This window comes from Arvicanthis niloticus, chromosome 14, assembly GCF_011762505.2.
Source record: "Arvicanthis niloticus isolate mArvNil1 chromosome 14, mArvNil1.pat.X, whole genome shotgun sequence".
In the NCBI taxonomy this organism is placed as follows: Eukaryota; Metazoa; Chordata; class Mammalia; order Rodentia; family Muridae; genus Arvicanthis; species Arvicanthis niloticus.
The window spans coordinates 1,112,315-1,689,030 of record NC_047671.1 but is presented as its reverse complement, the minus strand read 5'-3'; the positions used below and the strand labels follow the sequence as shown (position 1 = coordinate 1,689,030).

General features: G+C 37.9%; 3 protein-coding genes, 2 long non-coding RNA genes and 3 pseudogenes across 14 annotated transcripts; 4 read left to right on the top strand and 4 right to left on the bottom strand.

Moving 5' to 3' along the window:
- Positions 1-17,398: 17,398 nt before the first annotated feature.
- On the top strand, positions 17,399-24,937 carry LOC117720052 (selection and upkeep of intraepithelial T-cells protein 1 pseudogene; annotated as a pseudogene).
- Positions 24,938-153,507: 128,570 nt separating this feature from the next.
- On the bottom strand, positions 153,508-182,623 carry Socs6 (suppressor of cytokine signaling 6). 4 transcript variants are annotated; one of them, XM_076912337.1, is made up of 4 exons: positions 182,448-182,609; positions 176,456-176,580; positions 176,236-176,310; positions 153,508-157,915 (listed from the first exon to the last, which is right to left on the bottom strand). In XM_076912337.1, the coding sequence occupies exon 4, from the start codon at positions 157,784-157,786 to the stop codon at positions 156,185-156,187; it is 1,602 nt and encodes a 533-aa protein (XP_076768452.1). In that variant the 5' UTR covers positions 157,787-157,915; positions 176,236-176,310; positions 176,456-176,580; positions 182,448-182,609; the 3' UTR covers positions 153,508-156,184. The 4 variants fall into 4 exon arrangements, with proteins under 4 accessions (XP_076768452.1, XP_076768453.1, XP_034374369.1 ...); XM_076912338.1 differs by having other exon boundaries at positions 176,245-176,310; XM_034518478.2 differs by lacking the exon at positions 176,236-176,310 and having other exon boundaries at positions 182,448-182,623.
- Positions 182,624-202,460: 19,837 nt separating this feature from the next.
- Positions 202,461-203,295, bottom strand: LOC117720051 (ATP synthase peripheral stalk subunit b, mitochondrial pseudogene; annotated as a pseudogene).
- A 5,378-nt stretch (positions 203,296-208,673) lies between these two features.
- LOC117719878 (large ribosomal subunit protein eL27 pseudogene) lies at positions 208,674-209,162 on the top strand (annotated as a pseudogene).
- A 4,467-nt stretch (positions 209,163-213,629) lies between these two features.
- LOC143434383 (uncharacterized) lies at positions 213,630-214,755 on the bottom strand. The gene is made up of 3 exons (XR_013103854.1): positions 214,561-214,755; positions 214,034-214,279; positions 213,630-213,860 (listed from the first exon to the last, which is right to left on the bottom strand). It is a non-coding gene; the product is annotated as an uncharacterized LOC143434383 (long non-coding RNA).
- A 51,354-nt stretch (positions 214,756-266,109) lies between these two features.
- On the top strand, positions 266,110-430,345 carry Rttn (rotatin). 6 transcript variants are annotated; one of them, XM_076912332.1, is made up of 49 exons: positions 266,112-266,371; positions 266,678-266,865; positions 267,763-267,940; positions 268,684-268,773; positions 270,344-270,434; positions 272,130-272,244; positions 273,051-273,201; positions 277,495-277,660; positions 279,596-279,777; positions 287,068-287,183; positions 292,896-293,066; positions 306,715-306,810; positions 308,594-308,706; positions 310,178-310,304; positions 312,245-312,370; positions 312,818-312,934; positions 314,882-315,021; positions 317,848-318,019; positions 319,457-319,556; positions 324,340-324,428; positions 325,406-325,523; positions 330,050-330,146; positions 330,728-330,796; positions 339,454-339,642; positions 340,175-340,414; positions 341,580-341,724; positions 346,397-346,551; positions 353,548-353,767; positions 356,977-357,105; positions 357,751-357,861; positions 361,207-361,365; positions 363,166-363,237; positions 371,232-371,421; positions 373,043-373,134; positions 378,665-378,755; positions 385,101-385,290; positions 386,769-386,859; positions 388,809-388,962; positions 397,342-397,479; positions 398,469-398,686; positions 405,047-405,152; positions 406,023-406,120; positions 407,498-407,575; positions 411,057-411,183; positions 413,345-413,544; positions 420,318-420,585; positions 427,814-427,917; positions 428,832-428,901; positions 429,923-430,345. In XM_076912332.1, exons 1-49 carry the CDS (start codon positions 266,341-266,343, stop codon positions 430,006-430,008), a joined length of 6,564 nt encoding a protein of 2,187 aa, XP_076768447.1. In that variant the 5' UTR covers positions 266,112-266,340; the 3' UTR covers positions 430,009-430,345. The 6 variants fall into 6 exon arrangements, 5 of the variants coding, with proteins under 5 accessions (XP_076768448.1, XP_076768447.1, XP_034374512.1 ...); XM_034518621.2 differs by having other exon boundaries at positions 306,598-306,810; XM_076912334.1 differs by lacking the exon at positions 266,112-266,371 and having other exon boundaries at positions 266,744-266,865; positions 267,896-267,940; positions 306,598-306,810.
- Positions 430,346-465,147: 34,802 nt separating this feature from the next.
- On the top strand, positions 465,148-553,094 carry Cd226 (CD226 molecule). 2 transcript variants are annotated; one of them, XM_034518423.2, is made up of 8 exons: positions 465,184-465,306; positions 477,381-477,549; positions 484,758-484,829; positions 485,078-485,416; positions 523,249-523,596; positions 543,375-543,471; positions 547,897-547,954; positions 548,866-553,094. In XM_034518423.2, the coding sequence occupies exons 3-8, from the start codon at positions 484,784-484,786 to the stop codon at positions 548,977-548,979; spliced, it is 1,002 nt and encodes a 333-aa protein (XP_034374314.1). In that variant the 5' UTR covers positions 465,184-465,306; positions 477,381-477,549; positions 484,758-484,783; the 3' UTR covers positions 548,980-553,094. The 2 variants fall into 2 exon arrangements, with proteins under 2 accessions (XP_076768445.1, XP_034374314.1); XM_076912330.1 differs by lacking the exon at positions 477,381-477,549 and having other exon boundaries at positions 465,148-465,306.
- On the bottom strand, positions 548,657-549,379 carry LOC143434256 (uncharacterized). The gene is made up of 3 exons (XR_013103593.1): positions 549,309-549,379; positions 548,809-548,905; positions 548,657-548,669 (listed from the first exon to the last, which is right to left on the bottom strand). It is a non-coding gene; the product is annotated as an uncharacterized LOC143434256 (long non-coding RNA).
- Positions 553,095-576,716: the final 23,622 nt, after the last annotated feature.

The following is a 576,716-nucleotide window of genomic DNA, read 5'->3' as shown; positions in this document are numbered from 1 at the left end:
TTCACTGATTTAAAGCAAATTTTAAAAGTAGATTATTTGACAATTGTATACTTATTTGTTGGAGAGACGGTACATGTTTGTGTTTATGAACATATATAATAGGATAGGTACACTTACCCATGCATGATGTACTTGTAAAGGCCCACTGATAGATGTTCAGTATTTTCCCCTATCACACCCCCAACTTATTTTCTCTGAGAGAATCTCTCAGTGGACCTGGAACTTGTCATTTCATTTACTGGTTCCCAACCAGTGACTACCCCTAGAATAGAGTTTCTTTTTCATTCCCTATCTCTTAGGAATCCTCTTATCTCCACCTCTTCAGAGCCAAGATTACAGACTCACACTAAGACACATAGCTGTGGATACTGGGTATCCACATAGAGTCTCTCATGCTTGTGCAACAAGCACTTTATCCACTGAGCCCTAAAAATTATATCATTTTCAGAAATCTTTTCAGAATTGTTAGAACCAAGCCATATGATCAGTAATGTGCTAAAAATGAGTCCAGGCTATCGAGTAAGGCTGGATTCTTTATCAATGTTTACTGAAAATAATCATGTTCTTATAACAGGTGCAACTACAGCTACCCCTTAAAAAAGAAAATGACATGGAGAGGTAGCAGGAAAATATAACATCATCTAAACTCCACAGCTAGTGGATAGATCATTATACTGTCTCACACAAAATTAAGCAAAAAACAACAATAAAAATTCATTTCCTATATTCAGGTAGAAAAAAATGGACAATACAACAGAAAGTTCCATTTGCTAGAGGATATTCTTAGTAAACTATAAAACACTTATAAATAAATCTCTGGGATAGATATAAGATCCAGGTAAATATTCCAAAATGTGCCCAAATGACAAGCTGAAGGAGTGAAAAAGGAAATTCACTTTATGACTGTCAGTATCAGTCATGGCTGGCCTTAAGTGAATTTATATGCTAGGTGATGTTTCAGTAAATGTCCTAATTCTAAAGAATGTTCCAGCTCTTTTCAAGTTGATCCTAAAAGTTATGTAAGAGAGATGCAATGGAAAAGGCCAAGATATTTTTGCTAAAGGAGGAAATACAAGCCTGGTGTTTTGCAGCATTTTAGAAAGTTAAACCATCGGTAAAAGTGCTACAAATGATAAGATAAAAAAAGGCAACTTGGAAAACTCAGAAACAGCTCCAGATATATGAAGCTAAGGACACTGAGAGACAGCAGGTCATTTTAAGGAATCGGCTTTATACATTTTTTAAGTTTATATTCCCAAATTCCCCTAATAACACACCAATTCTGTTGAAGGACTCATAAGAAACACAGTGGTATGGGGGAAATAGGAGAATTGTTAATAACCTTGGGGAGATATGTGACACTTGTGTAAACAAAACACCAAGTAGAATAAAGAAAGAGTAGGAAAAATTCTAACTGCATTAAAACTTTAATCTTCACTAAAAATACAAGCCAAGCCTGAAAGGAGATATCCATGCATTTAATTGGAGCTAACCTACATAGGGGACTCTATTCATCCCAGAAGTCATAGGTTACCGAACAAAAAGCCCAATGTCAGGTGTAGGATACTTTCCCTCAAGTTGTTGGTCAGAAGTATCCAAGTGACCATAAAACAATACAGAAAATTGTCATTTCTCTTAGTTTCCCACCAGTACTTGATTTTGAAGTACTATGGATGAAGACACCACACGCACTGGTCACAAGATACAGAAAAATCAAACCACTACTGACCAGGAAGCTTCTTCCCAGCTCTAATGCTACTAGAAGGTACTGGGCAGGTTACTGTCAGGTCAAGATGGCATCAGCAGCAGTCTTATCCATCTGTGAATTCTTTGAATTTCATGGTTGAAAAGATATTCCCATGGATGCAATTTAGCAAAAAAACAAAAATGTATAGAGATAACCAACTACTTCTGATTATACATAGGTACTACAATGTTGGCAGACAGGCAACTCTGCAATGTTGGGCAACACCAACTGCTTTTGATTGTAACTTAGGTACTGTAATGTTGGAGGGCAGACAATTACTTCTGATTGTACTTCAGTGCTGCAATGCTGGGGGCCGGGGAGCAGAATTACCCAAGACTTTCTTAGAGGCCCTGATGAAAGAACAAAGGAGAGGCTAGTTCTGTGTCCTGGCCCTCAAACAGACTTGGCAAGGTACAGTCTGGAGTGTGGACCATGGTCTCAGAGGAATCAAGCCTTAAGTTCTTGAGAACCTGAGTTTTCCCTCTGAAGGGCTATGGTAGGCCATTAATATACTCAGTCTGACACACATGAGATATCCTGTGTTCCCATTGTACAACAATGTTTGATAAACTTTTTGCTAACTTTGTCCTGTTGTGTAATAGCTTTCTGCTGACTTTCTCCCAGTTTCACCCCATAAACAGTATAAAGTATGCTGTGCTGCTTAATAAATATGCTCCCATGAACCATCAGCTTATGCAGACCTCCTGGCTCCAGATTTCTGTCTTATTTATTTTCTCATACCTGGCCCTCCCCCTCAACATGTATCAGTTTAGGACCCTCATTCAGGTCACTGAAAATCTGGCCAAGAACTAAAGGATTGTTGGGGAGCTCACAGGCCCTAGAGGTGAACCTACTACTACTTTGTTCAGTGGACATAGTATTGATCTGCTTGTAAATTTGTATCTATCTTCCTGTGTTTCAGTGACCCTCTCAGACTTTAAAACTTTCTGTGTGGAATCCATGTTAATAAATACAAAAACTTACAATTGGTCAAAGCAATAATAAGTCACTGAGGAGTGCTCAACTGCAAGCTGGACACCCATAACACATTCCCCAAGGCTCCAGGACTACCACAGAAGAGAGGATAAATGATGATGACAGTCAGAGGTTGGAAAGGACCACTGACATGACAGAACCACTACATTCATGAACTCTCAGCAGCCATGCTTGTCTGCAAAATACCTGCACAAGATCAAGTCAGCCAGCATTCTAGCATCAAGTCAGGAGGGTTTCCTTAGCTCAGACCGCAAAGTATCAAGTTTTGAACAGTTGAGTTTCTGGGTGAGAAAACCAGTTTTTGCTAAGGGTTTGTTTCCTATTAGGTTATGCATATTCCAGTGGATGTTCCCATACCCAGAAGCAAATGGACAGCACAAAGTGGAGCTGAGTCACTTGGCCATTAAATTTTTTAAAAGAGAAAAAAAGTTGGACGGGTAGGAAGTAAGTTGATCTAGGACGAGTTAGTGAGAGGAACTGGGGAATGAGTTTGATCAAAATACATTGCATGAAATTCATACAGAATTAAATTTTAAAAATGTAAGCAGGAACTTTGCAGTTGATATCAGAGCTGCAGAAATGCTAAGAAATGATAATATTTAAAGATGGACAAGCACTGAGGCCTTGCTGTCATGAAGACGCAGGGACTACATAGAACACCCAGTGAGGAAGTTCCCTCTGCAACTACCACTATGAGAAGCCTGCCTTGGCTCAGAGATGTGATCTGCTACAGGGACACTTTTACTTCAGCCCTTCAGAATTAAAACAATACATTCACTGTTGGAAGCTGCTAGACAAATTACACTTGGTTATTTCTTCAAGGAGGAATGAAACTGATTATCCCAGTAGACATTTAGATGCATAGATATTGTCTGAATTCTTAACAAGAATACATATTGCATGTGCTAATGCATTTTTAAATGATAAATACCAACCCCAGTATATGAAGCCAGGTTTAGTTCGAAAATCCTGGATGAACAGAACCAGATAACATGAGATGACTACCTTTAGGATTTTAAATGAAAATATATGAAGATTTAGTTGCTTGGGCTCATATAGTTTGGAATCTATTGTTAACTGTAGAGACACTGTATAAATTTGAAAAATGGATTGATCTTTAAATGAACTAATAAGGTTTTCTCAGAATGTATTTCTGAGCACAGTTGGTAGTGTGGGAAATATTTCATCCAAAGAAGTAAAAATATCAATAGCAATAAAGAGACTTGTCTTTTTATCCCCCGAAAGAGTCAATGTAAACCATAAGCAGTGATTTATCTTACCACTTTTTACAGAAAATCACTGCCAAGTAGAAATAATTACACTTGGCCTGCATATTTTACTGCCATTTAAGTGATCAACCACACATGAAACTATCCTAGCACTCATAAGTAACATATTTTTAACATTTTCATACCTTTTTACTTGAATGAATTTCACACTTGAAATTATCATATCAAAAGGTATTTAAAACACTCAAAACAATAGGAATATTTACAGTTGTGACACCTTTGAAACTTTTTGCCCACTATGCTATGGTCTATAAAATTGGTATTTCTGTGTGCCTGTGATATTTTTAAAGAATATAAACTTGCTGTAAATGTATAGATTTCACTAACTTCACATTTGTTTAGTGTCTCTGTTTATAAAAATCTAATTTAGTTTTTCAAATGATCCATACAAATCAATTTTATATGATAATGTTTCTCCAATGGATTCAGATTTTTCTAAGGTATATTTTATGAAGATCAGAGTCCCAAGAGATTTGTGATACTGGGTTCCCTTGGATTCATTCTTATCTCAATGATTCACACTTAAATAGTTCAGGTCCTTCTTTTTCATTCTGCCTTCATAAGTCATTCAAAACTAAAGCATTTTTTCACTTTCTTTGATTCTTTTTAAATGAAGAACCATAGGCATTATATTCTATACACATTCATGGCTCTTTTTGATCTCCTCTCAAATCTACCAATTCCATACCCACCAATTTTGTGTCTTCTTCATTTTGTGACCTCATTGAATTCCATTGATGCAACCTATAAACTCAGAGTAATATGGTCATAAATTGGTGCATATTAGACATACCAGGGATTATGCCTTTAAAGAAAATTCTCTCTATAAGCAACCATCGATTACCAGTAGCTCCTCAGAAGTATTCCTTAATGCCCAGCTCCCCTCTCCATGCTGGGACTTTATCTGACTAGAGCTTGTACAGAATTTTGTACACACTGTAATAACTGCTATGACCTCATATATGCAAGGGCCCTCTTGTGTATGGAAAACAGTTTCCTTAGAAGACATTTATCACCTATGTTTCTTCTGTATCCTCTACCACAATGGTATCTGAGCATTAAGAAGAGGAGAGTTTGTTATACTTGTCCCATTTATTGACAAGCACTCGATGGTCACGTATTTTCTTCACATTTATCAGTTGTGGGTCTCTGTGTTCATTGTAATCTACTGAAAAAAGAAGTTTATTTGAAGAGATTTGAGAGATGCACTAATCTATGGATATAGCAAGTCACTGGGAGTCCATTTGACACAGAGACATTTAAAAGAATAATGGTAGGAGGTTCTCCCCTTGAGCCTATGACCTGTATCTCCCACATGTTCTTGGTGCCATTAACAGTTCTAGGTATGGGTTACATCTTGTGGAGCCATCCTTTGATATAACCAATGTGCCATGTGCTATTCCCATGATATTCCTACTACTGTTGCACCAGTGGGCATACCTTTCCAAGTAGGTTGTTATCATAGCTGGAGAAGATAGATGATTATTTTTCTTCTCTGGGAGCATTAATAGCACATTTTGGGGCTATGAAATCTAGCTAGTAGAGATGAAGCTTCCAGGTCAATGCCAGCTTCATTTTCCCATGTTTTACAGGTCATCCATGCAATCGCTTCCATAGTAAAATATCTATTTTAGTCTGTTCTAAATGTTTTTATTGGTAAGACTAGAAACTCCAAGAGGCAACCCTAATAAGTAATCTACATGCTGTGGCAGGCTTCATTTACAAGACTAACAGGGTAACACAAACTAAACTTTATGGAAAAAGTAAAAACAAAAAAAGAAAACTTATTGTTGGGTGGGAAAAATGAGAGTAGTTATGAAAGGAATTGGGGAGGTAAGTATATATGTTCAAAAGACATTGCACCAAATTCTCAAGTAATTAATAAATATATCATTTAATAAGGAAAATGATACAAAGCAGCTGCACCAGCAAATCACCTATCCTAACAATGGTCACAGCTCAAAAAGCTACACACCTGGAACTCTAGTTGGGCACCTTTACTCACAAGTCTCCTCCTCCTCCTCAGAAACAGTTTAGTGATCCTATGATTAATGATCCTGGGAGAAGTGTGAATCTTTTAAGTGTCATGAGCTTTCTGAACCTGGTAAATCAAGTAAATTTCCTAAATCTTAGGACCTTCCTTCTCCTTCCAGGAGTATAAGTTTCAATTAAGAAGAAATGGCTATATAATATGTGTATTCCAGGGGCCTCAAGCAATTCAGGAAAAAAAATGAGTCCATAAAGATGGATGAAGATGAGAAAAGCCTTGAACTCTTTAAACATACACTGCACTTAAGAAATAGTCAAGATTAATTAATGGTGAGACACTTGCTACAGAAGTTAAAAATGATGAATTTATACACAAACACACTCATGTAAAACACACACACAAATTTAGAGTTCACACACACACACACACACACACGTACATTTTTCCCACTCATTCAAAGCACCATAAGGAAGACAGAAATTTAAAGTTCTTCTCTCTGAAGCAAACTAGAAAATGGGAGAAACTATTTTTTGGCTATACATCAGATTTAAAATACGTAAAGTACTCAAAAACAAAACAGAAAAACAAAACAACCAATAAATGAGCTATAATTTGAAGAGTTCTCAAAATAGGAAATACAAACAGCTAATAAACATTTTTAGAAATGTTCAACATCATAAATTATCAAAGAAGTGAAAATTAAAACTACTTTAAAATTCCATCTCATACTAATCAGAATGATTATCATCAAGAAATCAAATGATTTGTTGTTATCTTGGCAACTGGCTTCTTTTTATTTTTTCTTAGCTATTAAAGAAATCTTTATGATCCATGTAATGTAAACATAGCTAAAAATGAACCCAACTGCATATATTAAATTGCCTGATATTTAAAGTGAAGATTTAAAAAATAAATAAATCTCTTGTAATTCTGAAAAAAAGAAATAAAATTATTTTAAAAAGTTTATTGGTATATGGGAAAAGGGAAAGTCTTGTTCATTGCTGGTAAGAGTGCAAACTGATGATGTCACTGTGGAAATCAGAGGTTCCTCAGAAAGCTAGAAATAAGATTATCATATGACCCTGTTCCATTCCTGGACATATACCAAAAAGACTCTGCACCCCACTATACCCCAAGCTCTGCCTAGTATTTGGCCGTGGGGTAACTATATCTGCTCCTATCAGTCCTATCAGTCGCTGGATGAAGCCTCTCTAATGATGATTTGGAGAGGCACCAATCTATAAGGATGACTGACTATAATTAGGAATCATTTCATTGACTTTTTTTGGCCAGTTGTGTTTGGTTCTATCCTAGCTCTCTGAGCTCCTGGTTCTTAGCCATCCAGGCAGTGTCCTGTATGGCTTCCTTCTCATGGCATGGGTTTCAAATTGGACAAGTCATTGATCTGCCATTCCCACAAGTTCTGTGCCATCATTACTCCATCTTGTAACCCAAACTGTAGGTCAAATGTTTTGTGGCTGGCTTGATGTCCCAGTTCTACCACTCGAAGCCTTACCTGGTACCAAAGATGGCTGGTTCAGGCTCCATATCCCCCATCACCAGGAGTCTTCCCTAGGGTCTCCCTTAGAGATTCCAGTGAGATTCCATTATACTATGTTTCCATAACACCCATCCACAGTGCTTTCCAATTCTAGTCATCTTTCCCAGTACTCTCTCCCTCCATCCTTCTCCCAAACCTGATCCCTGATCCCTCCTGTTCTCATCCCCATCTATACCCAATCTACCTGGAAAATCTATTCTATTTATCCTTCCCAGGGAGATCTATGCATACCCTATCCTGACACTTTAGCTTTTCTTTTTACTTATCCCATCTGGGCCTGTGGATTGATTTAGCTAATATCCTCTTATAAGTGAGGATATACCATGTTTGCCTTTCTGGCTCTGGTTTACCTCACTCAGGATGATTCTTTTTTTGTCAAGTTTATTTCAACACTGAAGAAGAAATGCCAAGAAGACAATTAGACATGTATATTTATATTCTAGAGACTAGTAAATTCTGGGGAACTAGGAATGTAAAGAGTCCCTGATGCCTTTCTGTGAACAGTGTTAATCTAGCAGAGAAGGTTCTTAAGAAATAGAAAGCTCAAATATCAAGTCATGATGTACCCTAGTATCTTGTGATCATAAAATTAATGGTGGTGAAAAGTCAAAGATTGCTGACTCAGCTTGCTTAGTGTCCTGCCTCTTCACACACACACACACACACACACACACACACACACACACACTCAACTGACTGTTTTCTGGCCACTCAAACTATTTAGTGCATATAAATTAATCAAAACCCTGCTTTTCAGCTTTGCTTCCTTTTCATGCCTCTACTCTGAATTTCTCCAATAATCTGCTTTTCATTCTTCTCCATCATGTAATGATAGGATATTGACAGAATGGATCAGTTGTTCCTCCTGAAGCCCATGGTTATTTCCTGTTAGTGAGGTCCAGTTTCAAAGTCCTCTAAGACTCTTACTAGCTTCTATCTCATAATTCTTCTGGACCTTTCTCCTACTTCAGAAAGATTCCAGGAGACGTGAACTGCTTTGATTTCCTTCCACTGCTAATTTGATTATGTGAGTTTATGTATCTGTCTTTATATTTACTTTCAGCATTCTACAAAAACAATCCTATACTGTTAAGCTATATACCTTTCTTTACTTTTATTCTTTTTTCACTTAGACCTGTCCTGCTATTCTCTACTTCTTTTCCACAGTTCATATTTCCCCATAAAAATTTTACTCTCCTTTTTTTAAACTACTACCTTTTTACCCTCCCCTCTTCTCTCACTATATCTTGTCTAAATATACCTTAAATCTCAGCCTACATCCTACATTTCAATTTCCTTTTCGCTGCTTGCCCTATTCAACTCTAGCTCCTATTTTTGTGATTCTCATGAAATTACATCCAGGAGAGCACTTCTTATCCATTCCAGCATGTAAGTTTCCTGCTATATTTGACTTTATTTCTTGCTCAGAATTTTATATCAGCTAACTAATAGTCTTCCTTCCTTCTGCCCTTTAGTATTTCTTCTTATGCTGTGTCTGGGTTCTGACTTTGGGCCTATACTTTTTCCTCTCTGTAGTCTTCTTTCTGGATAAAATTGTACACTCTTTATTAATGATCATATATTCAGTGAAACTGCCCAGCTCTAATCATTTATTTCTGTCCTTTTTGAGATTTCCATATTATAGACCAATTATCAGCTATGTAGAAAACATAAAAAATCTAGACACAATAAATTGTCTTTCTTCTAGGCAGTCTTAAACTTCAAGCATTCTTTAACATGTTTTAGGCTTAGCAAATGACTGATTCAGAGCTCATCTGCAAATATATGGTCTGACCAATTCAAGAAAGCTACAAATAAATCACCCAAGTCCCCAAAGATAGTTCTCAGAGTTTTTTCCTCTTCTTGACTCTGACACCAGTTTTAAATAACTTGCCAAGTTTTTACTTAACCAGGAAGGCAGTTGTAAGGTGTTTCTTGTGTGGAAAAAAAAATAGAGCATCTCCAAAGATGGTTCTGATTAATAACTTTGGAGCATGGAAAAGTAAATGGCACATGAGCAGAGAGGAAAACAAGAATAAATGCCAAAGTCCTGTTGTTTTGGTTTTGCTTTGTTTTTTTTTTTTTTTTTTTTTTATAAGAATGCTCTATAGAAGTCAAGACATTTCTCAAAAGAGGAAACAGCCCCAATGGCCAAGCTTTTGAGAGTGCTGTTGTATAGTGTGCCTGAATGGTCTTTTGTCCTACGATACTGAGATGCTGCTGTGAGACAACCAACAAGCAAATAATGACTTCATTCTATCAACTAATTCAAACTTAGATGAGGAGTAAACCCAGGTGACCATGTTATCTCTGTGGTAGTAAATAGAGTTCTTAAGGAGTAAGCCAAGGAGTCAAATAGCTGTGTCACATGATTTTTTTAGTTCTTTGTATATTCCAGATATTAATCCTCTATTGTATTTATAATTGAAAAACATTACTCTGTAGGCCCCATCTTCACTCAACTCCTTGTTTTACTCACTGTACAGGAGCTTCCATTTTCTTAAAACAATATAATTTCTAACTATATTTCTAATACACATCCTTATACACACAAACATTAGAGGTTATTGTCATCGCTTTCGGTGTATCTCCAGAACTTGTTAGCAAGATCTGCTGAAGATACCACGTTCTTGAGCCACAGAACATGGAAAAGTCAAGCTGTTCCTGAGCTGAAAGTTTCATTCCTGTTGGCTAGCTTTCAAAGTACTGGAATGCACTGTGCATGCTACTGGGTTGGGAGGAGTAATCAACAGTATATATAGATATAGTCCCTTTGAGCTATAATAATGAATGACCTCACAAGGTGTGCCAAATGGTGTAGCAGGGGCACAAATGTTATGGAAGTAATGAACCACTTTATGGTTAGATTTTAAACATTCTTCACAAAAGAGAATTTACATCTTGTACCATTAACTAGGCCAAAAATACATGTATGTCTATGTTATAGGATCTAGGGCAGAACTTAATACTACTAAGTGTATATCATAATAAACTGTCCCTCAGGGTTTTATTGTTATATCCATATATTAGGGCATTTTTCTACTCTCAAAGCTTACAACAGACAGAAATTAACACAAAAACCTACAATTAATCAACATGTAAATTTCAGATCTAACTGGGTCATTTATATTATACCCTCTTTTCCCAAGGCTCATGGATAATCATAAAAGAGAAGATTAAAAATATTGTAAGTGACAGAAGTAGTGGATGTCTTCTGTGAAACAGTATTTAGTAAACATTTCAGTACCACTGCATACATGGACTCACAAATGTGACTGCATGCACAAGATCAAGTCAGTTAAACTCTCAACATGAATAAGAAAGGGATTCATGAAGTTGCACCCATAGCTGAGAAGCTACTGGTTGCTGGGAAATGACTACTGGGAAATGAAGTTGGAAGAAGAAAGTTATGGGTAAAATGGAAGATGAATTTGAAGAAAAAAGTGATGGATTTGATCAAAATGTGTCTATACAAATGTGTGAAATTCTCAAACAATGAAAAAGAAAGAAATACAAAAGGAACAAAAGAATCAAATAGTTTGTTTTGGAGACACAGGCAGGGCAATAACATGTCATCTCAGTTAATTCATGTGTTATAACTATATACCTGGGCTTGGGTAATGAATAAACAACATACAGCTGTTTCTTGCAACTCTAGGACCTAGAATGTCCAAAATCAATGCCATTAATCTCTTGTTGTGTTCATAGTTAGGTGACATGTAAAAAAGGGGGGGCAAATTTTGAAATGTAGGCCTAGTAAGTTTCCTAGATTCCTGTTTGCTGATATTGACATACTTAAAAACAGAACCTTCTTACTTAATCACATCCTAAAAAATCTTTCCTTTTTGTTCTAGCATATGGAATCTCAGTTGTAACATACAAATCCAAAGGAAAAAAATCAATCCACAGAATATAATTTTAACTACATCCTTCTGAGACAGCTTAGTTCTCTGATGGCCTGAAAAGCCTTCTGGTTGGCAGTAGAAATGTGATTGATAGTCCTATATGTTGTGGAGAAAAGGTAATGGACACATGTAAAGACAAGCTAAGGCCAAATAATCCTTGTCTCAAGTTTAGGGTCAAGATTGACATTCAGATATCAAAGTAAATCATGACAGTTAGCCATGATATTACCAATAAATAAAAAAGACTTCCTGGGTTGTAATTCAACCAACCTCACTAGCTAGGGCAAGGCCTTATATTGGAGTTTGTATGATTTTTCTAAAGACTGGATAGAATACATGGAGGCAGTGCTGGGGTCTGTGAGGAAATATATGTGGAATTATGAATAAGCAGACCAAACCTTTAGTAATTAGAATCAATGATTCAAAACAACTTGAACAAATCCCTCTTTGGGCCATTAAGTCTAGAGGCCTATGAGTAAATGCATATACATTATTTAGAGGAATGTCCTTTGTAGAGGTGGACAGTGAGAAACAAGAGACTATATCTTCATCTAGATCACCTCCATAATAATCAACAGCATCAATTGTGGCTTCACATATGTGCTTTCATTGGGTCCAGCTGTGGCTTTGGGTTCAGCTTCCTCCTTCAGGGTGTCCAGACTCTGATGTACATGGAGCTGGATGGATGATACAGAGCCTAGAACAGGTGGTGTCTGCAGGATCCCTGCCTGATCTTGGAGATGAGGGTGCTTCTCTGAGAATTTTACTGTTACGGCTCTTTTAGAAAAAGACCTTCTCTGACAATCTTCAGTGAAACAGCTTGTGCAAATACTCTTCATTTGAGGTGATCATATATGAACCTTGGAGAGTGAGAAGTTTTCAGGATGCATGTAAAATTATTGGCTGGAGCCTAATGTATTTGTACAAGGAAGCATTCTAGGAATCTCAGGTACTTGCTAGGTGGATTTTTATTGTGAAAGAGGAAGTTGAACTTGTAGGTTTGCCAAGGGCTCCTGTTCTTCCTCAGGTCAGGCTTCTGAGACAAAGTCAGAGAAGAAGTCCTCGAAAAAGGGAGTCCTCCATTTTTCTATGAACGCAGATGAGTTATCCAGACATGGTAGACTTAGACCTTAAGAAACCGGGTTTTCCAACAATCAACAGGATTTTATTGAGTGTATAAACTTGATGCTGTGAGGGAAAATTGAAATGCATATGAAGTAACAGTCCTGCCAGTAAGCCTTCACTTACCAGACTTCACCCTCCAGAATGTAGTGTTTTCATGAAACCCAAAATTACTGTATGGTGAGCCCTCAGTAAGTAAAATACACCCCTGAGAAGTAGGCCTTAGAAAAACATTAACCTTTATATTCATGGGTCTGAAAATCTACTTGGGGAATTGATACTTTCCATCCCTGTAAACTGAAGCACAACATGAGTGGAATTCTTGGTTCTCAGCATGAGGAATTCTTCACAAGAAGATGTTCAAATATTTTACTAAGTCAAGTGAGACAATTCTTCTCTAGCCATCATGTCTCCTCAGACTGGACAATCAGGAAATCAACAGGGATCTTTGTCTCTAAAAGACTCACAATGTGGACACTTTCTTTAGTGTTTTTAACTGTGAACAGGTCTTTGCAACTACCAACCCTGGAAATTAGATAAAAGAAACACTACCTCAGTCTCTGAGAAAAATTCACATAAGAAAAATGGTTTGCTGGAACACAGGCAAAGATGTGAATGAGAATAGACAATGCCAAGGTGCCCAGGAGCAAAGGCTTCCAATTGCAGCCTCTATAGTGACATCAGCAGTGCAACCTGTGCTTCTTTTGTGAACCTAGTTCTGGTTACTTGGGAAAAATGAAGGCTGGCTCCTGCTTTGAGAGGACTCTGAATAGATCCTAGTGGTGCACACAGGGAGGTAATACAAGGTGATCATTGAAATCCTCTGGCCCCACCACTGACTTGAACCCATAGGCTGGCTATGAGTAGTATGCAGCTAATTTTATGCAGATGCAACCAGGTAGTGCCAGCCCTGAAGTTATGCTATGGGCCTCTCCAGTCCTAATCCAGGGACTGGGACTTGGGAACTGAGCAACAGGCCAGACCACTGAAAATGTCTGAATGTGTCATCTTCCTGGGAGCTAAATATATCACACTGTTCTACTGACTGTTACAGAAACTAGCCAAAGCTATCCTGGACCAGAGAAACTGCATGAAATGTGCCCTAAGGCTACACTGTCTATTCCAGGAAGTTATTCATGCACAGGACAACTGTTCTGTGAGACAGGAAGAAATAATGGGCTGTCTTCTCCAACACAGAAACAGGTGAGGACAGAACTGAAATTGTGCTATCAGGCCATTAGTGGGCCTCTCAACAGGCTTCTGCTTCCTGAATCAAACACTTGGCTTTAACTCTCTTGCTCTAAGAGCATGATGTCATGGAGGTTCAAAGGGAGACACAGAAGAAGGTTCAATTCTCCTAGAGCCAATTTCATAACTAAATCCAAAGCTCTTCATAAAAAGGTCAAGGAGCACAGATGACTTCCCCAGGTAACACTAACAAACACTCGCTAAACTCAGGTTTGACAGAATAGGTACCAATAACAAAACCAGTACTCTGCAAGGTCTCAGGCCCACTTCACATGCAACAGTCCCTTGAAGACCCCTCACCCAGCTCAGCTTATCTACCTACCCCCAAAAACATGACACCCAGGAACTTGAATACTGTTTGATGAGAAACATAGTCAAAGTTTTGGATTCTTCCTTAGGTAGATTATCTCTTCTTCAATTAGGTATGAAAAAGAGACCATGAAGTCTGAAGACAGACATCAAACTAGTAAATCAAAATCTAGGTATCACATTAGGGTTCATTGACAGCCTGAACTTGCTGCTCAGATGAGATTAAAGGTGGTGGTACACACCTTACCCCCAGTACTTGGGAGGCAGAGGCAGGTGGATCTCTCTGGGTTTGAGGCCAGCCTGGACTACAGGGTAAGTTCCAGGACAGCAGGAGCTACAGAAAGAAACTCTGTCTTGAAAAAACAACAACAACAACAACAACAACAGCAACAGCAACAAAAGAAAAGCTCATAGGTCTGAGGTGATGGCTTGGTAGGTAAGAGCATTAACTCTGCAAGTCCATTTACCCCTTAATGAATTACTGTCCTCTTAGAGCTACAGAAAGCATTAATATTCTGAAACTATAGACAGTACTTGAGACTTCTCTTGCAGGAAAAGCTCCCACACAGACTGGCAGCTTAGTGATGGTCAAGTCAGTCAATAAGTGTGTGTGTGTGTGTGTGTGTGTGTGTGTGTGTGTGTGTGTGTGTGTGTGTGTTTTCTATCCTAGCCACCAGGCAAGGATGGCATAGTCAATACTCTCACAGTGATGGATGACTTTATTCAATTTGAACTAGTGTATTCCAGCAAAGAACAAAGCATCTCCATAGCAGCTGAGTTCACTCTGGAAGTACTTGTCAGGACACAAGTTTCCCACATAAATCCACTCAAATTGATACATCAATGTGAGGCCTGGCTGTCATGTCCAGCATTCTACTAGAAAAAGCTTCAGAAACATATTTCCTCCTAGGGACTGATAAACCACAGTTCAGTGATGATTTCTAGGCAGCATTTTGAGATAAGGAATGTTTTTGTAATTATTAGACTAAGAAGTAAGACTGCTTTATGATGTATGAAAATGATGTGAAATTCCAATCTCATGTTCATAAATAAAATTGTGCTGGAACACAAGCATCCTTGTTCATTTGTACTACCTGAGCAACATTCATACTAAATGAAAAAGATGCATAGTTGAAAAGGCTTAAAAAATTTAGAATCTATCTTGTAATACACTGAACTGTATCCTTCCAAAATTCAAACAGAAAAGTCCTGATTCTCAGTGTCTCTGACTATGACTTTACTAAAGATAGATCTTTAAAGGGGTATTAATTCAGTCACATGAGGTCCTGTGTAGGGGCCTCATGCACTGATGACTGGTCTCATAGGAAGAAGAGACAATCCAGACAGACATTTACTTGGGCAGACTATGTGAAAACAGGGCAAAAGACAGTCTCATGAGAGTCAAGGCAGAAGCTTCTAGAAAAGCCAACCTTGTCAGTATCTTTGACTGTCTCTTCGACTCTGTCGCAAGACCAAGTTCTGTTGGGCAAGTCACTTGGTTTATGATATTTTATGTCAATCCAAGAAAATATGCTTTGTTTAAAATGTATGCTTAAAACCTACTTCCTATGATATAATGTTGCATTAAAAATTAGATCTGAACTGGGCTATGGTATTACATACTTTTAATCCCAGCATTTGGGAGGCAGAAACAGACAGATCTCTGAGTTCAAGGCCAGCCTGAACTACAGAGTGAATTCCAGGACAGCCAGAACTACACACAAAAAAAACCCTATCTTGAAATGAAAATAGAAAAGAAAGAAAGAAAGAAAGAAAGAAAGAAAGAAAGAAAGAAAGAAAGAAAGCAAGCTAGCTCATGGGGTTTGGTGTGATGGCTTGGTTGGTAAGAGTGTTATCTCCTCAAGCAACAGCGTCTGTGTTCAAATCTCTGGCACCCACATAAGACACAGGGCATGGCTATATGTTCCTGAAACACTGGTGTTTAGGTAACTCACCAGCATTTAGGTAATGAAGAGGGATATAGAGCAGAGTAGCATCCAAATCATCCATCATGGCGTAAATAGGAGCACTGTGTATCCCACAGATGACATCTCCAAGGCCCAAGGTGGAGGTGGAATTAGAGACACCCAGATCTGTACAGCCATCTTCCTTTTGCCTATGTGTCTGCCACCATAGTTCTGATCAACTCCAAGATGCTTCCCTTACACTGCAGCAACCCCTGGAATATTATGATCTAGAAGCATCTCCTAAGGCCATAGTATTTAATCCTCTTTCAGCTTTTATTGTGACAGTGCCTTGTTTCTGTGTTTTTCTTTGCCTCTTCTCTCTCACAAATACATAAGACATCCTGAGCTGTTTTGTTATTGAAAGCATGTCTCTCTGCATGTCTTATTTTAGAGGACACCGGGCTGTCTGTGTCTTGCCTGCTCTTGCTAAAAGGACTATCAGTATCTGATTGTTCTCCTGACTTGTGCTTCACAGCCATGCAAACTGCACTGGAGGAGAGGGCTCTGTTCTCAGTCTGAAGCATAGAAGAATCTCCGGAAGGCAGCAGTCAGATCCACAATGACCAAGCATGACCTTTTACCAGAACACAGAATATATCTCAGCATTTCCAAGTGTGCACATGAAGTAATGAGATCTGGATAAAAGTGTTTGTTTAGTAAATACATTAATGTAATGAATCTATGGTAAATGATTAATGACATTTTTAAAAGTATCAAGGGAACATTAATCATATACCAGGAAAGAGAACTCCTTTTCACCAACCACTGATAACTACAAATAAGAGAAAAGTACCCAATAACTAGTACATGGGATATCGAATATTTGTCTTCAAGGCTACCAGTGCTGACTATAATAGTCCAGTTGCCAATTAATATGAATAAAAGTGTCGGTCGCATGTCCAGATTTTTCAGCCATTATTCTAGGAACCAGACTGAAAGAAGACATTGTGCTGACTTAAAAACAAAAACATGGGATTATGGAGGAGATGCAACCATGCAGCTAATATGACTAAGAATAGGAATTTCTTAACCAGACCTAGGGGGTTGGGGCTGGATGAATATGGTTGGGAAGATGAGACAAGGAATATTCCCTTAAGAACAAAAAATATTTGATTCACCTAAGTTAAATCTTAAAGAATAAAGAAATTAAAGAATATAAAATTTAAAAAAATTTCACAAAGTAAAAATGAGGACAAAGAAAAGGGCAAATGTGCCTCCAGGAAGAATAAAAGCTTCACACGAAATGTAAAGAGTATTTCTAACGATGACAGGAAAGCCTCTTCGTACAGGACTTTTTGAAGTGGAAAGCAGTGCATCTCTTTTTACAAGGTAACACTCCTCTGAAATCCTCACCTCCCCATGGCCTGCTGGAACTGGCCTGCACCCTGCTTCCTTCATGTCCTCTTGAATCACTCAGCTATACATGTAAGGATCTGCTATTGCCTGGCACTGCTACAGAGCTTGCTGATATGAAAGCAACAAGAAATAACGTATGCAGTCCTTAAGAAATAGTTATTTTAATGATGTAAAATAAAACTAGTATGTATTTTTAAAGTGAAAGTTCCCATTCATTAGAAAAGTGTATTCATTGTGAATGATAAAAAAAAATATTTGTGGCAAATCATAATGCAGTTACAAGGGAGAATATCTCTGAGGCTTTTCATATTTAACTGAATCAAAACTGCACAAGATCTTAACATTAGCTGTTTGGTAACACTGGCCACATCTCAATGTTCAAGGCCTGTTTGTGGCTAGCAGAAAGCACAGTGAACAGAGTGGACTAAAGAACATTTCTAGAATTGGGACAACTCTGTAAGATAGGAATAATCTCAAAAATTCCTCACAACTGACAGAGAGATCCATTGTCTGAGAGTTAACATGATACACTAACCTCTAAATAAATTATTACACTAAGATTTAACAAGTTCACAGCTCTTTCTGAATCATGGTATTATCTCAGAATGTTTTGTAAATGATTCTTTCTAAGTGGTGGTTCACATTTTGGACATAAGACTAAATATGATTTTCCTGCCTTTTGTGTCTTAAGATTTCTTTGCGATGATAGCCAAGAGATAAGAAAGATTTACAATGATTATTTTTAACTTGTGAGGTTTCTGAAGAATTCTAAGATTGTGTGGATACCAGACAAGGGAGAGATAAAGGGCAGTGGGAAATCACTGTCTAAGAGCTTAGCTGGGGCCTCAGGTAAGACAATAGCTGATGGGGCTCAAAGGAGCCAGGAAATAGAGAAACATCAGGTTAAAATCAGTCTACAAGGGCTTCCCTACTGCCAACTCTTCACACAAACCACCCAGAAGCCAGCAGGCTTTATAAATCTAGAAACAAATGAAATGAAATAAAACAAAACAACACAAAACAACAACAAGAAGAACAAAGGTCTATCCTAGAGAAGTCAGGCTTAATAGCACAGTGAAGAAAGAGGGATATCACTAGAGAGGACACGCCACCAAGCAAAGCCACAAAGGACATTACACAGAGTTCTGATACTACACTGGTTCCTTTGTGGCCCTGCACTACACTGACTGCATGTTGATAATCCTTTGTAGCAAAAGTAAACGCACCAAGAGCTAATACATGAAGTTTCAGCACTCCCAGATATTTTAGAACATTATTCTTCAGTATAAATGATGACTGGCCAATAAAGCTTTATCATGTATTTGATAAAATCCTATAGCACAAACAAGAGTACCAAAGAGAAAATAAAAGATCTAGAGGCTTTTTGTAGTTTCATTTTATGTTATTGTCGAGATTTTAATTACAACATTTCTCCCTTTACTTTCCTTTCTCAACATGCTCCCACTTACATCCACACTGTCTTTCAAACACATGGCCTCTCTTTTCACTAGTTGTTACTGCAAGCATATATGTATATACATATGTATTCATAAAATTAACCATCTCGGTCCATGTTACATTACTTGAATATGTTTTACAAGGCTAATCATTTGGCACTTGATTACCAATCGCTGTGATCTTTCCTCTCCTGGCCCAGCTTTTCTCAATTGCCTACATTTATTCATGTAAGGTTGAAGCCTTCTGAGCTTTTCCCCGTCCACTTGGGTATGTCCACCAGTGTCATCCTTGTTCAGCTCATATTTAGGCAGTCACAGTGGCAAGGCTTTATGGATCTAGCAAAACTTTTAATGAGTAAATTGGACCAAGGGTTTTAAAAGAAGAAGAAATAAAACAAGAAAAATAAAAACAACTTTTTAAAAAAAATCTAATGTTGCATTCAGTTTTATAATGAGATGCTCTAATTTAATATGGAAAAAGAAAAATCTGAGAGTAGGATTCTCAGAAATAAAGAAATGTGATTTCCAGCAACTGTACTAGGAGGAGGGAAAGAAACTAAAGAATATTTTGTAGAAAAAAAAAAACCAAAGATAAAATCTCATTCTTTTTTAATCAATCTAACAGATTTTGGAGAAAGTAAATAAAATGGGAAAATTTTATTTTTAAAAAGACAAAGGTTAACAAGTTAGATACGTATGCTTTCATATAAAATGGAAGAAAAATTACCTGCAGGAGAAAAGAATGCTTTAGCAAATGCTAGTGGACAGATGACAATGCAGAGATATCTTCAAGTTTCCTGTAAGGGCTAAAGAAAGACATTGGCAAACACACCAGTCCTCTTTTCCCTCTCAGGAAGTTATTAAGAATATAGGTCACCAAGAAGAATGTCTATGACAAGAAATCAAAAAATATAACATTCAGAACACAGTGGATCCAGCTTAGAAATGCAGTGAAAGAACATTCCAGGTGACAGGCACCAGATGTACACAGAGAGTGGCAACTTAGGACCAGAAAATAAATAGATTAGATAGATAGATAGATAGATAGATAGATAGATAGATAGATAGATAGATAGACAAATGAGAAAAAATTTAAAATCAATAAAAGATATAAGGGAAAGTCTTGGGGCAAGGAGGAAAAAGATGGTTCTGTGTTGAGTTAATTGCTGTTGAGAGTATATCTTATGGAAAGAGATCAAATCAAAAAGAAAGGCAAAGAAACTCCATGTAAAACAAAAGATTTAGAGCTTCACCATCACTGTGGACTGCTGGTGAATGATCATCTAACCACTACCAGAAAAAGTATTTTGTCTTCAAATTCTTATCAAATGACTGATCATATAAATAGTTCTAGTTTCTTCTTAGAATCCACGACAGGAAGCTGTCAGGAGCAGACAGGTCTCTAATCAAAATGAACATTAATATATAAATATTTGTAACGTCAATTCTGTGGACTTCTGACGTTTTGAAAACCAACTATCCATGTAAGGTAACCTGGACTGTTGTCTGTTAACTCCTCTCAGCTATTTTAAATAAAATATGGAAAACACCCTAACAATAAACTCGAAGCCATGAATTTGCTATAGTCCCTTAACTCATGGGCTAACCATCCCAAATCAGTTAAAAAAGTTAAAGAAGGACTGGGTCTAAGCCTTGTATTCCTAAATGTGTTATACAGGCACAATGCCCATGAGAGTATCAATATTCATCTCACTTTTATATCAATAAGAAGCTCATGTCAATGAAATCCTTAAATTTGAAATCAAAGTAAATTCTGTACCATTTAAGAAATTATAACTTCATCTTGAGAAATTGAGCATCCTTGGAGTTACTCCAGTTATGTGGTGACAGCCACTAGGCAAGAATTGCCTCTTTCCATCTACAGACAAATTACTGTCCAGAAAAGGACACACTTGCAGAATAGTTGACTGACTATATCTGCCTAGACAGAGTAATCAGCCCTTAATAATTCTGCATCACTAAGGTCTGTCAGATAATTCTGGGCCAGAAGGCTGAAGATTTGATGCTCCAACGGTTGGTAGTATAGGGGCTTTCCAGGTATTCAGCGGTCTCTATAAATTGGCTAAGTTTTAGAAGCTATGCTTAGTGCTTCCCATAATTTCAGATAACTCAGTCATTTTGAACTTCTGACAGGGTTGAAGACCTATAGTCTCATAGCCAATCCTGGCTATTTACTTTGAGAGAAAAGATCTGAGGGGATGGTTTTCAGCTGACATTCATTCTAAAGCCAAGAAAAAAGCCAGGTTCAAAACTAAGTGTTTTAGTTAGGAGAGATGACAGAGGTTCTGGATAGTCAACAAAATGATGGACTGGGTATTAGGACTATCTTGTACCTCACTGGTACAATTAGGAATAATTATGCTCTAACTGTATTTTGAGAAAAAAGTTTTATTTTAACAGGAAGGGGGATATGTAGGAGGAGCTAAGGGGGAAGGAGTACCCCTTAAAAGGAAAAGACGGAGTAAGGAGAGGAGAAGATGAAGGAGAGGAGAAGCTAGGTGATGAGAGAGAGAAAGAGAGAAAAGAGAGGGGGACATGGAGGCAGATGTTCACGTGTCTCCACTAGTCAAACATAGTTGATATATCTAGGTTGGGTATTGGGTTACACTTCTGATTGAGCATTACCAAATTTATAAAGCCTTTGATTAACATTTAAAAAAATTGTATAAAAGCAAAAAGGAAAAGGGGGCATGGGATAGGGGTTTCCTAGGGAGGGGAAATGGGAAAAGGGGATGGCATCTGAAATGTAAATAAAATATAAAATAAATAAATAAATAAATAGTTCTAGTGAAAAAATTAAACAAAAGGTTATGTTGGCAATATCAAAATACAGAAAGGAGTATGATGAGCTAAATATAATAGCATGGCTATTGCTATATTACAAAGTAAGGAATCATAGAGGCTGGCTATGTTTATAAAAATGATCAATATACCTATATCCCAAAATTATAGACTTAATGAACTTGAAAAAATGATAGATTCATCCTGGGATAGAGTGTGATGCTTAGTTTATTACCTGAATGAGTATCACAAAATAATCAAATATTGATGATAAAACAAGAAATGACTGGGTATGTTAGCTAGCAATATAGAAATGAACACCATAAAAGATAAACCAAGTTAAATGGTTCCAAGTAAAATTAGAAATGGTAAGGATATTGCTTTCACTAGAAAAGGCTTTGTGCCATAATCATGTATTGTTTAACCACACATGTTATTATGTGGTAACTATAACAATGACTTTTTTTACTTTTGAGAATATAATTACATCATTTCTCCCTTCCTTCCAAACCTTCCCATATACTCCTCCTTACTTTTTATCAATTCTGTGGCCTTCTTTTTTCTTTAATTGTTCTTGCATGCACGTATGTATACATTATATTGTATTTTATGCATATATTATATATATTATATATGGTATGTTATATATAATATATATTATAATGCATAAATATATTCCTAAATATAACTTGTTCAGTGAGTTTAATGCTACATATACATATGTTTTCAAAGCTCATCATTTGGTAATGGATAACCAACTGCTTGCTCTTCCCTGGGGAGACTGTTTCTCCTGCTCTCAGTTTTCCTTGGTTACCTGTAGTTCTTTCTGTAAAGTTAAAGCTTCCTGAGATTTCTCTGTCCACTTTGACATTGTATTTTGATATTGTCCTTATTCAGCTCGTGTTTTTGCAGGATTGTTGGTGTGACTTTCAGGGTGTAACTTCTGACATTACTAGAAGACACAATATCACAGCAAACACCGTGATTCTCTGACTCATATAAAATAACTTTTAACATTACTAAAATCAGTGTTTCAATGGAAGCAGTCTGACTCTAGAGGCCAGACACTTAAAACGAATTACGTACCTCTGCTGAGAAAGATTTGGTGAAAAGAAACAAGAAAAATCCTTTTTAACATGTAGCATTCTATCAACCAAGGGCCTTGTGACAACAGTATCAGCAACATCTGGAATCTTACAAGAAATCTGATTGTAAGCATTATGCACATATGTCATGTTTTAGTGCAGATCTCAAACGTTCCCCCAAAGGATCCTGTAATGAAGGCATTATCCTCATGTAGCCATGTTCAAAGGTGGGGGGTTTTTGAAGGTAGCTAAACCATAAATGTTCCAACTTCGTGAATGGAGTAATTCATAGAATGAGACATTGGACTAGTGTAGAAACTTTAGAAGTTAGTAAGAAAAAGCAGGCCATTAGGAGCATGTTCTTGGAGAGTATCTTTATCCCCTGACCTGTACTTTACGTCCATGCCAAAAGCAATTTAGCTGGATCACATACTCCAGCCATGATGTTCTGACTCACCATAACCTAAAGCAATGGATCCAAGATAACACAATCTGAAATCTCTGAAACTGTGAGCAAAATTTGTTGTTCTTAGTTCATTTCTCTTAGGCAGTTTGTCATAACAATACGAAGCTGGATAACAAACTGATAACATTTGTCCTCACCCAAGATCCACTGAATAAGAACAGCAGAGGAGGGGGAGTAAGAAATCTGTTTAACATTCTCTGTGAGAGATTTTGATGCCATAAATTTACACAACCATTGAAAATTCTCAAAATCATTGAGAATGAACCTTAAATTGATAATAAGGAAAAATTCTCAGGAATGGGTCAACTACATTCTTGATTTTCAATGAACATTTATTTTCATAAACATAGTGTGTGTGTCTGTATGTTACAACATAGAAAGTTTCCAGAATTAAAATATTATTTAATCATATTTACTTACCAAAAATAAAAAATAGGTGAGAAGTTTTAGAATAGAAATGTTCTCTAGAGCAGGACAGGGATCTCACCTGTGACCTGGGTTACAGCAAGCCTCCTGGAAGGCTAGCAGTTCTCTCTCTCTGGTTAGGGGGACTCCTGCATCCCTGGTTAGAGCAGTCCTCCTGTGTCCCTAGTTAAGGCAGATCTCCTGGGAGACAGGCAGTCTGTGGGGTGTGGAAGAGGGGCAGGCACGCCCATCTGCCCTGGTGAAGGTACAGACTAGAAGGAAGATGGGCTTTGGCAGAGGGGATGGGTCCTGTGTCTGCTGGACTTCATGGGGGTCCTAGCTGAGGCATGGATTAGGGTGGGGGTCTCACCTGTGTCCCTGGTTACAGCAAGCCTCCTGGGAGACAGGTAGGCTGTGGTGTATGGGAGAGGGGCAGGCACACTTATCTGCCCCAGGTGATTTTACTCCTGTGTTCCCAATCAGCCATAAACTTATGGGTACAGATTCATGTGCATTCTCCTAATATCAAAGGTGTGAGAGTGAAGTGTCACTCTGGAGGTTGGTTCCCATGGCCTCTCATGGAATGGAGAGACAGCAGTGGGGACATCATTCCAGCACATCAAAATCCCATTCACAGATCGAAGACAAAACTGTTCAACATGAAGCTATCCCTTCTCGCTAGAGACAGCTCCTTCCAGAAAGTCATTTGCTGCCTTCAAAACCCTCTGACAGGCCAAGAGGGAAAGACAAGTGTTATCCTATCAGATACATTTTTTTATGGAATAGGATTTGTAAAATGATTTTGGATATAATATTACTTGTGATGGTGTTCTCCATCTTGGTTTCCAGTTTTTTGCTACATCATGATCATAACTGTTGTAGGTGCACATGGGATGCTACTTGGGTCATAGACATATTAATAATCAAATTTTCAGAGGCGTGTGTCATGTCTGTCATGGTGTATTCACGTATGAAACAAAGATTTCCTGTTTCAGATGCACATTTTGAATTGGATACTTTGTGGGTGGAGGATGTAAGTGTAATCCTGTGCTCACTGATGGTTTCTGTCACCATGCTCATTTCCTATACATACTTCAGAGTGAGAGACTGGTGTCAGCATAATCGTCATGTGAGAGACTTCCCCAGCAACTGCTGGAAACAGATGCAAAGACTCACATTCAAACACTAAGCAGAGTTCAGCAGATCCTGCAAAGGAAGGAAAAGGATTATAGGAAACAAAGTGGTCAAGGACACCACAAGAAAGCCTACAGAATGATCTAACCTGGACTCATAGAGGCTCACAGAGACTGAGCTGTCAACCAGGGAGTCTGAATGGGACTGACCTGGGCCCTCTTCAAATATGTTACAGTTGTGAGCTTGATCTCCTGGTGGGACTCATAAGAGTTGAAGCAGGAGCTGTCTCTCAATCTGTTGCCTCCTTTTAGTGCCCTTTCCTCCTATTGGATTGCTTCATCCCTATGTAGGAGGAGAGGAGGTGCCCAGTCTCACTGCAACTAGAAATGCCATGGCTGGTTGATATCTGTGGAGGCATGCCCCTTTCTGAAGAGCATTGGAGAAGGGATTGATGGTGGTGGGGGAGTGTGGTAGGGGGGAAAGGACCAGGATGAGAAGAGAGAAGGAAACTGTGGTCTGGATGTAAAAATGAGTAAATAAATTAATTAAAAATTATTTTTTTAAAAAAAGAAAAAAATGTTTTCTAGACACTCAGATGGAAACTAAAGACAGAATTGGATATCTATAAAGACTCAAAAAGTAGACTATAACTTGGATTAAGATTCAACTAGACATACATTGTAGCAGAATCATTCCTAACAATCTCCTTCCAGTGAGACAATATGTACCTTGCTAAAAGATGTGAGTGTGGCATTCCCACAACTAGACCAGCAATAAATGTGTTAATTACCAAAGCAGACTACATTTCATCCTAATGAAGACTATTCTATTTCTAGCTAAAAGAAGCCAAATAGTTCTAAATATGCTTGTTGTGCTACTCACGTTTGATTTTCATAAATCTAAGTATAAACTAATCTATTTAATGACAGTCTTGGATTTGCTGAGTCCATTTGTCTCAAATTCTTTCTGGATCACATTTTGATGTGAAAAATCTTCAGGTTACAAGAGTTCTCAGTACTTGAGATAAAAGCTATTTGTGTATGAAAAAGTTCAGAAAGCATACAGAAGGGGCAGAACTGAAAAGCCCAAAGCAAAACTAAAAGGGAAAAACTGGGAAGAGCGGATGACAAGGATGGTTGGCTGTGGTATGGTTCAAGTTCAAATTAAAGAATAAAGCCGATAAAAATGACAAGAATGCAGGGGAAAGACAGGAAATGTCTGTGTCACCCAAGAAACCCGAGGACTAAGGCATAAAATGAAATGGACCTGGAGAAAATGGAGACTTAACAACCGCCATTACCTTTGATTTATATAATCCAGGGTAAGTGCCTGTGGGAGCAACATTCAGTGTGCATGGAGTTTCAATTCTTTTAGCCATTCTCTTTTAGGAAGATTTATGTGCAATAGCATTTACAGGTTAAAATTCCATAGCGAGGATGAAATTTAACAGTAAATATTGCCTACATGCAATCTTGAAAATTTCAGCACAAAGTACTGAGATTGTTTTTAAATAATATAAATTATTTTTAAAGAATGTACTAGAGCAAATAGCAGTCAGTCCATCTTATGTCTCTAATGCCAGTGTGGCCACAATAAATGACCTTTTTATATTCTTCCTTTTCCACATCAACAAATATAATAACTAAAGATATAATAATTAAAGTCTGTGTGTGTGTGTGTGTGTGTGTGTGTGTGTGTTTTCATGGAAAAAGAAGTCATATATTTTTTACTAGTAAAAATTAGTAATTTACAAAATATTGACCTATTTTGAAATTTAGATAAGCCAGGAGTTTCTTCTACTTCCCATATACAGCTACATCTTTCTTGAGCATACGTATTAATATATCATACAGTGACTGTTTTTGTTAATATCAGTAATACTAATATTTCAATTCAATATCCATACCTATCACCACTTAAAGGCTTCCAAATATAAATTCTAATCTTAAGATTATTATCAAATAGTAAATTAATCACAAATTGTCAAATATTTAATTAAAATTATATGTAGCAATCAATTCTCTCCCTCTGTTTTTGAACACAGTCAGCACAGTTGCTCTTACTGATTCAACAACAGGTTCCTGCGCCCACACAGTTGGGTTCTCTGCATGAGTGCTGCACAGGAATGAACTAAGGTTCTTAAAAAGTGTTTTCTCAGTCTTTCTATATTGAATCCACTTGCAGATCCTTACTGAATGATGTAATTGATCTTTTGTAATGTTCAAGTTTTTAGTCATCAGCAAAATAGTCAAGACAATTCTCCATTTTAGAAGCCTTATATTTTGGATGAAATAAAACTTGATTGTTATAAAATAAGAGAATGAGAATTATACCAAGAATCAATAATAAACATTATGATAACAAATGACAAGAGTGTATCATTAGAACACAAATACAGTGTCAAAAACATGTCTGTATCTGTCAGCAGTGCTATAGAGCAGAGACCAATAGATCCCTGCAGTGCACTTGTTCTGGCTAAATCAGTGTGCCACATGACCAGGGAGAAACTTAGATTCAAAAAACAAAAACACAAAACAAACAAACAACAACAACAAAAACAACGGAAAGGGATGCCTGATGTTGACCTCTGCTTCTTTGAGCATCTGCATGCACGTATGCACACATGCACACATCATACAGTGTCTCGGTACTTTTCTTTTTATTTCAGAGTTTCTTGCTCCTAGTAATACACTGATGGCCAAGGAATCAGTGTCTTTCTTCAATTACAGGATTAGAAAGAGATTTAAAAGTTCACCTGATTTTTTTTATAACTAAATTTTTGTGACTTCTATGTCTATTACCCTGCACAAAGCCTCTGCATGAGTAGATGTACCATACAATAATGAGACCATACTTCTATTGAGACACAATATGCTTACAAAGGTAACCCGTACTCTTAAGATACAATCTAACAATCACTCCCTTTGGTATTTGTCCAAATGAGGTGAAAACTTATTTTACAACCAAAACAATGAACAAATAAGATGTCCTTCACAAAGTACATGATTAATTATACTGTAGTCAAATGAGACTGAAAATAAATACCAAGCTGTTTAAAGATATACAAAGAACTTAAATACATGTAAATGAATGAAACTCATCTGAAAAGATTACCAACTGTGTAACATTCTAGAAAAATAAAACTGTAGATGCCAGTAATTACCAGAGTTTGGGTGAGAGGGGGAGGAGTAGGCAGAGGAGATTTTTATAGCTGTGACAATACTCACTGCTGTGATAGTGGATACATATCATTTTATGTTTGACAAAAACAACAGAGTATACCCTATCCAAACTGACTTTGCTGTTAGCCATGGGCTGCCGGTACTGATAGAATGCTAGTGCACATTCTTCATATGTAAGAAATGCACCCTCTGGTATAAGATGTTGATAGGAGAGGCTATGGAGTTAAGGCTGTGTGTGTATATAGTGTCAGGGGAAATATGGAAAACTTATATACTTGCAACTCAACTGTCCTATAAGCCTAAAATGCCTCTGAAATTATAAAGTCCACTAAAAATGAGAAACATTTCCCTGATGGTCTGAAACTGAGCTCCATCTAGAAGTCTTATATTTGTTAAACCTAACAGCAGTGTTAGAAGTTAGCTGGAGTATTTAGTTACACAATTTGTGAATGTCTTAATACATAAGCATATTTTGAGCTTCCTTCTCCCATCTCAGAAGGCATATCTCATGATCTGTCCAGTCGAGACACCCTGCCGTATAGACAGTGAAGTAGAGGTGGGCACCCTAGAAATGAATTACTGCATTCCCTACAGTTTGGCTCCATCTAATGAATTTTGGCATTATAAAAAATATTTTCACATCAACTTCTAGCTTTTAAAATGAACATTCTTCCTTTACATCAGGTCTCCATTTGACCACGGGCTTCTTTGTTTACATGTATATTGTTTTCATAATTTCATTAAGGCCCTGCCAAGTCAGAAATTGCTGTTTCAGTTGTTTGGGTATTCCTTATGGACTGCAAGTGACATCAGAAGAACACTCCACATAAATGCTAGTTAAAATATTCTTCTCCTGTCTCAGATATTTTTTAAGTAGTACATCTGACCTTTAGTGCAACATGCTTTGTTTTCTGATAATAGGGCTATCTCTGAGAAGCTCATTTACATGGTATCACTACGAATTTTGTATTTTATTTATTCAAGGAGCAATCTCTGTCAATCTCCACAAGGCCATGATTAGAATCTCTATATTACTGAGGCCACCTGTCAACACAACTGTGCTTGAATAATTACATTCAGCAATCTATAACCCTGGGCAATTTCACTTGCTACAGCTATTCCTATGCTGAGAATTTTAGGTATCAGCACATAACCAAGCTAACAATAAAGCTTGCAAAACTGAACCTCTTATCTGCCAAACACACCTCTGGATACTTGTATCTTAGAGAGAAGTCTATTATAGAGATGCTAACACATATACACCCCCACTGTCCCTCTATATACATACAATATTATTGATGGTAGGTGCCAACTAAGGGCTGTCATCAGCTGTAATCGGCCTATCTGCCAGAATAGATTTAATTTGCTGACATAAAGCAGTCTCACTTGTTATATACCTGGGTTAAACTGATGTCTGAGAAGTCTCAGAGACTCATAATTCCCACCCTGATGACTGACTATCAGTCACTGATTACAGTGGACATTGGGCACTTTTCACTTTACTCTGAGATCTTCACAGGGGCTTTTATTAAAAGGTTTTTCTTCAAAGTCCAAAGCCAAGATAGAATATCTCAACATAGCATCCATTTTTAATGACTCTCAAACTAAAATATAAACCCCTATTCAACCTGCATTAACTCTCAGCAGGATTTTAACAATTGGCCTCTCTCTTGTCTCTCTGTCCATGTTAGATACAAGTCCCTGGTGTAACCATGTTAGATCCAGGAGAGTGGGGACTTTAGAACATGATGGCTAAAATGGAGATCGATGAAATTAAGAGACAATCCAGGCTCTCCTTCATCCCCAGAATCCTGTGACAGCTCCCTCCATGTTCTAACCCCTCCTGCAAAAACAAGGCAAATTGGGGGTTCTATTATTTATTTTCAGTGAACAAAAAAACCCTGAGGGGAATGCAGGCTGTCAAGTATTAAGAACAAGTGATGCAATTAGAAACCAGAGTTTGGGTCTTAAATTTCTCTGTAAGGAAAAAAGAAAGAAAGAACAAAAGTTAGAAATCGGGAGACAGGGAGCTTTAGAAAACACATATTCTTAAGCAAAATCTGAGAATTCAGACCCAGCCTTCTCATTCAGATTTCATTTGTTTCACCCTTGGAATAAAATATAAAGATGCTCAGAAATAGAAGCAAAATTGGCAGCCTGCTACTGGTGTAAAATAGGTCCAAACACAATAAATGACACTTCTTATAAACAGTGATCTCTGACATGATGGAGTGAATTGGCCACACCATGCACAGTGGCAATGGCCACTCCCTCCACCTGCAAATAAATGCTCTGTGAATATATGTGCCTTTGGAGAATACCCACTGGTATATAAAAATCCCTGCCAGATGACAAAATGCATTATTAAATATAAATGAAAATTCTATATCCTTGCTTTAGAACAGAAGATTCTGTTTCATTGTTCATGTGCAAAAGCTTGCTTGTAGCTATGAGTATCTGGGGGTGCACAGTCCACACCAGGGCCACTAGGTGTCCACTGATCATATTGCCCCTGCTATGGGACATGAAGGGACTCTGGTGCCTTTCCTTTGCCTACTCTATGATGTATGGTTTTTATAAATTTTATGCAATAAAACTCTTAGAAGTTAATTTGGAGACTACAGTGGAGCTAGACTTGAACCTTGGGCCACTTGGGGGAGGGGCAGTACTTTGACTAGTCATTTAATTGTACTTAATTAATTACTGTCAATCTTTATGCTCCCTTTGACATTGCTAATCTACACACATGGATGTAGGATATAAAATCTAGAATCAGTGTTATTTACTGCATTGACATCTGGAGAAAAAAAGAGCCTAGAATTACTTAGCCTTGAGCTCTTTTCCCTACTCTGGTTCCAAGGGAAAGATCAATGAGCTAAGCAACACCCCTTTTATAGAACTGAGTGTTATTCCTATTTATCAGTGAGCAACAGGCTTCGAACCCTTGTCCCCTATGAAAGCCAGGAGCCAACTTTACCCTATGTTACTACAAACCCTGCCTCCCATAGCCCCTAATTTATACCCTGTCCTGAGTTCAAGTGATGCTACTTCCATATGATATGACCCTGTCTGGCACATGGTGCCCTCCTAACCCAAGCTTGGGTTCTCTCAGGACATTGCAATGGATGATAGGGATTTCATCATTCTCTATCCTTAAGGTGTATATCCATATCGCAATATATGGAGTGATTTGCACATCACATTTCATAGTTGAGTAATTTTCCTAAGTCTCTTCATGCTCTTTCAAGTAAAATCTGAGCTGCTGTGATAGTTAATTCAAGGCTCTGTTTCCCATTACTCCATGCCACAGCATAGATCTCCTTGATCCTCTTTTTTTTTTTTTTTAAATTTAAAGCATAGTAAAAGAACTGTTGGTTACTGTCATGGTATGTATGCCACTCCAGCACCCTTGGGGTTATCTTGCCATGCTGGTCATAGTGATTCATAAATGTCAAAGCTGTATAGGATATCTTAGCTGTGTTGGTGGAGTCCCATCTTCTGAAGCTTAAATGCTACCTTTTGCTACCATAAAAGCTGGTACTTAGGTGGGAAGTATTCAGGTCAGTTCCGGTTTAGGGGTTTCTGGGACCTGTTGCATGGTGTCTTCAGCAATTGGGACTTATCTTCAACCTCTGGAGGGCAACCAAGATAATAACCTCTAACATTTTAGGAGTCTCTTGAGCAATCCTGACCATCAACACAAGAGAAGGCTTCTCATGTCTGATATTGAGGTTCTGTAAGATGATTTTTGGTTCTTAGAGGAAGCATCCATCCAGATGAGAAGAATTTCTTTAAACTACATATGTATATTTATACACATACTTACATGTATTATAGGTGTTTATCAGGCAGATAGTTAATAGTATGATTTTTTACAAACTTTTCAGACATATTTGCTAATATTTTACTCTTGTTCTTCTGTTTTGCTCTCTCTCCCTAATTAGAGCTATTTTCTCATTTTCCCTATCAGATTTCTTGTCTCTTGCCATTCCTCTCTCTACTGATTCCCCACTTCCCCACCCCAGAAATAGTTCCTTTTTACATTCCTGATTTATGCATTTACTCCAGGGTATGTTCTCATATCTAAGATTTGGAGGTAGCAGCCTCAAATGAGAGAGAATATGTGGCATTTGTCTTTCTGGATCTTGGTTTTCTGATTCAATATTATCTTTCCTATTTCCATCCATTTACCTACAAAGTTCATGATTTCACTTTTCTTTGTGCATGAATAGTGTTTCATGGTGCCACAATACAGACCATGAAAATTGGATATTCAATACCAAATGCTTAGCCCTGAGAACCTGTATACAAACAACATTATATGGTAAGGTTAACATTATAAGGGTGGAGAAGGAAGAGGGCATGATAGTAATAATCTCAAAATATAAATAAATTAATTAAATACTTTTTAAGTTTTAAAAAGAGAGAATTAGAATGACTATCTCAACTTTTTCTCCCATCTTAAATAAGTAACAGATACCTCTGCAGATGTAAGAGGAAAGGCATGAAAGGAACATTGTTCTACCAATAAAACCTTTCTGAAGAAGACTACTTCCTCCAAGACTTCAATACCAAATAGCAGTCTTCCCTTCTGTTTTTTCTACATCAAACTTAGTTTAAATAATAACCTAACAACCACCTACAACATAAACTATGTCACACTTACCTTGTCCGTCAGAAGCCACTTAATGGTGAATATTTTACTGCCATAATTTTTTGCATATACATTCCAGGTTTTAAAGACAGGTGGCTGTTATTATCACATGGCTTGTTCTTTGCCACTCTAACCACCCAGGGTCTTCTTTAAGCTCACACCTGAAAGTTTCTACTGAGTCATTCATTCTCTAAGGATCCCAGAGATCTTCCCAATAGCCATAATGGTGAAAACATTTTGAGATATATGCACCCCCCCCCCAAGATACCTACTGTATGGATTAGTGCTGTGTTAATTGTCAACTTGACAGAATCTAGAATACCCTTGGAAATGGGCCTTCAGGCATACCCGTTGAGAACTATTTTAATTACACTAATTGATGTAATTTAAATTGTGAGTGGTGAGACCATTCTTTAGGCAAGAGATTTGGGGCATTATAATTTTTTTTTTTTTTAAAGTGACCTTAAGATTAGCATTGATGCCTCTTAGAAGGAGTAACGAAATACTCACGGGAGCAAATATGGAGACAAAGTGTGGAGCAGAGACTGAAGGAGGGGCTATCCAGAGACTTCTCCACCTGGGGTTCCATCCCATGTGCAGTTACCAAAGGCAGACACTGATGTGGATGCCAGGAAGTGCATGCTAACAGGAACCTGATATAGCTGTCTCCCGAGAGGCTCTGCTAGAGCCTGACATACACAGAGGAGGATGTTCACAGCTAACCATTGAACTGATCACAGGGTCCCTAATGGAAGAGTTAGAGAGAAGACTGAAGGAGTTGAAGGGGCTTGTGGCCCCATGGGGAGAGCAACAATACCAACCAACCAGCTCCCAGGATCTAAACCACCAGCTTGGGAACACACATGGAGAGAGGGACCCATGGCTCCAGCTGTATATGTAGTGGAGGATGCCCCAGTGTTGGGGAATTCAAGGGCGGGGAAGAGGGAGTGGGTGGATGGGTGGGGACACATCCTCATAGAAGCAGGCAGAGGGGAGATGGGATAGGGGGTTTCTCATGGGTGGGGAATTGGAAAAGGGGACATCTGAAATGTAAATAAATAAAATATCCAATAAAAAAAAGATTAGCATGGATGCATTCATGTGTTCCTTGTTCTTACAGTGACTGTGAGGTGATCATCCTGCTACCACAATGGACTGTGCCTTGCCTTATGAGCTAAAATAATCCCTTTTCCCTTGAGCTGCTTTTGTCAGAGTATTTTATTACAAAAATGGGAAAAGAAAACTAAGACACTCACTGACTCATGGGCAATGCAGGTCATCCAAAGGCCTGCTGCTCTGGGAGCACAGGCTGTCTCTGACTTTGTTGCCTATATTTGGGACCCTTTCCCCTAACTGGGCTGCCTCTTCTAGTCTAATGCAATTTGATATACCAAGATTGGTTTATATTCATGAGAGGCCTCCACTTTTCTGAAGAGAAAGGGAGGAGAAGAGGAAGGGGTAGGGGCGGGGGCAGGCATGTGACAGTTGAGGGGCATGGCTGGGAGGAAGGAGGGAGGGGAAACTGCAGTTGGAAATAAATAATAAATAGATAAATAAATAAATAAATAAATAAATAAATAAATAAATAATAAATAGATAAATAAATAAATAAATTTAAAAAATTATTTACACAAATCTCATTTGTGACACCATCATCCTTACATGCTTAAACATGACCCTTTTAAAAATAAAGTAGGTTTTTTTCCCCTATCTTTCTTTACTTTATTTATCTTTATTTACACATTTTTATTTATTGAAGGCCTACTGCTTAGCTGACATTGTCCTAGATGCAAAGATACAGCGATGTATAAGTCACAGCTTGAAGACTCTCTCCATTCCCTTGCCCTATAGTGGGGTGTGTCCATTCATCCACAATAACCTGTCACATCAGTCATAACAAGTCTACCATGCTGTTGCAATACATGAAGAATAGAAGAATGTAGACAGAAGAGAATCTGTGATACTCGACTTTCCTGTAACCTACAACTATTCTAAAAGAGAAATTAACTGCTAATTTTAAAATCATTCAAAACACCAGTTTTAGCACTAATGTTGACTTCTAAAGATAATGTACAATGACTAACTATTGTCTCATATGCCAGCAACACCTAATCTTTATACAATCTCTTACTGTTTCATCTTCAGATGACACAATTTAGGCAAGACAGGCAACAATTTGCCCAGGTATGTTTGACTCTTGAGATATGGCCCAGAAAATGTGGCTCTTCCCAACTGAATTCATTATTGATCTGGAACAAAAAATTCTCTCTCCCTCTCCCTCTCCCCTCCCCCTCTCATCTCTCTTTCTTTGTGTGTGTGTGGGGGGGGGGTGTCTGTGAATGCATGTTTGTGTATACATATATTCATGCAGATGTACACGCACATACATTCACATGCATATGGAGATCAGAGGTCAACATCACATACCTTTTTCACAAAAGCATCCCAGAGTTCATCTATTAGCTGGCTAGTTAGCCAGCACGTTCCTAGGCTCCTCCTGACTTCATCTTCCTAGCACTATGGTTACATAGACTAATACACACCAACACATCTTCACTGGTGTCTTCACACCTTTATCCACATCTTTGCAGCCTCGATAAGTTTTCTTAATATAGTACAAAGGCAATAACCACCTTTAGTAATCATGTTAATGACAAGGCAAATCAACCTAGGAGGCTTTAGAACCTCAAGCAATGACTCTCAACTCTAAAGTTTCCATTAATATTCTTCATACTGTTTTGAAATTCTTGTAATTCCTATTAGAGAAGCATCCCAATTCAGAAGGAAAAAAGTTGTTGCCTTCCAGTTTTAAAAAATAAATCATAAATTTATTTAAAATAGTGGGATCTCCTATTTTTAAGCCTCTATACACTGCCAAGCTGTTATTCGGCAGTATTCAGAATAGAATTATTTCTCCTAAAAGAGTCCACAGTAATATTTAATGGCATTAATTAGGTCCTATCTGACTCATAAAACTGCCCACCTTCTATGCTAAGCAATAAACCTAAGTAAATTCCTAGGTAATCTGAGCATTGATTAAAGCATCATTGGATGTCATAACTTTTTGATTCCTTACAACACCTGCTACAGCACCATTTATTCATTTAACAGGAGTGTGTTGCAAATTGTCATTAAACATACTTGGTTAGCTTATAAGACATTATCAGAATACAGATTGCAGACATGGGGATAAGGGAGTCTGCATACAAAAATACTCTTGAGGGGTTGCTTGGTGAGTAACTTTTCAGGTGTGTTCAAATACTTGGGTCCTTGGTGGCTGGCAAGTGTCATATTAAATATATTGAAATTTGTATTTTTGCCACATAAATGGGCCATGGCAAACAAAGTCAGTAGCATTTCATAGGCTCAGTTGAGATTGTTCCCTAACTTTAGAAAATTGCAGCACATAATTTATAATGCAGCCATGTTAAAAAGAGTTCTATATGGCCATGTTTCACCAAATACAAAGTAAGAAATGAGACTTCCTGGTTTGTTAATAGGGAGATGAAGGTAAGGACTGTGTTTTAACATTTTCAAATGCATATGGATGGTGTACAATAATATATATTTGAAAACAAAAATAAAAAATGTGCATGACCATAGTTTGTTATTGTACAAACAATAGTATCTGTCAGTGTTTGGGGGGAAAAGTGAATTGGGAATTAATTTTTAATATTTAGTTTGGAGTTGACAATTAACCAAGTAATGAAACCAGAAAAAAATGTCCAAAAATAATCTAGAAGCTGAGTGGACTTACTTAAGCAAGTCATGTTGACTTCACTTAACTAATCTAGCTATTTTCAAAGCAATGCATAAATGGGTGTGCAATTTTCATTATATGTAGAGAAAAGTTATGTTATCAACTTAATCTCTGCTCAATCAGCTTTAAATTTTGCCCATGTGCTGGTTTCTGAAACAGAGTTAGCAAAGCACACAGAAACACTTCTGAATAGATCTGGATCAGGAAACTTGTGAGGCACCTGAAGATGCAGTTTAGACGTCAGTATGCAGCGCCCTCTGCTGTGAAACAGAACAACTCATTGTCATAAAAATCTATTTCTTATTACTATTTAAACAATGAGAGACAGAGATGCTAAGATTTTCCTGGAATTAGAGCTGTAAGTCCAGGTAATCACCACTCACCTCTGTAGTTTATCAGATAAACATTTTCTTTTATGGAACAAAACAACTAAGAGCTAGTATATGCAAGGAAATAATCACCAAAAAAAAAAAAAAAAAAGCACATTTAGAGTATACATTTAAAAACTTTCTGTCTGTTCAAATTGAAGGTCAAGTTATCTCATCTTCCATCTATTTATCAGCATAATTTTCCCTCTTCAAGGTTGCATAGCCACTTCCTGTGGGGTGACTATTTTCCCTGAATCTATAAGCTTGTATCTTCTTCTCTGGGGCCAGAGCTCACCACAGCAATAAGCACGCATTGTTTACTTTGGACATTCTGAATGCTGTATCATTCATCAAATTATTTTTTGTTACATTCTAAAAACCTACTAGGTGACAGTGGGGCCTAAAGAGACTCATCACTGATCAAAGCTCTGAGAATAACTCACTTTTGATTCATCAGTCCCAAATGAGGCATCTATGTCATGGCACAGGGAATACTGAGGAACAGGAGGCTGGAAGAATATACAATGGTGTATAAAAGGTGTTGTACTGTTCTGTCTTTAGAGAGTGACATGGATGTGGCAATCAAACTCTTAGCAGCTGTGGTTACCTACATGAGACCTGCACACCCAGTTCTGATTATGATTATCATTGTGGCTTACATTTGAAAATTGTATGATACTTCTCAGGCCCAGGGCAGCTTTCTCACATCAGCACTTGGGCACGTATTGTAATATTGTGAATTCTGGCTTTGTGAGTACTTCTTTTGGGTGGGGTGCTGTTTCTCGGGGACTCAGTAAGTTAAAATAGGGTCACTTATGAGAGCTTGGGTAATTTACCAGTGGCTTACACCATTGAATAACATCTGCCCCCTGCAACCATAAACTTCTTTTTTTTTATTGGATATTTTATTTACATTTCAGATGCCATCCCTTTTCCCATTTCCCCTCCCTAGAAAACCCCTATCCCATGCCCCCTTTTCCGTTTTGCTTTTATACAATTTTTTAAAATGTTAATCAAAGGCTTTATAAGTTTGGTAATGCTCAATCAGAAGTGTAACCCAATACCCAACCTAGATATATCAACTATCTTTGAATGGTGGAGACATGGGAACATCTGCCTCCATGCCTCCCCCTCGCCTCTCTTTCTCTATCTCATCATCTAGCTTCTCCTCTCCTTTTTCTCCTCCTCTCCTTACTCCTTCTCTTCCCCTCAGTACTCCTCTCACCTTAGTTCCTCCTACATATCACCCTTCCTGTTAAAATAAAACTTTTCTCTCAAAATACAATTAGAGCATAATTATACCAATTTGTACCAGTGAGGTACAAGATAGTCCTAATACCCAGTTCATCATTTTGTTGACTAACCAGAACCTCTGTCATCTCTCCTAACTAAAGCACTTACTTTTGAACCTGGCTTTTATAGATCCTTTGGAGGAACAGTAATTGATTGGCAACTGTCAGCTAGATATACACACTCAGTTTGATGTGTCCCTGATACAAGTGATGTAAAGCAACTTGAAGCAAAAATCTTGAAAAAAAATATCTTCATTTTGACTGATGTGCCTCTATAAAGTATTTCTATGTGGTCTACAGCAACACTGAGGTGTGGTGTATACATAGTCCCAGTAAGACTTCCATGATTTATTTCTCTGAGTAGTGAAAAAGTCATCTCAGCTGACAGTAGTCAGATTCTTAGTGGGTGAGTTATTTGTGTATGAGAGTATTGTAACTTTAATGAATTATGATTTTTTTTCTCAATAGTAAAAAAAAAAAAAAAAACACTTATTTGGGGGTGACATTTCAAGCTAAAATAAATTGAAGCATCCTTAAGCCACATAATACCATAGAATCTTTTTTGTTGATTTTATCAACAGTATGAAGGAATGTCTCAGCACATGTTTATATTTCTAATTCTCTTTTAGGTGAGCACTATATTTTTACCAAAATATGTACGAGTTTATCATATCACAGTTTTCCCGTTTCCCTCAACAGTATATTGAGATACAGAGTTTCCCACCTGACTAAAAATGGCTTTTGCAGTAATTTCCTCCTACCAAAACTCTGTTCTTGGAACAAATTTCCACATCCTAAAAACTATATGTCACAAAATATAAATTCCCCAAGCTCCTTCAAACACCACACAATAACTGTTACCTGCTCAAACAAACTTCTTCTGGGGAGTGTTCTTAGAGGAAAAACAGCTGTTGGGCCCTTCCTTTTGGGGAAGCTGCATGCTCACACAGAGGTCCTCAGTTCTCTTCAGGGTAGACTGTGGCACTGTGTAACCCAAGCCCATTTGTTTGCTAATAGACTCATGTCAATAGTACCCTGCTGGTGTTTACTTTGTATTTCACTAAGTTTCTCTAAGAAAGGATCTCATTATGTAGTCTAGACTGTCCTAAAGCTCATGTTCATCCTCCTGGCTAACCCTTAAAGTGCTGGGATTACAAGCACACACTTACTGATTTCTATAGCTGGTTTATACAGATCATGGTAACCAAGTGTGTGCAGCATGTTGTATTCTTTCTTTAAGGAATTCTCTTGCATGGTTCCTCTGTAGCTTTGGTCAGTCCTTCAGCATTGTGGTGGGTGTCTACATGCTTAAATAAAAATGTCTTCTACTGCACATATTATAAAAACTTGTAGTTGTTTTACCAAAAGAAATAAAGGGGATGTCACTTGATTTTGAAACAATTCAAAGAGTTAGTGGGTTGTGACCACATAGTGAGAGAGTTCAATCCAAAAACAGCATGACACAATAACTAGAATTCAGAGGTTTGAACATATCATAGAAGTATACATAACATTTAAATATAAATATACAATATAATTATATAGTATATATATGTTTGATAAATATATACATTTACACTTACTGTCTTAGGGTTACTATTGCTGTGACCAAACACCTTTTCTTTCTTATTCATCCCCAAGATCTCAAATTTAAACCATAAATAAGCTTAAAAGTACCAGGTTTTATAAGTTCAAACACATTAAAATTTCAATCTCTTTAAAATATCCAATCCCTCTAAAAATCCAAAATTTCTTTTAAAAGTTCAGTCTTTCAGCTGTGAGCTCCTGAAAATATTAAATAATTACTTTGTTCAAGAGGGAAGAACCAGAGCACAATCACAATCTGAACAAAGCAAAATAAAACTCCTACAGTATAAATTACTCAATGTCCAATTATCTGGGATTCACCCATGATTTTCTGGGCTCCTCCAAAGAACTTGAGTCACAGGGTCTGTAGCACACACAGCTTGTCTTCTCTGTTCCAGCTGCCTACAGCTACTCCATTGCCGCTGCTGTTATTGGTGGTCATCTCATTGCAACTGGGCTTCACTTTCACCAAGAGCCTTTTATAGACTCTCTTCATGATGTCAAGCCTCAACCTCTCTTCATGACCCCTTCCTGGGCCTTCATCTGCCACTAAGGCTGCACCTTCACCAATGGCCTCTACTGACTTCTCACAGTGCCAAGCCTCAGCTATTCTCCATGACCCATTTATGTCTTCAAAAACAGACTACTCAGTACCACTTGAGTAATCTTACAGTACCAAATTCAGCTGCCCACTTGAGGCACAACCTTGGTAGTCTCTGGAATATTGTTTCTTGTGTGATGACTCTCAGGAAACACCTCCCAGAAGATTTTACTTCGATGATCATGGTCTCTATTTAATCACCATAAGATTCTCAGTTCCAGACAACCAGTAAAGCAAAAGCTTTGCTTTAGTAGTTATTATAGAATAATAATAGAATTTTTTTCTTCCATCTGAAACCTCAAAAGCAAATCCATCATCATCTGCATTATTCTCCACATCTTTGTCTTCCAAACTCCTATGGAACAGCCCACTGAGTTCTCAACAACCAGTGGCTTTTCTAGTACCAAGTTCCAAAGTCCTTTCACAACCCTCCCGAAAACTTGATCAGGGCTATCACAGCAAAACCGCACTATTCTAGTACCAACTTGTCATAGTTAGAGTTTCTATTGCTGTGACTAAACACCATAACCAAAAAGCAAGTTATGAAGGAAAGCATTTATTCAGCCTACACTTCTACAATGTTGTTCATTACCAAAGGAAGTCAGGACAGGAACTCAAACAGGGCTGGAACTTGGAAGCAGGAGCTGATGCAAAAGCCATGGAGAGATTGTGCTTACTAGCTTGCTTCTCCTGGCCTGCTCAACCTGCATGACACAATAACTAGAATTCAGAGGTTTGAACATATCATAGAAGTATACATAACATTTAAATATAAATATACAATATAATTATATAGTATATATATGTTTGATAAATATATACATTTACACTTACTGTCTTAGGGTTACTATTGCTGTGACCAAACACCTTTTCTTTCTTATTCATCCCCAAGATCTCAAATTTAAACCATAAATAAGCTTAAAAGTACCAGGTTTTATAAGTTCAAACACATTAAAATTTCAATCTCTTTAAAATATCACCAGCCCAGGGCACCAGCCACAGTGGGCTGGGATCTCCCCTATTGACCACAAGTTGAGAAAATAGCTTACATCTGGATCTCAGAGGCATTTGCTCATCCTTCCTCTTTGATGACTGTAGACAACTGTTAGAACATTAGAGGCCATCAGGGTCAAGAAGAAGCAGGTCTAGTCAGAGAGAAAATAGAGCCCATGGTGTCCATTAGAGATGGATTTAAGACACAGATATGTCTGATCATGTACATCTAAGAAACTGAGAAATTGTCACCAGTGCCCAAACTCTGGTATCTCTGTTCTTTGGCGGAGCCTAACAAAGTGTTCGTAGGAAAGGCCAGAGGATTTTGATTTTGATTTTCTATTTCATAGTCCTTTGAGAGAAACACTAAAGCACCTTGACTACTGGTGTCTGCTTTTTGCAGGTCACCTATATGACTGGGTTCCAAGGATAAGGCTCCACTCTCAGTAGTCCCAGGTTTTAGAATGTTACCCAGAACTTGAGGACTAGTCCGTTTTTCCAGCAAATAGCATACTTCTGAATGCATATAATTCCTCTTTTTAAGTATCCTCTTTTTAAATAAATTGAAATTTTTAAGAACTGTTAAAAGTCAGTTGCCCCTTATCAAAAACAGATGTTCTGGGACAAGATGGCCCAGTAGGTAAATCTATTTGCCACACAAGCCTAGTGACCTGAGTCTAATTCATTTAAACCACATAAAAGTGAAAGAACAAAACCAACTTCATAAAATTCTGACCTACACATGTACTCTGTGGCAAATGTACTCACATACATATGCATCATGCACACAGTTACACACTAATCATTAAAAAAATAAAATTTAAATGAAGTAGATGTTTTAATTCTACCTGATGCCAGCTTCCTCTAACCCTGCATTTTGACATCTATAATAACCAAAAATAAATATTTTATTGGAATTTTATTGTTTTCCAACAATACTATTATTTACTCCTAACAATAATTCTATGCCACTGGTACTTTCATTGTTCCCACTTTAGGGAAGAGTAAACTAAGGCTTGGTGAGCTTGAATCACATGTTCAGGCATTTCACAGCTTATGCACACACAGCACTACAATTTGCAACCGCGTTTGTGTGATTCGAAAGACTTACATGTTAGCTTATAATGACAATGATCCAACTTGGCATCACTCTCTTATTGCTGACAAAATTCCTGACTCCATATTTCAAGATTTGGAATCATGGATGTCTGTGGTCAAGATCTTTGTCAAGGACACCTCCCATCCTAGGCCTACACAACTTGTATCCTCATTTGCAACCAGAGACTAGTCCCCAAAACAGTAGAAACTTCGAGCTCCAGACAACATTATCTCTGTCTGTAGGTCTTAATGCCTTTACAATAAATGAAGAGTCTGTGCTAATGTGGAGCAAAGAATAGAATGTCCCGAAACCTTTGCCTGTGGTGAATTGCATAAGGACAGATGATCAGTGAACAAGGACGCATTAGTGAAAGAGTTTAATGAAATGCTAACGAGCAATCTTTTCTTCAAAGGTTAATAACTGGGAATATTTCCAAGCCACTATTTCATTTATGAGTATGAACAAGAAACTTACTTCCAAAACTCTGATATTGCAATATCATCCAGAATTCGGGACTCCTGTCACCAGAACTGCTGTAGTCATTGGTGGCGACTTAGAAATATTAATGTTAATCATGATCATAAGCTGCTCACAAGGGTACCTTATGGGAATTATACCTCTATAGAATTATTAGCTGTATTTTACTTAGGAATGTATCCATATTTTTTTTCCTTTCAGGACATTTATGTCTTAGTATTGAAAAATCAGAATAATCCTATGCTAATCCTAAAAGCTGTAATCCTCTTTATATTTTCAAATCTATTATCATTGTAGAATGAATGGCATTTAAACAAGATCCTCTTTTCTATTTTCCAGTGTTTCCCATGCCAAAGAGACTTCCCACAGACCTGCAGCATCTAAACAGCAGATCCAGATCTAGGAACCCCTTCCTAGTCAATAAAAATAGGAGAGAACTGGATCTGAGTCTAGCTGCCAGCCCTGATCTTTCTACAGCACTTCAAGTAAAAACCCCCAGCCCTGGGCAGGAGCTATGGGGCACCAGTTGCCAGTGGCTGCTGCCAACAGTGAGTCTGTGGAAGTCTTTGCTCCCTCCACAGTAGGACACTCCTATTTGGTTTATCAACTGTAACCGCCAGCAGGCATTCCACTGTAGGTAGGAGTCTCAAACATGCAATAACAGAAGCAGAGCTGGCAGAGGTCTCCCCTACATAATTGAATCTGAGCTCTCTGGGAGTTCACTGCTTAAGCCTGGACTGCACTCAAGCTTGGCCTCCCCTCCTCTCTGGTCTGTAACTGAATCTGGTCTTGTAATTATGCCTGCAACCATGCCAAACTCCATCTGTGTCTTACAACTGGGATTTAAAAGAGGAAAGTGAGATCCTTTTCATAGAAAGGAACTCATGACAAACACATTCTGCAGGATCAGTGACTCTTATGATGTCATAATGATCATCAATAACAAAGTTTCCGAGAAACTATTTGATATAAGGTGGTGTGCTAAAGTTTCCTAAAATTTAACATCAATGTTTAACAAACCATCATTGACACTCAATGAACTCATAAGCCATGTCAGGCACAGTCTTGTTTTTGCACCTCCATATGAATCTACTGAGGAGAAAATGCAAATATTTTTCCAATGTTTATCATTAGACCAAATTTCAATTAAAAAAAAAACTCAAATAAAATAAGTCTGTGAAATAGATTTTAAATAAATTATTTACATATGTAGTACAATTGTTGGACTACATCTCTTCGTTACAACTTCATTGTTTTACCTTTTTCTGGCTCTTAGAAATAAACAGTCATTGTTCTTTAAACTACTTTGTGTTGTGGCCTTTACTCTTTGAGGGCCACTGTGTTGCGGCCCATACTCTGCCTCAATGCTTTGGGGCTAAGTGCTCTGGTCAAGAGAGAGAGAGTGGGGCAACAGGGGCAGGAGATGCGAAGAATGGAGACAAGACAGGGTGTGATCAAGTCTCTTACCAAGTCTCTAGTCTCAAGTCTCTTTTATTGAGTCTCTTTTATTGAAGGGAATTCTGAGGTATTTATACGCTTTTGCCACGTGCCTTGTAGGCGCGTGGATACCATGTGCCTTGCAGGTGTTGATATGACGTAAGCCTTACAGGCGTCTATAGCGTGGACAGCACGTGCACCATGTGCCTTGCAGGTGTGGATAGCATGTGCACCTTACAGGCATGTATGGCCTGGATAGCACGTGGACAGCACATGAACTGCATGCCTTGCAGGCGTGACTACCACGTGCACCTTGCAGCTGGGGGCAGTAAACAGCAACACAAAATATGTGGGATATCAGTGTGTGCTTCAGCTGTTGTAGGCTATTGAAAACCAAATCTCTTATCAGGGTATATGGTTCCAGATGGCTGCAAAGATAATCTAGCCGCTTTCTGCTAAAAGTCGGCTCCCAACACTTTGGAAGTAGGTGTGGTGGTGCAAACCCGTAGAGTCAGGAGGATGTCACATTCCAGCCAGTTTAGACAACCATAGAGAGACCTGTCTCAAAAATCAAGTATAGACACTTGGGAATGTCTGCTTCTTTTGTGTTTAAGAACTGCCAGAAGGATCTGTACACAGTGAGAACTTTCTAAATCATACATATACTGTTAGAAAGGAGCGTGCAAATCCTCTCCTTGTCCATGGTTGTGAAATACAGAACTGGGAGTTTTATCATTTACCAAAACTTCTACCTCTAACCCTCTGAGGATGTAACTCAGGCTCTCAAAGAGTTCTGTGGCTGAATGTGTAACTTGGTGCCTTTATCTTTCATCTGAGGATATGATTATAAACACCCAGCCTCTCAGAGGCTAGCTTAATAGGAGACCTGAAAGCCTCCCTTTGTCCCATTCACACCTATGGGTAGGATGTGACCTAAGTCATACCTGAGAGTCCCAACCAAACTGATGGCAAGACCTATTGTAAACGCTCATCATATTGGGGTGCTTTATTGTTGTTTATTTTCCCTTTTTTTAGTATTTTTTATGTGCATTGGTTTTTGCCTACACACAAGTCTGTCAGATACCCTGAAACAGGAGTTACAGACAGCCATGAGCTGCCATATGGGTGCTGAGAATTGAACCTAGGTCCTTGGACAAGAAGCTAGTGTGCCCAACTGCTAAGCCCCTGTTTCTTATTTTTTTTAAGATGACTTCATAATAAAGGAAGTCATATGGATATCAAAGTCTGTAGGGATAAGAAATTCTCCAAGGGACTTTTAATTATAGTTTGCATTTTAACATCAATGATCCTTACTCTTTGCTTTAGCTCTTGGGTAGGACAGCAGTTTTTAATCTTGGTTGTACATTAGAATCACCAGGGAGCATTTAAAATGTCTCACGCCCTGGACACATGCCAAAACAATTAAACCAGACACTAAGAAGCTGAAACCCAGGCTTCAGTTGCTTTCACGGCTCCCAGGTGACCCCAGAGTGCAGCCAAGATTATGAGCCACTGGAGGAGAAGAACTTTTCTCTAACTGGGTCTTGATGACTGTGATTTCAGCAGTTTTCACATATGTTGCAGATTGTATTCATGAAAAAATATAAAAACAACAAGAACTACTCCCCTTTCAAGAGTATACTCAACCACAGAGTTCCATGTATATACACACATAAATATGGAAATTATAATGAATATTTAAATTACAATTAAGTAAAATATATACACTATTAAAAAACCAATTGGATGTCATGTTTATAAATATATGTAAACTGGCAGGCTTGAATACACAAAGATGAGTGGACAGATGAACATTGTATTTGTAAAGTTGATTCCATTTGAAATGGGGACTCTATTCCAGCCAGGATCTTACTGTTTCCTTAATAGTTCTGATCTTTTAAATTATTATAATAATTATTTTGAAATTTAAGAGGACAATTTCAAGGTATCAAACTTATTAATGGAAAATAAAAATAATTATGTGTATTTAAGAATTTACTCAATTAATAGTCAGAATGTTACATCTGTAAAATCTGACAACTCACACAGACAGGAGACAGGAAAAAAATAGAAAAGTACTAGGACTGTGTAAGTAGCTGCAAAGTGCTGAGGAGCCAGGCAGGGTCAAGATGCAGGTGTAATGTGGTTGGAAAAATAGCCCAGCTGTACAAGAACCACTACAGTACCTGTCACAACTCTGCTGGTTGAGAGGGAAATGAGAAAGGAAATATTAACTCTGGCAGTTAAGATCAATGAAATGTAAATACATCCAACATATCTTTCTGTACTATTCACTCACGAGTCTTGTGATAGTTCAATGAGATGAAGATGTGACCAGAAAGTCTTCATTGGCAACATTCATCAGTGTGGCAATAAGCATCTCTCACTCAGAAAATCTGGCCCAGGTTGCCAAGGACAAGCATGGAGAGATGTAAGAGGTTGAAGAACCTCTTGACTACATTCTCAGAATAGCTTTTGAGCATTGGTAGAGCTTGAAAGAGCAGAGAAAACAGAAGTTCCAACTTAAAGAAAGATCATAGGTCCCTGCAAGCACAAATTAAGACAGATTATGACCACCAAGCCAGCACTATAGAGATACTTAAAGGAAAAATACAGAGGAAAAAGAAAGACAGTCTCAGTCATGAGAGCATATGAAAGAATAAGTTTTACAGGAGAAATAGTTGAACAAAGGAAAACGGAGACAGAATCCATTGTATCTTTCACAGGAAACCAGCCAACACCTTTGACCCATTAAGAAGAAAGTTCAGAACAAACAACAATTGAACCAACAAAAAAACAACCAACAAGATGACAAAAATGGGTAAGCTACTTTTCAATAACCTTAAGTGGCCTCAATTCATAAGTAAAGAGATGCATACCTCACAACTTTTCAGAGTACAAAGAATAAGTAACTGTAACATACTTAGCCACAAATGGGACATTTACATCACACTCTCTCCCCATGGCTCAGGGACCATTGCAGAAGAAGGGGCAGAAAGATTTTAAGAGCTAGAGATTGTAGAGACAAGAGCAAAAGTGTCTTCTTACAAGACAAGAACACTGCATTTATGAACTCAGAGGAACTGTGGTTTCCTGCACAAAATCAGTTTAGTCAGCTTTTACCATGAAAAGGAAGGGTCTCATGAGCACACCCCCCACCCCTGCAACCACAGCTGATGAGCTATTGACAGTGGATGGTAGCTCTAGAGAAGGATGACTTGGTGTTCTTTAAGGGTATGGTGCCTGGTAGGTTGACCATACTTCTGTGTATTGTCCCACTCTTACAAATATATAGGAACACGAATTGAATTCAGGTTATGAAGAGAAACATGGAAGAAGGAGAGGGAGGGAGGAAGGAAGGAAGGAAGAAAGAAGGGAAGGAAGAAGGGAAGGAAGGAAGTAGGGAAGGGAGAGAGGGAGGGAGGGAGGGAGGGAGGGATTTGAAGGAAGGAAGGAGACTGGAAGTTGGAAAGAAGTAGAAAAAGAGAGGTGGATATGGGACGACTTAAAGGGAGGGTGGGGGACAAATATGATCAAAATACATTGTATGCATACATAAAATTTTAAAATAATTGATAAAATGTCTTAATTCAAAACTAAAAATTGAAAAGCAAAGAAGTGCATACTACTTACCTGTAAAGAGAAATAAATTTCAACTATATTATCTCTAAGAAATGCACCTCACTGATAAAGACACCCACAGACTGAATACCAAATGATGTCAAACAAATGGAGGCTGAAACAATCTGCCATAGCTATTCTGATGTGTGATAAAGTAGCCTTCAAACCCACGTTAACACTAATTGACATAACAGGTCACGTGTGTTCGACCACAGTGATGGTGGGTGACTTCCGTACCTATCCTGGTTAATTTTTATTGTCAACACAACCTTGAGTCACCTTGGAAGAGGTAACTTCAATTGAAGAATTGCCTCGATCCATTTGGCCTGTGGCCATATTTTCGAGATTGTCTTGATTGATAATTGCTGGAGAACCTAGCCTACAGTGTGCAGCACCATCCCTAGACAGGCAGGCATGAACTGTATTAAGATAACGAAGCATGAGCCAGTGAGCAACACAATAAGCAGTATCTCCCAGGGTTTCTGCTCAATTTCTGCTTGTGTTCCTGCCTTGACTTCTCTCGATGATGAACTTTGACCTATAAAATGAGTTAAACTCTGTTCTCCCCCTGGGCGTTTTTAGTTGAGATTGTGACTCACCAAAAAGAGAAAGCAAACTAAGACTCCTATCTTGAGATAAGTCAGCTTAAATGCTTATCAATAGGTAACTAAAACTAAGACAATACCTAACTCCCATCTGGAGATAAGTTCACCTAAATGCCCATCAACAAGTAAATAAATTGTGATGCATGTAAACATTTTTATTTTTAAATAACTTTCATTCCTTTTTATTTATTTGTATACTTTACATCCCAATATCGACCCCCTGACTCCTCCCAAGACCTCCTCACACAGATCCCCCTCCATTCCTCTTCCCCCTTCTCCTTTGAGAAGGGGGTGTCCCCTCTGGGTATTAGCCACCCACGATATCCTCCATGCCCACCACCAGCACTTCAAGTCACTGCAAGAATAGGTGCATCCTCTCCCACTGAGGCCAGAAAAGGTGTCCAGGTTGGGGAATCGGTATCCATAGGTAGGCAAGCAGGCAACAGATTCAGAGTCAGCCCTCTATCCATTGGTTTGGGGAACCTACACGAAAACCAAGCTGCACAACTGCTACATATGTAGAGAGGGTCTAGGTCCAGACGGTGCTTGCTCTTTAGTTGGTGGCTCAGTCTTTGGGAGTCCCCAAGGGTTCAGGTTAGTTGATTCTGTTGGTTTTCCTATGGAGTGCCTATCCTCTTCAGGTCCCCCAGTCCTTTCCTCAACTCTTCCATAAGACTCCCTGAGCTCCATCTAATGTTAGGCTGTAGGTATCTTCATCTTTTTCCATTGGCTGCTGGGTGGAACCTCTCAGAGAACAGTTATACTAGACTCCTGTCTGCAAGCATAATAGAGTATCATTAATAGTGTCAGGGATTGGTGCTTGCCCATGAGATTTGTCTCAGTTTGGGCCAGTTATTGGTTGGCCATTCTCTCTTGGTCTCTGCTCTATCTTTGTCCCTGCACATCTTGAAGGCAGGACACATTGTGGGTCAAAAGTTTTGTGGGTAGGTAGCTGCACTTATCCCTCCACTGGGAGCCCTGCCTGACTACAGGACATAGCCACTTCAGGATCCATATCCCTCACTGATAGGGGTCTCGGTTAGAGTCGCCCCCATAGACACCCTTGGTTCCCCTTGCTCCATCCCAGGTCTCTGGCACTTCCTAGTGATTGACCCACCCAACCTTCCACAGCCAATTTCCATTCTTTCCCCTGCTTTCCCTACACCTGATCATACCACTGACCTGTTCCCCTACCCATTCCTCTCCCACCCAGTCTCCTCCTTTCATCGACCTCCATTATCTATTTTATTTCCCCTTCTGAAAAAGATTCAACCATCCTCCCTGGGGTTTTTCTTCTCTGGGTCTGTGGATATCCTGTACTTTATAGCTAATATCCACTTATAAGTGAGTACATACCATGCATGTCCTTTTGTGACTGGGTTACCTCACTAAAGATGATATTTTCTAGTTCCATCCATTTGCCTGAAAAATTCATGATGTCCCTATTTTCAGTAGATAAGTAGTATTCTGTAGTGTAAATGAACCACATTTTCTTTGTCCATTCTTCAATCGGGGGACACCTAGGTTTCCATTTTCTGCCTATTACAAATAAAGCTGCTATGAACATAGTTGAGCAAGGGTCCTTGTGGAATGGTGGAGCATCTTTTGGAGATAGATAGATAGATAGATAGATAGATAGATAGATAGATAGATATTTGTATATATGTATGTGTATATGTATTCAGGAGTGATATAGTTGGGTCTTGAAGTAGAACTATTCCCTATTTTCTGAGAAACCACCAAACTGATTTCCAGAATAGTTATATAATGATATTTGCAGGAAAGTAAATGATCACTATGCTAATGTAAATAAGCTACACCCATGAAAACAGAACCAAAGTTAAATATGTGTATATACATGTACATGTGTGAGTACAAGTGTATGTGTGTAATATATTCTACCATCCTATTTGGCAAGGAACCCAGTAATACAGTAAGTATGTTTATGAATTTGCAAAATAATGAAATACTATCTGTTGCACTTCAAGATCTCTCTCATTTATATATTAAATAGTATTACAATTCTGACTACACTTGTCCAAATAACATCTTTGGAGAAAACCATTGAACTAAAATTTTAGTGTCTTACTATAACCAGTTAGGGATGATCTGACTTTGAAGACTTGGTGATGCAATATTATGAAAATATCTCCTTAGGTCTCTGATTCTTGTGCCTTCTCTTTAACTCTTTTCCTTCTACTGGTTTGTCTTGTCCTACTCCAAAGTGACAGTTTTTGTTTTATCTTATTATATTTTATTTTGATGTATTTTTAAATGAATGATTAAATGAAAACCTAGTCATTATGGTAAAGGTTTGTAGGCCAAGTGAGTCATGTGACCAGACAAATGCACTTGGAACAAGAGTAAGGCAAGACATGTCCAAACCCTGAAAATCTCATCTTGAGACTGCAGGTGTAAGAGTGGCTCTCTCCCTGTAGTATGTCTACACACCCTGGTACATATATCCTCGTGACCCCCACCTCCACCACCCTTGAGTCCTGTAGCCTGGTAGCCAAATTACAGGTTTAACTTCCTCTCTCCAAATAAGGACATGTCCAGGAAACACTGGAAATCTCTTTTCATGCAAATGAAACATTCCCAGCACCTAAAACCCAGCCAGTAATATAAATTCACCTTGAAAACCCCTACCCACTCCCCAAGGTTTATATAGCCTTTAACCCCTGAATAAAGAGAGCTGTAACACCGAAACATGTCTTGGAGGAGTCTGTTTCTCCCCAGCACTCAAGTCAACTGAGTTCTTATGATTCCACCAGCCCAGACAAGCTCTGTTCCCTTCATTCGAGCCCAGTATGCAATGGTGACTGGATACCCCAAGGACAGAAACAGAACCAGACCATCTAAGGTTAGCACCTAAACTATCATTCATACCTGCTGGGAAACAGAAAATCAGTTTTCTCCAATAGAGTGACACTGAATATATCGGCCATTCCAGGACAGGCCTCATGTTTAAGAACAGTTGGCCAACGTACAATGGACTGCACAGGTGTGTGTGCACTCGTGTGTGCGCACACACACACACACGTGTGTGCTTTTATTTGGTTACAGATTGGGAGAGTAGGATGTTGATTTGGCTTTGGTTTTGCTTTCTTTCTTTTTGAGGGTTGGGCATGTAACCTTAGGTTTTTGCACCCAAGCCCCAGCCCCAGCTTCCAAAAACAACTTTGAGACTTAATATTACTTACAAATGCCTAGGCCATATGCTTGGGCTTGTTCCCCAACTAGCTCATAACTTAATTAACCCCATTTTTTAATGAGTATCACATGGCTGGTTACCTCTCTTAAGTTTCATGAGTCTATCTCCTCAGCATTCAGGGCACATATGTTCCCCAGAGCTCCTACCAGAACTCCCACCTCCTTTTTCCTACCTCAGCTAATAGGCCATCAGCTTTTTATTGACATGTGAGGCTTCCAAATGGTACACAAGAGAGTCTGTCTACATTGGCATGGTTTTGTTCTTTTTGTTTGATTTGGGGGATTGTTGTTATATTGGGGTTATGAGGTTTTTTAAAGAGAAAACTTAAAGCTGGCTAGGGAGAGAGAGGGTCTAGAAAGACTTGGGGGAGGGGAAAAATAAAAAATTTAAATCAAAATATCTCTTACATTCTAAAAGATTGGAACTTTTGCTGAACTTCATAGCCAAAGTTAATATTATACCTTAAGGTCACTAAAGACTGCAGTCATACTGTGTACTCAGCCTGTTTGTTTAACCTGCTTTTAAGAGAACAATGTTAACAGTCAACCTTACTTGTCTTGGATTTTCCATGTAATCAACTTTTACAACCTAAGCTAATGCAAAGCTGTAATCTTAAATTATCTGCTCTTTTATGGCCCTGAACTGTAACAATGCATCTGTGTTCCAATAATCATGTGCTGAAAGTAGCAAAATTAGAGATTAAAAGTAACCTTATAAAATGAATATCCACCATAAATGTTGAACACAACATTTGGAGATTGCTTGATAAACAAAGATGTTACTATGTTGTTCAGTATCTGGGTAAGTTGGGGTCAGCTAAAGTCCTTGACTTCGTCTCTTGTAAATTACTGTTAAAGATTTCTGTAAACTTTTTCTCATCCCTTCCCATGTTATGCTTTCTGTGTTATTCAATAAAGGGAGAGAAAACTTCTTTGATAGGGACAGGTACTTACAAACACATTCATGTAGAGACAGACATAGACACAGGAACAGATTCACAAGATACCCTTCAGGCACGCACAGATTCAGACTCAGGCAACTGATAGACAGGACTAAAGACACCACAGGGAGCATGGAGTAGAGAATTCAAAACCTGAACCTGACTCACTCACTGTTCAATAACAGCAAAAGAAAATGCCTTGATTTCTTTCCTTAGAAGGATACTAATTTATTACTGGTGACTTGAAGTTTAATACTAATTCATTTAAAACAGTTGACAAAGACTTTATTAAAAAAATAGTTTTTAAAAATATCACTTTAAGTTGTTAGAATGTGCCAGGAACATGTCCTGTTAGTTGTAAGGCTAGAAATTAAGCTGTAAGCCCCACCCACCCAAGAACCAGGTGATTTCCTGGAATGCTGGGAGTTGTAGTTCTTTGAAAATAACAACAATGTGGAATGGGAAACTACAGTGGCCCATGGGTTTGTCTTTATACTCCCCTGCAAAATTCATCTTGAGGCTATTCAGCTGGGAATTCGAGGGAATGGTCCCAACCAAAGACCATCTTGATGAATATTTAATAAAGCTTGATTCAAATTTGGCTCAAAATAACAGAAGTGGTTTTTCTTTTGTGAATTTCATGATTAATATTTGTGTTTAGACCTACTTTATATTTGCAGGTTTTTTATCTTTCTTTAAATTATCAAAATCCTATCAATCTGAGAAGATAAGCTTCATTATAAAGTCCCTCTGGAATAAACACAAATACTATGTTTAAAAATGAAATTATTATTGGAGTTTTGAAATATATTTTTTAAATTAGATAACCTTCTTGCCAGGACACAGTGATAATTAGTGAAGAAATTTAAGAAAAAAAAAATAATGTTGATTCATTGAGAAACTCTAGTATAATTTAACTATCAGTGTAAGGGGCAAACTCTGTAACAATGGCATCTGTGTTTAAGGAAGAAAGCTTAGAGTTTCTTAGCTGTATTGTCTTCAAAAGCCAACATGGAAACTGTGAAGAAGTTGCCTGGAATCCATGATAATAACAATGTAAAAAATATTTATGGGGCAAAAGTATGGCCCTCTTTATTGTACAATAAAGCCCTGAAGAATGTGTATGTGCATGTGTGTGTGTGTGTGTGTGTGTGTGCACGCATATGTAGTAATTCTTGGTTACCTCTAGTCTCCTACCACAGTGTCTGAAAACATAAGTAAATAAATTATATAAATAAATACAATTTAAACCAAAGACCAAAAACTAACATTTTTCTCATCAACTGTAGAGTTTAGTTACAGAAAACATGTGCCCAAACAGTATACTCACTATTGCTGTGTTAAGACTCACTCTTCAAAGACATGCTTCTTTCTCTCTTTATTGATTCAAAAAAGATCTGGTTTTCCAGCAGAGTGTAAAGTTCTGGGGCCAGTTTTAGCTCCCTTTTCTGCCTGATTTCAGGAGTAAGAAGTTGCAACCCTTTATTTCCTCCTTTGAAAGAATCATTGTTTTCTTTCATATTTGGTCTTTGTTCAGCACTGTATCAGGTGCTTCAAATATGTATAAGAATGAAACAAAGCAAGATCCCTGTCCTCAAGAGTCTTGCATACTAGGTTGAGACAAAGATATGGACCTTCTAGCATGCTAGAAGATGAAGACTTCCACAAGAACAAACAGTTGAACAAGGTGAGGAGAACCAGGGTGGATGGAGGGAGATGGTTGGTTTGGGAAAGAGACATGATTGCATGGAGCTGAACTAATTGCAGGTTTTCTTGTCAGTTTCATCAGAAATTTAGCAGCCTATTCCCCAGAAGAAGTTTAAGTTATGAGGATGTGCTTTCAACTGTAAAACAGTGCAAAAGTAGAAGGGCCCACTTTTTACCATCACTATTTATAGACTAACTGGAATAAGGCTTGAATATCGAGAAGATTGTCCCTTTCAGATACATACATACATACAGAGAGAGAGAGAGAGAGAGAGAGAGAGAGAGAGAGAGAGAGAGAGAGAGAGAGAATACACACATAGAGACCAACACACACATACATGCACATACACACATACACACACACACACATAGACATAGATGCATGCACACACAGAGATGCACACACAAAGTTGCACTCAGACAGACACAGACTCATACACACACACACCACACACAGAGCAGCCATTATTATAGTTATAAAAACTGTTTCAGACCAAGTCTCATAATCCTTCCACTTTCAGAAAACAATTCTTCTGTAAAATTTCTCTTTCCTCTATTGTACTTGCCCTGTTACTCTCACTTGCTCATTTTTTTCTGACATCAACATCTATGCAATTAGTTGGCCCTCACAAAGAATGTGAAATCAATGTTGTATTACACCACACTGGTCTAATGAGTACATTCCAGAGCTAAATGAGGCCAAGCTCTGTTTCCATTTAATGGTGCTATTTCATGGTGGATATCTGCTTAGTTTCGGCAGAACTGAGAATTGAGAAAATACAGAATGTTTGATGGTTTTTTTTTTTCATTGCGCATAGGAAAAAGAATTGATCATCTTTCTATCCCTTAACTAATAATGATTTTGTTGTGAGCATTTATTTCTCTGCAGTGCAGCAAATTTCCTTAATAATATCTCTTTTACCAGCATGTTTCCTGTTATTTCATTCTGGAAGTTTTGATTGTGCAGTTTACCTTACCATAAAGCTTTCATTTACACTAGGATGGCTGGGTACATTTTTTAACTTCAAGGACTTGGAACTTTCCTTCTATTTGAAGAGGCCCGAACACTTTCTATGCGGCAACAGGAATGCTGACATGGATAAGGAACTGGCCCTGGGGCTGATAAAATTCCTGCAGCTCCAAAATCTCCACTAATAAGAGTGCCCTGCAGTCAAGGAGCCATAGCAAACAGTAATGGTCTATTCACATCCATTATACAGCAGGGTGCCCACTGCTTTATTGACTGGCAGAAAACAATTCCCATTCTGTGAAACAATAAAAATTAAATTGAGTGTGAACTCTTCCAAGGTCACTGCCTGTAACCTTATAACACCAGAAATGAGAGCTGTAAACCCTGTCATGTACCATCCTGCCAACAATGGCCTCTGTGCTGCCTCCCACAGATCTTGCTGCCAGGATACTACAGAGATGCATTCCCTCCCCCCAGACATCTAGATGCCTTCCTGGTAGTTATTAATGCCCCCCCCAATGGAATCACACAGCAGGTGTTCACACCTTCTGAGATGTAACATAGCAATACACATGGATGGTGTCAATCAGCTCCTCCATGTTGATACCCATCTGTGCAAGCACCAGCCTCCAGAGCTCCCCAGTACTCACTCTCCACCCAGGGAATCCTGTGGCTTTGCTAGGGAGAATTCAGTGGGATTATAATAACTGACAAATTCATATCCATGTCTTGTTCAGTCACAAAGGTTCATTTTCTCTTTGACTAATGTTTAAGTATTGTAGGGTAGATACATAAAGTAGTGTGATGGTTTGCATATACTTGGCCCTAAGAGTGGCAATATTGGGAGGTGTGGTCTTGTTGGAGTAGGTGTGGCCTTGTGGATGTGAGCTTTAATACCTTTGCCCTAGCTGCCTGGGAGCCAGTATTCTACTAGCAGCTTCAGATGAAGATGTAAAACTCTCAGCTCCTCCTGCACCATGCCTGCCTAGATGCTGCCATGTTCCCACCTTGATGATTATGGACTGAACCTCTGAACTTGTAAGCCATCCCTAATTAAATGTTGTCTTTATAAGAGTTCCCTTGGTTATGGTGTCTGTTCACAGCAGTAAAACCCTAAGACACTGAATGAATTCTAAGATGACAGAGGAAACCAAAATGGGATGCATCTCAACTCTTCTTTCACAGAAATGTCCCCCAAACCATCTGAGGATGATATTCTTGTTCAATAGGAGGAAAAGTTCTGGTGTTCTGCTATGCCTGGGAATGCACACACTTAATAGGGTATGTTACGTATCTCAGAATAGAAGAGAACAACATGAGTATACACACCATAAAAAATGATAAGGGGTTTAATGTAATGGATACAATAATAACCCTGTGTTGTTTTCTGTGCTGTTTACACAGTATTTTGGTTTATTATTGGTGCCAAATAATATTTTAAGAATCAGCTCAGCTCATGCACTTGTACAGCTATAAAATAAAATCTATTCATGCAACTTTCCCTCCTCTAAGCCCTCCTTCCATTTCGGGACTCTTGTACTGAATCCATATTGTCTGTTGGTTCTTTGGAACTCATCCTACTGGCCACCTCCATGGTTCCCTATGAATTTTATGATGGAAACAATGAGGACATAACCAACATGAAACTGCTGTTCTCCCCAGCCAGAGTTTAAGAGACCACAGCAGGCAGAACACAAAAGGCCAAACAAATGTCAAAGCCTATTTAACAATATTCAACCCAGGTGTATTAGGATTTCCATTGTTGTGAAGAGACACTATAAACAAGGCAACTCTTATAAAGAACATCATTTAATTGGCACTAGCTTCCACATTCAGAGGTTTGGTTCATTATCATTAATATACGTCCTCACAGCTTGGAACAGACCACACCAGACCAAACAGTTCCATGTGGGGTTTATTCAGGAGATAGCACAAAGGTGGGGGGCAGGGGGAGAAGAAGAAGAGAGAGAGGTCGGGGGTCTGACTATTTTTATATGGGCGGTGATATAGCTTCTTGTGGATAAGGATGGGAGGTAGCCAAGTGGATTCTGGGAATGTATGGCAGTTGCCTTGGCAATGATGTGGGGGTTGCCTAGATGTGATGTCACTGGGTTTGGAGCCTGATACCAACAATCATCAAGGCGGAAAACATGGCAGCATCCAGGAAGGCATGGTGCTGGAGAAGGAGCTAAGTTCTACATCTTGATCCAAAGGCAGGAAGGAGACTAAATTACATACTGGGCAGAGGTGGAGCATAGGTCACCTCAAAGCCCACCCCCACAGTGACACACTTCTTCCAACTATGCCACACCTCCTAATAGTGTCACCCCCTGGGCCAAGCATATTCACACCACCACACCAAGTATGAGGAGAATCGTCCGGGTACAGCTTTGATATATTCCACACTCAGAGGAAGCAAGAAGAGAGATAAAACCCAGCTGCACCTACTGTTTTTCACCCTTGGACACCCAGCCTTTGCAATACTTAATATGGTTAAATATGGTATGATCCAACCAAAACTCATTCTGAAATTGATTATCTGTGTACTGGTTTTGAGACATAATAGGATCTTAAAGTTAAGTCTTGGGAGCTAGGCATTCATGAATAGACTGTCTGACTGGAAAGAGTATAGGAGGTCTCATGGGAGCAAATTGGACTTTACTGAAATGGAGCAATTCCTATATCAGCAAATGATTACAAATTCATATTAGCCCAAGTGTTTGCTTCTTCTAAACACTTCTAATTTGCCATTCTTTAACATTCCTTCTGTGTAATGCCATCTTCACAGGGCCTTCACAATAACCCAGTAGATGTCTTTGCCATGCTCTTAGACTTTCAAAACTGAACTAAATAAACTCCCTTTATTAAGAAAAAATTACCCAGTCTCTGGTGCAACACAGAGACTTACAGCAACACAGAATAGACACTACTCAACTTTCTACTTCATTATCTGTTTTGTCTTCTCCCGTCTGCAGTAGCTTTTGCCTTGGTAGGCAATTCTGAGACTTGCCCCTGACACGAAAGAAAACCAAACCGAGTTGAAGGAACAGCCTAAATCCTACTGTGAAGTCATCATGGGGGCAAACTATCAAAGATCCTGGCTATATGTCAAGATCACAAGATGCCTTGGCAGGGCATCTGTATGGCTGCCTTAGCTCAGATGACAACATGATTAGAAGGTGTTCGGCTTTATGTTTGGCAAGACAAGTTTTCTTGCTTTCCTTAGGCCAACAGCCTCTGCTTTCTGCCTATGTTAGCATGGTGCCACCAAAAATATCAGTACCAAACCCTAAACTAGTCACTAAAAGAAATAGGCTTGGCTGTTTTCAGAGGGAAACAGTCATCTGCACCAAAGTTGAAAGCACAGGAAGTGTTCATTCTAAGGAGACAGAGTATGAAACCAAAGTAGATGTTTTATGGCAGCTTTGCAGATAAAATAAAACTTTAGCAGACTATAACATGCGTTACCATTCCTCTTTCTTCTCAGGCTCACAGTACTGTAAAAATATCCCACATCAGATCAACATTATTGCTCTCTCACAGAAATTTATGACTTCCCTAAACAAAGACCAGAGAATGATGTATGTAGATTTTATTTCTGCTCTCAAGACCTGTAGTCCAGGCAAAAGCAGCCACAGATATTCCCCCAGCAATGATGAATATTCTATTTGAACAAACTATTTATTATTTTGTAAACAAATGAAGTTTATAGTTAAAACCATTAAAATATCAACATAAAGTTACAGAGAGAATACAGAATTTGGATATGTTAAAAAAAAAAAAAAAAAAAAAAAAAAAAAAAAAAAAAAAAAAAACCTTCATTCAAACTTAGAATTTTCATTTACTGTGCAAGTGCCCTTGATCAAGTCATCCCTTGTACAATGACACAAACTCTCTCTCTCTCTCTCTCTAAAACATATGGTGCTGTCCTAGGGATTAAGTAGTGCAATATAATTCAGACATTTGGGACACTAAAAAGTGCCATCCAGATGCACAGCATTTTATTTGAAATGTATTTTTCATGGGTGTTTTCAAAGCACAGAAAGAAAAAAATTCCTGCAGCTTTTATTTGCGGCATTTACTCAATGCCTTCCTAATAGACCTGTGGACTTAGTGATGCTGACAAAAATTTAACAGGTACTCTTCATGGCAAAACATTAAACTTTTCCAAATAATGGCATTTAAAAAAAAGAATCTAAGAATTTTTTCTTCACTGGTAAATTCTTCCTTACAAGAAGAACCATCTGATAATGTGTGCATCTTTTTACATCTTAGGAATAGCTTAACTTCTTAACTAGAAATAACACACTAAAAATAAGGTGTTCAAATATTCCAATATACAAAAACTTTCTCAATATTTTTTTTTTACTTGGCTCTCCCCATTTTTCATATGTATTCCTGGTTGTCAACTTGACTACATCTGGAATGAACTACAATCCAAAAATGGAGGACACAACTGTGATCTAGATCTTGAGGCTGGAAGGCACAGGCTTCTAACCTGGATTTTGACATGGAAATCATGAAGCATAATGGCTATGAAAAGCTTAGGCTCAGGCAAGGTAGTACACGCATTTAATCTCAGGAGACTGAGGTAAGAAGATCTCTAAATTCAAGGCCAGCCTGGGACAAAGCAAGTCCTAGATCCAAGTGTAGTGGTACACTTTAATCCAGGCCACACCTTCTGCTCAAGATCTACAAAAGGACATTGGAAGAAGGAAGTCTCATTCTTCTTTGCCTGCTTAAACTTACTTGCCAGCACATCTGTTGGAACCTACTTCTTCAGGATTCCAGCTTATACAGAAGATCTGGTGAAACAACTAGCCTTGTGGGACTGAACTACTACTAGAGTTTTGAACTTTCCATTCACAGCTTCCCATTGTTGGGTTAGTTGGACTATAGACTTTAAGTCATTACAACAAATTCCCTTAATATATAAAGACAATCCATAAGTTCTGTGACTCTAGAGAAACCTAATATACTAACCATTACTCACAGTCAGCACACTAATATGTCTTTCCCTTCTTGACCTCATAAACTTATTCACACAAACCCTCTTTCAAAGCTACAGCAACCTGGTATCTCAGTAGGAGAAGGTCTTAATCTACATGTGGGTTAATAGCTACCATTCCTCAAGAGCGAGGAGGATGGCCAAGCCTGGGAGAGCTTCAATATTCAGATAACAAGGACACCATGCCAGGACCCTTATTTATTTATTTATTTATTTATTTATTTATTGCCAGGACCCTTCTAACATCTTCAAGGGATCCCAGTGATAATGAGAAATTTCCTCTTGGTTTCACTTTACTCACTGTTAAAAAACAATAAAAAAAATTAAAAAAATAAAAAAAAATACTAGAGAAGAAAGAAAAACAACTACCACCTTTTTTATTTATTGCATTGGTTTATTATGTTTATGTTTTATTATATCTTTTATTCAAAATAATCTTTGAGTTCATGAAAGGCAAATGAATTCAGGAAAGGAATTGGTAAAATGGCTTCATATTCTTCCATACTTCCTCCCACAGGTAATAGCTATTATCTTGACACAAATACAATGCACTTAACCATATACATCCCATTCTGAACCACTCCTTCTCAGATCCTCACAAAAACATCTCCCTTGCAAAGCTATATCCTTTGCTAATTTTGGATGACCACTGGAACATCAACAATCTACCAATAGACTATTTCTGAAGAAAACAAACTCTCCCTTTCCCAGGAGCTGTGGACTGCCTATAGGTCCTCAATATGGATAAGGTCTTGTGAGCCCTTCACACACCTATGCTTCACCAATGACTGGCTTGATCTTGTGTGGATCTATTCAGACATCTACAGCTGCTGTGAGTTCATTTTGGGCAATATCCATGCCATGTCCAGAAGGCACCACTTTGCAGCAGTCTTCATGATTCTCTGGGTCTTTGAACTTGAATGGCCCATGTCATACATAATGTGTCATCATGAAAAGTTCTAACACTGGGATGTAAAATAATTTTCCATCTAAAAATGAAACCATGCAAAAATTGTAAGAAAATGTCTGATGATCAAAATATGAAGCTTGCAATTTTTTTAAACTGGTACAAATTTCATCTTCAAAAAGGTAATGTGTAGGGTTTTTTTTCTATATAAGCCTTGTTGCACAGCAGTTGAACTGTCCTCCAAAATATCCAGAAGGGCTGCTTTCTTTCTAGAACTGGGTGAAAATAATCATAGACTTCAAATTTGTGTTTTTGCATAGATGAACACAGAGCACCAAGAGCTAAAGTGAATCCTAGGTCTGACTTATGCCTGACACACTCCAGAGGAAAGCAGAAGGCATCCCCAGAGGTAAGTTCCCACACACTATCACCCACAAACCAACACAACCACATACATACACAAGCAAATGCACATACTTGTCATAGTAAAGAAAGAATTCTCAGATCAGTCAGAGTTTGGTTGACTAGACCACGTATATAGGGTCTTCTTCACAAAGGAAAATCTCAAATGCCATCAAAATTAAAGGTTTGTTTTCTCTCGGTTGCCATTATCTGGGCTTTTTTAAGACTAGAATCTGGGTTTCCAAGAATATAAAAGCTTGGATAACACTTATATAATTTTTATTTGGCTTCAGTAAGAGATTGTCTATAACTTTAGCAGAAGGGAATGTAAGTTGGCCTAATAGGGTATATTCTACATTCGAGTGTCACTGAAACACAGAACACTGACTAAGATTCTATAAAATCACATTGCACTAGTCCTAAATACAGGAGTTGTTCCTTCTTGAGCTGTAATGTTTCACAGGTCTGAATAAAGTTTCCTTCTGTGCAGAGGGAAGCTAGAACAGGTAAAAATGAGCCTGATTGTGTCAGGCATTATTTTTTCTTTTTTATTTCTAAATATCAGCCTAAAGAACGAACACTATTTTTTCCTCATTAGATCGTAGACTTCAAATATGAACAGGTTTCCTTTTCTTGACAACTATAATTGCTAAAGGAACCACCATATTTGGTATTTACTGTGTGTTCCAAACAAATGGAAAGTGTATGAGAGAAAGAGAGGGGAAGAGGGGGAGGGAAAGGGAGAGGGAAAGGGAGAGAGAGGGAGAGGGAGAGAGAGAAAGAGGGAGAGAGAGGGAGGGAAAGGGAGGGAGAGGTAGAGAGAGGGAGGGAGAGGGAGAGAGAGGGAGGGAAAGGGAAAGGGAGGGAGAGGGAGGGAGAGGGAGAGAGAGGAAAGGGTGTGTGTGTGTGTGTGTAGCAATATCATCACCAGGTCAGGTCAAAATATAGGGACCACCTGGAACAGAACATCATCCTGCATTTGCATTTATAAAATGAGGCAGATGTTTTTGTCTTCCGGGCTGGTTTTACATTCCCTAGGATCACAGCAAAATACTGCAGAAGATCTTCTGTGGGTGACTGATGTGACAGGTAGCTTAGAAGTGCAGCACAAATTTTTACAATTCCCAACCTCTGCAAAGCCAGGCTCTTTTTCATCTTTTCTTGACATTTTGCTCCTAAAATTAGCTTTTTGATGAGAAAATTGCTGAGTCTTTCCAGAGCTAGTTAAAGGTAAGGCAAATGCCTGAGATTGAAATTGAGTTGATTCTCCTTTGCTGTGCTGATTGCGCCTGGTAATTGGACATTGGAATTAGTCCTGCCGTGACCTTTCACGATGAGAAGAGAAAAAAGCTCTATCCAATTTGCTGGAAATTTCTTCCATATTTAAAGTACTTTTCTGAATGAAGTAATCTACTCTGCTTTTTAATGAGCAATACCAAACAACCTGGTTTTCATGTTGTCCTCTACTTTTATTCAATGACTCTAGTTCTTAAATCAATAAAAGTTAATCTGTCCTGCCTTCCTATCAACTTTTGTCTGCTTATACCTTTCCATTGACTTTTCTGGAAATTTGATGAGTAGTTAGCATGGCCTAGCTCCCCATCTATTGCTTATTCTGCCTCCCCATGAGAAAATCTCACTCCCTCCAGTTAATCCCACTGAGAGTGATTTGCATTAGTGAGTCACTGTGAGAAACTTTTGGAATTCTTGAGCATCGTGGTTTTCTTGGTTTTTTTTGAAAATACTTCTTTATATGTTACTTGACCTTTTTCCCTTACTGCTTTTAGTATTTTTTTTTTGTTTTGTGCATTTGATGTTTTGATTATTATGTGACAGGAGGAATTTCTTTTCTGGGCTAGTCTATTTGAAGTTCTGTAGGCTTCTTGTATGTTCAACAGCATCTCTTTCTTTAGGTTAGGAAAGTTTTCCTCTATAGTTTTGTCAAAGATATTTACTGGCCCACTAAGTTGGGAATCTTCACTCTCATCTATACCTATTATCTTTAGGTTTGGTCTTTTCACTGTGTCCTGGATTTCCTGGATGTTTTGGGTTAGGGGCTTTTTTCATTTTGCATTTTTTTTGACAGTTGTGTCAATGTTTTCCATGGTATCTTCTGCACATGAGATTCTCTCTTCCATCTCTTTTATTCTGTTGGTGATGCTTGCATCTATGACTCCTGATTTCTTTCCTAGGTTTTCTATCTCCAGGGTAGTCTCCCTTGAGATTTCTTTATTGTTTCTACTTCCATTTTTAGATCCTGGATGGTTTTGTTTAATTCTATCATCTGTTCGGTTGTGTTTTCTTGCAATTCTTTAAGGGACTTTTGTGTTTCCTCTTTAAGGGCTTCTACCTGTTTACCTGTGTTCTCCTATATTTCTTTAATGGAGTTGTTTATGTCCTTCTTAAGGTCCTCTATCATCCACATGAGAAGTGATTTTAAATCTGAATCCTGCTTTTCCAGTGTGATGGGGTGTCCAGAATGTGCTATGGTAGGAGAACTGGGTTCTGATGATGCCAAGTAACTTTGATTTCTGTTGCTATATTCTTGTACTTGCCTTTCACCATCTGGTTAACTCTAGTGCTACCTACACTCATTGTCTCTGACAGGAGACTGTCTTTCCAGTTATCTAGCTTGTATCAGAACTCCTCAGAGTCCAGATGTCTCTGTGACCTTATGATCCTGAGCTCCTGGGAGGAAGAGCTCCTGGGACTCAGGCTTCCTCTGGGATCCTGAAATCCTGCTGCTCTGAGTGCAGTGGTTCCTCAGCTGCTCAGAGTACAGTGGTTCTGCTCTAAGATGGTTCAGGAAATGATGTCTTCACAGGAACAGACCCCCTAGGTGTCTGTCCCAGCCAAAAGGACCAAGCAAGGGGAGGAAAGGAAATGGTATTCCAGAGGGGCGGGGTTTGGGTGGGTGATGGGTCCAGAGTGCCCCATGCTCTCACTTGCAGTTCTGGGGTGTAGAGCTGTTGGGGAGGGTTCTTACTAGCTGTTCTAGGAAGGTTCCGGATAAGGTGTCTTCATGGAGCAGACCAGCCAGATGTCTGCCCCAGAGGCAAAGGACACTGGCAAAAAAACAGCAACCAACAGATTGGGAAAAGATCTTTACCAATCCCACATCTGATATAGGGCTAATATCCAAAATATACAAAGAACTCAAGAAATTAGACTCCAGGCAACCAAATAACCCTATTAAAATGGGGTACAGAGCTGAAGAAAGAATTCTCAACTGAGGAAACTTGAATGGCCCAGAAGCACCTAAAAAAATGTTCAGCATCCTTAGTCATCAGGGAAATGTGAATCAAAACAACCCTGAGATTCCACGTCATACCAGTCAGAATGGCTAAGATCAAAATCTCAGGTGATAGTAGATGTTGTCATGGATGTGGAGAAAGAGGAACACTCCTTCATTGTTGGTGGGATTGCAAGCTAGTACAACCACTCTGGAAATCAGTCTGGCAGTTCCTCATAGCATTACCTGAGGACCAAACTATACCACTCCTGGGCATATACCCAGAAGATGCATATAACAGACATATGCTCCACTATGTTCATAGCAGCCTTATTTATAATAGCCAGAAGCTGGAAAAAACCCAGATGTCCTTCAACAAAGGAATGGATTCCAAAACTGTGGTACATTTACACAATGGAATATTACTCAGCTATTAATAACAATGAATTCATGAAATTCTTAGGCAAATGGATGGAACTAGAAAATATCATCCTGAGTAAGGTAACCCAATTACAAAAGAACACACATGGTATTCACTCACTGATAATTGGATGTTAGCCCAGAAGTTGGCAATACCCAAGATTAAACTCACAGACCACATGAAGCTCATGAAGAAGGAAGACCAAGTGTGGGTGCTTCGGTCCTTCTTAGAAGGAGTAACAAAATACTCAAGGGAGCAAATATGGAGACAAAGTGTGGGACAGAAACTGAAGAAGGAGCCGTCTGGAGACCATTCCACCTGGATATCCATCCCATATGCAGTCACCAAAGGTAGCCGCTGATGTGGATGTCAGGAAATGCATGCTGACAAGAGCCTGATATAGCTGTCTCCTTAGAGGTCTGCCAGAGTCTGACATTTTCAGAGGCAGATGCTCACAGCTAACCATTGAACTCATCAAGAGTTTCCCAATGGAGGAGTTAGAGAGAAGGAGCTGAAGGAGCTGAAAGGGTTTGTGGCCCCATGGGGAGAGCAACAATACCAACCAACCAGAGCTCCCAGGGTCTAAACCACCAGCCTGGGAGCACATAGGGAGGGACCCATGGCTCCAGCTGTATATGTAGGGAAGGATGGCCATGTTGGGCATAGGTGGGAGAGGAGATCCTTGGTCCCATGAAGGCTGGACACCTAGTGTGGTAGAATTCGAGGGTAGGGAGATGGGAGTGGGGGTGGGGGCACATCCTCATAGAAGCAGGAGGAGGGGGGATGGGATAGGGGTTGCTGGGTGGGGAGGAAATAGGATAAGGAGATAACACCTGAAATGTACATAAAATATCCAATAAAAAGAATAAAATAAAATAAATTCATCCTTTCTGGTTGCTCTACTTGCATTTCTGATGCTGTGATTATATCTTGACCAAAAAAACAGCTTTGATGAAGAAAGGTTTGTTTTTTGCTTGCATTTCCAGGTTGCAAACCATCTGGGAAGTCGAGGCATGAACTCAAGCAGCTAGTCACCTGACATACATAGTCAAGAGCAAAAAAAAAACCCTGCTGCCTGTTTATTCTGCTAGTTTTTCTTACTACTCTGCAGACTAGAGCTCCCAACTCAGTGCACGGTGTCCACAATAGGCAGGGCAATTAACAATCATGACTGTCCCCCAGAGCTGGGGAGAGGGTGTGTGACTCATATTTTTAATCCCAGCACTTGGGAGGAAGAGGCAGATGGATCTCTGTAAATTGGAGGCCAGCCTAGTCTACAAAATGAGTTCCATAATAGCCTGGGCTATTACACACACACACACACACACACACACACACAACTGTCTCAAAAAAAAAAAAAAAGTAAAAGAAAAAAGAAAAATAATTGCCCACAAACCAACTTGGTCAGACAAAACTCCTCAGTTGAGATTCTCCTCCCAGATACTGTCAAGTTATGGTAAGTCACCACCCCAAACTAACCATACCACTGTTGCCACATGAGTCATCCTATTTGTTGGTTTATTCACTCATCAATATTAATAGATAATGGATCTAGATTCAATCATAGTTAGGAACTTAAGTAAAATACAAAGCTGTTCATAATGAGGGGTGATTTGAACTTATCACGGGGAAGGGACAAACAATATAATTTAGCAATTTAGAAAAAATAAAAATAGAAAACTGTTAGATAGCTCTGAAGAAAATAAATAAAAAGAATGTGGACATGGAATCCACTTAGAATCTTAGAAGGAAGATCGGGGGCTGGAGAAACGTCTCAGTCATTAAAGGCTAGGCTCACAACCAAAAACTGTAAGAACGAAATCAGAACAGCAATCTGAACATGAGAAGATGCAGACATATCATACACAAACAGAGATCACCCAGAGATTACATAAGGGATTCAAGCAGGGAGCTGAATCAAAAAGACTAAAAACTAGGACACAGATCTGTTCTCAGAGTATCCTTTGGTGGAGCTTCTGTAGAATATTTAAAGCCACAGGACTGAGTGACCATGACAAGAACAGGAAGGAAATACAAAGTATCTTAAAGCTATGCAAAGACGCCATGACCAAGGAAATGCTTATAAAGGAAAACCAACTGAGGCTGGCTTACACTTTCAGAGGTTTAGTCCATTATTGCTGTGGTGGAAAGCATGACAGTGTACAGGCAGACATGGTACTGGAGGAGCAAAGACGGCTACTTCTTGATCTGAAGGCAGGCAGGACACCATTTGACACATGAAAACCCCTATTTATGGACGTCAATGATTGGGACAAAGAACTTAATAGGATACAGAGAACATCTTACTTGCATGTGAATTGAATATGATCCTTGTGTGTGGTGGTTGCACTCTTCAAACCCAGGGCTTTGTACACATTATATATGTGTACAAAGGATTCTACCACTGAGCTACAACGCCATTCTCTTTTCCAAGAATATGTGCTAGACCCTGTGACGCACTTCCTAATAGTGAACTGATTAGATTATAAAAAAGACCATAGGTTCTGCTTTATAGCATTCTCTGAACCTCTCTGTTTCTCATTCAACGAGAGAAGCCAAGAAGAAAGTTAGGAACAGAGGCCACCATCACTTACACAGCCTGTCCGGGGTTCTCCGTGAGATGAGAGCACAACCACCTCTGACTCCAGCCTCTGAGACACTGAGCCCAAAGACCCAAGTAAATTGTGCCTGTTCTGAAACACAAAAAGTATCACAGTAAATGTCTAGCATCTCAATGCAACACTGCTAAGCTTTGGCGTGATTTATTAAATAAAACATAGCTGGTATCAGTAGTTTGTGGCAGATTAAAGTCTAAACATTTTTCATTTCAGAGACTTTTTTAAAAAAAGAAGAAAGAGTGTGGAAAGTTGGCAGTTGGGCTCTTTAGATGGTTACAGAGTTCCAGTGTTCAGGATGAGTCCTTTTGTTGCCATTCAAATTCAAGAGGATTCAGACCTGGAGGGAAATGACTCCAAAATATTGGCATTCTGTTTTTCAGGATGATTATACAGGTATGCCTCCTGGCACTCACAAGTATGTACTTAACAACTCTCATCCCCTCCTCCCTCATCTAATAGCCCCACAGCTGCCATATTGAATTGCAGCACTGATTTTTATAGGACTGAAGTACCAGGAAGACAGGGGCCTGGGACTTGAAAGCAACCACCTTAGAACTGATTGTTTCTACATTTAAGCATTCATGGAGTATCCTCGAAATATAATCTGTGATAATGTCTGGGCAAATTGTACTTTAAATGGCCTTTAAATTACCTCCTGTCTGCACAGTTCTACCCAAACCAAATTTCAATGGACAGGTAGGGAAGTGGTTACAGCAAGAAGAAGAAAAAAACAATAATAACGCTGAAAGTTAAAACATCGTTGAGAAGAATTGTACTACTGGCTTCATTAGCATGCCAAACTGAACTCCAAGCAAAGCTCAACACCATATACTTGGCCCCATGAAATGCATTAAGTCTGAGTTTTAATTCTCTGATTTAAAATATGGAGGGATTTTTTTTTTCCAGAAATGCAAAGCAACTGGTTTGCTCTAAGGAACCTGTGCCCCACACACATGAAATTTAATTTCCAAGTAATTTCACATAGAACTCAATTCAAGAATGGGCTGGATTAAGTGTTGCATGAGAAACAGATTTTAGTGGTTAATGAGAAGCCCTGAGAAGTTATAGACTGACTTTCAACAAATGTAAAGAGAACAGCATACATGAAGCAACAAAACCCAATGGGAGCAACTGAAGATGCTTCACCCTAGGCCAAGAAAATGGCTATGGGAGAGAACTTGATTTTAACACCTGAGGCTCTGGGTCATATCAGCAGCAATACGAGGAAGTGAACCTATTTAGTCATGAGAAAAGCATATTCTATAATCAAGTATTCAGAGTTCCCAAGGACAAAGATATATAAACTATTGTCATTGCCCTTAGTTACCTTATAGAACTAAAAGGCAAGACCTATTGCTGAATAAACCACACACTTTGGACACAGAACCTTGGGTACTCAAGCTGAAACTGACCTGGAAGCTTGCTCCATGAGGACTAGCTCTCTTAGTACTGAAACTTAGTTCAACGTCCTGTGAACATTAGACGTGGCCTGTTCTAAGCTACCGAGCTCATCCCTAACTTAAAGCCTGGAGGATGTATTGTTGACCTAACTAAAATAACGCTGTAGGAGAGAAAATGAGTTAAGTTGGCAGGCTGAAAGCAACAACAACACAACAAGAAAATCTCTCTTATAAATCAAATATAGCCTGTCCGGGAAGTTTTAAATTCTATTTAGAGGTTTTAATGCTCAAAACTGCCACAAGGGGGCGCTGCTAGTAAACCAACGACAGCCAGGCTTGGTGATTGTTAGCTAGAAGGATCTTCCAGGTCCCAGCATGGGAAGAAGTTCAGACAATACACAGCATCAGCCATGAGGTTTTCACATAAGAGTGTGTGCAAACGCAGATGTCACTATACAGAGAGAGAGAGAGAGAGAGAGAGAGAGAGAGAGAGAGAGAGAGAGAGAGAGAGAGAGAGAGAGAGAGAGAGAGAGAGAGAGAGAGGTTTGCATCTTTTCACGAGAGAACAAAAGTTGGGGTATATTCTTCCTACACCCAGGTCCACATTGGGAGAATAGTTTTAGAACCACTGGGAAAGCTGACTCTCCCAGAGAAGTCTTTCTGGCTGACCCTACGACCCAGTCAGTTCCCTTACACGGCAGGCCATTTCTGTTAAAAGTATTGTCTTTTATGTCACATTCTCAAGGACTAACAGAAAAACAAAAGCAAACAAACAAAATCCCTTACCCAAGGATGTTTAAAATGCAAATCGAGTTTTGAAATTCAGAGTCAGGCTTTGTTGTGCTTGGAATTGATTTCATTATTTTTAACTTCCCTCCAGTGAAGTCAACAAAGAATCTCTGAAACTTCAGGACTGAGAAGTTGTAAGCAGTTTTATTGTTTGGTTTAAAAGCTTCCTCTTATGAGTGACAATTAAAAAATTTAAAAAAAAAATAAAAACTTCTTTCACAGTTTCAGGCTTTGTCTTTTCAGCAGGAGCATTTCCACAATTTATATATCCCTTGAGATTCAATTATTTTTCACTAATTACTTTTCAAATGGATTTATAAAGTTGTTTTCCTCTGCTTTGCTACCCTCACCAAGTACTCATAAATCCACTGCAGGTTAGCTATTTTGGGTATATCACAGAATGGGTGACCTGGCCAAGCATGAAGTACTAATCCCTCCCTATGTTCCAGCATGCTTCTTTTCCTTTGTATTCACAAGATAACGACCTTATCCAACCACCTGCAGGTTGTAGTGGAGGAGTGGGAGGAGTTTACCATCCAAGGATGCCTCATGTCCAGTGTTCCCTCCCAGGCAGTTCCTTTCTGTGCTACACTAAGTGGGTACTGAGGGATTACCCATGACTGATAAGCATTGTTCTTAACAACAGTAGCTTATATAGAGACTGGGCTTACACCTAGAAAATATATAAATTTTTACTAATTTGCATGGCATGAACTGATTGATAAAGGAAGGGTACATAATATATAGTCAGCCTTGTTTGGATTAAACAGTGTGTTGGTTTGAATGAGAAAGGCCCCATAGGCTAAGATAATTGAGTACTTGCTCCTGAAGCTAATGGAACTGTTTGGGAAGGATGTGGCCTTATTGGACAGGGTGCATCACTGGGGGAAGACCTCTCAGCCTGATATCATGTTCCTGTCATTATTGTTATGGACTCTAATTCTCTGGAATTGTGAGCCCCAAATTCAACAATTTTTTTTTCTATGAGTCTTAGTAGTATTGTGTCAATAGAAAAGTAATAAAGGCAGGTAGTATCCCTATCAAATGATATGTTCAAGTCCTATACCCTCCACACGCCCCAGAACCTATGAATATGACATCTGAAATAGTGTCATAGCTACTGTAATTTGGAACCTTAGCCTGAGATCAACCTTGATTTTGAATAAGTAGTTCTGAAAATGTGAATAGTGTTCTTATGAAAGGAAAGAAGAGGTTTGACAGACATACACAGAGGAAAATACGGAGCCTGCAGAGACAGTAGTACCAGGTGAGGGATCTTCTAGCAGCTACAAACCGCAGGGCAAGGACAGTCTCTGAGCTCCAGGTGGAACTGGCCCTGTTAACTGCTAGGTTCTATACTCTTGGCCTTCAGGATAAGATAATAAGTCTGTGACTTAGGATCACTCCAGTTGTAGTAATTTGTTATAACACCCTAGAAACTAATGCAACCAACATGTTCAAATCAATTCTTTACTAGCTTTGTGGCCCTGGGCACCAAATTTCAAACTCCCTCCTCTTTAAACCAGCATTCCTAACATTTGCCTCACAGAGAAATCGAAAAAGCAATTTAGACTGTCATTATCCACTTTCTACTTCTGATCTGTGACTTTGTCTGTGTGTTTGAGCTCTGTCTTTCGTCTTCTTCACCCAGAGGAACCAAGTGAAAACAAACTACTTCCTACTTCGGTGTGCCAGTCCTGGAGACCTCACCATGCACAGTCGTAAACCACCTGTGCCAATGTGTTTCTATGGTGATTGTCACAGGAACTGAGATACAATCAGCAAGACTGGAATCACTAGGAAGCTCTAACCGGCAGTGGATCTTGAAGCAGTGTTTTCTCCTCTCATGCTGGGAAAGGGAAAGGAGAAAGTAACTGGAGAAAAGTTGTCTCAGAATCCAAGTCAAAAATGGGTTTAACGGAATGTGTGCTGAAGACCCTAAAGTCTTACCCTTGAACTGAACAAAGAAGGCTGAACTGCCAGGCTCAAGTGACAACTGCTACAAATTCCATGCACCATTTCAACAGGAGACCACTTGGAACATAAAAATACCAAAGTCTGAGAGCTAAAGAAGTTTGGGAAGGCTTAATCCAGCAAGAAGCCAGAGAGCCAGACTAGTCACCCCTCCTGGGGCAAAGAGCACTTTCCTCCCAAGACTTTCCGGCTGATGCCACTAGAAAAGACAGTAGGAATACATTTCTAGAAGACAAAATGGGCAAGAAATGATGACAAAAACACAGGCCCAGCATCTTCTTCTTACATGTGAATGCCTGTAACATTACTCTGCCTCAAATCTTCATAAGCATTTCAAACTCTTACCCTTAGTTTCTCAGTTCATGAACAGAAGACCACCAGTCTGTGAAAAACGCAAGTGTGAAGGAGAAAATGGACCTAGAGGATGAAATTAGAGATGGCCCTGGGCATGGTCCTCATCAGGGATACAAAGACAAGAGTGAATCATATGCAGGGTGGGGGAGGAACTGCCTAGCCTGGAAGAGACTTGATGTGCCAGGGTCCAGGGACACTGAGTGAAGGTGGGGGGCGCACTAACTCAGAGAAGAAAGGAAGGGGAAATGGGGGAAAGATTGTGGAAGGGGAAGGGGGTGATGGGGAGTGGGACAATGAGCAGGATGTAAAATGAATACTTAAAATATAAAATTTAATTTAAAAAATGCAGGTAACAGAGACTTCCATAGCATAGCATGAAAATAAACTGATAGAATATCAAGCTATAACTAAGGAATTAGCAGCTCTGGTACCTTTCTAAGGCAAGAGGCAGCATTTGTAGAAATGGGAGAAGCCAGAGAAAAATACACTCCTAGAACGAAATGGCCTCCCTGAAGTCAGCAGTTGCAGCAACATTGAGTTCTCAACATATGGATCTGTGCTTTCTTCCAATGGACCAAGAAACGGGATAATATTTCCTAAGCTTTGCCTTGGCAAAAAAGAATTAGACTATCAACATCATTATAGTTTGGTCCACATTTTGTGGACAAAAATAAATACCATGATGATAGAGAACATTTTAAACAAAAAAACTACTGATAAAATATAAATATAGAATGTTAACAAATTATCCTGACCACAAGAGGTCAGTATTGTTTCAAAACAAAATTACCCTAAACCCCTTGGGGGCAGGGTATAAGGTTCTTTTTAAAAGAGATTACATTTTCCTATAAATCAAAGGTTAGTCTCCAATGAATTTGATTTTTATAGTCTACTGAGTGACAGATGGCTACAGAATGTGAGAAATATCAAGTTGTTAAAAAATTAACTTGTTAAAATACATATTTCCTGTTAAAAATGAACTTGGAACCTTCATATTCACAAGCAGTAGATATAATTAAGAAGAAAAAATTTTTAATTTTATATACTACATAAAATAAGTATATAAGCGAAGATATATATTTAAATAAATATTGCATTTGTTTGTTAAAATACATTGTGTGTAAAATTATATATGTATATATATACATATATGTATGTATATTAAGGCATAGACTCAACTTGGAGTTCAGTATCAAAGAAAAATAGCAACGTGTCCTTAATTACTCTGCAGCTGAAGAACATTTAGGTAAAAGTAGAAAAGGAAGAACAGTACTATGCTGAGTTGAAGATGGAGGTTATTACTGGGCGACAATTTTCATGCCTTCTAGCTAAAATTAGGAAAATTGAGAAGCCAAGAAATGACAGAGATGGAGGATGTGATCAGTGCGAACATGGGTAGGGAAAAGGTCCTGTTCAGGACAGTTTCAGGTCTGCAGCTAAGAATCAGACCTGAGCCTCCCATTCACCTCCTATGTGAAACATTCTAGTAGTCACTCGCTGCCTCAGCCCTCATGGGGCTGATTTAAATGAGTAAATAAATTCCTAAATAGTTGATGAACTATAGTGATACAGTTCCTGAAAGAGCAGGGTAGAAAGACTTGAAAAGGTTTCTCATGTTTAAGAGTGATCTGAGGTTCATTCAGACCAAAGACAGCAGGTCAGGACCTCAGGCCCTAAAATCTAGAGCCAGCACGTCTGTGGCACAGTAAGTTATCAGGAAAGAGAACTCTGAATGGCATCTTCAGTGCCCAGAGAAACCACAAAGTGAAGTTAGGATCATAGTCTCTGTGAACATTAAACGTGGAAAACCTATTTAGGCTGCTGTGTAAGTGAACATGTGGAGACATATCAAGAGTGGAGAGAGAAGAATTCAATGTGACTTAATGTTAATATATAGCTGTCTGGAAGGGAGATGTCCAGGAAGAAGGAAAACAGGAAATCTCAAAGCTCTGATCTGATTGATAGGACCTGAGTAAGAGTATGGTGTGTGTGTGTGTGTGTGTGTGTGTGTGTGTGTGTGTATATGTGTGTGCTATATATGTCCTATGTGTATTTATGATATATGTGTATGCTATCTGTACATGCGCTATGCATGTGTGTGTGGTATGTATGTGTGTGCATTATACAAGTGGTGTGTGCATGTGTGATGTATATATTGTGTGTGTGCTATATATGTGTTTGTGTTGTACATATGGTTTGTGTGTGTGGTATGTTTGTATACATGTGTGTGTATGTGATTATTCATTCACTGCTGGAACCTAATTTCAACAAAAACCACTAACCTTTCCTCTTAAAGGCACAGCTTTTAAACAATTGCTATTTATACAGGGGTGTTTCAAATAGTAACAAATCACTATATTGGTATATGCACACAAATAATGCCGAGCAAACACCATGAGTTCTCAATGATAATGGAAGTAAAACAATATTCAGCCAAATGATTTTTAAATTAAAATTTAATAAAGAAAAGATTAAAAGATGATTATTCCCTTGATGTCCTGACTTTTATATTCATTGCTCAAAGTCTCTACAGAGTATTCTTTTTTTCTTTGAATTATTTATAGAAAAAATGAGTATACTGGATCCAAAAACTTCACCCCATAAATCTATAAATTAGAGTCATACTTAATTTTGCCTTGTCCAAAAACATTTTAATAACTCACACAGCACTGTAGTAAAGGTATCTACCAGAGCCAGGAACCATCAGGAAAAATGATGGGCCCCTGCTTCTGCTACATCTTATTGGCTGTACAGAAACAAAAATGCTGGCAATGGGCACATTGTGACCCTAAGCTGATTTTAGACTTCCAAATAAAAATAGAGGTGAGCAAGCAGTCTGGTTTCTATCTGGTAGAACTGGATCATCAACTTTTGTGAGTAGAATCTAGAGTCAATAGATCTCAGGCTTCCCTGGTGCCAGGAGATTACACATACAGAGGATTTGGAAATACATTATAATTGACTGTCACGATGAAAAAACAGTTGTCTTATAATCACTACAACCTTCCCATACAATCTTGTCTAAGTGGCGGGGTTCTGGGGAACTGCACCATGTCTAGCTAGTAAACACAATACTGTCAGATTTGTTCTTCAGTCTCTCCCCTGCATGGGTCTTGGAGGCAGCTGTTTCCATGACATTCTCTGTTCTGCACAACCACCCAAGAAGTCTTCGCATTCATGACTGCTGTAGGAGAAAATCCAGAGAACTGTGGAGTTCTTAGAAAGATAATAAATAGAAACCAAAATACAATGCTAAAATTAATTATGACTTCCTTTATGATTCACCTGTTACATTCTTATGACCTGATCATCTACGGAGAGTAAATATCACACAATTATCATTTTATATTATATAATTATATATCATAGTGTATTATTATGTTGTTGGTTGTAAAACAAAGGAATACTAAAGTTTCCTAAAATGTATTTTTTTAAATCGTGTCTATTAGAGGGAAGACAAAATGGCTGAATAGGTGAAAGTGCTTGCTCTTGAGGCCTGGTACTCTAAGTTTGATCCCTGAAAACCAGAGGGTAATGGGAGAACTAACTCCTGAAAGCTGTCCTTTGACCTCTATTATCTGCCTAGATACAATTTAACATATGCTCACACTCACTCGGTACACATGCACAATCATAAATAAATAAATAAATAAATAAATAAATAAATAAATAAGGCTACTTTGACTTTATCCCTCCTCCATATTTGCTAAGGATAGAACCTAGAGTATAGATTTTACAATTCTATTAGACTATACTGCCTATTGCATTGACTTTGGTGGCCACAGGAGAACTAATAGTGGTAGCAGTCAAGTAAATACTATGCATGGAAACTCAAAATTGTGGAGATTCTTCACCCATATTTCTGTTAGGCTTTTAAACTGCTATAGCACACACAATGCTCGTCCCTGCTTCTACTCACTTTGTTACTGTAGCATCTCTTTTCCACTTGAAGTTGGGGGTCCTTCAAGTGGCATCTCACATAAACATACAAGAACACGTCTCTCCAAGTCACCAAATGGCAATTTCCTTATGTCTGGTCCTTTACAGTCTCTGCTGCTTCCAAAAGCTCCTTGCCACCACTGATTCCACCATATATCCTGGTCAAAACTGCAGGGCTCTGAGCCCTGGCTTTGTATCAGCCACCATTCTTGACCTCAAAGTGCTGGGATCTCAGCATTCAGGGTCCACAATACACTGGGATATAATGTTCTGTGTGTCAATGCAGAAAGAACCTCTATATACCATTGTCGCTACCCACGTTCGACCAGTGGAATAAGGCAACGGCAACCGTGTTCTTCTTCAAGCGGTTTATTCAGCTATCACTGTACAGTGCGCTTCCTCTCTTTCTCTCTCTCTCTTCTCTCTCTCCTGTGCATCCCCTTATAAGCATTGCCTTGATCTTATCAGCAGCTACCACGAAGTCACTGGTGATTGGCCATTCTCAATGATGCGAGGTGGGGTGATTGGGTAACCACACCTCTCAGCACATACAACTCCATATATGGAGTTATCTTTTCTCTCAAGCAATGCCTATGCCAAGCACCACCTTGTAATTGCGAGAGCGGAGCTGCTTCCCACATACCATAAACAACACAGAGAGAGAGAGAGAGAGAGAGAGAGAGAGACAGAGACAGAGAGAGAGACAGAGAGAGAGACAGAGAGAGAGACAGAGAGAGAGACAGAGAGAGAGACAGAGAGAGAGGCAGAGAGAGACAGAGAGAAAGACAGAAAAAGGAAGAAGAAGAGATAAGAGGAGAGGGGAGGGGAGGGAAAAGGAGGGGAGAGGAGGAGGAGGAAGAGGAGGAAGGGGAGGAGAGACCTTTGCACTATATATACCCTTGGATGGAATTCACAAAAGTACATTTTTGTCCTCGAGACACCTTTCCCAGACTTTTGCACTGTGAGATGTTTCTGCTTTGGTGTACAGACTTGAAAACCTCACACTCTCAAGGGTAGACTGGAGATGTAATTGGGGTCAGGAAAGAACCTGAGGTTAAGAAGGTGAGAGGACAGACTCACAGCTAGCAGCTCCTGACAAACTCTACTAATCCAGAGCTTTCCCATCAGACTTAATTGAACTCAGCTTCTCACCTCCCCTATATGTCCTAAAGACTTCTGCTCCTAGGTATGTTGGCCTCTATGCTCACCACATCTTAGGTTTAAGCAAAATTCCACCCCTATAAATCACAACCTTAGCCAGAGTTCTCAATTAGTTGTGGAAAGAAAATATGGCTAATTGGAAATGTCACAAAGACAAACTACCTAAGAACTCATTTTCCCTGCAGTGAAATGTGTACTCTCACCCTTCACATGTACAAGTACTGTTCAAATATTTAATTTCTATTCTCCATAAAATGATAAACCTATAATGCTATGCCCACCTCCCCCTTCTACATCCAACTGCTTTGTTATCATGTAAAAAAATTCCCACTCCCTGAAGTCCATTCAGAAAGCATATTAATGAAGCCTTCTTTGTCAAAGCCGATTTTCCCCAGGGTGACCTTGTCTTTTCGCTCTACAGTAGTATCACATGCATGCCTGTCAGACATCATCAGTCAGGGAGACTCTGCACTTACTCTTGATTTATGTGGAAGTGGCAAATTTGGGGATAACATGCCAGGAACAGAGTGGAGATGGGGGTTTCTAATTGTAGACAATCCTCAGAAATCACAGTCTGGCTAATTATGAGTCAGGCTTACTGCACTACACAATCACCATTACTTACTGGCTGTAAGATGTAAACAAGATCATATTTTAATATAGGAAAACAAAAGAACTATATCTCAGTCTGGCAACTTCAGGGATATGGCTACAAATCAAAGAAGGCCCAAGTTTGGTATAAAGCATCTTTTTTCAAAATAATTTCCTCCCTTTTGGAGACACTTTTAGAACAGTTACAAAAATAGTGAAACAGATAAATTTACAGCCTTAAGTAGAACCTCAAAAGAACCTCTCCTTGCAACCACTTGATTCATCATTCTCTGTCTTAATGTGTGTGTGTGTGTGTGTGTGTCTGAGTGGTAGAGAGCTGACTTACCGACATATTGCCTCTCTACTCTGGATACTTTGGTCTTGCTAATTGCAGTATAATTTCCACTATTAGAAATTAGCACTTGTCAAGGACCAGCCTCAGCTTGAAGAGGTTTCCTGAGAGAAGGGATGGCTGGGAGCAGCAAAAACAAACAACTAGAAGTCAAATCATGGGCCTAAGCTGGTGGTCTATGCTCTGCTGGAGACAGCTTTCCAGGCTGCATTCACTCTGTTCTGCTTTCTTTCTTTCTCCAATCTTCTTTCTCTGGAGATCTGACAGCTCTCTACGTTCTCTGGAGACTGTTCTCCAAGTGTTCTCTCCTGCTATTCTAAAAAAATTCCTGGAAAGCTCATTTCCTACAGATCATACGCCCAGTCTTTTATTTTCCATATCAAACCAGTCATTTTACTTCAGTTTTCCTTTTGATTATTCAATAAATCTACATCCCATCCTGTTATCCCAGCCCCTTCATTCTTAGGAGACACCGGCAAGCACACATTTTCTCTTAACACTTCAAAAGAATTCAAAGATCTGCCTGCCTCTGTTAAGCACAGATGATAAGCTAGTGAGGTGGGACCCCATCCTGAGATTACCATTTCTACCACACCTGAACCTAACCTTGCTGTGTCCCCAGATGACAATGAACAACTCAGGAATTTGCCTGCCTCTGTATCTGCCTGCTTTTGTATCTTTCTGACAAGCTGGCTCAATGCAGCTGCCTTTGTTCCTTTATATTTGTTAAGTCCCTCATAATTCATACTGCATCCTTATTTTTTTGCATAGTTGAGGAATAATATATTTTCGAACTCGTGTTTTTAGAGTTCTCTTCCGCAGCCTTAAAGGTTGTCCTGATGGTCCCAGTGTTTACCATTTTGCTGAGACAACTGCCATACCTTTGCCTCCTGGACTCATATTGTCTGATTATCATGAAGTCATTAATGTTAGCAGGGAGGACATTCCTAAAGGGAGGAACATAAAAATATGTTCATTATTATTAAAACAAGCCCATGGCAGTCATCTATACTCATGGAGGCCCACATCCACTGGCCCTGTCCTAGGGGCAGGAACCATGTTATTCTGTCCCCACCAAGGCCATGCCAGACCTGGCAAACACTGACATGGTAGTGGTTGCTTTCCTGCAAACCTTAGACCAGTCTTTCTGACTGCCCTACTAATGAAAAAAGAAGCCAAGATTTAAGGCTCATGAGTGCTACAAGGGCTCTAAGATCCTTTCAAGGAACAACAAAGCACAAGAATCCACCACAGTCTTGGTCAACATATCTGTCTAGACCTCAGGTACATGCTGGTCGCATCTAAGTTGAAAAGTGAGGGGAAAAGACAAAGAATGTTGAGGTCTGTGCCTTTTATCACCTCTCTGTTTCCCTTTGAACCAACTTAATGAAACTCAAAACCTCCTAATTACTGCATCATACACTCAAGGCATCTGTGTGTTCTCGACATTATGGGAGATGCAAGCACCATAACTTTTGTTAAGTCTAAATGCCTCTATGAACCAAAGTGTTAGTAAGTAATCAGAAACCAAATAAAAATAAGATCTATTTTATAAAAAGAACAATATGCACCAGGATAGACACCATGAGTTATTTTTAAACATATCTAATTTTTTCTCTTATAGGTGTAACTAACTTTCTCTATTCTTTAGACAAGAAAACTGAGAGTCATCATGTCAAGAAACTTCATCTTATCTTACCATAACATCCTACCAATGAGATGAAAGGAGAGGCTGTGTACCACACTCCTTAGAAACACTGTTGCAATGTGGGGCAGAGGAAGAGGAGGACTGTTTGATGGGGAGGGTAAGAAATCTTCCCAGTCCTCAAGCTGAAGACAGTACCAAGCTAAAGGGACAAAGGTAGAAGACGTAAACATTCAAGAGTATAAAACCAAGATGTTAAATAACAGAGTGTAGGCCGCCGACCGACTCGGCTGGCCAAAATGGCATGGCTACCAACCCAACTCCCAACTCGGCTGGCCTTGGCCTCTGGTACCCGCTAGCTACTAGTGCACTGCGCATGCGCAACTCAGTTTGGTGCCAAACCCCTCCCGAACGGGGTATACTAATGAGGTTCCACAATCAAGCAGGGTATGCTAATGGGGTACCATGATCCTGACCAATCACCCCCTCCCGGGCGGGGTATGCTAATGTGGTATGCTAATGAGGCACTGCAGTTCTGACCAATCGGGCACCTCCACGAGCTTCCTCCTCCCCCCCCCAGGGCTGAGGGTATATAAGCAGCTCGCCCTGGGCACTCAGGGTCTCTCCCTGAAAACTAAAAGAGCACTTCTACAATAAAGGCTGTTGAGAAGGATCCGGTTGTTCACGTCTTCCTTGCTGGTCGAGTGGGCATGACAATAGAGATGTGACCCAAATTTTCTTACCTGGGGAGATTCAATAATACATCAGAGTCTCTCTCTCTCTCTCTCTCTCTCTCTCTCTCTCTCCCTCCCTCCCTCCCTCCCTCTCTCTCTCTCGCTCTGTTCCCTTTTAGTTTTTTAAGACAGAAACTTTCTGTGTAGTTTTGACTGTCCTGAAACTCACTCTGTAGACCAGGCTGTCCTTGTACTCACAGAGATCTTTCCTCCTCTGTCTCCTGAGTGCTGAGATTAAAAATGTGCCCCTACATATATGATAGCCCAGCTATCATCAGAGTTTTTCTAAACAATCTATGAAACTTCAATAACACTCACAGAAAAGCAAAATTCCATGTAGCTAAGAGTCCTCTGAAGACAAGGCACTCAGAGAGCCACCTGTTTCTGCCTCCTAACTGCTGGTCTTAAAGGCTACTACTCTCAGCTTGCAATGTTTCTTCTGCTGTAGAATTTTCTGTTTTGATGCCTGAACTTGCTAGAACTCTCAACCAAAGTACTATAACCAAAGCTCATCTCAGAAGTAACTTGTCTTTGTTTTTACCATTATTATTTAATATCCATTGTTTATTGTTTTCATAGGCCTTGGGAAGAAAAAAAACTGTATCATGATCATAGCTTCCTACCTGCTTGAGGTTATCATTAACTTTAGCAATGGGTTTTTATGAAAAGCAGGGTGATTCATTTTCATTATCTCAGAACATGAATCATTTAAACATGATGCTACCAAAGTCATAAACTCTATTCACCAAAAGAGAATGTATTAACACAGGCATGGTTCCCAGGTACCTGACCCACATCTGAATCTCCTTCTGAAGTCAGATAGTTCCTATGCTATTGCTTACTTCACCTGCAACAGACATTATTGACCTTTGGATGCTAAGAAACTTTTAAAACTGTATTCCTTTGGGAACCTAGAAATACTTTTATAAATCAACTAATTCACTTACTGAACCAGTATTAGCTCTGGCTGTCCCTTGAACCCTCTTCCAAAGTGTGTTGGAGTAAGCAGATGAAAGATTAAGTTCTGATATGTGAAGACTTGTCTTGTAGGTATGGCAGAAATCCAGATAAAGAAAAGGAAGCCACCATACAGGCTCCATGTACACAGCCCACATGTCTGTAATAGGGCATCTCCATCTAGACTTCATAAAAGATAGCTCATCCTGTGTAAGGGACAATGCCATTTATAATCTCTACCAGATGGCCACGGACAGTTTGTGGAGGTGGATGTGTAAAGAAAACATCCTTCTTGGCACTCATTATTCCCCAATTCTTTGTGTGCATCAAAGCAGCAACCAACATTTCTGAGAGTTTACACTAGGAATGCAGCAAGCCCTGGTCTCCGTTTACACAGCAACTGCTACTCATTCCCTATCAAAAAATTTCTTCTTCCAAAGGGAAGTAATGAAAATACCGCTACTGGCAAAAGAAATGAATCTGCCTGTTCATTGCCAGAAACACCCAGAGAAAAAGAACTTAGAAAGAAAATCAGTATTTTCCTTACTACCTCACCAATGATACATGCTGATGCCCTCTTAAAAGAGTGACTTTAATACCACAATGTGGCTAGTACCCAGAGACATGCAAGCAAAGTCTAGACACCTAGAATGCTCCATCTAAGTTCAGAACTCAGGCTGGGGAAAACAACTTCCTCTTCATTTTGGTATCTTCCACTATACAATGACAAAACACACTTATGTATATTAAAGCAGTTACATAGAAACACAAACTTGTTTAGCAGGCATCTTTAAACTTATTCAGTGTTTTTGAAACCGTGAACATATAAAATTTGAAAGGGTCATCTGTCTACCTGGTGGCAAATTAGCCACAAATTTTCAAAAGTTAACTAAGCAGGTCTCCTGGAAGTCTATAATTATTTCGCATTTCATATGAGGTGACCAAGACCCAGGGATGCTGTAAACTAGCAATACCTAAAAACTGGAGACAAAAGCAAACAAAACCAGACAGATGTCAGATTATGTGATGGTTAATGCTGGGTGTCAGTTTGACTATGTAGGGATACCTGGACTCTCTATAAATCATATTTCTGAATATGTCTGTGAAGGGGGTTGTAGACACAATTGGCACATGAACTGTGTGAGCTATACCAACCAATAGTTTCAGCATTATGATTAAATAAATAACCAAAGGGGCAAACATGTCCACACATGCACACTAGACTTTTCTTGATGTGATGTATTTTGGTATTGTTGGGTGGTTTACTTTTTGGTTTTCCTATTATCATCCATGGACAGTAGACTAAACCTTTAAATATGGACTGTTGCCAGGGTCTATCCAGAACTTCAAGTCTAAAGGGTTAGGCTGGGGCTTCCTCATGAGTCCCTCATGTTTTGAACTTTTTGAAGTGAATAGCTACTGATTTCCCAGCTCTCTAGACTGCAGACAGTGATTATAGGACTATCTACCTTCAGACTAGGTAGACATTTTAATAAATACTTACTAATCACACACATATATGCATGCACACACATTGGTCTACTGATTCAATTTCTTTGGAGAACCTAACATGGAATATGACAGGGAAGCAAGAAATTACCAGTAAATTGGGTTACATTACCTCAATAAAATTGAAAGAAGTAATTCAAGTAAAATATCCATATAGTTCAATATTTCTCAATGAACTACTTTCTTATTTTCCTACATAAATATAAATATAAATATAAATATAAATATAAATATAAATATAAATATAAATATAAATATAAATATAAATATAAATATAAATAAATATAAATGAGTAATACCATGACAAGCAGTAAAGGTTCTGTGTGGATTTAGCAAGACCCTATCCTTTACTATTTAAACACGAATGGAGATATTAATGAGAAGGTTGCTTGTAGATAATGGAGTCAGAAACTAAGATTTGCTTAAATTATACAGAAAGCCTGGCTCTGTAGAAAGACAGTAAGAACTGAATGATACTTTCACTAGAGAAAGTTTCTGGAGACTCCAAGACTGCCCCACAGATGTGAAAAGTATCCAAGCTGCACCATTGTAACATAACTTAGTTCCTCAAAACAGATGTCTTAATATCAGCTGCTGCTGCTTTTCTGACTGAGCTTAGAATAATACAATTCCTTTACTGTTTGCTGTGTTTAATGCGAAAGAATGAATTAGTGTCTTGCATGTTTATTAAAGGTAGTGATACAAGTGGTATATTTAGGTGGTTTTAAATTTGTTTCTTCAATTTTGTTTATTTAACTATGAATAAAGACATAAAATCATCTTGCTTGATCCAAAGTAAAATTTAAAATTTGAAGTGTTTTGGTTTTTTTGTTTTGTTTTGTTTGTTTGTTGGTTGGTTTTTTTTTTTTTGTTTTTGTTTTTTTTTTTTTTTTTTTTTTTTTTTTGATTCTCAAATTCTAAATGGTGAATTTTGTTTCTGGAGGAGGATCACACTGGCTCTTAGGTAAGGCAGTTTATGTTCATAGGTGCCTCTCCCAGAACACTTTCTCAGACAAAGAATAAAACAAAAGCTAGAAGAAAGGATAGGTGAACTTCTAATGACATCAAACTAAAATGATACACTATGAAGACTCAGTGTGCCCAGCAGAAAGGAACAAAGAACTGGGTGCCTCGTGTATTAAGCTGGTTCGCATTTTTACTGAAGTGAAAGCTGCAGGATGTGTATTTGAGGCAGGAGATAGCTAACCGCACAGAATCATACTTTGCCTTTTAGCTTTGAGTCAGCTGCCCCGCAAGTTCGCTGTTAATCCAACAGTCGCAGCCCTATTCTGCTCTTCTGTTTCATTTAAAAATAAACAGGGACAAGTGGTTTGAGGACTGCTTGCCAAAAGACAATCATTTGAAAATTAAAGATTGTTTTTGAATCAGCCTCTCTCCTGATTTCCTAACTTCTTGCCTACCCCAACACAATCTTAATAAAGTTACAGACTTCTTAGCTGTTATTTAAAGGCAATTCAGAGTGGATGTCACACACACACACACACAGACACACACAGACACACACACACACACACACACACACACACACGAGAGAGAGAGAGAGAGAGAGAGAGAGAGAGAGAGAGAGAGAGAGAGAAAGACCTTTACTTATTCAAGTAGTATTTCTTGAATACTTCTGGTACCCTGAACACCTTTCAGCTGACACTGGGCTTCACTCAATGTCTGTGCATCTCAGGTTACTCAATAGTAAAGCTAGGATACAATGGCACATCCCTATAACACTACTGTGCTGATTACATGGGTTAATTTCTAAGGTGCTTCCAATAGGGTCTAGCATATGGTGTATTATAGCTCCTTTTGTGAGCCTGGGAAGCTGGCACAGACTTCACTGAGCAGCTGGTGCGACCAAGACAATTAAGTAAGAAATAGGAGTCCTGAGTAAGCCAGTAGGAGAAAGCTTGGAGGAAGGGAGGGGGCTTATTATGCTGACCCTAATTAAACCAGCCTGCCTGCCAGGGATCATCCTTCCTAGAATCCACAGGGAAGGATGCAGGCTTGATTGTGAACAAAGCACTCACCTCTCCCTGGAAAAAGGAATGTCAGTATCTTACAAACTGCATTGTTGGGTTTTTCAAAAGATTTTGAGCTTAAATAATCTTTTCTTTTAATTGATTTTTTTTCAAAATATATCAAGATCACAGTTTCCACTCCCCTAACTCCTACCAGACCTTTCCCACATCCCCACCCACCCAACTCCACATCTTTTCTTTCTATCTCTAAAAAACAAGCAGGCAAACAAACCAAACAAACAAAAAACTTTTTTCTATTTTCATGTTGTTTTAAGGCCTCATGGGGGCTCCAGAGATAATTCTAGAAATTTTAAATGCACTATAGGAGTGATATTTAAGATGAATACTAGAAAACAGTGATAGTATTCCTCTGATTAAATTTTTTTAAAAAAATATATATCTATTGTCAACATCATACTGTTTTTAAAATGTAGGATTTATGAATGATTCGGCTTGATAAGGTCAAAAGGTCAGGAGGTAATTGCTACTGAAAGACAGCTTTTTAAAAACAGTTCCCAAGAGAAAGGGCAAGCTACACATTCAAGGCCACAGGTCAAGAACCAGGTTGTTTTGGTGGCAATAGTGAACCTAAAAGGCACAGGAGCCCTTGTTTGAGATCCCTCAGGAAAGGCAAGATAAAGTTTGATGCGATGAGTGATTTGAGTGGGCTCAGAGGTCCAGGATTCACTCTAGGTTTCAAGCACCTGGCTCTAGATGCTTAGGGCAGAGGATTGCTGTCTTCTGCAGTGCCTGTCCCAGAAAGCAAGTTAGGTTTGGAGGTAGGTTCCTGGTGATCTCTTCAAGAGATGACCAATGTTGAAAGGATTTCTGTCATCCATCTGGATTCCAGAACCACAGTATCAAGAACTTGTACAATGAGTGAAGCAGATCGACATTGAAAAAGCATGGACCTAAATACTTTTCCTGCCTTGAGAACAAAGTCCTGTGATGAGCAGCCTATGGGCAGGTGAAGAATCCTGCTTCAGAGAAATCTGTAAATCTTTTCAACACTCTTTATAAAGGAGTGTGTGTGTGTGTGTTTTATTGTGTGTCTTAGTGTGTTATAGATAACTCCCAATGTCTATTGTGGGATGATTAAATATTTTACTTCAGAAACACAAATGTACTTTTTTTCCATAGACTGGTGCCAACCTCTTTATGCAACTGGAAAAGGAGTTGGGGAATTAATGGTTCATTGCTCTTCAGGTTAAGTACGCTCAGGCTATGCCCTCCCACACTTGGCAGATCTCTGAAAGGAACCAATGATCTTTGCTTAAAAATAAGAAAATAAGTCATAGCACCTGACCAAGAGTTACTACTACCTCTGACTCCAAAGAAAGAAAGAATAACAAAAAAAGATGGATAGTTGGCAAACAAGTAGAGTCAAAAATAAGAGAAAGGAAGACATAGTATGACATCACAAGAAATCAGAGTCTTGCATGTTATCAGAAAGTATATGTGTGGACAGACAAAGAATAGCTTCATGGGCCTCAAGATTATTGCATATAAGACTTAAGTGTCTTATCTAGTAATTAAATATGGAACTCAATACTGACTCCCTTGACTGTGCTATTTTTCCAATACAGAGCACAGATATTCAGATATTAATGAATAATGGAACTACCAAAAAGGCTTTGTTTCTTCAACATCACTTCTCAAAGAAATATATGTACAAAAGAAAAATATGTTTTGCTCCTGGGAGCCTTAATCTTGTTTAAGCAAGCCCAATGCAGAATGCATGCTAGCAACACTGGAAGGAGAAGCAAATGAGCAAAAAAGTGACATTTAGCTTGGGCAGTGGGTTGTCAGTCATGAGAAAGAAAGGCAGGGAAGGGCAACAATAAAGGAGAGATAGAGTGATGTCCTCCACTCCTTGGCAGGGGTAAATGTCAGCAACAAGGTGCGGGGGCATGGGCCACATCTTTTCTTTCTTTAAAGACTCTACAGCTAAACAGATTGACTCTGTAGAAGCATTCAGCTACTGGAGGCAGATTGTGTAATTATATCTATTCTCCTGCAGGGAAATTGCTAGATATGTTTGTTCAATACATTAGTATTGAGCTTCTACTTAAGCACAATTGACTTAATCACTTAAGTAGTAACAGATACAAATAATTCTAGCTTCTACAGAATTTACTATTTAGAAGAGAAAACAGCAAATGTGTGCTTAATAGAACAAGCACCTCCAGAAAAACATAAGTAAAAAAAAGTAAGAAAATACTCATCTTATTTTTAATTTGTATATGTATATATGTGCTTGCCTATGTGTGATAGATATATGGACACCTTAGGAGGTGAGATGTTATCCTTCCTTATCCCTCTGGAGTTACAGGCAGCTGTGAACAGCAACCCAACACAGGTGCTGGAAATCAAACTCAGATTATCTAGAGTAGCAACAAGTACTATTAACCACTGAGCCATCTCCCTAGTCCCAGGAAAAAATATTCTTACCAAAGAGCTTTTACCAAAGGTGAGGTGTAGACTCTGATAACACAATAAACCTGATGGTGCTATGGTGGCACCAGTACCTTGGTGATACCCAATAACTCACTAATTGGACCTAAAGTCTGATCAACAAAAAGGAAAATTATGCCTCATGCCAGAAACCTGGCCAACCAGGTTTAGTGAAGTCATGAATCTCGGAGGAGAACCTACAACTACCAATTTACTAAAGCAGCATATGTCCTAATAACAGTCTAAATGTTTACTTTTATACCCACAGATAAATGTAGTCCTTGATTCTCACCAAAGGAACGTCTCTTTTTAACAGACAGAGGGTCTGAGAAACTTTTCTTGACGTTGTGTGAAGATGTGTCTCTGTATTTTCAATTGCTAATTCTGTAACTGCAGAGAATAGAATACTGGCAGGATTCTGGTATCGTCACCTTTCTTCTTCACTTGCCTAAAGGCAACCTAGAATTGTATCCGAGATTCTGATTGGTTGTAATGAAGATCTGATGGCCAATAGCTGGACAGGAAGTGAAGGGTCGAACTTCCAGGTAGAGAAGAATGCTGGGAGAAGTAAGCATGGGAGATAGAGGGGAGCAGAGAAGGATTACAGTGGATAGAAAAGTACAGAGCTAGCGGGTTGTGACCAAGAAAGGTGGGTTAAGAAGAGCCAGCTGGGAGATTGCCCAAGCAAATGGCCTAAGCTTTAAACTATATGAAATCCTCTGTGCAATTATTTATACTGGCTGGTGAGTCCTGGAAAAGCCTGCTATATTTGGCACCTCAAGGAATCTTTTAATACAGCTTAAACTTAGGCCTTTTGCTTGGGTAGTCTCCTGGCTATTTTGAATGTAACCCGGCTAACTAGCCTACCATTTGGCTAGCTCTACACCTTTCTCTGTTCTGCTGCAGTCTGTCTGTTCCCTACATGTCTGTTCTCAAATCTCCTGTGTCTTCTCCGAACCCCGCCCCCCATCTTTTCCCAGAAGTTCCTTTATCCACTTCCTGCCCCACTATTGGCTGTCAGATCTTTATTACAACCAATCAGAACTTCTGTTACAATTCTAGATTTCCTTGAGACAAGTGACAAAGGATAGATATTTACAAAATATAAAGCCAGTGATGGGGCATAGAAATAATAACAATATCCTGCCAGCATTTAGCTTTCTGTGAGTACAGAATTAACAATTGAAAACACAGAGACACTTCTTCACACAATGTGAAGAAGGTTATCTCAACAAGAGACCATTACAAAAAACCTCAACCAATCAAAATTCAGAGACCAAGAGACTGGGTCAATCCCAGTCTCAACTAATACATCTACAACACAATACCTGGCCCCTAAAACTCGGAGGCTTTCACTGCAGTAGAACAAGGCAGATTGCACTTGCAAGAGCACATTTTAAGAGCCAGAGGAACAGGAAGTTTGCTGTGAGATTATGTCACCCAGAAATGTCAGAGAAGCTATACTCATGATGTCTCATCAAAATGACTGCCTAAATAAAATCTGAACAATGATGATGACAATAAATATGCTAATATGGAAGGCAGAAAGCTCAAGAGGTCCTAATCCTAAACAAAGAACTACAGGCAACTAAGGAACCGATGAAATAATCAATCCCCTAATTGGTTATCCAATACTTTAAAATCATATACATACAAGTAACAGTATAAAGACTTAGCATGTTGTACACACACATATATGTGTGTGCCCATATGTGTATAACTTATTTATTTAATATGTTAAATGTATTTAATTGTAAATATGTTTGTTTAATTGTTACACACACACATACAATTTTTTTAAAAAGTCCACGAATTGGAGAACAAGATGGAGGTTGTATGTTAGAGGTTGTAGGGGAGAAGTGACGAGGAAAAATGACATAATTATATTATAATTACAAAAATATATAAAATAAATAAGAAATTTAAAAATTTAAAGACAAGACTTTTAAAGCTAATTGAGAAAAACATCCTAGAGAGGAGGCACAGAGAATAAAGGTATTCTTTCAGATAGTTTTACCAAATGCTCCCTAACATGATACCCTTGAAGCTTACTGCTCTTCTCCCTTCCTATGAACTTCTCATATATTTTCAGTGCAGGAACACTTTTCTTATATCTTTACTTAGTGAACTTATGCTCTTCCTTTTGGAACAGAGAGTAATTCTTGGGCTTTGCAGATTCTCCAGTTTCTCTCACAGCTTCTCAGCTGTACTATTAAAATGAGAATACAGCCATGGGCAAAATCTAGTAGAAGAAGCATGCTGCATTGCAATATAGTTCTATTTTTAAAAGAAGGAGGCAGAGGTTGGATTATGCCTATAGTTTGTAGTTAGCTAACCCCTGGGATAGGTGTCAGGTACATCCTCCTGAGGATTTTCAGGTGTCCCCTGTGCAACCTAACTGGGTTATGCTCCAGTAGCTGTCCCACTGAGAGTCACATGTAAATGAACATCCTGTAATCTATTGAGTAATCCTAATATCACCAAGTAGAACGTTCTGTTCTTATAACAATGCCAACAATTGTAAATGCTCCTTTTCTAGTTAATCAGGAATAAATTCTAGCCTTCTTTTAGTGCACTGGTTCCCACACTTAAATGTTTAAATCACAACCTCCTTTGCTCTCTGCTTTCTTCAAGTTTGTTACTTTCTGAAGGAAATGAGAAGTGTGTCAAGAATTAAAGCTTGTTATAGCAGGAATGTTTGCATTAGTGAATGCAGAAGATAATAGTTTCAATGTCTGTGTCATCATGTATTATAAAAGCTGTTCATTTGAGCATCTGATGACCATCCTGGCAGCACAGACAGATACCAACTTTTCACTGGAACTGTTCTCAGTCACTTTGGGATTTCCCCTCAGCAAACCTGTTTTCTCTAATCCTGGAATCAAAATCACATTTCCCAGGGCAGGAGAGATGGCTTAGCTGTTAAGACTACTCGCTGGTCATACTGAGGACTAAGTTCAGTTCCCAACACCCCCATGGTGAGGCAGCTAACAACTGCCTGTGACTCCAGTCCCAGCAGATCCAGTGCTGTCTTCTAGTCTCCATGACACCTGAACACATATGACATACACATACAAAGACATGTACTCAGAGAGAGACAAAGTGAATGTGCACATATACACATGTACACTTACAAAGATACACACATACAAACATACATATACATACAATGACACATCCATATAAAGATGCATACACAGAGAAAAAAATTAAGAAATAAAAACTTTAAAAGTAAATCACAAAGCACCAACAAACTGTAGAGACCCCCTTTTCTGCTTTGGGTTGCAGGAAGTTACTTAGCAAGAGCAGATAGAAGTTTTAGAATCTGAGAGCCAACTGCCAGCCATGAACTCTGGGCACCTTCTCTCTTTTGTTTTTATTAGTATATATTAATTATACATAATAGTGTCTTTTATAACAACCTTTTCATACATGTATACAGTGAGTTTTAACCATGTGTGCCTGTTACCCATTCCTGACCTCCCCAACCCCCATCTCCACTCACCACCTCTCTAGACCATGGATTCCAGGTCAGCCCTCTGTTTATTCCTCTGATCACACTTGAATGCAGAGTTTGTGCTTTGAGAGAGCATCAGCTGATTTAACTGAACCACTAACTGCCATAGCACACAGTTGCTTACTACCAAATCCCACCTCAGCTTCCTCTTTCTAAGGACCTATGGAGCATCTTAATTTTCTTAGGACATTAGTGTCAGTAATGTGTAGCATTGATCCTAGGTTGAGGAGCCATGAAGAGAGATCTACAACTGACCTTCCCTTTACTCCTGTTAATTGTAATCATGGGATATGACTACCCATGACACTCACGGACACAACTATTAAACATCTATATCACCAGTCCAGGTTACAAAGCACAATATTGCTTCTTCTATTTCATATTGCAGCTACCTCTAAGCTTACCTCATCAGAGTACCCCCACTCCTACTCACATTAGAAATAGTCTTCCTACAAAGTAGATCTTAGCCTACCACTCTGAGCCCTGGGCTTATCTTCAGGACCTTCAGGACCTTCTACTTTGGTCTTACCTGTTGTTCTAGTCTTGACCTTCAGCATCACGTACAACCAGCTTTACTCACTGCTGTTCTTCTTTGAAACAAGAATGTGCTTTCATTATTTCACTCATTCACAGACATTAGCTGAGTGTTTGATTAAGCAAGATATGCAAAAGTACACAGGAGATAAAAGACGGGATGCATTTACATTAGTGTAATGACATCTATGACCACAGAGGCATGGAGAGGATATTGGAAGAACAGTTATCAACACTGAGAAGGAAGGAATGGGTATTGGAGTTGAATGTCACTTTTCTTATATGTAATTCAACTGTGTTTCTCTTCATTTGGTAAGTCTGACAACCATGTGTGTGTGTGAGTGTAACTGTAACATCTACTGCACATTCATTGCAACAAAGATGTCTGACCAGCCAGACATAGTAACATTACTTGTAATCCAAGCACTGAGGAGACTGACACAGGAGGGGTGAGTTCAGCTCCACCCTAGGCTACATATTATAATTCATTCTCATTCTCTCTCTCTCTCTCTCTCTCTCTCTCTCTCTCTCTCTCTCTCTCTCATCTCTCTCTCCCTCCCCCCCCCACACAAACACATACACACATTTTCTCAAGGTATGTTTTCATTTTTATGCCCTCATTATCATTACTATAGTCTTGCCTTTTAGCATTTATATTTTAAAAACTTAACAATACATCTTGTGGGGAGTCAACAGAAGGTGGCTATCATCCTTGCAGCCATCTTGAGCCATATACCCTGACAAGAGACTTGATTACATTAGCCTATAACAGCTGAGCACACTCTTATAACATCTTGTTTTAGATACCCAGGATCTTCCCTTGGGTGTGTGAGACTTAAAGGTGTGTGACTTAAGGGCATGACTTAGAGGTCAGATTTACAAACAAGGTCTAAGGGCATGACTTAAAGGTGCAACTTAAAGGCGTGGCTTAGAAGTGAGACATATAAAAGGCGAGAGGCAGACAGAAGGAGTACAACTTGGAGTTAGTTATTAGACATTAGACAGTACAACTTGGAGTACAGCTTGGAACTGGGAATTAGGTTAGAGAGTACAACTTAGAGTACAACTTGGAGTAGGAATTAGGCATTGAGGAAGAAGACATTTGGACTAGAGAACTTGGAAGAGAACAGATTATTATTAGGTAGTAGGCACTTGAGTCTTGGCACTTGGAGGAAGAACTTGGAATTAGACATTAGGCACTTAGCACTTGGAAGAAGTAACTTGAAACTTCGAGGCACTAGGGAATAGGAACTAGGGACTAGGAACTCAAGACTTGGGGCTTGGAGAGAAGAAGAGAGACTGAAGAATAAACAGGATTGAATCATACTCTGTCTGGTCTCCATTCTTTGATTCCATCCTCACTCTCTCTCTTGCTGAACCCTGACCCGCAGACTGGAGCTGCTTGGGGCAGTAACAAGTTAGTCCCAAGGCTTTTGGCAGTGCAGGTCCCAACATTGATAGAGCAGTCCCCAACATTTTTGGCCCCCAAACGTGGGGCAGCTTGGGCCGCAACAACATCTATCTTCCAAATTATCCCCAAACATGCACTTAAATAATCTCACATCCTGCCAGGAGTAAATTCCTTCTTCATACATTCATTCTTCCTACCTTATCCACCAACAACAGTCAATACAGATTCCTAAAGTTTTCAGCACAGATGGTAATTTGACAAAATTTTTTCCTCAATATTAAGACCAGGGATATTTCTGAAGGAATGAATTTTAATATAATTATTTCTGGGTATTTGGTGGCATTTTTATAGTGCTGAAGTTCAAACTAAGGGCTTTGTATATGCTGAGAGAATCTTATAGTACTGAAATATATCCCAACCCTTTGAATTTTTGTTGCCAACAGACAATTATGTAGGTAATACCTTCTGTAAAGGAAATTCTCCAGACATACTCACTGTTATGTTCAGCATTCATTTTTCCCAGATGGGTGAACACACTGCCTTCTTCAGGTAAATCTGTCACCATGTAGGTAGTAGTGCCATAGACCATCTCTCAGACCTATAGGAAGGCAGAGAAGGTCATATCAAGCCTGCTTTATTGGTCTGGGGAAAATGAAATTTTCAGTTTCGTGCTTGATGGTCCTGTATGGAGTGGTGTTATTAGAAAGATCTATTGCACCAGGCTGCATTAAACCTCACTAAGAAGTCTCATAAGTGGGTCAACAGGCAGGCTCTCTGGAGCTCAGCTCTGGAAAGTAGCCACCTTCCAGATGAACCTCAGCTAACGCCTCTTACTTCATCAGGAACCTCAATCATTATATGAATCTAATGAATAAACTAACCAGCAGCAATTTTTCCAAAATCACATTGCTTCCAGTGGATAATAAAATTGAAGAAGCATATTTTGAATTTTTTTTTTTACTAAAATGCCAATTCTTTCACATAGTATAAAATTTAAAGTTCTCGTCTTCTAAAATAACTCCAAGGGAAAAAGTTTTAAAGATAGAATCTGTTAAGTGTAATTATATATCTGGAGAGAAAGAGTAGTTCTCTTTATTTCCTATATTCTGTGTGTTTTTAAATTTCATTCAAGGCAAATAGACTTTGTAGAGTATATGTAGTTTTTTAAAAGCAGGAAAAGCACCTTTCATGACTTGAAAGATTTACTTATCTATTGTTTTATATAGATCAAACTTTCTGACGATTTCTTCATGAGTATGTATATGTGTGTTTGTGTGTGTGTGTGTGTGTATGTCTTTGTCTCCATCCTAATGGTTTTTTCATTGAAAACCATTCATCAAATACTAATTAAATAATAAATAATCCAGAACTAAGCTGCAATGTACCCACTGCCAGGAATACTACATGAAGTGTAGCCTATTGCTGCCTTATCATAACGGCTTGGTGAATTCCAGCTAAAATGAATGGAAGTGAGGATAAAAGAAAAACAGAATGGGAATCTCTAAGAAGTCCTTTGAGTCACCCACTGCATCTGCTGTGACTCACCACAAACACTCTCCCACTTAGCAATACTAGAATGCTATGCCTATAATTGCCTCTGAGCTATTTTTTAAATGAGCGTTTTGTTTTGTTTTTGAGCAGTGTTCAGTCCAGATATGAACCTTCTTCTCACATCTCTCATGCATTCTTGGCTACTTGCCAGTCTTTCTCATCACTTCCTCCTACTGTGTGGTGCCCCCAGGACTCCTTATCATAAAATACACTGAAATATAACTACATCATGAGTAAAATGAAACACAATTTTCCACATTGTCACCATGGCCTGCTTAGTTACAAACAAAGTATACCCTGCCTCTGGGGAGGTATTAACCTAAGCATGTCATTTGTCAAGCTAAAGCACCAGCCATAGAAAAGCTCACCTCCGAAGGATGAAAGATTTTGCTCAGTGCAAGTAAGTATGGTTGTTTGGTGGGCTGTTTGGTTGATGGTGAGTCAGGATCTTGTTTTGTAGCTCAAGTTGGTTTTGAACTTGTGATCCTCTTGCTTCAGCCCTTCTGGTGTTGGAATTACAATATCCCACCACAATATATTCAGTGTGCTACTTTTATTCAAACCTTGGGTTCAAAAGGAAGCTAATCCTGAGTGGAAGTTGATTCCCCAGAAGTGCCTAATTTACTTTCTAATAACTCCACTGTGAGGATGAGGGCTTTGAATCTTTCTAGTTGTCTAGGATGGCAACTCTAGATCAGGAATTCTCATTAAATCTTTTTGCAGAAGCAATCAACCATAAGACATGAGCAGCAGCTATAGATACACCCATTGCATCAATATGCATATGTCCCATGCTGTATAGATAGCTAGAAACTCATCCACCTGTATTTGAGGAGACAATTAATGAATGGTGAAAAACTCATGCCAGCATCATTAGGCTCCAAACATTGCTTAGCAGTCACATCATTAAACCTAACTCAGACTCTTTTCCATGGTAAGTAATTTGAGCCACTGGTGAGGTATAGATATAAAAAGCCAGAAAGATTCCTAAGGGTTGGAGAAGATATAAGTTATCTTCACCAACAGAACTATATAACAACCAAAACCTCTGACCCATTTCTCATTGACAAAGGCCCATTTGCTTCCTTTACATTAAAATGTATATTTAGGAGCAAGTCAGTATATATTTTTTATTTAGGCAGTGGCTTTCCATTCTTCTAATCTAAGAAACACCCCTAAATTAAGAAGAATAAAGGGGTTGATGGAGCAAGTAAGAGGGCATTGGATCTCTGAGCTGTAACCCAAGCTTCCATCCATCAGGCAGCCAGTGGTCTCAGATGACCTAGTACATAATGAGATGTGACCCTAGTACACAAATCAGGAAACTGAATGAAAAATACAAGAGAATGCAGAGAATGAATGACAGGCATCTATTTCTCTTTCTTGCTGCTTCTCTTTCTTCATCACCCATCTACACCCTCAGGCACATACTGACAGTTGCGATCAAATATTCCAATAAAGCTCAGATAGAGTCTTAGAGCAGGATAGCCCATCTCTGGAAACCTGTGGCTAGCTCTGCCCTCTGCTTTCTGTTCCCTCTTCATCTTTCTGACATCAGGTCTTTAATCTTCATCCTTTTGACTTCCCATTTTTGAAGACCCTTATCTGTATAAGTAGAGAAATGGCATGCTCTTACAATGAAATATGTTCTCACTAAATATTCTGTTTCTGATTGTTAACTTATAAGTTGAGGTTATAGTTAAAATGGCTATCACTGATTATGATAGTGTTGTCAAACTGATCCCTGGGAGATAAGCCTCTGGACATGTCTGTAGGGGAGTTCCTCAATCCTTGATTACAATAACTGAGGTAGAAATATCTGCCCACTCTTTGCCTAAGATCCTGGACAGAGTGTCCATAGATGAGAGTCCTGGTCTAGGTGAAGCAACTAGTTTTGTCTTTTCTTCACAGTTTTTTCAAATTATTTCTGTACACCCCATTTCTTCCATGCCCAGTAATTATGATGTCAAACAGCACAAAACATAAGCCTTCACCATGATGTCTAGGACAAAGGTAAGCAAGGGAGAAACTCTGAGTTATTGAACATCTCAAAAGAATGTGAGTTAGCCTAATTGGGCATCCTCAACTAAACACCCTGGACTTCATGCTTTTTAGCAACTGACACCTATCTTCTCACAAGCTTGTCATCTAAAATCCAGCCAGTGACAGAGATGTTGGTTGTGACTTACAATCATCTAGGAGATAATCGATGGGATTATCTGTAAGGAAGTTTCCAATGAGGTTTAACTCAAGGAGAATGATATGCCCTGAGGGTGGGATCCATTATTCCACGAGCTAGGCTCTTAAGAGTAAAAAGAGAAAGTAATCTGAGGACTAACATTCATTCTCATTTTCCTGACTACAGACACAATATAACCAGCCACTTCAAGCTCCCATCACCATGCTTTCTCCATCATGATGGACTGTATTGTCAAACTGTCAATCAAAATAATTTCTTTCTCCCTTAAGTGGCTTTTGTCAAGTTTTTTTTGTGTGTAGCAGTGATAGGATAACTAACACGGTGAGGAATTCTTTTTGTGTGCCTTATAGGCAGCTGTTTTTCCCTGTGACCCCACATAATCTTCCCTCTCTGCAAGCATGGAGAAAGAAACAAGACGGATGTGCAGGGCTGGCCTGGAGCTGAGAAAGGGTCAAAGGATGTCTAAAAACCATGAGTTTGGCTACTTTCCCTCCGTGTTTGGGTGCCAACAATCCCCACTAGATATTCATCTCTGGGTATGGATGAGCCCTGGTCCATGCAAGTTGATAAATTCATAGGGTTGTACGGGCTGGTAGCTGTTTATCTGACCAGGACCATTGACCTGGGCTGGACTTTCTTTCTGTATATGAACTTTTACGGCTTCTTTGCCTGGCCCCTGTTGCTCCCAAGCAAATGAAGCACTCTCAATATTCTTGCCACCACATAGGCCCAATTGGTCATTCTTCCTAGGGTATAAATATTCCCTACCCCTTCCTAATAGAGCTGTCCTCGGATACAGTCTTCTAAGTATTTTTTCCCATCACACTCACTCCCACTCAGAATTCTCTTCCAGCCCCGGCTGTATTTGGCACCACTTCCGCCTGGGATTAGAGCCCTGCAGATATGGAACAAATAAGATTAGGTCCTACCCTAATAACCTCAAACTTTAGGAACACCCTCAAAATAATCTATCTCCCAAAATATTTACATTGTAGGGCTTGAGAAACCACATACAAATTTGTAAAGCACAAATCTAGCACAATGAGAGAGGTAGAATTATTCCAGACAAGTTGAAAAGGGTATAAAAATAGTGATTCTCAACCTTCCTAATGTTGCAACTCTTTTAACACAGTTCCTCATGCTGTAGTAAATCCCAACCATAAAATTATTTTTGTTGCTACTTTATAACTATAACTTTGCTACTGTTCTGAATCATAATATACATTTCTGTTTTCTAATAGCTTTAGTCTATCCCGTGAAAGGATTGAAAAGGTAGCACCTCAGACTTGGGGCTTCATTTTCATACATATTGACTAACAATCAGGTTAATGCTGAGAATGACGACAGATATTAAATCAGAAACAAAATTGAAAAGGAAAAAATTGCATCTTTGATCTAGCAAAGAGAGATTAAGAGCAACATTAATTATACTCACTTACTTGAAATTGGAGTAATTTGAGATTGAAGGGTATAAAGTTTCCTTGTCTGATTAAGCCCCATTATTAACATAATACTCTGTATTATGATTTTTTTAACTCTACAGTATTACTTGATGGGTTGAAAGAATTAACTGCTCAAAAGAGGGACTTAAAAAAAACTGGGAAATCGTGAAGCAGAATTTAAAGATATGGTATTTATTTACTACCATAACACTGTAGCACTACCTACAGAGAAGAAAGCATTGCTGAGGAAGTTTTCTCCTTCATTCATCCCATAACTATTAAGTATCTGCAAGGGCCAGACAAATTCAACAAATGATATCATATTGCCTTTACAGCAAACTAACCGAGGGCCCTATCAAGAAATGATGAGGCAAAACTAGCTTGGAAGCAGGAATTGTTAAGGACCATGAAGTCCTCCTGGGCAGAGATAATGGTGGCCTGAACTACCTTGGAACTTAGTAATAAACAGAAAAACAGGCAAGTTCAAAGTATAGACCACCAGGAAGTATGATTAGCTCATTTAGAAAGATAAATCTTATAGTCAGGAAGAGAAACAGAAGCTGTGAGCACCATTCAGACCAAGATTATAATACTATAGTTAAAAATTATTTACTATATATCATTGTGTATGTGATGCTTGCAAGCATGCTGAGGGCAGGGTGCTGCGAAGCACTTAGGGATGTGTGTGTACTCAATAGGTAACCTCAAAAGGGTAACATTCTTGTGACTCATTTTCCTTGACAGCCTTGTCAGGTTTCAGTGAGTCAGTGTATGTCCTTGACCTCATGAACTTCTCTGTCTAGTCGTGGGGACATTCAGAAAACACTTCTTGTGCACCACAAGATGTTCTTTGCCAACCTATGCTACCATATCACCAAAAATCTCAGCTTGGTCTTCAGCAAAAAAGGCACCACATAGCAAAATCCTGGTATAATTCATAATCCCAGGGCTACCCTACAAACAATGACACAGTGGAAAAGGAAAGCCATATCTCTGGGATGCCATTTATTCTCCAAGCAATGTTGTTCCATTGGCAGTTATAGGGGACAACTGTACAATTTAAATTTAGCTAGCCCCACTTTTCAAGGAATAAGAAGTCCAGAGATAGGATCACATAAACATAGCCATTTAGTCTTACTGAAGATACAAAGACAATGCAATTGATGAAGAATGATCTGTTCATATTGGTTCAACTGGCCATATATATGTTATAGAAAAACTTTAAGATGGGCTCACAAAAAGGTTTTAAATATGACACCTATGGTGGCTTGGATAAGAATGTCAATAGTTTCCTATGTTTAAATAGTTGATCCTCAGTTGGTGGAATTATTTAGGAAGGCTTAGGAAGTATAGCCTTATTGGAGGACGCACGTGTGTCATTTTGGGTAGGCTTTTATGTTTCAACAGACTCGTGCTATTCTCAGTATTCATTCTCTCTCTCTCTCTCTCTCTCTCTCTCTCTCTCTCTCTCTCTCTCTCTCTCTCTCTCCTGTTTGAACTCTGTATTTTTTTGTCATCATGCCTTTGCTCCACCACACTGTATGCCACTATCTTGAAACCATAAGCTCAATTAAATAAATGCATTCCCTTTGAGTTGCCTTAGCCATGGTGTTTCATTACAGCAATAGAATAGTATTTAATACAACACCAAAAATAGTATACGAATTAATAAAGTAAATACCTGTACTTCGTATATTGTTCTTTATGAAGTTCTTAAACTAGTTCTAGGAAAAACACTTAGGAGACTAAAAGAACCAACCCATAATACTCAGAGGAAATATTTAAAACTGATATGCACACACACAATAATATGAATTCTCAAAGGAATATATGCACAAACACTTAAAAACCTAATTATATGAAAATATAACTCATTTCCTAAAATGGAATTTAAAACTTAACAGATAGTTCACCAGTGTGAGACAGTAACAAATGTGGGTAGAATGCCCAGAGCATTAGAGAAATATTAAATTAAATCAGAATGAGACACCATTACAGATGTCTAAGAATGCAGAGAAGCCAAAAACTGGCTAGGATAAGAGCAACTAGAACTCTCCAACATTGCTAATATGGGTCCAAAATGATATATCCTCATTTCTTGTAAAGTTGAATACACACAGCATAACATGTTCCATGGGGATTCGTTTACTCCAAAGAAAGAACATAAATGCATGTGACAATGTAGCTACACACCAGTGTACATATAGGCAGCACTAACTGGATTTATTAGGCTGTTAATAGCAATAAAAAAAAAGAAAACAAAGTTGTGAGGGAGCAGGGATTGAGGCATTAGGCAAAGCTAGAGGGAGGTAGAAATAGACAGATACCATCAAAATATACTGCAAAAATCAAAATATTTTTGAAGAATTTTTCAAAAGATGTTTTCGAAAATTTTTCAAAGAATAAAAATATTTTTAAAAAAACAGTATTATTTTAAGCAAGTGGATTTTTGGTAAGCCATACTAGAGGAGAGCCTGGTATCACCTTTCAAAACTAAAACCGGTTTTACCAAACAGCCCTGTCTTAGGGTTTCTATTGCTACAAAGAAACCCAAAAGCAAGATGGAGAGGAAAGGGTTTATTCATCGTATACTTACATATTATATTCTATCATCAACGAAACTCAGGACAGGAACTCAAGCGTGGTTGGAACCTGGAGGCAGGAGCTGAGGCAGAGGCCATGGAGGGGTGCTGCTTACTGGATTGCTTTCCCTAGCTTGTTCAACTTGTCTTCTCATAGAACCCAGGACCATCTGCCCAGGGATGGCACCACCAATAATGGCTGAGTACTCTCCTATTGATCACTAATTGAGAAAACAACCTACAGCCTGATTTCATGGAGGCATTTTGACCTCTGAGGCTCCTTTCTCTGTGATAACTCTAGCTTGTGTCAAGTTGACATATGAAACCAGCCAGTACAAGCTCCAAACTTGAAATACTAAACATTTATCCCAGAGAAATCAGAACATACTTTCATGGAGGGACTAGTGAGTTACTATTAATAGCAGTTTTACTTGTACCTGCCCCAAACTGTGACATACATAATAAATAGTTAAACAAACTTCGGTGATCCCTGCTATGAGATGACTACTCAGCATGAAAAGAAGTGGACATTCTCTGAAAAAAAATCTTAGGATGTGACACTGGATGAGTAACCAACACAAGAGGTTGTTTACTCTGTGGCTAAATTCATACAACATTCCTGAAATGACAATATAACATATATAGAAAACTGAATATATGTTGCCATTGATTACAATGGAAAAGAGCAGGGATGAGTCACTAAAAGCAATCACAACCATGTAGTTACAGTGCAGTTGTGTATTTATTGTGGACGTGATAATGTAAGACTACCTGTGTAATAAAGAAGATGCAAACACACGTTCCATTAGTTAAGTGTCTCCAGAGAAACAGAACCCAAAGGAGGACACAACTAATAACTGATTTATTGGTAGGTAGATTTATTTGATTGTGACTTGCCTGTCTATGTGTTTGTTTTTGTTTTTTACTTTTTGATATGGGGTCTTAGCCTAGGCTGATCTCAAATTCACTATGTAGCAGAAGATGATTTTCAGCTCTTGACTCTCCTTGTCTGCTTCCAAATGTGATTGTAGACATGCATGACTATATACAGTCTAAAGGAGACTTATTTGGGGAATTCTCTCATGAAATTATGGAGATTAAGACAACCCATATAGGCTCGAAAACAAGGAAAGTGAGAATAAGGCCCAGCCCAAGTCAGAAGTCTGAGTACCTTGGCAGGGGACACAGCAAGGCCAGTGTGAGACTGGAAAGTGACTGGAGTTAGAAGTCTGAGGACTTCAGGTCTTAGCTGGTGCCCATAATATTCCTGAACACAAGATCTTCCTTGTTCAACCTAAAGATTCCAATACCAATTTCTTTCAGTACACCACTCACAGATACATCCAGAAACAGTGTTTTACCAACTATCTGTGTAACCCTGAACCCAATAAAATTAATGCTCAAGGTTAGCTATCACACACAGAAAAAAATATTTCATGGCAAATCTGAATAATTTTACTGATGTCCATTCCTGGCTTAAATATTATACTATACTTACATAACATTTTACTATATTACTTTATTTACTTACATTCTAAATGTTTCCCCCTTCTTGGCTCCTCCTCCCTGAGTTCATCACCCCATCCCCCTCCCCTTTGCTTTTGAGAGGGTGCTTCCCCACCCACCTCCACCTCACCCCGGCCAGCAACCTTCCTAGGTCATCAAGTTTCTACAGGATTAGGTTCACCCTCTCCCACTGAGGCCAGACAAGGAGGTCCTCTGCTACATATGTGCTGGGGGCCACACGACCAGCCCATATATACTCTTTGGTTGGCAGCTTAGTCTCTGGGAGCTCTGAGGGGTCTAGATTAGTTGATAATGTTGTTCTTGCTATGGGGTTGCAATCCCCTTCCACTCCTTCAATCCTTCCTCTAACTCTTCCATAGGGTCCCCCATTTGGCTCCAAGTATCTACATCTGTCTCAGTCAGCTCCTGGTAGAGCCTCTCAGAGGACAGCCATGCTAGGCTCCTGTCATTCATGTCCTTTTGGGTCTGAGTTACTTCACTCAGGATGATATTTTCTAGTTCCATCCATTTGCCTGCAAAATTCATGACATGCTTGTTTTTAATAGCTGAGTAGTATTTCATTGTGTAAATGAGCCACATTTTCTGTATCCATTCTTCAATTGAGGGCTAATATCCAAACTATATAAAGAACTCAAGAAAAAAATGAAAAAAAAATTAAATTAAAAGAAAAGGAAAGAAGGCATAAGTGAGGATGCTTGAATCTTACTTAAAAGGGGTAATAAAATAGTCACAAGTGGCAGATGGAGGGAGAGAACTGGGTGGGAGTGGGGAGAAAAAAGGAAATGGGGGTACAGGATCAGGTGTGGGGAGGGACAAGAGGGATGACCAGATGGCCGTGAGAATGAATGGAAATCTGCAACTGATGTAGGTGTAGTGTGGTTGGGGGCATAAAGAAACAAAAAGAAGTTAGACGCCAAAGAAACAAATGACCTAATTAAAAATGGTGTACAGAGCTATACAGAGAATTCACAACAGATAAATCTTAAGTGGTTGAGAAGCACTTAAAGACATGTTCAAGATCCTTAGTCATTATGTGCTGGGCCGTGGAAGGGTATCCTGGTTCTTGGGTTGTGGGTTCGGCCACGCCCCCAGAACCCAGGCTCCTGACACAAGGTCTAATCTCCATTCAACCTGCACCCTTCAGTCACGCAGGACACAGGTAGAGGGCTTGATACAGGCCTCAAGCCCTAGAGAGATTTACATACCAATGAAGTACCTGAAGGTCAGAGGATGGAGCCAAATAAGCATTCCTCCCCAGCCCCTCCCCCTCTTCTCCTCCCTATTTAACTCAGGACTGCCCTGAGTTTTACGGGGGGGTGGGGGGGTGCACATCCAGATCCATCCACCATCCCTCATGTCAATAAACCCATTTTGGAAACCCAAGGACTTTCTCATGTGTTGGGGCCACGCTATAAGGAGCTGTGGAGAGGCCTTTAGTGAGCCACCAGGCCTAACTTCCAGCTGGAGGAACCCAGGGCATTCCCAGCCAACTACACACAGCCTGGCATGAGGAATCCTGCGGTTCCCCAGCCACAATTACGAACAGCTGGTGCAACCAATGTGGAGCACGAACACCCACGCATCTACAAGAAACCATCCTGGCTGAGTCTGCTAAGCAGGTATACTTCCCGTGAGGCTTGGTGCCAGAGCTCTCCCTTCACAGCGTGCTCCCTGCCTCCATCCTGCAGTGTGTCCAAAGACCCCAAGATAATGGCCAATTTCGGTGCATGTGTGAAAATAAAATTTGAAAGCAGCATTGAAACAATAACAAAAAATTCATGGTCAGCAAAGACCACCAACAATTTGTTAAATATAGTCATAATAAAATATCAAGTCCCTGCAGGGGCAAGGTGACCAAAAATAAAGGCATGCAAGGGCGTGCCCAGACAAGTCCAAACAAGCCCAAGTACGTAATGGGTTATCTGGTGTTTACTTCTCTCTCCCTCCCTTTCTGGGAGGTCCAAGGTTCTGAAAAGTTCTGCCAGTTCTGCAAGTTGCTGATGTTTGAAATATCCAATCATATGTAACCACGCTAAATTTCCCCGCTCTCCCCAACCCCTACCCATAAATATCCCGTTTCCTGGGTTCTGGGTCGGAACCTCTATCTCCTGCGTGAGATATGTTCGGGCCCAAGGGCCCTTGTCATTAAACCTCTTCTGCAATTGCATCAAGAAGGTCTCTCGTGTGTCCTTGGGGTGTGCAGGCCCGGACTTGGGTGAGGGTCCCCTTGCGGGGGTCTTTCACATGGACCTATCGACATGTGCCCCCAGTCTCCATCCTGCTGTGCACCAACCCCCGTGACGGCTGGGGCCCAGAACTGAGATTCTCATTAAGAGCCCTGCTCCTACCTTTCCTACCTGAGATATCCACCCCTGACAAAAGAAGGCTCGACCAACGTGGGACTCGATCACCCCTGCAATTGTAGAGTGAAAAATTATAAAGGCCATTTTATGAAATATGTGTAGATTTTTCGCCTTACAGAACTCGGAACTGAAAATAAGATTTCAGGCCTTCACAATTCCAGGTGAAGGACACTTACTGGATTACATTCCCCAAGCCTCGCCCAAGGCAGGAAGGCATTCCTGACTACAGATAAAGATGCTACCACCTAGGTGGGGCCATAGCCCTATAGCCGGAAAAAGTAAAGATAGTAATCTGAAATGGCAGGATAGGACACAATAGCATGGTGAAAACCACATTTTTGAGAAGAATGAGTGTGCAGAGTGATCTCACATGACTAGATCATTTGGGCTAGATTCTCTGAAATGTTCCACTGTTCTTGGTTACCCCTCCCTTGGTCTTCCCAGTGCTATGTTCAAAATTTGTAAAACAACCAATCACGTGTAAGTGCGCGAAAATGCAACCATTCATGTGTAAGCACTCGAAAATGCCTTCCTCCCCCCACCCCATGCTATAAAAGACCCTTTAACCCACCACACAGGGCCAAAACCCTGCTCTTGGAGCTATAGAGCTTGTCGTTTTGACCGCCGGCTCCTCCCCTAATAAACCTCTGCTGATTGCATCCAGGTATGGTTTCTTGTGATTTTTGGGTGGCTGCAATGTCCTAAGACTTGAGGAAGGGTCTCCAGAGTTTGGAGCTCTTCACAACCAAGCAAGTATAGTAACCTTTCTTCTGCGGGGTGCTGCTAGAGCCTTTTTCTTCTCCCCTCCCCCTCATTTCTCTCGGCTGTGGGCTAGCCGGTCACGCTCCCACATGCCCCCTCTTCTCGGTCCTTCCGTGGCCTCTTGGTGGTCTGAGACCCACAAGACAACACAGACACACACCCACGCACGAGACTACATCGTTCCCTACAGGTGGTAGAGGACACAAGCAGAGCCAGCTCCAAGAGTGCCCCCCGCCCCCACCCGCTGATGCCCACAAAATACCTCTCCACGAAACTCCAGGACAGTGAGTAACCCACAGCCTAGTTCTAGGCAGGCTGCTTTCTGTCTCCCTTCTCTCTTTCTCCAGGTGTTCCTTGCTAGCTTCTTCTCTCTAATTCCTAGCGACCACTAGCTCCTGCATAGTTCAAAAAGACTAGGTCCCTCTCTTTCTCTCTCCATGTGTTCCTGGTCAGCTTCTCTGCTTTAACTCCTCTCTCTTCCTCTTTCTCTCCCTCTCCACGTGCTCTCTAGGTCAAGGGCAAGATGCTGGCGACTCCCTAGCCTCCACTTTGCCCATCCTCCAGCTCCATAGAGCGGGCTCCTTCACAGCTAACAGCTGTCTCAAGTCGCAGCACCTGCTGTGACCCTCCTTCTAAGACTCTTTCCTCAGGTGAGAGATTCCCCTTAGTTTTGAGCTCTCAGGAGCCCAGACTTCAGTCTTTGCATGCTGCCTGCTAACATAAGTTTCTCTCTTTCTTTCTCCCCATGTGTTCTCCAACTCGACAAGATGGCAGTGACTTCCTAATCTTCACTCTCTGCCCCTCCCCCCAGGGGTGCCTGCTAGCTTTTCAAGAGCACTGGCTCTAAACTCTAGTCCCCAGTGGTTCTCCCCCTGCAGGGAGTCACACAGCCTGCTAACATAGGCTAACATAGGCTTTTCCCCTTCTTCTCCATCATTTGCGGCCAGCTGAGACCATTTAGTTCAGCCGGTTTGCCTGAAAAGCAGCGGGTCTGGAACCCTGCTTGCTCCCTTCCCCACCTTCACCTCCTCCTTCATTTGCAGCCAGCTGGAGCCATTTAGCCTAGCCGGCTAGCCTGAAGCAAACACTATTTGCTCCCTTCACCCTTGTGTTCCTCACAATTTCTTCCTCTCGGCTAAAAACACCAGGCCAGGCCTGGTTGCCACGTGTCTCTCCCATAGACACAGCCTTTCACTCTTTCTAACTCTTGGCTCTCCTATCAAGCCTATATGTCTTCCTCTAAGCTTTCTTCAAAGTTAGCCTTTTTCTCCTCCTCTACATTTAAGATTTCTAAGAAAAACAAAGGGGGAATATAGGATCTCTCTGCCAGAGCACCCAAACACCACATGGCAGAGCAAGGCCCTCCCCCCACTGCTTCTAAACCCACCATTACTGCTTCTCCACAACAGGAAGACCTATAACACCATTCCTGTTTTTCAAGCAAAAGTTTTAAACGTTTCCTTTTCTCCCTAACAGGAACACTTAAAGCAACAATGTTCGTGCTTTTCAACCAAAAAATTTCTTGTTTTTTGTTTAAATGTCTCCTTTTCTCTCTAACACTCTTGATATATGTCCAAATTTTTTTTTCAACTTTTAAGATTTCTTTAAGGTTCAAAAGTCATCTACTCTACTTCCACAGGTTAAATCAACATGCTGGTCACCAGTTTCAGCTTTTAATTAACAACTAGTTTCTTTTTACAGGCAAACTGTTGAGGCCTACCCCAGATAAATAACATGATGTTTTTCTTCCTCAGCCATCCAAAGCAGACTCAAAGGTGCCTTCTAAAACTGAATTTCCTCAAACACCTTTTTACTTTTCTGGGATCTCAATGACAGACCATGATGTGCTTGCTCCCAAGTAGCCTAATGCTTGCTATACACCCTTTGCAGACATCCCCCTGCCAGGGTGCTGCTTCCCTGTCGTGATTATCCTATAGGTGCTCCCACAAGTCCAGCAGAGACAACACCATCTCCTGGAACCTGCCTACGACGAAGCCTTCTTCTGGCCACCTCTTCTGACTGAAGACCCCAGAGATGCACGTTGAGACCCAGACATGCATGCTGAGATCCAGAGACAGACACTGAAGTCTCCAGGGACACATGCCAGACCCAGAGACACTCCTACAGAAGACAGATCCAGACCTTCCAGCTGCAGATGAACTCTTTTGCCAAAGTCAAATAGCTAAAAGTTACATGTTAGAAAGGAAAACATAATGTCTATTTAGATTAATCAGATGTTATTACCCTCAAACTGTACCACCTATGTTTAATTGTTTCAATGATCCCTTGCCTTCCTAACCCCAAACCCACAGCTCCCCCTACCCTGTGGTTTACCAGGGTATGTGCCATACCCTATGGCCTTCATAGTGTTTCCTTTGACTCCCTTATCCAAGTTTTTCACTAAAAGAGTGAGATGTTGGGCCATAAAGAGATGGTTTGGTCTCCCTAGTAGAGTGCTGGGTTTGAGATAGCCAGAGACCCAACAGGACATTGCCTGTCAGGGATGGCATATATCTCCCCATGCTCCCAGATTCCAGACTACTCCATGGGGTTCACATCTCTCATTAACACAGAGTTGCCCCTCCTTTTATGAAAGAAAAGAGAGTGGGATTGAAGACCCCCCCCATACTCGGGAGACCCTTCCTCAAGTCTCAGGAAATCACAACCACCCAAAGATCACAAGAAACCATACCTGGATGCAATCAGCAGAGGTTTATTAGGGAAAAGAGCTGGCAGCCAGTGGTCTGACCACGTACTCGCACAGGAGTAGGGTCCGACCCCAACATCCAGTCTGTGGAGGGTTTTAAAGGGAAAAACCACAAACCAGGGGAGGGGGGAGGGGGTGAGGGGTTGCCAAGGATATATAACATAAGAATAGTGAAACATTCCAGAGAAACCCACCCTGAATTGTTAGTGTCATGTGGAAATTACCCTGCATTCTTCTCAAAAATGTGGTTTTTATCATGTCATTGTGTCCTATCCTGCCATTACCAACTATTTCAGATTAACTATCTTCCGGCTATAGCCCCACCTAGGTGGCAGCATCTTTATCTGTAATCAGGAATGTGTCTTCCTGTCTTGGGCCTCTCCTACCCATAGGTGGGCCTGCTGCTTGAGGCTTGATTCAGGGGCAGTGTCCTCCACCGGGAATGTGCCCTGGGGAAAGTGAAGGCCTGAAATCTTATTTTCAGTTCCTTGTTTTTGGAATCTGCACTTTTCTGCCCAGGTCTAAGGGCAAAGAAATCTACACATATTTCATAAAATGGCCTTTATAATTTTTCACTCTACAGGATGTCGGGCCGTGGAAGGGTATCCTGGTTCTTGGGTTGTGGGTTCGGCCACGCCCCCAGAACCCAGGCTCCTGACACAAGGTCTAATCTCCATTCAACCTGCACTCTTCAGTCACGCAGGACACAGGTAGAGGGCATGAACAGGCCTCAGGCCCTAGAGAGATTTACATACCAATGAGGTACCTGAAGGCCATAGGGTAGAGCCAAATAAGCATTCCTCCCCAGTCACTCCCCCCTCTTCTCCTTCCTATTTAACTCAGGACTGCCCTGGGTTTGGGGGGGGGGGTGCATCCAGATCCATCTACATCCACCATGACATTAAACCCTGTAAAAACCCATGGACTTCCTCTTGTGTTGGGGCCACATCATGAGGAGCTGTGGAGAGGCCTTTAGTGAGCCACTGGGCCTAACTTTCGAGGAACCCAGAGCATTCCTAGCCAACTACCCACAGCCTGGCATGAAGAACACTAAGTATTTCCCCAGCCATTCTTACCTACAATCATGGAAACACAAATCAAAACCACCCTGAGATTCTACATAACTTCTTTTACTAGAGGATGTTAGTTATACACAGAGTACTTGGTACATTTTATATAGTTCTCCCCAACCTCCTGTGAATTTGTAATTATTTCAAAGTTAAAATGTTACAATAAAAAATTAGTAAATAGCTCTTTTAAATGCCAACATGAGTTCATTACTCTAAGCTCATCTTTCCATATTCTATGCACACAATTCTCTGAAAGATTCCTTTTTCTATTTCATATTTTGTGCACACAAAATTGAAGAAGGTGACACTTAGCTAAAGGACAAAGGACATTCACATACATTTTAATGAAGTTTACAAGACTGATGATTATCCTCCATGGTCTGATGCCATATGTTTTTTGTTTTTTTTTCACAAGACAAATGATATTTACAACCACAATGCTAATGAGATGGCTTTTTCTTGAATTATTATTTTTTCAGACAAAGGAAATTGACAGTGAGAAAGCAATCCCACAGTCAAAAATCTAATGCTGATGCTCTCATTACATTAAGTGGTTGAAGCCACTCTCGCAAGTCTATTAAACCTTAATCTGTATTCAGCTCTTTAAAATTCACTTATCCTAGCAGAAGTAAGTGGTAGAGGAAGTGTAACCACCTACTTGTCCAACAAGATTTAGCATTATATTTTTAAACTGACACAAAGTAGATGATGAGAGACTAGTTAGACAGATGGAAAGATCAGAACAGAAAGCATAGCTCAAGAGCTGTATAAGCTTGTGAAGGTAATAAAGGCACGTTCTACCTAGAGATCTGTCAGCTTGCTTAATGACTGGTGTTAGTAGAATTTTACCACTAAGAAACAGAAAGGTAAGCTGGAAAGTAGGTGTCCTCCTGTAGCCTTCAGGCACTAAAGCATGGGGATTTACTCCATGTGAGGGACATAGTGAGGTCAAACCAGCAACCAAATTAAGAATGCATCCTCGTTAGTGCTTTTAAGGAGAAACTGCATTTCCATATAGTATGAAATGGCAACTATTTTAAATCTTTCAAAAACTGTTTAAAAGTATTTTAAACCAGTGTATATCCAAGCTGTATTAGTATCTTAAGGTTGTCATTACAAAGGATCAAAAACTGGTCAGCTGAAATCAGCAGACATACATCTTATCCAGTCTTGAAGCTAGGAGTCTGAAGTCAAAAGTATTGGCAGGATTGGATTTTTTTGAAGGCTTCCTGCTTCCCTCCCAGCTTCTGGGGTTGCAAATTTCCTGTGGTGTTCCTTAGCTGGTAGTTCATCAGTACAATGTTTGCCAAATTTATTATATTCCCTCATTGTATCTTCTGTGTCACAATTGCCCTCCTTGTGTAAAGACTCCAGTCACTGGATTGCAGTCCATCTTAATCTAATATGACCTTACCCTATTTTATCACTTCTGCAAAGGTCGTCCCTTAAATAAGGTTACATTTACAGGTACTAGAGGAAAAGACTTAAACACATTCTTTTCTAGGATTCAGTAAGTCAGTATACAAGCCAAACAATCTGCTGATGCAGTCCATCTTAGATTATAAGTTTTTACTATCTGTCTGATAATAGAAAAAATCCAACTGGAATAATTCCAAATATATCAAAATATTTTATATCAGATTATAAAACATTTAAATAAGTACTTGCATATTCAAGAGCTACATACCTCAAAAGAAAATTTATGCAAAAATAAGATTTATACATTTATATGGATTGAGTTAAATTCTATAGGCTTAACAAAATAAGTATTTCTTTGCATTTAAAAAATGAGCACAGTATCAATACAGACCATAAATGGTGTAAATGTTAAATGGTGCTTAAATATAACATGATTAGACTTTTTTGAGGAAGGATTTCAAATATCCTAGGCTTATTTTGAATTTATTATGTAGCTGAGAGTGACCTCAAATTACTAATCCTACTACCTCCACTTCCAGAATGTTAAAATTAGAATGATGTGTGTGCCACCACAACCTGTTTCACCTTCTTTTGCTCAATTTGTTGCCCTCAAAAAGGAGGGGCCATGGGACTATAGTAGAAAATTAGCAATAGATGATAGATCTCTGGTCCTTAGACAAATCAAAGCATATTTTTTCTTGCTGTTTATCAACACACTGCAGATTATGGAACAACCACAGAGGCTGAGGCGATGGTTCAATGTTTAAGAGCACTTGCTGTTATCACAGAGGGCCTGGGTTTCAGTTCCCAAAACCCACATGGCAGATCACAACTGTAACTACAGTTCCAAGGGATCTAATATAAACTTCTGACCTCTTCAGGCACTGTATGCATGCAGTAAACATTTAGATAAGCAAGCACATACATTTTTAAAAAAGAAAGCAATCATTACCTTTTTTTTAATTCCCATCAAATGTATCAAAATTAAAAATGAAACAATAAACATGATGGGGCACACCTTTAACCTCAGGAGTCTATAGGCAGAGTCAGGTGGATCTGTGAGCTCCAGGCCAGCCTGGTCTACACAGTGAGATCTTAGTTTTGAAAATTAATAAACTCTCAATGGTAACAAAAAGGTACTGATTACATATACCATCATCTCTCACACATATCACCAGTGTAAATTATGCAGCCTTTTCAGGATCACCTTACTACCTTGCATCAAGTCTTTAAAAGTGGAATAATTGTCACTACAATATTCATTCTCATTCCTGCTTGGTAGCAGTGTGGATAAATTTTCCTTTTAAAAAAATCTATATTTTCATGAATTATTTTTCTTTGAATTATTGGTTTTAAGAAAGAAATATTTTTGGCATATCCTTCCTTGGGGGAAAATGTATTCTATAATGAACTATACACTAGAAATTATCAAATTATTGATCCATGAAGAGTACACACTTTAGGGACTGGTCCTGTTGACTAGTTTAACTTACACAAAGCCCCAGCACATAGATAGCCATCCCCAGAGGCAGATCTGCGGAAATAAGAGAACCTTTTCTCTAAGAAAAGAATTCAGTTTGCAGGGATGAGTCTTTGTTTTCACTGAGCCCACAGAAGCCCTGAGATGACTTGCTGTCTGCAGACGCTTTGATTTATAGGTAGATCTGAACATGCTTTCCCAAAGGAGAGAGACTGCTACTGTGCATGGATTGTGGAAATAAACAATGTTGATGGCTGACAGCAGAAAAATCAATGAGAAGAACAATGGAAGAGAACTTGAGTGAAAATAAAATACTATTAAAAATTATCTCCTAAAAGAATGTGTGTACTAATCAAAGGAATTTCTGCTTAGCTGAAATTTCAGATTTAACAAGCCATCTGAGAATGAGTGAAAGAGATGGTACTAATTAGGTCATCTACATTCAGGTGAATATATTTAAGAGAACAAAGAAAGAAAGATAAGAAAATCAGGGGAGGTAAAATAGTTCTGTGGGTAAAGACACTTGCCACTGAGCCAGACAACCTGAGATTGATTCCTAGAACCCACTTGGTACAAGGAGAGAATTGATTCCCCCAAATTAATTGTCCTTTGATCTAGACACATGCATGGAACCTCCCCCCATATAAGTAAATAAATAAATAAATTCAATAAAAGAAAGAAATGAAATCACATACATTTGCCAGAGCATTATTGCATGTGGTCAATACATCACAATACAATAAAATATTAGATTCATATTAAGGCAAATAGTGTCATATTAGATACAATAGAATTGCACATAATGTGAGTTAATTGTTTCACATTTATGGATTATATAATCATATAAACAATGCTTTCCTGTTATTTTTGTTATTAGAGGTGAAATTATCTTTGTGTGGCTATCTTCTTTTGGATTTGTTGGAAGAGGATTACTTTCTTGCTCTTTCTAGGGTATAGTTTCCCTCCTTGTATTGGAGCTTTCCTGCTATTATCCTTTGTAATGCTCGGTTTGTGGAAAGATATTGTGTAAATTTGGTTTTGTCATGGAATATCTTGGTTTCTCCATCTATGGTAATTGAGAGTTTTGCTGGATATAGTAGCCTGGGCTGGCATTTGTGTTCTCTTAGGGTCTGTATGACATCTGTCTAGCATCCTCTAGCTTTTATAGTATCTGGTGAGAAGTCTGGTGTAATTCTGATAGGTCTGCCTTTATGTGTTACTTGGTCTTTTTCCCTTACTGAATTTAATATTCTTTCTTTGTTTTGTGCACTTGGTGTTTTGATTATTATGTGATGGGAGGTATTTCTTTTCTGGTCTAGTCTATTTGGTGTTCTATAGGCCTCTTGTATGTTTATGGGCATCTTCTTTAGATTAGGGAAGTTTTCTTCTATAATTTTGTTGAAGATATTTATTGGCCCTTTAATTTGGGAATCTTCACTCTCATCTATACCTATTATCCTTAGGTTTGGTCTCCTCATTGTGTCCTGGATTTCCTGGATATTTTCTGTTAAGAACTTTTTGCATTTTGTGTTTTCTTTGACGGTTGTGTCAATATTTTCTATGATATCTTCTGCACCTGAGATTCTCTCTTCTATGTCTTGTGTTCTGTTGGTGATGCTTGTGTCTATGACTCCTGATTTCTTTCCTAAGTTTTCTATCTCCAGCGTAGTCTCCCTTTGTGATTTCTTGATTGTTTCTACTTCCATTTTTATGTTCTGGATGGTTTTGTTCAATTCCTTCACCTGTTTGGTCGTGTTCTCTTGTAATTCTTTAAGGGATTTTTGTGTTTTCACTTTAAGGGCTGCTACCTGTTTACCTGTGTTCTCCTCAAATTCTTAGAGAGTTTTATTTATGTTCTTCTCAAAGTCCTCTATCATCATCATTAGAAGTGATTTTAAATCTGAATCTTGCTTTCCTAGTAATACGGGGAATTCAGGACTTTCTTGTGTGGGAGAACTAGGTTCTAATGATGCCAAGTATGCTGGATTACTGATGCTTATGTTCTTGCACTTGCCTTTTGCCATATGGATCTCCTTAAGGCTACCTGCCCTGTCTCTGACTGGAGCCTGTCTTTCCTATTATCTTGGTTGTATCAGAACTGTGTGGGATGGGTGTCACTTCTGGGGTAAGAGCTAGGGCCCAAAATCTGCTCAGTGCTCAGGTGCAGACAGGAAAGTACCAGTGCTCCAGGCCAGGAGTGATTTCCTGGGTCCTTGTGGGCCCCAGTTACTCCCTGTTTGGGACGGGTGTTGCTGTCTGCTTACCTAAGATACTGCTCAGATTAGAGCATCTGGGAGCCCCACTTCCTCTGGGTTCTTTGAGATTGGGGGCAAAGCTGCCACCCAAGATCTGCTCAGTGCAATGCTTCCTCTCTTAAATAGAAGGAAAGCTTTCCAGAAAAATAATATTTAACTGCATGTGAAGTAATATAAAAATTTCCTAGTCTTTCATATTAAGAAATTTTTGTATATTCATTTTTCTTAAAAAAAAAAAACTAAAAATAATTATGGTAGTTTCTTTTTTATGTGTTTTTTATGTGATGTTCCTATTAGCTGCAGGAAACAAATCATTCATTTCTCAAAACATGTTTGATGGGAAATTATATAAAGAAACCCAGTCAGATAGTGAGAGGAATTTGTGGAAGTTAAAAATTATAAGAAACCATTACAAAATAAACCATTTCCATTGAGTTCCATCCCATTACCCATTAAGTACTGTGCTATACTTAGAAAATCCAAAGTTGCATATGGAGTACCAGTTGGGTAGAGAAATACATAAACAGATCAACACTTTTATTTTTCCTTTTTCTTTTCTAACTTACATTTTTCTAATTAATCAATAATCAAGGAAGATATATTGATATCTTCAAATATTTGTGGCTTCAGAGTTCTTCCCAGTGACTGTTCATGTGCTAAATTACATGTCAAGGAGGAAGGTAATAATTGCTTTTCTTGATGATATGACAAAATGCCTGGCAAAATCAACTCATGGAAGGAATAGTTTGTTGGCTCACAGTTTGAAGAAATAAAGACCATCATGACACTGAAGACATGGCAACGGGAGAATGAAAGGGAGGGCTGACCACATAGTATCTACGGACAAGAAACAGAGGGAATTATACTCATTTATTCTGAGTCTCCAACCCATGGAGAAGGTCTTCCTTGTTCAAATAAACCTCTCTGGAAATACCTCCATGGACTCACACAGAGGGTTGTTTCCCAGGGGTATTCCTGGCAATTAGATTTAACTGTGTCAAGTTTACCCCTTGCCAACTTGACATACAAACATATCACTTTAAATTATTAATATTTCTTGGGCTAGAGAGATGGTTCAGTGGTTAAGGGTACTGTCTGGCCCCGCCCCCCACCAGAGGAGCTGATTTCCAGCTCCAGCAGGTCCAGTATCTTCGTCTGGCTTCTGTGGACACTAGGCATTCAAATCCTATACATCAGAAATATACACAGGCAAAAGACGACTCGTAAAGTAAAATGAAATAAGTGTTTTAATTGTAACATTCCTACTCTGTTTACTTACCTTATCTTCCACTTCTGAGGGCAACCAGGGCAATAGCAATGCTCCCTATAATATTTAGGGAATCTGTTGAGCAATCCTGACCAAAAACTTCAAAGAAAGGTTGCCATGTCTGGTATTGAGATTTTTGTTAAATGGTCTTTGGCTCTAGTGGAGAATCATTGTCAACACAAATAGGAAATTTCTTTTAAACTATATATGTGTATTTAAGCACTGACTTATTTAATATTTTTAATGATTATATTTAACTATTTGGGTGAAGGCATGTGTCACAAATTTCATGAGGGGGTCAGGGGAGAGCTTTAGGAAGTCATTTCTCTTTTTCTGCCATATGAGTCACAGAAATATGTTGCAACCGGCTCCTAACAATGCCTGAATAGTTACTACGTTGCAGCCTGCTCCGCTCTGCCTGGTTTGGCCTTTCATAGGCTGGGATTAAAGGCGTACTCCACCACTGCCTGGTTTCAAACTGCCGATCCGGTCTTCAGGTCAGGGTCTAGAGAGAGAGAGAGAGAGAGAGAGAGTGGGGAAGAGACACAAGGAATGGAGACAAGACAGAGGTTCTGATCAAGTCTCAAGTCTTTTATCGAAGGGAAATCTGGGGTATTTATACACTTTTGCCACACCCCTTGTAGGCACGTGGATATGACATAAGCCTTGGAGGCGTGGCTAGCATGTGGATAGCTGCTTTCTAGCCGCTTTTTGTTAAAAGTCAGCTCCCAACAGAAATATCTCTCAGGTTCTCAGCCAGTACCTTTACCTTAGTCTCCAAAACAGACTTTATTTTTAAGCTAAATAACATGTTCCAACTCTGAAGAAATCTCCAAATAAGTCAAGGGACATAAGTAAAAAGGCACACACACACACACACACACTATATATATATATATATATATATATATATATATATATATATATATTTTATGTAAATGTGTAATTAGCCAAAGTGGGAGAGGAAAAAAATAACATAAAACCCCTTCTTCTCCTAAATTCAGGATACCTGTGTATCAACTCAACAAAGAAAAATGGCAACTCCAAGAAAATATACTTTAAATAAATAACTCTTTACTTTTATTGAAGAATCTATATTTACAATGAGAATTTACTATCTATATCCCATATACAGATATGAAAGAGGATATTTCTAGTTGTTTTCTAAAGGGAGGAATTTAAACACAATAGTGTGCATTAAAATATATAAAGGGCACTATCCTAAAGTACAGGGGAAAACTCTTGCAGAATGATGGACTGGGACCAGGAAGAAAAGAGAAGTGGTATTAAAGCAGCATACAGTAGCCTAGCTCCTGACTGTGAGCACAGAACAGTATTCACCCAATAAACATCAAAACCAACAAAGTACAAAAACGCCATCCACTGGTACAAAAGGATTTAAACTTTAGACTTATTGGAGCAAAATCTCTGAATAAATCTTGCCATGCCTTAAGAAATGCCCTGAAGATAATCCATCAATTAAATGCCGGAAAACAGTAAAGCCGCCATCAATCTGGAATTAATTACAACTGACTCAGAACTGATTGGGGCTATGCATGCCATAGAATACAAAGATGGATGTGAAAATGTCAACTCAGACTATTTATCATAGCTCAAATCAGAGCTGTTTATGACTTTATGTTTCCCTACACTTTTCAGCAGCATTTCTGGACTTACAGAAATAATAAGTTAGGATGGTCCACCCCTTCCCAATGCCCTTGGCATTACTAGGTTATTCTCATTTGAAGTTGTTCCATGGAAGTAGCTCTGTTTGTATAGCTAATTATAACTTTAGTTTCATAGTACATATTTATAGGTGGTTTTATTGTCAGATAGCTGTTGTTGGTCTCAGGTTGTCCATTCTCTGGAATTAAATGAGCTACATTTGTCCTAGGGCCCACACTTGATATATAGAAGATAATTGTTCTGGTTTTCAGGTCCAGAACAACTAATTACCAAGAACTAAAAGATGAAAACTTGAAACTACTTTGTGTAAACATTGAGAAATTGTGGAAAATGAGGAAATGTTCTAAAAACAAAAAATGGAGATGGCAAATGTTGGTCCTGTTTTGATAAACATGAATCTCAGGATAACAAACATTTATTTGAAACTGATTTTGAAAAAAAATAAAAACATGTTTCAAAAATGGATATTTTATAACATTAAAGAAACCAGAGATCCTCCTAGCACTTGAAAACCCAGTAAACACTTCTTAGCCAGCTTTCATGTAATTGCTTCTCCAGAATGAAAACAGAACCCAGAACAGTTCTGCCTCAGAAGCCTTAATTTCAGAAAGGCATTTAGCATGGGAATGCATTACAGTAAAGTTCTGGCTGCAGAATCACCTAAGATATATCAGAGAAGTGACCCCTAGTGACCCACTCAAACATTCCTGTTGACCATTTCAGTTAAGATGACGAGTCAGGGGCATTGTGTCAAACTTAGAGAGGAAATGAAAATGAGAACTGTAAAGGAAAGCACCAGGATCAGCAATTGCTGGAAACGTTAAGCAGGGGAGAAAGCTAGGAAATAAAATGCATCACTGGAAATACACAGCAGCAATGGTGGTGATAACAACTCCAACCTTACTAGTAAAAATAACAAGGAAAATAAAGTTGGAATCTTTGGGTAAAATATCCAACTGCTTGCAAAGAAGACAGATAAAACTGGAAATCTCTATATCTCTAAATGTGAAATCAAAGTTGTCTATATATAATGTATGCCATACCTTATTTTTTTAAGTCTTGGATATAAATATAAAAAAAGATGTTTATTAAAAGTATATGGTTTTGTTGTCTTCACTATTGTTCAGTTCTGTAGTAATCCTCTATTAAAAAAAGAACACTATCTAACCACGTTGCTTCTGAATTTTATAATTAGCCTTGTAAAATTATCTTGCAGACCATAACCCCAACATCCTCCAAGCTCTGACAAGAATTGGCAGTTCCGGTATTCTACACAAGCTCACCTAGATCCCAAATCAATCAGGTACAAAAAAATTCACAAAAACAAAGGATTGGTTAGCTTAGGAAAAAAAAAAAAAAAAAAGACATGTGACTTGTTGGGAGACGACTCCTAGCAGATAGCGGCTATCATCTTTGCAACCATCTCAGGCCATATACCCTGACAAGAGACTTGTTTTTCAACAGCCCACAACAGCTAAGCACACTCTGATAAACATCTTGTTTTTCCCCACATATCTTGTTTTGCTGTTTAGTGCCCCTAGCTGCAAGGCACATGTGGTAAAATGTCTTCAGCTGCATTCCCCTGCTTGTGCTTATATATACCCTGGATTTCCTTTCAACAAACAGGACTTGAACAGACTCTCTGTCTTGTCTCCATTCTTTGAGTTTCTTGCCCCTCCATCCCCACTTTCTCTCTTGCTAGACCCTGTTGACTGACCTGTGGACCAGAGCAGCAGCTCAGGCCGGAACCGTGACTGAGATATTGACACATCAGAAAAGTACAAATAAATTGAAACGGGAGATTTACAATCTAGAAGCTATAATAAGGAGGTAAAAGGTCACTTTATTAAAAACTCTCCACAATGAGGATGGCCAGTATTTCAATGAGGAAAGTCCATGATCATCAGGATATTTCAGAGGAAAAATAGTCACCTTAGGGGGAATGATACAAAAGCTTTACAATACCCAATAAAAAGTAAGTACCAACAAATTGATAATATCTATATTTCACCAACACCCGTAGGCTGGTTTTAAGTTCCCAACTTTTTATTTTGCACAGTAAATACACTTATTTAAAATAAGAAGATTGACACCTCCGACAATCACCATGGCATCATACAAGATATTTGACATGACAAACACTGGATATTATACTATAAAATTCAAGTTTGAAAAACTTTTCTCTGAAATAAAACAACCTGGTTTTATTTTTCTCATCCCACTATGAGTCAGAAGGTGGCAGAGACTCTTTGTCAACGTGACAGTAGCTCTCCTGCCAGTAGTTGCTTGTCTGTGCTATTCTCAAACCTGCACAGACCTTTCTGTCTGTCCTACCAACAAAATATGTTTAAATGGAAGACCCATGGTCGCTACTGTGAGGCCCTAGAGGGGAGCTCATGTTCTTTGATCATGATTTGTTAGGGAAACTTACCATTGGGCTGTCAGAGAGCTCAGGAAAGAGCTGTCAGAGGCCACATGGAAAGGCTGTCCTAGTTTTTCAGCTAATGATAAGTCAATTCTTGTCAGTCATATCAACAAAACTCAGAGCTACCTACCTACATTAATGTTTGACTGCATTAATAACCCACTGCTATAACTGAGCCACATTGACTATCACTTCATAACAATTAAATGTTTTCTGTTATTTTAGGCCAGTAACGTTTGGGTAATGTATTTTTACTCATTTGTTTATTTGACTTTATGTTTGGTTTTCTGACGTGGGAGTCTCATCATATGGCTCAGGCTTGCCTAGAGCTCATTGTAGCCCATCCTAGCCTTGAACTCACCACAATGCTCTTACTTCAGCTTTCCCAGTGCTGGGATTGCAAGTGTGAACCACTAGCCTTGGTTTACAGTGATGACTGAGACCCTAAGTTTGATCCTGGTATTACATTAAATATATGAATAAATGTTCCTCAAGGATCTAATATTAATTTAATTAATATATTTGCTATATTTAACACTGCCATCTAGATAATGAGCTAAAAATAAAAGGCACCCCTACTCAAAATAACTGAAATAATTTAACTATTTGATTTCATCTAACAAAATGTGATATGATAATAATGAGTAGGGCAGCTAACAAGGAGTTTGTTAAGTAAACTGATCTGCAACCACTTCAAGGATTGTATTTCTCTCAATCCTTCTACCAGTCACTCCCACTCTTGTTAGAGGGAGGACTGATAACATGTCACCTCTACCTCTCCATGTAATCCCTGCTGGAGGTGTCTGCTGTGAACTCCAACAGGAACCAGGTGAGTGTTTGACTTATTCTTATTGAGATTTACACTGGGGATGGGGAGGGACCTTTAGTCTGTGCATGTCCATGAGCCACCCTTCTGCCAGTCCACTTTTGGATTCAATCTCAAGTCTTAATCAAGCCAGGCCCTCACAACAGGCTTATTCTGCTAAACTGCACTTGCATGTATCTGCCTCTAGGCTTGAAGAATAGATTTCATTTTAAAATATTCATTGTAGAATGTTCACTATATGACAACCACCATGGAGAACTCTTGAGACTCATAAAAGATGGAAGATACATTCCTCCCCTAAAAGAACTGCGTGTGATTCCATGAATGGTCATGGAGACTCAGCACCAAAAAGTTAGTCTCTATATAATTTTCCAGACAAATATTCTCAATGTAAATAAATATCCTGGTTATTTCAGAGAAAGATCCTAATGTTCTAGATCTGCCACTTCTTGTACAGTTAGGTGGATGTTACCCAGGACGAATAATCCAAGAGTTGTCACATTCTCATCCTGAACTCCATCATCTCCTTTCCATGCTGTATGGAGACATAGCTGAAATTTTACTCTAGTAGCTTCACAAGGCATAAGGATAAATGCATAGGGCTTAAGCTAAATGTTTTCCTTCTATCCAAACCCAAAATTCATTTCTCCCCATTGCCTTTACCTTGAATAGTTAGCATCAGCTGGCTACCTGAGTAGAGTCTTGTTCCAGTGTGATCACATCTATGCAATAAGTCAATGTCCCTCAGTAACCTGCTAATCCCAGTTGTTGACACACTGGCTTGTCTGTTTTTCCACTGCCCTTATACTTTGGCTCCTACTTCCTTACCCAAGCCTGTTTCTCTTTATTTCTACTAAATTTTTAAAACACTCTAAATGTGGGCAAAATTTTTATATTTTTTTTTCTTATCTATTGATAAGCATTAGAACCTGAATAAGAATGCAAGTTTTCTATTTCTCTGTATATGCAATTTCTACCTTATGGCAAACTTTTATAGTATATGACATGGATTCAGAAAGAAATACAACTTAAAGAGTATTTTCTGAATAGCAGCCCTCTGGCAGGAGGAAGAGAAACTGTGTAGTGTACATACCAGCATTGTTCAAGTTAGGGGTATAGAGACAAGTAAGTTCACAATCATAGTGGTGTGTGTTGTATAAAATATTGCAGAAATGTTGAGAGCTTTTGTGACACTTCTAGAAATTTGGCATTTGTCACTGGCCTCAGACAAGGAAGTAGGTCCAGCTAAGAATATTAGAAACAACGACCATGGGACTTTGTTTACTACTTTGCTGAATTACTTCCTTGTGTTATCTCTTTGCTTGCTACTTTACTTAATTACTATCTTGTGTTATCTCCTTGTTTACTGCTTTGCTTGATTACTTTGTTTTTGACCTAAGAACTGACCAAGTGCCGGACAGTGGTGGTGCATGCCTTTGATCCCAGCACTTGGGAGGCAGAGGCAGGAGGATTTCTGAGTTTGAGGCCAGCCTGGTCTACAGAGCGAGTTCCAGGACAGCCAGGGCTACACAGAGAAACCCTGTCTCAAAACAAAACAAAACAAAAAAACAAACAAAAAAAGGAAAAAAAAAAGAGAACCAACATTTTTTGGATGTACCTAGAATGATATAAAAGCAGATTGGAGGGAAATAAAGGTGCTTCAGCCTCAGTACGGGCTGAAGTCATGTTACAATTTTGTCTCTTTTTCTTCTTTTTCAATCCTCCCTCCCTCCCTTGAGACCCTGTTGACTGACTTAGCTGGCTTGGTCAGGGAAATAACATTACACCAATATCCAGGGGGAGAGCTCAGGCAAGCCTTAATAATAGGGAAAGCTAATGCAAAAAGGAAAGATAGTTTGGTGTTTGAGGAGTTGTTCTACAATAAGGAATAAAGTGAGCCTAGCATACTCACAGGCTATAAAAATATTCCATCTGACTGGCATGTCAAGGCACTTGACAGAAGTGAAGCTTGCCGATGACTTCAGGGATCACTGTAAGTAGTTCAGAGGGATAAAAAATAGACTCTAAGATTTATTCAACAAAAGAAGAAGGGAATAGAAAAGTGATGAGGATGCCAGTAAGGAGCTCATCACCTCCTGGGAGCCACAGATTTGTAAACAAATCATTATAGAACACTTTGTTTAGTTCTAAGAATAGTGAGCACAGAGGGCTTGGGGACACAAAGGAGAATGCCATCACACTGCCTGCAGAGAAGAAAAGCTTTGTGTAGGTGACAACTGAACAAGATGACAGATAAGTCAGCGACAGCTAGTCCCCGCTGAAGGGGTGGGCCCTTTGAGTGGGACCAAGAAAGGCACCTCCAACTCTCCAACTCATTACTCAATATTAGATTAGCCAAATATTTGCTGCTCTCTTTGAATTTCATGAATTTTTATTTCAACTCTGTCTCAGGAATTTGTCTGTCTTGTTAGAGACAGTGGATTTTAACCTACCTTTCTATTCTTAGGGCTTTTGAATGTTTGTATACAGAGAACACCCATCTGGCACATTCCAGAAACAAAAAAGCTTTTTAGAAATATTTTCCATACACAGAAGCTGGGTGTGATTCTAGAACCTGAATTAGTGGAAGCTTTATACACTAAGCACAGAATTGGGAGGTATAAATAATGCATACCATGCCTGATCAAGATGCACAGGGCACCCTACACTGTGCCAGTCCCTCCCTCCATGCAAACAAAGTCTGAACTCAAGTGCCCATGTCACTGGAATTGAAATAGATTCATTTTTCTCTTTAGCAGCTTCAAAATTAGAAAATGATTCCACTGGGAAAATGCAACATTTAATATGTTCTTAAAGTTTGATACTATAGTGCCTAAGCACAGAAAATTATGATATAGAAACCACCAACCTGTTCTATCTTAGTACACAAATACTGTGAGGTGTGATTGATGGTATATTTGGGTCACCCAGTTTTCATATGTTGAAGTGCTAACCTCCAATTTGGTGGTATAAGAAAGAGGATGTGACTTGTAAAATATATTAAACTATCATTCATGGAGGTGGAACATCACTAGTAAGATCTGAGACCATATCTCAGGGAGCCTACAAAGCTCTTCAACCTTTCTTCCCTTATGTGAGGCTGCAACAACAAAAAGTTGTATGCTACCAATATAAAGTCCTCATCAGAATCCAACAATGTTGCCATCCAGATCTCTGTCTCCAAGCTCCAGCACTCTGAGAAATATCATTCTATCATAAGCCACCCAGTCTATGGTATTTTGTTATGTCTGATTCTAAGACCCACACAACATTCACTTTGCTTTTAAACGAAGCATGAAGAAGTTAGGTTGGGTTCACAAGCTCCACACAATCCTGATACATGTGGTAGTGGCTATAGAAATGTTGAAATAGAGATTGTATAGAGAAATTGAAAGTAAAGGGGTGGAAAATAACAGGAAAAAGCAAAACAAGAATAGTGATATTAACAAGAAGAACAATGTGTTTTGTTTTCAATAAAAAAAATTCTGAGGGCTACATGAGAATGAGAGTTTAATATTTTAATTATGTATACATGTATATGGGTTTGTGAACACAAGTATAGTGTCCACAAAGGTTCAAAATGGGCATCAGATTCTCCAAAGCTGGGGTTATAAGCACCTCTGTGCTGCTTGGTGTAGGTGCTTGACTTGGGTTCCAGTTTTACATGCTCGTAACTACTAATTTTTTTTAAAGGCAGAAAAATACTATAGTCATGAACTCATAGGTCCTGAACATACTAAATAGATACTGTTCTTGGCTTGTATCCTATTACTGTAATAAACATTATGACCAAAAGCAACTTGGGGAGGAAATTATTTATTTTAGCTTACAATTTATAGTTTATCATGAAGGAACATCTAGGCAAGAACCCAAGGTAGCTACCTGAAGACATGATCTGAAGCAGAGACCATGGAGGAGTACTGTTTACTACCTTGCTACTCATGACTTGCTCAGTCTGCTTTTTATACCATCCAGGACTACCTGTCCAGAGGTGACACCACCCATAGTGGGCCGGGCCCTACTACATCCATCAACTGGATCAGGCAGATGAGATATCAGAATTTCAATCATAAGCAATAAAGCCAAGAGAAAATTGGAAGTGAGTGAGGCTATAAAATCTCAAAGCCCACCCTCAGAGACATACTTCCTCCAGCAAGGCTTCACTTCCTCATAAGCTCTCCAAACAGTGCTGTCAACTGGGAGCCTAGTGTTTAAATATGTGAGCCTATGACAGAAATTTCTTATTTAAGTCACCACAGGTCTCCAGATAGTAGAAGAGACAACAGTGGAGAATTATGCCTAAACACTAACATTCTTAAGTTTATATAACAATGATCTATTGAAACAAGTTTGGGGAACAGGGAAACTTGCTGCTAAGTAGCTACTCAGTTCATTACAAAACAGGGATAACTTGTTTCTCAGATATGCAATCCTATTGACTCTTGGGTGCTTAGATAGGAGACATTTACCATCATGCCCACCCAAAACAAAATTTGTCTTAGTATAGGGCTAGCACAGAAGATGTAGCACAGAAGAGCGTGCTTACCTAGCCTACTCCAGACTATAGATTTAATACCAACACTGCCAAAACAAACAGACAAACAAGCAAACAAAAAATCCTTTCTAACCAATTATATGATCCCAGGGCTCATGATACATTGAAAACTTAACAGCAAACAGCTAAGGGAATATGAAGTGGACTGGAGAAGGGTATATAATACTCATATTTCTCACAAAATATGTGAGAAAACATAAGAAGAAGCATAGGAGAACAGATTTATGCTTTATGATTTCAGACATTTCAGTCCACAGTCATTGGCTCCATTGCTTCAGAGCAGACAAAAGAGAAGGAGTGTGATAGACAGGAGGCCTGGAAAAGACACCACTCCCCAAGAACAGCATCTCTGCCTGCAGTCCCCTACTTCATCCTGCTAAGTTTCATCTCCCAAAGTTTCCAGAACCTCTCAAGTTAACATCACCAACCCAGGACCAAACAGGTAACATATGAGCCCTTGGAGACATTCAATACTCACATAGGAGCACAGAGCAGGGAAGCCTGGCTTGAATCACTAAAATTTTATATTTGTTCACAAAATAAACTTTAAAAAATGTATATATGATCATCATTTTTCAGTCCTGAAGAATGCCCTTACAAATTTCTCTATTTTGCCTTTTAGTTTATTAGTTATCCATCATAAGAAGAAAAACATTTAAAGGTTGTCTACATTCAGGTGACCAGCTTTGTACACATGTGCATATGAGCATTACTAGATGGCTGCAGTATATATTATAATGTATATATTTGAGAGAGAACTGGAGGACATGTGTGTTGGTTAGTTTTGGTCAACTCAATACAAGCTAGAGTCATTTGAGAAAAGGGAAGGTCAACCAATTGATAATTGATGTGGGAAGGTCCAGGCTACTGTGAGAGGTGCAATTCACAGGCAGGTGGTCCTGGGGTTTATAAGGAAGCATACTGAGAAAGCCAGGGCAAAAAGCCAGTGAGCAGCATTCTTTCGTGGTCTCCGCCTCTCCATTCCTGCCTTCCTTCTGTGATATTCTGTAAGCCAGATAAACACTTTCCTCCTCGTGTTGTTTTTGCTCCATTGCTTCAGGGCAGACAAAAGAGAAGGACAGTGACAGACAGGAGGTCGAAGACCTTTGTGGGCTCCCTGAGATGATATGGTCTCAGATCTTACTCGTGGATGTTCCACCTCCGTGAATGATAGTTATATATATATATATATATATATATATATATATATATATATATATATATAAAGATTTTATTTATTTATTTTACATATATGAGTACACTGTAGTTGTCTTCAGGCAAGCCAGAAGAGGGCATCAGATCTAATTGCAGATGGTTGTGAGCCACCATGTGGTTGCTGGGAATTGAACTCAGGACCTCTGGAAGAACAGTCAGTGCTCTTAACCACTGAGCCATCCCTCCAGCCCCCAGTTTAATATATTTTACAAGGCACATCCTCTTTCTCATACCACCAAATTGGAGGTTAGCACTTCAACATATGAAAACCGGGTGACCCAAATATACCATCAATCACACCTCACAGTATTTGTGTACTAAGATAGAGCTTATGGAACAGGTGTTTATCACAGCCAAAGAAACCTAAGACAGCACAGGAGGAGTTAGAGTCAGGAGGGAAGAGTGGGATTGGTATAAATGCCCTGGTCATGGATGAAGTTCCCAAAAGGAAATAACTTTTAAATTAATTTTGAGATTTTATTAGTTTGATATGAAGCAATGCATAAGGAATGAGGAAATGCTTATGAATGAGTAAAAGAAATAGAAGTTCCCCTTCTTCCTGGGTGCTACCTGCAAGGTGCAGCCATCTCTTCTGAGGCATGATGTCTGACCTCTGATCTCCATTGAAGCTCAAGATCATCAAAAAGAAGTCCACATTCACCAGGCACCATGTTTCACAATAGGGTGCAGAAAAGACTTAGGGGCCAGAAAAACATTCAGATGCCAGTACCAGATTGGTACTACCAAGGTATCCAGCTTTACAAACTTCTCTCCCTCTCTAGCATGTAGACAGACATTGCTGAACTATCCAGCACACTTCATGCAAGATGATCTAATAACTAGTCCTCTATGATACATAAACAGCCTGTTGACTCTTCCACTAAGGCCACAAGTAAGAGCTCAGTCTTTGTTCTGTGTCTGCCTCCTGTAGTTGAGTAAATTCATGCTTGGTGCTGCATTCATATTTTAGAACTTTAAAAATATCAATATACCGAGTGGTCCAGTCTTATCTTATCTGACAAGAGCCTGTTAGGGTGATAGGGATTCCTCGGATGTGTCTTACATTTGCTGTCATAACACTTTTTCATCAAGTGTGAAGTAATGAAATGAAATCCAAGGGTTTTCTAGATAGATCCTAGGTCTGGTGTCCTTTGTAATAATGTTTTCTGTGGGACAATAATTTTGCACACAAGACTCAGATTAACTTCATGTAAGAAGAGTCAAGAAAGATGAACCATACTGGATGAGTGTGAGCTGCAGTGGGCCATTGGTGAGTAAACCAAATTTTGTTGTCAATCAGCTTGCTTCATATTTGTAATGCTTTTCCACTAGAACCAAACAATACACAAGCCCTCAAGAGTAACAGGGAGGCCTTATGTTATCTTTCAACATCATGTTTATTTGGATTTCTTTCTATCTTCCATTCTTCTCTTTATTTTCTTCTAATTCAGTCTTTACTTCCAATTTCAAATTTTCCAATTCCAAAATTTCAAATTTTCAGGATTCAAGTTCCATGCTCTATAATAAGATATAGGAATATATTCTTCCTTTAAAATGCTTCTTTCTTTCCTTCTTTTTCATATATCTTATTAGTAGCTAACTTTAATGGAGGCACTTAAGTGCTAAAGCATTCTTCAGTATATACCCTTACCTTATCATCTCATTTAGTCATAGACTATCATCTGTTCTTAAAGATTACAAAGCTCATTCTAAGCTGGGCTTGGTGGTACACATATGTAATGTCATTTCCTGGGGAGGCTAAAGCAGGAAAATCAGAAGTTCAAGGGCAGCCTCAAAAAGATCCTGTTTCAAAATAGTATTTAAAAGGACCAAGAATGTAGTTCAATAAATTGAATGCTTACCTACCACATACAGGATCCTGGGCTCATTTGACAACATTAAAAACCCTAATAATAATAATAAATAAAAACCCATGATATTTTATTTAAAAATGAAACAAAAAAAGAAAAAGAAGCCCCTGAAATCTACCTGGGCCTCACACACAATAAGGTAGAGATTGAATGTGGTACACCCCATGTGCCTGTCTAAATCCACACTCTTAATCACTGTGCAAGCAGTCATCAGCATCATCAAATCAGGACTGCCAGATATAGTGAAAAGAACCATATAAAGGGAACTTAAAAATCTTCAATCATTATGTAGGCCAGGCTGATCTTAAATTTGTGACCCTTCTGTCTCCTAGCCTCTCTGAGCTGACTACAAAAGTACACATCACACACCCAGCTAACTTTGACCACATACATTTTAACTGTTGAGAAATAGCATGCTGATCATTACTATACTATAAGTTTGATGTTTTACTTCATCTTCTTTGGTGAAATTAAGCACTGTTATGTATTATCTTAATTTTGCAGTGCAGTGAATGAGACAGAGAAGCTGTTTTGATTCAGCTACACAAGAGAGAGTCTAGACTCAAACCCATGACTTCTAATTCCAGACTCTAAGTATGTATTGACTCCTGATGGCTTGCATATCTCATTCCTCCACCATGGTCAGAGGCCATATGTTAGACTTTTCTGTAGTAAACAAATGTCTAGCACTAGAGAGTAATGATGTAAAAATATATTAACACTTGAAACTAAGAGAAAAAATCCAAGCAAATCTATTTGATGACAAGCTTCCTAACAGTATATGAAGCAGCAGTTATATTCAGCTTTCATGGAGGGAGCATTCCTTAACCTGATATATAATGTGTGTGTGTGTGTGTGTGTGTGTGTGTGTGTGTGTGTGTATAACAATCCTATAGCCAACATCATAAGTGGAAAACCCTCAGAGAGTTTCTACTAAGTTCAAGACCAAGATAAGGATGTTCACTCTCTCCACTCCTATTCAAAAATTCCAATTTAATAAAAAAGAATAATATTTTAGTTGTAGAATATAAATAATTGGAAAATGATAGTTCACATACCCAAATCCTTAACTTTTATGTTTGAAAGAAAAATTAAAGTGTTGGAGGACATGGCAAACATAAACTCATAGTAGCTGTGCTACTACACTGGCTTCACAGAACTTGAGCCCTCTTAACAGTCAATCGGGAGGGATTCACAGGGCCTTATCACATACTACTCATCTGTTGACACCTAACATATCCTGGAAAGGTAAAGCACAGTATTTGATTGTGCACCCACCAGTGAGAGACCCAGTCTCTGATGGTTTGTTCCAAACTCAGGACAACAAGACAGCCCTTATTAAACTCTGTAGATCACTAAACAAAATCAAAACTAGTATATAGGTGTGGGGAGCTGACAGAAGGCGGCTATCATCCTTGCAATCATCTTGAGCCATATACCCTGATAAGAGACTTGATTACAATAGCCTACAACAGCTGAGCACACTCTGATAACATCTTGTTTCAGATACCCAGGATTTCCCCTTGGGTGTGTGAGACTTAAAGGTGTGTGACTCAAGGGCGTGACTTAGAGATCAGATTTAGAGACAAGACCTGAGGGCATGATTTAAAGGTGTGACTTAAAGGCGTGGCTTAGAAGTGAGACATAAAAGGGGAGAGGAAGACAGAAGAAAACAACAGATTATTAGGTATTAGGCACTTGGCACTTGGGGGAAGAACTTGGAATTAGACATTAGGCACTTAGCACTTGGAAGAAGAACTTGGAACCAGGGACTAGGAACTAGAGACTAGGAACTCAAGACTTGGGATTAGGAAAGAAGAAGAGAGACTGAAGAATAAATGGGATTAAATCACACTCTGTCTGGTCTCCATTCCTCATCCATCCTCACTCTCTCTCTCTCTCTTGCTGAACTCCGACCTGCAGACCTGAGCAGCTTGGGGCAGTGCAGGCTCTAACAGTTTAGTTCCCAAGGCTTTTGGCAGTACGGGTTCCAACATTGACAGAGCAGTCCGTGACATTTTGGCCCCCAAACTTGGGGTAGCTCGGGCCGAAACATATAGGGGGAAGAGATTTATAGGGGTGTGTGGGTGGTCAATAAACAGAAGAAGATGAAGGAAAAGAAGCTTCAGAACATGTATGAAATTGTAAATAAACAGAATCTGCTGATAAAGAAACAAATGGCCACTATTTCAGTACAAAAAGAAAGAAACTTAAACTATTGTGAAATCCTTCCTAAAAAAATATTTATTACATATTGCAGAAATATTCACCAATGCTTCTTTATTTCAGGTATTGACATAGGCTGACAGATGAGATTAATAATTGCATAGAACAGGCTTATGTTCCACATCCCTCACTCAAGGTGAAGACTAGATATTCTTTTAGTAGGAACAAAACCTACGAGGCTAAGCCTCTCCCATGTGCATGTAGAGCACTAGTAATCAAACACTGTGGGGTGAATTGTGAACCAATCATAAAGCTGCTCACTTACTACCAATTTCTACCATCTCCACACACTTACAAATATCTCACCCTAAGAAACTTGGCCACCCACAGGTGAACCAAAGAATTCTGTTGTATTTGTTGCTTTTCTGTCACTGAGATAAAAATACTTGAAAAACTTAGCAGATTTATTTTGGCCCACAATTTGAGAAGATTTCAGGCTTTGGCCACTTGGCCCCATATGCTTAGAAAAAACATTACATTGGTAGGAGCATGTAATGGAGGAGAGCTGCTCACTTTGTGACCAACCAGAAGTAGAGAATAATACAGGAAGGGGCCTTGGATAGTATGGCCCCATCAGGTACTGAAGTAAAAATACTTTCTGGTGTCTAAAACACAAGTCCAGGGGCACTTTATATTTAAGCCACACTATCTGTAGAACTTACTGTCATTTCAAATCCCTTTGATTGCACTAAAAGAAACTCAAGAGTACCAGCTATAAACTTCAAATAAACAGCCACTGGTGAACTCCACAGGTGTTCATCCTGAGGATAAATCATCAACCATAGACACAAGACACACTTCATTAAAATCAGAAGCAACAGCCCAGCACCTGCAGCTGTTTTCTCCTGGAATTCCACTTCCCTTTGTATTTTTGTCCTGCTATTAAAAGAAAAGCAGACAAAGTTCTAAGTGGCTTGCCTAGAATGGCACATGACCTGCAGTGCCTCTGTGAGAGTGTCTTGCTCTGAAGCATGGCTCTCTGAGAGGAGTGTTCAGAAATACAGGTTTAACCTAAACTCCACTCCGTACATGATTTGGTCTACAGGAAACAAAGTTCTAGACAGCATGAGCAGTATTGGCCACTGGCAGATGCATGTTTCCTCTCGGAGTAATCAATACAAGGCCACTCAAGCTGAATTCACAATGGTTACTATAGCCACGTTCTATCTCTGTTCAGCCTTTCCCATCCAAGCACCCACACTCTCCTTCTTTGATGTTGACCCAAGTCTTTCCTCAAGTCACAGAACTTTCTGTAATCATTCTGCTTCAAATTGAATGTATCTCTTTTGTAAACTCTCATAGTTATAAACAGGAGAAAGGAAGGAAGAGGAAAAGGGAAGGGCAAAGAGAAAAACAAGATACAAGATGTTTTATACTGTTGAGGAGAGCAAGAGAATGTTCAAAGAGCCTTATAAGGGCATAGACAGTATTTTAATTTTAAAGGTGACAGAATGGCATGAGATATGACTCAGTTTCTTTTTATCACAGTAGTTCTCAGCCTTACTAATGCTGTGATCTGCAACCCATTAAGGCAGTTAGTTTCTCATAATGTGGTGACCCCCAACCATAAAATTATTTCGTGTCTACTTCATAACTATACTTAGAAAGGTATATACTTTTATGAATCATAATGTAAATATCTGACATGCAGGATATCTGATATGTGATTTCCCCAAAGGGTCACAACCTACAGATTGACAACCATGGTCTTTTCAGCCTACAGATTGAGAATCATGGTTTTATCACATCATTAATTTTTTCCAGCTTTTATATAGAAGTGTTGCACTCCAACTTTCCTGCAGAGACCCTTAAGCTATCATTTAATACTGAATCAAGGAAGCCTATGTAGCAGGAAGCAACTGAATGCCTGAGTTCATAAGGTCCTTTTGTCCTTCTGTTAAACATAATTAGAGTTTCTCTGTTGGCATGAGACTGTGAAGTCTAATAGAGGATGCTTCATAATAGCTTAAAGCAAGAAGTTAGTCAGTCTTACATATTACACAGACCTGGTCAGTGTCCTGTGTGTCTCAATTCATCTCTGAAGGTTGGGATGCAGAATCTAGATTCCTACAAGTAGAGGGCTGGAAAAGGTGCCTTCATTATTTTCTCAGAAGACCTTGAAGTCTCTAATCTAATTTCCAAGACAAAATTTCAACAAAGAAAGAGGAGTAAAGCCGGGTGGTGGTGGCGCAAGCCTTTAATCCCAGCACTTGGGAGGCAGAGGCAGAGGCAGGTGGATTTCGGAGTTCGAGGCAAGCCTGGTCTACAGAGTGAGTGCCAGGACAGCCAGGGCTACACAGAGAAACCCTGTCTCAAAACAAAACAAAACAGAAAGAGGAGTAAATAAAGGGAGAGAATAGTTAAGAAAGAAGAAAAACCTATTCCAGTTGGTGACAAGGTTGCAGCAGGCTGAGTTGACAGTGAGTCTTCAGTTTGGTATGCCTGTCTCAATCAAGTTCCAAGGACAGAAACCTTTGACTCCAGACACACCCAGGACTTGCTTGCATTGAGCGCTTCTTCAGCTCTGTTTAAATATGCATCGACTGGCTGCCTATGACACCATTAAGAAGGCTGGCACTGTAGCATCTAGAGATGACCTAAGTATCAGGATAGTGTGTGATACATGCAAACACTATGCCCTTTTGTACAAGGGACTTGCACATCTCAGACAAACAGCTGGCCTATACTGAGAACTGCTCACTCAGAAGCCACTCCTAGCCTTCAAGCTGAATCTCTCTCTCTCTCTCTCTCTCTCTCTCTCTCTCTCTCTCTCTCTCTCTCTCTCTCTCTCTCTCTCTCTCTCTGTGTGTGTGTGTGTGTGTGTGTGTGTGTGTGTGTGTGTGTGTGTGTGTGCTGGGAAGGGCAGGTAGTACAGAAGCCTCAAGATGTTTCCCTCAGTCCTTTGTCAGCCTAATGGTCTTTACTTATTTAAGTGAACTACAATAGATTGACGGTTTACTTCCCTTGGAAATCAATATATTGAAATTCTAACAGCCAAAGAGATGGTAAGGAAATGAAGAGTGGGTCCTCCTGAATGGGTTAGTTAGTGTACTGATAGCAGAAACTCAGAGAGCTCACTGACCACTAGAAAAAGCACCATCCATGAACCAGAAAAGGGACACTTGTCCAACATCAAATATGCTGGCATTTTGATCTGGAACTTGCCAGTCCCCAGAAAAATAAGACCTATTTTATAATCCTCCCAATTCATGGTAGAACTGTTCCTTGGCATCCATGTACTATTAGTTCTTGGACTTTCCACAGATGCCAAAGTTCTCAGGTCTTGTTAGCATGTGACATACAACATCCTGATACTTAGGTCATCTCTAGATGCTACCTCACCAATGCAAAGAAAGAGTTGTCACACCGTATCTTTGTAGGAATAATAGCAAAAGGGAAAGTTTGAGCCTGCTGAGTACATTTGGCTGAATTCATAGATGTGGAACCTCAGATACAGTGAGACGACAAACTATTGTAACAACAGACAGTCCAAGCAGATGTGTGTTTTCACACATTTAAGATGCAAACACACCTGAAGTTGTGTAAATAAACAGTAAAAAAGGGGCCAGTGAGATGGTTCAGAGGGTATAGGTGCTTGCTGTTGAATGCTATAATCTGAGTTTAACTCAGGGCACCCAAGTTGGAGGGCAACAGAGAGAGAGAGAGAGAGAGAGAGAGAGAGAGAGAGAGAGAGAGAGAGAGAGAGAGAGAGAGAGAGAGAGATCAAAACAGTAAAGCATTCTGGTCAAATATAACCATGAGTAGGAATGCTACTTTCACTCACTGTGAAAAGAAAATGAGTAAGTAAACTTTTATCCTTTAAGCATGATTTCACTGTAAGAATGGATATTGAAAGAAATGACTAGCAGATGAAATTACAGATACATAATTTAGCTGAGTATGATAGATATAGTATACATGAGCAGATACACACTGCTTAGAGACTATCAATCACTTCCTGGTTCATCCTTATTAAGAGAATTTCAGATTTCATAGGATGGCAATGTGCAAAGCCTTAAAAATAAAAACAAAAGATCAGGGCTTGGGCTAGCTCATGACTCAGAGGGTAAGATGGCCTATGGTTTGGTGAATAAATTGGTTGCTGTGAATCATGAGTGACAGAAGCCATTTAGGAAAGGCTGTGGCAAGCAAATGATGGCCCATCATTTTCCATGGCTGCAATGGGTGCTTTTCTCTGCTGATATGCCTTTTCTGCCACTATTACATAGCTTAATGATTCTTGGACATCAGCCCACCTTATTGGGCAAATTTCCTCCAGATCAACATGAAGATGAACTTTCATGAATTAATGCTGTTTAGATGAATTAAGGACTTTATAAAATTCCTGATTTGTTCAAACAATTTTAAGAAGAAAGTTTAAGGAGGTGGTTTTAGTTGTTTTACCAGAAAGATGTAATAAAGTTAGAATAAAGAGTAGAATGTGTCTCTTCCTCAAAGAACACTAAGTAAAGGCTACATAATGAGGAATACAAGGAGTGTTTATAAATTGCACTAAGAAGAGAAATAAGCTTGGGACAATTTTGTGATCAAGGAAAAACATTCATTCTAGGTCAGGTCCAATGATGAGGCGACAGGTGTGCAGTGTGACAAAGCAGGTCCATGTGAAACTGTTGCTTTGAGCTTACAGAATGAAACACTGCTTTGAACTTACTGTTGACATCCTTCTGTAGCTCTCCTTTTGTGTAACATTTTATCTATGGTGTAATTTTATAAAGAACTTTTGTATAAAAAGGTATAAGTTGCCAGAAAGAAGAAATAACATGTGGCCTCTGGAACTCTTCTTTATACACCAAATGTCTATATGTATGTATGTATGTATGTATGTATGTATGTATGTCTATATATGTAATCAATATGTCTATATGTCTATATGTCTGTCTGTCTATATGTATGTACATACATATGTAGGTATATGTGTATGTATATAAGTATGCATGTGCAGTTGTGAAACTGATGAAACAGGTGGTTGGGCCCAGCCAGAATGTGTGTGTGTGTGTGTGTGTGTGTGTGTGTGTGTGTGTGTGTGTGTGCATTTGTATGTGTGTATGTGTCTGTGCCTGGCTTCTTCTTTTCTTCCTTTTCTTTTCTCTCTGGCTCACAAAGAGTCAACTAATTCTGAGCCTCTTTCCTGGCCATTGAGGGCCTTTTGAGCTAGAGAAGAAAAAGCCCAAGTAACTAAAAAAATTTTTTTTTAATTTCCTGCTGCTATCAGCCTGGGTTAAACTTCCAGAAGCCAGCTGCTTTTGGGATTTTGGCCACAGAGTTAAACAAAGAGTTAAATTGCTAAAAGCAAGCAGCTTTTGGCCATGCAATTGATGACTCCAAACCTGTTTGCTGCCTTCTTCAGGGAAATGGATGTCGGGCTACCCCTCAGCACATGAGGCACCAGGTATACATTTTCACCACCCAAGTTTTAATATATATATATATATATATATATATATATATATATATATATATATATATATCTGTAACCCCAGCACTGTGGGTTTGCAAAGAAAAGGGTATGCCGAAGGCTCACTAGCAGCTAGTGTAGCTATAATGGTAAACTCCAGATTCACTTAGAAACCCTATCTCAAAAGCCAAGGTGGAGAGTAACCAAGCAAAACACTGGACAGTGACCTATGACCTCAAGACACAAGACCTATATGCATGCTTATGCACACAGGTGTGCACCTGCATGCACACACACACACACACACACACACACACTCTCTCTCTCTCTCTCTCTCTCTCTCTCTCTCTCTCTCTATATTGTAGCCAAAGGTATCTGTAAGAAGTTCAGGTAAGTTAAGTTTTTAGTTTGTAGAAATGTCTCAAATTTTGAAATGACTGTCCTTCTTCCCTCATGCACTTCCTTGCTCCTGTATTGATGAGTTTTATTTTTTTCTGCAACTATGCTAGAAGCATAGCACAGCAGATAGACACAGCTAACCAAGGTCTACACCCCCTCATTAGTTCCTGAAATGGTTACCCTGATGCTCTTGCATGGTAATAAACCAGTTGCTCCTTTAAGTAGTGTCAAACCTGTGACCTTCAGCTCAATCAATATTAACAGGGAAATGTGGAATAAGAAACATCAAATATTCTTAGATTTCTTGGAGAAATTTTATTCCCAAACAGCTGCTTTCTTTTGTTCTGAAGAAAGATGTGCTAATTGTCCTCATGTCTCACCAAAACCAACCTGTACACTTGGAGGAAGTCAGTTTGAGGGCTATTATTTTGGTAATAAAGGAAAACTAAAAGAGTCAGAATTTATCAAGTTACTCCTAAATATGGTATTTTGTGCAAAATAATAAAAATAAAACTAAATGTATATGGACATGATGCCATTCATATCGATAAAAAATGGCTTTGTAATGAAAAGACAGAATCAATGACAGCACATATTGTCCTCGTGCAGTGCTGTACCAGGTCCTTCTCTTACTATTCAGAAAGAACAAACTACAAATCCCAATGCAAAGGCAAGAAAAGTCGAGAAAACAATGGTTTGGAAGGGAGTTTCTTAGTCTACTTAGTCATGCTGACACCCAAGGGATTCTTGTATTTCAGATGATGAATTACAGTTCTGGATAGGAAATGCTAACTGTATTTAGATAGAAAACGTATCTTTCACCAACCACAGTGGAAACTGAGCTATCAATACCCAGTTTCTAGGACCAGTACTTTTGTCCCTCAAATTTTCATTATGCATTTGTTGAAACACTGATAGCAGTACCATCTCTTCTACCTCTGTCCCTGAGGTTGTGTGGTTCTTGGTCAATGTCAGCACACTTTAAACAGACATGTTCTGTGCACTCAGCACAGGTGCTGAAGACCGATCAGACAGTGGGATGCAGTGCAGAACCCTGTGTTTTCATCCTAGATGAAGAGGGTGGAGCTCCAGGAACTTAAGTATGCCAAACTCTTTCCTTGGAGGACGGACAGGAGCTTACAGCTACCTATGTAGCTGAAATTTGACTTGTCTAGGGCAGTGATGGAATAAGGAAAAGACAAGCACACAGACACATGTACAGAAAAGCTAGGGTCAGGTGGACTATGCCCACTCTGATGGATTTCACAACCTGGAACCTCAATGGCTTTATTATGAGCATCTTAGGAGATAAGAGTTAGCTAGTCTTTAGGCACCAGTTTTGGGTTGTGAACATCCAGCATGAGGAAGCTTTAGTTATTAATTATTACACACACTGACAACATTCTATTCTGATCCTGACCTGGGGGGAAGCCTTTTCTATTTTTCATGGATTTGAGGGATTGGTCCTTGGCATGGCCATACCTGTGCCAAGAATACACATTCATTCAGGATTTTTTCAGCTCTCCAAAGGAGCTGCTGGCAGGCAATAATTCCTGTGAATGACACAGAACGGGCAGAAAAGAGAGAGAGAGAGAGAGAGAGAGAGAGAGAGAGAGAGAGAGAGAGAAAGCTTAGGAGTTATGAGGAAGACATTGTTAATCATGCCTCATTCCTTTCTTTTCCCACCTCTCAACATAGATTCCTGCCCACTTCCTGAGTCACACTGGGAACATACCAAAGAGTCCACGAGATTTAGTGGCCCCAAAAGATACAAAGTTGAGGGACTCCTTGAAAAGGCTTTTGTCATAGATAAAAGGAGAAATACCAACCAGCAAGAAAGGCTTCTTTCACCATATTGGCAAAAGCCCTTTCTGCACCTATATATATCTATATAGGATGAAAAAAAAAAAAAAAAAAACAGGCTTCAGCACTGCATCCCACTGTCTCTGCATGGTCTTCATCACATGTGCTGAGTGCACAGGGCATGTCTGTTTAAACTGAGCTGACTTTGACAAATGACATATCCATTGGCCTTGAGAAGTATGATTTGATGACCATGAAGTGTTAGACCTAAGGACAAAGAACTGAAGATGCTGTAGAATGAAGAAAAGAAAGAGCACAGGACCTCATGACCTTAAGCCAACAGCAAACCTAAGAACAATTATTCAATTATTTATGCACATACTATGAATATAAACTGTCAACTCATTCCTCCATCCCGAATTCTAAAACAACACAGACTGGTACAGATAAAGAGTAGAACCTGCAAGTTCATAACCTATACAAATGCAACAACAGAGGTAATCCAGGCATTGTGAGAGTAAGAGCCACATCTAACAAGCAACCCATTAAAACCTATCATGTAAGGCCTTAGAAATGGCTACTAGCAGAAAAAGAGCTAGCTGGAACAGTATGCAGAGAATGCAGGTGACCTCTGGAAAGAAGCACAACACTTCCCTCTCAATGACAATGTGCTTGCTTAACTTGCAGGCATAACTGGGAAGAATAAAACAGCCATAGAAAAAAAATTACCAGTGGGAACAATGGCAATTTTATTTTTATTAATAATTAACTGCTGCCTTGCTTTATTTTTAATAATTTTTAATTTAATAATTATTTTTCCTGATGGGAAGGTGAGAAGTAAAGGATGATGGTTTCCATTGGAGGGGAGAGATGAAAAGAACATGCAATTAAAGATTTAGCTGTAAGCCATAGTCAAAAACCAGCTCCAGGTCAACAGCCAATAAAGGAGCGAAGGTGAGATGGCAAATACCTTAGATCTCCATCCAACCTCTGGCTCTCTGGCTCCTGATGACTCAGCACACACATAACTGAGTCACTCTGATTCCTGGCACCTCCCAGAAACCAAGCTGGAATATGAAGAAAATGCAGGTTAAATAGACAAATCAAACCAGCTCATTCAAATCACTATAATTAAGGCAGTCTATTCACTCTTTGATACTCACACATTTAAAATAAAAGGTAAGAAGGGGAGGAAAAAAAGATATATAAGAAGAACCAGAATAAAGCCAGTCATGATAATGCTTAAAAGTCAGCTGTTTTCAAACAACTTCCACAAAGTAGACAAAACTGAAATATCTACAACAGAACTGGGGAAATAGCTCAGATACACAAGCATGAGGACCCAAGTTCAGATCCCCAATATCCATATACAAAGTAGAGCATGGTAGCATACAACAGCTATGGGGCCTGAAGACAGAAGCAGGAGGATTCTTTTAGCCTGGTGGAAAGCCAGCTTAGCTCAAGCAGGTAGTCTCAGGTTCAACGAAAGACACTATTTCAAAAAAAAAAAAAAATAAGATGGAGAGTTACTTAGGTATACACTTGTACACTCATGAACAGGTACACAGGCATACATATACACACTTAGCAAAAATATAAAACTAGCAGAAAGAAAAGAAATACTCTATAAATGGGACTAAAGAGGTGGTTCAGGACGTGAAGGGCTTTGCTACTAAGTCTGACCACTTGGGTTCAGTCTCTGGAACCCACATAATTGGAGAGAAGCCACTTCATGGGAGGGCCTCTCATGTCTACATATGAATTATGACATAGATGAGCATGTATGCATGTTTTTGTTTGTACACATACACTAAAAATAAATATAAATTAAAAAGAGAAATACTCTGCAAATATGTAAAATGTTCTTTAAGAGTTAACTCAGATTTGGCCAGCATTTTATTTTTATTAGTTAGCCACACTGCAAGTCTTTCAAAATAACATGAGATGACTTGAAATAGTCTCCATAAACCATAGAGCCTTTTGAACATAAATCTTCCTTCCCGAGGCCACACCCTTGTCTTGCCTCATCCTGGCCTGTGATTAATCTCTTGCTGTCTTGAATTCAGGAAGTTTATGAGGGTGTAACAACCCTGAAGAGCTCTCACCTCATTGCACAGTTCATTTATCTGATGATTCTGGAAGGCATCCTGAATGAGAGTCACATTAACCAAGTATTTCTATTATAGGAAGAATTGAATGATACAATTAACAGATATTTTAAAACATACTTGCAAAAATGTGTATGTCATAGAACATTTGGCAGGTTTCAATGAGTGATTATATCTTAGAACATTAAAAATATTTCAATAGATTCTAAAAATTGCAAAATATAAACTCCACATTTTCTGGCTAGCTTGCAAGAACTAAGCAATCACTTTTGCTAAGTGTAGAATTCACACATCTCTCCACCTAACCTACCACTAGTAAGGAAGAACAGTCACTCCATGGGAAAGGCTGGTGACTACTCATGGTGATATTTTTTTCTGGCTAGAAATACATGTAAAAATTTCCATTTCTCTTTTTTAATCAGAACCCATGGCTTGATTCTCCAAACTAAATTTGACATTGAGGGTGTGGAGGCCCCATCAATCAATGCTTCTAATCAATCATTTTAACTGTCACTTATTGCTACCTAAAAACTTTTACAAAAGCTTAAATTGTTATCTGTGAGTAAAAACCCAAACAAACAAACAAAAAAAGATTTCATGATTCTTTAGGATCTAGAATTTGGGTAGGGATCATCTTAGACATTCTTCAGTTTTATCACAAGTTGGCAACTATCACTGATGGTTCTAAATTTAAAAAAAAAAAAAAAAAAAAAAAAAAGGAATACCCTGAAGGAACACTAAATGGTATAATCAAGGTATAAAATCTCTGAGCCTTCATGCCAGGCATCAGTGTGTTTGTTGAGTAGGGTACCTACAGGTAGCCTCTCCAACATGGTAATCTCAAAAGAGCCAGAACTTAACACATTGTGGCTCAGATTCAAAACTGAAGCAGCTTGGCCTTTAGTAATCTACCACCAGAAGTCATCAATGGTCACTACCGGTTACTGCCAAAGCAGTCACAAGCCATCTTAAATCAAAAGATAATGCGTGTAACACCATCTCATCTATCAATGGAAGGCATGTTAGGTCCGCATGATCATGCTAAACCATAATAGTTAAACAGGAATAGACATGACACTGAGAGCATCCAAAGTGTCTTAAATCTCCGAGGTTATTATCCAAGGTCATGGGCTGTGTAGCCACCAGAATTCTTGTACATAATGAAGAAGAGCTAGAAAGAGCCTACTAGTTTGAATCACATGTATCTGATCAAACCAAGACTGAGTCTGTAAATTCTCATTTTATTAGAGATTTAAATTTTGATGTATTCAGAACATACAGGACTGGAGAGATTGCTCAGTGGTTAGAGAATTTACTGCTATTGTAAAGGACTGGAGTTCAGATCCACATATGATAACTACCCACATTTGAGCTCCCAAGAGTCATGATGCTTTCTGCTTGCCTCTGAGAGTACACAATATGCTCACACATATACACATATACACATAAATATACACAAATAAAATAAAAAAAAAACAAGTTTACCCCTCTAAAGTAAAACAAGTCCATTAGACATAAATAAAATCTCCGCCATATTTTCTGTTAGTTGCCGTATGTAATAGCATACACAGCCCTGAGTAACAATTTATAATCTCACAGTTCTGTAGACATCACATCAGAAACAAGCCTCTTAGAGCTAAAGTTTCCGTGTCTGAGAGATGGTTCATATCTGGGCTCTTGGAGAGAATCTATCTCCTGTTCATTTAGCTTCTTGAAGTCACAGAGTGGAGGTACCATTTCCTTGATGCCAATCACTCCTAACTTCTAGAGGCCATTCTTACTCCTTGGCTCTGTCGACTCTCATCTCCAAAGCAAACAGGCAAGTCAGGCTCTTCCTATCCTTATCTCTACTGCCTCTGACTTCAACCAGAAAGGATGCTTTAGTGTTAAAGTTCATGTGATTACGCAAGATGCCGAGATCATGTCTTCATCCCAATCTCCTTAATTTAAACACATCTCTAAATTCTCTTTGCCATATAATATAAGCACAGTTTTGAGCATGAGGCTGTGGACCTCTCTTTGGAGTGTCACTCTCCCATCTGTGACACTCTCATCCTTCCATTTGAATTCCAATTTACTTTTTCAGTAGTACCAATATATAGTACCATTTCTGGACTTCCTTGTTTAGTTTAATTCTTAGCCTTAAGGTATCAACTACCAAGTCATTTCTATAAAAATGGTAATTTAATTATTTTATCTACCAGAGCACTTGGTCTCAAACATGCCCTCAAATTTCCCCATATTCATAAGTGTTATGCTCTAAAATAGAAGATTTTTAAATATAAGCAAAGTAAATATTTTTAACTAAAGTATACATTGCAATATAGTCAATATTATTTCTAGTGCAACCACAGTCACTATTTGGTGCATTCACCTTATGGTTTTCTATTTATTTATTTATCTATTTATTTATTTATTTAGTTAGTTAGTTAGTTAGTTAGTTAGTTTTTTGAGAATTATTCTCAACACATTCTAACACAAGAGATAATCAATTGGATTTTCTCTTTTCTTGCTCTGGCTGACTAGACCATTGCCCTGTCTTGAGCTTGAATTGATTGCTGTCTAGTCTGCTATAACTGTTAACCTGCAGATGTCTTTCTAGACCTACTCCCAGGATCCCTTTCACATTTCTCCTGGGTGAAGAGCCATCTAATTCATGATTTCTCCCTTTTTGTGGGAGTATATTCTTTGATAGCTCCCTGAGGGAAAATACATGCTGTCTATTTATTTGTTGCTTAAGTGATTCTATTCCATTTTCACATTTAATTAACAGGCTCTATATAGTAATCTTGATTAGAAATCTTCCTCCTTTTCTAACATGATATGGAGATGCACATATGGATAGTGTAGAGAATGGTCCACGTGACAGACAGCTTGAAGCCACAAAGTCAGAGAAGTGAGTGGAAGGAACATTGTGGTGGTTTAACTGAGATGGCCCTACAGTTTTGGACATTTAAACATTTTTTTCCTCAGCTGGTGACACTGTTTACAGAGGATTAGGAGGTGTAGCCTTGCTGAAGAAAGATGTCACTGGAGACTGGCTTGAAGAACTTAAGATCCTGCCCTCCTTCCTCTTTGCTATTGGCTTTGTGGTTGCAATAAAGGACGTGAGTTCTCAGCATAGCATCCTGCTCCTGCTTCCCTGCCTGGTTCTGGCTGCCATGCTTTCCCATCATGACAGACTCTTATATCTTTGTAAGTACAGAAAAACTCACTATGGTCACGATAGCCTTGGTCATGATTTCATCATAACAACAGAAAAGTAACACCACTATTGTGAAGACAAGCCCACCTCCAGAATGTTCTCAGGCATCACCTTTAGAAGATAATGAATGCCCTTGAGGGGATAGGAGATGGTTTCCTTATGTGCCGATGTGTAGAGACATCAGAAAAAGTCTCATGGCCTTTATTTCATATCACAGACTTGGTCTATTTTGAAGACCATTCTATAGCATCAACTCCTCCCTGAAAACCAGGTAGGAGACGTAAAAATCCTCACTTTTCTATATGATCTCTCAGGACCATATATTTTTAACTCTTTTTATTTTATCCAATATCCTAGAACATAGTAATAATATTTTGGTATCCTATCTGTGGTTTTGATGTTCAAAAAGTCAAATATAACTGATACTAAAAACTGTTCATCTTTTCTCTTTTAAAATCTATACTAGAAATAAACATGTTTTTGTAAGCTGGATATGAAGAACTGAAAAATCACATACAGTTTAGATTAAAAAAAAAATCTCATAGATTTCTTATACCTACAAATAAATGCAGCCCTTACTCCTCATCAAAGAAGGTTCTTCCTGCAACAGAAAGTCACAACTGGTCAAATGCAGAGAACAACTGACCAACCATGAGTTACCTAGCCCTAACTGGTATATCTACAACACAACTCCTACACCTAAAGCTTAGGGAAATTTTCAGAAGAGGGGGCAGAATTGAAAGAGCCAAAGAACCAGTAAGTCTGCTGTAAGACTGTGTCATCTATATATGAAAAGTGAAGCTACTCTCATGAAATTCAAGAAACATGACTACTTAAACAAAACCTGAACAATGACAACACCCATTGTGATGCCACCCTGGATGGGGGAAATCTCACGTGGCCCTACTTTTAGACACAAAGAACCATAAGCAGTTAAGGCTTCGAAGAAAGGGAGATGTAGTCTTCCCCAGGGATGAGCTTCCTAAATGGTTACCTAATACCTAGTGGTTAGTCTCTTTAAAAACACATAACATGCAAATGTGCCCATTCAGGAAGCGTGATGGAGAACCCCAAAAGACCACCAAAGAGCCGATTCTGATGCAGTCACACTAGGGTCTTTTTTCAAGCTCAAGCTTAAGCTCAGTTCAGTCACTGACAAAGTAGGACAGGAGGGTGAAGCCCCACGCCCTCAGCAGGACAAGGTTTTATAGGAAATGGCTGGCGAACAAGACAGGGTGTTTCTAACCTGGCAAGCATCTAATTAAATAACTATTGTAAGCCGATGAGGTGGGTGCTCTGAAGCAAAACCATGAACAACCACAAATGGTCAGAAAGTAAATCTAGAACTAGCAGACTAATCATGACTGGCTGTTGCTAGGGAGTCGCTAGATAGTAACTCTGGGGTATGGGCGAGAGACAAGCTATGTGGATCTTCCTAGAACTTCGGTGCAGGTTGAGTTCAGCTGCAGGTTAAGTTCTCAGGTCATTTTTCTTTTAAAATAGAGGCTGGTTCCAAGATGGAACACTGAACAGATTCAGCAGGTTGCATTTATATACTTATTCATATCTGTATAACAACAATAGCATGCAAATATTTTATCAATTTGTTTTACAAAGCAAAACAAAGCTTAAAAGCCCTCATGCTTTCTAATGACCCATGAGAAGGTAGGGACTAGTAAGGCGGCTCTGCAGTTTCGAGCACTTGCTGCTCTTGTAGAGTGGTCCTCATTTTGATTCCCAGCACCCATGCATCATGGCTAACAACGATCTTTAACTCTAGTTCCAGGAGATCCAACACCCTCTTCTGACCTCAAAGGCCATTACACACACACACACACACACACACACACACACACACACACACACACACTACACATATGGAAATGCAGACCAAACACTAATATAGACAAAATACAATGGATATATACAAGAATCTAAAAGGAAAACCCTACCCTTGTATTTATTGTCAGCAAATTATGCACATGTATCTATCTGTTAATATAATTCTAGAAATTATTAATTTTAGAAACACGTTAGGAAGTAACCAAGTCATAAATATTGGGTATTGTGACAATGTCATAGCCTCCATTTCTAGGCTTTTATGTCTTTGTAGAAGAAAGATAGCTATACAACGAACAACTAAATAGTCTATGATTACATGCCAAAATTAGTATTACAAAGACATAATTTCTAACTGAGTATGAGGAAAAACAAGAAAATTGGTACCAGAACTTTATCCTGTAATCCACTTACAAGAAGAAAAATCAAAACCTAAACTGCAATTTAATGAGACATATATAAGAAAATTCAAATAGATCTCTTAGCATGTATTCAACCTCTATATCTGAATGAATGTATTAGCTATAAATAGAAACCAGCATTATGTTGCTATAGCTAAAATTTTATAATGTTATAACTGAGCTTTAATTCTAGAGCTGACATGGAAACAAAAACTGAACAAAAAATAAATACATTTCTTGTAACTAGATCTTTATAAATGTACTTTTTTTGAACATTTCTGTACCTTACATTTTAACTTCCTCAGAAAACCTTAGAGATATACTTCCATTTTGTTCTGGCTTTAAAACCTAGTTCTTGCAAATAGAGAAATCCCTTCAACCCATTTTAACACCAGGGTTGTAATCCAAGTTTGTATCAATTAATAATGGACAATAATTTAGTAGTTGATAGATGCTATGTGTTTGATGTTCTTAGATAAACTCCTTTATACTCTTGATTTAATAACTCATTGTAATTAAATGTAAAACTAACATTAAATTGTTCAGTTAGAGAGCAAATGTAGGTAGTTTCTAAAATCTAATTGACTGAAAACAATATACATGTGCAGGTATTACAGAAAGCCAGGCAGAAAGCAGGGAAAAAAAATCAATATCTGATTTAATTGTTCTGAGAACTTAAGGTTAGATTTCCCCTTCCAGTTGGCATTTGCTGGATTTCTGGATTCCACCAATTGTCTTTAAATTCTAAACAGGGAAAAACTATTTCCTTAGATGTAGTTTTAAAAAAATGCATGCACACACAAAGAGAAACTAGCCATCATTATAGCTGAAGTCTGCAGTTAGAATTCAAGCAGTGAGTGGGAGCCAAAGGCACAGATATAAAATATATTTCACATTAGTTGTCCTTGCCAACTGAAAGCTTAAACATTACATGGTTTCTAATAAGTGAATGACATTTGTATTTTTCCCCAAAATCAAAGTAAATAGATCAAAGTTACATTTCACAATTTTTTTTTCCTGTCTGAAGAAGTGTTCTCTCATGAGGAATAGAAGAAAGTATGGCATGGGTCAATGAAAAGACTGGCTTTAAAAGTGATCAAACCATGAAAAACTTACTTTGTAAATGATTTAGGGTCTTACAGGCACATCTCCTAAGAGCTCCCAGGTCCTATCAGAGCAAAGTATTGATGTATAATTTTGTTTTCTGCCTTTCCATATTATTTTTATTACTATGGTTTCACTGTGAAACAAGAAGTTGTAGGTTTTATAAGGTGAGTTCAGCAGCTAGATTCTTCTTTTTGATTACATCTATTTGTACAGTAAATCTGGGAAACATATATTAAAACTGAGAACTGAATCTTTAACAATAATAAAAAATCAAATCCTTTTTGTTGGTTTGTAAAAGGAAAGTTTGTTATATATTGGAATTACATGTGTCAGTGTCATAGAGAATAAACAAAAGTAGTATTTCAGGACAAAGAGGATAAAACTGAATTACAGTCAGAAATACCTTGGTTAGAGAAGTGGATAAGAATACACTAAAATCAAATCACTACAGGAATGACTCTGAAAGAAGAGAGAGGGGCGTGGGGAGGGAATCTCCTTGGTCATGGGTTGTATTTGCCCGCAAGCTTTAACTTGCCAAGATACCAGCTATAGAGTCATATAAAACATGCAAAACATCATTAAAACTAAACATTTAACTAGCAGAAAACAGGGAGTATCTAGGGCTACAAGAACTAGGCTACCGGTTAGGTTAAAAAGCTGTGAAGGTGGAAACTACAGCAAAGACCAGAGCTGCCTTCCACCAATAGAGGCCCTCCTGTCCTAGCTTGTGAGTGACATGACCCATGCTGCTTTAGGGATTTGGGCCTGGTTCTGTAACAAAGTCTTTTTTGTTATTCCTCCTGATATTTCCCAAAAGGACACTTCTATCCTCCAGGAGTGTCATGAAACCCTGGGGCTAATGTGGAAGTCTGAGGTTACAGAGAAAGTCCTGAGCTCAGTACAAAATGGCAGACTACTTTTGCCAGCTTGGCTTCTCTGGGGCCACATCAACTGAGTAAAGTCATGTAGTCCTGCACCTGAAATTCTTGGAATACCTTCCCCATGCCAATGAGGCATCTTAGTAGCTAGCCTTAGTCTTCAGCCAGTGTTCTTTGCCCACCCTGGATATCCTCACCCCCTTACCCAAAACCATATAACCTTTGGTCTAATCCAAATAAAGTGTATAAGTCCACCCCGAATAAAGATCATCACAGAGAGCTAGTTCATTGAAGATTGTCTGATTGAGAAGGTCTTTGCCCAAAAGAGTTGTAACACAAAGATCATTAGAGAAAGAAGACTGAGATCCTATCTGTTACAGTCTGCTTCATCCTTCCAGCCTAGGGTGCAGCAGTGTCTGGATACCTGAAAGGGAGAAAGCTGAGGATCTCAAATCACACAGGAGTGCTGGTCAGGCTGCATGAGTCCTAAGTAGGGAAGAATGCAGTCTGGAACAAAACTAGTTACAAGACATGGCTACAAAACTCAGCTGTAAGCTCTGGGAGATGTCTCAGTGGGTAGGCACTAAATTTTGATGTGCAACACCCACATAAAAACTGAGCATAGGGGCTGGAGAGATGGCTCAGCGGTTAAGAGCACCGACTGCTCTTCCAGAGGTCCTGAGTTCAATTCCCAGAAACCACATGGTGGCTCACAACCATCTATAATGGGATCTGATGCCCTCTTTTGGTGTGTCTGAAGAAAGCAATGGTGAAGAGAGAGAGAGAGAGAGAGAGAGAGAGAGAGAGAGAGAGAGAGAGAGAGAGAGAGCAAGCAAGCATGGTAGTCATACCTGTAATACCAGCATTGGGGGAGGGGTGTAAATATGAGGGTAGATCCCTGGGGCTCACTAGGTAGACATTCTAAGCTGAAATACTAAGCTCAATTTCATGGAGGGACTGTTTCAAAAAATAAGGCAGAGAAACCATTGAGAAAGAAATCCTTGTTAACTTTTGCCTTCCATATACTTTCACATGTGTGTACCACACACATAAACACCCAAATTCATGACTTCAGGAACATACACATGCAAATTTAGCTGTGCTTGGAAACACTACTGGTTCTTTGCCAGAATCAGGCCTCAGCATTTCTAGAAGCTCTTGAATTTTACTTCTCCCATGATCCAACCCTAGCAAATAGCCAGTGGTTCCTTATGTTTGAAAGTCTTAGGTAGCCTAGGCTGACCTTGAACTTGTTACATAAGCAGAAGCTGATCTTGGACTCCTGGTTTTCTTGCCTGTAGCTTCTAAGTACTAGAATTTTAGGTAGGAGTTTCATGTCCAGCTAAAACCAGGCTCTAAAGTGGATTCATGAATGATCTTCCTGTAAAACCTGAGTTACCTAAGAACAGAGCACCATATATTCACAGCATTAAACTAACTGCCACTTCAAAGGCACAGATGGCACAGGATAAAACCATGTCTGGTAATGGAGTTTCAAGTCTCACAGAGACAAGGAGAAGAACCCCTTGGGGACTGAGTGAGATAAAGCAGCCATGAGCGGCCCAAGTATATGCCAGGAATAAAACTCAGGGTATCTGAGGAACAGCAAGCATTTTTAAAGTCAGGGCTGGGCCACCTCTCCAGTCCCAAAGCAAAGATTTAAAAGAAAACTAAAAGCTTCACTGGAGGCCAAAATATGAAGATAAATTCAACTGAAATAAAGGTTAAGTATTTTTATTTCAGAAGTTAAAAGCCTCAGAAAAGAAAGAAAACATCTGGGCCTGGAGCAGAGAAGTTAAGAATTTAAAGGTGGGAGTAAATTAAATTGGCTGTTAAGCATAGGACTAAATTATGCATCCCAAGTTAGACTGATGTTTTCAGTGAGTGAGCTGGTATTGTTGCATCTGCTCCTCCACCCTCAGGAAATGCCTCACTACTCTTATCCTCCTCACAGAGACTGCAAAAACTTTTAAGGACAACATCTGTTCTCTTCCCGCTTTTTCTATCAGGTAGAATGAATGACTCTAGCAAAAGGACGGGGGGGTAAAAGTAGGTTTTTTTATATATTTGTGTACACACTTACATGTGTATGTTTAACAATAATAATCTGGGAAGCTGCTATCAATATGAAAGCAAAGGGAGAACTTAGGTGGAAGGAAAGGCTACAGAAAAGGCGGGAGGGAGAAAGAAGTATGGGAAATGATGCAATTTTCATAAAATTTAAAATGTACAAAAAATAAAATACTTCATATGAAACAGAAAAGTCTCAAAGAGTTCATCTCTGGAGACACCTTTTCCTAGTATGTTGTCACTACTGAATACTCCAGGGCTGCATCTCAAAAAGACCCTTGTACCTGCAGGCCTGGGTCCCAGTTTGACTCATAAACACAGTCTGAAATGCTTTGGGTTGTAAGAAGCACTGCCCACAAGGCCAGGAAGGGCTCCTTTAGGAGTTTCATAATTTGCCTATATTTGCTCTATCAACAAGAGCCATTCATTTTCTTAGTGAAGGCCTGCATCTCTTGTTTTTACAAGTGCTGGGTTGAAAGCAAACTTTAACCATGCTCCCAAACATACCCTGTATGAGATAGTCAAGGAGCAGCCTACAGATCTATACCTCCTTCTGTGTACCTCCATCAACAGAAGTCATCAACTTGTCTTTGATGACTACCCTGCAGATCATTAAATGAAAGAACTATTCTTGGCTAAGCTGAACCATGAAGCTACTTGTTATTTGGATTTTATTAAATCTTGGGATTTGATGACTTAAGCCATATCATAGGGGACTTTAGAAAGACATTTAAGCTTCACAGTGACGTGCAATTATCAAGTAAGACAATGACTGGGAAAAGAAGGTCTGATGATCAATGTTAAGTGCCAACAGGATAATACTGGGAAACAGAGGCAACCACTGATTATTTAGCTCTGAGCTTGCAAGGGATTGTGTTGACTAAAGTGGGAAGACCCAGTCTAGAAGCAGGTAGTACCATTCTCTGGGCCTAGGTTCTAGACAGTATAAAAAGAGAAAGTGAGCTGAGTATAAGCATGTATTGTTCTTTGCTAGTTGTGGAAGTATTTTACCAACTGTTGTTGTGAGACCATGATAGCCTTGTACCTTTGAAACATAAGCCAGAATACATCTTCTCTCCTTTGAATTACGTTTTCCAGAGTATTTTATCACAAGAGAAAAAAAGACTAAGACACAGGAGTGCTAAATGGTGTCGTCATGAAGTATTTACATATCATTCAAGAAGATAGACATCTGGCTCACCTTATCTGCACATTAGTAGGTTCTTACTCTATCCACACTGGCTGAGGCCTGTCCCTTCTAGTCTCATAACTGAGCTTCCGTTAGCCCCATCACCTCAATGTTATCAACTGAGTAAGCTCTGGAGAATTCGAGTAGAGCACCTCACTATTTTGTGTTCTGCCAACATCAAATTTTGCAATGTATTTTTCAAAAAGTAAGATTAAAATCCATCTTTCACTTACCTATGATTGGGGGGTAGAGGGGGTTACTTTAAAATAATGTTGGGAGAAATTTTTCAAGCAGTGCTTAATCCAAGATGCTTAGTTACTGTGATAGTGCTGTCAAGCAATCTAGAATTAACAGGAAGTTGAGCCCTCAAACAAACCTGTATGAGGTTATCCTGATTATGACTTACACCTACATAGGAGTGTCTCCATTTCTTGGATGGGATTCTAGTCTAAGTGGAGAAGTAGAACTGAAGAGCAGTAACATTTCTGTGTGTTTCAACCTATGTACACAGACAGACAGACAGACAACAGGCAAGCACACGTGGAAATTTTTACAAAGCAGACAATGAAATTCAGTGGATATTGGAAAGCTTTCTTACCATTGTTTTTTTTTTTTCTGGTAAAATATTATTAACAATGAGATGCCTTTTAATGTTAGAATCCAAACATTTTATCACTTAGCCTAACTTCCCTTTTGTAAGTTTTCCTTACTTTGCTAGTTGTATTCTTTTAGCAAGTTTCCCAACTCACTCTGTTATATTGACCACTGTAGTATGGCAGCACCATCAAATGACCCCTAGGTGGTCATCCTGACACTTCACTTTTCCTTATACTAAAATGTAATTGTATCTACTTTCCAGAATCTTCCCACTTCATGGAGCACACAAAAACTCCCCAGCTAACCACATATTAAGAGGGCCAGACCCTGCACCTGGATGTTACTGATGACAAGGCAGAAGTTATGAACAAAACTTTTATTTACATACTGTATCTAGAAGCAGATACATAAATTTTTATACAATTGATTTCCAAAAAAAATGTGCAAGAAATTACTATAATTTGCATACAAACCAAAACACTTATTAAATCGATGGACTTTGGATAATTCATTCTGTGGTGTTCTCAATACAAACAGTATACACCTGATTTGAAACATACAAAGTGTAAACTACAGCAATCTAGATTGCAGGTATTAATTTCATGGCACATCAACTATGAGACTTCCTTACCCCAACATGACAATATACTGCTAGGAAATTCTAAGACCCCATCTCATCCTTTCTGATGGGAGAACTTGCATCACTTTTCAAACACAAATTCATATTTGCCTTGTTATATCATGACTGATCAATAAAAAGGATATTATAAAAATTGTTCCCTACAGGACTAAAAAAGTATTAAAAGAAAGCAAATATTTTATTATTAATGTACCAATAACTTTAGAATTTTAGTTATTTGTGGAACTGGCTATTCTCATTATTCAACAAAACTGTCTATTGCTGGTAGTGTTATTTCATTTTCTAATTAACACTTCATATTCAATGAAAGACATTCAGATATAAATCAAAAAGTTATTTTGATTCATTCATAAGTTTCTTTCATATATAACATGAAATGTTCAGTAAAGTTGGCATTCCTGAAAGCAGTTGAGAGATGCTTAGAATTAGGAATGAAACTGCATAAACCTGTAAGATTTCAATAACTTGTCTTCAGTAACACTGGCTCAGAAGCTATGATGAATATTTTTTGTTTCATTTCCTTAATTGCTAACAAGTTGCCTATTTGGCACATCATTTTATTCAACAACAAAATTGTTGCCCTGTGAGGCTGGTTTCCTTAAAATAATTTTTCCATTTTGTGATTGTTTACTGTGATATGTGACCTTGACCACCTAATTTTTCAGAGTATTGCACCATGTAGAAAAAAAGAGAACAGTCTTCCTTGGAGAAAGCAAGGCATTTATTCAAGTACTTTCCATAGCTCTCTTATTTATAAAAAATGTGTTAAGTGTCTTAGAAAGCCCCAAATTAACCCTCAGCTTCCAGCATTTTTGGTGGTGGTGTATTTTAAAAAAAAAAAAAAAAAAAAAAAAAAGAAGAAAAAAAAAAGGAAAAAAAAAACCTGATTCACTGTCACAGATGGTTTTCCTGTTTGCTTTTGTCTTGCATTAATGTAGGAATTCTAAATGTAAAAATTTAACAATGGCTTACAGCAACAATCACACACTTTCTGGGTCTGATCTCAGGCCTTTGCATAAGCCTGGTGTTTTTGTCAGACCCCTAACAGCAGGGACTTGGAGGTGCCACTGAATCTCTTGCCTACACTTGGGACCCTTTTCCTTCTAATAATAGGTGGCTTAATCCAGCCTTGATATGAGGGTTTGTAATTTGTTATGCCAGGTTCTGTTAATATCCCTGGGAGGTCTGTTCTTTGTTTTTGTTTTGATTTTTGTTTTTGTTTTCTGAAGGGAAATGGAGAAGTCAATTTAGGGGACAGGGTAAGTTGGGAGGGGGCACTGGGAGGAGGAAAGGTATGGAAAACTGTGGTCAGGATGTAATGTATATAAAAAATTAAAAGTAACAAAACACACATACACACACACACACACACAACACACACACACAGAGGAAATGGCTTAGAGGTTATGTTTATATCATCTAAGCTCAAAAAAGCTAGAAAGTTAACCAACTTCAATCTAGGCCAAGGTACAAGAAGACAGAGACTTAAATCTCTTCATTTTTACCAGTGTCATACAAATGTCAGTACTTCCCATTGTTTCCCACTTCTGCCACATGGATGCCTTGGCTACAAAATACAAAAATACTCTCAATATACTTTTCTGTTTGCAAATCTGATTTCTCAATAAATGCTTTGATTTCTATTCATAAACTATCAGAACCTAGTAATGTCAAATTGAGTTGGACAGGCCATATTAAGCATGAAAATGGAAGTTTACCAAGGGTTGTTTTCATAATAAAGATTTGTCCTACAAACACAAAATTGATTATTAAAAAGATTTAGATAAAGATAAGAATACTCTTGACATTTAATGGGTAGATCCTAAACAAACGGCACCATGAGAAAGAGTGGGAAACAAGCTATGTTCAATCGAAACACGCTGGGGACAGTCCCAAGACTTCTATGAGCCATGATCTCCAGAACATGTGCATGTTTTTGGAACATGAAGCCATCTCGACATTCATCATTAATACAGTGACTATGTGTAACACTTGCCATCTAATGTAGATGTAGGGGACTGTCAACTCACCCTAGATATAGTTTCAGTTGTTTAAAAATAAAGTTTTACAAAAAAATAGTTAAGCGTCTTGCATTACTTTGCTCACAAGCATACAATTCTCCAATAGTTCCTAATCCAATAGTGAACACTTGTACTATTACAGTATACTCCGCCCATCATATTAGATGAAACACATCAGAAAATTAAATTCTTTGTAACATTCCATCAAAAGTAAGTGTCTTGTTCCTTATAAGTCAAGATGCCACAACTCTTTATCATGTTGGCACTGAAGCTTTTCCTGCAATATCTCAATTTTGACCCTAGAAAAATAGAGAAAAATGTAAAGCTATAGCTATGTTTGGATGACAAAACCAGTAAGTTTGACCTTTTACCCTTCTGATTTTTTTTTAAATGCATGTGTAGTTGGAAATACTTTCTGAATGGAGAAATCTTTAAATACTATCACTTAATAGTCTTAATAACACCACTGCAGAACTCTGAACTCAATCAACAGTCTACATTCCAAAATAACTTTTAAAACCTGGGCACATCATTCTCTAACACAATGATAAGAAAGTAGAGATGCCAAACTACTTAAGAATTAACTAAATTAAAATAAACCAAAATGCTATCTTCAAAGGGTAGTCACAAGCAGAAAACTATTTCTGGTATCTGACATGGTTTTAGAATTTTTCTCACACAATGCATCACAATTTCTAATTATTTAACTGATATCATTCAGGGTTGTTGGTTTACGGGTAGACTGGTCAAACCCAGCACACTGTAAAGATTATACAGAAGGAAGTCAAGACAACTTTAAAATAACATTTCTATTCAAACCAGTTTACAACTTTATATAAACTTTAATGTAAGAAAATACAACTCATTTATGAAACTTGTTTTGTCAAGTTTATGGAAGAAAGTATCTACTAAAGAAATCTAGATAAAACATTTAACTGAAAAAACCTCTCTCATACACACACACAAACAAACTCACACACACACACACCTCACAAGAAGCCAGAGTTATCTTACTTTTATAACAATTGTTTGGGCTTTACAGAGCTTTAAGTTATGCCAATTTGTACCCGAGTTTAATGACAGAAAAGGCAACAATTTCTAAATTGGGTATATATTTGTTTACAATTTTTAATGTAAGGCAATTTATCAAAAGAGACAAACCACAAGATGAAAATGAAGGCAACAGAAAATTCGACTTCTCAAGACCAAAACAATTGACACATCCTTAAAAAATAATTTAGAAAAGTGTTGTAAAAGATGTTGCAGATTTGCATTCCATTTATCAACATTGTATTAATTCATAATTCTGAACAAATAATTTTTAAAGTGTGAGACTTAATCATTTTTCAGTGTATATATAAATGTTTTCTCCCACACACGTTTATTCAACTGGGCCATTTAATGTCATAGCAATTTATATTTTCCTTTAAGTTTCATTCAACTTTACTTAGGGTTGTATACACATGAAATGTGCTTTAATGCATAAGAATCACAGTGGATAGCAGCAAAGGACTGGGAGGGGCATTAAGGAGAATCTGGTCATTCACATTGTGATTATTCTGCACATTAAGGAAAGATAACTCACACTTCTAGACCCTCAAGACATCCCTTTCCAAGAACTAAAATAAACTCAGGACTCCTTGCAGACACTTCCCCACCCCTGAACGAATTGATGACTCTCACACATAAAAACTAAAAGTTATGGCAGCAAAGACTTCAATGGCGATGTAAGTCTGTAAACTGTACTCAAGTCTTGTTTCTGAACCCCAAAGTGCAAGAAACAGGGCTCCCAATCTCTCAGTAGTGCTTCTCCTGCAAATAATCCTTCATTTTGTTTGGCAAAGGCAGTTTCTGAATTAAGTCTATTCTGGTATACTGACGTATAACAAAGCGGCACAGATACTGCAGAGAGCGGACCTGCATGAACCGTGACACTGGATTAGTCAGTCTGACTGGGTAAGTTGCTGATCCAGGCAACCGAGACCTTGAATAACAAAATGCTCCATTTTCAGAGTCCCTGATTGAATGCTCGATTAAGTCAACTATAGATGTATGCCCTTCCACATCTGGCTGTTCATAAAAGCTGAACCTACCATTTGAGTGCTCAATTCTAGTGTGAAGTGTTTTACCATGGGAGCGAAAGCTCAGGCTTAAAAGGTAACGGTCATCAGAACTATCCCGAACAAGAAAAGAACCATCTGGCACGTTTGCCAACTTCCCCTCTGCCTCCCAGCGTGTGATGGGCCCCCAGTACCACCCCTGTTTTGCAAGCTTCTTCAGCTCCTCCGTAAGACTTGTAACAACCATGGGGCCACTACTTTGCACCGAGTCATAAACTCTAGCAACCCCAGGTGCAGAGTTGGGATCGAAATTCAAATGACAGCGAACACTTTCGGCCATGTGCAAGTCTGGGCCTGAGAGGCCACTGAAGTTCCTTTGGATTGGGTTATTCTGTATTGGAGGTAGCAATGGTGAGAGGGGAGGGGCGTCATCATGACCTCCTCTAGGGCTCTGCAACATGACTCCTGTGGTGCCAATCAACAAGTTGTTCACTGATGAATCCACAAGGATCTCTGGGCCTACAACCAGGTCCTGGTCCACATGACTGTCATCTTCAGAGAAGGCGCCAGTCGCCCCTGGCAGGGGTACGGCTGACACCTCCATGGGAGAAGATGTATCCAGGCAGCAGCTGCGCGGCCCTTCAAGAGGGCACATCCCATCGTCTAAAGGCACGGTGTACTGAAGGTAGTCCTGAGACATGAGTCCGATTACTACAGGCACGTGTTCCTCCAGCTGGAGGCTCAGGTCCCCGGGTGAGCTGGGGCTGCAGCGGGACTCAGGGCGCGGCTCTGGCTGCAGGTCTCTTAGCTCCCTGGGTTGCAGATCCCGCAGCTCCTTGCGCACACCGTTGACTGGTCCTGGGCTAGCAGCATGTACCAAAGCCTTTACTCGCATCTCCATTTTGATGCACGTCTCCTCTGAGCTGGTGGGACGCAGTGGCCAGGGCGTGGGGCTATAATGGTGGCTTCGCAATGATGTGGAGCGGATGGGCCTTGGAGCTCGCACATCCTTGAGGCCACCAGGTGCTGAAGCTGAGGAGAAGGTGTCCTCATCTGTGGGCGCAGTGCCGCTCTTGCCCTTGGTCTTCTGCTTGGCGGACAACCGTCTCTTCAAAGTACCCATCAGGCTCTCGCTTTTGGACCTGTTCTTCCCTTTCTCGTCCTCACTGCCAATGTCGCAGCTGGCCATGTCTTTGCCATAGCAGCTCCCAAATAAAGAGTCATCTTTCACGAAGTCGCCAGCAAGGGACTGGGGCTGAACCACCATGAATTCAGTTTCGTCTTTGCTTTTACTCAGGTTGAAAGATTTCCTGAAGGTCTTCAGACTAATTTTCTTCATTGTGACAAAAGTTAACTAATCCAAATTCGTCAATTTGCTTCTGGAGCAGCTATCCCCAAACATCGGGAGGGGCTGCGATGCCTCATGGGTGAACTGTGTCCGGATTCATTTAACTTCTGAAGCTATTTTCTGGGGAAAAAAGTTTAAAAACAAAACAAAAGCCATTAACATTTTTGTTTTCAAATAAAACTTAACAGAAATTTTAATTTTTAGCTTCAAAACAAAAGCACCCAATTCTATTCTTAGAAATGTCACTCTAAAGATTAGGATAACTGCCTGCTATATATACTGGGCATGGAGCAAACACTGGGTCCTTTATTTACTCCTTGTTTTTTTGTTTTGTGTTTAGGCCAGGTATAGGTCTTTTATACTGACCAGGCTCATCTTCAGCACCAGGTCTAAGTAACCCCCTCACCACTGCCCATGCACCAGGCTGAAGGAGCAAAACATAGTGAAGGCACCATAATGCCCTGGAAGAACAAGCCTCAAACATACATATATATGTATTATGAGACAGAGTCCATCACAGGTGCACTGCCTGACCTAAAGAAGAAAAATGCACCAAAAAACTTGACATGTTTCCATCTACAGCTTAGAGCAACTCAATTAACTAGCAGAAGATACAGCTCTAACTCACTCTTTGCTTACTAACCCCTACTACACACACACCAATGTGCAATAACATGAAGGCCAGTAAGTAATGATCTAGAATGCTCATAGTAAGCCAGTAGAAGTTCTAGACAGATATATGAATGGTAAATTATAATACAAATCTGTCTGAAACACACTGGTAAAACAGGTGGGAGTTGAGGGAAAAAAATATGTCAAACATTCAGTGTTAACTACAGATAGCAGGTGGTTGTTGTATCGACAGAATCTGCAAAAATTATGCTCACTGAAACCACTCAACCTATCAGGAACAGCGACATCAGCAGCAGTTTTAACAGCCTCACTGTCATACACTGTTCCTGAAAGATACTGTAAAAATAGAATACTTATAAATATTTGGAGCACCAGCTACTTTAAACATGAAGCTATGCACCCAGTGAACTCACTAAGTGACTGGTCTTGTCTCAGATAGCAGACTCAGTAGCTGATTGTGAAACATTAAGAGTTTTCACCAACCCTGAGGTTTCAATAGTCCTGCTTACCACCATCACATATCTACACCACAGATAAGAAAAACACCAATGCATATGCAACTCAATTCTAATATTAAGGGGATAAGATCCAATCTTAGACATTAGAAAGTAGAAGTTCAAACCATATGTTTTAGATCTTTTTCCTCCATCTTCTAGGCAGAGATTACTCTAATTTTTTTAAGAGTATCTATTTTCCTGTCTGCACTTCCAAAAATATATGCCATCTTTTTATAGGATTGCCATCTGTCTTGTGCCCAATAAGTGTTCTGAATCAATCTTGCCATTTTTCTAATTGCTAAGTTTTAAGTTTACACATACACTTGAAAAATTTATATAATGGTTCACGTGAAAAGGTTTTAGATATTTATTTAGAAAAAGAAAAAAGAAAAAAGAAAAAAGAAAAAAGAAAAACCTCTACAGGGCCAGTGAGATGGCCCAGCAGGTAAAGGTACTTGCCACTAAACCTGATGACCTCAGGTCAAGCCTGAGATCCCAATGGAAGGCAAAACCCACCTCCAAGTTATCCTCTGACCTACATACAAACAACAGTAGTAAATGCAAGCAAGCACACACACACACACACTGAACATAAAAAAAACTTTTTAAACAGAAAAAAAAAAAGAATACTCTACAGACAGAAAGTAACACCTACTTGTTTGTTCCTTTACAACTATTTTTTAGACAAAGTTTCATGTAAACCAGCTATCCTTGAACTCACTATGTAGCCCAATAATAAATCTGATCTCAATAAGCCTCCTGCCTCCACTTCCCAAGTGCTGAGATCACACATGTGGCCCACCACTCTGGGCAGGGCTTACCACCTCTTTCTAAAGAAATAGTTTCCAGGTAGCCATATGTACCATTTATTTTTAACATCTAATACAAAAACTAAACAGACAAGTCAAACAATGACTTAAAGTTAGCAAGCACAGTAGCTGTTACCCCCTTTTTATCATGGACCCTAGGCTCAGAAAAATTAAAATCTATCCAATGAACCTAAATCACCTGCTCCTGGGAAGAGCAGGTTTTATTCCTGTGCCACAAGACCTGCCTACAGGTCTAGTCCTTGTACCAATGCTCCTTAATCCACTGTCTGTGTTTTTATTCCCTTAAAAGATCTTGAAAAATGCTGTTTGGGAATCACAAAATGATTTTTTTTTTCCCCCACAAGACGCGGGAACGGAGCGGGCAGGATTCGAACGCGCGCACAAGAGAGACCTGCGCCCCCTGCAGGCGGGCGCCTTAAGGGCCGAGCCACCAGCAGTTTGCTCACAAAATGATTTAATTACATGTTTTGTGTCTTTTGAAATTTATCCTATTAAAAACTAAAAGTACTTATGTATTTATTTAAAAACATTAATATACTTATTATGTACTAACATAAATCAGTTTCCTGAAAAAAAAAAAAAAAACACTTTCCAAATACTAAAAACAGAGAGAGAGAAAAGTAGCAGCATTTCACATTACTGAGAATCTTGTGCTGACAGAAAACATAGCTGAGCTCACATCTGCCTTTGCATATCATCTTTCAATATGTTCTACCCAAGAGTAAGGAGAAATCCAGTGAACAAAGACAGTGGAAAAAGAAGATATTTTGCTTAATACCTTTTATATACCTGTGCATAGTCTTCTTTGATAATGAAGTGGTGGTTGTTTTGTGTTTGTATACAGATGGATGTATTCTTCATCAACATCTCCAGCTAATGTCTTCCTATACTAAATTTCCTTAGTTTTGAGACAGGGTCTCTCATTGAACCTGAAGCTCAATATCCCAATGAGCCCTGGGGATCTCTGCCACCAAGCACTCAGACTACAGGAGGCGAGCCACAACACCCATCTTTTCACATGGGTTCCAGGGATCCAAACTCTGGTCCTCATATTTGTGCAGCAAGTACCTGATCCAGTACTTGAACAATCCCTCCAGCCCTACATGATAAATTCCTAAAAGTTAGGTTGCACTGGAGAGCTGAAAAGTCTGAAACTGTATCAACATTTTTTATTTTTACCCTACTTCACAAAAATTAATTGTATCTTGCATTAAACATGATGCTCATACACGATTTTGTGATAGTGTGCCTCATTCAATCATACAACAGCAAAAAAAAAGTTTTTGTTCTTTTGGGTTTTGGTTTTTAAATTACATTTGTGCATATAACCAATGATTGCACTAGAGAAGTCCGTAGGAAAAGTAGTTAGGGCAACTGTGGGAGACAAAAAAATTTTTAAACTATAACCTTTATTTGAAATTTAAACTGGGTTATCAGCAACAAGACTACTAGTTTAATGGAAGTAAGAAGCTCACTCTAATCATTCATGAAAACAAAAATCTAAAACTTAAGTTGAATAACCAAAATGCTTGTCAATTGTTCCTTTAAGTAAAAACAGTGTTTCACTGGGTGGCAGGGGGAGCCAGGTTAGCCAGCCTCAAATAGATTCTTCATTTTCTTTCAAAATACCTTTGTTTCATATTGTGAAATGAGATGTTTGCCTAGCATAGACAAAGCCCTGGGTCAATCTCCAGCTATACATAAGCCAGGTGTGATCCCATCACTTTAGGGGAATTGGAGTCAGGAAGATCAGGAATCAAGACCATCCTTAGCTACAGAGATTTCCAGAATTCTGGGGACCCTCACTCTCCCCCAAGACTATGGTGATGCTTAAATGGATTAATCCATTTGTCAAAACTCGATGAATTGTGTACTAAAAAATGTGACTTCATTGTAGGTGAATTACACTTCATTCTAAAAACTCATTAAACAGGAAATTCAAATCAAAATAATATATTTCTAAGAGGCATAGAGTAACTAATAAAAACTCTATTACCAGGCATGGAAAACCACCTTTCAAATTGGAACTGACCTGAAAACCTCCTCCCTGAGAACTATCCAAAGGTACTAAAGGAGAAGCAATCAGAAGACCCACCTAGGGAAGGCCTAGAAACCACAACAATGACCAGATTGTAAAATATACAAAAGAGTGCAATAGGGCTGGAGAGATGGCTCAGTGGTTAAGAGCACTTGACTGTTCTTCCAGAAGTCCTGAGTTCAATTCCCAGCAATGACATGGTGGCTCACAAAAGGGTGCAATAATAGCATTTATATCTTGGGGGCAACCAATAGTCACCTCATTTAACTAAAGGTCTATTCAACAGGAGGGAATTCAACCCTGGTACTGAAAACCTAGCCAACTACTGTTGGTTGGTGAGGTCACTGACCCCCCCAAAGAACCTACTATTCCTAAACTAGTATTTTTCCCAACTGCATTCTAAATATCTATTCTTATAGTCACAAGTAAGGGTGACTCTTATCCCTCATCAGAGAAGCCACATTTTCCAACAGAAACTATCACAGAAATCTACAGGTGGCCACAGTGCAGATAAAGCTGGCCCTGGCTGGAGTGCGCACTCCCAATCAATATATCTACAATACAACCTATACCTAAGGCTCAGAGAACCCTGCAGAAGAAGGGGCAGAAAAACTGAAATAGTCAAAGATCCAGAACACTGGCTACTAGATGGTATCTTCTATAAATGATAGGGAGCCACACTCATGAAATCTTAACCTATGGTCACCTAAAAAAAAAAAAAAAAAAACCTGCACAATGATAACATCAGCTGACATCTTGGAGTGGACAACCTTGAAGGGGGAAATCTCACAAAATACCACCTCAAGAGCTATAGGCAACCAATTTCAAGTTGTCAGACCTACACACATACACAAATAAGCTACACTAAAAGGAAAGCAAGGTATTTCTAAATAAAATAAAATATAGAAACCACCCTAACAATAAACTCAAAGCCATGAATTTGCTATAGTCACTTAACTCACAGGCTAACCATCTCAAATCAGTTAAAAATGTTAAAGAAGGACTGGGTCTAAGTCTTGTATTCCTGAATGTGTTATACAAGCACAATGCCCATGAGAGTATCAATATTCATCTCCCTTTTATATCAATAAGAAGCTAGTACCAATGAAAACCTTAAATAGCTGAGAGGAATTAACAGACAACAGTCCAGATTACCTTACATGGATAGTTGGTTTTCAAAACGTCAGAAGTCCACATAATTGATGTTACAAACATTTCTATATTAATGTTCATTTTGATTAGAGACCTGTCTGATCCTGACAGCTTCCTGTCTTGGATTCTAAGAAGAAACTGAGCATCTTTGGAGTTACTCCAGCTGTGGGGAGACAACCACTAAGCAAGAATTGCCTCTTTCCATCTACAGACAAATTACTGTCCAGAAAAGGACACACATGCAGAATAGTCGACTGATTATATCTGCCTAGACAGAGTAATCAGCCCTTAATAATTCTGCATCACTAAGGTCTGTCAGATGATTCTGGGCCAGAAGGCTGAAGATTTGATGCTTCAACATTCTGTAGTATAGGGAGTGTCCAGGTGTTCAGCAGTCTCTATAAATTGGCTAAGTTTTAGAAGCTATGCTTTGTGCTTCCCATAATTTTAGTTAACTCAGTCATTCTGGATTTCTGACAGGGTTGAAAACTTATACTCTCATAGCCAATCCTGGCTATTCACTTTGAAAGAAAAGATCTGAGCGGATAGTCTTTAGCTAACATTCATTCTAAAGCCAAGAAAAAAGCCAGGTTCAGAACTAAGTGTTTTAGTTAGAAGAGATGACAGAGGTTCTGGTTAGTCAATAAAATGATGGACTGGGTATTAGGACTATCTTGTATCTCACTGATACAAATAGGCATAATTATGCTCTAATTGTATTTAGAGAGAAAAGTTTTATTTTAACAGGAAGGGTGATATTAGGAGGAGCTAAGGGGGAAGGAGTAAGGACAGGAAGAGAAGGAGTAAGGAGAGGAGAAGAAGAAGGAGAGGAGAAGCTAGGTATGAGAGAGAGAAAGAGAGAGAAAGAGGAGGGGGCATGGAGGCAGATGTTCACATGTCTCTATCAGTCAAAGATAGTTGATATATCTAGGTTGGGTATTGGGTTACACTTATGATTGAGCAATACCAAACTTATAAAGCCTTTGATTAACATTTTTAAAAAATTGTATAAAAGCAAAAAGAAAAAGGGGGCATGGGATAGGGGTTTTCTAGGGAGAGGAAATGGGGAAAGGGGATGGCATCTGAAACGTAAATAAAATATCCAATAAAAAAAGAAAAAGAAAAAACAAAAGCAAGGTATTTATAATGTCTATGCACATATACATGTGTAACAATAACTGAAGAGGTCATATATTTGAGAGGGCTTGCAGTGGGACATGGGGAAAAGAGGAACAGATAGGTATGGAAATTATGTAAATATAGTACTCATGTGTGAAATTCTTAAAATGGTAAAATGTAATGTAAATGTATTAAAATGTAAATGTAAAAAAAAAAAAAAGGATCTTCAGGTCAGAGAGATGGTTCACCAGTAAAAAGCACCTCTTGCAGATTCGGTTCCTGGTACCCACAAGAGATGGTTCACAATCACCAGTAACTCTAGTTTCAGACAGACAGACACAGACACAGACACACACAGACACACACAGACACACACAGACACACACAGACACACACACACACACACACCACACACACACACCCCACCCGGGAATTTGGGAAAGCTCTGTAAGTTTATTTTAAAACATTTATCAAATTCACATATGCTTTAACCAAGTAAACATACAATTAGTAATTTGTCTTTTGAATATGTTCTTGTGCCAAAATTATAAAGACAATGTTCTTTTTATCATTGTTTTAAACAAACTTGTTGCTTACATTGTTTATAGTGGTAAACACTAGCTAAATATTGACAGAGTAACTGAAGGACTAAGTCTTCTGAATACAGTTTCATCAGTTCTTATAATCTTACAACCTTTTAAATCTGATGAAGCAGTTTTGACACTATAGAACTAGACTGAGCTTATGCATATCCCAGCTCTATTTAGCAATTAAATGATCTTAGACATAACTAAATCTCAAATAACTTATGGAGTTAGAAAAAAACATAGCTTTAACCTAAGTTGTAGAAAACAACATATACATACACACATATCAAATATCTACAGACTATAGAAAAGAAAGAAAGTCCAGGCAAAGAAAGAAGTCCAGGACTATTATGAGAAAAAGAAAGCTGTAAGACTAAATGCAAAGATGGTTCTCTCTCTCTCTGTCTCTCTCTCTGTCTCTCTCTCTCTGTCTCTCTCTGTCTCTCTCTCTCTCTCTCTCTCTCTCTCTCTCTGTCTCTCTCTCTGTCTCTCTCTCTCTCTCTCTCTCTCTCTCTGTGTCTGTGTGTGTGTGTGTGTGTGTGTGTGTGTGTTTATACCTAAGCCAATACATTAAACATCTCAGATAATACATAGATAACAATAGTTACATCTCAAAAGAACAGGAAAATGGTCTGGAAGCCCACTTTCCTTATTTAGGACTTTCTGTAACAATTGAGCAGGTTTAACTTTAGCACTGAACAACCACTCACCTGTTAAAGTTGAATAGCATAATACTAGGCAGAGCTCTGCTAAAGGTACTCTCAAACTCTCCCCAGCCATGTCAATATCTTCCTAGTTTTAAATATTACAATGCAGATAAGACTCTTCATGTCTGACCTCATTCTATATACCCCATATTGACTTTAGCCATTTGCTTTCCAGTTCAACTACAATTCAATCTATTGTAGTGGGTCTGTTCCCTGTGGCCACCAGGAACCTATACCTCGCACAGCCAAATCCCTGACATCTAACACCTGGCACCTGAATTCATCCAAAGCAGGGGTTTCTATCATTCATAGGATTTCCACAAGTTTCCTTAATTTATACATACGTCTTTGCCTCTATCACTTCTCTTATTATTGTAAGATAAACCTTTGTCAAGTCACTGACAAAACACTGTGCTTTCCAGAAAAGTCTGAAGACTTAGCTACAAGCAGTGGTTAGAAACACAGACTGAAGGACAAACACTGTACTCTTCAGGCCTTCGGGTTCTGCAGGGCATTAAGATGTCTGCAATAATGTAGAATAAAGTAGAAACCTTAGGATGTTGCACATTCAGTGGCTCAAGCCAGGAGGGAGCTGGTTCCAAACACCCATTCTCACTTGCTGTTGCAGAACTGATGCCTGCAGCTATGGAGGTCAGAAGGTACCAAAAAGTACATTTCCCTTCCTGTTCCTCACAAGAGTTCTACTTTTGAAAGGCTACCTTTATTTCCACCTTACAGAAAAACAAAGTAGATTTAATAATGTCTCCAAAGTCCAAAAGGAATCCTCTGAGTAACATGGAAGCACTGAAAGCTTGGTATATGACCTAGAAACTACCACTTATTGTTGACATGAAGCAGGACAATTCACAGTAAGATCAAGAACACAAATAAGCCATTCTGCCTGAGTCATTTCACAGGACCATTTATTTCCTAATGCTCTGGATGCCCGTGGAACGCTTCCTCATCCAGAAATACAGGCAAAAACAGTATATGCACAGATGTACCTGTAACATGATGTAATGAGGAGACTTGTGAGTCCTTTCCCCCCACAAAGTAACTAAAGCTGAGCTTATCTGTTAAACAGTACTAATACACATGCTCACAAACACTACTGACCTCTGGAGAAGGCAATCTGTGCAGGAGATGGCAAGACTGAGAGCAAGAAAGGAAGGACCTATCAAAAAAGAAGGCAGACATATAAAGGAGACCAGCTTCTTAACAGGAACAAAGGAAGCCAGAAGGGAATAGGATGACACATTCAAATGCTGAAGGACATTCTGCTACCAAGAATTCTATAGTCAAAGCAATGTAGGGCAATCAGAAAAACGAATTACCATGATGCATAAGCATTCCCGTGTTGAAAAGAGGTTGGGATGCTAGCAGTTCTGTAGCAGGAACTACAAAACATACCAGAAGGAAAGTGCTTCAAAAAAAATGTCACTTGGAAAAGACTGGAAATGATAAAAGTAAAGGTTAATTTACATATTATAATTTCTCTCATCTCTTTGCTTTAAAGGACACAGAAAAGTATAAATCAATATATTCATCACTGAGATGCAACATACAACATACATAGATGCACTGTATGTAAAACAGCAAAAAGGAATCAGAAGGACATAGGGGGAAAAGCCAAATTTATATTATACCAGAATTAACATTATTTGAAATACACTGTGATAAATAAATAACTAAGGGTCTGTGACATTGTCACAAAGTTTTATGAGAATCTGAAGTTAACATTTAAAAGATGCATTTAACACATGAAGTCTATAACACAGGAAAAAACATAAAATGAAGTAAATTTAAAAGCCAGTGAAATGGCATACATAAATGTGACATATTAATAAATATCTTACATGTGAATGGACTTAACACTTTCAAGCATCACAGCCCACGATGTACCCTATGCACAAAACTTATCACTCCTCTTGTTTATTCATCAAGGAAAAATAGCGATGGTATTACTAGCTGGATAAAATCAAAAGATAATCTTTTATTAAGAAAATTATATGAAATTCCAATTTCTATGCCTGTTAATTAATTGTATTGGGTCAAAAAAAACCCCACACTTCTATATTGCAGAATGTGGCACCTCCTCAAAACAAGGAGTTCAGAGGCTCTATAGCATGCAAAACTTAACATTTTTGCTATCTGATATTTTACAGAAGTTGGCAGATGCCTAACCTAGTCAAAGGACTGTCAGAATGAATTTAAAAAAGGATTGCTGTGTCCTGGTTACTTTCTTGTCAACCCAACACAAACTAGGGTCATTGGGGAAGGGGAACCTCAGGCAAGTCTATTGAGACATTTTCTTTCTTCTTTTTTGGGAGAAGGATGTTTTTAGAGATAAAGTCTCTTTGTATAACACTGGCTGTCCTGGAATTCACTATGTACACTAGGCTGATTGGCCTGCCTCTGCCTCCCAGAGTGCTGGGATTAAAAGCAGGCATCATCACAGATAGCATACTTTCTTGACTGATGATTGATGTTGCAAGCCCAAACTACTGTGTGGGTAGGACCACCTCTGAGTAAGTAGTCCTGATTTATTTACTGGCTTGCTCTGCATGCCAGTAAGCAGCCTTCCTACATTGTTTCTGCTTCAGTTACTGCCTTCATTTTCCTGTCTTGAGTTCCTATCTTGGCTTCTCTCAAAAGACTGTAAACCAGGATATGTAAGCCAAATAAACCCTTTCTTCTCCAAACTACTTTTGGCCATAATGTTTCATAATAGTATAGACATGCTGTCTGTAAGATTCGTCTAACATGGAATGATGCATATCACTTAAAGAACAGGATACAAAAGAATACATCAAGAAAGTAATCAAGAGACCTAAAATAGCTCAATTAACATCAGACAAAATAGGTTTTAAGATCGTAAGTACTAATAGAGACTTTAAGATAGTAAGTAGTAACAGACATTTCAAAATGAAAAGAAGGTAAATACATCATAAAGATTTAGTAACAATAAATGCATATACACTTGTTATTAAACCCCCAAACACATAAACAAAGATGTGAAAGGAGAAATGACAATTCAATAATAATACTTAAAAGTTTCAATAAGGCAAGTTCCCAGTATACTGATAGACACAGTTTCCTGGCTGAAGCAAGGCCCTGATTTCAACCCACAGTGTGAAGTAGGAGGGGAGAAGGAGAAGAGGGGGAGAAAAGGAAGAAGAGGGAGAGTGGAGGAGAAAGGATGAAAGAGGGAAGAGAGGGAGGAAAAACACAAAGAAATGGAGAAAGAGTAAGAGTTGAGAATGTTAACAGTCCCTACACTAAAAACCTGGAACACGAAATCCAACATTTTGACAATTCCACACCTAACCTGGTGTGATGGGCTGAAATCAAAAGCAAGGTTGAAGGAAATAAAAACTCACTCATACACTAAGGGAACACAAAACAGAAGAGCTTTGTGTTCAGACGCAGCTTCTTCCCTAGGACATCTCATTACATACAATCAAATATTCAAACGTGGAAAAGAACCCAAAGTCAGAAACATTTTTTGTCTCAAGTACTTTGGGCAACAGACCTCAGTCTGGGACTTGAACACTTATAAAAGCTTTGAGTGTTGTTTTTAAGTTTTCATTCTTAGGACAGACAAAAACAAGACTCAGCAGTATTTAAAAGATTGATATTATACAGGATATGTTCTTTGACCACACTGAAGCTAAATTATATACATACAACAGAAATAAATCTGGAAAACCACTAAATACAAGAAAATTAAACAAAATATTTCTAAATAATCTATGGGCTAAAGACTAGAAACCATAAGCTTAAAACATATTCCAAACAGAATAAAAAAAATAAAACAAAGTGGTGCAGTTTATAAATAGGCATTGTAGCAATTATGTAAGCCTAGCACTTGAATCTGAGGCCAGTGTGGACTGCACACAGGAAACCCTTGAGAATGTAAAACTTAAATCAAACCAACTCTAAGAAAATAGTAAATGCAATATAGAACTAGACCCAGACAATATGAACACACACACACACACACACACACTCTGAGTAAATAACAGAGTAGAAACCAATAAGATAAATTGCAGGAAATCCCTAATTCTTTTAGATGATAGAGAAGAAATAATGCCAAACCCAAACACAAGAGACCTGGAAGTGGGGATCCCTCAAGGTTCCAAAAAGCCTTAACCCAATATTAGCAAACAAACTTGACAACACACAGAAATCACTAGGACCAGGTTCTAGTGCTGATTTTGTATGTATTTGTGCGGGGTTGTAATACTGTCAGGATTGTGTGTATATTTGTGGAAGTCAAAGAATAATCTGCAGGAGTGTTCTCTCTTCCACGTTGTGGATTCTGGGTATAGAATTGTGGTCATCAACTCTGGTGGTCATCATCACTGTCACCCACTGAGCTATCTCATGGCTCACAAACAAGTTGCTCTAATAGCAATGATCAATTGATATAAAAGGGATTACTCAGGATCATCTAGATAGCTTTATTCCATTATAAAAAAGAACTATGACACATGTAGATGTCTAGAAATCTCTCCATATCCAGCCCCACAGATTGCCTGTTTCCCACTTTCTTTCAGTGCATTTTCCCTTGTACATAACACTTGTGTCTTTCTGTGTTTCTGACTCTGTTCCTTTTGTGCTTTTATATTTGAGCCTTTTACTTTCTTCAAGAAATTACATTGACACTGAAATACAACTTTGCCTGTATTTTCTACAAAAAGTTTTGCCATTTATATAGAAGTTCTTGGTCAGCCTACTACTGATTTATGTAAGGTAGGGATTAATTTTTTCACTTGGATAACTAATTGGCTCAATATTCAGAGAAATTATTGATTCTTATATAAGAATCAAAGCAAGAAACCAATAAGAGCATTTTCTAATTCAAATCAGCCAAAACTTTTCTGATCACATTAGCCATTGCTCTTAATACAGGTATGCAAATTAATCTGGCAACCGTCAAGTTTTAAAAATCATCATAATCTCTCACGGCAATACTATTTTTATACATTTTAAGAAATAACAATGCTTCTTGAATTACGATAAAAATAACTGAGTCTTAAAAATCAAATCAAACACATCCTAATTTCCAACAGTGTGAGAACAATGAAACAGTGAAACAAATGCTGGCACAGGGGCACGTGGACTGTGATGAGCCACTGAAATCCGTGTTTACACGGTTAAATAACATGGGGGTGCCCATAGTGTTCATTTGTTAAGTGCACAGCACAGGAAATAAAATTATATGTAAAATGTGGTCTCAGTTATGTAGAATGAATAGGGAAGAAAGTGGACAGAGAAGGAGCCTGTTGTTGGAGAGCAGAATTCTTTAGATATGTTAGTTAATATGAACTTGGAGTATTCAAGAGAAAATTCTGTGAAGTTATTTGTTTCTCTGAAAATTGATTTTACTTGGGAATGGCCATGTAAATCCACCGTTTCAAGCAAAACAGAAGGCTTCTTCTTGGAGTCAGTTACTTCACCAAGTAACAAAAAATTTCACAAACAAACAAACAAACAAAAAGCCAATAGATGAGTAAGACTGTTATTTTGCTTTAGTAAAACCTAGATAATTTCTTCCTCCTTTTTATGTTATAGAATCTGACATAAAGTTTTATACTGATATGCATCATGGTCTACTGGTCTTACATATTCAAAATTTAAATGACAACTATGCCAAATCAACTTTAAATAGCACCCCCCCCCAATTTGGTTTACAGTCCACAGCTAACCAATGCAGACACCACTTGCAGACACTGCATTCAGATCCCTCCCTCCACCCTCACACCCAGGCACTGGGTATGTCTTTGCCTAGGCCACAGCTGCATTCACAGCTGACCACGGCTGGGAAAGGCCACACAAATGGCTCTCCTTTAGTTCTTAAGGCAGAATGTGAGGTCAATCATTGCTATCTAGAAATCAACTGGCTTTTTTTTGTTGTTGTTGTTTATTCTCTCTTGTTGCTGACCATTCCACCCTCACCTTTCCTCACATCTAAATAAATAAGCCATCTTCAATCTCAGCTGATGGCTCAGCCTCTATTTTCAAAGAAAATAAATCATCAAAAGAAAACTTTGTAGCTAGGGATAAAGCTCTGTTGTGGAGAGCCTTCCCAACAAGTACAAGGTCCTAGGTTCAAGCCTCAGCATCAAAAATGAAGGCAAAGAAAAGTGTGCATCCGATTATCTTGCCAATCCAATTAATAATGTTTGCTCCATATCACTCCTTAGCAACTTTCTAAAGGCAACACAACCTTGTCTTTGCACATTCCATCTCCTAACAACTCTGCCTCTGCTGAATCATTCCTCTCAATAAATACCCCACTTTCTCCATAGCCATGGCTCCATCTCAGCTCCCTAGTGGCAACATTCCCTAGAGACAAACAACTCCTGCTTTCTACTCTGTTTGCCAGCCGCACTTCACTACCACAGGAGCAGCCTGGGGCCAGCTGCCTAGTTTTTATCTAAGATGCTACTAAAACTTTTTTTCTCAACAGAACTTTGTGTCTTTGCAACTAGGTCACATCACTTTTAGACCCCCTTGCTGGTTTCCCTCCAGCCCCTTCTTGATGGAGCACATCACTCAGGCATGTTCCCCTCTTCTTTATGCAAACATTTCACAATTCTATACTTATTCTTAAAAAGTACCTAAACAGCATCCATTCCCATATTCCTATCTCACCATTTATAGGCCAACTCTATTCAACTCTCCTGTTGACATTGCTACTTGGATGTCTTCTATATAACTGAAATGCAGCAGGTTAACACGAAACTGCATGTTTTCCAACTCACTTTCAAACCTGCTTTACCTGTATGCTCCCACTTCCACTTACAGCCATTTCACTTACAGCTACCTCATTCTTTCAAGGACTCAGATCGACGCATTCAGAATCACCTTTGGCTCTTTTCTTGATCTGAAGCCTAATGAATGTCATGAAAGACTAATCACAGCTGTTTTCAAAATATATGCATAATTTAACTATTTTGCCAACAGATTCTAGTTTCAGTCTTTTGCATTACTATAATAACATCTTAGAGATGTTTTCATTGCTTTTTCCTTTGTCTTAGTTTATACTTTAATAAAAAGCACTGGTACCCAGAAAGACAAGGCAGTTGCTGACAGTGGTGACTGCTTCTATTCTAATGCCCTTCATTTTGTACTCTAGGGTCTCTCATGTCTTTTACAACAGGCCAGCTTCACAATGTCTGGCATGTACATGCAAATAAAAATAACTAAAGTGTAAGAAATGCAATAAAATTTTTTTTTACTTCTTTCAGGGCCTGTAAATAATCAAAATAAATCTTTAAAAAACAATATGGAGTATTTTCAGGACAAAAGTGGATTTACAAAATATAACTTAAAAAAGGGGCATAAAACTATCATAAAAGAAAATGACAATTTATAATTACAGCAAAAGAGCAAAAGTCTTAGTTAAATTTTAAGTAGGCTTAGTCACAAGTTACTGACACTAACCTACGGGGAAGCACAACCAAAGTTTGCAGAGGTTCAAAGCAACCGATCTTCCTTACTGAGTTCCAGATTTGCCATATGAATGAAGAGCCTTAATCTCTAAAGCATGCTTGGAGACTTGTATGTGTAACCTATAGAGCAAGTCTTACATGAATCTTATAACCTAATTTACTACATTCCTGCTGTATTACAGAGGGGAAAAAATGTTCATAATTTCAATCACATACAAAAAGTTAATGCAGCTAGTTTTTAAGAATTAATGAAATAAATTTTCACTTTCCCTTAATATTTTATTCATTTAACAAGTTGCACTTTAGAAAGGAGTAGATATCGCAGTCTTTAATCCCAGTAGTACAATCAGGCAGATCCTTATGCCTTGAAAAGGCAGCTTGCTCCACATATTGAGTTCCAGGCCACCATGCTACAGGTGGTATATAGTCCATCAACTCAATATCTCTAAGATGTTATTCTTTCAGTGTGTATGCACATTAAATCTATTATACCCATTTTACAACTAAGTTGGCACTTGTTAATTCAAGTGCATGAGTAGTAAAGTATCATGGGAAATGTTTGGTCTTTGTCTCATTCCTGACACAGCTAAACCCTACAATTTCCTAAGTGATGAAAGTATCTTCCTAATCTGACAGGTAACTTTCAATCACCCCAAAGTTGTGACTTAGACTACACTACAGAGTGAGAACTTTTGGCCCCACTACCACATCAGGAGGAAACAGAAGAATTAAGAGATTGAGAAGGGCTGTGATCAGGATATAAAGAGAATAAAAACTTAGTCAATAAAAAAAAAAAAAAAAAAAAAAAGAGCAAGAGATCGATCAGGTGCTATAAACACTCTCAATAGATCACCAGCTCCTGCATACAAGAGGCACTGGGAAAGCAGGGCATGCTAAGGGGGCACAGGAACTACAAATCACATCCAACACCGCATCCCATGCAGCCTTTCTACTCATCTTTTCCCAGTATGTAATCCTTACAATAAGCCAGTCAACTAAGTATTTTACTTAGTTCTACAGATTATCTAATCAGAAAATGTCATTATGGGAACCTCTGACTTATGTGAGTAAGCAAGATGGGGAAGTCTATGAACTGAGCTTCTACCTGTGAGGTCTGTGCTACTCTGCATAGTGTTACAGTGGAAGACATTAGTTTTTATGTTGGAGAATTAGTGTACTGAAAATACATGGCAATCAACATATGTATTCCTTCACTCTGTATCTGGGCTAGGTCATCAATAAAGTAACTATCAGATATTTCAACAAACTGTTTCCTTAACCAGTGGCACAAGGGCAACACTAATAAAGGAAATCATGTGCATGCTACTCAACTTACTATTAAAATCCTTATGATTCCCACATATCTACTTTATTGACTAAGGCACAATTATACTTGACTATTTGAAAAGATTTTTATTATAATATTTAGTAATAAGTTATATAATATTATAAACCCTGGTCTGTGCTGTAAATGTAATTGTTTTAATAGGAATTTGCTGATACATTGTCATAACTGACAGTTGAAAATTAAATAACAGTTTAATAAATGTCAACAGAATGGTTTTAGCTGAAATATTACATATTCTCCAAAATGCTCATCATTTGCACTGCCTATGAAATAAGTGTAACCTTTCTGGTTATCAAGTAGGTTAAGTTCTTTATGAATTTTAGACAAACTGAAGAATTACATAAGACCCAAAGAAGATCTACATTTTTACTGTGGGTAGAAGTAATACAGCAGAATGATGCTACCACATGATTACATGATTTCTCTAAGAACTTACTCATATGTAAAATTCTCTTCAATGCACTAAACTATTACAGTAAAAAAGTTTAACTCAGACTCTTGACAGACAACACAGACATACAAATGTCTAAAAGACTAAAAAGTAATAAAGTTCCTGACTATTCTCAGAGTCTGTAGACCTTAACACAGAAATTCCAATCCAAAAAGAAATTTGTTTATTATTCAAATGTTTTTGCATAAAGAACACATAACTTTTTATTTCTGCCATAAGTTATGAGCTTTATGGTAAAAAAAAAAAAAAAAAAAAAAAAACAATTGCATTTTCTAAATTACACTTGAATTAAGAATAAAATTTTACTCTACCATCTGTGAATGGTTGGGATGCATAAAAGGGCTAGTCCTGTTGATCCAAAGCTGCAGGATTCAATGACATAGGGCAATAACAGGATATCAGGGGAAAGTCCCAGTAATGATCCAATATTGATGGTGCCACAGAAACCAGAAATCTTAAACCAGACCAATGACTCATTTCAATGAACATTTGCAAATGAAGATGTGTGGATAGAGAGAAATATACTATGGAACACACTGTGACACACTACAGCTTCCACAATGAGATTTCCATGCTTTGGGGTGTGTGTGTGTGTGTGTGTGTGTGTGTGTGTTTTATTTTGTGGGAGCAGGGGCAGGAGGGAGTTACAAGGTGAAGGTCAGATATGAGGGGACCTGAAGATAAGTGAGTCTAGGGTACATGATGTGAAACTCTCAAAGAATCAATAAAAACTTTAAAAAAAAGAGTAAGATTTTAGAATAATAGATTTGAGATATAAAAAGTAATTCACATAAGACTTACTAGTAAATGTACAGAGCTAGGGTAAACTTTATCTATCAATCATTAGAGGTACAGAGGATCTCCAAGAGTAATAATCACTTAAGCAATACAGCCCTATTAACCAAAAAAATATAACAATCTCACAAAAAGACTGATTGCTTTATAAATTAATCTAGCTAAAATAAAATTATCCAACATGGGCTAGTGAGTTGGCTCAACAGGTAAAAGGGTATTGATACTGCCATACCTGAGGACCTGAGTTCAATCCCAGAACCTAAACAGTGAAAGGAGAGAACCAACTCCTGTAAGTTATCATCACACACACACACACACACACACCTCCCTAAAATAAAAAAACATAAATAAACAAATAACACGATACAACTTATAGCTATTCATGTTGCCCATTGTAGATCATCTGGCTTTAGGTTGGGGATACAGAATGTGGTAAAGTGCTTACTTGAATAATATGGAAAACTTAAGGCCTGAGATTGAGCTCTAACACAAGGAAATAAGGGGGAGAGGGAAGCAAGCCAGCTAATTGCTAGTTTTGCTTAAGGGCCTGATTAACCATATAGTTCCTGAGCAGACTACGCAATACAGGCCTGCAATCCTATCACTTGAGAGGCTGAGGCATAAGAATGGGGAGCTCCAGAGGATCTTAGACTAGACAATACAGCGAATTTCAGCCTTGGCAACAGCAAAATTGTCTTAAAAAAAAAAGGCAACAAAAATCCGAACAAGAAAAAGCATACATGTTAACTGCTACTTGTCTTAGCTGGGGTCTCTACTGCTATGATAAGACACCATGACTAAAAGCAACTTGGAAAGGAGTTACCTGACTTACATATTCTGATCACAGTCCATCACAGAGTCAGGTCAGGAACTCAAGGCAGGAACCTGGAAGCAGGAACTAGAGCAGAAGCCATGAAAGAATACTGCTTACCAGCTTGCTCCCCGTGGCTTGTTCAGCCTGCTTTCTTCATCAACCAGGATCACATGCCCAAAAGTTCATTGTCCCACATCAATCATTAATCAAGAAAACATACTGGACTTACCTACAGGCAAATCTTATGGAGGCATTTTCTCAATTTAGAGTTCCTCTTTCCAAATAACTGTAGCTTGTGTCCAGTTGACAAAAATCTGACCAGCATACTACCATTCCCTCATATGAAATGAAAACCTGAAAGCAAAAGAAAAGACAACCGGAAACAATTGTTAAAAAGGCTTAGACTAGCCTCAGCTGCAGCACCCAATGGTAGCTAGTGATAGTATATCTGTCTAGTATGTGCCAAGTCCTGCTTTCCAGATCCAACACTGAAAAAATAATGACAATTCAAGCCTTCTAGAACAGAAGACAAGAAGAAACAGCCCCGAGAAAAGACCACAGCTTTGAAGTAAGTTTTGGGAGTGCAGGAAGGTAAGGAAACCAAAATTTATTGTTAAAGATTTAAATACAACACCTTCCCTCCCTCCCAAAGACTGACATGAAAAACTGAGAAAATAAAAATAATTAATAAACAAATCAATCCAGGACTTTCTGTGGCAAAAACAAAACAAAAAACAACTTCAGAGAAGTAAAAACAAAAAAAAATGAGGGAGTAGAAATTACAAACGAAGGTTTAAAGTCTTCCTAGAATTGAAGAGCATAAGTTTAAAAATCAATGAAACAATACATTTTAAGAATAAAAGAATAATGATGATACAAACCATTACGAAGCTTTAGTATAAACAGATATTACAAAAACTACAAAAAATTTCTAGAAAAACACAACTGCTGTAAAGCAGTGGTAGCTGGCCCAAGGTCTTAACAGTGAAGGCCACACAATGATGGGCAACACCTTCAAACCTCCAACTCTGTCACCCCAAAAGCTCAATAGCTCTCCTTGAGTCTTTACATTCGCTGGCATTGTTGCAAAATGAGATGCTGGATTCTGGACCTGCCTTCCTCTCCACTTGCCAGAGGTAGGACAGAAATTACAGAAGAACAGACTGATCCAAAGGAAGTCACAAGGACTCATCCCTCTAAAAACTAGGAAAGCAAAAGCCAATTTTCATCCTTTATAACACACTGAGATTTTAGGGTTAATCCATCAGTGCCACATAACCTATTTCTCCTGAGTAAATAGTACCTAAAATTTTATGCACAACCAGACTATAAACCAAATATTCAAAGCAACATTAGCTGATACAAAGGCCCCAAACAGAAAGGTACTACCTCCTCACAGTTCAAAAAGTTTTTACAAGTATGAGTTTCAAGAACTCAAGAAGCAAAACAAAGAATTCCCTTTGGGAAAAAACTTCTAGACTTACAAGTTCTTTCTGTCTCTGCTTCTGTATCTCTCCTAGCCAAACCCAGACAACTGCTCATGAGGCGAGAAGTACAAATGTCCAAGTCCAGGGTTAATTAAACCACTGGCACCAACGGTAGTGAGAGCTGTGTGTATGAGACTCTATGCTGAAATCCTCTAGAAGGGGCCTGTAACTAAGCTAACTGCATAAACACTTCACTCTGAATTTATTCATTTATTCATTCATTCACTCATCTGTAGAATGATAAAGTCTGACTATTGAACTCTTTCTAATATGAAATTACAACAATTTTATAGATTATAAAAGCACAAAAATACAAATATTTCCTACTTGTTTATAAACTCTGCCAGTCTGTAATATTCAGCAACAATATTCCCTAAATATGTGTTTTCCATTAAAAGAGATGCCAACAGACAACTGAATCACTGATGAAGGTAATCAGAGCACCCAGGAAGGAGAGGCAGGTGGAGCTCTGAGTTTGAGGTCAGCATGGTCTACAAAGTAAGTTCCAGGACAAGTTACACTAAGAAACTCTATGGGGGGGGAGGGGGGGAACCAAAGCTAAACTTTTAGAATAATACATTAGAAATTTCAAAATTTGTACAAGAGAAGTAATACACAAGCAATTCACAAGTAATACACCTGGCAATGAGAACTCATCTTACCCTAAGTGTGCTAACACTGCTGACACTACAGTCAAATAAAATCTATAGCAAAGAGCTCTCTGAGGCACTTAGTAAACCAAGCTTATCTGTGTAATTATAAAGATCAAACTAAATGATTAAGTTTTGGTAAAAATCTTTTATCTAATAGGGCCCTCACATCTGCATTTCTAATGAGATAGTTTAAACACAAGTTCAAACATTAAATACAATCTCATGCTTCTTTGTAGAGATACACAAATCTCCAAGTTCACTTCAGGGTGGCACTGACATCCTTGGGGTTTACTGATGATATGACAGCTTGCCACTGAGGTCTTGAGTGACATCTTCTAGTCCATCATCTCTCTCTCTCTCTTTTCTTCTCTAATGCCCAAGGGATATGGGATATGGGATAATCATTACAACTGTCTTCAAAACATTTTCAATAATTTTAAGACAATACTTTAGTATGGTGGCTGTACAGAGGAGTAAGACAGCTTCATACCACACATCAAGAAACTGCAGAGAGGACTCATATCAACTAAAAGGTATTGAGCCCACAGCCAAGTTCCACTGGCATCTATGCTAACCTGTGAACCCCGCTATACACACAGACACACCCTAGCAGCTTGCATACTACCAGTTACCTGTGCTCAGCTGGATTCCCCTGCCGTGTCCATGATCCTTGACTCTGTGTCTTATACCCATTTCCCATATTGGGCATTTTAAACTAGAATGTCTGCATCATACAGAGATATTGCTGGTTCTTTAGCATATTACTTTTTACCAGCCAGAAAACATTTTAAACTAATTATTATTATTATTGCCATCACTTGTTATATTCTAAACACCAACACAGTATACGTGCTGTCTCAATTTCTCATCTCAGTTCTCAGAAACTAATACTTTACAGATAAAACAAATAAGATATTTTTTTTAAAAAGCTATTATACAAAACCAAAGTGTTAAAATTCAATCTAGATTTGTATCCCCGTGAGAGACTGCTGCAATCAGTCTTCTAAGTGTCTGGCATGTCTAATTCCAAATTGGTTTTTTTTTTTTTTTTTTGGTTGTTTTGTTTTTTTCTTGCTTGATTCTCTGTTTAAAACTGAGGTTGTGAAGAGATTTCAGATAACTGAGGCTTGACTTTACTAAGCTGTGTAAAGAAACAGCAAGAAAATATGCTCTGGAATAACTGCTTTCCACACTGACAAATAACCATACTTACAAAGGTGATGCAGATCTGCCCATCTGTGCCATAACCCAGTTTGGTCTATGAGTCAACTCATACACATTATGTCTCCAGGGGAAACAGCTCTCTTTGTGAAGGTGTATTTGGGCTATGTGAATACAAGGCTTCCGATTTTACTAATGTTATGATTTATTCACCTAAGCAAATCAGCTTGGACAAAGACAAACAAGATACAATACCAAAAGCTATCTAATATCTACTCAGTAAGCCTCTTTAATGTGATGAGAACTACATACACTTTCTGCATAGTAGGTCCCTGCATAGTGTGCAAGTTCCAAAGGATATGTTAAAGACACAAAAGAGAAAGTGGCCAAGTTCCATGGGATGTGTTGGGGACAGGACGGGAAAAGAGACTGTCTAAAGCATACTACCTTCCTGGAACCTGTATGAAAACAGACCTGAAAGAAGAACATAGAATAATTAGACAGCAATGTCTAAAGGAAACTTGCCAATTTGTTACTTCAAGAGGCATACAGTTCTTAGGAAGGTTCTCAGAGGAATGGACACCAGCAGTAAGGTCTGAGAATAATCCTCCCATACAAGTAGCCACTGGTGGACACTGAGAATTAACAGAACCACTGTATCAAGGCTGGGTGTTGTAAAGCAGTGTGGAATACTGCAGAATGGAAGGGCTAGGGTATAACCATGGTATAAGACAAGGTGCAAACCTACATAAAAATCCTGTAGCCCAATTAAGAGTTTGGATTCACTTCAAATAAAATATATACTTACTAAAACTGTGAGATGATTTAGATCTATTTAAAGAAGTGTCAAGAGCTCCTTCAAAGCCTGTTCAAGGTCACAATATGCTGGTAAATGACCACCCCAAGCACATGTCACATCTTCTGTGTGCAGTATGGAAACTGAAATCTTAAATATGGTCACTCAGATATCAACAAAACAGCCATTTAGGAAAGCCAGACTGATTCCTCATGAAAATAATATTTTCACAAAAGTACACTCCTTCTACAAACATGAGTGTCACTTGTAAACTGCATGAAATCAGAAGAGAAGTCACACATTCTAAATGGCCGTACACATGTATGTATCATCCTGTTCCTCCCCAACACATATTCTTGAGAATGACAGCAACCACCAAGAAACTCAGAAATAGACATAAAGAATTTGGCTCGTTTCAGTGTATCTCATGACTTTAAATAAGATCATGAGATACACTGTAAGCAAAATAAAAGATTCTCCTGGTAACACAAGGTTTCCTGAAACTGTCCACAGTGGCAAAAATTAGCAGGGTTTTCTCTAAGGAGTGAAGTTACACAAGAAGGTTACAAAAGCACTTGGTTTCTGTTCTTTGAAAAAGACAGCCCTTAAAAACAAGGCTTCTCCATTCTAAAGCAAGACTGAAGAACATGAGAAGGTAAACGGCTTGGAATCCAGTTGGTATAGGAGCGTTTTTCCACACCACACCCTGTGCCTCGGCTAGCACCCAAATCCCTGCCTTGCCACTCCCTGCAGGTGTCCTAACAAGGGAGGACACTCAGATGACTCCCTGAGGGAGACAGTGTTTTAGTTCCATAGTCAGAAGGGAAAGGAGCAGGGCCAGGGACCTGAATTCAGAGGAGTCATAAGAGATAAACACAAACAGAAGTGGCTTTAAACAGACGCTAAATGGAGCCCAAGAAAAGCTAGAAGTTCAGATAAATAACTTGGTAGATCCTGACCCTTATGAAGCCCACTGTCCAGAAGCCAAGCCCTCAAAGAAACAAGGATTAGGGAGAGTGGTGGAACCAAAAGGTTAAGGTGACCTACTTTCTAGGAGCAGGAATGGATCCTAAACCTTTTTCTCACATCCACACATGCAGCACTTTAGAGAAATCAGTGCAGAAGAAAGCCACAGACTATATGCTACCCTGACTGTACTCTATCCATGATACCTGTAAGCAATACCACTGGTGTTTTTCACTGCCTTCAAAACACTGAGATTCCAAGTGAAAACTCATTCATTCAAGTAAACTATGTGGATTCCACGTTGTGGGAGTCGGTGAGTTAAAAGTAAACATTGAAGTAAACTGCTACCTACTGCGGCTGATAATTCACCTTTGCGTAGGCGGGGGGGGGGGGGGAGGGTCTACCTTTGTCTGATTACAAGTTTATCTTTATTCCAAAGAACACTATAAATTAAAACTGTATTTGGGAAGTCTCTCGTGTGTTAATTCACATTATAATTGTAATTAGTATACTGCAAGGTACTCGGGCACAGCAGCACGTTGCCTCAGTGAGACCTTCAGGAATTCAACATTTTCTCCCTACCGGAAACCAGAGTTCCACCTCAGTCTCACCGGTCTCCAATTACAAAAAGTGGGGACGAGAACCCCAAATCTCGTTCTGACTGCACACTAAGTTGGTACGCACAACTCTTCCAAGTTTGGGGTCAGGCCCTGCTCTTGGGAAACACCAACAGTGCCGCTCAGAGCCACAATGGTATGTACCTGAAGTTGCCAACTCCGGGAGCAAACGAGGGCCTGTGCGAGATCAGGGCAGTTTAAATGGCTCGGCCCTCCTCCCGCGACCCTTCCGGGGTACCTCGCGCGCAGCCATCCGGTCCCGGCCCCACTCCGCACCTCATCCCCCTGGACGCCACCCCCGGCCCAGACGACCGCGCTGATTCCGCGGTCCCGCTCCGGGAGCCCCGACTGGCCTGGCCCGCAGGCCCCGCCGCCCAGGCCTCGCAGAGCCCGGGCCTCGCACAGCCGCGGGCCCCGGGCAACAAAGACGGCGGCGGGGCGGGCGTGGAGCCGAGGGTCGGAGCGCCGGCCTGGGCCTCCTTCTCACCTCCCTACTCTGGGCCACACGCGACCCCGCGCCTCCCCCCGCCACCCTGCTCACCCTACAGCCGCCGGCTCCGCTTCCTCCCCGCGGCGGCGCGACTACCGCGCTCGGCCCTCCTCCCACCGCCGCTCCTCCTTCCTCCTCTTCCTCCTCCCCGAAAGGAGGGCGCGCGGCCGCGGCCCAGGCGGGAGCGGAGCCACCGCGCAGGAGCCCCGGCCGCCCGCGCCCTCGGCACAGCCCGGTAGGCGGGGCGTCGCGTGGGGAGGGGCCCGGGGGCGGGGCCGCGGTCGCGAGTGCGATCGGCTCCGCCCCTTTCTCCCGCGGGCTGTTCAGCAATTGCGATTAGGGCTGTTCTCAGGTTGTTCTCAGACATCAGAGGCTCTGGGTTCCTGCTCCTCTCCCTGCCTAGCTGAGCTACAAGTGGGAAGCTTTTCCGCACCTTCTCTAGTTTATTTGGTCTTAAGAAAACTAGTCTTAGCCCTTCTTTCACGTCTTCTAGTCTTCAGAGGAGCTCCTGCAATTAATAAGGGTGTGTGTGTGTGTGTGTGTGTGTGTGTGTATTTAGGCTTTGGAGACTTAACTCACTTTCTTACAAATTAACACAGTATGCTTCTAATGTATAGCAGACCAAGAAAAATTTATTACTGTCCATAAGTAGGCCAATGGAAATTTATTTTTTCTATAATGGTGAGCAATTAAAGAAAATATTAATACCTCAATAAAGGGAGGAAATATATTATTTAAATCTAGCTTAGAATTTGTATAAGCTTTAAAAGTGTTTCTTGAATGGTATAAGTTTTTTCAAAAGGAAATATATAAAGAGATAAAGCTGGGGAATAGAAGAATTGGAAGAGCCTCAGAAGTAAATTCCAGGCCTGCTGTGTTTTAGTGAAATTGTTAGTTTAAAAAAAATAGAAAATAGTAATGTTCAAATAATTTATATTAATTCTTAGAAATGTTCAGTAGAAAGTGTTCATCTAAACACAAAATCTGGCTAAATAATAGAACATGGGACCTATGGGAGTTAAATTGGTTTTTATAATGGGATGCTATAGCTGTGTCATTTGAAATTATGCATTATTTACCAGACTCACCATTGTCATTCTCAGTATTGACTTGAATGGATTAATGAACACAATCACTACTGTTATCCTAGTCAAAATGCAATTCATTTCATATTCTCTGACTTACTTTTCCTTCCTCCTCTCTTGCCATCCCCAAGATGGCCTCCTTAGTCTTGAGCCTCTGAACCCAGTTCAACTTAATTTAGAGTCAGATATCTGATTTCAGAGAGTAGTAGAATGTAGACTGAAATTGAAATACCAGTGAGACTGATGGTGGTTAGATAGAAGGAAGTTTTTCAGTCTCCTGCCCCTGGTATCAATGTTTCCTCACTAACAGTGGGGGCAGGAGGCCATCACTGAGCAATAGAGACCAATGGTTAGGAGCAGCAGTGTGCATGGCCGAGACCCTGGACTGTGTGAATGTGGCAGACCTGGGCCACGTCACAGGTCCATAAACAATTCTCTGCATTTTAACTTCAGTTTCTGCGTTTGAAAAGTGGGAGTGACTGACTTTGGCATTTGCTCAAAGAACTTGATATCCTTCTCCATAGTTACTTACTAAGCCATGTTTTGCAGCTCTGTTCACAATACATAGGAGTGATAGCTGTTCTTGGTTGTCAACTTGACTACATCTGATATCAACTAAAACCCAAAAATGGAGGCACATCTATGAGCAATGTCTACTTAATTTGAAGTAGACAGATCTACTTCTAATCTGGATCTTTGAGGTAAGAAGACACATCTTTAATCCAGATCTACTCTGGGCCATTGATGAAGACACTATGCACTTCAAACACAGGGCTTGGAGAACCCTGAGCTGAAATTTTTCTGAAAGCAATTTCTCTAAGGATTACATTTCATGTCACCAGAAGGCACCATTCAAGCTTTCAAAAGAGAGAAGTAACCAACAGTACTACCCAGATATGACATCTATGAACCACACCAAAGGCCAGTATATCAAAATAACCCTAAGGGTACAGTAGTGGCATGCATACCTTGGCAGTAACCAAACATTGTCTAATTAGAGTACAGATCCAATGAACACAAAAGGAAATCATGCCTGGTACTAGAAACCTAGCCATCTAACCAGGGCTAGTGTAAGTCACCAGTCTTTGGAGGGAACCTACAATTACCACTTTACTAAACCAGCTTAATCCCTAACTGCAGTTTAAAGACTGTCTTTATACCCACAGATAAGTGTAGCCCTTACTCATAAAAGAAACTTCTCTGTGTAGCAGAGATTATTATAAAAAAACATAACCAATCAAAATGCAAAGTTGTAGAGCTTAATCCCAGCTGATACATCTACAATACAACTTCTGAATTTGAGGCTCAGGGATTAATGTGAAAGAGGGAGTGGAAAGATATGTAAAGCCAGAAGATCAGGAGGGGTTGCTATGAGTTTTTGTTTCCTAGTAATGTCAGAAGCTACATCCATAAAGTCTCACCAATGATTGCCTAAACATAAGTTGAAAGGGAATGCACTGAGAGACATGCCAAAATAAATAGGGGGGAAGTTCACACGGCCTCAGCCATACTTAAAGAACTACAGGCAATTAAAAATGCTGAGAGCAGGAGGAGTAATGTCCCCTAGGAAAACATGCCAGTAGGTTATCCAATACCAAATGGTCAGCCCTGAAAACATACATAAAAGTAAACATATACAGACAAAGCAATCACTTTCTCAAAAGTCAGGCCGCTACTTTGGAAAAGATCTGGAATGCTGGCATATCTTCATAACTCCAGAATACAGCTAAATTAATCACTAAATTAAAATAATAGCCATAGTAACTAATAATAATACAAGGCAACTTATTGTAGAGAGAATAGCATCTAAAGATACTGTTGATATCTCTGTGCTTGGCAGAATTCCAAGCCCCATCTTGGCTATAGACATGTATTCTCTGCTTGGCAGTCCACCAACCTGCCCCTCTATAAGAAAGACTCAGTATTGCTTTGGGTGATATCTTTGCCCTATCTACAACCAGGACAGCCAAGGTGAATGTCCATGACTCTCATAATTAGTTTGGAACAGGTCTGGTTACACATGGGAAGGAAGGAGCCACTCTAGCAGGGCACATTAATAAACTAATCCTAGTACCAGAAGACTTAAGTAAACCTCATTTTGCTAGATAGTCCATTATTTTCCTTCCTTTTGTTCCTTTTTGCTGTTGTTTTTGTTTGTATTCATTTGTTTTCTTTTAAGCATTCTTATATAGACCAGCCTGACCTAGTAGAAGATGACCTTGATACCCCTGCCTCTGTCTCTCTTCGTTTATGCTGACTAAGCAAGTGCATAACCAACTGAACTACTAAACTCCAGCCCCACAGTACTTCCTTTATAGAGAGAAGAATGTGAAAATAGCAATGAACCATGCTTACAGCCTAAGCACATATGACCATACACCTTTCTCAGAGAAACTCAAAGACAAAACTAGAGCTTTACTTAGAGTAAATTATTTTAACTTCCTCTGTGCCCCTGTGGCCTAAAATTTTCCCTTATTAACTGTAATCCTATCCAATGAATAGAAATCACTCCGTGATCACATTAGGTGATGTAATCCCTTGAGATGTCACCTTAGAAGCCAACAAAAAAACCCCAGTATGTATGTCTACCATACGAAATAAGTATGACTCTTCTTTAAGAAGTTCACACCCATATTCTTAGGTGTGTTTACTTTCTTCCCAAGTGCTGTTATTTCTCTTAACCCTCATGCTTAAAAATGTCATTTAAGCCAGAAAAGATGGCTCAGTGTGTTAAGGTGCTAGATATAGAAGCCTGAGGATCTAACTTTAATATCTGGAATCCAGGTAAAAACCCAAATATGGTGGTATCTAAAATCCCAGGAAAATAGAAAATAGAGACAGGTGAATGGCTCAAAGTCAACTAGCCTAGAGTACTCTAGAGTTCCCAAAAGTTGTTCTCTGATTTACACACACACACACACACACACACACACACACACACACACAGAGAGAGAGAGAGAGAGAGAGAGAGAGAGAGAGAGAGAGAGAGAGAGCGAGAGAGAAGCATTTCACAAGCACACGGGAGTACACACATGCATTTGCACACACATGCTCATGCACACACACTTTTTTATTTAAAAAATTTTATTTTTAAAGTCACTTAATAAAGTCTGTGGAGAGATACTGTGGCCACAGCAACTTTTACAGAAGAAAGCAAAAGAGGCTTGCTTACAATTTCAGATGTTGAGTCCGTTGCCATCATGGCAGAAAGTATGGTAGCATAGAGGTAGATAGGCACACAGCTGCTGGAGAAGTAGCTGAGCACTCTACATTCATCTCCACAGGGAGTAGGAAGACAGAGACTCTGGGCTTAACATGGACTTTGAAACCTCAAAGCCAACCCCCAGTGACACACTTCTTCCAACAAGACCACACCTTCTAAGCCTTTCAAGCAGTGTCACTCCCTGGTGACCAAGTGTTCAAATCTATGAACCTATGGAGACCATTCTCATTCAAACTGCCAGAGTGCCTCATACTGACTCATCATGAAATTATTTCCTGTGGTTAAGGTAAAAAAATAAAATAAAATAAAACCCAGTATTACCCGAGTTCAGATGGCTAGAAAAACTAAGGGAATGCCTTTGTCAGGTGCTGCTCACATTAAAGACATCATTTAATCCAACAGAGTAGTTCTAAGATGATATGTGTAGCATGATACTATACAATAAGTTTGAAACAGTTAACTAATAACAAAAGTTTTATGAGCACACGCAAATACAGAAAATGTACATGAACTGGAAGGATCTGCATCAGGTTCACAGTGATTTTTATCTTCAGATAAAAGAACACCAGAGAGGCGAACAAAGAGGTCTCTTGGCGGTCATATATTCTTTTTTAAAATTCTGAGTTGAGCATAGCAAAATTTAAATATCTGTTAAAATTTTTGTGATATGTAACTGACTGCTCATTCTATTAGTTGCTGTAAAATGCTGCTTTCACTTGCAGATTCTGCAGTCAAGCCCAAATTCACAGCCCCTATCTATTCTATTCCTGGTATATAACTGACTTCTGCTACTAAGGACTGAGTTAGCAACCTTCTACATATGAGCTTGACAGCTCCTTTTGCTTTGTTTTCTTTTATAGCAAAGAAGGGCTGGAACAATAGCTCAGCAGTTAAGAGCACATTCTGCTCTGAAAGGAGACCTGGTTCAGGCTGCTCACAACTGCCTATTGCTTCAGTTCCAGGAGATGTAACATCATCTTCCAGATTCCATGAGCACTTGCACTCATACACAGACACATATGCACATAACTATAAAAATACAAAATAATACAAAAATCTAAAGCAGTAAAAAAAATAAAGCAAAACAAAAATTGAGAAGATCGGAATATACTACAGGAGACCCATTGACCACATGAGTGAAAATGCCCAAGGTTTCCCATTTCCTTTAAGTACAGTAAAATGACTGTGTTTTGAAAAGGAAAAGAAAAGATGTAGGTAGAGATGGAGTGAGATGTGGTCAGATAGACCTTGGTGCTTCTTTAGTTTGAAATGTTTGTCATATGAAGATGTCAGACTTTGAGGTAGTGGTTTCTCAGCCTCAACATCCATTACATATAAACAGTCAGAAAATAGAAACCCATTCTGGTACATTTGTTGTCAACAAAGTCACAAAAAGGTATATTCAGGAACTCTTGTGATAGAAGAAAAGAGACCTTATTACAGAGCTGAGCTTCATTCCAAACATGAGAATAGTGAGATTTGTAGTCAAAGAAAGAGTGAGGTCAGTACATATAAATTACAAAAGAGGAACATCAGAGGAAGAATGCACTATGGCTAAATCAGAGGATGGGGTAGAAAGGTATTAAACATTTCCTTCACATATGATAAAGGTTCTGGATGACATTTCTACACAAAATATCATGGAAATAAGCAAAAAATCATAACATTTATTTAATCAAGGGTTTTTGTGGCATGAGAAGCTTCAGAGATATAGACTCAAACCCAAAGAAAACCTTTTCTGTGTGTCAGTGTGATTGAAAATAGACAGAATTGTATATTCAGAAATGTGATTGGGCAAAAGGAATTGAGGTAATATAATGACATGAAGAAGCAGAAGAAAGGTCTGTTATTCATGCCCTTTTTGGCCTTTCTGTGTGGCAGCCCTTTCTAAGTTATCTCGCTGGAATGGAAGTATTCTCAGAGTCAAGGAGAAGGGGTAAAGTAACCTTTTCAGGTTTTATGACTTACTTTGAGGAAGGGAGATTCCAGTTTCTATGACTCACCATGAGAACAGAGTCTGGTTTCTGTGGTTTATTTGAGGGTAGAGATAGGACAGGAGACAGGAAAAACAGAGATATCGTGATCTGCAGCCTTTCCAAATACCTTCAGTTCAAAGTCCTCAGTGTAGCAAGGTGTCATAAATTTAGAGTATTGTGTTCGGAGACACAAGAGATTGCTTGTAGCAGATAGTCGAGAATGGTCACATAGCACCTCAGGGATGGTGGAGAATGAGTAATTTTATCAGGTTTTTTAAATAACTGACAAGATCTTCTCTAAAACTGCATGATACAGGTTGACATCACTCAAAGATATACACTAACCACCCAGCTTCAGATATGGTTGGCCATAGTTAGGTTGTTAATCTATCAACATTTATAATGGCTCTTATCTCATAGGGTTGCTGATAGGACTGAGTATTACATCGTGTATGTAACTCACAAATCTTTAGTAAATGAAAACTATCTTCACTACTCTTTTATAAACTTTCCTATGAATGTAGCCATGTGATTTTTCTTTATGTGATGACTTATTAAACATCGTTTTGTTCTGAGCCCTTAAAATTCAGAAGGGCAGAGGCTTTACATCCATCACTGTTGCTTCAGCACTTGCTAGTACATTGTGTGAGAAGCAGGATAAGAATCCATTGTTGGATAAGTGAATGATTTAATGATGTCAGTGAGTTTGGTTTTTAAGACATAAAAATGAAAATTCTAGCTTTGAGTGACACTAAATGCATAAGAGAAAAGAAAAGACTGACAGTAAATTTGCTTTATAGTGTTTTTATTATTTCTATTTACAAAATTCCCAGATGTGCTTAGAAAAAGTATTGTCAATTTGTGAGAATCTGTGTAATTCATTGTGGATTATCATATATGGAACTAATTAAGTAACTGTCATCAAATTTGCCAAACTTTTGAGTTGCTTATAATTTAGTCACTCTTTAACAAACTTTATAACACATGGTTTGTGAGACATGTTTCGTTATTTATCTCAAGGCATGTTTAAAGCCTCACAAACTCCAGCTCCTGGCATATAAGAAAGATTTTAGATTAGAACGAGCACATGTCCAAGGTCAATCATAATTATTGAACAGAGATGTGTAGCAATGGGGGATCGGGAACTGGGGGTAGCCACCAGAAAGTCCCAGATGCCAGAAAAGCAAGAGGCTCCCAAGACCCAATGGGAATGACATTAGCTGAAATACCCAACAAAGGGGAGATAGGATAGGGGGTCTCTGGAGGAAAAACCAGGAACAGGGATTCAAGGCTAGACTTTAAAAATAGTGACACTCCATTTTAAAACAAAAACTAACAATAAAATCCTAATTCCTAACATTAAAGAAAGCCAGAAATCAACTGTAGCTCAAACTTTGTCACTATGTTTGCACAGTTATAACAAAATACTAAGTTGCCCATAAGCAACAAACATTTACTTCTCACAGTTCTAGATTTCCACGATTAAGATTCCAGTAAGTGTAGGTTGCTTAGAGCCTCTTTCCTGGTTCTTGGAGAACTATCTTCATAGTCAAGACTAAGCAATTCCTGGGGTCTTCTTTAACAGGGCATTAATTCTACTCAAGATAAGGTCATCCTCTGCTACATATGCAGCTGGAGCCATAGGTTCCTCTACGAGTGTTCTTTGGTTGGTGGTTTAGTCCCTGGGAGCTCTGGGGGTTCTAGTTGGTTGATATTGTTGTTCTTCCTATCGGGTTGCAAACTCATTCAGCTCCTTCAGTCCTTCCCCTAACTCCTCCATTGGGTTCTTTGTGCTCAGTCCAAGAGGGCCCTTTCACAGTCTAATCATCGCTCCAACACTCCATTTGTCAATATTATAAGGATTTCAAATATGAATCTAGAGGGTTCCCAGTCAGATTGTTAGCAAATGATTAGTGAGTTTTATTCAGGAAGGGAACACAATGTAGGCTCAGTTCCAAACACATGGTATTTGCTAAGTCATTGAGGATACCCAGCTGCAGAGCATCTGTGGACAGTTGATGTAAAATTACCAAGAGGAAACCTCAAGGGCAGCTGGGATTCTAACAAAGCCAACAGGACTAGCTCCTTGTTGAAGGCAAACACACAAAGGAAACCAGGTATCAACTAGAGGACAGAGCAGGGACAGAGGAGGGTAAAGAAACGGATCTGATGTCAAAAGTGGTTAGATATAAAGGATGGAAATTCTACACAAACTGACTTGCCAGGATCGCTGAAACTGGTGCACCTTGGGTTTGCAACTATTGGAGCCAAGCTGAGAAAATGATCTTGAGAGCCCCATATAAAGTTTAGGTAAAGGACAGGATTTTTGTTGGTAATGAAAACCAATTTATTTTTTTCATAGGGTATTTATTCAAAGTTACAAACTCCTAGAATGATGTAGGGAAAGAAATATAACTTTTTATTTAATCCTTATATATTCTTCTTTTTATAGAATGGGCCCCTGTAACAAAAGATAGATTCATAAGAGGAAAATGAACTTCTTAATGTGTATAATTCACACATAATGGGAGATGCCTAAGAAATGAGGTAGCTTTGAATTTCCTGATGTTATCAATGGCAATGGATATGAGCCAAAGGAAGAGCTGTAGCACTTTTGAGTTCGTGTCAGAAACCTTTACTCAGGTGGAGCTCACAGGAAAAAAAATTCAAGGTAAGTCAGTATGAAGCAGATCTTGGGTTTGTTAAGCAGATATTTTCACTGCATGTGTTTATTCATTTCACACATATGCATGTATGAATATACTTGCCTTGACAGAAATGTGGTAAGAGAACAACTTTCAGGAGTTGGTTTAAAATGTCTTTATACCCTTAGAGTAGCCAAATCCATAATCTGGATAATTCTGAAGTTGCACATATGGTTACAGGGGGTTGATTCCAGAGATGAATTGTAGAGGTTACAAAGTTTGCACATAGAAGCTAAGAGATATTATTGTAAATGAAGCTTGTAGTCTTATTTGTAGAGCCTCAGAAAAGTCTAGGCTTACACTTGGCTTTTACACTTACACTATGGCTTTCTTGAAGATAATTTATAACCATAAACACTTAATTTCTTTTCAATATTTTTATGTGAAATGCTCTGAACAAAAGGAATAGTGTCTCTACACAGGCAATCTTCACAACAATTTTGTTAATTGTAGTGGAATTCTTGACCCTACAATGACGAAGGATGTCCATCAGGTTCTGGAGTGAGGGAATCTTTCCCTTTTCCATATCCCTTAAATTTTCCCTGTTTGTCTATTTTGCCTCAATTTGGGATCTTCAACAAAGAAAGATGAAGTGTTAGAAAAATGATGAGGTAAAGGAAAACTACTGTAAGTCTGTATGGGTGGCAATGGGGAAAGACAAGCCTAGTTAGTCATCATCAATGCAGGTAACTGGAACCACCTCTAGGCTCACAGAATTCCAGTCTTCAGGGATAACCTTTGTTCTCTCTTTGCAAAGATGTGTGCTGCTTTTTAGAAAAGTAGAGAGAAAGAAGATGGCTTTAAACAGTCTTCAGGGATAACCTTTGTTCTCTCTTTTGTCTTTGCAAAGTTGTGTGCTACTTTTAGAAAAGTAGAGAGAAAGAAAATGGCTTTTCTGAATTTAAGTCATCCCAGTCACCTCCAGAGCAACCACCCTTTTCATTTAAATGTAACACAGTCTGGTACCCGACAGCACAGACACATTTTTGGGTAGTTCTTTTGCAATTTTATATTCAGACTCTTCTGAATGAAGCTAAATATCAGATAATGGAAAAAGAAAAACAAAACCTCATCTGATTGGAACCTAGGCTTATTTAAACATCACTGTAAGAGGAAGGGCTTTGAAATAATGTGATAGCATGTTATCAGCCATGGAGACACAGCTCCATACTGCTGTCTGCAGCAGCCCTGGGAGTTTGTTACAGAGACCTCCACTCAGACAAAGCTGGGATTATTTGCTATAAAAACGAATTTGGAGCTGCCACTTTGAAGCAAAGTTGGAGTTTAATAAGATGAGAAATTTTAAGTTTGGGTTAAGAGAAAGAGAGGCTCCAGGAAAAGGATGGTGTCCACCCAAGTGACAGTGTGCATTTCTCAAGAGTGTCACATTCAAGTGACTCAGCAATAGAGTACGTGTGTGTGTATAAGCTATAAAATATTCATATATACCTATAAACATATATGTGAATATATATACATATTTCCTTGTAGATTCTAAAGCTGTGTCTCAAAGTGTTATTACTAAACTTTTTTTTTTCTTTTTACCCTCTCTTTTCTTAGTGAATGAGATCATAGGATGGTTCTTCGGGTGCTTTGGACAGGATTACAACCTGACCAAGGTAAAGACATGGATCACAAAGGTCACACGAGGGAGTTTAAGATATCTTGTTTACTTTAAGTTGACTTTCTGGTGATATTCCCAGAAAAGTAAAGGTGCTGAAAAAGGAGAAAAGCCACATTAAGTCATGTGTAGCTTAGTCATGTCTCCCTCTCCCCTCTCCCTCTCCCTTTCCTTCTCCCCTCTCCCCTCTCCCCTTTTCCCTCTCCCCTTTCCCCTCTTCTCCTCTCTCTCTCTCTCTCTCTCTCTCTCTCTCTCTCTCTCTCTCTCTCTCTCTTTCTGTGAGTGTGTGTATATGTTTGTGAATGTGTGTGTGTGTGTGTAGATCTGTACATATTTGTACACGTGTATGGGGGGCAGACATTGATATTGAATGTCTTTCTTGATTGTTTTTTACCTTACTTTTGAGACAGGGTCTTCCACTGAACTTTAGGACTCATCAGTTCAGGCTAACTAGCCAATGCTCTAGAGATCTGCCTGTCTTTGACTCCTAATTCCCACCATTGGAGTTACAGATTTATGAGACTGTGCCTGCTTTTGTGTGGGTGCTGTGAGTCCAAACTTGGGTCTTTATACTTGTGCAGCAATTTAAAAATTCTTATTTGAAATTACTATATAATAGGAATACCATAAGGCAATGGTGGACCACACCTTTAATCCCAACACTCAGGAGGCAGAGGTAGGCAGATCTCTGAGTTCAAGGCCAGTTAAGTCTAAAAAGTGAATAGCAGGACAACCAGAGTTACACAGAGAAACCCTGTCAATAAATAAATAAACAAATAAATAAATAAATAAAGGAATACTGTCTGTATATATGTAACACATGTTGTTAATTTTGCCAGAATTTTTAGCTCCAATGTGGCAAAAGTCTTCAACCAGAGTCCAGTGTGAGGGGCTCATTTTTCTTCATGTGTCCCCTTCCCTGTGTTCCCTTAGTTTTCCAAGTCTTCTATTCTGCTTCAACATCACTTAGTGTGCAGCCCCGAGCAAATATATGGAATATAAAGAGTGAGGTCCAGGGCTCCATCATGTGTTATTAAAGCACTGAGACTGAGAACATATCCTACAGACTTTATTTTACTTCTTCCATTAACAACAAACATATATCGGAAGTATATGAGTTATGCTAAATACAAGCAGTAATTCATGGGCTTTTAAGGTGCTGATCACTCCGAAAAGATCAGGCTGTGCCTCCCTGTAGCTCTCCTTCTCCGGGACGGAGAGTTATGAAGCCATGTTGTACTGTGGCCTGATAACTACTGATTTATGCTGCCTGGGCTCCTCCATACTCTGTGCTATGTGGAAATAAATCCCATGGAATGGGACTCCCCATTACCCCTGCAAGGATAGAAAAGTCAGTTATTTTCCTTTGTCTGAGGGATTACTCTGAAGACTCTCCTTTGGGTTCGATCATGCCATCCTGTGGTAGAGGCTATCTCTCCTTTACTTTAAACTATCTCTCTTAATAATTCTCCTTTCCAAGTTTTAAATGGAAGCCTATCTTTCCCCTGAAGGCCTCAACACACTGTCTCTTATATGGTGGACTGCCCCTTTTAATGTTTTCCCACCTCAAACTCCAATCATAGTTCCCATGAGCATGAGATCCACTCCCTGAATAAAGCTCATGGATGAAAGATAATTTCATGTCAGCACTTTTGTTGAGCCCACAGTTGCCATTTCCTTTTCTGACAGAAGCATTGGTCATTGGAATCTTTCTGTATTGTAATAATTAAAATGCCTTTGAAACTGCATGTTTCCTATCCTGAGTCATATCTTTATCTCAGCTGGCCAAAAGTCTTGAACTCAAAAAGTACTCTCTGAGAGAAAAGCAACAGGGTTTTCACTTAGGGACTTTCCCTGCCAGGACTCATTTAATGTCCTCTTGGCTCAGAGTTTTGGCTAAGGCTAGGAACAATAGGTGCTAAGTACCTTTGCATTAAGTTCTAGATAGTTTCTGCCAGACTTGCAATCAGGTGCTTCAAAACCTGTTCTGCCTGAGGTAGCTCAACTACTTAGCTTCAGGGCACTTATACCATCTTTCACTGATGTAGAAGAAGGATTTTCCTCCTCATTTAAGTCAAGTTATGAGGAGATTTAGGAAAACCAGACAGAGTCTCTGGACTGTCCTTGCTGCTTGAGTAAAACAAAGCCTCCTATCAGACTGCCTTAGTCTGCAGTAACACTTCTCCTATAATGCAATAGACCCTCTCTGTACATTGACAGTAATCATTAAGAATAAAGTCTACTGCTAAATCTGGATTTGTGAAGACAAGCAAGGTAGCAGATTGATGTCTGCCTGAAAAGACAGGGACCACAGTGCAACCCATGGGTCCTTTGGTAGAAATACATCCTGAATCAAATTGTAGGTTAGAGAACCCAGAATTGACAGGGTTAATACCTTCAAAGCTAACAGAACCTTTCCATAAAACAAACAAACAAACAAAAGATAAAAACAACAACAAAAAAAGAAAGGAAGGAAGAAAGGAAGGGAGGGAAGGAGGGAAAGAGAAAGGGAAGGAAGGAGGGAGGGAAGAAGAAGAGGGAGGGAGGGAGAGAGGGAGGGAGGGAAGGAGGAAAGAATCTAGCATTGAGAACCTGGCACCTAGTGTCAGAGGATGAGTAGGAACTTGGTGCTTATCAGAGGTACCTTTTCTCTTCTGTTAGTGCACATCAGAGAACTAGCTTTAAATGATGGCATAAATTGATGAAGAGAATGGTCAAGAAGCTTAGCTAAGTCTTCGAACCCGAAGCTGCTAAAAAGAAAAGAAATTCAGCTTCAGGGGAATAATTCTCCTGGGGTTTATTATAATCTGATTGATTGATTGATTGATTGATTGGCTAATGTGCTTGTGAGTACCTGCAGAGGTCAGAAGAGGGTGTGAGAGCCCTGGTAACTGGAGTTATAAGTGGTTGTGAGCTATCCACTATGGGTGCTGAGAATCGACCTTTGGTCTTCTGCAGGAATGGTAAGGCACCTTTTTAACAGCTGAACCATGTTTTTGTCTCACCAAAGGACAGCAGATCTAACATTGTTTTGTTGTTCTGAGACTAAGTCTAGGAGTGGCAGGTATCCTTACATGCAGAACTGTGTGTTTCCACTACCCCATTTTAGAGGAGGGCTGAAGACTATTATCTGGGACCTCTGGTATGCTAATAGAGTGCTCTCCCCACCAAGCTACATTTGCAGCACACTGCATTTGATATGACGGTGGATGGGTTTTTTTTTTTTTATCTCAAAGTAAAAAAGAGAATTTTTAAACTTGCATGAAAGACCTGAGGATCCCCTTAGAGATAGCTTTCAGGAGTGAAAGAAAGCATTCATATCTGTGTAATTGTTTCAATGAGACAATCTCAGAAAGTATTATTTCTTTCTTAATAGGAGTGAGCATATAGTAATTCTCTAATACCACATACCAACTGTTTCCTTCTGAGAATAAATAAATAAATATATTAATCATTAAGCTGAAAATTGAGCTTTTCTTTTCTGATTTGCCAAGTATATAGACTTCTACTTATGTTAGGCATTGGGAAGGCATAGGCACGTTTTCTTGGATGTCATGAAAGGTGATTATGATCATTAATGGCATATGTCAGTTTGGCTGGGACAGGTGGTACAAAAATTCTGTGTGTCTACAAAGGTGTTTCTGTATGTGGTGGATGCTGAATTGGAAGACTGAGAAAAGCAAATTTCTCTTTTTAATGTACAATGACACTATCCATTTAATCAAAGACCCGAGTAAAACCAAAAACCTGAATAAGGAGTCACCGATGTCTGACTGGCAATGTTACTTCTGCATTTGTTACTTAAAGAAGCTGAGAAATGATGAATGCTTATTTTTAATCCTCTTTATGGCCTGAATGAGAAATGGTTCCTGCAAGCTCATGCATTTTGGATACTTAGAATTCGGCTGGTGGCACTACTTAGAGTGGAGCTTTTGGACATGGAGCTTAGCTGGCTCAAGTAGGGTAATAGGTGCAAGCATTGAAGCTTATAGGCTAGCCCTGTTTCTCATCTGGCCCTCAGCTTCCTGTCACAGGCTGTGAGGTGAACCTGCTGTGCTCCTCATGCTATGGCACAAGCCACCAACAATTCCTAGACATGAGGGAGTGTGGTTCAAGAACCATGAACCAAAATAAATCATTCCTCCTTAAAGTTGTTTTGGTTATATAGTATGTCACAATGACAAAGAAGACAATTAGCATAACCACTACATTTTGTGATTTTTTAAAAATATAGTAGTGGTTAGTTAATACACTTAACTTTATAGATGAAAATTAAGTCACAAAGAAGTTAAACAACTTGCACAGTATTATGCAGCTAAAAAACTGACAATCCCAGACTGTTCATGTGTATGCTGATGTTAGCTGTTCCCCTACTACTCAAAGAAGGAATTGAAAATAACTAGGAATTCTAAGCAACCAGTAGGTGTAGGTGTTTGCCTATCTGTAACATTTTATCTTAGTATGACTTGTTTTCAAAATTTTAGTTTATTCTTCAACATAGTGTCTTAATAGTTTTTCTAACAATGTCACAAAATTTTAGGCAAAGTGCTTTCCAGAAACAATGAATAGATTTCCTCATACATTGAGAAGCTGAACTCCTGGGATGAGGATCTCAGGGCAGATGATACCACAATGACAGGAGAGATTACATAATGAGGCCAGAACCTGGGTGAGTCAGAGTCTAGATTTATTCTTTCTTTAAAAAGTTGCTTTCATGGGAACTAACAAGGGTCTTAAAATGCATAGCTTAATTCCTCCTGAGAGTGGCAACCCAAATGATCTAACTTGCTGTGTTAGGAGGCTCTACCTTTTAAATGTTCCAGCATTTCAACACCAACATACCAGGGATCAAATTTGCAACATGTAAACTTCTGAAGGATACAAATAATATAAAAACCATAGCAATTAGTGCTAGGTTCACAGCAAAAACATGAACAGCACTTATTTAATTTTTGCTGTGAAACCTTTGAATATTATTTGACCTTACTTTATAAAAAATAACAGTTTGCAGCTTGAGTATGAAATGTCCTCTATAGCCTCACAAGTTAGAACAGTTATTCCTGGTGGTATTGTTTGGGAAGACTGTGGTATGTTTCGGAGGAGGAGCCTGTCTGGATGAAGAGAGTCACTGGGGAAAAGTCCCTGAAGCTTTATAGATTGGCCTTATTCTTTGTTCCCCTCTGCTTCCTGAGGATGTGTACAGTGTGAGCAGCCAGCCTCCTACCACCAAACGATCCATCCTTCTAAGCTCTGATGGTGCATCCTTCTGCAACTGTGATCCAAAGGCAATCTTTTTACCTTCAGGTTGCTTCTGACAGGGTATTTCTTTAAAAATATTTTTTATTATTATCATTATTATTATTGTGGTGGGGTGGGGCACATGTGGAAGTCAGAGGACAACATTTGGAAGTCGTTTCCCTCCTACCAACTATTTCAGGGATCTAGTTCAAGTCCTTAGTTTTGTGTGACAAGTACTTTTTTTTTTTTTGATGTTCACAAGATGCTTTATTCTTATTTTTGATAGAACAGTTTAAACACTCATAGAGCTACTGTTTCGTATTATTGCAGGGGCACTTCTCATTTTACCTATATTGTAAAAACATTGTTTTACCTTCTTCTGGCTACTGTAACCACGTATGATGAGCTAAGTGAGGGCTTGGAGATTTATACACTATCTCTCTTACAGCTTTAGTGGTCAGACACCCAAAGTTACTCCCCCCACTCCCTCTCACTGTGACAAGTACTTTTATCAAGAGGCATCATGCAGGTCCTTTGCTGAGGGTGTTTTGTCACAGAGAAAGGATAACTAAGACAAAAATGATGATGATGATGATGATAATAATAATAATGGAGACTTTATATAATATTTTCTTCACTTCTTATATTCATTGTCTTTGGGAGAAGACATATTGCTCTTACTCAGATTCATCTCTCTTCTCTAGTAATACCTTGTTTATTCAAATTTAACTTGTAATGATTTGATCTTTAATTTAAACAACATAATGAAGTAAATACTAAGGTTTTTAAACAAAAAAAAACCCATTCAAGATTCACTTGTGAATGCTTAAAATATATTAACTGCTTAGTTTCTAAATTCTATATCTTCATAAAAAGAAACCACACATATTCTTATTCTAATATATTCTTCTAGTTTCTCTTTCTTGTCAACAACATAACTGTAGGAGGAGCTAAGGTGGGAGGAGTAAGGGAGGAAGGGGAGGAGCTAAGGGAGGAGAGGAGAGAGAGGCGACCATGGAGGCTGATGTTCACATGTCTCCGCCAGTCAAAGGTAGTTGGTATATCTAGGCTGGGAATTGGGTCACACTTCTGATTGTGTACGCATCTTGTTATTGATCATTACCAAATATATAAAGTCTTTGGATAATCTAAGCATTAGAGTCTCATCTGTACCGAGCCCTTGTGGTTGGCAGGATAGTCTGGGCAATGCCCAGCCTTGCAGAGACAGCATGGAAGACTGGCGGAGCTATCTCCCACGCTGGCGTCCCATGGGTGGCAGGACTGGTGTTTCTGGCTGGCTGTTTCTAGCTGCTGCGTGCATGTGGCCTCTGGCCACGCAACATGGCCGCAGCCCAGACAGTCGGATTAATCCAGCAGCCACTTTTTAAAAAAATTACTACAACACATAACCCCTTGCTAAGACAAAAAATATCCAAATAGCTTCCCCTCTTCTCTTATCCATAAAGGTCTTGATCCAAATGATCAAGACAAGTTGGAATGACAATATGGTAGTTAGACTATTGATATGTTTGGTTTTAAGACAGGTTTCATTATGCATCTGAATCTCTTGCCTCAGTTTCCTGAGTGCTTAGATCACAGATGTCCATTACCATGCTTTATATTAATAGTGATCACTATATATAAATATTGAAACCCACCAAGGAACTTCTTTTCAATTATTTAATCTTCAATACCTACTACTAACTATGATGCTGATAAAAATATATCTTCAAATCAGGTGCAAAAACAATATATTGTGCGGCCACTTAAGAAAAGCACTTGACCAAACATATTTTTTCATTATCTAAAGAAATAAATAAGTGGCTATCAGTATTGATGGCATCCTGTATTTTCATCGGCGTAGACATACATCCATTATAATAACAAATTACCATCTATTAATAATGGCCAGTGAGAAATTTTGTCAGAGATCTCTTGGAATAATTTCCTAGCCTATTCCCTCATTAAAATATTGCTGTGTCTGAATAGAAGGATTTAGCTTGATAAGATAAAGCAACAGCAACAGAGAGGGACCTAGGGAGCTATTAAGGAAACATCAATGTGAATCAGATCTCTGTCATTCATGATTTTCAGGTTCAATTGTAGTTTAAACATATTCTATGGGGGATTGTAGGGCAAACAATTGCAGTCCAGTCAGTTATTTAGTTCTTTGAAAGGACAGCCTCACTAGACTGCTGGCAAGCTATCATGAAAAACAGTAACTCTCACCTGAGTTGCTGAGTATTGAGTAGCAGCCAGATAAACATTTTATTCCTAACAGATGCCTGGGGAGTGTTTAATATTTGCTGAAGGTTGGTGCAGAGCAATAGATTTAGTTTTAGGCATGCCAAGAGAAGGCTTGTTGATTGAGTAGAAGGCAAGGAACGAGACAAGACTATATTTGAATAGAAGATTATCACCTTGGCCCATAGGCTGTTCCAAGAGCATGTCTAAAAGAAATGCCAAGTCTCCTCTGTCATGTTAAGACATTTCAGGCTGGGGATGTTGCTTAGATGATAGAACTTGAGAGTTCCATGTTCCATTCCCAGTGTCATGTAAACTGGGCATGTTAGTTCATGCTCATAACTCCAGCACTCTGGAGATAGACACAAAAGGATCACAAGGACAAGATCATCCTTAGCTGCACAGCAGATTTGAGGCCAGCCTTGTAAGCCTAAGACCTTGACTCAAAACAGACAGACAAGCAGAAAAATCTCAAATTCATACAGTTCATAGCAAACATTTTTACCTCAAATATAAAACCTTTGTTTAAAAATATCCTAAACAAACAAACAAACAAACAACCCAATGAAACGATGAAAAGATATTTTTGTGTGATAAAATAAATTCCTGTTTTGTTTTCTAGAACTTAATTATGCTTCTTGATTACTATACCGTTAATATGGCTTATCACTTTAATAAAGGAGGTACTGGTCTACCAAATTAACAAATTACAAATCTAATAATAAAAATATAAGTTTAAATTACATATGATTTTCAGAAATATCAGATTTGAGTAAATATTTTTCATTAATTATTTATTTTACATCCAGATCACATCTTTCCCTCCCTCCTCTACACCCAGCCCTTCTCTCTTACCTCCACTCAAGTATTGTGGCAGCTTCGGAGTTGTTGTGATTGGCTAGCTCACATGACATGAGGAGTTGTGATTGACTGGCTCATATGGTAGACTTGAGGAGTTATTGTGATTGGCTGGCTCAGATGGTTGATGTAAGCTGTACCTGAACCTGTGGCTATGACATTTTCCCTAGATCTCCCTGTAGCTCCTCCAATATCTGGCTCAGGAGTGTGTTCAATTTAGAACCAACTTCTGTTTGTAGGACGCCTGTAACATCAGCACTGGATTTATCAGCTGAATAAGAGTGCTTGCTATGTAAGCATGAAAACCTGAGTTGAGATTTCCTATAACCCACATGAAAAGCCAAGCTAAAACACACTCTCTGTAGCCCCAGCATTGTGGCTGGGGGATAGGTACAGAAAATAAGGCATACCCCAATTCAAAGGAAAAAGGTGGAAAACCATATAGCAGGACACTCAGTATCCTCCGTTGGCCTCCCTGCACATTGACATGTGCCTATAACACACACACACACACACACACACACACACACAGCCTTATAAACTTGGACTCACCACTCTTCATAATGATATGAGAGCACTCCTTAATCAGTATTTTGTAAGAGAGATATCTGAATGTTTGGGTCTCCAGTTTATGCCCTGGTACACATTGCTATTCTTTTATTTTTCTATGTATGCTTCAGCTGTCCAAATACTTCAACATTCATCCTTATTAAAGCCTTTTAAAGATATTTAAAAAGTCTGAGATCCCTTTCTTTTTGGGAACCTAATTAACTAAGTAATGCCAATCTGTATACCTCTGAGGCCATTAGCATCTTCATAGCAGCTGAGAGAATAAAAATTAAAAATAACTATTTGTGTTATTTCTCAAACTATTGTTTCATAGTTCTTAGGCTTTTGCAAAAATAATTTTTAAGTTATTGGTAGGAGTTTTTTTTCTGTTTCAAATGTCATTTTATTGCAAGGTGGTATTTAATTACAAGTTTAAACTATAACTTGGTAATTTTAGTTGGGTAGCAAGTTGATGCAAATTGCCTATTCAAAAGTGATTAGACAACTCTGGATACAGAGCAAGGATCAAATATATTACTAGGGTAAGCCACTAAATGAACCTTAATCATTTCATAAGAAAGATACACTGTAATTTCAGTAGACAACAATACAAGAAATAGTTTCTATTTAAGTTAGCTCTCTCTGGACATCTCAGATGAGATAGATACATTTGTATAACTGGGTGATCTTGAGCCTTCTTAATGAGTAGCTTTAGATGTTCAATGCACCTCACACCGGTTTCCTTTTCCTGCTCTACAGAACTGCCCCCACACCACATACTTCTCTACCCAGTCTATCACTTGCTCTTGCTCCTTGCGACACATCATGTCCTGTACAGAAATATGATAGTCCAGGTACTTCTTTATCTCCTTATATGTTCTCTGTAGCTGTTCCCCATAAGTGACCTCAAGGCCATGAGAACAGCATTTCTTTGAATGTCAAAGAGGTAATAGCAGTGTGCCTGCTGTGCCTTCTCCATGTCACCTGTATCCCAGATCATTTGATTATGTTTGTCAATAAATTCTCCAATAGAGGCACCACACTTCTTAATCACATAGATAGATAATCAACCCAACTGCTAAGATGGTAGAGAAGATCTATGCTATAATCACCTGTATTTCTTTGGACAGAAGATACAAGCTAAGCTGAGCCGAGTTCCAAGAACATGGGGTTCTGTCATATCAGTTTTAAGGGAAAGGACCTTGAAAAGTTTCTCAGGGATTAAGACACACTTTCCCTCCATCTTCAGGAGAAAGTGGTACAGGGGCAAGATGTGACTGATCTATGTGAAAGACTCCCAGGATCATCACATTCTTCAGACACTGCCTCTGGCTGGGGTGGCAGCAGAAAGTACCATCCGGGACAGCATGGTCTGTGAAGGTCCAGGCAGCAATCTTCATGTCCCTGTGACCCCAACCCAAGACTGTCAGGGTTGGCAGAAATTTTAAATGTTCCATACATTTCTTTTATTCATATAAATGTCATATTTTTCTTTTTAGTTATATGGATATCTAAATTGGTCAGAAAATGGATAGGTTGTGTACTTTTTATTGTTATTTGTAGTAACAACCACACCCTCCTTCTATTCTACTAGGGCTTTTTGGTTTTGCTTTTGTAGAAAACAAAAATCTTATACTATGCCAATGAAAAATTTCTCTATCAGGTTGTGGTGGCACACACCTATAATTCTAGGACTCAGGGGGATGAGGCAGGAGGATCAATTGAAAGAAGCAAAACAATATAGTGAGACCCCATGAATAACATGAACCCATTTCTGATTATGACATAATTTATTTAATAATAGGGACAATTTTCATATTCTCTTCATGTATGTTTTCTGAAACTCACTACAATGCCATCCATATCTCTCTGTGTGTGGGGGGTACTAATTAATCAAAAATTTTCTCATTCTGTAAGTGGATACGTTTCAATTATCTTTCATAGTTTGAAACATTAAAATTTAAGACTCTCAATTAGGGTATATTCATTATTTGATATTCATATTGGATAGAAAATGTGGTACAGTATTAGATACTGACATTCAGGAAAAGAGTACCAATATTTTCTTTTCTGTGAATGCCTTTGCTTTGTAATATTATTAATTGTTTCTACATTTTATGTTGAGAAAAGTTTATATTCACAAAGGTAAGTGAATTAAATGTGATCAACATACAAAAGAATCATAAGATATCTGGTTTACTTTAAACCTATATAAAAGATAAAAATAAGGATGGGGTTGCCATCCCACAGTCAAAAACACTGACCCAGAATTGTTTTTGTCTAAAAGAACTGCAGGGACAAAATATGGGGAACAAGCTGAGGGAAAGAAGGCCCAGTAACCAGCCCAACTTGGGATCTATCTCAAGGAGAGACTCCAAGATCTGCATTATTACTGATGCTATAGTGTACTTACAGACAAGAGCCTACCATGTCTGTCCCCCAAGAGGTCCAACAAACAACTGACTGAGACAGATGCTGATACTTACACTCAACCAATGGACTGTAGTTGAGGACCCCTGTTGAATTGGGGAAAGGCTGGAAGAAGTTGAGGAGGAGGCAACCCCATAGGAAGACCAGCAGTCTCAATTAACATGGACCCCTGAGATCTCTCAGACACTGAGCCACCAACCAGGCACCATACATTAGATGGTACAAGGCCCCTGACACATATACAGCAGAGGGCTGCCTGGTCTGGACTCAGTGAGATGAGAAGCAGCTAATCCTGGAGAGACTTAAAGCCCCATGGAGTGTTGGGTTGGGTGGAAGGGTGAGGGGGTTGGGAGGTCAACCTCTTGGAAAGAAAGAACAGGAGGAACAGGATGGGAAACAGAGTGGACCAGGACGGGGGTAATGACTAGACAGTAAAAAATAAAAACATATAATAATAATAATGAAAAAATTATTTGAATAACAATCATGTTTTGAAAGCCTGTAAAATACTGCTTATTATAGCCATTAAAATTAGAATTAATGCACTTAGTGAACTTTTTCCTCAGAGATAAGTAAAGCACTAACATTAGTAGAGTGTGCATTACCTTATTTAATTAAGTGCCATCCTCAATGGGACATGTCAGTCTGTGTGATAGTGAACATGCACCGTTAGACTATTACAGGAACTAAGCAAAGATTTTCTTCTAATTTTGAAAATCATTTTCTAAATCAAATATACATATTAGCACAGTGTTCATTTTCATTAGATGTTTATTTTTAACGTAATTGGCACAAACCCTGGATGGTGTTTTTCCACTAATGTTATGACCCTTGGTAGCCTCCTACTAACAAGCAAAAAATAGGGGAGCAATTTCCTGAGCCATGGCTAACCCTGCAACCAACAGTTTGTTTAGATGGGGTGAGGGTGGGGGGAAAAGAAAATATAATTTCACAGGAAGGTCACCTGAAATTAGCATTATGTTTTCAAGAACAAAATATAGTTTGTATTGTTTACTGCTAATGCATTGATTTAATGTGTATGACATACAATCTATAACCCCCTAACATATAGACTAGCATGATAAATGACCACACTATTGAATAATCTAGATCTAAAAGACACGGTAATCACTCAGAGCTTTTAAAAATCACAAAAAAGAAGCAGACTCCAATCTCTGGCTTGTTTTCACTATAGAGAAAAGGGAAAGAATAATTTGCCTCATGAATTTTATTTCTTGCTTTATATAATAATAATTGGATATTTCAGAAAAAAATCAATATTTCAACAGAAGGTGAAAATTACCAACTCATTATTTAGACACAGGACTCTTAGTGGAATTGTTAAATACATAAAAATTGAGAACTCATTTCCTCTCCAGAAAAGCACAGTAATTAAATTATCTTTTTTTAAAAAATAGAGATTTTGCTGTTAGCCTTTGAATTAATAGAAGTTGACTCCAATATTCTCTACTTGGTACTGTTGAAATTACCCTTACAAATGTTGTAATAATATTAAGAATATTGTTCTTTTGATTAAATGGCTAGCATTCTGCCCTATACTAAAATTACCTATATAGTCACTTTCCAATTCTGATAACCTTAAGTATGAATATTAGTCCTTTAGCTGTCTTAATATCTCAAAGTATTCAGAACAAATGTACCAATCAATGCATGAGTATGTGAATATTTTTATGTCATCTGGGCTCTAACCACATAGCTTACTCTGCAGAGTCTCAGCACCACAATTGACATGAAACCTTTTGGGAATTGTACTGTAGACTGATTTTCTCACATGAACTCAAGGACAAAGCTGGTATTTTTTTAGATCTATTCAAATATAATAGCAGAAATGCTTCCTAAGTGCTCAATGTTTGTACGAATATAGTCATCTGGCTTTCTCTCACTTGGATTCTAATCTTATGAAGTAATGTGCTTGTGAGCTCCACTTCATGAATTTTCACTTCAGAATAGAGCTGTTGGGCTAGAGTCTTAACAGAGCTCAATCCATTCTCCAGGTTTGTCTGCCATGAAGTGACTGATTGATATCTTTGCTTGGATCATTTTACCAGATTCCTCCCTTTCTCTGCTGAGTTAGTTTTATAGGCCTATAAGACATCACTTAAAGTCAGCAACACTGAAATGTTATTTAAGGAGCCTCACACCCAGAATTTTACAAACTAAGATGTATTCATATTAAAACCAGGCTTGAATTGAACATTAAAAAATGTACCAAGTCTTTAAAATAATGAGGATTTGTTCAAATATACAAAAACTAATACAATGTTTTATAACCCAAATAAAATAAACCTTTTCTTGCTGGCTGGTGGTGGCACACGCCTTTAATCACACTTGGGAGGTAGAGGCAAGAAGATCTCTTTTGTAGACTGGTCTACAAAGCAAGTTCCAGAACAGCCAGAGCTGCACAAAAAATCTATGTCTCAAAGAACTGAAAACAAATAAAACACCTTTTCTTTGTAGTTAAGGGTGTGTGTGTGTGTGTGTGTGTGTGTGATGACCCATGTGCTCTCTACTTTTTTTTCTGAGACAAGTTCACCTATTCAGTGAGACAGGTTAGCCAGTGAGGGAATTTAGGGAAAGTGAAGGTAAATCTTAATATGTCATTCATTAGCAAAACTGTGTTACTCATGAACTGCACACCTCCAAATGTGATGTGCAGGGTAAAAGAAGCCATCATCTACATCTATTCAAACGGGACTTATTTAAAAAAAGAGATTTGACCTTATTCAAACTAGAGTAACTAGAATGGTAAAAGAATGTTGAAGTCTGAGATATATAAGATAGTAAAAGGTATTTGAAGTCAAAAAGACAGAAGGGATCCAAAATCATGGCCTTTAAATGTCTGAGATGAAATTCTCCCATTTTCCAAAAGGCATCAGTGAGATGCCTTCTGTCTAGAAAGAGAAAGCCTCACTTGTGTAGATCAATGTTCATTGCACAGGGATAGATGGTATTTGAGAGCCACCGTCTGCTACTGCCATTGAAAGAATTGAAACAGTCAAGATAGACAATGGGTGCTAACGATATGTGATCAGAAGCTGGCTGTTGTGGTGAGTGCCTGCAACCCCAGCACTAAAAAGTGCATAGGAACTTAAGGAAGAGAACTTTTTATCTCAAGCAGGGGTTGGGGTGATGATGAGAAATGGGGTAGCCATGGGGTTTTGAAGTCTTACTCTGCCATTGCTAATTGGTATGCCTTGCTCTGAGACCACAGCTTGGTTCTACTGAGATTAATATTTAGGGAAAACTTGGACATCCCATCAACTTTGTCCCTGGCTATATATGACTGAGTTCACAAGAACCATTGTTCTACTGCTCCTTCTCTGTACAAGCAAGCCTCAGGTATTTTCAGTGGGATTGTGGTACTTATATGATGTTTATGTATTGCTTCCGTTTGGTGTTCCCATTTTTATGAGTCTTGTTCTGTTTGAAAAAAATATTTAATTAATTAAGTTTAGTACTCAGTGCCTCTAATCTTTCCCAGAAGCCTTAGTGTTTTGATTTCAAAATGTGCATACTTGGTTATTTTTATTCATTTTATTTTTAAATAACTTTTATTAAACTTGTTTTTTATCATTTCACATATTAAATAAGACATTTTGGTTATTATAACCTTTCCTAGCTCGCTACGACTTCAGTCAATCCCTTCTTTCTCTAAAGCCCCCTTCCCTATTCATATCCCTTTGTCTTATTTTGTGACTCACCAAGTTTAAGTTTGCGACTATGAGCTTGAATTTGTCCATTGTGGCTCCGTGGCTCATCTGTGTATATACCTCCAAGGACAACATACCTGAGAATTATGGGAGGCTTGCTGTACTTAATGGTCTGACATTTGGAAGAAGCACAGTGATTTGGCTATTTTTGTTTTCTATGAGATGATCTAATAATCTAACATTAAGTTCCTTTTGATAGGATATGGTACAAAGTACATGAGAACCCTTAAAATAGCTGGAAATGGTCAGTGAATCCCCCCCCCTCAATCTTGTATATCTGAACACTGGTGCACACATAATATTTTCTACTAGAACAAATAACTACAACTGATTAGAAAATAAAACCAGTTACCAAAATTTGCATAAAATTAGAGAAACCCACAAGGATATTAGGTATTGGATGATGATAGGGAATTATGTATTTTTCTGGGTATGATATTGGTATGATCGTCCAGGGGGAATGTTCTTCACTTTTAGCAGATTCATACTGAAACTGAGGGGAAATGTGGTATTTGAAGCATATAGAATATTCAGCACACTATTCTTTTAAATTTGTTTAAAATTGTAGCAATGAGTAATTGAAAAACTAGATAAAATTAACTTTAAAAGTTGAGTGAGCTCCTTTCCTTTCTGCTGGGTGCCTGCTTCTTGCTGTCGAAATGGGCAAGTTCATGAAACCCGGGAAGGTGGTGTTGGTCCTGGCTGGACACTACTCCGGACGCAAAGCCATCATCGTGAAGAACATTGATGATGGCACCTCGGACCGCCCTTACAGCCATGCCCTGGTGGCTGGGATTGACCGCTATCCCCGAAAAGTGACAGCTGCCATGGGCAAGAAGAAAATCGCCAAGCGATCCAAGATCAAGTCCTTTGTGAAAGTTTATAACTACAACCACCTCATGCCGACAAGGTACTCTGTGGATATCCCCTTGGACAAGACTGTCGTCAACAAGGATGTGTTCAGGGACCCAGCTTTGAAACGCAAGGCCAGGAGGGAGGCCAAGGTCAAGTTTGAGGAGCGATACAAGACAGGGAAGAACAAATGGTTTTTCCAGAAGCTTCGCTTTTAGGTGTATTTTTGTTTTCGTCATTAAAAGTAAAAAAAAAAAAAAAAAAAAAAAGTTGGGTGAAAGGATTGTGGTGTGGAGGGGTATTATTGTTAATGACATTTCCAGTTTAAATTGTGGTTTACTCCTATTTGAAATGTCCATGTGTCCATGTAAATTGTGTATTATAGTTATATTCTTTGTGAATATCACACACACACTCACACACTCCAGTATTGACAGAGAAATAGACTAATAGACTAATTGAGATCAAGTTAAGGTCACAGCTGACATTGAAGTCTACTTCACTCCTTTGTGGAAATGCTGGGATAGGGGTGGATTAATATCCAACCTAAGAAAAATGGATAAAATGTATTATAGGGGATGGTAACATTGGTGCAAAAATAATCGAATAAGCAAATTCTTTCAAAACAATGTTTACCAAACGATTTATGAATATGTTTGTATAAAATATTAGCTCCAAGGGATGCACAGAAAACCTTTCTGCTTGCTGGTGTTCTCTCCTAGAATAATAGATAATAGTCACCTCCCTTCAGATGAGAATATGTCAAAGAAACTCTTGCTCTCAATTTAGTCAAAATACTTTTAGGATTTGAAAAAAATGTATAGTGGTTAACAATAAAAGAGAAAGAGTCTCATTCAAGAAAAATACATTATGTGGCATCTGTTACAGAAGCCTGGTTCCTCCTTCCTTTAGCCTCAACAAAGAGTGACTGCAGTCTGTCACCTCTGATGCTACCACAGCTGTAACCACAGGTATGACTTTCCTTTTCTGTATTGTGGTTTTTCATCAACTCATGAATCCTTTATATATACTCTCTCAGTGATAGAATGCATTTTATTTACATTAATCTACAGCCATTTAAACACAAACTTATTTGGGACCGGGAGTCGAAAACAAAAGAGCCCACCTATCAAAATTATAAGGTAAGTTTTTGATTCTCATGTATTTAATAATAACAGAAATTTTATGTAATGAATTTACATTAGTCTCAGATCAAAATTAACATTTACAAAGAATGGTAATGAAGCACTGGGAATGAGGACCACCTCTAGCATTTCAATATGGCTGGTGGTGAGTAGGGATGGCTAGGGGAGTGGGGTTGGGTTCAAAAGGCACAGTACAGACTGAGGGCTGTCACTACATGTGTCATGCACCTGCTACACTCCAGACCAGAGAGTAAAATTAGTAGACATCAAAAGGCCACAAAACAAAGGCAGATCATGACCATATAGACAAATCTTGAGAATGATTGGTGATCATCAAGTTATGTCTATTATTTTAAAGTACCTAACAACTGATCACTGATGTTCTAAAATCCACGCTACTGAAGCTCTGACACCTTCAGTTATAAATCACAGCTGGCCACAGTTGCACTTTCTTAATGCCATGCGTGAAATGCCCTTAGGCCATTGTGACATCAGTTATTTGTCTCAGAGGAGCCCACGGAAGGAGAAATGCACAAGAAAACAAAAGCGCACATGCATGCATTCACTCTATACTTACTCTCCAAATTTCTGAAGAGAAAGAGGAAATGATTCCCCCTCTGCCTCTTTGTGACCTTTCTTTATCCCCAAGGGAGCTCTGGAAATCCACTTAACTAGATTTCAGCTGGACAAAATTGATGGTAGGAAGAGAAGGAAGCATATAATATGATTACATGTGCCCCAATACTTCCTAGAATAGCCCTGTGCTGCAGATTACCCTAAGGAGATGTGTTGCTGTTGTACAATCCACACAGCATCTTATAATTATACCACCATTTGTCTCTTTCCTGCTTCAGCTCTAACTGAGTTACTTACCTAACAGTCTCATTAAAACCCACTTTTAAGAAAACCATTAATCAGTTATTCATGGGTTTTTGTCCATCTATGAAGTATATTCATCAGAAAAAAATAGCCTCCATTTGCAGTTTAATTGATAAGCACACTTACAGCAGTATCTGATAATACAAATGGTGATTTCTAGTTAAGTGCACCTTACATTTAGTAAGATTAAGATTATTTTTATTTTACAGTTCTTCCTTCTAATTTGATTTTTATAAACACACTAAAATAAAAGCTAGAGATTATTTGTGTATTAATAGGTGTTACCAAATATCCATACGATTAAGATTGATAGGAAAAATACAAGGGGGTCCATTAAGTTTGAATTTTAAATGAATAATTATATTTTTAAAATTTAAGTATGTCCTAAATTTTGTGTGTACACATATATGTAAAATTGTTTCTGAAATTTAACTTTGTATTCCATATTTTATTTCTTCAACCACAAAACCACACAACCATATGTACATACATACAAATATACAAAGTTTAAACTACATAATTCTCTACTCAATAAAAGTTTGCCCTTTTTCTAGAATGCTTTAGAAATGGTTGGTATAGGGTTGAAGAGATGGCTCAGCAATTACAAGCACCTGGCTACTTTTCCAGAAGAATGTCAATTCTCAGCAACATAGTAGCTCCCAGTTGTTGGTATCTCCAGTTCCACAGAACCCAACATTTTCCTCTATCCTCCAGTGTGCATTTTCATACATGTTTCTGCTCATTCTAATCCCCCTGCCTCCCATCCATGTGTGTGGTATGGATTAAGCTAGATAATCCAGGAAAACATAACCCTCTCAAAATGCACTTTAACAATATTTGTAAAATCTTTATTAATCCAAGAAGCAACATTCATAGACTTCAGAATTAGAATGAGTTTTTATTTGTTATTCAGCTTATCATAGGAAAGGTTGACAAATTCAAAGTTGTTCTAAATTTCCACATCTGTATCATAAATAAATAATGTAAAAAAGTTATTATTTTACTGCTTCTTGTATATTATACAGTAGCAAATGTTTCTAACTGTTTATTATATGTTAGACAAAGTATTAGGAATACTTTATTTTCTTTAATTGTGCTGTGAGGCCAATTCTATCATTCTCACTTTCAGATAATAATAATGAATTATTAGAGGGTTTTTTTTTTGTTTGTTTGTCTGTCTGTTTGTTATTCAGTCAGGTATAACAGCATTTTATAGATATTATTCTTTTAAAACTCCAACGACTAGAGAATGCTTCTAATCTATACACTTAGAAGAGGCTAATGGGCCTAAGGTCACACACTTGTAAGTGGTAGAGCAGAGGGGCCACTCTGATGTACTGGATTCTGAGGATCACAGTACTAATCACACACTACATTAAGGTGCTAGTGTATGGCCATAGAGTTAATATGTATCAGAACCAAAGTTAGAACAAAAAACACCTATCTCTTCCAGTTACCAAGGTATTCTTAATGCAGTCTGGGGACTCCAAGATTCCAATTGTATCAGTCTACATGAGGGTGAGTAGTCCAAAAAGCCTTTCTGGGTGATCTAACGTTCTGTCAGTGTTTCAAGCTACTGCCATAATGGAGTGCCTCATTAGTTTTTGTTGGCAACTTGGTACAACCAAAGGTGATCTGGGAAGAGGGAGTCTCAGATTACCTAGATCAGACAGGTTTTTAGCTAAGTCTGTGAGGAATTGTCTTGATTGTAGATGGTAGTGGGAGAGTCCAACCCACTGTGAGATAAGTTACGTCTGGGCATGTGATCTTGGGTCACCTTAAAAAAAAGTTGGCCTTTCAGCAGTCAGAGCGAATGAGATAGGAAGCACTCTTCCTCTATGGTTTCTGCTCCAGTTCCTGTCCTGAATTCCCTCAATCATGGTTTATCATCTGGAAGTGTAAGGTGAAATAAACTCTTTCTCAGGCTTCTTTTGATCATGGTGTTTATCATAGCAAAAAAAAGCAAATTAGAATGGAGAGAGACCCTAAACTTCCAGGAAGCAGCATGCTATGATGCAGAAAAAAAAAAAAAGTCAAAGGAAGATTACTCAGGAGGTCAATTATGTCCCTGTGTCATTGGCCCTGTGCCTTAAGGGTTTTGTGCATCTTGAGCAGAAGGCTTGCAAAAACCAATTGTTTGCAATCATTTGTTTGATATTGCCTTTGCTGACAAATGGTAGTGAGTAGAATGTCTCAAATCTAACAATGACATCAGTGTTTTGGATAACAGGACAAGAAGAAAGCTCTTCAGATTGTAATGCTTAGGATGGCTCCACTGTATACACTGTTATGGTGATCAATGTAAGATGATGGGAAGGAGAGAAAGCTAATGAGTAAATTTTCCACAGTCTAATAATACCCCATGAGAATATTGTTAGAAGGGTCAATATACAAAATATTTACAATGGGCTACATTATCACAAATTTGAAGAAAAATGTGTGTTTTAGAAAGAGAAGCAAGTATTTAAAATAATATAGAATTGTACATATTCTATGAGTATTGAAAAAATCATTAAAATATGTATGCATGCAGTTCATCAATAGATCCAACAGGCATACATAGTCAAGTCAAAACTTCAGAGAACCTGGCTCCTGATAACTTTTATGCTTTTGGGAAAGTAAATTCCTTAGGCTTCTCTTCCTCCTCCTCCTCCTCCTCCTCCTCCTCCTCCTCCTCCTCCTCCTCCTCCTCCTCCTCCTCCTCCTCTCTTCTTCTTCTTCTTCTTCTTCTTCTTCTTCTTCTTCTTCTTCTTCTTCTTCTTCTTCTTCTTCTTCTTCTTCTTCTTCTTCTTCTTCTTCTTCAAGGTCTGGTTCTTTATTTCAAAATGTCACTTGTCAATATTCAGTATCAAAACAGTTGCACTACAGGGTTCTCTTTCTCAGGTTGGGGGAGAGTACAAACATGCCAGGAATCTGCAGGGTGCCCACCTAACAGGTGGAAGAAGAAACCACCTAAATTGGGTGGGGACACTTGAAAAATTAGCACACCACTAGCCCACAGACTGCAAAGAATTCTCACAGCCAATGGGTTGGCAAGGTAACCCAACCCCTCTAAAACAAAATTTCAAAATAATATAAAATTCAAAAAATATTTTTTTTACCTGAGCTATTCAAGATTTCTCCAGCACTGACTGACAAAGCACACAATGAGATGGCACTTTAGAGACAGCAGCTTCAGAAAAGGGCGATGAGATGACTTTCATGTGGCTAAATCAGTGGCACAAACATAATTTTCCTTCTCTGTCTCCCTTCCTTAGGCATTTCTTTACAAGTTAGTCTTCTCGTACTACATTCTGCCTCCCTCATCATCTTCTTCTTCTCCTTCTTCTTCTCCTAAGGGGCTTGGCCTGGGTTAATGAGGTAATTTACATAAGGAATAGGAATAGAGACACCCTCATAAGTCATCAGGAAAAAAAAGGGGGAAAGCTGGAGACATGTTCTCAACTCAGTCTTACAGTAAATAAAATGAGTGCATAGGTGATCCCAGCATTGAGCAGGCTGAAGGAGGAGATGGAGATCTCACCCCTTCACACACACCTCCTTCCCCCACTATAGCGCAAGACTCTATCTCAAAAACCAACAAGCAAACAAAGACATCTTAAAGTAACATTTTAAACTTCAAACTTACAAAGTTGGTGTCTAGATCATTCATCTGGCCTTCTGAGATAAGATTCCTGCCTGTCTCCCAGCACATTGGGTGGAATTGTTTTGGATTTCATAATAGATTTTGCAGAAGAAGCAGAAACCCCAGGTAAAAAGCATTTCTCTCTCTCTCTCTCTCTCTCTCTCTCTCTCTCTCTCTCTCTCTCTCTCTCTCTCTCTCTCTGTTCTTACACTGAGAGTGGCTTCTCAATAAATCTGCTATCTGCCTTTATATACTTTAATCTGGCTTGACTTGGCTCATTTCACCAGTGGAAAAATAACTCATTACTCATCTCATATTGGAAACCTTGTCTTATAACTATGAAAATACTAATATATTTTCTCTATATATATATATGTATATGTTTTTACACACACACACACACACACACACAATGCCTCTCTTTTATCTTGAGGTCCCCCCCCCCCGCCCCCGACAGCCTCTTTCTTCTGCTTCTGTTTGGTTTTCGTGTCTGGGTTTCCTCAGAGCTCAGCAATCTTTCATGAGCTATTCCTATTTTTAACCAGAGTCCTGGAAGGCTGATTGAGAAGCTCTGTTTGGGAGCAGTGCTGCAGTCTTGTGAGGATCATGAAGGAACAGCATGACACAGAATGTCTTGAACTTTGTTTTCTTTCGGGGGATGGTCAGCTTTCTCACAAAGAGACACGTGTTTGCCTGTAGTTAGGGCTGAAACTGGTGACACTGTTGATAACAAAGACTGTCAGTTGTTCCTTCTTTTCTGTGTTGTGGAAAAGGTGCCATCTGTTTCCTGGCAAGATTGTGGTTGATACGGTTTTGACTGACCCAGAAATCTCTACTTCAGACCCCTCTAGTTCCATTTTATTCAATGACTTTGCCACAGATCAAGTGGGGAAACAAAAGCTGTTGTTTTTAAAGTCATGAAATAGTGAACTAACAGCTGGAGTTACAGAGCTTAAGATAATGTGCATGTGTTCTGTTTCTCCATACCTTCTCCATCCTTTGTTATAAGAAACTTATAAAAGGCAGTTATTTGAACTGTGGTCTTACACCAGATCTGAAGAAGCCAGAACAAATCAGAATAGAGTCACTCATGAGGATTGGCACACACTATCAATTATGAAGCTGTTCAGTTACTCTTTTTTGTTTTGTTTTATTTTGGTTTGTTTTTTTGTTTTGTTTTGTTTTGTTTTTTTGGGTGTGTGTGTGTGTGTGTGTGTGTGTGTGTGTGTGTGTGTGTGTGTGTGCAGGGAGGAGAATATGCCAGGCCAACTCAGAGTGGAGCCACCATGTTATGTGAACAACAGTAAAGAAACCAAATAGAGGAGCTAGGCAGATGGCTCAGTTAGTAAAGTTAATAAAGTGACTGCCATAAGCATCAGTTTATGGGTTTGGATCCCTTTAAATAGGCTGTTCCTTCGAGTGCTCTGGCTTAGAAGCATCAGTGAGGTTCAGATTATGTAAGAGACCCTGTCTCAAAAAATAAACTGGAGAGAGCGCACGCACGCGAGCGCGCGCGCGCGCACACACACACACACACACACACACACCCCAAATCTTACCAAACCTAAAAATGGACCAGTTTTCTGTAAGACAGTAGATTCATAATACTAGTCCCACAAGGGTGCAATCACCCTAGCTTTCCTTTGGTGCTGTAGAAACCATGAAACCTTCCATCTGATTTTGTCAAGTTTCTACCACTTTAGTCCTTTCCTTTCCTTTCCTTTCCTTTCCTTTCCTTTCCTTTCCTTTCCTTTCCTTTCCTTTCCTTTCCTTCCCTTCCCTTCCCTTCCCTTCCCTTCCCTTCCCTTCCCTTCCCTTCCCTTCCCTTCCCTTCCCTTCCCTTCCCTTCTCTTTTCTCTCCTTCCTCTCTCCACCTCTATCTCTCCATCCCTCCCTCCCTCCTTCTTTCCCTCCTTCCCTCTCTCTCTTCTTCTTTCCTTCCATTATTTTTCTGTCTATAAAACCAATCTTCTCTTTCTACCTAGTTTATCAGTGTTGTGAAATCAGAAGCCAATAATTAGATCACAGTGATTTTGAGTCCTCTCAACACTCAGGCTGAGGCTCAGTTCTTTACTGTGTCAGTGCTAGAAGGTATGGCCACCCAGGAATGTTTAGAGCTTATGAACAGATACACCCTATCTCCTGACAATGTGTTCTCACTCTGTAGTCCTAGATAAATTACCATGACAATGTGGTGTCCTAAAGCAATGCCACCTCTTGTATTCTTTCTCTTTACACTCAGCACCTTTCCCTGCTGATTTTCTGCCATGCAAGGCCTTCACCAGAAGCCAGGTAGTTCTGCTCAGGCTTGGACTTTTGGTCTCTAGAACAGAACCACTTTTCTTTATAAATAACCTATGCTAAAATATTTTTTATATAAACAAAGACCAGACTTAGACAATCATTTCTCTTAATTGTTGACATAGTTTGATCATTCATATTGCTATTACAATGTCTGGATATATTCTTTAGACTGTTGATATCTAGGAAATGGCTTGTGGAAAGAAAAATGTAACAATGGGACCTGAATTTCTAAGTTTTACTTTCCTTTCAGTGAGCATGTATAATTATTGTATGTCATTTACATAAAATAATTCTGAATGTAATTTTGATGCCCTGTTAGAACTGGAACTGCTGGTCATGGATTGTCCTTGCCTTTTATCAGAATATTAGAATTAAAAGCAGAAGTTTTATTGATGGGGCTGTAGCAAAGTGGGTGTTACATGAAGGTAAGCTTGGTCTGATTTTTTTTTTCATTACTGCTTTGATAACATAAATATGTCTTTGAGTACTTATGTAAGTAAACTAAAGTTTATGTCTAACTCTGAAAACTAGTTATATTTTCTCACATACCAACTTTTCTATAGACAAAGTGCAATATGTTTGAAAGTATTTTTCCATCAAATAAAAACTAGTCCAATGTTTTCAAGTGTCTCCTGTTTCCATCCACTAAAAAAATTCCATTGCTATGAAAAGGGGCACTTTCCCCCTTAAAAACATTTCATAAATTCCAAAGTAATTTTTTTGTTTGTTTTGTTTTTTTACTTTATAATTTACGAGAATGAAGGGGAGGGAAATCACGTTTTATGCACCGTTATGTACCACTATAATTATACTTTGAAAAAAAATAATATTCAGTAAACAGGAACTAGAATGCCAAGTGGTTTTTTTTATTCATATCCATCATTTTAACTCCTGCCTGGCAGCACTTTTGGGACAAAAAAGCAGAGTGGTCAGTTTCTTTTAGGATGATAAGTCAGATTCCATCCCCCTTTCCTGCAGAGACCAAATTAGCAAAATAATATCGTTTGCTGTGGTTCACTGTTCATTATCAGTCTCCACACAATTCTTAGAACTTGGGTTATGTGGAGTTCCATATTCCTTAAAGCCACACTTAATTGGTATGGCAGTGCCCTACACACTGGCATAATATACCATTGTTCTGAGTTGGAGAAGAGAGCATGTTGAAAAGAATTACCTACAAGTTCTCAGTACTTTTGTTTCTGGCTCCAGTCAAAAGGCCTACAGCAGCAGCAGCACCCCACCCCATCCCACTGGTGAGCTTCCCACTGTCTGGAATGAGTTGTCCTTTGACCTCCTGTTGTCAGAAGCCTCTAACTTCATGCCGACTGCCTGCTTTGACACACCCCAGCTGCTCTTTACTAACAAGGACACACCTTGGAAAAGCATTCCGGATGCTGGGTCACTTTTTCCATGTTATAAAAATCTTATCATGGAGTTATGATGTGCTTGTTGTTTAAGCAATTAAACAAAGATCCAGTGAATAAAGAACAATTCCTTGTTTATCCTCAAGAGGGGCAGCTGTAGAAAATGGAAATGGCTAAAAATATTTAAATGTAAACTATGCTTTGCCAAATAACTCATTCATTTACAAAGTATAACTTACAAAGAGATTCTTATCTGGTTAGCTGTAAAAAGAGCTCAGTTAATAAAGTACTTGCCATGCATCCTGAGTTTGATGCTCAGCACCCAAGAAGCCTGGTGGCCTGGTGGCATGTGCTTATAACCCCTGCTCTAGATAGGAAAGTATGGGAGAACCCTTGGGGGCCTAGCCTGTTGGAACAGCTCCAGGTCCAATGAGAGACCTTGTCTTTTAAAAGGGGTACAGGAGATGGTTAGCTGAGAGAGAGAGAGAGAGAGAGAGAGAGAGAGAGAGAGAGAGAGAATTATTTTTTGAAAAAGAGATTTTTGAACATCCAGATTCAATTTGTTTCCTATAAAGTAAATGGAGGAAGGAAGGAGGCAATTTGGAATGATTTTAACTTAAGATAGTCAAATGGAATGATTTAAAACTAAATGTGCAGAGCTCTACCTCTTTTTCTTTGGTTTCATTGAAGGTGCTATATGCACAGTGTGTAGTTCTTTGACCTAGAGAGCAGCCAGGTTGCATGGTGTGTGCACAGTAGTGCTATCCCAGTATTCAGGTAGATCCCCACTCCGCTTAACACCTTGGAGCCTCTGCCTCTACACACAGCCCTGCTTCTCCTTCACTGCTTTATAAATTCCTCCCAAGGGGCATTGCTACTCACACACAGCCAAAGCAAGATATGCTGCCCTAGAATGTGGTTCTCTGCAACTGGGGCAAATGTACAAGAACTCCATGCAACTAGGGAATTGAGGAGTTTCTCCAGTGTTTGTTTATTGGCTGCTTGTTTTGCATAAAACCATGTCTTTTAAAAATTAGTATTGGTGCATTTTTATTTGTTCTTTTTAAGGCAACTTTTCCACATGCTTGATTTTTTTTGAGACAGTGTCTCACATTGTATCTTAGATTTCCTTCAAATTCAAGTCATCATGTCTCAACCTGCAAAGTGCTGAGGTCATAGGTGAACAAGACTGTCTTTGTGTGAGTGCACATGTGTACATTGTTTGTGGAAGGTAGCAATAGGTATTGAATATCTTTTTCAATTGGCTGTCCACTTGATGGAAAGTAGTTCAGTGAATCTGAATTCATTGACCAGCTAGACTAGCTGGTGGCCAGACCTCAAGGTTCTGCCTGTCTCCATCTCTCAGCACTGAAATTACAGGCACACACCTTAGGGCCCAGTGTTTCATATGAGGACCAGGATTCTAAACCCAAGTACTCATTTTTGTATGGCAAGCACTTTACCCACCAAGCTGTCTCTCCAGCCCCACCCTGACTTTTTGTTAGAAAGGGGGCAAATGATTCTGTGATTTGATTTTCTTTCTCTTCTTATACTTTCAAACTCACTTATGCTCATTTGGGGACTATGACAGACACACATGAAATCAGTTTGTACAGGCCACATAATGTTGATACTATGGGACTAGCATCTGTTACTACAATAAGTTGACAGCTACATTTCTTCCTTTGCAAGACATTTCAGATTGAGCTGTTTGGAGAAGATTTGGGGAAAATACACAAACCCTGGGGACAAGCAAATTCTGTGCTAGGTTTCCTGTTTGAGTGCAGAGGATTTTTATCCATTTAGATTAAACTAAAATTCTTCAATACTGGACAGCACAGTTGTCAGGATTTACTAAAATCCAGTCTTGATGAAAGACATGGTATTACAGTCCATCTACACAGTGCAAATGGCAGGCATGTCCACCAAATTTGAGGGCATCCCAGAATTCCCAGCAGTCAAAGGGAGAAGGCTGCAGATGCTAGGAAGAAGAGTCAGCCATTACCAGGAGGAAGCTGCCTTTAGTGGAGTACAGCACTCAGGCCTTTTCTCTTCTCTAGAAGGAGTAGAGCTGCCACAGCACTCCGGGTACTCAGTTTATCTCTTTGGGGTACAGAAGCAGTATGAGGTGCTGTGTTTCTGTTTCATATGATTGGATATGATTATGTGTTCCATAGCAGTTTCCTGTGAGATCAATATTCCATTATCCAGAGAAGCTTACCAGAAAAGGAAATAAACAACTCAAATAGCTTCAGGACATCCCTGAAACTGAGCAGATTCACTAGGCCCCACTCTCCCCAAAAGTATATAAGCAATAATTGAATAAAGACTATTGAGAGTCACTCTTGGACAAGTCCAGCTGCTTAGAAGAAACAAAGACCTGCTGAGCTGCTTAGAAGAGGTTCAGACCAACTGAACCACCTGAGGAAGATACTCCATCCTATTGAGCTTCTTGTATGTGTACTGTACAGTGAGCTCCAGGTTTCTAGCTTTTGTAAACTATTACCCATGCTACCATAAGTTTGGATGATGCAGCTATCCTTGAGTCATTTCTGTTCCTGTTAACTAACCACTCCCATATTCCTGTAAGTAACTTCAATAAAATTCATTGGTTCATCAAATTGGTCTTTGATGCAATCAATACAATGGTCTGTTGTCAGTTCCCTATCTAGAGTGAGTAGATATTTGTTAACATGTCCCCAGAAATAGTTATCACACAACATTGCTTTCTAGAATCAGAGCAAATGTGATTACCCACAGGAACCCCACAAGAGGTCTGGCTCATTATTCTCTCATTAAAGGAGGAAGAGGCTCAGGAGAATAATATCAGGCCCTTCCTTCCAAGAGGTTTTATAAAGTAAACAGTGGACTAGGACTCAGGGGCTTTTGGGTGTAGCTGTCTTTACTAGTCCAGTGAACCTTCTCAATGTTTCAATTTTTCTTCAGCTATCCATGTTATGGGTGTGGTTTGTCAGTGATGTGTCTTCCTGTAAGTTGCTTAAGAGACTTCCTATGTGTAACTGCTTTGGAATCACTTATAAATAACTCAAATAAAATCATTGCTTCTTCACACTTGACTTTAACAAAACCCTTTCTTTGATGTGTTGAAGCCTTTTCTATCTGAAATAAATAGACATTTCTGTGCGGATACATAGGAAAATCCATGTGACTAATGGGCTATCTAGCAGGTTGGAGAAAATAATAACTATTTCTACTTCTATGTATCTATATAGTGAACAAAGTCTCTTGGTATGTACCTTCCTAGATGGGGTTGATACAAGAAACCCACTGACCAATAATCTCTTTAATATTAGTGTGATTATTTATCAGAGTTAAGACCAGAACATTGTAATGACATGCTAAATTGGACATTGAACATTTTGGCAATTAACACCCAAACTAAATCAACTGCCTAATTGCTGTATGCCTCAAGCATCAGTCATGATACTTTTATTTGAAAATAACAGACTATCATGCAGAAACTTATAGTAATCAACCTAGAAGGATGGTGCTTAAGTGAACTTTCAAGTTAGAGGCTCAATTATAACATCGATGATTTTATCTTTATGGTTTGACCTCCTCTAAGCACATATGCCACCCCTTTCTACCTCCCTATGGTCACAAGCTGGCTGCATCAGCTTCAAACATCATGTGATTACACAAAAATATCCACAGGCTAGATGGACAGTGGAGAGTGTGTCTCTTGTCATGTGCTATTCTTAGAATCAATGGCTTCTAGATTCAGTATCCTGTCTTGGGGCTGACACTGCATTGCTAGCCACTCCACAAATCTCTACCTAACAGGATAACTGATAACATTCTCCCTCATCTACCTCTTTCCACACAAAGACTAAGGAGGACTTATGTCCTTAATAAATCAGTACAACGCACCATATACTACCAATTTAGTTTGATGTAACAAAAGACTTATAATTTCAATTGAAAAAGGTGAACTCTGTAGTTGAATAAATACTGTGGCAAAGTATAATCTGCTCATGTCATTAAGTACATCCAAGTGAAAAATCTAGTTTGTTTTAAAATTTTTTCATTACATTTATTTATATATTCATTTATTTATGTGGGGTGGTGCATGTCACAATATATGAAAGAATTTATCTCTCTATAATGTGAGAAATGGAGTGACACTCATGTTGTTCAGCTTGCTGACCAACTTTACCTGCTTAGCCATCTCTCCAGCCCTCCAAACCTAGTTTAACAAAATGAATAGACCCATGGAAAGTTAAGAGACAGGATCATTTTCCTTCTAAAATATGTAATTGCAATAGAATTTGATGGTATTTTGAGAGAAGACTTCTCAATTAAGAATAAGGTTTGTTCATTACCTTAGTACTATTTGGAGGAGACGTGGCTAAGGCGTGAAAACAGCCACTGCATGTCAGGGACTATGACTTGGAAGTAGAGCCTTCAGCTATTTCCTGAATGACACTGAGAAGATCACATAGATGTGCCTCAGAAAGAACTGGTGTGCTTTCAAAGCACATTTCCTCAGAGTTTTTAAATCCTAAAGTCATTTTTTTATTGTGGAAGATAATTCATGTATTTTTAAAAAAATATATAAAATAGAATAATAAGATAGAAAAGCAATAAGTTAATCACTTATCAAAAGCAACACAATTTTCATAAACTTACTTTAAAAAATCTTTGAGAAATTCAGAAGTTTCTAATAGTTTACATGGTTTCGCATATATTGAACAAAATGAGAATAAATTGTTTTACAGTGGAGATTAGAGTTTTGTCATATTCTATAGGAAGCACAGCTTAGTGTAAACATTGGAGAAACCAATATTGTCAATGCATATATTCTTCAAAACAATAGAATGAATGACACCAGACCACCTGTAATGCCAGAGTAAAAGTGGACAAACAACCTGGTGATCCTTTGCTAGTCTATTAGGAGCCAGTCTCCACCTGAGTCCACCGCACTGGCTCCCAATATCCTGAGCATTGTTTAGGCCCTAATCCCTGTCTCTTAGTCAATAGAACCCATGTCTATGAAAGAATCCCTGTGTACTTTGCATCCACCATCAATAGAATCTACCTTTATGCTGACCACTGATCCTTTTTCTCTGCCCTATCTCTGAGCTCTGAGCTCTGTTTATTAGCCAGTGTAACTAATTCTTACTGTAAAGGTCACAGGTGACTTGCTACTTTGCTTGCTAAAGGGTTTTTATGCAAAGCTAGAAAGCCGTGTCTAAACTTTACTGTGATTATTGCCATGTGGAAATGACTTCCCAAAGTTTTACTATGCTTAAATGTGTAAGAAGAATAAACCACAATGTCAGACTCTGGAAGTCTTGACCCAATGCCTGCAAAGAGAGGACTGACTTTAGTTTTATCCTTCACTTCATGTGGATTGCTGCTGCCCTGCTGGCCATGAGGTTCGTGGGGTTCCCAACAATACACTGAGTATATTTTCTGTGAAGACCAATGGTACTTTGCAGGTATTTTTTTTAACAGAACTGGTTTTGATTTGTTCTTTTCTTCTGGTTATTTCATAGCATTAATTTTTCTTTCTAGAAGATACATTGGAAAATACTAAAGCAATTTACTCACTGTGCATTTTTTCTTTTGATTTCTATACCAAATGAAAAATAAAGGGCATTCCTCTCTACATGCAGATGTTGAAGTGGAAAGATGTAATCTGCTAGACAAAAAGTGGCTGAATTAGATCTTGAATCATACCCTTTCATTTTCAATAATTGTTTTCTATTGAATAAGTAAATGAACTTTTGACTAGAAAAAACATTGAGTAGGTAGAATACACATGTTTTTAGTCTGTAAATGTTTTCCATGGAAGATGATGAAGAATTTTTGCCACTAACCCCTTAGATATGCAGAGCTCAGAATATGCAACCCTGGAGAGATCCATGTGAGCCTCAACATTCTCTCAAAGTCTGTAGCATCCTGTTTAAACTCCTGTTCTCCAAAACAAAAAGCTGAATAAACCTCTTTTCTTTATAAAGTAAAAACCAAAGAACGTCATCCTGGTTCTTCTTGCTTGCATTAGAGAGAACCCCAGTGCACTGGATTATTATTATCAGTAAACCTCATGTTATTGCAGCAGATCACATATGTGTGAGTTTCTGGGGGAGCGTGTCTCCTGGTTTTGGATTTTACAGTCCAACATTGTGGATCCCACTGAGATATGCTCTTCCAGAACCCCACGGCTCCAGGGACCAGAGATCCACACTCGCTCGAGCAGGTCTGTGTGCTGTCTGTCTGTCCTTTGTTTTTGTGTCTGTGGAGTGTCTGTGCCTGTGGCAGGGGCAACTGTCTGTGACATGTCTGTGCACCCATGGCAGGGACAACCGTCTGTGTAGCCTGGCTTCCATGTTTGTGGCAGGGGCAAGAACTGGGCAAGCCATGGAGGTCAGTTTGTGACCCTGGGATAGGGTCAGGTTTCAGGGATCCTGGGATAGGTTCAGGTTACAAGTTCTGAGAGGGAATTCGTAGGAGTGGAAGGGGGGGGGGGTTGGGGGGGAAGGGAGGGTAGATGTACACGGACGTTGCAGGCCACAAGACTTTGGGGGATGCCCCAGAGTCTGTCTAGGAGATAGAGTCAGAAACGACCCCTTCTCCATCTGAAGGTGGTTTCCCAGCCACAGCCACCTGGGGCAGCATCTGTTGCTCTCTTGTGGCAGTCTCCTGTGTCGGACATCCATGTGTTGTTCATTGCTGGTGGTATTAGAAATCTGTTAGATTTGGTCCAGTATAGGCTGGCCAAGTCTTCTGAATCTGTTAGATTTGGTCCAGCTGACCAAGTCCCCTGGTTACTGGATTCTTCCACTGGCTATGTCTTGATTGTCTGTATAACCTGGTTTATGCACCCATGACAGGGATGAGCTGTCTGCATTGTTTTTCTTTGTTTTCTTGGCGAACTGTCTGTGTCTTGGTTGTCATTCTTTGTGTTCTTGGACTTTGACTGACGTTATTTTGGACTGAATCTACTGTGTTCTAGCATATCTTTCCCAGGAGTCAGTCTTTTGTGAGTCGCCTGCTAGCGTAGGCTGCTTCCCCTCCTCTTTGGTCATTTGCGGCCAGCTACAGCCCAGCCTGCTTGCCTGAAGCAGCGGGTCTGGGACCCTGCTTGCCACTGTCGCCCCTGTCTTCCTTAGACTCTCATTCTAGGATTTCTCCTCTTGGGTGAAAATTTTCCTTTTCATTTTGAGACAGTTTTCTTTCTCGTGGCTGAGAACTCCAAGCTGGGTCTGGAAAAACTTCTCCCAAGAACTGTTGGCTCCAAGCCAACCTCCACTTCTCTCTCTCTCTCTCTCTCTCTCTCTCTCTCTCTCTCTCTCTCTCTCTCATAACTCAAAATCTCACTCCTTCTGACTCTGACTCTACTATCAAGCCTCTATGTTTCTTCCTCTAAGCTTTTCTTCAAAGTTGGCCTTCCCTCTCCTTCTCTACATTTAGGATTTGCCAGTTTTGTTTTGTTTTGTTTTGTTTTTTGGAAGGAAACGGGGAATACAGGGGACGTCTCTGCTGAAACACCCAGCCACCATGTGGCAGAATAGCTGCCACATGGCAGGGTAGACGCCTCCCCCACTGCTTCTAAACTTGCCATTGAGATAGAGGCTGGGTTCTCGCTGACCAGACCTGACAGTAGTGAACACCTGAAGGTCTACTGGCAGACTCTAATGGCAGGTCTCCAGGGAGCTGCATGGCACCCCACTAATTTGGCTAAGGTAAGAGAAATGGTCCAAGGGACTACTGAATCCTCTTCAGCCTTCCTAAAATGGCTGATGGAAGCATTTTGCTGGTTCACACCCTATGAAGGGTCATATGTCTGATAAGCATAAAGCAACAGAGATGAGAGCCTTTATTGACCAATATGCCAGTGATATTAAGAAAAAGCTACAGAAGTTAGATAGATTATAGGACAAGTCTTTGAGAGATCTGGTGCAGGTAGCTGAAAAGGTATTCTATAACAGACTGAGGAAGAAAAAGAAGAGAGAAAGTAGAAAGAGCAGGAAGCTAGGGAGCTGGGAAAAAAAAGATAAGAAGAAAACTTGACCAGAATCTTGGCCACCATAGTTAGAGAGAGTCAAAGGCCAGGCAAGAGAGTACTGGGCAACCAAAGGAGGCCTTTAGATAGGGATCAGTGTGCCTATTGCAAAGAAAAAGAACCTGAAGAAAAGGGGGGATGGACCTTGCCAAGCCTGAGAAGAAGCCCCAGGCCACAAAATACTGGCCTTGGGTAAAGACAGTGACTAGGGAAGATGGGGCTTGGACCCCCTTCCTAACTCCAGGGTAACCCTGAGAGTAGAGGAGAAGCCTACCCAGTTCCTGCTAGATACCGGGGCCCAACATTCAGTCTTTTCACGAACCACAGGCTCATTGTCTAGCAAGAGGTCATGGGTCCAAAGAGCTACTGGTAATAAACAATATTCATGGACCACCTGAAGGACAGTGGACCTCAGCATGGGCCAGGTGTTCCACTCGTTCTTAGTCATTCCAGAATGCCCCTACCCTCTCCTGGGCATGGAACTACTTGCAAAGATTGGAGCCCAGATTCACTTCCTTCCAGAGGGCCCCCAAGTAAAAGACAGACAAGGAAATGTGTTACATGTGTTGACTGTAAGACTCGAGGATAAATATTGCCTCTTTGACCATGCAAAAGAAAATCCTGGAGATATGAACTGGTGGCTTAATCAGTTCCCTCAGGCATGGGCAGAAACCACAGATTTGTGTGAGGCTAAGAACCAGCCGGTGGTCCATGTAGAGCTGAAAGCCTTAGCCATCCCAGTAACAGTTCATCAGTATCCCATGAGTAAAGAAGCCCGAGATGGAATTAGACCTCATATCCTCAGATTGCTAGAACTGAGGATACTTAAAAGGTTTCAGTCAACATGAAACACACCTCTGCTCCGAGTAAGGAAGCCAGGTACCAATGACTACTGACCTGTGCAAGACCTACGTGAGGTAAACAAGCGGGTAATTTGTTGAGCTCTCTTCCCCCAGAAAGGACTTGGTATGCTGTACTCGATCTTAAAGATGCCTTCTTCTGCCTCTGACTGAGCCCAAGAAGCCAACAAATCTTTGATATTAAATGGAAGGACCTGGAATCAGGAATATCTAGACAACTAACATGGACTCGACTTCCACAGGGGTTCAAGAACTCCCCTACCATCTTTGATAAAACTCTACACCAGGATCTCACCTCATTCAGAGCAGAAAGCCCCCAGGTAACCCTTCTTCAATTCATAAATGACATTCTCCTGGTTGGCCTTGACAGAGACACATGCCTAGATGGAACCTGCCGGTTACTAGCTGAACTAGAAAAACTAGGTTACAGGGCCTCTGCTAGGAAGGCCCAGATCTGCAGAAAATAGGTCAGTTACTTGAGGTATCTGCTCAGAGATGGAAAGCTATGGCTATCAGAGGCTAGAAAAGAGACTGAGTTTCACATCCCCCATCCCTCCAATGCCAAACAAGTAAGGGAATTCCTAGGGAGAGTGGGTTCTGTCGGTTAGCGTTAGCAGAACCCACACCTTCATTCCCATATACAGCTCAAGATCTGGCCTTAATGACTCAAGTCAAAAAGGAGTTTGATAAGGACTTAAAGGTGTAGACAACCCCAGCTGGAAAGATAATTCAGCCACAGAAAGAGGCAGAGGAGATGGTGAAACAGATGCACCAGTAGACATGCCTGGGAGTCAAGAAACTTGGGGCCACTATGTTAAACACCAAGTTCCACGTACTTGGATTCACACGGCTGGTTGAAGATATCGTACATGCATGTATATCCTGTCAAAAGACAAATGCCTGCCAAACCAAGGCCAAACCTGGCAAATGCCTCCGAGGCAACAGATTGACAGTCTATTTAGAGGTAGATTTCACATAGATCAAGCCCACCAGGCATAGTAATAAGTAACTCCTAGTATTTGTAAACACCTTCTCTGGCTGGGTAGAGGCTTTTCCAGCAAAGGAAAAAGAACCGGCAATGGTGGTGGTGAAAAATATCCTAGAAAAAAATCTTTCCACGGTTTGGGGTGCCTAAGGTGATCAGCTTAAATAATGGGCCTGCCTTTGTTGCCCAGGTAAGTCAGGGATTGGCAAAGTACCTGGGGTTTGAGTAGAAACTTCATTGCATTTATAGACCCCAAAGCTCAGGTCAGGTAGAAAAAATATATAGAAGCCTAAAAGAGACCTTGACTAAATTGTCCATGGAGATTGGCAGTACAGACTGGGTGGTGTTCCTTCCTCTGGCTCTCTTTAGAGTTAGAAATACCCCTTCAGAGTTTAACTTAACTCCTTTTGAGATTCTATATGGAGAACCTGTTCCTCTGACCACCTTAAGAGATGTTATTGAACTTACTTGTCATAGTAACAGTGATTTGTATGCCAGATTAAAAGGACTTCAGGTGGTGCAGAAAGAAGTGTGGACCCTGTTGGCCCAAGCCTATAAACCGGGGACCCCGGAAACATTCCATAGTTTCCAGGTTGGAGATACGGTCTACGTCTGGCTGAAAGGGACCATTTCTGGTGTTGCTGATCACTCTCACTGCTGTGAAGGTTGATGAAATATCAGCCAGGATTCACATCTCTCATGTAAAACCAGCTCCAGAGGGACCATCGCCCAATTAGATAGTCTGGCACACTCAAAATCCAGGGACAGACTGTAGCTGACCAACATGATTCCACCTGAGGTACTCGTGGTCTAGACTGTGATCTCACTACTGGAGAGAAGGCCTAGATTAGCCCTCGAGGGTAACCCTCATGTTCTCCAAATGCTAACATGAGAGGTCCTTTCACAAACTGGAGAAGTCATTTAGTCCATTTCAAAGATGGCGGCCCCATATACCTGGTGGCCGCTACATTTTTAATCGCCTGGTTAAATTTGTTAAAGATTGTGTTAATACCATACAAGTACTTATGCTTAGACAACAATATTACACTGTAAACCAAGATGACAGCTTGTGATTCCAGGATTGGAATCAGCCACAAAGAAAAGGGGAGAATGTAGAAATTCGGTTAAACTTAATTTTTAGTTAAAGTTAATTTTTAACTGCCCCAGGACACATCTTGGGAGGAGCACATTCCTTAGTCCAAGGATACCTGCTAGATTACCCTGTTGGACTAACATTCAGAGGAAAAGCAGATTAACATTCCTCAGACCACAGGGGAGGGAGTCCACCTGTGGGCGAGAAAGGCCCAGAGCAAATAGACACATTCGGCAGGATAGACCAATCCTTGCCACTTACAGACAAGGGAGGTTCTTGCTACCTCATTCCCCAAAGACCAATCAGTTTAAAAGTCACACTGTTCCACCAATCATATTGTGGTTAGTCACTGTTTCCCTAGTCCACCCCTTAAGCTGTATAAAAACTGCTCTTAACCTCAACTAGGGGTTCTTCTTGCTTGCATGTGAGAGAACCCCAGTGCACTGGATTATTATTATCATTAAACTTCTTGTTATTGCAGAAAAAAAAAAAACCAAAAAAAAAAAAAACCCAAAGAACGTCATCCTAAAATATAATACTTACACACCAAGTTGACGATATTTAATGTAACAAAATAGGGTTGACAGACACCTAGAAGATTAATAAATCACTTTTCTTGGTGTGTCTGTGAAGGTATTTTCCAAAGACAGTTCCCATCCCAGAAATGAGGTATAACATCTAAAAGCTTCAAACAAAATTAGAAGAAAGCCAGATACTATCTTCTGGTCTTTGTTTCTCATCCACCATCAGGTGATTACTTTGCTCTACCAAGTACCCTTCTGATATAACACTTGGTCTTCCACATCCTAGAAACAATAAAGCTTGATGTACATGGACTGAAACCTCAGAAACTCAGAACAAAACACACTTTATTCCCTCAAGTTGTGTTTATTTTTTCTTGTTTCTTTTCTTCTTTCTTTTTATGAATTCAAAATCCCCATGGCTGATGGGGATCTCAAGATTTTGCTTTTATTAAAAATCTTCATTTTTATTGACAGAATCATTTTATCCAATACAGTGGCTATAGATTGGGTACCATGTTGCCTTTCACATATTCTGAACCAATAGAAACTTTTTTAAAAATATAGGTTATTCCATGGGCTTTTGAGAATATAAAGAAAGCAAGAGAATGAGCCAGAAGAACAGAAGAAAAGTATCCATTTATCTGCCAACGGCTTGAGCTGGTTAAAGACTGGGAGTCAGCCACAAAGCAACTGCTGGGAATTCAACCCCAAACCAACACTTCTATTGGTACCTCGTACTATTTAATTATTTTCTACATAGAAATATAAGAAAGGCAGCAGGGCAGCAGGGCACACCTTTAATCCCAGCACTTGGAACACAGAGACAGGCAGATCCCTTGAGTGTGAGACCAGCCTGTTCTATAGCCAGGGCTACACAGAGAAACTCTGTCTGGAAAAAACAAAAACAGAAACAACAACACAAGAAATATGAGAAAGGTTTAAAATGCAATTTCACTGGATTCAGCCTTGACTGTAGTGTAGAAGTTGTTTTTTTATGTGTTTTGTCACAACCACAAACATAGAAAGTCAGCCATGGGTGTTCTGAGCCAAAGGCATTTTTAAAAGTTAAGTGTGAGAAGTTAACTCTCAGCTCTTCTTGAGAGCTGGAGATTAAACTCTCATTTGGCAGCTACCTGTCCAAATCCAGGAAGAAGCAACATTTCTGTCAAGCATGGGAAATTAAACCATGTGTAGGCAACTTTTATCTTGTTAGTTACTTATACACGAAACTAACTCCAGTATTCTCTCTTCCTCCTTATGGCTTCACAATTTATAACTTCATGTAATTGAGGATGAACATTGGACTATGCTTCCTTGCATCTTCATTTTCTTATGAAGCCCATAAAAATTACATTCATTTGCATGATTGTGTCCAGTTAATATAGTTTCTCTCAGGTTAATTCTCAGACCAAGACTCTAAGACAGAAGTAAATTTTTTTTCCTCATCCTAGAATCCTATCTTGTCTGGTGATAAGTATGAGAACTGCTTTAGGACCGTGAAAAGCATTACAAGAACAATGATGAATTTGGCACATTACGGCTATGTTAATTAGTTTTGATTGTCAAATTAAAGGAATTTGAAATCACCCAGGAAATGCATCTCTGGAAGTGTTCATGAATGATTTTCAGAAAAGTTTAATTGAAGAGGAATTTGCCTCAAATATAGGTAACACCATCCTATAGGATCAGAGACTGAATGAAAAGAGAAAGACAGAAGACAAGCTATGCACAAATACCATCTTTCCTCCCCCTTTGGAGTGCATATAGGATGAGACTAGCTGCTTTGTGTTCCTGCCTCCACATTGTCCACCATGATGAACTCAACACTATTTTTAATTTTGAGGCAAAATAATTTTTTATTTTTAAAGTTGCTTCTGTCGAGTCACATCAAGGAGAAAAGTAACGAATACATTGCTGTGCTTAGGTAATCATGGGAAAGCAACGGACTAACAACTGTGCAGCATCGGTGGGGAGTGTCAAATGAGAAAAGTAAGCACACACATCTTACATAATAGGCTGCACAACAACAATGACAACAACGACTAAAACAACCACAGCTCTCATACACAACGTCCATGAACTAAATTTGTAACTACTGATAAGTACGGGAGTGACAAGTCTGATTTCCAGTCTTATTTCTGACACCAACTTTATGATCTTAAAGAATTACTTTTTGCTGGATCTCAATTTCTTTTCATAAAAAACCAAACCAAACAAAACAAAACCAAAACAAAATAAAAACACTACCACCACCACCACCACCACCACCACCACCACCACCAACAACAAAAACATTGGATTAGAAACTTCCAATGGCCTTTAGTTCTAAAGCTTTAGGGTTTTATTCTTTTAGAAGCCTTCAACACCAACCCTCATTATGTGCTTTGCCACCCACAACTAGTTTTTCAGTATCTTTCAGCTGCACTGATTAGAAGTAATTAATCCATGGGCTTTCTACTATACCCAGAAGTGTGTCCCATATGGAATTCAGATGTTGAAGCTCTGCTCTACCCACCAACTATGGCTATATTTGGATAATTCAGGTTTTATGAGGACATGAAATTGGTCTCTTGATCTCATGCCATTTGTTGGGGGTTGTACTCATATGCTAAATTCTGTACCCCAAGATCTGGTTGTCCCAAGATAAGCTAATTCCCATGTACACCAGCCATTGTTATGCAAACCTTACTCCCCAATTTAAAACTATTGGCTAAATAAAAATGGCTACAATCAGTTACCGGGGAGAATAGAGAGAGCTAGAGTTTGAGTTACCAGGATGGGGGAGGGAACACAGGTAAAAACCACAAGGAAGAAGGAAAAAGGAGGTGAGGAGAGTGCAGAAGATGAGAAGACAGGATGAGAGAACAGGATGTCTTAGTTGGGCAGGTGGACCAGAGCACCTACTGGGACACCATGGACTCCCCAGGACACCAGACTGCTGGGGCAGACATAACCCAGGAAGATTCAAATAGCAAGTATCTGGGGAAGCACAGTTTGGGAAGTAGCCAATTTAGCACTAGAGAATTAGATTAGGGGTAATCCCCCAGTAATTGTGCAGAGCCTAATACCTAAATCATAGTTTGAGTCTCATTTATTTGAAGCTACATGGGAATAAGCATAATTCATATTATTTTACAGCTATTGCATCTTCATAAGGAATACCAGAGAGCTCATTTTTTGTCATGTGAGGGAACACTGAGAAGGTAGCTATCTACAAGATAATCCCCATTAGAAATTGAATTGATTAACACCCTGATTATAGACTTCTGGTCTTCAAAACTACAAGAAATAAATTTCTCTTATTTAATCCATACAGTCTATGTTTTTTTTCAAAGATACTCATAATTACTAGAAGAGTGTGTCTGTTGTAGTCGGTGATTTAAAAAGAGTTGCATATGGTATCTCTGTCCTGGAGTTCCCACAAAACCGTACGCTTCTGATCAAAAGTAGATGAGTAGTATCCAGGCACTGTGTGTGGTGCTTCCTTCTTTCTGGCATTTGTCATTGTGTATATCACACATCGTTGGTATTCCCATTTGTCTCCACCAGGTGATCCTGGCACCCACTTCAAACTTAGTAGGGTAAACACAGTCATTAATATAGTCAGCTGAGTATTTTGTGCCATGCCTGAACTATTTCTTACCTGACATGGTAACAGTGTTTGGGAAGGTCCAAGTCCTTTCTTGTTGGCCATGGTACACCTTTGTTTAGCTTGGCATACAACCTCCTTATTTCTGCCCAAGTGATGTGTCTGCCTGTAAGTCCATAATTGCTCACGCTCTCTGCATTCCCAGATTTCTTTCTCTCTGTACTTTCTATTTTGGTTACTGGTTCTCATACACTGGGTTTTTCTGAAGCATCTTGATTCCCAGGCCAAACCTAAAGTAAATTTAAAAGCACTTTGTCTCCCTTTTTAAAAACAAAAGAAAACAAATAACCAGGGATATACATTGCTTCCCTCATTTGTTCCTCCTTTCTATAGGGCATAATAGTTGGCAAAGAAGAGTTAGCCGAAGGTTTCTAGAATGAGCTTATTCCATGAGTTAAAAATAACCTAGATCTAATAGAACAGCTGGATACTTGACAGAGATTAAGTTAGTGGCTGAAGGAGAACTTGTACTCAGGACTTAGTTACCTTTGGAGTTTGAGAAGACAGAGGAGACTTAATGGAAAAACAGAGCTCTGGTGTGATGAGCTGGGGTGCACACCTTAACACAGCCGCAGATAGAGATGCAGGGGATCTCCTGGACTCTAAGATCCGCAGATGGAAAGTCAGGGGTTATTGTGGTTGTCACTCAACTGCATCTTCACCGGCTTTGAACTGAACGTTTTGTTGCTCCTAGAAGGCTGCAGTTATTCACAGTTTGAACTCTGTATCATACACCTTAGTACTAGGGAGAAGGAAAACTAGCTCCTAGATGCCTCAATGGGAGGAGTGATATTGCCACTTATTAATAGTGTGATCATGAACAGTGTCTGACTTTTGAATTCTCCTCTTGTATAAATTGGAGTTGATAGTGGGCTCCATATATATTATCATGGAGAGTAAATGAAAGATTAAAAGATGTATTTGGCATGTGTATTCACTGTAAACCATAGCTATTATGAAAAATAGGTAATTTAAAATCGAATTTTTAAAATATGGTACTAGGGATCAAGCCCAGGGCCTTACAGCTATGCTAGGCAAGTTCTCTGTTGCCATGCCATCCCTCTGGCCTTCAATGACTACTTTTATGAACTTTTTAATCATTCCATAATTTTAACATGCTGATGTTCCACCACTGAACCATACATATTTTATCTACACATTTTTTTCATTGCAGTATGGAAGCTGAACAAATTGGCCATTGAAATATGAAACACCAATTCTAATTATAAAAGAAAGACAGTCAGCCCTCATCTGTGAGTTTTGCATTCAGTAGTTAGAAATTAAAAATGATATTCAGAAACCTTTTATCATGGACTTTAACCATCTGGAACCATAAGCCCAATTAAATGCTTCCATTTTCAAGCTTCTTTGGTCATGGTATTTTGTCAAAGAGAGGGAAAAATAACTAACACCTTCTTCCAGGATCCATAGGTGCTTATACAGATGTGTATTCACACACACTAATAAAAAATAAAATAATAAAATTAAAAGGTAGTAGAGTGGGCGAATATAATCAAAGTATATTGAGTGCTTTGATAGAAATTCCATACTGAAACTCTTGGCTTTGCATGATACACATGTGGCAAAATACCATGAACGAGGAATCTTAGAAAACATTTAATTGGACTTATGGTTCCAGATTGCTAGAGTCGGTGATGGTGGAATAGAGGCATGGTGGCAGACAGAGCTAAGATCTCATATTGTATTTCACAAGTAGGAGGCAGAGAGACAAGTGGTAGTTGAGGCTTAAATTGTATTTCCAGTCATATCTCCTTCAGCAAGGCTATACCTCCCAATTCTTCCCAAACAGTTCCACCAATTGGGGACCAAGTATTCAAACATATGAGCCTATGGTGCTATTCTTCCACCACAGGAAGTGTAAGAATTCCTGGAGCTGGAGTTATAGTTTGTTATAAGCCACCTGATATGGGTACTGGGAACTGAACTCCAGTCCTCTGCAAGAACAATAAGTTCTCTTAGCCACATCTCTTTTGTTATTCCTTCTTAATCTTCTCTGCTGGTTAATTTTATGTCAACTTGATACAGGCTAGAGTTATCTAAAAGGAGGGAACCTCAATAGATAAAATGCCTCCATGAGATCCAGCTATAAGACATTTTGTTAATTTGTTAATGGGGGAGGGCCCAGCTTTTCTACAAGAAAGCAGGCTGAGCAATAATGAACAAGCCAGTAAGCAGCGCCACCTCTCTGTGGTCTCTGCATCAGCTCTTACCTCCATGTTAGAGATCCTGCTCTAGTTTCCTTCACTAAAGGATTATGGTGTGGCAGTATAAGCCAAATAAACCCTTTATTCCCTAATTTGCTTTTTGGTCATAGTGTTTCATTGCAGCAATAGAAACCCTAACAACAGCAGCAGCAACAACAACAACAACAACAACAACAACAACAACAACAACAAAAACCCTACCTCTTGGAAAGATGTAGAAGTGAAGGATTCTGATATTCACAGGTTGGCAGAATTCATATTGTAAAAATGGCTATACTATGAAGAACAATTTATATAGACTCAATGAAATCCCATGACTGTACTCACAGAAATAGAAAAAAATTATAAAAATTCATTTGTAAGCGTATAAACTTCCAAATAGCCAATGAAATTCTAAGAAAAATAATCTCAAACTATACCACTAGATTGGCTTACATATGTTTTAGTTTGCTTTATATTGCTATGATAAACACTATGACCTAAAACAACTTGAGGAAGAGAGAATTTATTTTATCTTACACTTCCACATTAAAGTCATTCATCGAGGAAGCTCAGGGCAGGAACTCAAGCAGAAATGTAGAGGTAGGAACTGAAGTGGAAATCATGAAGGGACTTGGCTAATTGACTTGCTCCCCATAGGTCAGGTAGTCAGATTTTTATACCAGTTAGCACCACCTGCCCAGAGGTAGGATCACCACCCACAGTGTGGTGGGCCTTTCTACATCAATCATGAATCAAGAAAATGTCTCTACAGATTTTTCCAGATCTGATGAAGACTTTTTATGGGCCCCCAAAATGTTTGGACAGCTCCATTTACTTCTCCAGCCATCTACAGCATGTGCAATTTGTCTCCTAGGCTCAATTCAATTCCACTTCCACCTCTTGCTTCGCAAGCCAGACCTCTGTTTCTGGTTGTCATTTCTTAAACCTGGCATCTCCAACATTCTGGAGTCTCCACTGAAACTGAGGATGGTACCACAAGCCTATGCTGGTCTCATTTCAAGAACTCTCCTCCTTCAATATGGTGCCAAATCTCACCTTTCCTCCTTGACCCCTTCAGCCCTGGAGCTTCCTTGCCACCAAAACTAATATATATTGCCAAATTGGCTACCAGCTTGATGTAAAGCTTTCCCCTTACCTCTCTGGATTACAACTTCCGTGTGCTGACCCCAAGGAAATACTCCCCAGAAAAATCTCTCTTCAATGAGTCCAGTCTCTTCTTAATCACAGCCAATTATTCAATCCCAGCTAAGCAGCATTGATTGTCCCAGTAAGCAAAGGTTTTGCTGGTCTTCAATAGTGCTGGTGTCTTGTTAATCACAGCTTAATTTTTTAAATCTCAGATAACAAGAAGTCACATATTCTTAATAGAAAGCATAACATAAATAGCCAAAATAGCATCTATGCTTTATTCTGAAGCTTCACAAGCCAGATCTCCATCATTTTCATTGCTCTCAGCAATTTTCAAGTTTATGCATACCGGCCTCAGCAAGCCTCAATCTGGTGCTGAAGGGCTAGAGGATTTGTGGACTTTAGCCCATATTAAAAAGCCCAAAAATGTTGCTCTCTAATGTTAGTGAAGGTAGCTGTGGCAATACCAGGATATACACATTTACCAGCAGAAAGCAAAGGAAGGCAGGCAAAGAAGCAACACTACCTCTCCTTTGAATCTTGTTATACCTGAGGCTGCCATGGGAAAGTACTGCCCACTCTGGAGACAGGTTTTCCCCTACCCCTCAGTTAATTATTCTAGGAAATACTTTCAGACCCACCCAGAGGCATGTTTCTTAGTTGATTCCAGATTCAATAATGCTTACAAACAGAAGAATGTAACTCAAAGCTGCAGTCTATATCATCCTTTTCAGACTTTCTATCATTAAGGAAACTAGTAACAACAAATGTTGGTAAAGACTCAAGTTGGAAACCAACACTTGTACATTGGTGGTTGGGAATGTAAATTAGTGTAACTAAGATGGAAATAAATCTGAAGTTTTCTAAAACAAAAAGGAAAAAGAAAATAAAGAAAGGAAGAAAGAAAGAAAGAAAGAAAGAAAGAAAGAAAGAAAGAAAAGAAAAGAAAAGAAAATTAAAAACAAACAAACAAAATTACCATGTGGCCCAGCTGTATCACTCCCAGGAATATTCCCCCCAAAATTTAATTCACTGTACTACTGCAGAGGTATATAGGCTTAGATTTCTCAAACCCTACTTTAATCAGGTTCTTTAATGCTTCAACTTTCTGTCTAGCCCACCTACTAGAGGTAGGAGAGAAAGAAAGTTAATAGGAAACATGGGTTGTGGACCTGCTTAGAAATAGTTCTCTTTTTTTTTATGTGAAAATCTTTATTGGATATTTTATTTACATTTCAGATGCCATCCCCTTTCCCCATTTCCCCTCCCTAGAAAACCCCTATCCCATCCCCACTTTTTCTTTTATACTATTTTTTAATGTTAATCAAAGGCTTTATAAGTTTGGTAATGCTCAATATCAATCAGAAGTGTAATCCAATACCCAACCTAGATATATCAACTATCTTTGACTGGCGGGAACATGCAAACATCTACCTCTATGTCCCCCACACCCCCCTTGTCACCTAGCTCCGCCTCTCCTTCTCCTCCTCTCCTTACTCCTCCCACCTTAGCTCCTCCTACATATCACCCTTCCTGTTAAAACTTTTCTCTTAGAATACAATTAGAGCATAACTATACCAATTTGTGTCAGTAAGATACAAGATAGACCTAATACCCAGTCCATCATTTTGTTGACTAAACAGAACCTCTGTCGTCCTTCCTAACTAAAAGACTTAATTTTGAACCTGGCTTTTTTCCTTGGCTTTAGAATGAATGTCAGCTGAAGACCATCCTCTCAAACCTCTTCTCTCAAAGTAAATGGCCGGGATTAGCTATGAGACTATAAGTCTTCATCCCGTCAGAAATCCAGAATGACTGAGTTAACTGAAATTATGGGAAGCACAAAGCATAGTTCTGTAAGGTGATTCCAATTTATGTTGTCAGGAAACCAGCAGCCCAACCCAATAGTGAACACCAAACATGAATCAGTAGCAGCAGCTTGATCCAGCAGAAACCACTAGGCTCTGCCAAATCAGAGGAAGCAGGAAGAAACAGCTGGAATACCACAAGATGTTCTTTGGTGTGTTTCTTTTTTTTTTAAAGTTAATTAATTTATTTATTTTATATGAGTACACTGTAGCTAGCTGTCTTCAGACACACCAGAAGAGGGTATCGGATCCCATTACAGATGGTTGTGAGCCACCATGTGGTTGCTGGGAATTGAACTCAGGACCTCTGGAAGAGCAGCCAGTGCTCTTAACAGCTGAGCCATCTCTCCAGCCCCCTCTTTGGTGTGTTTCTTTCTATGAAGTCCTGACAGGGTTAAAGTGAAGACCAGTGAAGTTGCAAGGAGTAGCAATGCAAGAGTGACCTCTCATTGTCAGTGTGGTTCTACCATACTTTTTCCAAACATGACATCCCCTCTCAAGTGTCTGCCTCAGCAAAACATCCTCTCACAAGACAGCTTCCAGAAAAACATCACATGAAACAACCAAGTCTTCAAAGAAACCATAACCTCCCACATCAGAGACATCTGCACATCTGTGATTATCATGACTGTATTCGCAACAGCCAAGTTATATCTATCAACAGATGAATGAATAAAGAAAGTACAATACATGTATGTCATAGACTTTTATTTAACCAAAATTTATGACATCTGCATGAAAATAAATGGAAGTAGAAATTATTACTCTAAGTGAAATAAGCCAGACTCAGCTCAGAAAAAAAAGAATGCATCTTTTCTATCACATGAGGGATCTAGACTCAAATATTTATGAAAGAAGATGAAGAAAGAACAAGAAGATGAGAGAGCATGCTAAAGATGGAAAGAAAGAAAAACATAATAATTATAAAGTGAATTATATGGCAGGGGACAGTGAATAAGACAGATGAGCAGAATGGAGGACTATTTAGAAAAAGAAACAAACAAGATCTGCAGGCAGAGAAAGAAGGATGCATGAGGATATTGGGGAAAATAAGAACAAAGTACAATGACATAGATGTTTGAGAATGTTATAATGAAACTCACTACTGAACCTGTCAGCTAAAAGTTAATAAAATATCCTAATGGATGGATTTATAAATGTAGTCATTACTGCTAACATATAAAGTAGTTGAAATATGGACATATTTGCACATCCATATAACAAAAATTTTCTTGTCTTAGTTACTTTTTATTGCCATGACAAAACACCAGTGCCCAAGGCACCTTAAAGAACAAAGTATTTAACAAGGATTGGGGGTAGTTTGAATAGGAATGGCTCCATGGTTTGAATGTTTGGCCTATTGGGAGTGGCACAATGAGGAGGTGAGACCTTGGTAAAGTAGGTATGGACTGTTGGAGAAAGTATATCATTGTGGTGACAGGCTTTAAGGTCTCCTATGTTCAAGCTACACCGGGCTTGACACACAGTCTTCTTCTCCTGTCTGTAGATTAAGATGTAGAACTCTCTCAGCTTCTTTTCCAGCACCATGTCTGTCTGCAGGCTACCATGCTTCCTACCATGACAATAATGGACTAAACTTCTGAAATTGTAAGCCAGTCTCAATTAAATGTTTTCCTTTATAAGAATTTCCAGGGTAATGATGTTTCTTCACAGCAATAAAACCCTAACCAAGTCAGGAGGTTTTACAGTTTCAGAGAGTGAGTTCATGAACATTATGGTAAGGAACTTGACAGCAAGCAGGCAGCAGAAAGGCATGGTGCTGGAGCAGTAGCTGAGAGCTTGTATCTAATTCACAGGCATACACACACAGACATACACACACACACACACACACAGAGAGAGAGAGAGAGAGAGAGAGAGAGAGAGAGAGAGAGAGAGAGAGAGAGAGAGAGAGAACTGAAATGGCAGTAACTTTTGAACTCTATATCTAATGATACATAGTTCCACCAACTGGGAATCAACCATTCCAATATACAAGCTAATGGGGCCATTTTTACCCAAACCACCACAGTCCTCCTGCATTAATGAAACCTTTCAGCACTGTGACAGAGTGTGATTTCTGAGGTTTCAGCCAGTGGTAAGCTGACTCTAGTAATCGTTACTTTTATATCAGTCCACTAGGTCTGAAGCAAAGCTCAACATCATGGCAGAGGAAGTATGTAGTTGGAGAGGAAGCTCATCTCATCATAGACAGGAACTACATAGAAACATAGTAGAATTACAAGAACCTAATAGATAGAATTCGAGAGACCAGATCCAGATCATACACTTGGCCTACTTTCTCTAGTAAGAAAAATCACCTTTAAAAATTCCCACTACATGGTCCTACCAGCTAGAGACCTAGCATTTAAAACAGGAGATTATGAGGGACATTTCTGATTCAACCTATAATGATTCTACTATTTAACATACATCATTATTAAAAATATATCCAAAGCTGGGAGTGTTGCTTAGTGGTAGAACACTGGCCAGGTATGTATAAAGTTGTGAGTTTGATCTGAAGCAACACACACACATACACACACACACACACCCTACACAAAGCTGTGCTCTTAGTGTTTGAAGTTTATTAATAGGATTTACATGCCATGGTAAAAAGATATCTTATATATTTAATTTATTATCACTTAGACTCAATTTTATTCATTCATTCATTCATATTTGTGTGTGTATAAGAGGTGAAGGGGTATATGTGGTGCATGCATGATGTCCACAAAGGCCAGAAAGAAGGCAGTTAAAGGTGGTTGTGAGCCACCACGTAACTGCTGAGAAGTGAACGAGTATCCTCTGCAAGAGCAGCAAAAGTCTCCTGCAAGAGTAGCAAGTTATCTTAAGCATTCAGCCACTTCCCTAGTTCCACTTTGATAATATTTTGTAACAACTTAGGATAGTTGATTAGTTGTTCTGTATAGCTTATCATACTATAGTAGTTTTAGTGTGCTTTTAAAATAAGGTAAAAAAACTCATTAAAATTAAATATAATTTAATAGCAGGTATTTCCCCAATTTTGTGTCTTCATTAATCAGTGTGATACATGAACTTTTATGCTTATGCTATGTTACAAGTCAAAGAGTCCGTTGGGCTTCAAAAACATTGCATGTTTTTGATATAACACTACAACTTCAATATAGTCTTTAATTTCTACTTATATGAAAAAATTCAAGCTATATATCTGTGATTAATGATACTGGTATGATTTCCTTGGTATTTAAAATCAGAAGTGATCAAATAGAACATGAATAATCATGTCTTGAATGGAGGTCACTGTCAGACACAGATCACAGCAGGGGAAAGAGTTGAGTAAAGAATTTACAGGTAAATTGTATTTCCTATGGAATAGAGATAAAAATCCATACAGCAATGGAGAGTCACCTTTAACAGATTTCTAGGAATCACAAACTTCACTTAAGTCTAACCATAAACTATAGCACACATTTGAAGAATAAGGCATTGGCCATTAGCTGGATAGTCAGAACAGGTTCCTTATCTAAGAGAAGAGGCACCTTATCCCTTGTAAGAGCCCTATTTTGGTACCACCTGAATTTGAATACTTGTTTTCTCCACCTGGATATAGAACTGTGGCCAATATTTTACTTCCAGTTTGAGCATTGATGTCAGTGAAGAATTTCCGGCTATGATTCAGTAAAAACATATTCAGATTGTGTAGCTCTGTTTGATGGGCTGTTGGGCCAGTGGCTGACCCACTAGTTCCAACCCATACTTTGCACTGTTGTTAGTAATGTGGGGACTAGGAGTCTGTGAACTGCATTTCTGCTTTACCACGTTGGTTCTTTCTTTAGAAAGATTTGGATGGTGGCCTCACATAAGAAGGACTTCCTGTGGACTTCCCATCTGCTCCTCTTGCTGTGAATATTAATTATCCCAGCAATACTTCACTTTAGTAATAGTAAACAATGGGAAGAATGAATTGAATCCAGTTTTCTGGTTTCTAATCACAGAAGAATGGACTCAGTCCACAGTTACACAGGAGAGGGTAGGCTTAGCCAGCTCTCAGAAGTCCAGATTCTGGCCCTACTGCAAGTTATCCTTTTCAGAGGCTGGGCTTCAACTCCAATGGGATTCTTTCCTCTGAGCTTCACTTTAGTTCTCAAAGAGGATGAACATTATGCTAGCCATTGCTATTAAATCTTTGGTGTTCAACATTCTCTTGTTAAGCCATTTTCTGTGCTGATAGTTTTTAGACCTGGTTATCTAACCTTTATATTAAGTTATCTCTAAAAATACTTATGGGAATTCTATACTCAACCACAGCAGCACAATAATAGAAAGAAAAGGATCAAATGATTCAATTATAAAAACCACTCAAATAGTAGGGCCAAAACTTTATAGAAGATCATGTTTTCTTAAAAATGTTATATAGCTAAAAGTTGGCCAGGCTTAGTGTCATACATCTCAGTTTACAAGAAGATTATTCAGGAGGACTGCCATGAATTCAAGCCATCCTGAGCTGCATTCAGAGACCCCATCTAAAAACACCAAACCAAAGAACAAACAAAACCTATCTGATGAATAGACAGGTCATGGGGAAGTTCTCTCAAAGTTGGTGGAATCCAAGTTTTTCTTTATTTTAATGTGAGTTTTAGATTCTTAGTACGATTCCATTAATCTGTTCTGGTTACTTATGGCAGCATCAAATTTTTCTTATTTTCCTGATTACTATAGATTAATAATAGAGTGTGAAACTGTAAAGTAAGTTTCATTCAAATTTGTTTTCTAAATTTATTTGGCTGGTATGATTCTATGGCATTTCATGTGAACCCTGATATAATTATTATCTATTTATAAAGGTTGATGTAATTTTGCACTTTGAATATGCAGATCAATTTAGGAGTATTCCCATATGAATTATATAAAGTTTTCCAACTTATCAAACAAAACATTAATATGCCATGGATTTAGGTCTTTCAAATTTCTTCCTGTTATATTTTGTGATTCCAAATATGTAACTTCTGAAGTTATTTTGTTGAGTTTTATTCTCAAATATTTTATTTTTTGCTATAACCAATGCTATAAAACACATAGATTATTATGCAACTCCAATTATGCAGGACACAACATTGAAACTTATTGCTAACGTGAAATATAAGACCACAGGAAGATAGTTTTGATGTAAAAGTAAGGATACCATCACATTATGAACCTGGGACTGTAGAAATGAATAAACAGAAACAGGAGTCACAAAGATTTGTTATTTTTCTACCTTTTAAAAAAATTCAAAAATGTTTTGTATCTATTCTTCATTTGAAGGACATCTGGGTTGTTTCTAGCTTCTGGCTATTACAAATAAGGCTGCTATGAACATTGTGGAGCACACGTCCTTGTAGTATGGTGGTTCATCTTTTGAGTATATACCCAAGAGTAGTATATCTGGGTCTTCAGGTAGAACTATTTCCAATTTGCTGAGAAACCACCAGATTGATTTCCAGAGTGGCTGTACCAGTTTGTACTCCCACCAGGGTTGGAGAGGTGTGTTCTTCTTTCTCTGAATCCTCACCAGCATGTGACATCACCTGAGTTTTTGATCTTAGCCATTCTGACTAGTGTGAGGTGGAATCTTAGGGTCATTTTGATTGGCATATCCCTGATGACTAAAGTCTTTAGGAGTCTAATTTTTTGAGTTTTTAATATATTTTGGATATTAGCCCTCTATCAGACGTAGGGTTGGTGCAGATTTTTTTCCCCATTCTGTAGGTTGCCCATTTGTCGTATTGACTATGCCTTTGCCTTACAGAAGCTTTTTAGTTTCATGAGGTCTTACTTATCAATTGTTGTTGATCTTAGAGCCTGAGCCATTCGAGTTCTGCTTAGGAAATTTCCCTTTTTACCAATGAGTTTGAAGGTCTTCCCCACTTCCTCTTCTATTTGATTCAGTATATCTAGTTTTATACTGAAGTCATTGATCCACTTGGACTTAAGTTTTGTGCAAGGTGATAAATATGGATCTATTTTCATTTTTTATGTACTAACATCCAGTTATACCAGCACCATTTTACTGAAGATGCTTTCCTTTTCCATTGTGTATTTGGCTTCTTTATCAAAGGTCAGGTGACCATAGGTGTGTGGACTTATTTCTGGGTCTTCAATTATATTACATTTATCAACCTGTCTGTCTCTGTACCAATACCATGTGTGTGTTTTTTTTTTTTTAATCACAATTGCTCTGTAGTACAGCTAGAGATCAGAGATGGTGATTCCCCCCAGACGTTCTTTTATTGTTAAAAAGTGATGTTACTTTCCTGGGTTTTTTGTTTTTCCATATGAAATTGAGAATTATTCTTTCCATGTCTTTTTAAGAACTGTGTTGGAAACCTGATTGGGGATTGTGTTGAATCTGTAGATTGCTTTCGGTAAGATGGCCATTTTTACTATGTTAATCCCACTAATTCATGAGTATCAGAGATTTTTCCATCTTCTGAGGTATTGGTTGATTTATTTTTTCAGGGATTTGAAGGTTTTATCCTATAGATCTTTCATTTGCTTGATAAGATTACAGCAAGATAGAAAATGTGGAACACTATTCAGCTATTAAGAGCAAAGACATACATGGTTATGTACTCACTAAAAGTGGATATTAGCCTAAAAGTACAGAATACTTAGAATACAACCAACAGAATTCAAAAGGTTTAACAAGCAGAAATGCCAAGTGAGGATGCTTCAATCCCACTTAATAGGAGAAAGAAAATAGTCACAGGAGGCAGAGAGAGAGAGGGATTTGGGTGGAAGCAGGGAGGGGTAAGGAAAAGAAGAACAGGATCAGACATGGGGTGGGCAGTAGGGAAGCCCATTGGGGCAGCAGAATGAATGGAAATAAGCAGCCTCAGAAGGTGGAGGTGGGGAGACCCTCTAGAAAGTACCAGAGACCTGTGAGGTGAGAGACTTTCAGGATTCAATGGGAGTGACCTTAGATGAAATGCCAAACAGTGTGGAAAGGGAACTCAAGAGTCTGCTTCAAGTATATAGATAGGGCTTCAAGAGGAAGAATGGAATTACCAATTCACAGTCAAAATTTATGACCCAGAAGTGTCCGTGTCTAAAAGAACTGAAGGGACAAAAATGGAGAAAAGACTGAGGGAAAGGCAGTCCAGTGACCAGCCCAATCTGGCATCCATCTCATGGGGGGCACTAGGCCTGACACTATTAATGATACTATGATGTGCTTATAGACAAGAGCCTAACATGGCTGTTCTCTGAGAGGTTTAACCAACAGCTAACTGATTCAAACACAGATACTTACTGTTGGGAACCGCACTAGTCCCTGTTCGGGTGCCAAAAATGTCGATGGTATGACACTGACTGCTCCATAAGCCTGTTTTGGCTTTCATCAGTTTGGGGCCTGGAGCTGGCCCCTGTTCCCGTTTCCCTGATTATGGGAAAGGGTGTTACCTTGTACATCTTGTTTAGACCTACAATCACTAGCCCAATGCCTTCCATGTTTGCAACATGGGCAGAGCCCAGGCTGTTTTCTGGGCTGTCTCTGGGTTAACTCATTTTCTACCTTGCAATCTCTTGCAAAGTGTCCAGGCTTACCACATTTAAAACATGCCTTTTTGTCTTTACTTGCCAAAAAAAATCTCTTATTGATTGTCCTTGCATGGCAGCTGCTATAGCTAAGCCCTGTTGGTAGGAGGGACCTATGTCAGAACAGAGTCTGATATACCCTGTAAAGTCTGTCTTTTTCCTATAAGGTCTAATGGCCGCTTGGCAGGCAGGTTTAGCATTTTCATATGCAAGTTGTTTCACATAATGAGCAGGTTTACTTGTTCCTTTTATCTGAAAGGATTTTGTTTTGTGCATGGAATTTATGACGTGTAATATTTTGATTTAAGGAAAAGAAAGTAATGCTACTAGGTTAAACACTTTGGCCCTAAGTAAATACAATTTGTGGGACCTGGCTTTGCCACTCTAAACTACTCTCTGTGCCTTGCCCTGAGATTCTCTATCTCACAAGCTGCACTTGGCTCAACTGAGAATGCTAATACAGAGGCAAGATGACTCTTTGTTAGGCATGTGGACACCACCATCTGTCTAGTACTATCTAGGAGACATCAAAGCTCTGACTAGCCTATTCCTAGATGTCAATGGATGCCACCCTATATTATTATTAAGGTAAATTAGGACAATATGAGCACATGGATGTGTTAAAATCATACGGAGAACCCATATTGGAAATTTTGGTTTCTTTCTTTTTTAAAAAAAAATTATTTATTCACTTTACATCCCAATATCAGCCCCTCCTCCTAGTCCCCTCCTCACAGTTTCTCCCCCCATTCTCCTCTGAGAAGGGGGAACGCCCCCCCCATACACACATCAAGTCACTGCAGGGCTAGATGAATCTTCTCTCACTAAAGCTAGACAAGACAGTCCAATTAGGGGAATGGGATTCACAGACAGGCAACAGATTCAGGAATAGCACCCATTCTAGTTGTTGGGGAACCTAGTTGCACATCTGCTACAAAAGTGTATGGCAGAAGGTCCAGTCCATGCTCACTCTCTGATTGGTGGTACATTTTCTTGGAGCCCCCAAGAGACTAGGTTAGTTGACTCTGTTGGTCTTCCTGTGGAGTCCCTGTCCTCGTCAGGCTCCGCAATCTTTCTCCCAACTCTTCTACAAGACTTCCCAAGCTCCATTTAAAATAGATATCAGAGCTTGGTGGAGGAAGGGAGCTGAGTGGGAGAGGCCTGGGGTGGGAGGTGGGTGGGATCATATGTAGGGAGAGCAGGAGGGAGAGAATGGTAATTAGCTGAGGGAGTTATCTCTTGAATGTGGCAGAAACCTGGCAGTGGGGAGACCCCAGGGTGTCTGTGGGTGAAACTCTTAGCAGTGGGAAATATAGTTCTGGAATTGGCCACTTCGTGCAGCCAGTCAAGACTCCCAGTGGAGGCACAGGAACACCAATCCTTCCATAAAACCTTTAACCCAAAATGTGTCCTGCCTAATATGATGTGCAGGGACAAAGAGCAGAGAGGGAGGGAATGGTCAACCAATGACTGGCCCAAATTGAGACCAATCCCATGGGCAAGAACCAATCCCTGACATTATTAATGATACTCTATTATGCTTGCAAACAGGTCCTAGCATAAGTGTCCTCTGAGAGGCTCCACCCAACAACCCATGGAAAGAGATGCAGAGACCCACAGCCAAATGGTAGATGAATTTTGGTTTCTTAAAAAAAAAAAAAAAAAAAAAAAAAAAAAAAAAACAGTTATGTTACGTGATTGTGTTTTTCTTTTAATGGGTGATTTGGGATGGCTGTTCCTCTTCCTGCTGCTGCTGGTTCCTGCTGTTGAGTTTGCTGCTTTTGTTATTGCTGGATCACTGGATTGCTGGATTCTTGCACTGCTGTTTGCCTGATTGCTGGTTGGAGATATCCTGATAACAAAGATTGGACTTGCTCCTAGGAATTCAATGCCTCAACCAGCAGGAAGTAGTCTTAAGAGATCTATGTATCTTTTCCCCTCTAACCTTCTTTCTCTCTTACTTAGTGTTGGGAGTTGAAAGGTATTAGAGTAGAATAAGGGGTGAAGAAGTGTGGAAAATAAAAGACTCATTAAAGTAACTCAAAAAGGCTGGCTACAGAAAACCAATTCTGAGAACTTGTTTAACACACCAGACTAAGGCACAGGTGCAACACCCTTACATGTTCCCATACAAAGAACATCAAATGGTGTGATGATAATGGCCCCTGATCACCTGGTATCTCATCACTTGGTGTGTGAACCAAAGGATAAACAGGCAGAAAATTTCAAATGTCCCACCAGCTTCATCTCAGCTTAGTCCTCACTGTGAAGGTGGCTTACTTGAATTCCCATTTATCTGTCTGTGAGTCTATGGCCTCCACAGTTGTGTACTCTGCTTCTGCAGTTCTACTTGTTCCTGATACTGAGGCTGGGCTTGACTCTGTGATCAGTGCCTTCTAGTGGGCTTGTTTTATCTAAGCACTTGTAGGAACACTCTGTATCTGCACCAATCGCCTGTCTGTCTTTCAGTGAGGCCTCTTCAGAACTCCTTGACCCCTGTAGTCTCCTCCTTAACCCTTTTGCAGACACTCTGTAGCCAACATGAATAGATGAAGATATAGATCTATTTTCTCTGTGATGTGTGATGTGCAATCTGAGAGTTAATGTTCATAGTTAAGCTTAGAATAAAAGAGCCTGTGTTTGCTCAGCCAGCTATTAAAGGAAATCAGTACAGTTGGCAAATTCCTGCCAATGAAACTGACATATGTACCTTGTGAATTTATTGTTATTCTATAAATTCTGATATTGTGGAAAGATAGATGTGTCCATTCATGCATTTGGCATAACATACTCATGATAAATAGTTAATTTTGTTTTAAACACCGTAGTTTGAGATGCCAGGAGGAAAATTAAAGCTATCTCTGTAGGTAAACTTGATTTTATTGGTTGAATTGATTTTTCTTGACTTCCAGCCTGCAGCAAATAGATCTTAGGGTGAAGGATTCTTTCCCCATGTCTCCTTAATTTTTCTCTCTCCTGCCTCCATAACCTTTTACTGTTCATTTCACAGACCACAAGCTTAAAATAAACAATACATTCCTGCATTTGCTGTCCACAGTACCTGAAAGTGGTGGGTTTTTAGTTAATGCCAACTAGAATTCCAGGAAAGAAGGTTCATTTACAAAGGCTGATCTACTTATTAGAAGTTGGTGAAATGGAGAGGTTGGAATATTGTAGGTCCAGAGGCTAACTACCTCATACTGGCCTAGGTTTACCCTATTAACTTAGCAAGCCACTAGCTTCTACCAGCCCCTAAACCAAGAAGTTATCAGATAACATCTGAGGTTTATAGAAAAGCTCCCACGTCTTGCTGTTAACAACCTCTCTAATGAGTCCACCCATGTATTTTAAGTTGCCTTAATCAATGACTTTCTTTGACCCATAAAACCACAAAACTGTTTCTACACTGAAACATGGAATTTGTGGTCATTTTAATCTGTGTTCTCTGGCCATGGTCACTTTAGAATAAACTATCTCTTATTCCCTTTAGGGTGAAAGTTGTTTTGTTGTTGTTGTTTGGTTATTTTTTTTTTTTTTTGTGGAGATTGTGTGTGAAAATAAGTTGATTATTTCACATGGTAGTGTGTTTCACACCTACTAAAGTCATAACCCATTCTTTTGCAATAACTCTATGGAGAAGATTCGCTCAGGCTGTGTCTGATTTAGCTGATGCTATTGCTCCCCAGGTATCTGGAACATACTCTTTGCTACCAAGCCATTGCTTTCAGTTGGGAGATCAATTTAATTAGTGAATAATTCTAATCCGCTAATTTAGGTAACACTTCTTTTGAGCATTGTATCATTTGGCATAATGTTTTGAGACCTCACAGAAACCTATAAAGTTTCTGGGCAGTGTGCCTTCATTTATTCAATCAATGCAGCCCCTGCATATTTGATTTAACCACTGTTGTTTGGCATTGTAAGGTTTTCTGCCAAACCTACTGATGTGTGTTCATTAGGACCAGTTGTCTACAAAGTACCTGGGAAAGGATCTGATTACCTAAACACGGCTAGTTCTCACCAAGGAAAGAGCTTAAATTTCTTGGCCAGCTTCCTGCTTTATCAGACTGCGGTTTGGTCTTTCTATTTGTTGTGCTCAGCCCAAATTTCTTCCTTGTCTTTTGTTCTTGAAAGGTCCTGCTGTGAATCGCTCTCTATTTTCTTCATTCTCTCCTTTTAAGGCAGATCATGCTGTGCCCAGCCCTGCATCTAGATTGTGCTGTGATATGAATACAATGCATCTAGTTCCTGCTACCATCCCAGGGGAGTCCTTTAGATACAAGGACATCCAGAGTTAGGTCTGTGCCTCCACTCTCCACTGTCCCCAGAAGCAACTCCTGTATTCTTCTTTTGTTTCTATTCCAGGCACTTTTCTCCCTTTTTCATGAAAGAGTTCCTCTTGTAATCATGAAAGGCAGGACCAGTGCAGGCAGGGGTGCTTTCAGTCCACTTCTTTGTTCCAAGGACAGCTGGTTCCAGCAATGCTCTCTGAAAAATGGAAAGATTCCCATGGGGGAAGTCACCTGAAACCCAAAATACTTTCTTGCAAAATGGAAGCAGAACCTACTGTTGCTAACTCTGTGATCTTGGGCTGGAAGCAGCATTTCTTCACATCTCAGTTTCTTCCTGTGAAAAAGAACAGAGTGGACTAGATTTATTTATTTTTGGCAGGTGGATAAAATGCTATATGAGTCTCTTAAAAGCCTTGGACTTGCTCTTTAGAATTGTGTAATTCTGAAAACATCTATAAAAACTATAAACAAGTTACAGTCTGACTGACATGCTGGAGACCCACGTCTATTGGGTTGAAAAAAAAAAAAAAAACTAAAGTAAGTAAGTACAACCTCTAAATTCATTTTGAAGCCTCATATTCTGAGCATCCTCTTGAGGCTCTTGACCTGATTGAGAATGTCCTCAGCTCTTATGCCTCCCTCAAGCCCCATTTCAGTAAAGTGTCAAATGTTCTCTTTCCTACTAGTTAGTCATAAAGGGTCACCTTGGGCAAAATCACAGAATTGTAATAAGATTTTGTAGGAAGTAACCAGCCATTTTCCCTGCTTTGGAAACTTATTTTTCTCCTTCCTTTGGCTTTCAAAATTTTAGTAGACTAGATATAAGATAAACTTTGCCATTTAAAGTATATACTTTGAGATAGGGCTGTGTCTAAGTTACTCTAATTGTATAAACTTGTAGTTTTTCACAAGTATTATCATCCCCAACAGACTCCATTTTGAGGATGAGGGCTAACTCTGCACCTGGATGAATACATAAAGGACACCCTTTGCCTGTTAATTCCCATGTAGCCCAGACTGATACATAATGGTTTGTTCCTGGGTGTAGGAAGGGTCCCACATTATATATTTGTTGGGGTGAACTGGGACTGTAGGTACTCATGAGTTTATTAAAATTGTATAAAGAAAACCAAGCCTGAGAACTTATCAGGCATATTAGACCAAGGAAAGGGTATATAAATCTCTTCCTGAACCCTATAAAGAGGTTAAAACCTAGCATAGTGATAGTGATGGCTCCTGTCATCTGACCACCTAGGTTGTATATCAGTTATGTGAGTCAAGAGAGTGACAGGCAGAGAACTGACTGTCTTAGGTGTTAGAAGCCGCGGTGAGCATGACAACATTCACCATTACAAGACGGCGCGGACATCCTGTGCTCCCACAAGTAAACAACTAACTGCGCAGGTGCAAAAGGCAAAAGCGCACCAAAGTCACTGCCCATCCTGGGGCGTAATATGGGGTGATGAGTGAACAGCCAATCAGAAGTGAACACGCCACTCTAGGGTGCATATAAGCAGTGCCTTTTCCGGGCTTGGTGTCTTCCGCGTCAGCTGATACAAGAATAAAGCCTTGCTGTAGTAACTACCCGTTACTACTGCCTCACGTGTCTCTTTCGAGGGCGAAGGGGACTCGGAAGGGGCGCGGAACAATCTGGTGCTGAAACCCGGGAATTTCAAGGCGCCATGGAGACCCCCGAGATTCGGGGCGGGTTAAAAGACTACAGGATCGAGGTACGTCTCTGAGAGGTATGTTTGGGGTGGAAGCCTTGGTTTCGAGCGGATTTTCACTCACTGCCGCCGCTGCACTAGTTGGCCTCTTGCTTGTGTTGCTTTTGTTTTTAGCGTATTTGTGTTGTGGGGATCCAGCCTGCAGCACAGCTATTAGGGCAAGTCAAGAGGTTTCAAGAGAGGTCCACTCCAGGGTATCAGAAACAGAGCGTGTTAGCTGGCATCAGGCCAAGGAGCTTGGGGAAAAAGATAAGGCCAAGGAACCTGGAAAGGAGAAGCAGGCAAAAAAGCCTGGGCAACAGAGACAGGCCAAGGAGCCTGGTCAAAGAAAAGAGTACTCAAAAGGAACAGGGGCCACTGCAGGGCCTGTTAAGGTTAAGGACCCTTCACCGGCTGGTGAAGAGAGAGTGGAGGTCAAAAGGACCCCCCCCCCCCATACCCCATTAAGGAGCTTGCCGCCATAGACCTTAGCAGTTCTGAAGAAGAAAGCCTACAGGAGGAGGCAGCCGCCTATGCAAAAAATAACCGTCCTGAGATAAGACTACGAAAGACCTTGAGTCCCTCAGCCCAGCCCTTGTCTCTGGCCTATGCCCCAGGCAGTGCCTCTAATTCATTTCTCAGCCCAGGAGATTGGAGAGAGCTACAGCTGGCATTTCCGGTCTTTGAAGGGGCAGAAGGTGCCTGTGTTCATGCCCCAGTAGAGTATAGGCAGGTCAAAGAATTAGCTGAGGCAGTACACACATATGGAATTGGGGCTAATTTTACTGTATCCCAAGTGGAGAGGTTAAGTGCAGCTGCTATGACACCAGGAGACTGGCAGGACACAGTGAAGGCGGTACTTAACAATATGAGCCAATACCTATAGTGGAAGGCCTTGTGGCACGAAGCACTGCAAGCACAAGCCAGGATTAATGCAAACACTGAGGGACAACAATTATGGACTTTTGACATGCTGGCTGGAGTTGGCGTACATGCGAACGACCAGACCACTCATCCCTGGCAGGTCTACGCACAGATAGCATCAGCTGCAATAAAGGCATGGAAGTCTCTCCCTAGGAAGGAAGGCAGTAATCTTTATTTGTCCAAAATAACTCAGGGGACCAGTGAGTCCTTCTCTGACTTTGTGGCCCGCATGACTGAGGCCGCTGGCAGAACCTTTGGGGAACCAGAGCAAGCAATGCCATGGATAGAACAGATGATCTTTGAAAATGCCACAGCTGAATACCGTGCAGCCATTGCTCCTCGGAGAGCCAAGGGATTACAAGACTGGTTAAGAATCTGTCGTGGCTTGGGAGGTCCCCTCACTAATGCAGGACTTGCGGCAGCAAATTTAGAGATGGTTGCTGTCCTTCTCCAAGGTCAGGGACGCGATAGACCCCCACCATGGCCGGGGAGGGGAGCTGTCTGTGTTTTTCCACAGGGTGAAGACAATCCAATTTGGGTCCCCACGTGGCTGGTGTAGATCGTGAAGAATGAAGCTAGATTGCAAGATAACGGCTCTGATTCTCCTGATGCTGATGTTCGATTTGGGGATAAGTATACCACTATGGGCCATAGTTAGATCTTGGCCTGTTCCCATGCCAGTACATTCAAATTCTGCAGTGCTGCCGTTGTTTACAGCTACTGAGTGTTACATGGATGCCCCGTGCTCTTGGCGCACCTACCAGCAGCCTGAGTTATATAATGCTACAAGTTTTCCATTAAACTTTACGCTTTGTTTTGTGGCAGCAAGCAAGGATAATAAGACAAGTAAACTGCATACACCTTGTATGATTCTTAAGAAAGCTACTCTTGCTAATTGGGTGGATCCTGTGACTTACAGTAAGGTAGGGACAAGAGTGCTAGGGGATGTCTTGAATCAGATTAGTTCAGGACAGATGGAAGGACCGGGAAATATTGGTCCGAATTCATCAGCACCTATAAACATTACCACCACCATGATTAGAAGTAATGTTACTATAATTAAGAGGTCCAATTGGCATACCAATAATGCCACTTTGCAACAGATGATACCGTGGTGCTATCCAGATTTGTCCTTTCCAGTGGTGTTTTCACCTTGCCAGTTTAAGATTAAACCCAAAAAAACAAATTGCCAGAGGATTTAATTTATCCCCTCCTCTTGATTTGGCTATAATGAAATATACAGGTAAGAGCACTGGCATAGAAAATATTTGGCCCTTTTATCATTGGGTGTTGAGTAATGAGGCTGGAGCTAGTGCCAGTGTATCTGCCTTTGCCTTGTTGAATGGTATATTTCATGAAGTACAAAACGTTTCAGCTACACGATCTAATATCTCTAGCCATTTGAATAACATTAAAATTAATAAGGTGTTTAGGGATGCATCTGCACACGGTGTCGATGTGTGTGGACCCCCCATTTTTCTTTATGTTATCCAACTTTCAAAATAATTCTGATATCTTGGATTGTAAGAATGTTACATGCCTTTTGGCCCAATGCTGGAATGGATCACTAGATCTGGCCTTGGTTGTGCACATGCCTACCTTTGTGACCATCACAGTAGAAGCTGATCCTGAAACTTTCCCTATTACATCATTAATAAGACATAAAAGAGACTTTGGCATTACTGCAGCCATTATCATTGCTATTACCATCTCTGCAGCTGCAGCTGTGACAACCGGCATAGCCATGGCTAATCAAGTTACAACAGCTACTGTTGTTAATCAAATTTCAGAAAAGACTTCTGAGGCTTTGACCACTCTACAGAAAGTGGATGCACACTTGGCATCAGACATTCTGTTGGTCAATCAGAGAGCTGATTTGCTCCAAGCCCATGTGGAGCAGCTCACGGATGTGGCTCAAATGAGCTGCGTGTCAGCAACCCCACATCTATGTATTACATCTCTGAGATTTATGAATGATACATTTATTCAAAGCCATAACCTTTCTGCTTATTTACAAGGGAATTGGACTAGGGAGCTGGACCAGATGCAGCAGTGATTGCAGATCCGGATTTCAAGCCTTAATGGAACACGAGTGGACCCTGTTACCCCTGGCGATTTTACTTCTTGGCTTACCTCTGCCTTTTCTTTCTTTCTTAAAGGGTGGGGATAGGTCTGTTTGGTGCAGCCCTATGTTGTGGATTAGTGTTCATGTTATGGTTGGTCTGCAAGCTCAGAGCCCAACAAAAACGTGACAAGGTCGCTATCGCCCAAGCACTCGTAGCCTTGAGCAAGGATCTTCCCCTGAAATTTGGCTATCTATGCTAAGAAAGTAACTGATGACTGAGACCCTCAGTCAATGCACCCCAAGGGTTCAGCCCATTGCACTGGGTCGATGAGAGGTCTAAGTCTAGCCAGCCCTTGCCTGAATAACTGTGGTACCTGAATATTTAGAGGTGTTTGCGAGTGGGTACTCGACAGGGAATGTTCCACAAGTGTGGATAGATTTCCCGAAAGTATGCCTGATTGCACAAAGGTTTGATGCCAAAACCTCCTCTCGGCGCATGGATGGCCGCCAGGCGCTCCAGAGTGGAGGCCCCTTTTCCCCCCCCCCCCGACAAAAAGGCATCGAGATGGGTATGGGAAGTATTACTCATTGCACGACGACAAGAGAAGAAACCCATTACAATATCTCATTTTGCACAGGGGATCAGGCCTCTGCTTTCCCTCACTGAGTTGGTGCCGTGCTTGATAGGCAAAAGGCTGTTCCATCTTAATAAAATTGAAAGGGGGAGATGTTAGGAGCCGCGGTGAGCATGACAACATTCACCGTTACAAGATGGCGCGGACATCCTGTGCCCCCACAAGTAAACAACTAACTGCGCAGGTGCAAAAGGCAAAAGCGCCAAAGTCACTGCCCATCCCTGGGCGTAATATGGGGTGATGAGTGAACAGCCAATCAGAAGTGAACATGCCACTCTAGGGTGCATATAAGCAGTGCCTTTTCCGGGCTTGGTGTCTTCCGCTTCAGCTGATACAAGAATAAAGCCTCGTTGTAACAACTACCCGAACATTGCCTCATGTGTCTCTTTCACGGGTGAAGGGGACTTGAGAAGGGGCTCGGAATAATTAGGAGCTTCATTTCAGCTGTAGTTCCATTCTTGACTGTTGACATGGTCTACTTAATTGGTCCTCCTGTTTGCTCACCTCTACCTGTAATCCATCCATCTGCCTGTTTATCCATCTATCTGGATAATTCTAGCCCCTTTGCCTTTGCAGCTGTACCGTGCAACAGTGATGAAGTACCTCTGAAGAGATCCCAACTGCTTTGTTATCTCATCCTCAGAGATTATATTTATTTTCTATCAGCTTCTCAGCTTTGACCTTCTAGACTAGTCTGAAGCATCTCAAATCCCCTTGCCTCTTAAACATTTCATTGCCATTCTATATTCTACATATATACATAGATGTGATTACTATGTTATCTGTAGTGTCCAATATGTAATTATTATTCAAATAAATGCATCGTTGGGGATTAGTTATAATGCTTTGTCTTAATTTGACTATCAAAAGCCAGAGGAGCAAGGAGAACAGACTTAAATGACCGCCAACATGTAAGATTCTGGGAAAATGGTCCTACGGGCCACTCCCCTGATTGCATCAGGAGTAGTAGAGATTAAAATATAGATTTAAAAAATCTTAACTCTGGAATATAGGAGGGAGTGTGTGCTAGCCATGGAGAGGTTTTGAAGTGTCCAAGCATTGAACTGGTCAAGGCATATCAAAATTAGCTGGTGTGTGTTTGTGTGTGTGTATGTGTGTGTGCTCTCGCACGCATGTGTTTCATTCGTGAATCCAGAGCTCTTGGGTGGGAGCCAAAGTGGATTAATTATTCACCACTACAGTGTGTTACTTGACCAAGGCCATCAAGGAGAGTAGGAATATCTGGCTTCTAATGAAAGTTCCATACCTTGTGAATTTATTTTTAATAAATTCTGACATCATAGAGAATCATATATGTGTTTATCTATGTTTCTGACATTGCAAAGTAATAACTGTAGTGGTAGGTAATAGAAATAATGGAGTGGTCCTGCTAGCTCCTGGCCTCCACCATGTTCCTGCTCTAAGTTCTGACTCTATTGGTGACAGAAGAGCCAGCCCGGGACCCATGAGAAGTTGGCATGGCTGCTGCCTACTCTCAATCAGCTCCGTGGTGGCCAAACCCAGGGAATATCTGCCATCCCCATGAGATAGGTATAACAATTTCCAGTACCAGTAGAAATAAGACTCTTAATGCTTAAGATTAACCAAATAGATTTATATATCAGCAAATACTCAATACACAAGATGCCCACACAATTGTTAACCCAATTACCTAACCTTGATAAGAATAACTACCTTAGACTGCTAGAGACACTTGGACAACCCCGGGCATTTCCCTCTCCTTCTTCCTTCCTTCCTCCTCCCAACTCCTAGCTCCATCTACCTCTTCTTTATCCAATGGCAGAGCTCTACTGCAAATACAATGAGCAGGAAAAGCCCTGCAACAAATGACAACATAGTTTAGCATCATTACATACAAACATATCATTGTGTACACATGATCACTATTTATTTCTGGAATTCTTTAATCTTACAAAATTGAAATACTGTAACTGCTGCTTATGTGGATGGAGGGTCTCTGTTGCAGGTTCTTGGTTTCATATGAACAGTCTTAGAAGGAGATATGAGGATAGTTTTATTAAGGTTAAAAACAAAATGACAGGTCAGGAGAAAGAAATTTATGCTTTTTAAAACAGAGTAAGAAAACAGGCAGGCTCAGTCGTAGAAGTCTGTGTGTTGCTTCAAGTGAGAAGCTTTGTGGGTATATAAGATACATATACTACCATAGTTATTATTGTGTTATTGCTGCAGTAACACTCCTGATAAAAGCAACTGAAGGAGGCAAGATTATACTCTGCCTCATCATTTGAGGGTAGAGTCCACCCTCCCTGGCAAGCAGTCATGGTGAGAGTAGATTGGATAGGCAGCTGGTGACATTGCATTCCCAATCAGGAAAAAGAGATAACTGCTTGTGCACAACTCACACGCTTCTTTTTTATTTAGTCTAGGACCTTAACCCATGCAATGGTGCCGCCCACAAGCAACACAAGACCCAGAGCTAACAACTACATAATCCATGACAGGCATCCTCAGAAACTAACCCAATATTAATAATCCTCCACAGGAATTTCCAGGGTTAACCTAATATTGATAATTTTGCGCAAACATGTTCAAGTACTTATCTCTTAGCTAATTCTGTATTCTGTCAAACTGACCAATATTAACCATCCCAATCATTAACAGTCATATTTTTAGCTTAAAGGCTGGTCTTTTTTAGGTTGTAAAACAGGTCTTAATACAGGAAGCCCTGGCCTTTACTTTACCACTGAATCACTTTCCAGCTACATCTTGAGGAAGAATGTCCCTTTGAAAACAAAATTGATTGCTCAGTGGCTAAGAGCACTGGCTTTTCTTCCAGGGGACATGGGTTTAATTTCCAGTTCCCACATGGTGGCTCACAGCCATCTGTAACTTCAGTTCTAAGTGACACAAAACCCTCTTCTGGCCTTCATGAGCAGGTATGCATGCAGGTGGTGTGCAGACATGCATGCAGGAAAAATACTTATATACATAAAAATATATGTTTTGAAAAAGAAATTGAAATATTAGAAGGTTTTTGAAGTGAATTGTTGATGTTTATGGACAAGGCAAGGACTGATGATGGTTGAGTGTCATAGATGCTCTGGAATTAAGCATGACTTATGAGATAATGTTCAGAAAAGTAGCACCGTCTCTATGCAGGTGTTCTTCATAGCAATGTATTTTTGTTTTCTATCTGTGCTGACATTTATGATTTTCATGTAAGACAAATCTGGTCCAAGAGGCTCCATTTTCTTCCCATGCCTCCTTAACTTTCCTGTATGTCTAGCCTGCGTAAATTCTGTCTTCTGTCTCTATGAAGTTACTATTTTAAATAATTCACATACTAGAAGTGGAGATGAAATGGAGGAAGGAGATGGTCACTGAATGTAAGCACACTTCTTAGGTTTGGTGAGATTTTACTGAAGAGTTAAGATGCCAGACGCCCCTGGTCAGACAAAACTTCTGCCAAGTTAGTGGCTTCCACCAAGTCAATGGAAATTTTAAGAATGAATTTCATGGACACAGGAAGCTGACTTTAGGAAAGAGTTTTATTATAGGGTTTTAGGTGGGAGGGGTTAAGAGAAAGAAGGAAGACAGAGTTGCTCTGTAGCTGGAGTGGCTCTCAGGAAATGGGGTACTACTGAATTTCTTTTCAAGGGGCTTTTACAGGTCTTAGAACAGAAACTGGGTTGAAGTATGAGAAGGTGTTCAATCCAGGTACCTCTCAATTTCAGCCACAGCCTATCATATGGCTTCTAAGAACTAAGGTTCATTCAGAAAATGTGAAAGAATCCAGAACCGAACCAGAGGCCCCTTCTGGCTTTCTGGCTTCAAGTCAGGATAGAACCAAGGACATTCTCCATTTCTGGCCAAGGACAAGAATCTTTTGAGGTTTCTGTCTTAAACTGCTTCATCAGTTTCTATCTTCTGATCTCACCAGAACCACAGAACTTATTATTTTGTGAGAGGCCTAGTTTAGTTATCCCAATATAGTAAAGGTTTGTTAACATTGTACCACTGCCAGAATTCAATTTTAAGACTGAATAGTGTTTCATTATATATACAGGCCACATTTGTTTACTCATTCATCTGCCAATGGACAATTGCATTTCTTCCACTCGCTGCTATTTGAATAATAGTGCTGAGAACAAAGGTTTGCAAGTATCTATTTGAATTATAGTTCAGTATATACCCAGAAGTGATATTGCTAAGCCAAATGATAATTATATGTTTGTATTTTGAGAGGTAATCATACTTCTTTCCATAGTGGCTACAACATTTTACATTCCTTTCAGAAGAACATATGTTTTCCAATTTCTCCACATCATTGCTTAAAATTGTTATTTTGTGTTTATTTTGGTGGTTGGCTTTGATGGGTATAAAATGCTGACATACTGTAGCACTGGGGATCCAACCTAGGGCCTTACATAAGCATGCACAGTGCCATTGGGCTCCTTCTCTAGATATTTATTGTGGCTTAGGTATGTATTTCTTTAACGACCAGTCATGTACAATAATAAGATCTTGTGTGTTTATTTGCTATTTGTATGTCATCTTTTGAGAAACATCTAGACATTTTGTTCCTTTTTTTTCATTTCAGCTCGCCCCTTATCCTACATTCATGTGTTAAAGCCCCAATCCTCATGTGATGGCAATTTGGAAGTGAGCCCTTTGGGAGCTTATGAGATCATGAAAGTCAAACCCATGGGAGTGGATTAGTATTTGTAAGAGACATGAGAGCTGGCAAGAAGGATCATCAGGGAAAGGGAGCTACTGCCAAGCCTGATGACTCTTGAGTCTGATGCTTGGGATACAATGAATAGAAAGGAGAGAACCAATTCCTCCAAGATGCCCTTTGTATCCAATAGAGCATTGGATACACACACACACACACACACACACACAGAGAGAGAGAGAGACATACACACATACACACACATGCACACACACAAACACATACACACAGAGACATACACACATACACACACATGCACACACACAAACACACACACATACGTTGGGAGCCGACTTTTAGCAGAAAGCGGCTAGATTATCTTTGCAGCCATCTGGAACCATATATCCTGATAAGAGATTTGTTTTTCAATAGCCTACAACAGCTGAAGCACACTCTGATATCCCACATATTTTGTGTTGCTGTTTACTGCCCCCAGCTGCAAGGCGCACGTGGTAGCCACGCCTGCAAGGCATGCAGTTCACGTGCTGTCCACGTGCTATCCAGGCCATATATGCCTGTAAGGCACACGTGGTATCCATGCCTGCAAGGCGCACGGTGCACGTGCTATCCACGCTATAGACGTCTGTAAGGCTTACGTCATATCAACACCTGCAAGGCACGTGGTATCCATGCGCCTACAAGGCACGTGGCAAAAACGTATAAATACCTCAGAATTCCCTTCAATAAAGGAGACTTGGTAAGAGACTGAATCACACCCTGTCTTGTCTCCATTCTTTGCTTCTCCTGCCCCAAGAGCCCCACTCTCTCTCTTGACCAGAGCACTTAGCCCCAAAGCGTTGAGGCAGAGTAAAGGCCACAATACACATAGACATACACACATACACACATACATGCACACACACATACACATACACATGCACATGCACACACACTCACACATACATACACACACACACCCCAAGCATGTACCACTATATGTTAGTGGTTGAGAAGCAGGGTTCCTGAAGCCTCACCCTACAGCTCTATCTGCTTCCCAGGATTCCTGCTCAAAAGGTTACTTGACCACAAGTTTTTGATACCACAATTGTTTATTTGGTAACCAAGGCAGCTACTAAGTACTGAGTGGGAGGCAGTATACATGGTGTGCAACCGTAGACAAAGAGGTGCCTCACATCTTGAGTGGGACAGAGCAGGGCAATATATTTCATCCTGCTTCTTGTAACAATTTGAGATTTAGGATGCATGAATTATTTTGGAGTGTAAGACAAGAAGGGCTTGTGTATATTCAGGAGTAGAATTGCTAGGCTGTGTGGCAATTCTGTTTACATTTTTGACTATTTTCCATGACCCTCCACCACTTTATATTTCTAAAACGAATGTCTGAGGTTTCTAGTTTCTTTAAATGCTCATGAGCAATACTATGCCTCCCCTGTTCTAATGCAGCTATAACATAATTTTGTCTTGTTGACTCATGTTAGGGGCCTTTCCATGCACTTATTGGTCATTTATATGTCTTGTTTAGAAATGGTCTATTCTGATCCTTTGCAGTTTTTAAATTGAATCTTTGTTAAGTTCACTTTTAAAAATAAATCTAAGGCAATGTATCTCTATGTGATATATAATTTGCAAATATTTACTCATGTTCTGTCAACTAGCTTTTTATTTTCATTGTAATGTTCTCAGAAACAGAAGGAATTTTTTTCAAAAACAATTTTTAGCCCACAATCATAAATATTTAGAGCTGATAGTTTTACTAAGAATTTAATAGTTTGTTCTGTGGCACGTACTGGACAGTTATCCACACAGTATGAGGGAAGGACTACCTATCCCTTCCATGTAGATCCATAGTTAGCCTAATTGTTGAAAAAAATTATTCTTCTGCAAAGGATTATATTGGTGCAATGGTTCAGATAGCTAATTAATTATGCCTGTATTTATTTCTGAGTTCTATAATTAAGAAACATGTGCACTAACTGTACAATAGAAATGAGACTCAAAAATCACAAGGCTCTGCTACTGGAGATGTAATCATCTTTTGTTCTGATCTTTCCACTTTAACATGGCATAAAATATTTATCAGCTTTCTATTTTCATATTGGGAGGTTAAGCTAGAATTTTATGATGCTTTAAAAAATTAAATATTGTGTGAATTAATGGAATGAAGTTATGGTGCTTGGTTTGGATAATTCATAAGTAGGGAATGAAACCTCGGGCTTCAACCATTTTTTCTTCTTAGCGATCAGTATTATTAATAAATTGTGACCTTTATTCTTAAATAACATAGGCTGGCATTTGGGTAACTTTTTGAAAGTCACACAGAACATGGGCTTGCCAGAAGATAATGAATAAAACTTTTACACAACTGTTGTTTTGGGCCTCTTTTGTTTAGGAATCTTTGTTGTTTGCTCTTTTTATATGTTGTTTTCATAAATATTTTGGGATTCCAATTAATTGTTGAAGGTTGGAAAAGGATATTCTCCTGAAGCCAATAATGTTAACCATATGAAGAAACAAGAAAAAAATGTATTCATTTTCTTTCACTGAAAGCAGTGCCTGACTGTGGCTGCACAAATAAATGACTGTGAGATTATATGCAGCCCTGTTTTTGAAGTCCTTTAAACTTAAGGGTCCAGAACTACCAACAGTGAGGCAGCTGTCCTTTGCCTATTTGAGATTTCCAGCCAGAGTGATCAGAAGAATCCCAGCTAGCTTATGAGTAAGATATTCAAGAGTCACAGTATCTCTGAGCTGACTGTGTGGAATTTCCACCCTCCTGAGCCAAGTTAACGTCTCTGATATTCAAACTTTGACCGTATCTGTTTCCTTGCCTAGGTACCTTTGTCAGTCCTTTTGCCAACCCACAAAGAGACAGTTAAGGAATGGTGGATGATCATCCCATCTCTGATCAGCTTTGAGATATGATGAGAGAGTTGTCATTGATTTCACTGATTTCAGCCTTACCTTCTTTTCTTGCCAAAAGACACTAGCAGTGAGCCATTTTTAAAGCTAGGCATACTCATGAATGCAGCCACAATAGAGAATAGAAAGGATTTTTACTATGGGTGTGTGCTTTTTAAACAGCAGAATTAAGAAACTGAAGATTGATTCTTTGAGGGAGGATAGTCAGATCAGTACTTACCCAATACTGGGCTGGAGAAATAGATCAGCAGTTAAGAGCACTGGCTGCTCTTCCAGAGGTCCTGAGTTCAATTCCCAGCAACTACATGGTGGCTTACAACTATCTGTAATGGGATCTAATTCCCTCTTCTGGTGTGTCTGAAGCCAGCAACAGTGTACTTCTATACATGACAAAAGTAAATAAATCTAAAAAAAACCAAAAACCTTAGTCAATACAATACAACAATCAAATTCTAGATAAATTCCTTTGTTTTGAATGCAGTAAATAGTACTTAATGCTTTTGCCTGATTGTAAAAGTCCTTCAGGATGAAATTCTTAATTCAAAAATCAGAAACCCAAAATTCTCCAAAAATCTGAAATTTTGGGGTAGAGATGCCGCACAGTTCTTGTGTAGAGTTGCACACCTCAAAAGGCTTTCATGTATAAAAGTGTTGTAAAAGGGCTGTAGAGTTGGCTCTGTGGCTGAGAGTTCTTACTGCTCTTTCAAAGCATCTGAGTTCTTATCCTAGCATCCACAGCAGGCAGCTTAACAACTCCATCTCCAGGAGATGCAATACCTCTAAAACCTGTTCATACATCAAACCATGTGTGTGCACCCACACACACCAAACACATAATTCACACATATCACAAAAGCACATCACTCACACACACACATTACACACACACATACCACACAGATCACACACACACACACACACACACACACACACACACACACACACGTATAAAATTACCTTTAGACCATGCTTAGAAAGTACATATAAAATAGAATTTCTCACTAGGCTTGGGCTCCATGCCCAAACTAGTTCATTATGTGTAGATAAATGTTCCAAAATCAATCATCAATCAATCAAATAAACAAAACCTAAGATACAAAACATATTTGCTTTCAGTCATTTGGGATAAGGGATAATTTTACTTTAACCCATGTAAAATTGACAATGACAACACCATTTTAAAAAGTAAAATGTTCGTATTGGTCATAAGTGCAACACACAGACCTTTTTATACTTACACTGCCCATTACACCGTCCAAATTGAGGTAAGGCAAGATGCTTATGTTGTTATTTCCCCACAGTATTATTACCCTTTACCCACTGCATACCTGGTCACTTGTCATCTAAGACTGGCTTCTAGAAATATCACTGACAAGTTATTCCCATTATTTCTACATACAGTCATCAACAGTTCTAATCCACAAGTATATGTTTTGTGCTTGGATTGACTGCTCAGTTCTGAAGTTGTGTAATGTCCTTCGAAGTTTCTACTTTTTGTTCTACTTGGCACATTATTCATGTGGTGCTTTGGTTCAGAGGTGGAAGAAGATAGCTACACTTAAATTTTGGCCAAGCTGTTTTAGGCATGGCCAAGTGGAGTCTTGATTAAACATGCAACTATGCTTTTGCCAGGACCCAGAGGGACAGGACTTACTGTGTTTTCAACAGTACTGGTCAGCTGCTGTGGGGCTGAAAGGGCTGGGAGGAACTATCAGAAGGCCAAACAGAAAATATTTAGAAACTAACATGAACCTTTCTATCTTTTTCTTTTTCCAAAGTAAACTGGTTTCATTGAATTTCTCATTTTCTTGTTCCTGCCACATTTCCTTCAAGTCCTCTTCTTTGTAGTTATTTCTTCATTCTACTTTTTGGGCTTAGCACATTTCTATTTATCCAAGACTCAACTCAGGTTTCACTTGTTTATCTAAAACACACACACAGAGGGGAGAGAGAGAGAGAGAGAGAGAGAGAGAGAGAGAGAGAGAGAGAGAGAGAGAGAAGCAGCACTGTTCTAATGGAGTCAAGAAACAAAAAGTTCTTTAGTTTTTGGTGTGACTTTGTATGGGTACTTCTCTGATGAATGACTTATCTATTTTGATTGACATCCCCTCCCTTCCTAGGAAATAAAAAAGATCATTACAATAAAATGTTCCTTAAAATGCAAAAAAAAAAAAATATATATAAATTTACTTTGTCGTCACTCTTACTATCATTTGCAATTTCTTTTCATTGAGATTGATTACAGCATATGTTAGAAAAATATGGAAAATGCACTTGCAAAGCCTTCGAATAGAATCTTCTTACGCCATTTCTTTTTTTCCTCTTCTCTTATTTCTTTCTCCCCCACCCCTCTCCTTTTTATTCTTGCTTGTGCATACTTGAGGTCAGGTATCCTAGACGCTGAACTTTGCAGTTACATTCTACAGCTTGAGTCATTTAATAATCAGGAAGAGAGTTGGAAGAGCAACTATATAGAACAAAACCCAACCTCTGAAAGCTAAACATTCAGACTGGCACAGTCTGAACAAATACCACTGGAGCCTTGGGCAGTTGCCAGGTCCTAAGAGCCCGCTTCCCAGCCCGCCTCTGAAAACCGGATCTCAGGACCCAGAGGCGAAGGGGCGTGTCCGGAACTTCTGTAGGGAGCGGGGCTGGGCCAGGACTACAACTCCCGACATGCATTCGGGCGGAAGAGGGGTCTATCTCTTCTTGACGCCTTTATTTCTAAGGCTTATTAGGACCAAGATTGAGGTCTAGGGAATGAGCCGTAGTAACATAGAGAGATCGTAAGCTTGTGCGGTGACGGAAGCATTGGGAACATTTCATCTAATGCTCTCTACTCAAGGCGTGGCTAGTTTAGACATTGTGGAACCTCTGTTTCTTTCGGCCGAGTTTCCGGAGGACATTAATTATGAACGGACTCTGTGGCGCGACAGTTTAATTTTCCGGCGGTGACAGATTGTGGCGACGAGATGGTTCTGGCGGGACTTATCAGGAAGCTCGGTAACTATCGGTGTTGCCCAGGGTCGGAGGAGCCCCCGGGTCTTGGCTTGGTGGTACTGGGTTCCGGCCGGGTCGCGCGGTTGCTGTTCCAAGTCCCTGCTTGCCCAGCGTTGCCCGCTGACTTTGCTCACTGTATAATCCTCGGCCGCATCCAGCGCACCTGCGGCTTAGTTTCGCCTTGCTTTCTCTCCAGGAGGTGGTGGGGTGTTGGGGTGTTGGGGATCACGCACATTCAGAATAAGTTATGAATGGGTCGTCTTTTAAGAATCGGGAGATAAAATTACTTTGTGCCAACTTTTCTGACAGGCCATCAGCTGGCGGAGATCAGGGAACGCGCCCTCAAAAGTATCCTGTGCAAGATCGAGCACAACTTAATCTGCTGTGCTGACTTGATTCAGGAAAGGTTGCTTTTTCTCCATTTGCTCGAATGGTTCAATTTCCCATCCGTCCCAATGAAAGAGGAGGTTCTGAACTTGTTAAGCAGATTGGTTAAGGTAACGTCGTTTTGAACTAAAGCAACTATGGTCTTAACTGTAGCATTTATTGAAAGGCATAGTTGACATTAATTTTTTTTTTTTTCGAGACAGGGTTTCTGTGTGTAGTTCTGACTGTCCTGGAACTCACTCTGTTGACCAGGCTGGCCTCAAACTCTGAAATCTGCCTGCCTCTGCCTCCCAAGTGCCGGGATTAAAGGCGTGCTCCACCACAGCCCGGCGGCATTAAATTTTTTGAAGACAACCAGAGGTGTTGAATTTTAGTTGATCTGAGTAGTCATGGCTTGTAGTTTGTTATAATATCTTATCTCATATTGTACTGTACCTTGAAGTAGAACTACTAAGTTCTGGATTTTTTTTGATTAACTTTGCCGCCCATTTTTCTTCATTTTCCTGATATTTCATGTTTACATTAGTCGTTTTCAGTATTAACAAAATGTCAGTTGAGAAAAGTAACTTTATATATAAAAGAAAGACATGCAAGTAGAAGGGATCCTATGAAACAAGGACAAGCCAGTGTGTGTGTGTGTGTGTGTGTGTGTGTGTGATGGGAAGACAAAGTACAATGATGGATATGTATGAAAGTTCCATAATGGAACCTATTTTTTATAGGTGCCAATATTAGGAATAAAACATTTAAAAGTAAAGAGAAATTGGTAGTGTGTGTTTTTAGTGCTCAGAGTCCTGGCTTCTTTCTCTTGAGTATGTCTCTTAAGTTTGTCAGTTTTCCTTTATGTTTGATTCATGGAAGTTGTTTAGAGCACACCAATGCAGAGTTTGCTTTTCAAAACATAAGATATTTGTTATACTACAGTTGCTGTGTCTTGATTATGGTAAAATGAAGTTTAGAGATTTCCATGTTCATGGCTACTCTTAGGAATATTTCTTTTACTGTAGTATCCTCCAGCTGTCCAACACTTGATTGACCTTGGTGCAGTAGAGTTCTTATCTAAGCTCCGTCCAAATGTGGAGCCAGCAATACAGGCTGAGATTGATGGCATTCTTGATGGACTTTTCATTCTTCCTTCAGAAGTTCCTGCACTGTGTTCTGCCACGTACCACACTGATCAAATTGGTAACTGCTTTTCTGCATTATATTTTCTTCAAAGTCTTTATTATGTTTATGTGTGTGTATATATATGTATGTATGTATGTATGTATGTATGTGTGTATATGGGTATATGTGTGTGGATGAATATCAGCCATGACATGCCTGTGGAGGGCAGAGGACACTTGTGAGAGTCACTTATCTCTCTTCCACTAGTATAGGTCTCAGAGATTAAATTAAGTATGTCAGGCTTGGTGGGTAGTGCTGTTACCAGCTGAGCCACCTTGCCAGCCCATGTCTACTCATGTCTTTTTTTTTTTTTTTTTTTTTTTTTCAATTCTTTCCTAAGCATATTCAGTGGTAACTATAAAGTAATTGGGAACTATAAAGTTGAGTAGTGAAGAAAAGGGAGACAGACTTAGAAATACAGTTGGGCAGTCATCATTGATACTTTTAGCAGACTCATCATATTTACCATGGATATTTTCAATCTAATTAGTGACTGTATTTACCTTACAGTGAAAGAGAGGAAAAAAAATCACCTTACTTGGAACTTGCCTGAACAGTCTTTTTTTTTTTTTTTTTTACTTTCTTGTTTTGGAATATATAATATTCAGAGAATAAACTAGATTGCTTTTTTATTTTTATTATTTATTTATTTAGTTTTAATGATCATTGAAAAAGTGAGAGAAAATAATACAATTTAAGATTTTTGTTTTAGCAGGTGAATTGATAACACAGTAATTAATGTATTTTTTTTTTTTTTTCAGAATTGTCACAACAACCTGAAGTTTTAACAGGATATTTTCCCCAAGATAAAAGTAATTTCCAGCAGATGGAAGTACCACCAGGGCCAGCGGGTGTGTATAAATAGGGAAATCTTTGGCTGGTAAATAAAAAATCCATGAACTCTTCTTTCTTGCTCTGAAGATACATTGTGGTCAGTTTTAACAAAGCTAAATGTTTCATTTGATGTAAATTAGTTTAGGATTTGAGTCTGTGTGGTCAAATTTTTATGCTATACTAACTGTATTTGTGCTACTGTAGTCAGGTAATGGTAGCGACCCTAGAACTCAGTGCTTGTTGAACACAAATTCTTGTCCTGTATTGTGCCTTGTGTAATACATGGTTGGTCTTATTCATTTTCCAGCTTATGAAATGGGACCATCTATCCAGTTATTCCACTTAGAGACACAGGGTCATCCTAAGTTCCTTTTCACCATGATTTATAACGGTAATAGCAGTTGGCAAAAGATTAGGATATTCTGATTTAGAGTTCTCTTCCAGGAGTCTCATTTTCAGGTTTCTTCATGTGCTTGTACTGTGTATGGTTTCTGCTCTTACACCTGTTAGAGAGACCTTCCTGATGATTGTTTATAGTGACTTATATTAGTTTGTTTTCTGTTGCTGTGACAAATACCATGACTAAAATCATGATGTTTTTGGTTGGGAGGAAAGGGTTTATTTCATCTTACAGCTTATAGGCTCTCATGAAGGAAGTCTGAAGAAACTCAAGGCAGGAACTGAAACAAAGACCATAGAGGAATGCTTGTTATTGGCTTGTACTCCATGGCTTTCTCAGACCACTTTCCTATGTCACCCAGTATTATCTTCTACGGCCTGGGCCCTCCCACATCAGTAAAATGCCCTATAGATAGTTTGATGGAGATATTTTCTCAATTGTTTTCTAATCCCTAGATAACTAGTTTGTTTCATGTTGACCAAAACTAACTAAGACATGACTGGTTGTACTGTGTCTGATTCTGTTCTTAGAGCCTTCTCTGTCAGAGAACTTTCTGATTGATCTTCTCTTTACATTCCTTTTTAGCAAAATAATATATATATATATATATATATATATATATATATATATATATATATTACTTGTCTCCTTCCTAGTGTAATAAGCTGTGACAACCTCTTTTTCTCAGTGTTTGAAACAATGCTAAAAATGTATCAGGCATCCAGTGTGGACTCTTTGAAAGAGTGAATGAATATTTACCAAGCCACAGTGAGACTGGTATTATCAGTGTCCCTATTTTACCAACTAAGACACTGAGAAAAGTTGAAAAATTTGTCCTAGGTGATAGGGAATGGTTAAAAATTACACAGGTTAATATTGTATTACATGTTATAGTTGGGATGAAAGGATGTGCTAAAGAGAATGTCTGCTGATATCAAGAATTAAACTTAATTTAGAACTCTCTGCTTTCAAAAAGTTTTCATGGCAACTAAAAGGCTGAATAACAACATAAGGGAACAGGAAGCATCTAAAGCTGCTTTAAATGCTATACTTCCTCTGTCTGGAAAAGTAAGGAATTTAATGATAATCTCTGCATTTAGTGAGTTCATGTTCTTCACAAACCATTTGACACATATTATTTACACACCGTCATATTCAATTGTTAAGTTTTGCTGTTCCTTTAACAGGAAACCCAACTGTGAAGTGGCTGAGGTTCTCTGTGTTTCCTTGGCTACCCCTGACCACAACAGACAGACATGTTCTCTCTTCCAATGAAAGGTACAGAGCTGATGTATTACAGGCCTTTTTGATTCTTTGTAGCCATGAAATCTTATAGTTATCTTATATAGTTATCACCATATGTTTTTGTCTGGAAAAGGTAACAAGTTCTGAAATGTGATTTTCAGTATTTCAAGAAAGCAAGCCAGAAAACTGTTGCATGTCTCTATCTTTACGCCATCTACATGCTATTTTTTTTTCCTCCCAGATAGGGTATCATGTAGCCCAGGCTGGCCTCAAGCTTACTATGTGTAGCCAAGAATGACCCTGAACTCCTGCTGCTCCTTCCTCCATCTTCCCCTAACATTTGTCGTGATGTTAGCATGTTCTGCACACCTGTGTCATACCAGTGTCTTCTGTGGTTGGAAGCGCACATAGACTTTCATGACATGCTATCTCTAATTGTGTAGACTGTCTGATTGAGTAGTTCCTGTGTCTTCATGAAGAACAATGGGAAAACTAAACATAATCTGTTTGGTAGAATATACTTTAAAACATGGGCTCCATGAGGAGGAACATGAATAGCTCTGATTTTGAGGCTAGCCAGGGCAAAATAGTGAGACCCTTAAAATTTTTAAAGAAAAAGTTTTATTTGTAGTTTTAATTAATTTAATGTGTCCCTGTGTTGGTTTGTGCATGTGTAACAGTGCAGGTGCCAGAGAAGTCCAGAAGATGGGATCCAATCCCTTGGAGCAGGAGTTAACAGGTGGTTGTGAGCTGATTAATATGGGTGCAGAGAACTAAAATTGGGTCTTCTGTTAAGAGTAGCATGTGCTCTTGACTACTGAGTTATCTCTTTAGTTCCAGATAGTGGTGTGTGTGTGTGTATGTGTATGTATGTGCATGTGTGTGTATATGTGTGTATCTGTGTGTTTATGTATGTGTATCTGTATGTATTATATATACAACATTCTGCCTGAATGTATGCCTGCAAGAGCAGCGAGTGCTCTCAACCTTTGAGTCATCTCTCCAGCCCCCAGATGGTGTTTTAAATATCCATATTTGCTTGATATAATTTAATTGAAGTCACAATAAATGAATTGTCTCTTTTGATAAGGTATGAGTTTAGGTGAAAAATCAAATTTGAAATCTTTAAGGCAAGATACAGGTGATTTCTGGTAATGCTTGCATCATTGTCTTAGGGCAAAGTATTGAAGAGGTAGTTCCCACCTTAGAATGGGCTGGGGGCGATTTATTAGTTGTGAGTCAGTATCTAAGGAAGAGGTGGAATAACTAGCTGAGTTCTCAAGGTGGATTGCATCCTCATATAAGTGGAAGCTAAGGGTGTGGGATAAGAGGGCATCTAGAATAGGGAAGATGACTGGAGAATCAAATTCCCAGAAATTACCACTATACAGGCTGTCATTTTTTTTTCTTTTAATTAGAAAATTGTATTTGACTCATCAGTCCCATTTGGTAGAGTTGTGATAGTCTTCACAGTCAGTGGTTAATGTTATGTAGTAACTATTCCAGAGTATGATCTAGTGGAGGATGCAAAGCCATAAGCAGTCACTGAATTGAAAAATGTAGGTATGTAGAAGTACCTCCTCAGAGTTGACTAGGAAAAGATAGGAGAATGCATCCAGGGGCAAGTGATGCCTCTGGTGGGGTTTAAGGTGTTAGCAGAGACATGCCATTAGGTTACACAGGCAGTTGAACATGCATTCTTTCTGAAGTCTAGCTCTGTTGTCTTAGCTCTTTGAGAAGTAGTAACCACACTCTGATCTGGAACACCTGTGAGCTTCTGAAGGATGTGATCATGCAAGACTTTCCTGCTGAGATTTTTCTTCAGAGGCCAAAGATTGTTCAGGTAAGTACCTTCTGTAATTGTTTTAGGCTTTAAGATAACATTTTATCTTACCACAAATTAGTGAAGGGCATGGCAGAGTAAGAGTCCTTGGGAAGAAAACTTGTATTCATTTTAATTTTTAAAATGAAGTATTGAGCTACTTAAACTGCCTTTTCTCTAACTTATCTGGATAGTTATAGTTCTTTTAGTAGACAGTAGTCTCATTTAGTACTTTCTGTCAAGTTTTTCTATCTCAAATTCTCAGTTTTTGGATTCTCTTTAAATTTAAAGTTTTAAATTTCTATATCAAAGTGTGCATGTAGAGGTCAAAGGGCCACTTTATAGAGTTGATTCTCTCATTCTACCTTGATGTGGGTTCTGAGGATCAAGCTTAGGTTGCCAGGTTGCATGGCATGTGTCTTTACCCACTGAGCCATCTCACCAGCTCCATTTATGGATAATCTTAAGAGAGAGAATAAGCTTTGGAAGAGTGGGCAGCAATAACCTTTATGTTTAGTTTCCTTTATATTTAGAGAATAATGCTGAAGAAATACATTATTAATGATCAGTATTGATTACCCTTTCCCTTTATGCAGTCTCTTGTCTGCAATAGAGATCCAAGTGGGGATTGTTTTTTGTTTTTGTATATAGTCCTAAAAACATTAATTTTGAAAAACATAGGTCTTGTTATATATGCTGTGGGACTTGCTATGCAGACCAGACTGCTGCCTTGAAGTTGTGGTGGCCCTGCTGACCACCACGCCTGGCTAGCGTTCTGTGGATCTGAGCTCTCTGTTTCCATCACTACTTTCACTCTCCTGTCTCAGGGCCTTTTGTGTCTGGTGAAGCTGGCCTTTGGAGGAGATGGGAAGCACCGTCTGGCATTACAGTCAGTGTCCTGTTTGCAGCAGCTATGCACAAGCTTAAGAAACAGACTCAACTTTTACAGAGACCCCAACCTTTTCTCCAATAAGCAAGGTACTTTGCTTATTTCTTCACCAGATAGCGATATTCTTTATCTTCTTCTGAGAAATGTATACCTCACTTGAAAGTTGGCTGTGTGTGCTTTGCCTTTCTCAGTACACATCCCCACTCCCAAGATGTTATTTGATCCTTGAATAGAAGCTAGGCAAATGAGAGAACCACCACGATCCCATTTTGTTTTGTTTTTGTTTGTTTGTTTTTTTAAATAATGCAAAGTTTGAATTACTTAGAAAACAAGTCTCATAAAGAACTAGGTGTGGGTACTAAGGAAGAGAGACACACACACTGAAAGACAGTAGCCCACATCTAAAGGTGGGTGCCAGCTTAGTCTTAACAATGGCTATTATGTGATGTTGGTGGCTTTTGAAGTTACATTGCTCAAAGGATTTAATAAAATCTTAGAGAAAACTGTTTTAGCATGCTTTGTTTTTCATCTGAAGAACTTTTCTCTCCTAAGTGAGTTTATAAGGTGGTTTATGGGGTTCCATATGCCTTATGGTTATATGGGTTTGCGGGATAAACTAGGTCAGTAAAGATCAGCGGAGTGCTAACTATAGGAGGTCAGGGCATTTGTTCATAATTTTCTGGAATTTTCTCAGAAAAAGGAATATGTTCCTTTGTAGATGGATTCAAAATTATTTTTAAAGATTAATTTTTATTATTTTTAATAATTTTTAGTTGTGTGTCTGTTTGTGGATATGTGCACATAAGTGCAGGTGCCTGAGGAAACCAGAGGTGTTGGGTCCCCCGGAACTGGAGTTACAGACACATGTGAGCCACCTGCCCTGGGTGCTCTGAGGAAGAACAAGCATCTTCCCTGCTGACCTGTCCCATGCCCTGGCTGCCCTCCCTTCAAGTGTCTCCTTTTCTGTTCTGTATTCCCTCTGAGACTTCTGGCTCTTCATCTTAAGGATGACTATAGCAGAAGTCCCATTTTCTGAAACTTCTTCGTGGTGAATTTACTTGCTTAGACATTTATAGAGTGCTTTTTTGTTTATCCCCAGATTCTCAATCATTATGGGCCTGGGGACTAGGATTCAGACTGACAGTTCATGTGGGACTTAGGGAAATTTAATGCAAGGTATATATTGTGTTGAAACATTCATTTGTTTGAAAAACAGTGATTTGTATTGTAAAAGCCTTGTTTATCCTTTTTTTGAGATGTAGCATATGCAGATATGCAGATATGCTGGCAGCCACAGGCTTTTCAGAGGAAAAATGCCCCCTAGTGGACAGATGGCATACAGGGTGATCTAGGCAGAATAGTCTCTAAAACCCGATTTCTGTGTGCTTGTATACTGTGCCTTAAAAGGTAAACACAAAACTCAAGTCATTTGTTATTCTGTTTTACAGTTCCTGTTTACTTTGGGGCATCACTCAAACTCTGCTACTTGAGTATTTGTATTTTATGTTGCAATTATCGTAGACTTAAGAGTCTATAGGCTCTTGTTAATATTCATTTTATTTTCTCGTTAATATTCTTAATGGGCTTTCTGTAAATGATCCCAGAGAGCTGTGCCCCATGCTTTAGCATAGACAGAGTTCTAGTACTTCTTTATCTCCTATTATACGCCAGCTGATAGACTATCCTCTGGGTAGGTAGCACTGACCAAGCAACTCTGTTCTTGTGGTCTAGTACTTTAGACAGTTGAAGAAGACAATGAAAATCAGAGTTGTTTCTGATAAGAAGTACTCTAAGTAAATAAAAATGTGACGTGACAGAAGAGGATACTACTTCTTTTACATGGATGGTTTCCTTCTTCCTGAAGAGAGTTGCATGAAGAGTGTTCAGAGGGAGTCAGAGCCCAAGGCACCAAGTGGGTGATATGCTTGAGCAAGGCAAACATGGCCTGGGAGAGCAGGGTGTCTTGAGTCAGGTGCAAGGAAGTGAGGTGAGATAAGAGAGGTTATAGAGGCATGTAGATTTTGGTAGTTTGAATGTTGAATACACTTGGCCCATGGGAAGAGGTACTATTAGGATGTGTGGCCTTGTTGAAGTTGGTATGGCCTTGTTGGAGGGGTTGTGTCACTGTGTTGGTGGCCTTTGAGGTCTCTTAGGCTTAAGCTCCACCCAGTGTAGAATTCTGGTCTCCTCCTGGATGGCTGCAGAAGACAGTCTTCTGACTGCATTCAGATCAAGACATAGAACTCTGGGCTCCTCTAGCACCATGTCTGCCTGCATGCTGTCATACTTCCTCCCATGATGATAATGGAGTGAACCTCTGAAACCGAAAGCCAGCCCCAGTTAAATGTTTTCTTTTATAAGAGTTGCCTTGGGCATGGGGTCTCTTCATTGCAATGAAACCCTAACTAAGACATAGATCTTACTAAGCATTTCCTAGTTTGTAAATTACAGTGAGAAGTATGTGATGCTAACTTTTTCCCCTTGTAAAGTCTGTCAATATATCTATCACGCCTTCTTCATTATCTATAGCTGTCTGTAAATACACATATATGAAATCAAGTACTGTTATGGCTACTTTCACCATCATGTGTCTTATCTACAAATGTACACAAGACAGCTCTGGCTGTCCTGGAACTCATATGAAGGTCAGGCTGGCCTGGAGCTCACAGAGATGCTCCTGCCTCTGCCTTTCTAATCAGGGATTAAAGGTGTAAACCAGCACACTAGGCTACATGTGCACTTGTAACATAAAATATAATTATGGCTTTTTAAAAGAGTATAATGTGATGCATTTAATGTTCATACTATTTTACAGCTCTCTATAGACATTTTTATCATTCTGAAGAGAGGCATTTTTTTTATTGGATATTTTATTTACATTTCAGATGCCATCCCCTTTCCCCATTTCCCCCCCTAGAAAACCCCTATCCCATGTCCCCTTTTCTTTTTTGCTTTTATACACTTTTTAAAAATGTTAATCAAAGGCTTTATAAGTTTGGTAATGCTCAATCAGAGGTGTAACCCACTACCCAGCCTAGATATATCAACTATCTTTGGCTGGTGGAGACACGTGAACATCTGCCTCGATATCCCCCCCCCCCCCGCTCTCTCTTCACCTAGCTTCTCGAGAGGCATTAAGTAATAAATCCCCATTTCTTCTTTCTCTTCACCTACTGATAAGCTCTAATCTAATTTTATTGTTAATTTTATCCATTCTAGATACAAATGAGATCAAACAGAATTTGCCATTTTTGTTTCTGGCTTATTTTCTTTGTAATAGTTTGAAGCTATGCCTTCCTTATACTATGTGTTTGTATTTTATGTCTTCCTATGGCTGAATAATTTTCCATTGTATGTATGTAATAGATTGTATTTATTTATCTCTTGAGGGATGTTTATGTTGTGTCTACCTTGAATCATATGTCAGTGAACAGTGTCTTACATGTACCTTTTTGAGTCTGTTGTGTGTGCAAGAATGGGCTGAAGATCATATGCTAGTTTTTTAGCTTTGGAAGGTCTTCACACCTCCTTGTTGGTAGCTACAGCGTTTTACCTGTCTACTAGTAATGCATAAATCTTCTGCACATTGATTGCAGTTACTCGTGCATGCATCCTCTCATTCTTCATTATAACATTTCACAGGTTCCAAGAGGTTTATCACTGTCCTTTTGATTTGCATCTATGGACACTAACAATGAATGATGAACTCACTACAGATTTTTTTGTGTGTGCTTGTTGTTATTTGTATGTCTACTTAGGAGAAATGGGTATTAAAATCTTTGCCCATTTTTTCACCTGGTTCTTTGTTTACTGTTGAGTTTTAGGAGTTATTAATATATTCAAAATATTAAACCCTTACTAAATACATATTTTACAAATATTTTGCCACTATGTATTTTGTATTTATGCTTTCTTATAATATATTTTGATGCACAAAAGTTTTAAATGTGATAAAGTCTGGTTTACCTATTTTCTTTTGTTGTTTATGTTTTGGTTTCCATATCTAAGAATCTATTGCCATGAGGATTTTCTGTTACTGACTGGAAATATTTATGGTTCTAGCTCATATTTAGATTGATGTTTCATTTTGTAATAATATTTGCATGTAGTTCAAAGCTTTGAGAGCTCAAGCTGGGGAGACTTACCCAGTTTTGTTTTCTTTCACAGTCTTAACTGTCACTGCCCAGAACTTCTTAAAATCAGGTCAGGAATGTGCTGTGTGAATATTTGCTGGAAAACGTGATTTTACTCTTTGAATTTTTTTCCCTGCAGAATCATTCTGTCTTTTGTTAATTTTTGCAAAAAGTCTGGTTGATACAATTAATCCACATTATCAGAAGTCTGCTTCTATCAGGGGTAATTATATTTCTTTATTTCTTCAGACACAATCTCCCAGAATTCTTCTTTGTCTTACTGTCATGAAGCAAGAGGTCCTTACCATTCCCCAAACCCATCCCCAGGAAGCAGTAGCTCTCGGCCTTCTGTGGTTGGGCGCACAGGCCAGCGACCCCGAGGAGATGGCCAGGACTGGGATGCAGTGTCTTCCAGGTGATTGGCTCTTGTGTCTGTGTTCATTTTATGAGGAGAGAATTGTTCCCTTCTGTTTTCTCTTGGATTATTGCCCTATATATAGGCCTGTTTAAACCAATAACTTTCATAGTTTTGTTATTTTGATCTGCAGGTTAACAAATATTTCCTTGAAACTCTGCATTCAGAACACATTCACATGCTCCCTCTCAGTCTCTGACTCGTTCTCTTTATGTGTGTTTAACTAAAAAAATGTTTATACCATGTTACTCCATTTCACTATTTGGCAACCAGTATGTATTTTCTATTCCTTTCTATTTCTTTTTAAAAAAAGGTTTTGATCCACTAAGTTATTTTTATCAGCTATAGATAGAACATTATATTAAAAAAAATATGTGGGAGGGGGGCTTGGGATAGAGTCTAGCATGCCATGCTACACGTGTGGAGGTCAGAGAATAACTTTATGGATTTGGTTCTCTCTCTCCACCTTTTACATGTGCTTTTGGGGCTAACTCAGGTCATCAGGCTTTAATGATAAGTGCCTTAATCCAGTGAGCTGTCTCTTAATTATTGTAATCCCTGAATTATATTTTTAAAATGGTATTTTTATACATGTTGTTTGTAAGTCTAATCATAATTTAAAGTTCTGAGTGTATGAAAATGAATATTGTTTAAATGGGAACTCTTTCAAGGGGAATGCATCATTTATCTGTGTGAATACAGATTTTTCATATGTCATGTTTGCTTGAAGGGATGACATTAGATCTGTGTTAGGCCTTCCTAGGTCATAAATATTTTACCACAGTAGCCTTTTCTTTCATGTCATCCTAAGGAAGCCCATATCTTGGCTTGGTTATTTTTGCTGCTGCCTTACAAGGTCACACAAATTTAGCATGGTCATGAGTGTGGTGTTAGGACCACATGTTTTACATACAGTCACCTTCAGACAGTTTTACAATAGGATAGGCATTGCTATTATTGCTATTACTTGCAGGAAAGCCTGCCTTTTCAAGGGGTTGAAACCATGACAGCTGCTAAGAGTAGAGTTGGGGCCGCCTGTAGCAGGAGAGCACACTGCTCATGTTGTGTAGTTGGATGATGACTTACAGGTTTTCTTTTTACCTTGCTATAAAGCATGCTTTACCACCTTGTTCTTCGTGTGTGAACAGCTTCCTCACAGGGTTTATCAGACATTGAAAGAAACCTGGGTGTCTTCCTTCCATATTTTGGGATGCTTGGAATCTTGAAGCTAATAAATAAGGAAATAGGCATAAAATCTGGGGAGCTTTGAATGTTCACATGTCTCAGTGATTCAGCTGTAGTTGTCCATAACAATAAGTCAGAATTTTGAGGACCCAGAGTAAGAATCTTTTAATGGAGAAAGCATTTTCAAAATCATTATATGATGTTGACTCTCCTGGTAAGTAACCCACTTCCTGTGGTATCTTTTTGAGGCCATTCTCCAGTTGCTCACATTGGCTTATTTAGAACATTTGCTGAAAATTGTAGAAACCCTCAGCAACTGTATAAACTGTTTAGTTTTATCCCCGTGATTTGCTCTCATCAGTGCTTAGCTGTGAGCCTGCTTGTTTTCTTTTTAGAAGTAAATGGGTTATTGCTGCTCCTGTTTTCTGCTATAGAAATGTTCATGTTTCAGAGTCATCAATATGAAAAGCAAGGAATAAACAAATGCATGTTTTGCTTCATGTTCCATTTTTCTGTTTTTCTTTTTGTGGTGTTACAGTCTGTAGCCTAGTACATGCTAGGTAAGTGCAGTGTCATTGTGCTCCTTCATGAATAGCCTGAAGTTCTCTGCGTGGAATTTAGTCTAATTTGTCGGACTTCTTGCATAAGTCAGTACCATGAGTAGTGTGAGTTCTGCTGTGCAGTGGGTAACAGCAAGCCTACTATTAGAGTTGTCTTCTTACTCAAGATCTTTTTTTGTTTACTTTCCAGCGGAAGTAGTAGTCATGCGCATGTGAACTCTAGGATATCTGTGCATTCACCTTTGGATGTGGCACATGTAGATCTGCCGGAGCTGGAAGCAGAGGACACACTGGAGCTGCAGTTCCAGCAGCTTAGTCTTCCTCAGTTCTGCATCTCTACCCTGGAGGCAGCAGTTCCTCTGCTGAGAACAGGTTAGCTGTATCGGGAATTCCATTTCTTACACAGTTTGTGTTTGTTTTATGTATCTCCTGCGAGTGACTGATGCTTTTTTTTTGTATTAAGGCTTTTAGCATCTATTTTTACTTATCTTTCCTTAGAAATTAGCAAGCCACCTCACCTTTTTACTTCACTAAATGTGGTGCCATGCTGATATTCAAATAGATTATCTTCTTCCATTTATTTGTTGTCATGGGCTTCTTCAGCATTTTAAATATGAACACTAATTATAAAATTTAGGTTGAGTAAGTCAACAAAGATAGATTTAAGATCAGCAAAAGAATTCACTTTTGCTCTTCAGCCACTGTTTGAGGTACTCTCTGTTGCTCACACTTTACACTCAAGTCTTCTAAAAACGATGTATTTATATTTTTATGTGTATGACTATTTAGCTGTTACATGGTACACACACATTGGTATGTGTGCACTGTGTGTGTTTGGTCCTCATGGGGACCAGAAAGGCATCATATCTCCTTGAATGAATTGTAAACCACCATGTGGGTGCTGGGAATTGAACAACCTGGGTCCTTTTCAGGAGCAGCAAGTGTTCTTAACCTCTGAGCTATCTCTTTAGTCATATTCATATCTTATAAGCCAGGAAATGGTAACTAATCCCCCTACCTGGGCTCCTAACTTTTATTACAATATATTTTTTTCTAAAGCAACTCCCACATGTTCTGGGTCACATTTTACTCATATGTTGTTGCAACTGGCTCTGCTCTACCTGGCTTGAGACAAAAGACTTAACAATGCCTGAATAGTTACTATGTTGTGGCCTGCTCCGCTCTGCCTGGCTTGGCCTTTCAAAGGCTGGGATTAAAGGCATAAGCCACCACTGCCTGGCTTCAAACTGCCGCTCAGGTCTTTGGGTCAGGGTCAAGAGAGAGAGAGAGAGAGAGAGAGAGAGAGAGAGAGAGAGAGAGAGAGAGAGAGAGAGAGAGAGAGAGAGAGAGAATGAATAAGGGGAAGAGATGCAAGGAATGGAGACAAGACAGAGGTTCTGATCCAGTCTCAAGTCTCTTTATTGAAGGGAAATCTGGGGTATTTATACACTTTTGCCATGCCCTTTGTAGGCATGTGGATATGATGTAAGCCTTGGAGGCATGTGGATAGCTGCTTTCTAGCTGATTTCTGCTAAAAGTTGGCTCCCAACAGGTCCCTCTTTTTAATTATTTTTTCAAAAGGGAAGGCTAGGAAAACTTACGGAAACCGTGCCTGTCGTAGGTTGGAACAAAGGACCCCAGCCTCCCTTTCCAGTCCTTGGATACTCAACAGCCATTGGTTGAGCTCCTGTCTTAGGATGGTGAGGCCTCTCTTCTTTTAGGGGCAAGGGTCTCGATATGTTCTCTTACCCGTCATTGACTATCTGGCTTAGCATGTAAGTTAGGGGTTAATCCTCATCAGTCTTGATGACAGAGGTTTCAGAGTTCCCTACTTCCAGCCTGTAATAATGGACCTGTATGGGTTTCATTTGAATAGCATCTATCTGTTGCCGTACAAAAGCCATCAGTCTGTTGAACAGCATAAACCCCAAAAACAACTATAACAACTGTGGTAGTGGGTTTAAACAATGTACCCCACTAAATCATAAGTCAGAGAATCAAAAGTGCAATAGAGCCACCCTGGAGATTCAGGTGGTGATGTCTCCTTCAGCATTGAGAACTTCCCAAGTCAGGTTTGCTCATTGATCTGTTCCAGCTTGAAGGCAATTGTGAAGCATCTTCATGTTTCCTTCATATTTCCTGCAAAGAAAAAATATGCTTCTCAGGGGGTTTCTCCTCCCTGGATTTGTTATTGTTGTCTATTTGTTTAATCAGTCTCTCTGGCAGCCAACGTGCAGCATCTGCAGTTTGGGAATATATTCAAACAGAACCTCTTCCCCAGATAAGCACTGGATCTGGCCCATTCCAGGTTCCAGTTAATGGGTCTTTCCAGAGGACTTTTGCAAAATTCTTTTTGGTATCAGGATGCCAGAATCTATCTGCAGCCGATTTTCCTTCAGAATCCAAAGTTAAAAAAATGTAAAATTTCTGGGGGATCCCTTAGTAGGGTACATTCCCCTTTTTAAATTTTTTCAAATTGATTTTTCACTAGCAACTGAGCAGCTTGTAATTTTTCAGTGGTTAGGGACCACTGATCCACCCAGACAGGTGAGTCCCCCTTCCAGGTGATGGGATCCACACAACGCCCTAGGGGTGCAGCTGAATCAGTAGTCCCCATCAAAAATACCCCAAGCCTCTTCTTCCAGTGTTACCATAAACCTCAGTAGGATGAGTAATTTCTTTTTCATCTTTTCCTAATCCTTTGCCTGGGGAAAGCTCAGAGTTTACCATTTGAGCCATGATTACTTCATTAGGGCTGCACATAATCAATCCCAACTGGGATAACAGATCTTGGTCCCAGAGATTAATGGGAAGGCCTGAGATGACATAGGGTTGTATATTTCCTGTATTTCCTTCTTTATCTTTCCACGTCAGCACCTTATAGCTTTGTAGTGGGTTTTGACTTTGGCCAGTACCCCTTAAGTTGGTTAAGGTTGGGGTCAGAGGCCAGGTAGCAGGCCAATCACTTTGTTTTAGGATAGTCACATCAGCTCCTGTGTCAACCAAGCCTTGGAATGCCTTTCCATCAAGCCAAATTGTCATCATAGGTTTTTGTTTAACTATAGGCTGTACCTAGTATGCATCAGAGGAACCAAAGCCTTGATCCCCTCTTTTAGGATTCTTATATTTGTGATTAGTAGGGAACAATGGAAGTAACACTAGTTGAGCTATCCTCCTTCCTGTAGGAATAGCGACTACATTCTGAATTGCCCAGGCCATTACCTTAATCTCATCTTGATAATCATTGTCTATAACTCCAGGAAAAATTTGTAGTCCCTGCATAGTAGCACTGCTTCTTCCCACTATTAGGCCAAACACATTTGGATAGAGCAGTCAAAACACTCCAGTGGGTAAGGCCTGAGGTCCCATTTCTGGGGTTAATACTGTGTGGGTGGCAGAACTGAGGTCCAGTCCTGCGCTTCCTAGTGTTGCTCGACTAAGTTCAGAAAGGGATTGGTGTTTGCTGGTATGACACTGACTGCTCCATAAGCCTGTTTTGGCTTGCATCGGTTCGGGGCCTGGAGCTGGCCCCTGTTCCCGTTTCCCTGATTATGGGAAAGGGTGTTTCCTTGTGCGTCTCTTTTGGACATACAATCACTAGCCCAATGCCTTCCACGTTTCCAACATGGGCAGAGCCCAGGCTGTTTTCTGGGCTGTCTCTGGGTTAACGCATTTTCTGCCTTGTAATCTCTTGCAAAGTATCTAGGCTTGCCACATTTAAAACAGTCCTTTTTATCTCTTCTTGCCAAAAATTCTCTTATTGATTGTCCTTGCATGACAGCTGCCATAGCTAAGCCCTGTTGGTAGGAGGGACCTATGTCAGAACAGAGTCTGATATACCCTGTAAGATCTGTCTTTTTCCTATAGGGTCTAATGGCTGTTTGGCAGGCAGAATTGGCATTTTCATATGGAAGTTTTTTCACATAGTCTACACCTGCCTCTGCATTACCAAAAATCCTCCCTGCTGTTGTCATTAATCGATGAACAAAGTCAGAAAATCATTCATCAGGCCCTTGCCTCACTGTTGTTAAAGATGCACCAGGGTCTCCCTTTACCTGGAGTTTATGCCAAGCCTTCATGGCTGCATTTTGAATTTGAGCATATAAACCTGGGTCATATTGCATCTGGTTATCACTAGAAGCAAATTCCTCTTCTACTACTAAGGCATCAAAGGACCAACCATTGCCTGCCTGAATGTTTCTCCTAGCTGTCTCTTTAAAATTCTCATGATACTCTGATTTCCAAATAAGATAGTCTCCACCACTAAGAACTGCTCTCACTAATGTATTCCAATCACTAGGAGTCAGCCACTCCTCTGCTACAAACTCTAAAATTGCAAGAGTAAAGGGAGCGGTGGCTCCATATTGAGATACGGCATTTTTTAATTCTTTAATAATTTGAAAATTAAACTCTGTGTGATGTCTCCAAGCAACCCCTTGAGTGTCTCTGGTCTCTGATACAGGGAAAGCCTCAGTGTCTCCCTCCTCTGGCTGATCTGTAGCTGAACTAAGGCTAGAGGATAGGGACTGCCTTTGGACACCAGGTTGAGGAACGTGAAAATCTGGGGGATTTTCGCAGTTGGCCTCTGGAGACCTCTTCCCTGTCCTTAATTTTTGTAGCTGATTAATTAAGTCCTGATACTCTTTTTCCAACTCTATTAGTTGTTTAAGAATAGAAATTTTATCCTGTAACTCCTTTCTGGGATCTACAACCACTGTCTCCACAGCGGGAGCCTCTGGAAGTGGAGGTGCACTGGGAGACGGCCTTTCAGAGTCATAATATTTAACTGCCTCTTCCTCTAGGTCGGCACAATCTGGCTCTGACAAATTGTCATTAAGGTTTGGTTGTTTTTTGGATTCTAATTTCGGATATATACGTTTCTTTTTATTTTGAACCCGAAAGACAGCATTTAAACAGCGAAACAAAAGCAGGCAATTAACACACGTGAGCAGCAAACAACAAAACAAAAACAGAGAGTTAAGCTCAGGCTGACTTATTTCTTGTCCCTTTTTCATTAACCCTTTCTCGACTCGGCAGATTCCTGCGGCAATCAGCAGATCCTTCTAACGTCCTAACTGGGTCTCTCATAACGTCCTAAGGTTCTCCTAATGTCCCTCACTGGGTCTCTGGTTCCCTCTGCCTCTTGTTGAGCGCCAAAAATGTTGCAACCGGCTCTCCTCTACCTGGCTTGAGACAAAAGACTTGACAATGCCTGAATAGTTACTATGTTGTGGCCTGCTCGGCTCTGCCTGGCTTGGCCTTTCAAAGGCTGGGATTAAAGGCATAAGCCACCACTGCCTGGCTTCAAACTGCCGCTCAGGTCTTTGGGTCAGGGTCGAGAGAGAGAGAGAGAGAGAGAGAGAGAGAGAGAGAGAGAGAGGGGAGGGGAGGGGAGGGGAGGGGAGGGGAGGGGAGGGGAGGGGAGGGGAGGGGAGGGGAGGGGAGGGGAGAGAGAAAGAAAGAATATGAGAGAATAAGGGGAAGAGACGCAAGGAATGGAGACAAGACAGAGGTTCTGATCCAGTCTCAAGTCTCTTTACTGAAGGGAAATCTGGGGTATTTATACACTTTTGCCATGCCCCTTGTAGGCATGTGGATATGATGTAAGCCTTGGAGGCGTGGCTAGCATGTGGATAGCTGCTTTTTAGCCGCTTTCTGGGCTCCCAACAATATGTACTAAGTATCCTTTTTCTAAAATGTGATAGACATAGTGACAGTGTGGCTGGTTTCTGCCGGAATCTAGTCATAAAGCCCTGTGTGGAGTTCCCAGCCTGCTCAGCCGTTGCTACTGATTTAATGAGCATAATTTTCTGTTTGTCAACAACCCATTTTTCTCCTTCAGCAGTTGCAGTTAGTGTTTTCATGTTTTCAAAGGAGGGAACTAGGGTTTAAAATTATTTTCAGACTTAATGTCAAGATAGCCAATAGCAGGGACCTGTCCAAAAGTACTAAACTTGGAGTCCACACTCCAACATTTTTCAGTGTAAGCAAAGTATTGGAAGCAGTAATGGTTTGTATTCTGTAAGTTTATACTTTCCTCCTCAATTTTGGATATTAAAGCAGGTGTTCATGTTTTCTAGGCAAGCACTCACCCCTAAAACTACATTTAAAACTACATACTTAGCAGTTGATAAACTTGTCAAGTTATTCGTATAAAGTGAGTTTTGCCCTTGTTAGTTTATTTATCAAAAATCCCATATTAATAGTTGAACATTTAATATTTTTGTTTTGTTTTATCTTGGCTTTTGTCTGCTTGAAGGGGATGGAAAGAAAAATAGAACAAAGGTGTAAATTTGGGAAGCATCTGCATATTGAAAAATCCCCTCCTCCTCCTCACAGTGGGGTCGTGGCTTCCAGGCTTGTGAGTGTGCATGCTTTCACATGCTGACGGTGTTATGTGATATGAGAGCAGCACTTTGCATCATCAAAGTTTATTTGTCTGGTATATTGGGAAGAACAGTTTTAGTCTTAATGATTTTGCATTTAACCTTTCTTTAATTTGCTATAAAAAGTCAGATTGATAATTATAAAGCTATATCTTGTACATAAAAATTTCTAAATGTTCCCTTGCCCTTTTGCAGTAAATTATTGTATAATTTGTAATTGTTCAGTATTGTAAGAGGTGTAGAGAGAGCTTGCTCCAGCTGTTCTAATGAAAAAAAATGAATGTAGATCCTGTGATTTAGGAGTTTGTTTTACTAATAATTTATTAGGAATTCACCTTTAAGATATAAGACAGGACAGTCTTATTTTGAAAGTTTGCCTTTGAGAATTTTGGAAAATGCTTTTGCTTTCTATCTCAGCAGAGAAATGAGATTAAGTTTCTTTTAGGGGAGTGTTGGTTTTGTTCTTTTGAGATGGTCTGGTGATTGGCCAAGAACTATCATGTAACCTAGTGCTAGGATTACAAGTGTGTACCATCAGGTGTGGCTAAGGCAGCATCTCTGGGAATGTTTGTGGATAGTGGCTTTTGGTTTGTTTGTTTGTTTGTTTGTTTGTTTGTTTAGGCAGTCTCAGGTATCCCAGACTGGTCTTAAACTTACTACACAGCTCAAAATGACTTTGAACTTCTGATCTTCTTGCCTTTACCTCTTGAGTAATGAGATCAGTACGTGGTGTAGGCCATCTGGAAATGGAATGCAAAGCCTCAAGCAAGCTAGGCAAGCATTCTGCCAGTTTAGTTACACTCTTAGCATTGGATGCTATTTCTTATAATTTCTTCAGTATACAATACTGTGGATGGACATTTATTCTGTTAGTTATTGTAGTATAGGATTAGCTTCTCATGTGACTCTTATGTGTGACTTTATGACAAAGCTTAAAGCTTCTTGTACTAGAGAGAAGTGACTAGAATGTATTCTCTAAACTTGCTTGTTTTGTTGCATATAATATGTAACATGGGTAGTCTCCGAGTTTGAAATTGCTTAAGTCTGTTTCAGGGTAGTTTTAGTTATTCCTATTTTCAAGTAACTTTTATACTTATGAGCACATTTGGTCTGTTACAGTGAAATTGTGACTTCCTCATTCATCTCTGAGAGTAGTAAAAATACCAAGGATGGGGTAAGAGGAATTTGGGAGCATGCCTAGCTAGAGGGTCCAGCTAATAAACTGAGAATCAAGTGACTTTGTTTTCCCTTGTGTTTCTCCCATTATTATGTCTAGGCAGCAGAGAAATGATAATAAGAATTCTGGAACTGCTTGCAGAGGACATGCTGCTCATTGGACAAGCAATTTCATCTGAAATCTGGGATGATAACAGCCTCTTTGCTATAGATGTGGTGAGAATCATTATCTTCTTTAGGGTGTTGTAGGTTTTACTTTATGACAGAATACATGATAAGTTCATTTTGTATTCATCTCTGAGTGGATCTTTTCCTCAGTGGTTTGGTTTACACTAATAGAAACAGGTCTAAATCAATAAAAGACCACTGGTTATGATAGCTGTCATGGCACCCCTGCTTCTATAATAGAACTATGATATCTAATTCTGGGTTTGTATTTGGTGTCTTCTGATTTAAAATTTTTCTTATACTTTTGTTCAGAGAAAGTGTTAGTTCATAGCAAGAGGGAGGAAACTAGGTGACTTTAATTGTTAGCATATATACTTTAGCCTGATATTAGCACCACTAACACAGTATTTCTCAATCATTGTGTGTGTGGGTTGGTGGGTTGGTTTTTTTTTTTTTTTTTTTAACTTAGAGTAAATTTAAACCTTAAAACCTACAGTTGAAATATTCCTAAAGTTACTTTAAGGAGTTCTCTTTTTTTCCTTACAATTTCAAGAAACAGTTACACTGGCTCACATTATTTTTTAAAAAAGTAAAAATATAATTCATAAAAATCTAACTCATACTTCTCTCCATGAAATTTTTTACATTAATGTCATTCTCAGAGGTTTTTCCCTCCATTGTTTTGGTTTTGGTAATTTCTTTAGGATTTTCTTTCTATGTAATCATGGTATTTGTGAATAAACAGTGTTAGGATTATATTGTTTATGAATATAGACAGCTTTATTTCTGTTTAGTCAATTTTGATATCCTTTAATTTATTGTTGTTGCCCCTTAATCTGGAGAGGACATGGCCTGCAGTGAGAGTGGACATGCTATGAGCCTTGTTTGTCCTCCTATGGGGCAGTATAGTTAGTAGTAAAGATTAGATAACATTTGAGATCTCCAGGTTTGTTAAGTGCCCTTATGAAGTTGAGAGGAAGTTTTCAATATTCCTTAATTTGATTTTTTTTCTTGAACAGATGTTGCATTTTGTCCTAGCCTTTTCAATGTCTTATAAAGTTGATCATTTTTTGAGTAGAAGTTATTCCTTTATCTGTTTATTTTTATGCTTGAGACAGTGTTTAGGTAGATATTCCAGGTTGGCCTTGACCTCAGGATTTCCTGCTTCAGCCTCCCTAGTGTTGAGATTATAGGTATACATCCCATGCCTGGCTGGATATCACTCTTTTTGTCTTGATTTTTAATGCATTTGTCCTTGTAGAATTAGAATCTGTTCTAACAAGTGGCTAAGGTATTATCAGAGCAGTCTCACTTCTTTGGGGCCTATTTAAGTTTTGCTAGAAAGGTTCTTAAACAGTGGCTTTAAAGTAGAACAGTTTTGCCTCCAGTGGGCATATGGCATTAACTAGAGACATTTTTATGTATCATAACTGTCATGGTACTGGCATCTACTAGATAGAAGCCAGAACAGCTCTACATAAGAAACACATTTTTTTTTTTTTTTTTTTTTTTTTTTTTAAAGCTGAAGGTGCCAGTAATATCAAGGTTGAAAAGAAAAAGATCCCCATAGTGTTAAGAGTATCCTCCCTACAGAGGTCTAGACACTACTCCTAGGTGAGATGTGGCCCCTCTGGAGTTCCTATTGGATGTCTCCAGTGACTGCTGATGACTTCCACTGGTTGAGGTTTGAATTTCTATTGACTTATCTGTGCCTTGGGATTTCGTGTTAAATCTGAGTGGTTAGATTTGTCCCATGTTTGTGCCGTTTGTAGTTTCCACATCATCTCCATCTTCTTAAACTATCATGACTGTGAGACTCCATGGGCCCTTTGTTTATGGTTTCTCTACAGGCGTCGCTTGCAGACACGGTGGGGCCTTCATTTCTTGTTTTTCTTTCCCCTGATCTGACAGTTTTATACTACTAATTCTCCAATGTCTACTATTTTTTCCTTATTTTGTGCAGCTTTTTAATTGTTTCTTAGAAAGAAATAACTAGTCCTTACTACTATTTTATGACCCAATATAGAGGCTTTAAATTGTGATGTTTAAGCAAGTGACTTCTCTGGAAATTATCAGAGTTTTAGTTGTACGGTTGTCTATAGTTTTGCTTCTGGATCTCTCTTAGAGTCATTTTGTATGGACAAATGTTATGGTGGTTAGTTTTGTGAACTTAATACAAACTAGAATCATGTGGGAAAAGGAGACTTTAGTTGAAGAATTGCTGCCATTATATTGGCCTGTGGGTATATCTATGGGGACATTCTTAATTGCTGATTAATGTAGGAGAGCCTAGCACACTGTGGGCAATGCCATCAGGTGGGTGTGGGCTGAATAAGAAAAGTACCCAAAAAAGTCAGAGGAAGAAAGCTAGTAGGCAGGGTTTCTTTGTGGTCTATACTTCAGTTCCTGTCTCTACTTTCTTGCCTGAGTTCCTGGCCAACTTCCCACAGTCATGGACTATGATAAAGAAGTATAAGGCAAATAAGCCCCCTCTTTCCCCAAGCTGGTTTGCTCAGTGAGTGATTTATCATAGCAAAAGAAAGCAAATAGGGCAGGTGCTTTGTTTTTCACTGTTTGCATTTCATTTGGTAGATAATTTGAAAAGTACATAATAGCCTCAGGAATGCCGTATTATGGCATAATATTTAGAAGATCTATAAACTGCTAAAGTTTTGTTCTTCTATTTTGCTGCCAGAGACGCATTACACAAGAATTTTACCTCTGAGATGCATACACTTTAGCCCTCAGTGTATCCATATGTAATTGCAAACTATAAATCTTTCGACATTTAAATGTAGCATAATTCTGTTATTACTTAGATCTTTTATTTTGAAATCATTTGATAAACATTTTTCTTGAAAGAGTGATATTATCTCTTTTGTTAATGTCCATTAGTAATATCTGTTCTCTGTTTCCCTTTTGATTATCTTGCTAGGGAAGTATTATAATTTATTAGTCATATAAAATATATATTGCTTTAAAGATAACTTACTGCTTTTAGGATAACTTATTTAGTGTTTTGTAAGTGTTGGGGATTAAACCCAGGGCCTTGCGTGTGCTGGACATGTTCTTTCTATCGAACTGTGTTTCCAGCTCATATGATGACTTGTTATTGAATTTTCTTTGTTACTGTGATCATGTCTGCCTATATTTAATTAAGATTTGTTTTGGCTGTTAGGGAATGGCTGATATAATCCTTAGGAATAGAAGTCAGAACATAAAAACACAACTAAAATATAGACAATGCAGATATTTACATAATAAGTATTTGTATATAATATTTACTTGATGCTGTAATGAATACTCAAGACAATTAACTTAGTAAGGGAAGAGGGTTACTTTACTCAGAGTGTTGGAACTTACAGTTTAATAGTGAGTGGACTCAGTGGCTTTGGTTCAGGTAGGTATGTGTGTAGCAGTGGTGGTCTATGTATGATATCAGTCTGCATGCCTCATAGCTGAGAAGCACAAAGAAAGGGGAAGAGGCTAAGGTACTTCAGTCCTCTTCAGACAGAGCCTCCAGTGACCTAAGGATATTCTACTGGGCTCTACTTCCTGATAGGTTTATCCTGGATACCAAGCCTTTAACGTTTAGACTTTGGAGGTCATTAGGTTTCTAACTATAATAGTACTATGTGTGCAAATACCTATGATGTTATTTTTTTAGTGATACATGTATCTTAAAAAGATAAATGACATAATCGGTATAATATGTTTTCAAGCTCTTCAATTTTTGATAGTAGTTTTTGTTTATTTAGGCTGGCCTCCCAATTTGCCACATAGCCAAAGATGATCTTGAACTTCTAATCCTCTTACTTCCACTTCCCAAATGCTGGGATCATAGACATGATCTACCCTGCCAAGTCACTAAATTTAGAGCTTCCTGTATGCTGAGCAATAATACAACCAACTGGATTACATTCCTAGTCTCTGATAAAATTATTCTTCATTTTATTTTTCCTTTAAAGTTATCCTTCTCTGTAGTTCTTCTTTTTTAAAAAGGATATTTTTCCCCCTTCACATATTGAAGGTTTTCAGCAAGTGATTTTATCCTTAGAAATGTGAGGAATAGATTATCAGTTGTGTCTTAAATTAACTAGAAGATTCTTGGCCAGAACATTTATCTGAGAAAGTTAGTCATTCATTTTTACTTTTGGCTGCTGATCTTTTGTGACTCAAAGAAAAAAAAATTAACTATAAAGGTTAAATCTGTTATATAAGTACCAATTGGTACATAAAAAATGCTAGGTCAACTATCAGTTCTTGGAATTATACATAATTTACTTAAAAATAAATACCTTCTTGGTAAAAGCTATTTTCTTTAGTGTTAAATTAAAAGAAGCAAAAAACTGAAATTTATGTTCCTACCTTGACAAACATTAAGATAAAAGATAGAATTGTTAAGGCATTAAATACATAACACAATATATTGTTATCAATTTAGAAATGAAGTACTTGAGGATGTATAATCATATTTCTAGATATAAATAGTTCAGTCATATCTAACATTCTGTAACTCAGTTTTGTTAAGCACAGCAAAGTAAATCTTCCCAGAAGTGACTCACTACTTTTATTCATTTGAAGTAAAATGAAAAAAAAATTATTGTTATTAAAATAGAAATTTAAGCACCTTACTAAATTATATTTTGTTAGAGTACTCCATTCTATGTTGCATATAAAGTCAGGTCTCCATTTTTTCCTGCACACATGGCCATTAGGTCAAGGAGCTGGGAGCTATGCCTTTCTTTAGATAACTCCCAGCTCCTCTTGTCCTTTGTTTCGTTTCATTTCTTTCTGTGTGTCATTGCTGTTATTGTAGCTCACTGAGAAGCAGTCATCTTTGGTCTCATAACCCACTGCTTCTAAGTTTCCAAGCACCTAGCAACTGAGTGGCCAGTTTCCTTAGTCTTCAGGTTTTCTATTGCTGTGTTTATTTGTCCTGTGTTGGGAGTGAGACTTCCAATGTGTACTGTCACTGTTCTGTTGTATTGTCTGATGGAAGCTGTTCTTTTAAGAACCAGGTAGTTTAGAGAGCAGGTCAGTATACCTAAAATACATTTTGGTCTATATTTTCATGACTTGGCAAGTCAGTTTTTCTAGGCTTTATTTAATTGTTTTTATATGCTACATTTACCTTTTAATGTAAAAGATACAATGTCTTGGTTAAGTGGTAAGTTACATGAAAATTTATAATGGTAAAATATTTCTTTAAACAACCTTACTACTTGAGAAGAAGGTTGACATAATTTGACAATTTTTTTAGTTGGCTTCTGTTTTATTATTTAATAAACATTTGGATCGATTTGAGAATATTTCCATTAAATTACTTCTTCTACCCCATTATATTTGCCATTGTATTCATCACATATTAAGCTTGATACACATTTGAAGTAAGGTCCACATGTATCTGTGCTCCAATTTTGAGAATTAGGTAGTGGAAACTGGAAGGAATTTATATCCCTCTAAGCTTTTGTGTTTTATTATTTTTGTTATTCTTAGGATTTCTCATTAAATTCTCAAGAACTGGTGGCTTCCCTGTACAATGTTAACGCACCTTCTATTCCTTTGCACTTTCTGTTATCACGAGATGTTGGCTGCTTTTGTTTTGAGGAGTAAATTTTTGTGTTGGTTTGTTAATGATAATATTTGTTCTCAATGACATTTGTATATTTACAATTTAGCAGAATATAATATTGTAAATTTACAATATTAGCAAAATTGATTGTTTTGTTTAGTTTTGTCTTGTTTGAATGCTTTCAGAAAGAGAAACTGCTTCAAGTGTTGGGGTCCCTTGGAGAAACCATGTGCTACCGTAAAACCAGTTTTAGCTTGGAGCAAGCAGAGTCTGTACTAGTGCACCACAGGATGGCCTTTGTCAGCATCTCACTGTTCACAGTTCGACTGTTGCAAATTCTTCTCCCTGTTGAAAAGGTAAGGGAGAGAAGGCTGGGTGCTTATAATTTACTGAAAAATTTAAGTAAGTGGCTACTTAGTGGTGTAAAGGTGTGTTCTACTTTAGAATGTTTTCAAATATATGTGGTATAGCACTGAGTCCTGCAAGGCTTGACTTTGGAAACCTTAATAGTATGATGAGAGTGAAGAAAGGACAGACACACAGACTGATGTATAGAAAAGCTGGAGTCTGTTGGTCCATTTGCTGTGATGGAGACACACCATCACTGCAGTCACCAAGAAACTAAGTATATTTATTTTATACATTTGTATCAAGGAGGTGGGTTTATTGTATACAGCTGATCAAGTAGGTAGATTTAGCTAATCTTGTCTTGATTGGAGGTCTCTGTCTTAGTTGCTGTTCTATAGTTGTGTCAAGAGACATCATGACCAAGGCAGTTTAAACAAGAAAGCATTTAATCTGGAGCTCACTTACAGTTTCAAAGGGTGAGTCCATGACTGTCATGGTAGAGAGCATGGCAGCAGGCCAGGCATGGCAATGGAAAAGTAGCTGAGAGCTTATATCTGATCCACCAGCAGCAGGCAGAGAGACAGAGACAGACAGAGAGACAGAGACAGAGAGATAGACAGATAGAGAGATAGACTGAACTCGGCCTGGCATAGCATTTTGCATTCCCACCCCCAGTGGCACACTCCTTCCACAAGGCCACACCTTCTAATCTTTCCTAAACAGTTCACCAACCTGGAACCACACATTTAAGCGTATGAGCTTATGGGGACCATTCTCATTCCTGTCACTACAGTCTCTGTAGAGGAGCAATGTCAGGTTGTAGTCATACTGGAAGAGGAAAATGTGCTTGATAATTTCTGCATACACTGCCCACGGATCAGAGGAAGGCTTTGCAAGTTCTCTTTGAGTCTCCCCTGAAGAAGGCTTTGCCATTCTCAGTGTGGTTGAAGTACTGGGGTCCTAGATATGGTTCTGTGTCTGTCAATAATACACACTCACTCAGGAAGTTATCTGCCCCTCACATGTTTGCTCAAAACTTCCTCCATTCCGCACAACTCCCTCTTTTTTTGTTTCTTAAATGCTTTTGATGCAGCTTGACTTCTGGTTCAGTGGCAGTTCTCAGTGACCTTGAACCAGGCCTCTGGCCTGGGTGATTTGTCATCTGCTAGATACTAGATCCTTCCCTTCCAGCAGGCCCCTTCTCAGGGCTGCTTGTAAGAGTCCCACTACTAACAGCTGCTGCTGGCCTTGTCCACTAAGAGGAAAGACCAGAGTTGCTTCCTGAGGTAGTTCCCAGCCTGGAGGCATATGCCTCCTCTGATCCTAGCCTTGAAGACAAGGGCTCTGTAGCTTAGAATGGGGAGGAGACTAGCTGGGTTGTCCTGCTTTAGCTCAATGTTAAGAGCAGCTTGCTGTTGCCAGAGATCAAGCCTAAGAACAAGAGAGCCCACACTGCTTCTGACTACTTCTACACTTGGGAAAGGAAGTCTTAAACATAGATCTGGATAAGTTAGCTGAAAGTCCAGGGGCTATTTCAGTGTAGGAAGATCAACAGTGACTATAAAGTGTCCCCCTGTGTCAAACCCAAACTTGTGGAACTCTGAAAGCTCTAAAGAATACTGATAGTTTGAGAGATGAATATAACCCATTTCGACAGCCCATTCCATTCATAAGGAGAACACTGCCAGCAAAATCTCCTTCAGAGTACTAAAGTACAACTTTAAAGTACAAGCAGAACTGCCTCTTTCTTGGTTCTGCTTGTCCCATATTTTACTCCTAGCACTTAAACATACACTTCTTGTTTCTCCCTTTACCACCCCCTTCCTCTTCCTCTTCCTCTTCCTTTTCATTCTTTTCTCAGACCTTCACAACTCTATCCTAGAAACCTGTTAAGGTGGCAAAGTAATAAAGACAGGACAGACACATGTATAGACAAGCTGGGATTGGGTGAGCTGTGCTCTGTGATGGAGACACTGACACCAGGAACCACCTGGAAACTCAATTTGAGGAGGCATGCTTATTGTATATAGCTGAACAAGGAAGGAAGGTTGTTTAGCTAGTCTGGTGTTCCAAGCCCCTCTGTGTCCCCTTCGCCCTTGAAAAAGACACGTGAGGCAGTGTTCGGGTGGTTATTACAACGAGGCTTTACTTCTTGTATAAGCAGAAGCGGAAAGACCCAAAACCTGGGGAAGGCACTGCTTTGTGTACCCTAGAGTGGCGTGTTCACTTCTGATTGGCTGTTCACTCATCACCCCATATTACGCCCCGGGATAGGCAGTGACTTTGGCGCGCTTTTTGCCTTTTGCACCTGCGCAGTCAGTTGTTTACTAGTGGGAGGACAGGATGCCCGCGCCATCTTGTAATGGCGAATGCTGACACGCTCACTGCGGCTCCCAACTGTCTGGGTGGGAGGTCTCTCTGTGGGGAAACAGTCTTAGCTTGTAGTCATCTGAGAGGAAGCTGTGTTTGCTATTTTTGCACAATAGTCAATCTTTCCTAAATATGCATACTTGGATCTGAGGAAGGTTTTGCCAGTTCTCTGAGCCTGACTGGGGAAGATTGCCATTCTCATGGGTCTGAGACATTCAGGTCCTCGACATGGTTGTGCTCCTGTCAACAATACACATTCGTTCAGGATTTCATCTCCTCGTTTACTTATGGCTTCCTCTGTTCTCCACAATGTAGTGATTTTAAGAGAGATGCAGAAAATGACTGGTACCTTGAACAATTTTGGCAAATCATTTGATAGAAGCAGATTTTTACTTTGCATATGTTAAATGCATTTGAGCTTTCTACATTCATATGTATATTCCTTCATCTGTCTACCTAACCACTATTTAATTCATTAGTAGTAGTTGGCTAGTAGTATTAGAAACTGGATATAGAACTGAGTTAGAACTTGTCTCACAGAACCTAATCTTGTCTAACGCTTGCTATTATCTAATTTATGTATTTACAATCTTGACTTTCCTGATTTCATTAAGAAAACATTCATCTGTTTTATCTGTATGTGTATGTGAGCACCATTTGTGTCTAGTGCCCTTGGAGGTCAGAAGAGGATATCAGATCCCCTGAAATAGGAGTTATGAACTGCCATGTAGATACTGGGAATTGAACCCTAGTCCTCTGCAAGAACAAGTGCTCTTGACCAGTGAGCCATGTCTTCAGCTCCTGTCTTCATTTCTTTAATAAGTTTGGCGTTACATGAAGGGCAATGGCCACGTCTTTGATTCTAATTCCTTTTGCCTTATTAGTTTTACTTCTACTAAATATTTAGCAAGCCTTATAAATACTTCACATATATAGACACAGACATACACATATGTGTACCTATATAATTGCTAGACCTTTTAGTTGAATGGATGCCATTACAGATATACCCATGTTCTCATCTCTGCAAGCGAGAAGCATAGCTCTCGTTGCTTATCATTCCTAGCCAGGTTATCTACTGTTTCTTTGCAGATAGGTAGCGTTTGTTACTTACCCCTACTCCTCAGATTCCTTGGCATATGTAAAACATAATTTTCAGACTTTCAGAAATTATATCCTGGTTGGCATTTGCAAAGTGTCACCTATTTTCTCTTGCTTGACATTTCAAAACAAGTAAGCAGTGCCTTAGCATCCAGGTGTTGATCAAGTTGTTTTTTTTTAATATTCTTTTTTTTTTCTTTACACATGCTGTAGTTCAGTTGCATAGTATATACTATACCTTGATACCTTCCATGATTTTTTATTTTTGGTTGCCACACACCTATCTTGAAGATTTTCTTTCATTTCCACCTTTTTTTATTTTTAGATTTATTTATTTACTTTTATGTATATGAGTACAATTATAGCTGTCTTCAAACACACCAGAAGAGGGCTTTGGATGCCATTACAGATGGTTGTGAGCCACCATGTAGTTGCTGGGAATTGAACTCAGGACCTCTGGAAGAGCTCTTAACCACTGAACCAAATCTCCAGCCCTCATTTTCACTTTTTACCAGCAGTTTAATTAGTTGATATTTTATTTTGTCAGCTTACCAAAAGAATAAAAGAAAAAATGTATGTTTGATAGTATGAAGTATCCTGCTGTTTCGAGGCTAGAGACATGATTTAGGTCTTAAGAATGCTTCTTTTACAGCAGAATTGAATTGACTTCTCAGCACCCATGTTGGTCAGCTCACAAGCATCTGTAACTTCGGGTCAAAGGGATATGACTCTGTATTAACCAATTGTATGGTTAATACTTGATGCTTGGCTGTTTTGTTTTAGTGTCTAAGCTATATTGATGGTTTGAGCTAATTATGTGTGTTCAAGTTTTAGTATGTCTTTTGAAAGTTCTTTATGTGATTGATATATTCCTTTACAAAGCTACTTTTCTACCCTTGATATTAGTAAGCTTTCTTCTGTTTTAGTCTTTAGTGCTTTTGTAAAATCTACTTTGCTATTTTACCTGATTCTTTCTTTTTAAATATGTTTTTTTATTCAGAATATAAAATAAGCTCTTAAAGAACACTTTAATATACAAAGAATAACAATTATTTATAACTTCAAATTAGTTTGAGGTTTTCTTTTATAATCAAATTGATTAATCAAATATTATATTATCTATAAAAATGTGTTTTTATGATTCATTATTATCTCATACACATTTTTTTTCACTTAATTAGGCACTTCATAAATTTTAATGGCTACTAATATTTTACCATAAAATGTTCCATAATTTATATAGGAATTCTTCTGGAAATTAAGTTTAGGATTTTTTTTTTTTTTAAGTTGCAAGGAGTAACACTATGCCAAGTGTTTACTCATATTTTGGATCATGTCTGTATTGCAGTACTGACATTTAAAGCATTTTTTTATTATAGGTATATTAAAAATATCTTGCAGTTTTACAAGTTTTATCATTTTTACTGGAGAATAGGTGAAAAGAATTGGACATGCAAAATATAATTGTGATCTTATATGTGGGAAAATTATTAAAAATAAGTACTTTTGAGAAGGTGAAAAAGTGAAATGTAAATGTTACTTTTATTCTCTGGGGTAATTGTCATTTCAGAAACTTACTGCTGAATAAGCCCACCTTTTCTAGTTCTTTCTGAATTCTGGCTGGCTGGTTCAACTCAGCTGTTTTTGCTTCAACTAAGCTGACTGATTCAACCTGTTTTTTTTTTTTTTTTTTTTTTTTTTTTTTGTTTGTTTTTCTTTTCACTGAATTGCTTTACTTGGCCTCAAACTGAATCTTTCAATTTATTTGAATCTTCTGGCTCCTTCTTATTCTCTGGCTTCAGCTGCCTCTGCTGACCTGCACTGAACTGCATGAACTCATAAACAAACTTACTGCTGAATAAGCCCACCTTTTCTAGTTCTTTCTGAATTCTGGCTGGCTGGTTCAACTCAGCTGTTTTTGCTTCAACTAAGCTGACTGATTCAACCTGTTTGAAAAAAGTTGGGCATATCCTATCTCTGACTCATTCTGTCAGATCTTTCTCTGATTCGTCACTTTGTCTGTCCCTCTATTAGATGTCACTTTTAAACATGGCTTCTTCTATCTACAAGCTAATTTTACCTTAAAGGTATGTACCAAGATTGTGTCTACATTCCAGCCTGTCACACAGACCTAGGTCTTTGGATGTGATCCCTTCCCAGAGGAGCCATGTTGATGGATTAAAATTCCTCTACAGTGGAAGTGCCTAGGGTCAGTATTTCTTCTATTTATGACTAAACACTACTTCTGGAATTATGCTGTAATTCAGTAAGGATAGCTTAATTAGGCCATTTAAAATAAAAAAAGATTAATAGTCAAAACCCATATTCTATAAAGGCTTTAGGGTAACTTCTGTTACAATTTTAACATGTTCAGAAAATATGCAGTTGAATACATTTCTACCTAGTGACCCCCTCCTTGAATAGATAGAACATTACCAGCCTATTACAGACCTCTTCCTGTTTATCACTCCCCTTATCCTCTCAACTAAATTCCTCCAGGAAGTACTTCTCTATGCAGAACTGTTTGTTCATAATTTGATGAACTGTAAAGTCTTCTCAACTTTTTGTCTTTCGAGCTTTATCATTGTTGCTGCTTGCGCAAGCAACTCATTAATTTTTATTGTAAAATACTGTTTTGCCTTATGCAAATGGGTTTTCATGGCAAAATATGATTTATAAAGTTTATTAACTATACATTTTTATTATCAATTTTATTAATATCAATTTTAATTTTAAACATTTATTTGTTATCTATTTTGTGTGTGTCTGTGAGTACATGTGATATAGTATGTTGGAGTACTGCTTGTGGGCATTGGTTCTCTCCTCTATCATGTGGGTCCTGAGGATTAAACTCAGGTAGACAGACATAGTGACTGGTGCCTTTACTTACTGAACCATCTCAGTGGTCCTAACTGTAGTTTTAAATGTACAATTATGTCTCTGAATTTGACTGTTAATGGTAAAATGTCACACATCATTCATGTACAGCTATTGTATAGTGTAGTTATTAAAACACTTGGCCTACTTTAATGAGAGTGTGAGTTATGCATTAAAGATACCCTTAGTGGGCACCAGTATGTATCAATATTCCATTTAGAAATGAAAGCAAAGCAGCAGCCTCTTGGATTAGTTTACCCGTGTGAGTCCAAATTTGAATTCTCCACTGTGTCCTCTGCCTGTTTGTCGTTTGTAGCTACTGGCCTATCTGTCACCTAACTGTTTTGTGTGCCGGTATCTGTGGCCTGTGAGTTGTGCCTGTGTCTGTGTCAGATGTTTGTTTGTGTGTATGTGTGTGTCTGATGTTTGTCATGATTGTCCTAACAAAAGACTTTTCTCTTTATTCTATTTACTGAACAGTGCAAGAAACAATATGAGAAAGGAATAAAAATTTATAACAAGAGCCTAAGTTACTGACCCTGAATAGCACTTAACACTGCAAACAGTTGTTATCAATAAACACAGGTTATTTTTAATATTTATAGTGAATATTTATTTTAAGGTTGCATTTCAACTTTGGTTGCTTTCATCAAATGATTATCATAGTGCATGTTTGCCTGTGCGTGCGCACGTGTACACACACACACACACACACACACACACACACACACACACACTCTATTCTGGGTCAGGACCATAAAAAAGTATGTAACTTAAGACTAAAACTGCATTTAGCTTAGCTTGTACAAGTTGTTTGCATGAAAAGTGCAATGCATAGTAAGCTTGGTTATACTTGTTCAAGGCAGGTTAAAATTAAAAAGGATGAGTAGAATAGCAGGTTGAGTATGCAGTCTTAAATGATCTCAAGGTACATCATGCACTTGATGGCAAAGTCTATAAATGTTTAGTTTCTCTGGAGTCAAGAGATATTTTCAGAAAAAAATGTATTACCACAGAAGGCACAGGAGAGATCTTAACAACTAGAGGACTACTTCCTATGCTTTTTATTACCCTCAGTTATTAACCATTTTTAGTTTTGTTTCTAGAATTTTGTGGAGAATGTAGTCTCAATTCTACTTTCTATTAATATTTAAGATTTGCAATTTATTTCCAGGACATTTTGGAAAAAACCAAAGTTTTAAATTTAAAACATACAGTTTGCATTGTGAAAAATTAAAATTGTAGACTCCTTGGACTGACCTTGGCCCTCATGAGCTATCACAAATCTATATGAAATATCACCTATCTCTCTATCTATATCACAAATATAACTATTTGTGATTCTTAAAGCCATCTACTTGTTTACTCAGATTAATGTTTCCAGACAAGACCCACCACCTGAAAACTTGTGCTTTTGTATTTGTAACTGTGTGTGTATGTATAGTGTGTATAATATGTCCAGTGTTCTTTTCTTGTTTTGTTAACTTTGAACAAGGATATTTTTCATTGTCTTTTCTTTGTTTTTCTGAAGATAAATCAGTATCTGTAATTTTTAGTAGTACATTTGTGTTTTTAATTTATACTTCAGTAGATCAGTTTTAGACATTGCTGGAAATTGTGGTTAATGTGTTTATAGGTTTCTTGGTTTTATTTGCTTCAATTAACAAAGTACTTTAAAATGGCATCTTAACAGAATGCTCTTCCATTGTTCCTCATCTTTCCATTGTGTAGAAATGTGAGGTTTTGCTGCCCTCTGCCTGTCACCAACAATTGGAAGGCAATTTGAGCCATGTTCAAGGGGTTTTTCTTTGAAATTGATATTTTTTTAATTGAAAATAACTTGGTAGAGTATTCATATTTGGTTAAAATGTTAGTAATCTCATGAAAGATACTATTGATTGGGAGGGAACTGATTGGGAAATGAAATGAAGGTTATTTTACTTGAGTAAATATTTAGAGGGTGTTGAGAAAGTTGAAAATACTAGCCTGAACCAGAAGAAGCAGAACCCAAGATCCAAGTGTATTCTAGGAATAAACTTGAATGCTTTTCAGCTTGCAAGCAAAAGTAAAAGTGAGGAGGACTTCATATAAAAGTAAAAGTAAAAGTAAGTAAAAGTGAGAATACTTCCAAGTCTTCTGGCTTTTAGTGATTATGTAAGGTCTCATTATTGTTGGTGCTGACTGAATGATTCAGATCAGTACATTTTGAAGTATTGTGTGCAAACAGATCTAAAGATCTTGATAGTCCTATCTTCCATATTCTGATTCATCAGGGTAGGGCCCAAGGGGATGAATTTCTTGTCCTTGACACCCTCTATTGCTGGAGACAAAGGGCCTTGTGCTTGCTAGGCAGGCACTCTACTACTGAGCTAAATCTCTAACCCAGAGGTCTCCTTTCTATCAAACTCTTAGATAATGCTTTGACATGCAAGAATTAAATTTACGATCTTAGCATAGTGTTTTGAGTTGTTGATGTAACAGAGTTTCAGATACAAATACGCAGAGTGAAAATGTCAAATTCCCCCTTGAGGGAAAAGGAGAAAGGAAGGAAATGAATATTTATTAAGTACTATGTACTCTGTTCTCTGCTTAATGTTTAATTCAAACCCAGTTATTATTTTTCTCACTAGAGTTAGTCATTGCTCTTTCAAACTAATGGCCTTTTCTTCCCATTTTTGTCTCCACTCAGAAACCAGGCCATAAACCATTTACTCCAGCAGCAGACCCCAAAGTCCAGGAACAAGACAATAAAATCCCCCACTCGAGGAACAGCCGAGAGATAGCCATGTGAATGGGAGACAATCTTATCTCAGGATAGATGCTGGGCAGCCCATCCTGTGGTTAATCATTCATGATGCAGGAATGCAGCCCATCTGGGGCATCCCAGCACCCATTAATGAGGTCTTAGATTACCTAATCCTAACAATATAATAATAATAAAAAAATGTTTACCTATCTTAAATCTAAGCCACTTTGCTAACCTGCCTGTCTGAGTAGTTCTGAGGCTGGAAGCTGCAGTTTCCAGTTTAGCACCTCATAGTAGAATGGGGTAGGATGGGGTTAAAATAGCCTTTGTTCTACCTCTGCAGGAACTGCTCAGCTCTTAGTTGAAGTCCTGGGAAGAAAAGGGGGAGGGAGGCTTATCTCTGCTTTTTTTTTTCTCAGCACTTGTGTGTCTTTCAGTGTGCATGATCACATGGTAAAAAATACAAGTTTGCACATAAATTGAATAAAAGGTCATAAATTGACTAAAAGGTTTACAACAGAGGATGTCTACATGCATATCTACTAAGAGTAATTATCTGGCTAAACATTATTTGTTACTAGGTCCACAGGTTTGTGGAGAACTAAAGACTATAACTACGTTATACTTGAAGTTTTGTATAGATAAACCTAGTCGATATTTTATCTACTGTACTTGCACCTACAGTAAATCCTCAGTTCCCTTTTTATGACCTTTGGCTAATGGGTTTTACAACCTTTTGGAATGTGCTCTAGGTTTTAGATGTCTGTTTGCTATCTCAGAAGTAATTAGCTAGTGACACTTGAAAACTGGCAGAATTCTCATTGCCGTTTTGACATCAGAAAAGATTTAATAGCAGTCCCATTATAAAAGAGACCTGAGTGTCTTTCTAAGTCACCATTTTAAATTGGTGGTGACCCCTGTGTGCTGGTTGCTTCTGCAGATTAAACGTTCTTTGTTCTTGCATACTATTTGAGTCAGTGATTTGGAACCCTGACACTAAAATGTAGTTACCATGGAGTTAGACCCTTTAGGTTATATTATTTCAGTACAGTGTGTCCAAGTCACCAATTCTCCTTTACTCGCTCTTCTTTATCTTCCTTAGTCTTTCAAATGTAGAAGACTGACCTCGTGAAATACCTCCCTTTGTGTGATTGTTAAATGTGATTTACTTGTTTATGATTCTAACACTTACATTTACAGTGTAATGTAATTTACATGTTTCATATCATATATATGTTCTATATCTCTAGTGTTCCATTTCAGTACCTTTACTTGGATATTGGTATCTCTAACTCCCTACTTCAGACCTAATTCTTGCTTCATAAGTGTTTTCTCCCCATAGACTTTGTTATTTCAGTAAATAGTATCTTCATTTTCTACATATTAATTTTTTAGGCAAAATTTTCTAGTCCTTAAATGTCATTTCTCCATTGTGAAGTACCTGAGTTGAACTCAATGTCCTGTTTGGTCTGTGTTATCACATTTCTTCATTGGTCTCTCTTTTTATCCTTGTTTCTCTGCAGAATAGTCAGACTAATGCTTGCAGCCTGTCAAGAGCCTCCATCTGTGAGCAGATCCTTAAGAAAGATCAAAGCCTTAATTGATCTGGTTCTTCTTTCCCTATTTCCATCCCTCAGCACTATCTATAATGGTCTATTTGGAGCTTGTCTCTTTTTTTGTGACTGGTCCAGGTTGCCAAGGAACAGCTTTGGCATGGAGGGGGTTCTGTGAGAAGGGGTGTCTAGGAACCGAAAAATGAATGACTCGAGGTCAAATTGTGTGTCCAAGTTGGCTGCCTAGGTTCTGCTGAGGTGCTTTATAGTCTGCTAGCTCTCTCTCTCCTCTTCTCCCTCCTTCTTTCTGGACCTGTTTCCCTCCCTCCCTCTCTCTCCTTGTGTTCTGCTCTGCTCTAGACAGCTTTTTCTTGCTATTCTAAAAACACTCTGGTTGAGACCGTTCACCCTGATAGTAAAATTTCTAAAAAGCTATATGGATAGCTCCTGGCTTTTCTGACCAAAGTCAGAAAGACTGCTATAAAAAAATTATTGGATCTTTTGACCAAGTCAGAAAACCTGTTAAGAAAAAAATTCTTGAAGAACCGTGTTGCTCTCCGGAGATCTCCAGACAGCTCTGTTCTTGCTAGAGAAAATTCTCTACAAAAGAACTGTTACGTCTTTTTTTGTAGACCAAAAGCCTAGGTTTTTATTTACATATCACTTCAGTTACTTATTCCAGGTTTCCTTTTGATTATCTTATAAATCAGCATCCCAAATCCCTAGCCCTTTGATTCTTAAAAGACAGGAAGCATACATTTTTTTCTTAACATTGCAAAATAATTCAGATATCTGTCTGTCTCTGTTTAGCATGGATGATAAGCTAGCTGGGTGGGACCCTGCCCTGAAATTACCATTTCTACCTCACCTGGGTCTAACCTTGCTCTGCCCTAGGCTGACCTTGAACTCAGGAATCTGCCTGCCTTTGTATCTAACAAGCTGGTCTATAGTGTACCTGCCTTTGTTCCTTTAGATTCATGAAGCCCCTCATAATTCATATTGCATCCTTATATTTTGAATAGTTGAGAAATTACATATATTTTCGAACTCGTGTATTTAGACCTCTTTCCCATAGCCTTAAGGGCTGTCCTGAAGGTCCCAGTGTTTACTATTTTGGTGAGACATTAGCTATACCTTCACTTCCTGGACTTGTACTGTTTTCACTCTGTCCCAACCTGAGCAGACTCTGCACCAGGTCATTTGTTTGTATAGGAGCATCAGAGAAGAGGAATCCTTCATTGAAGAATTGCCTCCATTAGAGTGGCCTGTGGGCAAGTCTCAGGGGCGTTTTCCTGATAGATGATTGTTGAGGGAGAGCCCAGTACAAAGTGAACTGATGCTATTTTAGGAAGGTATACCTGAAGTGTATAGGAAGGAAACTGAGCAAGCCACAGAAATCAAGCCATTAAATAAGATTTCTCATTGGTTTCTGCTTCAGTTCCTGCCTTCAGGTACTTGCCTCAAGTTTCTGCCTGGGTTTTCTTTGGTGATGGTCTGTAACTAGTAAGCCAAATAAACCTTTCCCTCCCTAAACTGGATTTGGTCATGGTGTTTATCATAGCAATAGAATGCAAATTAGGAAACTCTGATGTCACTGTCCAGAGATGCTATACTGCTTTAAAGTAGTAGCACTTCCCTTATCCATCCCATATAACATTCTCTCCCTTTCTCATCCTGATTTAAATTTTTTTATTAGTGCTTCTAGCCACATCTGACATCTTGTGAATGTATTATTTACTCTCTGCCTTCTTCAGTAGAATGTCAGCTTCATGCAGGCAGAGATTTTGTTTTGCTTCTGTTGTGTCCTCAGGATCTGGTACAGTGCCCAGCGTGCACAGCCACAGAAGGGAGGCCCAGTTAATATTTGTTGAGTGATTTGTAGGTGAGCAGATAGTTTTTCTCTCTTTCTTTTTTAGTAAGAGCATTACTAACAAAACAGTGAGGGTCTTATGACTTTCTAATAGCTGCTCTCTTATGCATCTTAGTTTTTCAATGGCTTTAACCTAAAATTTGATTCCTTTATCTTTTTTGATCTTTACTTGGCAACTCTTTTAAGTATATCATTGCTTAATTATCATTAATTATTCAGCTCTTAATATTAGACTTTCAGACAGTTGATGATTATTGTTAAAATAGGATGTCATTGAAATAAGTCATGATTAAATTCAGTAATAAAGGCAATATTTCAGCCATACTATTGAGTCTGTTGAATTTTTCTTTAACTTTGACTAAACTACATTTTATTTTTTAATTAATACTTATATTCTTACCACAGAACTATAATCATTAAAATTAGTTCTAGTTTTAGATCCATTGACTTTGATTATAAAATATGTTGTAATGTAAAATGACTGAATAGGCCTGTCTTCCATAAGTTTTCTGAAATGATTTGAAATATTATGTTGAATTCTGTCTTAAAGGAGAGCACAAATCAATTTCTGCTCAAATAAATCAAGGTGGAATTCAATTAGTGTTGTACTGTTTCATGTGTAGTTATAAGCCCTGCATTGCATGCTCATATATGTCAGAGGAAATGTTTCTGTCCTCAGGAGCATGTTGGCTTCATGCTTTACTTCATAGCAGAGGTGTAAACAAGGGACAACAACTAGAGGGAGAGTAGTTCTGGGTATGAGAGGAGGAAGGTATCCAATCTCCCGAACTTGGACAAGGAGGCCATATTTGGACTTGACATTTGGGGCAGAGAAAAATTGCATTGAATAAAACATATAAGTAAATGATATGTTGATATGTTGGGAAATACAATTTTCTCGTGAAAAAACCATAGTTTTTTGATAAGAATTAATAAAATAGGCTCAAGTGACATTGTAGTATACAGTTTGTTTCTAAAAAAACACTTTAGAAAATATTTAACTTAATTTTTTTTTCATCAAGGCGAGTGAGTTTTTGCCAGAGTCTATGTCAGCAGCATTATTCTTTGTCTCGTTGGACATGCCTATTTCTTTGGAATATCCAGAGATTCATGACACTGTTGTGGCTTATTTGGAACAGCTGGATTCTGAAAATTACAGCATTTATAAGCGAACTGCAGAGGCTGTTTATTCAATTGAATGTACCTGTAACTTCCTATCTGATGTGGAGAAAGAGGTAAAATATTTTGCAAATAATCTCTTAAATCTTTTTTTGGTGAAGTGTTTAGAAAATCTAACTTACAGTGTTCCAACTGATAGATATACAAGTAAATTGGTTGTTGATATGTGATAAAAATATGGTCCATTTTTATTGGATGGGTTTATAATTTGATTAAAATAAAGATATAATTTATACAAAAGTAATACAGAGACATTAGGGTACTGAATAATGTGTTCTCATAGAATTAGCAGTTTCAAAAAGCTATAACTATTCTTACATATACTAGCAAGTACCAGTATCAATGTCTCACAGTTTCAGAACTGATGACTGATTTAATCAGAATTATGAGAGCTATGTTAATATATACTTAGATACTTGTAGATAAAATTTTGTATCAATCTTTTATGACATTTACTACATATTTTCATGAAGAACTTGATATTTGTAGCTGTTAATTACAGTCTTAAGTTAATATTTGTAAGATAGTGGGTATCTTGATGGATAGTATCGAAGCAGTAATTATTGCCATTTATCTCATTTAAATTTACTATTGAAATATAACATACACTGAAAGGCTAGTGGATCCCAGGGATGGGTTCCAGAGATGGCATTGCCTTGAGTAAATGTATGTGTAGCATCTGAGAATATCAAAATGGGCCCTGAAAAGTAAGCACACAATTTTTATTCCTTTTGAAGTATCTATGAACCTCATGTTTATAATTTATTTTTATTCATTATATTTTTTTTCTTTTTGCCACATTTCCTCCATTAACACATTTCCCTGTGCTGGGGATGGGAGTTCAGGCCTCTTACTTGTTAGGTAGGCACTTCACTGCTGAAGCTAAACTAAGCCTCCAGCCGTTTTGTTTACTTTTCTGTTTGTTTTTATAAATTGATCAGATTTAACTTGAGCTTATTTTGTAGTCCTCCTGGGCCTTACACTTGATTCCCTGCCTCAGCAGCTAGGATGAAGACCTGAGCTACTTGGCCTGGCCAATTTTTTGTCACGTCGTGATGCCACTGGATTCCAGTTTCTTTTTTTACAATTTTAAATAGCATTTTTTTCAATACATCCTTTTTGTCTTTTTTCCCCCATTGGATATTATATTTACATTTCAGATTTTATCCCCTTACCCCCCCACACCCTACCTCCTAGGGCCCCCCATATCATCCCCCCTCCTCCTGCTTCTATGAGGATGTGCCCCACCTACCTCCCCACTCCCACCTCCCCACCCTCAAATTTGCCCCCCCCCCCAATGTCTAGCCTTCATGAGACCAAGGATCTTCCTCCCCACCCTCAAATTTGCTCCCCCCTCAGTGTCTAGCCTTCATGAGACCAAGGATCTTCTCTCCCACCTATGCCCTACAAGGCCATCCTCCCCTTACATATACAACTGGAGTCATGGGTCCCTCCCTATGTGTTCCCAGGTTGGTGTTAAGTAGATTTATTATTTATTATTTTTGTTCATTCTGCAGTCTTTTGACTGCATGTATAGATGCCTTCTTGTTTCCAGAGCTTGTCGGGATGTAATAAAATACACTGATCTTTTAGTCACAGAGATCACAAGTGAGCAAAGGAAACCCAAATAAGGAACAGTCTTAGATGACATTTCACTAGGATTTCCCCCACACTTTACCTTCTAGGTTGATATTTTAGATTGATTCATCAGAAAGTGGACTTAAATAAATGTGAACAGAATTTCTGAATGGTTTAATTTCCTGAAGTTACTTAGTTAACTATGAGAATTTTATTCTATATGAATATCATATTTCCTATCCTTTTTCTCTTTTATTTCAGGGAGAAAAGAATCTCCTAGAATTAGTGGAGCTGGCGGACCAAGCCTTGCGTAGCTTTTCCTATCATCAGCATTCCCCCCTCATAAAGGAAATCATCTGCATTTGTTCAAAGATGTAATATTTCCTTTTTAAATGTGACAGTATTAATATATGGCAGTGTGTGTGGACACACACATGTGCATGTGTGCGTACGGCATTGGATGTGAGGCATGCATATACAAACTTAGGAGTAATATGCATGAACAGGGGTGTGTAAATTTAGGAGTAATATAAATGAACATGGGTGTGTAAACTTAGGAAGAATATAAATGAAGCTGGGGCTGGAGAGATGGCTGCTCTTCCAGAGGACCCAGGTTCAATTTTCAGCACCCTCCTGGCAGACCACAACTGTTGGTCACTTCTGTTCCAGGGGATCTGACACCCTCATACAGATATAGGCAGTCAAAACACCAATGTGCAAAAAATAAAAATAAATAGTAATAAAAATATATAAATGAAACTGACCTTACACATTTTCAATTTTAAGTTGCTTTATGGGTTGCACTATTAAATTGTATTAGTTCATTAATATATAGCTGCACTAAGCTAGTTAACTGCTCTTTATTTAAAAGTTAATTTAACAGTGTCATGCCCATAATGAAAATGAGTAGTTCCTGGGTTTGTGTGCACTTATAGCCGTCCTTGTCAACTCTTCAGTTATTAGTTATTAATAGTCAGAGGTGCTGATTCACACTAGCACGTAGGAAACAGAAGCAGGAGACTCACTTGTAGTTAATAGTCATCACTGAATGCCTAGTAAGACTCAATCTCAAAAAAAAAAAAGAAAAAGAAAAACTAAAGTCGATAGAAATAATTACCTAAGTTTAAGATTCCCTTTTATAAGTTTTATAAAATTACAAATATTCTTAAGTGGATTTTTAGAAAGCATTATGCATTAGTTATTTTATATTAAGATATTGGGACAGATTCCTATAATAAATTCCCTAGTATGACAAACATCAGCTAGCTTTTCAGTTTTAGTTTTATTTACTTTTTTAATAATATGTATGTGTGTGTAATACAGGTGCACATACCATGATGTGTGAAGCCAGAAGGACAGTTTTGGGGAGTAAATTCACTCCTTCTGAAGGACTTGGGAGTTGAACTCAGGTCATCAGATTTGTGTGGCAAGCACCTCTATCCACTGAGTCATTTCACTGTCTCAATATTTATTTATTTATTTATTTATTTATTTATTTATTTATTTATATGAGTTCTTACTATGTAGCTTTGGTTATCCTGGAACTTCATATGTCCAGGGTGGAACTTAGTGATATACTTACCCCTGTTCCCTGAGTGCTGGACTTGAAGGCATATGTCATGTAAGTGTGAATTTTAAAGGATGGTTTTTCTTTTTTTGTTTCTTTCTCTCTCTATTCCTTTAGAGAGAATTATTTTTCGCCCGAGTTCATGCCAATCTAGTTAAAGAAAGATGTCACTCAAAGGAACTGGAGTAGGAGGGGGTCTAAAAAGAAACATGCTTTATAATCCTTTGCTTAGTAACTTGCTGACCTCAGATGTCTTGGCTGTTTTTTCTTTTTACCAGCTGGAAATCTGCACAGGCTAGTCCATTACTGCAGGGAGAGAGTCAGAAGGTGTTTCTCCATATGCTGTCTCACCCATTGCCACAGGTGAAGGTGGAGACTTACCAGTGCTGCCTGGAGATTGTGAAGGTGGAGCTTTTCTTCTGCTGGTTTTGTGTTAGCCCTAAGAACTTTATTCCATAAGTAGATGGTAGTCATTAGTCAGCTCTGGGAAGGTTGCACTATAATTCTAACAACTCCTGTAAGTCTGTTTAGGTGTTACAAGTGTTTGTGTCTTGCCATTTTTACTTCTGATCTGTTTTCACATCAATAAAAATACCTCAGTGACACAGACATCTCAGCTACTCTTCCTGTTGGTGTGTCTTTCCATCCATGTTTTAGGATATATGTTTACTGGAGACGCATGTCTTTATAAATAAAATGTATTATTGTTTGTTTTGTCTGCCTAAAGCATAGTTTCATACTATACATGTTTTTGCCAATGTTTATCTGAAGGATGTGAGATCTACTTAGTTAATTCATCTTTTCTGTTATAAGTTGGGGTTTACTTCCTTTTCCTTAATGATGACTTTAAGTTGAATCTCCTTTTTACCGAAACACGGTTGTCAATCCTGAGTGTTGGGATTTTTAATCCATGGTGCTCAGATGGCACTATGACCATCTGAGATGATTTTTAAAGCTATGATTTGGGTAGTATCATTTAGGAGATGGTTATGGAAGGCTTGTAGAAGAAATTATTACATTTATGGATGAATAAACTGAAGCTCAGAGAATGGTGTCTGTTGTAAGGAAGTAACAGCTATTTTTAATCATTAAAGCTGAAGCAGGAATCTTAATTTTAGGCTAGACCAAGGAAGTAGGCTTCAGATATAAAAATGACTTTGGGCTAGGATAGGGAAGTTGGCTCATATTTTGGTCATCCTGATAAGCCCTTAGAAACAGTGATCACAGGAGTTTTCATGGAACTTTGTTTATTGCCTTGCTTGTTCTTTGACTATTTGTGTATTGTCTTGCTTGTTCTTAACTGTTTTCATCTATTGTATTGCTAGTTCCTCAACCTAGAACTGACATTAATGCTTGCGTGTAATTAAAATGGTATAAAAACAAAAAGGAGGAGGGGGGATGGGATAGGGGTTTCTAGGGAGGGGAAATAGGGAAAGGGGATGGCATCTGAAATGTAAATAAATAAAATATCCAGTTAAATACACATACACACACACACACACACACACACACACACACACACACACAGGCTGAAGCCTTAGCTCTCAAGAGTTTAGAGCATTTTTTGTGGCATTAATAGTTAAAATAATTTCTATGCATATAAGTATGTGAGATCGCATGTATGTATTTTGACCTGTGAATTGTTACTAGTAGTAAGCAAAGAGTAACTTGAAGTATGAAAAAAAATTGAGTTTACGTTTGTAACCAACTATTGGGTTTGCAATTTCTTAATATTTCTGACCACTTCTGTTCTCTCTCACATTAAATAGGTTCTAGGAAAACATTTTTTCTTATAATTGAGAAAGGATTTACTCTTTCTTTATTATGCTTAATCACATAGTCCTCAATACACACACACTCTCCCTCCCTCCCTTCCTTTCTTCCTTCCTCCCTCTCTCCCTTCCTCTCTTCTGCCCTCCCTCCCTCTCCCTTTTTTTCTTCATTTTTCCTGTCTTCCTTCCTGCCTTCCTCCTTTCCTTCCTTCTTTACTCCCTCCCTCTCTTCTTTTCTTCCTTTTTTTTTTTTTTAAAATTTAAATCTTTCTTAAGCCTCAGTAAATCAAGTCACAAATTAAACACATTAGGTTAAAGTTTTAGATTTTTGTCATGTCTTTTATATCTGTTAGACTTCTGTAGCTTATGATTTTTTTTTTTATTTCTGAAAACTTTGCTCATTGAACATTATATAGTCCATATTAGACTTGAAGAGTTAGGTAGAAAAATCTTACTAGCTAAAAAACCTTTTAATGATGTGAAAACTAACAGTGGAAACAAATTATAAGCAGAAGAAAGAGGACTCTTAGAAATATCATTCACTAATTTAAAAATATTTGTATTATTTTACAGGAATGTTTAGGTGTCCATAATGTCACTAAACCTGTGTCTTCACTTTGTAGTGGAATTCATTTTCTGCTTCATCCAAAAGTTCTATATGAAATCTCTGCATTTGGTATTCAAGAATCCAAAAATGAGGTATAATATGTTAAAAATACCATCAAAAGATTACTCTACCTAGTCAAATAAATTCTCTAATAAAGTTGAACAGCTTGATGAGAAGCTACAAGGGCATGTATATTTGGTGTATTAATTCAGTTCTGATATTATTTATATAAAAAGATGTTAAAGAAAGTGGGTTTACAGAATGCACTTGATCTCATAGAATCAGATCAACATTTTATTTATGATTATCTTTTAGATGTAGGGAGCTACAGTATAGTTGTTATTTCAGATTTATTGATAAGGGTAAAGTAGTAGGAACTAGTAAGGGAGCAAACTCATTAATACCAGAATATAGTGATATATATAGAGAGGAACACTTTAAGAAAGAGAAGTCGATTTTACACCTTTTCAGATTTTATAAACATAGATCTGTGAGAGGACCTAACATCTCATAGCATGGCTGTGGCTCTTGTTGAGCAGGTGAATGCTGCTGCCAAGGCCATTCTGCTGTATCTGCTTCAGGGACGATTGATGATGACAGCTCTGACCTGGAACAAGTTTATCGAATCTCTCTGTCCTGTCATTCCAGTGCTACAGGTACTCTGTGCAATTCATTTTTTATGATACCATTTATCTTTGGCTGGTTGTCAGTGATTTAAAAGAATGCAAACAGCAGAACTGTCACATTGTGAGAAAAATGAAGTGTAGCTGTGAAGGCACTGGGGATAAGTGAGCAGGAAGTACATGGCTGTCTTGTTCCTGGCAGAAGGTTAAATAAGGATAGCGAATTTGCCTGTGTATGCTTTACATACCTGGGTGGGAGATCAGAAAGTATTGACTGTGCAAAATAGAGCTCAACCTTTTATAAAGGCTTTGAGGCAAAGCCAGCAGTCCTTGTTAAACAGACATTGCATAATTAGCTTGCCTTATGAATTTTATTTGTCCATGTATTTAATTAGAGCAATACTTTGATTAATGAGCTCATAGGTACAAAGCTTTCTTATGCAGTCCTTTTTGGCAGTGTAAGAATGAGGAGAGTTTAGGTTCCCATCTCCCTTGGATGGAAAGGTAGAGAGCTAGGATCCACAAATTTATTGATTTGTTTTAATTAATTTTATTTATATGTATATGTGTGTTTGTATGAGTGTATGCCATGTATGTGTGAATGTGCATGGAGATCAGAAGGAGGTCCTAGATCACCTGGAATTGGAGTGATAGTTATGAGCTGCCCAATGTGGGTGCTGGAAACTGAACTTAAGTAAGAAGTATTCATTACAGCTGAACCATATCTCCAATCCCAGGTTTATTTGTTTGTTTGGTTCTAAGGATATAATTATCTTTATCTTTAGAAACTGAACAACTGTCAAATTACTATAAAATATATTGTTTTCATGGTCAAAAGTTCACATTCAAAAATGTATTTTTTGTATTTATTAAATGGGATCCTATTTAAATATTCTGATGTGTGATAAGATACTCTGCTCTGAAAAATCTCATTGGGGTTCTTAGAGGTCAGGTGGTTTGCCCAAGAAAGGAATAATCTGCAGCTGAGCCACCTGAAAAAGAGGATCAGAGTGAAGGGAAAGCTCTTGTCTAGTACCATGAAAAAAAGTGACTTTTATTTGTCTTTCCCTTCCACATTTTCCTTCCCAGTTTTATTTTGTTGCTATAACAAGCCTCATGACCAAAAGCAACTTAAGGGAGGTAAGGGTTTTTGGCTTACACTTCCAGGTCCCAGCCTATCATCAAGGGAAGTCAGGGCAAGCAGAAACCATGTAGGACTGCTGCTTTGTGGCTCATTCTCTGGGTAGCTCCTGCTCATGCTCTGCTGTCTCGGACTGGTGCCACCCACAGTGGACTGGGCCCTCATGCATCAGTTAATAATCAAGGCAATCCCCACAGACATGCCCACAGGCAAATGTGGTCTATGTGGTCCTTTGATTCAGGCTTTCTTCTCTGAAGTCTCTAGGTTGTGTCAAGTTCACAGTTAAAGCTTTTAGGACATCTAAGAATGAGCTTCAGAAACATTCTCTATTCTCACTTATATATTATCTACATTGCATTGTGTTACTTGATATAAAAAATTATGCAGAAGAAATAGCTGTAATTCCCTGGAGACAGACTACAGCTTCCTATGGATGATGGTTATATGTTTTCATTGGACATACAGGTTTTAGTCCTTGAATCTCACTCTTGTTGTTTTCCAAATGGAGTTCCTATAGCACTCCTGCTTTGTTCTCTTTGGAGAGGGCTAAAGATCTGTCAAGTGTCTCAAGTATGGAGGTGCTACTATTCAGATCTTGGAAAACAGACATATCTGCAGATTTTCCTTAAAATGTACTTTTAAATTTTATTTTACTTTTAATTTAGTTTTATTTCAACTCCTAATCTCATGTAGGCTATTTTCAAAAGAGGCTCTGTTATTCAATTGACTTGAAAGGAATTAATGAATTGCATGACAGGCTACATAACTACTATTAATTTCAAGTTGAAAACTTAATATGAATAAAACTGAATGATAATTTCTCTTAAAATAATTCCTAGGGCTATGCTGATACAGAAGATCCTTTAGGCAACTGCATTCTCCTTTTAAGCAAAGTGAGTTCCGAGGCAGAAGAAGGCATTCTCCCCTGCACTACCTGGCTGAAGTCTGTGCTACGACTTTTGCTAGTGAAAAAACCTTCGTGAGTACAATAGAACCTTTTGAATAAAAAATATTAAGGAAGCATCCTAGGAGAATGTAGTAATTATATGAATCTGAAACTGAACTAAAGAACGGAAGGAAGGTGACTCTGTGTCATTACCCTGGAGAACCAATCCACATGTAAAAGTGAGCAGTGCAAAGTCCTTGGCTGTTTTCCTGGAACATGAGTCTTCTCTGTTCCTTTATGTAATTAACAGTGAATACATTTCCCCTCATTGAGAAGAGGAAGAAGTTTAAAGTCAAGTAGCGATGAAGAGTATTCAAGAAAACAGGAAGAACAGTCTTTTGATTTAACTAATTTATTTTAAATTTTTTATATATTTTTATTTTGTATGTATGGGTGTTTTGCCTGCACGTATTTCTATGTACCACATCTGTGCCTGATGTTTGTCTGTCAGGTCCCTTGGTACTAGAGTTAGGATGGTTATGAGTCACCATGTGGATTCTAGAAAGTGAACACCAGTTCTCTGTAAGAACAGTGAGTGCTCTTACCTGTTGAGCCGTTTCTCTAGCCTGAGCAATCTTTAAAAAAAAATATTTTATTTATTTTTTAATGATGGGTATATATGTGTATGTATCTGTTGGTACCCAGGGAGTCCAGGGATACTGGATCCTTTTAGAGCTGGAGTTAAAGGCAGTTGTGAGCTGTCTGGCTTGAGTTTGGATCAAATTGTGTCCTATGAAACTCTTAACCTGTATCCTATGTGCTCTTAACCTCTGACCCATTTGTCCAGTCACAGACATTTTCTTGAGAATAGGTAATTTTGTTTTCCCCAGATGGTAAAGAAGTATGTGGAAATAAAGCACTAAGTGAATGAATGGAATTCTCCTCAGGGACTGGCTTCTGCAAGTATGCCATGGTCCCTGGGAAGCACTAGTATTTATTGTTTAAATACTGTACTCTTTTTCTCTTAACTGGCATCTGCATTTGACAAGGCAACATACAAGTATATATGTTATTCTCTTAGGTAGATTGTATTAGTTATTTTTGTTCATGCTCTGACAATATCTAACAAAAGCAACTTGTTTTGCCTCATAGTGTAAGGTTACAGTCTCAGTCTTTTATAGTTGGGGACGTATGTATGACATCCAGAGCTTGGAGCAGCTGACCATATAAGTAGTCAGCAAGCATAGTCAGAGGAATCCTGGTGCTTAGCTCATTTTCTTTTTATTCCATCCATATCTATAGCTCATGGGATGGTATCATTCACAGTTAGGTTGGGGGCCTTCCCACCTTAGTAAAACTTTTTTGAACATACCTTCATAAACATGCCAGAGATTTTCCTGTGGTGATTCTAAATCTAGGCAAGTTGTCAGTGAAGATTAAGAAACATCACAGGGCCCAAGATCTCTAGTAAGTAAAGACTCAACAGGATCCATGAATAAGGCCTGAACTCTCTTTGAGTAAGAGTAAAGAACTTAGCCTAGTTTAACTTAGTCATTTTCTTCATTGGATTAATTTTATATTATCTCATCTATAAACTCAGTGAAGTTGGGAACCCTGTCTACTGATTAATTTTATATCATTACAGAGTATATAAGTAAGTTGAAAAAGTGGATAAATATTAGGATAATTGGATTCTGGAGGCCAATACTAAACCTAAAATTATGGCAAGTTTAAGTACTAGAAAGGAAGACACGCAAAAATATGGTTTATGTTTTATCTCTGGACTTGTTGTGGGGCTTTGAAACTCTCCCTAAATTCCAGCTTCTGCATAGATTATCTTTGCCTTAGAAGAAAGAAACAAGCAGCAGCATTAGGTAAATGTATAACCTTGCTTTCCTTCCTTTCTTTTTTTCTCTTCTATCTTAGTTACTTTTCTTTTAGTGTGACAAGACACCATGACTGAGGCAACTTATAAAAGAAAGCATTTAATTTGGGATTCATGATTCCAGAGGTTAGAGACCATGCCAATTTTGGTGTCGAGTCTGGCAGTAGACAGGCAATTGTGGTCCTAAAGAAGCAGATGAGAGCTTACATGTGATCCACAACTATGAGGCTGAGTGTGGTGAGGGGCATATGTCACTCCCAGTGACACTACTCCTCTAACAAGACCACACCTAATTGTTCCCAAATAGTTCCACCTATTACAGACCAAGTATTCATTAGTCTATGGAGGACATTCTCATTTAAACCACTACATTCTACTCGCTGGCCCCTATATGCTTTGTAGTCATATAAAAATGCATTTATTTCAACTTCAAAGATCCCCAAACATTTCCACCAAATGTAGACCATGCATTCAAATAGATGAGCCTATGTGAACCATTCTTCAAACCATATCTTGCAGGTTTATTTTTAGATGGGCTTTATCACTATGATGCCGGGACTACTCTTGATGTAATTAAAATGGTATTAGCATAAAGGAGGAGGGGGGATGGGATAGGGGGTTCTAGAGAGGGGAAATGGGGAAAAGGAATGACATCTGTATTGTAAATAAATAAAATATCCAATAAAAAAAAAGAAAGATTCTTTTGTACACTCTTGGGCAGTAGGGGCCACAAATCTGACATGGAGATTAACCTCCTGAAGTTGACTTTTTTGTTTTTGTTTTGTTTTAAAACTCTGTGATTCTACCCAACTGTTCTTATTAAGTATTCTGAGTTTCTGATGTCATTTCATAAAACAATATTGACTCCATATGAAAATAGGTCTATATGAAAGTTTTTTTGTAGAAACAGGAAAATATTAATAATGGCAATACATATATAGTTATACTTTATTATGATAATTATGTGTAATTCTAATTCTGTTTATAGATATTTACATACTATAAAATATTGACTTAAATACTTCTGTTTTTAGGGTTCGTTCACTAGCGTTAAAACTTTTAGCATTTCATCTTACCAGTGAAGAAGGGGCTGATAAAAAACGCCCATTCATAGATGCTAGAGTTCTCTCCAGAGTTACTAATCTATTTATTGTGAAAAAACCTATTGACCTTAAGTTGGATGACAGAAGAGAACTAGTTATTAAGGTAATTTTAACTTTTGAGTTTATTACTGTGTGGTAATTTGACACATTTATATAGCATGTATTTTATGTAATGTTTTTCAGGATGTGTGTGCATAAAAAGGGAGATGGCTAATTTGGGGCGAGTTTTTATGCATTCTGTATTGATCTGGCTTCTGGATGTGTTTGCTTACTGGGCAAGTGTCACTTGAGTACCTGTTGTCTTCCAGGGATTTTACCTTCTTTAACTGAGTGTATGTGCTGGAAATACAAGTTATTCATGGAGTGTCTGAAATGCACTATAGTTGAATACAGTGAGAAGTTTTATGATGAATTTTAATTTATTTTTTATTACAAAAATCCATGAAAAAAAATATATATATCCACAGTGCCCAGTTGAAGGCAGAAGGCGGCATTGGATTCCTTGAAGCTGGGTTTACAGATGACTATAAGCTACTTGATATAGATTCTGGAGTTCAAACTCAGGTCCTTTGGAAGAGTAGTGTGTGCTCCTAATCTCTGAATTATTTCTCCAGCTTTGTTTTTTAAATTTTTTTTTCAGTTAATTTCTTAAAATATATAACATTTGTCTGTGTGTGTTTGTGTTAGAGAGGAAAGGGCTTATTTCATCTTACAGATTAGTACATCATTAGGGGAAGTCAAGTCAGGAACTTAAAGCAGAAATCATGGATAAACATTGGTTATTAGTTGGCTCCCAAGGATGAGTTCAGATGATTTTTTTTATACAGTTCAGGCCCATCGTCATAGAGATATACTAGTCACAGTGGCCTGGGCCCTCATCATCAATCAGCAATTTAGAAAATGCTCCATAGACTTTCCTATAGACTAATCTGACTATATATATATAGACTAATTCCTCAAATGAAATTTCCTATTCCTACCTGTGTCAAGTTGACAGCTGAGATTAGCTGTCACTGAGTAGAATGTAGCAAAGGGTGCAAGAAAAAAATTAATGTTGCTTCTGTTCTGTTTATATTGCTGCCTTTGCTGTCTCAGACTCTGGCTTTGAAGTAAGCCGATCTCTGGCTGCTAAAGCTACTGGAATTGTGTCCAGTGGGAGATGGGAAGAGGGCCATGAGGTTTGCAGCTGGTGGTTTACAGGACTGAGAGAAAATCTTTTTTGAGTCATGGGTCTGAGTTGTTTGTTTCAGGTTAGTCTGGTATAACACAGAAATGCTAGGAAACCTGGAAGTTTCTATGATATTCTCAAGGTGCTAATAGATTAATGGCTTATGAACTTTAGCAATAATGTTCATTAAAAAGAGAAGCTTATTTGAACATGATAGTTGTTTCTTTCTAAGTTTAACACATCATTGTTGCAAACTTATATATAAATGTTTATTTAAGTATAGTTGACTGTAAGCTTTTGTTTTTATGGCATGAACTGTAAAATTCTATTGGAATTGGAAACAGGTGAAAATGTATATTTTTTGATTTTCAGTTGGAGACTGTTAAAAAGGTATATGAAATCTTCACCTCAGATGATGTTGATCTTGTTTTAAGAAAGTCAGCTGCAGAGCAACTAGCTGTGATAATGCAAGGTAATGAAGGTTTTTTGTTTTGTTTTGGTTTGGTTTTTTGACAGTGATTGTTGCTGACCCAGGATTTGAGATTGCTGTGTAGTAATCTTGGTTATCAGATGGCTGTTCATAGACCTTCTCTGGCCTCTGACTTATTTTCACCTTGAAGATAAGAGTGCCTTTTTATACGTTTGGAATTGTTAAAACCAAGACTCAAGGATGTGTGATAGACCTTACATGTAATATTTACTATTCAGTTCTTCACAAAACATTTGCTTGTTAAGGACATTGTCAATATTTTTCCATACGAAGTTGAGAATTGCTTTTTCCATGTCTGTAAAGACTTGTGTTGGAATTTTGATGGGGATTGCATTGAATCTGTAGTTTGCTTTTGGTAAGATGGCCATTTTCATTATGTTAATCCTACCAAGCTATGAGCATGGGAGATCTTTCTATCTTCTGAGGTGTTCTTTGATCTATAGAATGCCATTTGGGGGCATTATCAAATTATCAAATAAATATTAAATTATAAAATTTAATAAAATTATGAGTGTAAAGTTTTATATATTTTTAAAATTTATTGGCATATGGTAATTTTGATTTGTACATGTTGCTCAGAGAAGTGAATCAAACAGTACTTTTGGGTAAGACTGAAAATAAATCATTGTGGGCTAGAGAGATGACTCAGTGGTTAAGAATATTTATTTACTGTTCTTGCAGAGCACCTGAGTTAGGTTCCCAGCACCCATACAGAGGCTTACAACCATCCAAAAATCCAGACCCAGGGGATCTAATGCCTTCTTTGTTCTCAGGGCACTGGATGTTGGTATACAACATATAGTTGTTATACAAATATACATTTAGATGAAACACCCATACACATAAAATAAAATGAAAAAACTACATTGTAAGTGTATGTATGTATGGCGTATTGTTTAGAAAGAGTATTTGTGTGGTTTAAAAATAAACTAGGAAAAAATACCGTTTGCTTTGTTTGTATTATTACTATTGTATAGGTTTCCAGTCTTTGTTAGTATTTATTTTTTCCTTTGATATGTACTTTAATGCTTCTAAAAAAAAAAAAAAAAAAGAAAGCTAATTTTCATTTATATACTGAAAAAACATATAGTAAGTATTCCACAGGTATCTTAAGATTATTGGCCCTGGGATAAAAATACATAATCAGCATATTCCTGGTTTTTTTAAATTTCATTTTAAAATTTTCTTTATGGAGACATAATCCAGCTAAATTATTGTCTGAATACCCAAGTAGACACTTTATAAATGAAGGCATGTAGGTGGCCACAGGTATAGGAAAACATGTTTCCCACCACTAATTATTATAGGACTATAAATCAAAACCACATTCTAGTTAGAATGTCTGCTATCAAACAGAGAAAAAAACAAAACAAACAAAAACAAAACAGAAAGCACCTACTGTCATGGTTGGGCATGACAGGAGCTCAATCTCAACCTTTTATGTTACTGATAGGGTAGTGTAGCCATTATGGAAAACAGTATGCAAGCTTCTCAAAGACTTCAATACTGGACTGCTATAATATCTACCTAGCTCATCATTGGATGTATAGCCAAAGATAAGAAATCATCATCTTGGAGAGACTTTGCATGTGCTGACTAGTCTTATGTCAGTTTGACACCAGCTAAAGTCATCTGAGAGGAAGGAATCTCAATTGAGAAAATGCCTCCATATGATCTGGCTGTAGGACATTTTCTTAATTAGTCATTGACGTGTGAGGGCCATGTCCTGTAGGGAGTGCCTCTTTTGGCTGATGGTCCTGGATTCTGTGAGAAAGCTGACTGAGTAAGCTATGAGGAGCAATCGAGAAAGCAGTACCCCTCCCGTAGCTTCTGCATCAGCTCTTGCCTCCAGGATCCTATCCTGTTTGAGTTCCTGTCCTGGCTTCCTTTAGTGTAGAAGTGTAAGCCAAATAAAGCTTTTTCTCCCCGACTTGCTTTTTTGTTCATGGTTTTTTTTCACAGCAACAGTAACACTAACTAGGGCATTGCACTGTGTTTTATGTAACCCTGTTCCGAGTCCTGTCTGTGGTTTTAATAACAGTAATATAGATTGCGGAAAATAGGCTCTAAAAATGTGGAAGCTTGGTATGACCTCTATAATCACGAGCCTCAGAAGGCTGAGGCAGAATGATTCTGACTAGCTTGGGTTTAAAGAGACTGTATTTCAAAATGCAGAAAGAAGGAGCTGGGTATGGTGGTACACACCTGTTATCCCAGTTCTTAGGTCTTGGAGACCTGAGGACCAGGAGTTCAAGGTCATTCTCAGCTACAGGATAAGTTCAAGGCCAGCCTGGCCTGCCTGTAGCCCTGCTTTTAGATGCATAAATGAATGGAGAATTTTTGTTAAAAATTGAAGAACCTTTTTTAGGATATGACTTCAATATTACTAACATTTCAAAAGCAGAGATTAAAAATACCCTATACTGTGGTTACTGGAAATTAACTAATTAACTGGAATTAAGACTAACAATAAAGCTAGCTATAATGATACTTATATCACAGTATGAAGATGACTATGATTTTAATAGTGATAATAGAGGAGAAAATCTACATGTAAATTAGTTGCCAATATTTATAACAAATCTAGCATTTCTGGCTCTAGTAACATCTGTGTGTGCATCTATGTTCGTGTGTGTTTCTCTACAAAAATCTTAAAATTTTTTCTACACATTCAAATATTTGAATATAGGCTTACAACTTTTTTCATAAATATATAATACATTAATTTTTAAAATATTTTTATTAATAACTTGAGAATGAAAATCATTTATTAATAGGCTGATGTTCATGTTCAACCCATATCTATATAGTAGTTTATGGAGATTTCTAACTATTTTGAGGTAAACTATTTGGGAAAGAGAAGAAATGAAACAATATAGAGAAAAAAATTTACCATGTACAATCAAAATAATTCATTTGCATTCTTAAAGTTCTAGTTCTACTTAGTATCTAAAATAGTTTTCATGCTTGTTATTTTTGTAGTTTGATTTTTTAATTTGATTTCTAAATATTTATTTATTTATACATTTATATATTTACATCAAACACTGCCTCCCTTCTTCCCCTCACAGAGACCCTCATCCCATCTCTCTTCCCTTCTCCTCTGAGAGAGTGGGGCTCTGCTGGGTATCTCCCCACCTTGACTCATCAAGTCTCTGCCAGGGTAGGAGCATCCTCTCTCAGTGACTATCAGATAAGGCAGCCCTGTTGGGGAACGGATACCATAGTCAGGCTAACATCCTTTAGGGATAGCATCCTCACCTCTGACTTTCCCATCCCCCACGTGCTCTAGTTGTTGGGGGACACAACATGGAAACTGAGCTGCACTTCTGCTACTTATGTGCCAGAGATACCAGTCCATCCTGTGTATGTGCTTTGGTTTGTGGCTCAGTCTCTGAGACCTCTCAGAGGTACAGGTCAATTAACTCTGTTGGTTTTCCTGTAGGGTTCCCGTCTCCTTCAGGGCCTTCAATCCTTCTCCCACCTCTTTCATAAGAGTTCCTGACCTCCGTCTAATGTTTGACTATGGGTATCTGCATCTATTTCAGTCAGCCTCTTAGAGGACAGTTATGCTAGGCTCCTGTCTGTAAGCCTAACAGTATCATTAATGTCAGGGCTTGGTGCTTGCATGTAGGATGGATCTCAAGTTTGGACTGTTAATGGTTGGCCATTCCTTCAGTTTCTGCTCCATCTTTGTCCCTGCATCTTATCTCTTCTCTTCTCTTCTCTTCTCTTCTCTTCTCTTCTCTTCTCTTCTCTTCTCTTCTCTTCTCTTCTTTCTCCTCCTCCTCTTCTTCTTCTTCTTCTTCTTCTTCTTCTTCTTCTTCTTCTTCTTCTTCTTCTTCTTCTTCTTCTTCTTCTTCTTCTTCTTCTTCTTCTTCTTCTTCTTTTTCTTTCCTCCTCCTCCTCCTCCTTCTTCTTCTTCTTTTTTTTTTTTTAAAACCCTTCCCTTCTCTCTCTTGCTCCGGCCCTGGCCCTGCTTGCTCCAGCCTTGCTTGCTTCGGCCCTGCTTGCTCTGGGCCCCATTCTAGGTCCTGCTTGTAAGTACACTGTAGCTGTCTTTAGACATCCATAAGAGGGCATCAGATTTCATTATGGAAGGTTGTGAGCCACCATATGGTTGCTGAGATTTGAACTCATGAGTTCCGGAAAGAGCAGTCAGTGCTCTTAACTGCTGAGCCATCTTACCAGTCCTCTGCATTTCTTTTAGACAGGATAAATTTGGGGCCTAAAATTTTGTGGGTGTATTGGTGTCCTTTTCCCTCCACTGGGCGTCCTGCCTGGTTGCAAGAAGTGACTTCTAAAGGCTCCATGTCCCCACTGTTAGGCATCTTGACTAGTTTCACCCGCATTGCTTCCTGGGATCCTTCCCCATCTCAGGTCTCTGGGACTTCCTAAAGATTCTTCCCAGTCCCTGACCCCTGGTAGCTGCAGATTTCCACTCATTTTCCTGGCCCTCTGGGTCTCTTTGCACACCTGCCTTCCCCATCCCCATTTCTCTCCCCCTCCCTTTTCCCACCACTTCCTTCTCTCCCTCTCCCTCCTTCATCATGGGAATAGATTCCAGATTTGCTTGTAACTTACATGTTTTCACAGTGCACAAATTCATAAAAAAATTCATAAAAATACTGTTTCCTAAGTTCAGCCTTAGGTATACCCTATTTTTAGTAACTAGAGATTTGTGTACATAACTGTCTCATATATTTCAAAATGTTTTTAAAGCCACAAAACACTTATTTAACTATTAATACTGTTTTGCCTGTAGATATTAAAATGCATACAGTGGTGAAAAAGTTATGCCTAATTGAGAAGATTATTGGATATTTAAATGAATTTGTGGGTCAAGATGGCAAGGTAAGACAATAAAGTTTGAACATTTATTATAGGTTAACTTTTTTTGTAAAGAGAGGTTGTTTCTGCATGCCTCTGTGGGTATGTGTGTGCATGTATATGTTTGTGTATGCGTGCATTGTATGGTGTATGCATATATGCATGTTGGTGTACTTGCCTGTACATGAATGTGTGGAGGCCAGAAAGTAAAACTGGATAGCTTCTTTTTTCCCTCTCCATATTATTTTTGAGATAGGGTTTTTCATTGAATGTGTAATTAACTCAGGGTTTTTGTGGGGCTAGCTAGTTAGGAGTTCCCAGAATCCATCTGTCTTCATCCACCAAGCTCTGTTTTACTGTACTGAGATTGTTTGTCCATGGATGCAAGGGATCATATCTGGTCCTTCTGCTTGCAAAGAAAGTAATTTTCCCACTGTGCCATGTCTCCAGCCCAATAGGTTGATTTAATTTGTTTGGAATTGAATTTAGAGAGAATACTTGGATTTTTAGTCTCAAAAGGGATACTTACTCATTTTTAAAATTTTTTTTATTTCTAAATGGTTTGTAAAGGAGAACTAAGCTTAGTTTTATAAAGAGAAGTATATTTAATGTTGCTTTTATTTTTAAGTAATATTTTAAAATTAAAATAATCATTAATTTATGGGTATAAGCGTTTCCTGATATATGTCTATACATCATGTGCATGCCTGGTGCCTATGAAAGCCAGAAGAGGGCACTGGATTCCCTAGAAGTGGAGTTATACACAGTGGAGAGCCACTCTATGGGTGCTAGGAATTGAACTTGGGTCCTCTGCAAGAAGAGACAGTGTTCCCTAACCACTGAGCCATCTCTCCAGCCCAGTGTTTAAAGTAACTCTTAATGTAATTTTGAAAACGTATTATTTAACATCTTTTCATTTTAGTTTTATATGATTTAATGAGAACGCAATTAAACTTAGAATAAGATAATGTGGTATATTTTATTTCATTTCCTTCTGGCAGGTTATAGAATGCTTGATTCAGCCATGCCTCACACTCCTGAGGAAGGTTTTGTATGCTGACCCGGTTATCCGTGTTTCCTTGTCACAGCAGGCCTCTCTCTTGACTCTGTTACTCAGAGGTGAGTGAATAGTGCCTGAAGGACTCCACCTGTAACTTTATGTGTTCATCCTCTGACTGGAGGTAAAACTTACTTCCCATTGTAGTAAGAGAATAGCATTCCTTACTGTTTATTATGCGGAAAAAGTACTCTTGAAAAGCCGGTAATGCTTGTATGGAAATGTCCCTTTTAGTGCTGTTGCCTAAGGAGGCAGCAGCTGAGAAATGCTGAGTGAGCTTGGATTGGTCTCTGCACCTGCTTGTTAATATGGAGTTTACTACTTACATGGCAAGTGTTGGCTGTGAAGAGCAAGGCCAGCTGCTTTTTCTTCCTTTTCCTTAGTGTCTGGGTCCTACCTCTGTTTTCACTTGCACCTTTGTTTGGCATTTGCATGTGAGATCAAACTGGATTGAAATTGGAGACTCAACTCTATCACACTGAGTGACTTACTCTTAAAATTTATGTACATAATTTTAAGAAGCATTTTAAAAATGTGCTTTTAAAAAATAAATTCAGCTTTTATTATTGATAATGATATTTAGATAGAAAATATGGGTTTATCTTCTTTCTTTTTATCATTTGCTTTTAATACAAACTTCAGTTTTTTAATATGAGGCACGGCTCTCTAGAGGACCAGAACGTAGACTGAATTTATCATGCAAAGGGATCTGAAGGCAGGCCAGCAGAGGGCACGAGTCCCTTAGATTCTGTCTGTGTTTCTGCCGCAGATCCAGCAGAGGCTGCCTTGGTTCTGTCTAGTCTAGTCAGGTTCTCACCCAATGCTGACCAGCAGCACAGTGTTCTACAAGCACTGCGTTTCCTACAGCTTCACTTCACTGCTTTTAATTATTCTAAAGAGGCATTTTGGTCAAATATCTCAATATTTTGTGACCGGTTAGGCATTGATGAGAGGAGATTTATATTAGAATATATAATATAAAATACTTTTATTTTAGCATTTTCCTCTCAGTGATAATCTGGTTACAAAATGAATAGGACACAGTTTAAGAACATTTGTGAAAGTCCAAATCAGGTTTAAAAAAAACCCTCATTTTTAAGTTCATAAAATGATATTAGTAGACTATGAGTTTTTTTTATAGATCTTTATGTAGTGATCACCTGAAGGAATAGCACATATAGACTTCTGATTTCATCTTTCCCCCTTTAAAATATTTAATTATTTTTCATTTGTTGCTTTCTTTTTCAAATTTATTTTTTTACACAGGTTATTTCTGTGTAGCCGTTTTTGGCTAGAACTTACTATAAACTGGTTTTGAACTTGAAGTGATCAGCCTGTCTCTGTCTTCTGAATGCTAGTATTACAGGTGTGTTCCACTGTGCCTAGCTTCCAGTTTTTTATTCATGTTAATAATTATTAAACTCTTTTAATTTTATTTAGTCCCCCATTTACCCATTTTCTTTTAATTTATTTAAATACTGCACTTATGAGTATCTCGTAGATACTAAAGCACTTTTGCATGTGTGGGATGGTGTTTGGAATTAAGCCGAGGTTATGTGTGTGCTAGACAAGTGTTGTGCGAGCGAGCCATGCCCCTAGCTTTCAAAAGCACTTTCCATGGCAACATAAGCTGTGTCCTTTTGATATTTTTAGCAATTGTTCTCTGTCATGTATATACAGGGGAATTTTCATTTTTTTAACCAGCCACTCTGCCAGGAAACTTCCTGTAAGCATTTATGAAGCACATATTATGTTCTATGCGCAGTGGTAGGCCCTTTTATTAGCGTTATAAGCATAGCAAATGGACTGTTAGAGAGTTAAAGTCTTTGAAAAATAATTTAAAAACCTCTGTTCTGATTCACCAGTATGCTGGGAGCCATCTTAGTTCATGTACCATGTACATCAGATCAGGACTCCTGGAGGAGTGGCAGGAGCCTATGATGCTTTGATTTCTCTTCCACTTCTTCTATCAGGTTCACTCCCACATCCCCCACAAGATAACATTCATTTTACCATTATAGAGGGAGGAGATCAAGGTCTCACAGGGACTTGGGGGCTTTGGCATAGTCATAACACCAGATATGTAGTAGAGACAGGAGAAGAACTCCAAATTCTTTATCTGTTTTTTTTTTTTTTTTTAAATAACAAAGTTACATATCCCCATTGCAAAATTCCAGACATTATAGAGCTATGCAAAATAAAACGCTATAGGTTTTCATCATCTCTGTTTTTTACTATACGTAAAGAAAAATGTTGTATTTTTGTTTTATTGTTTGCATTTGTCACATTACTGATATTTGTTTCAGATTTTATATTGTCAAAAATCATCTTGTCTATCATCTTATGCATGCACTGTCATTAGAATTGCTACCCTTGAACATAGTAGAGTATATGCCCTTGTTACCTTCAGCAAAGGAATGGATACAAACAATGTGGTACACTTACACAATGGAGTATTACTCAGCTATTAACAATGAATTCATGAAATTCTTAGGTAAATGGATGGAACTAGAAAATATCATTCTGAGTGAGGTAATCCAATCACAAAAGAACTCACATAGTATTCACTCACTGATAGTTGGATATTAGCCCAGAAGCTTGAAATAACCCAAGATTCAACTCACAGACCACATGAAGCTCATGAAGAAGGAAGACCAAGTGTGGGTGCTTCAGTCCTTCTTAGAAGGAGTAACAAAATACTCAAGGGAGCAAATATGGAGACAAAGTGTGGGACAGAAACTGAAGGAAGGGTCGTCTGGAGACCATTCCACCTGGGTATCCATCCCATGTGCAGTCACCAAAGGTAGACAATGTGGATGTCAGGAAGTGCATGCTGACAGGATCCTGATTATAGCTGTCTCCTTAGAGGTCTGCCAGAGCCAGACATATATGTGAGGCAGATGCTCACAGCTAACCATCGAACTGATCATGGGGTTCCCAATGGAGGAGTTAGAGAGAAGACTGAAGGAGTTGAAAGGGTTTGTGACCCCATGAGGAGAGCAACAATACCAACCAAGCAGAGATCCCAGGGTCTAAACCACCAGCCTGGGAGCACATAGGGAGGGACCCATGACTCCAGCTATATATGTAGGGGAGGATGGCCTTGTCTGGCATAGGTGGGAAAGGAGATCCTTGGTCCCATGAAGGTTGGATGCCCAGTGGGGGGGAATTTGAGGATGGGGAGGTGGGAGTTGGGGGGCTTAGTTGGGGGCACATCCTCATAGAAGCAGGAGGAGGGGGGATTGGATGGGGTTCCTTGGAGGGGTGGGGGGATGGGGTAAGGGGATAACATCTGAATTGTAAATAAAATATTCAATAAAAAATAATAATAATAAAGAACTGCTACCCTTACTCTTGAATATGCTTAAGTTTTTTGGGCCAATTTCTTCACAGAAGAAATTTATTGATCTGCTATTACTGGTATCTCATTTAAAATTTTCCTTGTAGATAAAAATAATAGTTCAAATAGGTTGTAGAGTAATGGGGATGGGAAAATAAGGCTATGGAGGAGAAGATAACCAAACCAAAATGTGCATGACATTTTGCTACCTGAGTAAAAGATAAAATGAGGGGGTATAATCATGTGATAAGAGGGGACTGGCTTGGGGGGCTAAGAAGTAAAGGTTTAAGCAGATAAAGCTCCAATAAGCTTAATTTTAATGGAAATAAAATTTAAGGTGAGGATCCAAATCTGTTTTAACATCATACTATAGCCAGTTGTATTTCAGAAATTTTTTTAGTATTTACATACTCCAAACTATTTTGTCTCTACTGAGGGAAAATGTTATTTAAATATTAGTTCATTTTTATATGATTCTTATTTCTTTACTTTTTAGGTTGTATTTTTAGTCATGCTAATTACATATTTATCTTTTTGTTCAATTAGGAAAAATATATTTTTAAAATACAGATTTCTTGTTTGTGCTTCTATAAATGTGAAGATTCTGCATTGTTTTTATTCCTGTTAGACGATATAACTACTATTCCAATTTGTTCAGGATTTCTTAGTTTTCAAACAGTGAAAAATGTATAGAAGTAGATGAGGCATTTTTTATGGCAAAGGACTTTGACTAGCCTTCTGAACTAGTGTGAGGTGGAGCTAGTGTTATTACCTGCTAACTCAGGATGTTTTTACCCACATCTTCTCTTAATGAGTAAAAGGCAGAATAATATAGCTTAAGCACACCGTTTTAGGATTAAGTCCAAGTTCTAGGACCATGTTTGTTGTTAAGATCCAAAATTATAAAGGATCTTTAGTGAGAAAACTTCAGCTAGAATTATATAACTTGACAAAAACATCCCTTGACCTGGATTTCTTTGCTGAGATCACCTGCAGCTGGACAGTGTTTAGTGAACAAGTGTGCATGCGTGGCTCTGGATCAGTATTGTCAGCATTTTCTGGGAATGTGTTAGAAATGCACATTACTTATATAGACTGAGGAACTGTTTTATATGCCTTCCTGGTAATTCTCACACATTTGGTAGCCTGAGAGACCATGTTTTAGATATGTTAGTTTTTCTTTTTCTTTGAAGTTAAGACATTTTAAAGCTGAATATTTTATGAAGTTTCATTTCCTCTTTCCCTCAGTTTCCTTGATATTTCATGAAGATTGTACAGTGGTGGCTGAAGTCGGGGCATTATTTTGTCTTCTGTTGTTCGATGAAGTATCAAGAATGGATATGTGGTGAGATACAAGGATTTTTATTGTTGTGTTTTTTTCCCTGAGTTATCTAAGGTGTGATGCATTCCTACAGCAGGGCACTGAGTTCTTTCCATGCCATATACATGAGTTATGCTCTTTGGTTTGAATGAGACTTAAAAACCCATGGGTTCAAAAAGTCACCCTGAGTTACTCTTTTGAGCATAATTAAGTATAAAATTAAAAAAAAAATTATCACAGTGATTTTTGTCTTGGATTTGTTTTTAGTATGTATTTTCATCTTTGTATACTTTAAAAATTATTATGTAAAAGAATAGGAAATGTTTAGAATGATAGTATCTGATTAATGTGACTTCAAGAAGCATCAGTAGGAGGGGTCCCAGAGTTCACTTGCTAGTATATCCACTTTGGTATATGAGTGCTTATTATATGAAACTACAAACAAATACACAATTTACTTTCAATTCAGGTGGTAGCAAACACTTGACTATACTGAGTGTTAGATAATCTTAGTAATAATCTCAAGTGCACTGTGTAAGGATGGAGTGGACTGTACTTCACAGAACTTTGGCCTACTAGGTTTTCATTTTTCCTTCTTTTTATAGGTCGGATAATTTTTCTAATAAGCCTTCTTTGTCATCAGTCTTCAGTTTGCCTGTTTCAGTCTTTAGAAGGTAAAGAATTTATCTTATTTTTATGACTAATAAACTGTTGTTCTACAAAGGGGAAGTTGCTGTCTATAATTGTTTCAGTCTCATCATTGGCAGGAATTCCAGAATTTCCTCAGCGGGATTCTTTGGAGGGTTCATGAGTACAGCTCTTTCTAATCACCTTTCACTTCCATTTCCTGCAAATTTACAGGAAAGCTATATGCCAGCATCCGTTCAGCCTTGAGTCATTGTTCACAATGCTGTCCCTTCCTCCACATAGAATCTCTATTTTCAACCATTTGAAAATAAGCTTTAGAAATAATTTTTCACTGTTTAAAAATTCAGGATATAATCAAGCTCATGTGTTGAATTTGATTTTATGATCATCTAGAACTTGAAAATATATGCCATTTTTCTTTATATAATGTACAGGAAATTATGTACAACCCTTGCATTTCTTCCTCAGTAAGCACTAGAAAATACTGTACAGATAAAGATAATGGCTGATACTCCTAGGTTAGAAACTCCTTCATGTTTCTTCATTACTTTTTACTACTCCAAAATGTGATCCTGTTTTCATTTCTGTCAGCATAGCTTATTTTTGCTGACTTTTGAAAATTATCAACAAAATGCATTTAAATTTTTTTTTAATTTACATTCAAAATGTTGCTTCTCTCCTTTCTCCTCTTCAAAAAGTTCTTCCCCCTGAGGCTAGAGAGATGGCTCAGCAGTTAAGAGCACTGAGTGCTCTTCCAGAGGTCCTGAGTTCAATTCCCAGCAACCACAAGGTTGACTCACAACCATCTGTAATGGGATCTAGTGCTTTTTTCTGGTGTGTTTGAAGACAGCTATGCTGTACTCATATACATAAAAATAAATCTTAAAAAAATAAAAAGATTAAAGATAAATATTTTTTTTTAAAAAGTTTTTTCTCTCATTCCTCCTCCTCTTCCCCTTGAGAGAGTACATACCCCCATGTATCTCCCCACCCTGGGACATCACTTCTCTATAGGATTAGGTTCATCTTCTCTCACTGAGGACAGACAAGGCAGACCTCTGCTACATAAGTTCCAGGGCTGCAGACCAGCTCTTTGTTGGTAGCTCTAGATCCCCTTAGTCTCTACCAGGGGTCTAGGTTAGTTGATACTGGTCTTCCTATGGGGTTGCAATCCCCTTCAGCTCCTTCAGTCCTTCCCCTAACTCTTCCGTAGGGGTCCCTGACCTTTGTTCAATGCTTGACTGTGAGTATGTCCATCTTTCTCAGTCAGCTGATGGTAGAGCCTGTCAGCATGTTAGGCTTCTGTCTGTAAGCACAGTATAGCATCAGTAATAGTGTCCAGAGTGGTGTCATCAATGGGATAGATCCTAAGTTGGGTCAGTCACCGTTACTATTTCTTCAGTCTCTGATCCATTTTGTCCCTGCATTTCTTTTAGACAGGAACAATTTTGGGTTGAATGTTTTGTAGGTAGATTGATGTCTCCATGCCTCCACTGGGGGTTTTGTAGGTGGTCTCTTAGGTTCCCATATCCCCATTGTTGGGCATTTTGACTAACGTCACCCACATTGGGTCCTAGGAGCCTCCCTCATCCCAGGTCTCTGGGATTTTCTAGAGGTTCCTCACAGCCCTGGCAGCTGCATATTTCCATTCATTCTCCTGTCCCTCTGGGTCTCTCTCTTGTCTCCCCCCCCCCATACCTGATGCTGCCCCCTTTATCCCTCCCCCTTCACTCTCTCACCCATGTCCCTCCCTCCATCTGCTTCCTATGATTATTTTGTTCCCCCTTCTAAGTGGGATTTTTAAACAACCTTGGGTCTTCTTTCTTGTTTAACTTAGGGTCTGTGAAGTGTGTCATGGGTATTATGTACTTTTTGGCTGATATGAACTTATCAGTGAGTACATATCATGCATGTCTTCTTGGATCTGGGTTACCTCACTCAGGATGATATTTTCTAGTTCCATCCATTTGCCTACAAAATTCATGATGTCCTTGTTTTTATTAGCTGAATAATATTCCATCTAGATGACACCCCCTATCCCCCATCCTAATAATCTTTCTTTTCTATCACTTCTGGTGGGTGATAGGCTAGAAGGGAGGTTAAAACATTTAAGTACATTTTGCTGAAGCAGACACAAGTGAAATGGTGATTTATTAAAACAAGTACATATATTTTAAAAACAGGGTTTGAGAAAAAAAAAATAAAAGCCTACACTGTGGCATCATAGAATGAATTAGTGATCTTCCTGTTTTTATTTTGTGGAATAGTTTGAGGATATTGGTTTTAGCTCTTCTTTGAATGTTTGGTAGAATTTTGTGCTAATCCCGGGCTAATTCTGCATCTAGTCCTGGGCTTTTTTGGTTAAGAGTTTTTTTTGTTTGTTTGTTTTGTAACTGCTTTTATTTCCTTAGGGTTTATAAGACTGTTTAGGTAGTTTACCTGATCTCTGGTACATGGTGTCTGCCTAGACATCATCCATTTCATCTAGATTGTCCAGGTTTGTTGAATATAGGCTTTTGGAGTAAAATCTGATGATTGAACTTCCTCAGTTTCTGTTGTTATGTTTTTCATTTCATTTCTGATTTTGTTAATTTGAATACTGCCTCTGAGATTTTTAGTTAGTTTGGTTAAGGGTTTGTTGAGTTTCTCAGAGAACTAGACTTTCTTTGGTTATTTTGATTTCAGTCCTGAGTTTGACTATTTCCTGCCATCTACTCCTTTTTTTTTGTTCTAGAGCTTTCAGGTATGCTGTTAAGTTGCTAGTATATGATCTCTCCTATTTCTTTATGAAGGCACTTAGTGCTATGAATTTTTCTGTTAACACTGCTTTCACTGTATCCCGTAAGTTTGAGTATGTCATGCCTTCATTTTCATTGAACTCTAGAAAGTCTTTAATTCTACCAAGTTATCATTGAGTAGAGAGTTGTTCAGTTTTCATGAGTATGTGGGCTTTCTGTTGTTTTTGTTGTTATTGAAGTCCAGCCTTAGTCTGTGGTGATCTGATAGAATGCATGGGATTACTTCAATCTTCTTGTAGTTATTGAGTCTTGGTTTGTGCCTAATTATATGATCAATTTTGGAGAAGGTTCCGTGAGGTACTGAGAAGAAAGTATATTCTTTTGTCTTGGGGTGAAATGATCTATAGAGATCTGTTAAATCCATTTGGTTCATAACTTCTGTTGGTCTCATTTTGTCTCTGTTTAGTTTCTGTTTTGATGACCTACACATTGTTGAGAGTGGGGTTTTGAAGTCTCCCATTGTATGTGGTTCACTGTGTGTTTTGAGCCTTATTAAAGTTTCTTTTCTTTGCATTTGGGGCATAGATGATCAGAATTGAGACTTTATCTTGGTGGATTTTTTCCTTTGATGAATATGAAGTGTCCTTCCTATCTTTTTTGATTACTTTTGGTTGTAAGTTTATTTTATTGGCTATTACAATGGCTACTCCAGCTTCTTTCTTGGAACTGTTTGCTTGGGAAAGTTTTTCCCAGCTTTTCACTCTGAGGTAGTGTTGTTGAGGTGTGTTTCTTGTATACCTCAGGATGATGGATCCTGTTTACCTATCCAGTCTCTTTGCCTGTGTCTTTTTATTGGGGAATTGAGTCCATTAATGTTGAGAAATATTAATGACCCATGATTTTTAGTTTCTGTTACTTTGTTGTTGTAGGTGGTACTGTGTTTGTGTAATTCTCTTCTTTTGGGTTTGTTGTGAGATGATTAATTTCTTGTGTTTTTGTAGGTGTATCCTTGTGTTGGAGTTTTTTTTTTTTTTTAAATCTATTATTCTCTGTAGGGCTGCATTAGTAGAAAGATATTTAAATTTCATGTTGTCATGGAATATCTTGGTTTCTCCATCTATGGCGATTGAGAGTTTTTCTGGGTATAGTAGTCTGGGCTGGAATCTGTGGTCTCTCGGGGTCTGGATGACATCTATCCAGAATCTTCTGGCTTTTAGAGTCTCTGTTGAGAAGTCTGGTGTAATTCTGATAGGTATGTCTTAATATGTTACTTGCCCCTTTTCCCTTACAGATTTTAATATTATTTTTTTGTTCTATACTTTAGTGTTTTAATTATTATGTAACAGGAGGATTTTCTTTTCTAGCCTAATTTTATTTGGTGTTCTATAGGCTTCTTGTACATTTATGGCTGTCTCTTTCTTTAGGTTAGGGAAGTTTTCTCCTATTATCATCATTATTATTATCTTTAAAAGATACTTCTGGCCCTTTGAACTAGGCATCTTCACCCTCTTTTATTCCTATTATTCTTGTATTTGGTCTTTTCATGTTGTCCCAAATTTCCTGGATGTTTTGAGTTTGGCACTTTTTACACTTGGCATTTTCTTTGACCAATGTATCAATATCTTCTATGGTATCTTCTATACTTGAGAGTCTCTCTTCTATCTTTTGTGTTCAGTCAGTATTGGTTGCATCTGTAGTTCCTGTTCTTTCTCCTAGGTTTTCCATCTTTAGGGTTGTCTCCTTTTGATTTTTCTTTATTTTTTCTATTTCCATTTTTTTTTAAGGTCTTGGACTATTTTGTTCATTTCCATCACCGGTTTCTTTGTATTTTCTTTTAGTTCTTGTAGTTAAGTGGTTTGTTTTCTTTTTAAGGGTTTCTTTAAGGGCTTCTACCTATTTGCTTGTGTTTTCCTGTATTTCTTTAAAAAAATTATTTATGTCCTCATTAAAGGCTTCTATCATCTTCATGAGAAGGGGTTTAAGGTCAGAATCTTGCTTTTCAGGTGTGTTATGGTATCCAGGGCTTGCTTCTGTAGGAGAGCTCCGTTCTGATAGTGCCAAATTACATTGATTTCTGTTAATAATGCTTTTGCCTTTAACCATCTGTTTGTCTCTGGTGTTAACTGTTCTGGATTTCCCAGAGTGGAGGAGCCTTCACCGAGGCAGGTAGAGCTCTGTATCTCTGGTTAGAGCAGGCCTCCTGGGAGGTAGGCAGTGCTGTGTCTCTGGTTAGAGCAGTCCTCCTGTGCCCCTGGTTAGAACAGGCCTCCTGGGAGATAGGCAAGGCTATGGAGTGGGGGAATGGGTAGGCATAACTGCTGCAGGTGCAGGATGCATTCTTACATTTTCTTTATTTTATTAATCCGTGGAAGGATTTGTCTGTCATTTTATGAGGTACTATTTTATAATTTTTAACCTTAATTGCTTTTAAGTTTATTATTTTTCAAATTTCTTCTGATGATGCTTGAATTTACTTACATGTTCTTTATGGGCTTGGTTTTGTTTTGCTAGTACTTATTTAAAACTTCTTTTTAATTCACTTAAGATAAATTTGAAGAGTTCTGCAAAGACTGATTCCAGAATGGGGTTAGCACTGTTGACCAGTAGTTCAGAGTGTTCCTCAGCAGTGGTACAGAGCAGCTCTTATAGGCTTGCTCTCAAGGGAAAGGACAGGTGCTTGGGTGGTTAGGGCCATGTCTGGTTGAGGGGTGGTTTAGACTTAGCTTAGCATCATGCTGAGATTTTCTTGAATACCTTATTCACTATTACTTTTAAAGTTCTTGTCTGGTAATCTCACCCTTTAGGGCCTTGGTTTTTAGCCTCTTCCTTGCTTTAAATATCATTTTGTATTAGTCAGCTTCATAGTATTATCATAAGATAATATAATTAACTTAGAAACAAAAGGTGTAATTTATGTACTGTTTTTGAAAGTTTAATACAATTTTGGGATCAGCTTTGCTTTCAGCTTCTAGTGAGGGTATCACATTATTGTAGAAAGTTCAACAACAAAATCTCTTACCACCTGAGATAGAACTGTGAAACAGGAAACTGCAGTCTTAATATCTGTTTTGAGGGAATACCCTCAGCTGACCTACAGAATTCCTACTGTATCCCTCATAAATGGTTCCTTCAGTTGGACTCCTCTTTCTGAAAGCTCCTGTTTCTGGACCTGTACTCTTGAAGGTACCTCCTACTGAGTTCCTCTTTCTAAAGGTTCCTTCTTTCTGAGTCCCTCCTTCTGAAGGTTCCTCCCACTGAGCCTCTCTTCCAAAAGCTGGACCCTTTTCCATAAAGTTTGTACTATCAGCTGTCAGAGACTCATGGGGATCTTGGAAACATTCAACATTTGAACTGTAGTGCATTTGCTCTGTCATGTGACATAGTGGCTTGTGATCAAATAATGAATGTAGCAAAAGAAAAATTTTATAAACTAGAAGATGATCTCTTTCTTCATTGATAATTTAATTTTATCTTGACAGCCATTATATTACAGTCAAAAGATTATAAACAGTTAATTCTTAAAGAATTTAAACCTATAAGCTGGTATTTTTTTACCCACCTTTTATCCCATGACATACCCTGGTCATCAATTTTTCTATCTCTTGTCTCATTTGGATACCAGAAGTTCTGAATTACTGCTTTCTGTTTGTCTCATTAGTTCTGAACTTTCTTTGGAAGCCAAAAAGTAACTCTGTATGGAGTTAAGTTTTGGAGAAAGTGGGAAATTAACATTTGTAGTTTTTATGGGAAATTATTCTGATTGACATTGTTTTTCATTCATAGCAGGTAGTAGAAATTACTTGAATGATTTTCATAACACAGTCTCTCCTTTCTCCATTGTTATCATTATTACATTCTTCATTGTTATCTACTCTATAAGATCTACTTTTTTGTTATTATCATTGGTGCTAATCATGGTTATTTAACTTGAGGTAGTGATACTGGTTTTTAGTGTGAGGGGTGTTTTTTCTACTGTGAGAAGGTTGCGTTTAGTTCTGTGACCGTCTTGTAGCATAATTTTTTTTTCTTCCTAACAATTTTGCATCCATCAATAATATTTTCTCTTTCTGTAAAATTATTTCCTTAGGCTTGTTGTTTGTTTTTATGTTTATTAAATAACCTTCTCTCTCTCTCTCTCTCTCTCTCTCTCTCTCTCTCTCTCTCTCTCTCTCTCTCTGTCTCTCTCTCTCTCTCTCTCTCTCTCTGTCTCTCTCTCTCTCTTTTTGATGGAGTTCAGACTGTCCTTAAACTCATGATCCGCTTGAGTCAGTTCCTAAGTGCTGAGACTAAGAGGCATGTGCCACCCCACCCTGCCCAGCTAAGGTGGTTCACTTCTTAAAATAAAGAATGTCATCCATTATCTTTATTTTTTGATGTTCTTGTGTCTTTCTGACATGGCCTCAGAATTGATTAGTGATTGGTTGCTTTCTGGCACAGTATAGTCAGGGCTCCTCTAGACCAGCAGTAGCTATTGGCTTAAAAAGAAAACAGAAGCTAGGTGATGAAAGAGAGAAAGAGGGGGGAGACAGGGAGGCAGATATTCATGTATCTCCACCAGTCAAAGATAGTTGTTATATCTAGGTCGGTCAGTGGGTTACACCTCTGATTGAACAATTCCAAACTTATAAAGCCTATGATTAACAATTTTTTTTTAAAACAAAAATGTATAAATGCAAAAAGGAAAAGGGGGCATGGGATATGGTTTTCCTAAGGGGGGTGGGGGGGAATGGGGATAGGGGATGCCATCTGAAGTGGAAATAAAATATCTAATAAAAAAAAAAAAAAAAAAGAAAACAGTTTTTTTGTCTTAAAAAAACATACAAACATGTGTGTGTGTGTTCATGCACACTTGCATGTGCGTCTGCATGCACGAATGCAAATGTGAGAATTCACACGCCCTAGGATGCCAGAAAAAGACATTAGATTTCCTGGGTATGCAGCTATAGGCTTTTGTGACCTTCATGATGTGGGTATTGGGAACCTCGCTTGGTTTTCTGCAAGAATGGCAAGCACTTTTAACCGGTGAGACAGCTCATTACCTTTAACTTGGTAGTTTTCAGTGGAAAATTGCTATTAGAATGTTTAAATTGATATTACAATATTAAAAGCTGTTAAAAGTAGCTTTACATATTAAATTATAATTAGATTTGGATATGAAATTATAGCATTGTCTCCTTTATTGGTGTGTAGAAAGTCAAAAAGAAAGCATGTGTTCTTAATTAAATTATTAAATGCTGTAATTGTATAACAGTCATTAATGAAGGATATGGGATAAAGGGGGAGGAGAGGGTGGTGCTTTAGTTGGGAAGTAGAGTAAACAAATAAATTAATGGAAAAATGTTAGTCATTAATATGTAAATTAGAGATTTGTGGGTTAAGGGTTTTTTGTTTGTTTGTTTTTTTTTTTTAATGAGCTCAGGCTTCCTTAATCTGGGACAAGAATTTGATCACTGAACTATAGCTCCAGCCTGTTGGAACATGTAACATTATTAAAATTATACTTAGCGTATAGCATATGAGCTGGGACTGTCTTGTTAACCACTACTGTTAAATTAACTTGGGTTCATTTAAGAGATATTACTATTGAGTTTCTTCTTGTATCTAGAGATACTTGTGTAGTCTTGAATTTATTGATCACTCTGTTAAAGGAAAACAGTGCATGGAGTGCAGTCACTTAGTAATTTTGATCATAGGTAATTCTGTAACTCTCTTGAGAGCCTCATTTTGTCTATTTGTACAGTGGATGCCATTGCAGTACCTGACATAAGTAGAATGCTGGTTTCAAACAGTGTTTGTCAAAAAAAAAAAAAAAAAAAAAGTCAGCATTCTTGTTTTAACCAACTACCTTTAATGCTTAATATACTGTAGACATGTTCCTGACTTCAAGGAGCACTGGCCGTCTCCTGCAACAACCCTTTAAATTCATTTTTTTTTTTTTTTTTTAGGTATCATCTACCAGTTCATGTGATTGGTCACCATGCTGTGAGTCCTTACTCAATAGTTTTGCCATTATCTACTGAATGTTTGGCCCTGAAGCCTGTGTCAGATATGCTGAGACTAGCTTGGAACCTGGCATGGTATCACGGGAGTGATAATCTATTGAAACAAATGACCTCTGAAGCTAAAAGTCAGGAGTAAGTAGTTATATTAAGATAATATCAGAGACAAATTACACAGAATTAATTAGACTTCAGAGGTTCTTTAGGTTAAACCTTTTTTAATTTGACATTATGAACTGATTCTAATTTAAGATTACATTTTCACTTTGTTTTAGGTCTGTGCTTATTAAAAGTTATATAAAGCTATTTAAAGTAGAAAGAATTGTATTCTATGCTGTCTTAGAAACTGTATAGTGTTTACTCAGTTAATAGTTGTAAATCACTTGGAAAGAATAAAGCTCAATGTTTACCCAAGAATATTCTTAATTCTAGAAGTGATAATTGGCTCTCTGAGTAATAATATATTAGTGTGTCATTGATAAGAAGGAAAAGTCGGTATCCACAGTTGGAATGTTAATGTAAAACTATGCTATTGATCGATTTATATGTTAGTATTCTTTAACTGTAAGTTAACCTTTTTGAAAAGCACAAGAAGCCAAACAGAATTTTTAAGAGGCTTATGATAGAAATAAGTGTGGGTTTATGTTCTTTTTCTTTTTATGCTTAGATTTTTAGATACGCTGCAGCTGTCCACAGAAGATATCCTTACACTGAAGATCACATACACGGATAGTGGGCTGAAGGACTGCCTTCAGTCCATCATTCAGGCTGGAGGTCACAGGGATGTGAGGGCTGCTATTACCAGGATGAGTTTTTATCTTTTGAATGACAAACTGTCTTTGAAAGATAATATTGGTCCATGTGGGGTTACTTTAAAATCCTTGGCCTGGCACACTGTGCTTAACAGGTTAGTGTAAACTTGAGGCTGCCAGTTTGAAAGACCTGATTTGAATTATGTTTAGGATCATTTTCAAACCTTTATAGAGAAGAGTGTATATCTGTACAGTTGCTATCATGAGAGAAATGCTTTAAATAGGAAAAAACTCCTAAATTTCAGGATAGTCTGCTATTTGTGATAAACAATAATAAAGGAGAAAAACTTGACCTCAGTTCTAGCATTTCTGAAGAATCTTTTTTATAATAAGGATACAACATAGCTGAAGCATAATGAATGTTTATTCTTGTCCATATTTTAAATGAGTGAGTTTGGTACACCTGCTACTGGCTGTTTTATTTTGTTTATGTTTTCTTCTCATATAAATGATTTCCATTTTCTTTCTGCTCGAATTTCATGAAGTTAATGGCCATGTTGCTATCTTTTGGTAGTTATTGAAAAGATTCTACCTTGTGAATTTCAGATGTTGAGCTATTAACAGATGGGTCCATTTGAAACAAGACTGAGAAGCCCTCTCTGCAAGCAGTTTTTCATTTTATTTGTCCCATGAGTAGTGTAAATGTGTAATTTTCTGAATAGGCACAGCATATAATTTTCAAAATGTTAGGTCATATGAGTTTGTGAATTTGAAGTTCTGTAGTTCATTGTTAAGAGAACCAAGTATCTCCAGTGGTATGCTGAAACAGTTTGTGAGATGGTGCTGTCATGAATTATAGATTTTTTCAATTAATTACATAAAAATTATTATGCAGTATAATTTCATATGTTGTTAATTTATGAATTAAATTATATGAAAAGTAAAAGCAAAAGGCATGAAAATTGTCACTTTTAATTGCTTTACATTTTACTATTGTCTGTTCTCTTGTGGTTATTTATAATGGATCTTTTATGGAAACACTATTGTATTTTGTGCTACTGGTATAACTTTTCACAGCGCCCTAGTAAATTGTAGCTAGAAATATGCCACAGTGGGGATATTATACTATGAAAATCGGCAAACACAGCACATTAGTACTCTGTTTTATCAGGCTATTTCTTTTATACTTGCCAACTAAAGCATGTGCAAATTTTGCAGTTTCAATTATTTTGACATATTCCATTTGTCAAAAAAATTAAACAGTAAAAGCCATTAATATATCTTGACGAACCATGATAACTGTCTCTTTCTAAAACATAGATTTTTACAAGTACTTCCTGCTTGTACTGAAGATGAGAAACTGCTAATAGATATCATACATTTTCTGAATAAATTAATAAAGGAAGAAAGAAAAAACCCATCAATAGAACTTTTAAACTGGATTCTGGAATTACTTCTTAGGCATGTAAGTATATTAGAAGAATTCAAATTTTTGGTTTGGGAAAGAATTTGCTTCTACAAATCACTTATATTGGAGGGGATAATGCTTATGTAGCATATGATGAGTGAAATAATTCTTACTTTGAATGAGTATTGTGGTGAGTGCTTATTGTAGTGTGGCCTTTTTGACATGATTGATTCTATTTATTTAATGGACATTCCATACAGTGACTGGAACCATTAATCTTTGTGTTTAATTAATCCAGTTTTGTTTCTGAGCGTTTTGCTGTATTTAAAATTTTTTATTGCTAGTGAGCTTTTAAAAGTTAGAATTTAAAAATTGTAGGTAGTTTGATTTCAAACAATATATTTGTATCATATTTTTCCCTCCTCTCCCTTACCACCCCAGATCTTTCCACATTTCCTTATCCACCCAATGTCATAGTCTTTCTTTCTTTTAAAAAACACTAAAACCCAAACAAAGCAGCAAAAAGAAGTGTAGGTGTGTGCAATCCACACAAGCGTGTGTACGTGCACATGTACCCACCTGTGTGTGTGTGTGTGTGTGTGTGTATGTGTGTGTGTATGTGCATATGTACACACACACACACACACACACACACACACACACACACACCAACCACATGGAGTCCTATTTGTGCTGTCCAGTATCTCTGAGCATGGGGAATACCTTGAAATGTGGTTGATACACCAGTGTCTTCCCACTGAAAAAAACTAATTTCTCTTCTTCCAGCAGCTAACGATTGCAGATAGTTTCTGGATGGGGTGGGACTTTGTGCCTATTTCTCCTTGTTGTTCCTGGAATTTTGCTTATCTTGTACTTGTACAGGTCTTGGGTGTGCTGCTACAGTCTTTTTGGCCCTCATAAGTACATCAACTATGTTGTCTAAAAATCAGTATTTTCTTGAAGTCTTCTACCACTTCAGGCTTTACAACTTTCTGTCTTCTCTTCTACATAGATCCCTGAGTCTTGAGAGGGTGAGGTATGATACAACATTCCATTTAAGAGCTGTGTACTCCAAAGTCTCTTACTTTCTGTGCATTGTTCACTTGTGGATCTTGATGTTTTTTACCATCTACTGTAAAAACCTTCTCTGATATGAGTTGAGTAATGCAGTGATCTGTGAGCATAGCAGTATGTCATTAGGAGTCATTTGATTGCTTTCTTCATTGATCAAAATAATAGTAGTTGTAGGGTTTCCCGTAGGGCCCATGACCAATCTAGTATCATGTATGGGACAGTTTCATGAAGCAGGTCTATAATCCAGTCTTTTAAAAAGTGGTTGAAGGTTCCTGTAACATTTGCACCACTATTGTACCAGTGGGTATATGTTGTAGGCAGGTGGCTATTGTAACTTGGAAGGATCATAGCTGGCTGAGATTTGATAATTACTTTTTAATAGCATTTCCCAGAACTATGAATGCTAGTTAGTAGTAGTGAAGCTTCTAGTTGAGCTGAACACTGTTTTTTCATGTTCTGTGACATTAGTATTTAGTGTCTTCAGCAGTGTTATTGTTTTCAGGTTGTGAAGGATAAAGGGAAAAATCAAGAGGTAGATAACTGAATTAGTTAATGCTGTGCAGACACACCGTGATAGAGGAGAGCATTTAGTTTGGGTTTGTTTACAGTTTCAGAGGTTTAGGCATGGTGGGAGCATGGCAACATGCAGACAGATATCACAGTGCTGGAGGAGTAGCGTAAAGTTCTACATCCAGTTCCCACTGCAGTAGGACTACAGAGTGACTGGGCTTTTGACACCTCAAAGCCCCGCTCCAGTGATACACTTCCTACAACAAGGCCACATCTACTCCAACAAGGTCACAAGTCCTAATCTTTCTCAAATAGTGTCACTATTTGAGACTAAGCATTCAAGTATATGAGTGAGTCTGTGGGGATCATTTTCATATACTTTGAGAATATGTATTTTGAGGTTCTTTTTTGTTGGTGTTGTTTTGTAAATAGCTTACTTTTAGTGAGGTATAGATGTTTATATACTTGAGACATTTTAAATTTTATTTTCTATGAATTCTTCCTTGATTTCTTTCTGGTTCTACTCCATCATTATTTGGCTTCCTTCCTTCCTTCCTTCCTTCCTTCCTTCCTTCCACTCATTCATAGAAGAACTCTTCATAAATTAGTCTTTTGTCTGTGGTGTGAATTACAGATACTTTTGTTATGGTTTGTCATTTATTGTTTGATTGATATAAATGCTTAATCTGCTCAAACAATACAGGAAGTAAAAAAACAAATCTGTTAGTTTTCTGAGGGTAGACTAGGAACTTTCTCCTTTGAATTTTTGCCTTGGGCTTTATTGCCAAATTATTTAATATAAGGAGCATATTGTTGGGAATATATTACCTTATTCCTCTGTATCTAATATGTTATTAACTTTATCTATTTTATTTTATTATTTAGTCTATCAATATAGAACTAGCTAACAAGAGCTGATTTAGATTTTTATCAGAATGATTTTTTAATGCTAATTTATAGAAGTAGGGCTATAATTTTTCTTTCTTTTGAAGAGGATAGTCAGAACTACTGTTTTGTGGTTGTTGACTTTCCTATAACATGTCCTGGTGCCATAGTTTACTGAAAACATTATGCAACCTGAAATCACACTTGTGATGTCTGTAGTGAATAAAGGAAGTGAGCCATCACTGTGCAAATATTTGGCTTTTTTGAGGTCAGCAGTGACAGAATAAAGACTCCAGTAGTCTCAAATGAGGATAGAATACCAATATGAAAAGTGAAAAGCTTGAGGTGTGAGAGGTTGAACATTTGTGATCAGGACACATTAGCACAGCCATCCTCCTTGTCCCCTCTTGTGCTTGTCTTGTGTTTCAGAAATAATACTGTTACAGTTCACTAGATCTGAATGTCAACAAGTACATTGAAGATACTAAGGGAGAAAAGTCTCAGCAGTCCAGCAGAAACAGCTTGCTTTTCTTGCAAAAGATTGAGAGTCTTTTGACAAATCTTACTTTTAGATAAATATTTAGTATTGGTATAGCAATGAGTAGTTTCTGTTTAATTTTTACTTGTTTATTAGATCTGTATAATTTTTACTTGTTTCCTGATTGTGAAATATAGACATTTGAGAATCTTAGTGTGAACAGTTGATTCATTCTATCACTATTTATGGGAGTCAGTTGGCAAATAACTGTGTTACCCTTTGGGCTATCAATGCTATTGAAAATATATTGGTATTTTAAAAAAAATAACCAAATTTATTTTTCTGATTCTTTCATTCATGGGAGAAGAATGGATTTGTCAGGTCTGTTTTAGGTAATTTTAATTTTCCCATGTGTATTTTTTGCTCAAGATAAATAAGAAGCTAGGCAAAAGTACTGCTTAGGTATAAAGCACAGTAATATAAATTAAAACCATGATAACCCTCCCCAGTGCTTTCCCACAGTTTCCACTGATAATTGTTTTTAGACTTACATATCTGATTAATGTATTCTCAACATACTCTATAATACAAATGATTTTATGATTGTCTTCATTTTTTCACTAAGTACAATGTAGGTATTTTTAAGTTGAATTCTTTTACATGAGGAATTTAATAAGAGCAGTAGCTACATTTCAATTTGATTACTTTCTGTGCTATTATATGCACTAGTGATGTGTCACAATGCTAAGAATGGAGTGTTAATTAGATTTGAAGTACGATGCCTCTTGCTCTGCGTTTGTAGGATTTGCCCTCTTTCTCTTTTGACATCCTATCTGTAAGACAGATGTGAAAACAGATCTTGTAGCTACTCAGAAAGTTAAATTGAATCTTGTCTTTTCCCACTTTAGCATAGTCTCTGACACCAAGATGATTACTGAACAATATGTCTGTCAGTGCTTTATAATGCTTTCTACTCTCAGTATTGTTAGAAATAATCCTTTTAAATATCTTTAGGTATAGTTTTTTTAGTTGGTAAGCAGGACATAATTTACAAAGTAGAAGTTTGATTCATTTCTTAATCTATTATATTGCCAAATATTACAACAATTAATAACCCTCAACATTGACTTATATACTTTAGGACTTTTCGTATCCAACTTACTCATATACATCTGTACTTTTGGGGGGAGCAGGGTAAGGGCAATATGACAATATATCAAAAGGTTTAAAACTATAGCAATGTATTGTCTTAGTAATTTCATGGCTTATAATTTTTATATGAATCATAATCAGATATCTGTGCACTCTTTATTGCAGCACAAGGAAACCATAAATCATTGAGTAGCCATACATAGTGTTGTATGTAAGTATGTATGCACAAGGAATTGTCAGATACCAAAACAACATGCAAAAAAGAATGGTAGTCAGTGTAAGGAACTGTTGAGTAGTGAGTCTTAGTCTCATTTTTGTGTAAAACACACAATTTAATTCTGTTTATATTTCTAGTGACAGAGACAAAGACAAGAGTATGGAGCTGAATGTGGTTCCCGTCTAGATTTTTTGTTGTACCTCTGTTTCCTTCAGTTCTTTGTAATGGATGCATTTTGTTCTTGTTGGCATAATACATTAAGACTGTGTTGAATTTAGAATGTCTTTATGAATACAGTTGAAGCCCAGGGCTACCAGTTTTACTAGTTAGATAATGACACAGCAACAAAAAACTTTTATAAGAAGCAACACATATCACAGAATAAATATATTTTAAAAATGTTTATGTTCTAGAATCCAAACCCACTATTAGACCTGCTGGTTCTGACAGAGTCACATGCACGAGAAGAAGCAGATGACATCCGGACTGCTGTCAGACAGCAACTTCAGAAAGAACTGATCAGTCTTCTCAATTCCTTGTTACTGGTTTTCATGACAGTCTCTGACAGGTACAATTTTTGTTGCTTACTATTTGAGTATATTTATATAAAGCATACTTTTCATCAATTTCTAAAGTTTGACTTCTTAGTTCTTTAAATTAAGTGGTTAAAAACCTTCATTATATAGGCTCAATCTGTTTGTGTTTCTAGTAGAGCCTAGTTGTAATTTTTTAAATCTTCTTTAATACACTAGACATAAATGTATATGTGTCAGAGGAAAAATCAAACATTTTCCTCTGTACGTATACTGTGGTCAACACAGAGGGCATTTTCCACACTATGGTCAAAACAGAAGACTTTTGACTCTTAGATGTGGCTTTTCTCCTTACCAAGAAACAGATAGTTCTCTTTACCGGTGAATAACATCTAATTCAGTTTAAGATGACACACTACCCAGAAATTCCATCTGTTTTACAGGTTGAAGACAGCCTTAAGAATGTCCTTGCTTTCATTTTTTCATGCTCATTGATTCAAGTTGTGCTGCGTGTGTTCTGGCACACCTAGACTATCAGCCATTTTCTCTAGGGGTTACTTAGTTCACATGAGTAGCTCAAAAAATTTGTGGATGTACTTAGATTTGCTGGTTTATTAAAAGGTTATGACAAAGCTTATGAATGGAGAGTCCACAAAGAGGACTGGAGGAGTGAGATATGTAGTTTTTATGCTTTCTCTGGGGACTTCACCCTTCATGTTCACCTTTTAACAGAGCTCTCTAAACCTAGTCCTTTGGGTTTTTGTAGAGAATTGATATTTTTGACTGCTAATGATTAAGTAGGAAACCCAGCAATGCAAATGTGTTATAGTATTCTTACCCTTTCTGTGAAGTATTCCTTCTTGCAGGATAGGAGGCTGGAAGCTTTAGAAAGAGAAGTCTTATGACCTTTGATCTACTGTCAGGCAAGGATAGGTCAGAGGATTTCTTCATTGATTTTGAGACATGGTCCTACTATCTAAGCTGGTTTGAATCTCCCTGGGATCTGGCAATTCCCTTCTTCAGCATCTCAAACACCAGTGAATTTTTCTTGTTTGTATCTCTAAGATGGAAAAGAAAAAAAAGATTTTTATTTTTATCACTTGCTTTTGTTTGTTTGTTTGTTTTTACTGCCTTGGGGAGGGAAATATGAGCAAGGAGTCATAGCTAAAACAAAACAAAACAAAACAAAACAAAACAAAACAAAACAAAAAAACCTAAAAAACAAAAACTAAACTTCTTCTTAAGCCCTGTATGCCCCCTACATCTCAAGGTATGTGTGCAGCCTACATGTCAGACCATATGTGCATTCTACATCTCAAGCTTGAGTGCAACCTACATGTCAAGGCTTGTGTATACCCTACACCTCTATGTATGTGTGAACACACATAGTAGTTTTGAACCTAAAGTTATCTTTCTTTTTTAAGTTCCTATATATGTATTAGAACAATTATACCTATTTTTATTATTATGATTATTTTATGTATATTATTTTTCAAATGTATGCTTATAATTTTGAATTTTTAAAAATATATTAAAAATTAAGAAAAAAGTTAAAATATATTTAACCATTTAAGTATGCATTTGAGTCTTCAAGATGGCTTATAGGGTAAAGGTGATTGGCTATCTAAACCTGACAGCCTGATTTTGATATCTAGTTCCTGTGGTAGAAGAACTGAAAATTATCTTCTGACATGTCTGCTATGGTATACATGTGCAGGTACCCAAAGACAACACAAAACACCATTTATACCAAACATATCCCCCCCCATACATAAACACCACATACTCACCAACAGTTCACACACACATATGCATACACACAAGAAGAGAAATGAAAGTTATCCTCTGACCAACACATGTGTGCTGTCATATGCATGTGCTGTTACCCATACACAACACACACAGCAAACAAAACATGACAAATGCATCACAGCAATAATCATATGACAATAGAAACTTAGAGTGCACATTTGAGTGACTTTTATTATCTTCAGATATTGTGCAGCTGTCACTAAATGTAGACTATTATATGTCTATAGGCTTTGTATATTCTTGTTTAAATTTATTACTAATATATTCTTTTTATATTAAACATAACTATTTGCTCAGTTTCCTCTTTAATTTATTCTAGTTTGTACAAAACAACAGAGTTTTACATATTTATCTTAGATCCTAAAATTTTCATAAATGTATTTATTAGTCTTTAATAGTTTCTACACAATATTATGGCATCTGTAAATGGTGATCACCTTTTTTCCTACTTACATGACATTTCTTTTTTTTTATGTGTGTTTATTTTTAAAACTTTTATTAGTTCATGAGGATTTCATACGACATGTTTTGATTACATTTACTTCCCTTCCTCAAGTCCCACCTTTTCTCTACCCTTCCAACTTTGTGCACTCTAGCTTTTTGAAAATTCTTCAAGACTAGTCTGTGCTGCCTAAATATTCCTAGATATATTCCACTGTAGCACAGTCAAGTTACCAAGGCTACACTTTTATTGAAAATTGCTAACTCCCAGTAAGTAACTATGGCCAGTGTCCCCATGGCTATGGGTAGGATTGTATGCACCACTTCCCTCTCCATGGTGGAATTTGATGAGTTTAACTAGGGAAGTTTGCCTTAGTTTAGACACATTGTTGTAAAAACAGTGTAACTTAGTATGTGCTTGCGTTAGAAGACAGTGTTTCCATGTAGTCATATACTATTTCTGGTTCTTTCACTCTATCTGTCTCTTCTTTTTTAATGATCTGTCATTGTTGGTAGGAGGTCATGCAATATATGTGTCCCACTTAGGGGTGAGCACTCTGGAGTCTTTTATCTGCATCTTAGATTTCTGGGTTAATCAATATTTACTGCAAATAGAGGTTTCTCAGATGAGGATTGTAAGACACATTGGATTCATCTTTTGATCTTTGGGACTCAATTTAATATTATGTCCATTTATCTGAATAATAGTAAAGGTTTTCCACTAGAGCTTATGACCCATCTATTCGAAGGTTTGTGGTCCAGTAATGGTGTTAGGTATGGATTCCATCTTGGTAAGCAGGACTTATATTCAGCAAACGACCAGGATACAAAATTAACACAAATCAGTAACTTTCCTATATATAAATGACAAACATATTCAGAAAGAAATCAGAGTAATAAGACTATTCACAATAGTCTCAAAAGAATTACCATGGAGTAAATCTAACCAAGGAATTAAAACACTTATACAACGAAAACTTTTAAGACACTAAAAAGGAAATTGAACAAGATATCACAAGATGAAAAGACCTACCATGCTCTTTCATTTTGAAAATGGCCATCCTAGCAAAAGGTATCTACAGACTCAATGTTATCCTATCAAAATTCCAATGCAGTTCTTCAAAGAAATGAATAAAAGCATATAAATGATACAAAAAGTGTCACCGAGTAGTGGAATAGCATTGAAGACCTATATTTAAATCCACAACCACCTCTAGCCACCTGATTTTTGAAAAGAAGCCAACAATACACATAGGAGAAAAAACAGCATATTTAGCAAATGTTACTGATCAAACTGATTTCTACATGTAAAAGATTGAAACTAGATCTTTATTTCTTACTCTACACAAAACTCAACTCAGAATAGATCAAGGACCCCACCATAGACCCTGAATCTGATAAAGTTTGGAATATACTAAGAGGCAAAAGAAATGAACTTTTTCAGCAAGACCTGTATAGTGTAGACCTTGAGACCAGGAGTTAGTAAATGGGATATCATGAAACTAAAAAGGTTTTTTACAGCAAAGGACATCACGATTGGGGTAAAGGGCACCCTACAGAATGGGGGAAAATCTTTACCTGCTGTGCCTCCGACAAAAGGTTAATATCTAGGATATAAAGAACACATAAAAATAAACATCAAGGAAATAACCCAATTTAAAAGTGAAACATGGAACTAAAAAGAGAATTCTCAATAGAAGAAACATTTTTAAAAAGTTTAACATTCTTGGCAATCTGGGGAAATGCAAAGTTGTTAATTATTTGAGAATGTATGCACTGTATGTTGGTCATACTTATTCCCCTCCTCCAATTCTCAGTTCCTCCCTGGAGTGTATTTGGCATACCACATCACAGCATTCTGACAGAGATGAGATTTCAACAGATTTTTATTTAAAATTTCTATGATTAAGGATGTTGAACATTTTTTCACATATTTATTGACCATCATATGTTGTCAATCATATTGACCACCACATATATTTGAAAATTGTGTGTTCATTTTAATTATCTATTTGTTGATTTGTCTTTTTGGTTTATTTTTAAATATGTTTTTAGCTTCTTTATATTGTCTAGAAATTATCTACTGCTGGATTAATGCTTGGAAGGTTTTCTTTCATTGTGCAGGCTGTCTTTTCACATATATTGCTAATATTTGTTATTTTCTGTACAGAAGTGTTTTAATTAGAATCAGTTCCATTTTTGTCAGTTTTCGCTCATTTTCATTGAGCAGATGATTGACTTTGAGAATCATTTCACTGCAGTAAGAACAGTTGAAATGTTCCTCCTATGTTTTCCTCTAGCAGTTTTAAAGTTTCAGCTCTAACATTAAAATACTTTATTCATTTTGATTTTGTATGAAGTGAGAGAGAGGAATCTAATTTCATTCTTACAATGTGGAATTTAGTATTCCCAGCACTTATTAAAAGGCCCTGTTTTCCCAATTAGGTTTGGTTCCTGCTTGGGGTTGTTTTCTATAACTTCTAGTCCATTGGCCCACATGTCCATTTTTATGCCAATACCATGTTTTTTCTTTTAAATTGTTTGTTTGCTTTTGTTTTTTTACCCATGGTACTATTCACAGTTGGAATTCAGGTACTATGCCATTATAATTTTTCTTGGAAGATTGCTATAGTTATTTGGGGGATATTTTATGTTCTCATGTAAATTTTAGTAGATTTTTTTCCTATGTCTGTGAAGAATGTCATTAAAATTTTGATGGAAATTTCTATTTCTTCTTTATTTCTCTTTTATAGTTTACATATTTTTAAGAATTCTGTCTCATGTAGATTATCTTACTTGCTGGTCTGTAAGTACTTTCTGATTTCCCCAGTGACTTCTTTGACTCACTGGTTGTATCAGAATTTCCTGTTTAAAATATATGTTATTTGTGATTTTTTAAACTTTTTTCCTCTTTTTGTTTATTGATTACTTTATAGCTGATTTATTGGCAGAGGCATCTCAGCTCCCTGCCTTTCATTTTGAACTTTTAATCTGATATATCATTTACTTCATTTCTTACTCATTTTTAATCAGAGGCAAAAACTCCTGCCTAAATGTGTTTCTCTTTCTGTTTTTCTAAATGAATCTTCAAAGTACATTTATTTCTTTAAAATGCAATGCAATACATTTAGGCAGAGAAGTACAACAGTAAAGACAGCTGGAGGAAGCAGAGCAACTGTGCATGAAGAATGTGCAGCCACCCCACACAGGCCCAGGTATCTGTACATACTCCTTTAGGGTCAGAGTCACCACTTGGAAAAGGTCTTGTCAGCTCAAGAAAGGGAACAAGTATATACATAGTCACAAATACACATTGCTCATTATTTTGTTTAAAAATTAGTGACACAAAGAACTTACACTAACCTAAAAGTTATTTATATAAGTTCACAGGTCAACCACAAAACAATCTAATACAATTTAAAGTGTTCCGTTTTTTTTTCAGTCAAACCTTCTCTTCCTCCTCCTCTTGCCTCCCATGTAACCACCACTCTGGGTAGTTCAGATGATTACCCGAGAATAGCAATATAATATCTACTGTTTTCTCCAATGAGATAAGTATTGGCAAAGAGAGCAGAAGTATGAATTTATTCCACCATGCGGAAATCTGTTATTACAAAAAACTTTTTTGAAAATAATCAGTTTAAGTATAAATGGGTCTTTAACAAAGAAGTATCTATGAGAAAACTTCATTTTTCACTGATTCTTTCTTCTTCATGTTAATGTTATTAGTTATACTGTTGGGTTTAACCTTTATAGCCATAAAAAGCAACTAGGAAAAAGGAAAGTACATAAAGCAATTTTAAAGTTGCTATAAGTACAATCATGTTTTAGAAAGATGAAATAAAAATTCCTTGAGGCAAACTCATTGGAGAAAAACAGAAGATATTATATTGCTAATCTCCAGGGTAATCATCTGTACTATCAGAGTGGTGGTTATGTGGGTGGCAAGGGGAGTAGGAAGAGAAGGAAATTTGAATGTTTTTTTTTTTTAAAAAAAGGTAGGAACATTTTAAATTGTATCAGATTGCTTTGTGGTTGACCTGTAAGGAAGTGAACTGATATAACTTATGACGGTAATGTAAGTTTTTTTGTGCTTCTAAAATGCTTTAACAATCAGCCAGTGGGAAATATGTAAATAATGATCTTAGAAGACATATATCTGATGGAATAAATAGTGATGCAGTCAAAAGTTGTCAGATTTAGAGTTTTAAAATCAGCAGTATTGAAAAATTTTTGGCTTTATTCAGTAGTTTGATATGTAAGGTATTTATGAATTACATTTGTGAATCCATGCCTTGGTATTTAATTTTAGGAATTTTTTCTTTAGTAAAATAAATGTTTTTTTATGACTGTTTTGCTTATATGTTTAGATTTTTTTTGAGGAAAAGGTGAATTTTAATTAAAGAAAAACACTTTCATGATAGTGATTTAAGTCATTTAAGTGATTTAAACATAGTATTAAAATATGCAAGTTAGAGTCACTTGAAATACGTACTTTTTAATTTTAACTTTCTGCTTCATTACAGGGTGGTAATGCCACTAACTACTTACATATATTTTTAATGTAACAATGTAATTGGTTGCTTATTTTCCTCTTGACTTACCTTTGTTAGTATTTTTTCTATGCTCCCCTTGAAAAATCTTATGTTGAGAAGAAATATTTTCTATCATCTTTTCTAACTCATACATTTCTAGTGTAGTGCGCCACCAGAAACATCCTCAGATGCTAAGAGAGTGCCTTAGCACTTAGTGTGGTTTTCCTCTTTTTCCACAAATAGGAAATGCTTGGAACTGTTTTACGTTTTCCAAACACAGCTGTCTCTGAAGCTACTCCAGTGCCTCAGAGTCACAGATGCTCCCCATTTCTATGGCTTGCCTTCCTTGGAGAGGACCTTAGCAGGGATGGCTCACCTCACTGCCTTCCCTGGGTGGAGTGCACACTCTCCTCTCTCAAAGCCACTTGAGATTTGTGGGAAGTACTTGTCAGGTCTCCTGGAGGTAAGTCACAGTAACAACTCTTAACATCTGGCTACTCTTTATTGGTCATTTTTATTTTCATTCCAGGAACAAATGCAGTGTATATTGTTATATTTAAGGTAGATTATAGCACAGTATATGTATAACTTATAATGTTAATGTTTTAATTTTTTAAACAAATATGTGAGGTCATATATACATAGTTACATTTAGAAGAAAAACTAAGACTTATCCTAAGTCTCCTTATGGATGTGATTTATTTTTTCACTTATTTCATTTAGCTTGCTAAAGTTTTGTTTTTCCTTTCTGGGTGTTGGGAAAGGGTGGGTTGGGTTTGTTCCTGCCACAGCACAGGTTTGACTACCGGAGGACAACTCAGAGCAAGCAGTTTTTTCTTTCCTTGTTCCAATGTGAGTGCTAGGATTAAACTATGTTCATCAGGTTTGGTAACAAGCACCTTTATGCGCCAAACTATCCCACCAACCCTGTTTAAATTTAAATTATGAAATATAACACATATCCAGAAAATATTAAATAATAGCTCAGTATGTTATTACATAACTAAACCCCACATGATTGCCCCCAAATCTTTAAATAGAACCTAGCTGACAACTCTGGCATGTTGTCAATCACGTTTCTTTTGATAACATTCCCGAAGGGTATTGATTGCTTAGCATACTTTTCTTTTTCATTTTTTATAGTTTTACTATTTTGTCTTGTATCTGTATATAAAATATTTTCTGACTTTTAAAAAATGTGCAAATGGAATCATTTGTTTTATTTCTTTCAACAGTATCCTTAGGAGATTTATTCTTTTTGTTGCCTATAGGTGGAGTTTAATTTTTTTACAGTAATTACATACTACAACAATGAGTTGCATTTAGTTTTTAAAAATTTTTTTGGTAGAGACCAAATTTGGATACTATTGCTATGAAATTATTGCCTTTTAGTGTGGACATATGTAATGATGTGGACATTAACATATATTTAAAAATTTTCTTATTCTTGTCGATTTGTGGAGACTTAGTATTTATTTATTGACTCTGTACTCATTGACCTTGTTTCCAGCTTCTAAGTAATGTAATATATTCATAATATTGAAGAATAAAATGTTTAATTCTAAAGTCAGAAGGCAATAACTTCATTCTAAGCTCAGTTATCTTGAAATAATAAGCATTAGCAGAGTTTATTGCCCAAGGACTAGATAAAAATATTCACTATTTTCTAATATTGCATAGTTATGAAAGTTTGATTAATAAGTACTGATTTGGAATAAACAGGTATTTGTTTAATGCTTCATTGAAAGTAATGCAAAATGTTTGTCTTTATATTCAGTGACAGGAAGTTAATGTCAAGGAGTCACTTTTTGTTAATAATTATAGCTGAGTTACATTTAATCTAGGATTTTCTGCTCAGTTAAGTGAATTGGTCTCTTTATTGTATACTGTTCAAACTCATAGTATTAAGGTGAGTTTATGTGAGTGGATGTGCCAAGATAGATTGTTGGTCCCACTGACTTGCTTAATGATTATAACTGAAGCTGATCCCCCTTCTTGAAAGAGTTGCTCTTCGAATACCAAGTCCTATTGTTTCTATACAACAGATCTGATGTTTGCCTTTTGCAGTAGTATATAATTTTCAGTTATTTACAACTAATTATAATATGTAGTTAAACAAGCAATTGATTTTTAAAATCACCTACATGATCTATAATTCCAGAGATTTGATGAATAATACCAAAGTTATTACTAGGTATTATGATCTAAAAATAATATTATTACAAAGATGGTAGAAAGAAAATGATAAGGATTTAATCATTCAGGATTTTTTATTTTAATGTAGTCATTTAAAACTTAACTTTTTAATTATGAAAAATATCACTAAACCCACATTTTGGAAGGTTAGTTGAGCATATGGAACAGTTGGTCACAGTTTTTAATTCCTGTCTAGTCTTGTTTTTAAGAGATAATTTTAAATTATTTGTTTATAAAAATTTTTATCTTTGTTTAAAACCCCTTAGTTTTATATTGGCAGATCATTTTTAGAAAGTGTGTGTGTGTGTGTGTGTGTGTGTGTGTGTGTGTATGTGTGTGTGTGTTTATGGTTTTATATATATGTTTATATATAAACATATTTAATTAAAAATATATAAATTATCAAAATTGATATATGTATGTGTTGTATATACAAACACAAACATATATGTAATGATTGTTATATATAATTTCCTTGCTTCATGAGTTGAAGAAACAAATAAAAGAAACCCTAAAAGAACCCCAAGGGAGGTGATTTGAAGCAGTCCATGTGTAGGTTAACCATGAAAGAGAGAAGTGAGCCCTTAGCCAGTTCCAACACTTACAGTAGTATTAGTTCCAAAACCAAGTAGTATTGTTTGTTTGGACACACAACAGAAATTTTATTCTAAAGTATTGTGCCTAAACACGGCATCTTTTTAAAAAGAAATATAACTAGAAATAATTTTTTTCTTACCAAATTTTTATATTTCAAGTTAATAATCTATAAAGAGTATTTTTGTAATCACTTCGCACTTTGTTACCAAGCCTCTGCTTGAGAACAATGTGCTATTCATACAGAAATGGTTCATGGACATAGCCACATAGTTGAAAGAGTTTTCTAAGTCAGGCATCAGGACTCTTGATGTAATTGCTTAGTTACGGTGTCTCTTCACAAGAGAAATGTTTCTGCATTGTTACTGTTGGTGAAGTGTCAACATTCTTGAGTGTGTGAGAAAGAAATTACCTAAAGACCAGTTATCAAAATAATAAGCGTATACTCAAATGAGCAGTAGCAATGCAAGATCTCTCAGAAGTAAATACAGTTTCTGTTTACATTTAATACAAAGTTTAGTATAACCCTGATAAGTCAATACATTTTATAGAGCTAGTAATTTTATGTATACTTTTCAACTATACATTTAATAAATTGGATTAAAAGTGCTACAGCACTTAACAATATCATATTCATATTTTAAATGTAAAGAAAAATGTCCTAGGAAGGTACTAAATAGACTTCCTTTGAACAAATTCCAAAGTTGAAAAATTTTAAAAACATTTTTTAACTAGGATAAAATTTACCACTGTAGTCACTATTAAATGAATTAATAGGACTGTTTTATGCAACTAATGTTTGATAAGTTAAAAGAATGATACTTACTATTATGTACCCTTAAGAAGAACTCTACTATAAAATTGCTTGTATTTCCTTTCCAGGTAATTACTTCTTTTTATGTGGAACGAGGAGGAAATGCTATGTCCTTCATGGGGAAAGGTGTTACAAAGAGCACAGTTCTTTGCTTACTTCATTTGTCCCATGAGATGATGGTCCAGGCTCCAGGCTCGGTAAGAGAAGATGACAGATGACAAGTTCAGGTGACAAGTTGCCATCATCTGAACCGTTGCTTGAAAAGGAGAAGTGCTATGTTTTAAGCCGTGAGCTTGCTACATGAAAATGCTATTTTTGACTTGGTAGCAAGACATAAGAATGATTTACTGGGTGTTGAGTGCTGGAAAGAAAGCTCAGTGGCAAAGAGTGCTTGCTGCTCTTTCAGGGGGCCTGAGTTTGGTTCTTGGTACCCACCCACATTGATTGACTCAAAAGTGCCTATAACTCTAGATCTAGGAGATACAAGGCTCTTGTCTGTAGGCAACTGTATACACACACACACACACACACACACACAAACATACACCATAAAACACAAACAAAAATGAAATCTTTAAGACAATTATTTTGAGTTACAACATTTCTTGAACATTATATGTGTCTGAATTTATTTAAAAAATTATTTTTGTTGAAATCATTAACTCTAGAAAACTACCTATATTGTTGGAATTATGGGAGAAAGCATCTGTTTAAGGGAAGCCAAGATTTTAACTTTCATTATTTTGGCCAAAATGCATTTTTTGTTTTTGATCTTTAAAAACATAAGAGTTATTTTAAGCTGTCTATTTACTTAAGTACTGTTTTCTTGGTTTTCATTCTAGGAGTGGATGCCACTTTGGTTCTTACCTTTGGGTAGTCACAGTGAAGAACATGCCCCTACTCAGCAAGGATTGGCTTGGCTAATTCCTTTATGGGTTGATCGAGACCCAGAGGTCAGTATGGAAGAATACCAAGTATGTTATGTGTAAATTGAAAAGCAACTGAAAGAAAACAGATTTACTTATGTAGTATTGTGGGTTATTGTACTTGATAAAGCTTATGTTTTATTTACCTCCTGTCTTTCCTCAGGTAACCATAAAGAAGCACTGTTGACAGAGTTATTGCCATAAGAATTTCTTGCCTTATAGTTTTGTTGACTGGAAATCCAAGGTCTGTGTACCAGCATAGTCAGGCTCTGGAGAGGGCCCCTATTTTCACTTTCAGATACTTGTCTTTTTGCAGAATATCCACAGGGCTTTTCACTGTACATGTGTTGGCAGTCACCAGCCTGGTTGTGGGAAGGATGTTTTCATTAAGAGTTCATTTTGTTCTAATTATCATGAGGAAACTCTATTTCCAAACAGGTCCCACTGGGAATTAAAGCTTTTACTGAGACTGCAGGGTCACCTTTCAACTTAGCTTTCCAACTCTGTTCCATTACAATTCTTATCCTCCTTAAGTAAATACAGTAATGTCTGTAAATAGATTGAAAAAAACCAAAACTTAACTCACTGCAATATCAACTTCAAACTCTGAAGCCCAAAGTCTTGTGTGAATGTTATCTAAATCAAGAATAGATGAGAATTCATGTATTTCATTCCAAGGAAATAGTTTGTTCTCATCTAGGATGCTATGAAACACAGATATGCATCTCTGTTTGATTGTAGAAAAGTTGTAGGGTACTTATTTCTAGTTCCAAAGGGAGTATTAGGAATGGAAGAAATGAGGTTCCAGAGCAAGTGTACACATGGTGGGAAGCAAAATTCTATCAGCACTTAAGACTTATGTCCTTTGTCTTTATACTGTGCATTTTAGGCCCACTGGAGGAATACTCTCAGCCCTCAGCTTCCTGCAACTCAGTGTGTAGCCTGACCCCCTCAGGCTGTCTCCCTGCACTCTACTTGTACTGTTGTCCTTAAGGATAGCACCATAGTCTCTGAGGCACTGACTAGACTGGGCCATCCTGGCCCAGTGAACTAGAATGGCAGCCTCAGCCTTAGAAACTGAGGCTGTTGCCTTGCCTCCATGCTAGGGTAGGAGTGGCTGACCTAAAGATCTCTGAATTATGTTTGGATCATTATTGTCCTTGAAGAGTACCACACATTGCCTATGGAATCTAAGCCCCACAGTCATTGTGGTTCACTATCTTATTCTCTGCCATTCCACACTGGCACTGTCTCTGCTGATCCATTCTCATCTCCATTCTGGCCACTGCTATAATGTCTAAACAACACTTATAATCTCTTCATGAAACAGTTATTGCTATATCTCTGTGGCCTTTCCAGAACACGAGTTCTCATTTTATACATAGATAACTGAGAATTTTCTTAATCATCTATGATTGTCCCCCCTTTATAAATATATCATTAATTCCTTCTTCAAATCATGCTTCTTTTACATTTTAATATAAGGAGGAATTAATACACTCAGTACTTTGCTTAGAAATATTTTTAATTATATGTATAATTTTATTGCTCACAAAATCTTAACACTTGAACATAGTTCGACCACTTTTACTTATATTTGTGTAAAGCAGCTTTATCTTATAACAGATGCCAGAGAGAAACCACTTAAAATGAAAGTCAAGGTTTATTTTGTCTTACAGTTTTGAAAGTTTCACTTTTGTTGCTCTTGGTCCTATAGCAGTGTCTTGGTGGGAGCTCATGGAGCAGCACATCTGCTTTTCTTCTGGCAGCAGAAAGAGAAAGTAGAGGGCCATGGTCTCAGTGTTCCTTTTTTGGGCATGCTATAATATGGTTGAGAGACTTCTAACTGCCCATCCTTAACGGTTTTACCTTCTGTCAATGGTTGCATGGACTGGGAACCACACATTTAACACACACGACTTTGGTGTGTATTGTACAAATCAGAGTACCATTTTTTTATGGATCGTCCTTCTTCCATGTTCTCATTTCTTTCTGATATCACAGCAGAGTCATCCTGGCAGCTGATCTTCTTGGTATGAACCTGGAGTCTTTCAGACTCTTAACTTGTTGTATAGTTCAAAAGTCACTTCTATATCATTGGGTATTCGTATAGCTCCTTTTGTTGGAAAATGAAAGAAAGAGAATTAAGAAAACGTATATCAATGTCCTCAGGTTGCCATAATAAATGCCACAAAATGGATTGCTTAAAAAGCAGCAATGTAATTGCTCATGTTTCTGGAGGCAGCAGTGCCAGGTCCACAGTTGGCTTCTTGGGAGACTCCTTTCCCACTGTGGATGGTTACCGTCTCATTACGTGTTCATGTATCTTCATCTTGTTTCAGGCACGTGGTGAAAGGCCTCTCTCCTTCTTTTTTAAGAGAGCCACACCATTTCATTTTAAAAGCCTAGTAATATTTAAGTGCCATTTTATATATAATTTACAATATTTAGCCATTTGTTCAATGATGTTGAATAAGAAATGGTAGATTTTATTCAAAACCTTGGTTTATAGAAATATTGTTTGATCTGAACTTAGAAGGTACACTTGGACTTATTGCTTGACTATTTTATTCTGCAATTCTCACTGCAAATGTATTTTTGACTCAAAATTCAGAAATGCACTAAACTGTTAAAATAGCAGTTATGCTATGGCCAGCAGTACTTTACCAGCTTGAGGGTTTTTTTAAACATCTTTTTCTCTTAAAATAACTTGAGAAAGTATTACATGCCCTGTAAAGAAATGTAATTCATCTACATAGTTTTGAAATGAAGTATTACAAAGTCAAAACTATTTATTTGGAAAAACACTGCTAACTTAAAAAATAGAACAAATAATGGGCATAAAGTTTAAGAATGTGGAATAAATAGAAATCATGTTCAATAAATATTTCATTTAAATATAAAATCATATTCAAATGCTTTTCCTTAAAAAAACCTTGTGAATTATAATTGCTTTAATGCTTACTTATAGCTGTCTAGGCTAACCTCATGTAACATTTGATTATAGTATACTTATTTTTCAAGTCATTGATTTTTTTTTTTCCTCTCCAACCTTGATAGGAATTTCTGTAAAGTCGATGATATACTCACACACATATAGGATACTTCCTTGTGTCTTTTATGTGTAGAATTGTAAAGTCAATGCCATTTTCATATCTACGTAGAACACTGTTTCTGAATGTCCTTTAGTGTGTAGCAATGTAAGACCAATGCCATATTCACACAGATATAGGACACTGTTTCTGAGTTTTCTTTAGTGCGTGGAATGTAAGACCAATGCCATATTTTTTAACAGTTCCTTTGTACCAGAAGGACAACCTCATGGTAGGAAAAAGTATCCTTGGATTTGATGTCTCTGTCTTTATGTGACAGGTGAGATTCACTTCACTGGGGTTGGGAGCAGCACTGACTACCATTGAAGCTGGCTGTGTGGCCTTGGCAAACAGTTGTCAGAATATTTCTGGTGGGCTCTGGGGAACCGTGGTAAACATTCTTCTGGATCAATCAGAATGCAGTATGGTGCGCCGGGAGGTATGTCTGTTTTACCTGCCAAATCCACCTTCCCATCCTCTTTATTGTCACAGAACTCTATTGCAAGTGTGTCTATAAGCCTCATTTGACTTGCTGTTCAGCAGAATGGACTGAGCAAAAACCATTATTTATTTTGCTTGCAAAAATTAAAATGAAAAATGATTTACAGTAACAATTCAATTGCTTGTTCTTTGATTATTGTGTTCATTATTTTGCTTGTTCCTTGATTATTTGCATTTATTGTATTGTTAGTTCCTCGACCTAGAACTGACCTTAATACTTGCATGTAATTAAAATGGTATAAAAGCAAACAGGAGGAGGGGGGATGGGATAAGAGGGTTCTAGAGAGGGGAAATGGGGAAAGGGGATGACATCTGAAATGTAACTAAATAAAATATCCAATAAAAAATTCAAGTCCTTTATTCTGATAAAATTAAGATAGGATACTTTAAATTTTTGTATTAAATATTAATTAATTAATTCTGTATATGTGTTATGCATATGCACATATGCTTGCACATATGTTCTGCTGTGGAGGTCAGAAGACAACTTAGGAGAGTCATTGCTCTCCTTCCTTCATGTGGGTTCTAGGGATAGAATACACCTTGGCAGCTGGTGCCATTACTAGATAAGCCATCTTGCTGTCCCAGAAGTGATATATTTTAATGTTGAATTTTTATTTTCTCATCACAAAATAATTCACAAAACATATTTATTTTACCTCAACATTTATAGGCATTTAATGTTTTTAGGCCATTAATAATGTATTTTAATTAATAAGGTATTTTCAAAATAATATCTCACAGTATATGTCAATGATACTTGAGAAGAAAATAAACACTAAATTTATGTTTTAAAATTATTTATTTATGTCATTTATTTGTGTACATATGTGTGCCTATGAAGGTCAGAGGGCAAATCCCTAGAGTCAGTTCTCTTTCACCATCTTGTGGATTCTAGAGGACCAAAGTTGGGTCAATAGTTCTACCCATTGAGCTATCTTGTCAGCTCAAATTGGCTTTTTGTTGTTGTTTTATTGCTTCTTCTGTCAGGTGATGACTTATTCTAGTAGTTTTAAAAATGACAAGCGAATAGTTCCTGAAGACATAAACAGTTCCTGGCCCACCATTATCCAATACCCAGTGGCAAATGCATAAGGCCCATTTTTTTTTTTTTTTTTTTAGTTGCTGTCATAGTATCAAGTGGTGAATCTTACACTTAGGGATTTTTCTTGATTTGATCATTTTAAACTTTTAAATTGACTTCCAGTGAAGATGGATGCACACTTTACTGTTAGCATCTTTGTAATTCTCTTAACATGATTATAACAAATTTTCTATTGAATGAAAATCAGTTCTTATATTTGTATGATTATTTCATTCAGTCATCTTATATTCTGATAGGTAAAGTTGGACATTTGTGCTTTAACTTTATTAGGAACTTTTGTATGAAAGAAGAAGAAATTGAAGGAGAAGAGAGATGTTTGCTATCTATGTGTATAACCCTACAAAGGGATTTGAAGACTATGCATATTTCTTAAATGCTTCTAGAATGTCTTATCCTAGTCATTTTTTGTATAAAATTAAATTTTGAAATAGTAAAAACTATATTTTCTTATGGAATAACTTCATGGTTTGGTCATCACCTAATCAATTATCAGCTAGTAAGGAATGCAGAGTTTGAGACCTTGTGAGGGTCTCAGCTTGTATCACTGCCCATACAGCCTCAATTGCAACAACTGGTTATTTCAGAGATGACAGCAAGATGGCAGCATTGACATTTTCTGTTTTTAATTTTCAGGCTGCGTTTATTTTGCAGAATCTCCTTGTAATTCCAATGCCTTCAGAAGTTATAAAGGATTATACTTGGCAGGTGGGTATAAGTGGTTATGAATCTAGCAGATATTTTATATTAATTAGTTTTAAATTTTCAGCATATGTGTACAACTAGCCCTTTGTATTTGTGGATTTCATGTTTGTGGATTTAAGCAACCAGGAGCCAGGAGCTAAAAACATTCAAGAAAAAGTAATTGTATGGAACAATCATAGACTATCTATCTATCTATCTGTCTGTCTGTCTGTCTGTCTGTCTGTCTATCTATCTATAATATTATGCAGTATAGCATGACAAGCACATATAATAGCATTAAGTTATTGTAAGTGATTTAGAGAGAGCTTTTAAATTAAACAGCAGAATATGCATAGATAATACACAATTATCTCTGTCTACAGAGTTTGGTATTTTTGAGAGTCTAAGAACCAGTCCCTTGTTGATACCAAAGAATGGCTAAACTTTTTTTACTTAAAAACCTGTGTGCACGGCAGCAAGTACTTCTTAACTAGAGGGTAGTAACTGTTTGATGCTTGATTTTATTTAAATGCTATCCTGAAATACAAAATGGCCCAGCAAAGGTGAAAGAAGAGAACTGACTTTGTAAAGTTGTCCTCTACCCTCTACACATATGCTGCATGTGGCACATATATAACCCCCATTACACACATACCATATATACACACAATAAATTTTTAATTAAAAAAATTTCAGTTTACTTATGTGTATGACTGTTTTGGCTTCATGTATGTGTATGAATGTGGCTAGTACTTATAGAGGTAAGAAAAAGATGTCAGATCACTTGGAACTGGACACAGAGTCACCAGATAAGTTCAGTGAATCAACCCGGGTCCTCTGTAATATTGAAAAGTGTCCTTAATCACTGAGCCAGCAATAAAATCTTTATTTCTCCAGCCTTCAATAAACATTTTATTTTTATTTATTTGCTTTTTTTGTTTTTATTTTATTTTTTTATTTGAGACAAGATCTCACTATATAGTCTTGGCCAGCCTGGAACTCATGAGGTCATCAGGTTGACCTCAAACTCAACAGAAGTATCCCTTCCTCTGTCTCCCAGAGCTGGGATTAAAAGCCTGTGCCACCATACCCAGCCTGATAAAGCATTAAAAAAAATGTAAGAAACCATCTTTTTTGTAGTGGTTAATACTTTTAGAATTAGTAATGTTTAGCACTAGGTACTCTTCTAGAAGCTTGGGGTCTACTAACTGGTATAATTGTTGGAGTTGTGAACTATTTTCCTCATATAGTTCAGAAGTTTTATCACAAAGGTTTGAAATAGCTTGGTGAAGCAACATAGTCAGTGGCATTATAGAGTCTCTTGTACACATCATTAAATTGTCTCTATAATTTAATAATAGATAAAGTTGGTTGTATTTAAAAATACAATCATATTAAATTTCTTTTTCTTTTCCTGAGTTAGTGTACAGTTGGGACCATGATTTATCTCTTTTTCTTTATATTAGATTTTTAAAAATAGTGAATATCAAGTCACTAAATAGTTAACATTTTAGTAGGTAATTTGGAGAATATGAAAGTAGGCTGATTGTAGGCATAAGATGTATTTTTTATCATTTTATCTTCATCCTTATGATTATATGCTTATAATAATTTTATATAGTACTCCCCAGTATCCTCTATAAATCTGTTTACTTTTAAATTTGCATCAGAATATACACTAATAGTTACTGAGTCAAGCTGAGCTTGAGAAATGCAGATTTCAGTGTCACCACTGCATAGTCCACTGGCATTTATCTTTTGGGTTCTTCACTTCAGTCTTTATAAAGCCAAGTTAGCAATCAGTGCTAGTGCCCTAATTCTTCTCTAGCATCATTAGTATTGTATGCCTGTGTGTGTGTGTGTGTGTGTGTGTGTGTGGTGTGTGTGTCTTTTTGTTTGTCTGTCCATATGTGTTGCACCACTATGCGGGTTGAGAGGTCAAAGGCATCTCTTTGAAGTCTGTTTTTCTTTTCTCTTCTCTGCGTTCCAGGGATGGAGCTCTGGTCATCAGGCTCTCGTAGTAGGTGCTATTACCTCTGAGTCTTCTCTTATGCTAGGCAGCAAGTACTCCACCAGGGATAGGTTTTATGTTTTAAAAAAGTGTTCTCCCAGTTTCCTCTGGAGAGTAGATTGGCATTGATTTAGCCTTTCTGGTTTAGTCGTGTAGGAAGCATTCAATTTACATTCTTGGCCTTATGTAAGTGAAGGCTTTGTTTTGTATCATAGACATGCTGGGGTTGGAATGAACTTAAAGAGGGGGAGCAGACAGAAAGCATATGCACACACTATATCCCCTGGCCTCCAGTGGACACCCACACCTTCTGTTAGTGGTTAGGGAGCCAGCCTCCTGCTGTGTATGAGAACTCAGCTCTTGTTACAGTAATCTTTACATTCTGTAGCTCTTTCAAATATGGGGCGTATCTTATAAAATGATGTTTACAGAGGCTTACCTTTACTCACTTGCATTGTCAAGGCTTGTCACTCTCTGTGTCAAAGTGCTGAAAATTGTATTGAAGTTCTCAGCTAAGCTGTGCTTGTAAACTAGTGTACCACAACCAGACTAGGTTGTTAATTCTGGATGTCACTGATTTTGTTGCTGAGTTTACTTTGTCAGCCTCTGCAATGTTTATAATTAACCTTAGACTTGATTATGATAAGAAATCTAATAGAGATGGATCATCTGGCTTTCTGTTGTTGTTGTTGTTGTTGTTGTTGTTTTTGTTTTTGTCTATGCCTATGACATTTGTTTAGTGCCTACATACTGGGGACATGCAGTTGATCAAATTAAATGATCTGGAGCTAATGGCATGATTTAGGGGAAGGCTAGCATTTTACAATGTTTTATGTATTCTGTTGCTGGCTTATGCATAAATTCTGTAATGATAGGTTATTCTTCCCTTGAAAAGCATATCATATTTAATATATAGGCATTTTCATGTGTTTTAATATGCTAAGTTATTGATAGTTTATGGAGATATTATGCTTGTTCTTACTTTGCTTTCTACATATGTAATAGAGCTTTGAATTGGCAGATGTACTTTATTTTTTTAATCTTTTACTTTGAAAAAATAGTAGATTTATGGAAAATTACAGAAACAATACAATTTTCATTCATCTTTACTACCCATTTTTATTTTACATATGTGTGTTAATTTGGCTGTGTGCTGGTTGTCCTTGGTTGTCCACCTGACACACCCAGGAAGAGGGAATCTCAGTTGAAGAATTACCTCCATTACAATGTTTTGTGAGTGCATGTGTGCAAGCACGCAAGCATCATGTGCATGGGAATGAAGTATATTTTCTTACTTGCTAAATGATAGAGGAGAGCCTAGCCCATTGTGGGCAGGTGGTCCTGAGCAAAAGCAGGAATTTAGACAGTAGGTGCTGTCCCCCATGGTCTCATGGTCTCTGCTTCAGTTTTTGATTTGAGTTTAGTTTCACTCCAGAGTGGATGATATAACCCAGAAGCCAAATAAACCCTTTCTTCCCCCAGTTGTTTTTGGTCATGGTATATCTACCTCAACAATAGAAACCAAACTGTTTATCTGGTATTTTTTAAATTTTTGTATAGTTTTTGCAAATCACGGACACACTGCTGCTTTTCCCCTTAATACTGAAGAATGAATTTCCTATGAACAAGGACATTTTCTTATGTGATAATAATAATTCTTAAGTTTTTCTAGTCTGTTATGCAGTTGTACCAAGGATGTTTCATAAACATAAGGTTTGTTTAATAGTTAACTGAATCAAGATGAACTAAAGAAGGGCAGATTTCAGCTGTTACCTGCTGCATGACATTGGCGACATTTATCTCCTGGATCATTATACTTATACTTACTTTGTTTATGAACAAAGGAAATACAATTTGTATCCAATTTAGAATACATTTTACATTTAGTTGTTTTCATCTGAAATTGTTTCTAATTCTTCAAAACTTACAACTGTTTTAAAGAACGCATGCTACTCAGTTTCTGCAGTGTCTTTCAGTTAGTATTACTTGTTTCCTTATGATTGAATTTGGATTATTCAGTATTTTCATAAAACACATAGAAATGATGTATCAGATTTATCTCTTTTTTTCTATTATTTTGGTTATATTAATTGATTACTTGGTGATTGCCTATTTCTCTATTATTTCTACTGTTAAATATTTTGACACATTGTTGGTATATTTTTCATCCAACTTCCTTTACTAGTTTTAACTTGTCTGAAGCAATTATATGACATTTACTAATGATTTTGTAATTATGTAATTTTTTTCTGTATTCATTATATCTACTCCAAAATTTTTTCTATTCTTCACTGCTACTCACTTGTTCACTATTTATTCACTTCAACATAAACTCAAGACTTGGTTTGTTTCACAGATTGCCACTCTGTGTCTTTTTGTTTAGTTGATCAGATCATTGTAGCTTTGGCAGGGACTATCCTTGATGATGAACCTTGTAGGAGGAGCTAAGGTGGTAGGAGTAAGGAGAGGAAGAGGAAAAGGAAAAGGAAGAGGAGGAGCGACGTGGGGGAGAGAGATGGAGGGATGTAGCACCATGGATGACCACGCATGTACCGGGAGCAGTCCTGGGTAACAACTTTTATTTGTGTGTGTGTATGTATATATGTATACACACACACACACATTATTCAGTTGGGCTTGTCCCATTTTTTATTTTTTTATTTTGAGAGTCTCTAACCTAGGCTACTCTTAAATTCCTTTATGTAACTATGGGGGCTCCCCACCTGCTTAGTACTGGGATTACAGGCATGTACTATCTACCATTTCTAGTTTATATGGTGACAAGACCTTGTGCATGCTAGTCAGATACTGTACAAACCGAGTTATATCCCCAATCCTAAGAGCAAAATTTAAAAATGAAGTCTGGTATGTGCATGTGCTTCCTGTTCTTGATGTATCTTGCCTCTGTGTTCTGGCAGCACTCAGAGGTAATTAACCCTCTGTGCACATGCTATTCTTTTTGTGTATGTATGTGTTTTTAACACTTCGCTATTCTATACTTTTTGGCTCTTCATTATTTTTTTTTAATATTTACTTTCGAAAATGACTTTGCCTTTATCTATATTATGGTTTTGATTATAAATGCCCCCAATGTCTGTGTACTGGTGGGTTGCTGCCATCTGATGGTACCATGTAGCAGCGTAGTAGTTGAGGAATGAGCCTTATTGTAGGAAGTCTGGGGGCCATGTCTTTGAGGGATACAGTTTATGTGTGGTAGATGTTCCTGTTCTTGGTCTTTCTTAACTTCTGATTCCTGGCTGCCATGGGGTGGCCACCACTCATCTGCTATGCCCTTATTTTATAATGTTTCTGCTTAGACACAAACCTAAATTCATTGGAGCTAGCCAATGAAGCTTCTGAAACCATGAATCAACATAACTTATTTCTTCTTTGGGCTTGACTCATTTATAGTTAGTGTTGAAAAACTGATTAACACTGTTATGATTTATGTTTCCAGAAATGAATCCCATAACGGGTGTCTTGTGTTGATTTTCCCAAACTTTTATGTCATAGTTAGATTTATACCACTTTTTGTTATATTAATTCTTTTTATAGATAAACTAGTTTGGAGTTTTATGTCTTTAATATAGTATCTTCTGTTATCTTTGTTTCTTAAATCTAGTTTATCTTCTTAGAAAGACTAGCAAAAGAATGTTTTAAAAATTTATTAAATAAAAGATAAGTATATTTTGGTTAGATATGTTTGTAATTTTATAATTCAGAGAATAAATGCTAAAATTGTTATAGACAACATTTATTACTTCTAATTTTACCACCATTATTAAAGATAGAAAAGCAGGCTGGGCGGTGGTGGCGCACGCCTTTAATCCCAGCACTTGGGAGGCAGAGGCAGGCGGATTTCTGAGTTCGAGGCCAGCCTGGTCTACAGAGTGAGTTCCAGGACAGCCAGGGCTACACAGAGAAACCCTGTCTCGAAAAACCAAAAAAAAAAAAAGAAAAAAAAAGAAAAAAAAAAAAAGATAGAAAAGCAGGACCACAGAAGATGGTAGGTTTGTAACTTGCCTTCTAAGGGTTGTTCCCATCATCTGTCCAGTAGACCTTCAGTGGGGTAAAGACTCAGCAGATATAGCTTTTGTAAAGAGCTCTGAATAGTAGTTTTTATTGTTTTCATGATTTATGTAATTTATATTTCTCTACTTGCTTTCAGTAAATACTTAGGAATTTAGGATTCTGGCCATGATAGAGGAGACAATTACATAGACATAATATATAAAATAAATTAAAATTTTAAATGAGTAGTATAATGCAAGGTAAAATTAATCATTACAGAATATATTTAGAACAATGGTTTTATGTTACCTTAGTGATTTTGTTTTATTGACTGATGTTAGTTCAGTTGGAGTTAAACTTTGAGTGATGGTTTCTTTGTCTTTGTTTGTTTTTAGTTTTAGGGATCAAGCTCAGGGCTTCCTGTATAAGAGGTGAATGCTTTATTACTGAGCTACACCTCTAGCTTGCCTTAACAAAACCACAATTTTAGGTTGTCAGTTTTTTCTCTGAGTCACAAAGGGGTTTGCTTGTTATGTTTTGCAGTTATAGCATTCTATCTTGTCTTTATCATGCTATGTACACTTAAGCGTACTATAACTTTTGTAGTGGTAACCGTAAGGCTAATTTTTTTTCTTGACAAATAGCTCACTCATGGTCTCTAATAAAGTCATGTATTAAAGGACCACAGTGGAGTAGCAGTGGTAGAGCATGCACCTCTATGGTTGAAGCCCTTGGTTTCTTTGAAAGAATAACTTATAAATAAATGAAGAGCCACATTGCTTGTAACTGACCATGGCGAGTAAGCATAGCCTTCTGAATCCATTCTCCTGATCTGCTTGACCCGCTTCTTCTAGACTTCTATATTTAAATTGTTCATTTTTGCTGACTTACTGCTAAGCTGGTACACTTTCAAACACTTACTTAGACCACATTAATTGAGATATTTATAGTTGTTTTACTATCATGTGTTGGTTAAAAGATACTACTTGGTTGAGAATGATTGTTTTATAGAAGCATTTTTATGAATTGACCCTTCAGGAGGTTTAACCTTCTGGCAGAGGAAGTTTGTAGACATAAATTTTTTGCAGCCTATTTTAATAAACATTCAACCTCTCCTCTTGCCCACTATCCACCAGAGGCAGTGGAAGAGAAAAGTTATTAGGATATGGGGAAGTGGATCTGTTTAGCATGAGTTCTTTGGGGGTGACCTCAGTCTTCTTTGTCAGCAGTTCAGTACAGTAGCAAACACCAAATACGAATCAGCAGCTTCCATCCAGACCCCCTGGCAGGCAGATACTACACGCAAACCAGCAGCTTCAGTCCAGTCCTCTTGGCAGGTAGAAACCATACATGAACCAGCAGCTGTGGTTCAATCCTGAAGAATATGCAAAGCTTACCAACTGGCCTAAGGTGAGCCTGCAGAAGCAGCAAGAAGCCACAGGAACTTCACAAGAAGTTCTTTGGCTAGTTTCTCTCAATGGCTACATTAACATAAGCAGAACTCAACAATGCTATGCAAGGCAAACCAATACGTGCATGTCTTTAGTGAAGAATACTGAGGCAGAGCAAAGCAAACCAATGCTTCGTCCCCAACTGTTTATGGGGTCATATTTATACTCCTTCATCATTTGTCATTTTATGTGTCCACTATAGCAAAATAGCCTTTCACCTATGTCTGCTTCAGGAAAACATTCTTTCACATGTCTTCTCCAGCAAAACATCCTTTTAACTGTGTGCCCTAGCAAATGATCATTTTACATCAGCGAGTTTCCAAATAATCTAGAAGTTTCCACTTTAGAAACTTAAGAAGCAGCAGAGACCAGTAAAGCAAAGTACTTTCTGTTCTAGTCTAAGCTGCCATACTAGAAGGACTCTGGTAGGACCTGGGGCACCTTTGTCCTGGTAGTGAGATGCAGTGGGTTTTTTTTTTTTTTTTTTTTTCTTTTCTTAAGAAATGAGTTCCTAAATCAGTATGCTTTCTCTGTCTTCCCCACAGGGTCCCTGTGTCCATGATGAGGATTCTGGCCTTTCACTTTCAGGAAAACCTGCCCTCCAGGCCCTTTTATATCACTGCCATTTCTATGAACATTTGACTCACATGGTGAAACATTGTTACGTAGGAAGATACATGTTTGATGTTAATATTTCTGCTTTTACTGAAACGACAGAATGCAGTGATTTAAATGGTAAGTATAATATCATCATCATCATCATCATTATTATTATTATCATTATTATTACAAAATATAACTTCTGTTAAATAATGTTGAGAAGCCAGGGAGATGACTAATTGGTTAAAACACAAGTGGAAGGACTGAAGTTTGGATCCTCAGCACCCAAGGTGTACACAGTGGTCTAGAACCCCTAGAGCAAGTTGTCTAGCTAGATTAGTCAAATTGACAAGCCCTGTGTTCATGTGAGAGACCCTCTTTTAATATACAAAGTGTTAAGAGCAACTGTGGAAGACATGAAGTAAATCTCTGACCTCCACACTAAAGAATGCACATGTGAATACTTAAATAAGCCTGCATACTACCTACACATCCAAAAAATGACATTAAAAATGCATGTGTTCACTAAAGAACATTTAGAAAATAGTAAAACATGAATTGATTCACCAGAACAAATTATCTCTAGTTCTGCATACAATCCAGAGAATACCCCTGATATGATTTATTTCTTAGCATCATTTTTTTCATGTTTTTCATCATGTTTGTTTCATATGTTTTATGCACATTTTCTTTTTAGTTTCTGTTTCTCTAAACATTGTCTAAACATTATTCTGTGTTATCAATTCTTCATGGAAACCATGCTTGACATCATCTTAATGTTTCTTAAGTTATTTTATGGCCTTAAGTAAAGTTTATAGTTTTTTTTTCTATAGTACAATCTTAAAGGTTTTTAGGATATCTATTTCTTGGCACTCTTTAGGGTTTTTTGTCCCCTTTCATATGAGTGAGATCTTTTCTAACTAAGCCTTCTAGCTTATTTGGTAAAAGTTTAAATAAAACTATTTAATTTTGATATGTCATAAATGTATCAGAACATCTCACTGAAAACTTTTTACTTCTCTTGTAGATATTCTTATTTTCTAAGTTTTATGTAATAATGCATAAATGCTATGGTTTTATAAAAATGAATACCCATTTAGTATAAATTGCTTTAATTTTAAAATTAATATTTAAATGTAATGTTTTAGAATCTTAACCTAACACAGAAAAGGTTCAATACAAAATAAAAATCCATCAGATATATGGATTTATTCACTATCTAATGAGGATGTATATGTAATTATAAATAAAATTTGTTTATGTCTGTGTAAATATATATTATAAAGAATAAGCTGAAATAAAATTCTATTACTTTTAATTACTTAAATATGAATTTATTTATAATTATTTAAATTTGTAACTAAGTTTTTATTCCCTTTTTAGGGGAGTGAAAGTAGCATTTAATGAAGCTTTTGAACTTTATAAATAACTGTCTCTATTAGAAAACTGAGTTTTTCGGGCGTTTTGATTTTATGATTCACTGTCATTTCTAACATGGCTTTTGAGCCAATCTGCACTGATGCATTCTGGGTGTTTGTTAGAGGTGTGCATGTATGGTTTCACTGGAATGTAGGCTGTTAGAATCCCTAGGGCAGATGCTCTGGAGGAAATACACCAACCACCTCTGAGTAATTCTCAAACACAGTGAAAAATATCATTCCTTTGTTTGTTTGTGGTTCTTTTCTTAAGGAGTAAATATTCTGTTGATTGTTGGAGATCCTGGGGGAATGTCATATTAACTGTTCTCTGTTGTCAGGTTTAGACGACTCATTCAAGTTTTGGAGGGCCCCCTCTGGGACATCTATTCAGGATCATGAGCCAAGCTCTCTTTCCACCTCAGAAACAATGGTAATTGAAAAGAACACATAGTGTTTCATTTTGAGTCTCTAAATAAGTTTGAATTTGCATAGTAGGGATAAAATATTGGATATAGGTTAGAATTATAATGTTTTTTTGAAAGTGTATTCTGAGAAGACTCCTGCTCTGCATTTAGTTAAGATATCCTGTTTAATATGTTCAATTATCCACATGTGGTAGACACCCTTTTGTTTTCGCACATAAGTGTGTCATTCTAAAGTTAAGTAACTATGATAAACAGTACCATAAGGGGCAGGGTTGGAATTTCAACCAGGATTGACTTGCTACAGTCATAACTACATTCTTTCAGTTGAGAGTCTTCAGCCCCTCTTTTCTACCTTTTCTGATTGAGTCAAGAGTAGAATCATGTTAAAATGTTTTCATTATTAGTAGATAAAAACTTAGCCTATATAATTAAAGGTCATTAATTGTCCTGAAAGCAAAGCAGAATGAGTAAGTATACATATTCAGGTCACTCCAATATACTACTTATAATTTCAAACAAATTTCTAAATACCTGTATGAGAAACTATTTTACAATATGTAACCTTTGTTTGTACTTTTACATGTCCTCATTCTTGCATATGTGACTTCTTCCTAGAAACTGATTTTCATTTTCACTTTTGCTTAAGCATGCCAAAAGCACTTCTTCTAAATTAAAAACACATTAATTTTTCAAGTATACATTATTAATAACTGTGTTGTAGAACCTATTAGGAAAGCAAAGGTTTGGTACCTCTGTCTTTAGAAGTTTAAGTATATAATATGTATATATGATAACAAATTATGTAGACATTAATAAAATTTATCTCCTATATTGTCCTCCCCTCCCTATTGTTTCAAAGGAAAGGAGTTGTATTTAGTGCTAAAGTAAACCTTTATGTAGAAAGTGGGATAATCATTCTGCTCCCACTAGATGTCATACTTTCCAAGCTGAAATGTAAAGATACTATGATGTATCTTTAGTTCAGCAAGAGAAATGATATAATTAAATGCTAAGATGAATTGTATTAGTTGTTTCACAGAAAAACCACTTCAACATATGCTCAAAAGTAAGTTTTCTGAAGCAATCCAGTTTTTAGAAGACAGGATAGCTATGCTAGTAAACCTTTAGTTCTGTGACTAAATGTCTGAGAAAATCAACCTGAAGTAGGAAAGACATATTTTAATTCACAGTTTCAGAGCTTTGGGCACATGGTTACATGGCTTCATTGTTTCTAGGCCTGTCCTTAGTAATGTACACCATCATACAGGGAAGCATGTCGTGGTGGAACAGAGATGTTCATGCTATGTAGCAAGCAAAAGATAGTTACAGAGGAGGAACTGGGGTCAAATGTTCCCCTTATCGTCACCTCTATCTACTTCCTGTAATAAGACCATAAATCTTAAAGTTCCCATCAACCTACCAGGAATTAACTAAATTATGAAACTTTCAATGTGTTAATTCATTGATGCATTTAGAGCCCTTGAGGAATAATTGCTTCTCAAAGTTCTTACCTCTGAAGGGCTACATTGGGGGAAAAGCCTTTAATGTAGGAGCATTGGGAGGAAATTAGAGATTCAACCCATAAGACTAGCCTTAAACTCTTTAATTCTTTGTTTATTAGTTTTGTGTTGCATTTTATACATGCATATAAAGCATTTTTATACTCTCACTACTTGCCCTTTCTTATCTAACTCATATCCTAACCAATCTCTCTTCCTTCCTACCAGTTCCTTTCCCAGAATCATGCCTTTTGGTTTTATTTTATGACTCTTAAAATTTGACCAGGGTCAGCTGTGACTTTAATTATGGAGTCACTAGTGGGCACATAAATGAAGGCAGTCACTCCCATCTTCTTAAACCTATCAGTAGTAAGTAGTTGAGTAGTGAAGGTTAAGACCCCCAAGTGCCTGACTGTCGATGGTCCCACTCTTGTGCAGACCCCTGCGGGCATCTGTTATCTGCTGTCAGTTGGTGATTACAATGGCCATATCTTTCCTTATATTCTGTCTACTAAGACATTTATACCATCTTCACCAAAAATTATTTTTAAAATATAGCCCTATTCAAGTCATTTATACTTTTTCAGAAGGCAAGTATTTTATTAGAACTTCTACAGTCAACTTGCTATTGTTGTTTGTTGTTGTTAGTAGTAGTGATAGCAACTACTACTACTATTACTGTTTCATTTCTCTTTTATGGAGAAGGTAGATTCCAGACTGAAATATTAGAATTTTGTTTTCAATTCATTCTAAGTTCTGTATTTTTTCTAATTGTCTGTTTTTCTTAATCATGGTTAACATGACATGTGTCTTTGCATGAAAGAGACAAATCTAAAGAATCTATTTACTAGTCCTTACTATTGTATCTAAAGACAATTGTACTCAGATCAACTAATACTTTCTCTAGTGGCTAGAATTGGCTAGTACTATCTAGAATATAGAAGTTATATAAACCGAGGCAAGGGGCTTATCTGGCTCTTTATATCTGTTTTTGTTTCTCAGAGTTGAGAAAAGATAAGGTCTGCTTCTTGGTTGGCTTTTCCATTTTTGTCTTTGCTAAGTTTAGGACCCTCTTTGTTTTGGATCCTAAGTAAGTGTTGCCACTTGGCTTATTCAGCCTATGCTGTCAGAGCCACTTAAGGGATGTAGCAATGCCATCTAATGAATTCAGTGTTTGTTTGTTTATTTATTTGTTTGTTTCAAGCTTTGTAAGGGTTGAGCTTGTATATTGTCTATAGTACAGATAGAATAAGCAGTGCCCTGGGCAAGAAAAAAATATAAGCAAATCCCTTGTCTTGAGGAACAGTACCAGAATAGGTTTTTTCTATGTGAATCAACACTGTGCAACAGCTAAAGTAGTTAGATGTCAAAACACTTATTATTTGAACTTCCAGTGAAAAGGAGCAAATTTTTATATCAGTGTTGGTTATTAAATATAACTGAATATCTTTTACATGTGTCTTATGAGTATTTTTTTTCATGGAAGTGGAACAGTTCAGTTTAATATGTTTGGTTTTGTACATTAAAAAGGGAGTATACTTCTATGTTAAATCAAAAAGAATGTATATAAAGACCAATGGAAATGTAGGTCACCCATACTTGATCTTTGAGGCATATTACCATGCAAAGAAGCCCTATGACTTCTCAACTATATAAGACAAATTCTAATATAACTAATAGATTTTTTCACAAGCATCTTCTTTAAGCTTGGGTTTCCCTAATCTTGTCTCCCGCCCCCCGTTCCCCCCCCCCCCCTTTTTTTTATAGCCAGAGGAGCTTGTGATAGGAGAAGGATGTATTTTTTTATTCAGCTACTGTCTAGATTGTGGTATTAGTCATGGTGTTTGATTGCTTTTTCTTAGAACCACAAAAGTCATCTTTATTGCTTTGACATGAATATTTTTTACATACCTCTCAATTGTCATCTGGACAAGTATATTTGTGAAGCAAGCAAATGTTAGACTATTTTCCTATTATCTGAATTTAATATAAGAGAAGAGATTTAGTGCTTGTCTGTGAGTGATTTATTTAGAAGAAACATTCATTCAGATGGGTTTTTATGCTTAAGCTTTTTGACTTTAGAATTTTCTTACTAGTTTTAGAACCATTATATTTAACCTAAGGTAGAATATAATGTCTTCTCTTCAAATGGAGATTTATTAAGTATCTATAGATTTAATTGCTGTGAATTTCTTCAAGTTCATAATCTCTTTACTATCAGAAACTACAAATGAAGATAATCTTAGTATTTGCTTTCATGTTATCACTTTAAGTCAAAGGTACAATATGCTAGAAGTAAGCACAGCTAGTGTACAGATATGACCTTGTAGCATCACATCAGCAATAATACCAGTTTATTAGTTCTGTTGATGTTTCGTACCATGTGCACACAGTGACACAGGGCCACCTCCCATGTGGATTCTTTGTGCCTTTTCTCAGAGAAAGAAATACCGTACCTTCCCAGGGAGGGTATTTTTCACATAAGAAGTGCCAAACACAATAGTCTGAGTGCATTCAATTTTAGAGGGTCACAGCCTCATCTACAAACCCCTAGGTGCATTTGTGTTTGCTTTCTACAGCAATTCTATTAGGTTTGATGTTTTAAAAATGTTGTATTCTGAAACACAGTGTCAGCATTTTGGCAGGCTTTTTTTTAACTTTTTTTCTGATATGAGGTAAATACTTCACTGATTTTTTTTTTTTAAATTCTAGATCTGCAAGCTTTTTCCCCCACTTTATTTTATATGTAGGGTTTTATGGTTTTTTTTTTTTTTTTTCTCTGTATACGTCTGTTCAACACATGTATGTCTGGTATCTGCAGATCTTAGAATAGGGTATCAGGTCTCCTGGGAACAGTTGTGATGCAGAAGTTATAAGCAGCCACGGTGGGTGCTGGAAATTGGACCTGGGTCCTCTGGAAGAACAGCAAGTGTTTTTAAGTTCTGAGTTTAAATCTCTCCAACATTTACAGGATTATTATAGGTATTATTAAAACTTAATTGTGCAATTTGAAACTTCAACAACAAACCATTTGATTGTAAATAAAAGAAGATGGGGGTTGGAGAGTTGGCTGAGCAGTTAATATCTCTTGTTGATTTTGCAAAGATTGAGGTTCAGTTTACTCCAGTTCCAAGGGCCACCTTCTATTCTCCATGTACACTAGGTACATAGATGGTAAACATACATACATGGTGGTAAAACACTCATATACCTAACATATGTGTCTAAAGTAAATGTAAAAATCTCAAAACCAGTAAATTTTACATGAATAAGTATGTATCTTAAACATTTCATGATTTGGGCAATGAGAGCCAGCTGCATGTTGCTTAGGAAAGGAAAAGTATTGGCTTTGGACCCCCAAGACCAAGTTCTGAACACAAAGGAGATATATATTGCCCAGAGGGATGGGTCAGGGAATAAGAGATGAAGAAGACAGGAGATAGAGGATGAGGAAAAAAAGGGAACAAGGGAGAGGAAGGGCCAGGGATATTTGTTCCAGACAAAGGACTGCCATGTTAAGGTGCAGTGCTTAATTTTATTTGGGCATGTTATTTAGGTGTGACAAAGGGGGCATTTGATTGCTGGATTTCAGTACATTGATAGCTAGACCTTGGTAATCAGCCTTGGAAGGAGGAAGTGGCCAAAGAAGAGAATAGATTTGGTGGGTAGCTTTAGGAATGTGATCTAGTGGTTTGTAGCGAGGCAAGGGAATGGGAGAGAAGAGCAAGACCTGCCATAGCCATGTTTACTATCCTTTAGCTGGCCAGAGTCCCTTCAGCTTATTTCATAAACTTAAAACAAAACATGGCTCTTTCGAGTTACTGATTTATGGACATTGTAACAATTCCTATAAGAGGTCAGAGAAAATATCAGTATTGGAAAACTAGCTATAACTCAAGATTTAAAGTATTTATTTTCTAGTTATGTTATCTGGCAAAATTCATTTAAAACCTGTTTTCTTAAGAATATTCTGCACACTGACTGTTTGTTTCATTTTCCATGGTACAACATTAATGAGAACCTACCTGTTTCACAGGTGGCGGCCTCGGTGGTCAGTGCTGAGATTCAGCCCCTGCTGCCGTCAACACTCCTTCCTGAAACTGCCCTTGACCAGTTTGTGATGCAAGGTATTCTTTTTTGTGTGTGAAGGTTTTTATTTATTTATTTTTTTTTAGTTTTCCCTTTCCCTGTCTCTGTCTCTCTTGCTCTTCCCTCCCTTCCTCCTTGTCTTCCTTCCTGTGTGTGTAGCCCAGAGGTTGACATTACGAGTCTTCCCCAATCATCCTCCATTTAATTTTTTAGCGGCACAGAAAATTGTAAACCTAAGATTCCAAAGGCCTTTGGAACTTGTATTCCATCATTACTTCTGGATAAAACCAATGTGACTAGCATTTACTTCCTCATAATGTTTCATAGAAAACTTCTAAATACTGTTAACATGGACAGGTGTTATTTTTTTGTGTGTCCTACACTAGCTACATATTTCCCTTGTACCATGTCTGCTTGAGCTCCATGGGCTAAGGGTTTTGAACATCTTTCATTTTTCTTTATAAGAAACTAAGAGTACATTTTTTTTCTTTCTTTGGAGACAGCCAAACACTGCATCCTATCATCAGGGAATACTCTATATGGAGTGTTTCTCTGAATTCCCCACAGTGTCAAAGGCCTTGATTATAGTTTATTAGTTCTTTGAGAATTTTGAGTTTTGTATTTGTTTTGAGCATATTCACTCCATTCTCTCAACTCTTTCCAGATCTACCCCCGCTCTCTTATCCTCCAAACTTTGTGTTCTTTTATATTGTTGAGACAGGGTCTCAATGTGCAGCCCTAGCTATCTTGAACTTCCTTTGTAGACCAGGCTGCCTCTGAACTCGTAGAGATCAATCTACCTACCTGAAGCTTCTCAAGTGCTGCGATTAGAGGCATTTACCCCCACAGAACTTTAAAAGATGAAATGTGCTGTCCAAACATTTTTTTTTTTTTTTGTATTTGTTTTCTTCACTGAGCATGCTTTGCTCAATAGTAGCTACAATCTTAGAGAAAACTGTCTCTCTTTTAGCAGCTATCAGTTACCATTTGCTCCAAGGCTGGGGTGAGATTATATGCCCACCTCCCCTGTCCATCCTGTTTTTTGAGACAAGGTTTCTTACTGAATCTGGAGCCTACTGGCTGGCCCGGTGATCTGCCTGTCTCTGGCCTCCAAGGATTAGGATAATCTAAAATAAATAATCAGAAATTGACAAAACAAACGCTATGAGGTAATAAATGAGAATTTGGCTATCAAAAAGTCTGAGAGGCTAGAGAGTGATGGCTCAGCAGTTAAGAGTGCTGCTGCTCTTGCAGAGGGACCAAGTTAGTTTCTCACCTCCCATGCTGAGTTGCTCATTGCTAGCTAGCTGCAGTTCCAGCTTCAGGGATCCCACAGAGCAACTGCACTTAGGTGTACCCCCACATTTACATACTTTAAAAATAAATAATTTAAATAAATAGTTCATTCTTTAGGGAAGTTGTTTAGAAAAAAAATGTATTTACCTGGACCCCTTGGAGCTCCCAGGTACTCTCAGGCACCGAGCCACCAACCAGGCAGCATACAGGAGCTGGTTGGAGGCCCCTGACACACACATAGGACTGCCTGGTCTGGTCTCAGTGGGAGAAGACATGCATCCTTTAGAGACTTGAGGCCCTTGGGAGGGGGGATGTCTGGTGGGGAGGGAGCATCCTCTCAGAGATGGGGGAGGAGAAATGGGATGAAGAACTGTAGGAGGGAGGACTGGGAAGGGGGAAAGGCTGGTTTGTAAATAAAATAACAACAACAACAACAACAACAACAATAATAATAATAATAATAATAATAATAATAATAATAAACTGATTGCCCAATGGCTTCTTATTAGTTGAACACTATTTAGTGTTTCAGTAAATAAGCACTGCATATTACTCCACTTTTTAACCCTCTTTTGGGAAACACTTAATAGTAGATAACTTGGAAATGAAGAGATTGTAGTTGACATGGACTCTGTAAGGCTGTGCAGTCATTTGAAACAAAATCTACGGTGTTTTGTTACTAGAAATTCACACAAGCAACCTGTAATATTATTTTTTTTTAATTTTCCTGCAGATGAAGACTGAACCTAGGCCATGTTCATGCTACACACACACACACACACACACACACACAGAGGAATTTTCATTACAATCCTCTACTCCCCTCAGTGCATTTTTATAAATCCAGTATATTTTACTGTTTGTATTAGAACCACAACCAACTCTACTTTAAGTTGTATTTATATTGAAGTTTACAACTCATTTTTTGATTCTAGAGAATATGTCTGCCTCATTTGGTAGCACTAAATTTCTGATCTGAAAGAAATAATACTTCCCTAAATGAAGTTAAATGTGACTAGTGATGTATAGAAGATATTCCTAGAAAAAAGTTTGCTTCATTGAATTTTCATTACAATATTTATTCGAATAATTTCACAAACAAAGGTATACCTTGGTTTCTAGTAATTTATGTTAATAAAAATGTTTAATTATAAAAAATTCTTAATTGAATCTTTATGCTGTATGCTTACAAATCTTTAAATACCTTTAAATAGTAAAAAAGTCATAGGGATCGAAGTTAGGTTTGACAGCAGCCTATACCTGCTGAGACATCTCACCAGCTTCTCCAATAATTATAGAAGAAAAATCACAATTATTATTAATAATTTAACTTTAATATTATTCAAACCTACAAAATAGATGTGAGCAGATATTAAAAATCCATTATTTTTAGATACAATAGCTAGATATTTAAAATAAGTAAAATGTTAATCTCTATAAATTAAAAAGTGTCCACACAAAATAACATCAAATTTCTTTGTAGTAAGAAAATTATAATCACATTAAAACAGAACAAAACAAAAAATGAATGTACAGAAGTAGCCAGGAAAATGCTATAAAAGGAGACAAGTCCTACTTGGATATAATAACATACTGAGAAATGATATTGAATCTGTTTTATTACCAGCAATGAAAAATAAATAGAATTGAGAATATATCTATAGTAATTAAATTGTCACCTCAGATCTCTGGATAAGCCATGGGTCTTTTGATAGATAGTGGTGAAAACTGGCCAGCCACTGGACACAAGAGCACATGTTACACAGAATCATCTGGGTTCCAAAGTGGAAAGTGAAATCATATGAATACTAAAAGGACACATGAATGGATGCTTATAAAACTACACAGAGGACATTCTAATCTCATGTCAGAGTCATAATTCAATAAAAAGGACACATTTTACATTTAACAATGATAACAATAAAAAAAACGACTTATGCAACAGAAAAGCAGAAAGTGAAGAGATTGCTTGACAAAGTAACTTAACTATTTGCAACATAGCTTATAGGAAATGCTGTGTCAGCACATAACACACTCTTAATTCTTAAGAAGGAAAAGGACTGACAACTTATAACCGTGAACAGAGACATGAGGCAAACATGCACAAAAGAAAGGAGGAACCCATATTATCAGATGCATACAAATTAGTGCTACACGTGACCTTCTTTCTTAGCTATTAAATTAAATTGCCAGCTATTAAAAAGCACTGGCAGTGCATCCTCTTGGCACGGCTATGGAAAACAACACTTTTATAAATTGTAAAAGGGAATGCAATTAGTGTAACATTTTTGGAAGGGAACTTGGCAATATCTAATGCATCTATAAATGTATTTATCTTACAGATAGCAATTTTCACATAACTCATCTCTAAAAGCATGAAAGTACATATGCACATGATTATTTAATGAAATATTATTTGCAGTTAGGAAATATATCAAATACCCAGATTCCCATAAGCAGGAGGGTGCTTTCAAATTAATATCTACATAATGAACTATTCAGCTATTGAAAAATCAAGGAGGGTATATTCAAATTGGTACATCAAAATTCCCCCAAAATATCAATAAATAACGAAACATGCAGCTGAGTTAGGGAGATGGTTAGTGGGTGGGGCGTTGGCTAGGTGTTGTCTAGTCCTCTAGCATCCACGTGGAAAGTTGGTGGTTGGGACACATGCTTTTCATGCCAGTGCAGAGGCCAGAAACAGACGGACAACTGAGCTTCGCTGAGCAGCCAGTCTAGTTGCATTGGTCAAGTTCCAGTTCAGAGGGGGAGAAGAAAGAGGGAGAGAGAGGAGACTGACTGTTTCAGAACATAGGCTTCCACATGTGTATACAATATACAATTCTCACACATGCATTGCGGGTTTTACCGGGGCATACCTGGAGGGGAATCCGGCCTGCACAAGCAAAAGGTCTTTCAGGGCTCAGGTGTGGCCAGAACAACCAAGTTGCTACAGCTCTCCAAGGGGAACTCTGAGCAAGGCAGGCTGCCAGGCCTCTTCTGCTGGTGGCAGGTGATGAGACAGCTGGTAGCTAGAGCCAAGGTCAGGGCCACTGAACAGGAAATGACTGCCTTCAAGCTCATGCACCTGGCTGGTTGGGCTGAGTAGAGGTCCAGCAAAGAAAGCTCTAGGAGAGAAAACTCTTCCCTGGAGTGTTACAGATCAGTAAGACAGGCACTCTCAAACTATCCTTGGTGAAATAACTCATGCACTTTATTCGTGGATAGGACCTTATAAACATTTTGGAGTGGGTTGGGATCTAGAAGCAGATGGTTTCTATTGGCTTGGTCTGAGATTAACATCTCATTTGCATGTAGAAGGACTTCAGGTATTGTCTCTACATGACTGATTGTCACAGTCCTTTCAATGGGGTGTTGTGGTCACATATTCCAGGACAGAAACCTGGTCGGGAGTAGATTTAAACGCCTATTCTTCTCAATTATGAGAATTTCTGGGGTTCCTGAATCTGCTCGATTTTCTGTCAGGTTTTCTATCTGGTGGCATGGTCCATTGCCCCACAATATGTCACACATACAACACACTAAAAATATATACTTCACAGTTTATAGTATTTGTAGATTTCTACTTTTTGAGAGATGGCTCAGTGGTTAAGAGTGCTGGTTGTCCTTCTAGAGGGACTTGGATTTGATTTCCAGTACCCGAGTAGCATTTCACAACCATCTGTAATTTTAGTTCCATGGGTTCTGGTGCCCTCCTCTGATATCTGCAGGTACCAGGCATGTGTATGGAACACAGACATGCAGTCGGAGAAAACAAACATGAAAACAATAAAATAATAATAAAGGGAGAAGTAAAAGCATGTATGTCCTGATTGTTACAAAAGAAAACAGGAAGCGTAGTTATCAGAGTGAGTAGGTTTCAGAGAGGAAATACATGAGGGCAAGAACTAGGTACAAGGGGCTCCACAGTTGACATAGTGACTGTCGCCTTGCATATGCTTCTTGGTTTAGTTAGACTTTTATAACTGTAGTTATGTTTCATCTGCTACAAAAAAAAGAAAGAAAAATTGCCAGGCAGTGGTGGCGCACGCCTTTAATCCCAGCACTTGGGAGGCAAAGGCAGGTGGATTTCTGAGTTCGAGGTCAGCCTGGTCTACAGAATGAGTTCCAGGACAGCCTGGGCTATACAGAGAAACCCTGTGTCAAAAAACAAAAACAAACCAAAAAAAAAAAAAAAAAAAAAAAAAAAAAAACAAAAGAAAGAAAGAAAAATTAAACTGACAATGTGAAAGTGATGTGGAATACAAACAAGTTCATCTAGTAAGTAATTCGTAAACTTTCCCCCTCAGAGTTGATGGCAAGCAAAGAAAACTGCAGGCAAACGTTCCAGTCATAATGCTAGTTTATCTTTTGCAACTAGCAATCCTAAAATGTCTTCAAATATACATAAGACTGAGCCAATGAGCAAGTAGACAGTGACAATGCAAGGTTTTTTTTTTTTTAAATTTGTCAGTGAAATATTAAAGGACTAAAGGTGAATAGTGGACCTTGTAAAATTAGGTTAGAATTGGAGCTGTCACTATGAACTGTTTAGTTGATTCATAGATACACACGTATCTGCCCAAGCAACATACATGTATGTATGTATGTATGTACTTACGTACCTACACACACACACACTTATACTCAGATCTTTGTTTCTGAATCTCATTCTCCCTTCCACACTCTGAACAAATGCTTTTTTCAGGGCATGAGATTTAAAGGAATAACTTAAACCTGGACCAGCAGAGATTAATTGAACACATGAGAAAGTTATAGGACTACTATTGAAAAGAATATTTCTTGGATAATTCAAACAAAATATATGGTACACAGATTAAGAATGTTGGAGTTATACTAGAATAAATAAATGATCAGAAGAAAATGTTCTTTCATCTGCTAGAAAGTCAACTAAAATAAAAAATGATAGCCTCAAGGTTAAGGTAAGCCATGCAGCTGATAATTAACCAGCCGCCTACCTCATCATCTTTAGGAGGTTTCCTGTGTTATGAGAACTGGTAAATTTTGTTAATACTGACCTGATAGATGGAATGATATTTTATGATGCTCTTTGTAAATAACAGGTCAACATGAAATCAGAACATTGCGACCTCGTGACTCATCGCTGTCTGCTTCCCTGCACAGGCAGTGTGTGTTTGTTACTCCATCTCTGCTGTCAGCAATCTGTAGCCTCTTAGAAAACCTCTTGGCAGTTACTCCAAGAGATGCTGCAAATGCTTTTCAACAAGCTCATCTCATAGAACTCCTCTGTAGGTAAGAGATAAAGGCATAGAGATGATAAACAAAAGGTGTATGTGCCTGACAGTATATTCTCATTCGTTCTTATACCCTTTAAGTTCCAGGCTTTTGCCACCTTTGGCTTCACGAATGTTGTTGTTGTGATTTCCTCCCTCTGTTATATTAATATATTTATATCAGCTTCTTAGCTTGACTGTTAAGCCCAGAAAGATTATTTTCTTTAGTTTTAAAAGTTGAAATGGTTCTGAATGTTATGCCTTCTAGCATAGTCAAGGAATGCCGTATGTCCCACTTGGTTATTCTTCATGATGGACATGAAGGAGTTTGAAGATTCTTCTCTTTAGCAGTCACATCATCAGAATAATGCTCCCAAATTGAAAATCACTGTTGAATTTTATTTGTATGTATTTTGTTATGGGAAACTAAACTCATCAGAAATACTCTGGTAGAATTTAAGGAAACAATGACTTGATTCTTTTAGCTTTTCATTTTCCAAATATTAACAAGCCTCCGTTGATGGTTTTTGCATAGCAGCAAAGCCTTAGCTGTTGTGATCAGGCCCATCTAAAGGTTAGAGTTTATTCCTTGCCTTGTGTTGTGTTTTGTCCTGTACAGGGTATTACTGGCCCCACCTTAAAGGTGTGAGCACGAGGAAGGCTAGGGTGCAGATCCTACTTGTGTGTGCCAAATGTGACTTCTCTCTCTTTCCTGAAACTAGGTACTCTCTCCCAGTATGCCCACCTTTTTTTAATTGTCTATTTCTCTGCCATTCTCTCTTCTTACTTTTAAATAGTGCTGTCTGAAATATCTTTTTTCTGTTTGCTAAATCATATGCCTTCTCTTTCTTCTGGGATGTGAAGATAGGCCTGGGGGGGAGGGGACCTTCATTTCTGTCCTAGGTTTTCTGGTGCTGTGATAAAACACTAACCAAAAGCAACTTAGAGGAGGAAAGGACTTATTTGGTTTACAAGTTTCCATCATCATTAAGAGAAGCTGAGCTAAGCTGGGGCAGAAACCTAGGGCCAGGAACTGAAGCAGAGACCATGGAGAAGTGCTGCTGTACTGGCCTCCTCTTGCTTGTTCAGCTGGCTCATTCCACCTAGATCCACTTGTCTAGGGTTAGTCTCTCCCACTGGGGCTAGGCTCATTCACATCGATTAACAATTAAAAGCATGCTCCACAGACATACCCTTAGGACAATGTGATGGTGACAATTCCTGAATTGTGGTTTCTTCTGTTCAGCTGTGTCAAATTAACAGCTGATACTAACTATGACAACTTCACTTTTTAGAATTCTTTGTTTTTCACACTTACCTAACAATAAGTTCCTGTTTTCTGAAATACTCTGGGAAACCTTAAATATTTTCTTTACTTGGAAAAGCCCTTTCTCTCTATTTATATTCAGGGTTATATGGAAACTTCATATTGTGGTGTTTTTTGTCTTTAATAAGAAGCATATTAACTATCTATGGGCTGTCCTTTATCCTTGACAGCACTGTGGATGCCTCCCTCATAGAAATGTGCATCCAGGAACTCAAGACTCCGCTGCCTTTACCATCTGCTGTTGAACATACTCAGGCTCAGGTAAGCTTCTTGGATCTGTTTCTCACATGTGTCACCAGTCTCTTTGCCTTAAGGGACAAACAGCAAATTCTGCTATGGAGATCCACCTACAAGAAAAAGATGGAAATCTCTCAGTATATGTGTGGTGTTATGTGCCTTTTGAACTAGGTTACTTAAAATTAATATAACAGAGACTGGGATTGGAGAAATGAATAGTGCATATTTTCCCTAACTCCATTAATCACTTACAAATGTTTAATTCCTGGAGCACTACTTTATAAAAGGACACTGGTATAACCCACTTACTACTATGATTTTAGGATGTCTCTGGTATATCTTTTATTTTTACCTAGGTTGAAGTTGTTTCACTAGTGTGTTTGTTTGTTTTCTTTTATCTTTCAAGACAGGGTTTTTCTATATAGACCAGGAACTCACTCTGTAGACCAGGCTGGTTTATTTATAATAATATTTCTAGTATCCAGAGATTAAACTTCATATAGCTTTAATAGGGCAGTAGATGAAGAGAGGACAAAGATTTTACAAAAGAATATACCTTCTTCTCAAAAGGTATCTCATGGTACCTTCTCCAAAATTGACCATATAATCAGTTACAAAACAAGCCTCATCTGATACAAGAAGATTTAAATAATCCCATGCATCCTATCAAATCACCACAGACTAAGACTAGATTTCAACAACAAAAACAAACCAGAAAACCCACATACCCATGGAAATTGAATAACTCTCTACTCAATGATAACTTGGTTAGGGAAGAAATAAAGAAAGAAATGAAAGACTTCCTGGAATTCAATGAAAATGATGACACAGCATACCTAAACTTATGGGACACAATGAAAGTAGTACTAAGAGGAAAATTTATAACACTAAGTGCCCTGGTAAAGAAACTGGAGAGATCTTACACTAGCAACTTAACAGCAGCACGCTTGAGAGTTCTAGAACAAAAAGAAGCAAATATACCAAAGAGGAGTAGACAGCAGCAAATAATCAAACTCAGGGACTAAATCAACCAAATAGAGACAAAGAGAATGATACAAAGAATCAACAAAACCAAAAGCTGGTTCTTTGAGAAAATCAACAAGATAGATAAACCCCTAGCAAAACTAACTAAAGGGCCCAGAGACAGTATCCAAATTAACAAAATCAGAAATGAAAAGGGAGACATAACAACAGAAACTGAGGAAATTAAAAAATAAATCAGATCCTCCTACAAAAGCTTAAACTCAACAAAACTGGAAAATCTAGGTGTAACGAATGATTTTCTAGACAGATACCACATATCAAAGTTTATTCAAGAGCAGGTAAACTATCTGAACAGTGTCATATCCCCTAAGGAAATAGAAGTCATTAAAAATCTCCCAACCAAAAAAAGCTCAGGGCCAGATGGTTTTAGTGCAGAATTCTACCAGACCTACAGAATATTATTTTTATGCTGAAGGATAACTAAAAGCAAAATACATTTTATTGATAACAATATCTAGGCAATTAGGCTTGATTTATTTTCCCCCATACTTTTGCACTTTGAAGATGATTTTTATAATCAGATCTTTCTTTGCAAACTGGTTTATTTTGACTTTAAATACCCTCTGTGCTGCTTCTGGGATATTGGTTTCATGAGTTACCTACTTTAAAAATATAAACACTTTCTTTAAATTCTTTAAATATAGAAATAAGCTTTAAAAATACTGTGTTACTTGTTTGTCGTATACTTGATAGTGCTGATGTGACGGTTACTGATATACTTATAATATTGGAAACTATGTTTTGCTTGTTGCATATTAAGTTTATAGCACATAATTTATGCTGAGTACTTTTTTAGTACCTTACTAAATATATTTTATAAAGAAATGAATTCGTATAACACATGGAAAAGTAAAACACTGTGATGCCACTGAGGTAGATTTTTTATGAAATCTATTTAGTTACCATATTTTATTTCTTTTTGCAAATAGGCTTCCTTTTTCTTGGAATACCTTTCCTCTTTGTCCCAGCTTTTGAAGTCCTGTCTGTTGGTAGATCCTAAACTTGTGACACAAGATGAGCTCTTGAAACCCCTTATAACTAATGTCATCCGGGTTCTCATTGTGTGTATCAAAGATGTATTGGGTAAGTTTGTTTGTTTGTTTAAATTAAAATGTATTTATGTGTGTGGGTGTTTTATCTGCATGTATATCTACACCACGTGCATGTCTTGTGCCCAAGGAGGTTAATGGATCCTCTCATACAGGAGTAGCAGATGGTTGTTAGCTGCCATATAGGTGCTGGGAATTGAACTCAGTCCATTGTGCCTAGGTATTCTAGGGTCTTCCTCAACTTCTCTTCTATTAGTTTGAGTGTATCTGGTTTTATGTGAAGGTCCTTTATCCACTTGGAGTTGAGCTTTGTACAAGGGGATAAGAATGGATTAATTTGCATTTTTCTACATGCTGACTCCCAGTTGAGCCAGCACCACTTGTTGAAAATGCTGTCCTTTTTCCACTGGATGGCTTTAGCTTCTTTGTCAGAGATCAAGTGACCATAGGTGTGTGGGTTCATTTCTGGAACTTCATTTCTATTCCATTGATCTTCCTGCCTGTCTCTGTACCAATACCATGCAGGTTTTTTTTTTTTTTTTTTTTATCACTACTGCTCTGTAGTACAGTTTGAGGTCAGGGATGATGACTCCCCTGGAGGTTCTTTTATTGTTAAGAATGATTCTCACTATCCTAGGTTTTTTATTATTCCAAATGAATTTGCAAATTCCTCTTTCTATCTCTATGAAGAATTGATTTGGAATTTTGATGGGGATTGCATTGAATCTGTAGATTGCTTTTGGCAAGATGGCCATTTTTACTAAGTTAATCCTGCCAATCCAGGAGCATGGGAGATCTTTCCATCTTCTGAGATCTTCTTCAATTTCTTTCTTCAGAGACTTGAAGTTCTTGTCATACAGATCTTTGACTTGCTTGGTTACATTCACTCCAAGATATTTTATATTATTTGTAACTATTGTGAAGGGTGTCATTTCACTAATTTGTTTTTCAGCCTGTTCATCCTTTGAGTATAGGAAGGCTACTGATTTGAGTTGATTTTATATCCAGCCACTTTGCTGAAGTTGTTTATCAGGTTTAAGAGTTCTCTGGTGGAAGTTTTAGGGTCACTTCAGTATACTATCATCTGCAAATAGTGAAATTTTGACTTCTTCCTTTCCTATTTGTATCCCTCTGACTTCCTTTCATTTTCTAATTGCTCTGGCTAGGATTTCCAGTACTATATTGAATAGGTAGGGTAAGAGTGAGCAGCCTCGTCTAGTCCCTTATCTTAGTGGGATTGCTTCAAGTTTCTCTCCATTTAGTTTGATGTTGGCTACTGGCTTGCTGTATATTGCTTTTACTATGTTTAGGTATGAGCCTTGAATTCCTGTTCTTTCCAAGACTTTTAACATGAAGGGATGTTGAATTTTGTCAAATGCTTTCTCAGCGTCTAGTGAGATGATCATGTGCTTTTTCTTTGAGTTTATTTATGTAGTGGATTACATTGATGGATTTCCGAATATTGAACCATCCCTGCATTCCTGGGATAAAGCCTATTTGATCATGGTGGATGATTGTTTTGAATATATTCTTGGAGTCGGTTTGTGAGAATTTTATTGAGTGTTTTTGCATCAATATTCATGACTGAGATTGGTCTGTAGTTCTCTTTCTTTGTTGGGTCTTTGTGAGGTTTAGGTATGAGCCTAATTGTGGCTTCATAGAACGAATTGGGTAGTGTTCCTTCTGTTTCTATTCTGTGGAATAGTTTGACAAGAATTGGTATTAGGTCTTCCTTGAAGGTCTGATAGAATTTGGCACTAAAATTATCTGGTCCCTAACTTTTTTTGGTGGGGATTCTTTTAATGACTGCTTCTATTTCTTTAGGGGTGATGGGACTGTTTAGATGGTTTTTCTCTGTTTGTCATTTAACTTTGGTACCAGGTATCTGTTCAGAAAATTGTCCATTTCATCCAGATTTTCCATTTTTGTTGAGTATAGGCCTTTGTAGTAGGATCTGATGATATTTTTAATGTCCTCAGTTTCTGTTTTTATGTCTCCCTTTTCGGTTCTGATTTTATTAATTTGGATACTGCCTCTGTGCCCTTTGGTTAGTCTGGCTAAGGGTTTATCTATCTTGTTGATTTTCTCAAAGAACCAGCTCCTGGTTTTGTTTATATTTTGCAAAGTTTTTTCTGTTTCTACTTGGTTGATTTCAGCTCTGAGTTTGATTGTTTCCTGCCGTCTACTTCTCTTGGGTATATTTGCTTCTTTTTGTTCTAATGCTTTCAGCTGTGCTGTCAAGTTGTTAGTATATGCTCTCTCCAGTTTCTTTTTGTAGGCACTTAGAGCTATGAGTTTTCCTCTTAGTACTGCTTTCATGGAGCCCCACAAGTTTTGGTATGATGTGTCCTCATTTTCATTAAATAATAAAAAGTCTTTAATTTCTTTCTTTACTTCTTCCTTGACCAAGTCATCCTTGAGTAGAGTGTTTTTCAGTTTCCATGTGTATGTGGGTTTTCCATTGTTTTTGTCATTATTAAAGACCAGCCTTATTCCATGGTGGTCTGATAGGGTACAAGGGATGATTTCAATCTTTTTGTATCTGTTGAGGCCTGTTTTGTGACCAATTATATGGTCTGTTTTGGAGAAGGTACCATGAGGTGCTGAGAAAAAGGTATATTCTTTGTTTTAAGATGAAATGTTCTATAGATATCCATTAAATCCATTTGGTTCATAACTTCTGGTAGTATCATTGTGTCTCTGTTTAGTTTCTGTTTCCATAATCTGTCCATTGCTGAGAGTGGGGTGTTGAAATCCCCCACTATTATTGTGTGAGGTGCAATGTATGCTTTGAGCTTTAGTAAAGTTTCTTTTATGAATGTGGGTGCCCTTGCATTTGGGGCATAGATGTTCAGAATTGAGAGTTCATCTTGGTACTTTTTTCCTTTGACGAGTATGAAGTGCTGTTCGTTATCTTTTTTGATTACGTTTGGTTGAAAATCAATTTTATTTGATATTAGAATGGCTACTCCAGCTTGTTTCTTGGGGCCATTTGCTTGAAAGATTGTTTTCCATCCTTTTACTTTGAGGTAGTGTCTGTCTTTGTCACAGAGGTGCATTTCCTGTACAGCAAAATGCTGGGTCCTGTTTATGTATCTAGTCTGATGCTCTATGTCTTTTTATTGGAAAATTGAGTCCATTGATATTAAGAGATATTAAGGAAAAATGATTGTTGCTTCCTGTTATTTTTGTTATTAGAGGTGGAATTCTGTTTGTATAACTATCTTTTTTTGGGATCGTTGGAAGACTACTTTCTTGCCTTTTCTAGGTTGTAGTTTCCCTCCTTGTGTTGGAGTTTTCCATTCATTATCCTTTGTAGTGCAGGATTTGTGGAAAGATATTGTATAAAATTGGTTTTGTCATGGAATATCTTGGTTTCTCCATCAATAGTGATTGAGAGTTTTGCTGGGTATAGTAAGTCTGGGCTGGCATTTGTGTTCTCTTAGGGTCAGTGTGATATCAGTCCAAGATCTTCTGGCTTTTATAGGCTCTGGTGAGAAGTCTGGTGTAATTCTTATAGGTCTGCCTTTATAGGTTACTTTGCCTTTTTCCCCTTACTGCTTTTAGTATTTTTTCTTTGTTTTGTATATTTGATGTTTTGATTATTATGTGACGGGAGGTATTTCTTTTCTGGCCTAATCTATTTGGGGTTCTGTAGGCTTCTTGTATATTTAAGGACATCTCTTTCTTTAGGTTAGGGAAGTTTTCCTCTATAATTTTGTTGAAGATATTTACTGGCCCTTTAAGTTGGGATGCTTCACCCTCATCTATACCTATTATCCTTAGGTTTGGTCTTCTCATTGTGTCCTGGATTTCCTGGATGTTTTGGGTTAGGAGCTTTTTGCATTTAGCATTTTCTTTGACAGTGTGTCACTGTTTTCCGTGGTATCTTCTGCACATGAGATTCTCTCTTCTATCTCTTCTATTCTGTTGGTGATTTTGGTGTCTATGATTCCTGATCTCTTTTTTAGGTTTTCTATCTCCAGGGTAGTCTCCCTTTGAGATTTCTTTATTGTTTCTACTTTCATTTTTAGCTCCTGGACGGTTTTGTTTAATTCCTTCACCTGTTTGGTTGTGTTTTCTTACAATTCTTTAAGAGCTTCTACCTGTTTACCTGTATTCTCCTCGAATTCTTTGAGAATGTTATTTATGTCCTTTTTAAAGTCCTCTATCATCATCATGAGAAGTGACTTTAATTCTAAATCCTGCTTTTCTGTTGTGATATGGTGTTCAGGACTTGCTGTGGTAGGAGAACTGGGTTCTGGTGTTGGCAAGTAACTTTGGTTTCTGTTGTTTACGTTCTTGTGCTTGCCTTTGCCATCTGGTTAGCTCTAGTGCTACCTGTACTCACTGGTTCTGACTGGAGCCTGCCTTTCCAGTTAATCTTGCTTGTGTCAGAACTCCTCAGGGTCCAGATGTCTCTGTGATGCCGTGATCCTGAGCTCCAGCTGCTGTGGGTACAGTGGCTCCTCTAGGATATCTCAGGATATGGTGTCTCCACGGTAGCAGACCATCTAGGTGTCTGCTGCTCTAAATGCAGTGTCTCCTCTAGGATGTCTCCAGATAAGATGTCTTCATGGGAGCAAACTGGCTAGGTGTTCGCTGTTCTGAGTGTAGTCGCTCCTCTAGGATGTCTCAGGATATGGTGTCTGCTGGTCTGAGTTCCATGGCTCCTCTAAGATGCCTTGGGATGTGGTATCCCCTGCTGTGCTGCTCTGAGTTCACTGGCCTTTCTAGGATGTCTCAGGATGTGGTTTCCACAGGGGAGCAGACCAGCTGGGTGTCTGCTCCAACCACAGGGATCCAGGCGAGGGCTTGAGGAACTCTTAATAGTGGCAGTGGGAACTGTCTCAGACTCTTTTGCCTGATTTGGGGACCCGTGTTCTCCTGCTAGGTTACCTCGTCCAGTTTTGATATGAGGGTATGTGCTTAGTCTTATTGTAACTTATTATGCCATGTTTTGGAGATATCCTTGGGAAGCCTGCTCTTTTCTGAAGGGAAACAGAGGAGTAGTAAATCTGGAGGAGATGGGAGATTGTGCTGCGGAGGGAATGGGAAGATAGGAGGGAAGGGAAACAGTGGTCAGGATATAAAACATGGGAAAAAATATGTGAGAAGAATAAATAAGAAAGTAAAAACTTTAAACATAATTAAATCATTTTCTTCCTTCCCTTTTTTCCACCAACTCTTCTGTTGTCTCTATCCTCTCAAATTCATGGCCTCTGTTTCTTGAATTGTTTAACTAACACACACACACACACACACACACACACACACAACCTGTTCAGTCCATATGTTACTTATCTTCATGTGATTTCAGGGTAGACAGTTTGTCTGGGGTTGAGGTCCCCTGAGATTTTCTTTTCAGTTGTAGCATACCTGTTAGTATTGTCCTGTTCAGCTCTTGTTTAGGCAGTCATGAAAATTCATGGTTGCATCATCTCTGACATTTCTGGGAGATAAAATCGTATAGCTAACTTCTTGTTTACAATCTTTCAGTCTTGTTCTTCTGCAATGATCCCTGAGCCTTAGGGACATGCGTTATATGGTCAATGTACCAGTTAGGACTGGGCTCTACACAATCCTTTGGTCTATCAATTTTGATTGGTTGTGATTTTCTGTAATGATTATCATCTCTTGAAAAGAGGCTTTTTTTGAGGAGGGGTGAGACCTATACTTAGCTGTGAGTATATCAAATATTAGGGTGTGGTTAGGAATTGCTTTGTATTAGTGCATTGGCATTTGTAGGTTTTCTATGAGATCTGTGACTTTGCTGCCCCTGGATAGAGTACTAGGCATCCTTTTCTTCTTGTGGAGGAAATCCATTAGAGAGCAGTTGGTTACCGCCTAGGTGTGGGTGTCACTTCTGCAACCTTAGGGTTATTGTGCCATGCTAGTCATTGTTGTAGTTCATAGACTTCTTACTTTAGCTAGTTAGCTAAAGCTAGTACTCTTGGTTGCTTCTCTCCTTTGGAAGCTAGAACGACACCTTCTGCTACTATGAAATGTCCTCAGGGAGAAGACTTTCAGGTCAGATCCAACTCAGAGAGTCTGTGTCCTTTGTCCAAAGTTTTTATTTTGTTTCATCCCCTCTGCTCTCAGTAGTTGGAGAGGTTTTGATCATGTGTTTTATACTTGGAATGATCTGAAATGGCTTCAGGAGAAACTTAGGGCAGATGAATCATATAAAAATATTGAACCAGAAATTTCTGCCATCTTTCAGCTGAAACACATGTTACAGTCTGCAGTGAGCTCTGAGTACTATTTTTATGTATGTGGATAAGGCCAAATGGCAATTCAAAGTATGAACCAGTTCAGCATATAATATGAACATTTCTTAAGATCCTTTGAATTGTGTGGATTTGCACTGCCTTTGAGATGTGAAAGCTAAAGATGCTGTGATCCTGAGCAATGCCAGTCCACAGCATTGCTTATAGCCACATTAAAATTACTTTTGTGTTTGTGTTGCAATATTTTCCTGCTTAGAAATTCTCTTCAGGTTAGCAATAATTTAATGAAGCTTAGTAGGTTAGGCTGAGGTCTCAACAGTAATAAAGATTGATCTTGTGAGAAGGGCATGAGGTAGATAATACTGTGATCTGTGGTCTAACAGAGCTCAATTCTATCTCATAAATTCTTTTTATTTTAGTAATTTCTTATGTTAGGTTTTGTAGATATTCCATGACCAACACTGACATTGAGTTCATGGATGTGCAAGGCACTACATTAGTGCTACAGAACTATGATGAAAATGATGAGTCACCTGATTTAGTAGTCACTTGGCAACAGGTGCTGTGACTATTGTTGTGACCTTGTAGATTTTTTTTTTTATTGTTCCTCATATTTTATTATATAAGAATTATTTAAATCTTGTGATTACTTACAGACAGTACACTAAGACATAATTATCAGTAATATCTGAAGGTATATTTAACAGCAAGGTATTTTCTTATATCTTGCAGAAGTATAAATGTTCATTAAGGAAAGTATTCTTAAATTGTTTGATTAAAAACTAAGTTTTGAATGATTTTTATATTTATAAATATTACATATTTATATGATTTGGTAGATTATATAATTCAGTACCTTATATATAAGCAAATAAATTTAATTAAAATATTTAGTAAATATGGTAATAAATTTACATGTTAATAGATTTTTAAATTTTTCTTCCAAGTTAAATATTTTACCCTTCTTAAGCTTTTATTGAATAAAAAGAGTAGACTTTTCAGTAGTATTTTAACGGGTAATGCAAATATCCATTTAGTATATGAATACACAGCATATCTTTGGGATTGGCAATAAGCAGACATCTAAAATGCCTCTCAGTGAGTTTAGTGACAACACAGCTGAGAAGTTCTGGGCCAGACTGTGATCCAAAGCCCTGGAAGGTGCTCTCTCCAAGCACCTCATTGGTGCTGAGGAACACCTCGACAGTGTCCCTTCCTTACATTCATGAAATTTGATAAAATGTGACAGAACTGCAGAGGTATGGCCGGAGAGACTCCAGAGATAGCCAGTGCTGTCCAACTTCATCTATACAATGTCCTCACTGTGGAAGGTTAACTTGTCTAGCAAGGGGTCCACACAGGCAGCAGTGCTCAATCTGCTTTGTAGCATAGTTTTCTTTGTGGGGTAATTCTCTGTTTGGCTCTTCAAAGAAAGTTTTATTTCTCTTCTGCCTTGACCTTAGCACATTGTGCTTTCCTTTTCATCTCTGCACAAAGCTGCTAGAGGGAATAAAGAAAATAAGAGGAAAGTTTGTTTCACAGAAGTAGTCACTGTCATGTTTTATAATATGCTTAGTGTGCAGTTCTGAAATTGTAGCTTATATTAACTATCATATTTTCTGTTGTAGAACATATTCTAATGAAATCATCACTTGCATGACTTTGTAGAAGGGTGGAGGGACATACTTTGAAAAAGCAGTAGAAAAAAGAAGTTAATTGTAGTGACTTAGATAATTGTACAGGCTAGTTTTTATGTAAACTTGATGCAGGGTAGAGTCATTAGGGAAGCGAAATCTCAATTGAGAGAACACCCCATCAAATTGGACTGTAGAGGGCCCAGTCCATTGTGCGCTGTGCTATTCATGGACAGGTAGTCCTGGGTGCTATAGGGAAGCAGTCTGAACAAGCCGTGAGGATTAAATCCTAAGTAGCAGTCTTCCATGGCCTGTGCATCAGCCCCTGCCTCTTTGTTCCTGCCCTGTTTGTGTTTCTGTCCTGGCTTTCCTCAGTGACAGATTATGCTGTGGCACTCTTTGCTGACGTAGATCCTTTTTTATTGCTTTTCTTTTTGGCAAGTGTATCTACCTCTTACTGTGTGGATCCAGTAAAGTATAATGGTAAGTTGTGAATGTTTCAAGGTTCTTTTCTTGTTAATAACTTGTAGTGTTTTGATTAATTTACAGATGTACAGTTAGTGTTGGCTTTTTACCGCACATGGACGCATTTATTTGACTTTCTGGCCACACTACTGAGGAAGGCTGGTGCTGTCTCCCTTGTTCCTCTTACCTCAGTTCTTGCCAAACACTGGGAGGCAGTGACTGGTAAGATCTTCAAAGGATTGGGGTGTCTCACCCAATAAAAATAAGATAATCTTTATTGTCAGCTAAATGTGTAAATCCTCCAAGTAGTTTTTGCATGGCATAGGAAAGAATTGCAGGATACTTGACTTGAGAATTTGCAGTCACACCTGATGAGCCTCTATTCCCTAAAAATGCAGATTTGAAGAGCTGCAATAAATTTCACTGTGTCAAAAGCCAAGTAAGAAAAGTCTGCTTTTTTTCATGAAAATGTATATATTGAGATTATAAAACAATTAGATTTATATTTGTTCCCAAAGTCAGTCCTTTTTTTTTTTTTTTTTTTTTTTTTTTTTTTTGCTATATCTGCATTCTGTGTTAAATGTGGATACATGGAATCTTATATGCATGTAATATCAAGATGGGAAATTCTAAAATATTATCTTTTCTCAAGACATTTTTTATATCCCGGAAATATCAATAATATGGTTGTTTTTTATTTTCTATTTACTATTAAAATAAGCAAGTAACTATTTTTAAATAGGTAAGTTTTGATTTTTTTATAGTCTTCTTAAAAACATTAACATAGCAGGACTTTACATATATATATATATATATATATATATATATATATATATGCTCTATACATGCTAGACAAGTGCTGAGCCATACCTTAGCCACACCTCCAAAGTAACATTTTCTTACAACCGAAGTAAAAAAATCAGAAGGTAAAAATTCTTGAAGCTTTAAATGTTAGCTCAAAGTAATTATCCACATATTGTCCCCATACTGAAAAATTCATATATTGAAAACTTAAGTAGATCTCTTAACTCAGTATGTTACCTTAATACTGATTTTAAAACATTTTTTATTCATGTACATATTGATAACTTTGCATCATTAAAAATAAAAATGAGAATGATATAAATTTAACTAATACCAATCTGATGAATTTCCTCTTTAATTTTGAAGAAGTTGTCAAACATTTACATCTGCAATCGTTCTCCTTATAGATACACTGTGCAGATGTGTGGGCCTCTCAGTCAAGTGCCCTTCCCTGAGTATTGCCAGCCTCCAGTTCCTGTCTGTTCTCTTGGCTGAGGAAGAAAAGAGGCATGTCCAGGACAAGGACAAAACAAATGCATGCCAGATTCCAACAGTGGCCTTCCTTCTTGACGGAACTCAGGGAGGTCTTAGATCTTCAGAGCGACTTAATGAAACAATTCTTCAGGTTTGTGATTTCTTGCTTTTTTTTTTTTTTAACTTTATATATCTTTAAACGAATTCTCCCCTCCTCCCTTTTTTATTTTTTATTTTGGAGAGGAAAGAGTTTATTTCATCTTATATCTTACAGTACATTATGAATGGTAGTCAGGACAGGAAATCAAACATGAACTTGGAGGTGGGCGCTAAAGAAGAGGTCATGAAGGAATAGAATTGCTATCTTATGCAGACTGATTTCTTATTCCAGTTGTTCAGGGATGGCACTTACAATCATCAGTCAAGAAAATGCTCAATGATCTTTTGCCTACTAGACAATCTGATGGAGACATTTTCTCAACTGAAGTTTCCTTTTTCAGTTTGACTCCTGTTAGAAAGAAAGAAAGAAAGAAAGAAAGAAAGAAAGAAAGAAAGAGAAAAGAAAAGAGAACAGAAAAGAAAAAGAAGGAAAGAAGGAAGGGAGGTAGGAAAGAGAGAAGGAAGGAGAGAGAGAGAGAGAGAGAGAGAGAGAGAGAGAGAGAGAGAGAGAGAGAGAGAGATTGAGATTGAGATTGAGATTTTCTTAAAGAACCAGCTCCTGGTTTTGTTGTTACTTTGTGTAGTTCTTTTTGTTTCTACTTGGTTGATTTCATCTCTGAGTTTATTTTCTGCTATCTCCTCTCTTGGGTGTATTTGCTTCTTTTTGTCCTAGAGCTTTCAGATGTGTTGTTAAGCTGCTAGTGTATGCTCTCTCCAGTTTCTTTTTGGAGGCACTCAGAGCTATGGCTTTTTAGCACTGCTTTCATTGTGTCCCATAAGTATGAGTATGTTGTACCTTCATTTTTATTAAATTCTAAAAAGTCTTTAATTTCTTTCTTTTTTTTCTTCCCTAACCAAGTTATCATTGAGTAAGGTTCAGCTTTCATATGTGTGTGGGCTTTCTGTTGTTTTTGTTGTTATTGAAGACCAGCCTTAGTCCTTGGTGATTTGATAGGATGCATGAGATTATTTCAATCTACTTGTATCAGTTGAGAAAGGTTTTATGACCGATTATATGGTCAATTTTGGAGATGGTACCATGAGGTGCTGAGAAGAAGGTATATTCTTTTGTTTTAGGATGAAATGTTCTATAGATATCAGTTAAATCCGTTTGGTCCATCACTTCTGTTAGTTTTCCTGTGTCTCTGTTTAGTTTCTGTTTTCATGATCTGTCCATTGCTAAGAGTGGGTGTTGAAGTCTCCCACTATTATTGTGTTAGGTACAATATGTGCTTTGAGTTTTAGTAAAGTTTCTTTTATGAATGTGAGTGCCTTTGCATTTGGGGCATATATGTTCAGAATTGAGAATTCTTCTTGGTAGATTTTTCCTTTGATTAGTATGAAGTGTCCCTCCTTATCTTTTTTGATAACTTTTGGTTGAAAGTCAATTTTATTTGATATTAGAATGACTACTCCAGCTTGTTTCTTGGGACCATTTGCTTAGAAAATTGTTTTTTATTCTTTTATTCTGAGGTGATGCCTCTTTCTCACTGAGGTGTGTTTCCTGTATGCAGCAAAATTCTGGGTCCTGTTTCTGTATCCAGTCTGTTAGTCTGTGTCTTTTTATTGGAGAATTGAGTCCATTGATGTTAAGATATATTAAGGAAAAATGATTGTGGCTTCCTGTTATTTTTGTTGTTAGAGGTGGAATTATATTTTTGTAGCTATTTCCTTTTAGGTTTGTTGAAAGAAGATTACTTTCTTGCATTTTCTAGGGTGTAGTTTCCCTCCTTGTGTTGGAGTTTTCCATCTATTATCCTTTGTAGGGCTGTATTTGTGGAAAGATAGTGTATAAATTTGGTTTTATTATGGAATATCTTGGTTTCTCCATCTATGGTAATTGAGAGTTTTGTTGGCTATAGTAGCCTGGGCTGGCATTTGTGTTCTCTTAGGGTCTGTATGACATCTGTCCAGGATCTTCTAGCTTTCATAGTGTCTGGTGAGAAGTGTGGTGTAATTCTGATAGGTCTGCCTTTATATGTTATTTGACCTATTTCCCTTACTGCTTTTAATATTTTTTGTTTTGTGCATTTTGTGTTTTGAATATTATGTGACAGGAGGAGTTTCTTTTCTTTCCAGTCTATTTGGAGTTCTGTAGGCTTCTTGTATGTTTCTGGCCATCTGGGTGTATGTTTGTGTCTGTGTGTGTATGAATGTGTGTGCGTGTGTTCTTATATGTATGTCTGTGTTCATCTGTGTCTGTATCTCTGTGTGTCTATGTCTATGTGTGTGGGTCTGTGTGTGAGTTTGTACCTGTGTGTCTGAGTGTCCCCCCTCTGTGTGTATGTTTGTGTGTGTGTGTCTTTGTGAGTGTATATTTGTGTCTACGTATGTATGAATGTGTGTATGCGCATCCTTGTATGTGTGTCTGTGTTCGTCTGTGTCTATATGTCTGTGTGTGTCTATATCTTTTTTTTTTCAATCTCATAATTTTATTTAATACATAGCATAAAATTTTAATCAGGCCAATAAAAATAAATAAATAATAGGACTAGTTATAGAAAAGTAGCTCTTTTGTTTGTTTGTTTTTGTGTTGCTTTGTTGTTTTTTTTTTTTTTTTTTTTTTTTTTTTTTTTTTTTTTTTTGCTGTTAGCAGATAGTGTGATTCTGCCGGTTGTGGTGGCGCACGCCAGTAGGATTTGCTGAAGGAGGCAGAGGCAGGAGGATCATGTGTGTCTATATCTATGTGTACGTGTCGGTGTGTGTGAGTGTGTGCCTGTGTGTCTGTCTGAATGTCTACCCTCCTCGTGTGTGTGTGTGTGTGTGTGTGTGTGTGTGTGTGTGTGTATGATTGGCGATTGAACCTGGGACTTCTTGCAAGCTAGGCAAACACTCTATTCCTAAGTTGTATCCCCAGATCCTTGTTTTACCTTTGATTTTGACATAAATTTTAAGTTGCCTAGGCTTGCCCTGAAGTAACCCTGTAATGTATGCTAACCTTAAAATTATAATCTTCCTGCCTCAGACATTTGAGAATATGACATTACAGGATGGGGCATGAGCTTTTTGTAGGATATAACTTGGTCAGTAGAGTGCTTGCATAAACATGCATGAGTTTCTGGGTTCTGTGTCTCAAACTACATACATTGGTTATAGTGACATACACCTAAATCCCAGCACTCAGGACACAGAGGCAAGAAAATCATGAGTTCAAGGGAGCCTCAGACATATGAGACCCAGAGATGAGTAGGGTGCCTTTAATACCATTTTGTGACTTTTATCTCCTGTCTGAAACTTGAAAACATGATAGAATTCTGTATGAGGGATTTGCAAATCTTCTAGATGTAATTTACATGGTTGTGCTATCTGATTTGTGGTGGTCCCTTTGTTGCTTTAAATTTGGAGATTTTTCTCTCCCCTTGGTTTGTGAATGTTGTCCTCAAGAAGGTATTTATGGCATGACTACTTGTACATTTTTAGCATCAGTTTTGACTGTGTTGGAATGCAGAGAAGGCTGGTAGACAGGCAAAACTGAGAGGGAAATAAGGAGCTATTAGAATTCTATGTCATAAAGTCAGAAAGGCATGCTGCTTCTAGGTAGAACAGGGCCAGCAAGAAAGAGGGGGAGAGTAATCGGGTGTAATAATATGTGTGGGAATGTTACAGTCAAACCCATTCCTCTGTATACTATCAGAAATTTAATTAAAAGCAACAGCAAAAAGACAGGAGACACTTTCTGCTTCAGCTAAAGGATGCATGGAAGATTTATAGGGCTCCTTGGGGTAATTTCTTTCCCTGTCTTACAAAATCTGGTTGTTTTCTCGGTAGCACTGAGAATCCTGACAGAGAGTCTCCTATGTTTTGTCATCTGTCTGCAGATGTTGTTTACCTCAGAAGCTTGGTCTCCTCTAAGAGCTGTTTATTTTGATGAGGACAAAGCTTCCCTGTAGATACTTCCTTACGTCCAGCCTCTCAGCTTTTCCCAGTGAATAACTAGACGCTAGTATGGAGAAATGGGTAAAGGACACTTATTGCTGTTGCAGAGAACCTGGGTTCAGCTCCCAGCTTCCACATGGTGGCTCATAACTGCCTGTAACTCCTGTTCCAGAGGATCCAATGCCCTCTTCTGATTGGCCTCCATAGGTTCTTGGATGCATGTGGTGCACATTAATGCACTTAGGTGCACACACATGCACATAAAATAAATTAATCTTAAAAGCTAGATGTTGTCCCTGCTGTCTTGATTCCAAATCCAAACAACAAAGTGGTTTGGTTTTTCTTATGACTTTTATGACACTATTGTATCAGTGGGTTTATCTGATGCCCTGTAAGTCATTGTAGATCACAAGATCACAGCTCAGCAAGATTGATGTTGCATCTCACACTTCAGCACTGTGAAAGCTAGTCAGTAGTGATGAACCTTCCAGATGAGTGTGTGTTGTCTTCATCTTACTGACCTGTTTTCATTTTCCAAATACATTTCTGGCACTGGACTTTTATTTGTTAGTCTGTAGTGTCTAGTAGCATCGTTGTTGCCCCTGTTATAGGCTAACTCCACATATGTGTGTACATGCATATTATATGTGTGTGTACATATGTACACTTTTTTATTTTAAAAGTAGATGTGTCTTTACGTTGTTGTTATTATTACTATTATTATTATTATTATTGTTATTGTTATATTCACTTTATATCACTGTCCCCCTCTCAGGCACCTCCCCCCCAGTGACCATTAGTAGATTTCTGTAATATTTTCCACCTGATACAAAAATAAAGCTTCTTTAATAAGGGGTAAAAACTACACTTATTTGTGGATCTGAGGATATGCGTTTGGAATACAGTTAGAATTTATATAGGTTTAGGAAAATGATAATTGGAGGTTCTCATCTTGAATCTATGACCTCTCCAACCACAAGTAACTGGCTAGGTTTACAATATCAGACATGGATTTTCTTCTTTTGAGTGCCTCAAGTCCAATTATATAATGTTGGCTATCCCCAAGATAAAACTGCCACTATTACAGCACTGTGGATATCTTTCTAGCCCAGCCAATGTTGTGTGTCTTGGTGTCACAACTGGTTATCGGTGTGGTGAGAATTTTGGTTTCTTTACAAAACACAGAAATATTATAAGAATATGTTTTCGTTTTCATCCCAGGTGTGGGATATGGAATATGATTGTCCACAGCAGCTATGATTGGCCTTTTGCTCTAGCAGGGCCGTGATTTGGTCAGATGCAGATAGTTTCTGCTGTTGTGAGATATTTGGAATTCTGGGGAATTTTCAGAGGTGTCTAGGGCACTGAGAGGTGGGTTAGGTTGTTGGTTGTTTGCTGTTGGTTGTGGTTTTTTAAGTAGCCATGTGCAAAGAAGAACCAAGAAGAAAACCTGAGGGTGAAGATCAATCTTGCCCCAAGGAACTTGACACCCCTGATCAGCATGAAGTAGTCTAATGATAATGTTACCCTCTTTCCCTCATTCTTTTTTCTCTTTTATGTAGTGTTAGTGGGTTGAAAGGGTGAAGAAAAGGGATGAAGGTGGAAGAAAGAACCTACAAAGTAGCAAAAGTCTAGCTACAATAGAATTGTTTTCTCTTTTAGCAACTTGCATGGCACATTGGTGCACAAGCAAGAGAAAGTTCTCAGGGAGGAAACTTCCAGGTCAGTTCCATTCTATTTCCTGGAAGTTCTGTGACTGAAATGCAATAGGGTCTTACTTTAAATTCTAGGGAGCGGTGAAGGACAACAGCATAGCCTATTTTATGCTATAAATAAAACATTTATAAACATAAAGTCCTTTTGGACTTCCCTGACTAACAACTCAAGCACAAGTTCTTGTGGTTGGTACTGGGTTTTTTTTTTTCAGGTAGTTTATGACACCATAATTATTCTATGTGATAACTCCATTTAAACTCTGTCTATGTATATACATATGCATACATATTATATGTAATTTTAGGTAAACATAAACTAATATGACTTCCTATGTTATTTTTAAATATCTTTAGTGTTATTTATCCCTCCTCCTTCTTCTCCCTCTGCATTGCCTTTTATTTCTGATTTTGCCATTTTCTTCTTTATTCAACTTGTGTCCTCCTGGTCCCTACTCTAGAATTCATTGTCCCCCAACCCCTTGGTTACTCTTTACTTTCTTGCTGTGTATTTCTGCCATAGACTTTGAGCATAATTTTAATTTTCTTCTATATGAATAATATTCTGTTTATTTTTTTCTCTGCAATACTTTTGTAGATTGTAATAATTTATTAAAGTGTAGGGGTTACTTGTTTTTGTTTTTAGTTTTGCTGTTGTTTTATACAATACTTAATATGCCTCTTATCTATCATGTCTTGGTTCATAGCAGGTTTAGTGCAGATTGAATTTTTCTTCTGAGCAGTTTTGTCTGCCTTCTCTACAGTGCTATGAGGGAATATCCTCCAAAGATGTCCTGAAGAGAGTTGCTGCAAGTGCTCTGATGTCACTTCTGGCAGTCAGCAGAAGCGCTCAGAAGCACGCTTTAAGATGTGAGTATCACCATCAAATGTTTATTGACATTTTGCTAGTCATATTTTCTACTGCTTATTTAATTTTCTTTGAACTAAAATTGTAAAGAAATTATAGTAAAATTTCAGTGACATTTAATAAGTTTTTTTTCCATATAGCAGTATTGATATTATTACTTTTAATTTTTATTTTTAAGATTTAGAGCTCAGTTTCTCTGCAATCATTTTCTGTTAGTTATCTTAACCATCGAGCAGTCTCTCCAACCCTGAATTCATTGTCTAAGAAAAACAGAATAGGCTGGAAATACAGTGCCCAGGAAGCACAGGACCGTGGGTTGGATCCCTAACACTAAAACATCAGTCAATTAATAATACAAAGATGATACTTGTAGATTGTGTGTTTCTAGTTACATGTAATGGTTATTACTCTAGAGTACATATATAAAGAAATTTCAAGCTATAACCTGTTATTCAGCTTCATAATTATTAGTATAAAAAAGCATAGTTTTATGGTATGGTAAAGACTACAATATCAAATAAGCAGTATTTTTATATAAATTTTCACACTACAGTGTCATGATTTCCCTTCTGAACATCAGGAATGCAAGTCTGAGAGGTGAAAGAAAGAAATAGAAACACAAAGCCCATCCACTCAACTTAATTATTTGCTGCTAAAATAAATCATGTAAGCTGTAAAATACAGTAGATCTGGAACCCTCTTACTAAGAAATGAAAACAAGTGGGCTTTGGTATTGTTGTGCTCTTTTTCTTCTTTAAATCATCATTCTTTCATCATATATTTGAATGGGTTTTCAGTGACTTGAGTACTTGCAGCCTTAATCTCTTCAGAAATGAAATGGACCCTTGACAGTTGCAGCCTTTTTCTTTCAGCTGATCTTATAGAAAACTGTATGGAGCAGATGAAGCACATCAATGCACAACTGAACCTAGATTTGCTGAAGCCTGGGAAAGCAGCACTGAAAAAAAAGGTGACTTCAAGGTCTGAATTCTCATGCAAGGGAAGACGGATACAGTGTTCATGTCTCCATTGATCTCATACCTACAATGAGTACAAAGTTGAAATCAGTGTTTGACTTACATGATAGATAGAGGCAGGTATATTATTGAGGTCAGTTCTCATTTGAAAATCCTTAAGTAGGATTTATATGTTATTCCCGTTACACAAAGTTAGAAATATGTACATTCACATGATATATTGCAGAAATATTTTATACAATGAAATATATGAATAAAAGTGTTAAGTTCTCTGGAGATGAAATCTGTAACAACTGCAATTTATTTTGTGTTTATGTTTGGACAGTTCATACATTTCAAATTTATTATCTCATGAATAATAACATAGTGACAAAATCATGCAATTGATGAGACAAAATTTTCCCTTTACAGTCTGTATATTTTCCTTCATGGTTCTCAGATGCTTGTTCAAGGATTTAATTGCTTGACTGTGTATATAAATTATACCTTCATATAAACACAATATAACATAGTTATTGTATATTACCTGTGGCTAGTCATAATTGTGACCAGTAACATTTACACTGCATTTTTTTTTAAAGTGAATGTACGTACATGTGAATAATATTTGAAAAAATATATATAGATTTTACTTATTATATATATAATAAGTATATATGTATATATACTTACTATAAGTGTATATATAAATGTGTATATACACACACACACACACACACAAACACTCTGGCTCATTTTAAAAACACATGGCACTCTTTCAGCGGACTTGAGTTAAGTTCCAAAGGATACAATTTCTCTTCAGATCTTTGGAGGCACTGCATTTGTTCACATGAACATACTCACATATGTATATGTATGTATATATGTATATATATGAAAATATAAGTACATATATGCACGTGTGTGAGATAAGATTTCATATAAATATATATGCACATAATTTAAAAGTAAAGTTAAATCTTTAAAAAGAAAATGAGACAAAGCTTTATTTAATAGGTTAACTGGTACATAGTAACAGAATCCATGTTTGACAGATTCTTTGCTTCATTTTTTTCTGCCTAGCCAAAAGCCATAGTCATCATTGAGAAAATCAGCAAGGACCTGATATGATAGGAAACCAGTCAGTACCTGCTTCCCTTGATTGAGACATAACATGGAGGTTATTATATATCTGAATTCCTCCATGCCTGATGGAACAGCAATAGCTTTTTTTGTGGTGCAAGAATTTCCTGATATAGGATCACCAGAGTTCTCAAAGTAATGGTGGTTGGGTATGATTACAGCTGCAGTGTGCAGTGACCTCACAGGAGGGAATTACTGTTTCTAAGCAAACTGCATTCATGTTTTCCAATTTCTTTCTGTCTGTACAGGAGGATGGCTTCATTAAAGAGTTAAGCATTACCATGCAGCTCCTAAGAAACTGCCTTTATCAAAATGAAGAATGTAAAGTAAGTAGAGCCCCTCAGACTGTTGCTAGCAGCTCAAGTAGTGAGTGGCTGAGATTTATATGAAGTAATCCATGAAGGAAATCAGACCTTCTGAAGTTTCTTGTCCAAGATGTATGTACAGCTGTTTGTTTCTTAAGCTCTGAGTTCATTCTCAGAATTGGATGACTTTAATCATGTTGTCCTTCAACACTTATGACATTCCTGTACATATCAAAGCTTGAACTTCATGATTTAAATGTAACTTCTTGAACTCCCCCTTTATTCTATATTGTTAGACATTTAGATGTTTTTTGACTAGATGATAATAAATGGCTATGTATATCTTTTGAAGTGGAGGTTTTCAAAGGTATTTGTCAAAATTGATTTTTCTCAGGGAGTAAATGACAGTATTTATAATTATAAAGAAAGAAGAGAAGCATGCATCCTCTTTCAGAATAGGTATTGTTTTGCTTAGCATGGTCACGTCACCTAAATGAAACCCCTTCCTTCCATACCTGCTGTCACCCATGGCCTTGGTACAGTGTTCTTTGAAAGCCACTGACTTATCTTGCTTTCTTTGTAGCATTGGTTCTGTCCATTTAATCCATCATGATAGTACTGTTGTATGACACAGAATCTTCTAAATTCATGGAGTTGCTCAATATGGAGTGACCTCACTTTTTTAGGGAATTAACTTTAGTATAAAAAATTGGTGAGGCAAAGATAAATTGTAGAAATTTCTTCTGTTTTAAATTTTTTTGATTGTGTGCTCTTATTGTAAATCTGGAAAAAAACATTGTATCTGGAAAAATATGGTAAACATGAATTACTTAAGCTACATTAAGTGAAATGCAGGTAACATTTATTTAAAAAGTATTTGTTTATATGTGTGGTGATTTGAATGAGTATGACCCCTGTAAACTCATATATATGTTTGAATGCTTAGTCATACCAGAGTGGAATTGTTTGAGAAGGATTAGAATGTGTGCCCTTGTTTGAGTAGCTGTGACCTTGTTAGAGAAAGTGTGTCACTGGGAAGAGGTTTGGGGTTTCCAAAACCCACAACAGGCCCAGTCTCTGTGCCCGCTGCCTGCAGATGAGGATGTAAAGCTCTCAGCTACTGCTCCAATACATGCTTGTTTGCTCCCCACCATGATAATCATGGACTGAAACTCGTAAGCAAGTCCCTAGTTTAAGATACTCCAGGCAAAACATGATGAGGCCTTATCCTGGGCAGGGGAAAAGTAAAGAGGGTATATAAGAAGTAAGTCTGACGAGTTAGGACAGAAGAGGTAAAGTATAGAATGACTTCCAGACTTTAAGCTGCTTACTAATGTAAGAATGTATGGTAGAGCATAGTGCAATGATAAGGGACCTGATCCTCAGGTTTCCCATGTGTGTGTTGCGTGAGTTTTTGAGCCACCCAGGTGGAGCATTGTAGCCAAGTTCATATGGACCTGAGGAGATATGCATGCCGGGTATAGTAGGAGGGAGAGTTGAAGGATTCTATTTGAACTTTTCTAAGACAGTGTGTTGTTATAGCTTTGATCATATATTTGAAACATGTTTAAGAGAAGGCTGGAAAACAGAAAGGTCTGGAGAAGGAGAATAGACATAAGACAGAAGGATGGAAGTGAAGACAGAGAAACTTGTAGTAAATGCCCCAGTCCTGGAAAGTTTGGAAGCCACAAAAGTTGGAGTGGTCTCACTCATCAGAACAGGAAGAGCTGACTGTGAAATGTGAGAAGTATAAATGACAGCAATGAGCATTCTGTCTACAGCTTAATCATTGCACGGCATGAGTACATTTGGTTCTCCTAATGTGGAAACTACTAACTGCAATCAGAGAAATGAACAAGCTAAGGACTAGTTAATAAAGACAGAGGGGGGAGAAGGTAGAGCCATGTTTTAAAGGTCCAGATAGATGATATATTCGTTTCTGAAAAGAGGAGCACTGGTTCTTTACTGCCAGGTAGAAAAGAGAGCTGAATGAATGACAGAACAGATATATGTGGATAGAATGAAGAATAGATAATAAAAAATTCATACCTGTTAATTTCTGTCTTTGTGAAATAAGTGAACAAAGTCACTTGTTGCTAGTATAGGGCTGAGTGAGAAGCTGACAGTGATCAGCCTGAGGAAGACCTTGGGAGTAACTCCAAAACTTAGAGAGTATTGTATATCTTGAATGATGTCCTACTTCATTCTATTATTTGGTTCTGTGTGTCCTGAAAAGTGTGTGTAATTATGTACATGTGCACTCAAATGCATGTGGGTATAGAAATTACTTTATAATTTAAAAACGATACATACTGCTGTACTTCTGCAAGCAACTGTATCTTACCTGCAATATTGTCCTAATGATAACTAATTTTTAATAAAACTAAGTTACTTAAGAATCTGTTCAAATCATGCAAAAGGCATTAACTTTACACACACACACACACCACACATAACACACACACAGACACACACCCTTCCCATGCTTTCCATCTGTCTGTAGTTTGTTCTTAGTGACTGATTGGTGATCTGTCTGTTGTGTGGGTCTACAGCTGTGTCTGATAAGGCTTTTCTCCATATTTATTGGACAACCTAGAAAACATGATATGGAAAGGAATGGGATATTCTTTATAGAGCTCTTAAACAGTGTTTTATAGGGGAAGACTTTACTGACTGCAAGTGACCTAGAACAGCACTTTTAACTACAAACCAATGTCAGTAACTTATAGATGTCTATATGTTGCTTCCACTTCTTGTGGCAGATATTTATTTTAAGGTTGCTGCCAACCTATTGGCTGTTTTAAGCAAATAATTACCACACTGCACACATATATTTTTGGTCAGGGTATGGAAAAGTACATAATTAGAAGCTATAAGTTTAGCTTAGGTTGTAGGAGCTGAGAGTGGGAAATCCAAGGCATGCTAAGGGTGGTCACATTGTCCTCTTACAAGAAATTTAACCTTAAAGAGGCCAAGCACACAGTAGGACTGCAAATTAAGTACATAGTCTTAAATAATCTGAAAATATATTATTAACTTCTTTGGAGGTCTAGGCAAGTTAAACCTCTTTTAGGTCAAGGGCTATTTTCAGAAAATTGTCTCACCTCATATATAATATATTAAGAGTACATAAATAGAAGAAAAAGGCAGAATCAGAGCATATTTTTTTTTCTACAAATCTCTGTGTCTGGACTGTGTCTGAGACTTTTTCTTAGAGTTTATTTATTGCTTAGAGATAATCACTTTCCTGCATAGTTTACATGCTATTCTACAGTTTTTCTCTGACTAATATATTCTAGCCACCCTTCGAGAGACTGGGCAGTCTCCTGAACCGGCTGCCCAATGTAAAGCACTGGTAAACCGGGGAAAGGTTCTTCCTTACACTTAGCAAAGATGAATTAAACTATTATCTTATATGGGTGACAATTTCGGGGGGTATTTAAATCTAAGTTTGCATTTCACGTGTCCAAGCTAATGGCTGTCTTATTTCTTTTCTGAACAGGTGGCAGCTCTTGAAGCACGTCTTGTGCCTGTCCTGCACTCTCTCTGGCCTTGGCTTTTGATGGAAGATTCATTGATGCAAATTGCCTTGCAGTTGCTTTGTGTCTATACTGCAAATTTTCCAACTGGTAACTAGAATCTGGTGTTATTTTGATGATAAAATACTAGTTTTATGTGATACGAAGCTGGACTGGAAAAATACGTATGTTGTTACATCTTTCCATGTTAGATATATGTTAGTCAAAAGCAAAATTTCTTATGGGTCTTAAAACTCCAGAGCATTTAAGAATATATTTGTTGACCTGGGAGAGTCATTGGATAGTGGAGGATTGGATTGGCTTGATTTTATATGGCTGTGGGAAAGTGCATTCAGAGGCAACATCCAAAAGGTGAAAATTAATGAGAAAGCAAGTGAAGATTAGGTCCTTATATTATAGATTCTAGAAAAAGAAACAGATATGATGAGAGTTAGTTCAAGGTACTGTTGGTTTTGTGAAAGTTGATATAATTGTATTCATTCACATGGAAGTTATTATTTGGCAACCTATTAAGGGCCATGTATTGTGAGTTGTAATGAAACTGATTAGACTATGAGGGAAACATAAGGGTAGATGATTCTAGGAAGAAAAGACGTGTGAAGTCACTGATTTAGAAGGGGAAAAGCAAACATCAGAGGGTGAAGTAATAAATGTGTTAGCTGTTTAGTAACTATATGATTAGACATATAACTTTGACTAGTCAGCAAGTATGTACGATTTCCTTTGGCTCAGCAACAGAAATGTCCACGTACCAAAGGATGCATAGAGAAGAGATAGGAAGTAAAGTCAACTGTGAGCTTAAACATCTTGTCACTGCTTTGTGCTATGATGACTTATTTCTTTGAATAGTCTAATACCGTATGTTGTCTGCTTCACTAGCCTGTTAGAAAGTCTCCTGCATGTAACAGAGTGAAGCTCATGAACAGCCATTCTGTATCTGATTATGAATCAGAATTGTCCTCTCTTTCTTCTGCTACTGCTTTCTCTGCTCCTTTCTTCTGCTTGACAGTCTCTTCTCAATATGTCTTCTATCTCAACCTTCCCTGCAGTATGGCCAGCTCAGCATAGCCTGTCTCTGAAATGTAGTGTTGAATGTGGTCCTCCCTTACCTTAGCTTTCAACCTGAGCATCTAGAAAAGTTTGAGGGACAAAAATTGATTTGCTTAATGTGAAGCAAAAGTACATACTTTATATAAAAAATTTTGAAACTAAATTTGAAACTGATTTGTACTGTATGCATTCTTAAATTTTATGAGAATATTAGAAGTGGTTAGGGTACCACTAACCTAAGACACAAATACTATTTTTTTTATTTGATGTATTTCTAAGCAAAAATGCATCATTTAGTGAACACATTGGTGTTTTAATATAGTTATAAAGTCAAGAATACAGGAAAGGTTACCATATTTTCACTTGTACTTATCACAAATGAGTTTATATTACAGACTGTTCAATTCTGGTATCATTATACAAGCTGTTCTGCTTGCATGAACTTTCACAAAGTAATTCTGCTTTGGGTTTAGATTACAATGCAGTCACCAAAATACATTTCTAAGTCTTTCATGTTTTTTTGTTTTGTTGTTTTAATCCCCAAATAAATCTCATATAGTTATCTGATTTATTCAGAAAACATTGAACTCTGGAGAGCCATAGATACCACTGCTAGCTCCTGCTGTCTGTGAGCTCTGTGACCTTGAAATCCCATGATCAGGCTTTTCTGAGTGGTTTTTTTTTTTCCCCCCTGGTTTTTTTTGAGACAGGGTTTCTCTGTGTAGCCCTGGCTGTCCTGGAACTCACTCTGTAGACCAGGCTGGCCTCGACCTCAAAAATCCGCCTGCTTCTGCCTCCCAAGTGGTGGGATTAAAAGCGTGCGCCACCACTGCCTGAGTTCTTTATCTTTACCTGGGTACTGTCGAAAATGGTGTTTGAGCTGCCCCAGTTACCTCTCATTGCTAAAATTATATTCTTCCACACAGACTTTTATTTCGACACCTTCCTTATAAACTATTAAAAACCCATTAGGCTAATCTAATCCTTTCTTTAAAAAAATAAGTTGGCATTTTAATGCTCCATTGAGATAATTAGCCCCTAAGTGAGGACAGTCAATCTGTTGGGTTGATGCACACATCAACATTAGGCTACAGTGCTCACTGAAGTTCATAGGTGACAGACAGATGTGCTTGCTACTTTGTGTTTTAAAAACTAAGCAGCAGAACAGAGGCGACTCCTTGACAGAATGTTTCTTTTGAAGGCTGCAGTTCCCTTTGTTGGTCAAATTATGGACAGTATATTCAAACTGCACACAGAGGTACCCCCAGCAGCTCCCTGATACTGTGTATCCTGAAACTGGCTTCTCAGATGCCTGCAGAGAACACCACCATTCAGGAGTTGGTTTTTATGTTTCTTTCAAACCTGGCCTTATCTCATGACTGCAAGGGAGTAATTCAGAAGGTAAGTACTTAGCATCTCCTACATGTCATCAAAGAGTTATTTGGCAAAATAATCTTGTCAATTAACTTTTAGAAGTTTGTTTCTAGGACTGCTTTCTTAGGATTTCAAGACATTTTATTTTAAAGGTTTGTATGAGAATTAGAGGCTAATCACTTAAAACCAGTTTGAGAGGCACTTTAAAGTTGAAGCAGAACAAGATTCTTATTAGTCGATGTCCCTTTGATTACCTCCATAGCTGTGTTTTAACTAAAGATGGCAATTTTAGAAAAACATTGAAAGAGAATTGGTATTAGGTCTTCCTTGAAGGTCTGATAGAATTCTGCACTAAAACCATCTGGTCCTGGGCTTTTTTTGGTGGGGAGACTTTTAATGACTGCTGCTATTTCTTTAGGGGTTGTGGGACTGTTTAGATGGTTTCTCTGATCCTGATTTAACTTTGGTACCTGGTATCTGTCTAGAAAATTGTCCATTTCATCCAGACTTTCCAGTTTTGTTGAGTGTAAGCTTTTGTAGTAGTATCTGATGATTTTTTTAATTTCCTCAGTTTCTGTTGTTATGTCTCCCTTTTCAGTACTAATTTTATTAATGTGGATATTGTCTCTGTGCCCTCTGGTTAGTCTGGCTAAGGGTTTATCTATCTTGTTGATTTTTCTCAAAGAACCAGCTCCTTGTTTTGTTGATACTTTGTATAGTTTTTAATGTTTCTACTTGGTTGATTTCAGCCCTGAGTTTGATTATTTCCTGGCATCTACTCCTCTTGGGTGTATTTGCTTCTTTTTGTTCTAGAGCTGACAAGTTGCTAGTGTGTGTTCTCTCCAGTTTCATTTTGTAGACGCAGCTATGAGTTTTCCTCTTAGCACTGCTTTCATTGTGTCCCATAAGTTTTGGTATGATGTGTCCTCATTTTCAGTAAATTCTAAAAAGTCTTTAATTTCTTTCTTTATGTCTTCCATGACCAAGTCTTCATTGAGTAGAGCATTGTTCAGTTTCCACATGTATGTGGGCTTTCCATTGTTTTTGTTATTATTGAAGACTAGCATTAGTCCATGGTAATCTGATAGGATACAAAAGATTATTTCAATATTTTTGTATCTTTTGAGGCCTGTTTTGTGACAAATTATATGGTCTGTTTTGGAGAAGGTACCATGAGGTGCTGAGAAAAAGATATATTCTTTTGATTTAGGATGAAATGTTCTATAGATATCCTTTAAATCCATTTGGTTCATAACTTCCATTAATTCTACTGTGTCTCTGTTTAGTTTCTGTTTCCATGATCTGTTTATTGCTGAGAGTGGGCTGTTGAAATCCCCCACTATTATTGTGTGAGGTGCAAAATGTGTGCTTTGAGTAAAGTTTCTTTTATGAATGTAGGTACCCTTGCATTTGGAGCATAGATATTCAGAATTGAGAGTTCATCTTGGTAGATTTTTCCTTTGATGAGTATGAAGTGTCCTTCCTTATCTTTCTTGATAACTTGTGGTTGAAAGTCAATTTTATTTGAAATTAGAATGGCTACTCCAGCTTGGTCCAGTTTCTTGGGACCGTTTGCTTGCAAAATTGTTTTCCAGCCTTTTACTCTAAGGTAGAGTCTGTCTTTGCCACTGAGGTGTGTTTCCTGTTTGCAGCAAAATTCTTGATCCTGTTTATGTATCCAGTCTGTTAGTCTATGTCTTTTTATTGGGGGATTGTGTCCATTTATGTTAAAGAGTTATTAAGGAAAAATGATTGTTTCTTCCTGTTATTTTAGTTATATGTTTGTGTAGCTATCTTCTTTGGGGTTTTTTGGAAGATTACTTTCTTGCTTTTTCTATGTTGTAGTTTCTCTCCTTGTGTTGGAGTTTTCCATCTTTTATCCTTTGTAGGGCTGTATTTGTGGAAAGATATTGTGGAAATTTGGTTTTGTTATGGAATATCTTGGTTTCTCCATCTATAGTGATTGAGAGTTTTGCTGGGTATAGTAGTCTGGGCTTGCATTTGTGTCTCTTAGGGTCTGTATGATATCACTCCAGGATCTTCTGGCTTTTATAGTCTCTGGTGAGAAGTCTGGTGTAATTCTTATAAGTTTGCCTTTTATGTCACTTGACCTTTTTCCCTTACTGCTTTTAGTATTTTTCTTTGTTTTGTATATTTGATGTTTTCATTATTATGTGATGAGAGGAATTTCTTTTCTGGGCTAATCTATTTGAAGTTCTGTAGGCTTCTTGTATGTTCATCAGGATCTCTTTCTTTAGGTTAGGAAAGTTTTCCTCTATAATTTTGTTGAAGATGTTTACTGGCCATTTAAGTTGGGAATCTTCACTCTCATCTATACCTATTATCCTTAGGTTTGGTCTTCTCATTGTGTCCTGGATTTCCTGGATGTTTTAGGTTAGGAGCTTTTTGCATTTAGCATTTTCTTTGACAGTTGTGTCACTGTTTTCCATGGTATCTTCTGCACATGAGATTCTCCCTTCTATCTCTTATAATCTGTTGGTGATGCTTTCATCTATGACTCCTGATTTCCTTCCTGGGTTTTCTATCTCCAGGGTAGTCTCCCTTTGAGATTTCTTTATTGTTTCTACTTCCATTTTTAGATCCTGGATGGTTTTGTTTAATTCTATCACCTGTTTGGTTGTGTTTTCTTGCAATTCCTTAAGGGACTTTTGTGTTTCCTCTTTAAGTGCTTCTACCTGATTACCTGTGTTCTCCTGTATTTCTTTAATGGAGTTGTTTATATCCTTATTAAAATCCTCTATCAGCCTCATGAGAAGTGATTTTAAATCTGAATCCTGCTTTTCTGGTGTGATGGGGGTGTCCAGAACTTGCTATGGTAGGAGAAGTGGCTTCTGATGATGCCAGGTAACTTTGGTTTTTGTTGCTTATATTCTTGTGCTTGCCTTTTGCCATCTGGTTAACTCTAGTGCTACCTGCACTCACTGTCTCTGACTAAAGACTGTCTTTTTAGATATCTTGCTTGTGTCAGAATTCCTCAAAGTCCAGATGTCTCTGTGATCCTGTGATCCTGTGATCCTGAGCTCCTGGGTGGACGAGCTCCTGGGACTCAGGCTTACTCTGGGATCCTGAAATCCTGCTGCTCTGAGTGCAGTGGTTCCTCAGCTGCTCTGAGTACAGTGGTTTCACCATTGCTCTAAGATGGTTTAGGATATCTTGTCTTCACAGGAGCAGACCTGCTAGGTGTCTGCCTCAGCCAAAAGGACCAAGGGAGTGGTGGAAGGGGAGTGGTGTTCTGAAGGGGCAGGGTTTGAGTGGGTGATGGGTCCAAAGTGCCCCAAGCTCTCAGTTGCAGTTCTGGGGCATAGGGTTGTGGGAGAGGGTTCTTAGCAGCTGCTCTAGGAAGGTATCTAAATGGAGCAGACCAGCCAGGTGTCTGCCCCAGCCAAAAGGCCTGGTTCTACACTGAAGAATATTGTGGGAGAAAACAAAGATGGCAGCAGCCGCCGGTATCCCCTTGAAACTCTAAGGAGTCTGAGAGACCCATGGAGGCTCTGAAGGGTGCTGCAGGGTTGAAAAAGGAGCCTGCAAAGCCTGGAGTAGCGCCAGAACAACAAAAAGAAAGAAAAAATTAAATGGTCAAGTCTATGGGATGGTGCTTTTAAAAAGTGGACTTATGAAACTGGAAAGAAAGATTGCCAGAGTTGCGTGGCAAAGAATGACAAATCTATACCCTTAGCATGTTGGCCAGCAGGCTGCAAGCACAAAAGATTATGCCTGAGAAGCCATGGGGTAATGTGAGATGACCTGGAGATCCCACTGAGTAGAGTTGGCTCTAGGCCTACCCAGCCTCCAGCATTGAGCTGAAACAGCTATAGACTGTGCTGCTTGCCCTGCTGGGAGACCAAAAGCACTGCAGCCTACAAGCACAACAACTGTCTCCAAGCACAGGATGCAGCACAGCTGAACTCCCAAAGAAACATGTTATTACTGAATATGTCTAACTGAGCCTGTCCCCACTGGCTGGGCCCCAGCAGGGAGCTGCCCTGCCTTGCCACAACACCTCCCTGACTCTGCAAGAGCAGAATATCCTGAGCGATGGTTTAGTATTTATGGTGCTTCAGAAACCAGAATCCTTGAACCAGAATGATTTGTTTCTATGAATATTTGTATGTAAAGCTGTTTGGGCATAAAAGTATACTGTGTGATACATTGCAGTCTCAGAGCAGTGAGTGCAGAGAGGGCTGCAGTGGATGGGGGACATATCATTGCTGAATAGGGTTGACAGGGTGGGGTGCAACAGCCTGGAGCTTGCACAGACTCAGTCCCTAAACATGCTGTCCAGCTGCACATTTACCCTGGTTCTGAGCAACAACAGCATGTCTGTGCTGAAGAATGGTCCATTTTCTGGATTAGACCTCCTCAAAAGACCTCTATGGGCTTCCATGTTGATATCTGTGTTGAAGCCCGAGGTCCATGTGGATGTTTATGATCTGGGCTGCCATTAGAGGGTGTGTGGGTCACCAAGATCTGTGCTACCAGTGGAAGCCAGATGGACATCTGTAGTCTGTGCTACTGCAGGAGGCCATATTAGTGTCTATGGTCCATTGCTGCCAGAAGCTACACTGATGTAAGTGGCCTGTGCTTTCACTTGAGGCCATATTTGTGTCTGTGGTCCCTGTTACCATCAAAGGCCATGCAGATGTTTGTGGTCTGTGTTGCCACCCGAAGATATGTTAATGGCCTTGGGCCATGCTGCCGATGGAGACTGTATTTGTGTCCATGGCTCAGGTTGCTGGAGAGGCCATGTTGATGGTCTTGGCCTGTGCTGCCACTGAGGGCTATGATGGTATCTGTGACCCATGCTGGTGCCAAGGGTCTTGTTGATGTCCATGCTCTGTATTGCCACTGGAGACCATGCTGAGATCCATGGCATATGGTGATGCTGGAGACCATGTAAATGTCTGTGGCCTGTCCTATTGCCAGAAACCATGTGGAAATCCTTGAACTACACTGACAGTAAAGAGCAAGGAAGCTACTTTTGCAGTGGTATCTATTGTGGACTCACAGTCGAGAAAGAGGTACATGGAAGGCTATGTGGCAACCCCTACCCCCACCTCACCCCACCCAATCTTCCTCAAAATAGAAACAGCCTATACAGAAAGCCATCAAAGAGAACTCTTAAAAACTGTGATAAGGATGCTGAAGTATAGCTCTCCACAATTGATAGCTTCTGGCAGAGAAGGACTCAGTTTTTTATAAGGGGCTGGCCACTGCGGTTTGACCATGTCCCAGTGAGTATATAGTCAGCACAAATTGGACCTTTTGTTCCTCTTTTTAGGTGGGGAGGAGGTCACAAGGGTTAGGATGCAGACCTGGGAGGTCTGGGAAGTAAATGTGATCAGGGTACATAATGTGAAATTCCCAAATAAAAAAATCTTACATTGTAGGAAAGAAAGAATGTTGTGATATATAATATGAATATAATCCATTTTCAGGGAACATAAATCAAGTCTGTTCTAATTAGGAAATTCTGGAGATGTGCGTTGCTGTGTTAAGTAATAATAAGCCTAGAGCCTTCCAGGTGTGCCTCTCCCTCACCACTGGCCGTGAGAAAATGCAGTAGCACTATTGTATAACTTTAAAATATCTCATATCTTCCTCCCCTGGTACATCTCTGCACACTCTAACCAGAGTATAAAATTGTTTTAAACCATCTTTAGAGCCCACAGTGAAAAAAAAGCCCATGGTATGCTATATTTTCAAGCACCAGGTACATGTTTTGCAACTCTTGTCAGCTCCGAGCTTCTAATATGGTGTATTATCTAGCTAAATGGGAAAGGTGAGGAACTGTTCAAAAAAAGCATCCTTTGTGCTGAGACTCAGAGAAGTTTTGAGAGGCGTGTAGCATTTGGTTTACAGCAGTTTTTTAGGAAAATACACCAGTATTTCAGTAGTCCATTCCATTATTATCCTCAAAGTTCTCTATGTAGACATGTTAAAGTTAATTACATAAATTAAATCCAACATCCTTATTTCTGCCCAGAACTCAAGAAATAAGCTAGTGTAGATTATCAATACAGAGTAAGAGTCATTCTGTACAGGGATAACATGCATTCGGTGCATCTACTTAATGATCATAGCTTCTATATAGTCACCCTAAGCCCCTGCTTGAGATTATTGGGTTATATTTTGTTTGCATGTGCTTGTATCTATTATCAGTTATTTTATTGGTGGTGGTTTGAGAAATTAGCTTTATTTGAAGATTAAAATGACTTCTGCAGTTCAAATAATAGAGTTTTCTCATCTCTAAGTTTAATAGAATAACATGTAGCCATAAAATTTTTTCTGTAATGATAAAACATAGAGTAAAATGAATGTAAAAGTGTGTTCATAAATTTATGAAGAAAACACCTGTAGCTATAATGATAAGAAACACCTTCACTCCTACCAGAGTTGTTAACTCCTGTGCAGGATGGATTTGAGTTTTGTTTCTTTCCTCCCACAGGATATCTTTAATGAGTAGCAAAATTGCTAGAAGGCAGATAAGAAAGGGAACTCAGGAGGCCATCTCTGAATTATCAACCCTAAATAATTGAGTTGACTATAGTTTATTTTATCCATCATCAGAAAAAAAATAGCAGGAATTAAAATTTAAGCACTGTTTTGTTCTTAACTTTATATTTATTAATACTTGGAAGTTGTGTAGACAAAATATTTGAAAGAAAGAGAAATTAAGATCTGGGAGAAGGATATCAAATGCTGTTTAATTGGTCACCAAGGGACTAGGCAAATAATGAAAAAGACCTAAAAAGAAAATACTATTCTGTGTTTACCCACAGAGCAACTTTCTACAGCAATTCCTGTCCCTGACATTGCCTAAAGGAGGAAATCAGTATCTCAGCACTGTGTCCATTCTGTGGTTGAAGTTGCTCCTGAATATGTCATTTGGAGAAGACGGACAGCAAATGATCCTGAGGCTGGACGGCTGCTTAGACTTACTCATAGAGATGAGCAAGTACAAGCACAAGAGCGGCCCTCACATGCCTCTGCTCATCTTCCATAACATTTGCTTCAGTCCTGCTAATAAGCCGAAAATCCTGGCTAATGGTAAGTAGTCACCTTGTGGACTCATTTCATACACATTCTGATGTGTAAACTGTTCTAATCAGATTAAAACACAAAATAGCTCTATAATTTCTCACCTGCTATATCCTTGGGAGTCAGGGACTCTGTAGGGGTTGGGATGTAGGTATTCAAGCATGGGCCTAGCCTCTGAGTGTTGATCAGCACCTGTCAGTCAGTGGACACACTGGGTGCAGGAGGTACCTGAGAAAGAGCAGCAGTGGGCAGGGGTACTCTCAATCTCACCTTCTACTCTCTGTCTCTTCTTGATCTACTGTTACTCTAGTTTCCCATCATTTCTTATCTGTCTTTGAGTAAATGAAAACTTTCTAGAACATATGTCTCAGTTGTAACTCCTGCTGCCCTTCACCCTGCCCTCCTGCCCTTCACCCTGCCCTCTATCCCTTCCATCCTGTACCAGTCCCCTCCCCAATCTGCCTTTCCCCTTAGTATGATCACTATCTGATATACAATGAATTTTTATGTGTATGGTTTTTTATTTATATGTCCTTTATATCAAGACATAAGCTATTTGGAATCAAGAGGTCTTGTGTGTGTGTGTGTGTGTGTGTGTGTGTGTGTGTGTGTAGCATCTAGAGCCATGTCTGTCACTAGTAAGCACTCCATAAAAACATTTAGTAATTGAGAGAAATCCTGACAGGCATAGTTGAAGACCACAACCAGATAGGGAAATAAGCTGTACAGGCTTCATTCTGAAATGTATAACTGGAGGCAAGAATTCAAAAGGAATTGGGGTAGGGGGAAGGAAGGAATGAAAGAAGGAAGGAATTGGAGTGATCTGTTACTGAAACCAAAACTACCATTGAGATAGGTGTGCATTCATGTGGAATTGTATAAGAGACACCCTATTGTGATATAGGAAAAAGAAGAAAAGAAAAAAAAAAAAAAAAAGAAGGAGGTGGACTCATCTTTCTGGTCCTGAATTGAATGTCCTTTTTACTTTACAGAGCTTCTCTGAAATTAAATTCTCTACTATAGTATACTTTGTTTTGATAAGAATGAGTTTATTAAAACAGAAAGTGCCTAGCCTCATTGCTAGTACATGGTAGATAGTTTAAGACATTGATCCTCTGTTCCTTTTATGTTTTACACTTTATTTTTCTCAGAGACTTTACCATTCCAAGTTTTCCAAGTGAATAGAAATGACACTGTGCACATGTTTTGTATGCATAAAGTAGTACTTCTGTTTTTCTGATAGCAGCTATAGAATTACTAAAAATGTTATGCAGAAATTGTTCAAGTTGAGCCATCTTCAAACTCACCTGAACTGACTGGATCTGTACCCAGTCTTCTGCCACTCCTCTGCTGACAGTGCTTCCTACCACTGGGAGATGAATATCAGTGCTTATCCTTTATTCCTCTTCCATTGCATCTGCTTTGGTCCTCACATCTGTACAATGAGGATACTAATAAGCCCCACTTCAGGTGATAAGATGCATACAGATCATCTGCTGACAGTCCTGGTTCGTGGGAGCAGCTCAATAGCATCTGCTATTGTTTATTCCCCATTCTCATAGTAAGTGGGTTTTTTTTTGTTTGTTTGTTTTGTTTTTTTTTAAGATCCCCTGCTTATACTGTTGAGTCAGGAAAAGGAAAGACTTTGGGGGAACTGAATCTTTCCACGTCTAGATCTCTGGGTTAGTATTATGGAATTCTGTATAATCAGCAATGTTTTCTTTCCCTCATCAGTATTAAGCAGATGGACACAGTTGGAGAGAACTCATTTCTCCAGCTCGATCTCTTGACCTCAGTGGGCTTTCTAGGCAGAGGTCAGATAAGAGCCAGCAGCTGTAAAAGCTCTATGTAGAGCTGTGAAGACCTGCCACAGGCTTTCCACATGGTGAGCTAAACAATAGACTTTGGAAGAGTCAGCTAAGTTACAGAACTTACTAAGGCAGGCTGCATGCCTCTAATCAGTAGCACCAGACATGTGGTATATATAGTTAGGATGGATTGTGCACTGGGTTTGACCTGGCTGCTAAAAGCTTACACAGCCCTCCCTGTTTTAGGTAATGTTCAGGGTGAATGTCTTTTGTAAAAACACACCAAATAAATGACATAAAAATTCACATCAAAGTGTTACAGGAGAGATAGTGGGAAACTTACAGGCCGATTTTGGTTGAAAGCTTTTGACCAGGTGGACAGCTCATTGCCTGAAAGAAATTTGCCAGTATTTGTCTAGAACATCAAAGAAAAGGAAGAAGTAATGACCTTCCGGTGAGACTCTTACTGTCTGTTCTTTGTACATGAAGCTGGAGCTTCAAAGACCCATTTTTGAAGGAGAAAAGTAGATCAGAGTAAAAATACTTCTCCAGTCTTCATCTGGATGAATAAAGAACAGAAAAAGAGAAGTGGGGATATAGAAGGGTCCCATGGACTGCCCCTTTCAGTATTTTCGTGCTGGGATACATGTTCTTGATGTGATCCTTGGTTGATTAATAGTGATCAGAAATCTTGTCAGAAGTAAATTTTCTCTTCTGGATGAAGGACAAGTTCATGCTGGGCCACAGGGAACTGCCACAAACAACTTTTCAGAACACTAACTTGAACAGTTAATCAAGAACACTGGAAATTTTAACAATCTGATTGTGCATTAGGCCTGACGATGAGTAAGAATCAGCAGAAGAACAGTAGAATTCTACTTACCTGCTTGCTTCCTGCTCCTAGCTTCCTCATATAGCCCAGGACCAACTGCCTAGAGGTCGCTCTGTCCACAGTGGGATAGGGCAAGCTCCATTTTTAATAATTAAGAAAATACCCTGCCTTATTCTCCCAAGAAAAGATCATATATAGAGGCAATCTGATAGAGGCAATCCTCAATTGAGGTTTCTTCTTCCCTGGTGTCTCAAGTTGACAACCAAGAATGGCCATCATGGACTGTCTTAACAAAGAGACTACAAACTGTAAAATTTCATCTTCTGTTTCTGTGGTTCAACTCTCTGTTTTTCTGTTTTCTTTCTTTCTTCATTTTCTATTCTATCTTTGAGAATTTCATACAATGTGTTTTGATCATTCATGTCCCCATCACCTCTCATGTCCTACCTACCCAAGTTCTCCCCCTCCCTACCCTGCCTTAAGTCCCTATCTGTGCTACCTGCATACTCTTCAGTGTGTGGTCTTCGTTAGATTGTGTTTCCTTTCCTATTTGTTTCCCATTTATCTCCTTCACTTGTCTTATTGTTATAGCTAAGACTCTCAGTAGTGTGCTGTACATGATGGGTGAGAATGGAAATCCTAGTCTTGTTCCTGATTGTAGTGGAAATGTTTTGAGTTTTGCTCTACTTGGGAAGATGTGGCTACACTCTACCCACCAGGGACTACACTCTTAAAGAAAACTGACTCTCATATCAGCTATTAGTGCCAATATTGTCTTGACTAGGGGTAAGAGGACTCCAAGCCCAACTCTTCTGTACATGATAGAATTTAGTCTGGTATGTGTGTATGTGCAGACTTTTTGCATGCTGTGACAACAGCTGTGGTCCACTTACCCTGTTGTGTCTGAAAAACAGTTTTCTTGTAGTTATCCCCTACTTCTGACTCTCACAACCGTTTTGCCCCTTCTTCCTCAATGATCCTTAGGCCTTGGGAAAAGTGATATAGTAAATATGTTCTATTTAGGGCTTAGTATTCTACAGTCTTATTTTCTTTATCTTCTATTTATCAGTCTTATTTATCTGTATTTTCTGTATTTCTGTGGTTGTCTGTTAATCACCATCTACTGTAAATGGAAATTTCTCAAATAAGGTTTGAGAAAGGCAGTAATATATGGATTCAATGAGAACTTCTTAGAAGTGAATTTAATACTACATCCATTTAGCAGAGTGTTAGTAGTAGGCTTTCCCCTAGGACCTAGCCGCAGGTTCTTGCAAGCAACGTATCTCAATACAAGAAAGCAATATAGAGCAAGCCTACAGTCATATTAAGAAGAAGCTTGTTTGATATGGGTTGTGTAAGGCACTAATCCAATCTATGACCAATTGATTCTCACAAAATACTTCTTTCTGTTGATTTCTTTTCTCAAACTTTAATATTCATAGTTAATGTGTAATTGTCATTCAGTCATGAGGTGAATTAGGGTGAATGATATTGCATCCTATTTTCTGTCCTGTAAATGTTAGCCTGATAGTACTATGCTTAAATTATTTGACACCCCATGCAGGATATGTTCATTTAACTGAATTAATCCTTCAGCCCTCTCACTAAACTAGCCTTGGTTAAAGCATTTCTTGAATTCTTGGTGTTTATGTTTCACTCTTATTGATTTCACTTTTAAGCCACTTACCGTATTTAAAACTCTTAGGTTTATAATCATTTATAGTTTCCTGTTATTGGTCCCTGTACTTTAATTAGAATTAATACTAACTTCTTGAATTTAAAATGCCTTGTGTGATTTTTTTTTGTATGCACATAATATTTCATGATAAAATATTGCCTTAAAATATTTACTCACTTGCTTTTCAGAGGGCTAACACATTATTTAGCCTATACGTGTGTTTTATTAAAAATAATAAGTGATAATTACTTGTTGAGGAAGTTAAGATATAAACTTATGTAAATCATAAGGATTGTTATCTGAATGTTTGGGATATAAAATTGCTTGATGATTCTCAGTTGGAACAAATGAAATTACCCTCATTTTATGTAGCCACCCACAATCCATATGCCAAATTACATTTGATTCCTATTATAGACTAATTTTGGATAGTCTATTTTATAGGAAAGCCAGGGGGAACTGGATAATGCACATGAGGTATTCAGGCCAAAGGGGGCCGTGTGGGCAGAACATGACTGCCCCTTACCTTCATACCTCCTTGTCATACCACCATACACATCTGAATTTACTTCATGGGACTTTCCTTTTCTTGGCAAAATTCCTTACAATACAATCACTTAAGTTTAGTTACTTTTCTGTTGCTATAATAGAATATCCTGACAGAAACCAAGTTAGAGAAGAAAAAGCTTCTTTTAGCATCTAATCTCAGGGATAAACTCTACCATGCTTAGAGAAAGCATGGCAACAGAAGTGTGAAGCTCTCCCGAGAGTCAGAAAAGTCAGTGTTTATGTTCTATCCCCACATAGGAAGCACGGGGGAGACAGGAAGTAGGGCTCAGCTATAAAACCTCAAAGCTTGCCTTCCTTAACATACTTCTCCAACCCATAAGGCTCCACTTCCCAAAGGCTCCACAACCTTCTTTAACAGTACTGCCAACTGGGGTCCAAGTGTGGAAATACTTGAGTCTGTGAGGGACATTTTTTTATTCAAACTACAATATGATTTTTAACAAAATGTTAAGTTGTCAAATTTTCATCCAGGTAGTATTTAATGATCCTCTATAATGTACTGGCACTGTGATTTGAATACATACCATTAATGAGACACACCCTCCTTTTGCTCTCTTTTAAGACAGGGCAGGTATTTATTTGGGTAAAAACCTGCTGGGCAGTCACAAGCTGAGGGAGTTAAGTGGAGTTAAAGGATATTAGCTCGCCACTATCCAGGTTCTGTAGTGGTGTGTCTGGCAGGAATCTAGGCTTTAGTTCTGGAAAACTAATTAGTAATTACTGTGCTTTCAGCAAATTATAACCAAAATGGAAGGACTTTTCAAATGGTGTGGTCATGGCAAATACTAACTTGTTTTTATAGGCAGGTAGAGAAGAGAGTGCAACGGTTCTTGTACTTGTACCTATGCCTGTTGGGCAATGTCAGCGTCCTCATCCCAGAGATCTTGGAGCAGTTTCTGGTATCAGAAAATAATGAAGGGCAATGTTGTGACAGCAGAGTCCTCTCTCTGTGGTCTCTTAGCCTGCTGCTATATCCTAGCTGTGAAATGTTCTCTCCTCAAGATATGACACCCTAAAATCATCTAAGAGATGAACATCAAGTCAGTCTAACTGTTTCTAGTTGCCTTTGGAAGCATAGATGGGTTTATAGTTTTCATTCTTGCTGACCTTCAGGAATTTGAGGGTATTCATGAGATCCAGATAGATAGACTGTTTCAGAATCCCCTGAGTATGGATCAGCTGTAATTGAGAGTAGATAAAATTAAGACAGCAGTTGCATACACACAAGGTCTGGACATTAATAGCATCACTACTAAGATTGTTATATATTCAACCCGTTTCTAGAGTGAAGATCCAGAGATTCAGTTTTAGAACTGTTGGCTAATGGAATGGTGGTGTGCAGTGTGGTCTTAGTGTGTTCTTATGGGCCTTGTGTAAAGGAGAAACTAGCAGGATTATCAAAAATATATAAGTTGTTGGGGTGTTTCTGATTAGGAAAAGCATGTGAGTCTTTGAATTTAATTACACCTGGAGTTGCTGTGATTATTTTCCACCTGGCACATCAGTGGCACAGATGTAATGCCTGACCCATTGTTTGTTTTATATCTTTATCAATCATTTAACTTTTATTATACTTTCCCACTGGCTGTTTAAGACCATGCAGGTGGTCAAAGTTGTTCTTTTTACTGTCAAGGCCAGTTGAGGGTCTGATTCTTTGAGATCAAATTTTTCCTTGAGCAGTGCTAGTTTAGTTAGATCCCTTGGGTGATTAACATGTAACTAGTTTGCTGAAACAAGCGTTTCACCTTAAATTTTTTTTTAAATTATACAAATGTGGAATTTAATGATATATGAAAATAATAAAAGTAAGTTTTAATATTGTTTGATGCATCTGACAATTGCCTTTAAAGTAGATGTAAAGTAACATTTACTTTAAATTGCCTTTAAAGTAGTAGTAAAGGAACATTTCTTATATATTAAAATGCCATCGAGTCAGATTTTCTTGTGATATAAAAATACAGAATTCCCATGCTGTATGTTTGTATAGTAGTGATTATGATTTTGTAACAATCTGTCTTGTGCATGAGAAAGAAAATAGGAGCTATAACAGAATTACTTAGTATAATATATTTAATTTTGAATTACTGATTCTCAATGAATAAACCTGTGTTGAACTTAGACCAGAAAATTTAGAGAGGATTGACATCCAGAACAACTGGACCTGGTGTGAAAACAGTTTGTTCTGAGATACCCTTCACGTGCCTCAAGTTATAGAAGTTACTGTTTGAAGATACTGTTTTTATTCTAATAGGACAGTTATTCTGTTTATTATCATGGAATCAGTCCAAGATAAGAATTCACTGAAGTGTGCGGAACTGAACTTTTCTTTTATGATGTGCTTGATTTTAGAAAAAGTTGTTACTCTTCTGGCTACCTGTTTAGAAAGTGAGAATCAAAATGCCCAGAGGATTGGAGCAGCTTCACTTTGGGCTCTAACTTATAATTACCAAAAGGTTAGTTTTTAAAATCATGGTGAAATGGAGGGAGGACATTTGGGGCAGTTAAATAATTAAGGCTCTAAGGATGCATCCAAGAATATCAGAGGAATACTAGCCAAAGATACAAATGAAGTCATAGACCCAAGTTCTCTTTGTTAATTCATAAGATTAACAATCTATCAGTTAATAGTCTTTTCATTGAATTATTTAACCAGGATTGGACTCATAAAGGTGCCTTTGTTAAGTGAATTTTCCTATTAATTTTAATTAAATTTGCCAGTTTACTGTAATTATAGTAAAATTATTTGTTTGTACAGATGTGCCCAGGAGAAATGCATCTTGATGGAAGGATGATTAGTAGTTTTATCTGTGCATTGGACATGCCTTTAGCTTGTACATATCATCACTTAATTTTTTGTAATTAGTGCCTTGAAGATCAGTCCCTATAAGATTGAAGCACATGGGCTGCCCAGAGTGAATGTGAGCAAAAGGATGGAGACTATGGCCACTCTTTCTCTGGCCTATGCTCTTCTTTTATTGCAAACATTTCATTGCTAAGTGAAGTAAGGCATATCTGGTGGTAACCCAGTAGCCAAATGATAGACAGTACTAAGGCACACGGACATCCTGAAGATGATATATGTGAGCTAGCCACCCATGCCTGTATAGCTTCTCTTCACCCTGGGCCAAGGAGCTGCCATCCTTCTCACATGGGTTAGGGGAGAAAGAATAAGAGTGAACAGAGGGGAAGCTTCAGAATGTACAGTGGGCTTGACACAATAGGCTGAACTGCAGTGTAACTGTTTATATTATGCTATTTTTACTCTTATCCTGTTCAAAGCTGTGTCTAATGATGGACAGTCAGTACTGCATTATCTTCATCCTTAATATTTGGGAATAAATCTAATAGATTGTTTCACCTTCTCCAGGCAAAAGCAACTTTGAAAAATCCATCAATAAAAAGAAAAGTAGATGAAGCATATTCCATAGCAAAGAGAAGTAAGTTTTAATTTAAAGAGATTACAATTAAATTTGAAAAGTAATAAATAAATATCCTTGTTGCTCAAATATTTGAACAGGCCATTGCAAAATGACAGTGTTGTGCATTGTTTTTGCTTAGTTAGATTTTGAGAAATATTATTGAAGTACTATCAGATGGGCCCATGCTTTTTTTTTTGGTAATATTTCTTGATGTAGTAAAATAATAAAATGTTCAGATAAATCAGTATTTAAAATATAAATATTTTAAATTGTGTCTATCTGTGATCTTTCTCCAAGTCAGGTTTTTTTTTTGTTGTTTGGTTTTTCTTGTTTATTTGTTTTTTGTTTTGTTTTGTTTTTTTGGCCAGCAGCAGCTGCTACTCTGCTATTGAGCATTCTTAGGTGATAAGAACTAGGCCCAATTAGAATTGACCTTGAAGACAAAAGTTTGATTGAACATTAGGAAGCTGAAGTCTTCGAGGCCCAGATCTGATTGCTCTGTAGTCAGGTTTCATTGTGATCTACATTCATAATTCAAGGGGTTTCTTTTTCAGAGCATGTCAGTTGTTTTAAGAGAGCCAGTTTTCAATGAGCATTATCCCCCAAACACTTTTATCTCAAGATAACAAAGTATGTCTTTCATGCACTGTGGTAGATCTGTTGTTTGTTAATGTTTGTTTCTAAAGAGGAAAGGCTTTGATTTGTTTCTAGATGTGGTCTTGCCTTTCTTGAGGAAATGGAGAATTTATGACTTTAGAGGGATGGTATATAAGAAACATCATGATATTCATTCTGGATTATAGCTAATGTATGTGAATTATAGAGATGGTTTTTTAAATGTGTTTTAGATAAATCACTGAAAAGAATGGAAATTTGTAACATTTTAATTTTATAAATGTAAAATGTTTTTATAATTCCAGTATATTAAGAGCATAAATAGCTTGCTAATAAATCTCTTTCATAGCTTCATGTAAGAGTGTCTATCCATATGTGTGGCATTTGTTTAATAAAGTGATATAACTCTTATTTCCTCTATCAGCTTTCTCAAACTCAGAAGAAGACCCTCTAAATTCCTACTACTTGAAATGCCTTGAAAATCTTGTACAACTGCTTAACTATTCCTGACCTATGAGATACTCTACTCCAAACCTGACCGACATCCACAGGAAATCTGGATCAGAGGCCAGTTTTGTATAGCAGCTGCTCCGGGAATGATGCTAACTCTGCAGTATCAGTGCCTACTTTCCCTGTGAGACAGCAGCCGCCACACTGAAAGGAGTAGAACTGGTGACTTCCCAGTCTGTTCGTTCCTGGCTGTCTTCCAGAAGTGAAGACTTGCTGACCCAAGATGCTGCAAAGACAGAATTCTGGCAGCATGAACATTTTCATACTTTTCTATGCAATATGTTTTGTAAAAATGTCTATTTAATAATTATTTAATAAATAATATTTTTAGAAACTACATTTTTTAAAGTGTATTTTATTCTTTGAGAATTTCATACATGTATGCAATGTAATTTGATCTATTTTTGTTCCCCACTCCTGAAGTTCTGCCTAGACCCTCCCCACACCTTATCCCCACCCTAACTTCATACCTTTTTTTTTTTTTTAAATAACCCATTAAATCTAATTAATGTCATTCATAAACACATCGATATGAAGTTAGGAGCATGGCCAATCTACCAAAGGCTATACCCCTAAATAAAGCTGATTCTAATGACCCTAGAAGCCATTGACTGTTAATAGACCAGTTCCTCAGCTAGTCATGGAAGATTGTGTCCTTAATCCCCCATCCATTCTAGACTATTGTCTGGATTGATTTTTCTGCAGATAACCACAGCTGCCATGAGTACAATGTTCCAGTCATGTCTAGAAGACACTGTTTTGTCCCAGTGTTTGCCAACCTATGACTCTTATAATTGTTCTAGCCCCTCTTCTAGGATGTTCTCTGAGACTTTTCGGAAGAGGATATCTGTCTGTGGCTTGGCACTTCACCGACACCTATTCTCTACACTTGACCTTTTGTTTCTCTGTATTTTTCACCATCCACTGCACAGAGATGTTTCTCTGATAAATTGGGATAAATTTTAATCCCAATATGGTGTTTCCACCCTGCCTTTGATCATTCAGTTTCCAGATAAAAGACACGCAACTTTTATTATTTACAATAATCTTTAAACAGCACAAAAGCTGAGCAGAAATCTGTCCTCCATGCTATTATGTCTTTATCCCAGCTAATAATCCCATTATATAATTTGCCATGTTTTGTATGGGCTGCTCTTAAGTCCAATTAGCCAACCTACAAGGCCATTATTTAATGACTCAGCTAACCAATGGCAGCTTCTTCCTCCATTACTGTGCTTTCCCTCTCCCTCAGGATTCCCTGATCTCCAGCCAAGGAATCCTAAACCCCTCCTGTATCTCTTCTGCCCAGATATTGGCACTTTTATTTACTAATCAGAAATAATTTGGAGGCAAGGTCACCTAGTGTCATTTGGATCTACTTTCGAACTCTCATCTTTGGGGCAACCAGGTATTGAAGAACCAGTATTAGATTTAGAATACAAGCAGCATCAGGCCAACCCATACCTACTTGATATTATCAGTATCTTCTTTAGCTGGTCATTAGTGTAGTTCATTAGGTTTAAAGTACATGAGATTTCTGATTACTTTTCTACTACAGGAGCAAGCATTGAATATGGTTGCAGACTCTTACCAGCTAGGGACAAAAAGAAGAAATTTGTCTTGGTTTCTTTTCTCCACCCCCCATAACCCTCCGCATGGAATCTGGTTCTGTCCATATCAATCCTGACTTTTATCCTTGTATATTATCCAGAGAATATATGAGGCTGAAGTGCACTTGTGTAAATATGCATGGTTTTAGAGCTTCCTTGTACAATGTTTAATGTCATTAACTTTTTTCTATGTGATTTAAAAATAATTTATAGTTTTCATCTTTCCAAGTTTAGAAAGGCTGTATGTATAATAATGAATTTAAGCATATACTAGTGGCTGCATAAATCCTAGACTAGTGCTGTAGAACACTAAAACCATTTTAGTTAATTAATTAATTAATTTAGTTAATTTAGTTAATTTATTTACTTAGAGGCCTGGACTGGTCATAAATTCATAGTCCTCTTGCCTCAGGTTCCTGAATGCTCTGTTTTAGATAGTATCACCAAACCTAGCTGGTATGACTCCTAATTGAGATGAAATTTAGTGGATTTTAAATATATACTTTAACATTTTCTCTTTTACGTTGTATACACATGCATGTACACTACAACACTCATGTGGATATCAAAGGACAATTTAAAGCAGTAGTTTCTCTGTAAGTTAGAAATTCTGTAACCTAGAATTCTCTGAAATCTGAAGTTATTTAAATAATTGAGCCAGAAGTATCATTACAAGATAAATGTCAAATATCAAAACAAATTTGTGATATGTGAGAATTATTAGATATATTCAACAGAATTTAAAATGCTCTAAAACCTTAACCTTTTTTAGCAAAGTCACTCAAAAGCTTTCTATTTTCAAATTAGGGATGTTCAACTTGGAAAGTCTTTGTAATTATTAGAAAAAACACCACTACCAAAAACATCTTTTGGGATAACAGAGCCTCATCATGTGCAGAGCAATTGTTTGGGAGCTTTATACTGCTTAAAGTTAGGAGACAAAATTGTGTCAAACAGAAATACCAACTGTACACTCAGATAGCTACCTATATATAATTATAATCTTATTTTCTAAAATATTTCCATATGTTTTCTAATTATATTTTGTATAATAAGAAAAAAACACATCAAATGATCTCAGCAAATCATTCCAATCAATAATTCATGGATGACTATTACATATTTTATGTACTTCTTATTCATTCGTTATTAAGACAAAGCCTTGCTAAATTCCTAGTATCAAACTTGCAGTTTTCCTGCCTTCTGAGTAACTGGTATCATATGTGTGTGACATTTATACCAGAAGGACAACCACAAATTACTGTCAAATATTTAAATAATAAGTTTATACTGTGTTAGAATTATTGAGTAAAGGTCCAAAAAGTCTAGGAAACTCAGAAGTTTTCTTAGTATGTTAATTTGAAATTATAAGAATGCTATTGTACTAGTAACTTTTCCTTTGTTGTGACAGATACCTGGATAAAAGTAACTTAATGAAGGGTTTATGTTGGTTCATGTTTCAAAGGTCCATTGTATGGGGCAAATTTAGAAAACAGTGCCCGATCCAGCTTGTTCCTGGGCAGCCACCATGTTCCTACTGCTCCTCGGCTCTGACCGGGGCTCCAGCTAGCTAGATTCTCAGGCCCTGGCACCCACAAGACACCAGCATGGGGGATAGCTCTGCCAATCCACCACACTGCATCCACAAAGCTTGGATGAACCCCAGACAACATCTGCCATCCTCACAGTACCCGGTAGAAAGGTAGACATGAGACTCTTAAAGTTTAATGATTATCTAAAGGATTTATATATTTAGAAATGCTCAATCAACAAGATGCCCACACAGATAGAGTTGTTACCCAATATCTAACCTTTTGATAGAAGTTGCTACCTAGGACAGCTTTCGACCCATCTGTAGTTTTCCATGGCTAATAGCCTCCTTCTACTCCTCCCCTGCCTTTCATTCTCCTCTCCTCTTCCTCTTTTCCTCCCCTCCTCCTCCTCTCTTCTTCTCCCAGCTCCTCTTCTACTGCCTAATCACTGAGTTCCACTACAAATACAATGTAGCAGAATAAGTGTCCTGCTACAGTCCATAAGACATGGTGGCAGGAGCCTGTGGCAGCTGGCCACATTGTAACTACTGTTACCAAGCAGAATGAGATGGATGCTGCTGCTCAGATATTTACTTAGATTTTATTCCATCCAGGACCCCAGCCCATAGGGTGATAGGTTTTCCCTCCTCAAATAGCTAAGCCTGGATTCCCTCATGAATTAACATGAATATAAAACACCCAGTGTTTTATTCTCATGTTAATTCTAAATCCTGTCAAGATGACAAACAAGCTGAAACATAACACAAACAATTCTAAAAACAGGAATCTTGAGGAATTTTTCTCTCTTTTACCCTGACATATATTTCCTATCATTTTTTTTTTCTTTAAAGTGTTTCTTTGTGGTGAGTAAGATGGATTTGGTATAACTTCCATTTAAGGAAGTTATTCATATGCCCCCAAACATATAAGCTTTTACTATTTAATCAATCTTCCTAAAAAAGCAACACAAAACATTGTTATCTTTATATTAAAGACTGTCTTAATTACTTTTCTATCAACTATGAAAAGATACCATGACCATGACAACTTAGAAAAGAAAGCATTTAATTGGAGACTTGCTTACAATTTCAGAAGCTGAGTTCTATGCCATTATTGTAGGTAGCACAGGAGCATCATTGGAGCAGTGCCTGAGAGCCATCTCATCTGCAAGTAGGAGGTTGGGGAGGGGCTAGAGGGGAGGGGAGACTGACTCTGAGACTGGACCTGAGCTGGGCTTTTCAAACCTCAAAGCCCACACCTAGGGACATACCTCCAACGAAGCCATACCTTCTAATCCTTCCACCAACCATCTTGGGAGCATTCACTCAAATATATGAGCTTATTCTCATTCAAATGAACACAGAGATGAATAAATGAAGGCTCAAGACTGATAATTTGCCCACTGTTGGTGAATGGGTAAGAATGGAGCCCAAGATACCTACCAGTACCCTTAAGTTCTGTTTTGTTTCTTAACCTCCAAGCTGCACAACGGCTCTGCCTCTACCTACCACTTCTGCCAGTAAAAAGGATTTGTGCCACTGCTTTTCTGTAGAAAAAAAAAAATGCCGTCTTCAAGAAAATTATCTTTTTCTTTGTGATCCATTGATTGACTTTTCCACAAACCTTAGCATGCTATGCCTTGTTTCTTTGGAATTCAGGGAGAACTGTGACTTTCTCCCCTAGGAGTTCTACTAGTTAAGCTGTGATGGGCAGTTACTGGAGAAGGCTCATGTTCAAAGTCCTGGGATGGATGCTGTGTGTTAAGCAAATATTGAGAACCTGTCTTGAATGACACTGTACATAGACAATGAGTATACATAATGGTGTCAGGGGCCATCTAGGAAAGGCTAAGGCTAGCAGGTGGCCTTCCTGGAGGTGGCCCACTTTTTTGCATGGCCTAAGATGGGTGAGTTCTGAGAGGGAAGTCCCTGAGCAACTCTATCTAAGATTGGCTTCTTGCAGTGATTTCCTTTCACTCTTGCATAGCCTAAGGAGTCTTGAGCATTAGCCCACTTTATTGAGCAGATTTCCTACAGATCAACATAAAGACGAACTTTCATAAATAAATGCTGTTTAGATTAATTACTGACTTTATAGAGTTCCTGATTTGATTCAAATAATTTTAGGAACAAAGCTTTAGTAGATTGTTGTTCCGCGCACCTCCCGTGTCCCCTTTTGCCCATGGAAGAGAGACACGAGAGGCAGAATTCGGGTGGTTACCACAGTGAGGCTTTAATATTGTATCAGCAGAAGTGAAGACCACCAAAGGGCCGAAACACAGGAAGAGGCACAGCTTAAATACACTCTAGAGTGACATATTCACTTCTGATTGGCTGTTCACTCATCACCCAATATTACACCTCGGGATTGGCCAGTGACTTTGGCGTGCCTTTTGCCTTTGCACCTACTCAGTTAATTGTTTACTAGTGGGGAGGACACGATATCCGTGCCATCTTGGAATGGCGGATGTATCACCGCTAACCACCGCTAACTGCGGCTTCCTACAGATTGTTTTAGTTATTTTGCTGGAAAGATGTAATAATCAAGAATAGAATGTGCTCACTAATAAGGAATACAATGAGCCTTCATATTACACTAAAAGGAAAGACAGGCTTGGAACAAATTTGTGTTCCAAGGGTTCAAGGATGAAGCCACAGGTGTGCACTGATAAGGCAAGGTCATGTAAATACTGTTGCTTTGAATGTATAAATGAGCATATAGAGTGAAATACTGCTTTGAACTTAATATCAACATCCTTTTGTAACTCCCATTTTGTATAACAATTTATTAGGTAATTTTCTACGAACTCATGTCTATAAAATAGACTGAGAAAAAAATAAAGATGATGGTTTGACTTGGGGATCTGTGCACCATTCATCAATCCACCCACCCACCCACCCACCCATCCATTCATCCATCCATCCATCCATCCATCCATCCATCCATCCATCCAAATGTAGTGATGCAACCATTTTCCACTTCACTCAGTGTGTGTGTGTGTGTGTGTGTGTCACACGCACTGAGTGTGTCATATACACTAAGTGAAGTGGAAAATGGTTCCTTTCCTTTTTCAGAGGGTTCAAAAAGAGTTAACCAACCTGGCCAGTGAAAGGCTTCTGGCTGTCTAGCTGGAGAAGAGAGGCTTCTAGCAATAAATCCTTTTGCTTAATTCCCCCACTGCTAAACAGCATGTATTAATCACCAGATAGTAGTCCTTATTTAAGCACAAGTAAGAAAGAGTTACATTTTCAGTACAAAACAATAAGTTAAGTTTCCAGCACTTGATGAAGCACAAAACAATGATAGTTAATAAAGAGTTAAGTTTTCAGCGCATTTATGAAGCATAGAACAGCAATAGAGAGTATATAAAGGTATAGCATTTAATAAAGCACAGGGGTGTTTAAATAAGTTAAAAGTAAAGCAGAGAGATAAAGAGAAAAGAAGCCAGCAAATCTCAGCCACAGAATAAGCAAGAGCGTGTTAAGTCTCTAGAAACCATCAGCTAATAGTATCCAGTGGTTAGAGAAAGTTACAAGGCCAGAGATCATCAGTCTTTACACCTTGATCTGATGCCGTGTCCCACCTCAGCTTGTTACCTTAAGTCCAGACAGGTCCCGGGAACTTGGTACATTTAGCTCTCTACACATCATGTGATGAAACTCTACTTTAAAAAAATTAACTAATAAAAGTGGAAAATTGAAAAAAAAAACCCAAATCATTACCTTATAAGTCAAAAATCTGAGCTTAAAAAACATGACTTGCTGTAATCCAATGGGCTAGGGAAATGAATGGCACTAGTGCTGCGTCTGCGAATTAAGGAAACAATGAACTGAGACTTATTCTTTGTAGGTTCATACTTAGGAACTTCCTTACACAACCTAAGCAGTAGGTCTGGTGGGGCTGCATGAGAATCTGCAGGCGTGAAGTTCACATTGTAGAAGACTTCGAGGACCACAGGAATCCTGAGCCCTGGCAGCAGTATACACAAGGAGCTCAGTGTGATCAGTGTACACAAGGAGCTCAGTGTGAACAGTATACACAAGGGGCTCAGTGTGATCAGTGTACACAAGGAGCTCAGTGTGAACAGTATACACAAGGAGATCAGTGTGAACAGTGTACACAAGGAGCTCAGTGTGAACAGTATACACAAGGAGCTCAGTGTGATCAGTGTACACAAGGAGATCAGTGTGAACAGTATACACAAGGGGCTCAGTGTGATCAGTGTACACAAGGAGCTCAGTGTGATCAGTGTACACAAGGAGATCAGTGTGAACAGTATACACAAGGAGATCAGTGTGAACAGTGTACACAAGGAGCTCAGTGTGAATAGTATACACAAGGAGATCAGTGTGAACAGTGTACACAAGGAGATCAGTGTGAACAGTGTACACAAGGAGCTCAGTGTGAACAGTGTACATAAGGAGATCAGTGTGAACAGTGTACACAAGGAGCTCAGTGTGAACAGTATACACAAGGAGATCAGTGTGATCAGTGTACACAAGGAGATCAGTGTGAACAGTGTACACAAGGGGCTCAGTGTGATCAGTGTACACAAGGGGCTCAGTGTGATCAGTATACACAAGGAGCTCAGTGTGATCAGTGTACACAAGGGGCTCAGTGTGATCAGTGTACACAAGGAGATCAGTGTGAACAGTATACACAAGGAGATCAGTGTGATCAGTATACACAAGGAGATCAGTGTGATCAGTGTACACAAGGGGCTCAGTGTGATCAGTGTACACAAGGGGCTCAGTGTGATCAGTGTACACAAGGAGATCAGTGTGATCAGTGTACACAAGGAGCTCAGTGTGATCAGTATACACAAGGGGCTCAGTGTGATCAGTGTACACAAGGAGATCAGTGTGATCAGTATGCACAAGGGGCTCAGTGTAATCAGTGTACACAAGGAGATCAGTGTGATCAGTATGCACAAGGAGATCAGTGTGATCAGTGTAAACTCTACTTCTCTGGAAGAGCATCTAGTGCTCATAACTGCTGAGCCATCATCTCTCCAGCACCTATATTGGTTGTTTTGTTATGTTTTGGTTTTGTTTTACCATTTGTTTCTAGGTATTCTTCCATTTTTGACTATAACACCCAGTAATAATATGTTATTCCTTGTTAGCAACTCCTTGTAAAGCATTTAACTTGGTTCTTATACAAACAATTATTTGGTTTCTGTGTTTGCCATTAATATTTTACTTAATTTTAAAACTGCAATAGCAACTATATATATGGCAAACGACTCAAAAAAACATAAAACTTTCTCATAATGAGAGTCAGAAGGCTTCACTAGAGGGTAGCTTACCAGCTCATTCCCAAACTGTACTCATGTGTGCCTTTCTTGGCTACGTGTTTTACTGGAAGAAATTTCTGCAGGCTCAGCAAGTCTCTCCCATGTGTCAGTTAGAAACACAACCCTTATCACATTCCCAAGCTTCTTCAAACTTTAAGGGTTTTTGTTTGTTTGTTTTGGGGGGTTTTGTTTGTTTGTTGCCTTTTTTAAATGAGTTACTCCTTGCTTGGCCCCCTATTATTGGAACAAACCTTTTATCTCACTGCCCTTTTCAGATTCTCTGACCTCTGTAGTTTAATTCAGCTTCTCTCCCACAGTGTTCTTCCATCTACATCCACCCTCCACTACTTTTTATAAAAACCCAAGTGAAATGTCACCTTTCCTAGGAAGCTGTCTCAGATTCTCAGCTGAGAGAACGTTCTCCACTCTGGGTTTACACAACTACTTCAAGATTTTTTTTTTTTAAGTTTTAGATCACTTAGCTCTTTTGCCAATGTGCTGTGCTGATTTGCATATAGTCACTGCTCCCACTAACTTCATCAGGTCTGACCTGTGATAAACATGGAAGGAGGTGCTTCTTGTGACACCAGGACAGAGCAGATACAAGGAGTGTATCTCAGTGAATGAGTATGGAAAACATAGTAAAACTAATCACAACCCAGAGAAATCTGTAAGTGTTAATTGAAATAAATTTTTAGAATTTTTAAATTCTGTAAAGAAAACAATGAAGTCTTGCTGTTCACAGTGTGAAAATACAGGCAACACTGTCAAGAAAGTGGCCGCCATGCTGCAAGGATCCCTTGTATTACTAAGAATCATAGTAGGGATACCCTGTGTGGGAGCTGGTGGCAGTGTCAGCTTTTGGAAAATAAAACAGCAAATTCTGAACATTACAAAAACTGCAAATAGCGCAGGGCATCATCCAGTGTGTCGCTTAGACTGAATCAGATCACTATCCTTCCAGCCTCTCACTTCAGTGTTCACACATGGCAGCAAAACTCTCACAGAGCCTGCACATGAACAAGATGCATGTGACAGAACTAGAAAGTAGTGTTAAAGGCTGAAGGAATATTTATTAGTTCAACTTAATAAAAACCAATAGCAATGCACATTGTTTCTGATACCCTACAGTGGGGAATAGCATCTATAATTGCATTACTTTAAAACTCTCAAGCTTATTTCTCAGCAGCAACTGATAACACACAGCTCCAGCTGGAAGAAGGAAGATACTGAGACTTTTATACTCAATTTGAGTTTGAACCCAGAGGGAAAGCTCTGACTATATAGTCTAACTCAAAACTGGCAGGTCCAACAAAATGACATTGGCTGTTTATTATTTAATGACTTGAAATTTCAGGGGCTGGTGAGGAATAAGATTCTAAACTACCAGGACTGTTGATAACTCCTTTAAAAATCATTCAAAAAATTATTAATCCTTATGAGAAACAGGCACAAATTAAGAACCAGAACATTTCTTTGGGTAGAGCAGACTTGTCTTCTGGGAAAGACAAATTCAAATGTGTATATCTGAGGACCTTACAGATTCCAAACCAATTTTATTAGCTTCTTATCAAGAAAAACATCCCCGAACTCCTATGTTGATGCCCTTTTAAACTATATATATAATTTTAAAGCTAGAACTTTATGAGTCAAGATGAGCAGGCCCAGAGGGGATCTTGTCAGCCAGATTTGTGACACAAGCTGAAAAAAAACCTCAAGTGTTTCTATTGGCATCTGTATTATACAACCTGAGCATGCCCAGAGGCATTCTGTCACCCATCTTCTTGTCACAACATAAGCATGGCCAGAGGCATCCCTTTCTTCCTCTTTATAATGTAAGCTGGATATTCCTAAAATTCTCCTTTTCTGTCACTTTGAACCTTTAGAGAATGCAGTCCATAGACTTGATCTAAGAATAGAAAATATTTGTCAGCCATATTTCCTTTTGGAACTGTTAATTTTTTTTTCAGTACTGGAGATTGGACCTTGAGCATGCTAGGCAAGTCCCCTATCCCTAAGCTGTGTCCTCAGCACTTGAAATATATTTTAAAACTAAGCATGTTCATCAATATATTTCTTGATTGTGTATGCTCCTAAACGGGCCTTTTCTTAATATTCTTTTCTTTATGAATAGATCCAGATTCTCGAGATAAGATTTCTCCTTTATCCTTAATTCAAGGTGGAGGTATTTCTTTGGAAATAATTTCTGTGCTCTCCTGACTTTCTTCAGGTAACAAGCTTGAGTCCACTTAATCATCTCTTCACTCTTGTTTTAGCTTTGCACTTACCAAGATGTGAAGGACTGAATTTGATTACACTTTGAAAGGCAAAGCTCACTAGTGAACATGAAGATTAGTTGTTTGCAAGAATGTACATTTTTCTGCATCATTTGAGAGTATCATATACTTTCTGTCCTTAAAACTATGTGCTGTATTAACTTAGTTATTTGCATATGTTATTCAAACCTTGAATCCCTGGAATGAAGCCCAACTTAATTATGGTGTGTATGGTGTGTGTTATTTGCATGTTGATTTTGGTATACAGAGTTTGTTTGAGAATTTTTGTGTGGATACTTACATAAATTAGTCTAGAGAGATTTTTTTGTTTTTATATAATATTGGGATTAGAGTAATACTAGCTTTCTATACTGAGTCTTATAGGGTTGTTTTCCTGTTTTATGGAACAATATCTTTCTTTCCTTATTCCTTGCAGTTTTAAAGTATCCTTTTATTTCTACAGATTCTTTGGATTTCCATGTAGGGTGTGTGTGTGTGTGTGTGTGTGTGTGACCAAAACTGAAAGAGGATTTTAAGAAGGGAAGAAGAGGTCAAAGAAGGGGAAGAGCGGGTCATAGACTACATGTATTATGAAAAGAGAAGTGAGGACTGTTTGAAGGAGAGAAGTGAACAAGCCAAGAGAAGGGAGGAGACCAATAGGGAGAACAGTGACTTAGCATGTGATGGTAAACATTATGTTCAAGTTTAAAATTACTGTGCTTAAGAGAATTATAAAACAAAAATTCCTGTAAGCCCTACTTGTCCAACAACAGATAGCTTCCTGGCGTGCTGGGGTTATTTTTGTCATTGCCTGGTCCTGTACAATATCAACAAAACAATTATTTATGTAAGATAACACACCATGTCTCTTTGCTCCTGTAAAAAAAGCTTGCTTGCCCTTGAATGCATGTAGGCAAGATGTGTGCTTGACTGCATGTAGGCAGGATGTGTGTTTGCCTGATCACATGTAGGCAGGAAGTACATCAGGATGTATGTTTGCCCTTAATTGTATGAAGGCAGGAAATACTTCTGAGTTTTGGGTTTATAACTCCTGGACTAATATAATTCAGAGATATAACTTGAATATATTTATATCTCAGGTACAGTCCTGGTATCATGAGTATCCAGCACGAGATCTGAATAAAGCTTCTTCTTTGTTAAAATTTATTCATTGTCAAACTGGGGAATCTCTGAATGAGCCCAGACCAAGCTATAATGACACATATATGAAAATTACCATAATGATATTCATTATTTTTGTGCTGACTTTAAAAATTTTTTAAATAGAAATTAAGTTAGTGCAATTGAATACGACACTGTCTCACAATAGAAGCATAGAACAAATTAATTTATTGATAACAGAACATAGAAAAATCAAGTTGGTACTGACCAAGAAGCTTTCTTCCTCTGGCTATCTTTCATAATATAGAAAGATGCTATTTAGGCTACTAGGAGACAATCATCAAAGTCTTCCCTAGCAGCAAACCTTGTGAAATTCAATGGCTGGTGTAGTAAGATATGCTCATGTGTGCAATAGCTGAATGAGTGTTATGGGACTAACCAGTTGAGTGCTGGTTCACTCAAGACCCATCCAGAGGAATAAGTATGCTTCTTTTATTATAAATCTGCTCAAGAATCCATGGTTGGGAGATCATAGATCCTTAAGTAAGCCAATTACTATTATCCTGCTAAATGGAGAGCAGATACTACCCTCTGAAGTTATGCCTTTATACCTATAAATTAGTATAGCTATTGGATGTCATCAAAGTTTGTCTAGTGGGTGGTAGTTAATACAGAAATCCAAAACTGGTTAAAGTGTAGAGAACAAATATCAGGGGAATGCTTAGCCACAAATGAAACATATGTATTACACCTCATCTCCAAGACTCAATGACTGTCAAGCAAAAAGATGTGGAAAGAGTATAAGAGCCAGAAGCCAGAAAGACTGGACTGAAATAGTATCATCTGGACAGAACAGGACTAATGCATCCCTGGAATCACAACAGCTGTGTTTCCCTATATAAGATCAAGCTTGTCAACATCTAGTATGGAGGGGAAGAAATTCAGAAGTCCTCACCCCTAACTGAGAAGCCATTGGCAGTTAATAATTTCTAGGGGATGGAGTGTCAGTTTTGTTTTAGAGTATGGCCTATGGTAAGTCAACCATGCTCCAGTGGGTGCACATTTGGAATCAGTGAGTTTTTAAAAAGAACTTAAAGTAGGGAAGAATGGTCAGATAAATCTAGGAGAGGTCAGGCAGAAAAGTTAAGGTGAATATGATCAAAATACATCGGATGAAATTTTAAAGTAATTGACAGAAAATAAAAGAAGCCTGAGATAAAAAGAGTTCATACCAATTATTCCACTTTTAGAAGAATAATGACTGCCTTTATTAGGGTTTGCTGATAGAGATCATAATTTCTATAACCTGTAAGTGGCTGTTTACTGAAAACTACACAAAATAACATGGGCTTTTTTTTTTTTACTTGATCTATTGTATTTATCAATTCAGGTAATGTAACTGACACTGTTCATATCATTATATACCATATTGTAGTTAAACAATGCACTAAAGAATTAACTATATAATAGAAACACGAGCATTAATAAGGATAATACAAAAGCTGTGTGAAAATGTTATGTAGTTTTTAAGGCTGGGACTATAGATTTTGTTTTTAGAAGAAATGGATACAAATTAAAAAAACATGAGTAGAATGAGTACAATGACAGAAACAAATTGAACATTTAATTAAAAGTAAATTGTCTAAACTCATAAACAATGATGACTTCAAAAGATTGAAATATATATGTATATATATTTATATGTATATATATTTATATGTATATATATTTTATTGCTATTGCCCTTGATGCCTTTCAGCAAACAAGGTAAGACTCTTGTGATGATTTGTTTAAGCTTGGCCCAGGGAGTGGCACTATTAGGAGGTGTAGCCTTGTTGGAGTAAGTAGGTACATCACTGTGGGTGTGGGCTTTAATACCCTTGTCCTAGCTGCCTGGAAGCCAGTCTTCTGCTAGCTGCCTTCAGAACAAGAGCTGGAACTCTCAGCTCCTCCAGCTCCATGTCTGCCTGAATGCTGCCATGCTTCCACCTTGATGATAATGAACTGAATCTCTGAACCTGTAAGCCAGGCCCAATTAAATATTGTCCTTTATATGAGTTAGTTGTCTTGGTCATGGCATCTGTTCACAGCAGTAAAACCCTAACAAGACAACTCCCTTGTTGAACACACTATACATTTCAGACAAAGGATTTGGAGGAACATATACATATACATACATATACATATACTTGTGTGTGGGTGCATGTGTGTGATTGTGTGACATGGAGACCTCCTATCTGAGGCTATTCCTCATAGTTTTGGACAAAACCATGCAGCATCTCTCTATCATCATAGAAAAGGTATCAAGAGCCTTATCCAACTGTAATGTCAACAAATCACAACTATCACAAGGATGATAAGATATTCTAATAAGTGCAAAGGGAGCACTTATCTAGGGGTAGTCTCTGAATTGGACTTTAGACTCTCTTAATGGGAGAGAATTTATGCCTATATAAGATCTGTAAACTTAGCCAACTACCTGTGGTGAGTGAGGCCATGGAAACTGGAAGAGAATCTGGTACTGTCTGTTTCCTAAGCCAGTATGATCTGCATTCTGAAACTCATCTTTATACTCACAGACATGTAGTTCTCACCCTCATCAAAGAAACTGCTTTTTGCAGTAGACAGAAAAGTGATAATTAAGGAAAACCACAAATGATCCAACCACAGAGATCAGTGGTCTGTGTAGTTAGTACATGTCCCCAGTTAAAACGTTTTCAACACAACCTCTACACTTAAGGCTTAAGTCACATCATGGAAAAAGGGACTGGGATTTTTTTTTTTAAGTTTTAAAATTTATTTTGTATTGGCCATCTACTGCTGAGCCTGAGGCCTAGATTTAAGAATGGGTTGTATCCTAGTGAGACCTAGTTAGAGAAAACTTTTTAAAAAAATGTACAAACTCTTATCAATTGAAGAACACTTCTGTGTGAGGAATGGCGTTTGTGTCTACATTCTCATTCAGCACTTGGGCCACATCTTGGCCAGAGTTGTGCAGGCCTTATACAAGCTACCTCAGCCTCTGTGGGTTCATATGTGCATTCGTCCTACTGTGTTTGGAAGGTTTTGCTTCCTTGGTGTTCTCCATTCCCTCTGGCTATTATAATCTTTCTACCTCCTTTTTCACAGGATTTTCTGAGCCCTCCAAGGGGAGAGAAAGGATACACACAATTCATTTAGGACTGAGCATCCCAAGGTCTCTTGCTCTTTGTACATTGTACTGCTATAGGACTCTGCATTTGTATCCATTTGCTGCAGGAGGAAGCTTCTTTGGTGATGGCTGAGCAAGACACTGATCTACAAGTATAGCAGAATGTTATCAGGAGTCAGTTCACTTCTGTGTTCCTTTAGCAGAACAGTGGCATTTGGTTTTCTCCTATGTCCCTCCATCCATTTATCTAAGAATTTCATAATTGCAATTTAAAAATTTATTTATTTATTCACTTTACATCCCAATATCAGCCCTTCTCCTCCCAGTAACCCCCTCATGCAAGTTCTCCCCCCATTACACCATCCTCTTTTCAAAACAGAAGGGGAAGGCACCTCTGGGTGTCAGCCACCCATGATAACTATCCCCCAACCCCACATACAAGTCACTGCAGGATTAGGTCTTCACTCTTTGGTTGGTGGTTCAGTCTCTGAGAGCCCACAGGGTCCAGGTTAATTGACTCTGTTGGTCTTCCTGTGGAGACCCTGTCCTCTTCAGGTCCCTCAATCTCAACTCTTCCGTAAGACTCCCGGAGCTCTATCTAATATTTGGGTGTGAATCTTTGCATCTCTTTCCATTGGCTGTTGAGTGCAGACTCTCAGAGGACAGTTATTCTAGACTCCTGTCTGCCATCATAGCAGGTATCATTATAGTGGGGCAGGAAGACTTTAAGAGCAGAGCATCAAGACTGCTGCTGCAAAATCAACAAGGACTTGAACTGGGAGAAGAAGGTATGTATTTGTGAAAAATCATGGGGAAGAGTAAAAGGTGAACATTATCAAGATACACATATATAATTCTCTAAAATAAATAAAATATAAAATAAAGAAATAAAAATAAAAATATATAAGTTATGAACAATACAAGAAAAAAAGATGAAAATCTAAATAGAAATTGTCATTGTGAACTGATATCCATGTAGAGAAAACTATCTTTAGGGTTAAAAATTACAGAGAGATGAAAAAGACTACTGTAATTGCAAATCTGTTGAAACTTACCAAGAAGATGTGATAATTTCAAAAGTTTATACATTTTATAACTTTGAAGTAGACAAAGCTAAATTCATTCTGGAGTTTCTAGAATAAATTGCTAAATCTGCCATCATTACAGTAGATTTATTTTTGTATTCTGGTGTTTGTTTGTTGTTTGTTTTTACCCTATTATTGAAAATAGATTTTTTTCTTCTACACTATATCCTGATTATAGTTTCTGCTCCCTTTACTCTTTTTAGTCCCTCCTTTTCCCCTCCACCCAGATCCACTCCCTTTCTGTCTGTCATTATAGCAGAACAAGCTTCTAAGACATAACATACAGCAAAACAAAATATAAGATAAAACAAAAACTATCATATTGATGTTGGACAACACATACAGAAGGAAAAGAGTAAAAAAGAGGGCATAAGAATCAGACCCACTCATTCACATATTCAGGAATCTCATCAAAATACTAAAATGGGGGCTATACTATATGAGAGGATCTGGTGCAGACTCGTGCAGGCCCCATGCTTGCTACTTAAGTCTCTGTTAGCTCATAAGAAATTTGCTCAACTGATTCAGATGAACTTATTCTCCTGGTGTCCTCCATCCTCTCTGGCATGTACATTCTTTCTGCCCCCTCTTCTACAGGGGTCTCTTATCTCAGGGGTGAAGAGATTTTATGGAAACATTTAATTTAGAGCAGTGTGTTTCAAAGTCTTTTTTTCATGCATTATGTCTGGCAATGTGTCTCTAGGATTTTGTTCCCATCTGCTTCAAGAAGAAGCTTCTTTAATGATGGTTGAGTAATGCAATGGTCCATGAGTATAGCAGAATATTATTTGGAGTCATTTTATCACTATTTTCTTTTAGGTAGATCTAGCACTATAGTTCAATATGGCCTTGAACTGGGACTCTCCTCCTGTCTCAGCCTCCCAAGTTTGAGGAAAAAATGAATTTTTATTAACTTATATATCAATGTGGAAAATAAATAAAAAGGAATGTGAAAAACCTGGATATCACAACTGATAACCTTGAGCTACAAAATTTGGCAAAGGTTTGCTGCCAAAATTTAGGGAAAACAGGCTTTTCTATAGCCCATATCTTCTTGATCTCTGGTAAGTTTGTGTATTACAAGAATTTTTTCCATTTTACAATTCAGTTATAACTAATAAAACATGATGAAGTATGTTAATATATTTGAAAGTGGATGCACTTCTAAACTACCCCAAAGTTAAAGTAGAAACCACAATGGAAATTACTGAATGCAGATAAGAAAGTGTACCCATAATACCTGTGGGATGGAGCTGATGAGAAAGTGTACCCATAATACCTGTGGGATGGAGCAGAGGTGAGAATTCTCACATTTATCTTCTAGGAAATTTTTTTCTTTAAATCTGCATAAAAATAAAGGCCTCCAAATTAGAAAGTAAAAAGTTTTAAAAGTATATATATAACAGAATTTATGTCTGGGTCTTCAGTTCTAAACTATGCATATTCTTTTTTGTTTTGTTTTCTTTTTTTATATTTTATTTACATTTCAGATGCCATCCCCTTTCTCCATTTCCCCTCCCTAGAAAACCCCTATCCCATGCTCAACTATTCATATTCTTAATACCTTTGTTAAAACATTAGGTTGTTATAGAGGTATGGGTTTATTTCTAGGACTTCTCTTTTATTACATTGGTCTATATGTTTGAATTTGTTTGCTTGCTTGCTTGCTTGCTTGCTTGTGTTTTTAGAATGCCAGAATCATGCTTTGTAGCTTTGAAGCAGAGTTTGAGATGTGGTATTATTATGCCTTCTCTACTTAGGAGTTTACGGACTATTCCTCCCATATGAAATTTAGAATTACTTTATTAGTTTCATGAAGCATATCATTAGAAATTTAACGAGAAATGTGTGATTCTGTAAACCACTTTAAAAAAATTTTTTATCCAATACATTTCAATCATATTTCCCCTCCCTTAACTTTTCCCAGATCCTCCTCACCTGTTTACCTTCCCAGCTTCATTTTCTTTCTTTCTTTCTTAAACAAAAAAGCAAAAACAAAAATCAAAAGAAGGAAGTGAAAAATCAATAAGACAAAAAAGGAAACACAAAAAATCACTAAAACAAAACCAAAAAAGCTCACAAAATCCATGGAATTCATCTGTGTTTTAGCCAACTATTCCTGAGTTTGAGACCTCTCTGGGAGTGTGGCTGACATATACAGTGACACTCCATTGGAGAATTCCAATTCCCACTGTCCCAGAAAGTATCAATTAGAAATATCTTCTAAACAAAGGATATGGCTTTCCATCTACTTACACTTCTCTGTACTAGGATTTTATTTGGTTTAGGTGTGTATAGGTCCTATCCATTCTGTCTCAGTCTCTGCCAGTTAATATATATCAACCCTATTGTGTGTGAAAGACTGTTTCCTTGTAGTTCACCACCTCTGGCTCTCCCCCCCCCCACACTGCTTCTCTTTTGCATAAATCTTCAAATCCTGAGAAGAGGGGTTTGATAAAGACACTTCATTTCGAGCTTAGTGCTCCAAAGTCTTTCACTCTCTGTAAATTGTCCAGTTGTGGGTCTCTGTCAATCACTATCTACTATGAAAAATCCCTTCTCTGATGAGGGCTGAGCAATGCACTGATGGTATAAAATTTGTGTGGATATAGAAAAATTATCATTTGGAATTATTCTATGTTATGTTCTTAGCAGATTAATAGTAGTAGGTTTTACTGTAAGATTCGTGGTCTTTACAGGTTCTCGGCCACTGTAGCAGTGTCAGGTATGGGTTCCAGCTTGTGGACCTTAAATCTATTCTCTAGAAAGTGGTTGATTAATTCCGTAACGTTTATGCCACTATTATACCAGTATATTGTGTAGTCGCTTGTAGCTGGGTAGCATTTATGGTTACTTTTCTTCTCTGGTAGTATGCAAAACAACTGGCTCTAGTCAGTGTACCTAAGGCGTTGGCACAAGTTCAGTGTCTTCATGTTCAATGACATGAGTAAATCAATGCCTTCAGCAATAGGGTTTGTAGCATCAGGTAAAGTGATGAATATCCTTGGCAATATTATGTGATGTTTGGGGAAGTTTATGGAAACCTTTTGATCAATGATTCAATAAAATGTAACCCATTTTTGACATAGTTGTAGTTACTTAGGGCATTTTCTTCCCTAGTATATGGTGACTCCATTTAAATTTCTTTCATATATGTATATATTTTAGGAGTTTCTACAGTAATAGGTTTCCATGTGGCTTTTCAAAAGGCCTTTACTGTTAGTCATCTCATCCCATATGCCCTTCTTTACCCTGCCTTTCCATTCTCCTTCCTCATCTGATTATTCTAAGAACACTGTATTTTATTTTATATTCTAATAGAATAACCACAGAGAGATCAGGGGTCAGGAGAAGATCTTCCAATGATGGAAAAGTAGAATGCTTTGTTAATGAAATTATTTTCATAACATTGCTTCTGCCAATCTGTGAGTATGGCAGACCTTTCAATGTAGAGATGGAGGCAGGACTGTAGTCACTGTAGTTCCAGCATGAATGAGCTGTGTGCATGAGACTATAAAGCATGAGGAATGGCATATGAACAGCAAAACTGTTAGGCTGAGACCAACTTTCTATCTCAGTTAATCTAGAAAATAGATCTCACAATCAAATATTTTCCCTAAGCCTTAATATTTAATGTGGAGTTTGGTCTTACTTAGGGACTAGTTAGAACACTTTGTTTCCTCTTATTTTCCCTTTTTGTAATGAGAATGGTTCTGCTATACCTATCTCACTGTTGTATTTTAGAAACATTGAACTTTTGTTTTATAACTTCATAACTTGGGAAGAATTGGACTGGGAGTGGAGTTTCACCCATATATGATGAGACTGTTGACTTTAGTTTTTTTAAGTTGGTGCTATAGTAAGAGTTCTACAGCTATTAGAATTAAATAGAAATATTTTATTTTGTACAATAGCATGAATTTGGGGAGATCTTGGGTGGAATATTTGTATGATTCTAAAATTCATGTTATAATCTGAATCTAAAAGACCTACATAAAAGTGATTAAGTCATATGGAGAAAAACATTTACAAACACACTTAGTTGCCAGATGGTATACTAAGATAGTAACAATGTGTTTTGATAGTTCAGTGCGTAAGGCAATTAAGTCTACTTCTCTAGAATTTCAAGAATTAAGAAGCCTGCTTAAAAACAGTACTGATATCCAGGGGCATGCTCAATCTAGATTGGTCCATAGTTATACTGGAATTTCATCTGAAATTAGAAAAATAGCATAATTCAAATTAGGTTTAGATTAAAAGTAACATAATTGTTATTAAATTCAGTTACATGACACAGAAGGTTTGAAAGCATGTAAATCCGAAAGGGTTCCTCAAATTTCAAAGAGGAGAGGAAAAGACAAAAAAGAGGTTTTACATCATTGGGTTTAGTAACTTGTGAGTTTTACACTCTGTGTTTATGTCAAGAGAAACTGTACCTTCCCATTGCAGAAAACATATTCAGAAGCACCTCCCCCATACACACACATATACACCACCACTACCACCACCACCAACAACAACAACATAGATAGAACTGGACATATATCAAAGCTTAGAGAAGATGTGAAGTGATAGAACAAGATTAACCCAAAGTTACACAAACTTCAAAGAATGTTTTAATACCACATAACACATTCAAGCGCCCTCATTATTTGGACTCTAGCACCCTAGGTGTTACCCTATGTTCCTGTGCAGTAGCCAGCCCCACCTGCCTTACAGTAAGGCTTCTCCTCATCTCAGGATTCCTTTATTTAGGCTTCATTCCCTGGCATCAAACCTTGTACCATACATCCCTGGTGTGAATGCCCTATAAAGCAGGGTATTTCTGACTAAAATTCATCCTCAAACTACTTTAACATTCAGTGCCAAACATTTAACCACCCACCTCCTTCCTGAAAATTTAAATAGTGAGTCATTGCTCTACAACCCGATGAAAGTGAAGTTTTGTTTCCTGTGTACCCTGAAAGGATAAGAAGATAGATCAAGTTAACTTTCGCTTTATACCAGGGGAATTAGAGTTCCAAGTATGCTGACAAAATAGTCACCAATTTCCTTGTCTTAGCTTGCTTTGCTGTATAAGACCCTTCATATGTTTGAATTTAGTATTTGTGTGTGCATGTGTAGTATGTTGTGATGTATATGTCTGTGTACAAGTATGTGGCATGTTGTTATGTGTGTGTATTGACAATCAGAATTTTCTATCATTTTAGAATAACCAAATATATATTATTCGTTCTTTAGGTCTTCTATAGTATATCTTGATTGTGCTCTATATTAAAGGCAATATTAATACTTACTTTTATTTATGAACTTTTGAATTTACTTACTGAACCAACACCAATTCTGACAAAACATAATGTTTCACTTTTACTTCCAGGCTACAATGAGCTAATTCTCAATTCTGAGAATTGGGATTGACTTCTGAACCTTCACGAAGTCTTCAGAAGTTTTGGACTTAAGGTTTGGCTCATGTTATCCTGGACTCCTGCTGTCACTGTTTTTTAGCTCTTGTTCTTCTGTGTACTTCCCCAAGATGTCACATCCCCTCTTTGACTTCACTCATTACCTCGTGGGAAGGCCATGATCTGCTTGCAGATAGTTTCCTTTGTTTCTAACTGCTTTATCTTCCCCACTATTCAACTGCATCTCCTGGGTTTGATTTATATCCCTTAAGTCTGATTAGCCCCATCCCTGGAGTAATTCAGGTTTCTTCTGTGTTCTGGCAATCACTCTCAGAATAGCATCAATACTAGAATTTTTCTCTTTACCCTGAGCTAGTTTTTCCTTCGGCTTACAATTCCACAGGCTCTGGTTCTGGCAACCCCTCACTGCATAATATGTAGAGCTCACACCGTCTCTCCATGAAATCTGGAGAATATTTTCAATTTTCCCATCCATGGGATTTTATAAGGAGTTATGGGAGTTAAGTAATAACAAAGAGACACATGGTTGAATTGAAAATGAGATTAAATATACTGTTACAAGTTCATGTGTGTCTCCTCTCCTAAAATATTTCTGCATTTGTTTCAGTGCTGGGGGTAGAATTCAGGGCCTGTGCATCCTTGGTAAGCACTCTACAACTGACCTAAACTCCCAACCTCTGTTCAAATCTTAACAGACTATAATCTTACCTTCTCAGATTCACTGATCTTGTGAAAACTGTAGCACAATTGAGTATGTCTGGTTATATCAAACTTCTGGATACTCATCAATGGTTCTTCTCTTTCCACCCTCACTTCTTCAAGAGACTCAGATTATTGGCCCAATTTTGTCCTATAGGTCACTAAAGTTAAGGGAGTCTCAATGCCCAGTTACATAATAAAATTTATGATATTTACTATACAATTAGAGCTCTCCAAAAGGAAAATCAATAGTGTTAATGTCACTGTATAATAAATTATAAACTCTTTTCTTTCAAGAAAGGATGATTGTGAAAGTCCAGGGCTTTTTCTCATATGATCCACCTAACAGTGACAAATTAGCAGGACAAATATGTCAGCTACACTTAAGCCTGGTTGCCTTAGAGCACTTTGTTGAAATACTATGATATCCTGGACAAATTTCAGGGACTTCCACACTCATTGTCTCCAGCAGAAGGAACACTCATATTAGATCTAGTATTCAACTACTAAAGCTTTAAGAAGAATTAAGATTATAGTGGTTTGTAGCAAAGAACTACATTTTCTATATTTTTGGTAAGAGGTAGGTTGGCACATGGCTAATGAAATTGTTCAAGAAACAAATTGTCAGCATTTGTAGAACCATAATGACGTCAACCCTAACAATGTTTTGTTGTTTCACTTACATTTTTTAAGAGTGTAATCTAACCATGTAGCCAGGACTAGCCTAGATCTCCAAGTGTTTCTACTCCAATCTCTAAAATGCTGAAATTACAGTCCTATGCTATTATGCCTTGCTAGTGATAGAAAATCAATACATAAATTAACAGATATCAGAATGAGCATATTTATTCAACAAAACAAAATAAGAATAGTTAAGAGATTGTAGAATGATTGTTTCTCGGAAGGTGTAATCCGGGGTTTGGAGCTGTGGAGTTTCTAATGTGAGAGTTCTGAATATATTCAAGAGGCTTTAGAATGTGTTCTGGCACATCTGTATATTGCATGCTTTACTTTCTTTTCAGGGTAAAAAATGTGAATATAGTTTGTCTGCCAATGTGCTGGCAGTTTTGATGCCTCCTGTAGAAAGTGAGGTCATGTATAAGGTATAAGGTGAAACAGAAAGTGGAATTTTTAAGCCTGATGTTTAGTATTTCACCAACTTATAAAATGGTAGTGTGCAAGTCAAGGAAATTGGGGTTGCTTTAAATTCAAGGAAGTCAGCAGGATGGGATAGACTAGAGCTTCAGCAGGACAAGCATGGGTGTGGCCCAGAGGAACCCAGAGAGAGGGTATCTTGGAGTTGCAAGGGTATCTGCAGGCCTTTGTATCTATTTCTCTTGACTCTCTCCACCCAACACTGCAACAAGGAGTTTCTTGTATCCAGAAACAAGTCCAGGATGCTTTGAAAACAGGCTGCTGAGCTGGCAGAGCACATCCTTCCTTACAGTGGGCAGAATTGAAAAACAGTTTTGAAATTTATAAATGGACAAGTAATTTCCAGTTTTCACTGTGTAGCAGAGTTCTTCATCTCTGTTCCTCATTCTATGTTTGTGTCTTTGTTCTCCTTGGCAAAATTTCTGCTTCCCCATCACACTCAAGTAAAGACATCTCATTTCCTCTCCCTGAAAACAAAATGATTTTAAAAAATTCAAGCACCTTTGAACAGAGTTTTCTCTCCTCTCAATTCTGGGACTGATAATCAAAATCAATACAAAAGAAAATTCCCTGAATGTCACTAAGAGTAAAGAGTCCCAGCTTGTTGGTAGTACCCCTTTCTCCTGTATATATATATATTTGATGTATAATTGGTTTATTAATTTGCTTGTAGTAAATTTAGTTTGATTTTTTCATCTTTACTTCTATTTTCTATAAAAAGAGATATGTTCTGTAATAGGTTATTCTTATCTATACCCTGCCTTTTCCACTGACCTGCAAACATACATGCTATTGCTAGTTTATACTTCATCCTTTTGCATTTCTTTTCTCTAAAATAAATATTCTATGTATACCTGTAGACATATTCTATTTTTAATTTTTAAAATTAAATTTATTTATTATTTTGTATACATGTATGTATGTGCTACAGTGCACCTATAGATGTCAGAACACAATTTAAGGAGTCAATATTGTCCTTCAAACATGTAGGTCATGGGAACTGAATTAAAGACTGTTACACATTGTCAAGCTCAATAGCATGTGTTTTTACCTGCTGAGCCAATTCACAGGTCACATCTCCATTTTCACCAAAAAGGTAGCATGCTTTCCTCATGTCATTGTACTTTCTTACTTTAAGTTATATGACTGTACAGCAATCCTTACACCATTATTAATGCTCTCAGAAATAGATGCTCACAGTTACTTATTCTTTCATAGACGGGGGTTATTTCTTATATTTTGCTGTTATAAACAATGTCATCAACAAAGTGTTCTTATGTTATTTGGTGCTGGCCATGACCTTTGTTTAGGGAATATATTCCTAGAGTAGTTGTTGGGTCAGAATCCTAGACATATAGACAGTTCTTTCCAACTTCTGTTCACAATGACCCATTGTAGACAAATAACAAAGAGAGTGAATGCCATCCACTAGACATAAACCCAAAATGCCATGTTCTGCATTACATGAAATCAAATAAATGTCTGAATTGTATGCACTCTTTGTCTAAAGCTGATTCCAACAATGACCTTTTCTTTCTAAAACTCAAGCTTTCTTGTAGCCTGTTGTACTCTCTTGCTGCCCTTGGGCCTCTTCAGCCAGTCATCACTTATTAAATAGTTTCCATTTTCATGGTGTGTGATGCTTTGATCAATTATACAAGTTTTGACTTGTATACTATGAAATAACTATATCATCTAAAATCTCTTATTGTGTTGAAAAATCATGTATATTTACATAATTTTTAAATTATCATAAATTTATAAAAGACTACTTTATTTATTGGTACAAACCAATAAAGATGTAATCATCACCTATATCCTAGTGTTATTTATTTTAACCTCTCACTAACCCTTGGGGATAGTGTTGTGGCTCATTTGATAGAATATTTGCCGAGTATGCAGAAAGTTCTGCATTGGATCACCAACATTTCATAAACCAGGCATGATGATAATGACTGTAGTCTTTTCAATCAGGTAATAGAAGCGAGGGATCAAAAGTTTAAAGTCTTTCTTTATTATATAGTGAGTTTGATGCTAATCTAGGCCACATCATTTTTGTTTTTTTAAAAGTAACTCCAATGACAATCCCTCTAGCACAAATGCCATATTCATTTTAAGATGGCTTATTATTTTATATGTATATGTTGTCTCCATGTCTGTGCAAGAGTATTTGCCTGTGAATACAGCTTCCCTTGGGATCCAGAAGAGGATGTCAGAACTCCAGGATCTGGAATTCCAGATGGCTAGACACCACCCAATACCACTGGGATCTGAATTTGGGTTATATACAAGAGCAACAAAGTACTCTTAACCATTGGGTCATCTCTCCAGCCCCTATATTCTTTAAAATTGTTCTTTAACCCAATAAGATATGCTCATGATAGCTCAAATAACTGATGTGTTGTCATTTAATGATTACATTCAGTGGATGTTTTACTCATCTCTCCATTTTATGTATAAATTAATATTTGTGTTGTAAACCATGGATTTATATTATTTTAGTGGCTTATATTTTATCATGAAAATGGAATGAACAGATTGTTAAATAGCCTTATTGAAATGGAAAACTTTAAACTTAGGTAAAGTGTTGAAAACAAATGTTAGAGTCTTTTTACATGTTTGGTTCTGCACAGTACATTTTGTTATCAAAACATCTCTAGCACTAGGAATGATGTAATTAAAAGATGTCCAGTTGGAAGTAGAAAAAACACATGAAGGAATGTTGTTAAAGTAGAATGAGGAATTGCTAGAATAGAAATGAAGCAGAATGACACAGAGAATATTATTTCTGGAACCCTCTGTTTTAGAGTCAACAAAGATCAATGTAATTTCACACACACACACACACACACACACACACACACACACACACACACACACACAGAAAACCCAAATAATAATGCATAATGATCCAAAGAGTAGAATGTGACTACATTAATTAGCTATATACATTTTATATTTAGATAGAAGCAGGCTTTTAAGCATGTAACATGTACAGCTTTGCACCATATATGTCTCTGTAGGATGAGATTATACCAGGCTAAGTAAAATAAGCCCCTGGTAAGAAGGTGAGAAAGTCAACCTTTATGTGTTAAAAGTTTATATGGCATTTTCTTTCTTTTCTTATAACTGAGTATTATCTAATTTTCTAGAAGGAGTTTAAACAATTCTGCTTTCCCAAAAATTTTTAGAGGGTGCTGTGATGTTTATTAATGCCCATGCTGTTTTATATAAGTCTGAAAAATAGTCAATTTTAGTCAGGAGAGAGCAAAGTGATTGCAAGTCTTCTGAGCCCAAGTTAATGTCCTTCTGGTTTTGCTGTAAAGGTGACTCAATCTCCACCCCAGCTCTTGGCAGGAGCCATCTGGCAGAGGCACTAGAATGGCACCAAAGGACCATTAAAGTCATGTTCCTTCTTTCTCCATTTGTACTTGAGATACTTGTAAATTCACTTGCTGATACAATAAATAATCCAGAGACATTCCACAAACCATTTACCCAGGTTTCCCAGAATGGTGACAACTTACAAGACCTAAAACAATGTCACACTAGGACAGTGACATTAAAACAGTAGGGTTAATTCACTCAGATTCCCCAAATTATGCTTGAACTCATTTGGGTGTGATTGTCTTTGAAATAGGAAGATACCCAAGAGGGAATGCTATCATAGGACATAATTTATTTTTTTTAATTTACATTGCTGACCTTGGGAGTATTATAGAAGAAAGAAACATCTACTGTAGTTGCCTATCAACAAAACTGAGAGGGGTTCCTAACTTCCTGTGAAGCTCATTTATCTAGTGAGTGGAGGGAAGATGTCTACACTACCATAGATGGACAGTGGATATTAACGTTAAAATTGTGGATTCTGTAATCAAGTATTTGGATCTGAATCCTGGCTTAGATAAGTAGATATCAGGAGGGGAACATTAGATAAGATACCTGAAAATGGTAACTACTTCTTAGTAATATTTTTTAAGATTTAAAAACTAATTAAATGGATTTGTCTGGAACCTTGGTGTGAACCTAGGTTTGTCCATTCATTTGGATACTTTCAGCCCAGGTTGTTAGCTCATTCCTATTCCTTGTGTAAGCTGCTAATTATTGTGGGTTTGGTCTAATGCTGCTTGTATTATGTTAATCTAGGTCCCCAAAATTGTGCTAGAATCCTCATGTCTTCATATAAGGCACTAAGAAAAACTTGCCCACATTTGGTTTTGATTGATAAATAAAGTTTCCTGGGCAAGGGACAAAGGAAGAAGGAGGAAGTAGATCTGCCATGCCAGGGAGAGAGAAGAGACATCACACCTGAGAAGAGCAAGATGTAGAACATAGCCACAATGCAGGAGCCAGGGGATCTTGGCCCAAGAAAGCTGCACATCTGGGTCTAGGGCAACAAAGATGGTGTATAGATTTTAGTAAATAATAACTCAGGAATATTGGAGATGGATGGGTTACCCATGTGAAGATTAGGAAGTGGCCTAAAACATTGATCTGTTTTAGGCATATCAAAATATAAAAGCTGAGTGTATGTGTCTTTCATTCAGGAACCTAGAACATTGGAGTGGGTAGCTAAGAACTTGCTGCCACACCCAGGATCAATTGATTAGATTAATTGGGTATAGATACAGCTAATATCTAGCAACATTTTCTATCTGTAACCCTAGTTGTGACATTGTGCTAGGTCTCAGATAGGTAATTCACATTATCCTTCCTGTTCTTCATGATGAACTCCCTATTCTCATCCTGAGTCCTATTGCACCTGTTTTCAGGTACCCCTTCTCTTACCTCAATTCCACTTATTAGAGACTCCAACTCCTGATATAAAACCAGGTCTCCATTAACCCTTTCATCCCTGTCTCTCCGGACATATTCTTTGTTCTACTCCAATCTATTTGCAGAAAACCACCACTCTACACTCTACATGGCACTTTACTTACTTTACTCATGTAAGGTACCAAAATGGAGTCACCACAGTCAACTTGCAGCCCTTGTCACAATGTAAAATGAAATTTTAGCTAAAGCACTGTTTCCTTTATGAACTGGGCTGTCCTTGTGTTTGGTGCCTAAATGTTCAGGATTGGTATTCTAAATGTTTCTTATACTTTGATAGATACCTCCTGCTTTGTTTTTGCAAAATTTTCTTCTATGATTTTGTTGAAAATATTTTCTGTGCCTTTGACTTGAGGTTTTTCTCCTTCCTCTATTCCTATTTTCTATAGTTTTATATTTTTATAGTGTGGCTTGTCAAGAACCAGCCTTGGCTTGGAGAGGGATTCCTGAGAAAAGGGATGTCTGTCACTGGCAAAACAGAGGACTGAACCTGGGAACCCCTGCACATATGTAGCAGATATGCAGCTCTGTCTTCATGTGGGTCCCCCAACAACTGGAGCAGGGGGTTGTTCCTAAGTCTGTTGCCTGCCTGTGGATCCTGTTCCTCTAACAGGGCTGCCTTGACTGGCCTGAGTGGGAGAAAATGTCCCTAGTTCTGCACAGAGGGAAAGGAGATGTAAGAGGCAATATGGAAAGGAACAGTCAACACTAAGGGCCACTTGAGGAGTCCTTTGAAAACCTACTACTGTAGATGCATCTTAAAATTATAATATAACAATGAAACCTAAATGAACTCATGAAGTAATGGAGAAGACAATACCTCCACTAGATATCCTTTGCTGCAAGTGAAACTTCCAGTGCCAGGAATGTATAATATCTAGTTGAGTTGTTGGCCAAAGGGAGCCCAACAAAAGCTCCAAATATCTCAGACTATTGCCAAGGCTATTGTTTGCTACTCACAAATTTATGGTAAGTCCCTATTTCTAAGAACAATGTAAGATATCACATTAAATATGAATAGTTAAGCTGGTGACTAACTAGAACCTTCATCCTGACTGACTCATGTTCATGGTACTAGAAGGTACATTACCAGAAGAAAAAGGTAACCCAGATACAAACCCTGTGATCTACAATGGTTACCTCCCTGCCAGATATGCTGGTACAATAGTGGCAAAGGGCTGCAGGGGTTCAACCCAGATCTCAATGCTTACAGTGGGAAGTGGACATGAGTTTCATATCTAATTAAGATGCAATATCAAGTTGGCATCTGCTTGCAAAGGAAATTTAGTTTTCTGATGGACTCTTGCTGGTATGCTAACCTCACTTAATGGTAGGCCCACACCCAGCAGTAGCTGAACTACACAAAACAAACCCAATGATAATTTTATAGACTTGTCTAATATTACTTGTTTGAACATTTTTTGTTTTACTGGCCTTTTGATTGTATATTATGGTCTCTAGTTTTTTTATTTTCATGAGTTTTGTGTTCTCTCTCTCTTTCTTTCTTCCTTCCTTTCTTCCTTTTTTTCTTCCTTCTTTCTATTTGTCACTTTAAAACAATTCTGGTTTATTTGTTTTGTTAAGAGACAGAGAAAGAAAGACATGGAATTGGATGACAAAGGAGATAGGGTGGATCTAGGAAGAGTTGGTAGAAAGAAAATTGTGATCACAATCTGAAAAGAATCTTTTCAATAATAAAATGGAAAAGGTTAATGAGCAAATTATATAATGAAGAAATAGAAGTGATGGAAACCACCAAGATGGCTTAACAGGTAAAGGTACATGCCAGTGAATTTAATGACCTAATTTTGGTCTCAGGAAGCACAAGTTGGAAGGAGAAATAGACTCCTGCTGGTTGTTTTCTGATCTCCATATAAGAATCAACTACAAGTGTTCTCCCTAACACAAACACATGAACACATACACATACAAATGCACACATGCACACACAGAGACAGATATGTGCATGTGTGCACACACATATACACATATCCACATGCAGATTGCATACACACAATGCAAACATATACATACAACACACTCACTTGTAAAGAAATGAATGTAATAAAAAAGAGAAATCTTGGGCACATAACAATCCAGTCACCACCAGCTGGAGTGCCTACAGTTAGACAGGTGGTAGGACTAGCAAAGCTTGTGGTGATCCTGGGAAAGTAGAATCAAGGACCATGAATAATGATCTGCTAATTATAGCAGCTGCTTTGAGAACAAGGATAGTATCAGCAGAAGTAGAAAAGGAAGAGGACGATTTTAAAAGTGGTTTTAATGAACATTCTTTATTATTTGGTGACATAATATAAAATGTTAATAAGAACAACTCAAAGATGGCATAGAGGTTGGGCCTGGGCACCAGGAAAAGGGTCTTGTAGCTGTCATGAATGCAGTGTGTCCTGGATATCAGGATATCATCCTGAGGAATTCAGTGATATAGGATAAAGGGTAAATCTTTCAGGTTTTGTTTTTATCGAGAGGAAGGAATGTACAATCATTTAGTCCATTTATAAAAAAGTCTCATACATAATCAACATTGGTAATGAAACAGTCTGAGTATGCAGTTGTACTACAAGGAGAATTATGCCTGAGATGCAACTTTGAACTTTGAGGACATCTCTGCTTTTTATTGAGGGTGAAGTGGTAGAATAGGTCCTCTGGGAAAGAATTAAAAGAGAGAAAGGCATGCTGGTACTCATAATCAAGAAAAGAAACAATACAAGTGGGAAGAATAAAAAAGGCCTCTAGTGAAATAAATATGCATAAATTAAAGCTAGAAAAGAAAATGGTGTCTTCAATAACACAGGTTTAAGTAAATGAAGGTCTTGGTAAAATGACTTGGTATACCAGATGAATAAAACTACATACCCTCTGCATATAGAGTAGTGGATTTTTACCTTGTGTCAGTATTTAGCTGGGTTATGTTTTCATATTATTTCTAATTTCCTTATAATTTTCCTTTGGATCCCAGCTGTCAGAAACTCAGAAGGTTTCTAACACTATTATCGCAAAATAATATATCTTGGGTGAGTGGATAAAGACATGTGCCACCAAGTCTGACAACATGAGTTCAGTCCCTAGAGCCCATATAGGGGAAGAAGAGAAATGGCACAGTTGTACAATAAACACCTTACTCTCACCATGTTGGCATACAAGTGCCCCTCCACTCCCTCACCCAAATACATAAATATACAAAGTGTAAAAAGATTAAATAAAATTATATATCTAAAAGGATTTGAACAATTCTTTTAGAATAATCACATTAGTTATGTGTATGTATGGTTTAATACATACTGGTATTTCTTTTTCTCATCCATAGCTTTATGATTTCTTCTACCAAGTTGTCTTCTCTAGAAACCCCCAGAAACTGGCCTACAGATCTGTAGCCACTACTTAGTGAACTTTCCAGGATTCTGCTTATCTCTGTACCAAGCACCAAGACTTAAAATAAACTAAAATCCATGAATGTACATTTTATTCATGAAAAAAGACATAATAATGACACCTCCTTCTCAGATATTTATACATCCTAATATTTGGAATCTGTTAATATGAGTTTTCTGGAGGAGGGGGATTTCTCATAAGACAAAGAGCAAAGGCTTTGAGGTGGGAACATTACCTGGTATTATGTAAATGGGTCCAATGTAATTGCAAGCATCCTCAAAAGTGAGGCAGAGTGATAGTCAGAGAGGATGTAAGTGGGAAAATGGTCAGAGAGATGCAATGTTGCTGACTTGGAAGGCAGAGAAAGAACCAGGAGTTCACAATTATTAATAATTAATAATCATCCACAATTATTCAGTTTCTCTTTTACGAGGCATCTAACATTTTTCCTAGGTCACATGATGTCCATAACTTACCAGATTTAAATTATCAGTGGGGAGCAATTACGCCAAGAGAAGTAAATATGTTCATTTAAGCAGGGTGAGAGGAAAAATGGAGGAGTAGAGAGCTGCATTACTAAAGTCCTGAGGTCACCAACTTGATGGAGTCATTTGAATCTGGTTGCAGTCAAATATTCAAGAATTAGAAGTTCTGACTCTCCAAGAACACATCGGTTCACCACAAGCTTCCAGCAGCACAGGCACAAGGAATTTCCAGAAAGTTTTGGAAGGAAGCTACTTCAAGCCTCATCTGTGCAAAACCTGCCCACCGAAGCTGAAGATGGCAGCAGTACAAATTTCCCATCTGAAATCATGCAATATTAATGTATGACTGAACTTAAATGCAGACTTCCAAGTCACATATAAGTGCCTTTTGTTCCAAGAATTTAACTTGAAACCTTGCTTTCAGGAATACTGGGGCACACACTCTCCAAGATTTCAACCTCTGAAATGCAAGGAAGAATTCACAAGGAGAAAAATTAGTTGCTTGGCAGGGCAAATGCTAGTATAAGAGGCCACCACTGCCTTTTATCTTCTCTTTGGATGGAGAGTCCTGAAAGTAATGAACTTAGACTACCTCTCACAGCTTACATTTGTATTTTAACTAGGCATTCGGACAGAGTCCCCCTTTGTTGATTTAAAAAAAAAAATAAGTGTTAAGATCATAGTTAGGCTTCAGTTAACTCAGTCATTCTGGATTTCTGACGGGGTTGAAGACCTATAGTCTCATAGCCAATCCTGGCTATTTACTTTGAGAGAAAATATCTGAGTAGATGGTTTTCAGCTGACATTCATTCTAAAGCCAAAAAAAAAAAAAAAAAAAAAAAAAAAAAAAAAAAAAAAAAAAAAAAAGCAAGTGTTTTAGTTAGAAGAGACAACAGAGGTTCTGGTTAGTCAACAAAATGATGGACTGGGTATTAGGACTATCTTGTACCTCACTGGTACAATTAGGAATAAGTATGCTCTAATTGTATTTTGAGAGAAAAGTTTTACTTTAACAGGAAGAGTGATATGTAGGAGGAGCTAAGTGGGAAGGAGTACTGAGAGGAAGAAATGGAGTAAGGAGAAAGATGAAGGAGAGGAGAAGCTAGGTGGTGAGAGAGAGAAAGAGAGAGGGGGCATGGAGGCAGATGTTCACATGTCTCCACCAGTCAAAGATAGTTTTTATATCTAGGTTGGGTATTGGGTTACGCTTCTGATTGAGTATTACCAAACTTATAACTCCTTTGATTAACATTTATAAAATTGTATAAAAGCAAAAAGGAAAGGGGGGGCATGGGACAGGGGTTTTCTAGGGAGGGGAAATGGGGAAAGGGGATGGCATCTTAAATGTAAATAAAATATAAAATAAAATTTAAAAAAAGATCATAGTTAGGAAACATAGGTTTATAAATACCTATACGATGCTAAATGATGTTCCTGGCATTGGGGTATAGACCTGGTGACAACACCTAGACTTTCCTGAACTGAAACCTGTATCCTATGAGTGTATATGGTACCATGTAAATATAGACATTGGGTCATGTTTGACACAGCAGTGAAGAAGGTGGGCTTCAACACATTTGAGGTTTTCATCTTTAAGCTGATGACATAGTTGCTAACACACACACACACACACACACACACACACACACACACACTAGGCAAAAGTCATAGTTTTGCATACATAGTATATAATAAGAAAGAAATTAAAACATTTTTAGTTGTAGACTGGTTCAAATATTTATTTTGTAATGAGCTGGCTCCTTCTTTCTGTGTGCAATAAGAGAGAGATGGTTCTCTAGGAGATAGCTTTGCATTCTGAAAGCTTCCTGTTTACTACACGTATGGATACATGTAAATAAAATTTAACTCCCATTGCTTACAGGTAATGTTGGCTTGTTTGTTTATTCCCGTCTCCAGTATCCCATGTCCTTGGGAAAGGTAACTTACTTTTTATTGAGGCCTTGAGCACCAAGAAGATACCCTGTGATCCACTTTCCTCTGCAGCTGACAATAGTAGCAGATTTTTTTTTTTTTTAAATCTCTGAATCCAGGGCCATCTTGATTGAGGAATGGGTAAAGGACCACAGCCTCCCATGTGAGCTGACTTCTAATTCTTAAATATTTAACTGAATCCAGAACTCAGATGACTCCATAAAGTTGGTGTCCTCAGGATTTCAGTTTTGCAGGACAAAGATGCGCTGTTTCCAAGTCATCTTGGTCATTGTTATAGCCAGGGTGACTGCCTGGCATGACCTGTCTTGGACTGTACAAGATTATAGGTTTCCTGGGACACTGGGTTTCAGATCTAAAGTTCTCTAGGTAGCTTTTAGTGAGTATAAAATTTACTATCCAAACCAAGATACTTTTACAAATGAAAGGCAAGATAGATAGATAGACAGATTGATAGATAGATGGGTAGATAGATAGATAGTAGAAGAGAGAAAGAGAAGGGGAGAGGAAGAAAAAAGGAAGAAAAAGGAAAGAAAGGACATAACTTAAGTACATAGATTTTCTACTATTGTAGATAACTAAGAGTTCTTCAACAACCTAGGTACACCAGTATTCAAAGTATAAGACTACAAATGACTTTTGTGGCATTTAGAATCCTCATTGGATTCTCTCAAGGATGGAAAAAAATGCCCGATCTAAAGTCCCAGAGATGGTGTCTGCCTTCCTGGAAACTTCAGCCTTCCTGGAAGAGAGTGCCATTGTAGCTGGGCAAGAATCTAGGCTTCCTCAGTGGAAGGAAGACTGGGAATAACAGGGGTGGTTACACAGGGATGAAGGTTTGAACCCAAGCCACTGTGCAGCACATACTCTTGCTTCTAGGCTGACAACGACTTTCTCTTACTGGTAACCACAACGGAGAGCTCAGTGTTATCAAATAGTGGCAGCACAGAGAAATGTGGAATACAGAGGATGACAGAGGAGCAGTGTCAGGAGGCTAGCACTGAGGGGAAGAGATACTGGGTATCAAAAATCCCCTGTCCATCAGTACAGATGAGCTGACTACTCCTTCCTGTTTCTTTCTCAGGAAACTGTCCCCCTAAATCCCCAGCATTTGCCTAGGTCTTGCACTTATGGTTTGGATTCCTGTTAATGTACTTGCAAGAATACATTCCCAGAAAATCTTGGGACTACCACCACAACAAAGGTGAAGAACAGAAGGGAAAGGAAAGGGCAGTGTCAAGAGCAGCATGGACGCAGAGACCTAGGCCCTGGGCAATGTGGAAGGCAGGTGAGGAGGAGAGCATAGGCTCTCAGCTGCTTCCTGTGGTAGTCTCTATTTCATGTTTATGGGACTATGTGAGGTGCATAAAGCTCAGTGGTCCCTATTTTTTGTCTATGGGATTATGCAAGATGTATTAAAGCTCTTCGCTCAGCATATTGCCAAAGTCTTACATGTCTAAATATAGATTTGTGTAATCATTGCAGAGCAAAGCAGTCTCCTGAGTGCATTTATCACAATGCACACAGCCCATCCACTAGAGATCGGCACAAATTTATTTCCAGTTCTTATTAACAGTACCCATTGTAATAAATATTTACACATTTTAGATAAATATCCTTGCTAGCTTTGCTAAGTTTACCTGTTTTAGGATACATCTTTTGAGGTGATTTTGCTGGGTCTGAGGGTATCTGTTACACATTTTGTTTAACTCTGTAAACACACAGAAGATCTAGGATGTGTGAAAGTTGGCTCTTCTACCACAGAAATGTTTGCATATTAATAGAGACCATCACCATTGTTCTTATGTCCCTATTCACACCTAATCAAATAAAAGTTGGCTTATAATTGTTTTTTTATTGTTACAGCTGGTAATAATAATACTTTTGATGTTTCACATGTTATCTGTTTTCCTTTAATTGGGAGTATTGGGTTATCTTATAATCTATAGTTTAAAAATACTATTCTTCCCTCTCATAAATTTTCTTCATTCCTTTCCATTCATATTCTCATGTGCTTTTGCTTTTACTTGTGTACTTGACATGCCAGGGCTCTATGTTATCAGTAGGATAAGGAACTGTTACATTTCTCCTAATTGTGGAGCTTCAGGGGTTTATGTTAAAAGTGGTTTAGAAAAGAGGCAAGTTACAGTATGGAAAGAGAGTGTATGGACACACACATACATGTATATATGTATGTATGTGTATGTATGTATGTATGTATGTGGAGAATGAAGAAAGACAGAGATAGATAAATAGGTAGATAGATAGATCTGTCTCAAACCAAAACCTACCTATATCTTCATCCATGGGTTTTAAACAGAGCCTCCACTTTAAAGAATTCTTTTCTCACTCTTAATTTTGAATAAATTTGAAATTAGCAGTGAATTTATTAGCCAGAGTTTTTAGTTGCAATTTTTAGAACTAAGTCCATCTAACATAAGAATGAAGCAATATATTATAAGGCTGTAGTATACCATCTAGACTAAAGAATAATCTTTATCATAGAATTTGAGTATGCTTTGGAGATCTATGCAGTTCAGTGTTCATGGTTATCAGTATTTAATATACAAGAACATTTCCTGAAGGCACATATGATTTTAAATTCACCACCAATATTAAAATGCATTTAATAATTTTGAGGATGGAGATGTGAAATCTTTGGAGGACTATGACATTGACTATGATGGGACTTTCACTAGAGCACTATATTCTTGTTTCTAACCTCTGAAGTTATACACATTAAAAATACTTACATTGTTTATATGTAGCTATACTTTTGAAAAAGTATCTTTAAAAGGAGGTTCAACAGTTCAGGACATAGCTCTGTGGATAAAAGACTGGCAAGTGAAAGTGTTGTTCATATTCCTAGATCTCTGCTAAAAGTTAAACAGGAATGGTTGCTGACTGTATTGCTACCACTTATAAGACAGTGATAGGAATCCTGGGCATGCTGGATAGTTAGAACTAATCTAGTTTGGAGTGCTCTGGGTTCAATGGAAATTCTGTCTCAAAAAGTAAGGTATAGAACCATCAATGAAGATACCTGATGTCAACTTCAAGTTTCCTTGGGCAAACACATACATGTGACTGTGTACCCACATACTCATGTGAACCCAATACATATCACATAATCAGATATAAAAAAAAGGGTAAGAAAGGATACAGGATATGGGATATGTCCCCAGATAAATGGGCAATGGAGGCATCAGAGGCTTGTTTAATGCAATTCAGCTTGCAAAAACATTCTCACTGTACCAGATGAACACATTTGCATAGCAGCACCCCCAGCCCCAGTGCAGACATTGCTGCTTGCCACTGCCTGCCAGTGCCTGCATGGGGAAAGGGATGAATTTTGCTCTTGGTTAACCAAGAGAATGAGTAGGCCCTGAAGCCTATCTGGAGCTGCAGCCTCTCCAGTCCTGGCCTCGATGTCCCTATTTCTTTCTTGCTTCAAATTCTAGCAATTGATCTAAGCTCCGTGAAATAAAAATATTAGGTTGTGCTTACACCCCATTCCAACTATAAACTAATCTGGCAGAGAGAATATTCCAATTGAGATAGGTGCTTAAGGATTTTGCTGCCCGAGGAATGACAGTCGTTCATGGTGATAACGGTGAAGCCTGACTTATTTTTTTTCCAAATAGCAAGCCAATTTCCTGAATACTGTTAGAACACCAGTTCTCTCTTCTGAATTAAAATGCCATTCCTATCATTTACTGAAAATTTACAATTCTTCAAGTTTATTTTTAAAGTCTGATTCTTACAGAATATAACAGTCATGTAGCTTTATAACACACTTTTATATGTGGCTCTTTTCTTTTGACAAGTATGCCATGATATCCTCATTTAAACAGAGTTCTAGCTAACCAAGACCTTTTCCATTCTGTGACCATTTATAGACACATACCACACAAGTACTGAGGATCAGTACCCTTGACTGACCACTTCCCATGGTCTCAGCTATAATCAGAAAGAGAATACAGTCAACAAATATAACCCAACATGTTAAAAAAAAATGTAAGTGATTTTGGGATTTCAGGCAAGTTCTACAGTATAATTTTGATGTACTCCCAAATCATGTCTTAAATAGAGGAATAGCCTCATTCACACATGGCTCCACCAATTCAAGACTCTAAATTTCTTCTTTGGTAGAATTTACACGTTTCTCTAATTCATTTTTATTGATTATTTTATTTATTTATATTTTAAATGTTGTCCCCCTTCCTAGTCTTTCCTCCGTAATCCCCTGTCCCATTCCTCTCCTCTTTGTCTCTATGAAGGTGCTCCTCTACCTAACTACCCACTCCTACCTCACTGCTCTAGTATCCCCCTAGACTGGGACATTAAGCCTCCACAGGACCAAGGGCCTCCCCTCCCATTGATGCCAGATAAGATAATCCTTTGTATATAAGCAGCTGGAGCCATGGGTCCCTCCATGTATATACTCTTTGGTTGGTGGTTTAGTCTCTGGGAGCTCGGGGGGGGGGGGGGTCTGGTTAGTTGATATTTTTCTTCCTATGGGGTTGCAATCCTCTTCAGCTCCTCCATTCCTTCTCTTAACTCTTCCATTTGGATCCCTGTGCTGTGAGTATCTCCATCTATCTTAGTCAGATGCTGGCAGAGCTTTCGTGGGACAGCTATACCAGGCTTCTGTCAGCAAGTGATTCTTGGCATCAGCAATAGTGTGGGGGTTTGGTGTCTGCCACCTTTGGGAGGGATCCCTAGGTAGGGCAGTCTTGGGATGGTCTTTCCTTCAGTCTCTGCCTCATATTTTGTCCCTGCATTTCCTTTAGACAGAAGCAATTCTGGGTTAAGAATTTTGAGATGAGTGGGTGGCCCCATCCCTCAACTGGGGGTGGGGGCTGTGCCTAACCTCTGGATATGGTCTCAACAGGTTCTCTCTCTCCTTTGTTGGGTATTTTGGCTAATTTCATCCCTGTTGGGCCCTGGGCACCTCTTGCTTTTCTGGTGTCTGGGACTTTTTGGTGGCTACCCCCAGTTCCCCCCTCCACTGCTACATATTTCTATTCATTTTCCAGACCCTCTGTACTTCTCTCCTGTCTCTTCCCATACCTGCTCCTGCTCCCTTTTTTCCCTCCCCATCCTCTCTTCCTCCCAGGTCCCTCCCTTCCTCTACCCCTATGATTATTTTGTTCCCCCTTCTAAGTAAGATTGAGGCATCCACACTTTGGCCTTCCTTCTTGTTAAGCTTCATATGGCCTGTGAGTTTTATCATGGGTATTCTAATTCTTAATAAGCCTTCAGGAACATTCTATTGTAACACATGCTTACATGCATTCATATTATCTGAATTTTGTTGTTCTTTTGACTATGACATGCGTAAATACTAAATTTTGAATAATGTTTGAGATGTATAGTTTTACTTCCTCTAAAAGTTATTGTTATAGTAAGTTAAAATTTCAGAATATGTTAAACATTGGCAGATGTTGTGGCCATCCTTACTCTGCTTTGGAATGTAACTGAAAATCTATCTTTTTAAAAAATTCTTTTTTAAAAAAATTATTTATTTTTTATTTATATGAGTACACTGCAGCTATTTTCAGACACACACTAGAAGAGAACATCGGATCCTATTACAGATGGTTGTGAGCCACCATGTGGTTGCTGGGAATTGAACTCAGGTCCTTTGACAGAGCAGTCAGTGCTCTTAACCGCTGAGCCATCTCTCCAGCCCCGAAAAATCTATCTTTTTTATCAAGTTTATTTTTAGAGGATAATAAGTTTTCTTTATCATGACAGAAATTTAAAAATTGTTGTGTGTTCTTACAAGGGTGCTTTAAAAATCATCAAATGATCTATGGAATTTTCAGGATCAATAATATTTTCTTATAGGTTTCATAATCATCAGCATCTTATTGAGTAATGTTCCTTGGCACATGTCTACCCTTTGTAAGACAGTGCTTTCTTCTCTGCTTGTTTTCTGTTTACAATGTTTGCTAGGTTTTCAGACTTGGCTGAACTCAGGCTATGGCCCACTGAAAAGACCTCTTTCTTTCTTTCTTTCTTTCTTTCTTTCTTTCTTTCTTTCTTTCTTTCTTTCTTTCTTTCTTTCTTCTTTTCTTCTTTCACTTGGGTAAAATTGCTTTCCTACCCAATTTTATTTCCAGGATTCTGATGTTTCCTAAGAAAATGAATTTCAGTTGAACGTAGATGACATAATATATTTGAAGAAACTTGTTTGGGTCTGTAAGGTTAAGAGAATATAGCATTTACATTTCTTTTTTTCATATTTTTTATTGGATATTATGTTTACATTTCAGATTTTATCCCCTTACCTCATTCCCCCCACCATCCAGGAACCCCCTATTCCATCCCCCCTCCTGCCTCCACAAGGGTGTGCCCCCACCTGCCTCCAACTCCCCCCTCCCCACCCTCGAATTCCTTTCCACTGGGTGTTCAGCCTTCATGGGACCAAGGATCTCCTCTCCCACTCATGCCTGACAAGGCCATCCTCCTCTAAGTATACAGCTGAAGTCATGGGTGCCTCTCTTTGTGCTCCTGGGCTGGTGATTTAAACCCTGGGGAGCTCTGGTTGGCTGGCACTGTTGCTCTCCTCTTGGGGCCACCAACCCTTTCAGCTCCTTCAGTCCTCTAACTTCTTCATTGGGAACCCTTGATCAGATCAATGGGTTGCTGCGAGCCTCTGCCTCTGGATATGTCAGACTCCAGCAGACTTTTGAGGAGACAGCTGCATCAAGGCTCCTGTCAACATGCACTTCCTGACATCCATATCGGCGTCTATCTTTGGTGACTGCACATGGGACAGATATCAAAGTAGAGTGGCCCCTCTTTGACTTTCTGTCCCACACTTTGTCACCGTATTTGCTCTCTTGAGCATTCTGTCAATCCTTCCAAGAAGGACTGAGGCATGCACACTTGGTCTTCCTTCTTCATGAGCTTCATGTGGTCAGTTAGTTGAATGTTGGCTATTTCAAGCTTTTGGGCTAACATCCGCTTATCAGTGAGTAAATACCATGTGTGTTCTTTTGTGATTGGGTTACCTCAGGATGGTATTTTCTAGTTCCATCCATTTACCTAAGAATTTCTCAAATTCATTATTTTTAATAGCTGAGTAGTACTCCGTTGTGTAAATGTACCACATTTTTTGTATCCATTCCTCTGTTGAAGGACATCTGGGTTGTTTCCAGCTTCTGGCTATTATAAATAAGGTTGCTATGAACGTAGTGGAGCATATGTCCTTGTTATATGTTTGAGCATCTTCTGGGTATATGCCCAGGAGTGGTATAGCTGGATCCTCAGGTAATGCTATGTCCAATTTTCTGAGGAACTGCGATACTGATTTCCAGAGTGGTTGTACCAGCTTTCATTCCCACCAACAATGGAGGAGTGTTCCTCTTTCTCTACATCCTCGCCAGCAAAAAGATCACTTTCTAAATGGCACTACTTTCTTCCTCCTGAGCCACATTAGAAAAACCTGCTTGAACTTTTTTTGGGGAAGTTGGTCAGAGGGCATATGCAATGCCAAGTCAGCAGTTCCTCTCATTGTAGAGCTTCCTATTAATCTTTCACTCAGAGATTTTAGTGTCTATCAATCTTACTCTGTAGACCAGGCTGGCCTCGAACTCAGAAATCCGTCTGTCTCTGCCTCCCAAGTGCTGGGATTAAAGGCGTGCGCCACCACCGGCCAAGTGTCTATCAATCTTAATGATTGTTGTTGTTGATTTTTTATCATGCATTTGAAAAGACAACATATATGTACAATGGGTGTTTTTCTATATAGCAGTTCAATTTTTCTATAAGGATAAATTTAGATTACTGTGAATTTGTATGTGAAAAATGAGATAAATACTTAATTTCCCATGTCTTACATTTTGTTAGAACAATGTGTTGGTGCCTTGGAAACTTATAAGAAAGAGACAAAAAGTACTTAATTGTAGTCCTTCTAGTGATATGAGTTTGTTATTTGTTGTTTTTTGTTTGTTTGTTTGTTTGTTTTTACTGTATTTCCTACTTCTGCCAACAGATAGTAACTCCAAAGAAACTTGCTTTGTTTTAAAATGATAAAAAATGCCTTTTTAAAGGGTCCACAGCAATACTGGAGTAATCTGTCTGTCCCCAAAAGTGGTGGCCAATCTTCATTCTGCTTAATTGATTTTCCTGTTTTGTTGTCTTCATTCTTGTGTTCTTGTGTTTACTTCCTGTCTTGGGTTCTTCTGGGGAGAACTTTGAGAGTGGAGCAGCTTCATTAGTCTCAGACTGATTCAGTTGTTTGCTTCCTGATTGATTGCTGATCACATGGCAGTCTTATAATTCTTTTATTTGCTGATTGAGAGTGTAGAGGAAAATAATTATACATTTCTAGAACCCTCATCATTAGGTGCCTTGTATTCCTTTGGCAAGTATATAAAGATACTTGTTAAGCTTTTTGTATCACAATTTTTAAAATTCTTTTATAATTAAGTTTCTATTTATTTACATCTCAAATGTTTTCCTCCTACTGATCCCTCCTCTCAGAGTTCCTCCCCCAACCCCCATCCCTTTGTCTCTGAAAGGGCCCCACCCTGAGGCATCAAGTCTCTACAGGATTAGACACATCCTCTCCCTCTGAGGCCAGACAAGGCAGTCCTCAGCTACATATGTGCTGGGATCCTTGAACTAGCCTGTATATGCTCTTTGCTTGGTGGCTTAGTCTCTGGGAGCTCCCAAGAATTTGGGTCAGTTAACACTGTTGATAATATGGAGCTGCCATCCCCTTAATTTCTTCAGTCTTTCTCTTAATTCTTCCCTAGGGGTCCCTGACCTCAGTCGAATGCTTAGCTGTATCTGCATCTGTCTCAGTCACCTGATAATAGAGCCTCTCAAAGGACAGCCATGCTAGGCTCCTGTCTGCAAGCACAACATAGCATCAGTAATAATGTCACAGTTTAGTGCCTGCCTATGGGATGGATCCCAAGTTGAGCTGGTCACTGGATAGCCATTCCTTCAGTCTCTGTTCCATTTTGTCCCTGTATTTCTTTAAGAACCAGCTGATAAAGCTGTTATTAATGGGTAATACTTATGTTCCTATTTCTTTGAAAAAAAATCATGACCAGCAGCAACTTAGGGAAGAAGGGGTTTATTTTATTTTATTTTTTAAGTTTTCAGTTCCAAAAACACAGAAAATGACATAAGAAAAAATGGCAGGGAGGTAGTCTTAGGAAGCTGGTTGATCACATCTGGGGGACGGAGAGAGAAAGAGAGAGAGAGAGAGAGAGAGAGAGACAGAGACAGAGAGAGACAGAGAGAGACAGAGAGAGACAGAGACGCACACAGAGAATGGGAAGTGGGACAAGACTATAAATGTTCAAAGTGCCCCCTAACCAGCAGTGATATATTTCCTCTAGCAAGGTTCCACCTTGTAAAGGTTATGTACCTTCACCGAGAGCACCATCCACAATGTATAAAACCACTACAGATCCATCAAGAAAAAGTACCTGTCTTGATTCTAAGGCAACAATGTCAATAACCTTACTATAGGACTTAGTTATCCTGAGATGATGTTATCATCATGATGATGATGATAACAATGATTATAATAATGGTGTGTGTGTGTGTGTTTGCATGTGGAAACAGATATAGGAAGTGAGTGTAAAGGACATAATAATTTGTTTAAAAATACTCTTATAAATCTGAAACTGAATGAGATAGGGAGTAGATAAAACAAACTATAGACCCTATAGATAGGTTGCAGTTTTTATTATAGTTGGTTCTCATTTTAAAAGCACTCTAAATCATGTGTGTAGACAGTGACTACTTTAGTCAATATCTGAGATTCAGTTCAGAGTCCACTGAACCATTTTGAGGATTATTTGATCTAACATAAGAACATTTATAATGTAAAAATCACTGTGCTTAGGTTATAGGGTGGGTTTTTTTGTTACTTTTTTTCTTATTCATTAGGAAAATGGAGAGTTGGAGGAGAAGCATGTGTACTGGAAACAAGATAGAATGCAGATTACAAGTAGTTTGTGGATATTTTCTATAAAACCTAAGCAGCAGAAGTTATTGCTTCATCCTAATTCAACAAGTGCTGGTTACATTTCATTCAGGTGCCAGATGATGAGAAAAGAGCAATGGACAAGGCTTAATTCGTCTCATTCATTTGTTCATTCATTTTGATACTTTGTGGTGGGTCTTGAACTCATTATGCAGCTTTGTATGACTTGAACAACTTATCCTCCTCCCACTAGCTCCCGAATGCTGAGATCACAGGCATGTACAATTACACCCACCTTGAAAAGATTTATTAGACTAGAATAAGAAAAGCAATCACAAAGTGATATACTATATGCTCCAGTAAATGCATGACAAGGTTGCAGGGAGATCACAGGACTGATACCAAAACCTGGTTTTGGAGACCCCTTTTCAGTAAAGAGAAAATTTTATGAAGGATGTCTGAGCTGAGACCTGCTGGATGGAAGAGAAGTAAGAGAAATCCAGGAAAATGACTCTTGTATGCATAGGCCCTACTTTAACAGATCATAGTCTTTAAAATACAAAATATTTATGTCTGACTGGAAGCCTAGAATTAGAATACTTGTGAGACATGAAATTGGAAAAAGTGGATTATAGTGAAAGGGCTTTAGAGTAAAGTTTATTTCCCCAGGACAGTGAGTCATTTAAAGAAGTGATGGGATTCAAGTGGGTGTTTTAGAAAACTTCCTCTGACCCACAGTAATGCCCATAATATTTGTGTCATGAAGGACAACACTGCTACTTCATTTCCATGCTTTCAAACATACAGTTAGCCTAGAAGGGAAAGCTAGCCTTGTACCCTGAGGCATGATTAATGTATAAAGCAGTTTGGCCTTATAATGATTTCTTATTTGTCAACTGTAGTCCTGTGTTCCTAGTATTTCCATGATGAACTCAGGCTCCTTCAAGTTGACTTGATCAACAAGGGGGGCATCATAATCTAGTTAATCAAACAACAGATAAAATTGTTATCTTTTGGTGTTCCCAAGACTTAGAATTTGTTCCTCAAGTTGCAACAGTGGCACTCTTATCTTAGTGATAGCCAAAATCTGTTTAAGTGGACTACTGACCCACTCAATAGGAGGAAAATGCCTGGTTCTGGAAACCTAGCTAACTGCCAAAGGCTAATGAGGTCATAGATTTTAAAAAAGAGTCTAATAAAGTGATAACTTATACTAGACCATGATAATTTTTAACTGCATTCTAAAATTTATCCTTAGATACAGATGGGTGTATCTATAACTCCAAGTCAAAGAAGCTTCTATTTACAAGAGTAGCCATTGTAGAAAAGTACAATAGGTCATAATGTAGAGCTCAATGGATTGTGGAGAGCCTCCTTCCAATTAAACACCTATAGAAAAACTCCTGCAGCTAATACTCAGGGAACATCATGGGAAAGGGAGTGGAAAGATTTTAAGAGCCAGAGGACCAGGAAGTCTGCTGTGTGATTGTGTTTCCTAGACATGGCAGGGAGGGTATACTCATGATACCTCAACAATATAGCGGCCTAAAAAGGACCTGAACAATAATATTTTTAGATATGCTAACGTAGAAGGGGATCTCATGGGGTCTTACCTCTACACAAAAACCAGCAGGCAACTTATCACTTTTTAGAGAGGGAGAACTATGCTTTCCCAGGAGTGAGCCCCTAATTTATTATATAATACGAAGTGGTAAGCCCTAAAATCATAGACACACATGTAACCCTAAATGGACTCAGCAAGTTGTAATTATATATTGATATAAAGCAATAATTAAAAAGAGGCCATCAATTTGAGACGGAAACAGAGGACACAGAAGAGGTTGGAAGGAGTGGACAGGATAGGTTGGAGGTTGGACAGAAAAGGAAGGAGTAAAGTAATTATATTTTAATTAAAAAATTTAAGACTAGAATAAGAAAAGTAATCACAAATGGTTATGTTATATGCTTCAGTAAATGCATGCCAAGATTGGCAAAAGGATGTTGCCTAATATATAGAGACTGATTTTTGGAGACATCAATTTGTACACCTTTGTGTGTGTGTGTGATGTGTTAGTGTGTGTACAGGCTATAGGTTGATATAGGTTAATATCTGATATCTTTCTTAATCACTTCCTATTTTAGTTTTTTAGCCAGGATCTTCACTGACCAGAAAGCTCCACAGTTGGGTTGTTTTTTTTGTTTTTTTTTTTCATTCCCAAGTGCTGCTGAAATACCAGTTTGTATTTTTTTCTGTGATGTTTTTTATTGAATATTTTATTTATTTACATTTAAAATGTTATCCCCTTTCCCAGTTACTCCCCCGAATCCCCATATCCTATCCCAACTCCCTTTGCTTCTATGAGGGTGGTCCCCTACCCACTCACCCATTCCCACCTCTCCACCCTGGCATTCCCCCACACTGGGGCATCAAGCCTTCATAGGACCAAGGGTCTCTCCTTCCACTGGTGCCCGACAAGGCCATTTTTTGTTACGTATGTGGTTGGAGCTAAGGGTCACTCCATGTCTACTCTTCGGTTGGTGATTTAGTTCCTGGGAGCTCTGGGTGAGGTGGTCTGGTTGATTATATAGTTGTTTTTCCTATAGGATTGAAAACCCCTTCAGTATTTTCAGTCATTTCTCTAACTCCTCCATTGGAGAACCCATGCTCAATCCAATGGTTGGTTGTGAGCATCCACCTCTGTATTTGTCAGGCCCTGGCAGAGCCTCTCAGGAGACAGCTATATCAGGTTCCTATCCACAAGCACTACTTGGCATCCGCAATAGTGTTTGGGTTTGTTGTCTGTATATGGGATGTATCCCGAGGTTGGTCAGTCTCTGAATGGCTTGTATTTTTGCACCCTGCTGTTGACTTAGGTGCTGGGATAGAACTCAGATCCTCATGTATGTGAAGTTAGCCTTTAACCAATTAAGCCATGTCCTCAGATCTCTCTTTTCTGGAGATGGGGGAGTGTCACAGACTATATAGCAAAGATGAGATTTTATGTGTGTGTGTGTGTGTGTGTGTGTGTGTGTGTGTATGTGTGTGTGTGAGAGAGAGAGAGAGACAGAGAGAGAGAGAGAGAGAGAGAGAGAGAGAGAGAGAGCAGTAATACTAGAAACATGTTTAAATAAGGTCTAAGATAATAAAGCTTCCTGAATTGTAGATATGTCTGAAGGTACATTTCTTTGATTGGCAGGAAGAAATGGGGAAATGAAAAGAAAAATGAATTTCAAATTAAAAAAAATGTACATTTAGTTTCATTTGGAGTTAGAATCGAGTATGAAAAATGCATGCAGGCTTGAAACTCTCTGAGTCTGGAATGAGTATGAGTAGATGAAACAGTGAAGTTGCTTTTAGACGCATAAGACTTCTTAACTTCAGGAAATCCTGCTTTATGAAACAGTGCTTGCTACCCGTGACTGCTTGAAGAGGCTATCGCGGAAAGAAAAGCTCAACTGCAGGGAAAAGTTGGTTCCCAGAAAGAAGCAAGTGCCTAGTGCTAGCCAGAGGCAAGGAACCTCTCTAAACAATCCACTTATCTGCAACAAGAGTCACAGCCAAAGAGCATCAAGGTAAGTAGCCTTCTTAGAAACAAAGATTGGACCCCAGATTTTATGTAAAATAATAAATTTATGTCTGTATGTATGACATGAAATTAAAATCAATACCATCTAGGGAGGGAACCAAGGCATTTATTGGGATGGAGAGGAAAGAAAAAGTGTGGAAAGGAGGAAAGTGAGGGAACATGGAGAAAATGGAAAACAAACTTGTATGAAAAAATGTCTATGGAACCCAGTACTACAATTAGTATATGCTAATAAAACATTGGCTGTGGCTGGGCTGATGCTTTACACTGTAGCTTGTGGTGCAAGCAGATAATGCAGGGGCAGAGACACTAGAGGGAACAGCTATCATTGTTTGAATGCCATGGAAACCTGTGATTTAAGTGATGGGCCTAGTTTTGGTAAATGGTGCCATTTAAATACTTTTTCTCTGTGTATTCATGAAAAAAAAGTTTTATCATAATAAAATTTCTATGATGAGAAAACCGACATGATTTTATAAGTGCCTGAGCTATCACACTTAGTCTTCCTTTTCTTAGGAAAGGTTGAATGAGGTGAATGTAACAAGTTTCTGCCATCTAAAGAATTTTTGTGGTATGAAAAGGTTGGCAAACGTTTCCTGTGGAAGACTATAGCACAAAAATAGCCACATACAGTTAAATAGATGAGAAGGGCTGTTTTCCAGCTAACATTTTTAGAAATTAAATAGTGGGCTGGATATGGCTCATGGGCCACAGGGTCTAACTCTACTGCCCCAGATGATCACAGCTGAATGCAAACTAAAGATTCTGACTTGAATTAAATATGACTTGTTGAGATTCTAAGGGAACCATGAGTCAGAGGAGACCATGACTTCCACAGTTGATGAGGATTCCCTAGTGCTGTGATAGAAACCAAGGCTATGGTGTTTCAACGTAATCTGCCTACAGTTCTGAAAGCCCCAAAAAGCTAAGTTACAGTGTTCCATCACACAAACATCCTCCCAATCTGGGAATAAGAACTGAAACATATATGTGTGTTTCATATCTGTGATCTTCCCAATAGTGGCTGTGAGTTTTCAGAATAGCAATGCTGTCTGCTTGGTCATTCTCTGCTTTCCTGTGGTTTGAATGAGAAGAGAGGTATCACAGGATGTCCCAGAGTGAATCTTGGAGGAGAGGGTGCCATTAGAGTAATGAAGAAAGATGAGAATCCTCCCAGTGTTCAGAAGTTCTAGAAACACATAGCAATCAAAATATAACTCAGATCTAGATTCAGTGAAATCAAGGGAAAGGAGAGTGGGCTGCCTCTGCAGCAAGAAATAATGCATCTAAACATGTTCACCAGATTCAGATAAGAAATCTCTGAAGACGGATCTCTGCTCATGTGCATTGCTGTGAAGTTTAAAATAGGGGCAAGCATGCAGGGATATGTTGATTAATGGCTTTCTTGAGACCAAATATCCTTTGTACAGACAGCTCTATTCGGAAAAAAATACTCTCAAGCCAAACTCCTCCATAAATCATGCAAAAAAATGGCTGCCAACATCACATAAATAGCTCAGTTGCAATCTCTATTTGTCTTTAGTTAGAAGTTGATAGATAGGGCTTGTCTCCAGCAAAGTGGTAACAGTCAAACTTTTATCTTCAACTCCAAGTTCATAGGTACCTTTCCAAATGCATATGTGATCTCTGTGTGCTTAGATTTCTGAATGTGAGTGCAACTAATCTCTGATCTCTGATGCACAAGCATTGAATTACTTGGGAATGAACTACACATCTTAATCAATTAGTTTAATTTCAAGATTGCGTCAACAATCTTACTCTCTTACTCCTAGAGAGAGGAAACGTCTTTCAATTTTGTTTGTAAGAATTATAAGTCACTGAATGGAGAAAATCACATCACACCCAATTTCATTTAGGTCTGTAGGAATACACTGTCACAGTATCTATATTTTTACCATTTTACAGAATCCCAATCCTTCTCTTTTCCTAAATACACACACACACACACACACACACACACACACACACACACACACACACATTTAATTAGCAAACATTTAATTTTTAACTCTCAAAATTCTTAATTGACAAGTTGGAATATTATCTTTTTTATACTATCTATTTCTAGCTGTTGTCACAAGCATGTGACACAGCATGTCATTAATCTCTGTCCTTTTAATGTTCTAGGAAGTTTAATGTTACCCATAGTTCAGGGTATTGGGGAATCAAGTAATAATAAATACATTATTAACAGCAAACTGTATTGGCTTCTGTAGTTAGGAGTACAAAGTTATGGTTGCAGTCTTGATTATCGCTAACAATATGTTTTACTATAATAAAATTTATATCACATAAAAGTAATCAAATCATGTTTAAGTGTCTACTTAAATTGTATTTAACAGATTCATAATGCTCTATAATAACCACTTCATTGTGTGTGTGTGTGTATGTGTGTTTGTGTGTGTGTGTATAATAGGGCTTCCATATTGGTGCTGTGCCTTGATCCTGAGTCCTCTGGAAGACCAAGTATTGCTCTTAGTCACTGAGCCATTTCTTAAAGTCCCAGTAACCACTTCTTATCCACTCAAAACCCTTTTTAAATCATCCTCCAATAAAACTTTATAAATTAAGCAGACACTCCCCATTCTGTTATTCTACCAGCATCTGCAAAAAGTAATATGCTTTGTATATCTTACAGATTTACCCATTCTGGGGCCATTTGTGCCTACCCTGTTTTATTTATATTTTACAATCATTCATATGATGGTATGAATCAATCAATGCCTATTTCTTATTGTGACAGAATAATATCTCCTGCTATGATTATATTGAGCTTGTTTACCCCATGTATACAATGGATATTCAGGATGTTTTCACCTTCTGATTCTTGTGAACAGTGCTGCTTTGAACGATGATGTGTGAATGAGTATTTAGTATCTGTTCTAATATCGAGGTGTAGCTTTCAATTCAGTATTTTTATGGGACTCCTGAGTGTACAACAAGTGGGCCTCAGATTCTTTCTAGGAGTGAAATTTGTTACATCCTGTGATTCTATTTGAAGAATTGAAATCTACTTTCCACAGCAGCTTCAACCTTTCATATTCTTGTTTGTAATACACAAAGGTTTCAGTTTATTCACAGCATGATTCAATCTTCTTTTTTTAATGATAGCCACTTAACTGACTATAAAGTGATTTTTCAATATGGTTTTATCTGCATTTACCTTGTAACTAATGATGTTGAATCCTTTTCGACATGTTTGTTGGCCGTTTGTGCCTGTTCTTTGAAGAAATGTCTCTTGAAGTACTTTGCTCATTGTTAAGCTGGGTTACATATTTTATAACTTTCAAGTCAGATATTTAATGCACAAATGTTTTCTTCCACTATCATGACTGGCTTTTCATCTTCTTGACATTTGTTTTGATACACAATAATGTTAATTTTAATGAGTCCCAATTTACCTTTTCTTTTATTGCTTCCTTTTGGTGCCCTATCTAATAATTCCTAGTCAACATTAAGGTCATGTAGTTCTTGTATTTAGGACAACTAATTTGACAAAGTTCTTGTGTATGGTGAGAATTACAAATTTAATTTCATGTGGCCATACAGTTGCTCCAATCCCATTCTTTGAATTCTGTGTTTTTCCTCCACTGATTTTTCTTGATTCAGTGTTGAAAATCAATTCACTATAGTTGTATTGTTTTAGTTTTTGAAATTTTCAATTTTTAAAACAAAATAAAATATAATAAGGCAGAACAAAATCTGCCACAGTGAAGATAAACAAGGCAAGCCAACAGAAAAAAAAAAGAGATCCAAGAGAAGGCAAAAGAATTTGAGACCCACTTGTTCATACACTCAGGAGTCTCATAAAAATATTGAATTTAAAGCTATAATATATACACAGAGGCCTTGGTACAGCCCCATGTTGGTCCCTTGTATTTAATGCTTCTGTCTCTCTGAGTTCATATGAACTTTGCTCAGTTGATTTAGCAGGCATTTTTTCTCTTGGTGTCCCCTGTTACCTCTGATTTTTACACTCTTTCTGTTTCCTCTTCCACAGGGTTCCCTGAGTTCTGAGGAGAGGTTATTTGATGGAGACATCCCATTTAGAGATGTTGTGTTTCAAGGTTTCTCACCTTTCCTCTCCTCTCTCTGCCTCTTTCTGCCTCTCTCACTGTCTCTGTTTTTTCTCTCTTCGTGTGTGTGTGTGTGTGTGTGTGTGTGTGTGTGTGTGTGTGTGTGTCTATGTGATGTCTGGCTGAGAGTATCTGTATTTGTTCCCATCTGCCACAGAAGAGTTTCTCTGATGATTGCTGAAGAAGGAACTGGCCTATGAATACAGCAGAGTATCATTAGGAGTCACTTCATTTTTACTTAAAAAACAAAACAAACAAAACCAAAAAACTTAATAACATTTGATTTTACCTTAGGTTTTGTGGCTCTCTTGGGTTTGGTTCTTGGTTATCCAAGCTTTGCTGCATATGATTACATCTCATGGAGTGAGTCTTAAGTCAAATTAGACATTAGTTAGTTATTCTCTGAAGCCTCAGGCCATCATCACCCTAGCATATTTTGCAGGCAGGACAGATTATAGTTCAAAGGTTTTGTGGCTGTGATGGTGTATATATTTCTCTCTTTTTAGACTTTTTGCACAGTGCCTTCCCAAACTAAATACACTAGGAAGATGGTAATGAAAGTTCTTTGTAGGCACCAGCTTGAAAACTCCATGTTTAATGGTTTATATGGATGCTGTCTTCAACAATGGAGGTCTTGTTGTCTGTGGATAGAAACATATCTTGACAACTGCCTGAGTTGTTTGAGGATATACATGGAACTCCTTTGGCCCAAAACTCAATTGGATGTAACCTTGTCCTGATACTAGAAGTTTCATTTGGTGACAAGACATGAACAGTTGTGAATTCATCTCTGTCATTATTTTGAAACTTGATTAGGATTGGCTTCATATATTTTAGGAAGTTTCCACTGCACTAGATTTCTATATCACCCCTCAAGTGCCAGTTTTTAATTATCACTATTATGCCATTTGTTTGTCTGTCCTTATTCCAACCTCAAGGTTTTGATTTTTAACTTTGAACTAAGTTTTAAAATGGGACATAAGAATTACCCAACCTTTTTTCTTCAGGTAAATGTTGGCTGATCAGGACCCCTTGCAGTGCAGTTTGAATTTCAGGATCAGATTTTCCATATTCAATATAAGGCCACTTAAATTTTACTAAGGACTACTAAGGCTATGAATTTAATTGAGAACATTGTCTTCGTAACATTATTAAAATTTTCACTTATGAACACTGATCTAGATACATTCTTTTCTATTATTATTCTTTAATCTTTTTTTACAGTCTAGTCTTCCCCCTCCCCATCTGCCTTCTGACAGTTCCTCATCGTATTCCTTCTTCTCAGTCTCCAAGAAAATCCCCACCCTACCAGACCTCCCCACAACCTAGGGCCTCAAGTCTTTCAAGGGTTAGGTGAATTTTCTCTCATTGAGGCTAGACCAGGCAATCCTCTGTTGTATATGTGTCAGGGGCCTCGGACTAGCTAGTGTATGCTGTCTTGTTGGTGGCTCAGTGTTTGAGAGATCTCAGTGGGCCAGGTTAGTTGAGACTATTCTTTAGCATGTCTTTTAATTTTTAGGCTTTTTAAAAATTTGCAATATTTGTCATTTTCAATATAAAGTATATACCTCCTGGTTACATGAATACCTCATCCATACTCTGTACTTATTTTGATTCTTGAACATGCCCCACCTGGACACATCTTTATTTTTTCCCGTGTTATATAAAATATTCTCCAAATTGATTATAATAAACTGTTTTCTCTTTTTATTGTCATAAACTCAAATAGAATAATTCATACTGTTAAAAGATGAAAGACAATTTTGCCTCTTGAACTTCATATGTGATTCCATATAAAAGATTACCAGTGTGAATCAATTATTATTATGTGTTTCAACATGGCAATATAACAGGGATGTTTTCAGAAAACATGAAATTCCCACTGAGAAAAAGAAATTATCTCATTTATAATGTACATATTGTATCCTGGTCCTGCTAATGAGCACAAGTGTAATACAAATCTTCATTTTATAAAGGTATAATTTTGATTTTTGATTGCCTTATTGAAATATTTTTCACAAATTTTTAAGAACTAGAATTACTATTTTATTTATATTAGCTATTCATATTATAATTGTGTGTATGTGTTTGTTTGACATGTATGGGTTTATGTGCCATGGTGCACCCACCTGTGTTGGTCCAAGCATAACTTTGTGAAGTTAATTCTATCCTTTTGCCTTCATGTAGCTTCTCATGAGACTCAGGTCATCATGCTTTTTTAGCAAGCATCTTTATTGGCTAACCCATCTTGCCACAATCCTGAATTGTTTTTATAACTGAAGAAAGAAATGATAAATCTTAGCAATCAATTTCACTTTTATAGTGTATCATAGTTTTATATGTAAGGTGTAGCCTCCAAGGGGACTTGGTTGGAATATCTAGTTTCTTAGTACTCCATGCTTATTTTAAAATAAAAAAGTGGAAAAATCATCAGATATAATGGTATATTTATATGTCTTCTGGACCATAATTTTGTTGTAGTTGGAGGTCCAAAGATATGTAGTTGCATATCTTTGTTCAAATCTAACCCAGAGGTGTGGTGCAGCTGGAAGGCCACACCTGAGTGGTTGAGAGGAGCTATGCAGGCTCCTCCCATCAACCCCAGTCTTCACCCAATTTCACTTTCTCAGTGAGCAGTTCCTGGATCTGCCTATATCAAAAGAGCTTGACTGTCCTGCTTTGCTTCACTTCTTCTCAGGTACCAACCACCTTCAACTCACTATATCTAGTACACCTTTAGCATTGTACCACTCTCTTTTTTAACAAAATGGCATGGGATTTTATTTGTAAGATGGAGTTTTGTAAATTTTTGTTGCACAGACCTGGGTCTGGCACAGAGGACACACTCAATAAACATTTGTCAAATAAAAGAATCTTTCTTGAAAATTATATCTTTTAAAGTAAACTGATTATCCGACAAAGAACTAACTGCAGTCTATCCATCCCTGTATGATAGCAAAGCTTCCTTTGAAGCTGAAACTTCTTTCCTGTGCTCATACTTCAGAGAAAAAGATGCAACTGATAACATCTGAGAGGAAGGAAACAGCACTTCATGCTGAGTTGTGAATATAACATCATACACTTTTTTTTTACACAGTCCAGCCTCCTGAACAGTTTCCAGAGATGGCTTTCCTTACGTGGCTTTTGGCTATTCTTCATGTGCACAAAGGTAAAGCCAATCCTATATCTTCATTTAAAAGATTTGCTTTGTTTTTTGGTGTTTGAGTGTGGCATGTGCAGGATCTCTTAGGCAATTTCTCACTTGTTTAGAAATACTAAAAATTATAAAAGGCAATTTTGTAGTTGAAATTGTCAGTTTTCATCATGAACTTATACTATTTGTTAATTCTTATAAACTTTATTTATTTGGTTTTGTCATCATTGGATCTAATTTGATTTATGTGGTATACATTTTAGCTCTGTGTGAAGAGACATTGTGGGACACAACTGTTCGGCTTTCTGAGACTATGACACTGGAATGTGTATATCCATTGATGGATAACTTAACCCAGGTGGAGTGGACCAAGAACATTGGCACAAATACAGTGAGCATAGCTGTTTACAACCCTAACCATAATATGCATATAGACCCTAATTACCTCCACAGAGTGCACTTTCTAAACTCAACAGTGGGGTTCCGCAACATGAGCCTTTCCTTTTACAATGCCTCTGAAGCAGATATTGGCACCTACTCCTGCTTGTTTCATGCTTTCCCACGTGGACCTTGGGAAAAGAAGATAAAAGTAGTCTGGTCAGGTAAGGAAAAACTTTATTTTCTTTTTGTCTATCAACAGTGTTTAATTCTAAGAAACCCAACTAAAAGCTTAAAATGTTATTGTATTCTTTTCCCAATTCCATTTCTAGATTTTTGATGTCATTTTTTCTCAAAGAATAATGTCAATTTTTTCTTAATTGCTGTCATTTCTGATTACAAGTGTCTCCCATGTTTCAGTGATGTGGGAGGAAATGCAGATTTACATAGTCTGTTTGAAGACATAAGGCTAGATTCAAATAATGTTGTCAACATGTAGATTCTTTTAAAGCTTATCTCAGCAATGCATGGAACCATGCTCATTTGCTGATCATTGGCACTAGTTTCAGCACCTTAATATCTAGGACCTCTTCTGCATGACTTATTCTGATTTTATTAGCAAATTCTAAACAAGATTTAAGACAGAGTTTATCTTCAGCCCATATACTTCCTTTAGAAACTGATAGATATTGTGTCAGAATCAGAATAATGATGTATGTTAGGTGTACCAGTGAGTATGCTTAGATTCTTCTTGTATGGCCACATGGATTAGGTAGGATACATCAAAGGAAGTCTGTGTTTTACAGCCATCATTTTCTGTGAAACCTTGTGTTAGTGGCTCACTCCTTCTCACTGAAGCCGCAGAGCAACACATGAAATTATTAATCATAATGAATTATTTAAAAAAATCTACCATTCCAAATCTCAAAATCATTGGAAGGCTAGTTTTTTTCTAAGAAGAATAATGTTAAATTAAACATATTTGTTATATTTAAATGTTTACCTTAAATATATCTAAAAATCTTCTTTTATGCTTTATAACTTAACATGATCTATAAATACCATATTTTATATAATATAATATAATAATGGAATTGATCTATTTAATACTAAAATTAAACTTAAAAATGCAGAAATTCTAATGTGCATAGTAAATTGTCAGAACTATAATATTAAAAGGGAGTTGATATATTTAATATTAAAGAAAGAAACTTCAACGTCAGAAACTCTAATGTGCATAACATTGTCCAATTTCACAGGAAACTCTAATGTGCATAACATTGTCCAATTTCACAGGAAAGTGTAACACCACATGCTCATGACAAATGTTGACTTCTGTTCTTCACTAGTAACTCTATGGTTGAGGAATCTTCCTTTCAGTACCTTAGACAGATTGCCTTATCTCTTCCCATTGTACACTTGGACATTACCTTCACAATATCTCCATACAGGAATGTTGGGCTTAGTAAAGTCTTCTGGCCTTTCCAAGGCTTCCAATCTGTATGAGTCCCATAGGGGTAATAGCATAGTTAGATGTTAGGTGCTGTCTGGGGAGACACGAGCCTCTCGGCCTTGAAAGGATGACATATGACCATTGCATATGTAGCTATAGTACTCCTTTATGCCTTATTGTCTCCTTCTTTTCTTAGTCTTTTAGCAGAGAATTGAGATAGTTAGAGATCTTATTTTGGATAAGTGATACTATTAGCAGAAAGGACATTAAAAATGTTTGTTAGCTTTAAAATAGGCATTCTCAATTACTAATAAAATTAAATAGACAAATTGGTGCTGTATTATTTTCCCAATTCTGGTAAAATAGAAGCCAAAACCGTTCTTCGATAGCAGACTTTGTGGTGGAAGTCTTGAGGAGCACTTTGCTCATCTTGTATCCCTGGCCTTATTAGTCAGTTAAATAAAATATATTTCTAGTTAAATAACCCCCTACCTGCTAAAGAGTGACCCATTCCAATATCCTGCCCAACTTTCACTAGATACTCACTTTATATGAAGCAATTGAGTGTCTCTTGTAGTACATTTAGATACTCAACTACAGGGGAGAACATTTTCTGGTGCTTAATTTAAGATGATAGGGCTGATAAACATAGACAGAGAAACCATCACATGCTTGCCAACAGAGATGAATTTCACACCTGTTTTGGAATATAATTCATTAACTGGCTAAAGGACCACATATTCTATGGTACAATAATTCTGCTATTTTTAGAGCTTACCCACATGCATTCGAAACCCCAACCATGCTTATAGCAACAGTGATGACCGGAGCAATATTTGGGAACCATCCAGAAGTTCATCAAGAGTAGGATAGGCAAATATGAAGGGCTCACCCATGCAGTAGGAAACTGCATTCCTAAGGGAGGACTTGTCACTATGCCCACTAACAGAGATGAATCTCATCAAATTTACACTGAGGAAGTAAGCATACCAAAGATGACTTTGGGTGTGGTTCCTGTTCTTTATGTTTCATAGGCATGTAAGACTAAGCAAAACATGATTGATTGACAGACATATAAACAACAACAAGAGAAAATAAAGCTACAAGAAACAAGGAGTTCTAAAACATGATTAGGAAGAATATAGAGTCAAGATCGACCACCAGAGTCTTCAATGCTCACCGTCATAGTGATACTCATATATAGACATTTTATTTACTCTTCTCAGAACTGTATTATAAAATTTCTTTCAAACATGCTGTATTTCTAGAAAAACATTGAAAATATTTAATTGCAGTTTTTGAGCAGTTTAAAGATTCGTAGTTAAGGTAAGCACACAATTTCCACTCTTATTTGGCCTGAATGTTAGAGAAAAGGAAGCTTTAAGAATGCACTCAAATTTTTATGATCTAAGAACTGGAAGAAATTAGCTTCAGTTTAAAATGACAGAGATTTAGGAGACCAGATTGGGCTTGTAAGAAAAAAAGTGTTTCTGGTCCCCTGAGTTTTAACAGCCTCTGAATACATATCATTCAATGTTATGGAACAGTAGAGCAGAAGAGTAATTCAGAATCGAATATACTAGCTTTGAAATTATTATCACCCAGCATGTGTGAAAATGATAGTTAATAAAGTATCAATGGATAGAAGGAAAAGACTAAGGTCATAGTCTGGAGGAGGATCAAATTGAAGTGTGTGAGGGCATTTGTGTATGAACATGCAAATCATGGGGAAAGGAGAGAGATAAGCAGGTGTGGAGAGAAGGATGAAGCAGAAAAGATGGATCAGTGGTGTTGGATCAGTTAGGTTACACAGCAGATGTGGAGGGAAGGATGAAGCAGAAAAGATGGATCAGTGGTGTTGGATCAGTTAGGTTACACACCAAGTTGATTCTCACTGTGTCTCATTAAAGAGTGTTATTCTTCTTGGGTGAGATAAAGCTGTCCATGTCTTCTACACTCCTTTCTATGGTCTCTTTGTTACCCCTTTCTAGTCTATAACTCTTTGCCCAGGTGCCAGCAGTTGACACAAAAGCTAAATAGGCCATGCATATTTATTGCTGGTTAGCAATGCCCAGAGATTCCTTTAATATTTGGGGCCCCAGAACTGGGAGCAGTGCCATAGAATTCCATGGTAGAATAGTTTCAAAAGACAATGTTCACCTCTAGATCAAATGGGGACAGTATGTATCTTTTCCCCCTGTAGTGTTAGTATGACATCAGGATTCAAAGATGGAAAGGGAAGAGTATCCTAGATCCAGTTTCCATAAATAGGCTTGCTGACATGGGATAATGAACTCATCCACTGAATCCTTATTAAGAACCTAAACTATTCTAGATAATGTTAAGTGATTTTGAAGATAGAAAGGCATGGACCTTAGTTCTACATGTAGTTCATCCTGATTTACAGTTCACAGCTTGGCTTATTTCAATAGGTGGCTTTTGGCTGCCCTTATAATCCATCTTAATATATCAGCACATTTTTATTTCAGAATTTGTTTTGTTTATCCAGAATTAATGAAGAAGAAAAATGCATGAAATGACCCCTGTGTAGTATTGACAGGTACAAAGTAATGGAGGTAGAGACTTGGTCTGAAAAGCTAAGGGCATTCTGGATGTCAAAGGACATTCCAAAGCTGGTAAGAGGGCCACTTAAAAAGAGTTTCCCATAGACTCTTGTTTGAAAGATTACTGGAAATTGTTCAGATCTTTATCTGTATTCTTTTAATTCTCAAATGTTGAGTGAATCCACACTTCTTCCTGTGGTCCTTACTGTAGCTACTCTTTACCCATTCTGAAAGAAGCAGCCAACCACAAAATCTGGAACACATATTTTTATATATGCTTTTATAGAGCAGGTGTTGGAGTGTTGGGTTCTGTGGGTGCTGGTATGTGGTGGAGACAAGGCCTCATGCATGAGTAAGAGTAAGAGTGGGCACTCTTCAGTCTTTGATACCTATCAACATCACCATGGAACATACTCAGCCCACAGGTCAGGGCTATCCAAGACTGTCTAGGCTTCATTATTGCTTAAAAATTTTCTCATCAAAAGTCAAAAGCTACAGAGAGCAAGCACTGATTAGTGCATAGATTATAAATGATCGTTACAGGTATTTATGCATAGTCTAGTCACAGTACTCACTAAATGCAAAATCATGGATTTTACTTTAAAGAATAAAAACATTGAATTTTGAATATGCAAATAAGAAAATAATTACTGAAGGAAGTGGAGAAAATAAAACTCTTGGCTCCAGGGCTGGCTTGAAAAATCTTCTATGAACTTTCTCTGAGGCAATGCTGCCAGTAGGAATTTGATTTAAAACTGTTAAGAAACAACCTGATTTGTAAACTCTATTTTTGATGTTGTCCTTTGTTTTGGTTTGACTTTATAGGTAGTGGTGGTTAGAAATAGAATAGCCTCTCCCTTCCTCCATGAAAATGGTGGGAAACTATTTCTGAAGACAATAAACGTTTTAAAACTGGTAAAAAATTTAGGACCATCAAGTCAATCCTTCTGGGATTAATACAAAATGACTCCCTGGGGCAACATCTCATGTACTTATATTAGAATTGTTTTAATTAAATAACTCCACTGATGGGACTGCTGGCACTTCCCTAGAGAGATTATTCACAATCCAATAAATCTAATGTGAGAAATTTTCTCCTGACTTCCGCTATTCAGCCTACTTACATCTTTAAAACCTTGCTCTTTTTCATAATCTTCCCAGAGAGAAATACTCATATTTCATAAGATGAAGGTAGAGTAAGGTATCTAGAGGAAGGTCTATCATCCATAAGATACAGGTTTAGGAAAGATCATGTCTAGGGAAGGACCATATCCCATAGGAGGGTGTCAAGGAAAAAAAAAAACTATGTTCAATAGAAGAAAGATATAGGAAAGTGTCTAAGGAAAGAGTGATAACGTGCCAATTTATACTTGCTAACACTTGAAATAGATATGGGTGACATGCTTGCACAATGCAGCAAGGGTGAAGACGGTGGTCAGTAAGAATAAAATGTGTGTGTGAGCTCTATGTTCAAAAGTTCAACTTAATCATCAGGATGATTACAGAAGTTCACATTCTCATTTCAGCTGAATGGTTCTCAATATAAATGTGCTATTTCTACCATATTAACATTTCAGAATGTCTCGGTGAGTGTGTGCATATGAGTGTGTGTGCATGTGTGTCCTGTGAAATTTTCTTTTTTAAATTGAAAATAGATTCTTCTCTTATACACTACGCCATAGCCATAGTTTCCCCTTTGTCCATTCCTCCCAGCTTCTCCCCTATTGCAGAAATCCACTTTTCCTCCATTTCCCATCAGAAAGGATCAGTACTCCAAGAATAACCAAAGATCATAAAACAAGACATAAGACAAGGCAAACGCCCTTATACTGAAGCTGGACACAGCAATCCAATAGGAAGAGAATCCCAGCAGCATGAAAAAGTGTCAGAGACATACCTATCCCCATTGTTAGGAGTTCCACAAAAACACAAAGCTTACAACCATAGCATATATGCAAAGGACCTGGTTTGGACCCATGTAGGCCTGGTGCTTGCTGCTTTAGTCTTTCTGAGTCCACATGAGCACTGCTTAGTTGATTTAGTGGACCATGTTCTCCTGTTGTTCTCCACGCCCTCTGATTCTTACTATCTTTCCTTGCCTTCTGTGTGGTTGCTCAAGCTCCCAGGAGAAAGACCCTACAGAGACTTCATATTTAGACTTTTCATATAATGTCTGGTTATGGGTCTCTGCATCCACTCCATTCCCATTTTCTGTTGGAGGAAGCCTCTCTGACAATGACTGAACAAAGCACTGATCCGTGAGTATAGCAAAATATGATCACGAATCATTTCTTTGTTTTTTTTTTTCTTGGGGGTCTGAGAGTCATGTTTAGTTTTACCTAGGTCTCTGGGCTATGCAGTCTCCAGCTTCTGACCATTCACACAGTGTGGGCATGGCACTCTCATAATATGGACCTCAAGTTAAACCAGACATTAGCTGGTCACTTTCACACATTCTAAACCACGAATGCCCCAGCACACCTTGTATACAGGACAGATTATAGGTCAAAGTTTTTGTGGTTAGGTTGGTGTCCTGTTTTCTCTTTTGATAGCTTGCATAGTACCTTCCTGTGCCAAAGAGACTATAATGTAGGGGTGAAAGCTCCATGTAGTCACTAGCTTAACCTCTCTATATTTAATGAGCTGTATTGATGTTGTCCTCAGCAATGGAGCTCCACTTTCAGTTTTCTGAGGCTGACCCTCTATCCTAGCATCAGTCTGGATAGATCGTTGAACTGTCTCAGCCAACAACTCAACTGAATGTAAACCTATCTCACCACTTGAAGCCTTGACTGGTTACAAAAGATGGCAGGTTCAGACTCTGTATCCTCCATTACTAGGAGTCCTCACTAAGGTCACTCTCATATATTCCAGGAAGATTCTACTGCACTGGATTCCCACAGTGGCTCAGATCCCCAGATTACAGGAAAAATTTAACCATATTTTCAATTAATTCCATGAATGTATAGAGTAAATATATTTCTCAATATATAAATATATTTTTCAAACTGCATGCTACAATTGAACACACATTATTTTTCAAGTGAAAAACATCCAAGGAATTCCATTATTATTTTTGATAGAGAGCTTGATAATGTTAGTGCACTTACCATGAGATAGTTTGTTCCATTAACTCATGACATTAGATTTTGCAGTGTAAGCCTTCATTATTTATTTCTGTGTGTATAGTGCCGGGGATCAAAACTCAGGTCTCAAGCATGCAAGGCAAGCACTCTACCACTCTGCTGTTTGCCCAGTCTCTTTTCTACCATCTTTTAAAATACATAGTTATCGATAGTGAAATAAATGATATTTATAAATAGATCTTCTGTTTTTCTCATATGTTAGACTGTTTTATAAAAATAAGAATTTAATTAGATGGAAATATGTCCAACCACTAATACTACATTTCCTTGAACTTACTCAGTATTTGACTTCTCATTTTTAATGTACTCTGACCATGACATTTTTGCTAAAATAACAGAATTAACGAATTAAACCATAGAGAAAATTATAACCTTGTTGTCAAATGGCATTATTGTATATAGAATTATAATTGACTGAATGCTTAGAATAAATGATGATAACATAATTTAAACACTTATATAAATCCATTCTATCTTGTTGGAAATTATATGTGTACATGTCTGTGTGCATGTTAAGAAATGAGCAAATACCTCTACTGTGAGTTATAATATAGAAAAGGCCTGTATCTGTGATTTTGAAATAATAGCAGCTGTCTAAACATATAACATAAGGGATTGTGCTAATTAGCATTCAGCATTGTTTGAGGAAATAAGAGATGAGTAAAATTTCTTCTGGTTTGGTGGAAACCATGAGCTGGGAATCTTGTATATTTTAGATGTGTAGAGACAGGAATGATAGGGGAGAGAAGCTCTATACAGAAGACATATCTTATGAAACATGACTGGCCAGGGAAATGGGCTTTGAATATAAAAAACACATTTTGCCACATGTTTTGGAATGGGTTGGGAAGTACAAATTCTAGATATTGTATTTTATCTAGGACCCAGTAAAGTTTTCAAAAAGTGGAAGTCACATGTTGGCCATCCCTTGCAGTAGTATGTGGAATGGTTAGGTTGAGAAAGCAGAAAGATGGGGCAGGTAAAGTAGCTGAGAGAAAGAGAACTCTGTCAACTCAAACAGAGCAGACACAGCCTTCAAGCATGGCCCACAGTACAGTATCTATTATAAATTACTTGATTTACTTTCCTCTGTTCCAACAAAGAAAGCTTCTTTCTGTATTCAAATCTACCTGTCTTCCCCCTCCCCCCCCCCCACTGCCTTTCCATAAATATTTGTCAAGTGCTGTGTCTATGGTAGGGCAAATATATGCAGTAGGAAAACTATTTGGGTTTCTATTCTCAGCCTAATATCTGGATTACAGTCCAATCCAATGTTTGTTTGATGTGGGTGTGTTGAACAAGAGATGGTGATACTAGGAGAAGGGAGGTGGCACTATACATGCATTTTGGAAGGATGGAGCAAGGGACAAGGAAAGGAGGTACTCGGGGGACTCTAGTGATAAAAAGTCACTAGGTTTTCTCAAGAAGGAAGTGTAGAACTTCTGGAATTGAAGAATTATCAGATTATTACAAATGGTTCCTGCTAGATGAAAACCATGCTGTAATGACATAAAAGCAAAGTGAATTCATTTTATTTAGAGACAACTGGATACTTAATAGAGCCCATGTAAACGCTAGTTCAAAATGAATCATAAGGGTAAAGAAATGCTATTTTGTGCTTTCAGTAGAAGCTCTAGATTATGATTGGAAGGGATTGGGAGAAACATCATTGTGGGTTTAATCTATCACAGCTGATCTCTTTGTAAATAGACCATTAGAGTGCAGAGAGGAAAGCCCTATGAAGACATGAGAAGGAGAGTGTTCTGCAAGCCAAAAGAAAGAAGAGGCATAAAAAGAACCAATGTTACTACCATCTTAAGTTTGGATTTTTAGCTTTCAGAATTCTGATAATGAAATGTCTGTTATTTAAGCCACCCTTTCTGAGGTACTTTGTTATAACATCTCCTCAGAAACTTCCTTTGTCTATGATAATCTTTATTGTCAACTTGCTTGGATTTGAAACCATGTAAGAAACAGTTCTGTACATATCTGTTAGAACATCTCCAGAGCCTTTAACTGAGGATGAAAGATCACTTGGAATGTGGCTAGCACCATCCCAGGTTGGGTGCTTGGACTATCCTGAGTATTATTTTTTTTTTTAACTCTTCTTCATAGCTATGCATACAATGTGACCAGCTACCTCACACTCTTGTTGCCATAACTTTCTTTGCCATTATGGGCTGTATCTCAAGCCATGAGCCAAAATAAATTGTTTGGTCACAACAATGAGAACAGTGACTAATATATTGCCTGCGTTGTTTGCAAATGCTCTCAGTTTTTCTCTACTCCCTCTATGTTCATCATTGCTGGGAACATGTAAACTTAGAAGACATGCTTAATAAAGAAACAAAGAAATAGAGTAGAAGGAGATGATGCATCAACACAAATCCATCATCGTTAATAATGGGAAGTATATAAGAAAGCATTAATTTTATACACATTTAAATGGAACATAGCAATTTTGTTTTATGATGTGCATTCAGGAAGTAAAAATCATTTTCCTGGGTAGTAACAGAGGATTTCATCATATCTTATTTTGCCAAAGACCAGTGAATAGAAGGGAAATATCTGATTGCTCATTTGTGGAAAGTAAATTCAAATGAGAGTAAAACTGCAATGAATGAGAAAGATAAGAGTCGATTTTAGAAATACAGGTTTGTGAGACTGACAGTTTGGAGACAAGAAGGGTAATGCAGATGGAGATCAGGGTACCTGTTTGAGAGCAAATAGTGACAGCACTTATTGACTAGGTCAGAGGCATTGGTAAGGATAAATGAGCTATGAATGGCATTCAGTTCCATCAGTAGGAGAAAAGCAAGGACTAATTTTGAAAATGGAAATATGGCTTTGCTTGTCTGTAAGTACCAAGTATACAAAAGAGTTCGAAAATTTGAGTTATGTTGTTTCATTCTTCTTTGCCACATGGTATTTTCTTCTAAAAATTCTAGAATGAGAGATCAACATTCTTTTTAATTTCCTTTAGATTTATTTATTTTACGTGCATGAGTGTTTTGCCTAGAATTACAGAAGGTTGTCAGCTGCCATGTGGGTAGTGGTGATGAAACCTGGGTTCTCTGCAAGAGCAGCAAATGTGTTTAGCTGATGAATCATCAGCTAAAATGTCTCAAGGTAGACATTTTCATCTTAACAAGACCATGCTGCAGTTCTTAACCTAGTTTGCACTTGGTTACACAGTAAGTATCAAAACCTTTCCCCAGTTTTCTGGAATCAAGAGTTAGACTAATAGGTTTTAATTTAATGACCTCTCCATCTTTAGACTAGTACCTAATGAAAACATGGGAATGTTCTAAAACATGATACCTGTTTGCCAATACAGGTGAGATTGTGTCAGGCAGTTTGCTGATTGCATTTGTAAAGCCAATTCATTGGGGGGGGGAGGGTAGAGTTATTATATTCAGAGAGGTAAATTTTCTTAGTATATAAGTTAGATCAAAGGCCCATCATTTATTTCTTGGAGAAAACATGCTGTCTATTGGTTCATTCTCTAAGGGCTTCTCCTGCAAAGTCATTCTCTCTTTATCCACTGAAAAACTTTTATTGTTTGTGACTCTGTTTCACTCACTCTTTTACCTTGATGTTTTGAAATTTTATCTGAATTTACTTTTAGAGCTATGGGCAGGTATTTTCAAGCATTCTTTTGGACTCATTACAATTTGTACCTCTGGGCATTGTAACTCTTACCCAGTGGATGGCCCTTTTACTTTTCTTTAGGTTGTACCTTCATCTGACTATGACACTTCGACTTTGCATTTTAGCCATAAGAGGTTTTATTTTAAGAACAGAACTTTTTGAATCTGTTAGAATATATTTTCCTTGGACTTTCACACATATTTTTCAGTATTCTTGGGGTTTCTTGGGATTTTTTTTACCTTTTAAACCAGAATTTATATGTATATGTATATGTATTTAAAACCAGAATATTTGCATTTTAGTATAGTTTCCATTTGTTAACCATTAAAACTTTCCAGTGAACATTCTTTGACTTTTTATTCAGGATGGCTTTTAGTCATCTGAAGAGGCAATTGCTTCAAAGCACACAATTTATGTGTTTCTTCCATTCCACATCACGATGTAAAACTCAATATATTTTTTATTCTCATGGATTAAGTAACCAGTCAGAAGAGCAGTCTGAGTATACTAAGATTTTTCAGAGGAGAGATTAAAGACAGAAAGTGGACAATTTAGCTATCCACTGATCTCCCATGTTTAATTCTTCTACCTGTTTGGTTTTGTGTGGTATTTCCTTTTATTATGCTGTTTGCACTAGGTTGATAGCATTGCATGGGTGACTAGATTCTACCCTATAAAATACTGACTTCTGTAGCAGTTTCTATTTAGAACTAAGATATCTTCAGTATGTGACACTGTATCTTATTTTTTATAGACTATCTCCCACAACCCCAGTTATGATGTCAGTTTTGTTGGAGCTTTCCCTTGCTTCAAGTGTTCCTTTTAATTTTTTTCAGTTATTTAATACTTGGGTGTTTGTTTTGGCAAATTATGATTTTTCTATTAGCTCTAAGATTGAGTAGTTGAAGGTTCATTAAGGGACAGTAAGGTTGGAAAAATCAGAATTGTTGGAACTATGAAGGAAAGTTACAAATTTTTTGTTGGAAGCAAATTATGTGTTGAAATGTATTGGGTTATAGTTGGTTTAGATTTCTTCCCTCTGTATTTAGTTCTAACAGCTTTCATGCTCCAGCCTCTAGGCTTGTCTTTCTGTACCATGACCCTTTCTTTCCATGTTATCCCAGAATTTGCTGTTTATTTTTTACTATTGTTCTCGTCAAAACTGCTCACATAAATTTGTATGAAAATTACCACGTTAAAGCTATCTGGAGTGGAACTGTTAGAACTGTAAAGGATCATACTACCAGGCATTTATTCTCACTATTGTAGGTCATTGTAAGTATGTTCTGAATTCTTGGTTTCTTCACTTTATTTGTTTAGTCAAAAGGTGATTCCTGGTTTCTATTAAATTCAGCAGCTCTAAATTATGTCTTTGTAATTCTTTAACATTAATTATTCTATTGACCCTGGTTTAATTCTAAACATTATAGACATTCAGGAAATACTCAGGGACTTTCCTCTCAATGCTGAAATTACTTTCTATTTCTTATACTAGGTATATATTAAAATATAAAAATAATATATTCCTTTATTTAGGGCAAATCCAAATCTTGCAATATATTTGCAGTAACTCTATTTCTAGTATAGATACATTAATGCACCATTTAGTAACTGGTATCTGGACATTTATCATGGGAGATTCCCTATGTGTGAGGGAACTGGTAATAATGTATAAAAATGATTGATGACTCTTAGTAGTCCCTTAAGTATGTTTATCCAGATATAGCCAACTAGAACATTCCCAAAAAAGTAAAAACAACCCTCAGAGGAAGAACAGAATTAAAACTAAAACCAAGATAGAGCAAACACTCAGGAGCAAATAACTATTTAGTAAAATAGGACTAAGTAAAGATTATCATGACAATAACTTATGTCAACTACCAAATGCAGTTTGGAATATAAAAGTGATATCTTTTGATGTATAGTTACTTCATTTGGCTAATGAGGAGACAACTCATTGAAGTTCAGATAATGAAAAAGACATAATTATGACAGAAGAAGTGGTTCTTCACTGCTTGTATCAGGCACATGATGTCTGGTCCACTTCATTCCTGGAGTGTGTGATTGTTGGCCTATTAGTGACAGGGCCTGGGAGAGTTGTAATGTCAGTGCTCTTCTTTGAGTAGGAAGCTGTTGCTTATCTGGAGCTCTGAACATAAAAAGAATCAACAGGACATGCTAAATTCTGACAGAAATGCTGCAGTGGAAGAATGGAAAGTTAAAAGCTACGGTTTCGAGTCCAGAAGAGGTACCTCAGAAGTTCACATGTGATATTATCAGGATGAATATAGAATTCAAAGATTTCAGCAGAAAGAATTGTCAGCACAAGGACATGAAGTGAGTGAAGATTATGAACACACGATGGGCTTAAAAGTATAACTGCTTACAAACTTCAAGGAAGTGTGGAAAGAGATGCATTGGAGTGGTTTGACAGCAGATCGTGCTTGCCGAACCCTAGGATGTTAGAGATTCCAAAATTTCAGGTTTGCAAGCAGGGAGGGTTGAGATCAAATTTATGTTTGGGAAGAAATTTCCTCCCATAGGGAACATTTGATTATAAATTTTCCTTGCCTTGGCACAAAAACTAAAGCAACTATATTCTTAAGACAGCAACAAGCTTTATTGGTTACTTTCACATTGCTGGGGCCAAGGTACCCAGTAGAACCATTTAAAGGAGGAAATGCTTATTTTAATTTGTGGCTTAGAAAATTTTTATAGAAAATAATTTAAAATATGACTGAGGATGATGTTTTACATTTAGAACATAAGACTGCCTATTCCCCACTGCCCACAAAGGTTTGTGGTCATCTCTTAATTCTGTGTACATTTAGTTTGATTTCAACAGTCTTTACAAGTCTTTACAGTGACAAAAACTGTTCAGAAGTGCAAGGTTTAAGTCTTTTCTTTCACACAAAGCAAACTCTTACCTTAAGCCTCTACAAAGTAAAGAGGACATACACACTTCCAGTACAGAATGGTGTAGGGTAAACATTGCTACTTTTTTTTTTTTTTTTGAGCATTTTTATTGAATATTTTCTTTATTTACATTTCAAATGTTATCCCCTTTCCCATCCCCTCTCCCCTGCTTCTGTGAGGGTGTTCCCTCATCCACTCACCCACTCCAGCCTCCCTGGCCTCAAATTCGTTTACACTGGGGCATCCAGCCTTCACAGGACCAAGTGCCTCTTTGCCAGACAAGGCTATCTTCTGCTACATATGCAGCTAGAGCCATGGGTCCCTCCATGTGTACTCCTTGTTTGGTGGTTTAGTCTCTGGGAGTTCTAGGGGTGGGGGTCTGGTTGGTTGATATTATTATTCCTATGGGGTTGCAAAGCATTTCAGCTCCTTCAGTCCTTTCTTTAACTACTTCTTAGGGGGCCCTATTGGGGACCTGGTGCTTAGTCCAATGGTTGGCTATGAGCATCTGCCTCTGTATTTGTCAGGCTCTCGCAGAACCTCTCAGGAGACAGCTATATCATCAGGCTTCTGTCAACATACAATTCTTGACATCCACAATAGTGTCTGGATTTAGTGACTGTATATGGGATGGATCCCCTGGTGGGGCAGTCTTTGGATGGCCTTTCCTTCAGTCTCTACTGCACACTGTCTCCGTATTTGCTTTCATGAGTACTTTGTTCCATTTTCTAAGAAGGAAGAAAGCACCCACACTTTGGTCTTCCTTCTTCATGTGGTCTGTGAAATGTATCTTGGGTATTCTGGGCAGGTGGGCTAATATCCACAACTCAATTGTGGAAATTCTCAACTGGGGAAAACTGAATTCATCAATACATTACTCTTGCATTCAGATTTATTCAAATTTTTAGGAAACAGACAAAATACAGATACTTTGATACTTTTTTTGTGTTATTCTGAAATAAATGGCCTCCAGTCCATTCTTTAATAGTCCACCCATCAGAAACCTTGTGAACACATTTAGCGTCTGTGTTTTTGTCAGTGTTCTGAGCCATTGAACTTTGTTCACAATATTCTAGGGATTATTTAGTTCCCATCACCAAATGTTTCCAAATTCCTCCCTGAAATCCATAAGAATACTTAATGAGTTGAGCGATTTAACTTTTAAAACAACATGGGCATCATTTTTAGTTTCAAGTCTGTAGGGGATATACTTTTAGAGGTAAGTAGAGGTTATAAATATGGGTACATATCGTAGCAGAATGATTAGAAAAAATTGTGATAGTTTTCATGAGGTAAGTAAAGCAGATAATCTTCAGGGTTTTTTTTTTCCCCAGTTGAGTTTATAGAAAGAGTAAGAAACAAAGTAGATAGAGGTTGGAAAGTTTGTGTGCCTTAAACCTTACACTAAGTAATAACTTCTATTTTGAAATAATTTACCTTAAAAAATCTCAATTCAATATTTGGAAATGTCATATAAACTACTTATTACTATTAATAGTATGAATCTGTCTTGATAAGCAATTTGTTCTGTTAGATTAAATCCTCCTCAGAATTCTTCAGTAAAGAACAGTAAAAAGGAGAATACACTTTTTCTGGTGTTACTTATTTCACACAGAGATAATATTTGTCCTCTTCCAGCATTTATTCATCCTTAAAACTTAGATAATCTTCTTGCATTGAGCTCTTCCAAAAAGTACTTATGAGTTCTTTTTTCTTTGATAGTAGGTATTGTTTGAAGGCTTTTATCTCCCTCCCCAATGATCCTTTAAGTGTTGTGGTGCAAATGAAAATGTTTTCCTTTATGCAATAGTTTCTGTTTCAAGATATGTTTGAAATATTTTAAGACACACTTTTCAGTAGGGTAGCAGATTTTTTTCTTCCTATGTTTGTGAACAAAGCCTAGACAGCTTTATGGAATGTCTAAATTGCCCAGGTTTGTCATTGTTCTTTCTCACCTTGAGAATAATTGTAAGAGAGAGGCCATAGTCAGATTTTGTTTAATCCCTAAAAAAATGAATTGACAACTCAGTCAAGATCGTGTTCAATATTTACAAGATCCAGCAGGCAAAGTCACAGCTGTCCAGATATTTTCTTGATAAAGTTTTAAAATTTCTCTGTTTTTTACTTTTTTTTGCTTTTGTCATCTTAGTTTTGTCTTCTAGAGCCTCCTGCAACGATATTACTTTTAAATTTGCCTTCATATTTATATTGCCCAGGCAAGGGTTTTATTATTTCTAGTCTCTCTGCTTGCTTTCTATATAGATCAGTACATAAAAATATTGAAAAGAATCACCATCATACCCAGCCGTTCAATATGAAAAGTTCAAACTATATTTATCTGCCAATACTCCATGTCTTTACTTCAGTCTTTCCAACCGTTTCCCTGTTCATACTGGAAAGTTCTGAAGTACAGAAGTTACGTGATGATCTTTAGCTTTGTTCCAAGTCAATACTCAATTTTCTGCTTAGGGTAATTTCTCTTATATTGCTTTGTTTTATATACTCACATAGCACTTTATATGTTAATTCTGTTTAATTTTATGGTTACTTAGTAGTTTCTAGCCCTGTGACAATGGGGCCACATCTGTCTTATCCACTTCATCCTTTTATCTTTTTTAATCCCTGTAGTAAATCAATCCATTAATAAATAATTATGTATTTATTTATATTTGTTTTGCTGGGATTAAATTAAGGACTTCAAAATGCTAGGCAAAAGTTGTAATAAGCTATAAGTCCAACCCCATTTTAAACTACTGAATTAGTGGTTGCAATGACCCTTTGTAGGCTCATTCAAGGCAGGGGTATTTCTTATTCATTTTAAAAATCCATAAGTCTTTCCCCATAAATCCTTATATAGTAGACCTATACAAGCTCCATTCACTTGAAGTACTGATGACTAAATGGTATGTCAGTTGTGGGTCAGCCTTGGAAGTGTAGATATGTGCTTTGGTTCTTAGTTTGCCTAGACATGGGGCACATCTCAGCCAATGTTGCTTTGGACCAAGAGTCTTAGCACAGCTCAGTTTTAAAGTCTGAATCAGAAAGCTATTGGTGCTTGACTTATTATTTAGTTTATCACAACTGTGACAAAACTATTTGGCAGAAACAACTTAAGGGATGAAAGATTAGTTTTGACTCAAAGGAATAGACCATCATGTTGGGGGAAAGCAGGGCAGTGTGGTTCTATTCACAGTTGTGGGAACCTGTGGTGGAGTTCTTAACTTGACTATATACCAGGAGGCAAAAGATAGCAGGCCAGAACTAGGGCAGGTATCATCTCTAAAGCACCTTCCACCCCAGCCTCAATAGTTACCTATTCTTTCAACTAGGTCCCATTTTCCAAAGATTTCATGATTTTAATTGTACTAGGTTTTTGGAACCATGAGCTTTTTGGGGACATTTCAGATTCAAACACTCTTCTAAGTGAGTTGAAATGCTCATGTCTTTCACCACCATTTCCTTGTTACTTCAAACTACTTGATACTTTTCAAAGACATTGATCCCCATAAAGTGGTATAAGGAATTAAGGTCAAAGTTTTAATTTTGAAGTGCATGGTGATAAAACAATTTGGGGAAGTTAACTCTAATAAAGCAAATTGAGTAAGAAGGTATATACAATATTCTGCTTTGGAAATATCACCAGCAACTATATGAGTGGCATGTCTTAACACATCACCATGAATTAAATAAATATATGTTTAAAGGAGTCTAATTATGAAGAATTAGTTGTTGGACAACATGGTTTGGAGAAGATCAATAGAAATGATAGCACATGACTCTAAATCTAAAGATGGAAGGAAGGTACTGCTGTGGACAGGAACCCCTATCTGGGTGCTCAGAGATGAAACAAGTGTATTCTTGTGTGTGTGATTCTGGGTAGTTCTTAAGACAATCTTATTATAAGCCCAAGGTAGAGATGAATGTTGCAGCCAGGCCAGCCCTGAGAACGCATTTTTTTTTTCATTGGAATTGGTGGTGGTGCTAAGAAGCTTTAAATTATTTCTAAGTGCTCTAGAACAACTTAGAATTGTAAACTAGAAAAATACAGGCCTGAATTTATTTTCCAGGATTGACGGGAGCAAAGCATGAGTAGAGAGAATGGTGACATGATCAGTGAAGGACCAGATAATTAAGAGTTGATAATTAGCCTTAGTTGAGAAGGCAGAGCATTAAGCAGATGGAAAGCTACTTTATGCACAGAAGGGGTAATGGAATTTGGAGATGAGTTAAATGAGAAAATGGGCATGGAGGTGAAGGCTAATCTCTGAACTGGGTAGGAGATCATTTGTAATAATGGATGACATTAGAAGGATACCATGTACCAAAGTATAGGCAGCTATAGTGTTCTATCAACATTCCTTAAAGCAAAATTAATGAGTGCAATGAATGCTCATTAGAAACAGGTATTATGAACAGCTCTTGACTTCTGTTATATGTGACTGTTCCTGGGTATAGATCTAGGTGATAAATTATATTTTCACACTAAATGATGAAGTTATAGTTTCGAGTACAGTGTCTCATCAGAAAATATTATTTTGTGCTTAATTCTTGTCTAAGCATTAAGAGAACATTATTTTTATATTACTCGATAAAGTAAGCCTATCATCAATACTTATGGAGTTGACAAGTGTTTTGAGTCATCTCTTCCTGGAGAACATTTATTTATTAGAGATTAATCTGCTGGCCTTCTATTCTTTCTTTTTTGTAAGTTGGTTTTGAAAACATATTTCAGTTTGGGGGGGTTCAAGATAGATTTCAAGAAAAGAAAACATGGAGATTGCAGACCATCAGAATCACATAAGCTATTCACCAGCTCTGGAATAGTCAAGTTTGATTAGTTAATTTTTGTTTTATTGTATCTTATATAATTTTTAAGTACCACTGCATCCAATTAACAGCTTGCTATAATATTCACCATAGTTTTTCCTTTTTTCTGTGAATTTTCACTAAGAGCTCACCATCTTGGTAGTTTTCTCTGTTTGCAGAGGCTGGAACTGATTTATTTATATGCATCTTTTATATGCCCAATTTAAGCCTGTGAATAAATTATTTTGGCTATTGCATAGAACTGAAAAGATGCTTTGTTCTCCTGTTACTCTACAGCAATATGCCTCTGAAATGAAGTAGCACACTATGATAAACCTCACCTTGATCAAAGCACATTAGGGTAGATTTGTAATTGCTGCTACTGGCGGGGGCTCATCCTGTGATTAGGCTCAGATCCCCAAATTTTATAGCTTTTTGTTTTGTTTTGCTTTAAAAGGCAAACCCATAAATGTGATAAATGGAATTCCAAGATAATGGAGTTAGGAAGCCATTACTGAAGGCAATTTTGGAGGAAAATGGAGAGTGTAAAATGATGACTTTAAAATATTTAAAATTATGGAGGTGGAAATTAAATTGCATACTTTGGAGGGAAGTGTGCACAGAGCAAGAAAAAGGAAAGTCAACCCCAGTTTAGAGATAGAGTTTATATTGTGTTTAAAAAAAGTCAGAGAGAATGAAAATATTACCTGTGAATATTTCAAAAGGAACTATTCTAGCTTGTTTCTGCATTAAAAGCATGACATGTAGCAACAAGACACACAGAATCATAGGTGGCATATTCATCAGAGTTCTTTCTGACTGATGTGGAAACAGTTCTGTTTGCTTTTCTAAAGCTCAGTTTTCCTTTTAGTGTTTATAATTTCCACACTGTTCCTAGATGAATTCTAGAAAATGCAAAGACATAGAATAGAAAAAAAAACTGTGGATTTTCAGACAGCTTCGAATCTTTGGGTAAAATTAAATATTGGCACTTTGATAATTTACTCAAATGTCTACATGTTTCTGTGTAGTTTCCATTTATCCTCCTAAGAAGTTAAAGCAAGTGGTAGCAATTCCCAAATCAGAAGCAATATTTTCTCTCATATTGAATATTTATTGGTCATCTTAACTGTGTTTAACTCATAGATAATGAAAAAAAGTAGCTACAGACATCATCTCAAAGGATATGAAGTAATAAATGTGTTTACCCTCATTTAGATTAGCTGCGATCTCACACGATAAAGACTTGGTTGCTTGAATGCCAATGCCATCAAATGCTGTTTGTGAAATAAACAATTACTTAGAAATCTCTTATACTTCAAACTAAAATCTTCCTTTGGTTTAAAATTGAGTAAAATTCCTACAAAATAAGAATATGCTAATGTAGTTCGAAAGTATTTTTGTGGATCTTTTCTCATACTACCGTTGTTTCATATGAGGAAGTTCCATTTGCATTATTAATTGCTATTCATTTAAGAGTTATAAAGTTTCTCCTAAAACTCAACACCTCTAAAAATAGTTCCTCACCTCATGGTATTGGAGTTATCTTAAAAGCGTAGGCATTTCTGTTTTATTCTGAGCAACAGTGAGAAAGCTGGAATGTTTTGGTTGTCATTTTCAACTAGAGGACAGAAGGGCTAAATGGCTGTTCTATTGTCTTTCTTTCTTTTAAACTTTCTTCCAGAAAATATGCTTTTCTAAAAGAGCAATCTAAAGGTCATAACACAAAGAATGAACTCCAGAACTTTACTGAGAAAATTAGAAACTAGCTGAACCACTGACAGGAATTTCCGTTAACAGGTTTAACTTAAAATCTGAAGATAAATACTCCTTGTCTGGACTATGAACACATTGGATTCACTGGCAAGTTTGGTGTTGATGAGCTTGAACTGAGCCTACTGTTTCCTCATATCTTCAATGGCATGGATTCTTGGTGGGTGTCAGGGTGTCAATGGTCTTATCATACCACGGGGTGCACCGTGATCCCTGTACCCCATGTATCATATGGAATGTTTTACACAGAGGTTGGATATGAGAGTCAGATATTCTCTATTACTGAAGCAATATATTCAAACAAATTTCTTGTCTAAAACTAAATTTTCCTTTTAGTCTGTTATGTGAAAATAAAGATAAGATATGATTACAGCGAGAGTTTCCCATATTTTAGAAGAGTCTCTAGCAGAAGTCTTGGATTTCCCTAAACTCACATTGTTTCCTAAAATCTCATGAAGAACACCAGAAATGATAGAGAAGGCCAGTCATATTTTACCACAGTTCAGTATTAAGTATCTTTTCTTTCCTATGTGATGGTTTCTAATGCTTCTCTTGTCTAAGACTGTAATATCTCCCATTTGTCTTAGGCTGGTCTTTTGCATGCTATTATAAAAGCAGAGTATTTGACTAGAATCCATTAGGCCTGCAATAATTTTTCTCACTATAATAGCTGAAGTTTGCCCATATAGTATTACTTATAGATAATAAGTTGTTTTTCAATTGCCATGAACATTTATGCTTGATCAGAATTTAAATGGCAGATGACAAAGTTTGCTACTTGAAAGGAAAAAAATGTATGTTTGCTGAATTCTTCTTTTTTTTAGTATAGAATAGAGTTTATTTAGGGCATAGGGAGGAGAGTTGAGGGAGTAGAAACAGAGAAAGGCATATATATATGTATATATAATATTTATATCTTTATTCTATACTACAAGAATTCAGCAAACATACATATACATATATGTATATCCATATATGTATATACATGTATATATATGAGACTATAACATAATTGCATCATTTCCTTCTTTCTTTTCATTTTGTAAACTCTCTCATATTCCTCTATTTACTCTTGCAAATTATTGGCTTTTTTATTGTATACTTTGTTTATTTACATTTCAAATGTTATTCCCTTTTCTGGTTTCCCCTCCAGAAACTCCCTATCCCATCTCACCTTCCCCCTGCCCACTGCTTCTTTGAGGGTGCTCCCCCACCCACCCACCCATCCCTCCTCCTCGCCCTGGCATTTCACTACACTGATAAAGGCCAGCTTCAGCATTCAGGATTCCTATGAAAATTAATTAAGGCAATTTCTGAAAACCTTCAATCCACACTTATACATTAAAGTAGATCACTTAAGAACTGGAGATGCCCTTGGTCTTGTGAAGACCTTTATCAGTTCCTTCCATTTTAGAACCTTTTAGGAAAAGCTAAGGAATGGAAGTGAATTCTGTGGAGATGGTCTACCATTTTATATGCCCTGCAGTGGGTGAGCTCTAAGAATGCAAGGTCTTTAGAGACTTCATCCCAGGATTGCTTCTCACTGCTGATATGCCTTTCCTGTCACTGTTAGATAGCTGAATGATTCCTGAGCTTATTTTCTGCAGATCAATATGAAGATATACTCTCATATAGTAATGCTGTGTAGACAAGTGATGATTTTATAATTCCTGATAATAATTTTATAGAATAACTAAATTTATACAAGCAATTTCAAGCCCTCTATAGAATAAAAGCTGCAAATAGAGCTCAGTAAACATTCATCTATCATGGGCTAATTGCACTAGGAAAAGAAAGAAGGCTTGGTACAAATTTATGATCAATGAAAACATTCCTTCTAGGTTAGATGTGAGACCATTATCTGGTAACTAAAGCCATAAACTGGGAGTGGATACCTTTTTGTATGTGCAAGAACAGAAAATAAAGTATTGAATAGTTTATCTATACAAAACTTTAAAACTAATAAGACACAAGGCAGATGATTTGTCTCTACAAAATCATGATAACTTGTGACATAAAAATTATAATTAAAAATTCTTTATTAAACTCATAAAGAACTTATGGGGGGCTAGTAATAGATAGTGAATGTTTAGTCAGATACAGGTCTTAATGGTAACATATGTAAGCAATTGTGTTGTAACTCCTAAAATCTTGTCAATCTATGACATGAATTTTGGCCTAAAACTTATTATGAAATTATTGAAATGTAAAAGTATTTAGAAAATTATGTAATCAGTTACCCTGCTGTAGTAGTTCAACCTGATAGATGTATGAGGTAATTTCTTAGAGAAAGTATGAAAAATAAGAACCACAATAAAACAACAGTGCATCTTTCTTCAGCTACATTTAGTGCATGTGTCTCTTTTTTCTCTTCTCTTCTCTTCTCTTCTCTTCTCTTCTCTTCTCTTCTCTTCTCTTCTCTTCTCTTCTCTTCTCTTCTCTTCTCTCCTCTCCTCTCCTCTCCTCTCCTCTCCTCTCCTCTCCTCTCCTCTCCTCTCCTCTCCTCTCCTCTCCTCTCCTCTTCTCTTTTCTTCTCTTCTTTTCTCTCTTGGTCATGAAGAGTTAATGAACTCCGAGCCTCTTGCCTGGCCAGGGAGCCACCCTTGAGCCAGAGAGAAAAGAAGCAAGTAACTAAGCCTTTTTTCTCTTTTTTTCTTAATCCCCTGCTGCTACCAGCAGGAGCTAGTTACCAGAAGCCAATGGCTTCTGGCCTTAGATAGCAAAGAGTTAAAGGAAGAGAAAAATTACCCTAAGTAAATAGCTTTTAGCCAAGGAATAGCAAAGAGTCAAAGACAGAATTGCCAGAGATAAAGCAACTTTGGCCCCTATTGCTGACTCCATACTCCTTTGCTGCCTTCCTTGGAAACTAGGTGGTGGGATAAGAACCCTGGGACCTCCTGAAGTATTGGAAGGTGCTATGCCAGCTGCCAAGAAAAGAAATCCTAAGTAGTTTCATTCAGTTGAAAAGCCTTGCACTAAGTACAACATGAATGAACTGAGAAGAGATGCAAATGATGAAATGGTATTCTTTCCTTGGGTGTAGCCAACAGCTGTTTAATTGGACTTCTGGCTGAACAGAAGGGATACTTAGACCTTTCTAGTACTGTAAACCTAGTGACCTTCACAGGCTAAAGAAATCTTAGAGCCAAGATGAGAACCTACTACTGTCAGGTTCCTAAACCAACATACCGCCTGTCTTCTGTATACTTATCTTTGTACCCACAGTGTATATCTCACCTCTTATCAAAGAAGCTTCTTTTTGTGACACATGGAGACTGTTGCAGAGATCTGCAACTTGTCAAATTGCAGAGAATAAGACACCGTGGGATGTCCAATTCCAGTGGATTTATTTAAAGCTAAGGTTCAGAGAAAATTTTGAAAAATCGGGTTAAAAACAAACAAACAAACAAACAAACAAACAAGCTAAGAGACCATGTTCTGTACTCATGATAGACAGGAAAAATATACTCATCAATTTTCAACAATATGCTCTCTTGGATAAGACAAGAAAAATGGCAATACCAGTTGACATGTCAGTTCAGACAGGGAACATTCCACATGCCCCCCACTCCTAGATGAAGAGCTACAGGATGTCAAAGGCTGCTGAGATGAGGAAAATCTGTGTGCTCAGGAGTAAACTCTCATGTAGATTATCCAAAGTGCTCAGTCCTAGATATGTGAACATCAGAGCAAAGACAGATAGATTTAATAGGTTACACATACATTTGTGCCTATATAGTATACACACATATGCACCTGTGTGTGCATGTGACAATAATAACCAAAGAATGAATATATATATATATATATATATATATATATATATATATATATATATATATATATTGGAGGAGGATAGAGGAGTTGGAGGGTTGGAGGAAAAAGAAGGAAGCAGAGGTGGTATAGATGTTATGCTCATATGCGGAAATTCTCAAAAAACCCCTACCAACTTTTAAAAATAAGAACTACATGCATAAAAAGCAAAAGCTTTTTAGAAGACTCTCCACACTGACTCACACTGTAACTGCATTAACATACATACTTACCTATATGATTTATTCATAACAAGAAAATTGGTTTTTTATTCATAACAAATTTGGCTGTTTATAAACTGAGTGCATACAGAAAATGTGACCCACACACAGAGTTGTAAAGAAGAATTAAGATTTATGTTATGTATTTTTCAGGAAAATGAATTGTACTCGAGATTATCATGCTATTTAAAATAAGGCAGACTCAAAAAGAGAGCTATGTTGCACTTTCTAGCATATGTGGAACTTAAGTGAGGAAAAAGAGCTTGAAAATGAAAGGATATTAAAGAGTAATGGAGATGAAAGATGAGATAGGAATATGATATGATGAGATTATACTCAATAGCGTCTGATATGTTCTACAATCAATGCCTGATAAAAATAACAAACCTCTTGTTTTCTAGTTGTGATGAAGTCAGTGCTTTTTTTTCACTCTGAGAAATAAATAACCTAAGTAGCAAAAATCCTCTAACCTTGGGATCTGAACAACCAGTAACAAATCCTTTAGAAAAATTTAATTTCCCAATTATTAGATTGCTTTATTTTTAGAATCTACCACTGAATTTTTCAATTTATTTTTGTCTTAGACATCCTTAGTATTCTCTCCACATATTTTTCCCTTTGTTTATGTTTAAACCATCAGAAGTAGAGGGACAGAAAAGATGCCTCAAGAGGTACAGGGAGTATGTCATTGCCACTGTGACAGAATGCTGCATTTCCTCTGATGCTCCAGGAATTCTTCCATTAGCATAGGCTTTCTTAGTCTCAACTCATAACTCATAGGTTTATATTTAGGCCTAGCATTACCTATTCTAATTACAAGGAAAGTGTGAATCAAATCATCTCCAGAAAGTCATCAGTTACCGGTTCCTTGTGCTTCCTGAGACACCTATAGTAAAGAAGGGTCAGAACAGATTTTATTTGTTATATGTGATCAGGCCAGATACTGGCTCTCTTCTTACTCATCTTGTCTGAGTTTCAAAATATATAAAACCCTATTATCATATGTACTTCACTGGATTGCTATAAGTGTTAAAATGCAACAGAATAGTCAATCATTGCATTGTTGTGCTCAAGAAAGCAAGACCACAATTAGGTCAAACCCAGAGGTTAGATTATTATCACACTTTTTGCAAGAATCAGGTTCCTTATTCAAGTGTGAAAACTGCAACCTTGATAAGAGGGGTGACATGTTGTCATCTTAAGTGGTGAGTAATTTCACATCCAAAACCATAAAAGAATTTGGTAGTTAAAATCTTGGTTGCAGAATTTAAAGGATTCTACTTACCCTTTTCTGGACTAAGAAAAGAAAAGGCACAGTAACATAAATAAACAAGCAGGAGGAACAGATTGGGCACCATCTAAAAGTATCCAGTCATTTTATGTTTGCTTTGATGATGCTGGAGCCTCTTATGACTCTATGATAGCCTTCCCACGTTATGTTGAAATGGTGAAATATGAGCGACAATTTGAGCAACACAAGGAAATACAGTCTGTGGTATTCAGTTGAGCAACAGGTTAAGTTCATAGCCCCAACATAAGATTAAAAGATTTGCTTTGGTGGGCAAAGTTTCTTTGGTAGCATATTTAGTGACTCTCTCTCTGTGTATATGTGTGTGTGAGAGAGAGAGAGAGAAAGAGAGTTTATTTGCATATACACAAAAGAGTGTGTATAAAAACAAAGAAATATTTAAAATTTCTTCTATTTCATCCTTTATTTCCTAATTCCTATTTAATTCTTATTCATAGGTTTGTGTACGTTTGGACTGTTAGTAAAGTGTAGATATCATTGAAACTATTTCCTGTATTTTATATAATAAATAGCTTCAGTCTTTTCATAACTTATTTGATCTCATTATATTGCTAGTCATTTAAATTATTTCCACTATTATCTGTTTCAGACAATGCTTGATAACCATATTCACATGCATAGGTTTATGAAAAGTATATTTCCTGGGTTAATGTGTAGGCAATCCTGTGATGAACAAAGGGTACATATCAAATACTGATAAAGATTTGTTGTCTTACTACCACACCTAATTTCCCATTACAAATATATTTTTATAGTTGACAGTTACATTTTATATGCCCTTTACAGTATATATGCAACAGTAATAGTCTTTGTTTCCCCCTATTTCTGGATTTTCTTTCCCAAACTACTTGCATTTTGGGGCAGATCTGATGGCTATAATCACCTCCTTTATTATCTGTGTTCATTCTAATTTTTCAATATTGTGATATTTAGCTGCATTGTAGTTTGAACTAAATACCTGCACCCTTTCTTCCTTTAGATGTTTTTGAGAAACACTGTCATTTGAATAGTACTGGGAACCTTTTGTAACAACAGTATCAAAACTAAAATCCTGGCTACTGTGTGCATCTGGTACCAGGAAGAATAGCTCTTGGATGTGTTTATTTCTGTAAATCTGAAAACGAAGACCACAATTTGTGTAGGACTTGCTTTTGTTCATTAAACTTATAACATTTTGAGAGATGGTTTATAACACATTTGTCACAAAATTTATCAGGCAAACTAATGTACTTGGCAGTGAATTAAGATTACGCATTTTCCAGGTATGGTTCCTTTGAGGACTCAACAGCTTTCTAGTGCAGGAGGAAAGATAGCAGATAGAATACAGCCTGGTACAAAGTATCTAAGTAAAACAGTGATGCTGGAAAGAGGTGTAAAGAGTAGAAAAACAGCATTTAAGAAGATAGGGATGCAAGGACATTAAAGTAAATGCAGTTTTGCCCACTGTAGATTCTAACAGGAGGTGAAACATTAGACAAGGGTGCGAGTAAAAGCATACAATCTTTGAGCTTGTGTGACAAAAGGGAATGCAGAACCTTTTAGAGATGGAATATAATCAAACCCATGATCCATCTTCATGGTATAAGAATTCATGGGGACCAAAGGAGAGCTTGAATTTTAGAGACCACTTGGGTAACTATTTCTGTGGTTCCATTGAAAGCAAAGTAAAAAAACTTTGAAATTGTATCACATTTCTATACTGTTTTCTTTAGAAATCATTATTTCTGTTGTAGAACTTTATCTGATAGTGTTTTTAGTACCCCAGACATAGTAAATGTTCTTCAGCACATTGTTTTTGACTATTACATAGATGTAACTCTTAAAGGCTTCTCCCAAGATTAAAATAAGTACAATGCACGATACATTTACTTTGAAAGCATTTGAACCACAGTAGAGAAACCAGAAACAAACAAATATTTCAGAAATCATTTTTGTCTCTTCTTGGGTCCAGCATAATTGAAAAAAAGCAAGATGCACACAGAAGGGGGTGTTAGTTTATCTCTCCCAAGTGCAGTAATTTATCTTACATGTTTATAGAAAAGTATGAAAAGAAAATAAAGTTTCCAGGATTCTGACTTTGTATCTACTGAGTATAGCTTGTGCAAGGATTGTTAGTCAGACATTGGAGGCCATCAGGGGTTGACTGAGTCAAAGAGGAAGTTTTTAATTGATTCAAGCTTTGCCTCTGTGAAGATTCTGGGAGGCCTTGTGTTATCTCTTGTGAAGAGAGGATGGTGTAAGGCTAATGCTGAACAAGTTTCAGAAAGTCTTAGTACTGCTTATACCTTTAGTATTCTTCCAAAAGCAGTGCTAGTGAGGATAATAAATGTGGCCGGTCAGATTACAGTATTTCTAGGAAAGTCCTCCAAGAAGCCAGATCAAGGATGCAGGCCAATGACCCATATACAAGGTCCAGGGAGGTGAACTTCAACATTATCTATCTCAGAGTCCTGAGGGTGTCAAAGGCAGGGGTGGAGGAGTCCATTCATCTTGAAATAAGTGGACAGTTAGGGAATCTGGGAGTCAGTTAGCCCAGAGGGATCTACCCATGGACGAGAGGGCTAAGAAGCTTGGATACCTGATAAGGGTGAAGGGATCCCATGGGGATGTATGTAGAGCAATTTTACAGTCTTCAGAGTGTTTATTTTGAGTCTGCCATCTTCCCTGAATTAATGAGATGCCCCATGATATAGGACTTTTTGCCAAGTTAGAGTTCTGATCTTTCAGATATTATTGAACATCAAGCATATGCAATATTTGGTGTTGGATTCATTATTGCCTTTATCCTCTTCATATAATACAAATATAAAAATATACTCCAGAAATCCTCAATTTTAATTATGATCAGCTATAGCTGAGTAAATGGATTCATATTCAAGTATTAAGGGGAATGTTGTATGGGTCACTTGTAACAGGGTTTTCTTTGAGTACTGTTGGTGGTACTTGCTGAAGATATACAATGCTGAGTTCAGTAGAAGGACTCCATTTTCTTACCTTAGAGGAAATGATTTTATTTTATAGAACATTTTTCCCCATAAAATTTTTAAGCAATGGCTTTCCATTTTTTCAGAGTAAAATTAATGAGAGGAGTCACTTTGGTAAAAATAGTTCAATCTTAAAATGAGTGTGTGTACATCTCGATTTTATAAACAATCTTATTGTCAAGTTTGATTGAAACATTTGTGTCTATAGAAGTTGAAGCCTGTAAGTCTGCATCTATGTAAACATATGTTTATTTCATCTTGGGGGAAGTGCATATGCTAGTTCTTTTCTTCAGATTTTTAATACATCAGTTGTTTCTTTGTCATTCATTACTCAAATGTCCTGAGTCAGAAGTGCCAATTAGCATTCACAGAAAACCACCTGGGAGTATAAAATTGAGTTTAATCAGTTAGATAACGAAATAGTGACACAGATAGAAAATGTGGAAAATGAAAAAAAATTAAAGTTAGAAAGGAGAGAAAATTTACTTGTGGTAAATGTAGTAAACTTGGGAAATTGCAAATTTTCAGTCTGAAGCTTTAAGCAGAGTATTTTTTTTCTAGGAAAAATGTCAATTAATTTTTCACAGACTTCTCGAGCCCAGCATCAGTGGGTAGACACATAACAGAACTCAAAGGAGTCTCTGTAGATAATTCAAGCCTTTGTGGCAAATCTCTAAGGGCAACTGATCCTGGTACGTCTTTCTTTGCTTAATGAATATGGGTATGTGGAACAAAGGAAGAAGGCATGAAGGAAAGAAGGAAAGGAAAGAAGAAAAGTGGGAGGGAGGGAAAAGGAAAAGAAAGAAGGAGGGGGTGTAGGAAGCAGGCAGGAACAGAGTGATTCTGTCACATCCTACTTGTATCCCTTCCTCCTGCATGAGACCCACAGTGCCCAAAGTGCACTTACAGATGCACACTTCCCTGTACACATCCATGGTAGCATCAGTGGAACAAGGCTGGCTCCTGGCTTTTCGACTCCCCTTTGCTAGAACAAGTATGTTCTGGGCTCTTTGTCTGTGGGAGTTTGCTTCTTTACCTCTTGAAAAACAATCTAATGGGAAATTTCACACTGTGTTGGTGCCTATCAGGAATTAAAACTGTCATATGCATTTTAATAAGAATAAGGACAGAAGCTGATTTCTAATTGTAGCACTTAAGTCATCAGAAAGTAAAATATTTAGTATGTAAGGCTATCTCGGGTCCTGTTTGTCTCTGTGAAATTCAGCCTCCATGCAGGGGAAAAGAAAACTTCAGTTATCTCTGCAAGTCTTCACTGTGATATAAGGAGCTAGAGCAGATTCAATGGTTCAGTGTGGCTCCAAACCCTCCTATCACGGTGAGAAGGATTCTACCATTTATCAGCCAGGTAGCTTCCCTGCAGAGACTCAGTATGTTAATATATGCCATGCATTTAATGCTGGTATATAAGTAAGGAATTATTTACTTATGATTGCACTACTTTAAAATCCACTGCAAATGAGATCTGGGGAGGTGGGCTTACCAGTAAAGTGTTTGTGTGGAACCCATGTCTAAAGGCCGAATGAGATGTGTATGTGTAATCCTAGCTATGGAGAGACTTGAAGGAGCATTACTTGTTGGCTATCCAGTCTAGCTGAATCATCAAGCTTCGTGTTCAATTAGAGACTGTATCTAAAAAAGATACAATGATCAATGAAGGCATCTGATGTTTACCTTTGTTCTTTACACACATGGACATATGCATGTGTGTGTACCTGTACACACATGTGAATATGTTCACAGGCCACACATATGTGGTCCTCCCTTTTACTAGCCATAGATTCTTTTCTCATACAATATAATCTGAATATAATTTTGCCTCTTTTTACTCCTCCCAGTTCCTCCCCACCTCCTTTCACATTTGGATCCACTCCTTTTCTGTCTCTCATTAGAAAAGAACAGGCTTCTAAGAGATAAAAACAAAACACAGCAAAATAAAACATAATAAGATAAAATGAAAATCATTACATTGAAGTTGGACAAGCCACTCCAACAGAAAAATTAAAAAGCCCCAAGTGAAAGCAAAAGAGTCAAAGGCCCACTCATTCACACAAAGGACCTGGTGCAGCCCATTTGTTAGCCCTGTGACTGCTGCTTCAGTCTCTGTGAGCTCACATGGGCTTTGCTCAGTTTTTTTTTTTTTTAGAGGGCCTCATTCTCTTGGTATCATCCATCCCCTTTGTCTTTCCCACTCCATCAGCCTCCTCTGAACTCTGCATCTTTTCTCGCAGGTTTCCCTATTCTCAGCCTCTCTTGCAGGTGAACCCGTTCAGCTGTTGCTGCAGGCAGCAACATGAGAGGAGGGATTTGATGCTGCTTAAATCTTGTTTAGAGCTGCACACATATGTTTTTAAGTATACAAGATAAAATTCTTAGTGTACTCCTGCTTCTGCTCTCTGCTGGGAAATGATTAAGAGAGAATTAGGCTCCGGATACATTTTTTTTTTTCTGTTAAAAATGTCAATATATGATTCCTAAGTGTGAAAGACTCTTAGTAACATTTTAGTAGAAAAACTGGAAGCTCTTGGACTGTAATATCTTTCTGTTTTAAAAATCCTCAGAAATACACTATTTAAAATCTTGGACATTTCTTTTTCTTTTTTTCTAGCTGGAAGAAAATAATGCAGAATTGTTGAAAAGGTGAACTCATTCTTGTACTTCAACAAACTTTGTGTTACTGATTTGATAACTTGTATCACTTCCAGGTAGCATGGTGAGAGACTGGGTGTTACAGTTACAATCTGAGTGCAGATTCTAGTTTCCCTCACACAAAGTTTATCTACACTCAATAGCTCCTGGAAGCTGCTTGAGAGCAGCTTGGATGTCTAGGGCTGGGCCTGCAGCCTGGATCTCTGCTTGGAATTCTGAGTGATGTGAATCAGATCTGCCAAGCCATTTGGCAAGCTGTTTTCTGTCTGGGGCTTGGACAGGTGTAGCCCATTTGGGACCTCCTGTAAATCTGCTCTTTATTTGTGATTTCTTGGTGGAGTCCCTGCTTTATCATTCCAGGATGCTATCTTTTGTTCACTTTAGACATCTGTCCCTGTCTGTCCAGCCTTGGGAAGGCTTTGTCAGGATGTGTTTTATCTCTGATGGTAGCTCTCACCCTTTCCACTTTATCATTGCTTTTCAGTCAAGCAATCTTTTAGCTCATTTTTTTTATCCTGCTTGTTTCCTTTGCCGTTCACCTACACTTTAAGTGGAGGATAGTAAATGATATTCATAGTGGGGCTATGAAGACTGAAGCGTCCTGGCTGCTTCATACTAGGCTGGTGAAGCTCCTATTGCCCAAAGGTAGTTCTGGGTTACGGATGCAGCAACAGTAACAAGTGATACAGTCTGTGTGGCTTGCCCAAAAGGAGAGAATCATGGGATGAATGAAGAGCTGGAAGTGTGTGGTACCAATGTCAGCAGGCTGATTCCTCTCACAGCTATAGTAAGCCTTCCCCAAACCTCAGCTGTTCCTTGTCTTGTGGTACTCAACCAGTCTCTTCCTTTATCCTACCTTGGCATTCTCTGTCTGCATATCTGTGTCTGAATTCCCCCTCTTTGTAATGTAGAGAAATCAATTATATTGAATAAACGTTGACCTACTGTAGCATGACTTCATCTTAACTAATTTCATCTATAAACTACTTTATTTATAAACTACTTTATTTGCTGGTGAAGGCTAAGTAAGAACTTCGACTAGTCCTGCAGCGACTTGATGTGCCAGGCTGGGGTGATATGGGGGGTTCTTCCATCTCAGGGAGAAGGGAATCAATCAGGGGTAGGGAATGAGGCTTTGTGAAAGGGGACTGGGAGGAGAGGGAGGCTGCACTTGGGATGTAAACTGAATAAAAATTAAGGAAAACAACACAACACAAAACAAAAGAACTTTTCCATGTGGATTTGGTGGAACACATTCAACTCATCCCCTAACTTAGTCATTGTGGAATACTAGAGCATCTTAAGGAAAGGGTGTCCAACCTAGTTGTCATCTTCCATATTTGAAAGGAACACACTGCAGTGTTTTTACAGCAGCAATTGGGAGTTGGCCTGCTGCAGCTTTGTGAATACTGACATGTTTTAACTTACAGGTTCCTGTTTGTTCCTGTTCTGCTTGAAGCTGCTAAACTTCAGTTAGGGGTCTGCCACAACTCACTTTTTTCAGCCTTTTGTCACAGGAAGAGTGAGGGAGGTAAAGCTCCTCTGAGGGAAATTTAGTCTTTGGGGTCTGGCCTCCTTCCTCTGCCCTCGCTGCATCCTCCCACACTGCCTGTTCTGTGAATTTCAGAAACATTTCTTTTCCACTTTCTGGACCCTCATTTCCACTTAATGTACCCTACTTGTAATTGGAAATTAGTGTGTTTATTTATTGTGTCTGCATGTCTCAGAGATCTATATCTCAGGTCACTGTAGAACACTTCTTTAGTCATCACACAGTCAATATTTGGATTTTAGAAAAGAGTAGCACTGTGCATCTTCACAGACCAGGCAGGGTTGGGAATACACAAAGACACTAGTGTTAACACTTTTAATTAGCTGGCATAATAATAGCTACTACAGATGGCTTGGGGAAATTCTGGGCTGTTTAACAGCTAGTCTATTTTAAACATCTGAAGAACAAGTTATTGTCTTGTGCTTTGGAAACTCATCTGGGCAAGTGGGGGCTGTTGGTGTTTACCTCATGTGCACAAGAGGTGGTGGAGAAGTGAGGGTGGACAGAAACACCTGAGGATGGCTAATGCAGAGTGACAGTCAGAGAGGAACAGCTGAGAAAGAGGAGCAAATTCTGAAGGAGTCAGGAGGAAGGTCAGAGAGGAGAGAGGGGAAACAATTCGACATAGATGCTAGGTAGGTAGAGTGGAACTTCACAGAAGGCTAGACCTCTAACGTTTAGGGTCAAGGGCACAGGTGACATTTGAAGTATTGGTAGAATGGTGGAAATGGAGGCTAGTTAGCATGAAGTATTCATGAAACATGAGAACACAAGGGTGTTCCAGAAATTTGAATGAATGGGGAAGAATAAAGATTAATTAGGCCATTGAATAGTATTTTACAGAGTCTGAGCTGGCTCTCAGGAGGCAGAAGGTTCCACTCAGAGATGAGTGGAAGGGGTCTGGCTAGAAACAGAACAGAAGATAAGGAGAGTGTTAGAAGTGGAAATATTCAGGCATGAAAAGTGCATGGGCCCAAGAACAAAATGAAATTTGTTTGATTTGTATTCTGTCAGCTGCAAGCTCAGTGTTTTGGGAAATTAAAATGCCCCCATTTGTGGAACAACCTCATTGTTTTACTACCTGATTAGAGCCTGGGTGTGTTTCAGGATTTTACAAACCAAGTGCTCCCCTTCAGCTTAGTTGTCTGGCTTCCCAAACAAATAATTTGTTCTAAAACAAACAGTTTTAGACCTTTAAGAAAATTTCATTGGAAATGAAATGATCCATGTGAGATAGTTATTGACAACTACACGGATTAAACCAATTTGAAGTTTTAAATCCTTTTTATTAATGGCCAGACCATGAGTGGGCATGTACTCTGAAAAATCTCTTGGCATCCAAGATTAGGGTTACAAAGTTTTTAAAGACAAAAACTAAAAAGACCATACTTTACACCAAGTTAGATGAGGTTCAGAGTAACTATGAAATGTTCATTTCTGGCCGAGCAAAGTAATTATTTTAGATGTAGTATGCCAATTTTTTAACTTATATTTTTCTAGTTATTTTAGTTTACTTTCATTATTTGGGTTAATACATCTGGACCTTGGTTAAAACTATGAAAATCTCAAATGTGTAGCCCAGGCAGATGTGACTGCTATGGGACAAGGGGTGTAATGCCGAGAACTGTCTAAGCAAACACAAACTAGAGTTAGAAAAGCATGGCATTTAGTCATTTCAGAAACAACAGTAAGATAAATTCCTATGTGTCTTTTTAAAGCTTGCCCAACTATCAAGCTTAGCCCCAATATTACTGTTGTATATTGCACATACATGTCTCCAGTTGTATCAATATTCTGCTTTTTATTCCACATCAGAGATATTTTGTCTTTTTGAACTTGTAAGCTCATCTTCTTAATTAATTAATTCATTAATTTATTATTGTTTTATTGCTATCATAAGTTTGAATTTTGTGTAATCCAATGCACTACCTTCTCAAAGTGTCATATAACACATTTTTCAGTTCTTTATAGCTTTGTACAATTCTTGTTTAGAGTAAAGCCTAGTTGTTTTGGCAGGGCTATTATATCTTAGAAACATGAATGTCTTTTTGTGAATTTCTTATTAAGAAATTCACAAAAAGACATTCTTATCTTTGTATAGAACACAATTTTGGGATAGAATGTTATTTTAAATATGTTTCTTAATATGAGAATTATTGTAGAAGTCAATACTACCCGAAACACAAAGGCATATTATTCTGACTAAAATGTGGAACGCAAATTGATTTTCTATTAAAAATAATATTGATTGTCTTCTTTCATTTCTGGAAAGGTTGGATCTTGGGGCTCAAGGCAAAGTAGTATAAGAGAAGTTGGCCTGCACAAACACTTGGCTGGAGAAGTTGGTGTGAAGAGACTCAGGGCTCTGTGATGTTGATGGGTTATATAACAGTCCATTCCTGGGAGACATGACACACATACATATCTACCCACCCCAGATAGGACTCTCATTATGGACCTAAGTTAAACTTGGTGAACCAATGAGATTTTATTAAGGCAACTAACATGAGGAGGGGTCATTTAGAAGAGCAGGTATGACTCAAAGGAAACTTTATCACCCAAAGAGCACCCCAGTACCCAAATATCTTGGCAGCTCATGCAAACACTAAACCCAGAGTTCTCTGCTGCTGTAGTTGTTCACTGCTTTTATAACCCCAGGCCTCCTGTGCCTCCTCCTGGATGGAATGTACTATTTTAAAAGAAACTGTCATAACATCATTGGTGATGTTGAAGGCCTGTAGGAATACTGATGGTGACAGTTAGTGGCTGGGGATGTGAGGTGAACATGAAGTATAAGTTTACCCACCAAGTTGTCTAGAGGTGGGGCAATAATTGGAAAAGAAAATAAAGCACAAATTAATGATTAAATTAAATTTATGATTTATAATCACAATAGAAAAGTCACTTGTAAAGTCAAGGATATCAGTAAAAGTTACACAGACAACGGTGTTATATGTTCATTTTATAAGCTAGTATATGGATGAATTATAAGTATGGAATTAGTGTGAAATCAGATTCTACTATTATTGTTTTTCTTTATTTTGGGATTCAATTAAAATCAGATTCCCTCTTCCCCCATAAACTATGACAATTTTGTGTCTGATTTAAATCAATTCACCTTTGACTTTTAGTGTGTCAGGATGGTGAGCCCTTTTTTTTTATGTGAGGTCTTCTTGGTTGATATTTTTAGTGTAACATTGGACAGTCTTCCACTTGGATGAGCATTGCATCCAGATGTGATGGGACTTAGTTTTCATCTCAGACCAAACAGTCAATTCCGTTCAGCATGAAACTTGACAGGATCAGGTTGGGGAAGAGGGGAATGTCTGGCCCTAAAACTCTCTCCATCATTTAGGTCTGGATGCTTATGGGTAAAGATTTTTCCCAGCGCTTCAAGAATTTGTCCTTCATATAAATTCAGGTAATTTTCCTAAGCAGAACCCAGCACTTTTTGCCTGAATTGACAAGTACGTGCTTGGAGCTGTTCCTAAGAGGAGGTCAGGGTGAGAACAACCTGAAGACTGCTTCTGAGATGGGAGTAGAGAACTATTCAAAATGAGTGAAGAAAAGCAGTAGTGAATGTGAGTCCTGAAGACAAACACCGAAACCTATAGCTAGGACTTTTATCTGTCTACTCCTGAAAGGAAGAGCCACTTGGATATAAACAGAAAGTGTTTTATTACAGACCACTAGTATTTTATTTAACATTTTCCTTCTGTTATCCATAGTTTCTTCTCTAGTAACTTTCTCCCATCTTAATGTTAATTCCTCCCTTCTGTCCTTTATAGGAGATTTCTTATTATTTTCTTCTTATGCATTTTCTTCCCCCCCCCCACCTCCCCTGTTCTATTGTGTTGGTTTGTAACTTAGAGATAAAACATTTTCTGTATGCCTCTTATGTGGGCAAAGTGTTACTTCTGCTGAACACTTCACGGTCACACATTGAAACACTAGAGAGCTGTGGCTTTTCTGTACGTAAGATTTTCATGTCAGTAAACACTGTTGCAGCTAGTTTTTAGTGGGAGGAGACATAAAGTCCTAATGCAATATGAATACAAAATATTATTGCACTTTATACTTGTACTTTTTTCAAATGTGTCGTTTTCTTATTTTCCATTGCTCCCCGTCTTGTTCTCCCTCCCTATCCCTCTTCCCTCCCATTTTCCTTTTTTTATTGATTGTTGTTTTATAAACCCAAGCACAGGATTCTCAACACCTCGAGCATATCTGATACAAATAAAAAGCTCTTCTTCTTTTTTTTTCTATTTCACCTGCCCAAAAACTTTGTGACATCATTGCTACTCAGCCCTCTTCTCTTGAATAACAAATCAGCATTCTTGATTTGTGGCAATAAAGACTTTCGGTGAATGAGGCCAGTACTTAGTTTACCTTTTTGGCTCTGGATTTTCCTGATGTGAGAAATAGCAATATGAATTTTAGTACCACATTAAGTTTACAAGATTTCTGGTCTCAGAACCAAAAATGATGGAGGACCCCTAAAGAACATTTGTTCACATGTGTTATATCTAATTTATCATGTTCATAGCACTAGAGTTTAACACTGAGTACAAATTTAAACACAAGAATCTTTGAACACTCACTGCACAAGCCATCAGAGCCTCTGACAGTATATGCTCTACACTTGTGAGATATCACAAGGAGAGAAGATCTTTTATATTTTCCTATTGCTTTGAAAGTAGAAATTTGGGAGAATATTTTTTGGCACCAGCAATTTATACTACATGTAAGTTTCCACCTATATTCCAGATATTCCTGTACAGCTCAATACAGTTAAATGAAGCACTATTTAGCATCTTCTCATAGCCATCCAAACTTTAGTCTATCGTCTTGTAATCTGGAAATTGAGTTACTGGTTCAAGCTTCTAAATTTAGACCTTAATGTAATCATTGCTAATAAAGTACCAAGGGTTTTAGTTATGTTTCTCGGTTTTTCTGGTTAACAAAGTAACACTCAAAAGATATGTGTTAAACATTGTATCTGTTTTCTGACTACAAGCTCTTAATGAAATTTTATAAACATGCAAAAATGAAGATACCACTTACTCTTGGATCAACTCTTGAAGTGATTGGTAATGATAGGTAACATTACCAATCACTTCAGGGTGGCTTTCTTAGGAGCTTTCCTCTGTGTGTGATCATCTGACCACCTGCCTAAGCATCTGCTTCTCTTTTTTTTCCAGATAGTTTTGAGATAGCTGCACCTTTGGACAGCTACCTGTCTGCAAAACCTGGCCAAAATGTCACACTCAACTGCCAGCTTCAAAGGACTTGGCCAGTGCAACAAGTCATATGGGAAAAAGTCCAGCCCCATCAGGTAGACATCTTAGCTTCCTGTAACCTATCTCAAGGGACAAGATACACTTCAAAGTACCTAAGACAAACATGGAGCAACTGTAGCCAGGAGAGCATGGAAAGTGTCCTCATCATCCCCTATGCTATGGCTTCTGACTCAGGACTTTACAGATGCCGCTCTGAGGCCAGTACGGAAAAAACCAAAACCTTTGTCATAAGGTTGATCATAACTGATGGTGAGTGACAAGAGATATTCCCAGTATCAAAACCAGATAAACAAACAAACAGAATCAAAGAAACAAACCCAACAACTGGGTTTGTCTCCATTCTTTTTATTTGCAACACACGTGTTATTTTATTTTAAGGGGATTCTCTTGTGTACCAATATGTTTAATGTTTACATATAAAGCTTCCAGAGTAGTAGGTTTCTATATGTCTTTTTAAAAAGATCCTTAGTACGATTTATCCTTATACATTCTCCAAAAATATTTTCCTAATAGTCATGTGTGCATATATACTTTTGTAAATTTTTTATAGGTGAAATTAGGTATGTTGAACATTCCTAAATTTTAGGACTTAGTATTTCTTTATTCAGTTAGTAAATCAACCATCATAGATTTAGTAATGGAAATATTTAATTTATTTTATTTTTATTAATATGTAAATGTGTGTGCCCACACTCAAGTGTTCTTGCACCCATGTATACACATAAATAGGTAAATAATTGAAATGTAGAAACTTCTGCCATTGCTCTCAACCATTTTGTTTGAGACAGGGTCTCTAGCTGAACCCAAATCTCACAGTTTTGACTAGACTATAGGGGAGGTCTGTCCCAGGATCTGTCTGTCTCTGCTTCAACCCTTGCTGGGGTAACCTTGTTATACTCTGTGTTTTAGTGGGTGATGGCAATCCTCATGCTTGTGTGGCAAGTGCTTTATCCACTGAGGACATTTCCCAAGCCAAACATTTCACTATTTTGTTTTTTTTTTAAACTTGAAACATTTATGAACTAAAATGCACATTTACACATGTGAATACATGTTTACACTTGCATACACACATACATATATGCACACAGAGGATATTACCAGCCTATATCTTCATTATCTAATTCCTTACTCCAAATTATCTACAGATTTGAAGGAGATGCCTAGATATTACATTGCCTGTATGTCCCCAGTACTAATAGAAGACTGCAACAATGGTTTCTAAGTTTTGAGAGGACAGAGCTTCTATATATATTTGACAGTGTGTCATTACCAGTTTGGCAGATGGTAGCCTTGTATCCACCAGGAACAGAAGACTGCTGACCTTGAGGTTTACAAAGCTGACCTCCATGGTCTATGGCAATGCTCTTCTATGTATTCCTTTTGTATACATAATTTGTCTCCTTTGTCATAATGTAGCTTAAACTGAGTAAACATCAGGGTAATGAAGAGCTTCATCTGCCCATGGATGAGAGCAATAACAGATATTTCTGTCTATAGAAGTGAAGAGTAAGGTGTGTATAGCTTCCCTACCAACAAGGGTGGAGGAAATTCTAGACTTTCCTAGTTCTGCCTCTGGGTAACTCTCTTACTGATCAGGAGCAAAGCATTATTTTTTTTAACCAGTGATAGAAATTTTACTTCAATTTATTGTTTCTCTTCCTTGTATTCTTCACTTTCTCCTTTCTTCTTTCTTTTCTTCCCCTCTGTCCTTTCTTTCCTCTCTCCTTTCTTCTCTCTCCTGCTTCTCTTTTCCTTCATTCTTCTCTCTTCTTCCCTTTGTCACTCAAACCTTTCTTTTCTTCTCACCTGCTTTCTCTTTTATTTTCCCTCTTTTCTTCATTCTTCAATCTGTTCCTGTCCCTCCCTTCCTTCGTCAAACCTTCCTTGACTTCTTACCCATTACCCTTTTTATTCCTTCTCTCCTTCCCTCCCTCCCTCCCTCCCTCCCTCCCTCCCTCCCTCCCTCCCTCCCTCCCTCTTTCCCTCTGTCCCTCCTTACTTTTTGCCCTCTTCATTAGTTTCAGTAAGTTCACTTACCTTGGCAGAACTTACCTTGGCAGTGCTTAAACACTTAAAGGCTATTCTTTCAGCTTGCAGCTGCCCCTTACATTTTCTGCTCCTATGTCAGAATGGTCTTTCCTTCTGCACTGGAATAAATAGGAGAAGATTCTGTGTAACAGCAGCCCCTATCTCTGTGTAAAGAGGACATTAGTTACTGCTACTATCTCTGTGTAAAGAGGACATTAGTTACTGCAGAATAGCAGGCTTTCATGTGTTAGCCATGATCATATCAATTCTTTTGTTTGTCTCAATGACAACAGGAGCTGAAGAACAAATACACATTGGCTTTACAATTTAGCATTGAAGAATGGTTTCCTGATGATAGAACATTTTGGGGTCACAGAGAAAATTAATGGAATGCTTTGTCTTACATTTTGATCATTCTTGTAGGCACAGTCAGGAAATACTTCTTATCTAAAAAATTCATGGATTACAGAAGTTATTTTGGATCTGGACAGAAAAAAAGAGAGTAAAAAGTGAACAGATGTTAACCTTTTTGCTAAGAAAATACTCTTTTTTATATATAACTTTTTATTGGCTATTTTATTTATTTACATTTCAGAAAATATTCTAAATAGAAATATGTTATAGAGCCATTTTCAATCATATATGAAATAAGGTCTTACCTAGTCAATGCTAAGAACATGAAAATGAATCTCTCAGGTCACAGAGCAAGCAAAGGAAATGGGTTTTAGGAGATATTGTTGTTTAACTTTTATAAATTACTAAAAATGTCCTTCATATGCCCAACATGATTTTTTTCAAAACAATTTCTATGTACATAAATTATAAACAATGTCAAAATCTGCCATTAGCTGGAACTGACAGTATAATAGCAGGTATTGTTAGTGTCCAGAAGCCTTGAACAGTTGCAAAATAGTTTTTTGACATCTAACTGACATATTAAAATAATAACAACTAGATTTTATATCCATTAGCAAATATTATAATTGATGGGAGATGACAACCATTGCTTGTATGTTTTGATTTAATTCTTTTTTTTTCAGTTATTGTAAGTAAAGATAAAATCTAAAGCTGCTAGACAGCAAGCAAGGAGGGTGATTTGTGTTTTCTCTGGTGTGATTTTATTATCTCAAGTCCTGAGGCTATTTGGTAAAAAAAATCAATGTAGAGATTGAAGCAGGGAGACAGGTATAAGATGTGAGGAGGATTTAATTCATCTCCACTGTCGGGGTAAAGGTGGTTTTGACACACGTTTTATAAACTGCTACACTTTTAGTTCCTAGCCATTTCTTTTACAGTATAATTCTGCATGCATCCAAATGAGATTTTTAGGGGTCTCAAGTTTGCCTGTGAGTGTCACACACACACACACACACACACACACACACACACACACACAATGCCCTTATGAGTTTTCCCATTACTTCTGCCTACTTACATTTATCTTCAGACAAGAGTCAATTAAAGATCACCTAAGTGATTTTAACTAATTGTCTAATTACCAGCAAATGTGTGTGTGTATGTTTTCTTGATATATTTTAAATAAAGTATGAAGGTGGTAGAAACATGAGTTTTTGCTATCAAATTATTTGCTAAAAAAATGAAGCTTTGTGCTGTTCCTGTGTATTCTTGGAAGTATTACGAAGTAGTTACAGACTAACAATACTGATTTTGAATATCAATGCCAATGACTGAACGAAAGGTGTGCTTACATTTGTTTTCTAATATCTTTCAGATTTTAATTAGTCATAAGACATCATTTCAGATCCCCCAAAAATTGTGAAGTTCTTTTAATATTAGCAAGAGATGATGTATAGACTATTATCATTTAAGCTGCACCTGTTAACATAAAAAGAATGAGAATAAAATAAATGACATCAGCTCACCAGAAAGTGCAGAGACAAGACTGGAAGGAACTGTTGTTTGTTGCTGGTTGATGGGCTTGCTACAGTCCTGGTCCAATCTTCTTTAATGAGGCCTCTTGATGGAACCAAGTTTCATAGGAGGTAATATTGATAACTAGAGCTGAGGAAAGGGGGGAAAATAGGTCACATTGGGCAAAGTGAAATTTGTACCCAATAGTGGGGGAATGCATGTAGAAGATTACAATCAGATGACTAAGATGGTCCAGACAGTCTGATCCATTAATTAGTACAGAGTGAGGCAGGTTAAATGAAACACTACTCTGATTGATTTCGGATCTTCTGTCATAGTCAAGAAAAGTCACTTCTGGCTCCCAAGCAAGGTTGGTGAAGTAGTATTCTGGGAGAAGTAGGTTGTTCATAGTTTTTGGTTTGTTTGTTTGTTTGATTTTTGTATATATCTCTCACCTCTGCTTACATTTATTCCTGTCTTCATTTCTTATTATTCTCTTATGAATGAGATTATTTTTTTAAATTTACTTTTGTACCATGATGTGTAGAAAAATGTGCAGGGTCTTTGTGTATTGATTTTGTTTTGATTGCATATGAATTATTTTTTAATTTCTTTTTTGTATCATTATGCATAGATAAATGTAGATATTCTTTGTGCATTGATTTTTATACATTGCAACTTTAAAAAAGTAATTTATTAATTTTAGCAATTGAAGTGTATTTGTTTGTATGGTTAAGCATAGTCCTTAGGGTTTTATGTGTGTGTGTGTGCCTGTGATATTGTCTTATGCAAATATCCTTTCCTATTTGGATCTCTCACACCTACCTGTTATGGTGAGGGCTTCTAGAATTAGCTTGAGTTCAGTGGTAAGAATGGCAATTTAAAATTATTTTATTTATTTACATTCCAGTAATTGCTCCTCCTCTCAGTTCTTCCTCCCACAGTTCCTCATCCCATTCCTTCTCCTGGGTGCCCCCCCCCAATGAAGCCTCCATTTTCCCTTGGGGAGAATGGAATATTTTTGTTCTTGATGATAAAGAAAATGCTTTTAGTTCTTCACTAGTGAGTCTGATGTTACCTATGGCTTTTCTTAAATGGCCTTTATCATATTCTTTCTGTGCTTAACATGCTGAGAGGGTTTTGTAAAACATGAAAAATGTTAATTTTATCATGTCTTTTGATAAGTTTATATACATATAAACTTAATATATATATATATATATACCTGTCTATCTGTATCTATCATCTATCTATCTATCTATCTATCTATCTATCTATCTATCTATCTTGGTATATTGATTGATTTTCATGCATTGAAATATTCTCATATCCTATTTGATTGTAGTATATGATCTTATTTACGTGCGGTATTAATCACATAATTAAATTAGCTAGTATTTTACTTAAATTTTCATTGGAGAAATTGCCTTGTAGTTATTTTCCTTTGTGTATTGCTTATTTTGGTATTATAGGAATGCTTTTCTCATAGAGTTTGAAGTATTCCTTTTATATTCATAGAATTGAAGAAACATTGGAATTAATCCTACTTTAGATATTTCATTTAGAAGATGTGAAACTGTCATCTTCTGGGATTACTCGTGAGGCACATGTTCCAAATGAGCACAGATGTGGCCTTGACAAGAAGAGAGAGGTGCCAGCAGAGAAAGAATCCAACTTCTGTTTGTGGCTTTCTTGACTTGCCTCTCATACCATTCTAGTTTCTCCTTTCCATGGCCACCATCTTTCACCATTTACTGCTATCCCCATAGAGCTTAGTCAACTCTCTCTGTCTTTATGCTCTGTCTACATTATCCCAATGTCCTTTCATGTCTTCGAACCTTATATTTTGGCTGTCTCAAACTTTCATAACTTAAAATTGCTATGATTAAGTGATGTAGTAACTGTATTTGTTTGTGTGTTCAGGATTTCTAATAAATGCCCTTGTCATCTTTGGTTGTACTTTTCATTAAAATGGAAAGAAACCAGCTCCATTGAAAGTTTGTGACAATATTAAATACATATGTTTATTTATCTACTCTTTTGCTTATTAAATACATAGATTTATTTATCTATTTCTTTACTTTTAAAATATGTTTTATATAAATAAATGCTATTTTTATTAATAAGAATTAAATATTCAGATTTAGTAAAAGAGAATTAAAGAATATTTAAAATGTATTCACTTTATGAAATATATATACAGTAAACATATTTTAAGATAGTGGAAATATGAAAAAATACTTTTAAAATTATAGTGTACACACATCACATTTATAATAAATACTTTCCATTTATAATTTTTAGTTAGGAAAATTATTACATCCATTTAGATATTCTTACATATATGCTGAAAGTTACCCAGCATTTTTTCATGATGAACTCAGGAACACTTGTTGAACATTTACTATATTAATATTTCTATCTTGGAAGTCATAATGTCCATAAAAGTTTTACATTTTCTTCATAGCTTGTTTTAAGACCCCCTTTTTACATTACAACTCACATTTGAGGTTTAGAGATTGCCAATCAAAGAAATAGAACTTCTGAAAATCAAGTGCAATGTTTGTGGAGCAAATTTTCATGAACTTTGGTTTGTGTGTGCAACTACCAGAAAGATCTATTTCCTTTTTAAACTTGTATTATTCTGCCTTTTAAGACACAAATAGGGCATAATGCTGAGCCTGTAGAATTAGAGAATGTGGAGTTAGAAATTAGGTCGCAGGAGTAGTTATCAGGAAATCACAATCTTCCCCCTATCCCCCAAATGGTACTTGTATGTTTCACCAGCAACTCATGATTGGCAGATAACTAAAGTAAAGCTTAGCAATCTTAATATTCCTCATCCATGTTTACAAACTTATTGACTTTGACTTCATGTGCTCTTGAGTTGAACTATAGTTGTATGGAAGAAGACTATGGAAGGATATTTTGTATGTATGTGTGTGCCCATATTCATGTATGCACACACATGTATACGGGTGTCTGTCTAATTCAGGTGTTTATGCTTGTAAGACAAACACTTTGCTAAACATTCCAGCTCCAAAGAAGGATAAATTAATTTTATTTATTTATTTGCTTTTAGTTTCTAGGGTTCAGCTTCTCTTCAATGAACTAATTTGTATTCTAGAAGGGTTCTAGGTCAGTGATAATTGTTCTTTAGAATTTTGTCCATTTATAATCTTATTTCTCACTCTTGTGGATTTTGACTAGACGTTCTAAGATGATCTGCATAAATAAGTCTGTTTCTGTGACACAGTTTGGTGAACCTCAGCAATGGAATTTTTACATATATGGAAATTAAAATGTCTATGACATTTTGTTTTATATGCTAGAACCACTCAACTGGAATCCCCAAGTCCTGCTGATTTTGCTCACAAGTTAAAGTAGTTTCCCCTGAAGCAAATCAGATACAATTTCCATCTCAATTTAATTTCATTTTAAAAATTCTGGTTGACAGCTGGTTACTCAGATTCAGCACACAGTTACCAACATCACAAATAAATTGAGTACTCAATCATTACCTATTATGTCATAGCTTCTTCTCCTCACAACTACCTCTGCCCACATCAAAGTATTGTTTTTCTTTTAGTGAGATAACACATAGGTAGTCAGGTTCTTTCTTTTCAATGTCCCATGTAGACAGGAATACATTTCCCCCAAAGTACACAGTAAGATAAGAGAACATTTGCTTGCATTCATTTTCTACATTCCATACTTTAATATTGGATTGAATAATAATGTCATGCTAATAATATCACATACAACAGAAATCTGAAAATCAGAAAAAGAAAGCAATTGATCTTAGAAATTGTTATTTGGTAAGTCTTTGCCCCCAGAATGAGTATCAATTTTTAAAAACATTTTTTTAAAACATTCATCTATTTATTTACTCTGTGTGTGTGTGTGTGATTGTGTAAATGTGAGAGTGTGTGTATGTGACTCTGTGTGTGTGTGTGTGTTTGAGTGTGTGTGTAAGAGAATGACCAGTGAGAAACAACTATCTTTTTATCATGTCTTTTTTTGGTAATTCTTCTGAAATTCAGGTCATCAAACTTGGTGACAAGCATCTTTGCTCCCTGAGCCATGCTGTAACCTTTATTTTTTTTATTAAAAACAAACAAATAAATAAAAAACTAAAAACTAAAACAAAACAACAACAACAAAAACAAACCTTTCTCGTTCCTTTGAATTCAGATAGATAAAATTCAAATTCAAATCTGAGTATTTAGTTGTGCCCCTTAAAACCCTTTCATTGCTCCACTGATGGAAAAACAAACAAACAAACAAACAAACAAACAAACCTCCTAATACATTAACTCTAAAGTAACAATTTTTTACTGCTTTGGTCCTACATACAAAATTCATCCTAAAAGTTCCTAAGAATTGTTAATAGCACATGGTATAGCTTAATAGGTAAAGTCTTTCCGAAGGCAGATAACCAGTTACCATTTTTACAAATAAACTCCTGCTATAAGATTAGCAGTATTTGATTTTTAACAGAAATTCCAGTTTTGAGTATTCCAATTTAATTACTCAGATGAAAATTTTATGTGAAGTATTTCAAACATACTGACTTGCATTTTGACAAATATTCAAAGGCAGTATAATGGCCTTTTAGTGGCTATTTATCTGAAAGATCAGGACATGAAGAACAAGCATGAATCTATCACTCTCAAAGATATATCTTAAAAGTCCAATTTACACCTTTAAGTTCTAATTTACACTGAAGTGATCCAAGAATCCTTAATAGTTATTGACCCAATTGAAAATATATTTTTTCAACATCTGTAAAGTGTAAAATAAATATTTAGCAGTCTGCTTACTTCTTTATGATTTATTTCCAGAATGCATTTAGCACACTTCCTTTTTGTTGGAACTCAAAAGTAGCCATGATGCTATAATGTTTCAGAATGGCACTGACATTTTATTTTATTAACTAACAGAAACTGATTTTCTCATGCACAAGTATAAATGTGAAATATCAATGCTTTTACTTGGGCTCACAGAGTTTAAAAATAGCTTTAGTCATATTGAAAGTGAGCAAAATGAAGAAAAAGCTAACGATAATTCTATGATGAATGCAAGAAGGAACAGGTGCTAAGAGAAGAAGACATTAGCAAAGGTTGGGGTACTTCCAGTGGCTACACATTAAAGATGCTCAAGAGTCATAATATGGAAAAGTTTCTCAATCCTGGATACCATAAAAGACAGGTGTACCATTATGGAAAACACAGGTTCACAAAGTATAATTGTTTTGATATTAATGTCATCAGTTTTCATGTCTTATTTGACAAATTACCACTAAGTCTTTATTCTTATCTGTGTGAGTGTTTAAGAATAAATATATGTATGATTATTTGTGAAGGAGAGAAAAACAATTACTGACCTTCTATATGGAAAATAGTTAATATGTCATTGTGTAGGAAGTTTTACATCTGTACTTAACACAGGCATATATGCCAAATTTCAAATAGCTTTATGAAAACAATTTACTGTGCTTTGCTGTTGATAACTGTTTTCTCCTGACTCCAAAAATGAAAGGCATCATTTTTGAAATCTAATAGTGCAGTCAACAAACAATCATTGGATTTTTAAAAGATGAAAAATTGGGTGGGTAATCAAATTCTAACAGGCATGTCCAACTGCCACCTACAGCCAGGATGTCTGTGAGTGCATTCCAATAGAAATTCATAAACCATTTAAACATTATGAGGTTTGCTTGCAATTTCTTTTCTAACCCAGTTCTGTAATTCTTGAGTGTGAACTTTATAGATGACAATATCATGTCATAATGCCAAAAACCTAGACATGCCTATGTCTAGAGTATAAAGCTACAGGCTTTATATACTAACATTGTTCTTTATAATTATGTTTGCTTTACACTTATCTTTATTTTTACATTTTCGTCTTTATTGGTTATTTTATTTAATTACATTTCAAATGTTATCCCCCTTCTTAGTGCCACCCCCACACACATACAAACTATCCACTCTCCCCTTCCCCCTGTTTCTATGAGGGGGCTCACCCACCCACCCATTCCCACCTGATCTCTCTAGAATTCCTCTATGCTGAGGCATCGTGCCTTCATAGGACCAAGGGCTTCCCCTCACATTGACGCCAGATAAGGCCATCTTCTGCTACATATGCAGCTGGAGCCATGGGTGCCTCCATGGGTACTCGTTGGTTGGTGGTTTAGTCCCTGGGAGCTCTGGGGTGGGGGGTCCTGGTTGGTTGATATTGTTCTTCCTATGGGGTTACTTACCCCTTCAGCTCCTTCAGTTTTTTTCCTAACTCCTCCATTGGGGTCCCAGTGCTCAATCTGATGGTTGGCTGCAAGCATCCGCTGAAGAGAAGTTTTTTCAAATACTTGCTTAAAATAGAATTTATATGTTAGATATTTAACCCAGAACTTGTGACTAGTTTCATAACAAACATAACATGAACAGAGCATTTATATGTACATCTTCTTTAGTGGCATTGTTTAGTGTGGATCTTGAATGTCCCAAAGATTCGGCCTCTTGATGGTGCCAGTGAGAAGTGGTAGGATGTTTAAGAGATGGGACACAGTGAGAAAGGGGTGTTTAGATCACTAGAGTGTGCCCTTGAATGAGATGTTGTGATTCTGGCTACCTTGCTATATATACGAGGTGAATGGTTTTCTTAACCCATGAGTGATTTTCCTATACAATTCCTCACTACAGTCTGCAAAGCAATGAGGCAACTTGATCATGGTTTGGAAACTATAAAATAAAACCTTGCCTTTTCTAAGTTGATTGATCTTGATATTTGTCATAGTAGTGCAAAGCTGATTAACACTCCATATTGTTAGAATCTTGAATGCACATGGCTGTGTGTTGCTATGTTTTTGAGACATGTGGATCATGCTTCTCTATGTGTTGCTTGATAGCCTAAGCATGTATGCAGTATTTATTGGTCATTTACTCCTCAAAGCAGTTTTATCTCATCTCTACTTTACAAATGAGAAGCATGTGAAGCATGGTGGATTCAATTGGTTTATTCAAAGCTTCTTAGCTAATACATATATGAACTAGGCTGTAGAGACAGGCCCCCTAGCTTCAGAGTTTCTGTTCTTAGCCACAATTCCTCATTCTTCTCAAAGTAGAAAAAAAGAGTCTTGCTGCCTATCTCAGAAGGGGTGTCAGTAAAGTCACTGATCTCTGGTTTCCTTTTTTTAGATATTTATTCACAAGGCAGATTCCACACTGAACCAGTCTGTGAAGAAAGTGAAAGCTCACAAGTGGGGTCTGATCTCTCAGTGTTTTATTCCAGCACTGGGTGCTGCAGCTTGTCTGGTTACCACCCTCAGGCTCAGGTCCTGTGTGGGTGAGTTCTTCGCCTATGATTTTCCCTTTTCCGGGGGCTTTTGTATCAGTTGGTAGAGTCATCCAAGACTGGATCCATACACAGTCCTAGGGAATTAGCACAATCAGAGCAGATGTGAGAATCCACAGGTGGGATGCCAGCCGCTGATAAAATCAAGTCTACACTAAAAAGAGATTAGTGGATTGTGTGGTTTAATTGTACCCAGTCCCCAGTGAAATAGTGTTAATGTGAGAGCTTTAATTGGGTCACGAAGGCTCTGTCTTCATCAACTGATAAATGCAGTTATCATAATGATGCTTCAGTGGCTGTGAGGGTGGTACTCCTGATGAGTCAGGTACATTTATTTCCCTATCAATTCTCACCTTCTCTTGTCTTTCCACTGTCTACAATGGGATGATGCAACAAGAAGGTTCTCTGTTGTCTGTTGTTCTAGATTTGATGATGGTAGTGGTGAGCAGACAGCTTCTTACTTTGTAGCCTAGGCTAGTCTAGAATTCAATATGTAGTCCAAACTGGCCTGAAATGTGTGGCAATATTCCTGCCTCAATCTCCTGAAACCATTGTTAGGTGTGACAAACAACACTCAAATGAATGACTGATTGTTGTCACCTAACCTCTAGTATTGTACTACAGCACCCAAACACTAGAACTTTAAGAATAGTATCTGGGTAAGGACAATCCTAGTTCATAATATAGAGACCTGGGAATATTTCTGCCTGCACATGATTTTGTGCCATCACAAAGTCCTAGTGCACTTATGGTTTTGATCTGATATCCTGCTAGATGTTTATCACGTGGCTAAACCTACTCCCTTTGGCAACTACTTAGACATCTATAGAAAATACCCAAGCAAATTGCTGTATCCTACGTAAAATTCTCTTTTCTTTTCTTCTCATATCCTGCTCTTCTCTTTGTCTTATACATCGGACCTAAATGACCTAGGACAATTGGATCACAGCAGTAGTTAGCAATCAGAGCTCTTTTTCCCCTCATTGTTGGTTAGTGAAAGGTTAACTTCCAAAATCCCCCCCCAAAGCAACAGAAGCTTATTTTTTACACTAGAATATGTTGGCCACTTACGTAGTAACACCATAGTACAAAGTCACACCTGGTCAAACAACAGTAATAGAAGAAATTTTCTGGGAAAATGTAATTAAAAACAAAATGTCTCTTCCCAGAAAACTTCTCCAAAAGTAGAAGAGAAACAAAAATAATTTATTTGAATAAGCATGAATTTAGAGTGTTCTTTGAATCTCAGGTGATCTACTAAAAGATTGCAAACAAAGTAAATACTATTTCTTTAATGTAGACAATTAGGATTTATTATATACACTTTTAAAGACAAATTATAATTAGTCTTCAAGTAAATGGACTTGACAGTACCATTTGTTACATATATCATACAGATTATGCCATATTCATCTGACATTTGTGGAGGCCATCCATTTTAGCTAATTGTCTTTATCCAAAAGAAACACAAACATAATCTCTACAGCAGGTGGTAGTTTTTCCATTAGAGGGAAATTTTTGGGTAATAGGACCTGCTCCATGCTCTGTTGTCCTTGGTGATGACATATCAAAGCTATGGCTTTCTGGTTTTGGAGAAGGATATTTCTCCAACATAAAGTAGGCTAAGGAGTTCATTTAGCTTTAAGATAGATTTCCACAGTGTCAAAGTCAAAGAGACAGAGCTTATGTTTCCTAACCCTCTAAGAAAGTAGGGAGTGAGGAAAAAAAAACAGCAGATGGGTTGTGATTAGCCTCAAGCATTCTCCTTGGAGGGGCACTGACTTTCTTAAAGTCAATTTTATGGAATACAGCCTTAGATTATTTATTAAAAATATTTTTTAAAAATATCCTGCATGCACACAATGTATTTTGACATATTCACTCCCCTTTCCTACCACTCACCTGGTTTCTTCTTTCATATTTCACTCTCAGCTTCAAGTACTCTATTTTTTAAAAATATAAATGAATCCAAATAGAATATTCACTTATACTCATGAAAAGTCATAGATTCCCGAATTTTGTACCTGAGTGCCTGACTTAGAATGAATTTAGCTAAATCAAGTCATTATCCTAAATTATTAATATTTACCCCTATCTTAAGAACATGACTAATCAACTCTAACCTCTGTTTACTTTTATTTCTGGTGTTCTAGTATTAATTTATCAAATCAATACATTTGATAGTTTTCCCCTAGATTCTTTAAATGTGAAGCCATTAGGTTTAAAGAAATTAGCATGGCACTGAAACAATAGCTGTGAGCTTATATGTTGATACAACAGTCATGAGGCAGAGAGAGATAGACAGAGACAGAGATAGAGATGATAGAGATAGAGATGATAGAGATAGAGATGGGGGAAATGATATGAACTTTTGTAACTTCAAATTCCACCCCTAGGAACATACCTCCTCTAACGAAGCCATATCGTTTAATCCTTCCCAAACTGTTCCACAGGTTAGAGACCAAGTATTCAAACACATAAGCTTCTAGGGGCTATTCTCATTTAGACCACCAGAGGTACCAGTTTAAGCACTAGAGTCACTAGATTATAGGTTAGTGCCATGGTTCTTTAAGTCTCAGAAAGTTACTTATTCCCTGGGATTTTCTTCATGTGAAACAAGAAATTGTTTATGAAGTAAAGATTATAAAACTAATTTATGTAGACAGGTCACCTCTGTAAACCTGGAGTAATATTAAAATACCAGTATCCACTTGATGCACATTGTACCATTTTTAGCTTATCATGTTCTAGTAGTCTAGAATGATCTTACTCATGAAGATCAATCTTTACCCTTCTCTTGAAGGGTGACTCTAGATACAAGAGCAAGCAGTACCTGTGATACAGGACTACTTCAATGTGACATCTCAGCATGAATAGATATGGCTTATTTCGTTAATCCTAATTTGGATAGGGTATATAAAATCTAAACGTGTATAATTTGTACAATTTAATAACATTATATAGTGTTTAAAATACTTAAAGTACCTCTCTATATATTTTATTGAAATACAAAATGCATGCTTGGCCCTGATTCTATTATCATTTTGCTACTTACAAAACTAAGAGATTAACTGTCCTCTAGGAGTTCATTAAGTAGAAGCAAGCAGAAGCCAGGACTAGGTTCCATACCTGTCCTCAGTGTCTATGCTTTTAGTTTGCTGGTTTAATTTGAGATTAAATATTTTTCTGTTTCATCCAATAGTTGAAAGTTGATTGTCTTGATATTGCTGAATCTGTGAGTCCATGTATATTTGCTTCATTCAAACTCTCTGTATGTATATTCCGTCTGACCACAGAATAAAGTCTAACATTTGTGCTTATCTTTTTAATGAGCCATGAAAAGATATATTTACCTGACACTTACTGGATATATGATTTTTCCTCACATGTTCTGGTCTAGCAAGTTAGGTTTGTTAGTTGTTGGCTTCTAAAATGGTCTTATGCAGCTCACGAGTTTGCTATGTAGCACAGGCACTTAAACTCTTGATAATGCTATGTCTAACTCCTGAATGCTGGGATCAGAAGCATGACCCATTATACTTGGCTAATTATCTTGGTTCTACATTATTTGGAGCCTTCATGCTGTCTTAGGGTTTTTACTGCTGCGAACAGACACCATGACCAAGGCAACTCTTAGAAAGACAACATTTAATTGGGCCTGGCTTACGGTTCAGAGGTTCAGTCCATTATCTTTAAAGGGGGAACATGGCAGTCTCCAGGCAGACATAGTGCAGGAGGAGCTGAGAATTCTACATCTTCATCTGAATGCTGCTAGTAGAATACTGTCTTCCAGGCAGCTAGGGGTCTTAAAGCCCACACACAGAGTGACACACCTACTCTAACAGGACCACACCTACTCCAACTGGACCACACCTACTCCAACAGGACCACACTTCTAATAGTGCTGCTCCCTGGGTTGAGCATATACAAACCATACCAACCCCAACCACTATCTCTAATGAGGACAAATAGTGGGCAGTGCCAATAGCTCTGCTTCTTTCCTAGCTCAACAGGAAAGATCTAGTGACATTTCTATCATGAGTCTTCTTCAAAAGTTTGTGACTCAGTCATAAATACTTGGCATTGACAGAAACTTACCCTGGAGGATTGCAGGCCTAGAGAAAAATTATTCATTTATAAATTTCGCTGACTTGATTTAAATTGTTTTAACTGCACTTACTCTTTGTGATAGGAGGAAAAATAATGGCTTCATAGTTCAAGACAGTTTTGTCTGCCTATGAATCAATACAGCATTAGGATACATTAAAAAAAAAAGCTATCAGAAAAGAGACCACTGAAAACAGACAATAATTCTTTCTTTTAGAGAAGAGCTTGAGGGCTGGCATTATTCAACCACAGATCTATTAGCAGAACTTACGGGGAAAAGTGGATGTTGTGAACTATTGATTAACTCCTCAAAGCATCCTGTTTGTTTTCTGTTTTTCCATCCACACAAGTTTCAGGGAGGTGAATGCTTTCAGTACTGTGGCCATTCCCATAGCAGCTACATAAAGATGTCAGGACAGGAAGGGAGAAGAGCAGTGGCTCCAGGCTGTGCTGGTCCATGCATGACAGAAGCTTCATTTCTCTGCACTCATTTCTAGAAGGAAAATGCTTGTTTCATGCTGACTTTAAAACATGTAGGGCTTTTTGAAATAACATAAGTTCCATTAAATCAGATATAAAATATGAGGTTATCTGTTTCCCTCCTTTACCAATTACCTAGCACACTGTGAGACTGTTTGCATTTAGACACAAGAGATGGACCTGACTCTAATGGTCAGACTTATTGGAAGAGGTGATCATGGAAATATAGTTTAGACTGAAGCATTTGAAACTAGGATTTATAATTAAGAGCTTCGATGAAACACAAATATGTGTACAAAGTCACATATTTGATCAAAATGTGATCTTAAGTCTTAACAATTCCGAGTCTACTTTAAAATGGAGTTCCACACATTTTTGTTCTTTAAATGCAACCACTGAATTTCAATAAACATTCTGTTTTAATATAAACATATTTTCATAGTTTTACTGATTCAAAAATTAACATATAATTTAGAATATTTGAATACAAAACAAAATAAAGAGCAAAAGAAAAATACTCTAAATGTGTGTGTGTGTGATTGTGCATGCACGTTTATGTCTATGCAAGTGCATTTATGTACGTGTGCATGTGAAGATCATAGGTCAGCCTTAAGTGTTGTTCCTCAGGAACTGTTCATTTTGCTTTTGGAGATTGGGACTTTCCCTGGCTTGGGGCTTGCCAAAACAGCCCAGGGACCTTCTTACTTCTGAACTGGATTATAGAGTGTGAGACCACAGCAGACTTTTTATGTGGGTAGAAGTCAGGTCCTTGTAATTGTATGACAAGTGCTTTGCCAACTGAACCATCTTCTAGCTCATATATATATATATATATATATATATATATATATATATATAATGTGTGTGTGTGCACATATATATATCCAAAGATTAAATAAATATATGTAATGTATATTTAATAACATATATTATATACATATAATATGAATTTTTTATATATAGACATTAAACAATTATTATTATAACCAAATTAATTAACATACCCTCACTTACTTATACTATAACTTATAGCCCCTGAAATTTTTCTTTGTATACCAGCTTGTACCCTTGAGCATGATCCTATTTCCTGTACTTCCTGCTCTATGCCAGAGATTGCCATTCCACTCTGCTCTATGCTTTCAGCTTTTTAAGATGTCACCTACTTTTAGAATCATAGTGTTTGTCTCTGTGTGTTTGCCTTATTGTTATTGGAATAATAGCCCACAAGTTCATCTATGCTGTCACAAGTGTCAAGCTTTCATTAGAAAAATATTGCAAATAATGTGATGAAAAAGATGAGCAGTAGACATTAATTGACCTTTTCTAAACCAAATAGAAAGCTTGCCAAGAATTATGGAAAAAGATAGTTGGTGTCACTTGTATAAATTAACATAGTTATTGTTAAAAACAAAATGGAGGTGCCCCAATTGAAGGTAGTAATTGAAGGTAGTAATACACACCTAGTAGTCCCTCTGTTGAGTGTATGTCCAAGGGACTTGGATTGTTTCCTTAAAGAGGTTATTCCATCCCTGCATTCACATAGCACTCTTCACAGCATTCATATTATGGAAACAACCAAAGTGTCCATGAGTGTTGGGATGGATAAGGAACATAATATATATGGACAGAGCAAGGTAGCATTCTGCTATAGAGAAGATACTAAAATCTGTGACCCTGAGATATACCTTGTGATATTCTGTTAAATGTCATATGCCAGACTCAGAAAGAGAACTATTGTATGGCTGGTCTTATTTATGCTTACAATAGAGATTAAACAAACTAAAAACCGAAACCTAAAGACATCTTTTATTTGTCTCAGATTCTTTTAAATAAAGTTGATTTAGCTGGGTAGTGGTGGTGCATGCCTTTAATCCCAGCACTTGGGAAGCAGAAGCAGGTGGATTTCTGAGTTCGAGGCCAGCCTGCTCTACAGAGTGAGTTTCAGTACAACCAGAGCTATACAGAAAAATCCTGTCTCGAAAAACAACAAACAACAACAACAACAACAAAAACCCAACCAAACCAAAAAAATTGATTTTAACTTTGAGCTTTTATCATGAGAAAAAGATTCAATGAACATGTAACTTAGAAAGTATGGGATGATCTGAAGAAATATGAAGCAGAATGAGGCGAAAAGCCAGGTTTCTTAGGTTGCCTTTGGATCCAGAATGCAGTTTCAAGTGCTCTGTTTCAGTGTAATAAAGATAACAGGCAAACCTCATTTCAAGTCTACTCCTGCCAGCAACCATTAGTGATGGGGGCTCATCCCACAAAGCCTTCTGTGAGTAGAAATGTATGAGGAGCAGCCATAGGCAGGAGGACACTCTAACGCCTCCACAGGTGGAATTTCTCAAGTAGTAGCATTTCAGTCTTTCTTTCTTTCTTTCTTTCTTTCTTTCTTTCTTTCTTTCTTTCTTTCTTTCTTTCTTTCTCTGTCTGTCTTCCTCTCTTCCTCTCTTTCTCTCTCTCTCTCTCTCTCAATTGTTTTATGTATTTACCTATCAAATGTTGCCCCCTTCCTGGGCCCCACTCCAAGAATTCTTTATCCCCTCCCCCTCCCCTTTGCCTCTGAGAGGGTGCTCCCCCACTCACCCAACCACCTCACCCCCACCCCTCACCCCCTTCCTTGGGGCATCAAGTCTTTCCAGGATTAGATGCATCCTCTCCACTGAGGCCAGACAACGCAGTCCTCTGCTACATATGTGCCAGGGGGCCATGAACAAGCCCATGTATGTTCTTTGGTTAGTGGTTTAGTCTCTGGGAGCTTTCAGGGGTCTGGGTTAGTTGATATTGTTGTTCTTTCTATGGATTTGCCATCCCTTTCAGCTCCTTCAGTCCTTGCCCTAACTCTTCCATAGGGTCCTTGACATCTTCATTCTTTCAAACACTGACTCATCAACTCACTTGAGAGATGTAAGAACTCTAAACAGAAAGATGGCACTAGAGGTTGATCAGCTAAAATAGCAAGCAATTGAGGAGACATTTTCAGAGCCCCAGACAACACCAAATTTGAGTAACTATTCATCCTCAATACTACTTTTTACATACACTCAAATATAACAAAAACCATATTTTTAAAAATTATGACAAAAATTTCTGTTGAGGACTGCTCTGCCAATGTTGGAACCTGCACTACCCCAAGCTTTGGGGGCTAAATTTTTAGAGCCCTCACTGCTGCTCTGGTCCGTAGTTCAGGGTTCAGCAAGAGAGAGAGTGAGAGCGGATGTGAAGAATGGAGACCAGACAGAGTGTGATTGAGTCCTGTTTATTCTCAAGTCTCTCCTCTTCTCTCTTTCCAAGTCCCTTGTTTTTAGTTCATGTCCCCAGTCTCAAGTTTCTAGTCCCTAGTTCCTCGTTCCTAGTGCCTCCAAGTTCTAAGTTTCCAGTCCCCTCTTCTGTCTGCCTCTCGCCTTTTATAAGTCTCACTTCTTAAGTAACGCCTTTAAGTCACACACACCCAAGGGAAAATCCTGGGTGTATAAAACAAGATGTTATTAGAGTGTGCTCAGCTGTTGTAGGCTGTTGAAAACAAGTCTCTTGTCAGGGTATATGGCTCAAGATAGCTGCAAGGATGATAGCCGCCTTCTGTTGTCTCCCCACACATTTCAGTTATATACTCCTGCTTAGAGTATAGTTCAACATAAGATGCAATCCTGTTAATAAATTACTCCAGCGTTACATTTTTTTCTCTGCAAAGGCTTTTGTATGGGATAATTAAAAGAGCATCTGTGTTAAATGTGTGCTATTAACATTATTGCTTTTAAAGATTTATTTTTATTGCTTTTATTTGTATAGTGTATGTGTATGTAAGTGGAAGTGCCTTTGGAAGTCATAAGTGTCAGATTTTCAGGAGTTGCAGTTACAGGCAATTGTGAACCAGTGCATGGATACTGGGGACCTCTGCAAGAGAAGTAACCACTGAACCATCTTTTCAGCCTCATTTCTGTGTTCTTGTTGTTGAACCCTACTTAATCAAGGAAGCAATCAAAATCTGTGATAGTCATAAGAATTAAGGAGGCTTTCAGGGAAAAGTATTTTTCCCCTTAACCCATCTTATTGTTTTTAGATTCTTTGAGTTTGATTGCTATCCTGCCATGATTAATGAATCCTTTCTTCATCTCCCCATATTTCTTTGGTGGGAATTAATTAAATTCTTAATTCATACTCTAACTATTTTCTTGTAGGAGGAACCAATAAACATTTTATCCTTCCCATCGTTGGAGGGTTAGCTTCACTGTTACTTGTCATCTTAATTATCATCGTTATCATTTTATATAACAGGTGAGTAAAGCAACTTACCCCAGGTCTTATTTATCTTGAATGATTTTGATATTTAAGGTTTTCTATGAATAACCCAACAACTTATAAAGTGACTCAGGATTTATGTATGAGTGTACAGTTACATACATAGGTAATTGCTGCTTTTTAAAGAGGGACAGAAAAACAAACAAGCAAAAAAGGACAGGAAGCAAGGGGAGTACTATTATAGACCAAAGCTGGAGTCATTCACTTAAGAGTTGGCAGTGTGCCCTTACATTCATGCAACTTTCTCTGTTCCTCATCCATCTTCCCTTCTGCCTCCTCCATGGCAATAGGTGTCAGCTGAGAAGATTTTGTGAGTGTGTGAAGTGTGGGGGACGGGTTGCAGAGGGCAACAGAGAGGAAGGAAAAAGGGGAAGAAGAGATTAATGTTTTATTTAGTCATCTTTTTAAAAAAAAACACTGCAATGCAGAGAACAAGAGGTGAGAAAGCTTACATATTACCAGGATAACAACACAGTCTAAGATAATTTGATATTTTCTGAGACAAGCCACGTATAGATGTTAAATAAAATAACTTAGGACCTGAAGGGGTAGTCTGAGAGAGAGGTTTCAAGTCCTTTCTTTCACTTCTAACTCTCTCATGAGCACTACTAATATGTGTAGTGTATCTCATACTTTTTAATTAATTGGTTATTTTATTTATTTACAATCTAAATGCTGTCCCCCTTCCTGGTCTCACCTCCTCAAACACCGCTTCCTTCCTTCCTTCACTTTTTTACCTTTAAGAGGGTGCTCTACCACCTACCCACCCACTCCCACCTCACCCCTCTAGCATTCCCTTACCTTGGGCATTAATCTTCCACAGGACCAAGTGCCTTCCCTCCCATTGTTGCCAGATAAGACCATCCTCTGCAACATATGTAGCTGGAGCCGTGGATCCTCCATATACTTTGGTTTATGGTTTAGTCCCTGGACTTTAATTTTATTAGATAACTTCTTATACTATGTTCCAGTTGGAGTGTTATCTGCTCAGGAGAGAAAGGGTCCATTTTTGAACATTAGAATTTTGCATGTCTGGAAAGGTGCAGGCATGTAATTTTTTTGACAAACGAATAAATAAAATATCTTCCCTTGCTGATAATATTAACAACAACAACAACAACAACAACAACAACAACAACAACAACCACACACACACACACACACACACACACACCCATGGATTGTTATTATAGTTCTCAAGCAGGTTTATATGTCTTGTATCCATATATTATCCATAACTCCCTAACTCTTTTACTGTCACCTGATGTTAAAAACATTTTCCCCTTCCTATATTGCTCTCAGACCTACTTTCTCCCTCTAACCTATCAATTTTACCTATTTGTTCTTTTAAAATAGGATTGGTGATACCATTCTCCTGATTGACACTTGTATTATCATCTCAAAGACAGTAGAATAATCTCTCACTAAGCCAGCTATTGAAAGGTGCCTTGTTTTCTGACCTCAGCATAATATTCATTTATATTTTTCATGTTACTACTCCCCCTAATCCTGATTACTTTTGTTGAAACTGGAACCATTGTATTTTTTTAACATATCCAACTCATTTCTCAAAAGTGAAGAATTTTGCAACCAAAATATACTTTCTCTAATTTGACCTCAGTCCTTGTGCTTCATTCAGCATGCAAGACACTTGTCTCCTTTCCCCATGCCAGAGGTCTGTCGTCTTTTGATGTTCCTTCAAATAGACATGATGTCACTATCTGAAATAATCTTGTCTTCTTCATCTGCCATCCCTTGCATCTTGCTTTGTATTTTAGTTCTTCTTGTGATTGTCATTCTATTCTGTACATCTATAATAATTGTAATGGGAGAGTTTTCTGCTTTTTATTTTTAGTGTTTGATTGCACTAATATGTCTAAACAGTGCATATTCAACAGGTGCCTGCACAAGTACAATGAAACACAGGGAAGTCTTACCTTTTCTCCCAACATGGCGGCCTTAAAATTTTTTTTCCTGCATAGGAAATACCAAGTTAGAAAAAGATTCCCAAGTGTTAGTATTAGAGAAAATTCAACATCAGAGAAGTACATGAGGACAGGCAGCAGAGCTGAAAGCGAGTGTCAGAAGGGACCTCTGGAGGGTCACAGATGTTGGACATGATAGGTTTTGCTTCATGAAAATGCATTGCTTTTACCTGAACAACTAAAATGAACCAGAGAGCACATAGCCTCCCTTGGTTAAATGTTATAAAAAGATTAGCAAGCTTGACTGCATAATTTCAGGTGAAAAGCACAAAAGAAAGGGCACTTGCTCTTTCTACCTTGTCGCTGGGAAGTTTTGGTTGTTACTTCAAATGGAATACTTTGAAAACTGACCCAAAGTTTATAACAGTGACCCAGAGCCCTATGTCTTACCATTTAGAATAATGTTGCAGCTTCAGATGTGCTGAGTTGGATAGAAACCAAAGTAAATTTAGACTTTACTCTTGGCACCTAGTCACCTGTGATTCTGATGCCCTTGGAAGCAATTCTCTGCATCGGGTTTGTGCTCTTCCATGTAGAGATGAGAAGGGTGGCAATAGTGAGTGAACAGGACCAGGGGAAGTACAGAGTGCTCCTGAGAATGAAAGGAGCCAATATTTATTCTTAATATGGATATTTGCTAGGTAAAATTTAATATTTAGTGAGAGAAATGTTGCTTATTTGTACACTTGGTATAAATGTGCATATGATTTTTTTTAAACAAATACAATGTCTTAATATACTGGAAACTATTTTCTTTTCAGCACTGCAAATGTCCCCTATTGAGAAATATTTCACAATTAGGCAAACCAAGACAACTGTTCAACAGCTTTGATATATGATCTAACAGTTTTGTAAAGATAAGAGGACCGATCATGAGACACTGATCACTTGTCTAGCAAGTAGCACAGTGCAAGTTGCATAAAGAAAGCTTTGAGGTCTAAACCAAGTTCTCTTTTATTCACACTACATTGTATATACTCCAGTGTTATATAAGTGGAGTACTAATTTCTTAAATAACAAAAATTAAGTAAATGTATATAAAGAGTTAAGATTGTGCTGAGGTAGTCAGGCTACTTCCAAGCAGTTGGAAATACTCACTATCATCAATATCCATTATGGATAATCTTTTCTTTGCAGAAAGAATATCATGCTTTCATGATTGCTACAGAAGAGTCGTAATAGTATACTTAAACAAAACAACAAGAAGAAGCAAACACAACAGAATTTCTCACTTCTTGTATTTAATTTATTTCTGCTGTAGTTCAGTTAGAATCTTGTTTGTAAGGAGATAACAGAGAGACAGACCTGATATCCCCATAACAGTTTTTTCAATATTCTTAGCTGTAGTTATTTTTCTACAGTTCAATTATAGTATCATTTTTTGTTTCTCTTATATTTATTCTTTTGAGATTTCACCCAGAATGTTTCTTAGATGAGTGTGTTATATAGTATGGCTCTGGTTAGTGTGCTTATACAGGTGACTCATCGTGGAGATGCCTTGGATTCAGATAGGAGGGTGGTGGCTTTAACTCCAACACCATTACTATCCCATGAGATGCTGGCCAAGACACTATTCACCTCTGAGCACTTTTCTAATCTATTAGAGCTTTGATGTACTTTAAATAAAATAATAAATCAGGTAACTTATAATAAGACATGGAGACTTTTAAATGAAACTTAAGTCAATTATTGTCATCCAATATGTTAGAGTATTGACCTTTTAAAGAAGTCCAGAAGTCCAAGAGCTATAGGCTGTTTTGATATTAGTTCACTATATAATATCTTGTAAAAACTATTCTGATTAATTGGTAATGCATTCTGGAGAGCAGTGTAGCTGTCTTTTCCATCTATGAGTACATTAGAGTAGATACGTATGTTATTCTTTTCATTGCTGTAACAAAACACCTGGAAGGCACCCTTAAGGAAGAATGGATTTATTTTGACTCACAGTTGGGAAGTACAGTCCACCATAACAAAGAAATCATGGGAGCAAGAGACACTGATCACTTGTCTAGCAAGTAGCACAGTGCAAGTTGCATAAAGTCATCTGGTCATGTATCCAGTCAGGAAGCAGAGGGAAGAAATTCCTGGTGTATTTTCTTCTTGTTATTGAGCCTTTAACCCCAGACCTGTAGGATGGTGATGCCATATATAGCACAAGTCTTCTTTCTTCGGGTAAATATTTCTAGAAACAAAATTCACACTCAGAAATACATTTTCATGATGATTTTAAATTTACTCAAGTTGGTAGTCAAACATCACTGTGGAAAATGTACACATAAAACAACTATTTGTAGCCACAACTACTTATTCACAAGTACATAAATGGCTGGGTGCATAGTAAGGATTTGAACAGTATAAATAACCAGTACTTGAATGTAGGCTCGTAACATTTTGTCTTGAATTTGTATTCCAGGAAGAGAAGGAGACAGGTGAGAACTCCGCTTAAAGAGCCCAGGGATAAACAGAGTAAGGCAAGTTGGTTATCATTGCTCCCATCTGTTTAAAATCTCTTGTAAGAACTCTTATTTTCAGTTGTATATATTATTGCTTATTTTCCTTTTAATGACCTCACAATGCTATTGCTTGTGATTCAAGTGCCAAGTAGCTGATGAAATAGTTATCTTCTTATTTTAATAATTTTTGAAGCCGAGATTTTGAAAATATATCATTATAAAAAATACATGCCTATTTTTCTTGGAAAGCTGAGGCGGGAGGATTGTGAAGAAAATAGTAACAATTACACTGTTATAATTGCACTCAGCATTACAGAATTATTGGCAATGGAAATACGACCTATATTAGTATATTTGGAGGATTCTATAGAATGCCTTCACCAAAATCTGCATTATGTGTGCTTCTATAGCACATTGCACAAACTTGGTAGTTTAAAACACCAGACATAATTGTTTTTTGTGTGATTGAGGGTTTAAACAAACAAACAAACAAACAAACAAAAGGAATCATGAAAAGGATAGCTACTTCTTGGGTAAATCTAATCTTGTACTTTTCTCTCAGTTTCTGGTAGCTGCTTAAAATTCTCCACAGCCATTGGGGAAATATATTAAACTTTGGCTAGGTAGAGGACATCTTATTTTTGAAGAAGTAATCAGCATAAGACTGAACTTGATAATCTGCCTTTAATTTACTTACCATCTATTCCAGTCATGTAAATTGAGGATATAATTTCTAAACAAACAAACAAACAAACAAACAAAAAAAACATGTTTTAGAAATAAGTTTTGTATAATAACATTAATGTTTTACTAAATTATCTGCAATGGAAATATGACCTATATTAGTGTATTTGGAGGGTTCTATAGAATACCTTCATTGGATGCTGAAATTCAGTAAGGCACTCAACGTTCTGTTATTTATTTTGTAGGTAGCCACCAACTGCAGAAGTCCCACTTCTCCCTTCCAGTCTACAGATGATGAAAAAGAGGACATTTATGTAAACTATCCAACTTTCTCTCAAAGACCAAAACCAAGATTCTAGGCAGCTCTTTTGGCCTGAGCACATTAGTGATGACTTCTATGGCTTGGATTTTTACCCATGCTCTCCTCACCGTCAGGATTTACATGATGAAAAATTACATTTGTTTCATCTAATATATAGAAGTACTTTATTACCTGGAAATATTCTTAATAGAGATGCATTAGAAAGCCCAAATTTAATGAAATCATGTGTTCAAGGAGCCTTCTTCCATTATGTAACAGAACAATCTAGAGAGGATTAAGCACCACACGGCTTTCTCACTCTACTTGAAATTAATTGTGAGCATAAGCTTGTTTCTGGATCCTTCCTACAGTTTTGGTTCTACTTACATACTACTGGTCCAACTCTCATGCTGCTTCTCTCAGATGCTCCCATGATGATTGCCAAGGATACTTGGTAGACAGCTTACTGGTTAAACACAAGAAACAAAGTTTACTATTCACTTATTAGCAAGAAGGTAGCATTACCATAAAGGATTAGATGACCTAAATTAGCTATAAGTTCAAGACCAGGACAAAAGCATTACTTGGGAATTCTGAGTGTTGCTAAAAAGGAGAATGAAAGGGACCTAGAAATTGAGTCATTCCTGACAGACTTTGACTTCAAAGACATTACTCGAGAACCAGATAACAAATGAATATGCTGTAGCATCAGCATAATTCAACAGGGTACATGTAAACAAATGGCTAGGAATGAGATAGTTGTATAATTATTTCTTCCCTTCCTAGTTTCAAATAAATTCATCTCTAATTCTATAGAGAATTTTTGCCACCCATTCAGGCCTGGCCTTCTATACAGTGAGATGGTCCAATAAAAAATAGTTATTTTAATAATGCTTTTTCTACTTTTGAGAATTATTTTAATATGTAAACTTGTGAGTTAAAAAAAACTTCCAAAAATTAGCACATGAAACGAGATTGACGGTTTTAAGTAGAAGAATACAGTAATGTAGGAATCTGAGAGCAGAGTTTGGGAGGGGTTGAAAGGAAAAGACATCACCAAATAGTGATATATGAGAGAAAATCTGTACTTCAGAGTTTGATCAAGGCCATCTCTCCCAACTCTGCTGGCACTGAAAGAATGCATTTGATGCTGTCTCCATTTTAGATAGAGGAACCAATAAAGGAGTATTTGTGAATCTATGTAAAACTATAGTTATCTCAAAACTATGATGATCATTATCAGATAGAATGGTATTTAGTATCTAAAAGACCAATTTCTTATCTCTAAAAAAATTTAAATTATCATAATCTTTAAATCTTCATTGTGGAAAGCTTCATTTAAGTTTCTGGTGTGAAAATTTTGTTACAAACTTACGTGAAACAAATCTGAATGCTAATGCTGTTACATAGATTCTAAAATGTAATCCATAATTTTAAGTTAATTAGTAGATATTTCATATTTTTAACCTTAGATACCATGCATGATGAATAGGCCAATTATTTTGCCAATTACAGAAATTCAGAAGGTAATAAATAAAAATGACTGCTTTCTTAGTTGTGCTTATATAAGAATGGTTAATTAAATCAGATTTTGAATGTTTGCTTGAAAATTTTTATGTCTCAATTTGTGAACTGTTTCTTTAAATATGCCAGTGAACTATAGTTGAAAGACAATTAACCAAAAAATAGTCAACACTTGGAACCATTAGAAATCGCATGGCTATACATCACAGTTTGCATGGTTAAAAAACTTAGTATTGTTCATAAAATAAACTAATTATTTTTCCAGTAATGTTAAAGATAATCAAAGTAATACTTTCTAGAATGTTTGGATGCCACGTTTTGCAATGGCTAAGTTGGTGAGAGAGAATGTTTTTATAATTGCACTATAGAGAGATATAAATAGTGGTCAGTGATTTGTTTGAGGAGTCACGTAAGTAGGTTAAGAAAGCCTCCAGATCACTGGACACTTATCTTTGTTTCTATGGCAATTCATATGATGTTTTGGAAAAAAACCACTCCCTCAAAATATATTTTTTCTGCCTACCTTTCCTTTCTGTATGTTCCCTTACAGAATTTCGTATTCTTCAGGAGTACTTACTGCAACCTCTGACTTCCCGTGTCTCTGTTATGCTGCAGAGATGATGCTCACTGTCTCTCTAGACATTTTACCCAAGAAAGCACTTTAATTGCAGTCTTTGTGTCCTACACAATTCACAAGATTTCTGGAATGTGACCCCTCCAAAAATTTCAGTGCCTATTGTTCTGATTGGTAGCAGAGTGATCAAAACTGAACCAAAATTAAGAGATGAGTGTCAGAAATTAAACACAATTTTGTTTTCCATGTTTTATTTTATTTTATTTTAATATTTGGTGCTGCTTTGGAGGCCAGATGGTTTCTGGAGGTGCTTTACACAGATAATGGATACCACTATATAGTGCAACATTAAGTGAAATATGCTTGGATTAAATGCTATCATCTTAATATTTTTATTAAACAATGAAAGTTAGGTTTGATTAGAATTAGAGCAGTTTCTTAGGTGTTTACAATAACTATGTATATATTATGTTATTATCAGACTGATGTTGAATTTCATTTAAATGCACTTATGTTAATGTTAAGAAAATAGAATATAAATCTTTATTTTTCTCTTTTGTTCTTTTTCATTATTTTATTCCTGAAAATTGAAGTCAGGGCTTTTAAATATCAGGCAAGTGCTATGCTTCTGAGCTATACTCCATTTCAGAATATAATTTAAAGTTTAAATATTCAACTATTTGTCAAGATACTATTCATTAAATATAAATTTAAAAAGATAAAGTAAAATAAAAGCTCAAAGGTTCTTTTTATTTTAAACATGCAAGTTTTATTACATATTTTATTTACATATAGAACTCTATTAAATAAAATAATATAATTACAATAATCTTTTAAATTAGAAAACTCCACATTACAGTTAGAGATCAGTTTACACAGTTTAATTTTCTGTGTTCAAAGCACTAACATTGTTGTAAAATGCTGTAAGAAAATGCTTTGAGGCTATAGATAATAATTGTCTGATTAGTGATTTGTTGCTTATTGTCTCTGTTTTAATTGTAAGTTCTTTGACTATTGTATTTAGAACTATGTTTCCAGTTTTACTTTCCATTATCAGAGACTGAATTTGTAGGCATAAAGCAGCTCTTACCCCTCAATGTACTGTAATCTATTGTTCTCAATGAATAAAACATAGTTCACAATAATGACTCGTTTCTTTTGCTACCAAAACATTTTATGAAAAATAAACAGAAAGAAATCAACAAGTAGACAGAAACGCAGAACAAATATTAATCACAGAGACTTCATGACTTTTATCTCAAAGTAATATTTTGTACATTTTATAAATAAGTGTATTTCAAACTGCTATGTAGGAATTTTTCTTTTAGAAAGATAGCAGTTCTCTGTCCTCTATTTCCTTCCATCAGGACATCAATTTCAGTTTTTACTCATTACCTCATTCTATTCTTCTGCTATCCCAGCAATATCCTCCACTTCTTTATGGAAACAGAAAGAGACATAGGATCAATGTTAGAAAACTCTCACCGAACAATATCTAAGTTTTACATTTTTAACAGGCATCCAGATAAGAAGCCTTTGGGTGGTTCAGTCATGTAAGACACAGGTCGAGGGCGTGACTAACAAGCCTCTGCCTTGAGAGATTTATATATTAATGAGTTATCTAAAGGCTGGGTGTAGCTAATTAAATTATTCCCTCCCCTCTTCCCTCTTCCTATTTAAGTCTGCTCTCCCCTGGCTTAAGGGGGGCGGGGGGAGGCACGAACCATCCAGACCCATCTATCATGCTATGAACAATAAAGCTTCTGAAATCCCTTTTGGAACCCGACTTTTTAGTATCAATTGGAACCCGCCCTCGGTGTGTGGACCCTCTGCATGTATGTGGGACCTGACAGCCTCAGGACACCCCCGCCGGTCTCCCATGCAAACTTTTCCCACATATGTGTGTGTCTGTGTGTGCATGTGAATGCGTGTATGTGTGTGTGTGTGTGTGTGTGTGTGTGTATGTCTTCACTTCACAAACTTAAGAATTCACAACTGCTTGCAACACAGGAACCATGAAGAATATTCTATTGTTTAACTGAATGGTTTTTAAATATATCAGTAAGAAAGAATTTTATTACTGTGAGCCTATAGTGAAAATTAAAATCTATATTTTGTTTCTCAATATGTAATAAAGTAATAAATTTCATGTAATGTATAGAAAATATTTGAAATAACTTTAAAAATGTATGCTAATGGTTATTATTGAAATTGAAATATAGTTTGCCTTGAATAAGGGCTATTAACCTGAAGCTCGCAGAAATTCTTTATAAAAAATGTATTATATAGAGTGGCTTAGATCAAACAATAAACTTTTTATAATTAACAAAAAAAAAGAAGCCTTTGGGTGTTTGTGTACATGCATGTGTGTGTATGTCTGTGTTTGGTACATAGTTATAAAAGTTGGAGATGTTGATAACAAGCATGGGGACTGATGCTTTTTCAAAAAATAGTTAACCTATCTGCATATCATTTAGAGTTGACAGAAATCCTAGGGCACAAATGGAATACATCTAGAAAATAGCAGAAAGCATGGTATTAATAGTGTTCATCAGAAATGAAACACAAGTCACACACTGGAATTCTGGGTACAAAATTGCCGCAGCAAACCTGAGCAATAGCATGACTATTTTAGTTTGGGTTACTATGGCTATGATGAAACCCCATGGCCTAAAGCAAGTTGGGGAGGAAAGGGTTTACTTGGCTCATATTTCCATATCCACAGTCCTTCACTCTAGGAAGTCAGAACAGGAAATCAAACAAACAGGGTGAGAACCTGAAAACAAGAACTGATGCAGAGACCATGGAAGGGTGGTTCTTGCTCAGCTTGCTTTCTTATAGAACCCAGGACCACCTACCCAGGGATAACATTACCTTAGATGTCTCTCTCTCTCTCTCTCTCTCTCTCTCTCTCTCTCTCTCTCTCTCTCTCTCTCTCTCTCTCTCTTCCTTTTTTTCTTGTTTCTCTCTCTTTCTTTCTCTCTCTCATTTTCTTTCTTCTTTCTTTCTCTTTCTTTCTTTCTTTCTTTCTTTCTTTCTTTCTTTCTTTCTTTCTTTCTTTCTTTCTTTCCACTTTAAACACTGATCACAGCCCCTCTCTCCTCTCTTCCCAATTTTACCCTTACAAATCTCTCCCTGGTTGCCTCCTCCCCTTCCCCTCAGAGAAGGGGGAACCTCCTGGGGTACCATCCCACCTTGGGACATCTAGTTCCAGCAGGACTAGGCACATCCTCTCCCACTGAGGTCCAACCAGGCAGTCCAGGCACTGGGGAGGGGATCCAATGGCAGGAAACAGAGTGCAAGACAACCCCCCCATCCCCACCCTGCTCTACTTGTTAGGGTACCCACACCCACATGAAGACCAAGTTGCAGATTTGTTACAAATGTGTAAGGGAGCCTAGGTCCAGCTCCTGCATTCTCCCTGGTCAGTGGCTCATGCTCTGTAATTCCCTCATGGTCCTAGGTTAGTTGACTCTGTACATCTTCTTGTGGTGTCCTTGAGCCTCTGACTTGCTCAGCTCTATCTCCCTCTCTTCCAGAATTCTCTAAGCTCTGCCTGATGTTTGGCATCTGCCTTCATCTGCTGCTGGATGAAGCTTCTCAGGAGACAGTTATGCTGGGTTCCTGTCTGCAAGCAAAGCAGAGTATCATTAATATCATCAGGGGTTGGCTCTCTCACATGGGATGGGTCTCAGTTGGGTTATTCATTGGTTGATTGTTCTCTCAGTCTTTGCATTATCTTTGTCCCTGAACATCTTATAGGCAAGATATTTTGGGGGTTGGAGGTTTTTGTGGATGGATTGATGACCACTCTCTCCTCTGGAAGTCCTGACTGGCTACAGAAGGTAGCCATGTCAAATTCCATATCACCCTCTGGTAGGAATTTCAACTAGGGTTACCCTCATAGACTCCCTGTATCCTTCCCTAATCTCAGGCTTCCAGCTTATCACCACAGATGCCCTGATGATTCCCATTCTCACTCCCAGCCCTCTCCTGACTCCCTTTCCCCACACCTGATTATTGCAATCCCCCTTCCCCTCCATATCCCATCTCCTACCCAATTCCCTCTGTCCAGCCACTTCCAATGACTATTTAGCTCCCCCTTCTGAGTGAGATTCACACATCCTCCTTTGGAACCTCCTTATTACCCACTTTCTTTGTGTTTGTTTATTGTAGCATGATTGTCCTGCATTTAATGGTTGATGTCTACTTATAAGTGAGTATATACCATACATGTCTTTCTGGTTCTGGGTTACTTCAGTCAAGATGATATCCTCAAGTTGCATCCTTTTACCTGCAAAATTCATGCCTTAAAAAAATAGCTGAATAGTTTTCCACTGTATAGATGTACCACATTTTCTGTATCCATTCTTTGGTTGTTTCCAGCTTCTAGCTATTACAAATAAAGCTGCTATGAACACAGTGGTGCAAGTGTCCCTGTGGTATAGTGGGGAATCTTTTGGTTATATGCCCAGGAATGGTATAGCTGTGTCTTGAGGTAGAACTATTCTCAGTTTTCTGAGAAACCACCAGATTGATCGCCAGAGTTGTTGTACCAGTTTGTAATCACACCAGCAATGGAAGAGTCTTCCCCTTGCTCCAAATCCTTGCCAACATGTGTTGTCACTTGAGTTTTTTATCTTAGCCATTCTCAACAGCATAAGATAGAATCTCTGAGTCGATTTGATTTGCATTTTCTTAATAACTAAGGACATTGAATATTTCTTTTAAAAAAAACTTTATTAAATTATATTATTTATTTACATTCCAGTGCTTCTTGGTGTAGATCTTTTCCTAATCTGTAGGCTGCCTATTGTCCTGTTGACAATGTTTTATGCATTACAGAAGATTTTCAGTGCCATAAGGTTCCTTTTATCAATTTTTGATCATAGACACTGAGCCACCTGTGTTCTGTACAGGAAGGTATCTCCTATGTCAACGAGATCAAGGTTATTCCCCCATTTTTCTCTTATATTAGATTTAGTTTATCCAGTTTTATGTTGAGTTCTTTGATCCACTTGGGCTTAAGTTTTGTGTAGGGTGATAGATATGGATCTATTAGCATTCTTTTACATGCAAATATCCAGTTAGACCAACACCATTAGTTGAATATCCTTTTGTTTTTCCATTGTATGCTTTTTGCTTCTTTGTTAAACTCAAGTGTCCATAGATATGTGGGTTTACTTCAGGGTCTTTGATTTGATTCCATTGATCAACCTGTCTATTCTTATAACAATACCATGCAATTTTTATTACTATTGCTTCAGAGACTTAAAGTTCTTGTCAAACAGGTTTTTCACTTGATTGGCTAAAGTTTGACCAAGATATTTTACATTATTTGTTGCTATTGTGAAGGGTTTTGTTTCTCTAATTTGTTTCTCTGTCCATTTATTGTTCATATGAAACTTAACAAGAAGGAAGGCCCAAGTGTGGAGGCTTCAATCCCATTTAGAAAAGGTAACAAAATAATCATTGGAGGCAGAGGGAGGAAGGGACCTGGGTGAAAGAAAAAAGGGGGAGAAAAATGGGGGGGGGCAGGATTAGGTATTAGGAGAGATAGGAGAGACCAGAGAACCAGGAGAATGAATGGAAATGTGCAGCAGTGTGAGGTAGGAGACAGGGAACCACCAGAAAGTCCCAGACACCAGGGATATGAGAGGTTCCCAGGACCCAGTGGGAATGACAGCTGAAACACCCAACAGTGAGAAAATGGAACCTGAAGAGACCACCTCTTATAGATAGACATGGTCCCCAGTTTCAAGGAGGGGCCACCAACTCATCTCAAAACTTTTAATCAAGAATTATTCATGTGTAAAGAAAATTTAGGGACAAAAATGGAGCAGAGACTGAAGGAAAGGCCACCCAAAGACTGCCCCAACTTGGGATCCTTCTCATTCACAGGCACAAAACCCCTACAGTATTGCTGATGTCACGTTGTCCTTGTAGACAGGACCCTAGCATGGCTGCCCTCTGAGAGGCTCTACCAGCAACTGACTGAGACAGACACAGATACTTACAGACAACCGTTGGACAGAACCTAGGGAACCCTATGGGAGGGTTAGGGGAAAGACTAAAGGGGCTGAAGGGGATTGCAACTCCATAGGAAGAAGAACAGTATCAACTAACTGGACCTCTCAGAGCTCCCAACCAAAGAGCATACATGGCTGGTTTGTGATCCCTGCTACATATGTAGCAGAGGACTACCTGGCCTTAGTGGGAGAGGATGTGATTGGTCCTGTGGAGGCTTGATGACCCAGAGAAAGGGGATGCTAGAGGGGTGAGGTGGGAGTGGATGAGTAGGGGAGTACTCTCTTAGTGGAGGGGCTATGGGTTAAGGAGCTTCTGGAGGGAGGACTGGGAAGGGGGAAATATTTGAAAGGTAAATAAAAAAAATAATTAATAAAAAAAAGAAAGTGACTTTAGTGAAGCTTATTTGTCCTACTTTTCATTTTAGCATATGAGAGTCAACAGAAGCAAGTTTTAATCTCCTTTTATCTTTCTTACATTAAAAAATGTAATGATTCAGTAGATTCTAGAAAATTATATTAGTCTTCTAGGTTTTCTCTTTTAGAATACATTGTTATTATATATGCAATTGCCAAATAACAAAATTAATCATTAAAATATAATTTTACAAATCTCTTTCATTATCCTTTCAAAAGCTAGTAATAGCTAGATCTTATGTAAAGTATGGTAATTAACAAAAGTATGTATTTTTATTATGTGGTGTAATTTTAAAACCATTTCTTATATGCTTTTATTAGTTTTACAAAACTTCATGATTGGGCCAAGAGAAATAGTATTATTGTAATTGAGAATTTAGTAGATACAAATGCAGATGAAGTGTATGCCAGATAGTACTGTCAAGTTGATTAAGATGAGAATATTGATTCCTATAAGAAACAGATTTTTAAAAAATTTCTTGTGAGAGTAATGTGAAATGTTGAACACTATTCTCTTTAGGTCCTTTTAGTCATTGCAGTGATGGGCTGATTTAAAAGGCCTAGGAAGTTTCAGCTTTTCTTTCACTATTATGTACCCAGTGTCCCCTGACTGCATCTTCTGTTGGCCAATTATAGTTTTACTTGCCAGTTCATGTTGGCTGCAAAACCACTCATGCAAATAGCTACCCAATGACAATGGCTTCATGGGGATCTATTCCAACGTTCCTTTTGCATGTCTAAAAGATACAAAGCTAATTCATTTACCAATCCCCAAAAGATCATCTGGTTTCCCATAAATTCCAGGAATAAATGATTGGATTCTGAAATTTAAAAATCAATTCTATTTACCATAGCAATCAAACAAATGAAGAAATTACATCCAGCCAAATACATGTAGAATCTATGTGATTACATTCTTTTTTTTTTTTTAAATCTTGGTCTTATTTATAAGTACAAATACTTTTCTTTCATACATTTTTAGATATATTTCACAGAGACAATTGTGTGTGAATGACTTAGTTTTTATCTTTTAAACCTTTATTGGTTTTCTTTTTGCCTTAGTGAAACAGTCTTGAATTACTAGAATCAAAATTCTAAGATAACGGTCTGGGCCAGAGCACTGAGCAGATCTTGGGTGGCAGCTCTGCCCCCAACCTCTAAGAACCCAGAGGAAGCAGGGATCCCAGGCGCTCTAACTCAGGCAGTATCTTAGGTAAGCAGACAGCAGGGCCTGCCCTAAACAGGGAGTAACTGGGAACCAAAGAACCCAGGAATTCACTCCCGTCCCGGAACACTGGTCCCTTCCGGTTTGGGCCAGAGCACTGAGCAGATCTTGGGTGGCAGCTCTGCCCCCAACCTCCAAGAAACCAGAGGAAGCAGGGATCCCAGGCGCTCTAACTTGGACAGCGTCTTAGAAACTAGTTCTCAGATCTGAGGCCTGGATCAGACCTCTGCCAGGTCTGCTGTTGTGTGGACCCCGGATTCCATCTGAGACATACTGGAAGGTCCACACAACCCAGAGCCACAGAGGAACAACTGAACTCAGAGCGTCAGACAACATATCCTGAGATATTCTAGAGGAGACACTGCACCCAGAACAGCAGACACCTAGCTGGACTACTACCCTGGAGGCACCATATCATGAGGCATCCTAGAGGTACCACTATAATCAGTGCAGCTGGAAAAGATCACAGAGACATCTGGACCCCTAGGAGATCAGACATAAGCTAGATAACTGGAAAGACAGGCTTCAGTCAGAGACAGTAAGTACAGGCAGCACTAGAGTTAACCAGATGGCAAAAGGCAAGAGCAAGAATGTAAGCAACAGAAACCAAAGTTACATGGCATCATCAGAACCCAGCTCCCCCATCAGAGCAAGCCCTGAACACCCCATCACACCAGAAAAGCAGGAATCAGAATTAAAATCACTTCTCATGATGATGATAGAGGGCTTTAAGAAAGACATAAATAACACTCTCAAAGAACTTAAGGAGAGCACTGGTAGACAGATAGAAACCCTAAAGAGGAAACACAAAAATCCCTTAAGGAATTGCAAGAAAATGCAACCAAACGGGAAAAGGAATTAAACAGAACCATGCAGGATCTAAAAATGGAAGTAGAAACAATAAAGAAATCACAAAGGGACAATACCCTGGAGATAGAAAACCTAAAAAAAAGATCAGGAGTCATAGACACAAGTATCACCAACAGAATACAAGAGATGGAAAAGAGAATCTCATGTGCAGAAGATACCATGGAAAACATTGACACAACTGTCAAAGAAAATGCAAAATACAAAAAGCTACTAACCCAAAATATACAAGAAATCCAAGACACAATGAGAAGGCCAAACCTAAGGATAATAGGTATAGATGAGGGGGAAGACACCCAACTTAAAGGACCAGTAAATATCCTCAACAAAATTATAGAGGAAAACTTCCCTAACCTAAAGAAAGAGATGTCCATAAATATACAAGAAGCCTACAGAACTTCAAATAGTATAGACCAGAAAAGAAATACTTCCCGCCATATAATAGTCAAAACATCAAATGTACAAAACAAAGAAAAAATACTAAAAGCAGTAAGGGAAAAAGACAAAGTAACATATAAAGGCAGACCCATGAGAATTACACCAGACTTCTCACCAGAGACCATAAAAGCCAGAAGATCCTGGACAGATATCATACAGACCCTAAGAGAACACAAATGCCAGCCCAGACTACTATACCCAGCAAAACTCTCAATCATTATTGATGGAGAAACCAAAATATTCCATGACAAATCCAAATTTACACAGTATCTCAACACAAATCCAGCACTTCAAAGAATAATTGGTGGAAAACTCCATCACAAGGAGGGAAACTACAACCTAGAAAAAGCAAGAAAGTAATCTTCCAAAAACCCCAAAAGAAGATAGTTACACAAACATATCACCACGGATGTTAGCCCAAAAGCTTGGATTAGCGAAAACTCAACCCACAGACCACATAAAGCTCATGAAGAAGGAAGACCAAGAGGGATGCCTCAGTTGTACTTAGAACGAGAAACAAAAATGCTCAAGGGAGCAAATAGGGAAACAAAACATGGAACAGAAACTGAAGGAGGGGCCATCAGGAGACCATTCCACCTGGGTATTCACCCTGTGTACAGCCACCTAAGCTAAACACTCTTGTGGATGGCTGGAAGTGCATAATGTGAGGAACATGATATAGCTGTCTCCTTAGAGGTCTGCCAAAGACTAACACACTCAGAGGACGATGCTCACAGTTAACCGCTGATATGATCAGGGGTTTCCCGATGGAGAACTTAGTGAGAGGACTGAAGGAGCAGAAAGGGTTATTGACCCCAGGTGGAAAGCAACAATACCAAACAACCAGAGCCCCCCAGGGTCTAAACCACCAGCCTGGGAACACATAGGGAGGGACCCAAGATTCCAGAGGTATATGTAGGGGAGGATGGCCTTTTCAGACATAGGTGGGAGAGGAGTTTCTTGGTCCCATTAAAAAAAAAAATGAACACACAGTGGGGGTGGGGTGGGGGTGGGAATATGAGGGCAGGGAGGGGATAGTGAGGCGGGTAGGTGTGGTCACTGCCTCATAGAAGCATGAGGAGGAGGATGGGATAGGAGGTTTCTGGGTGGTAGGAGGAAGTAGGGTAAGGGGATAAAATCTGAAACGTAAATACTACAACCAATTTTAACAAGCGGAAAAAAAAAGTCGTCAGAACCAACATCTTTAAAAAAAAATGTCAGCCCCCTGGGGGTGGGAAACTTTTTTTTCTCTTGATACTAAAACTTGTTCTGAGAATTGTATATGGCAGAATACACAGCCTTGGTGTATCTACTCATCAAGCATACTGAGAAGACCTGCCCAAACCTCCGATGTCCTGAAATTCCATCTGGATTCAGTGAAGACACAGCATCAGAGGCATATCAATTTACTCTTCCCCCCACCCCTCTTCTAAAATCTCAACGCACTTAATCAGCTTGAAGAAGTTAAAGAAGAGTCAGCGCCCCTATTCCCTGAGCTTGGGGACTAATGTGGTTAATAATGGTCTGTCTTTCTAGGGAAAAGTAGTGGTTTTGTTGGAACAGGGGGGATTAGCTAGGACTTATTGCATAGCCATAACCTATTGGTAGAAATCTGTATAATTATTATCAAGATGAAGTTATAATTTCTTAAATGGTACAAAATTTACTTTGATTTCAAATTTAAGGTTTTCATTGGTATGAGCCTCTTATTAATATAAAAATGAGATGAATATTGATACTCTCATGGGCATTGTGCCTGTATAACACATTTAGGAATACAAGGCCTAGACCCAGCCCCTTTTTAACTTTTTTAACTGATTTGGGATGGTTAACCTATGAGTTAAGGGACTATAGCAAATTCATATTTTTGAGTTTATTGTTAGGGTGTTTTTCATATTTTATTTAGAAATAGCTGAGAGGAGTGAACAGACAACAGTCCAGGTTACCTTACATGGATAGTTGGTTTTCAAAACATCAGAAGTCCATAGAACTGATGCTACAAATATTTATATATTAATGTTCATTTTGATTAGAGACCTGTCTGCTCCTGACAGCTTCCTGTCGTGGATTCTAAGAAGAAATTGAGCATCCTTGGAGATACTCCAGTTGTGTGGTGAAAGCCACTAGGCAAGAATTGCCTCTCTCCATCTACAGACAAATTACTGTCCAGAAAAGGACACACATGCAGAATAGTCGACTGATTATATCTGCCTAGACAGAGTAATCAGCCCTTAATAATCCTACATCACTAAGGTCTGTCAGATGATTCTGGGCCAGAAGGCTGAAGATTTGATGCTCCAACGTTCGGTAGTATAGGGGCTTTTCAGGTGTTCAGCGGTCTCTATAAATTGGCTAAGTTTTAGAAGCTATGCTTAGTGCTTCCCATAACTTCAGTTAACTCAGTCATTCTGGATTTCTGATGGGGTTGAAGACCTATAGTATTGTAAACAATCCTGGCTATTTACTTTGAGAGAAAAGATCTGAGTAGATGGTTTTCAGCTGACATTCATTCTAAAGCCAAAAAGCCAGGATCAAAAGTAAGTGTTTTAGTTAGAAGAGATGACAGAGGTTCTGGTTAGTCAACAGAATGGTGGACTGGGTGTTAGGACTATCTTGTACCTCACTGGTACAATTAGGAATAAGTATGCTCTAATTGTATTTTGAGAGAAAAGTTCTACTTTAACAGGAAGAGTGATATGTAGGAGGAGCTAAGTGGGAAGGAGTACTGAGAGGAAGAGATAGAACAAGGAGAGAAGATGAAGAAGAGGAGAAGCTAGGTGATGAGAGAGAGAAAGAGAGAGGGGGCATGGAGGCAGATGTTCACATGTCTCCATCAGTCAAAGACAGTTTTTATATCTAGGTTGGGTATTGGGTTATGCTTCTGATTGACCATTACCAAACTTATAAATCCTTTGATTAACATTTTTAAAAATCATATAAAAGCAAAAAGGAAAGGGGGGGCATGGGACAGAGGTGTTCTAGGGAGGGGAAATGTGGAAAGGGGATGGCATCTTAAATGTAAATAAAATATTAAAAAAAATTCTAAGATATTTTATTTCTGCTTTGTTCCTGATCTTAGAGCGTATGTAGTCATTCAACACAAAGCCAATTGTAACTACAGAAAGGATGATGCTTTTGGGTTGGTACCAGTTTGATTTCTTCATGTACTGTGTTTCAAATATCTGTGTTTCTGAAGAGAAACTAGAACAGTGACAAGAGCCTATCCTGTTTAAGTAGAGGGTTATCTATAGAAACCAACTAATCAACATCTGGAAAAGAGGTAACTCATACATGGAATTTTATTTGATAGCCTATGATATCTGGGAGAAGCATTGTCATAATCATCATCATCATCATTATCTATCATCTATCTATCTATCTATCTATCTATCTATCTATCTATCTATCTATGTATCTATACATGTGTGTGTGTGTATGTATGTATGTATGCATGTATTTATGTATTTAAAGAGGATTCTACAGTAGGTTGACACATGGAATTTCCAAGGACGTTGCTTTTCTTCCCTATACTCTTTTCTCTAGCCTCTCCTCGTGTCACCATCCTCACTTAGCCTTTCTACTTCCATTATTCCCCTTCCATCTTCCTACTACCTGAATCTGTCATCCTTCCCTGCTAACAGTGATACTCATTAGGTTCCTCCTTCTATGGTTACTCCAATTTAAACACACATACCTAAATGATCAAATCTACCATCCACATATAAAACAGAACGTGTGATGTTTGTCTTTCTGGGTCTGAATTATTAATTCAGAATAATTATTTTCAGTTTTATCTATGGATCTTTGGGATTATATAATTTTCTTTAGAGCTGAAAAATATTTCATTGTGTATACATACATTTCACAATCCATTCAGACAGCTAGGCTCTGTTTCAAGTTCCTGACAATTATGAGTTAAGAAGACTTGATTAGGGATGAGTCAGGATCTTAGTAGAAATGTAACATAGTAAAAGCAATATACAGCAAACCAGTAGCCAACATCAAACTAAATGGAGAGAAACTTAAAGCAATCCCACTAAAATCAGGAACTAGACAAGGCTGCCCATTCTCTCCCTATCTATTTAGTATAGTACTGGAAGTCCTAGCCAGAGCAATTAGACAACAAAAGGAAGACAAAGGAATACAAATAGGAAAGGAAGAAGTCAAAATATCATGATTTTCAGCTAATATGATAGTATATTTAAGTGACCCCATAACTTCCACCAGAGAACTTCTAAACTTGATAAACAACTTAAGCAAAGTGACTGGATATAAAATTAATTCAAACAAATCAGTAGCTTTTCTCTAATCAAAGGATAAACAGGCTGAGAAAGAAATTAGGGAAATGATACCTTTCACAGTAGTCACAAATAATATAAAATACCTTGGTGTGAATCTAACCAAGCAAGTGAAAGATCTGTATGACAAGAACTTCAAGTCTCTGAAGAAAGAAATTGAAGAAGATTTCAGAAGATGGAAAGATCACCCAAGCTCATGGATTGGCAGGATTAATATAGTAAATGACCATCTTGTCTAAAGCAAATGACAGATTCAATGCAATCCCCATCAAAATTTCAACTCAATTCTTCATAGAGATAGAAAGAGCAACTTTCAAATTCATTTGGAATAACAAAAATTCCAGGATATCGAATATTAGTCTTAATAATAAAAGAGATTTTGGGGGAAATCACCATCCTGGACCTCAGGCTGTACTACAGAACAATAGTGGTAAAAACTGCATGGCATTGCAGTGACAGGCAGGTAGATCAATGGAATGGAATTGAAGACCAAGAAATGAACCCACACACATATGGTCACTTGATCTTTGACAAAGGAACTAAAACTATTCAGTGGAAAAAGACAGCATTTTCAACAAAAGGTACTGGTTCAACTGGAGGGCAACATGTAGAAGAATGTAAATCAATCCATTCTTATCTCCTTGTACAAAACTCAAGTCCAAGTGGATAAAGGACCTTCACATAAAACCAGATATACTGAAACTATTAGAAGAGAAAGTGGGAAATAGCCTTGAATACTTGGGCACAGGGGAAAGGTTCCTGAACAGAACACCAATGGCTTACGCTCTAAGATCAAGAATTGACAAATGGGACCTCAAAAATTGCAAAGCTTCTGTAAAGCAAAGGACACTGTCATTAGGACAAAACAGCAACCAACAGATTGGGGAAAAATTGCCAATCCTACATCCAATAGAGGGATAATATCCAATATATACAAAGAACTCAAGAAATTAGACTCCAGACATCCAAATAATAAAAATGGGGAACAGAGCTAAACAAAGAATCCTCAATTGAGGAAACTCAAATGGCTGAGAAGCACCTAAAGAAGTGTTCAACATCCTTAGTCATCAGGGAAATACAAATCAAAACAATCCTGAGATTCTACCTCACACCTGATAGAATGGCTAAAATAAAAAACTCAGGTGATAGCAGATGGTGGCAAGGATGTGGAGAAAGAGGAACACTCCTCCATTGTTGATGGGATTTCAAGCTGATACAACCACTCTGGAAATCAGTCTGGCAGTTCCTCAGAAAATTGGACATACCTGAAGAGCCAGCTATACCCTCCCTGGGCATATACCCAAAAGATGCTGCAACCATATAACAAGGACACATGCTCTACTATGTTCGTAGCAACCTTATTTATAATAGCCAGAAGCTGGAAAGAAACCAGATGTCCTTCAACAGAATAATGGATACAGAAAATGTAGTACATTTACACAAGGGAGTACTACTCAGCTATTAAAAACAATGAATACATAAAATTCTTAGGCAAATGGATGGAACTAGAAAATATCATCCTGAGTGAGGTAACCCAATCACAAAAGAGCACACATGGTATGCACTTACTCATAAGTGGATATTAACCCCAAAGCTAGCAATACCCAAGATACAACTCACAGATTAATTACACAAAGCTCATGAAGAAGGAAGATCAACGTGTGGGTGCTTCAGTCCTTCTTAGAAGGAGTAACAAAATACTCACGGGAGCAAATATGAAGACGAAGTGTGGAACAGAAACTAAAACTGAAGGAGGGGCTGTCCGGAGACTGCCCCACCTGGGTATCTATCCTATGTGCAGTCACCAAAGGCAAACACTGTTATGGATGCCAGTAAATTCATGCTGACAGGAGCCTGATATAGCTGTTCCCTTAGAGGCTTTGCCAGAGCTTGACATGTACAAAGGTGGATGCTGGCAGCTAACCATTGAACTGATCATGGGGTTCCCAATGGAAGAGTTAGAGAGAAGACTGAAAGATCTGAAAGGGTTTGCGGCCCCATGGGGAGAGCAATAATACTAACCAACCAGCGCTCCCAGTGTCTAAACCACCAGCTTGGGAGCACATAGGGAGGGACCTATGGCTCCAGTTGTATATGTAGGGGAGGATGGCCTTGTCAGGCATAGGTGGGAAAGGAGGTCCTCGGTCATGTGAAGGCTGGTTGCCCCAGTGTGGGGGGAATTCCAAGTCAGGGAGTGGGTGGGTGGGTTGGGGCACACCCTCATAGAAGCAGGGGGAGGGGGGATGGGATAGGCGGTTTCTAGGGGTACAGATGCATCTTGTGGTGGACATATATTTAGATTCACACCATGGGTGCACTAGTAGGCACACCCACCAACAATGGGTAATTTTTCTTTTTTTTCAGCAATTCATGGCATTACTTGTTTTGGCTTGTTTTGTTGATGTTATTGTTGTTGTTTAATGTCTTAGGAATTCTAACTTTGAGAAGATGAAATCTCTAAGAAGTTTTCATTTATATTTCCCTGAAGGCTAAGGATTTTGAGCATTTAAAAAATATTTCTCAGCCATTTGTTTTTCAAACTTTTACAAACTCTTACTTGAGTTCCATGGTTCAAGTTTTTTTTTTTAAATTATTGGTTATTTTATTTATTTACATTTCAAATGTTGTCCCCCTTCCCAGTGTGTCCCCCCACAAACTCCCCATCCCATCCCTCTCCCCTTTGTCTCTATGAGGGTGTTCCTCAACCCACCTATGCATTCCTGCCTGACCATCTTAGCATTCCCTTATGTTGGGTCATCAAGCCTTTACAGGACCAAGGGCCTCACCTCCCAGTGATGCTAGATAAGGCCATCCTCTGCTATAATTGTAGTTGGAGACTTAGGTCCCTCCATGTGTACTCTTTGGTTGGTGGTTTTGTTCCTGGGAGCTCTGGGGTCCAGTTAGTTGATATTGTTGTTCTTCCTTTGGGGTTGCTTCAAGTTTTAATTGAGTTTATGTATCTAATCCGTTAGCCTATATCTTTTTATTGGGGAATTGAGTCCATTGATGTTAAGAGATATTAAGGAACAGTGATTGTTGCTTCCTGTTATTTTTGTTATTAGAGGTGAAATTATCTTTGTGTGGCTATCTTCTTTTGGATTTGTTGGAAGAAGATTACTTTCATGCTCTTTCTAGGGTATCATTTTCCTTCTTGTATTGGAACTTTCCTGCAATTATCCTTTGTAATGCTGGGTTTGTGGAAAGATATTGTGTAAATTTGTTTTTTTTTTTCATGGAATATCTTGGTTTCTTCATCTATGGTAACTGAGAGTTTTGCTGGGTATAGTAGCTTGGGCTGGCATTTGTGTTCTCTTAGGGTCTGTATGACATTTGTCCAACATCTTCTAGCTTTTATAGTATCTGGTGAAAAGTCTGGTATAATTCTGATAGGTCTGCCTTTATATGTTACTTGGCCTTTCTCTCTTACTGCATTTAATATTCTTTCTTTGTTTTGTGCATTTTGTGTTTTGATTATTATGTGACGGGAGGTATTTCTTTTCTGGTCTAGTCTATTTGGCATTCTGTAGGCTTCTTGTATGTTTATGGGCATCTCATTCTTTAGGTTAGGAAAGTTTTCTTCTATAATTTTGCTGAAGATAGTTATTGGCCCTTTAAGTTGGGAATCTTCAGTCACATCTATACCTATTATCCTTATGTTTGGTCTTCTCATTGTGTCCTGGATTTTCTGGATTTTTTATTAATAACTTTTTGCATTTTGCATTTTCTTTGACATTTGTGTCAATATTTTCTATGGTATCTTCTGCACCTGAAATTCTCTCTTCTATCTCTTGTATTCTGTTGTTGATGCTTGCATCTATGACTCCTGATCTTTTTCCTAGGTTTTCTATCTCCAGGGTGGTCTCTCTTTTAGATTTCTTTATTGTTTTTACTTCCATTTTTATGTCCTGGATGGTTTTGTTCAATTTCTTCACCTGTTTGGTTGTGCTCTCTTGTAATTCTTTAAGGGATTTTTGTGTTTCTTCTTTAAGGGTTTCTACCTGTTTACCTGTCTTCTCCTCAAATTCTTTGAGAGTGTTATTTATGTCTTTTTAAAGTCCTCTATCATCATAATTAGAAGTGATTTTAAATGTGAGTCTTGCTTTCCTGGTGATATGCGGGATTCAAAACTTTCTAGTGTGGGAGAACTAGGTTCTAATGATGCCAAGTACCCTGGGTTGCTGATACTTATGTTCTTGCACTTGCCTTTTGCCATCTGGATCCCCTTAGTGCTACCTGCACTCACTGTCTCTGACTAGAGCCTGTCTTTCCTATTATCTTGGTTGTATCAGAACTGTGTGGGGTGGGTTAGAGTTGGGGCCCCCAGGGAGTTCCTGTTACTCCCTGTTTGGTGAGGGTGTTGCTGTCTCCTTACCTAAGATACTGCCCAGGTTAGAGCTCCTGGGAGGCCTGCTTCTTCTGGGTTTTTTGAGATTGGGGGCAGAACTGCTGCCCACCCAGGATCTGCTCAAGATTCCTTCTTTTCATTATTACCCTGTTTTCTTTTTTCTATCTCCCCTTTATTCTTTTTTTCCCTTTTTCTCTCTGTCTAGCTCTGCTTTATTTTGGTCTCTCTGTGCACTCCTTTCTGTGTCTCTCTCCTCCCTTCCATCTTTCTCAACCTCCTTTTTTATAGAATTTAAATGCTCTAAGAACTCAATGGTTCTCTATTAGTGGCTTTTTATAATTTTCAAAAATTCCTAGATACTTCTATTTTAAAAAATTCTTTTGCTTTATTCTTTCTTCTTCTTTAGAGCTGCAGATTATGTTTGTTACACATGGTGAGATTATTCTACTGTTCTTAATATTCTGTTGGGTAGTTTCTTGCTTAGGTTTATTTTGGAAACTTTAAAATTTTTTTTTTATTTATTTACATTCCAAATGTTGTTCCCCTTCCAGGTCTCCCTTCCAAGAGTTCTTCATCCCATTTCTCTTCCCCTTTCCCTCTGAGAGTGTGCTCTCCCCTCCACCCTCCCCCACCCAGAACTTCATCATCCACCCACCTCACCCCCAGCCCTTCACCTCCCTTCTCTGGGGCATCACATCTTTACAAGATTAGGCACATCCTCTTCCATTGAGGCCACATAAAGCAGCCCTTTGCTACATATGTGCTGGGGAGGGCGGCACAGACAGTCCATGTATGTTCTTTGGTTAGTAGTTTAGGAGGCTCCAAGGGTCTAAGTTAGTTGATACTATTGGTCTTCCTATGCATTTGCCATCCCCTTCAGCTCCGTCAATCCTTCCCCTAATTCTTCTATAGGGGCCTTCAACCTCAGTCCAATGGATGGTTATAAGGATATGCATCTTCCTCAGTCAGCTGCTGGTAGAGCTTCTCAGAGCACAGCCATGCAAGGCTCCTGTCTGCAAGTACAACATGGCCCAGTTACATATTCTATTCATTCTCCTGGGCCTTTGGGCTTCTCTCCTGTCTTTCTCCCTACCCTCACTCATACATTCAGGTACTTTATGTGCATGACTAACATTTAAATCCACTCTTTTATCACGTGCCAAATTCTGAAGATCACATAAAATACAGTCTTCACTTCTGTAAAACTGTTTTTTTTTTTTTTTTTTTTTTGGCAAGTTACTGATTTGTAGATTAATCCCAAATATAACTAGGGATTGGATTGTGTTTAAAGTCTGTTGTAGCTGTGGGTGCTAAATATATTTGAATTGTTTTGTTCCCTTTGAATTTTATTGTTGCTGCTTAATTTAATTTTCTTTCCCCATTAACTTCAGGCTTCTGTTGTGATTTCTCCTCCTTAGAGAGACTGCCCTGATTGGCAGTTCTTTCTTGCAACCACAATTTGGATATTTTGAAGCCTTCTTTATGTATTAGTAAGGTAAAGTGCTTAATTTGCACCTTATGTATTAGGAAAGGAAGTGTTCTATAATTTTACAATTAAGCTTTAGGCTTTCAGTGGGCCTGTGTAGAAAGTTAACAAGTTTCTCAGTGGTATAACGCTTTACTACCTGCCTACCACCACCATGCTTTCTCCAACTACCATACCTGCAGCATTTCTAATTGATTTTCTCCAGAGCCTGACACCTATCATCAGAATGCAGGATCTGAAGATCTGAATGCAAGATCTGGGGAGTGTCTCATAAAGTTTCCTGCTGCTGAGAGGGCTCTCCTCTTCCTTTTCAATGGGTATCCTTTTTAGCCATTGCTGCAGCTATGAAGAGATTATTCCCATATTCTCATGAAGAGAAACTGATCCTTCTGACTCTGCCTCATTAGTGCTTAATTTACACAAGCATATAACATGTCTGACTAGTCTGTGCAGTAATGAGGATCAAACTGAGGGATTTGTCCACAATAAGAAAGCACTGTTAACAATAGATACAAATCCCTAGTATTGTTTCTTAACTGCATGTTAGGTAAGTTCTCTCCCACTGAGTTGTGTTCACTTGTTGCCTTGTTATAACTTAATGATGGTTCCACTGGGAAGACCTGATACTAGCATTTATTCATTATATCTGACTTTGTTTTAGTCTATGCTGCACTTTAACTCATTTTAGTGAATGGCATAGCATTTGAGAATATATAAACATATACATATACATTTTAAAGAATAACTATAAAATTATGAGAGAATAACTATAGAATATGAGAGAAAATCTGAAGGTTAATTTAAATCCCACTTTTAAGGTTTCCTTATTATGCTTAAGTCATAAAACTTTGTAAATCGAAAAAAAGCAAAGGTTACAGGAATATTTTGTGTCAATATATACAAAGATTGTATGCCAAGTCTACCCAATTAGCTAATACTGGAGCAGATGAGCTGTCAGTCATACTTATGCATCACTGAGTGAGTCTGAGACATCCAATTTTGGGAACTCTTTTTGTTTAAACTGCTAAAATAAAACAACATCTAAATGTCAGAAAATGGCTTTCGACATATTTTTGCTTTTTTGTAAAAATCTTTAAAGTTGCAAAAATATAAACAGATAATAGAAGACTTTAAGGTGAAAAAAGGCAAAAAAGGCTTGGTCAAGAATATTATACACACACACACACACACACACACACACACACACACACTCACTAGTTTTATAAGGAACAGGACTTTTGTGGCCACTGTGAATTGTTTGTAAGTAGAACTTTCTTTTTATGTGTATGAGAGTAATTTTAACTTAAGATATTGACACAAGTCTGTAGACGTGACAGATTTTTCACTGTACATGACCATGCCTAAGTATACTGCAAAAATTTAATAAACAAGCTGCTGAATAATTACTTTTTATGTCGTAACCTATATAGCAGAAGCAACATTCAAATAGACCAAAGTTATTTAATTGCCCATCACATGTTACTCTGTTTTCCAGGTTGAGAGAAAGCATTACTAGTAACCACAGAGAACGAACCACATGCCATCAGGGAAAATATTGTCTAGGGATACAAACACAAGAATGATCTTAAGTGCACTACTCAATAGCAATGATCTGAACTATCTGAGACTGTGCAGTGTTTTGGTGTACTAGAAATTATACTGTATTTCTTACAATTCCTGCTTCACTCATAAACACAGAAAACAGCATAAAGTACAATTTCATGAGTATGGCATCTCTAGGTCTTTGAATATTTCCCCTAGAGAGTTAAGAAAGACAATGTCACATGAAGGAGGGAGTTATATTTGGTTCACAAATGAACCAAACACTCCACATTGTATGCAATGCAATAATAATTTCACCTGAATTTTTAAAGCTACCAAAACAGTATAATATCTGGATATATCAAAAATAGCAATGGACTTTTTTTTGCATTCAACATTATTCATCCAGTTTGCAAATTCCAAACATATACAGATCTTACTGCTGTTACATTTCCCAGAAAAGCCTCTTAAAGGACCATGAGATTTTGAATTTAAAATACCATCCTCTTCCAATGTTGAAGAAGTAGGTCAGATATGAGGAGTACAGCTAAGGAGGAAAGCTGAGTAAAACATTTCAAATGCATTCAGTGTAACATTGTTTTTTCCATTACAGCATGAAAGTGAGGTGATTTCCTTAGAGTGAGTGAAATAGGCTGTTTCTAGGTAATGGCCTTAATATACTATACTTAACCCTATGAAATGTAATTAGATTTGTTAAAAAGAACTACAAAGCTCAGAATCAGCAGGGTACCCACAAATAACACTTAATATATATTGGAACAAAGAAGGAATGTGTAAAGCCAACTGTACCCCAGGGACACCCAGTGAATAAGATCCGACTAAGCTACCCACCTCCTGATTTCTAGGTGATATGCTCTGGAAAAGTGGCATCACATTGTGCTTTTCAAGTCCAGCTGTGAGAAGATTCAACTAATAGTTTATTTTATTTATTTATTTATTTATTTATTTATTTATTTATTTAAAAAATTTACATTCCAGCCATTGCCCCTTCAGGTTTCTCCTCCCACTCATTTTCCCACTTGCCTCCAAGAGGGTGTTCCCATCTCATCTTTCTCACCTCTTACTTCCCTTCCCTGGAGCCTCAAGTCCCTCCAGGATTAGGTGCATCTTCTCCCACAGGCCACAACCAGGCAGTTTTCTGCTATATACGTGCCAGGAGCCTTGGACCAGCCACTGCATGCTTCCTGGTTGGTGGCTGAGTCTCTGGGAGCTCCCAGGGGTCAGGCTTAGTTGAGACTGCTAATCTTCCTATGGGGTTACCCTCTCCTTCAGCTTCTTCACTCTTTCCTCTAATTCAACTATAGGAGTACTTGCCTTCAATTCAAGGTTGGGTGTAAGTATCTATGCCTGAACATCTATGCCCCAAATGAAAGGGCACCCACATTTGTGAAAGAAAATCTACTAAAGTTTAATTGAGACTTTTTAAACTGAAATTTGAAACAGCTGTTTTTCCAGTTGATTACCTTAAAACTAGAGTTTACATGTAGTTAGAAGAATTTGGAATATAGGTCTCTGTAATTGACACATATATAGAGTGTTGATGATGGAGTCTTCATGAGCACATTTATGATTTTTGTCAGAGGAAATGTTGAAGATCTAAAATTAGAAATAAAATACAATTCCAATAGTGAGAGATGATTCTGTGTTAATATTTACTTTTGTTTCCTGACAAATATCTGTGACAGAAAAAAGCACTCTGTTTCGTGAAAGAGAGGAGTCAGAGGAAAAGCAAGTGAGGAAGATGAAAGAAAGGAACTGGAAGAGGAAGAGGGAAGAAGAAAGAAAGGAGCAGACAAATGGAGGAGTTGGAGGAGGAAGACGAGTATAGGTAGGAAGAGGGAGGAGAGGAAGAGGAGGAAGAGAAAAGAGGAGGAGGAAAAATGCAAGAAAGGAGATAAATACATTTAGAGATGGCTTTGAGAGAGTTGACTTTTAGTAGTCTGTTCATGATATCTCTGGCTTTTCCTTATTCTCTTATTTCTAGCCATTAAGTAGCACTTTGCTATCAGAGCTGATCCCTAATATTGACACACACCAAAGGAATTAAAACTAGGAGAGAACAAAGGTCAGAAGATATTGCATGTCCTTTATTTGTGTTTTGGAGGTAGCAAGAACTCACTAAGCATTTAGTGATTGACTAGACTTGGAGATCATATTCAGTATCAGTCAACAGCCAGATAGACTAAAATACCTAAATAGGAGAACAATTCACACTTCCATGAATGTTAAATATTCTAGCCAGTTCTTGCTCAAACATTAATTTTAATAAGTCACCATATGGATACCAAAATGAGATCAATTTGTCTAACATATTTTTGAGTAACTTGGAAACAGAGATAGCTGGTTTGTTTGTATGTTACAAAAATAGCAGAGTAATTGCTTTGGGGCTGTGCCCTGTGGCATGTATTTATTAAATATTGTCTTTGATGTCAGCCCTAAGCTTATATAAACCATTACATTATTCATAAAGATTCTTTAACCAGCAAAAAATTCTGCATGACCTTAATGTGACAAAAGAGAAAGAAACACTACAAATTTACATCATTAATTTCTTATGAAAATGGCTCAAAATTGATATTCAGAATAAACTATTTCATTCACTATTTAGAAAAATGAATATTTTTATTATCACTCCACTCTTGAACATTTTTTTCTAAACCATATAGCATCCAAAGGTCCTACTTATTTTGTCTTTTTTTTTTTTTTTTAACAAGTTTGTGTGGCTATACCTCCCCATCAAGGAAACTAACACTATTGACTGTGTGGTCTGGGTTTACAAGTCAGTTTGGTCTCTTCAGGATTAAAATAATTTTACCCTTTCTTTAGGAGTGTGCTTTCTTAAGAAAGGGAAATATTCATTAAAAAAATCATTTGGTAAACTAACCAGAAAGACTTCTCAGTTGATATTTAACCATTAACTTTTGAGAAGAAGGCTCAGCAAATGTTTAACTAGACAGATCTACATTAAAATGATAAAGAATGCTGTATCATGAGAAGAAATGTGAAACATCATGGATCACATCACTGCAGGACAGTCAGTGTGGTGTGAATTTTAATTTTGATGTCCAATCTTGCTGTCAAATACTCATTTTAGCTAATTTTCATTACCATTAATGGAGGGTACAAAGGTAGAAGAAAACCAAAAATCTAATTACATCACATTGTGTAAGTTACTTATGCTTTCTGTGTGTCTTTTAACTTGAAAATAGTTATTAAACACATTGGTTATAATATCATCAATACTAATATTCTACAATTTATTCCAAGCATATTCAACCCAAGAGAACTTAAACTCTAATATGATGTGAGGGAAATACTGGTAATATGTAACAAATTCTCAGTAACCTTACAATTAACAAATGACTCTTTTCACTTTATTTTGAAAATTGCAAGCTCATAAGTGATGGAAGAAGATAACATTTATAGGTTAGCAAGATATGATTGTCAAAATTCTGGTTAACCACAAAGTTACATTCATCACATAACAAAAATGTTAGGAAATCAATTACTATTACAGTGCTAGGAAAGTCAACTATGGGTAAAGCCATTGAATTAGCTCAAAACTTCATTCATGCAGAGTTGTGGTATAGAGTAATACTTTAGCTGTTTTGCCCTTTTTAAAATGACAAGGCAAGTTTTAATGTTGTACAACCATGTTCTTTGTAGCAATTTCACTTGTAAATTTCTTGGACTTATAAGAAATCAATATTAATAGATTATATATACTTTTTAAAGATTGAAGTATGTATAAAATGAGAAATTTAGGAACAGCAAATTCAACTATGCAGTTTTACTGAAGGGTAAAAATTACACACAGATTTTAAAACAATTAAATTTCTTAATTTTATTATCGCCTCATTATTAGCTTATGCTCTGTCAGAAATTCACATTTACTTTCTATGGACAATATTTTTCTTTGCATTTCACTCAGAAGTTGTGTTTTAAATAGTATTTAAGTCTAGATGCCCCCAAACTATTATTAATTTGGAACAGATTGTAACTAAGAATAAGATGTGGTAGGTCATATGTATTCCAACTGAAGCAATTTTGTAATAGGTGTTATATTTCCTAGTCAGAGCTCAATGTCTGGTGAATTTTATCAAAATGATCATAATCATTATATTTGATTACCAACAAATGCTATCCCTTTATAATACACAATAAAACACTTCTGAAAGTACATATAAATTAGTTAAATAAAGATTTACAGGAAGCAAACATATAATGAATAATTTAGTATATTTCTTGAGATTTATAGGGATAACTATTATATAACATATGAGTTTTTAAAAAACACAAGTGATACTTCACTGAAAATAGAGTGCTTCAAAAGCCAAAGGTCAGAGTGTGTCTGTGAATGTGAGTGTGTGTGTTGGTTGGGGTACGTGAGAGGGGTCAAGGGAACCATTGTTTCTGTCATCTGTAGTGAAGATGACACTGGCCTTCATGCCCAGGAGTGGAGAGATTTGCTGGCCTGGTTCATGTACTGCCACTGACAGCTAGTATAACAGTGTCTAAGAAAAGGAAGGAAGTAAATTATGTCATGATTGCTCATTTCCATAGTGTGGAGTTCCAGTCTTCTTGTCTAGCCACTATTAGACTCTCTCTCTCTCTCTCTCTCTCTCTCTCTCTCTATATATATATATATATATATATATATATATATATATACACACACACACACACACATTTTTTTTTGTCCATATCAAACATTGTTTCTTGAGCTATACAATAAGTATGTGGATCGGGATTTGATTGTGATCAGATTTCTAGCTCAGTAATTATGTGCAGTTCTGATTGATATGAAGTGCTAACATCACTGTTCTGCATCTTAACATCATTCTGTCCATTTCTCACATACCCTGAGGTCTGTGAGACGTGTTCCTCTCAAGATGGTTCTTCTGAGAGAAATCCTGCAGTGGCTTAAAATTAAATCATATCTTTTTTTTTCTCAGAATTTTTGTTTATAAATTTCAAATACCTGATTCTTTTGAGACTATAGGTACTTTGAGTGACTTCAAACAGTGTTTGA

Bases quoted from the DNA above. Each gene is read 5' to 3' on its own strand.
- Rttn (XM_034518621.2), top strand. From the start codon at position 266,341: ATGGTTCTGGCGGGACTTATCAGGAAGCTCG. The intron at 339,643-340,174 runs GTAAGTAGTTAT...TTTTATGCTTAG, and splicing joins TCTGAAGCTAAAAGTCAGGA to ATTTTTAGATACGCTGCAGC. The intron at 411,184-413,344 runs GTAACTAGAATC...TTTCTTTTGAAG, and splicing joins TACTGCAAATTTTCCAACTG to GCTGCAGTTCCCTTTGTTGG.
- Socs6 (XM_034518478.2), bottom strand. From the start codon at position 157,786: ATGAAGAAAATTAGTCTGAAGACCTTCAGGAAATCTTTCAACCTGAGT.
- Cd226 (XM_076912330.1), top strand. From the start codon at position 465,168: ATGTACTTGCAAGAATACATTCCCAGAAAATCTTGGGACTACCACCAC. The intron at 523,597-543,374 runs GTGAGTGACAAG...ATTTTCTTGTAG, and splicing joins AAGGTTGATCATAACTGATG to GAGGAACCAATAAACATTTT. The intron at 543,472-547,896 runs GTGAGTAAAGCA...TTTGTATTCCAG, and splicing joins GTTATCATTTTATATAACAG to GAAGAGAAGGAGACAGGTGA.